The sequence below is a fragment of the Triturus cristatus genome, chromosome 12 (genome assembly GCF_964204655.1).
Source record: "Triturus cristatus chromosome 12, aTriCri1.1, whole genome shotgun sequence".
Taxonomy (NCBI): Eukaryota; Metazoa; Chordata; class Amphibia; order Caudata; family Salamandridae; genus Triturus; species Triturus cristatus.
In genome coordinates this window covers 725,941,449-726,431,175 of record NC_140595.1, presented here as the reverse complement: position 1 = coordinate 726,431,175, position 489,727 = coordinate 725,941,449, and the positions used below count along the sequence as shown (strand labels likewise).

The window sequence follows — 489,727 nt, the reverse complement described above, 5'->3', positions numbered from 1 at the left end:
ATAACATTGGTAATTTGATCAGCAAAAGTTTCTAAGTGTCAACTTGTAAAATAGCAAAATATTGCTTAAAAATCACAACAGTAACTAAAACGAATTTACTCACTTGTTTCCAAGAACTGTCCCAGGACTGAATCTAGGATCCAGTCCTGGATTTAGAAAAGTAATCCTGAAAGTAATTAATTGCATATAACTTAAAATTCCCATTGAGCTCAATGTATTATTGTGATTCAAATTGTGTTGCCTATTGCAATAACCTGTAACTATGACCTGCAAAAGTCAATTGCCTATTGCAAAGTATTTAACTAAAGCATCTCATTCTGAGAAAGTATATTTTGATACCTATTGTTGGTTCTAAAATAAAACAACAATATCTTTTGTATGCAAACCAATGGCCTAGAGTTCAGTTCTTGAGTGTGTGAGACCATTTGCTGACTGAGTGTGTACAACAAATGTTTTACACTGTACTCTGATACTGCCTTACTGCTCGGCAAGCTACCACTTTAGAGAGTAAGGTTATATCTAACTTTAGCCTCTGCCTAACCTCTGGGGACTGGGGACTCTGTGCACACTGTACCTATTTGGGAACAGTATATACAGAGCCACTTTCTCACAGTAGTGATAAAGTGATTAGAGTGCTAAGGCCAACATAAAGATACAGCAAAACGTGAGGTGAAAAGCAAAAAGGTTGCTGGTAGGCCACCTTAAGGATGCCAGGTCTAACAAAAATTAACTAAGGATAACATGAGTAAAACATCAGGTTTCTCTACTGCATTTGGTGAGACAAGTGGGCCTTCTTTTATCTTCCATTCAAGCAATCTTTGACAGACCCCTTTATTATAGAGCTTTTCAAGGATTAAAGATAAGGCACTTACAAAGGAGTCCCAAATACTCAGAGATGGTTGACTTCTGTAATATGGGTCGTAGACTAAAAGCAGCGCAAAAACAGAGTGCAACAGGGTCCAAAAAACTTGAGTGCCACAAGGGAGTTTGAATGCAAGCGTATCCTTTTACAGATCCAGAGATATACTCATGCAATTTTTGTTTTTAGGACAGAACGTGCATGATGAAAAAAACATTGTTTTTAAAAAGTGCATTGCAGAATATCAGTACTTTGATGTGGGAAAACTTCAAAACTTTCAAACAAAATATTTGTAGGCAGCTTACAGCAAGTTGTTGTGGCCGAGTGGTTAAGGCGATGGACTTGAAATCCATTGGGGTATCCCCGCGCAGGTTCGAATCCTGCCAACAACGAAAATCTTTTTATTATCGGCTACAATTTCAGAAGTTAACCTTTAGTATTTCTTCCATTTCAGTTTTATAAATAGGTGGCTTATTTTTGTGTCACTATTGCCTCTCCACATATTTGTTATCGCTACCTCTTTCATGTCTTTGCTACACCTCATTCCTACTTTAGCACTGGTGTAAACGCTTCAAATTATTATACCGTTGCTCTCTCATTCATACCTGCGCATGCACTTGAAAGTTACTTTACCAATAAAAGACGCAAAGAGAGAAATAGAACAAAAGTGCTGGCTGGATTGGCAAACACACTTCATAAAACTGCATTTTCTTTTTTATTCTCCCCCGTGTTACATGCTTAACCTCCCCATGTGTAATTTCTCTTAACCTGCTGTCCCAGGAAGAGAATTTCATCTACAGGCTCTTTCTGTGTTTTTTTCCCTAGTCTGTCTTTCCCATTTCTTAGCTGTGTAACTGTTCCTTTACGCGCTCTATTTAAACGCCATCAATCTCATTTGAGCTCCTTGCTCCCGCTTCTGTTTTCTCCACCTCTCATACTGCCAGTTCTCTCTTTCTCTGTGGTTGGTGGCTACTTTCCTGAGCTTCCGAAGCCACGTGGTTCCTGCCTCTTGTTGTCAGACTTGAATTGGAAAAGGAACCATATTAACAAGCCTTTACCACTCACACACGGCGGAAGTTTATACTTTAATTCAGTGAGCTAAGAAAAGCGTGTTGTGGGTCCCCTACGAGCCATGGTGCTTGCTTCATCATGATTTGGCACCAGTCATTAGCCGCAGCTCTGCTAATGAGCCACTGAGGTCAGTTTCAATATTTACTCAAAAACATAACCATGCAGCCCACCCCTCAACTGTGTATTTATCTTGCTTTTCTGCTGTTCGTGTGATTAGCTGGGAGGAGCTCACGGCGACATCCTCCCTATAAAAGTGTAGATGGATCACTCTCTAACTCTTTCTTGCTTCACATACAAATGGCTTGAAAGATGCAGGGAAGATGCAGGTCTAATAGACAGAATAGAAGGTCTGTGCCAGGTGGGTTTCTCTGCATTGGTGTCCCATCACAGGTCCGCAAGTGTAATGTGTGAACTTTGACTCCTGGCATTTCACAAGCAGGCGGCCAGGAAACGGTTTCAGCCTATCAACCACTGAGGAGACGCAGCCTCTGAATGAGGAATGAGGAAGCAATGAATACATCCAGCCTATCACAGGAATAGCCCTGAGTGTTCCGAATTATAAATTCTCCATGTCACTGTATGTCGTTGAGCCCAAGTAGCTCGCCGTGATCGTATAGTGGTTAGTACTCTGCGTTGTGGCCGCAGCAACCTTGGTTTGAATCCGAGTCACGGCATTGTGGTTGGCAATGTCACGGCAGTTGGGTGTTAATTTTACAGAATTAGCAAATGTGCCAGTGGTTTTTGTAAAATGTCTATTAAAAACAGATCCTTTCAAATATTTAAACCATCTAACAACAAATGATTTAAACTCGCATGATTATAAGCTGTAGCTATAATGTATTTACTTACATAAATTATCGTTCTTGAACCTATTGGGGGTGGAGGGGGAGCGGAGCTCACCCCCCAGGTGCAGTTGAGTGACCTGTGTTGTGGCTCTCTAGAGGGAAGGCACAAATTTTGCTGTCACCCAGCCCAATCCAGACGTGTATTGGGGCCAGGTTTCAGGCAAATAGAGCAGTAAGTGCAGAGAAATGTTCACTCTCTAAAAGTGGCATTTCTAAAATAGTAAAGTTAAATCCAACCTCACCAGTAAGTAGGATTTTCAATAAATAAATAAAGCTACTCCTCTCCGATATGGAATTACCAAATAAAAGTATAGGGGAATACACAGAGCTAACCTATGAGAGGGGTAGACCTCACAGTAGTGAAAAATGAAATAGACTGTTTGGTACATACAGGACACGCGAACCACCAAAGTACATATCTTATTTTTTACTTACATAGCATCATGCACCTAGGACTACCTAGGGCCTACCTTAGGTGTAAATATATGTAATAAAAGGGGAGTTTAAGGCTTGGCAAGTAGGCTGGGACTCCCCTGGGAGACCCCTGAGTCTATGCCCAGAACCATAACTCTGCCAGTCGAGTACTTACCTAAAAGCCGATAACTCACGTTTCTTCCATAGGCTAAAATTTCGTTGTTTCACTTGGAAATTCTTCTAAGTGGTGTGGAGTTTTGTAACTTTAAAATATTCATCTAAAATCAGCCGAACAACGAATTCTGATTTACTCACCTGTTATCAGGAGAGACCTCAGTGCTGCATCTTGGAGCTCAGTACTGACCCTGAAAAGTAATTTTAACCGTACTTACCAGTAACTCGAATTTCCTTCCATGGGATATCATTGCCTGCTTTTTGCTGAAAATTTTCGAAGTGTCGATTTTTGAAACTTACACATATTCTTTAAAAATCGTACCAACTGTGAAAACGTAATTGTTTACCTGTTTTAGATAGATGTCCCAGTACTGAGCCTAGGAGCCCAGCACTGGATTACAAAAGTAACGAGAATGTACTTTACCCGTAACTTGAATTTTCTTCCATAGGAAACCATTGACTGTTTTTCTGTGAAATTTCTTCTAAGTGTCGATTTTGCAAACATGTAAATATTCCTTAAAAATCGCCTGTATAACTTAAACGCAGTTTCTCACCTGCTTACAGGTGGTACAGTAGTGGTGGATCTAGGATCCAACACTGACCTAGAAAAAGGAACCATAACCCCACTTACCTGCTAAGTGAATTTCCTTCCATAGGATAACATTGGTAATTTGATCAGCAAAAGTTTCTAAGTGTCAACTTGTAAAATAGCAAAATATTGCTTAAAAATCACAACAGTAACTAAAACGAATTTACTCACTTGTTTCCAAGAACTGTCCCAGGACTGAATCTAGGATCCAGTCCTGGATTTAGGAAAGTAATCCTGAAAGTAATTAATTGCATATAACTTAAAATTCCCATTGAGCTCAATGTATTATTGTGATTCAAATTGTGTTGCCTATTGCAATAAACTGTAACTATGACCTGCAAAAGTCAATTGCCTATTGCAAAGTATTTAACTAAAGCATCTCATTCTGAGAAAGTATATTTTGATACCTATTGTTGGTTCTAAAATAAAACAACAATATCTTTTGTATGCAAACCAATGGCCTAGAGTTCAGTTCTTGAGTGTGTGAGACCATTTGCTGACTGAGTGTGTACAACAAATGTTTTACACTGTACTCTGATACTGCCTTACTGCTCGGCAAGCTACCACTTTAGAGAGTAAGGTTATATCTAACTTTAGCCTCTGCCAAACCTCTGGGGACTGGGGACTCTGTGCACACTGTACCTATTTGGGAACAGTATATACAGAGCCACTTTCTCACAGTAGTGATAAAGTGATTAGAGTCCTAAGGCCAACATAAAGATACAGCAAAACGTGAGGTCAAAAGCAAAAAGGTTGCTGGTAGGCCACCTTAAGGATGCCAGGTCTACCAAAAACTGAACTAAGGATAACATGAGTAAAACATCAGGTTTCTCTACTGCATTTGGTGAGACAAGTGGGCCTTCTTTTATCTTCCATTCAAGCAATCTTTGACAGACCCCTTTATTATAGAGCTTTTCAAGGATTAAAGATAAGGCACTTACAAAGGAGTCCCAAATACTCAGAGATGGTTGACTTCTGTAATATGGGTCGTAGACTAAAAGCAGCGCAAAAACAGAGTGCAACAGGGTCCAAAAAACTTGAGTGCCACAAGGGAGTTTGAATGCAAGCGTATCCTTTTACAGATCCAGAGATGTACTCATGCAATTTTTGTTTTTAGGACAGAACGTGCATGATGAAAAAAACATTGTTTTTAAAAAGCGCATTGCAGAATATCAGTACTTTGATGTGGGAAAACTTCAAAACTTTCAAACAAAATATTTGTAGGCAGCTTACAGCAAGTTGTTGTGGCCGAGTGGTTAAGGCGATGGACTCGAAATCCATTGGGGTATCCCCGCGCAGGTTCGAATCCTGCCAACAACGAGAATCTTTTTATTATCGGCTACAATTTCAGAAGTTAACCTTTAGTATTTCTTCCATTTCAGTTTTATAAATAGGTGGCTTATTTTTGTGTCACTATTGCCTCTCCACATATTTGTTATCGCTACCTCTTTTATTTCTTTGCTACACCTCATTCCTACTTTAGCACTGGTGTAAACGCTTCAAATTATTATACCGTTGCTCTCTCATTCATACCTGCACATGCACTTGAAAGTTACTTTACCAATAAAAGACGCAAAGAGAGAAATAGAACAAAAGTGCTGGCTGGATTGGCAAACACACTTCATAAAACTGCATTTTCTTTTTTATTCTCCCCCGTGTTACATGCTTAACCTCCCCATGTGTAATTTCTCTTAACCTGCTGTCCCAGGAAGAGAATTTCATCTACTGGCTCTTTCTGTGTTTTTTTCCCTAGTCTGTCTTTCCCATTTCTTAGCTGTGTAACTGTTCCTTTACGCGCTCTATTTAAACGCCATCAATCTCATTTGAGCTCCTTGCTCCCGCTTCTGTTTTCTCCACCTCTCATACTGCCAGTTCTCTCTTTCTCTGTGGTTGGTGGCTACTTTCCTGAGCTTCCGAAGCCACGTGGTTCCTGCCTCTTGTTGTCAGACTTGAATTGGAAAAGGAACTATATTAACAAGCCTTTACCACTCACACACGGCGGAAGTTTATACTTTAATTCAGTGAGCTAAGAAAAGCGTGTTGTGGGTCCCCTACGAGCCATGGTGCTTGCTTCATCATGATTTGGCACCAGTCATTAGCCGCAGCTCTGCTAATGAGCCACTGAGGTCAGTTTCAATATTTACTCAAAAACATAACCATGCAGCCCACCCCTCAACTGTGTATTTATCTTGCTTTTCTGCTGTTCGTGTGATTAGCTGGGAGGAGCTCACGGCGACATCCTCCCTATAAAAGTGTAGATGGATCACTCTCTAACTCTTTCTTGCTTCACATACAAATGGCTTGAAAGGTGCAGGGAAGATGCAGGTCTAATAGACAGAATAGAAGGTCTGTGCCAGGTGGGTTTCTCTGCATTGGTGTCCCATCACAGGTCCGCAAGTGTAATGTGTGATCTTTGACTCCTGGCATTTCACAAGCAGGCGGCCAGGAAACGGTTTCAGCCTATCAACCACTGAGGAGACGCAGCCTCTGAATGAGGAATGAGGAAGCAATGAATACATCCAGCCTATCACAGGAACAGCCCTGAGTGTTCCGAATTATAAATTCTCCATGTCACTGTATGTCGTTGAGCCCAAGTAGCTCGCCGTGATCGTATAGTGGTTAGTACTCTGCGTTGTGGCCGCAGCAACCTCGGTTCGAATCCGAGTCACGGCATTGTGGTTGGCAATGTCACGGCAGTTGGGTGTTAATTTTACAGAATTAGCAAATGTACCAGTGGTTTTTGTAAAATGTCTATTAAAAACAGATCCTTTCAAATATTTAAACCATCTAACAACAAATGATTTAAACTCGCATGATTATAAGCTGTAGCTATAATGTATTTACTTACATAAATTATCGTTCTTGAACCTATTGGGGGTGGAGGGGGAGCGGAGCTCACCCCCCAGGTGCAGTTGAGTGACCTGTGTTGTGGCTCTCTAGAGGGAAGGCACAAATTTTGCTGTCACCCAGCCCAATCCAGACGTGTATTGGGGCCAGGTTTCAGGCAAATAGAGCAGTAAGTGCAGAGACATGTTCACTCTCTAAAAGTGGCATTTCTAAAATAGTAAAGTTAAATCCAACCTCACCAGTAAGTAGGATTTTAAATAAATAAATAAAGCTACTCCTCTCTGATATGGAATTACCAAATAAAAAGTATAGGGGAATACACAGAGCTAACCTATGAGAGGGGTAGACCTCACAGTAGTGAAAAATGAAATAGACTGTTTGGTACTTACAGGACACGCGAACCACCAAAGTACATATCTTATGTTTTACTTACATAGCATCATGCACCTAGGACTACCTAGGGCCTACCTTAGGTGTAAATTATATGTAATAAAAGGGGAGTTTAAGGCTTGGCAAGTAGGCTGGGACTCCCCTGGGAGACCCCTGAGTCTATGCCCAGAACCATAACTCTGCCAGTCGAGTACTTACCTAAAAGCCGATAACTCACTTTTCTTCCATAGGCTAACATTGAGTGGTTTCACTTGGAAATTCTTCTAAGTGGTGTGGAGTTTTGGAACTTTAAAATATTCATCTAAAATCAGCCGAACAACGAATTCTGATTTACTCACCTGTTATCAGGAGAGACCTCAGTGCTGCATCTTGGAGCTCGGTACTGACCCTGAAAAGTAATTTTAACCGTACTTACCAGTAACTCGAATTTCCTTCCATGGGATATCATTGCCTGCTTTTTGCTGAAAATTTTCTAAGTGTCGATTTTTGAAACTTACAAATATTCTTTAAAAATCGTACCAACTGTGAAAACGTAATTGTTTACCTGTTTTAGATAGATGTCCCAGTACTGAGCCTAGGAGCCCAGCACTGGATTACAAAAGTAACGAGAACGTACTTTACCCGTAACTTGAATTTTCTTCCATAGGAAACCATTGACTGTTTTTCTGTGAAATTTCTTCTAAGTGTCGATTTTGCAAACATGTAAATATTCCTTAAAAATCGCCTGTATAACTTAAACGCAGTTTCTCAACTGCTTACAGGTGGTACAGTAGTGCTGGATCTAGGATCCAACACTGACCTAGAAAACGTAACCATAACCCCACTTACCTGCTAAGTGAATTTCCTTCCATAGGATAACATTGGTAATTTGATCAGCAAAAGTTTCTAAGTGTCAACTTTTAAAATAGCAAAATATTGCTTAAAAATCACAACAGTAACTAAAACGAATTTACTCACTTGTTTCCAAGAACTGTCCCAGGACTGAATCTAGGATCCAGTCCTGGATTTAGAAAAGTAATCCTGAAAGTAATTAATTGCATATAACTTAAAATTCCCATTGAGCTCAATGTATTATTGTGATTCAAATTGTGTTGCCTATTGCAATAAACTGTAACTATGACCTGCAAAAGTCAATTGCCTATTGCAAAGTATTTAACTAAAGCATCTCATTCTGAGAAAGTATATTTTGATACCTATTGGTGGTTCTAAAATAAAACAACAATATCTTTTGTATGCAAACCAATGGCCTAGAGTTCAGTTCTTGAGTGTGTGAGACCATTTGCTGACTGAGTGTGTACAACAAATGTTTTACACTGTACTCTGATACTGCCTTACTGCTCGGCAAGCTACCACTTTAGAGAGTAAGGTTATATCTAACTTTAGCCTCTGCCAAACCTCTGGGGACTGGGGACTCTGTGCACACTGTACCTATTTGGGAACAGTATATACAGAGCCACTTTCTCACAGTAGTGATAAAGTGATTAGAGTCCTACGGCCAACATAAAGATACAGCAAAACGTGAGGTGAAAAGCAAAAAGGTTGCTGGTAGGCCACCTTAAGGATGCCAGGTCTAACAAAAACTGAACTAAGGATAACATGAGTAAAACATCAGGTTTCTCTACTGCATTTGGTGAGACAAGTGGGCCTTCTTTTATCTTCCATTCAAGCAATCTTTGACACACCCCTTTATTATAGAGCTTTTCAAGGATTAAAGATAAGGCACTTACAAAGGAGTCCCAAATAATCAGAGATGGTTGACTTCTGTAATATGGGTCGTAGACTAAAAGCAGCACAAAAACAGAGTGCAACAGGGTCCAAAAAACTTGAGTGCCACAAGAGAGTTTGAATGCAAGCGTATCCTTTTACAGATCCAGAGATATACTCATGCAATTTTTATTTTTAGGACAGAACGTGCATGATGAAAAAAACATTGTTTTTAAAAAGCGCATTGCAGAATATCAGTACTTTGATGTGGGAAAACTTCAAAACTTTCAAACAAAATATTTGTAGGCAGCTTACAGCAAGTTGTTGTGGCCGAGTGGTTAAGGCGATGGACTAGAAATCCATTGGGGTATCCCCGCGCAGGTTCGAATCCTGCCAACAACGAGAATCTTTTTATTATCGGCTACAATTTCAGAAGGTAACCTTTAGTATTTCTTCCATTTCAGTTTTATAAATAGGTGGCTTATTTTTGTGTCACTATTGCCTCTCCACATATTTGTTATCGCTACCTCTTTCATGTCTTTGCTACACCTCATTCCTACTTTAGCACTGGTGTAAACGCTTCAAATTATTATACCGTTGCTCTCTCATTCATACCTGCGCATGCACTTGAAAGTTACTTTACCAATAAAAGACGCAAAGAGAGAAATAGAACAAAAGTGCTGGCTGGATTGGCAAACACACTTCATAAAACTGCATTTTCTTTTTTATTCTCCCCCGTGTTACATGCTTAACCTCCCCATGTGTAATTTCTCTTAACCTGCTGTCCCAGGAAGAGAATTTCATGTACAGGCTCTTTCTGTGTTTTTTTCCCTAGTCTGCCTTTCCCATTTCTTAGCTGTGTAACTGTTCCTTTACGCGCTCTATTTAAACGCCATCAATCTCATTTGAGCTCCTTGCTCCCGCTTCTGTTTTCTCCACCTCTCATACTGCCAGTTCTCTCTTTCTCTGTGGTTGGTGGCTACTTTCCTGAGCTTCCGAAGCCACGTGGTTCCTGCCTCTTGTTGTCAGACTTGAATTGGAAAAGGAACTATATTAACAAGCCTTTACCACTCACACACGGCGGAAGTTTATACTTTAATTCAGTGAGCTAAGAAAAGCGTGTTGTGGGTCCCCTACGAGCCATGGTGCTTGCTTCATCATGATTTGGCACCAGTCATTAGCCGCAGCTCTGCTAATGAGCCACTGAGGTCAGTTTCAATATTTACTCAAAAACATAACCATGCAGCCCACCCCTCAACTGTGTATTTATCTTGCTTTTCTGCTGTTCGTGTGATTAGCTGGGAGGAGCTCACGGCGACATCCTCCCTATAAAAGTGTAGATGGATCACTCTCTAACTCTTTCTTGCTTCACATACAAATGGCTTGAAAGGTGCAGGGAAGATGCAGGTCTAATAGACAGAATAGAAGGTCTGTGCCAGGTGGGTTTCTCTGCATTGGTGTCCCATCACAGGTCCGCAAGTGTAATGTGTGATCTTTGACTCCTGGCATTTCACAAGCAGGCGGCCAGGAAACGGTTTCAGCCTATCAACCACTGAGGAGACGCAGCCTCTGAATGAGGAAGCAATGAATACATCCAGCCTATCACAGGAATAGCCCTGAGTGTTCCGAATTATAAATTCTCCATGTCACTATATGTCGTTGAGCCCAAGTAGCTCGCCGTGATCGTATAGTAGTTAGTACTCTGCGTTGTGGCCGCAGCAACCTTGGTTCGAATCCGAGTCACGGCATTGTGGTTGGCAATGTCACGGCAGTTGCGTGTCAATTTTACAGAATTAGCAAATGTACCAGTGGTTTTTGTAAAATGTCTATTAAAAACAGATCCTTTCAAATATTTAAACCATCTAACAACAAATGATTTAAACTCGCATGATTATAAGCTGTAGCTATAATGTATTTACTTACATAAATTATCGTTCTTGAACCTATTGGGGGTGGAGGGGGAGTGGAGCTCACCCCCCAGGTGCAGTTGAGTGACCTGTGTTGTGGCTCTCTAGAGGGAAGGCACAAATTTTGCTGTCACCCAGCCCAATCCAGACGTGTATTGGGGCCAGGTTTCAGGCAAATAGAGCAGTAAGTGCAGAGAAATGTTCACTCTCTAAAAGTGGCATTTCTAAAATAGTAAAGTTAAATCCAACCTCACCAGTAAGTAGGATTTTCAATAAATAAATAAAGCTACTCCTCTCCGATATGGAATTACCAAATAAAAAGTATAGGGGAATACACAGAGCTAACCTATGAGAGGGGTAGACCTCACAGTAGTGAAAAATGAAATAGACTGTTTGGTACTTACAGGACACGCGAACCACCAAATTACATATCTTATTTTTTACTTACATAGCATCATGCACCTAGGACTACCTAGGGCCTACCTTAGGTGTAAATTATATGTAATAAAAGGGGAGTTTAAGGCTTGGCAAGTAGGCTGGGACTCCCCTGGGAGACCCCTGAGTCTATGCCCAGAACCATAACTCTGCCAGTCGAGTACTTACCTAAAAGCCGATAACTCACTTTTCTTCCATAGGCTAAAATTTCGTTGTTTCACTTGGAAATTCTTCTAAGTGGTGTGGAGTTTTGGAACTTTAAAATATTCATCTAAAATCAGCCGAACAACGAATTCTGATTTACTCACCTGTTATCAGGAGAGACCTCAGTGCTGCATCTTGGAGCTCAGTACTGACCCTGAAAAGTAATTTTAACCGTACTTACCAGTAACTCGAATTTCCTTCCATGGGATATCATTGCCTGCTTTTTGCTGAAAATTTTCTAAGTGTCGATTTTTGAAACTTACAAATATTCTTTAAAAATCGTACCAACTGTGAAAACGTAATTGTTTACCTGTTTTAGATAGATGTCCCAGTACTGAGCCTAGGAGCCCAGCACTGGATTACAAAAGTAACGAGAATGTACTGTACCCGTAACTTGAATTTTCTTCCATAGGAAACCATTGACTGTTTTTCTGTGAAATTTCTTCTAAGTGTCGATTTTGCAAACATGTAAATATTCCTTAAAAATCGCCTGTATAACTTAAACGCAGTTTCTCACCTGCTTACAGGTGGTACAGTAGTGGTGGATCTAGGATCCAACACTGACCTAGAAAAAGGAACCATAACCCCACTTACCTGCTAAGTGAATTTCCTTCCATAGGATAACATTGGTAATTTGATCAGCAAAAGTTTCTAAGTGTCAACTTGTAAAATAGCAAAATATTGCTTAAAAATCACAACAGTAACTAAAACGAATTTACTCACTTGTTTCCAAGAACTGTCCCAGGACTGAATCTAGGATCCAGTCCTGGATTTAGGAAAGTAATCCTGAAAGTAATTAATTGCATATAACTTAAAATTCCCATTGAGCTCAATGTATTATTGTGATTCAAATTGTGTTGCCTATTGCAATAAACTGTAACTATGACCTGCAAAAGTCAATTGCCTATTGCAAAGTATTTAACTAAAGCATCTCATTCTGAGAAAGTATATTTTGATACCTATTGTTGGTTCTAAAATAAAACAACAATATCTTTTGTATGCAAACCAATGGCCTAGAGTTCAGTTCTTGAGTGTGTGAGACCATTTGCTGACTGAGTGTGTACAACAAATGTTTTACACTGTACTCTGATACTGCCTTACTGCTCGGCAAGCTACCACTTTAGAGAGTAAGGTTATATCTAACTTTAGCCTCTGCCAAACCTCTGGGGACTGGGGACTCTGTGCACACTGTACCTATTTGGGAACAGTATATACAGAGCCACTTTCTCACAGTAGTGATAAAGTGATTAGAGTCCTAAGGCCAACATAAAGATACAGCAAAACGTGAGGTGAAAAGCAAAAAGGTTGCTGGTAGGCCACCTTAAGGATGCCAGGTCTACCAAAAACTGAACTAAGGATAACATGAGTAAAACATCAGGTTTCTCTACTGCATTTGGTGAGACAAGTGGGCCTTCTTTTATCTTCCATTCAAGCAATCTTTGACAGACCCCTTTATTATAGAGCTTTTCAAGGATTAAAGATAAGGCACTTACAAAGGAGTCCCAAATACTCAGAGATGGTTGACTTCTGTAATATGGGTCGTAGACTAAAAGCAGCGCAAAAACAGAGTGCAACAGGGTCCAAAAAACTTGAGTGCCACAAGGGAGTTTGAATGCAAGCGTATCCTTTTACAGATCCAGAGATGTACTCATGCAATTTTTGTTTTTAGGACAGAACGTGCATGATGAAAAAAACATTGTTTTTAAAAAGCGCATTGCAGAATATCAGTACTTTGATGTGGGAAAACTTCAAAACTTTCAAACAAAATATTTGTAGGCAGCTTACAGCAAGTTGTTGTGGCCGAGTGGTTAAGGCGATGGACTCGAAATGCATTGGGGTATCCCCGCGCAGGTTCGAATCCTGCCAACAACGAGAATCTTTTTATTATCGGCTACAATTTCAGAAGTTAACCTTTAGTATTTCTTCCATTTCAGTTTTATAAATAGGTGGCTTATTTTTGTGTCACTATTGCCTCTCCACATATTTGTTATCGCTACCTCTTTCATTTCTTTGCTACACCTCATTCCTACTTTAGCACTGGTGTAAACGCTTCAAATTATTATACCGTTGCTCTCTCATTCATACCTGCGCATGCACTTGAAAGTTACTTTACCAATAAAAGACGCAAAGAGAGAAATAGAACAAAAGTGCTGGCTGGATTGGCAAACACACTTCATAAAACTGCATTTTCTTTTTTATTCTCCCCCGTGTTACATGCTTAACCTCCCCATGTGTAATTTCTCTTAACCTGCTGTCCCAGGAAGAGAATTTCATCTACTGGCTCTTTCTGTGTTTTTTTCCCTAGTCTGTCTTTCCCATTTCTTAGCTGTGTAACTGTTCCTTTACGCGCTCTATTTAAACGCCATCAATCTCATTTGAGCTCCTTGCTCCCGCTTCTGTTTTCTCCACCTCTCATACTGCCAGTTCTCTCTTTCTCTGTGGTTGGTGGCTACTTTCCTGAGCTTCCGAAGCCACGTGGTTCCTGCCTCTTGTTGTCAGACTTGAATTGGAAAAGGAACTATATTAACAAGCCTTTACCACTCACACACGGCGGAAGTTTATACTTTAATTCAGTGAGCTAAGAAAAGCGTGTTGTGGGTCCCCTACGAGCCATGGTGCTTGCTTCATCATGATTTGGCACCAGTCATTAGCCGCAGCTCTGCTAATGAGCCACTGAGGTCAGTTTCAATATTTACTCAAAAACATAACCATGCAGCCCACCCCTCAACTGTGTATTTATCTTGCTTTTCTGCTGTTCGTGTGATTAGCTGGGAGGAGCTCACGGCGACATCCTCCCTATAAAAGTGTAGATGGATCACTCTCTAACTCTTTCTTGCTTCACATACAAATGGCTTGAAAGGTGCAGGGAAGATGCAGGTCTAATAGACAGAATAGAAGGTCTGTGCCAGGTGGGTTTCTCTGCATTGGTGTCCCATCACAGGTCCGCAAGTGTAATGTGTGATCTTTGACTCCTGGCATTTCACAAGCAGGCGGCCAGGAAACGGTTTCAGCCTATCAACCACTGAGGAGACGCAGCCTCTGAATGAGGAATGAGGAAGCAATGAATACATCCAGCCTATCACAGGAATAGCCCTGAGTGTTCCGAATTATAAATTCTCCATGTCCCTGTATGTCGTTGTGCCCAAGTAGCTCGCCGTGATCGTATAGTGGTTAGTACTCTGCGTTGTGGCCGCAGCAACCTCGGTTTGAATCCGAGTCACGGCATTGTGGTTGGCAATGTCACGGCAGTTGGGTGTTAATTTTACAGAATTAGCAAATGTGCCAGTGGTTTTTGTAAAATGTCTATTAAAAACAGATCCTTTCAAATATTTAAACCATCTAACAACAAATGATTTAAACTCGCATGATTATAAGCTGTAGCTATAATGTATTTACTTACATAAATTATCGTTCTTGAACCTATTGGGGGTGGAGGGGGAGCGGAGCTCACCCCCCAGGTGCAGTTGAGTGACCTGTGTTGTGGCTCTCTAGAGGGAAGGCACAAATTTTGCTGTCACCCAGCCCAATCCAGACGTGTATTGGGGCCAGGTTTCAGGCAAATAGAGCAGTAAGTGCAGAGACATGTTCACTCTCTAAAAGTGGCATTTCTAAAATAGTAAAGTTAAATCCAACCTCACCAGTAAGTAGGACTTTCAATAAATAAATAAAGCTACTCCTCTCCGATATGGAATTAACAAATAAAAAGTATAGGGGAATACACAGAGCTAACCTATGAGAGGGGTAGACCTCACAGTAGTGAAAAATGAAATAGACTGTTTGGTACTTACAGGACACGCGAACCACCAAAGTACATATCTTATTTTTTACTTACATAGCATCATGCACCTAGGACTACCTAGGGCCTACCTTAGGTGTAAATTATATGTAATAAAAGGGGAGTTTAAGGCTTGGCAAGTAGGCTGGGACTCCCCTGGGAGACCCCTGAGTCTATGCCCAGAACCATAACTCTGCCAGTCGAGTACTTACCTAAAAGCCGATAACTCACTTTTCTTCCATAGGCTAAAATTTCGTTGTTTCACTTGGAAATTCTTCTAAGTGGTGTGGAGTTTTGGAACTTTAAAATATTCATCTAAAATCAGCCGAACAACGAATTCTGATTTACTCACCTGTTATCAGGAGAGACCTCAGTGCTGCATCTTGGAGCTCAGTACTGACCCTGAAAAGTAATTTTAACCGTACTTACCAGTAACTCGAATTTCCTTCCATGGGATATCATTGCCTGCTTTTTGCTGAAAATTTTCTAAGTGTCGATTTTTGAAACTTACAAATATTCTTTAAAAATCGTACCAACTGTGAAAACGTAATTGTTTACCTGTTTTAGATAGATGTCCCAGTACTGAGCCTAGGAGCCCAGCACTGGATTACAAAAGTAACGAGAACGTACTTTACCCGTAACTTGAATTTTCTTCCATAGGAAACCATTGACTGTTTTTCTGTGAAATTTCTTCTAAGTGTCGATTTTGCAAACATGTAAATATTCCTTAAAAATCGCCTGTATAACTTAAACGCAGTTTCTCAACTGCTTACAGGTGGTACAGTAGTGCTGGATCTAGGATCCAACACTGACCTAGAAAACGTAACCATAACCCCACTTACCTGCTAAGTGAATTTCCTTCCATAGGATAACATTGGTAATTTGATCAGCAAAAGTTTCTAAGTGTCAACTTTTAAAATAGCAAAATATTGCTTAAAAATCACAACAGTAACTAAAACGAATTTACTCACTTGTTTCCAAGAACTGTCCCAGGACTGAATCTAGGATCCAGTCCTGGATTTAGAAAAGTAATCCTGAAAGTAATTAATTGCATATAACTTAAAATTCCCATTGAGCTCAATGTATTATTGTGATTCAAATTGTGTTGCCTATTGCAATAAACTGTAACTATGACCTGCAAAAGTCAATTGCCTATTGCAAAGTATTTAACTAAAGCATCTCATTCTGAGAAAGTATATTTTGATACCTATTGTTGGTTCTAAAATAAAACAACAATATCTTTTGTATTCAAACCAATGGCCTAGAGTTCAGTTCTTGAGTGTGTGAGACCATTTGCTGACTGAGTGTGTACAACAAATGTTTTACACTGTACTCTGATACTGCCTTACTGCTCGGCAAGCTACCACTTTAGAGAGTAAGGTTATATCTAACTTTAGCCTCTGCCAAACCTCTGGGGACTGGGGACTCTGTGCACACTGTACCTATTTGGGAACAGTATATACAGAGCCACTTTCTCACAGTAGTGATAAAGTGATTAGAGTCCTAAGGCCAACGTAAAGATACAGCAAAACGTGAGGTGAAAAGCAAAAAGGTTGCTGGTAGGCCACCTTAAGGATGCCAGGTCTAACAAAAACTGAACTAAGGATAACATGAGTAAAACATCAGGTTTCTCTACTGCATTTGGTGAGACAAGTGGGCCTTCTTTTATCTTCCATTCAAGCAATCTTTGACAGACCCCTTTATTATAGAGCTTTTCAAGGATTAAAGATAAGGCACTTACAAAGGAGTCCCAAATAATCAGAGATGGTTGACTTCTGTAATATGGGTCGTAGACTAAAAGCAGCACAAAAACAGAGTGCAACAGGGTCCAAAAAACTTGAGTGCCACAAGAGAGTTTGAATGCAAGCGTATCCTTTTACAGATCCAGAGATATACTCATGCAATTTTTCTTTTTAGGACAGAACGTGCATGATGAAAAAAACATTGTTTTTAAAAAGCGCATTGCAGAATATCAGTACTTTGATGTGGGAAAACTTCAAAACTTTCAAACAAAATATTTGTAGGCAGCTTACAGCAAGTTGTTGTGGCCGAGTGGTTAAGGCGATGGACTAGAAATCCATTGGGGTATCCCCGCGCAGGTTCGAATCCTGCCAACAACGAGAATTTTTTTATTATCGGCTACAATTTCAGAAGTTAACCTTTAGTATTTCTTCCATTTCAGTGTTATAAATAGGTGGCTTATTTTTGTGTCACTATTGCCTCTCCACATATTTGTTATCACTACCTCTTTCATGTCTTTGCTACACCTCATTCCTACTTTAGCACTGGTGTAAACGCTTCAAATTATTATACGGTTGCTCTCTCATTCATACCTGTGCATGCACTTGAAAGTTACTTTACCAATAAAAGACGCAAAGAGAGAAATAGAACAAAAGTGCTGGCTGGATTGGCAAACACACTTCATAAAACTGCATTTTCTTTTTTATTCTCCCCCGTGTTACATGCTTAACCTCCCCATGTGTAATTTCTCTTAACCTGCTGTCCCAGGAAGAGAATTTCATGTACAGGCTCTTTCTGTGTTTTTTTCCCTAGTCTGTCTTTCCCATTTCTTAGCTGTGTAACTGTTCCTTTACGCGCTCTATTTAAACGCCATCAATCTCATTTGAGCTCCTTGCTCCCGCTTCTGTTTTCTCCACCTCTCATACTGCCAGTTCTCTCTTTCTCTGTGGTTGGTGGCTACTTTCCTGAGCTTCCGAAGCCACGTGGTTCCTGCCTCTTGTTGTCAGACTTGAATTGGAAAAGGAACCATATTAACAAGCCTTTACCACTCACACACGGCGGAAGTTTATACTTTAATTCAGTGAGCTAAGAAAAGCGTGTTGTGGGTCCCCTACGAGCCATTGTGCTTGCTTCATCATCATTTGGCACCAGTCATTAGCCGCAGCTCTGCTAATGAGCCACTGAGGTCAGTTTCAATATTTACTCAAAAACATAACCATGCAGCCCACCCCTCAACTGTGTATTTATCTTGCTTTTCTGCTGTTCGTGTGATTAGCTGGGAGGAGCTCACGGCGACATCCTCCCTATAAAAGGGTAGATGGATCACTCTCTAACTCTTTCTTGCTTCACATACAAATGGCTTGAAAGGTGCAGGGAAGATGCAGGTCTAATAGACAGAATAGAAGGCCTGTGCCAGGTGGGTTTCTCTGCATTGGTGTCCCATCACAGGTCTGCAAGTGTAATGTGTGATCTTTGACTCCTGGCATTTCACAAGCAGGCGGCCAGGAAACGGTTTCAGCCTATCAACCACCGAGGAGACGCAGCCTCTGAATGAGGAATGAGGAAGCAATGAATACATCCAGCCTATCACAGGAACAGCCCTGAGTGTTCCGAATTATAAATTCTCCATGTCATTGTATGTCGTTGAGCCCAAGTAGCTCGCCGTGATCGTATAGTGGTTAGTACTCTGCGTTGTGGCCGCAGCAACCTCGGTTCGAATCCGAGTCACGGCATTGTGGTTGGCAATGTCACGTTAGTTGGGTGTTAATTTTACAGAATTAGCAAATGTACCAGTGGTTTTTGTAAAATGTCTATTAAAAACAGATCCTTTCAAATATTTAAACCATCTAACAACAAATGATTTAAACTCGCATGATTATAAGCTGTAGCTATAATGTATTTACTTACATAAATTATCGTTCTTGAACCTATTGGGGGTGGAGGGGGAGCGGAGCTCACCCCCCAGGTGCAGTTGAGTGACCTGTGTTGTGGCTCTCTAGAGGGAAGGCACAAATTTTGCTGTCACCCAGCTCAATCCAGACGTGTATTGGGGCCAGGTTTCAGGCAAATAGAGCAGTAAGTGCAGAGACATGTTCACTCTCTAAAAGTGGCATTTCTAAAATAGTAAAGTTAAATCCAACCTCACCAGTAAGTAGGATTTTCAATAAATAAATAAAGCTACTCCTCTCCGATATGGAATTACCAAATAAAAAGTATAGGGGAATACACAGAGCTAACCTATGAGAGGGGTAGACCTCACAGTAGTGAAAAATGAAATAGACTGTTTGGTACTTACAGGACACGCGAACCACCAAAGTACATATCTTATTTTTTACTTACATAGCATCATGCACCTAGGACTACCTAGGGCCTACCTTAGGTGTAAATTATATGTAATAAAAGGGGAGTTTAAGGCTTGGCAAGTAGGCTGGGACTCCCCTGGGAGACCCCTGAGTCTATGCCCAGAACCATAACTCTGCCAGTCGAGTACTTACCTAAAAGCCGATAACTCACTTTTCTTCCATAGGCTAACATTGAGTGGTTTCACTTGGAAATTCTTCTAAGTGGTGTGGAGTTTTGGAACTTTAAAATATTCATCTAAAATCAGCCGAACAACGAATTCTGATTTACTCACCTGTTATCAGGAGAGACCTCAGTGCTGCATCTTGGAGCTCAGTACTGACCCTGAAAAGTAATTTTAACCGTACTTACCAGTAACTCGAATTTCCTTCCATGGGATATCATTGCCTGCTTTTTGCTGAAAATTTTCTAAGTGTCGATTTTTGAAACTTACAAATATTCTTTAAAAATCGTACCAACTGTGAAAACGTAATTGTTTACCTGTTTTAGATAGATGTCCCAGTACTGAGCCTAGGAGCCCAGCACTGGATTACAAAAGTAACGAGAACGTACTTTACCCGTAACTTGAATTTTCTTCCATAGGAAACCATTGACTGTTTTTCTGTGAAATTTCTTCTAAGTGTCGATTTTGCAAACATGTAAATATTCCTTAAAAATCGCCTGTATAACTTAAACGCAGTTTCTCAACTGCTTACAGGTGGTACAGTAGTGCTGGATCTAGGATCCAACACTGACCTAGAAAACGTAACCATAACCCCACTTACCTGCTAAGTGAATTTCCTTCCATAGGATAACATTGGTAATTTGATCAGCAAAAGTTTCTAAGTGTCAACTTTTAAAATAGCAAAATATTGCTTAAAAATCACAACAGTAACTAAAACGAATTTACTCACTTGTTTCCAAGAATTGTCCCAGGACTGAATCTAGGATCCAGTCCTGGATTTAGAAAAGTAATCCTGAAAGTAATTAATTGCATATAACTTAAAATTCCCATTGAGCTCAATGTATTATTGTGATTCAAATTGTGTTGCCTATTGCAATAAACTGTAACTATGACCTGCAAAAGTCAATTGCCTATTGCAAAGTATTTAACTAAAGCATCTCATTCTGAGAAAGTATATTTTGATACCTATTGTTGGTTCTAAAATAAAACAACAATATCTTTTGTATGCAAACCAATGGCCTAGAGTTCAGTTCTTGAGTGTGTGAGACCATTTGCTGACTGAGTGTGTACAACAAATGTTTTACACTGTACTCTGATACTGCCTTACTGCTCGGCAAGCTACCACTTTAGAGAGTAAGGTTATATCTAACTTTAGCCTCTGCCAAACCTCTGGGGACTGGGGACTCTGTGTACACTGTACCTATTTGGGAACAGTATATACAGAGCCACTTTCTCACAGTAGTGATAAAGTGATTAGAGTCCTAAGGCCAACATAAAGATACAGCAAAACGTGAGGTGAAAAGCAAAAAGGTTGCTGGTAGGCCACCTTAAGGATGCCAGGTCTACCAAAAACTGAACTAAGGATAACATGAGTAAAACATCAGGTTTCTCTACTGCATTTGGTGAGACAAGTGGGCCTTCTTTTATCTTCCATTCAAGCAATCTTTGACAGACCCCTTTATTATAGAGCTTTTCAAGGATTAAAGATAAGGCACTTACAAAGGAGTCCCAAATACTCAGAGATGGTTGACATCTGTAATATGGGTCGTAGACTAAAAGCAGCGCAAAAACAGAGTGCAACAGGGTCCAAAAAACTTGAGTGCCACAAGAGAGTTTGAATGCAAGCGTATCCTTTTACAGATCCAGAGATATACTCATGCAATTTTTGTTTTTAGGACAGAACGTGCATTATGAAAAAAACATTGTTTTTAAAAAGCGCATTGCAGAATATCAGTACTTTGATGTGGGAAAACTTCAAAAGATTCAAACAAAATATTTGTAGGCAGCTTACAGCAAGTTGTTGTGGCCGAGTGGTTAAGGCGATGGACTAGAAATCCATTGGGGTATCCCCGCGCAGGTTCGAATCCTGCCAACAACGAGAATCTTTTTATTATCGGCTACAATTTCAGAAGTTAACCTTTAGTATTTCTTCCATTTCAGTTTTATAAATAGGTGGCTTATTTTTGTGTCACTATTGCCTCTCCACATATTTGTTATCGCTACCTCTTTCATGTCTTTGCTACACCTCATTCCTACTTTAGCACTGGTGTAAACGCTTCAAATTATTATACGGTTGCTCTCTCATTCATACCTGCGCATGCACTTGAAAGTTACTTTACCAATAAAAGACGCAAAGAGAGAAATAGAACAAAAGTGCTGGCTGGATTGGCAAACACACTTCATAAAACTGCATTTTCTTTTTTATTCTCCCCCGTGTTACATGCTTAACCTCCCCATGTGTAATTTCTCTTAACCTGCTGTCCCAGGAAGAGAATTTCATGTACAGGCTCTTTCTGTGTTTTTTTCCCTAGTCTGTCTTTCCCATTTCTTAGCTGTGTAACTGTTCCTTTACGCGCTCTATTTAAACGCCATCAATCTCATTTGAGCTCCTTGCTCCCGCTTCTGTTTTCTCCACCTCTCATACTGCCAGTTCTCTCTTTCTCTGTGGTTGGTGGCTACTTTCCTGAGCTTCCGAAGCCACGTGGTTCCTGCCTCTTGTTGTCAGACTTGAATTGGAAAAGGAACCATATTAACAAGCCTTTACCACTCACACACGGCGGAAGTTTATACTTTAATTCAGTGAGCTAAGAAAAGCGTGTCGTGGGTCCCCTACGAGCCATTGTGCTTGCTTCATCATCATTTGGCACCAGTCATTAGCCGCAGCTCTGCTAATGAGCCACTGAGGTCAGTTTCAATATTTACTCAAAAACATAACCATGCAGCCCACCCCTCAACTGTGTATTTATCTTGCTTTTCTGCTGTTCGTGTGATTAGCTGGGAGGAGCTCACGGCGACATCCTCCCTATAAAAGTGTAGATGGATCACTCTCTAACTCTTTCTTGCTTCACATACAAATGGCTTGAAAGGTGCAGGGAAGATGCAGGTCTAATAGACAGAATAGAAGGCCTGTGCCAGGTGGGTTTCTCTGCATTGGTGTCCCATCACAGGTCCGCAAGTGTAATGTGTGATCTTTGACTCCTGGCATTTCACAAGCAGGCGGCCAGGAAACGGTTTCAGCCTATCAACCACTGAGGAGACGCAGCCTCTGAATGAGGAATGAGGAAGCAATGAATACATCCAGCCTATCACAGGAACAGCCCTGAGTGTTCCGAATTATAAATTCTCCATGTCATTGTATGTTGTTGAGCCCAAGTAGCTCGCCGTGATCGTATAGTGGTTAGTTCTCTGCGTTGTGGCCGCAGCAACCTCGGTTCGAATCCGAGTCACGGCATTGTGGTTGGCAATGTCACGGCAGTTGGGTGTTAATTTTACAGAATTAGCAAATGTACCAGTGGTTTTTGTAAAATGTCTATTAAAAACAGATCCTTTCAAATATTTAAACCATCTAACAACAAATGATTTAAACTCGCATGATTATAAGCTGTAGCTATAATGTATTTACTTACATAAATTATCGTTCTTGAACCTATTGGGGGTGGAGGGGGAGCGGAGCTCACCCCCCAGGTGCAGTTGAGTGACCTGTGTTGTGGCTCTCTAGAGGGAAGGCACAAATTTTGCTGTCACCCAGCCCAATCCAGACGTGTATTGGGGCCAGGTTTCAGGCAAATAGAGCAGTAAGTGCAGAGACATGTTCACTCTCTAAAAGTGGCATTTCTAAAATAGTAAAGTTAAATCCAACCTCACCAGTAAGTAGGATTTTCAATAAATAAATAAAGCTACTCCTCTCCGATATGGAATTACCAAATAAAAAGTATAGGGGAATACACAGAGCTAACCTATGAGAGGGGTAGACCTCACAGTAGTGAAAAATGAAATAGACTGTTTGGTACTTACAGGACACGCGAACCACCAAAGTACATATCTTATTTTTTACTTACATAGCATCATGCACCTAGGACTACCTAGGGCCTACCTTAGGTGTAAATTATATGTAATAAAAGGGGAGTTTAAGGCTTGGCAAGTAGGCTGGGACTCCCCTGGGAGACCCCTGAGTCTATGCCCAGAACCATAACTCTGCCAGTCGAGTACTTACCTAAAAGCCGATAACTCACTTTTCTTCCATAGGCTAACATTGAGTGGTTTCACTTGGAAATTCTTCTAAGTGGTGTGGAGTTTTGGAACTTTAAAATATTCATCTAAAATCAGCCGAACAACGAATTCTGATTTACTCACCTGTTATCAGGAGAGACCTCAGTGCTGCATCTTGGAGCTCAGTACTGACCCTGAAAAGTAATTTTAACCGTACTTACCAGTAACTCGAATTTCCTTCCATGGGATATCATTGCCTGCTTTTTGCTGAAAATTTTCTAAGTGTCGATTTTTGAAACTTACAAATATTCTTTAAAAATCGTACCAACTGTGAAAACGTAATTGTTTACCTGTTTTAGATAGATGTCCCAGTACTGAGCCTAGGAGCCCAGCACTGGATTACAAAAGTAACGAGAATGTACTTTACCCGTAACTTGAATTTTCTTCCATAGGAAACCATTGACTGTTTTTCTGTGAAATTTCTTCTAAGTGTCGATTTTGCAAACATGTAAATATTCCTTAAAAATCGCCTGTATAACTTAAACGCAGTTTCTCACCTGCTTACAGGTGGTACAGTAGTGGTGGATCTAGGATCCAACACTGACCTAGAAAAAGGAACCATAACCCCACTTACCTGCTAAGTGAATTTCCTTCCATAGGATAACATTGGTAATTTGATCAGCAAAAGTTTCTAAGTGTCAACTTGTAAAATAGCAAAATATTGCTTAAAAATCACAACAGTAACTAAAACGAATTTACTCACTTGTTTCCAAGAACTGTCCCAGGACTGAATCTAGGATCCAGTCCTGGATTTAGGAAAGTAATCCTGAAAGTAATTAATTGCATATAACTTAAAATTCCCATTGAGCTCAATGTATTATTGTGATTCAAATTGTGTTGCCTATTGCAATAAACTGTAACTATGACCTGCAAAAGTCAATTGCCTATTGCAAAGTATTTAACTAAAGCATCTCATTCTGAGAAAGTATATTTTGATACCTATTGTTGGTTCTAAAATAAAACAACAATATCTTTTGTATGCAAACCAATGGCCTAGAGTTCAGTTCTTGAGTGTGTGAGACCATTTGCTGACTGAGTGTGTACAACAAATGTTTTACACTGTACTCTGATACTGCCTTACTGCTCGGCAAGCTACCACTTTAGAGAGTAAGGTTATATCTAACTTTAGCCTCTGCCAAACCTCTGGGGACTGGGGACTCTGTGCACACTGTACCTATTTGGGAACAGTATATACAGTGCCACTTTCTCACAGTAGTGATAAAGTGATTAGAGTCCTAAGGCCAACATAAAGATACAGCAAAACGTGAGGTGAAAAGCAAAAAGGTTGCTGGTAGGCCACCTTAAGGATGCCAGGTCTAACAAAAACTGAACTAAGGATAACATGAGTAAAACATCAGGTTTCTCTACTGCATTTGGTGAGACAAGTGGGCCTTCTTTTATCTTCCATTCAAGCAATCTTTGACAGACCCCTTTATTATAGAGCTTTTCAAGGATTAAAGATAAGGCACTTACAAAGGAGTCCCAAATACTCAGAGATGGTTGACTTCTGTAATATGGGTCGTAGACTAAAAGCAGCGCAAAAACAGAGTGCAACAGGGTCCAAAAAACTTGAGTGCCACAAGGGAGTTTGAATGCAAGCGTATCCTTTTACAGATCCAGAGATGTACTCATGCAATTTTTGTTTTTAGGACAGAACGTGCATGATGAAAAAAACATTGTTTTTAAAAAGCGCATTGCAGAATATCAGTACTTTGATGTGGGAAAACTTCAAAACTTTCAAACAAAATATTTGTAGGCAGCTTACAGCAAGTTGTTGTGGCCGAGTGGTTAAGGCGATGGACTCGAAATCCATTGGGGTATCCCCGCGCAGGTTCGAATCCTGCCAACAACGAGAATCTTTTTATTATCGGCTACAATTTCAGAAGTTAACCTTTAGTATTTCTTCCATTTCAGTTTTATAAATAGGTGGCTTATTTTTGTGTCACTATTGCCTCTCCACATATTTGTTATCGCTACCTCTTTCATTTCTTTGCTACACCTCATTCCTACTTTAGCACTGGTGTAAACGCTTCAAATTATTATACCGTTGCTCTCTCATTCATACCTGCACATGCACTTGAAAGTTACTTTACCAATAAAAGACGCAAAGAGAGAAATAGAACAAAAGTGCTGGCTGGATTGGCAAACACACTTCATAAAACTGCATTTTCTTTTTTATTCTCCCCCGTGTTACATGCTTAACCTCCCCATGTGTAATTTCTCTTAACCTGCTGTCCCAGGAAGAGAATTTCATCTACTGGCTCTTTCTGTGTTTTTTTCCCTAGTCTGTCTTTCCCATTTCTTAGCTGTGTAACTGTTCCTTTACGCGCTCTATTTAAACGCCATCAATCTCATTTGAGCTCCTTGCTCCCGCTTCTGTTTTCTCCACCTCTCATACTGCCAGTTCTCTCTTTCTCTGTGGTTGGTGGCTACTTTCCTGAGCTTCCGAAGCCACGTGGTTCCTGCCTCTTGTTGTCAGACTTGAATTGGAAAAGGAACTATATTAACAAGCCTTTACCACTCACACACGGCGGAAGTTTATACTTTAATTCAGTGAGCTAAGAAAAGCGTGTTGTGGGTCCCCTACGAGCCATGGTGCTTGCTTCATCATGATTTGGCACCAGTCATTAGCCGCAGCTCTGCTAATGAGCCACTGAGGTCAGTTTCAATATTTACTCAAAAACATAACCATGCAGCCCACCCCTCAACTGTGTATTTATCTTGCTTTTCTGCTGTTCGTGTGATTAGCTGGGAGGAGCTCACGGCGACATCCTCCCTATAAAAGTGTAGATGGATCACTCTCTAACTCTTTCTTGCTTCACATACAAATGGCTTGAAAGGTGCAGGGAAGATGCAGGTCTAATAGACAGAATAGAAGGTCTGTGCCAGGTGGGTTTCTCTGCATTGGTGTCCCATCACAGGTCCGCAAGTGTAATGTGTGATCTTTGACTCCTGGCATTTCACAAGCAGGCGGCCAGGAAACGGTTTCAGCCTATCAACCACTGAGGAGACGCAGCCTCTGAATGAGGAATGAGGAAGCAATGAATACATCCAGCCTATCACAGGAACAGCCCTGAGTGTTCCGAATTATAAATTCTCCATGTCACTGTATGTCGTTGAGCCCAAGTAGCTCGCCGTGATCGTATAGTGGTTAGTACTCTGCGTTGTGGCCGCAGCAACCTCGGTTCGAATCCGAGTCACGGCATTGTGGTTGGCAATGTCACGGCAGTTGGGTGTTAATTTTACAGAATTAGCAAATGTACCAGTGGTTTTTGTAAAATGTCTATTAAAAACAGATCCTTTCAAATATTTAAACCATCTAACAACAAATGATTTAAACTCGCATGATTATAAGCTGTAGCTATAATGTATTTACTTACATAAATTATCGTTCTTGAACCTATTGGGGGTGGAGGGGGAGCGGAGCTCACCCTCCAGGTGCAGTTGAGTGACCTGTGTTGTGGCTCTCTAGAGGGAAGGCACAAATTTTGCTGTCACCCAGCCCAATCCAGACGTGTATTGGGGCCAGGTTTCAGGCAAATAGAGCAGTAAGTGCAGAGACATGTTCACTCTCTAAAAGTGGCATTTCTAAAATAGTAAAGTTAAATCCAACCTCACCAGTAAGTAGGATTTTAAATAAATAAATAAAGCTACTCCTCTCTGATATGGAATTACCAAATAAAAAGTATAGGGGAATACACAGAGCTAACCTATGAGAGGGGTAGACCTCACAGTAGTGAAAAATGAAATAGACTGTTTGGTACTTACAGGACACGCGAACCACCAAAGTACATATCTTATGTTATACTTACATAGCATCATGCACCTAGGACTACCTAGGGCCTACCTTAGGTGTAAATTATATGTAATAAAAGGGGAGTTTAAGGCTTGGCAAGTAGGCTGGGACTCCCCTGGGAGACCCCTGAGTCTATGCCCAGAACCATAACTCTGCCAGTCGAGTACTTACCTAAAAGCCGATAACTCACTTTTCTTCCATAGGCTAACATTGAGTGGTTTCACTTGGAAATTCTTCTAAGTGGTGTGGAGTTTTGGAACTTTAAAATATTCATCTAAAATCAGCCGAACAACGAATTCTGATTTACTCACCTGTTATCAGGAGAGACCTCAGTGCTGCATCTTGGAGCTCGGTACTGACCCTGAAAAGTAATTTTAACCGTACTTACCAGTAACTCGAATTTCCTTCCATGGGATATCATTGCCTGCTTTTTGCTGAAAATTTTCTAAGTGTCGATTTTTGAAACTTACAAATATTCTTTAAAAATCGTACCAACTGTGAAAACGTAATTGTTTACCTGTTTTAGATAGATGTCCCAGTACTGAGCCTAGGAGCCCAGCACTGGATTACAAAAGTAACGAGAACGTACTTTACCCGTAACTTGAATTTTCTTCCATAGGAAACCATTGACTGTTTTTCTGTGAAATTTCTTCTAAGTGTCGATTTTGCAAACATGTAAATATTCCTTAAAAATCGCCTGTATAACTTAAACGCAGTTTCTCACCTGCTTACAGGTGGTACAGTAGTGCTGGATCTAGGATCCAACACTGACCTAGAAAACGTAACCATAACCCCACTTACTTGCTAAGTGAATTTCCTTCCATAGGATAACATTGGTAATTTGATCAGCAAAAGTTTCTAAGTGTCAACTTTTAAAATAGCAAAATATTGCTTAAAAATCACAACAGTAACTAAAACGAATTTACTCACTTGTTTCCAAGAACTGTCCCAGGACTGAATCTAGGATCCAGTCCTGGATTTAGAAAAGTAATCCTGAAAGTAATTAATTGCATATAACTTAAAATTCCCATTGAGCTCAATGTATTATTGTGATTCAAATTGTGTTGCCTATTGCAATAAACTGTAACTATGACCTGCAAAAGTCAATTGCCTATTGCAAAGTATTTAACTAAAGCATCTCATTCTGAGAAAGTATATTTTGATACCTATTGTTGGTTCTAAAATAAAACAACAATATCTTTTGTATGCAAACCAATGGCCTAGAGTTCAGTTCTTGAGTGTGTGAGACCATTTGCTGACTGAGTGTGTACAACAAATGTTTTACACTGTACTCTGATACTGCCTTACTGCTCGGCAAGCTACCACTTTAGAGAGTAAGGTTATATCTAACTTTAGCCTCTGGCAAACCTCTGGGGACTGGGGACTCTGTGCACACTGTACCTATTTGGGAACAGTATATACAGAGCCACTTTCTCACAGTAGTGATAAAGTGATTAGAGTCCTACGGCCAACATAAAGATACAGCAAAACGTGAGGTGAAAAGCAAAAAGGTTGCTGGTAGGCCACCTTAAGGATGCCAGGTCTAACAAAAACTGAACTAAGGATAACATGAGTAAAACATCAGGTTTCTCTACTGCATTTGGTGAGACAAGTGGGCCTTCTTTTATCTTCCATTCAAGCAATCTTTGACACACCCCTTTATTATAGAGCTTTTCAAGGATTAAAGATAAGGCACTTACAAAGGAGTCCCAAATAATCAGAGATGGTTGACTTCTGTAATATGGGTCGTAGACTAAAAGCAGCACAAAAACAGAGTGCAACAGGGTCCAAAAAACTTGAGTGCCACAAGAGAGTTTGAATGCAAGCGTATCCTTTTACAGATCCAGAGATATACTCATGCAATTTTTATTTTTAGGACAGAACGTGCATGATGAAAAAAACATTGTTTTTAAAAAGCGCATTGCAGAATATCAGTACTTTGATGTGGGAAAACTTCAAAACTTTCAAACAAAATATTTGTAGGCAGCTTACAGCAAGTTGTTGTGGCCGAGTGGTTAAGGCGATGGACTAGAAATCCATTGGGGTATCCCCGCGCAGGTTCGAATCCTGCCAACAAAGAGAATCTTTTTATTATCGGCTACAATTTCAGAAGGTAACCTTTAGTATTTCTTCCATTTCAGTTTTATAAATAGGTGGCTTATTTTTGTGTCACTATTGCCTCTCCACATATTTGTTATCGCTACCTCTTTCATGTCTTTGCTACACCTCATTCCTACTTTAGCACTGGTGTAAACGCTTCAAATTATTATACCGTTGCTCTCTCATTCATACCTGCGCATGCACTTGAAAGTTACTTTACCAATAAAAGACGCAAAGAGAGAAATAGAACAAAAGTGCTGGCTGGATTGGCAAACACACTTCATAAAACTGCATTTTCTTTTTTATTCTCCCCCGTGTTACATGCTTAACCTCCCCATGTGTAATTTCTCTTAACCTGCTGTCCCAGGAAGAGAATTTCATGTACAGGCTCTTTCTGTGTTTTTTTCCCTAGTCTGCCTTTCCCATTTCTTAGCTGTGTAACTGTTCCTTTACGCGCTCTATTTAAACGCCATCAATCTCATTTGAGCTCCTTGCTCCCGCTTCTGTTTTCTCCACCTCTCATACTGCCAGTTCTCTCTTTCTCTGTGGTTGGTGGCTACTTTCCTGAGCTTCCGAAGCCACGTGGTTCCTGCCTCTTGTTGTCAGACTTGAATTGGAAAAGGAACTATATTAACAAGCCTTTACCACTCACACACGGCGGAAGTTTATACTTTAATTCAGTGAGCTAAGAAAAGCGTGTTGTGGGTCCCCTACGAGCCATGGTGCTTGCTTCATCATGATTTGGCACCAGTCATTAGCCGCAGCTCTGCTAATGAGCCACTGAGGTCAGTTTCAATATTTACTCAAAAACATAACCATGCAGCCCACCCCTCAACTGTGTATTTATCTTGCTTTTCTGCTGTTCGTGTGATTAGCTGGGAGGAGCTCACGGCGACATCCTCCCTATAAAAGTGTAGATGGATCACTCTCTAACTCTTTCTTGCTTCACATACAAATGGCTTGAAAGGTGCAGGGAAGATGCAGGTCTAATAGACAGAATAGAAGGTCTGTGCCAGGTGGGTTTCTCTGCATTGGTGTCCCATCACAGGTCCGCAAGTGTAATGTGTGATCTTTGACTCCTGGCATTTCACAAGCAGGCGGCCAGGAAACGGTTTCAGCCTATCAACCACTGAGGAGACGCAGCCTCTGAATGAGGAAGCAATGAATACATCCAGCCTATCACAGGAATAGCCCTGAGTGTTCCGAATTATAAATTCTCCATGTCACTATATGTCGTTGAGCCCAAGTAGCTCGCCGTGATCGTATAGTAGTTAGTACTCTGCGTTGTGGCCGCAGCAACCTTGGTTCGAATCCGAGTCACGGCATTGTGGTTGGCAATGTCACGGCAGTTGCGTGTTAATTTTACAGAATTAGCAAATGTACCAGTGGTTTTTGTAAAATGTCTATTAAAAACAGATCCTTTCAAATATTTAAACCATCTAACAACAAATGATTTAAACTCGCATGATTATAAGCTGTAGCTATAATGTATTTACTTACATAAATTATCGTTCTTGAACCTATTGGGGGTGGAGGGGGAGTGGAGCTCACCCCCCAGGTGCAGTTGAGTGACCTGTGTTGTGGCTCTCTAGAGGGAAGGCACAAATTTTGCTGTCACCCAGCCCAATCCAGACGTGTATTGGGGCCAGGTTTCAGGCAAATAGAGCAGTAAGTGCAGAGAAATGTTCACTCTCTAAAAGTGGCATTTCTAAAATAGTAAAGTTAAATCCAACCTCACCAGTAAGTAGGATTTTCAATAAATAAATAAAGCTACTCCTCTCCGATATGGAATTACCAAATAAAAAGTATAGGGGAATACACAGAGCTAACCTATGAGAGGGGTAGACCTCACAGTAGTGAAAAATGAAATAGACTGTTTGGTACTTACAGGACACGCGAACCACCAAATTACATATCTTATTTTTTACTTACATAGCATCATGCACCTAGGACTACCTAGGGCCTACCTTAGGTGTAAATTATATGTAATAAAAGGGGAGTTTAAGGCTTGGCAAGTAGGCTGGGACTCCCCTGGGAGACCCCTGAGTCTATGCCCAGAACCATAACTCTGCCAGTCGAGTACTTACCTAAAAGCCGATAACTCACTTTTCTTCCATAGGCTAAAATTTCGTTGTTTCACTTGGAAATTCTTCTAAGTGGTGTGGAGTTTTGGAACTTTAAAATATTCATCTAAAATCAGCCGAACAACGAATTCTGATTTACTCACCTGTTATCAGGAGAGACCTCAGTGCTGCATCTTGGAGCTCAGTACTGACCATGAAAAGTAATTTTAACCGTACTTACCAGTAACTCGAATTTCCTTCCATGGGATATCATTGCCTGCTTTTTGCTGAAAATTTTCTAAGTGTCGATTTTTGAAACTTACAAATATTCTTTAAAAATCGTACCAACTGTGAAAACGTAATTGTTTACCTGTTTTAGATAGATGTCCCAGTACTGAGCCTAGGAGCCCAGCACTGGATTACAAAAGTAACGAGAATGTACTGTACCCGTAACTTGAATTTTCTTCCATAGGAAACCATTGACTGTTTTTCTGTGAAATTTCTTCTAAGTGTCGATTTTGCAAACATGTAAATATTCCTTAAAAATCGCCTGTATAACTTAAACGCAGTTTCTCACCTGCTTACAGGTGGTACAGTAGTGGTGGATCTAGGATCCAACACTGACCTAGAAAAAGGAACCATAACCCCACTTACCTGCTAAGTGAATTTCCTTCCATAGGATAACATTGGTAATTTGATCAGCAAAAGTTTCTAAGTGTCAACTTGTAAAATAGCAAAATATTGCTTAAAAATCACAACAGTAACTAAAACGAATTTACTCACTTGTTTCCAAGAACTGTCCCAGGACTGAATCTAGGATCCAGTCCTGGATTTAGGAAAGTAATCCTGAAAGTAATTAATTGCATATAACTTAAAATTCCCATTGAGCTCAATGTATTATTGTGATTCAAATTGTGTTGCCTATTGCAATAAACTGTAACTATGACCTGCAAAAGTCAATTGCCTATTGCAAAGTATTTAACTAAAGCATCTCATTCTGAGAAAGTATATTTTGATACCTATTGTTGGTTCTAAAATAAAACAACAATATCTTTTGTATGCAAACCAATGGCCTAGAGTTCAGTTCTTGAGTGTGTGAGACCATTTGCTGACTGAGTGTGTACAACAAATGTTTTACACTGTACTCTGATACTGCCTTACTGCTCGGCAAGCTACCACTTTAGAGAGTAAGGTTATATCTAACTTTAGCCTCTGCCAAACCTCTGGGGACTGGGGACTCTGTGCACACTGTACCTATTTGGGAACAGTATATACAGAGCCACTTTCTCACAGTAGTGATAAAGTGATTAGAGTCCTAAGGCCAACATAAAGATACAGCAAAACGTGAGGTGAAAAGCAAAAAGGTTGCTGGTAGGCCACCTTAAGGATGCCAGGTCTACCAAAAACTGAACTAAGGATAACATGAGTAAAACATCAGGTTTCTCTACTGCATTTGGTGAGACAAGTGGGCCTTCTTTTATCTTCCATTCAAGCAATCTTTGACAGACCCCTTTATTATAGAGCTTTTCAAGGATTAAAGATAAGGCACTTACAAAGGAGTCCCAAATACTCAGAGATGGTTGACTTCTGTAATATGGGTCGTAGACTAAAAGCAGCGCAAAAACAGAGTGCAACAGGGTCCAAAAAACTTGAGTGCCACAAGGGAGTTTGAATGCAAGCGTATCCTTTTACAGATCCAGAGATGTACTCATGCAATTTTTGTTTTTAGGACAGAACGTGCATGATGAAAAAAACATTGTTTTTAAAAAGCGCATTGCAGAATATCAGTACTTTGATGTGGGAAAACTTCAAAACTTTCAAACAAAATATTTGTAGGCAGCTTACAGCAAGTTGTTGTGGCCGAGTGGTTAAGGCGATGGACTCGAAATGCATTGGGGTATCCCCGCGCAGGTTCGAATCCTGCCAACAACGAGAATCTTTTTATTATCGGCTACAATTTCAGAAGTTAACCTTTAGTATTTCTTCCATTTCAGTTTTATAAATAGGTGGCTTATTTTTGTGTCACTATTGCCTCTCCACATATTTGTTATCGCTACCTCTTTCATTTCTTTGCTACACCTCATTCCTACTTTAGCACTGGTGTAAACGCTTCAAATTATTATACCGTTGCTCTCTCATTCATACCTGCGCATGCACTTGAAAGTTACTTTACCAATAAAAGACGCAAAGAGAGAAATAGAACAAAAGTGCTGGCTGGATTGGCAAACACACTTCATAAAACTGCATTTTCTTTTTTATTCTCCCCCGTGTTACATGCTTAACCTCCCCATGTGTAATTTCTCTTAACCTGCTGTCCCAGGAAGAGAATTTCATCTACTGGCTCTTTCTGTGTTTTTTTCCCTAGTCTGTCTTTCCCATTTCTTAGCTGTGTAACTGTTCCTTTACGCGCTCTATTTAAACGCCATCAATCTCATTTGAGCTCCTTGCTCCCGCTTCTGTTTTCTCCACCTCTCATACTGCCAGTTCTCTCTTTCTCTGTGGTTGGTGGCTACTTTCCTGAGCTTCCGAAGCCACGTGGTTCCTGCCTCTTGTTGTCAGACTTGAATTGGAAAAGGAACTATATTAACAAGCCTTTACCACTCACACACGGCGGAAGTTTATACTTTAATTCAGTGAGCTAAGAAAAGCGTGTTGTGGGTCCCCTACGAGCCATGGTGCTTGCTTCATCATGATTTGGCACCAGTCATTAGCCGCAGCTCTGCTAATGAGCCACTGAGGTCAGTTTCAATATTTACTCAAAAACATAACCATGCAGCCCACCCCTCAACTGTGTATTTATCTTGCTTTTCTGCTGTTCGTGTGATTAGCTGGGAGGAGCTCACGGCGACATCCTCCCTATAAAAGTGTAGATGGATCACTCTCTAACTCTTTCTTGCTTCACATACAAATGGCTTGAAAGGTGCAGGGAAGATGCAGGTCTAATAGACAGAATAGAAGGTCTGTGCCAGGTGGGTTTCTCTGCATTGGTGTCCCATCACAGGTCCGCAAGTGTAATGTGTGATCTTTGACTCCTGGCATTTCACAAGCAGGCGGCCAGGAAACGGTTTCAGCCTATCAACCAATGAGGAGACGCAGCCTCTGAATGAGGAATGAGGAAGCAATGAATACATCCAGCCTATCACAGGAATAGCCCTGAGTGTTCCGAATTATAAATTCTCCATGTCCCTGTATGTCGTTGTGCCCAAGTAGCTCGCCGTGATCGTATAGTGGTTAGTACTCTGCGTTGTGGCCGCAGCAACCTCGGTTTGAATCCGAGTCACGGCATTGTGGTTGGCAATGTCACGGCAGTTGGGTGTTAATTTTACAGAATTAGCAAATGTGCCAGTGGTTTTTGTAAAATGTCTATTAAAAACAGATCCTTTCAAATATTTAAACCATCTAACAACAAATGATTTAAACTCGCATGATTATAAGCTGTAGCTATAATGTATTTACTTACATAAATTATCGTTCTTGAACCTATTGGGGGTGGAGGGGGAGCGGAGCTCACCCCCCAGGTGCAGTTGAGTGACCTGTGTTGTGGCTCTCTAGAGGGAAGGCACAAATTTTGCTGTCACCCAGCCCAATCCAGACGTGTATTGGGGCCAGGTTTCAGGCAAATAGAGCAGTAAGTGCAGAGACATGTTCACTCTCTAAAAGTGGCATTTCTAAAATAGTAAAGTTAAATCCAACCTCACCAGTAAGTAGGACTTTCAATAAATAAATAAAGCTACTCCTCTCCGATATGGAATTAACAAATAAAAAGTATAGGGGAATACACAGAGCTAACCTATGAGAGGGGTAGACCTCACAGTAGTGAAAAATGAAATAGACTGTTTGGTACTTACAGGACACGCGAACCACCAAAGTACATATCTTATTTTTTACTTACATAGCATCATGCACCTAGGACTACCTAGGGCCTACCTTAGGTGTAAATTATATGTAATAAAAGGGGAGTTTAAGGCTTGGCAAGTAGGCTGGGACTCCCCTGGGAGACCCCTGAGTCTATGCCCAGAACCATAACTCTGCCAGTCGAGTACTTACCTAAAAGTCGATAACTCACTTTTCTTCCATAGGCTAAAATTTCGTTGTTTCACTTGGAAATTCTTCTAAGTGGTGTGGAGTTTTGGAACTTTAAAATATTCATCTAAAATCAGCCGAACAACGAATTCTGATTTACTCACCTGTTATCAGGAGAGACCTCAGTGCTGCATCTTGGAGCTCAGTACTGACCCTGAAAAGTAATTTTAACCGTACTTACCAGTAACTCGAATTTCCTTCCATGGGATATCATTGCCTGCTTTTTGCTGAAAATTTTCTAAGTGTCGATTTTTGAAACTTACAAATATTCTTTAAAAATCGTACCAACTGTGAAAACGTAATTGTTTACCTGTTTTAGATAGATGTCCCAGTACTGAGCCTAGGAGCCCAGCACTGGATTACAAAAGTAACGAGAACGTACTTTACCCGTAACTTGAATTTTCTTCCATAGGAAACCATTGACTGTTTTTCTGTGAAATTTCTTCTAAGTGTCGATTTTGCAAACATGTAAATATTCCTTAAAAATCGCCTGTATAACTTAAACGCAGTTTCTCAACTGCTTACAGGTGGTACAGTAGTGCTGGATCTAGGATCCAACACTGACCTAGAAAAAGTAACCATAACCCCACTTACCTGCTAAGTGAATTTCCTTCCATAGGATAACATTGGTAATTTGATCAGCAAAAGTTTCTAAGTGTCAACTTTTAAAATAGCAAAATATTGCTTAAAAATCACAACAGTAACTAAAACGAATTTACTCACTTGTTTCCAAGAACTGTCCCAGGACTGAATCTAGGATCCAGTCCTGGATTTAGAAAAGTAATCCTGAAAGTAATTAATTGCATATAACTTAAAATTCCCATTGAGCTCAATGTATTATTGTGATTCAAATTGTGTTGCCTATTGCAATAAACTGTAACTATGACCTGCAAAAGTCAATTGCCTATTGCAAAGTATTTAACTAAAGCATCTCATTCTGAGAAAGTATATTTTGATACCTATTGTTGGTTCTAAAATAAAACAACAATATCTTTTGTATGCAAACCAATGGCCTAGAGTTCAGTTCTTGAGTGTGTGAGACCATTTGCTGACTGAGTGTGTACAACAAATGTTTTACACTGTACTCTGATACTGCCTTACTGCTCGGCAAGCTACCACTTTAGAGAGTAAGGTTATATCTAACTTTAGCCTCTGCCAAACCTCTGGGGACTGGGGACTCTGTGCACACTGTACCTATTTGGGAACAGTATATACAGAGCCACTTTCTCACAGTAGTGATAAAGTGATTAGAGTCCTAAGGCCAACATAAAGATACAGCAAAACGTGAGGTGAAAAGCAAAAAGGTTGCTGGTAGGCCACCTTAAGGATGCCAGGTCTACCAAAAACTGAACTAAGGATAACATGAGTAAAACATCAGGTTTCTCTACTGCATTTGGTGAGACAAGTGGGCCTTCTTTTATCTTCCATTCAAGCAATCTTTGACAGACCCCTTTATTATAGAGCTTTTCAAGGATTAAAGATAAGGCACTTACAAAGGAGTCCCAAATACTCAGAGATGGTTGACTTCTGTAATATGGGTCGTAGACTAAAAGCAGCGCAAAAACAGAGTGCAACAGGGTCCAAAAAACTTGAGTGCCACAAGGGAGTTTGAATGCAAGCGTATCCTTTTACAGATCCAGAGATATACTCATGCAATTTTTGTTTTTAGGACAGAACGTGCATGATGAAAAAAACATTGTTTTTAAAAAGCGCATTGCAGAATATCAGTACTTTGATGTGGGAAAACTTCAAAACTTTCAAACAAAATATTTGTAGGCAGCTTACAGCAAGTTGTTGTGGCTGAGTGGTTAAGGCGATGGACTCGAAATCCATTGGGGTATCCCCGCGCAGGTTAGAATCCTGCCAACAACGAGAATCTTTTTATTATCGGCTACAATTTCAGAAGTTAACCTTTAGTATTTCTTCCATTTCAGTTTTATAAATAGGTGGCTTATTTTTGTGTCACTATTGCCTCTCCACATATTTGTTATCGCTACCTCTTTCATGTCTTTGCTACACCTCATTCCTACTTTAGCACTGGTGTAAACGCTTCAAATTATTATACCGTTGCTCTCTCATTCATACCTGCGCATGCACTTGAAAGTTACTTTACCAATAAAAGACGCAAAGAGAGAAATAGAACAAAAGTGCTGGCTGGATTGGCAAACACACTTCATAAAACTGCATTTTCTTTTTTATTCTCCCCCGTGTTACATGCTTAACCTCCCCATGTGTAATTTCTCTTAACCTGCTGTCCCAGGAAGAGAATTTCATCTACAGGCTCTTTCTGTGTTTTTTTCCCTAGTCTGTCTTTCCCATTTCTTAGCTGTGTAACTGTTCCTTTACGCGCTCTATTTAAACGCCATCAATCTCATTTGAGCTCCTTGCTCCCGCTTCTGTTTTCTCCACCTCTCATACTGCCAGTTCTCTCTTTCTCTGTGGTTGGTGGCTACTTTCCTGAGCTTCCGAAGCCACGTGGTTCCTGCCTCTTGTTGTCAGGCTTGAATTGGAAAAGGAACCATATTAACAAGCCTTTACCACACACACACGGCGGAAGTTTATACTTTAATTCAGTGAGCTAAGAAAAGCGTGTTGTGGGTCCCCTACGAGCCATGGTGCTTGCTTCATCATGATTTGGCACCAGTCATTAGCCGCAGCTCTGCTAATGAGCCACTGAGGTCAGTTTCAATATTTACTCAAAAACATAACCATGCAGCCTACCCCTCAACTGTGTATTTATCTTGCTTTTCTGCTGTTCGTGTGATTAGCTGGGAGGAGCTCACGGCGACATCCTCCCTATAAAAGTGTAGATGGATCACTCTCTAACTCTTTCTTGCTTCACATACAAATGGCTTGAAAGGTGCAGGGAAGATGCAGGTCTAATAGACAGAATAGAAGGTCTGTGCCAGGTGGGTTTCTCTGCATTGGTGTCCCATCACAGGTCCGCAAGTGTAATGTGTGAACTTTGACTCCTGGCATTTCACAAGCAGGCAGCCAGGAAACGGTTTCAGCCTATCAGCCACTGAGGAGACGCAGCCTCTGAATGAGGAATGAGGAAGCAATGAATACATCCAGCCTATCACAGGAATAGCCCTGAGTGTTCCGAATTATAAATTCTCCATGTCACTGTATGTCGTTGAGCCCAAGTAGCTCGCCGTGATCGTATAGTGGTTAGTACTCTGCGTTGTGGCCGCAGCAACCTCGGTTTGAATCCGAGTCACGGCATTGTGGTTGGCAATGTCACGGCAGTTGGGTGTTAATTTTACAGAATTAGCAAATGTGCCAGTGGTTTTTGTAAAATGTCTATTAAAAACAGATCCTTTCAAATATTTAAACCATCTAACAACAAATGATTTAAACTCGCATGATTATAAGCTGTAGCTATAATGTATTTACTTACATAAATTATCGTTCTTGAACCTATTGGGGGTGGAGGGGGAGCGGAGCTCACCCCCCAGGTGCAGTTGAGTGACCTGTGTTGTGGCTCTCTAGAGGGAAGGCACAAATTTTGCTGTCACCCAGCCCAATCCAGACGTGTATTGGGGCCAGGTTTCAGGCAAATAGAGCAGTAAGTGCAGAGAAATGTTCACTCTCTAAAAGTGGCATTTCTAAAATAGTAAAGTTAAATCCAACCTCACCAGTAAGTAGGATTTTCAATAAATAAATAAAGCTACTCCTCTCCGATATGGAATTACCAAATTAAAAGTATAGGGGAATACACAGAGCTAACCTATGAGAGGGGTAGACCTCACAGTAGTGAAAAATGAAATAGACTGTTTGGTACTTACAGGACACGCGAACCACCAAAGTACATATCTTATTTTTTGCTTACATAGCATCATGCACCTAGGACTACCTAGGGCCTACCTTAGGTGTAAATTATATGTAATAAAAGGGAAGTTTAAGGCTTGGCAAGTAGGCTGGGACTCCCCTGGGAGACCCCTGAGTCTATGCCCAGAACCATAACTCTGCCAGTCGAGTACTTACCTAAAAGCCGATAACTCACTTTTCTTCCATAGGCTAACATTGAGTGGTTTCACTTGGAAATTCTTCTAAGTGGTGTGGAGTTTTGGAACTTTAAAATATTCATCTAAAATCAGCCGAACAACGAATTCTGATTTACTCACCTGTTATCAGGAGAGACCTCAGTGCTGCATCTTGGAGCTCGGTACTGACCCTGAAAAGTAATTTTAACCGTACTTACCAGTAACTCGAATTTCCTTCCATGGGATATCATTGCCTGCTTTTTGCTGAAAATTTTCTAAGTGTCGATTTTTGAAACTTACAAATATTCTTTAAAAATCGTACCAACTGTGAAAACGTAATTGTTTACCTGTTTTAGATAGATGTCCCAGTACTGAGCCTAGGAGCCCAGCACTGGATTACAAAAGTAACGAGAACGTACTTTACCCGTAACTTGAATTTTCTTCCATAGGAAACCATTGACTGTTTTTCTGTGAAATTTCTTCTAAGTGTCGATTTTGCAAACATGTAAATATTCCTTAAAAATCGCCTGTATAACTTAAACGCAGTTTCTCAACTGCTTACAGGTGGTACAGTAGTGCTGGATCTAGGATCCAACACTGACCTAGAAAACGTAACCATAACCCCACTTACCTGCTAAGTGAATTTCCTTCCATAGGATAACATTGGTAATTTGATCAGCAAAAGTTTCTAAGTGTCAACTTTTAAAATAGCAAAATATTGCTTAAAAATCACAACAGTAACTAAAACGAATTTACTCACTTGTTTCCAAGAACTGTCCCAGGACTGAATCTAGGATCCAGTCCTGGATTTAGAAAAGTAATCCTGAAAGTAATTAATTGCATATAACTTAAAATTCCCATTGAGCTCAATGTATTATTGTGATTCAAATTGTGTTGCCTATTGCAATAAACTGTAACTATGACCTGCAAAAGTCAATTGCCTATTGCAAAGTATTTAACTAAAGCATCTCATTCTGAGAAAGTATATTTTGATACCTATTGTTGGTTCTAAAATAAAACAACAATATCTTTTGTATTCAAACCAATGGCCTAGAGTTCAGTTCTTGAGTGTGTGAGACCATTTGCTGACTGAGTGTGTACAACAAATGTTTTACACTGTACTCTGATACTGCCTTACTGCTCGGCAAGCTACCACTTTAGAGAGTAAGGTTATATCTAACTTTAGCCTCTGCCAAACCTCTGGGGACTGGGGACTCTGTGCACACTGTACCTATTTGGGAACAGTATATACAGAGCCACTTTCTCACAGTAGTGATAAAGTGATTAGAGTCCTAAGGCCAACGTAAAGATACAGCAAAACGTGAGGTGAAAAGCAAAAAGGTTGCTGGTAGGCCACCTTAAGGATGCCAGGTCTAACAAAAACTGAACTAAGGATAACATGAGTAAAACATCAGGTTTCTCTACTGCATTTGGTGAGACAAGTGGGCCTTCTTTTATCTTCCATTCAAGCAATCTTTGACAGACCCCTTTATTATAGAGCTTTTCAAGGATTAAAGATAAGGCACTTACAAAGGAGTCCCAAATAATCAGAGATGGTTGACTTCTGTAATATGGGTCGTAGACTAAAAGCAGCACAAAAACAGAGTGCAACAGGGTCCAAAAAACTTGAGTGCCACAAGAGAGTTTGAATGCAAGCGTATCCTTTTACAGATCCAGAGATATACTCATGCAATTTTTCTTTTTAGGACAGAACGTGCATGATGAAAAAAACATTGTTTTTAAAAAGCGCATTGCAGAATATCAGTACTTTGATGTGGGAAAACTTCAAAACTTTCAAACAAAATATTTGTAGGCAGCTTACAGCAAGTTGTTGTGGCCGAGTGGTTAAGGCGATGGACTAGAAATCCATTGGGGTATCCCCGCGCAGGTTCGAATCCTGCCAACAACGAGAATTTTTTTATTATCGGCTACAATTTCAGAAGTTAACCTTTAGTATTTCTTCCATTTCAGTGTTATAAATAGGTGGCTTATTTTTGTGTCACTATTGCCTCTCCACATATTTGTTATCACTACCTCTTTCATGTCTTTGCTACACCTCATTCCTACTTTAGCACTGGTGTAAACGCTTCAAATTATTATACGGTTGCTCTCTCATTCATACCTGTGCATGCACTTGAAAGTTACTTTACCAATAAAAGACGCAAAGAGAGAAATAGAACAAAAGTGCTGGCTGGATTGGCAAACACACTTCATAAAACTGCATTTTCTTTTTTATTCTCCCCCGTGTTACATGCTTAACCTCCCCATGTGTAATTTCTCTTAACCTGCTGTCCCAGGAAGAGAATTTCATGTACAGGCTCTTTCTGTGTTTTTTTCCCTAGTCTGTCTTTCCCATTTCTTAGCTGTGTAACTGTTCCTTTACGCGCTCTATTTAAACGCCATCAATCTCATTTGAGCTCCTTGCTCCCGCTTCTGTTTTCTCCACCTCTCATACTGCCAGTTCTCTCTTTCTCTGTGGTTGGTGGCTACTTTCCTGAGCTTCCGAAGCCACGTGGTTCCTGCCTCTTGTTGTCAGACTTGAATTGGAAAAGGAACCATATTAACAAGCCTTTACCACTCACACACGGCGGAAGTTTATACTTTAATTCAGTGAGCTAAGAAAAGCGTGTTGTGGGTCCCCTACGAGCCATTGTGCTTGCTTCATCATCATTTGGCACCAGTCATTAGCCGCAGCTCTGCTAATGAGCCACTGAGGTCAGTTTCAATATTTACTCAAAAACATAACCATGCAGCCCACCCCTCAACTGTGTATTTATCTTGCTTTTCTGCTGTTCGTGTGATTAGCTGGGAGGAGCTCACGGCGACATCCTCCCTATAAAAGGGTAGATGGATCACTCTCTAACTCTTTCTTGCTTCACATACAAATGGCTTGAAAGGTGCAGGGAAGATGCAGGTCTAATAGACAGAATAGAAGGCCTGTGCCAGGTGGGTTTCTCTGCATTGGTGTCCCATCACAGGTCTGCAAGTGTAATGTGTGATCTTTGACTCCTGGCATTTCACAAGCAGGCGGCCAGGAAACGGTTTCAGCCTATCAACCACCGAGGAGACGCAGCCTCTGAATGAGGAATGAGGAAGCAATGAATACATCCAGCCTATCACAGGAACAGCCCTGAGTGTTCCGAATTATAAATTCTCCATGTCATTGTATGTCGTTGAGCCCAAGTAGCTCGCCGTGATCGTATAGTGGTTAGTACTCTGCGTTGTGGCCGCAGCAACCTCGGTTCGAATCCGAGTCACGGCATTGTGGTTGGCAATGTCACGTTAGTTGGGTGTTAATTTTACAGAATTAGCAAATGTACCAGTGGTTTTTGTAAAATGTCTATTAAAAACAGATCCTTTCAAATATTTAAACCATCTAACAACAAATGATTTAAACTCGCATGATTATAAGCTGTAGCTATAATGTATTTACTTACATAAATTATCGTTCTTGAACCTATTGGGGGTGGAGGGGGAGCGGAGCTCACCCCCCAGGTGCAGTTGAGTGACCTGTGTTGTGGCTCTCTAGAGGGAAGGCACAAATTTTGCTGTCACCCAGCCCAATCCAGACGTGTATTGGGGCCAGGTTTCAGGCAAATAGAGCAGTAAGTGCAGAGACATGTTCACTCTCTAAAAGTGGCATTTCTAAAATAGTAAAGTTAAATCCAACCTCACCAGTAAGTAGGATTTTCAATAAATAAATAAAGCTACTCCTCTCCGATATGGAATTACCAAATAAAAAGTATAGGGGAATACACAGAGCTAACCTATGAGAGGGGTAGACCTCACAGTAGTGAAAAATGAAATAGACTGTTTGGTACTTACAGGACACGCGAACCACCAAAGTACATATCTTATTTTTTACTTACATAGCATCATGCACCTAGGACTACCTAGGGCCTACCTTAGGTGTAAATTATATGTAATAAAAGGGGAGTTTAAGGCTTGGCAAGTAGGCTGGGACTCCCCTGGGAGACCCCTGAGTCTATGCCCAGAACCATAACTCTGCCAGTCGAGTACTTACCTAAAAGCCGATAACTCACTTTTCTTCCATAGGCTAACATTGAGTGGTTTCACTTGGAAATTCTTCTAAGTGGTGTGGAGTTTTGGAACTTTAAAATATTCATCTAAAATCAGCCGAACAACGAATTCTGATTTACTCACCTGTTATCAGGAGAGACCTCAGTGCTGCATCTTGGAGCTCAGTACTGACCCTGAAAAGTAATTTTAACCGTACTTACCAGTAACTCGAATTTCCTTCCATGGGATATCATTGCCTGCTTTTTGCTGAAAATTTTCTAAGTGTCGATTTTTGAAACTTACAAATATTCTTTAAAAATCGTACCAACTGTGAAAACGTAATTGTTTACCTGTTTTAGATAGATGTCCCAGTACTGAGCCTAGGAGCCCAGCACTGGATTACAAAAGTAACGAGAATGTACTTTACCCGTAACTTGAATTTTCTTCCATAGGAAACCATTGACTGTTTTTCTGTGAAATTTCTTCTAAGTGTCGATTTTGCAAACATGTAAATATTCCTTAAAAATCGCCTGTATAACTTAAACGCAGTTTCTCAACTGCTTACAGGTGGTACAGTAGTGCTGGATCTAGGATCCAACACTGACCTAGAAAACGTAACCATAACCCCACTTACCTGCTAAGTGAATTTCCTTCCATAGGATAACATTGGTAATTTGATCAGCAAAAGTTTCTAAGTGTCAACTTTTAAAATAGCAAAATATTGCTTAAAAATCACAACAGTAACTAAAACGAATTTACTCACTTGTTTCCAAGAATTGTCCCAGGACTGAATCTAGGATCCAGTCCTGGATTTAGAAAAGTAATCCTGAAAGTAATTAATTGCATATAACTTAAAATTCCCATTGAGCTCAATGTATTATTGTGATTCAAATTGTGTTGCCTATTGCAATAAACTGTAACTATGACCTGCAAAAGTCAATTGCCTATTGCAAAGTATTTAACTAAAGCATCTCATTCTGAGAAAGTATATTTTGATACCTATTGTTGGTTCTAAAATAAAACAACAATATCTTTTGTATGCAAACCAATGGCCTAGAGTTCAGTTCTTGAGTGTGTGAGACCATTTGCTGACTGAGTGTGTACAACAAATGTTTTACACTGTACTCTGATACTGCCTTACTGCTCGGCAAGCTACCACTTTAGAGAGTAAGGTTATATCTAACTTTAGCCTCTGCCAAACCTCTGGGGACTGGGGACTCTGTGCACACTGTACCTATTTGGGAACAGTATATACAGAGCCACTTTCTCACAGTAGTGATAAAGTGATTAGAGTCCTAAGGCCAACATAAAGATACAGCAAAACGTGAGGTGAAAAGCAAAAAGGTTGCTGGTAGGCCACCTTAAGGATGCCAGGTCTACCAAAAACTGAACTAAGGATAACATGAGTAAAACATCAGGTTTCTCTACTGCATTTGGTGAGACAAGTGGGCCTTCTTTTATCTTCCATTCAAGCCATCTTTGAGAGACCCCTTTATTATAGAGCTTTTCAAGGATTAAAGATAAGGCACTTACAAAGGAGTCCCAAATACTCAGAGATGGTTGACTTCTGTAATATGGGTCGTAGACTAAAAGCAGCGCAAAAACAGAGTGCAACAGGGTCCAAAAAACTTGAGTGCCACAAGGGAGTTTGAATGCAAGCGTATCCTTTTACAGATCCAGAGATATACTCATGCAATTTTTATTTTTAGGACAGAACGTGCATGATGAAAAAAACATTGTTTTTAAAAAGCGCATTGCAGAATATCAGTACTTTGATGTGGGAAAACTTCAAAACTTTCAAACAAAATATTTGTAGGCAGCTTACAGCAAGTTGTTGTGGCTGAGTGGTTAAGGCGATGGACTAGAAATCCATTGGGGTATCCCCGCGCAGGTTCGAATCCTGCCAACAACGAGAATCTTTTTATAATCGGCTACAATTTCAGAAGTTAACCTTTAGTATTTCTTCCATTTCAGTTTTATAAATAGGTGGCTTATTTTTGTGTCACTATTGCCTCTCCACATATTTGTTATCGCTACCTCTTTCATGTCTTTGCTACACCTCATTCCTACTTTAGCACTGGTGTAAACGCTTCAAATTATTATACCGTTGCTCTCTCATTCATACCTGCGCATGCACTTGAAAGTTACTTTACCAATAAAAGACGCAAAGAGAGAAATAGAACAAAAGTGCTGGCTGGATTGGCAAACACACTTCATAAAACTGCATTTTCTTTTTTATTCTCCCCCGTGTTACATGCTTAACCTCCCCATGTGTAATTTCTCTTAACCTGCTGTCCCAGGAAGAGAATTTCATCTACAGGCTCTTTCTGTGTTTTTTTCCCTAGTCTGTCTTTCCCATTTCTTAGCTGTGTAACTGTTCCTTTACGCGCTCTATTTAAACGCCATCAATCTCATTTGAGCTCCTTGCTCCCGCTTCTGTTTTCTCCACCTCTCATACTGCCAGTTCTCTCTTTCTCTGTGGTTGGTGGCTACTTTCCTGAGCTTCCGAAGCCACGTGGTTCCTGCCTCTTGTTGTCAGACTTGAATTGGAAAAGGAACCATATTAACAAGCCTTTACCACTCACACACGGCGGAAGTTTATACTTTAATTCAGTGAGCTAAGAAAAGCGTGTTGTGGGTCCCCTACGAGCCATTGTGCTTGCTTCATCATCATTTGGCACCAGTCATTAGCCGCAGCTCTGCTAATGAGCCACTGAGGTCAGTTTCAATATTTACTCAAAAACATAACCATGCAGCCCACCCCTCAACTGTGTATTTATCTTGCTTTTCTGCTGTTCGTGTGATTAGCTGGGAGGACCTCACGGCGACATCCTCCCTATAAAAGTGTAGATGGATCACTCTCTAACTCTTTCTTGCTTCACATACAAATGGCTTGAAAGGTGCAGGGAAGATGCAGGTCTAATAGACAGAATAGAAGGCCTGTGCCAGGTGGGTTTCTCTGCATTGGTGTCCCATCACAGGTCCGCAAGTGTAATGTGTGATCTTTGACTCCTGGCATTTCACAAGCAGGCGTCCAGGAAACGGTTTCAGCCTATCAACCACTGAGGAGACGCAGCCTCTGAATGAGGAATGAGGAAGCAATGAATACATCCAGCCTATCACAGGAACAGCCCTGAGTGTTCCGAATTATAAATTCTCCATGTCATTGTATGTCGTTGAGCCCAAGTAGCTTGCCGTGATCATATAGTGGTTAGTACTCTGCGTTGTGGCCGCAGCAACCTCGGTTCGAATCCGAGTCACGGCATTGTGGTTGGCAATGTCACGGCAGTTGGGTGTTAATTTTACAGAATTAGCAAATGTACCAGTGGTTTTTGTAAAATGTCTATTAAAAACAGATCCATTCAAATATGTAACCATCTAACAACAAATGATTTAAACTCGCATGATTTTAAGCTGTAGCTATAATGTATTTACTTACATAAATTATCGTTCTTGAACCTATTGGGGGTGGAGGGGGAGCGGAGCTCACCCCCCAGGTGCAGTTGAGTGACCTGTGTTGTGGCTCTCTAGAGGGAAGGCACAAATTTTGCTGTCACCCAGCCCAATCCAGACGTGTATTGGGGCCAGGTTTCAGGCAAATAGAGCAGTAAGTGCAGAGACATGTTCACTCTCTAAAAGTGGCATTTCTAAAATAGTAAAGTTAAATCCAACCTCACCAGTAAGTAGGATTTTCAATAAATAAATAAAGCTACTCCTCTCCGATATGGAATTACCAAATAAAAAGTATAGGGGAATACACAGAGCTAACCTATGAGAGGGGTAGACCTCACAGTAGTGAAAAATGAAATAGACTGTTTGGTACTTACAGGACACGCGAACCACCAAAGTACATATCTTATTTTTTACTTACATAGCATCATGCACCTAGGACTACCTAGGGCCTACCTTAGGTGTAAATTATATGTAATAAAAGGGGAGTTTAAGGCTTGGCAAGTAGGCTGGGACTCCCCTGGGAGACCCCTGAGTCTATGCCCAGAACCATAACTCTGCCAGTTGAGTACTTACCTAAAAGCCGATAACTCACTTTTCTTCCATAGGCTAACATTGAGTGGTTTCACTTGGAAATTCTTCTAAGTGGTGTGGAGTTTTGGAACTTTAAAATATTAATCTAAAATCAGCCGAACAACGAATTCTGATTTACTCACCTGTTATCAGGCGAGACCTCAGTGCTGCATCTTGGAGCTCAGTACTGACCCTGAAAAGTAATTTTAACCGTACTTACCAGTAACTCGAATTTCCTTCCATGGGATATCATTGCCTGCTTTTTGCTGAAAATTTTCTAAGTGTCGATTTTTGAAACTTACAAATATTCTTTAAAAATCGTACCAACTGTGAAAACGTAATTGTTTACCTGTTTTAGATAGATGTCCCAGTACTGAGCCTAGGAGCCCAGCACTGGATTACAAAAGTAACGAGAACGTACTTTACCCGTAACTTGAATTTTCTTCCATAGGAAACCATTGACTGTTTTTCTGTGAAATTTCTTCTAAGTGTCGATTTTGCAAACATGTAAATATTCCTTAAAAATCGCCTGTATAACTTAAACGCAGTTTCTCAACTGCTTACAGGTGGTACAGTAGTGCTGGATGTAGGATCCAACACTGACCTAGAAAAAGTAACCATAACCCCACTTACCTGCTAAGTGAATTTCCTTCCATAGGATAACATTGGTAATTTGATCAGCAAAAGTTTCTAAGTGTCAACTTTTAAAATAGCAAAATATTGCTTAAAAATCACAACAGTAACTAAAACGAATTTACTCACTTGTTTCCAAGAACTGTCCCAGGACTGAATCTAGGATCCAGTCCTGGATTTAGAAAAGTAATCCTGAAAGTAATTAATTGCATATAACTTAAAATTCCCATTGAGCGCAATGTATTATTGTGATTCAAATTGTGTTGCCTATTGCAATAAACTGTAACTATGACCTGCAAAAGTCAATTGCCTATTGCAAAGTATTTAACTAAAGCATCTCATTCTGAGAAAGTATATTTTGATACCTATTGTTGGTTCTAAAATAAAACAACAATATCTTTTGTATGCAAACCAATGGCCTAGAGTTCAGTTCTTGAGTGTGTGAGACCATTTGCTGACTGAGTGTGTACAACAAATGTTTTACACTGTACTCTGATACTGCCTTACTGCTCGGCAAGCTACCACTTTAGAGAGTAAGGTTATATCTAACTTTAGCCTCTGCCAAACCTCTGGGGACTGGGGACTCTGTGCACACTGTACCTATTTGGGAACAGTATATACAGAGCCACTTTCTCACAGTAGTGATAAAGTGATTAGAGTCCTAAGGCCAACATAAAGATACAGCAAAACGTGAGGTGAAAAGCAAAAAGGTTGCTGGTAGGCCACCTTAAGGATGCCAGGTCTACCAAAAACTGAACTAAGGATAACATGAGTAAAACATCAGGTTTCTCTACTGCATTTGGTGAGACAAGTGGGCCTTCTTTTATCTTCCATTCAAGCAATCTTTGACAGACCCCTTTATTATAGAGCTTTTCAAGGATTAAAGATAAGGCACTTACAAAGGAGTCCCAAATACTCAGAGATGGTTGACATCTGTAATATGGGTCGTAGACTAAAAGCAGCGCAAAAACAGAGTGCAACAGGGTCCAAAAAACTTGAGTGCCACAAGAGAGTTTGAATGCAAGCGTATCCTTTTACAGATCCAGAGATATACTCATGCAATTTTTGTTTTTAGGACAGAACGTGCATGATGAAAAAAACATTGTTTTTAAAAAGCGCATTGCAGAATATCAGTACTTTGATGTGGGAAAACTTCAAAAGATTCAAACTAAATATTTGTAGGCAGCTTACAGCAAGTTGTTGTGGCCGAGTGGTTAAGGCGATGGACTAGAAATCCATTGGGGTATCCCCGCGCAGGTTCGAATCCTGCCAACAACGAGAATCTTTTTATTATCGGCTACAATTTCAGAAGTTAACCTTTAGTATTTCTTCCATTTCAGTTTTATAAATAGGTGGCTTATTTTTGTGTCACTATTGCCTCTCCACATATTTGTTATCGCTACCTCTTTCATGTCTTTGCTACACCTCATTCCTACTTTAGCACTGGTGTAAACGCTTCAAATTATTATACGGTTGCTCTCTCATTCATACCTGCGCATGCACTTGAAAGTTACTTTACCAATAAAAGACGCAAAGAGAGAAATAGAACAAAAGTGCTGGCTGGATTGGCAAACACACTTCATAAAACTGCATTTTCTTTTTTATTCTCCCCCGTGTTACATGCTTAACCTCCCCATGTGTAATTTCTCTTAACCTGCTGTCCCAGGAAGAGAATTTCATCTACAGGCTCTTTCTGTGTTTTTTTCCCTAGTCTGTCTTTCCCATTTCTTAGCTGTGTAACTGTTCCTTTACGCGCTCTATTTAAACGCCATCAATCTCATTTGAGCTCCTTGCTCCCGCTTCTGTTTTCTCCACCTCTCATACTGCCAGTTCTCTCTTTCTCTGTGGTTGGTGGCTACTTTCCTGAGCTTCCGAAGCCACGTGGTTCCTGCCTCTTGTTGTCAGACTTGAATTGGAAAAGGAACCATATTAACAAGCCTTTACCACTCACACACGGCGGAAGTTTATACTTTAATTCAGTGAGCTAAGAAAAGCGTGTTGTGGGTCCCCTACGAGCCATGGTGCTTGCTTCATCATGATTTGGCACCAGTCATTAGCCGCAGCTCTGCTAATGAGCCACTGAGGTCAGTTTCAATATTTACTCAAAAACATAACCATGCAGCCCACCCCTCAACTGTGTATTTATCTTGCTTTTCTGCTGTTCGTGTGATTAGCTGGGAGGAGCTCACGGCGACATCCTCCCTATAAAAGTGTAGATGGATCACTCTCTAACTCTTTCTTGCTTCACATACAAATGGCTTGAAAGGTGCAGGGAAGATGCAGGTCTAATAGACAGAATAGAAGGTCTGTGCCAGGTGGGTTTCTCTGCATTGGTGTCCCATCACAGGTCCGCAAGTGTAATGTGTGATCTTTGACTCCTGGCATTTCACAAGCAGGCGGCCAGGAAACGGTTTCAGCCTATCAACCACTGAGGAGACGCAGCCTCTGAATGAGGAATGAGGAAGCAATGAATACATCCAGCCTATCACAGGAACAGCCCTGAGTGTTCCGAATTATAAATTCTCCATGTCACTGTATGTCGTTGAGCCCAAGTAGCTCGCCATGATCGTATAGTGGTTAGTACTCTGCGTTGTGGCCGCAGCAACCTCGGTTCGAATCCGAGTCACGGCATTGTGGTTGGCAATGTCACGGCAGTTGGGTGTTAATTTTACAGAATTAGCAAATGTACCAGTGGTTTTTGTAAAATGTCTATTAAAAACAGATCCTTTCAAATATTTAAACCATCTAACAACAAATGATTTAAACTCGCATGATTATAAGCTGTAACTATAATGTATTTACTTACATAAATTATCGTTCTTGAACCTATTGGGGGTGGAGGGGGAGCGGAGCTCACCCCCCAGGTGCAGTTGAGTGACCTGTGTTGTGGCTCTCTAGAGGGAAGGCACAAATTTTGCTGTCACCCAGCCCAATCCAGACGTGTATTGGGGCCAGGTTTCAGGCAAATAGAGCAGTAAGTGCAGAGAAATGTTCACTCTCTAAAAGTGGCATTTCTAAAATAGTAAAGTTAAATCCAACCTCACCAGTAAGTAGGATTTTCAATAAATAAATAAAGCTACTCCTCTCCGATATGGAATTACCAAATTAAAAGTATAGGGGAATACACAGAGCTAACCTATGAGAGGGGTAGACCTCACAGTAGTGAAAAATGAAATGAACTGTTTGGTACTTACAGGACACGCGAACCACCAAAGTACATATCTTATTTTTTACTTACATAGCATCATGCACCTAGGACTACCTAGGGCCTACCTTAGGTGTAAATTATATGTAATAAAAGGGGAGTTTAAGGCTTGGCAAGTAGGCTGGGACTCCCCTGGGAGACCCCTGAGTCTATGCCCAGAACCATAACTCTGCCAGTAGAGTACTTACCTAAAAGCCGATAACTCACTTTTCTTCCATAGGCTAACATTGAGTGGTTTCACTTGGAAATTCTTCTAAGTGGTGTGGAGTTTTGGAACTTTAAAATATTAATCTAAAATCAGCCGAACAACGAATTCTGATTTACTCACCTGTTATCAGGAGAGACCTCAGTGCTGCATCTTGGAGCTCGGTACTGACCCTGAAAAGTAATTTTAACCGTACTTACCAGTAACTCGAATTTCCTTCCATGGGATATCATTGCCTGCTTTTTGCTGAAAATTTTCTAAGTGTCGATTTTTGAAACTTACAAATATTCTTTAAAAATCGTACCAACTGTGAAAACGTAATTGTTTACCTGTTTTAGATAGATGTCCCAGTACTGAGCCTAGGAGCCCAGCACTGGATTACAAAAGTAACGAGAACGTACTTTACCCGTAACTTGAATTTTCTTCCATAGGAAACCATTGACTGTTTTTCTGTGAAATTTCTTCTAAGTGTCGATTTTGCAAACATGTAAATATTCCTTAAAAATCGCCTGTATAACTTAAACGCAGTTTCTCAACTGCTTACAGGTGATACAGTAGTGCTGGATCTAGGATCCAACACTGACCTAGAAAACGTAACCATAACCCCACTTACCTGCTAAGTGAATTTCCTTCCATAGGATAACATTGGTAATTTGATCAGCAAAAGTTTCTAAGTGTCAACTTTTAAAATAGCAAAATATTGCTTAAAAATCACAACAGTAACTAAAACGAATTTACTCACTTGTTTCCAAGAACTGTCCCAGGACTGAATCTAGGATCCAGTCCTGGATTTAGAAAAGTAATCCTGAAAGTAATTAATTGCATATAACTTAAAATTCCCATTGAGCTCAATGTATTATTGTGATTCAAATTGTGTTGCCTATTGCAATAAACTGTAACTATGACCTGCAAAAGTCAATTGCCTATTGCAAAGTATTTAACTAAAGCATCTCATTCTGAGAAAGTATATTTTGATACCTATTGTTGGTTCTCAAAATAAAACAACAATATCTTTTGTATTCAAACCAATGGCCTAGAGTTCAGTTCTTGAGTGTGTGAGACCATTTGCTGACTGAGTGTGTACAACAAATGTTTTACACTGTACTCTGATACTGCCTTACTGCTCGGCAAGCTACCACTTTAGAGAGTAAGGTTATATCTAACTTTAGCCTCTGCCAAACCTCTGGGGACTGGGGACTCTGTGCACACTGTACCTATTTGGGAACAGTATATACAGAGCCACTTTCTCACAGTAGTGATAAAGTGATTAGAGTCCAAAGGCCAACGTAAAGATACAGCAAAACGTGAGGTGAAAAGCAAAAAGGTTGCTGGTATGCCACCTTAAGGATGCCAGGTCTAACAAAAACTGAACTAAGGATAACATGAGTAAAACATCAGGTTTCTCTACTGCATTTGGTGAGACAAGTGGGCCTTCTTTTATCTTCCATTCAAGCAATCTTTGACAGACCCCTTTATTATAGAGCTTTTCAAGGATTAAAGATAAGGCACTTACAAAGGAGTCCCAAATAATCAGAGATGGTTGACTTCTGTAATATGGGTCGTAGACTAAAAGCAGCACAAAAACAGAGTGCAACAGGGTCCAAAAAACTTGAGTGCCACAAGAGAGTTTGAATGCAAGCGTATCCTTTTACAGATCCAGAGATATACTCATGCAATTTTTATTTTTAGGACAGAACGTGCATGATGAAAAAAACATTGTTTTTAAAAAGCGCATTGCAGAATATCAGTACTTTGATGTGGGAAAACTTCAAAACTTTCAAACAAAATATTTGTAGGCAGCTTACAGCAAGTTGTTGTGGCCGAGTGGTTAAGGCGATGGACTAGAAATCCATTGGGGTATCCCCGCGCAGGTTCGAATCCTGCCAACAACGAGAATCTTTTTATTATCGGCTACAGTTTCAGAAGTTAACCTTTAGTATTTCTTCCATTTCAGTTTTATAAATAGGTGACTTATTTTTGTGTCACTATTGCCTCTCCACACATTTGTTATCACTACCTCTTTCATGTCTTTGCTACACCTCATTCCTACTTTAGCACTGGTGTAAACGCTTCAAATTATTATACGGTTGCTCTCTCATTCATACCTGTGCATGCACTTGAAAGTTACTTTACCAATAAAAGACGCAAAGAGAGAAATAGAACAAAAGTGCTGGCTGGATTGGCAAACACACTTCATAAAACTGCATTTTCTTTTTTATTCTCCCCCGTGTTACATGCTTAACCTCCCCATGTGTAATTTCTCTTAACCTGCTGTCCCAGGAAGAGAATTTCATGTACAGGCTCTTTCTGTGTTTTTTTCCCTAGTCTGTCTTTCCCATTTCTTAGCTGTGTAACTGTTCCTTTACGCGCTCTATTTAAACGCCATCAATCTCATTTGAGCTCCTTGCTCCCGCTTCTGTTTTCTCCACCTCTCATACTGCCAGTTCTCTCTTTCTCTGTGGTTGGTGGCTACTTTCCTGAGCTTCCGAAGCCACGTGGTTCCTGCCTCTTGTTGTCAGACTTGAATTGGAAAAGGAACCATATTAACAAGCCTTTACCACTCACACACGGCGGAAGTTTATACTTTAATTCAGTGAGCTAAGAAAAGCGTGTTGTGGGTCCCCTACGAGCCATTGTGCTTGCTTCATCATCATTTGGCACCAGTCATTAGCCGCAGCTCTGCTAATGAGCCACTGAGGTCAGTTTCAATATTTACTCAAAAACATAACCATGCAGCCCACCCCTCAACTGTGTATTTATCTTGCTTTTCTGCTGTTCGTGTGATTAGCTGGGAGGAGCTCACGGCGACATCCTCCCTATAAAAGTGTAGATGGATCACTCTCTAACTCTTTCTTGCTTCACATACAAATGGCTTGAAAGGTGCAGGGAAGATGCAGGTCTAATAGACAGAATAGAAGGCCTGTGCCAGGTGGGTTTCTCTGCATTGGTGTCCCATCACAGGTCTGCAAGTGTAATGTGTGATCTTTGACTCCTGGCATTTCACAAGCAGGCGGCCAGGAAACGGTTTCAGCCTATCAACCACCGAGGAGACGCAGCCTCTGAATGAGGAATGAGGAAGCAATGAATACATCCAGCCTATCACAGCAACAGCCCTGAGTGTTCCGAATTATAAATTCTCCATGTCATTGTATGTCGTTGAGCCCAAGTAGCTCGCTGTGATCGTATAGTGGTTAGTACTCTGCGTTGTGGCCGCAGCAACCTCGGTTCGAATCCGAGTCATGGCATTGTGGTTGGCAATGTCACGGCAGTTGGGTGTTTATTTTACAGAATTAGCAAATGTACCAGTGGTTTTTGTAAAATGTCTATTAAAAACAGATCCTTTCAAATATTTAAACCATCTAACAACAAATGATTTAAACTCGCATGATTATAAGCTGTAGCTATAATGTATTTACTTACATAAATTATCGTTCTTGAACCTATTGGGGGTGGAGGGGGAGCGGAGCTCACCCCCCAGGTGCAGTTGAGTGACCTGTGTTGTGGCTCTCTAGAGGGAAGGCACAAATTTTGCTGTCACCCAGCCCAATCCAGACGTGTATTGGGGCCAGGTTTCAGGCAAATAGAGCAGTAAGTGCAGAGACATGTTCACTCTCTAAAAGTGGCATTTCTAAAATAGTAAAGTTAAATCCAACCTCACCAGTAAGTAGGATTTTCAATAAATAAATAAAGCTACTCCTCTCCGATATGGAATTACCAAATAAAAAGTATAGGGGAATACACAGAGCTAACCTATGAGAGGGGTAGACCTCACAGTAGTGAAAAATGAAATAGACTGTTTGGTACTTACAGGACACGCGAACCACCAAAGTACATATCTTATTTTTTACTTACATAGCATCATGCACCTAGGACTACCTAGGGCCTACCTTAGGTGTAAATTATATGTAATAAAAGGGGAGTTTAAGGCTTGGAAAGTAGGCTGGGACTCCCCTGGGAGACCCCTGAGTCTATGCCCAGAACCATAACTCTGCCAGTCGAGTACTTACCTAAAAGCCGATAACTCACTTTTCTTCCATAGGCTAACATTGAGTGGTTTCACTTGGAAATTCTTCTAAGTGGTGTGGAGTTTTGGAACTTTAAAATATTCATCTAAAATCAGCCGAACAACGAATTCTGATTTACTCACCTGTTATCAGGAGAGACCTCAGTGCTGCATCTTGGAGCTCAGTACTGACCCTGAAAAGTAATTTTAACCGTACTTACCAGTAACTCGAATTTCCTTCCATGGGATATCATTGCCTGCTTTTTGCTGAAAATTTTCTAAGTGTCGATTTTTGAAACTTACAAATATTCTTTAAAAATCGTACCAACTGTGAAAACGTAATTGTTTACCTGTTTTAGATAGATGTCCCAGTACTGAGCCTAGGAGCCCAGCACTGGATTACAAAAGTAACGAGAATGTACTTTACCCGTAACTTGAATTTTCTTCCATAGGAAACCATTGACTGTTTTTCTGTGAAATTTCTTCTAAGTGTCGATTTTGCAAACATGTAAATATTCCTTAAAAATCGCCTGTATAACTTAAACGCAGTTTCTCAACTGCTTACAGGTGGTACAGTAGTGCTGGATCTAGGATCCAACACAGACCTAGAAAACGTAACCATAACCCCACTTACCTGCTAAGTGAATTTCCTTCCATAGGATAACATTGGTAATTTGATCAGCAAAAGTTTCTAAGTGTCAACTTTTAAAATAGCAAAATATTGCTTAAAAATCACAACAGTAACTAAAACAAATTTACTCACTTGTTTCCAAGAACTGTCCCAGGACTGAATCTAGGATCCAGTCCTGGATTTAGAAAAGTAATCCTGAAAGTAATTAATTGCATATAACTTAAAATTCCCATTGAGCTCCATGTATTATTGTGATTCAAATGGTGTTGCCTATTGCAATAAACTGTAACTATGACCTGCAAAAGTCAATTGCCTATTGCAAAGTATTTAACTAAAGCATCTCATTCTGAGAAAGTATATTTTGATACCTATTGTTGGTTCTAAAATAAAACAACAATATCTTTTGTATGCAAACCAATGGCCTAGAGTTCAGTTCTTGAGTGTGTGAGACCATTTGCTGACTGAGTGTGTACAACAAATGTTTTACACTGTACTCTGATACTGCCTTACTGCTCGGCAAGCTACCACTTTAGAGAGTAAGGTTATATCTAACTTTAGCCTCTGCCAAACCTCTGGGGACTGGGGACTCTGTGCACACTGTACCTATTTGGGAACAGTATATACAGAGCCACTTTCTCACAGTAGTGATAAAGTGATTAGAGTCCTAAGGCCAACATAAAGATACAGCAAAACGTGAGGTGAAAAGCAAAAAGGTTGCTGGTAGGCCACCTTAAGGATGCCAGGTCTAACAAAAACTGAACTAAGGATAACATGAGTAAAACATCAGGTTTCTCTACTGCATTTGGTGAGACAAGTGGGCCTTCTTTTATCTTCCATTCAAGCAATCTTTGACAGACCCCTTTATTATAGAGCTTTTCAAGGATTAAAGATAAGGCACTTACAAAGGAGTCCCAAATAATCAGAGATGGTTGACTTCTGTAATATGGGTCGTAGACTAAAAGCAGCACAAAAACAGAGTGCAACAGGGTCCAAAAAACTTGAGTGCCACAAGAGAGTTTGAATGCAAGCGTATCCTTTTACAGATCCAGAGATATACTCCTGCAATTTTTGTTTTTAGGACAGAACGTGCATGATGAAAAAAACATTGTTTTTAAAAAGCGCATTGCAGAATATCAGTACTTTGATGTGGGAAAACTTCAAAAGATTCAAACAAAATATTTGTAGGCAGCTTACAGCAAGTTGTTGTGGCCGAGTGGTTAAGGCGATGGACTAGAAATCCATTGGGGTATCCCCGCGCAGGTTCGAATCCTGCCAACAACGAGAATCTTTTTATTATCGGCTACAATTTCAGAAGTTAACCTTTAGTATTTCTTCCATTTCAGTTTTATAAATAGGTGGCTTATTTTTGTGTCACTATTGCCTCTCCACATATTTGTTATCGCTACCTCTTTCATGTCTTTGCTACACCTCATTCCTACTTTAGCACTGGTGTAAACGCTTCAAATTATTATACCGTTGCTCTCTCATTCATACCTGCGCATGCACTTGAAAGTTACTTTACCAATAAAAGACGCAAAGAGAGAAATAGAACAAAAGTGCTGGCTGGATTGGCAAACACACTTCATAAAACTGCATTTTCTTTTTTATTCTCCCCCGTGTTACATGCTTAACCTCCCCATGTGTAATTTCTCTTAACCTGCTGTCCCAGGAAGAGAATTTCATCTACAGGCTCTTTCTGTGTTTTTTTCCCTAGTCTGTCTTTCCCATTTCTTAGCTGTGTAACTGTTCCTTTACGCGTTCTATTTAAACGCCATCAATCTCATTTGAGCTCCTTGCTCCCGCTTCTGTTTTCTCCACCTCTCATACTGCCAGTTCTCTCTTTCTCTGTGGTTGGTGGCTACTTTCCTGAGCTTCCGAAGCCACGTGGTTCCTGCCTCTTGTTGTCAGACTTGAATTGGAAAAGGAACCATATTAACAAGCCTTTACCACTCACACACGGCGGAAGTTTATACTTTAATTCAGTGAGCTAAGAAAAGCGTGTTGTGGGTCCCCTACGAGCCATGGTGCTTGCTTCATCATGATTTGGCACCAGTCATTAGCCGCAGCTCTGCTAATGAGCCACTGAGGTCAGTTTCAATATTTACTCAAAAACATAACCATGCAGCCCACCCCTCAACTGTGTATTTATCTTGCTTTTCTGCTGTTCGTGTGATTAGCTGGGAGGAGCTCACGGCGACATCCTCCCTATAAAAGTGTAGATGGATCACTCTCTAACTCTTTCTTGCTTCACATACAAATGGCTTGAAAGATGCAGGGAAGATGCAGGTCTAATAGACAGAATAGAAGGTCTGTGCCAGGTGGGTTTCTCTGCATTGGTGTCCCATCACAGGTCCGCAAGTGTAATGTGTGAACTTTGACTCCTGGCATTTCACAAGCAGGCGGCCAGGAAACGGTTTCAGCCTATCAACCACTGAGGAGACGCAGCCTCTGAATGAGGAATGAGGAAGCAATGAATACATCCAGCCTATCACAGGAATAGCCCTGAGTGTTCCGAATTATAAATTCTCCATGTCACTGTATGTCGTTGAGCCCAAGTAGCTCGCCGTGATCGTATAGTGGTTAGTACTCTGCGTTGTGGCCGCAGCAACCTTGGTTTGAATCCGAGTCACGGCATTGTGGTTGGCAATGTCACGGCAGTTGGGTGTTAATTTTACAGAATTAGCAAATGTGCCAGTGGTTTTTGTAAAATGTCTATTAAAAACAGATCCTTTCAAATATTTAAACCATCTAACAACAAATGATTTAAACTCGCATGATTATAAGCTGTAGCTATAATGTATTTACTTACATAAATTATCGTTCTTGAACCTATTGGGGGTGGAGGGGGAGCGGAGCTCACCCCCCAGGTGCAGTTGAGTGACCTGTGTTGTGGCTCTCTAGAGGGAAGGCACAAATTTTGCTGTCACCCAGCCCAATCCAGACGTGTATTGGGGCCAGGTTTCAGGCAAATAGAGCAGTAAGTGCAGAGAAATGTTCACTCTCTAAAAGTGGCATTTCTAAAATAGTAAAGTTAAATCCAACCTCACCAGTAAGTAGGATTTTCAATAAATAAATAAAGCTACTCCTCTCCGATATGGAATTACCAAATAAAAAGTATAGGGGAATACACAGAGCTAACCTATGAGAGGGGTAGACCTCACAGTAGTGAAAAATGAAATAGACTGTTTGGTACTTACAGGACACGCGAACCACCAAAGTACATATCTTATTTTTTACTTACATAGCATCATGCACCTAGGACTACCTAGGGCCTACCTTAGGTGTAAATTATATGTAATAAAAGGGGAGTTTAAGGCTTGGCTAGTAGGCTGGGACTCCCCTGGGAGACCCCTGAGTCTATGCCCAGAACCATAACTCTGCCAGTCGAGTACTTACCTAAAAGCCGATAACTCACTTTTCTTCCATAGGCTAACATTGAGTGGTTTCACTTGGAAATTCTTCTAAGTGGTGTGGAGTTTTGGAACTTTAAAATATTCATCTAAAATCAGCCGAACAACGAATTCTGATTTACTCACCTGTTATCAGGAGAGACCTCAGTGCTGCATCTTGGAGCTCGGTACTGACCCTGAAAAGTAATTTTAACCGTACTTACCAGTAACTCGAATTTCCTTCCATGGGATATCATTGCCTGCTTTTTGCTGAAAATTTTCTAAGTGTCGATTTTTGAAACTTACAAATATTCTTTAAAAATCGTACCAACTGTGAAAACGTAATTGTTTACCTGTTTTAGATAGATGTCCCAGTACTGAGCCTAGGAGCCCAGCACTGGATTACAAAAGTAACGAGAACGTACTTTACCCGTAACTTGAATTTTCTTCCATAGGAAACCATTGACTGTTTTTCTGTGAAATTTCTTCTAAGTGTCGATTTTGCAAACATGTAAATATTCCTTAAAAATCGCCTGTATAACTTAAACGTAGTTTCTCAACTGCTTACAGGTGGTACAGTAGTGCTGGATCTAGGATCCAACACTGACCTAGAAAACGTAACCATAACCCCACTTACCTGCTAAGTGAATTTCCTTCCATAGGATAACATTGGTAATTTGATCAGCAAAAGTTTCTAAGTGTCAACTTTTAAAATAGCAAAATATTGCTTAAAAATCACAACAGTAACTAAAACAAATTTACTCACTTGTTTCCAAGAACTGTCCCAGGACTGAATCTAGGATCCAGTCCTGGATTTAGAAAAGTAATCCTGAAAGTAATTAATTGCATATAACTTAAAATTCCCATTGAGCTCCATGTATTATTGTGATTCAAATTGTGTTGCCTATTGCAATAAACTGTAACTATGACCTGCAAAAGTCAATTGCCTATTGCAAAGTATTTAACTAAAGCATCTCATTCTGAGAAAGTATATTTTGATACCTATTGTTGGTTCTAAAATAAAACAACAATATCTTTTGTATTCAAACCAATGGCCTAGAGTTCAGTTCTTGAGTGTGTGAGACCATTTGCTGACTGAGTGTGTACAACAAATGTTTTACACTGTACTCTGATACTGCCTTACTGCTCGGCAAGCTACCACTTTAGAGAGTAAGGTTATATCTAACTTTAGCCTCTGCCAAACCTCTGGGGACTGGGGACTCTGTGCACACTGTACCTATTTGGGAACAATATATACAGAGCCACTTTCTCACAGTAGTGATAAAGTGATTAGAGTCCTAAGGCCAACATAAAGATACAGCAAAACGTGAGGTGAAAAGCAAAAAGGTTGCTGGTAGGCCACCTTAAGGATGCCAGGTCTAACAAACACTGAACTAAGGATAACATGAGTGAAACATCAGGTTTCTCTACTGCATTTGGTGAGACAAGTGGGCCTTCTTTTATCTTCCATTCAAGCAATCTTTGACAGACCCCTTTATTATAGAGCTTTTCAAGGATTAAAGATAAGGCACTTACAAAGGAGTCCCAAATACTCAGAGATGGTTGACATCTGTAATATGGGTCGTAGACTAAAAGCAGCGCAAAAACAGAGTGCAACAGGGTCCAAAAAACTTGAGTGCCACAAGAGAGTTTGAATGCAAGCGTATCCTTTTACAGATCCAGAGATATACTCATGCAATTTTTGTTTTTAGGACAGAACGTGCATGATGAAAAAAACATTGTTTTTAAAAAGCGCATTGCAGAATATCAGTACTTTGATGTGGGAAAACTTCAAAAGATTCAAACAAAATATTTGTAGGCAGCTTACAGCAAGTTGTTGTGGCCGAGTGGTTAAGGCGATGGACTAGAAATCCATTGGGGTATCCCCGCGCAGGTTCGAATCCTGCCAACAACGAGAATCTTTTTATTATCGGCTACAATTTCAGAAGTTAACCTTTAGTATTTCTTCCATTTCAGTTTTATAAATAGGTGGCTTATTTTTGTGTCACTATTGCCTCTCCACATATTTGTTATCGCTACCTCTTTCATGTCTTTGCTACACCTCATTCCTACTTTAGCACTGGTGTAAACGCTTCAAATTATTATACGGTTGCTCTCTCATTCATACCTGCGCATGCACTTGAAAGTTACTTTACCAATAAAAGACGCAAAGAGAGAAATAGAACAAAAGTGCTGGCTGGATTGGCAAACACACTTCATAAAACTGCATTTTCTTTTTTATTCTCCCCCGTGTTACATGCTTAACCTCCCCATGTGTAATTTCTCTTAACCTGCTGTCCCAGGAAGAGAATTTCATCTACAGGCTCTTTCTGTGTTTTTTTCCCTAGTCTGTCTTTCCCATTTCTTAGCTGTGTAACTGTTCCTTTACGCGCTCTATTTAAACGCCATCAATCTCATTTGAGCTCCTTGCTCCCGCTTCTGTTTTCTCCACCTCTCATACTGCCAGTTCTCTCTTTCTCTGTGGTTGGTGGCTACTTTCCTGAGCTTCCGAAGCCACGTGGTTCCTGCCTCTTGTTGTCAGACTTGAATAGGAAAAGGAACCATATTAACAAGCCTTTACCACTCACACACGGCGGAAGTTTATACTTTAATTCAGTGAGCTAAGAAAAGCGTGTTGTGGGTCCCCTACGAGCCATGGTGCTTGCTTCATCATGATTTGGCACCAGTCATTAGCCGCAGCTCTGCTAATGAGCCACTGAGGTCAGTTTCAATATTTACTCAAAAACATAACCATGCAGCCCACCCCTCAACTGTGTATTTATCTTGCTTTTCTGCTGTTCGTGTGATTAGCTGGGAGGAGCTCACGGCGACATCCTCCCTATAAAAGTGTAGATGGATCACTCTCTAACTCTTTCTTGCTTCACATACAAATGGCTTGAAAGGTGCAGGGAAGATGCAGGTCTAATAGACAGAATAGAAGGTCTGTGCCAGGTGGGTTTCTCTGCATTGGTGTCCCATCACAGGTCCGCAAGTGTAATGTGTGATCTTTGACTCCTGGCATTTCACAAGCAGGCGGCCAGGAAACGGTTTCAGCCTATCAACCACTGAGGAGACGCAGCCTCTGAATGAGGAATGAGGAAGCAATGAATACATCCAGCCTATCACAGGAACAGCCCTGAGTGTTCCGAATTATAAATTCTCCATGTCACTGTATGTCGTTGAGCCCAAGTAGCTCGCCATGGTCGTATAGTGGTTAGGACTCTGCGTTGTGGCCGCAGCAACCTCGGTTCGAATCCGAGTCACGGCATTGTGGTTGGCAATGTCATGGCAGTTGGGTGTTAATTTTACAGAATTAGCAAATGTACCAGTGGTTTTTGTAAAATGTCTATTAAAAACAGATCCTTTCAAATATTTAAACCATCTAACAACAAATGATTTAAACTCGCATGATTATAAGCTGTAACTATAATGTATTTACTTACATAAATTATCGTTCTTGAACCTATTGGGGGTGGAGGGGGAGCGGAGCTCACCCCCCAGGTGCAGTTGAGTGACCTGTGTTGTGGCTCTCTAGAGGGAAGGCACAAATTTTGCTGTCACCCAGCCCAATCCAGACGTGTATTGGGGCCAGGTTTCAGGCAAATAGAGCAGTAAGTGCAGAGAAATGTTCACTCTCTAAAAGTGGCATTTCTAAAATAGTAAAGTTAAATCCAACCTCACCAGTAAGTAGGATTTTCAAAAAATAAATAAAGCTACTCCTCTCCGATATGGAATTACCAAATTAAAAGTATAGGGGAATACACAGAGCTAACCTATGAGAGGGGTAGACCTCACAGTAGTGAAAAATGAAATAGACTGTTTGGTACTTACAGGACACGCGAACCACCAAAGTACATATCTTATTTTTTACTTACATAGCATCATGCACCTAGGACTACCTAGGGCCTACCTTAGGTGTAAATTATATGTAATAAAAGGGGAGTTTAAGGCTTGGCAAGTAGGCTGGGACTCCCCTGGGAGACCCCTGAGTCTATGCCCAGAACCATAACTCTGCCAGTCGAGTACTTACCTAAAAGCCGATAACTCACTTTTCTTCCATAGGCTAACATTGAGTGGTTTCACTTGGAAATTCTTCTAAGTGGTGTGGAGTTTTGGAACTTTAAAATATTCATCTAAAATCAGCCGAACAACGAATTCTGATTTACTCACCTGTTATCAGGAGAGACCTCAGTGCTGCATCTTGGAGCTCAGTACTGACCCTGAAAAGTAATTTTAACCGTACTTACCAGTAACTCGAATTTCCTTCCATGGGATATCATTGCCTGCTTTTTGCTGAAAATTTTCTAAGTGTCGATTTTTGAAACTTACAAATATTCTTTAAAAATCGTACCAACTGTGAAAACGTAATTGTTTACCTGTTTTAGATAGATGTCCCAGTACTGAGCCTAGGAGCCCAGCACTGGATTACAAAAGTAACGAGAATGTACTTTACCCGTAACTTGAATTTTCTTCCATAGGAAACCATTGACTGTTTTTCTGTGAAATTTCTTCTAAGTGTCGATTTTGCAAACATGTAAATATTCCTTAAAAATCGCCTGTATAACTTAAACGCAGTTTCTCAACTGCTTACAGGTGGTACAGTAGTGCTGGATCTAGGATCCAACACTGACCTAGAAAACGTAACCATAACCCCACTTACCTGCTAAGTGAATTTCCTTCCATAGGATAACATTGGTAATTTGATCAGCAAAAGTTTCTGTGTCAACTTTTAAAATAGCAAAATATTGCTTAAAAATTACAACAGTAACTAAAACGAATTAACTCACTTGTTTCCAAGAACTGTCCCAGGACTGAATCTAGGATCCAGTCCTGGATTTAGAAAAGTAATCCTGAAAGTAATTAATTGCATATAACTTAAAATTCCCATTGAGCTCAATGTATTATTGTGATTCAAATTGTGTTGCCTATTGCAATAAACTGTAACTATGACCTGCAAAAGTCAATTGCCTATTGCAAAGTATTTAACTAAAGCATCTCATTCTGAGAAAGTATATTTTGATACCTATTGTTGGTTCTAAAATAAAACAACAATATCTTTTGTATTCAAACCAATGGCCTAGAGTTCAGTTCTTGAGTGTGTGAGACCATTTGCTGACTGAGTGTGTACAACAAATGTTTTACACTGTACTCTGATACTGCCTTACTGCTCGGCAAGCTACCACTTTAGAGAGTAAGGTTATATCTAACTTTAGCCTCTGCCAAACCTCTGGGGACTGGGGACTCTGTGCACACTGTACCTATTTGGGAACAGTATATACAGAGCCACTTTCTCACAGTAGTGATAAAGTGATTAGAGTCCTAAGGCCAACGTAAAGATACAGCAAAACGTGAGGTGAAAAGCAAAAAGGTTGCTGGTAGGCCACCTTAAGGATGCCAGGTCTAACAAAAACTGAACTAAGGATAACATGAGTAAAACATCAGGTTTCTCTACTGCATTTGGTGAGACAAGTGGGCCTTCTTTTATCTTCCATTCAAGCAATCTTTGACAGACCCCTTTATTATAGAGCTTTTCAAGGATTAAAGATAAGGCACTTACAAAGGAGTCCCAAATAATCAGAGATGGTTGACTTCTGTAATATGGGTCGTAGACTAAAAGCAGCACAAAAACAGAGTGCAACAGGGTCCAAAAAACTTGAGTGCCACAAGAGAGTTTGAATGCAAGCGTATCCTTTTACAGATCCAGAGATATACTCATGCAATTTTTATTTTTAGGACAGAACGTGCATGATGAAAAAAACATTGTTTTTAAAAAGCGCATTGCAGAATATCAGTACTTTGATGTGGGAAAACTTCAAAACTTTCAAACAAAATATTTGTAGGCAGCTTACAGCAAGTTGTTGTGGCCGAGTGGTTAAGGCGATGGACTAGAAATCCATTGGGGTATCCCCGCGCAGGTTCGAATCCTGCCAACAACGAGATTCTTTTTATTATCGGCTACAATTTCAGAAGTTAACCTTTAGTATTTCTTCCATTTCAGTTTTATGAATAGGTGGCTTATTTTTGTGTCACTATTGCCTCTCCACATATTTGTTATCGCTACCTCTTTCATGTCTTTGCTACACCTCATTCCTACTTTAGCACTGGTGTAAACGCTTCAAATTATTATACCGTTGCTCTCTCATTCATACCTGCGCATGCACTTGAAAGTTACTTTACCAATAAAAGACGCAAAGAGAGAAATAGAACAAAAGTGCTGGCTGGATTGGCAAACACACTTCATAAAACTGCATTTTCTTTTTTATTCTCCCCCGTGTTACATGCTTAACCTCCCCATGTGTAATTTCTCTTAACCTGCTGTCCCAGGAAGAGAATTTCATCTACAGGCTCTTTCTGTGTTTTTTTCCCTAGTCTGTCTTTCCCATTTCTTAGCTGTGTAACTGTTCCTTTACGCGCTCTATTTAAACGCCATCAATCTCATTTGAGCTCCTTGCTCCCGCTTCTGTTTTCTCCACCTCTCATACTGCCAGTTCTCTCTTTCTCTGTGGTTGGTGGCTACTTTCCTGAGCTTCCGAAGCCACGTGGTTCCTGCCTCTTGTTGTCAGACTTGAATTGGAAAAGGAACCATATTAACAAGCCTTTACCACTCACACACGGCGGAAGTTTATACTTTAATTCAGTGAGCTAAGAAAAGCGTGTTGTGGGTCCCCTACGAGCCATTGTGCTTGCTTCATCATCATTTGGCACCAGTCATTAGCCGCAGCTCTGCTAATGAGCCACTGAGGTCAGTTTCAATATTTACTCAAAAACATAACCATGCAGCCCACCCCTCAACTGTGTATTTATCTTGCTTTTCTGCTGTTCGTGTGATTAGCTGGGAGGAGCTCACGGCGACATCCTCCCTATAAAAGTGTAGATGGATCACTCTCTAACTCTTTCTTGCTTCACATACAAATGGCTTGAAAGGTGCAGGGAAGATGCAGGTCTAATAGACAGAATAGAAGGCCTGTGCCAGGTGGGTTTCTCTGCATTGGTGTCCCATCACAGGTCCGCAAGTGTAATGTGTGATCTTTGACTCCTGGCATTTCACAAGCAGGTGTCCAGGAAACGGTTTCAGCCTATCAACCACTGAGGAGACGCAGCCTCTGAATGAGGAATGAGGAAGCAATGAATACATCCAGCCTATCACAGGAACAGCCCTGAGTGTTCCGAATTATAAATTCTCCATGTCATTGTATGTCGTTGAGCCCAAGTAGCTCGCCGTGATCGTATAGTGGTTAGTACTCTGCGTTGTGGCCGCAGCAACCTCGGTTCGAATCCGAGTCACGGCATTGTGGTTGGCAATGTCACGGCAGTTGGGTGTTAATTTTACAGAATTAGCAAATGTACCAGTGGTTTTTGTAAAATGTCTATTAAAAACAGATCCTTTCAAATATTTAAACCATCTAACAACAAATGATTTAAACTCGCATGATTATAAGCTGTAGCTATAATGTATTTACTTACATAAATTATCGTTCTTGAACCTATTGGGGGTGGAGGGGGAGCGGAGCTCACCCCCCAGGTGCAGTTGAGTGACCTGTGTTGTGGCTCTCTAGAGGAAAGGCACAAATTTTGCTGTCACCCAGCCCAATCCAGACGTGTATTGGGGCCAGGTTTCAGGCAAATAGAGCAGTAAGTGCAGAGACATGTTCACTCTCTAAAAGTGGCATTTCTAAAATAGTAAAGTTAAATCCAACCTCACCAGTAAGTAGGATTTTCAATAAATAAATAAAGCTACTCCTCTCCGATATGGAATTACCAAATAAAAAGTATAGGGGAATACACAGAGCTAACCTATGAGAGGGGTAGACCTCACAGTAGTGAAAAATGAAATAGACTGTTTGGTACTTACAGGACACGCGAACCACCAAAGTACATATCTTATTTTTTACTTACATAGCATCATGCACCTAGGACTACCTAGGGCCTACCTTAGGTGTAAATTATATGTAATAAAAGGGGAGTTTAAGGCTTGGCAAGTAGGCTGGGACTCCCCTGGGAGACCCCTGAGTCTATGCCCAGAACCATAACTCTGCCAGTCGAGTACTTACCTAAAAGCCGATAACTCACTTTTCTTCCATAGGCTAACATTGAGTGGTTTCACTTGGAAATTCTTCTAAGTGGTGTGGAGTTTTGGAACTTTAAAATATTCATCTAAAATCAGCCGAACAACGAATTCTGATTTACTCACATGTTATCAGGAGAGTCCTCAGTGCTGCATCTTGGAGCTCAGTACTGACCCTGAAAAGTAATTTTAACCGTACTTACCAGTAACTCGAATTTCCTTCCATGGGATATCATTGCCTGCTTTTTGCTGAAAATTTTCTAAGTGTCGATTTTTGAAACTTACAAATATTCTTTAAAAATCGTACCAACTGTGAAAACGTAATTGTTTACCTGTTTTAGATAGATGTCCCAGTACTGAGCCTAGGAGCCCAGCACTGGATTACAAAAGTAACGAGAACGTACTTTACCCGTAACTTGAATTTTCTTCCATAGGAAACCATTGACTGTTTTTCTGTGAAATTTCTTCTAAGTGTCGATTTTGCAAACATGTAAATATTCCTTAAAAATCGCCTGTATAACTTAAACGCAGTTTCTCAACTGCTTACAGGTGGTACAGTAGTGCTGGATCTAGGATCCAACACTGACCTAGAAAACGTAACCATAACCCCACTTACCTGCTAAGTGAATTTCCTTCCATAGGATAACATTGGTAATTTGATCAGCAAAAGTTTCTAAGTGTCAACTTTTAAAAAAGCAAAATATTGCTTAAAAATCACAACAGTAACTAAAACGAATTTACTCACTTGTTTCCAAGAATTGTCCCAGGACTGAATCTAGGATCCAGTCCTGGATTTAGAAAAGTAATCCTGAAAGTAATTAATTGCATATAACTTAAAATTCCCATTGAGCTCAATGTATTATTGTGATTCAAATTGTGTTGCCTATTGCAATAAACTGTAACTATGACCTGCAAAAGTCAATTGCCTATTGCAAAGTATTTAACTAAAGCATCTCATTCTGAGAAAGTATATTTTGATACCTATTGTTGGTTCTAAAATAAAACAACAATATCTTTTGTATGCAAACCAATGGCCTAGAGTTCAGTTCTTGAGTGTGTGAGACCATTTGCTGACTGAGTGTGTACAACAAATGTTTTACACTGTACTCTGATACTGCCTTACTGCTCGGCAAGCTACCACTTTAGAGAGTAAGGTTATATCTAACTTTAGCCTCTGCCAAACCTCTGGGGACTGGGGACTCTGTGCACACTGTACCTATTTGGGAACAGTATATACAGAGCCACTTTCTCACAGTAGTGATAAAGTGATTAGAGTCCTACGGCCAACATAAAGATACAGCAAAACGTGAGGTGAAAAGCAAAAAGGTTGCTGGTAGGCCACCTTAAGGATGCCAGGTCTAACAAAAACTGAACTAAGGATAACATGAGTAAAACATCAGGTTTCTCTACTGCATTTGGTGAGACAAGTGGGCCTTCTTTTATCTTCCATTCAAGCAATCTTTGACAGACCCCTTTATTATAGAGCTTTTCAAGGATTAAAGATAAGGCACTTACAAAGGAGTCCCAAATAATCAGAGATGGTTGACTTCTGTAATATGGGTCGTAGACTAAAAGCAGCACAAAAACAGAGTGCAACAGGGTCCAAAAAACTTGAGTGCCACAAGAGAGTTTGAATGCAAGCGTATCCTTTTACAGATCCAGAGATATACTCATGCAATTTTTATTTTTAGGACAGAACGTGCATGATGAAAAAAACATTGTTTTTAAAAAGCGCATTGCAGAATATCAGTACTTTGATGTGGGAAAACTTCAAAACTTTCAAACAAAATATTTGTAGGCAGCTTACAGCAAGTTGTTGTGGCCGAGTGGTTAAGGCGATGGACTAGAAATCCATTGGGGTATCCCCGCGCAGGTTCGAATCCTGCCAACAACGAGAATCTTTTTATTATCGGCTACAATTTCAGAAGTTAACCTTTAGTATTTCTTCCATTTCAGTTTTATAAATAGGTGGCTTATTTTTGTGTCACTATTGCCTCTCCACATATTTGTTATCACTACCTCTTTCATGTCTTTGCTACACCTCATTCCTACTTTAGCACTGGTGTAAACGCTTCAAATTATTATACGGTTGCTCTCTCATTCATACCTGTGCATGCACTTGAAAGTTACTTTACCAATAAAAGACGCAAAGAGAGAAATAGAACAAAAGTGCTGGCTGGATTGGCAAACACACTTCATAAAACTGCATTTTCTGTTTTTATTCTCCCCCATGTTACATGCTTAACCTCCCCATGTGTAATTTCTCTTAACCTGCTGTCCCAGGAAGAGAATTTCATGTACAGGCTCTTTCTGTGTTTTTTTCCCTAGTCTGTCTTTCCCATTTCTTAGCTGTGTAACTGTTCCTTTACGCGCTCTATTTAAACGCCATCAATCTCATTTGAGCTCCTTGCTCCCGCTTCTGTTTTCTCCACCTCTCATACTGCCAGTTCTCTCTTTCTCTGTGGTTGGTGGCTACTTTCCTGAGCTTCCGAAGCCACGTGGTTCCTGCCTCTTGTTGTCAGACTTGAATTGGAAAAGGAACCATATTAACAAGCCTTTACCACTCACACACGGCGGAAGTTTATACTTTAATTCAGTGAGCTAAGAAAAGCGTGTTGTGGGTCCCCTACGAGCCATGGTGCTTGCTTCATCATGATTTGGCACCAGTCATTAGCCGCAGCTCTGCTAATGAGCCACTGAGGTCAGTTTCAATATTTACTCAAAAACATAACCATGCAGCCCACCCCTCAACTGTGTATTTATCTTGCTTTTCTGCTGTTCGTGTGATTAGCTGGGAGGAGCTCACGGCGACATCCTCCCTATAAAAGTGTAGATGGATCACTCTCTAACTCTTTCTTGCTTCACATACAAATGGCTTGAAAGGTGCAGGGAAGATGCAGGTCTAATAGACAGAATAGAAGGTCTGTGCCAGGTGGGTTTCTCTGCATTGGTGTCCCATCACAGGTCCGCAAGTGTAATGTGTGATCTTTGACTCCTGGCATCTCACAAGCAGGCGGCCAGGAAACGGTTTCAGCCTATCAACCACTGAGGAGACGCAGCCTCTGAATGAGGAATGAGGAAGCAATGAATACATCCAGCCTATCACAGGAACAGCCCTGAGTGTTCCGAATTATAAATTCTCCATGTCACTGTATGTCGTTGAGCCCAAGTAGCTCGCCATGGTCGTATAGTGGTTAGGACTCTGCGTTGTGGCCGCAGCAACCTCGGTTCGAATCCAAGTCACGGCATTGTGGTTGGCAATGTCACGGCAGTTGGGTGTTAATTTTACAGAATTAGCAAATGTACCAGTGGTTTTTGTAAAATGTCTATTAAAAACAGATCCTTTCAAATATTTAAACCATCTAACAACAAATGATTTAAACTCGCATGATTATAAGCTGTAACTATAATGTATTTACTTACATAAATTATCGTTCTTGAACCTATTGGGGGTGGAGGGGGAGCGGAGCTCACCCCCCAGGTGCAGTTGAGTGACCTGTGTTGTGGCTCTCTAGAGAGAAGGCACACATTTTGCTGTCACCCAGCCCAATCCAGACGTGTATTGGGGCCAGGTTTCAGGCAAATAGAGCAGTAAGTGCAGAGAAATGTTCACTCTCTAAAAGTGGCATTTCTAAAATAGTAAAGTTAAATCCAACCTCACCAGTAAGTAGGATTTTCAATAAATAAATAAAGCTACTCCTCTCCGATATGGAATTACCAAATTAAAAGTATAGGGGAATACACAGAGCTAACCTATGAGAGGGGTAGACCTCACAGTAGTGAAAAATGAAATAGACTGTTTGGTACTTACAGGACACGCGAACCACCAAAGTACATATCTTATTTTTTACTTACATAGCATCATGCACCTAGGACTACCTAGGGCCTACCTTAGGTGTAAATTATATGTAATAAAAGGGGAGTTTAAGGCTTGGCAAGTAGGCTGGGACTCCCCTGGGAGACCCCTGAGTCTATGCCCAGAACCATAACTCTGCCAGTCGAGTACTTACCTAAAAGCCGATAACTCACTTTTCTTCCATAGGCTAACATTGAGTGGTTTCACTTGGAAATTCTTCTAAGTGGTGTGGAGTTTTGGAACTTTAAAATATTCATCTAAAATCAGCCGAACAACGAATTCTGATTTACTCACCTGTTATCAGGAGAGACCTCAGTGCTGCATCTTGGAGCTCAGTACTGACCCTGAAAAGTAATTTTAACCGTACTTACCAGTAACTCGAATTTCCTTCCATGGGATATCATTGCCTGCTTTTTGCTGAAAATTTTCTAAGTGTCGATTTTTGAAACTTACAAATATTCTTTAAAAATCGTACCAACTGTGAAAACGTAATTGTTTACCTGTTTTAGATAGATGTCCCAGTACTGAGCCTAGGAGCCCAGCACTGGATTACAAAAGTAACGAGAACGTACTTTACCCGTAACTTGAATTTTCTTCCATAGGAAACCATTGACTGTTTTTCTGTGAAATTTCTTCTAAGTGTCGATTTTGCAAACATGTAAATATTCCTTAAAAATCGCCTGTATAACTTAAACGCAGTTTCTCAACTGCTTACAGGTGGTACAGTAGTGCTGGATCTAGGATCCAACACTGACCTAGAAAACGTAACCATAACCCCACTTACCTGCTAAGTGAATTTCCTTCCATAGGATAACATTGGTAATTTGATCAGCAAAAGTTTCTAAGTGTCAACTTTTAAAATAGCAAAATATTGCTTAAAAATTACAACAGTAACTAAAACGAATTTACTCACTTGTTTCCAAGAACTGTCCCAGGACTGAATCTAGGATCCAGTCCTGGATTTAGAAAAGTAATCCTGAAAGTAATTAATTGCATATAACTTAAAATTCCCATTGAGCTCAATGTATTATTGTGATTCAAATTGTGTTGCCTATTGCAATAAACTGTAACTATGACCTGCAAAAGTCAATTGCCTATTGCAAAGTATTTAACTAAAGCATCTCATTCTGAGAAAGTATATTTTGATACCTATTGTTGGTTCTAAAATAAAACAACAATATCTTTTGTATTCAAACCAATGGCCTAGAGTTCAGTTCTTGAGTGTGTGAGACCATTTGCTGACTGAGTGTGTACAACAAATGTTTTACACTGTACTCTGATACTGCCTTACTGCTCGGCAAGCTACCACTTTAGAGAGTAAGGTTATATCTAACTTTAGCCTCTGCCAAACCTCTGGGGACTGGGGACTCTGTGCACACTGTACCTATTTGGGAACAGTATATACAGAGCCACTTTCTCACAGTAGTGATAAAGTGATTAGAGTCCTAAGGCCAACGTAAAGATACAGCAAAACGTGAGGTGAAAAGCAAAAAGGTTGCTGGTAGGCCACCTTAAGGATGCCAGGTCTAACAAAAACTGAACTAAGGATAACATGAGTAAAACATCAGGTTTCTCTACTGCATTTGGTGAGACAAGTGGGCCTTCTTTTATCTTCCATTCAAGCAATCTTTGACAGACCCCTTTATTATAGAGCTTTTCAAGGATTAAAGATAAGGCACTTACAAAGGAGTCCCAAATAATCAGAGATGGTTGACTTCTGTAATATGGGTCGTAGACTAAAAGCAGCACAAAAACAGAGTGCAACAGGGTCCAAAAAACTTGAGTGCCACAAGAGAGTTTGAATGCAAGCGTATCCTTTTACAGATCCAGAGATATACTCATGCAATTTTTATTTTTAGGACAGAACGTGCATGATGAAAAAAACATTGTTTTTAAAAAGCGCATTGCAGAATATCAGTACTTTGATGTGGGAAAACTTCAAAACTTTCAAACAAAATATTTGTAGGCAGCTTACAGCAAGTTGTTGTGGCCGAGTGGTTAAGGCGATGGACTAGAAATCCATTGGGGTATCCCCGCGCAGGTTCGAATCCTGCCAACAACGAGATTCTTTTTATTATCGGCTACAATTTCAGAAGTTAACCTTTAGTATTTCTTCCATTTCAGTTTTATGAATAGGTGGCTTATTTTTGTGTCACTATTGCCTCTCCACATATTTGTTATCGCTACCTCTTTCATGTCTTTGCTACACCTCATTCCTACTTTAGCACTGGTGTAAACGCTTCAAATTATTATACCGTTGCTCTCTCATTCATACCTGCGCATGCACTTGAAAGTTACTTTACCAATAAAAGACGCAAAGAGAGAAATAGAACAAAAGTGCTGGCTGGATTGGCAAACACACTTCATAAAACTGCATTTTCTTTTTTATTCTCCCCCGTGTTACATGCTTAACCTCCCCATGTGTAATTTCTCTTAACCTGCTGTCCCAGGAAGAGAATTTCATCTACAGGCTCTTTCTGTGTTTTTTTCCCTAGTCTGTCTTTCCCATTTCTTAGCTGTGTAACTGTTCCTTTACGCGCTCTATTTAAACGCCATCAATCTCATTTGAGCTCCTTGCTCCCGCTTCTGTTTTCTCCACCTCTCATACTGCCAGTTCTCTCTTTCTCTGTGGTTGGTGGCTACTTTCCTGAGCTTCCGAAGCCACGTGGTTCCTGCCTCTTGTTGTCAGACTTGAATTGGAAAAGGAACCATATTAACAAGCCTTTACCACTCACACACGGCGGAAGTTTATACTTTAATTCAGTGAGCTAAGAAAAGCGTGTTGTGGGTCCCCTACGAGCCATTGTGCTTGCTTCATCATCATTTGGCACCAGTCATTAGCCGCAGCTCTGCTAATGAGCCACTGAGGTCAGTTTCAATATTTACTCAAAAACATAACCATGCAGCCCACCCCTCAACTGTGTATTTATCTTGCTTTTCTGCTGTTCGTGTGATTAGCTGGGAGGAGCTCACGGCGACATCCTCCCTATAAAAGTGTAGATGGATCACTCTCTAACTCTTTCTTGCTTCACATACAAATGGCTTGAAAGGTGCAGGGAAGATGCAGGTCTAATAGACAGAATAGAAGGCCTGTGCCAGGTGGGTTTCTCTGCATTGGTGTCCCATCACAGGTCCGCAAGTGTAATGTGTGATCTTTGACTCCTGGCATTTCACAAGCAGGCGTCCAGGAAACGGTTTCAGCCTATCAACCACTGAGGAGACGCAGCCTCTGAATGAGGAATGAGGAAGCAATGAATACATCCAGCCTATCACAGGAACAGCCCTGAGTGTTCCGAATTATAAATTCTCCATGTCATTGTATGTCGTTGAGCCCAAGTAGCTTGCCGTGATCGTATAGTGGTTAGTACTCTGCGTTGTGGCCGCAGCAACCTCGGTTCGAATCCGAGTCACGGCAATGTCACGGCAGTTGGGTGTTAATTTTACAGAATTAGCAAATGTACCAGTGGTTTTTGTAAAATGTCTATTAAAAACAGATCCTTTCAAATATTTAAACCATCTAACAACAAATGATTTAAACTCGCATGATTTTAAGCTGTAGCTATAATGTATTTACTTACATAAATTATCGTTCTTGAACCTATTGGGGGTGGAGGGGGAGCGGAGCTCACCCCCCAGGTGCAGTTGAGTGACCTGTGTTGTGGCTCTCTAGAGGGAAGGCACAAATTTTTCTGTCACCCAGCCCAATCCAGACGTGTATTGGGGCCAGGTTTCAGGCAAATAGAGCAGTAAGTGCAGAGACATGTTCACTCTCTAAAAGTGGCATTTCTAAAATAGTAAAGTTAAATCCAACCTCACCAGTAAGTAGGATTTTCAATAAATAAATAAAGCTACTCCTCTCCGATATGGAATTACCAAATAAAAAGTATAGGGGAATACACAGAGCTAACCTATGAGAGGGGTAAACCTCACAGTAGTGAAAAATGAAATAGACTGTTTGGTACTTACAGGACACGCGAACCACCAAAGTACATATCTTATTTTTTACTTACATAGCATCATGCACCTAGGACTACCTAGGGCCTACCTTAGGTGTAAATTATATGTAATAAAAGGGGAGTTTAAGGCTTGGCAAGTAGGCTGGGACTCCCCTGGGAGACCCCTGAGTCTATGCCCAGAACCATAACTCTGCCAGTTGAGTACTTACCTAAAAGCCGATAACTCACTTTTCTTCCATAGGCTAACATTGAGTGGTTTCACTTGGAAATTCTTCTAAGTGGTGTGGAGTTTTGGAACTTTAAAATATTCATCTAAAATCAGCCGAACAACGAATTCTGATTTACTCACCTGTTATCAGGAGAGACCTCAGTGCTGCATCTTGGAGCTCAGTACTGACCCTGAAAAGTAATTTTAACCGTACTTACCAGTAACTCGAATTTCCTTCCATGGGATATCATTGCCTGCTTTTTGCTGAAAATTTTCTAAGTGTCGATTTTTGAAACTTACAAATATTCTTTAAAAATCGTACCAACTGTGAAAACGTAATTGTTTACCTGTTTTAGATAGATGTCCCAGTACTGAGCCTAGGAGCCCAGCACTGGATTACAAAAGTAACGAGAACGTACTTTACCCGTAACTTGAATTTTCTTCCATAGGAAACCATTGACTGTTTTTCTGTGAAATTTCTTCTAAGTGTCGATTTTGCAAACATGTAAATATTCCTTAAAAATCGCCTGTATAACTTAAACGCAGTTTCTCAACTGCTTACAGGTGGTACAGTAGTGCTGGATCTAGGATCCAACACTGACCTAGAAAAAGTAACCATAACCCCACTTACCTGCTAAGTGAATTTCCTTCCATAGGATAACATTGGTAATTTGATCAGCAAAAGTTTCTAAGTGTCAACTTTTAAAATAGCAAAATATTGCTTAAAAATCACAACAGTAACTAAAACGAATTTACTCACTTGTTTCCAAGAACTGTCCCAGGACTGAATCTAGGATCCAGTCCTGGATTTAGAAAAGTAATCCTGAAAGTAATTAATTGCATATAACTTAAAATTCCCATTGAGCGCAATGTATTATTGTGATTCAAATTGTGTTGCCTATTGCAATAAACTGTAACTATGACCTGCAAAAGTCAATTGCCTATTGCAAAGTATTTAACTAAAGCATCTCATTCTGAGAAAGTATATTTTGATACCTATTGTTGGTTCTAAAATAAAACAACAATATCTTTTGTATGCAAACCAATGGCCTAGAGTTCAGTTCTTGAGTGTGTGAGACCATTTGCTGACTGAGTGTGTACAACAAATGTTTTACACTGTACTCTGATACTGCCTTACTGCTCGGCAAGCTACCACTTTAGAGAGTAAGGTTATATCTAACTTTAGCCTCTGCCAAACCTCTGGGGACTGGGGACTCTGTGCACACTGTACCTATTTGGGAACAGTATATACAGAGCCACTTTCTCACAGTAGTGATAAAGTGATTAGAGTCCTAAGGCCAACATAAAGATACAGCAAAACGTGAGGTGAAAAGCAAAAAGGTTGCTGGTAGGCCACCTTAAGGATGCCAGGTCTAACAAAAACTGAACTAAGGATAACATGAGTAAAACATCAGGTTTCTCTACTGCATGTGGTGAGACAAGTGGGCCTTCTTTTATCTTCATTTCAAGCAATCTTTGACAGACCCCTTTATTATAGAGCTTTTCAAGGATTAAAGATAAGGCACTTACAAAGGAGTCCCAAATACTCAGAGATGGTTGACTTCTGTAATATGGGTCGTAGACTAAAAGCAGCGCAAAAACAGAGTGCAACAGGGTCCAAAAAACTTGAGTGCCACAAGAGAGTTTGAATGCAAGCGTATCCTTTTACAGATCCAGAGATATACTCATGCAATTTTTGTTTTTAGGACAGAACGTGCATGATGAAAAAAACATTGTTTTTAAAAAGCGCATTGCAGAATATCAGTACTTTGATGTGGGAAAACTTCAAAACTTTCAAACAAAATATTTGTAGGCAGCTTACAGCAAGTTGTTGTGGCCGAGTGGTTAAGGCGATGGACTAGAAATCCATTGGGGTATCCCCGCGCAGGTTCGAATCCTGCCAACAACGAGAATCTTTTTATTATCGGCTACAATTTCAGAAGTTAACCTTTAGTATTTCTTCCATTTCAGTTTTATAAATAGGTGGCTTATTTTTGTGTCACTATTGCCTCTCCACATATTTGTTATCGCTACCTCTTTCATGTCTTTGCTACACCTCATTCCTACTTTAGCACTGGTGTAAACGCTTCAAATTATTATACCGTTGCTCTCTCATTCATACCTGCGCATGCACTTGAAAGTTACTTTACCAATAAAAGACGCAAAGAGAGAAATAGAACAAAAGTGCTGGCTGGATTGGCAAACACACTTCATAAAACTGCATTTTCTTTTTTATTCTCCCCCGTGTTACATGCTTAACCTCCCCATGTGTAATTTCTCTTAACCTGCTGTCCCAGGAAGAGAATTTCATGTACAGGCTCTTTCTGTGTTTTTTTCCCTAGTCTGTCTTTCCCATTTCTTAGCTGTGTAACTGTTCCTTTACGCGCTCTATTTAAACGCCATCAATCTCATTTGAGCTCCTTGCTCCCGCTTCTGTTTTCTCCACCTCTCATACTGCCAGTTCTCTCTTTCTCTGTGGTTGGTGGCTACTTTCCTGAGCTTCCGAAGCCACGTGGTTCCTGCCTCTTGTTGTCAGACTTGAATTGGAAAAGGAACTATATTAACAAGCCTTTACCACTCACGCACGGCGGAAGTTTATACTTTAATTCAGTGAGCTAAGAAAAGCGTGTTGTGGGTCCCCTACGAGCCATGGTGCTTGCTTCATCATGATTTGGCACCAGTCATTAGCCGCAGCTCTGCTAATGAGCCACTGAGGTCAGTTTCAATATTTACTCAAAAACATAACCATGCAGCCCACCCCTCAACTGTGTATTTATCTTGCTTTTCTGCTGTTCGTGTGATTAGCTGGGAGGAGCTCACGGCGACATCCTCCCTATAAAAGTGTAGATGGATCACTCTCTAACTCTTTCTTGCTTCACATACAAATGGCTTGAAAGGTGCAGGGAAGATGCAGGTCTAATAGACAGAATAGAAGGTCTGTGCCAGGTGGGTTTCTCTGCATTGGTGTCCCATCACAGGTCCGCAAGTGTAATGTGTGATCTTTGACTCCTGGCATTTCACAAGCAGGCGGCCAGGAAACGGTTTCAGCCTATCAACCACTGAGGAGACGCAGCCTCTGAATGAGGAATGAGGAAGCAATGAATACATCCAGCCTATCACAGGAACAGCCCTGAGTGTTCCGAATTATAAATTCTCCATGTCACTGTATGTCGTTGAGCCCAAGTAGCTCGCCGTGATCGTATAGTGGTTAGTACTCTGCGTTGTGGCCGCAGCAACCTCCGTTCGAATCCGAGTCGCGGCATTGTGGTTGGCAATGTCACGGCAGTTGGGTGTTAATTTTACAGAATTAGCAAATGTACCAGTGGTTTTTGTAAAATGTCTATTAAAAACAGATCCTTTCAAATATTTAAACCATCTAACAACAAATGATTTAAACTCGCATGATTATAAGCTGTAGCTATAATGTATTTACTTACATAAATTATCGTTCTTGAACCTATTGGGGGTGGAGGGGGAGCGGAGCTCACCCCCCAGGTGCAGTTGAGTGACCTGTGTTGTGGCTCTCTAGAGGGAAGGCACAAATTTTGCTGTCACCCAGCCCAATCCAGACGTGTATTGGGGCCAGGTTTCAGGCAAATAGAGCAGTAAGTGCAGAGACATGTTCACTCTCTAAAAGTGGCATTTCTAAAATAGTAAAGTTAAATCCAACCTCTCCAGTAAGTAGGATTTTCAATAAATAAATAAAGCTACTCCTCTCCGATATGGAATTACCAAATAAAAAGTATAGGGGAATACACAGAGCTAACCTATGAGAGGGGTAGACCTCACAGTAGTGAAAAATGAAATAGACTGTTTGGTACTTACAGGACACGCGAACCACCAAAGTACATATCTTATTTTTTACTTACATAGCATCATGCACCTAGGACTACCTAGGGCCTACCTTAGGTGTAAATTATATGTAATAAAAGGGGAGTTTAAGGCTTGGCAAGTAGGCTGGGACTCCCCTGGGAGACCCCTGAGTCTATGCCCAGAACCATAACTCTGCCAGTCGAGTACTTACCTAAAAGCCGATAACTCACTTTTCTTCCATAGGCTAACATTGAGTGGTTTCACTTGGAAATTCTTCTAAGTGGTGTGGAGTTTTGGAACTTTAAAATATTCATCTAAAATCAGCCGAACAACGAATTCTGATTTACTCACCTGTTATCAGGAGAGTCCTCAGTGCTGCATCTTGGAGCTCAGTACTGACCCTGAAAAGTAATTTTAACCGTACTTACCAGTAACTCGAATTTCCTTCCATGGGATATCATTGCCTGCTTTTTGCTGAAAATTTTCTAAGTGTCGATTTTTGAAACTTACAAATATTCTTTAAAAATCGTACCAACTGTGAAAACGTAATTGTTTACCTGTTTTAGATAGATGTCCCAGTACTGAGCCTAGGAGCCCAGCACTGGATTACAAAAGTAACGAGAACGTACTTTACCCGTAACTTGAATTTTCTTCCATAGGAAACCATTGACTGTTTTTCTGTGAAATTTCTTCTAAGTGTCGATTTTGCAAACATGTAAATATTCCTTAAAAATCGCCTGTATAACTTAAACGCAGTTTCTCAACTGCTTACAGGTGGTACAGTAGTGCTGGATCTAGGATCCAACACTGACCTAGAAAACGTAACCATAACCCCACTTACCTGCTAAGTGAATTTCCTTCCATAGGATAACATTGGTAATTTGATCAGCAAAAGTTTCTAAGTGTCAACTTTTAAAATAGCAAAATATTGCTTAAAAATCACAACAGTAACTAAAACGAATTTACTCACTTGTTTCCAAGAATTGTCCCAGGACTGAATCTAGGATCCAGTCCTGGATTTAGAAAAGTAATCCTGAAAGTAATTAATTGCATATAACTTAAAATTCCCATTGAGCTCAATGTATTATTGTGATTCAAATTGTGTTGCCTATTGCAATAAACTGTAACTATGACCTGCAAAAGTCAATTGCCTATTGCAAAGTATTTAACTAAAGCATCTCATTCTGAGAAAGTATATTTTGATACCTATTGTTGGTTCTAAAATAAAACAACAATATCTTTTGTATGCAAACCAATGGCCTAGAGTTCAGTTCTTGAGTGTGTGAGACCATTTGCTGACTGAGTGTGTACAACAAATGTTTTACACTGTACTCTGATACTGCCTTACTGCTCGGCAAGCTACCACTTTAGAGAGTAAGGTTATATCTAACTTTAGCCTCTGCCAAACCTCTGGGGACTGGGGACTCTGTGCACACTGTACCTATTTGGGAACAGTATATACAGAGCCACTTTCTCACAGTAGTGATAAAGTGATTAGAGTCCTACGGCCAACATAAAGATACAGCAAAACGTGAGGTGAAAAGCAAAAAGGTTGCTGGTAGGCCACCTTAAGGATGCCAGGTCTAACAAAAACTGAACTAAGGATAACATGAGTAAAACATCAGGTTTCTCTACTGCATTTGGTGAGACAAGTGGGCCTTCTTTTATCTTCCATTCAAGCAATCTTTGACAGACCCCTTTATTATAGAGCTTTTCAAGGATTAAAGATAAGGCACTTACAAAGGAGTCCCAAATAATCAGAGATGGTTGACTTCTGTAATATGGGTCGTAGACTAAAAGCAGCACAAAAACAGAGTGCAACAGGGTCCAAAAAACTTGAGTGCCACAAGAGAGTTTGAATGCAAGCGTATCCTTTTACAGATCCAGAGATATACTCATGCAATTTTTATTTTTAGGACAGAACGTGCATGATGAAAAAAACATTGTTTTTAAAAAGCGCATTGCAGAATATCAGTACTTTGATGTGGGAAAACTTCAAAACTTTCAAACAAAATATTTGTAGGCAGCTTACAGCAAGTTGTTGTGGCCGAGTGGTTAAGGCGATGGACTAGAAATCCATTGGGGTATCCCCGCGCAGGTTCGAATCCTGCCAACAACGAGAATCTTTTTATTATCGGCTACAATTTCAGAAGTTAACCTTTAGTATTTCTTCCATTTCAGTTTTATAAATAGGTGGCTTATTTTTGTGTCACTATTGCCTCTCCACATATTTGTTATCACTACCTCTTTCATGTCTTTGCTACACCTCATTCCTACTTTAGCACTGGTGTAAACGCTTCAAATTATTATACGGTTGCTCTCTCATTCATACCTGTGCATGCACTTGAAAGTTACTTTACCAATAAAAGACGCAAAGAGAGAAATAGAACAAAAGTGCTGGCTGGATTGGCAAACACACTTCATAAAACTGCATTTTCTGTTTTTATTCTCCCCCATGTTACATGCTTAACCTCCCCATGTGTAATTTCTCTTAACCTGCTGTCCCAGGAAGAGAATTTCATGTACAGGCTCTTTCTGTGTTTTTTTCCCTAGTCTGTCTTTCCCATTTCTTAGCTGTGTAACTGTTCCTTTACGCGCTCTATTTAAACGCCATCAATCTCATTTGAGCTCCTTGCTCCCGCTTCTGTTTTCTCCACCTCTCATACTGCCAGTTCTCTCTTTCTCTGTGGTTGGTGGCTACTTTCCTGAGCTTCCGAAGCCACGTGGTTCCTGCCTCTTGTTGTCAGACTTGAATTGGAAAAGGAACCATATTAACAAGCCTTTACCACTCACACACGGCGGAAGTTTATACTTTAATTCAGTGAGCTAAGAAAAGCGTGTTGTGGGTCCCCTACGAGCCATGGTGCTTGCTTCATCATGATTTGGCACCAGTCATTAGCCGCAGCTCTGCTAATGAGCCACTGAGGTCAGTTTCAATATTTACTCAAAAACATAACCATGCAGCCCACCCCTCAACTGTGTATTTATCTTGCTTTTCTGCTGTTCGTGTGATTAGCTGGGAGGAGCTCACGGCGACATCCTCCCTATAAAAGTGTAGATGGATCACTCTCTAACTCTTTCTTGCTTCACATACAAATGGCTTGAAAGGTGCAGGGAAGATGCAGGTCTAATAGACAGAATAGAAGGTCTGTGCCAGGTGGGTTTCTCTGCATTGGTGTCCCATCACAGGTCCGCAAGTGTAATGTGTGATCTTTGACTCCTGGCATCTCACAAGCAGGCGGCCAGGAAACGGTTTCAGCCTATCAACCACTGAGGAGACGCAGCCTCTGAATGAGGAATGAGGAAGCAATGAATACATCCAGCCTATCACAGGAACAGCCCTGAGTGTTCCGAATTATAAATTCTCCATGTCACTGTATGTCGTTGAGCCCAAGTAGCTCGCCATGGTCGTATAGTGGTTAGGACTCTGCGTTGTGGCCGCAGCAACCTCGGTTCGAATCCAAGTCACGGCATTGTGGTTGGCAATGTCACGGCAGTTGGGTGTTAATTTTACAGAATTAGCAAATGTACCAGTGGTTTTTGTAAAATGTCTATTAAAAACAGATCCTTTCAAATATTTAAACCATCTAACAACAAATGATTTAAACTCGCATGATTATAAGCTGTAGCTATAATGTATTTACTTACATAAATTATCGTTCTTGAACCTATTGGGGGTGGAGGGGGAGCGGAGCTCACCCCCCAGGTGCAGTTGAGTGACCTGTGTTGTGGCTCTCTAGAGGGAAGGCACAAATTTTGCTGTCACCCAGCCCAATCCAGACGTGTATTGGGGCCAGGTTTCAGGCAAATAGAGCAGTAAGTGCAGAGACATGTTCACTCTCTAAAAGTGGCATTTCTAAAATAGTAAAGTTAAATCCAACCTCTCCAGTAAGTAGGATTTTCAATAAATAAATAAAGCTACTCCTCTCCGATATGGAATTACCAAATAAAAAGTATAGGGGAATACACAGAGCTAACCTATGAGAGGGGTAGACCTCACAGTAGTGAAAAATGAAATAGACTGTTTGGTACTTACAGGACACGCGAACCACCAAAGTACATATCTTATTTTTTACTTACATAGCATCATGCACCTAGGACTACCTAGGGCCTACCTTAGGTGTAAATTATATGTAATAAAAGGGGAGTTTAAGGCTTGGCAAGTAGGCTGGGACTCCCCTGGGAGACCCCTGAGTCTATGCCCAGAACCATAACTCTGCCAGTCGAGTACTTACCTAAAAGCCGATAACTCACTTTTCTTCCATAGGCTAACATTGAGTGGTTTCACTTGGAAATTCTTCTAAGTGGTGTGGAGTTTTGGAACTTTAAAATATTCATCTAAAATCAGCCGAACAACGAATTCTGATTTACTCACCTGTTATCAGGAGAGTCCTCAGTGCTGCATCTTGGAGCTCAGTACTGACCCTGAAAAGTAATTTTAACCGTACTTACCAGTAACTCGAATTTCCTTCCATGGGATATCATTGCCTGCTTTTTGCTGAAAATTTTCTAAGTGTCGATTTTTGAAACTTACAAATATTCTTTAAAAATCGTACCAACTGTGAAAACGTAATTGTTTACCTGTTTTAGATAGATGTCCCAGTACTGAGCCTAGGAGCCCAGCACTGGATTACAAAAGTAACGAGAACGTACTTTACCCGTAACTTGAATTTTCTTCCATAGGAAACCATTGACTGTTTTTCTGTGAAATTTCTTCTAAGTGTCGATTTTGCAAACATGTAAATATTCCTTAAAAATCGCCTGTATAACTTAAACGCAGTTTCTCAACTGCTTACAGGTGGTACAGTAGTGCTGGATCTAGGATCCAACACTGACCTAGAAAACGTAACCATAACCCCACTTACCTGCTAAGTGAATTTCCTTCCATAGGATAACATTGGTAATTTGATCAGCAAAAGTTTCTAAGTGTCAACTTTTAAAATAGCAAAATATTGCTTAAAAATCACAACAGTAACTAAAACGAATTTACTCACTTGTTTCCAAGAATTGTCCCAGGACTGAATCTAGGATCCAGTCCTGGATTTAGAAAAGTAATCCTGAAAGTAATTAATTGCATATAACTTAAAATTCCCATTGAGCTCAATGTATTATTGTGATTCAAATTGTGTTGCCTATTGCAATAAACTGTAACTATGACCTGCAAAAGTCAATTGCCTATTGCAAAGTATTTAACTAAAGCATCTCATTCTGAGAAAGTATATTTTGATACCTATTGTTGGTTCTAAAATAAAACAACAATATCTTTTGTATGCAAACCAATGGCCTAGAGTTCAGTTCTTGAGTGTGTGAGACCATTTGCTGACTGAGTGTGTACAACAAATGTTTTACACTGTACTCTGATACTGCCTTACTGCTCGGCAAGCTACCACTTTAGAGAGTAAGGTTATATCTAACTTTAGCCTCTGCCAAACCTCTGGGGACTGGGGACTCTGTGCACACTGTACCTATTTGGGAACAGTATATACAGAGCCACTTTCTCACAGTAGTGATAAAGTGATTAGAGTCCTACGGCCAACATAAAGATACAGCAAAACGTGAGGTGAAAAGCAAAAAGGTTGCTGGTAGGCCACCTTAAGGATGCCAGGTCTAACAAAAACTGAACTAAGGATAACATGAGTAAAACATCAGGTTTCTCTACTGCATTTGGTGAGACAAGTGGGCCTTCTTTTATCTTCCATTCAAGCAATCTTTGACAGACCCCTTTATTATAGAGCTTTTCAAGGATTAAAGATAAGGCACTTACAAAGGAGTCCCAAATAATCAGAGATGGTTGACTTCTGTAATATGGGTCGTAGACTAAAAGCAGCACAAAAACAGAGTGCAACAGGGTCCAAAAAACTTGAGTGCCACAAGAGAGTTTGAATGCAAGCGTATCCTTTTACAGATCCAGAGATATACTCATGCAATTTTTATTTTTAGGACAGAACGTGCATGATGAAAAAAACATTGTTTTTAAAAAGCGCATTGCAGAATATCAGTACTTTGATGTGGGAAAACTTCAAAACTTTCAAACAAAATATTTGTAGGCAGCTTACAGCAAGTTGTTGTGGCCGAGTGGTTAAGGCGATGGACTAGAAATCCATTGGGGTATCCCCGCGCAGGTTCGAATCCTGCCAACAACGAGAATCTTTTTATTATCGGCTACAATTTCAGAAGTTAACCTTTAGTATTTCTTCCATTTCAGTTTTATAAATAGGTGGCTTATTTTTGTGTCACTATTGCCTCTCCACATATTTGTTATCACTACCTCTTTCATGTCTTTGCTACACCTCATTCCTACTTTAGCACTGGTGTAAACGCTTCAAATTATTATACGGTTGCTCTCTCATTCATACCTGTGCATGCACTTGAAAGTTACTTTACCAATAAAAGACGCAAAGAGAGAAATAGAACAAAAGTGCTGGCTGGATTGGCAAACACACTTCATAAAACTGCATTTTCTGTTTTTATTCTCCCCCATGTTACATGCTTAACCTCCCCATGTGTAATTTCTCTTAACCTGCTGTCCCAGGAAGAGAATTTCATGTACAGGCTCTTTCTGTGTTTTTTTCCCTAGTCTGTCTTTCCCATTTCTTAGCTGTGTAACTGTTCCTTTACGCGCTCTATTTAAACGCCATCAATCTCATTTGAGCTCCTTGCTCCCGCTTCTGTTTTCTCCACCTCTCATACTGCCAGTTCTCTCTTTCTCTGTGGTTGGTGGCTACTTTCCTGAGCTTCCGAAGCCACGTGGTTCCTGCCTCTTGTTGTCAGACTTGAATTGGAAAAGGAACCATATTAACAAGCCTTTACCACTCACACACGGCGGAAGTTTATACTTTAATTCAGTGAGCTAAGAAAAGCGTGTTGTGGGTCCCCTACGAGCCATGGTGCTTGCTTCATCATGATTTGGCACCAGTCATTAGCCGCAGCTCTGCTAATGAGCCACTGAGGTCAGTTTCAATATTTACTCAAAAACATAACCATGCAGCCCACCCCTCAACTGTGTATTTATCTTGCTTTTCTGCTGTTCGTGTGATTAGCTGGGAGGAGCTCACGGCGACATCCTCCCTATAAAAGTGTAGATGGATCACTCTCTAACTCTTTCTTGCTTCACATACAAATGGCTTGAAAGGTGCAGGGAAGATGCAGGTCTAATAGACAGAATAGAAGGTCTGTGCCAGGTGGGTTTCTCTGCATTGGTGTCCCATCACAGGTCCGCAAGTGTAATGTGTGATCTTTGACTCCTGGCATCTCACAAGCAGGCGGCCAGGAAACGGTTTCAGCCTATCAACCACTGAGGAGACGCAGCCTCTGAATGAGGAATGAGGAAGCAATGAATACATCCAGCCTATCACAGGAACAGCCCTGAGTGTTCCGAATTATAAATTCTCCATGTCACTGTATGTCGTTGAGCCCAAGTAGCTCGCCATGGTCGTATAGTGGTTAGGACTCTGCGTTGTGGCCGCAGCAACCTCGGTTCGAATCCAAGTCACGGCATTGTGGTTGGCAATGTCACGGCAGTTGGGTGTTAATTTTACAGAATTAGCAAATGTACCAGTGGTTTTTGTAAAATGTCTATTAAAAACAGATCCTTTCAAATATTTAAACCATCTAACAACAAATGATTTAAACTCGCATGATTATAAGCTGTAACTATAATGTATTTACTTACATAAATTATCGTTCTTGAACCTATTGGGGGTGGAGGGGGAGCGGAGCTCACCCCCCAGGTGCAGTTGAGTGACCTGTGTTGTGGCTCTCTAGAGAGAAGGCACAAATTTTGCTGTCACCCAGCCCAATCCAGACGTGTATTGGGGCCAGGTTTCAGGCAAATAGAGCAGTAAGTGCAGAGAAATGTTCACTCTCTAAAAGTGGCATTTCTAAAATAGTAAAGTTAAATCCAACCTCACCAGTAAGTAGGATTTTCAATAAATAAATAAAGCTACTCCTCTCCGATATGGAATTACCAAATTAAAAGTATAGGGGAATACACAGAGCTAACCTATGAGAGGGGTAGACCTCACAGTAGTGAAAAATGAAATAGACTGTTTGGTACTTACAGGACACGCGAACCACCAAAGTACATATCTTATTTTTTACTTACATAGCATCATGCACCTAGGACTACCTAGGGCCTACCTTAGGTGTAAATTATATGTAATAAAAGGGGAGTTTAAGGCTTGGCAAGTAGGCTGGGACTCCCCTGGGAGACCCCTGAGTCTATGCCCAGAACCATAACTCTGCCAGTCGAGTACTTACCTAAAAGCCGATAACTCACTTTTCTTCCATAGGCTAACATTGAGTGGTTTCACTTGGAAATTCTTCTAAGTGGTGTGGAGTTTTGGAACTTTAAAATATTCATCTAAAATCAGCCGAACAACGAATTCTGATTTACTCACCTGTTATCAGGAGAGACCTCAGTGCTGCATCTTGGAGCTCAGTACTGACCCTGAAAAGTAATTTTAACCGTACTTACCAGTAACTCGAATTTCCTTCCATGGGATATCATTGCCTGCTTTTTGCTGAAAATTTTCTAAGTGTCGATTTTTGAAACTTACAAATATTCTTTAAAAATCGTACCAACTGTGAAAACGTAATTGTTTACCTGTTTTAGATAGATGTCCCAGTACTGAGCCTAGGAGCCCAGCACTGGATTACAAAAGTAACGAGAACGTACTTTACCCGTAACTTGAATTTTCTTCCATAGGAAACCATTGACTGTTTTTCTGTGAAATTTCTTCTAAGTGTCGATTTTGCAAACATGTAAATATTCCTTAAAAATCGCCTGTATAACTTAAACGCAGTTTCTCAACTGCTTACAGGTGGTACAGTAGTGCTGGATCTAGGATCCAACACTGACCTAGAAAACGTAACCATAACCCCACTTACCTGCTAAGTGAATTTCCTTCCATAGGATAACATTGGTAATTTGATCAGCAAAAGTTTCTAAGTGTCAACTTTTAAAATAGCAAAATATTGCTTAAAAATTACAACAGTAACTAAAACGAATTTACTCACTTGTTTCCAAGAACTGTCCCAGGACTGAATCTAGGATCCAGTCCTGGATTTAGAAAAGTAATCCTGAAAGTAATTGATTGCATATAACTTAAAATTCCCATTGAGCTCAATGTATTATTGTGATTCAAATTGTGTTGCCTATTGCAATAAACTGTAACTATGACCTGCAAAAGTCAATTGCCTATTGCAAAGTATTTAACTAAAGCATCTCATTCTGAGAAAGTATATTTTGATACCTATTGTTGGTTCTAAAATAAAACAACAATATCTTTTGTATTCAAACCAATGGCCTAGAGTTCAGTTCTTGAGTGTGTGAGACCATTTGCTGACTGAGTGTGTACAACAAATGTTTTACACTGTACTCTGATACTGCCTTACTGCTCGGCAAGCTACCACTTTAGAGAGTAAGGTTATATCTAACTTTAGCCTCTGCCAAACCTCTGGGGACTGGGGACTCTGTGCACACTGTACCTATTTGGGAACAGTATATACAGAGCCACTTTCTCACAGTAGTGATAAAGTGATTAGAGTCCTAAGGCCAACGTAAAGATACAGCAAAACGTGAGGTGAAAAGCAAAAAGGTTGCTGGTAGGCCACCTTAAGGATGCCAGGTCTAACAAAAACTGAACTAAGGATAACATGAGTAAAACATCAGGTTTCTCTACTGCATTTGGTGAGACAAGTGGGCCTTCTTTTATCTTCCATTCAAGCAATCTTTGACAGACCCCTTTATTATAGAGCTTTTCAAGGATTAAAGATAAGGCACTTACAAAGGAGTCCCAAATAATCAGAGATGGTTGACTTCTGTAATATGGGTCGTAGACTAAAAGCAGCACAAAAACAGAGTGCAACAGGGTCCAAAAAACTTGAGTGCCACAAGAGAGTTTGAATGCAAGCGTATCCTTTTACAGATCCAGAGATATACTCATGCAATTTTTATTTTTAGGACAGAACGTGCATGATGAAAAAAACATTGTTTTTAAAAAGCGCATTGCAGAATATCAGTACTTTGATGTGGGAAAACTTCAAAACTTTCAAACAAAATATTTGTAGGCAGCTTACAGCAAGTTGTTGTGGCCGAGTGGTTAAGGCGATGGACTAGAAATCCATTGGGGTATCCCCGCGCAGGTTCGAATCCTGCCAACAACGAGATTCTTTTTATTATCGGCTACAATTTCAGAAGTTAACCTTTAGTATTTCTTCCATTTCAGTTTTATGAATAGGTGGCTTATTTTTGTGTCACTATTGCCTCTCCACATATTTGTTATCGCTACCTCTTTCATGTCTTTGCTACACCTCATTCCTACTTTAGCACTGGTGTAAACGCTTCAAATTATTATACCGTTGCTCTCTCATTCATACCTGCGCATGCACTTGAAAGTTACTTTACCAATAAAAGACGCAAAGAGAGAAATAGAACAAAAGTGCTGGCTGGATTGGCAAACACACTTCATAAAACTGCATTTTCTTTTTTATTCTCCCCCGTGTTACATGCTTAACCTCCCCATGTGTAATTTCTCTTAACCTGCTGTCCCAGGAAGAGAATTTCATCTACAGGCTCTTTCTGTGTTTTTTTCCCTAGTCTGTCTTTCCCATTTCTTAGCTGTGTAACTGTTCCTTTACGCGCTCTATTTAAACGCCATCAATCTCATTTGAGCTCCTTGCTCCCGCTTCTGTTTTCTCCACCTCTCATACTGCCAGTTCTCTCTTTCTCTGTGGTTGGTGGCTACTTTCCTGAGCTTCCGAAGCCACGTGGTTCCTGCCTCTTGTTGTCAGACTTGAATTGGAAAAGGAACCATATTAACAAGCCTTTACCACTCACACACGGCGGAAGTTTATACTTTAATTCAGTGAGCTAAGAAAAGCGTGTTGTGGGTCCCCTACGAGCCATTGTGCTTGCTTCATCATCATTTGGCACCAGTCATTAGCCGCAGCTCTGCTAATGAGCCACTGAGGTCAGTTTCAATATTTACTCAAAAACATAACCATGCAGCCCACCCCTCAACTGTGTATTTATCTTGCTTTTCTGCTGTTCGTGTGATTAGCTGGGAGGAGCTCACGGCGACATCCTCCCTATAAAAGTGTAGATGGATCACTCTCTAACTCTTTCTTGCTTCACATACAAATGGCTTGAAAGGTGCAGGGAAGATGCAGGTCTAATAGACAGAATAGAAGGCCTGTGCCAGGTGGGTTTCTCTGCATTGGTGTCCCATCACAGGTCCGCAAGTGTAATGTGTGATCTTTGACTCCTGGCATTTCACAAGCAGGCGTCCAGGAAACGGTTTCAGCCTATCAACCACTGAGGAGACGCAGCCTCTGAATGAGGAATGAGGAAGCAATGAATACATCCAGCCTATCACAGGAACAGCCCTGAGTGTTCCGAATTATAAATTCTCCATGTCATTGTATGTCGTTGAGCCCAAGTAGCTCGCCGTGATCGTATAGTGGTTAGTACTCTGCGTTGTGGCCGCAGCAACCTCGGTTCGAATCCGAGTCACGGCATTGTGGTTGGCAATGTCACGGCAGTTGGGTGTTAATTTTACAGAATTAGCAAATGTACCAGTGGTTTTTGTAAAATGTCTATTAAAAACAGATCCTTTCAAATATTTAAACCATCTAACAACAAATGATTTAAACTCGCATGATTTTAAGCTGTAGCTATAATGTATTTACTTACATAAATTATCGTTCTTGAACCTATTGGGGGTGGAGGGGGAGCGGAGCTCACCCCCCAGGTGCAGTTGAGTGACCTGTGTTGTGGCTCTCTAGAGGGAAGGCACAAATTTTGCTGTCACCCAGCCCAATCCAGACGTGTATTGGGGCCAGGTTTCAGGCAAATAGAGCAGTAAGTGCAGAGACATGTTCACTCTCTAAAAGTGGCATTTCTAAAATAGTAAAGTTAAATCCAACCTCACCAGTAAGTAGGATTTTCAATAAATAAATAAAGCTACTCCTCTCCGATATGGAATTACCAAATAAAAAGTATAGGGGAATACACAGAGCTAACCTATGAGAGGGGTAGACCTCACAGTAGTGAAAAATGAAATAGACTGTTTGGTACTTACAGGACACGCGAACCACCAAAGTACATATCTTATTTTTTACTTACATAGCATCATGCACCTAGGACTACCTAGGGCCTACCTTAGGTGTAAATTATATGTAATAAAAGGGGAGTTTAAGGCTTGGCAAGTAGGCTGGGACTCCCCTGGGAGACCCCTGAGTCTATGCCCAGAACCATAACTCTGCCAGTCGAGTACTTACCTAAAAGCCGATAACTCACTTTTCTTCCATAGGCTAACATTGAGTGGTTTCACTTGGAAATTCTTCTAAGTGGTGTGGAGTTTTGGAACTTTAAAATATTCATCTAAAATCAGCCGAACAACGAATTCTGATTTACTCACCTGTTATCAGGAGAGACCTCAGTGCTGCATCTTGGAGCTCAGTACTGACCCTGAAAAGTAATTTTAACCGTACTTACCAGTAACTCGAATTTCCTTCCATGGGATATCATTGCCTGCTTTTTGCTGAAAAATTTCTAAGTGTCGATTTTTGAAACTTACAAATATTCTTTAAAAATCGTACCAACTGTGAAAACGTAATTGTTTACCTGTTTTAGATAGATGTCCCAGTACTGAGCCTAGTAGCCCAGCACTGGATTACAAAAGTAACGAGAACGTACTTTACCCGTAACTTGAATTTTCTTCCATAGGAAACCATTGACTGTTTTTCTGTGAAATTTCTTCTAAGTGTCGATTTTGCAAACATGTAAATATTCCTTAAAAATCGCCTGTATAACTTAAACGCAGTTTCTCAACTGCTTACAGGTGGTACAGTAGTGCTGGATCTAGGATCCAACACTGACCTAGAAAAAGTAACCATAACCCCACTTACCTGCTAAGTGAATTTCCTTCCATAGGATAACATTGGTAATTTGATCAGCAAAAGTTTCTAAGTGTCAACTTTTAAAATAGCAAAATATTGCTTAAAAATCACAACAGTAACTAAAACGAATTTACTCACTTGTTTCCAAGAACTGTCCCAGGACTGAATCTAGGATCCAGTCCTGGATTTAGAAAAGTAATCCTGAAAGTAATTAATTGCATATAACTTAAAATTCCCATTGAGCGCAATGTATTATTGTGATTCAAATTGTGTTGCCTATTGCAATAAACTGTAACTATGACCTGCAAAAGTCAATTGCCTATTGCAAAGTATTTAACTAAAGCATCTCATTCTGAGAAAGTATATTTTGATACCTATTGTTGGTTCTAAAATAAAACAACTATATCTTTTGTATGCAAACCAATGGCCTAGAGTTCAGTTCTTGAGTGTGTGAGACCATTTGCTGACTGAGTGTGTACAACAAATGTTTTACACTGTACTCTGATACTGCCTTACTGCTCGGCAAGCTACCACTTTAGAGAGTAAGGTTATATCTAACTTTAGCCTCTGCCAAACCTCTGGGGACTGGGGACTCTGTGCACACTGTACCTATTTGGGAACAGTATATACAGAGCCACTTTCTCACAGTAGTGATAAAGTGATTAGAGTCCTAAGGCCAACATAAAGATACAGCAAAACGTGAGGTGAAAAGCAAAAAGGTTGCTGGTAGGCCACCTTAAGGATGCCAGGTCTAACAAACACTGAACTAAGGATAACATGAGTAAAACATCAGGTTTCTCTACTGCATTTGGTGAGACAAGTGGGCCTTCTTTTATCTTCCATTCAAGCAATCTTTGACAGACCCCTTTATTATAGAGCTTTTCAAGGATTAAAAATAAGGCACTTACAAAGGAGTCCCAAATACTCAGAGATGGTTGACTTCTGTAATATGGGTCGTAGACTAAAAGCAGCGCAAAAACAGAGTGCAACAGGGTCCAAAAAACTTGAGTGCCACAAGAGAGTTTGAATGCAAGCGTATCCTTTTACAGATCCAGAGATATACTCATGCAATTTTTGTTTTTAGGACAGAACGTGCATGATGAAAAAAACATTGTTTTTAAAAAGCGCATTGCAGAATATCAGTACTTTGATGTGGGAAAACTTCAAAACTTTCAAACAAAATATTTGTAGGCAGCTTACAGGAAGTTGTTGTGGCCGAGTGGTTAAGGCGATGGACTAGAAATCCATTGGGGTATCCCCGCGCAGGTTCGAATCCTGCAAACAACGAGAATCTTTTTATTATCGGCTACAATTTCAGAAGTTAACCTTTAGTATTTCTTCCATTTCAGTTTTATAAATAGGTGGCTTATTTTTGTGTCACTATTGCCTCTCCACATATTTGTTATCGCTACCTCTTTCATGTCTTTGCTACACCTCATTCCTACTTTAGCACTGGTGTAAACGCTTCAAATTATTATACGGTTGCTCTCTCATTCATACCTGCGCATGCACTTGAAAGTTACTTTACCAATAAAAGACGCAAAGAGAGAAATAGAACAAAAGTGCTGGCTGGATTGGCAAACACACTTCATAAAACTGCATTTTCTTTTTTATTCTCCCCCGTGTTACATGCTTAACCTCCCCATGTGTAATTTCTCTTAACCTGCTGTCCCAGGAAGAGAATTTCATCTACAGGCTCTTTCTGTGTTTTTTTCCCTAGTCTGTCTTTCCCATTTCTTAGCTGTGTAACTGTTCCTTTACGCGCTCTATTTAAACGCCATCAATCTCATTTGAGCTCCTTGCTCCCGCTTCTGTTTTCTCCACCTCTCATACTGCCAGTTCTCTCTTTCTCTGTGGTTGGTGGCTACTTTCCTGAGCTTCCGAAGCCACGTGGTTCCTGCCTCTTGTTGTCAGACTTGAATTGGAAAAGGAACCATATTAACAAGCCTTTACCACTCACACACGGCGGAAGTTTATACTTTAATTCAGTGAGCTAAGAAAAGCGTGTTGTGGGTCCCCTACGAGCCATGGTGCTTGCTTCATCATGATTTGGCACCAGTCATTAGCCGCAGCTCTGCTAATGAGCCACTGAGGTCAGTTTCAATATTTACTCAAAAACATAACCATGCAGCCCACCCCTCAACTGTGTATTTATCTTCCTTTTCTGCTGTTCGTGTGATTAGCTGGGAGGAGCTCACGGCGACATCCTCCCTATAAAAGTGTAGATGGATCACTCTCTAACTCTTTCTTGCTTCACATACAAATGGCTTGAAAGGTGCAGGGAAGATGCAGGTCTAATAGACAAAATAGAAGGTCTGTGCCAGGTGGGTTTCTCTGCATTGGTGTCCCATCACAGGTCCGCAAGTGTAATGTGTGATCTTTGACTCCTGGCATTTCACAAGCAGGCGGCCAGGAAACGGTTTCAGCCTATCAACCACTGAGGAGACGCAGCCTCTGAATGAGGAATGAGGAAGCAATGAATACATCCAGCCTATCACAGGAACAGCCCTGAGTGTTCCGAGTTATAAATTCTCCATGTCACTGTATGTCGTTGAGCCCAAGTAGCTCGCCGTGATCGTATAGTGGTTAGTACTCTGCGTTGTGGCCGCAGTAACCTCGGTTCGAATCCGAGTCACGGCATTGTGGTTGGCAATGTCACGGCAGTTGGGTGTTAATTTTACAGAATTAGCAAATGTACCAGTGGTTTTTGTAAAATGTCTATTAAAAACAGATCCTTTCAAATATTTAAACCATCTAACAACAAATGATTTAAACTCGCATGATTATAAGCTGTAACTATAATGTATTTACTTACATAAATTATCGTTCTTGAACCTATTGGGGGTGGAGGGGGAGCGGAGCTCACCCCCCAGGTGCAGTTGAGTGACCTGTGTTGTGGCTCTCTAGAGGGAAGGCAAAAATTTTGCTGTCACCCAGCCCAATCCAGACGTGTATTGGGGCCAGGTTTCAGGCAAATAGAGCAGTAAGTGCAGAGAAATGTTCACTCTCTAAAAGTGGCATTTCTAAAATAGTAAAGTTAAATCCAACCTCACCAGTAAGTAGGATTTTCAATAAATAAATAAAGCTACTCCTCTCCTATATTGAATTACCAAATTAAAAGTATAGGGGAATACACAGAGCTAACCTATGAGAGGGGTAGACCTCACAGTAGTGAAAAATGAAATAGACTGTTTGGTACTTACATGACACGCGAACCACCAAAGTACATATCTTATTTTTTACTTACATAGCATCATGCACCTAGGACTACCTAGGGCCTACCTTAGGTGTAAATTATATGTAATAAAAGGGGAGTTTAAGGCTTGGCAAGTAGGCTGGGACTCCCCTGGGAGACCCCTGAGTCTATGCCCAGAACCATAACTCTGCCAGTCGAGTACTTACCTAAAAGCCGATAACTCACTTTTCTTCCATATGCTAACATTGAGTGGTTTCACTTGGAAATTCTTCTAAGTGGTGTGGAGTTTTGGAACTTTCAAATATTCATCTAAAATCAGCCGAACAACGAATTCTGATTTACTCACCTGTTATCAGGAGAGACCTCAGTGCTGCATCTTGGAGCTCGGTACTGACCCTGAAAAGTAATTTTAACTGTACTTACCAGTAACTCGAATTTCCTTCCATGGGATATCATTGCCTGCTTTTTGCTGAAAATGTTCTAAGTGTCGATTTTTGAAACTTACAAATATTCTTTAAAAATCGTACCAACTGTGAAAACGTAATTGTTTACCTGTTTTAGATAGATGTCCCAGTACTGAGCCTAGGAGCCCAGCACTGGATTACAAAAGTAACGAGAACGTACTTTACCCGTAACTTGAATTTTCTTCCATAGGAAACCATTGACTGTTTTTCTGTGAAATTTCTTCTAAGTGTCGATTTTGCAAACATGTAAATATTCCTTAAAAATCGCCTGTATAACTTAAACGCAGTTTCTCAACTGCTTACAGGTGGTACAGTAGTGCTGGATCTAGGATCCAACACTGACCTAGAAAACGTAACCATAACCCCACTTACCTGCTAAGTGAATTTCCTTCCATAGGATAACATTGGTAATTTGATCAGCAAAAGTTTCTAAGTGTCAACTTTTAAAATAGCAAAATATTGCTTAAAAATCACAACAGTAACTAAAACGAATTTACTCACTTGTTTCCAAGAATTGTCCCAGGACTGAATCTAGGATCCAGTCCTGGATTTAGAAAAGTAATCCTGAAAGTAATTAATTGCATATAACTTAAAATTCCCATTGAGCTCAATGTATTATTGTGATTCAAATTGTGTTGCCTATTGCAATAAACTGTAACTATGACCTGCAAAAGTCAATTGCCTATTGCAAAGTATTTAACTAAAGCATCTCATTCTGAGAAAGTATATTTTGATACCTATTGTTGGTTCTAAAATAAAACAACAATATCTTTTGTATGCAAACCAATGGCCTAGAGTTCAGTTCTTGAGTGTGTGAGACCATTTGCTGACTGAGTGTGTACAACAAATGTTTTACACTGTACTCTGATACTGCCTTACTGCTCGGCAAGCTACCACTTTAGAGAGGAAGGTTATATCTAACTTTAGCCTCTGCCAAACCTCTGGGGACTGGGGACTCTGTGCACACTGTACCTATTTGGGAACAGTATATACAGAGCCACTTTCTCACAGTAGTGATAAAGTGATTAGAGTCCTACGGCCAACATAAAGATACAGCAAAACGTGAGGTGAAAAGCAAAAAGGTTGCTGGTAGGCCACCTTAAGGATGCCAGGTCTAACAAAAACTGAACTAAGGATAACATGAGTAAAACATCAGGTTTCTCTACTGCATTTGGTGAGACAAGTGGGCCTTCTTTTATCTTCCATTTAAGCAATCTTTGACAGACCCCTTTATTATAGAGCTTTTCAAGGATTAAAGATAAGGCACTTACAAAGGAGTCCCAAATAATCAGAGATGGTTGATTTCTGTAATATGGGTCGTAGACTAAAAGCAGCACAAAAACAGAGTGCAACAGGGTCCAAAAAACTTGAGTGCCACAAGAGAGTTTGAATGCAAGCGTATCCTTTTACAGATCCAGAGATATACTCATGCAATTTTTATTTTTAGGACAGAACGTGCATGATGAAAAAAACATTGTTTTTAAAAAGCGCATTGCAGAATATCAGTACTTTGATGTGGGAAAACTTCAAAACTTTCAAACAAAATATTTGTAGGCAGCTTACAGCAAGTTGTTGTGGCCGAGTGGTTAAGGCGATGGACTAGAAATCCATTGGGGTATCCCCGCGCAGGTTCGAATCCTGCCAACAACAAGAATCTTTTTATTATCGGCTACAATTTCAGAAGTTAACCTTTAGTATTTCTTCCATTTCAGTTTTATAAATAGGTGGCTTATTTTTGTGTCACTATTGCCTCTCCACATATTTGTTATCGCTACCTCTTTCATGTCTTTGCTACACCTCATTCCTACTTTAGCACTGGTGTAAACGCTTCAAATTATTATACCGTTGCTCTCTCATTCATACCTGCGCATGCACTTGAAAGTTACTTTACCAATAAAAGACGCAAAGAGAGAAATAGAACAAAAGTGCTGGCTGGATTGGCAAACACACTTCATAAAACTGCATTTTCTTTTTTATTCTCCCCCGTGTTACATGCTTAACCTCCCCATGTGTAATTTCTCTTAACCTGCTGTCCCAGGAAGAGAATTTCATGTACAGGCTCTTTCTGTGTTTTTTTCCCTAGTCTGTCTTTCCCATTTCTTAGCTGTGTAACTGTTCCTTTACGCGCTCTATTTAAACGCCATCAATCTCATTTGAGCTCCTTGCTCCAGCTTCTGTTTTCTCCACCTCTCATACTGCCAGTTCTCTCTTTCTCTGTGGTTGGTGGCTACTTTCCTGAGCTTCCGAAGCCATGTGGTTCCTGCCTCTTGTTGTCAGACTTGAATTGGAAAAGGAACCATATTAACAAGCCTTTACCACTCACACACGGCGGAAGTTTATACTTTAATTCAGTGAGCTAAGAAAAGCGTGTTGTGGGTCCCCTACGAGCCATTGTGCTTGCTTCATCATCATTTGGCACCAGTCATTAGCCGCAGCTCTGCTAATGAGCCACTGAGGTCAGTTTCAATATTTACTCAAAAACATAACCATGCAGCCCACCCCTCAACTGTGTATTTATCTTGCTTTTCTGCTGTTCGTGTGATTAGCTGGGAGGAGCTCACGGCGACATCCTCCCTATAAAAGTGTAGATGGATCACTCTCTAACTCTTTCTTGCTTCACATACAAATGGCTTGAAAGGTGCAGGGAAGATGCAGGTCTAATAGACAGAATAGAAGGCCTGTGCCAGGTGGGTTTCTCTGCATTGGTGTCCCATCACAGGTCCGCAAGTGTAATGTGTGATCTTTGACTCCTGGCATTTCACAAGCAGGCGGCCAGGAAACGGTTTCAGCCTATCAACCACTGAGGAGACGCAGCCTCTGAATGAGGAATGAGGAAGCAATGAATACATCCAGCCTATCACAGGAACAGCCCTGAGTGTTCCGAATTATAAATTCTCCATGTCATTGTATGTCGTTGAGCCCAAGTAGCTCGCCGTGATCGTATAGTGGTTAGTACTCTGCGTTGTGGCCGCAGCAACCTCGGTTCGAATCCGAGTCACGGCATTGTGGTTGGCAATGTCACGGCAGTTGGGTGTTAATTTTACAGAATTAGCAAATGTACCAGTGGTTTTTGTAAAATGTCTATTAAAAACAGATCCTTTCAAATATTTAAACCATCTAACAACAAATGATTTAAACTCGCATGATTATAAGCTGTAGCTATAATGTATTTACTTACATAAATTATCGTTCTTGAACCTATTGGGGGTGGAGGGGGAGCGGAGCTCACCCCCCAGGTGCAGTTGAGTGACCTGTGTTGTGGCTCTCTAGAGGGAAGGCACAAATTTTGCTGTCACCCAGCCCAATCCAGACGTGTATTGGGGCCAGGTTTCAGGCAAATAGAGCAGTAAGTGCAGAGACATGTTCACTCTCTAAAAGTGGCATTTCTAAAATAGTAAAGTTAAATCCAACCTCACCAGTAAGTAGGATTTTCAATAAATAAATAAAGCTACTTCTCTCCGATATGGAATTACCAAATAAAAAGTATAGGGGAATACACAGAGCTAACCTATGAGAGGGGTAGACCTCACAGTAGTGAAAAATTAAATAGACTGTTTGGTACTTACAGGACACGCGAACCACCAAAGTACATATCTTATTTTTTACTTACATAGCATCATGCACCTAGGACTACCTAGGGCCTACCTTAGGTGTAAATTATATGTAATAAAAGGGGAGTTTAAGGCTTGGCAAGTAGGCTGGGACTCCCCTGGGAGACCCCTGAGTCTATGCCCAGAACCATAACTCTGCCAGTCAAGTACTTACCTAAAAGCCGATAACTCACTTTTCTTCCATAGGCTAACATTGAGTGGTTTCACTTGGAAATTCTTCTAAGTGGTGTGGAGTTTTGGAACTTTAAAATATTCATCTAAAATCAGCCGAACAACGAATTCTGATTTACTCACCTGTTATCAGGAGAGACCTCAGTGCTGCATCTTGGAGCTCAGTACTGACCCTGAAAAGTAATTTTAACCGTACTTACCAGTAACTCGAATTTCCTTCCATGGGATATCATTGCCTGCTTTTTGCTGAAAATTTTCTAAGTGTCGATTTTTGAAACTTACAAATATTCTTTAAAAATCGTACCAACTGTGAAAACGTAATTGTTTACCTGTTTTAGATAGATGTCCCAGTACTGAGCCTAGGAGCCCAGCACTGGATTACAAAAGTAACGAGAACGTACTTTACCCGTAACTTGAATTTTCTTCCATAGGAAACCATTGACTGTTTTTCTGTGAAATTTCTTCTAAGTGTCGATTTTGCAAACATGTAAATATTCCTTAAAAATCGCCTGTATAACTTAAACGCAGTTTCTCAACTGCTTACAGGTGGTACAGTAGTGCTGGATCTAGGATCCAACACTGACCTAGAAAAAGTAACCATAACCCCACTTACCTGCTAAGTGAATTTCCTTCCATAGGATAACATTGGTAATTTGATCAGCAAAAGTTTCTAAGTGTCAACTTTTAAAATAGCAAAATATTGCTTAAAAATCACAACCGTAACTAAAACGAATTTACTCACTTGTTTCCAAGAACTGTCCCAGGACTGGATCTAGGATCCAGTCCTGGATTTAGAAAAGTAATCCTGAAAGTAATTAATTGCATATAACTTAAAATTCCCATTGAGCTCAATGTATTATTGTGATTCAAATTGTGTTGCCTATTGCAATAAACTGTAACTATGACCTGCAAAAGTCAATTGCCTATTGCAAAGTATTTAACTAAAGCATCTCATTCTGAGAAAGTATATTTTGATACCTATTGTTGGTTCTAAAATAAAACAACAATATCTTTTGTATGCAAACCAATGGCCTAGAGTTCAGTTCTTGAGTGTGTGAGACCATTTGCTGACTGAGTGTGTACAACAAATGTTTTACACTGTACTCTGATACTGCCTTACTGCTCGGCAAGCTACCACTTTAGAGAGTAAGGTTATATCTAACTTTAGCCTCTGCCAAACCTCTGGGGACTGGGGACTCTGTGCACACTGTACCTATTTGGGAACAGTATATACAGAGCCACTTTCTCACAGTAGTGATAAAGTGATTAGAGTCCTAAGGCCAACATAAAGATACAGCAAAACGTGAGGTGAAAAGCAAAAAGGTTGCTGGTAGGCCACCTTAAGGATGCCAGGTCTAACAAACACTGAACTAAGGATAACATGAGTAAAACATCAGGTTTCTCTACTGCATTTGGTGAGACAAGTGGGCCTTCTTTTATCTTCCATTCAAGCAATCTTTGACAGACCCCTTTATTATAGAGCTTTTCAAGGATTAAAGATAAGGCACTTACAAAGGAGTCCCAAATACTCAGAGATGGTTGACTTCTATAATATGGGTCGTAGACTAAAAGCAGCGCAAAAACAGAGTGCAACAGGGTCCAAAAAACTTGAGTGCCACAAGAGAGTTTGAATGCAAGCGTATCCTTTTACAGATCCAGAGATATACTCATGCAATTTTTGTTTTTAGGACAGAACGTGCATGATGAAACAAACATTGTTTTTAAAAAGCGCATTGCAGAATATCAGTACTTTGATGTGGGAAAACTTCAAAACTTTCAAACAAAATATTTGTAGGCAGCTTACAGCAAGTTGTTGTGGCCGAGTGGTTAAGGCGATGGACTAGAAATCCATTGGGGTATCCCCGCGCAGGTTCGAATCCTGCCAACAACGAGAATCTTTTTATTATCGGCTACAATTTCAGAAGTTAACCTTTAGTATTTCTTCCATTTCAGTTTTATAAATAGGTGGCTTATTTTTGTGTCACTATTGCCTCTCCACATATTTGTTATCGCTACCTCTTTCATGTCTTTGCTACACCTCATTCCTACTTTAGCACTGGTGTAAACGCTTCAAATTATTATACCGTTGCTCTCTCATTCATACCTGCGCATGCACTTGAAAGTTACTTTACCAATAAAAGACGCAAAGAGAGAAATAGAACAAAAGTGCTGGCTGGATTGGCAAACACACTTCATAAAACTGCATTTTCTTTTTTATTCTCCCCCGTGTTACATGCTTAACCTCCCCATGTGTAATTTCTCTTAACCTGCTGTCCCAGGAAGAGAATTTCATGTACAGGCTCTTTCTGTGTTTTTTTCCCTAGTCTGTCTTTCCCATTTCTTAGCTGTGTAACTGTTCCTTTACGCGCTCTATTTAAACGCCATCAATCTCATTTGAGCTCCTTGCTCCCGCTTCTGTTTTCTCCACCTCTCATACTGCCAGTTCTCTCTTTCTCTGTGGTTGGTGGCTACTTTCCTGAGCTTCCGAAGCCACGTGGTTCCTGCCTCTTGTTGTCAGACTTGAATTGGAAAAGGAACTATATTAACAAGCCTTTACCACTCACACACGGCGGAAGTTTATACTTTAATTCAGTGAGCTAAGAAAAGCGTGTTGTGGGTCCCCTACGAGCCATGGTGCTTGCTTCATCATGATTTGGCACCAGTCATTAGCCGCAGCTCTGCTAATGAGCCACTGAGGTCAGTTTCAATATTTACTCAAAAACATAACCATGCAGCCCACCCCTCAACTGTGTATTTATCTTGCTTTTCTGCTGTTCGTGTGATTAGCTGGGAGGAGCTCACGGCGACATCCTCCCTATAAAAGTGTAGATGGATCACTCTCTAACTCTTTCTTGCTTCACATACAAATGGCTTGAAAGGTGCAGGGAAGATGCAGGTCTAATAGACAGAATAGAAGGTCTGTGCCAGGTGGGTTTCTCTGCATTGGTGTCCCATCACAGGTCCGCAAGTGTAATGTGTGATCTTTGACTCCTGGCATTTCACAAGCAGGCGGCCAGGAAACGGTTTTCAGCGTATCAACCACTGAGGAGACGCAGCCTCTGAATGAGGAATGAGGAAGCAATGAATACATCCAGCCTATCACAGGAACAGCCCTGAGTGTTCCGAATTATAAATTCTCCATGTCACTGTATGTCGTTGAGCCCAAGTAGCTCGCCGTGATCGTATAGTGGTTAGTACTCTGCGTTGTGGCCGCAGCAACCTTGGCTCGAATCCGAGTCACGGCATTGTGGTTGGCAATGTCACGGCAGTTGGGTGTTAATTTTCCAGAATTAGCAAATGTACCAGTGGTTTTTGTAAAATGTCTATTAAAAACAGATCCTTTCAAATATTTAAACCATCTAACAACAAATGATTTAAACTCGCATGATTATAAGCTGTAGATATAATGTATTTACTTACATAAATTATCGTTCTTGAACCTATTGGGGGTGGAGGGGGAGCGGAGCTCACCCCCCAGGTGCAGTTGAGTGACCTGTGTTGTGGCTCTCTAGAGGGAAGGCACAAATTTTGCTGTCACCCAGCCCAATCCAGACGTGTATTGGGGCCAGGTTTCAGGCAAATAGAGCAGTAAGTGCAGAGACATGTTCACTCTCTAAAAGTGGCATTTCTAAAATAGTAAAGTTAAATCCAACCTCACCAGTAAGTAGGATTTTCAATAAATAAATAAAGCTACTCCTCTCCGATATGGAATTACCAAATAAAAAGTATAGGGGAATACACAGAGCTAACCTATGAGAGGGGTAGACCTCACAGTAGTGAAAAATGAAATAGACTGTTTGGTACTTACAGGACACGCGAACCACCAAAGTACATATCTTATTTTTTACTTACATAGCATCATGCACCTAGGACTACCTAGGGCCTACCTTAGGTGTAAATTATATGTAATAAAAGGGGAGTTTAAGGCTTGGCAAGTAGGCTGGGACTCCCCTGGGAGACCCCTGAGTCTATGCCCAGAACCATAACTCTGCCAGTTGAGTACTTACCTAACTCACTTTTCTTCCATAGGCTAACATTGAGTGGTTTCACTTGGAAATTCTTCTAAGTGGTGTGGAGTTTTGGAACTTTAAAATATTCATCTAAAATCAGCCGAACAACGAATTCTGATTTACTCACCTGTTATCAGGAGAGACCTCAGTGCTGCATCTTGGAGCTCAGTACTGACCCTGAAAAGTAATTTTAACCGTACTTACCAGTAACTCGAATTTCCTTCCATGGGATATCATTGCCTGCTTTTTGCTGAAAATTTTCTAAGTGTCGATTTTTGAAACTTACAAATATTCTTTAAAAATCGTACCAACTGTGAAAACGTAATTGTTTACCTGTTTTAGATAGATGTCCCAGTACTGAGCCTAGGAGCCCAGCACTGGATTACAAAAGTAACGAGAACGTACTTTACCCGTAACTTGAATTTTCTTCCATAGGAAACCATTGACTGTTTTTCTGTGAAATTTCTTCTAAGTGTCGATTTTGCAAACATGTAAATATTCCTTAAAAATCGCCTGTATAACTTAAACGCAGTTTCTCAACTGCTTACAGGTGGTACAGTAGTGCTGGATCTAGGATCCAACACTGACCTAGAAAACGTAACCATAACCCCACTTACCTGCTAAGTGAATTTCCTTCCATAGGATAACATTGGTAATTTGATCAGCAAAAGTTTCTAAGTGTCAACTTTTAAAATAGCAAAATATTGCTTAAAAATCACAACAGTAACTAAAACGAATTTACTCACTTGTTTCCAAGAACTGTCCCAGGACTGAATCTAGGATCCAGTCCTGGATTTAGAAGAGTAATCCTGAAAGTAATTAATTGCATATAACTTAAAATTCCCATTGAGCTCAATGTATTGTTGTGATTCAAATTGTGTTGCCTATTGCAATAAACTGTAACTATGACCTGCAAAAGTCAATTGCCTATTGCAAAGTATTTAACTAAAGCATCTCATTCTGAGAAAGTATATTTTGATACCTATTGTGTGTTCTAAAATAAAACAACAATATCTTTTGTATGCAAACCAATGGCCTAGAGTTCAGTTCTTGAGTGTGTGAGACCATTTGCTGACTGAGTGTGTACAACAAATGTTTTACACTGTACTCTGATACTGCCTTACTGCTCGGCAAGCTACCACTTTAGAGAGTAAGGTTATATCTAACTTTAGCCTCTGCCAAACCTCTGGGGACTGGGGACTCTGTGCACACTGTACCTATTTGGGAACAGTATATACAGAGCCACTTTCTCACAGTAGTGATAAAGTGATTAGAGTCCTACGGCCAACATAAAGATACAGCAAAACGTGAGGTGAAAAGCAAAAAGGTTGCTGGTAGGCCACCTTAAGGATGCCAGGTCTAACAAAAACTGAACTAAGGATAACATGAATAAAACATCAGGTTTCTCTACTGCATTTGGTGAGACAAGTGGGCCTTCTTTTATCTTCCATTCAAGCAATCTTTGACAGACCCCTTTATTATAGAGCTTTTCAAGGATTAAAGATAAGGCACTTACAAAGGAGTCCCAAATAATCAGAGATGGTTGACTTCTGTAATATGGGTCGTAGACTAAAAGCAGCGCAAAAACAGAGTGCAACAGGGTCCAAAAAACTTGAGTGCCACAAGAGAGTTTGAATGCAAGCGTATCCTTTTACAGATCCAGAGATATACTCATGCAATTTTTGTTTTTAGGACAGAACGTGCATGATGAAAAAAACATTGTTTTTAAAAAGCGCATTGCAGAATATCAGTACTTTGATGTGGGAAAACTTCAAAACTTTCAAACAAAATATTTGTAGGCAGCTTACAGCAAGTTGTTGTGGCCGAGTGGTTAAGGCGATGGACTAGAAATCCATTGGGGTATCCCCGCGCAGGTTCGAATCCTGCCAACAACGAGAATCATTTTATTATCGGCTACAATTTCAGAAGTTAACCTTTAGTATTTCTTCCATTTCAGTTTTATAAATAGGTGGCTTATTTTTGTGTCACTATTGCCTCTCCACATATTTGTTATCGCTACCTCTTTCATGTCTTTGCTACACCTCATTCCTACTTTAGCACTGGTGTAAACGCTTCAAATTATTATACCGTTGCTCTCTCATTCATACCTGCGCATGCACTTGAAAGTTACTTTACCAATAAAAGACGCAAAGAGAGAAATAGAACAAAAGTGCTGGCTGGATTGGCAAACACACTTCATAAAACTGCATTTTCTTTTTTATTCTCCCCCGTGTTACATGCTTAACCTCCCCATGTGTAATTTCTCTTAACCTGCTGTCCCAGGAAGAGAATTTCATGTACAGGCTCTTTCTGTGTTTTTTTCCCTAGTCTGTCTTTCCCATTTCTTAGCTGTGTAACTGTTCCTTTACGCGCTCTATTTAAACGCCATCAATCTCATTTGAGCTCCTTGCTCCCGCTTCTGTTTTCTCCACCTCTCATACTGCCAGTTCTCTCTTTCTCTGTGGTTGGTGGCTACTTTCCTGAGCTTCCGAAGCCACGTGGTTCCTGCCTCTTGTTGTCAGACTTGAATTGGAAAAGGAACCATATTAACAAGCCTTTACCACTCACACACGGCGGAAGTTTATACTTTAATTCAGTGAGCTAAGAAAAGCGTGTTGTGGGTCCCCTACGAGCCATGGTGCTTGCTTCATCATGATTTGGCACCAGTCATTAGCCGCAGCTCTGCTAATGAGCCACTGAGGTCAGTTTCAATATTTACTCAAAAACATAACCATGCAGCCCACCCCTCAACTGTGTATTTATCTTGCTTTTCTTCTGTTCGTGTGATTAGCTGGGAGGAGCTCACGGCGACATCCTCCCTATAAAAGTGTAGATGGATCACTCTCTAACTCTTTCTTGCTTCACATATAAATGGCTTGAAAGGTGCAGGGAAGATGCAGGTCTAATAGACAGAATAGAAGGCCTGTGCCAGGTGGGTTTCTCTGCATTGGTGTCCCATCACAGGTCCGCAAGTGTAATGTGTGATCTTTGACTCCTGGCATTTCACAAGCAGGCGGCCAGGAAACGGTTTCAGCCTATCAACCACTGAGGAGACGCAGCCTCTGAATGAGGAATGAGGAAGCAATGAATACATCCAGCCTATCACAGGAACAGCCCTGAGTGTTCCGAATTATAAATTCTCCATGTCACTGTATGTCGTTGAGCCCAAGTAGCTCGCCGTGATCGTATAGTGGTTAGTACTCTGCGTTGTGGCCGCAGCAACCTCGGTTCGAATCCGAGTCACGGCATTGTGGTTGGCAATGTCACGGCAGTTGGGTGTTAATTCTACAGAATTAGCAAATGTACCAGTGGTTTTTGTAAAATGTCTATTAAAAACAGATCCTTTCAAATATTTAAACCATCTAACAACAAATGATTTAAACTCGCATGATTATAAGCTGTAGCTATAATGTATTTACTTACATAAATTATCGTTCTTGAACCTATTGGGGGTGGAGGGGGAGCGGAGCTCACCCCCCAGGTGCAGTTGAGTGACCTGTGTTGTGGCTCTCTAGAGGGAAGGCACAAATTTTGCTGTCACCCAGCCCAATCCAGACTTGTATTGGGGCCAGGTTTCAGGCAAATAGAGCAGTAAGTGCAGAGACATGTTCACTCTCTAAAAGTGGCATTTCTAAAATAGTAAAGTTAAATCCAACCTCACCAGTAAGTAGGATTTTCAATAAATAAATAAAGCTACTCCTCTCCGATATGGAATTACCAAATAAAAAGTATAGGGGAATACACAGAGCTAACCTATGAGAGGGGTAGACCTCACAGTAGTGAAAAATGAAATAGACTGTTTGGTACTTACAGGACACGCGAACCACCAAAGTACATATCTTATTTTTTACTTACATAGCATCATGCACCTAGGACTACCTAGGGCCTACCTTAGGTGTAAATTATATGTAATAAAAGGGGAGTTTAAGGCTTGGCAAGTAGGCTGGGACTCCCCTGGGAGACCCCTGAGTCTATGCCCAGAACCATATCTCTGCCAGTCGAGTACTTACCTAAAAGCCGATAACTCACTTTTCTTCCATAGGCTAACATTGAGTGGTTTCACTTGGAAATTCTTCTAAGTGGTGTGGAGTTTTGGAACTTTAAAATATTCATCTAAAATCAGCCGAACAACGAATTCTGATTTACTCACCTGTTATCAGGAGAGACCTCAGTGCTGCATCTTGGAGCTCAGTACTGACCCTGAAAAGTAATTTTAACCGTACTTACCAGTAACTCGAATTTCCTTCCATGGGATATCATTGCCTGCTTTTTGCTGAAAATTTTCTAAGTGTCGATTTTTGAAACTTACAAATATTCTTTAAAAATCGTACCAACTGTGAAAACGTAATTGTTTACCTGTTTTAGATAGATGTCCCAGTACTGAGCCTAGGAGCCCAGCACTGGATTACAAAAGTAACGAGAACGTACTTTACCCGTAACTTGAATTTTCTTCCATAAGAAACCATTGACTGTTTTTCTGTGAAATTTCTTCTAAGTGTCGATTTTGCAAACATGTAAATATTCCTTAAAAATCGCCTGTATAACTTAAACGCAGTTTCTCAACTGCTTACAGGTGGTACAGTAGTGCTGGATCTAGGATCCAACACTGACCTAGAAAAAGTAACCATAACCCCACTTACCTGCTAAGTGAATTTCCTTCCATAGGATAACATTGGTAATTTGATCAGCAAAAGTTTCTAAGTGTCAACTTTTAAAATAGCAAAATATTGCTTAAAAATCACAACAGTAACTAAAACGAATTTACTCACTTGTTTCCAAGAACTGTCCCAGGACTGAATCTAGGATCCAGTCCTGGATTTAGAAAAGTAATCCTGAAAGTAATTCATTGCATATAACTTAAAATTCCCATTGAGCTCAATGTATTATTGTGATTCAAATTGTGTTGCCTATTGCAATAAACTGTAACTATGACCTGCAAAAGTCAATTGCCTATTGCAAAGTATTTAACTAAAGCATCTCATTCTGAGAAAGTATATTTTGATACCTATTGTTGGTTCTAAAATAAAACAACAATATCTTTTGTATGCAAACCAATGGCCTAGAGTTCAGTTCTTGAGTGTGTGAGACCATTTGCTGACTGAGTGGGTACAACAAATGTTTTACACTGTACTCTGATACTGCCTTACTGCTCGGCAAGCTACCACTTTAGAGAGTAAGGTTATATCTAACTTTAGCCTCTGCCAAACCTCTGGGGACTGGGGACTCTGTGCACACTGTACCTATTTGGGAACAGTATATACAGAGCCACTTTCTCACAGTAGTGATAAAGTGATTAGAGTCCTAAGGCCAACATAAAGATACAGCAAAACGTGAGGTGAAAAGCAAAAAGGTTGCTGGTAGGCCACCTTAAGGATGCCAGGTCTAACAAACACTGAACTAAGGATAACATGAGTAAAACATCAGGTTTCTCTACTGCATTTGGTGAGACAAGTGGGCCTTCTTTTATCTTCCATTCAAGCAATCTTTGACAGACCCCTTTATTATAGAGCTTTTCAAGGATTAAAGATAAGGCACTTACAAAGGAGTCCCAAATACTCAGAGATGGTTGACTTCTGTAATATGGGTCGTAGACTAAAAGCAGCGCAAAAACAGAGTGCAACAGGGTCCAAAAAACTTGAGTGCCACAAGAGAGTTTGAATGCAAGCGTATCCTTTTACAGATCCAGAGATATACTCATGCAATTTTTGTTTTTAGGACAGAACGTGCATGATGAAAAAAACATTGTTTTTAAAAAGCGCATTGCAGAATATCAGTACTTTGATGTGGGAAAACTTCAAAACTTTCAAACAAAATATTTGTAGGCAGCTTACAGCAAGTTGTTGTGGCCGAGTGGTTAAGGCGATGGACTAGAAATCCATTGGGGTATCCCCGCGCAGGTTCGAATCCTGCCAACAACGAGAATCTTTTTATTATCGGCTACAATTTCAGAAGTTAACCTTTAGTATTTCTTCCATTTCAGTTTTATAAATAGGTGGCTTATTTTTGTGTCACTATTGCCTCTCCACATATTTGTTATCGCTACCTCTTTCATGTCTTTGCTACACCTCATTCCTACTTTAGCACTGGTGTAAACGCTTCAAATTATTATACCGTTGCTCTCTCATTCATACCTGCGCATGCACTTGAAAGTTACTTTACCAATAAAAGACGCAAAGAGAGAAATAGAACAAAAGTGCTGGCTGGATTGGCAAACACACTTCATAAAACTGCATTTTCTTTTTTATTCTCCCCCGTGTTACATGCTTAACCTCCCCATGTGTAATTTCTCTTAACCTGCTGTCCCAGGAAGAGAATTTCATCTACAGGCTCTTTCTGTGTTTTTTTCCCTAGTCTGTCTTTCCCATTTCTTAGCTGTGTAACTGTTCCTTTACGCGCTCTATTTAAACGCCATCAATCTCATTTGAGCTCCTTGCTCCCGCTTCTGTTTTCTCCACCTCTCATACTGCCAGTTCTCTCTTTCTCTGTGGTTGGTGGCTACTTTCCTGAGCTTCCGAAGCCACGTGGTTCCTGCCTCTTGTTGTCAGACTTGAATTGGAAAAGGAACTATATTAACAAGCCTTTACCACTCACACACGGCGGAAGTTTATACTTTAATTCAGTGAGCTAAGAAAAGCGTGTTGTGGGTCCCCTACGAGCCATGGTGCTTGCTTCATCATGATTTGGCACCAGTCATTAGCCGCAGCTCTGCTAATGAGCCACTGAGGTCAGTTTCAATATTTACTCAAAAACATAACCATGCAGCCCACCCCTCAACTGTGTATTTATCTTGCTTTTCTTCTGTTCGTGTGATTAGCTGGGAGGAGCTCACGGCGACATCCTCCCTATAAAAGTGTAGATGGATCACTCTCTAACTCTTTCTTGCTTCACATACAAATGGCTTGAAAGGTGCAGGGAAGATGCAGGTCTAATAGACAGAATAGAAGGCCTGTGCCAGGTGGGTTTCTCTGCATTGGTGTCCCATCACAGGTCCGCAAGTGTAATGTGTGATCTTTGACTCCTGGCATTTCACAAGCAGGCGGCCAGGAAACGGTTTCAGCCTATCAACCACTGAGGAGACGCAGCCTCTGAATGAGGAATGAGGAAGCAATGAATACATCCAGCCTATCACAGGAACAGCCCTGAGTGTTCCGAATTATAAATTCTCCATGTCACTGTATGTCGTTGAGCCCAAGTAGCTCGCCGTGATCGTATAGTGGTTAGTACTCTGCGTTGTGGCCGCAGCAACCTCCGTTCGAATCCGAGTCGCGGCATTGTGGTTGGCAATGTCACGGCAGTTGGGTGTTAATTTTACAGAATTAGCAAATGTACCAGTGGTTTTTGTAAAATGTCTATTAAAAACAGATCCTTTCAAATATTTAAACCATCTAACAACAAATGATTTAAACTCGCATGATTATAAGCTGTAGCTATAATGTATTTACTTACATAAATTATCGTTCTTGAACCTATTGGGGGTGGAGGGGGAGCGGAGCTCACCCCCCAGGTGCAGTTGAGTGACCTGTGTTGTGGCTCTCTAGAGGGAAGGCACAAATTTTGCTGTCACCCAGCCCAATCCAGACGTGTATTGGGGCCAGGTTTCAGGCAAATAGAGCAGTAAGTGCAGAGACATGTTCACTCTCTAAAAGTGGCATTTCTAAAATAGCAAAGTTAAATCCAACCTCACCAGTAAGTAGGATTTTCAATAAATAAATAAAGCTACTCCTCTCCGATATGGAATTACCAAATAAAAAGTATAGGGGAATACACAGAGCTAACCTATGAGAGGGGTAGACCTCACAGTAGTGAAAAATGAAATAGACTGTTTGGTACTTACAGGACACGCGAACCACCAAAGTACATATCTTATTTTTTACTTACATAGCATCATGCACCTAGGACTACCTAGGGCCTACCTTAGGTGTAAATTATATGTAATAAAAGGGGAGTTTAAGGCTTGGCAAGTAGGCTGGGACTCCCCTGGGAGACCCCTGAGTCTATGCCCAGAACCATAACTCTGCCAGTCGAGTACTTACCTAAAAGCCGATAACTCACTTTTCTTCCATAGGCTAACATTGAGTGGTTTCACTTGGAAATTCTTCTAAGTGGTGTGGAGTTTTGGAACTTTAAAATATTCATCTAAAATCAGCCGAACAACGAATTCTGATTTACTCACCTGTTATCAGGAGAGACCTCAGTGCTGCATCTTGGAGCTCAGTACTGACCCTGAAAAGTAATTTTAACCGTACTTACCAGTAACTCGAATTTCCTTCCATGGGATATCATTGCCTGCTTTTTGCTGAAAATTTTCTAAGTGTCGATTTTTGAAACTTACAAATATTCTTTAAAAATCGTACCAACTGTGAAAACGTAATTGTTTACCTGTTTTAGATAGATGTCCCAGTACTGAGCCTAGGAGCCCAGCACTGGATTACAAAAGTAACGAGAACGTACTTTACCCGTAACTTGAATTTTCTTCCATAGGAAACCATTGACTGTTTTTCTGGGAAATTTCTTCTAAGTGTCGATTTTGCAAACATGTAAATATTCCTTAAAAATCGCCTGTATAACTTAAACGCAGTTTCTCAACTGCTTACAGGTGGTACAGTAGTGCTGGATCTAGGATCCAACACTGACCTAGAAAAAGTAACCATAACCCCACTTACCTGCTAAGTGAATTTCCTTCCATAGGATAACATTGGTAATTTGATCAGCAAAAGTTTCTAAGTGTCAACTTTTAAAATAGCAAAATATTGCTTAAAAATCACAACAGTAACTAAAACGAATTTACTCACTTGTTTCCAAGAACTGTCCCAGGACTGAATCTAGGATCCAGTCCTGGATTTAGAAAAGTAATCCTGAAAGTAATGAATTGCATATAACTTAAAATTCCCATTGAGCTCAATGTATTATTGTGATTCAAATTGTGTTGCCTATTGCAATAAACTGTAACTATGACCTGCAAAAGTCAATTGCCTATTGCAAAGTATTTAACTAAAGCATCTCATTCTGAGAAAGTATATTTTGATACCTATTGTTGGTTCTAAAATAAAACAACAATATCTTTTGTATGCAAACCAATGGCCTAGAGTTCAGTTCTTGAGTGTGTGAGACCATTTGCTGACTGAGTGTGTACAACAAATGTTTTACACTGTACTCTGATACTGCCTTACTGCTCGGCAAGCTACCACTTTAGAGAGTAAGGTTATATCTAACTTTAGCCTCTGCCAAACCTCTGGGGACTGGGGACTCTGTGCACACTGTACCTATTTGGGAACAGTATATACAGAGCCACTTTCTCACAGTAGTGATAAAGTGATTAGAGTCCTAAGGCCAACATAAAGATACAGCAAAACGTGAGGTGAAAAGCAAAAAGGTTGCTGGTAGGCCACCTTAAGGATGCCAGGTCTAACAAACACTGAACTAAGGATAACATGAGTAAAACATCAGGTTTCTCTACTGCATTTGGTGAGACAAGTGGGCCTTCTTTTATCTTCCATTCAAGCAATCTTTGACAGACCCCTTTATTATAGAGCTTTTCAAGGATTAAAAATAAGGCACTTACAAAGGAGTCCCAAATACTCAGAGATGGTTGACTTCTGTAATATGGGTCGTAGACTAAAAGCAGCGCAAAAACAGAGTGCAACAGGGTCCAAAAAACTTGAGTGCCACAAGAGAGTTTGAATGCAAGCGTATCCTTTTACAGATCCAGAGATATACTCATGCAATTTTTGTTTTTAGGACAGAACGTGCATGATGAAAAAAACATTGTTTTTAAAAAGCGCATTGCAGAATATCAGTACTTTGATGTGGGAAAACTTCAAAACTTTCAAACAAAATATTTGTAGGCAGCTTACAGGAAGTTGTTGTGGCCGAGTGGTTAAGGCGATGGACTCGAAATCCATTGGGGTATCCCCGCGCAGGTTCGAATCCTGCAAACAACGAGAATCTTTTTATTATCGGCTACAATTTCAGAAGTTAACCTTTAGTATTTCTTCCATTTCAGTTTTATAAATAGGTGGCTTATTTTTGTGTCACTATTGCCTCTCCACATATTTGTTATCGCTACCTCTTTCATGTCTTTGCTACACCTCATTCCTACTTTAGCACTGGTGTAAACGCTTCAAATTATTATACGGTTGCTCTCTCATTCATACCTGCGCATGCACTTGAAAGTTACTTTACCAATAAAAGACGCAAAGAGAGAAATAGAACAAAAGTGCTGGCTGGATTGGCAAACACACTTCATAAAACTGCATTTTCTTTTTTATTCTCCCCCGTGTTACATGCTTAACCTCCCCATGTGTAATTTCTCTTAACCTGCTGTCCCAGGAAGAGAATTTCATCTACAGGCTCTTTCTGTGTTTTTTTCCCTAGTCTGTCTTTCCCATTTCTTAGCTGTGTAACTGTTCCTTTACGCGCTCTATTTAAACGCCATCAATCTCATTTGAGCTCCTTGCTCCCGCTTCTGTTTTCTCCACCTCTCATACTGCCAGTTCTCTCTTTCTCTGTGGTTGGTGGCTACTTTCCTGAGCTTCCGAAGCCACGTGGTTCCTGCCTCTTGTTGTCAGACTTGAATTGGAAAAGGAACCATATTAACAAGCCTTTACCACTCACACACGGCGGAAGTTTATACTTTAATTCAGTGAGCTAAGAAAAGCGTGTTGTGGGTCCCCTACGAGCCATGGTGCTTGCTTCATCATGATTTGGCACCAGTCATTAGCCGCAGCTCTGCTAATGAGCCACTGAGGTCAGTTTCAATATTTACTCAAAAACATAACCATGCAGCCCACCCCTCAACTGTGTATTTATCTTCCTTTTCTGCTGTTCGTGTGATTAGCTGGGAGGAGCTCACGGCGACATCCTCCCTATAAAAGTGTAGATGGATCACTCTCTAACTCTTTCTTGCTTCACATACAAATGGCTTGAAAGGTGCAGGGAAGATGCAGGTCTAATAGACAGAATAGAAGGTCTGTGCCAGGTGGGTTTCTCTGCATTGGTGTCCCATCACAGGTCCGCAAGTGTAATGTGTGATCTTTGACTCCTGGCATTTCACAAGCAGGCGGCCAGGAAACGGTTTCAGCCTATCAACCACTGAGGAGACGCAGCCTCTGAATGAGGAATGAGGAAGCAATGAATACATCCAGCCTATCACAGGAACAGCCCTGAGTGTTCCGAGTTATAAATTCTCCATGTCACTGTATGTCGTTGAGCCCAAGTAGCTCGCCGTGATCGTATGGTGGTTAGTACTCTGCGTTGTGGCCGCAGCAACCTCGGTTCGAATCCGAGTAACGGCATTGTGGTTGGCAATGTCACGGCAGTTGGGTGTTAATTTTACAGAATTAGCAAATGTACCAGTGGTTTTTGTAAAATGTCTATTAAAAACAGATCCTTTCAAATATTTAAACCATCTAACAACAAATGATTTAAACTCGCATGATTATAAGCTGTAACTATAATGTATTTACTTACATAAATTATCGTTCTTGAACCTATTGGGGGTGGAGGGGGAGCGGAGCTCACCCCCCAGGTGCAGTTGAGTGACCTGTGTTGTGGCTCTCTAGAGGGAAGGCAAAAATTTTGCTGTCACCCAGCCCAATCCAGACGTGTATTGGGGCCAGGTTTCAGGCAAATAGAGCAGTAAGTGCAGAGAAATGTTCACTCTCTAAAAGTGGCATTTCTAAAATAGTAAAGTTAAATCCAACCTCACCAGTAAGTAGGATTTTCAATAAATAAATAAAGCTACTCCTCTCCTATATTGAATTACCAAATTAAAAGTATAGGGGAATACACAGAGCTAACCTATGAGAGGGGTAGACCTCACAGTAGTGAAAAATGAAATAGACTGTTTGGTACTTACATGACACGCGAACCACCAAAGTACATATCTTATTTTTTACTTACATAGCATCATGCACCTAGGACTACCTAGGGCCTACCTTAGGTGTAAATTATATGTAATAAAAGGGGAGTTTAAGGCTTGGCAAGTAGGCTGGGACTCCCCTGGGAGACCCCTGAGTCTATGCCCAGAACCATAACTCTGCCAGTCGAGTACTTACCTAAAAGCCGATAACTCACTTTTCTTCCATATGCTAACATTGAGTGGTTTCACTTGGAAATTCTTCTAAGTGGTGTGGAGTTTTGGAACTTTCAAATATTCATCTAAAATCAGCCGAACAACGAATTCTGATTTACTCACCTGTTATCAGGAGAGACCTCAGTGCTGCATCTTGGAGCTCGGTACTGACCCTGAAAAGTAATTTTAACTGTACTTACCAGTAACTCGAATTTCCTTCCATGGGATATCATTGCCTGCTTTTTGCTGAAAATGTTCTAAGTGTCGATTTTTGAAACTTACAAATATTCTTTAAAAATCGTACCAACTGTGAAAACGTAATTGTTTACCTGTTTTAGATAGATGTCCCAGTACTGAGCCTAGGAGCCCAGCACTGGATTACAAAAGTAACGAGAACGTACTTTACCCGTAACTTGAATTTTCTTCCATAGGAAACCATTGACTGTTTTTCTGTGAAATTTCTTCTAAGTGTCGATTTTGCAAACATGTAAATATTCCTTAAAAATCGCCTGTATAACTTAAACGCAGTTTCTCAACTGCTTACAGGTGGTACAGTAGTGCTGGATCTAGGATCCAACACTGACCTAGAAAACGTAACCATAACCCCACTTACCTGCTAAGTGAATTTCCTTCCATAGGATAACATTGGTAATTTGATCAGCAAAAGTTTCTAAGTGTCAACTTTTAAAATAGCAAAATATTGCTTAAAAATCACAACAGTAACTAAAACGAATTTACTCACTTGTTTCCAAGAATTGTCCCAGGACTGAATCTAGGATCCAGTCCTGGATTTAGAAAAGTAATCCTGAAAGTAATTAATTGCATATAACTTAAAATTCCCATTGAGCTCAATGTATTATTGTGATTCAAATTGTGTTGCCTATTGCAATAAACTGTAACTATGACCTGCAAAAGTCAATTGCCTATTGCAAAGTATTTAACTAAAGCATCTCATTCTGAGAAAGTATATTTTGATACCTATTGTTGGTTCTAAAATAAAACAACAATATCTTTTGTATGCAAACCAATGGCCTAGAGTTCAGTTCTTGAGTGTGTGAGACCATTTGCTGACTGAGTGTGTACAACAAATGTTTTACACTGTACTCTGATACTGCCTTACTGCTCGGCAAGCTACCACTTTAGAGAGGAAGGTTATATCTAACTTTAGCCTCTGCCAAACCTCTGGGGACTGGGGACTCTGTGCACACTGTACCTATTTGGGAACAGTATATACAGAGCCACTTTCTCACAGTAGTGATAAAGTGATTAGAGTCCTACGGCCAACATAAAGATACAGCAAAACGTGAGGTGAAAAGCAAAAAGGTTGCTGGTAGGCCACCTTAAGGATGCCAGGTCTAACAAAAACTGAACTAAGGATAACATGAGTAAAACATCAGGTTTCTCTACTGCATTTGGTGAGACAAGTGGGCCTTCTTTTATCTTCCATTTAAGCAATCTTTGACAGACCCCTTTATTATAGAGCTTTTCAAGGATTAAAGATAAGGCACTTACAAAGGAGTCCCAAATAATCAGAGATGGTTGATTTCTGTAATATGGGTCGTAGACTAAAAGCAGCACAAAAACAGAGTGCAACAGGGTCCAAAAAACTTGAGTGCCACAAGAGAGTTTGAATGCAAGCGTATCCTTTTACAGATCCAGAGATATACTCATGCAATTTTTATTTTTAGGACAGAACGTGCATGATGAAAAAAACATTGTTTTTAAAAAGCGCATTGCAGAATATCAGTACTTTGATGTGGGAAAACTTCAAAACTTTCAAACAAAATATTTGTAGGCAGCTTACAGCAAGTTGTTGTGGCCGAGTGGTTAAGGCGATGGACTAGAAATCCATTGGGGTATCCCCGCGCAGGTTCGAATCCTGCCAACAACAAGAATCTTTTTATTATCGGCTACAATTTCAGAAGTTAACCTTTAGTATTTCTTCCATTTCAGTTTTATAAATAGGTGGCTTATTTTTGTGTCACTATTGCCTCTCCACATATTTGTTATCGCTACCTCTTTCATGTCTTTGCTACACCTCATTCCTACTTTAGCACTGGTGTAAACGCTTCAAATTATTATACCGTTGCTCTCTCATTCATACCTGCGCATGCACTTGAAAGTTACTTTACCAATAAAAGACGCAAAGAGAGAAATAGAACAAAAGTGCTGGCTGGATTGGCAAACACACTTCATAAAACTGCATTTTCTTTTTTATTCTCCCCCGTGTTACATGCTTAACCTCCCCATGTGTAATTTCTCTTAACCTGCTGTCCCAGGAAGAGAATTTCATGTACAGGCTCTTTCTGTGTTTTTTTCCCTAGTCTGTCTTTCCCATTTCTTAGCTGTGTAACTGTTCCTTTACGCGCTCTATTTAAACGCCATCAATCTCATTTGAGCTCCTTGCTCCAGCTTCTGTTTTCTCCACCTCTCATACTGCCAGTTCTCTCTTTCTCTGTGGTTGGTGGCTACTTTCCTGAGCTTCCGAAGCCATGTGGTTCCTGCCTCTTGTTGTCAGACTTGAATTGGAAAAGGAACCATATTAACAAGCCTTTACCACTCACACACGGCGGAAGTTTATACTTTAATTCAGTGAGCTAAGAAAAGCGTGTTGTGGGTCCCCTACGAGCCATTGTGCTTGCTTCATCATCATTTGGCACCAGTCATTAGCCGCAGCTCTGCTAATGAGCCACTGAGGTCAGTTTCAATATTTACTCAAAAACATAACCATGCAGCCCACCCCTCAACTGTGTATTTATCTTGCTTTTCTGCTGTTCGTGTGATTAGCTGGGAGGAGCTCACGGCGACATCCTCCCTATAAAAGTGTAGATGGATCACTCTCTAACTCTTTCTTGCTTCACATACAAATGGCTTGAAAGGTGCAGGGAAGATGCAGGTCTAATAGACAGAATAGAAGGCCTGTGCCAGGTGGGTTTCTCTGCATTGGTGTCCCATCACAGGTCCGCAAGTGTAATGTGTGATCTTTGACTCCTGGCATTTCACAAGCAGGCGGCCAGGAAACGGTTTCAGCCTATCAACCACTGAGGAGACGCAGCCTCTGAATGAGGAATGAGGAAGCAATGAATACATCCAGCCTATCACAGGAACAGCCCTGAGTGTTCCGAATTATAAATTCTCCATGTCATTGTATGTCGTTGAGCCCAAGTAGCTCGCCGTGATCGTATAGTGGTTAGTACTCTGCGTTGTGGCCGCAGCAACCTCGGTTCGAATCCGAGTCACGGCATTGTGGTTGGCAATGTCACGGCAGTTGGGTGTTAATTTTACAGAATTAGCAAATGTACCAGTGGTTTTTGTAAAATGTCTATTAAAAACAGATCCTTTCAAATATTTAAACCATCTAACAACAAATGATTTAAACTCGCATGATTATAAGCTGTAGCTATAATGTATTTACTTACATAAATTATCGTTCTTGAACCTATTGGGGGTGGAGGGGGAGCGGAGCTCACCCCCCAGGTGCAGTTGAGTGACCTGTGTTGTGGCTCTCTAGAGGGAAGGCACAAATTTTGCTGTCACCCAGCCCAATCCAGACGTGTATTGGGGCCAGGTTTCAGGCAAATAGAGCAGTAAGTGCAGAGACATGTTCACTCTCTAAAAGTGGCATTTCTAAAATAGTAAAGTTAAATCCAACCTCACCAGTAAGTAGGATTTTCAATAAATAAATAAAGCTACTCCTCTCCGATATGGAATTACCAAATAAAAAGTATAGGGGAATACACAGAGCTAACCTATGAGAGGGGTAGACCTCACAGTAGTGAAAAATTAAATAGACTGTTTGGTACTTACAGGACACGCGAACCACCAAAGTACATATCTTATTTTTTACTTACATAGCATCATGCACCTAGGACTACCTAGGGCCTACCTTAGGTGTAAATTATATGTAATAAAAGGGGAGTTTAAGGCTTGGCAAGTAGGCTGGGACTCCCCTGGGAGACCCCTGAGTCTATGCCCAGAACCATAACTCTGCCAGTCAAGTACTTACCTAAAAGCCGATAACTCACTTTTCTTCCATAGGCTAACATTGAGTGGTTTCACTTGGAAATTCTTCTAAGTGGTGTGGAGTTTTGGAACTTTAAAATATTCATCTAAAATCAGCCGAACAACGAATTCTGATTTACTCACCTGTTATCAGGAGAGACCTCAGTGCTGCATCTTGGAGCTCAGTACTGACCCTGAAAAGTAATTTTAACCGTACTTACCAGTAACTCGAATTTCCTTCCATGGGATATCATTGCCTGCTTTTTGCTGAAAATTTTCTAAGTGTCGATTTTTGAAACTTACAAATATTCTTTAAAAATCGTACCAACTGTGAAAACGTAATTGTTTACCTGTTTTAGATAGATGTCCCAGTACTGAGCCTAGGAGCCCAGCACTGGATTACAAAAGTAACGAGAACGTACTTTACCCGTAACTTGAATTTTCTTCCATAGGAAACCATTGACTGTTTTTCTGTGAAATTTCTTCTAAGTGTCGATTTTGCAAACATGTAAATATTCCTTAAAAATCGCCTGTATAACTTAAACGCAGTTTCTCAACTGCTTACAGGTGGTACAGTAGTGCTGGATCTAGGATCCAACACTGACCTAGAAAAAGTAACCATAACCCCACTTACCTGCTAAGTGAATTTCCTTCCATAGGATAACATTGGTAATTTGATCAGCAAAAGTTTCTAAGTGTCAACTTTTAAAATAGCAAAATATTGCTTAAAAATCACAACCGTAACTAAAACGAATTTACTCACTTGTTTCCAAGAACTGTCCCAGGACTGGATCTAGGATCCAGTCCTGGATTTAGAAAAGTAATCCTGAAAGTAATTAATTGCATATAACTTAAAATTCCCATTGAGCTCAATGTATTATTGTGATTCAAATTGTGTTGCCTATTGCAATAAACTGTAACTATGACCTGCAAAAGTCAATTGCCTATTGCAAAGTATTTAACTAAAGCATCTCATTCTGAGAAAGTATATTTTGATACCTATTGTTGGTTCTAAAATAAAACAACAATATCTTTTGTATGCAAACCAATGGCCTAGAGTTCAGTTCTTGAGTGTGTGAGACTATTTGCTGACTGAGTGTGTACAACAAATGTTTTACACTGTACTCTGATACTGCCTTACTGCTCGGCAAGCTACCACTTTAGAGAGTAAGGTTATATCTAACTTTAGCCTCTGCCAAACCTCTGGGGACTGGGGACTCTGTGCACACTGTACCTATTTGGGAACAGTATATACAGAGCCACTTTCTCACAGTAGTGATAAAGTGATTAGAGTCCTAAGGCCAACATAAAGATACAGCAAAACGTGAGGTGAAAAGCAAAAAGGTTGCTGGTAGGCCACCTTAAGGATGCCAGGTCTAACAAACACTGAACTAAGGATAACATGAGTAAAACATCAGGTTTCTCTACTGCATTTGGTGAGACAAGTGGGCCTTCTTTTATCTTCCATTCAAGCAATCTTTGACAGACCCCTTTATTATAGAGCTTTTCAAGGATTAAAGATAAGGCACTTACAAAGGAGTCCCAAATACTCAGAGATGGTTGACTTCTATAATATGGGTCGTAGACTAAAAGCAGCGCAAAAACAGAGTGCAACAGGGTCCAAAAAACTTGAGTGCCACAAGAGAGTTTGAATGCAAGCGTATCCTTTTACAGATCCAGAGATATACTCATGCAATTTTTGTTTTTAGGACAGAACGTGCATGATGAAACAAACATTGTTTTTAAAAAGCGCATTGCAGAATATCAGTACTTTGATGTGGGAAAACTTCAAAACTTTCAAACAAAATATTTGTAGGCAGCTTACAGCAAGTTGTTGTGGCCGAGTGGTTAAGGCGATGGACTAGAAATCCATTGGGGTATCCCCGCGCATTTTCGAATCCTGCCAACAACGAGAATCTTTTTATTATCGGCTACAATTTCAGAAGTTAACCTTTAGTATTTCTTCCATTTCAGTTTTATAAATAGGTGGCTTATTTTTGTGTCACTATTGCCTCTCCACATATTTGTTATCGCTACCTCTTTCATGTCTTTGCTACACCTCATTCCTACTTTAGCACTGGTGTAAACGCTTCAAATTATTATACCGTTGCTCTCTCATTCATACCTGCGCATGCACTTGAAAGTTACTTTACCAATAAAAGACGCAAAGAGAGAAATAGAACAAAAGTGCTGGCTGGATTGGCAAACACACTTCATAAAACTGCATTTTCTTTTTTATTCTCCCCCGTGTTACATGCTTAACCTCCCCATGTGTAATTTCTCTTAACCTGCTGTCCCAGGAAGAGAATTTCATGTACAGGCTCTTTCTGTGTTTTTTTCCCTAGTCTGTCTTTCCCATTTCTTAGCTGTGTAACTGTTCCTTTACGCGCTCTATTTAAACGCCATCAATCTCATTTGAGCTCCTTGCTCCCGCTTCTGTTTTCTCCACCTCTCATACTGCCAGTTCTCTCTTTCTCTGTGGTTGGTGGCTACTTTCCTGAGCTTCCGAAGCCACGTGGTTCCTGCCTCTTGTTGTCAGACTTGAATTGGAAAAGGAACTATATTAACAAGCCTTTACCACTCACACACGGCGGAAGTTTATACTTTAATTCAGTGAGCTAAGAAAAGCGTGTTGTGGGTCCCCTACGAGCCATGGTGCTTGCTTCATCATGATTTGGCACCAGTCATTAGCCGCAGCTCTGCTAATGAGCCACTGAGGTCAGTTTCAATATTTACTCAAAAACATAACCATGCAGCCCACCCCTCAACTGTGTATTTATCTTGCTTTTCTGCTGTTCGTGTGATTAGCTGGGAGGAGCTCACGGCGACATCCTCCCTATAAAAGTGTAGATGGATCACTCTCTAACTCTTTCTTGCTTCACATACAAATGGCTTGAAAGGTGCAGGGAAGATGCAGGTCTAATAGACAGAATAGAAGGTCTGTGCCAGGTGGGTTTCTCTGCATTGGTGTCCCATCACAGGTCCGCAAGTGTAATGTGTGATCTTTGACTCCTGGCATTTCACAAGCAGGCGGCCAGGAAACGGTTTTCAGCGTATCAACCACTGAGGAGACGCAGCCTCTGAATGAGGAATGAGGAAGCAATGAATACATCCAGCCTATCACAGGAACAGCCCTGAGTGTTCCGAATTATAAATTCTCCATGTCACTGTATGTCGTTGAGCCCAAGTAGCTCGCCGTGATCGTATAGTGGTTAGTACTCTGCGTTGTGGCCGCAGCAACCTTGGCTCGAATCCGAGTCACGGCATTGTGGTTGGCAATGTCACGGCAGTTGGGTGTTAATTTTACAGAATTAGCAAATGTACCAGTGGTTTTTGTAAAATGTCTATTAAAAACAGATCCTTTCAAATATTTAAACCATCTAACAACAAATGATTTAAACTCGCATGATTATAAGCTGTAGCTATAATGTATTTACTTACATAAATTATCGTTCTTGAACCTATTGGGGGTGGAGGGGGAGCGGAGCTCACCCCCCAGGTGCAGTTGAGTGACCTGTGTTGTGGCTCTCTAGAGGGAAGGCACAAATTTTGCTGTCACCCAGCCCAATCCAGACGTGTATTGGGGCCAGGTTTCAGGCAAATAGAGCAGTAAGTGCAGAGACATGTTCACTCTCTAAAAGTGGCATTTCTAAAATAGTAAAGTTAAATCCAACCTCACCAGTAAGTAGGATTTTCAATAAATAAATAAAGCTACTCCTCTCCGATATGGAATTACCAAATAAAAAGTATAGGGGAATACACAGAGCTAACCTATGAGAGGGGTAGACCTCACAGTAGTGAAAAATTAAATAGACTGTTTGGTACTTACAGGACACGCGAACCACCAAAGTACATATCTTATTTTTTACTTACATAGCATCATGCACCTAGGACTACCTAGGGCCTACCTTAGGTGTAAATTATATGTAATAAAAGGGGAGTTTAAGGCTTGGCAAGTAGGCTGGGACTCCCCTGGGAGACCCCTGAGTCTATGCCCAGAACCATAACTCTGCCAGTCAAGTACTTACCTAAAAGCCGATAACTCACTTTTCTTCCATAGGCTAACATTGAGTGGTTTCACTTGGAAATTCTTCTAAGTGGTGTGGAGTTTTGGAACTTTAAAATATTCATCTAAAATCAGCCGAACAACGAATTCTGATTTACTCACCTGTTATCAGGAGAGACCTCAGTGCTGCATCTTGGAGCTCAGTACTGACCCTGAAAAGTAATTTTAACCGTACTTACCAGTAACTCGAATTTCCTTCCATGGGATATCATTGCCTGCTTTTTGCTGAAAATTTTCTAAGTGTCGATTTTTGAAACTTACAAATATTCTTTAAAAATCGTACCAACTGTGAAAACGTAATTGTTTACCTGTTTTAGATAGATGTCCCAGTACTGAGCCTAGGAGCCCAGCACTGGATTACAAAAGTAACGAGAACGTACTTTACCCGTAACTTGAATTTTCTTCCATAGGAAACCATTGACTGTTTTTCTGTGAAATTTCTTCTAAGTGTCGATTTTGCAAACATGTAAATATTCCTTAAAAATCGCCTGTATAACTTAAACGCAGTTTCTCAACTGCTTACAGGTGGTACAGTAGTGCTGGATCTAGGATCCAACACTGACCTAGAAAAAGTAACCATAACCCCACTTACCTGCTAAGTGAATTTCCTTCCATAGGATAACATTGGTAATTTGATCAGCAAAAGTTTCTAAGTGTCAACTTTTAAAATAGCAAAATATTGCTTAAAAATCACAACCGTAACTAAAACGAATTTACTCACTTGTTTCCAAGAACTGTCCCAGGACTGGATCTAGGATCCAGTCCTGGATTTAGAAAAGTAATCCTGAAAGTAATTAATTGCATATAACTTAAAATTCCCATTGAGCTCAATGTATTATTGTGATTCAAATTGTGTTGCCTATTGCAATAAACTGTAACTATGACCTGCAAAAGTCAATTGCCTATTGCAAAGTATTTAACTAAAGCATCTCATTCTGAGAAAGTATATTTTGATACCTATTGTTGGTTCTAAAATAAAACAACAATATCTTTTGTATGCAAACCAATGGCCTAGAGTTCAGTTCTTGAGTGTGTGAGACTATTTGCTGACTGAGTGTGTACAACAAATGTTTTACACTGTACTCTGATACTGCCTTACTGCTCGGCAAGCTACCACTTTAGAGAGTAAGGTTATATCTAACTTTAGCCTCTGCCAAACCTCTGGGGACTGGGGACTCTGTGCACACTGTACCTATTTGGGAACAGTATATACAGAGCCACTTTCTCACAGTAGTGATAAAGTGATTAGAGTCCTAAGGCCAACATAAAGATACAGCAAAACGTGAGGTGAAAAGCAAAAAGGTTGCTGGTAGGCCACCTTAAGGATGCCAGGTCTAACAAACACTGAACTAAGGATAACATGAGTAAAACATCAGGTTTCTCTACTGCATTTGGTGAGACAAGTGGGCCTTCTTTTATCTTCCATTCAAGCAATCTTTGACAGACCCCTTTATTATAGAGCTTTTCAAGGATTAAAGATAAGGCACTTACAAAGGAGTCCCAAATACTCAGAGATGGTTGACTTCTATAATATGGGTCGTAGACTAAAAGCAGCGCAAAAACAGAGTGCAACAGGGTCCAAAAAACTTGAGTGCCACAAGAGAGTTTGAATGCAAGCGTATCCTTTTACAGATCCAGAGATATACTCATGCAATTTTTGTTTTTAGGACAGAACGTGCATGATGAAACAAACATTGTTTTTAAAAAGCGCATTGCAGAATATCAGTACTTTGATGTGGGAAAACTTCAAAACTTTCAAACAAAATATTTGTAGGCAGCTTACAGCAAGTTGTTGTGGCCGAGTGGTTAAGGCGATGGACTAGAAATCCATTGGGGTATCCCCGCGCAGGTTCGAATCCTGCCAACAACGAGAATCTTTTTATTATCGGCTACAATTTCAGAAGTTAACCTTTAGTATTTCTTCCATTTCAGTTTTATAAATAGGTGGCTTATTTTTGTGTCACTATTGCCTCTCCACATATTTGTTATCGCTACCTCTTTCATGTCTTTGCTACACCTCATTCCTACTTTAGCACTGGTGTAAACGCTTCAAATTATTATACCGTTGCTCTCTCATTCATACCTGCGCATGCACTTGAAAGTTACTTTACCAATAAAAGACGCAAAGAGAGAAATAGAACAAAAGTGCTGGCTGGATTGGCAAACACACTTCATAAAACTGCATTTTCTTTTTTATTCTCCCCCGTGTTACATGCTTAACCTCCCCATGTGTAATTTCTCTTAACCTGCTGTCCCAGGAAGAGAATTTCATGTACAGGCTCTTTCTGTGTTTTTTTCCCTAGTCTGTCTTTCCCATTTCTTAGCTGTGTAACTGTTCCTTTACGCGCTCTATTTAAACGCCATCAATCTCATTTGAGCTCCTTGCTCCCGCTTCTGTTTTCTCCACCTCTCATACTGCCAGTTCTCTCTTTCTCTGTGGTTGGTGGCTACTTTCCTGAGCTTCCGAAGCCACGTGGTTCCTGCCTCTTGTTGTCAGACTTGAATTGGAAAAGGAACTATATTAACAAGCCTTTACCACTCACACACGGCGGAAGTTTATACTTTAATTCAGTGAGCTAAGAAAAGCGTGTTGTGGGTCCCCTACGAGCCATGGTGCTTGCTTCATCATGATTTGGCACCAGTCATTAGCCGCAGCTCTGCTAATGAGCCACTGAGGTCAGTTTCAATATTTACTCAAAAACATAACCATGCAGCCCACCCCTCAACTGTGTATTTATCTTGCTTTTCTGCTGTTCGTGTGATTAGCTGGGAGGAGCTCACGGCGACATCCTCCCTATAAAAGTGTAGATGGATCACTCTCTAACTCTTTCTTGCTTCACATACAAATGGCTTGAAAGGTGCAGGGAAGATGCAGGTCTAATAGACAGAATAGAAGGTCTGTGCCAGGTGGGTTTCTCTGCATTGGTGTCCCATCACAGGTCCGCAAGTGTAATGTGTGATCTTTGACTCCTGGCATTTCACAAGCAGGCGGCCAGGAAACGGTTTTCAGCGTATCAACCACTGAGGAGACGCAGCCTCTGAATGAGGAATGAGGAAGCAATGAATACATCCAGCCTATCACAGGAACAGCCCTGAGTGTTCCGAATTATAAATTCTCCATGTCACTGTATGTCGTTGAGCCCAAGTAGCTCGCCGTGATCGTATAGTGGTTAGTACTCTGCGTTGTGGCCGCAGCAACCTTGGCTCGAATCCGAGTCACGGCATTGTGGTTGGCAATGTCACGGCAGTTGGGTGTTAATTTTACAGAATTAGCAAATGTACCAGTGGTTTTTGTAAAATGTCTATTAAAAACAGATCCTTTCAAATATTTAAACCATCTAACAACAAATGATTTAAACTCGCATGATTATAAGCTGTAGATATAATGTATTTACTTACATAAATTATCGTTCTTGAACCTATTGGGGGTGGAGGGGGAGCGGAGCTCACCCCCCAGGTGCAGTTGAGTGACCTGTGTTGTGGCTCTCTAGAGGGAAGGCACAAATTTTGCTGTCACCCAGCCCAATCCAGACGTGTATTGGGGCCAGGTTTCAGGCAAATAGAGCAGTAAGTGCAGAGACATGTTCACTCTCTAAAAGTGGCATTTCTAAAATAGTAAAGTTAAATCCAACCTCACCAGTAAGTAGGATTTTCAATAAATAAATAAAGCTACTCCTCTCCGATATGGAATTACCAAATAAAAAGTATAGGGGAATACACAGAGCTAACCTATGAGAGGGGTAGACCTCACAGTAGTGAAAAATGAAATAGACTGTTTGGTACTTACAGGACACGCGAACCACCAAAGTACATATCTTATTTTTTACTTACATAGCATCATGCACCTAGGACTACCTAGGGCCTACCTTAGGTGTAAATTATATGTAATAAAAGGGGAGTTTAAGGCTTGGCAAGTAGGCTGGGACTCCCCTGGGAGACCCCTGAGTCTATGCCCAGAACCATAACTCTGCCAGTTGAGTACTTACCTAACTCACTTTTCTTCCATAGGCTAACATTGAGTGGTTTCACTTGGAAATTCTTCTAAGTGGTGTGGAGTTTTGGAACTTTAAAATATTCATCTAAAATCAGCCGAACAACGAATTCTGATTTACTCACCTGTTATCAGGAGAGACCTCAGTGCTGCATCTTGGAGCTCAGTACTGACCCTGAAAAGTAATTTTAACCGTACTTACCAGTAACTCGAATTTCCTTCCATGGGATATCATTGCCTGCTTTTTGCTGAAAATTTTCTAAGTGTCGATTTTTGAAACTTACAAATATTCTTTAAAAATCGTACCAACTGTGAAAACGTAATTGTTTACCTGTTTTAGATAGATGTCCCAGTACTGAGCCTAGGAGCCCAGCACTGGATTACAAAAGTAACGAGAACGTACTTTACCCGTAACTTGAATTTTCTTCCATAGGAAACCATTGACTGTTTTTCTGTGAAATTTCTTCTAAGTGTCGATTTTGCAAGCATGTAAATATTCCTTAAAAATCGCCTGTATAACTTAAACGCAGTTTCTCAACTGCTTACAGGTGGTACAGTAGTGCTGGATCTAGGATCCAACACTGACCTAGAAAACGTAACCATAACCCCACTTACCTGCTAAGTGAATTTCCTTCCATAGGATAACATTGGTAATTTGATCAGCAAAAGTTTCTAAGTGTCAACTTTTAAAATAGCAAAATATTGCTTAAAAATCACAACAGTAACTAAAACGAATTTACTCACTTGTTTCCAAGAACTGTCCCAGGACTGAATCTAGGATCCAGTCCTGGATTTAGAAAAGTAATCCTGAAAGTAATTAATTGCATATAACTTAAAATTCCCATTGAGCTCAATGTATTGTTGTGATTCAAATTGTGTTGCCTATTGCAATAAACTGTAACTATGACCTGCAAAAGTCAATTGCCTATTGCAAAGTATTTAACTAAAGCATCTCATTCTGAGAAAGTATATTTTGATACCTATTGTGTGTTCTAAAATAAAACAACAATATCTTTTGTATGCAAACCAATGGCCTAGAGTTCAGTTCTTGAGTGTGTGAGACCATTTGCTGACTGAGTGTGTACAACAAATGTTTTACACTGTACTCTGATACTGCCTTACTGCTCGGCAAGCTACCACTTTAGAGAGTAAGGTTATATCTAACTTTAGCCTCTGCCAAACCTCTGGGGACTGGGGACTCTGTGCACACTGTACCTATTTGGGAACAGTATATACAGAGCCACTTTCTCACAGTAGTGATAAAGTGATTAGAGTCCTACGGCCAACATAAAGATACAGCAAAACGTGAGGTGAAAAGCAAAAAGGTTGCTGGTAGGCCACCTTAAGGATGCCAGGTCTAACAAAAACTGAACTAAGGATAACATGAATAAAACATCAGGTTTCTCTACTGCATTTGGTGAGACAAGTGGGCCTTCTTTTATCTTCCATTCAAGCAATCTTTGACAGACCCCTTTATTATAGAGCTTTTCAAGGATTAAAGATAAGGCACTTACAAAGGAGTCCCAAATAATCAGAGATGGTTGACTTCTGTAATATGGGTCGTAGACTAAAAGCAGCGCAAAAACAGAGTGCAACAGGGTCCAAAAAACTTGAGTGCCACAAGAGAGTTTGAATGCAAGCGTATCCTTTTACAGATCCAGAGATATACTCATGCAATTTTTGTTTTTAGGACAGAACGTGCATGATGAAAAAAACATTGTTTTTAAAAAGCGCATTGCAGAATATCAGTACTTTGATGTGGGAAAACTTCAAAACTTTCAAACAAAATATTTGTAGGCAGCTTACAGCAAGTTGTTGTGGCCGAGTGGTTAAGGCGATGGACTAGAAATCCATTGGGGTATCCCCGCGCAGGTTCGAATCCTGCCAACAACGAGAATCATTTTATTATCGGCTACAATTTCAGAAGTTAACCTTTAGTATTTCTTCCATTTCAGTTTTATAAATAGGTGGCTTATTTTTGTGTCACTATTGCCTCTCCACATATTTGTTATCGCTACCTCTTTCATGTCTTTGCTACACCTCATTCCTACTTTAGCACTGGTGTAAACGCTTCAAATTATTATACCGTTGCTCTCTCATTCATACCTGCGCATGCACTTGAAAGTTACTTTACCAATAAAAGACGCAAAGAGAGAAATAGAACAAAAGTGCTGGCTGGATTGGCAAACACACTTCATAAAACTGCATTTTCTTTTTTATTCTCCCCCGTGTTACATGCTTAACCTCCCCATGTGTAATTTCTCTTAACCTGCTGTCCCAGGAAGAGAATTTCATGTACAGGCTCTTTCTGTGTTTTTTTCCCTAGTCTGTCTTTCCCATTTCTTAGCTGTGTAACTGTTCCTTTACGCGCTCTATTTAAACGCCATCAATCTCATTTGAGCTCCTTGCTCCCGCTTCTGTTTTCTCCACCTCTCATACTGCCAGTTCTCTCTTTCTCTGTGGTTGGTGGCTACTTTCCTGAGCTTCCGAAGCCACGTGGTTCCTGCCTCTTGTTGTCAGACTTGAATTGGAAAAGGAACCATATTAACAAGCCTTTACCACTCACACACGGCGGAAGTTTATACTTTAATTCAGTGAGCTAAGAAAAGCGTGTTGTGGGTCCCCTACGAGCCATGGTGCTTGCTTCATCATGATTTGGCACCAGTCATTAGCCGCAGCTCTGCTAATGAGCCACTGAGGTCAGTTTCAATATTTACTCAAAAACATAACCATGCAGCCCACCCCTCAACTGTGTATTTATCTTGCTTTTCTTCTGTTCGTGTGATTAGCTGGGAGGAGCTCACGGCGACATCCTCCCTATAGAAGTGTAGATGGATCACTCTCTAACTCTTTCTTGCTTCACATATAAATGGCTTGAAAGGTGCAGGGAAGATGCAGGTCTAATAGACAGAATAGAAGGCCTGTGCCAGGTGGGTTTCTCTGCATTGGTGTCCCATCACAGGTCCGCAAGTGTAATGTGTGATCTTTGACTCCTGGCATTTCACAAGCAGGCGGCCAGGAAACGGTTTCAGCCTATCAACCACTGAGGAGACGCAGCCTCTGAATGAGGAATGAGGAAGCAATGAATACATCCAGCCTATCACAGGAACAGCCCTGAGTGTTCCGAATTATAAATTCTCCATGTCACTGTATGTCGTTGAGCCCAAGTAGCTCGCCGTGATCGTATAGTGGTTAGTACTCTGCGTTGTGGCCGCAGCAACCTCGGTTCGAATCCGAGTCACGGCATTGTGGTTGGCAATGTCACGGCAGTTGGGTGTTAATTTTACAGAATTAGCAAATGTACCAGTGGTTTTTGTAAAATGTCTATTAAAAACAGATCCTTTCAAATATTTAAACCATCTAACAACAAATGATTTAAACTCGCATGATTATAAGCTGTAGCTATAATGTATTTACTTACATAAATTATCGTTCTTGAACCTATTGGGGGTGGAGGGGGAGCGGAGCTCACCCCCCAGGTGCAGTTGAGTGACCTGTGTTGTGGCTCTCTAGAGGGAAGGCACAAATTTTGCTGTCACCCAGCCCAATCCAGACTTGTATTGGGGCCAGGTTTCAGGCAAATAGAGCAGTAAGTGCAGAGACATGTTCACTCTCTAAAAGTGGCATTTCTAAAATAGTAAAGTTAAATCCAACCTCACCAGTAAGTAGGATTTTCAATAAATAAATAAAGCTACTCCTCTCCGATATGGAATTACCAAATAAAAAGTATAGGGGAATACACAGAGCTAACCTATGAGAGGGGTAGACCTCACAGTAGTGAAAAATGAAATAGACTGTTTGGTACTTACAGGACACGCGAACCACCAAAGTACATATCTTATTTTTTACTTACATAGCATCATGCACCTAGGACTACCTAGGGCCTACCTTAGGTGTAAATTATATGTAATAAAAGGGGAGTTTAAGGCTTGGCAAGTAGGCTGGGACTCCCCTGGGAGACCCCTGAGTCTATGCCCAGAACCATATCTCTGCCAGTCGAGTACTTACCTAAAAGCCGATAACTCACTTTTCTTCCATAGGCTAACATTGAGTGGTTTCACTTGGAAATTCTTCTAAGTGGTGTGGAGTTTTGGAACTTTAAAATATTCATCTAAAATCAGCCAAACAACGAATTCTGATTTACTCACCTGTTATCAGGAGAGACCTCAGTGCTGCATCTTGGAGCTCAGTACTGACCCTGAAAAGTAATTTTAACCGTACTTACCAGTAACTCGAATTTCCTTCCATGGGATATCATTGCCTGCTTTTTGCTGAAAATTTTCTAAGTGTCGATTTTTGAAACTTACAAATATTCTTTAAAAATCGTACCAACTGTGAAAACGTAATTGTTTACCTGTTTTAGATAGATGTCCCAGTACTGAGCCTAGGAGCCCAGCACTGGATTACAAAAGTAACGAGAACGTACTTTACCCGTAACTTGAATTTTCTTCCATAGGAAACCATTGACTGTTTTTCTGTGAAATTTCTTCTAAGTGTCGATTTTGCAAACATGTAAATATTCCTTAAAAATCGCCTGTATAACTTAAACGCAGTTTCTCAACTGCTTACAGGTGGTACAGTAGTGCTGGATCTAGGATCCAACACTGACCTAGAAAAAGTAACCATAACCCCACTTACCTGCTAAGTGAATTTCCTTCCATAGGATAACATTGGTAATTTGATCAGCAAAAGTTTCTAAGTGTCAACTTTTAAAATAGCAAAATATTGCTTAAAAATCACAACAGTAACTAAAACGAATTTACTCACTTGTTTCCAAGAACTGTCCCAGGACTGAATCTAGGATCCAGTCCTGGATTTAGAAAAGTAATCCTGAAAGTAATTAATTGCATATAACTTAAAATTCCCATTGAGCTCAATGTATTATTGTGATTCAAATTGTGTTGCCTATTGCAATAAACTGTAACTATGACCTGCAAAAGTCAATTGCCTATTGCAAAGTATTTAACTAAAGCATCTCATTCTGAGAAAGTATATTTTGATACCTATTGTTGGTTCTAAAATAAAACAACAATATCTTTTGTATGCAAACCAATGGCCTAGAGTTCAGTTCTTGAGTGTGTGAGACCATTTGCTGACTGAGTGGGTACAACAAATGTTTTACACTGTACTCTGATACTGCCTTACTGCTCGGCAAGCTACCACTTTAGAGAGTAAGGTTATATCTAACTTTAGCCTCTGCCAAACCTCTGGGGACTGGGGACTCTGTGCACACTGTACCTATTTGGGAACAGTATATACAGAGCCACTTTCTCACAGTAGTGATAAAGTGATTAGAGTCCTAAGGCCAACATAAAGATACAGCAAAACGTGAGGTGAAAAGCAAAAAGGTTGCTGGTAGGCCACCTTAAGGATGCCAGGTCTAACAAACACTGAACTAAGGATAACATGAGTAAAACATCAGGTTTCTCTACTGCATTTGGTGAGACAAGTGGGCCTTCTTTTATCTTCCATTCAAGCAATCTTTGACAGACCCCTTTATTATAGAGCTTTTCAAGGATTAAAGATAAGGCACTTACAAAGGAGTCCCAAATACTCAGAGATGGTTGACTTCTGTAATATGGGTCGTAGACTAAAAGCAGCGCAAAAACAGAGTGCAACAGGGTCCAAAAAACTTGAGTGCCACAAGAGAGTTTGAATGCAAGCGTATCCTTTTACAGATCCAGAGATATACTCATGCAATTTTTGTTTTTAGGACAGAACGTGCATGATGAAAAAAACATTGTTTTTAAAAAGCGCATTGCAGAATATCAGTACTTTGATGTGGGAAAACTTCAAAACTTTCAAACAAAATATTTGTAGGCAGCTTACAGCAAGTTGTTGTGGCCGAGTGGTTAAGGCGATGGACTAGAAATCCAATGGGGTATCCCCGCGCAGGTTCGAATACTGCCAACAACGAGAATCTTTTTATTATCGGCTACAATTTCAGAAGTTAACCTTTAGTATTTCTTCCATTTCAGTTTTATAAATAGGTGGCTTATTTTTGTGTCACTATTGCCTCTCCACATATTTGTTATCGCTACCTCTTTCATGTCTTTGCTACACCTCATTCCTACTTTAGCACTGGTGTAAACGCTTCAAGTTATTATACCGTTGCTCTCTCATTCATACTTGCGCATGCACTTGAAAGTTACTTTACCAATAAAAGACGCAAAGAGAGAAATAGAACAAAAGTGCTGGCTGGATTGGCAAACACACTTCATAAAACTGCATTTTCTTTTTTATTCTCCCCCGTGTTACATGCTTAACCTCCCCATGTGTAATTTCTCTTAACCTGCTGTCCCAGGAAGAGAATTTCATGTACAGGCTCTTTCTGTGTTTTTTTCCCTAGTCTGTCTTTCCCATTTCTTAGCTGTGTAACTGTTCCTTTACGCGCTCTATTTAAACGCCATCAATCTCATTTGAGCTCCTTGCTCCCGCTTCTGTTTTCTCCACCTCTCATACTGCCAGTTCTCTCTTTCTCTGTGGTTGGTGGCTACTTTCCTGAGCTTCCGAAGCCACGTGGTTCCTGCCTCTTGTTGTCAGACTTGAATTGGAAAAGGAACTATATTAACAAGCCTTTACCACTCACACACGGCGGAAGTTTATACTTTAATTCAGTGAGCTAAGAAAAGCGTGTTGTGGGTCCCCTACGAGCCATGGTGCTTGCTTCATCATGATTTGGCACCAGTCATTAGCCGCAGCTCTGCTAATGAGCCACTGAGGTCAGTTTCAATATTTACTCAAAAACATAACCATGCAGCCCACCCCTCAACTGTGTATTTATCTTGCTTTTCTGCTGTTCGTGTGATTAGCTGGGAGGAGCTCACGGCGACATCCTCCCTATAAAAGTGTAGATGGATCACTCTCTAACTCTTTCTTGCTTCACATACAAATGGCTTGAAAGGTGCAGGGAAGATGCAGGTCTAATAGACAGAATAGAAGGTCTGTGCCAGGTGGGTTTCTCTGCATTGGTGTCCCATCACAGGTCCGCAAGTGTAATGTGTGATCTTTGACTCCTGGCATTTCACAAGCAGGCGGCCAGGAAACGGTTTCAGCCTATCAACCACTGAGGAGACGCAGCCTCTGAATGAGGAATGAGGAAGCAATGAATACATCCAGCCTATCACAGGAACAGCCCTGAGTGTTCCGAATTATAAATTCTCCATGTCACTGTATGTCGTTGAGCCCAAGTAGCTCGCCGTGATCGTATAGTGGTTAGTACTCTGCGTTGTGGCCGCAGCAACCTTGGCTCGAATCCGAGTCACGGCATTGTGGTTGGCAATGTCACGGCAGTTGGGTGTTAATTTTACAGAATTAGCAAATGTACCAGTGGTTTTTGTAAAAAGTCTATTAAAAACAGATCCTTTCAAATATTTAAACCATCTAACAACAAATGATTTAAACTCGCATGATTATAAGCTGTAGCTATAATGTATTTACTTACATAAATTATCGTTCTTGAACCTATTGGGGGTGGAGGGGGAGCGGAGCTCACCCCCCAGGTGCAGTTGAGTGACCTGTGTTGTGGCTCTCTAGAGGGAAGGCACAAATTTTGCTGTCACCCAGCCCAATCCAGACGTGTATTGGGGCCAGGTTTCAGGCAAATAGAGCAGTAAGTGCAGAGACATGTTCACTCTCTAAAAGTGGCATTTCTAAAATAGTAAAGTTAAATCCAACCTCACCAGTAAGTAGGATTTTCAATAAATAAATAAAGCTACTCCTCTCCGATATGGAATTACCAAATAAAAAGTATAGGGGAATACACAGAGCTAACCTATGAGAGGGGTAGACCTCACAGTAGTGAAAAATGAAATAGACTGTTTGGTACTTACAGGACACGCGAACCACCAAAGTACATATCTTATTTTTTACTTACATAGCATCATGCACCTAGGACTACCTAGGGCCTACCTTAGGTGTAAATTATATGTAATAAAAGGGGAGTTTAAGGCTTGGCAAGTAGGCTGGGACTCCCCTGGGAGACCCCTGAGTCTATGCCCAGAACCATAACTCTGCCAGTCGAGTACTTACCTAAAAGCCGATAACTCACTTTTCTTCCATAGGCTAACATTGAGTGGTTTCACTTGGAAATTCTTCTAAGTGGTGTGGAGTTTTGGAACTTTAAAATATTCATCTAAAATCAGCCGAACAACGAATTCTGATTTACTCACCTGTTATCAGGAGAGACCTCAGTGCTGCATCTTGGAGCTCAGTACTGACCCTGAAAAGTAATTTTAACCGTACTTACCAGTAACTCGAATTTCCTTCCATGGGATATCATTGCCTGCTTTTTGCTGAAAATTTTCTAAGTGTCGATTTTTGAAACTTACAAATATTCTTTAAAAATCGTACCAACTGTGAAAACGTAATTGTTTACCTGTTTTAGATAGATGTCCCAGTACTGAGCCTAGGAGCCCAGCACTGGATTACAAAAGTAACGAGAACGTACTTTACCCGTAACTTGAATTTTCTTCCATAGGAAACCATTGACTGTTTTTCTGTGAAATTTCTTCTAAGTGTCGATTTTGCAAACATGTAAATATTCCTTAAAAATCGCCTGTATAACTTAAACGCAGTTTCTCAACTGCTTACAGGTGGTACAGTAGTGCTGGATCTAGGATCCAACACTGACCTAGAAAACGTAACCATAACCCCACTTACCTGCTAAGTGAATTTCCTTCCATAGGATAACATTGGTAATTTGATCAGCAAAAGTTTCTAAGTGTCAACTTTTAAAATAGCAAAATATTGCTTAAAAATCACAACAGTAACTAAAACGAATTTACTCACTTGTTTCCAAGAACTGTCCCAGGACTGAATCTAGGATCCAGTCCTGGATTTAGAAAAGTAATCCTGAAAGTAATTAATTGCATATAACTTAAAATTCCCATTGAGCTCAATGTATTGTTGTGATTCAAATTGTGTTGCCTATTGCAATAAACTGTAACTATGACCTGCAAAAGTCAATTGCCTATTGCAAAGTATTTAACTAAAGCATCTCATTCTGAGAAAGTATATTTTGATACCTATTGTGTGTTCTAAAATAAAACAACAATATCTTTTGTATGCAAACCAATGGCCTAGAGTTCAGTTCTTGAGTGTGTGAGACCATTTGCTGACTGAGTGTGTACAACAAATGTTTTACACTGTACTCTGATACTGCCTTACTGCTCGGCAAGCTACCACTTTAGAGAGTAAGGTTATATCTAACTTTAGCCTCTGCCAAACCTCTGGGGACTGGGGACTCTGTGCACACTGTACCTATTTGGGAACAGTATATACAGAGCCACTTTCTCACAGTAGTGATAAAGTGATTAGAGTCCTACGGCCAACATAAAGATACAGCAAAACGTGAGGTGAAAAGCAAAAAGGTTGCTGGTAGGCCACCTTAAGGATGCCAGGTCTAACAAAAACTGAACTAAGGATAACATGAATAAAACATCAGGTTTCTCTACTGCATTTGGTGAGACAAGTGGGCCTTCTTTTATCTTCCATTCAAGCAATCTTTGACAGACCCCTTTATTATAGAGCTTTTCAAGGATTAAAGATAAGGCACTTACAAAGGAGTCCCAAATAATCAGAGATGGTTGACTTCTGTAATATGGGTCGTAGACTAAAAGCAGCGCAAAAACAGAGTGCAACAGGGTCCAAAAAACTTGAGTGCCACAAGAGAGTTTGAATGCAAGCGTATCCTTTTACAGATCCAGAGATATACTCATGCAATTTTTGTTTTTAGGACAGAACGTGCATGATGAAAAAAACATTGTTTTTAAAAAGCGCATTGCAGAATATCAGTACTTTGATGTGGGAAAACTTCAAAACTTTCAAACAAAATATTTGTAGGCAGCTTACAGCAAGTTGTTGTGGCCGAGTGGTTAAGGCGATGGACTAGAAATCCATTGGGGTATCCCCGCGCAGGTTCGAATCCTGCCAACAACGAGAATCATTTTATTATCGGCTACAATTTCAGAAGTTAACCTTTAGTATTTCTTCCATTTCAGTTTTATAAATAGGTGGCTTATTTTTGTGTCACTATTGCCTCTCCACATATTTGTTATCGCTACCTCTTTCATGTCTTTGCTACACCTCATTCCTACTTTAGCACTGGTGTAAACGCTTCAAATTATTATACCGTTGCTCTCTCATTCATACCTGCGCATGCACTTGAAAGTTACTTTACCAATAAAAGACGCAAAGAGAGAAATAGAACAAAAGTGCTGGCTGGATTGGCAAACACACTTCATAAAACTGCATTTTCTTTTTTATTCTCCCCCGTGTTACATGCTTAACCTCCCCATGTGTAATTTCTCTTAACCTGCTGTCCCAGGAAGAGAATTTCATGTACAGGCTCTTTCTGTGTTTTTTTCCCTAGTCTGTCTTTCCCATTTCTTAGCTGTGTAACTGTTCCTTTACGCGCTCTATTTAAACGCCATCAATCTCATTTGAGCTCCTTGCTCCCGCTTCTGTTTTCTCCACCTCTCATACTGCCAGTTCTCTCTTTCTCTGTGGTTGGTGGCTACTTTCCTGAGCTTCCGAAGCCACGTGGTTCCTGCCTCTTGTTGTCAGACTTGAATTGGAAAAGGAACCATATTAACAAGCCTTTACCACTCACACACGGCGGAAGTTTATACTTTAATTCAGTGAGCTAAGAAAAGCGTGTTGTGGGTCCCCTACGAGCCATGGTGCTTGCTTCATCATGATTTGGCACCAGTCATTAGCCGCAGCTCTGCTAATGAGCCACTGAGGTCAGTTTCAATATTTACTCAAAAACATAACCATGCAGCCCACCCCTCAACTGTGTATTTATCTTGCTTTTCTTCTGTTCGTGTGATTAGCTGGGAGGAGCTCACGGCGACATCCTCCCTATAAAAGTGTAGATGGATCACTCTCTAACTCTTTCTTGCTTCACATATAAATGGCTTGAAAGGTGCAGGGAAGATGCAGGTCTAATAGACAGAATAGAAGGCCTGTGCCAGGTGGGTTTCTCTGCATTGGTGTCCCATCACAGGTCCGCAAGTGTAATGTGTGATCTTTGACTCCTGGCATTTCACAAGCAGGCGGCCAGGAAACGGTTTCAGCCTATCAACCACTGAGGAGACGCAGCCTCTGAATGAGGAATGAGGAAGCAATGAATACATCCAGCCTATCACAGGAACAGCCCTGAGTGTTCCGAATTATAAATTCTCCATGTCACTGTATGTCGTTGAGCCCAAGTAGCTCGCCGTGATCGTATAGTGGTTAGTACTCTGCGTTGTGGCCGCAGCAACCTCGGTTCGAATCCGAGTCACGGCATTGTGGTTGGCAATGTCACGGCAGTTGGGTGTTAATTTTACAGAATTAGCAAATGTACCAGTGGTTTTTGTAAAATGTCTATTAAAAACAGATCCTTTCAAATATTTAAACCATCTAACAACAAATGATTTAAACTCGCATGATTATAAGCTGTAGCTATAATGTATTTACTTACATAAATTATCGTTCTTGAACCTATTGGGGGTGGAGGGGGAGCGGAGCTCACCCCCCAGGTGCAGTTGAGTGACCTGTGTTGTGGCTCTCTAGAGGGAAGGCACAAATTTTGCTGTCACCCAGCCCAATCCAGACTTGTATTGGGGCCAGGTTTCAGGCAAATAGAGCAGTAAGTGCAGAGACATGTTCACTCTCTAAAAGTGGCATTTCTAAAATAGTAAAGTTAAATCCAACCTCACCAGTAAGTAGGATTTTCAATAAATAAATAAAGCTACTCCTCTCCGATATGGAATTACCAAATAAAAAGTATAGGGGAATACACAGAGCTAACCTATGAGAGGGGTAGACCTCACAGTAGTGAAAAATGAAATAGACTGTTTGGTACTTACAGGACACGCGAACCACCAAAGTACATATCTTATTTTTTACTTACATAGCATCATGCACCTAGGACTACCTAGGGCCTACCTTAGGTGTAAATTATATGTAATAAAAGGGGAGTTTAAGGCTTGGCAAGTAGGCTGGGACTCCCCTGGGAGACCCCTGAGTCTATGCCCAGAACCATATCTCTGCCAGTCGAGTACTTACCTAAAAGCCGATAACTCACTTTTCTTCCATAGGCTAACATTGAGTGGTTTCACTTGGAAATTCTTCTAAGTGGTGTGGAGTTTTGGAACTTTAAAATATTCATCTAAAATCAGCCGAACAACGAATTCTGATTTACTCACCTGTTATCAGGAGAGACCTCAGTGCTGCATCTTGGAGCTCAGTACTGACCCTGAAAAGTAATTTTAACCGTACTTACCAGTAACTCGAATTTCCTTCCATGGGATATCATTGCCTGCTTTTTGCTGAAAATTTTCTAAGTGTCGATTTTTGAAACTTACAAATATTCTTTAAAAATCGTACCAACTGTGAAAACGTAATTGTTTACCTGTTTTAGATAGATGTCCCAGTACTGAGCCTAGGAGCCCAGCACTGGATTACAAAAGTAACGAGAACGTACTTTACCCGTAACTTGAATTTTCTTCCATAAGAAACCATTGACTGTTTTTCTGTGAAATTTCTTCTAAGTGTCGATTTTGCAAACATGTAAATATTCCTTAAAAATCGCCTGTATAACTTAAACGCAGTTTCTCAACTGCTTACAGGTGGTACAGTAGTGCTGGATCTAGGATCCAACACTGACCTAGAAAAAGTAACCATAACCCCACTTACCTGCTAAGTGAATTTCCTTCCATAGGATAACATTGGTAATTTGATCAGCAAAAGTTTCTAAGTGTCAACTTTTAAAATAGCAAAATATTGCTTAAAAATCACAACAGTAACTAAAACGAATTTACTCACTTGTTTCCAAGAACTGTCCCAGGACTGAATCTAGGATCCAGTCCTGGATTTAGAAAAGTAATCCTGAAAGTAATTAATTGCATATAACTTAAAATTCCCATTGAGCTCAATGTATTATTGTGATTCAAATTGTGTTGCCTATTGCAATAAACTGTAACTATGACCTGCAAAAGTCAATTGCCTATTGCAAAGTATTTAACTAAAGCATCTCATTCTGAGAAAGTATATTTTGATACCTATTGTTGGTTCTAAAATAAAACAACAATATCTTTTGTATGCAAACCAATGGCCTAGAGTTCAGTTCTTGAGTGTGTGAGACCATTTGCTGACTGAGTGGGTACAACAAATGTTTTACACTGTACTCTGATACTGCCTTACTGCTCGGCAAGCTACCACTTTAGAGAGTAAGGTTATATCTAACTTTAGCCTCTGCCAAACCTCTGGGGACTGGGGACTCTGTGCACACTGTACCTATTTGGGAACAGTATATACAGAGCCACTTTCTCACAGTAGTGATAAAGTGATTAGAGTCCTAAGGCCAACATAAAGATACAGCAAAACGTGAGGTGAAAAGCAAAAAGGTTGCTGGTAGGCCACTTTAAGGATGCCAGGTCTAACAAACACTGAACTAAGGATAACATGAGTAAAACATCAGGTTTCTCTACTGCATTTGGTGAGACAAGTGGGCCTTCTTTTATCTTCCATTCAAGCAATCTTTGACAGACCCCTTTATTATAGAGCTTTTCAAGGATTAAAGATAAGGCACTTACAAAGGAGTCCCAAATACTCAGAGATGGTTGACTTCTGTAATATGGGTCGTAGACTAAAAGCAGCGCAAAAACAGAGTGCAACAGGGTCCAAAAAACTTGAGTGCCACAAGAGAGTTTGAATGCAAGCGTATCCTTTTACAGATCCAGAGATATACTCATGCAATTTTTGTTTTTAGGACAGAACGTGCATGATGAAAAAAACATTGTTTTTAAAAAGCGCATTGCAGAATATCAGTACTTTGATGTGGGAAAACTTCAAAACTTTCAAACAAAATATTTGTAGGCAGCTTACAGCAAGTTGTTGTGGCCGAGTGGTTAAGGCGATGGACTAGAAATCCATTGGGGTATCCCCGCGCAGGTTCGAATCCTGCCAACAACGAGAATCTTTTTATTATCGGCTACAATTTCAGAAGTTAACCTTTAGTATTTCTTCCATTTCAGTTTTATAAATAGGTGGCTTATTTTTGTGTCACTATTGCCTCTCCACATATTTGTTATCGCTACCTCTTTCATGTCTTTGCTACACCTCATTCCTACTTTAGCACTGGTGTAAACGCTTCAAATTATTATACCGTTGCTCTCTCATTCATACCTGCGCATGCACTTGAAAGTTACTTTACCAATAAAAGACGCAAAGAGAGAAATAGAACAAAAGTGCTGGCTGGATTGGCAAACACACTTCATAAAACTGCATTTTCTTTTTTATTCTCCCCCGTGTTACATGCTTAACCTCCCCATGTGTAATTTCTCTTAACCTGCTGTCCCAGGAAGAGAATTTCATCTACAGGCTCTTTCTGTGTTTTTTTCCCTAGTCTGTCTTTCCCATTTCTTAGCTGTGTAACTGTTCCTGTACGCGCTCTATTTAAACGCCATCAATCTCATTTGAGCTCCTTGCTCCCGCTTCTGTTTTCTCCACCTCTCATACTGCCAGTTCTCTCTTTCTCTGTGGTTGGTGGCTACTTTCCTGAGCTTCCGAAGCCACGTGGTTCCTGCCTCTTGTTGTCAGACTTGAATTGGAAAAGGAACTATATTAACAAGCCTTTACCACTCACACACGGCGGAAGTTTATACTTTAATTCAGTGAGCTAAGAAAAGCGTGTTGTGGGTCCCCTACGAGCCATGGTGCTTGCTTCATCATGATTTGGCACCAGTCATTAGCCGCAGCTCTGCTAATGAGCCACTGAGGTCAGTTTCAATATTTACTCAAAAACATAACCATGCAGCCCACCCCTCAACTGTGTATTTATCTTGCTTTTCTTCTGTTCGTGTGATTAGCTGGGAGGAGCTCACGGCGACATCCTCCCTATAAAAGTGTAGATGGATCACTCTCTAACTCTTTCTTGCTTCACATACAAATGGCTTGAAAGGTGCAGGGAAGATGCAGGTCTAATAGACAGAATAGAAGGCCTGTGCCAGGTGGGTTTCTCTGCATTGGTGTCCCATCACAGGTCCGCAAGTGTAATGTGTGATCTTTGACTCCTGGCATTTCACAAGCAGGCGGCCAGGAAACGGTTTCAGCCTATCAACCACTGAGGAGACGCAGCCTCTGAATGAGGAATGAGGAAGCAATGAATACATCCAGCCTATCACAGGAACAGCCCTGAGTGTTCCGAATTATAAATTCTCCATGTCACTGTATGTCGTTGAGCCCAAGTAGCTCGCCGTGATCGTATAGTGGTTAGTACTCTGCGTTGTGGCCGCAGCAACCTCCGTTCGAATCCGAGTCGCGGCATTGTGGTTGGCAATGTCACGGCAGTTGGGTGTTAATTTTACAGAATTAGCAAATGTACCAGTGGTTTTTGTAAAATGTCTATTAAAAACAGATCCTTTCAAATATTTAAACCATCTAACAACAAATGATTTAAACTCGCATGATTATAAGCTGTAGCTATAATGTATTTACTTACATAAATTATCGTTCTTGAACCTATTGGGGGTGGAGGGGGAGCGGAGCTCACCCCCCAGGTGCAGTTGAGTGACCTGTGTTGTGGCTCTCTAGAGGGAAGGCACAAATTTTGCTGTCACCCAGCCCAATCCAGACGTGTATTGGGGCCAGGTTTCAGGCAAATAGAGCAGTAAGTGCAGAGACATGTTCACTCTCTAAAAGTGGCATTTCTAAAATAGCAAAGTTAAATCCAACCTCACCAGTAAGTAGGATTTTCAATAAATAAATAAAGCTACTCCTCTCCGATATGGAATTACCAAATAAAAAGTATAGGGGAATACACAGAGCTAACCTATGAGAGGGGTAGACCTCACAGTAGTGAAAAATGAAATAGACTGTTTGGTACTTACAGGACACGCGAACCACCAAAGTACATATCTTATTTTTTACTTACATAGCATCATGCACCTAGGACTACCTAGGGCCTACCTTAGGTGTAAATTATATGTAATAAAAGGGGAGTTTAAGGCTTGGCAAGTAGGCTGGGACTCCCCTGGGAGACCCCTAAGTCTATGCCCAGAACCATAACTCTGCCAGTCGAGTACTTACCTAAAAGCCGATAACTCACTTTTCTTCCATAGGCTAACATTGAGTGGTTTCACTTGGAAATTCTTCTAAGTGGTGTGGAGTTTTGGAACTTTAAAATATTCATCTAAAATCAGCCGAACAACGAATTCTGATTTACTCACCTGTTATCAGGAGAGACCTCAGTGCTGCATCTTGGAGCTCAGTACTGACCCTGAAAAGTAATTTTAACCGTACTTACCAGTAACTCGAATTTCCTTCCATGGGATATCATTGCCTGCTTTTTGCTGAAAATTTTCTAAGTGTCGATTTTTGAAACTTACAAATATTCTTTAAAAATCGTACCAACTGTGAAAACGTAATTGTTTACCTGTTTTAGATAGATGTCCCAGTACTGAGCCTAGGAGCCCAGCACTGGATTACAAAAGTAACGAGAACGTACTTTACCCGTAACTTGAATTTTCTTCCATAGGAAACCATTGACTGTTTTTCTGTGAAATTTCTTCTAAGTGTCGATTTTGCAAACATGTAAATATTCCTTAAAAATCGCCTGTATAACTTAAACGCAGTTTCTCAACTGCTTACAGGTGGTACAGTAGTGCTGGATCTAGGATCCAACACTGACCTAGAAAAAGTAACCATAACCCCACTTACCTGCTAAGTGAATTTCCTTCCATAGGATAACATTGGTAATTTGATCAGCAAAAGTTTCTAAGTGTCAACTTTTAAAATAGCAAAATATTGCTTAAAAATCACAACCGTAACTAAAACGAATTTACTCACTTGTTTCCAAGAACTGTCCCAGGACTGGATCTAGGATCCAGTCCTGGATTTAGAAAAGTAATCCTGAAAGTAATTAATTGCATATAACTTAAAATTCCCATTGAGCTCAATGTATTATTGTGATTCAAATTGTGTTGCCTATTGCAATAAACTGTAACTATGACCTGCAAAAGTCAATTGCCTATTGCAAAGTATTTAACTAAAGCATCTCATTCTGAGAAAGTATATTTTGATACCTATTGTTGGTTCTAAAATAAAACAACAATATCTTTTGTATGCAAACCAATGGCCTAGAGTTCAGTTCTTGAGTGTGTGAGACTATTTGCTGACTGAGTGTGTACAACAAATGTTTTACACTGTACTCTGATACTGCCTTACTGCTCGGCAAGCTACCACTTTAGAGAGTAAGGTTATATCTAACTTTAGCCTCTGCCAAACCTCTGGGGACTGGGGACTCTGTGCACACTGTACCTATTTGGGAACAGTATATACAGAGCCACTTTCTCACAGTAGTGATAAAGTGATTAGAGTCCTAAGGCCAACATAAAGATACAGCAAAACGTGAGGTGAAAAGCAAAAAGGTTGCTGGTAGGCCACCTTAAGGATGCCAGGTCTAACAAACACTGAACTAAGGATAACATGAGTAAAACATCAGGTTTCTCTACTGCATTTGGTGAGACAAGTGGGCCTTCTTTTATCTTCCATTCAAGCAATCTTTGACAGACCCCTTTATTATAGAGCTTTTCAAGGATTAAAAATAAGGCACTTACAAAGGAGTCCCAAATACTCAGAGATGGTTGACTTCTGTAATATGGGTCGTAGACTAAAAGCAGCGCAAAAACAGAGTGCAACAGGGTCCAAAAAACTTGAGTGCCACAAGAGAGTTTGAATGCAAGCGTATCCTTTTACAGATCCAGAGATATACTCATGCAATTTTTGTTTTTAGGACAGAACGTGCATGATGAAAAAAACATTGTTTTTAAAAAGCGCATTGCAGAATATCAGTACTTTGATGTGGGAAAACTTCAAAACTTTCAAACAAAATATTTGTAGGCAGCTTACAGGAAGTTGTTGTGGCCGAGTGGTTAAGGCGATGGACTCGAAATCCATTGGGGTATCCCCGCGCAGGTTCGAATCCTGCAAACAACGAGAATCTTTTTATTATCGGCTACAATTTCAGAAGTTAACCTTTAGTATTTCTTCCATTTCAGTTTTATAAATAGGTGGCTTATTTTTGTGTCACTATTGCCTCTCCACATATTTGTTATCGCTACCTCTTTCATGTCTTTGCTACACCTCATTCCTACTTTAGCACTGGTGTAAACGCTTCAAATTATTATACGGTTGCTCTCTCATTCATACCTGCGCATGCACTTGAAAGTTACTTTACCAATAAAAGACGCAAAGAGAGAAATAGAACAAAAGTGCTGGCTGGATTGGCAAACACACTTCATAAAACTGCATTTTCTTTTTTATTCTCCCCCGTGTTACATGCTTAACCTCCCCATGTGTAATTTCTCTTAACCTGCTGTCCCAGGAAGAGAATTTCATCTACAGGCTCTTTCTGTGTTTTTTTCCCTAGTCTGTCTTTCCCATTTCTTAGCTGTGTAACTGTTCCTTTACGCGCTCTATTTAAACGCCATCAATCTCATTTGAGCTCCTTGCTCCCGCTTCTGTTTTCTCCACCTCTCATACTGCCAGTTCTCTCTTTCTCTGTGGTTGGTGGCTACTTTCCTGAGCTTCCGAAGCCACGTGGTTCCTGCCTCTTGTTGTCAGACTTGAATTGGAAAAGGAACCATATTAACAAGCCTTTACCACTCACACACGGCGGAAGTTTATACTTTAATTCAGTGAGCTAAGAAAAGCGTGTTGTGGGTCCCCTACGAGCCATGGTGCTTGCTTCATCATGATTTGGCACCAGTCATTAGCCGCAGCTCTGCTAATGAGCCACTGAGGTCAGTTTCAATATTTACTCAAAAACATAACCATGCAGCCCACCCCTCAACTGTGTATTTATCTTCCTTTTCTGCTGTTCGTGTGATTAGCTGGGAGGAGCTCACGGCGACATCCTCCCTATAAAAGTGTAGATGGATCACTCTCTAACTCTTTCTTGCTTCACATACAAATGGCTTGAAAGGTGCAGGGAAGATGCAGGTCTAATAGACAGAATAGAAGGTCTGTGCCAGGTGGGTTTCTCTGCATTGGTGTCCCATCACAGGTCCGCAAGTGTAATGTGTGATCTTTGACTCCTGGCATTTCACAAGCAGGCGGCCAGGAAACGGTTTCAGCCTATCAACCACTGAGGAGACGCAGCCTCTGAATGAGGAATGAGGAAGCAATGAATACATCCAGCCTATCACAGGAACAGCCCTGAGTGTTCCGAGTTATAAATTCTCCATGTCACTGTATGTCGTTGAGCCCAAGTAGCTCGCCGTGATCGTATGGTGGTTAGTACTCTGCGTTGTGGCCGCAGCAACCTCGGTTCGAATCCGAGTCACGGCATTGTGGTTGGCAATGTCACGGCAGTTGGGTGTTAATTTTACAGAATTAGCAAATGTACCAGTGGTTTTTGTAAAATGTCTATTAAAAACAGATCCTTTCAAATATTTAAACCATCTAACAACAAATGATTTAAACTCGCATGATTATAAGCTGTAACTATAATGTATTTACTTACATAAATTATCGTTCTTGAACCTATTGGGGGTGGAGGGGGAGCGGAGCTCACCCCCCAGGTGCAGTTGAGTGACCTGTGTTGTGGCTCTCTAGAGGGAAGGCAAAAATTTTGCTGTCACCCAGCCCAATCCAGACGTGTATTGGGGCCAGGTTTCAGGCAAATAGAGCAGTAAGTGCAGAGAAATGTTCACTCTCTAAAAGTGGCATTTCTAAAATAGTAAAGTTAAATCCAACCTCACCAGTAAGTAGGATTTTCAATAAATAAATAAAGCTACTCCTCTCCTATATTGAATTACCAAATTAAAAGTATAGGGGAATACACAGAGCTAACCTATGAGAGGGGTAGACCTCACAGTAGTGAAAAATGAAATAGACTGTTTGGTACTTACATGACACGCGAACCACCAAAGTACATATCTTATTTTTTACTTACATAGCATCATGCACCTAGGACTACCTAGGGCCTACCTTAGGTGTAAATTATATGTAATAAAAGGGGAGTTTAAGGCTTGGCAAGTAGGCTGGGACTCCCCTGGGAGACCCCTGAGTCTATGCCCAGAACCATAACTCTGCCAGTCGAGTACTTACCTAAAAGCCGATAACTCACTTTTCTTCCATATGCTAACATTGAGTGGTTTCACTTGGAAATTCTTCTAAGTGGTGTGGAGTTTTGGAACTTTCAAATATTCATCTAAAATCAGCCGAACAACGAATTCTGATTTACTCACCTGTTATCAGGAGAGACCTCAGTGCTGCATCTTGGAGCTCGGTACTGACCCTGAAAAGTAATTTTAACTGTACTTACCAGTAACTCGAATTTCCTTCCATGGGATATCATTGCCTGCTTTTTGCTGAAAATGTTCTAAGTGTCGATTTTTGAAACTTACAAATATTCTTTAAAAATCGTACCAACTGTGAAAACGTAATTGTTTACCTGTTTTAGATAGATGTCCCAGTACTGAGCCTAGGAGCCCAGCACTGGATTACAAAAGTAACGAGAACGTACTTTACCCGTAACTTGAATTTTCTTCCATAGGAAACCATTGACTGTTTTTCTGTGAAATTTCTTCTAAGTGTCGATTTTGCAAACATGTAAATATTCCTTAAAAATCGCCTGTATAACTTAAACGCAGTTTCTCAACTGCTTACAGGTGGTACAGTAGTGCTGGATCTAGGATCCAACACTGACCTAGAAAACGTAACCATAACCCCACTTACCTGCTAAGTGAATTTCCTTCCATAGGATAACATTGGTAATTTGATCAGCAAAAGTTTCTAAGTGTCAACTTTTAAAATAGCAAAATATTGCTTAAAAATCACAACAGTAACTAAAACGAATTTACTCACTTGTTTCCAAGAATTGTCCCAGGACTGAATCTAGGATCCAGTCCTGGATTTAGAAAAGTAATCCTGAAAGTAATTAATTGCATATAACTTAAAATTCCCATTGAGCTCAATGTATTATTGTGATTCAAATTGTGTTGCCTATTGCAATAAACTGTAACTATGACCTGCAAAAGTCAATTGCCTATTGCAAAGTATTTAACTAAAGCATCTCATTCTGAGAAAGTATATTTTGATACCTATTGTTGGTTCTAAAATAAAACAACAATATCTTTTGTATGCAAACCAATGGCCTAGAGTTCAGTTCTTGAGTGTGTGAGACCATTTGCTGACTGAGTGTGTACAACAAATGTTTTACACTGTACTCTGATACTGCCTTACTGCTCGGCAAGCTACCACTTTAGAGAGGAAGGTTATATCTAACTTTAGCCTCTGCCAAACCTCTGGGGACTGGGGACTCTGTGCACACTGTACCTATTTGGGAACAGTATATACAGAGCCACTTTCTCACAGTAGTGATAAAGTGATTAGAGTCCTACGGCCAACATAAAGATACAGCAAAACGTGAGGTGAAAAGCAAAAAGGTTGCTGGTAGGCCACCTTAAGGATGCCAGGTCTAACAAAAACTGAACTAAGGATAACATGAGTAAAACATCAGGTTTCTCTACTGCATTTGGTGAGACAAGTGGGCCTTCTTTTATCTTCCATTTAAGCAATCTTTGACAGACCCCTTTATTATAGAGCTTTTCAAGGATTAAAGATAAGGCACTTACAAAGGAGTCCCAAATAATCAGAGATGGTTGATTTCTGTAATATGGGTCGTAGACTAAAAGCAGCACAAAAACAGAGTGCAACAGGGTCCAAAAAACTTGAGTGCCACAAGAGAGTTTGAATGCAAGCGTATCCTTTTACAGATCCAGAGATATACTCATGCAATTTTTATTTTTAGGACAGAACGTGCATGATGAAAAAAACATTGTTTTTAAAAAGCGCATTGCAGAATATCAGTACTTTGATGTGGGAAAACTTCAAAACTTTCAAACAAAATATTTGTAGGCAGCTTACAGCAAGTTGTTGTGGCCGAGTGGTTAAGGCGATGGACTAGAAATCCATTGGGGTATCCCCGCGCAGGTTCGAATCCTGCCAACAACAAGAATCTTTTTATTATCGGCTACAATTTCAGAAGTTAACCTTTAGTATTTCTTCCATTTCAGTTTTATAAATAGGTGGCTTATTTTTGTGTCACTATTGCCTCTCCACATATTTGTTATCGCTACCTCTTTCATGTCTTTGCTACACCTCATTCCTACTTTAGCACTGGTGTAAACGCTTCAAATTATTATACCGTTGCTCTCTCATTCATACCTGCGCATGCACTTGAAAGTTACTTTACCAATAAAAGACGCAAAGAGAGAAATAGAACAAAAGTGCTGGCTGGATTGGCAAACACACTTCATAAAACTGCATTTTCTTTTTTATTCTCCCCCGTGTTACATGCTTAACCTCCCCATGTGTAATTTCTCTTAACCTGCTGTCCCAGGAAGAGAATTTCATGTACAGGCTCTTTCTGTGTTTTTTTCCCTAGTCTGTCTTTCCCATTTCTTAGCTGTGTAACTGTTCCTTTACGCGCTCTATTTAAACGCCATCAATCTCATTTGAGCTCCTTGCTCCAGCTTCTGTTTTCTCCACCTCTCATACTGCCAGTTCTCTCTTTCTCTGTGGTTGGTGGCTACTTTCCTGAGCTTCCGAAGCCATGTGGTTCCTGCCTCTTGTTGTCAGACTTGAATTGGAAAAGGAACCATATTAACAAGCCTTTACCACTCACACACGGCGGAAGTTTATACTTTAATTCAGTGAGCTAAGAAAAGCGTGTTGTGGGTCCCCTACGAGCCATTGTGCTTGCTTCATCATCATTTGGCACCAGTCATTAGCCGCAGCTCTGCTAATGAGCCACTGAGGTCAGGTTCAATATTTACTCAAAAACATAACCATGCAGCCCACCCCTCAACTGTGTATTTATCTTGCTTTTCTGCTGTTCGTGTGATTAGCTGGGAGGAGCTCACGGCGACATCCTCCCTATAAAAGTGTAGATGGATCACTCTCTAACTCTTTCTTGCTTCACATACAAATGGCTTGAAAGGTGCAGGGAAGATGCAGGTCTAATAGACAGAATAGAAGGCCTGTGCCAGGTGGGTTTCTCTGCATTGGTGTCCCATCACAGGTCCGCAAGTGTAATGTGTGATCTTTGACTCCTGGCATTTCACAAGCAGGCGGCCAGGAAACGGTTTCAGCCTATCAACCACTGAGGAGACGCAGCCTCTGAATGAGGAATGAGGAAGCAATGAATACATCCAGCCTATCACAGGAACAGCCCTGAGTGTTCCGAATTATAAATTCTCCATGTCATTGTATGTCGTTGAGCCCAAGTAGCTCGCCGTGATCGTATAGTGGTTAGTACTCTGCGTTGTGGCCGCAGCAACCTCGGTTCGAATCCGAGTCACGGCATTGTGGTTGGCAATGTCACGGCAGTTGGGTGTTAATTTTACAGAATTAGCAAATGTACCAGTGGTTTTTGTAAAATGTCTATTAAAAACAGATCCTTTCAAATATTTAAACCATCTAACAACAAATGATTTAAACTCGCATGATTATAAGCTGTAGCTATAATGTATTTACTTACATAAATTATCGTTCTTGAACCTATTGGGGGTGGAGGGGGAGCGGAGCTCACCCCCCAGGTGCAGTTGAGTGACCTGTGTTGTGGCTCTCTAGAGGGAAGGCACAAATTTTGCTGTCACCCAGCCCAATCCAGACGTGTATTGGGGCCAGGTTTCAGGCAAATAGAGCAGTAAGTGCAGAGACATGTTCACTCTCTAAAAGTGGCATTTCTAAAATAGTAAAGTTAAATCCAACCTCACCAGTAAGTAGGATTTTCAATAAATAAATAAAGCTACTCCTCTCCGATATGGAATTACCAAATAAAAAGTATAGGGGAATACACAGAGCTAACCTATGAGAGGGGTAGACCTCACAGTAGTGAAAAATTAAATAGACTGTTTGGTACTTACAGGACACGCGAACCACCAAAGTACATATCTTATTTTTTACTTACATAGCATCATGCACCTAGGACTACCTAGGGCCTACCTTAGGTGTAAATTATATGTAATAAAAGGGGAGTTTAAGGCTTGGCAAGTAGGCTGGGACTCCCCTGGGAGACCCCTGAGTCTATGCCCAGAACCATAACTCTGCCAGTCAAGTACTTACCTAAAAGCCGATAACTCACTTTTCTTCCATAGGCTAACATTGAGTGGTTTCACTTGGAAATTCTTCTAAGTGGTGTGGAGTTTTGGAACTTTAAAATATTCATCTAAAATCAGCCGAACAACGAATTCTGATTTACTCACCTGTTATCAGGAGAGACCTCAGTGCTGCATCTTGGAGCTCAGTACTGACCCTGAAAAGTAATTTTAACCGTACTTACCAGTAACTCGAATTTCCTTCCATGGGATATCATTGCCTGCTTTTTGCTGAAAATTTTCTAAGTGTCGATTTTTGAAACTTACAAATATTCTTTAAAAATCGTACCAACTGTGAAAACGTAATTGTTTACCTGTTTTAGATAGATGTCCCAGTACTGAGCCTAGGAGCCCAGCACTGGATTACAAAAGTAACGAGAACGTACTTTACCCGTAACTTGAATTTTCTTCCATAGGAAACCATTGACTGTTTTTCTGTGAAATTTCTTCTAAGTGTCGATTTTGCAAACATGTAAATATTACTTAAAAATCGCCTGTATAACTTAAACGCAGTTTCTCAACTGCTTACAGGTGGTACAGTAGTGCTGGATCTAGGATCCAACACTGACCTAGAAAAAGTAACCATAACCCCACTTACCTGCTAAGTGAATTTCCTTCCATAGGATAACATTGGTAATTTGATCAGCAAAAGTTTCTAAGTGTCAACTTTTAAAATAGCAAAATATTGCTTAAAAATCACAACCGTAACTAAAACGAATTTACTCACTTGTTTCCAAGAACTGTCCCAGGACTGGATCTAGGATCCAGTCCTGGATTTAGAAAAGTAATCCTGAAAGTAATTAATTGCATATAACTTAAAATTCCCATTGAGCTCAATGTATTATTGTGATTCAAATTGTGTTGCCTATTGCAATAAACTGTAACTATGACCTGCAAAAGTCAATTGCCTATTGCAAAGTATTTAACTAAAGCATCTCATTCTGAGAAAGTATATTTTGATACCTATTGTTGGTTCTAAAATAAAACAACAATATCTTTTGTATGCAAACCAATGGCCTAGAGTTCAGTTCTTGAGTGTGTGAGACCATTTGCTGACTGAGTGTGTACAACAAATGTTTTACACTGTACTCTGATACTGCCTTACTGCTCGGCAAGCTACCACTTTAGAGAGTAAGGTTATATCTAACTTTAGCCTCTGCCAAACCTCTGGGGACTGGGGACTCTGTGCACACTGTACCTATTTGGGAACAGTATATACAGAGCCACTTTCTCACAGTAGTGATAAAGTGATTAGAGTCCTAAGGCCAACATAAAGATACAGCAAAACGTGAGGTGAAAAGCAAAAAGGTTGCTGGTAGGCCACCTTAAGGATGCCAGGTCTAACAAACACTGAACTAAGGATAACATGAGTAAAACATCAGGTTTCTCTACTGCATTTGGTGAGACAAGTGGGCCTTCTTTTATCTTCCATTCAAGCAATCTTTGACAGACCCCTTTATTATAGAGCTTTTCAAGGATTAAAGATAAGGCACTTACAAAGGAGTCCCAAATACTCAGAGATGGTTGACTTCTATAATATGGGTCGTAGACTAAAAGCAGCGCAAAAACAGAGTGCAACAGGGTCCAAAAAACTTGAGTGCCACAAGAGAGTTTGAATGCAAGCGTATCCTTTTACAGATCCAGAGATATACTCATGCAATTTTTGTTTTTAGGACAGAACGTGCATGATGAAACAAACATTGTTTTTAAAAAGCGCATTGCAGAATATCAGTACTTTGATGTGGGAAAACTTCAAAACTTTCAAACAAAATATTTGTAGGCAGCTTACAGGAAGTTGTTGTGGCCGAGTGGTTAAGGCGATGGACTAGAAATCCATTGGGGTATCCCCGCGCAGGTTCGAATCCTGCCAACAACGAGAATCTTTTTATTATCGGCTACAATTTCAGAAGTTAACCTTTAGTATTTCTTCCATTTCAGTTTTATAAATAGGTGGCTTATTTTTGTGTCACTATTGCCTCTCCACATATTTGTTATCGCTACCTCTTTCATGTCTTTGCTACACCTCATTCCTACTTTAGCACTGGTGTAAACGCTTCAAATTATTATACCGTTGCTCTCTCATTCATACCTGCGCATGCACTTGAAAGTTACTTTACCAATAAAAGACGCAAAGAGAGAAATAGAACAAAAGTGCTGGCTGGATTGGCAAACACACTTCATAAAACTGCATTTTCTTTTTTATTCTCCCCCGTGTTACATGCTTAACCTCCCCATGTGTAATTTCTCTTAACCTGCTGTCCCAGGAAGAGAATTTCATGTACAGGCTCTTTCTGTGTTTTTTTCCCTAGTCTGTCTTTCCCATTTCTTAGCTGTGTAACTGTTCCTTTACGCGCTCTATTTAAACGCCATCAATTTCATTTGAGCTCCTTGCTCCCGCTTCTGTTTTCTCCACCTCTCATACTGCCAGTTCTCTCTTTCTCTGTGGTTGGTGGCTACTTTCCTGAGCTTCCGAAGCCACGTGGTTCCTGCCTCTTGTTGTCAGACTTGAATTGGAAAAGGAACTATATTAACAAGCCTTTACCACTCACACACGGCGGAAGTTTATACTTTAATTCAGTGAGCTAAGAAAAGCGTGTTGTGGGTCCCCTACGAGCCATGGTGCTTGCTTCATCATGATTTGGCACCAGTCATTAGCCGCAGCTCTGCTAATGAGCCACTGAGGTCAGTTTCAATATTTACTCAAAAACATAACCATGCAGCCCACCCCTCAACTGTGTATTTATCTTGCTTTTCTGCTGTTCGTGTGATTAGCTGGGAGGAGCTCACGGCGACATCCTCCCTATAAAAGTGTAGATGGATCACTCTCTAACTCTTTCTTGCTTCACATACAAATGGCTTGAAAGGTGCAGGGAAGATGCAGGTCTAATAGACAGAATAGAAGGTCTGTGCCAGGTGGGTTTCTCTGCATTGGTGTCCCATCACAGGTCCGCAAGTGTAATGTGTGATCTTTGACTCCTGGCATTTCACAAGCAGGCGGCCAGGAAACGGTTTTCAGCGTATCAACCACTGAGGAGACGCAGCCTCTGAATGAGGAATGAGGAAGCAATGAATACATCCAGCCTATCACAGGAACAGCCCTGAGTGTTCCGAATTATAAATTCTCCATGTCACTGTATGTCGTTGAGCCCAAGTAGCTCGCCGTGATCGTATAGTGGTTAGTACTCTGCGTTGTGGCCGCAGCAACCTTGGCTCGAATCCGAGTCACGGCATTGTGGTTGGCAATGTCACGGCAGTTGGGTGTTAATTTTACAGAATTAGCAAATGTACCAGTGGTTTTTGTAAAATGTCTATTAAAAACAGATCCTTTCAAATATTTAAACCATCTAACAACAAATGATTTAAACTCGCATGATTATAAGCTGTAGATATAATGTATTTACTTACATAAATTATCGTTCTTGAACCTATTGGGGGTGGAGGGGGAGCGGAGCTCACCCCCCAGGTGCAGTTGAGTGACCTGTGTTGTGGCTCTCTAGAGGGAAGGCACAAATTTTGCTGTCACCCAGCCCAATCCAGACGTGTATTGGGGCCAGGTTTCAGGCAAATAGAGCAGTAAGTGCAGAGACATGTTCACTCTCTAAAAGTGGCATTTCTAAAATAGTAAAGTTAAATCCAACCTCACCAGTAAGTAGGATTTTCAATAAATAAATAAAGCTACTCCTCTCCGATATGGAATTACCAAATAAAAAGTATAGGGGAATACACAGAGCTAACCTATGAGAGGGGTAGACCTCACAGTAGTGAAAAATGAAATAGACTGTTTGGTACTTACAGGACACGCGAACCACCAAAGTACATATCTTATTTTTTACTTACATAGCATCATGCACCTAGGACTACCTAGGGCCTACCTTAGGTGTAAATTATATGTAATAAAAGGGGAGTTTAAGGCTTGGCAAGTAGGCTGGGACTCCCCTGGGAGACCCCTGAGTCTATGCCCAGAACCATAACTCTGCCAGTTGAGTACTTACCTAACTCACTTTTCTTCCATAGGCTAACATTGAGTGGTTTCACTTGGAAATTCTTCTAAGTGGTGTGGAGTTTTGGAACTTTAAAATATTCATCTAAAATCAGCCGAACAACGAATTCTGATTTACTCACCTGTTATCAGGAGAGACCTCAGTGCTGCATCTTGGAGCTCAGTACTGACCCTGAAAAGTAATTTTAACCGTACTTACCAGTAACTCGAATTTCCTTCCATGGGATATCATTGCCTGCTTTTTGCTGAAAATTTTCTAAGTGTCGATTTTTGAAACTTACAAATATTCTTTAAAAATCGTACCAACTGTGAAAACGTAATTGTTTACCTGTTTTAGATAGATGTCCCAGTACTGAGCCTAGGAGCCCAGCACTGGATTACAAAAGTAACGAGAACGTACTTTACCCGTAACTTGAATTTTCTTCCATAGGAAACCATTGACTGTTTTTCTGTGAAATTTCTTCTAAGTGTCGATTTTGCAAGCATGTAAATATTCCTTAAAAATCGCCTGTATAACTTAAACGCAGTTTCTCAACTGCTTACAGGTGGTACAGTAGTGCTGGATCTAGGATCCAACACTGACCTAGAAAACGTAACCATAACCCCACTTACCTGCTAAGTGAATTTCCTTCCATAGGATAACATTGGTAATTTGATCAGCAAAAGTTTCTAAGTGTCAACTTTTAAAATAGCAAAATATTGCTTAAAAATCACAACAGTAACTAAAACGAATTTACTCACTTGTTTCCAAGAACTGTCCCAGGACTGAATCTAGGATCCAGTCCTGGATTTAGAAAAGTAATCCTGAAAGTAATTAATTGCATATAACTTAAAATTCCCATTGAGCTCAATGTATTGTTGTGATTCAAATTGTGTTGCCTATTGCAATAAACTGTAACTATGACCTGCAAAAGTCAATTGCCTATTGCAAAGTATTTAACTAAAGCATCTCATTCTGAGAAAGTATATTTTGATACCTATTGTGTGTTCTAAAATAAAACAACAATATCTTTTGTATGCAAACCAATGGCCTAGAGTTCAGTTCTTGAGTGTGTGAGACCATTTGCTGACTGAGTGTGTACAACAAATGTTTTACACTGTACTCTGATACTGCCTTACTGCTCGGCAAGCTACCACTTTAGAGAGTAAGGTTATATCTAACTTTAGCCTCTGCCAAACCTCTGGGGACTGGGGACTCTGTGCACACTGTACCTATTTGGGAACAGTATATACAGAGCCACTTTCTCACAGTAGTGATAAAGTGATTAGAGTCCTACGGCCAACATAAAGATACAGCAAAACGTGAGGTGAAAAGCAAAAAGGTTGCTGGTAGGCCACCTTAAGGATGCCAGGTCTAACAAAAACTGAACTAAGGATAACATGAATAAAACATCAGGTTTCTCTACTGCATTTGGTGAGACAAGTGGGCCTTCTTTTATCTTCCATTCAAGCAATCTTTGACAGACCCCTTTATTATAGAGCTTTTCAAGGATTAAAGATAAGGCACTTACAAAGGAGTCCCAAATAATCAGAGATGGTTGACTTCTGTAATATGGGTCGTAGACTAAAAGCAGCGCAAAAACAGAGTGCAACAGGGTCCAAAAAACTTGAGTGCCACAAGAGAGTTTGAATGCAAGCGTATCCTTTTACAGATCCAGAGATATACTCATGCAATTTTTGTTTTTAGGACAGAACGTGCATGATGAAAAAAACATTGTTTTTAAAAAGCGCATTGCAGAATATCAGTACTTTGATGTGGGAAAACTTCAAAACTTTCAAACAAAATATTTGTAGGCAGCTTACAGCAAGTTGTTGTGGCCGAGTGGTTAAGGCGATGGACTAGAAATCCATTGGGGTATCCCCGCGCAGGTTCGAATCCTGCCAACAACGAGAATCATTTTATTATCGGCTACAATTTCAGAAGTTAACCTTTAGTATTTCTTCCATTTCAGTTTTATAAATAGGTGGCTTATTTTTGTGTCACTATTGCCTCTCCACATATTTGTTATCGCTACCTCTTTCATGTCTTTGCTACACCTCATTCCTACTTTAGCACTGGTGTAAACGCTTCAAATTATTATACCGTTGCTCTCTCATTCATACCTGCGCATGCACTTGAAAGTTACTTTACCAATAAAAGACGCAAAGAGAGAAATAGAACAAAAGTGCTGGCTGGATTGGCAAACACACTTCATAAAACTGCATTTTCTTTTTTATTCTCCCCCGTGTTACATGCTTAACCTCCCCATGTGTAATTTCTCTTAACCTGCTGTCCCAGGAAGAGAATTTCATGTACAGGCTCTTTCTGTGTTTTTTTCCCTAGTCTGTCTTTCCCATTTCTTAGCTGTGTAACTGTTCCTTTACGCGCTCTATTTAAACGCCATCAATCTCATTTGAGCTCCTTGCTCCCGCTTCTGTTTTCTCCACCTCTCATACTGCCAGTTCTCTCTTTCTCTGTGGTTGGTGGCTACTTTCCTGAGCTTCCGAAGCCACGTGGTTCCTGCCTCTTGTTGTCAGACTTGAATTGGAAAAGGAACCATATTAACAAGCCTTTACCACTCACACACGGCGGAAGTTTATACTTTAATTCAGTGAGCTAAGAAAAGCGTGTTGTGGGTCCCCTACGAGCCATGGTGCTTGCTTCATCATGATTTGGCACCAGTCATTAGCCGCAGCTCTGCTAATGAGCCACTGAGGTCAGTTTCAATATTTACTCAAAAACATAACCATGCAGCCCACCCCTCAACTGTGTATTTATCTTGCTTTTCTTCTGTTCGTGTGATTAGCTGGGAGGAGCTCACGGCGACATCCTCCCTATAGAAGTGTAGATGGATCACTCTCTAACTCTTTCTTGCTTCACATATAAATGGCTTGAAAGGTGCAGGGAAGATGCAGGTCTAATAGACAGAATAGAAGGCCTGTGCCAGGTGGGTTTCTCTGCATTGGTGTCCCATCACAGGTCCGCAAGTGTAATGTGTGATCTTTGACTCCTGGCATTTCACAAGCAGGCGGCCAGGAAACGGTTTCAGCCTATCAACCACTGAGGAGACGCAGCCTCTGAATGAGGAATGAGGAAGCAATGAATACATCCAGCCTATCACAGGAACAGCCCTGAGTGTTCCGAATTATAAATTCTCCATGTCACTGTATGTCGTTGAGCCCAAGTAGCTCGCCGTGATCGTATAGTGGTTAGTACTCTGCGTTGTGGCCGCAGCAACCTCGGTTCGAATCCGAGTCACGGCATTGTGGTTGGCAATGTCACGGCAGTTGGGTGTTAATTTTACAGAATTAGCAAATGTACCAGTGGTTTTTGTAAAATGTCTATTAAAAACAGATCCTTTCAAATATTTAAACCATCTAACAACAAATGATTTAAACTCGCATGATTATAAGCTGTAGCTATAATGTATTTACTTACATAAATTATCGTTCTTGAACCTATTGGGGGTGGAGGGGGAGCGGAGCTCACCCCCCAGGTGCAGTTGAGTGACCTGTGTTGTGGCTCTCTAGAGGGAAGGCACAAATTTTGCTGTCACCCAGCCCAATCCAGACTTGTATTGGGGCCAGGTTTCAGGCAAATAGAGCAGTAAGTGCAGAGACATGTTCACTCTCTAAAAGTGGCATTTCTAAAATAGTAAAGTTAAATCCAACCTCACCAGTAAGTAGGATTTTCAATAAATAAATAAAGCTACTCCTCTCCGATATGGAATTACCAAATAAAAAGTATAGGGGAATACACAGAGCTAACCTATGAGAGGGGTAGACCTCACAGTAGTGAAAAATGAAATAGACTGTTTGGTACTTACAGGACACGCGAACCACCAAAGTACATATCTTATTTTTTACTTACATAGCATCATGCACCTAGGACTACCTAGGGCCTACCTTAGGTGTAAATTATATGTAATAAAAGGGGAGTTTAAGGCTTGGCAAGTAGGCTGGGACTCCCCTGGGAGACCCCTGAGTCTATGCCCAGAACCATATCTCTGCCAGTCGAGTACTTACCTAAAAGCCGATAACTCACTTTTCTTCCATAGGCTAACATTGAGTGGTTTCACTTGGAAATTCTTCTAAGTGGTGTGGAGTTTTGGAACTTTAAAATATTCATCTAAAATCAGCCAAACAACGAATTCTGATTTACTCACCTGTTATCAGGAGAGACCTCAGTGCTGCATCTTGGAGCTCAGTACTGACCCTGAAAAGTAATTTTAACCGTACTTACCAGTAACTCGAATTTCCTTCCATGGGATATCATTGCCTGCTTTTTGCTGAAAATTTTCTAAGTGTCGATTTTTGAAACTTACAAATATTCTTTAAAAATCGTACCAACTGTGAAAACGTAATTGTTTACCTGTTTTAGATAGATGTCCCAGTACTGAGCCTAGGAGCCCAGCACTGGATTACAAAAGTAACGAGAACGTACTTTACCCGTAACTTGAATTTTCTTCCATAGGAAACCATTGACTGTTTTTCTGTGAAATTTCTTCTAAGTGTCGATTTTGCAAACATGTAAATATTCCTTAAAAATCGCCTGTATAACTTAAACGCAGTTTCTCAACTGCTTACAGGTGGTACAGTAGTGCTGGATCTAGGATCCAACACTGACCTAGAAAAAGTAACCATAACCCCACTTACCTGCTAAGTGAATTTCCTTCCATAGGATAACATTGGTAATTTGATCAGCAAAAGTTTCTAAGTGTCAACTTTTAAAATAGCAAAATATTGCTTAAAAATCACAACAGTAACTAAAACGAATTTACTCACTTGTTTCCAAGAACTGTCCCAGGACTGAATCTAGGATCCAGTCCTGGATTTAGAAAAGTAATCCTGAAAGTAATTAATTGCATATAACTTAAAATTCCCATTGAGCTCAATGTATTATTGTGATTCAAATTGTGTTGCCTATTGCAATAAACTGTAACTATGACCTGCAAAAGTCAATTGCCTATTGCAAAGTATTTAACTAAAGCATCTCATTCTGAGAAAGTATATTTTGATACCTATTGTTGGTTCTAAAATAAAACAACAATATCTTTTGTATGCAAACCAATGGCCTAGAGTTCAGTTCTTGAGTGTGTGAGACCATTTGCTGACTGAGTGGGTACAACCAATGTTTTACACTGTACTCTGATACTGCCTTACTGCTCGGCAAGCTACCACTTTAGAGAGTAAGGTTATATCTAACTTTAGCCTCTGCCAAACCTCTGGGGACTGGGGACTCTGTGCACACTGTACCTATTTGGGAACAGTATATACAGAGCCACTTTCTCACAGTAGTGATAAAGTGATTAGAGTCCTAAGGCCAACATAAAGATACAGCAAAACGTGAGGTAAAAAGCAAAAAGGTTGCTGGTAGGCCACCTTAAGGATGCCAGGTCTAACAAACACTGAACTAAGGATAACATGAGTAAAACATCAGGTTTCTCTACTGCATTTGGTGAGACAAGTGGGCCTTCTTTTATCTTCCATTCAAGCAATCTTTGACAGACCCCTTTATTATAGAGCTTTTCAAGGATTAAAGATAAGGCACTTACAAAGGAGTCCCAAATACTCAGAGATGGTTGACTTCTGTAATATGGGTCGTAGACTAAAAGCAGCGCAAAAACAGAGTGCAACAGGGTCCAAAAAACTTGAGTGCCACAAGAGAGTTTGAATGCAAGCGTATCCTTTTACAGATCCAGAGATATACTCATGCAATTTTTGTTTTTAGGACAGAACGTGCATGATGAAAAAAACATTGTTTTTAAAAAGCGCATTGCAGAATATCAGTACTTTGATGTGGGAAAACTTCAAAACTTTCAAACAAAATATTTGTAGGCAGCTTACAGCAAGTTGTTGTGGCCGAGTGGTTAAGGCGATGGACTAGAAATCCAATGGGGTATCCCCGCGCAGGTTCGAATCCTGCCAACAACGAGAATCTTTTTATTATCGGCTACAATTTCAGAAGTTAACCTTTAGTATTTCTTCCATTTCAGTTTTATAAATAGGTGGCTTATTTTTGTGTCACTATTGCCTCTCCACATATTTGTTATCGCTACCTCTTTCATGTCTTTGCTACACCTCATTCCTACTTTAGCACTGGTGTAAACGCTTCAAGTTATTATACCGTTGCTCTCTCATTCATACTTGCGCATGCACTTGAAAGTTACTTTACCAATAAAAGACGCAAAGAGAGAAATAGAACAAAAGTGCTGGCTGGATTGGCAAACACACTTCATAAAACTGCATTTTCTTTTTTATTCTCCCCCGTGTTACATGCTTAACCTCCCCATGTGTAATTTCTCTTAACCTGCTGTCCCAGGAAGAGAATTTCATGTACAGGCTCTTTCTGTGTTTTTTTCCCTAGTCTGTCTTTCCCATTTCTTAGCTGTGTAACTGTTCCTTTACGCGCTCTATTTAAACGCCATCAATCTCATTTGAGCTCCTTGCTCCCGCTTCTGTTTTCTCCACCTCTCATACTGCCAGTTCTCTCTTTCTCTGTGGTTGGTGGCTACTTTCCTGAGCTTCCGAAGCCACGTGGTTCCTGCCTCTTGTTGTCAGACTTGAATTGGAAAAGGAACTATATTAACAAGCCTTTACCACTCACACACGGCGGAAGTTTATACTTTAATTCAGTGAGCTAAGAAAAGCGTGTTGTGGGTCCCCTACGAGCCATGGTGCTTGCTTCATCATGATTTGGCACCAGTCATTAGCCGCAGCTCTGCTAATGAGCCACTGAGGTCAGTTTCAATATTTACTCAAAAACATAACCATGCAGCCCACCCCTCAACTGTGTATTTATCTTGCTTTTCTGCTGTTCGTGTGATTAGCTGGGAGGAGCTCACGGCGACATCCTCCCTATAAAAGTGTAGATGGATCACTCTCTAACTCTTTCTTGCTTCACATACAAATGGCTTGAAAGGTGCAGGGAAGATGCAGGTCTAATAGACAGAATAGAAGGTCTGTGCCAGGTGGGTTTCTCTGCATTGGTGTCCCATCACAGGTCCGCAAGTGTAATGTGTGATCTTTGACTCCTGGCATTTCACAAGCAGGCGGCCAGGAAACGGTTTCAGCCTATCAACCACTGAGGAGACGCAGCCTCTGAATGAGGAATGAGGAAGCAATGAATACATCCAGCCTATCACAGGAACAGCCCTGAGTGTTCCGAATTATAAATTCTCCATGTCACTATATGTCGTTGAGCCCAAGTAGCTCGCCGTGATCGTATAGTGGTTAGTACTCTGCGTTGTGGCCGCAGCAACCTTGGCTCGAATCCGAGTCACGGCATTGTGGTTGGCAATGTCACGGCAGTTGGGTGTTAATTTTACAGAATTAGCAAATGTACCAGTGGTTTTTGTAAAAAGTCTATTAAAAACAGATCCTTTCAAATATTTAAACCATCTAACAACAAATGATTTAAACTCGCATGATTATAAGCTGTAGCTATAATGTATTTACTTACATAAATTATCGTTCTTGAACCTATTGGGGGTGGAGGGGGAGCGGAGCTCACCCCCCAGGTGCAGTTGAGTGACCTGTGTTGTGGCTCTCTAGAGGGAAGGCACAAATTTTGCTGTCACCCAGCCCAATCCAGACGTGTATTGGGGCCAGGTTTCAGGCAAATAGAGCAGTAAGTGCAGAGACATGTTCACTCTCTAAAAGTGGCATTTCTAAAATAGTAAAGTTAAATCCAACCTCACCAGTAAGTAGGATTTTCAATAAATAAATAAAGCTACTCCTCTCCGATATGGAATTACCAAATAAAAAGTATAGGGGAATACACAGAGCTAACCTATGAGAGGGGTAGACCTCACAGTAGTGAAAAATGAAATAGACTGTTTGGTACTTACAGGACACGCGAACCACCAAAGTACATATCTTATTTTTTACTTACATAGCATCATGCACCTAGGACTACCTAGGGCCTACCTTAGGTGTAAATTATATGTAATAAAAGGGGAGTTTAAGGCTTGGCAAGTAGGCTGGGACTCCCCTGGGAGACCCCTGAGTCTATGCCCAGAACCATAACTCTGCCAGTCGAGTACTTACCTAAAAGCCGATAACTCACTTTTCTTCCATAGGCTAACATTGAGTGGTTTCACTTGGAAATTCTTCTAAGTGGTGTGGAGTTTTGGAACTTTAAAATATTCATCTAAAATCAGCCGAACAACGAATTCTGATTTACTCACCTGTTATCAGGAGAGACCTCAGTGCTGCATCTTGGAGCTCAGTACTGACCCTGAAAAGTAATTTTAACCGTACTTACCAGTAACTCGAATTTCCTTCCATGGGATATCATTGCCTGCTTTTTGCTGAAAATTTTCTAAGTGTCGATTTTTGAAACTTACAAATATTCTTTAAAAATCGTACCAACTGTGAAAACGTAATTGTTTACCTGTTTTAGATAGATGTCCCAGTACTGAGCCTAGGAGCCCAGCACTGGATTACAAAAGTAACGAGAACGTACTTTACCCGTAACTTGAATTTTCTTCCATAGGAAACCATTGACTGTTTTTCTGTGAAATTTCTTCTAAGTGTCGATTTTGCAAACATGTAAATATTCCTTAAAAATCGCCTGTATAACTTAAACGCAGTTTCTCAACTGCTTACAGGTGGTACAGTAGTGCTGGATCTAGGATCCAACACTGACCTAGAAAACGTAACCATAACCCCACTTACCTGCTAAGTGAATTTCCTTCCATAGGATAACATTGGTAATTTGATCAGCAAAAGTTTCTAAGTGTCAACTTTTAAAATAGCAAAATATTGCTTAAAAATCACAACAGTAACTAAAACGAATTTACTCACTTGTTTCCAAGAACTGTCCCAGGACTGAATCTAGGATCCAGTCCTGGATTTAGAAAAGTAATCCTGAAAGTAATTAATTGCATATAACTTAAAATTCCCATTGAGCTCAATGTATTGTTGTGATTCAAATTGTGTTGCCTATTGCAATAAACTGTAACTATGACCTGCAAAAGTCAATTGCCTATTGCAAAGTATTTAACTAAAGCATCTCATTCTGAGAAAGTATATTTTGATACCTATTGTTGGTTCTAAAATAAAACAACAATATCTTTTGTATGCAAACCAATGGCCTAGAGTTCAGTTCTTGAGTGTGTGAGACCATTTGCTGACTGAGTGTGTACAACAAATGTTTTACACTGTACTCTGATACTGCCTTACTGCTCGGCAAGCTACCACTTTAGAGAGTAAGGTTATATCTAACTTTAGCCTCTGCCAAACCTCTGGGGACTGGGGACTCTGTGCACACTGTACCTATTTGGGAACAGTATATATAGAGCCACTTTCTCACAGTAGTGATAAAGTGATTAGAGTCCTACGGCCAACATAAAGATACAGCAAAACGTGAGGTGAAAAGCAAAAAGGTTGCTGGTAGGCCACCTTAAGGATGCCAGGTCTAACAAAAACTGAACTAAGGATAACATGAGTAAAACATCAGGTTTCTCTACTGCATTTGGTGAGACAAGTGGGCCTTCTTTTATCTTCCATTCAAGCAATCTTTGACAGACCCCTTTATTATAGAGCTTTTCAAGGATTAAAGATAAGGCACTTACAAAGGAGTCCCAAATAATCAGAGATGGTTGACTTCTGTAATATGGGTCGTAGACTAAAAGCAGTGCAAAAACAGAGTGCAACAGGGTCCAAAAAACTTGAGTGCCACAAGAGAGTTTGAATGCAAGCGTATCCTTTTACAGATCCAGAGATATACTCATGCAATTTTTGTTTTTAGGACAGAATGTGCATGATGAAAAAAACATTGTTTTTAAAAAGCGCATTGCAGAATATCAGTACTTTGATGTGGGAAAACTTCAAAACTTTCAAACAAAATATTTGTAGGCAGCTTACAGCAAGTTGTTGTGGCCGAGTGGTTAAGGCGATGGACTAGAAATCCATTGGGGTATCCCCGCGCAGGTTCGAATCCTGCCAACAACGAGAATCTTTTTATTATCGGCTACAATTTCAGAAGTTAACCTTTAGTATTTCTTCCATTTCAGTTTTATAAATAGGTGGCTTATTTTTGTGTCACTATTGCCTCTCCACATATTTGTTATCGCTACCTCTTTCATGTCTTTGCTACACCTCATTCCTACTTTAGCACTGGTGTAAACGCTTCAAATTATTATACCGTTGCTCTCTCATTCATACCTGCGCATGCACTTGAAAGTTACTTTACCAATAAAAGACGCAAAGAGAGAAATAGAACAAAAGTGCTGGCTGGATTGGCAAACACACTTCATAAAACTGCATTTTCTTTTTTATTCTCCCCCGTGTTACATGCTTAACCTCCCCATGTGTAATTTCTCTTAACCTGCTGTCCCAGGAATAGAATTTCATGTACAGGCTCTTTCTGTGTTTTTTTCCCTAGTCTGTCTTTCCCATTTCTTAGCTGTGTAACTGTTCCTTTACGCGCTCTATTTAAACGCCATCAATCTCATTTGAGCTCCTTGCTCCCGCTTCTGTTTTCTCCACCTCTCATACTGCCAGTTCTCTCTTTCTCTGTGGTTGGTGGCTACTTTCCTGAGCTTCCGAAGCCACGTGGTTCCTGCCTCTTGTTGTCAGACTTGAATTGGAAAAGGAACTATATTAACAAGCCTTTACCACTCACACACGGCGGAAGTTTATACTTTAATTCAGTGAGCTAAGAAAAGCGTGTTGTGGGTCCCCTACGAGCCATGGTGCTTGCTTCATCATGATTTGGCACCAGTCATTAGCCGCAGCTCTGCTAATGAGCCACTGAGGTCAGTTTCAATATTTACTCAAAAACATAACCATGCAGCCCACCCCTCAACTGTGTATTTATCTTGCTTTTCTGCTGTTCGTGTGATTAGCTGGGAGGAGCTCACGGCGACATCCTCCCTATAAAAGTGTAGATGGATCACTCTCTAACTCTTTCTTGCTTCACATACAAATGGCTTGAAAGGTGCAGGGAAGATGCAGGTCTAATAGACAGAATAGAAGGTCTGTGCCAGGTGGGTTTCTCTGCATTGGTGTCCCATCACAGGTCCGCAAGTGTAATGTGTGATCTTTGACTCCTGGCATTTCACAAGCAGGCGGCCAGGAAACGGTTTCAGCCTATCAACCACTGAGGAGACGCAGCCTCTGAATGAGGAATGAGGAAGCAATGAATACATCCAGCCTATCACAGGAACAGCCCTGAGTGTTCCGAATTATAAATTCTCCATGTCACTGTATGTCGTTGAGCCCAAGTAGCTCGCCGTGATCGTATAGTGGTTAGTACTCTGCGTTATGGCCGCAGCAACCTTGGCTCGAATCCGAGTCACGGCATTGTGGTTGGCAATGTCACGGCAGTTGGGTGTTAATTTTACAGAATTAGCAAATGTACCAGTGGTTTTTGTAAAATGTCTATTAAAAACAGATCCTTTCAAATATTTAAACCATCTAACAACAAATGATTTAAACTCGCATGATTATAAGCTGTAGCTATAATGTATTTACTTACATAAATTATCGTTCTTGAACCTATTGGGGGTGGAGGGGGAGCGGAGCTCACCCCCCAGGTGCAGTTGAGTGACCTGTGTTGTGGCTCTCTAGAGGGAAGGCACAAATTTTGCTGTCACCCAGCCCAATCCAGACGTGTATTGGGGCCAGGTTTCAGGCAAATAGAGCAGTAAGTGCAGAGACATGTTCACTCTCTAAAAGTGGCATTTCTAAAATAGTAAAGTTAAATCCAACCTCACCAGTAAGTAGGATTTTCAATAAATAAATAAAGCTACTCCTCTCCGATATCGAATTACCAAATAAAAAGTATAGGGGAATACACAGAGCTAACCTATGAGAGGGGTAGACCTCACAGTAGTGAAAAATGAAATAGACTGTTTGGTACTTACAGGACACGCGAACCACCAAAGTACATATCTTATTTTTTACTTACATAGCATCATGCACCTAGGACTACCTAGGGCCTACCTTAGGTGTAAATTATATGTAATAAAAGGGGAGTTTAAGGCTTGGCAAGTAGGCTGGGACTCCCCTGGGAGACCCCTGAGTCTATGCCCAGAACCATAACTCTGCCAGTCGAGTACTTACCTAAAAGCCGATAACTCACTTTTCTTCCATAGGCTAACATTGAGTGGTTTCACTTGGAAATTCTTCTAAGTGGTGTGGAGTTTTGGAACTTTAAAATATTCATCTAAAATCAGCCGAACAACGAATTCTGATTTACTCACCTGTTATCAGGAGAGAGCTCAGTGCTGCATCTTGGAGCTCAGTACTGACCCTGAAAAGTAATTTTAACCGTACTTACCAGTAACTCGAATTTCCTTCCATGGGATATCATTGCCTGCTTTTTGCTGAAAATTTTCTAAGTGTCGATTTTTGAAACTTACAAATATTCTTTAAAAATCGTACCAACTGTGAAAACGTAATTGTTTACCTGTTTTAGATAGATGTCCCAGTACTGAGCCTAGGAGCCCAGCACTGGATTACAAAAGTAACGAGAACGTACTTTACCCGTAACTTGAATTTTCTTCCATAGGAAACCATTGACTGTTTTTCTGTGAAATTTCTTCTAAGTGTCGATTTTGCAAACATGTAAATATTACTTAAAAATCGCCTGTATAACTTAAACGCAGTTTCTCAACTGCTTACAGGTGGTACAGTAGTGCTGGATCTAGGATCCAACACTGACCTAGAAAAAGTAACCATAACCCCACTTACCTGCTAAGTGAATTTCCTTCCATAGGATAACATTGGTAATTTGATCAGCAAAAGTTTCTAAGTGTCAACTTTTAAAATAGCAAAATATTGCTTAAAAATCACAACCGTAACTAAAACGAATTTACTCACTTGTTTCCAAGAACTGTCCCAGGACTGAATCTAGGATCCAGTCCTGGATTTAGAAAAGTAATCCTGAAAGTAATTAATTGCATATAACTTAAAATTCCCATTGAGCTCAATGTATTATTGTGATTCAAATTGTGTTGCCTATTGCAATAAACTGTAACTATGACCTGCAAAAGTCAATTGCCTATTGCAAAGTATTTAACTAAAGCATCTCATTCGGAGAAAGTATATTTTGATACCTATTGTTGGTTCTAAAATAAAACAACAATATCTTTTGTATGCAAACCAATGGCCTAGAGTTCAGTTCTTGAGTGTGTGAGACCATTTGCTGACTGAGTGTGTACAACAAATGTTTTACACTGTACTCTGATACTGCCTTACTGCTCGGCAAGCTACCACTTTAGAGAGTAAGGTTATATCTAACTTTAGCCTCTGCCAAACCTCTGGGGACTGGGGACTCTGTGCACACTGTACCTATTTGGGAACAGTATATACAGAGCCACTTTCTCACAGTAGTGATAAAGTGATTAGAGTCCTAAGGCCAACATAAAGATACAGCAAAACGTGAGGTGAAAAGCAAAAAGGTTGCTGGTAGGCCACCTTAAGGATGCCAGGTCTAACAAACACTGAACTAAGGATAACATGAGTAAAACATCAGGTTTCTCTACTGCATTTGGTGAGACAAGTGGGCCTTCTTTTATCTTCCATTCAAGCAATCTTTGACAGACCCCTTTATTATAGAGCTTTTCAAGGATTAAAGATAAGGCACTTACAAAGGAGTCCCAAATACTCAGAGATGGTTGACTTCTGTAATATGGGTCGTAGACTAAAAGCAGCGCAAAAACAGAGTGCAACAGGGTCCAAAAAACTTGAGTGCCACAAGAGAGTTTGAATGCAAGCGTATCCTTTTACAGATCCAGAGATATACTCATGCAATTTTTGTTTTTAGGACAGAACGTGCATGATGAAAAAAACATTGTTTTTAAAAAGCGCATTGCAGAATATCAGTACTTTGATGTGGGAAAACTTCAAAACTTTCAAACAAAATATTTGTAGGCAGCTTACAGCAAGTTGTTGTGGCCGAGTGGTTAAGGCGATGGACTAGAAATCCATTGGGGTATCCCCGTGCAGGTTCGAATCCTGCCAACAACGAGAATCTTTTTATTATCGGCTACAATTTCAGAAGTTAACCTTTAGTATTTCTTCCATTTCAGTTTTATAAATAGGTGGCTTATTTTTGTGTCACTATTGCCTCTCCACATATTTGTTATCGCTACCTCTTTCATGTCTTTGCTACACCTCATTCCTACTTTAGCACTGGTGTAAACGCTTCAAATTATTATACCGTTGCTCTCTCATTCATACCTGCGCATGCACTTGAAAGTTACTTTACCAATAAAAGACGCAAAGAGAGAAATAGAACAAAAGTGCTGGCTGGATTGGCAAACACACTTCATAAAACTGCATTTTCTTTTTTATTCTCCCCCGTGTTACATGCTTAACCTCCCCATGTGTAATTTCTCTTAACCTGCTGTCCCAGGAAGAGAATTTCATCTACAGGCTCTTTCTGTGTTCTTTTCCCTAGTCTGTCTTTCCCATTTCTTAGCTGTGTAACTGTTCCTTTACGTGCTCTATTTAAACGCCATCAATCTCATTTGAGCTCCTTGCTCCCGCTTCTGTTTTCTCCACCTCTCATACTGCCAGTTCTCTCTTTCTCTGTGGTTGGTGGCTACTTTCCTGAGCTTCCGAAGCCACGTGGTTCCTGCCTCTTGTTGTCAGACTTGAATTGGAAAAGGAACTATATTAACAAGCCTTTACCACTCACACACGGCGGAAGTTTATACTTTAATTCAGTGAGCTAAGAAAAGCGTGTTGTGGGTCCCCTACGAGCCATGGTGCTTGCTTCATCATGATTTGGCACCAGTCATTAGCCGCAGCTCTGCTAATGAGCCACTGAGGTCAGTTTCAATATTTACTCAAAAACATAACCATGCAGCCCACCCCTCAACTGTGTATTTATCTTGCTTTTCTGCTGTTCGTGTGATTAGCTGGGAGGAGCTCACGGCGACATCCTCCCTATAAAAGTGTAGATGGATCACTCTCTAACTCTTTCTTGCTTCACATACAAATGGCTTGAAAGGTGCAGGGAAGATGCAGGTCTAATAGACAGAATAGAAGGTCTGTGCCAGGTGGGTTTCTCTGCATTGGTGTCCCATCACAGGTCCGCAAGTGTAATGTGTGATCTTTGACTCCTGGCATTTCACAAGCAGGCGGCCAGGAAACGGTTTCAGCCTATCAACCACTGAGGAGACGCAGCCTCTGAATGAGGAATGAGGAAGCAATGAATACATCCAGCCTATCACAGGAACAGCCCTGAGTGTTCCGAATTATAAATTCTCCATGTCACTGTATGTCGTTGAGCCCAAGTAGCTCGCCGTGATCGTATAGTGGTTAGTACTCTGCGTTGTGGCCGCAGCAACCTCGGTTCGAATCCAAGTCACAGCATTGTGGTTGGCAATGTCACGGCAGTTGGGTGTTAATTTTACAGAATTAGCAAATGTACCAGTGGTTTTTGTAAAATGTCTATTAAAAACAGATCCTTTCAAATATTTAAACCATCTAACAACAAATGATTTAAACTCGCATGATTATAAGCTGTAGCTATAATGTATTTACTTACATAAATTATCGTTCTTGAACCTATTGGGGGTGGAGGGGGAGCGGAGCTCACCCCCCAGGTGCAGTTGAGTGACCTGTGTTGTGGCTCTCTAGAGGGAAGGCACAAATTTTGCTGTCACCCAGCCCAATCCAGACGTGTATTGGGGCCAGGTTTCAGGCAAATAGAGCAGTAAGTGCAGAGACATGTTCACTCTCTAAAAGTGGCATTTCTAAAATAGTAAAGTTAAATCCAACCTCACCAGTAAGTAGGATTTTCAATAAATAAATAAAGCTACTCCTCTCCGATATGGAATTAACAAATAAAAAGTATAGGGGAATACACAGAGCTAACCTATGAGAGGGGTAGACCTCACAGTAGTGAAAAATGAAATAGACTGTTTGGTACTTACAGGACACGCGAACCACCAAAGTACATATCTTATTTTTTACTTACATAGCATCATGCACCTAGGACTACCTAGGGCCTACCTTAGGTGTAAATTATATGTAATTAAAGGGGAGTTTAAGGCTTGGCAAGTAGGCTGGGACTCCCCTGGGAGACCCCTGAGTCTATGCCCAGAACCATAACTCTGCCAGTCGAGTACTTACCTAAAAGCCGATAACTCACTTTTCTTCCATAGGCTAACATTGAGTGGTTTCACTTGGAAATTCTTCTAAGTGGTGTGGAGTTTTGGAACTTTAAAATATTCATCTAAAATCAGCCGAACAACGAATTCTGATTTACTCACCTGTTATCAGGAGAGACCTCAGTGCTGCATCTTGGAGCTCAGTACTGACCCTGAAAAGTAATTTTAGCCGTACTTACCAGTAACTCGAATTTCCTTCCATGGGATATCATTGCCTGCTTTTTGCTGAAAATTTTCTAAGTGTCGATTTTTGAAACTTACAAATATTCTTTAAAAATCGTACCAACTGTGAAAACGTAATTGTTTACCTGTTTTAGATAGATGTCCCAGTACTGAGCCTAGGAGCCCAGCACTGGATTACAAAAGTAACGAGAACGTACTTTACCCGTAACTTGAATTTTCTTCCATAGGAAACCATTGACTGTTTTTCTGTGAAATTTCTTCTAAGTGTCGATTTTGCAAACATGTAAATATTACTTAAAAATCGCCTGTATAACTTAAACGCAGTTTCTCAACTGCTTACAGGTGGTACAGTAGTGCTGGATCTAGGATCCAACACTGACCTAGAAAAAGTAACCATAACCCCACTTACCTGCTAAGTGAATTTCCTTCCATAGGATAACATTGGTAATTTGATCAGCAAAAGTTTCTAAGTGTCAACTTTTAAAATAGCAAAATATTGCTTAAAAATCACAACAGTAACTAAAACGAATTTACTCACTTGTTTCCAAGAACTGTCCCAGGACTGAATCTAGGATCCAGTCCTGGATTTAGAAAAGTAATCCTGAAAGTAATTAATTGCATATAACTTAAAATTCCCATTGAGCTCAATGTATTATTGTGATTCAAATTGTGTTGCCTATTGCAATAAACTGTAACTATGACCTGCAAAAGTCAATTGCCTATTGCAAAGTATTTAACTAAAGCATCTCATTCTGAGAAAGTATATTTTGATAACTATTGTTGGTTCTAAAATAAAACAACAATATCTTTTGTATGCAAACCAATGGCCTAGAGTTCAGTTCTTGAGTGTGTGAGACCATTTGCTGACTGAGTGTGTACAACAAATGTTTTACACTGTACTCTGATACTGCCTTACTGCTCGGCAAGCTACCACTTTAGAGAGTAAGGTTATATCTAACTTTAGCCTCTGCCAAACCTCTGGGGACTGGGGACTCTGTGCACACTGTACCTATTTGGGAACAGTATATACAGAGCCACTTTCTCACAGTAGTGATAAAGTGATTAGAGTCCTAAGGCCAACATAAAGATACAGCAAAACGTGAGGTGAAAAGCAAAAAGGTTGCTGGTAGGCCACCTTAAGGATGCCAGGTCTAACAAACACTGAACTAAGGATAACATGAGTAAAACATCAGGTTTCTCTACTGCATTTGGTGAGACAAGTGGGCCTTCTTTTATCTTCCATTCAAGCAATCTTTGACAGACCCCTTTATTATAGAGCTTTTCAAGGATTAAAGATAAGGCACTTACAAAGGAGTCCCAAATACTCAGAGATGGTTGACTTCTGTAATATGGGTCGTAGACTAAAAGCAGCGCAAAAACAGAGTGCAACAGGGTCCAAAAAACTTGAGTGCCACAAGAGAGTTTGAATGCAAGCGTATCCTTTTACAGATCCAGAGATATACTCATGCAATTTTTGTTTTTAGGACAGAACGTGCATGATGAAAAAAACATTGTTTTTAAAAAGCGCATTGCAGAATATCAGTACTTTGATGTGGGAAAACTTCAAAACTTTCAAACAAAATATTTGTAGGCAGCTTACAGCAAGTTGTTGTGGCCGAGTGGTTAAGGCGATGGACTAGAAATCCATTGGGGTATCCCCGCGCAGGTTCGAATCCTGCCAACAACGAGAATCTTTTTATTATCGGCTACAATTTCAGAAGTTAACCTTTAGTATTTCTTCCATTTCAGTTTTATAAATAGGTGGCTTATTTTTGTGTCACTATTGCCTTTCCACATATTTGTTATCGCTATCTCTTTCATGTCTTTGTTACACCTCATTCCTACTTTAGCACTGGTGTAAACGCTTCAAATTATTATACGGTTGCTCTCTCATTCATACCTGCGCATGCACTTGAAAGTTACTTTACCAATAAAAGACGCAAAGAGAGAAATAGAACAAAAGTGCTGGCTGGATTGGCAAACACACTTCATAAAACTGCATTTTCTTTTTTATTCTCCCCCGTGTTACATGCTTAACCTCCCCATGTGTAATTTCTCTTAACCTGCTGTCCCAGGAAGAGAATTTCATCTACAGGCTCTTTCGGTGTTTTTTTCCCTAGTCTGTCTTTCCCATTTCTTAGCTGTGTAACTGTTCCTTTACGCGCTCTATTTAAACGCCATCAATCTCATTTGAGCTCCTTGCTCCCGCTTCTGTTTTCTCCACCTCTCATACTGCCAGTTCTCTCTTTCTCTGTGGTTGGTGGCTACTTTCCTGAGCTTCCGAAGCCACGTGGTTCCTGCCTCTTGTTGTCAGACTTGAATTGGAAAAGGAACCATATTAACAAGCCTTTACCACTCACACATGGCGGAAGTTTATACTTTAATTCAGTGAGCTAAGAAAAGCGTGTTGTGGGTCCCCTACGAGCCATGGTGCTTGCTTCATCATGATTTGGCACCAGTCATTAGCCGCAGCTCTGCTAATGAGCCACTGAGGTCAGTTTCAATATTTACTCAAAAACATAACCATGCAGCCCACCCCTCAACTGTGTATTTATCTTGCTTTTCTGCTGTTCGTGTGATTAGCTGGGAGGAGCTCACGGCGACATCCTCCCTATAAAAGTGTAGATGGATCACTCTCTAACTCTTTCTTGCTTCACATACAAATGGCTTGAAAGGTGCAGGGAAGATGCAGGTCTAATAGACAGAATAGAAGGTCTGTGCCAGGTGGGTTTCTCTGCATTGGTGTCCCATCACAGGTCCGCAAGTGTAATGTGTGATCTTTGACTCCTGGCATTTCACAAGCAGGCGGCCAGGAAACGGTTTCAGCCTATCAACCACTGAGGAGACGCAGCCTCTGAATGAGGAATGAGGAAGCAATGAATACATCCAGCCTATCACAGGAACAGCCCTGAGTGTTCCGAATTATAAATTCTCCATGTCACTGTATGTCGTTGAGCCCAAGTAGCTCGCCGTGATCGTATAGTGGTTAGTACTCTGCGTTGTGGCCGCAGCAACCTCGGTTCGAATCCGAGTCATGGCATTGTGGTTGGCAATGTCACGGCAGTTGGGTGTTAATTTTACAGAATTAGCAAATGTACCAGTGGTTTTTGTAAAATGTGTATTAAAAACAGATCCTTTCAAATATTTAAACCATCTAACAACAAATGATTTAAACTCGCATGATTATAAGCTGTAACTATAATGTATTTACTTACATAAATTATCGTTCTTGAACCTATTGGGGGTGGAGGGGGAGCGGAGCTCACCCCCCAGGTGCAGTTGAGTGACCTGTGTTGTGGCTCTCTAGAGGGAAGGCACAAATTTTGCTGTCACCCAGCCCAATCCAGACGTGTATTGGGGTCAGGTTTCAGGCAAATAGAGCAGTAAGTGCAGAGACATGTTCACTCTCTAAAAGTGGCATTTCTAAAATAGTAAAGTTAAATCCAACCTCACCAGTAAGTAGGATTTTCAATAAATAAATATAGCTACTCCTCTCCGATATGGAATTACCAAATAAAAAGTATAGGGGAATACACAGAGCTAACCTATGAGAGGGGTAGACCTCACAGTAGTGAAAAATGAAATAGACTGTTTGGTACTTACAGGACACGCGAACCACCAAAGTACATATCTTATTTTTTACTTACATAGCATCATGCACCTAGGACTACCTAGGGCCTACCTTAGGTGTAAATTATATGTAATAAAAGGGGAGTTTAAGGCTTGGCAAGTAGACTGGGACTCCCCTGGGAGACCCCTGAGTCTATGCCCAGAACCATAACTCTGCCAGTCGAGTACTTACCTAAAAGCCGATAACTCACTTTTCTTCCATAGGCTAACAGTGAGTGGATTCACTTGGAAATTCTTCTAAGTGGTGTGGAGTTTTGGAACTTTAAAATAGTCATCTAAAATCAGCCGAACAACGAATTCTGATTTACTCACCTGTTATCAGGAGAGACCTCAGTGCTGCATCTTGGAGCTCAGTACTGACCCTGAAAAGTAATTTTAACCGTACTTACCAGTAACTCGAATTTCCTTCCATGGGATATCATTGCCTGCTTTTTGCTGAAAATTTTCTAAGTGTCGATTTTTGAAACTTACAAATATTCTTTAAAAATCGTACCAACTGTGAAAACGTAATTGTTTACCTGTTTTAGATAGATGTCCCAGTACTGAGCCTAGGAGCCCAGCACTGGATTACAAAAGTAACGAGAACGTACTTTACCCGTAACTTGAATTTTCTTCCATAGGAAACCATTGACTGTTTTTCTGTGAAATTTCTTCTAAGTGTCGATTTTGCAAACATGTAAATATTCCTTAAAAATCGCCTGTATAACTTAAACGCAGTTTCTCAACTGCTTACAGGTGGTACAGTAGTGCTGGATCTAGGATCCAACACTGACCTAGAAAAAGTAACCATAACCCCACTTACCTGCTAAGTGAATTTCCTTCCATAGGATAACATTGGTAATTTGATCAGCAAAAGTTTCGAAGTGTCAACTTTTAAAATAGCAAAATATTGCTTAAAAATCACAACAGTAACTAAAACGAATTTACTCACTTGTTTCCAAGAACTGTCCCAGGACTGAATCTAGGATCCCGTCCTGGATTTAGAAAAGTAATCCTGAAAGTAATTAATTGCATATAACTTAAAATTCCCATTGAGCTCAATGTATTATTGTGATTCAAATTGTGTTGCCTATTGCAATAAACTGTAACTATGACCTGCAAAAGTCAATTGCCTATTGCAAAGTATTTAACTAAAGCATCTCATTCTGAGAAAGTATATTTTGATACCTATTGTTGGTTCTAAAATAAAACAACAATATCTTTTGTATGCAAACCAATGGCCTAGAGTTCAGTTCTTGAGTGTGTGAGACCATTTGCTGACTGAGTGTGTACAACAAATGTTTTACACTGTACTCTGATACTGCCTTACTGCTCGGCAAGATACTACTTTAGAGAGTAAGGTTATATCTAACTTTAGCCTCTGCCAAACCTCTGGGGACTGGGGACTCTGTCAACACTGTACCTATTTGGGAACAGTATATACAGAGCAACTTTCTCACAGTAGTGATAAAGTGATTAGAGTCCTAAGGCCAACATAAAGATACAGCAAAATTTGAGGTGAAAAGCAAAAAGGTTGCTGGTAGGCCACCTTAAGGATGCCAGGTCTAACAAAAACTGAACTAAGGATAACATGAGTAAAACATCAGGTTTCTCTACTGCATTTGGTGAGACAAGTGGGCCTTCTTTTATCTTCCATTCAAGCAATCTTTGACAGACCCCTTTATTATAGAGCTTTTCAAGGATTAAAGATAAGGCACTTACAAAGGAGTCCCAAATACTCAGAGATGGTTGACTTCTGTAATATGGGTCGTAGACTAAAAGCAGCGCAAAAACAGAGTGCAACAGGGTCCAAAAAACTTGAGTGCCACAAGAGAGTTTGAATGCAAGCGTATCCTTTTACAGATCCAGAGATATACTCATGCAATTTTTGTTCTTAGGACAGAACGTGCATGATGAAAAAAACATTGTTTTTAAAAAGCGCATTGCAGAATATCAGTACTTTGATGTGGGAAAACTTCAAAACTTTCAAACAAAATATTTGTAGGCAGCTTACAGCAAGTTGTTGTGGCCGAGTGGTTAAGGCGATGGACTAGAAATCCGTTGGGGTATCCCCGCGCAGGTTCGAATCCTGCCAACAACGTGTATCTTTTTATTATCGGCTACAATTTCAGAAGTTAACCTTTAGTATTTCTTCCATTTCAGTTTTATAAATAGGTGGCTTATTTTTGTGTCACTATTGCCTCTCCACATATTTGTTATCGCTACCTCTTTCATGTCTTTGCTACACCTCATTCCTACTTTAGCACTGGTGTAAACGCTTCAAATTATTATACCGTTGCTCTCTCATTCATACCTGCGCATGCACTTGAAAGTTACTTTACCAATAAAAGACGCAAAGAGAGAAATAGAACAAAAGTGCTGGCTGGATTGGCAAACACACTTCATAAAACTGCATTTTCTTTTTTATTCTCCCCCGTGTTACATGCTTAACCTCCCCAAGTGTAATTTCTCTTAACCTGCTGTCCCAGGAAGAGAATTTCATCTACAGGCTCTTTCTGTGTTTTTTCCCTAGTCTGTCTTTCCCATTTCTTAGCTGTGTAACTGTTCCTTTACGCGCCCTATTTAAACGCCATCAATCTCATTTGAGCTCCTTGCTCCCGCTTCTGTTTTCTCCACCTCTCATACTGCCAGTTCTCTCTTTCTCTGTGGTTGGTGGCTACTTTCCTGAGCTTCCGAAGCCACGTGGTTCCTGCCTCTTGTTGTCAGACTTGAATTGGAAAAGGAACTATATTAACAAGCCTTTACCACTCACACACGGCGGAAGTTTATACTTTAATTCAGTGAGCTAAGAAAAGCGTGTTGTGGGTCCCCTACGAGCCATGGTGCTTGCTTCATCATGATTTGGCACCAGTCATTAGCCGCAGCTCTGCTAATGAGCCACTGAGGTCAGTTTCAATATTTACTCAAAAACATAACCATGCAGCCCACCCCTCAACTGTGTATTTATCTTGCTTTTCTGCTGTTCGTGTGATTAGCTGGGAGGAGCTCACGGCGACATCCTCCCTATAAAAGTGTAGATGGATCACTCTCTAACTCTTTCTTGCTTCACATACAAATGGCTTGAAAGGTGCAGGGAAGATGCAGGTCTAATAGACAGAATAGAAGGTCTGTGCCAGGTGGGTTTCTCTGCATTGGTGTCCCATCACAGGTCCGCAAGTGTAATGTGTGATCTTTGACTCCTGGCATTTCACAAGCAGGCGGCCAGGAAACGGTTTCAGCCTATCAACCACTGAGGAGACGCAGCCTCTGAATGAGGAATGAGGAAGCAATGAATACATCCAGCCTAACACAGGAACAGCCCTGAGTGTTCCGAATTATAAATTCTCCATGTCACTGTATGTCGTTGAGCCCAAGTAGCTCGCCGTGATCGTATAGTGGTTAGTACTCTGCGTTGTGGCCGCAGCAACCTCGGTTCGAATCCGAGTCACGGCATTGTGGTTGGCAATGTCACGGCAGTTGGGTGTTAATTTTACAGAATTAGCAAATGTACCAGTGGTTTTTGTAAAATGTCTATTAAAAACAGATCCTTTCAAATATTTAAACCATCTAACAACAAATGATTTAAACTCGCATGATTATAAGCTGTAGCTATAATGTATTTACTTACATAAATTATCGTTCTTGAACCTATTGGGGGTGGAGGGGGAGCGGAGATCACCCCCCAGGTGCAGTTGAGTGGCCTGTGTTGTGGCTCTCTAGAGGGAAGGCACACATTTTGCTGTCACCCAGCCCAATCCAGACGTGTATTGGGGCCAGGTTTCAGGCAAATAGAGCAGTAAGTGCAGAGAAATGTTCACTCTCTAAAAGTGGCATTTCTAAAATAGTAAAGTTAAATCCAACCTCACCAGTAAGTAGGATTTTCAATAAATAAATAAAGCTACTCCTCTCCGATATGGAATTACCAAATAAAAAGTATAGGGGAATACACAGAGCTAACCTATGAGAGGGGTAGACCTCACAGTAGTGAAAAATGAAATAGACTGTTTGGTACTTACAGGACACGCGAACCACCAAAGTACATATCTTATTTTTTACTTACATAGCATCATGCACTTAGGACTACCTAGGGCCTACCTTAGGTGTAAATTATATGTAATAAAAGGGGAGTTTAAGGCTTGGCAAGTAGGCTGGGACTCCCCTGGGAGACCCCTGAGTCTATGCCCAGAACCATAACTCTGCCAGTCGAGTACTTACCTAAAAGCCGATAACTCGCTTTTCCTCCATAGGCTAACATTGAGTGGTTTCACTTGGAAATTCTTCTAGTGGTGTGGAGTTTTGGAACTTTAAAATATTCATCTAAAATCAGCCGAACAACGAATTCTGATTTACTCACCTGTTATCAGGAGAGACCTCAGTGCTGCATCTTGGAGCTCGGTACTGACCCTGAAAAGTAATTTTAACCGTACTTACCAGTAACTTGAATTTCCTTCCATGGGATATCATTGCCTGCTTTTTGCTGAAAATTTTCTAAGTGTCGATTTTTGAAACTTACAAATATTCTTTAAAAATCGTACCAACTGTGAAAACGTAATTGTTTACCTGTTTTAGATAGATGTCCCAGTACTGAGCCTAGGAGCCCAGCACTGGATTACAAAAGTAACGAGAACGTACTTTACCCGTAACTTGAATTTTCTTCCATAGGAAACCATTGACTGTTTTTCTGTGAAATTTCTTCTAAGTGTCGATTTTGCAAACATGTAAATATTCCTTAAAAATCGCCTGTATAACTTAAACGCAGTTTCTCAACTGCTTACAGGTGGTACAGTAGTGCTGGATCTAGGATCCAACACTGACCTAGAAAAAGTAACCATAATCCCACTTACCTGCTAAGTGAATTTCCTTCCATAGGATAACGTTGGTAATTTGATCAGCAAAAGTTTCTAAGTGTCAACTTTTAAAATAGCAAAATATTGTTTAAAAATCACAACAGTAACTAAAACGAATTTACTCACGTGTTTCCAAGAACTGTCCCAGGACTGAATCTAGGATCCAGTCCTGGATTTAGAAAAGTAATCCTGAAAGTAATTAATTGCATATAACTTAAAATTCCCATTGAGCTCAATGTATTATTGTGATTCAAATTGTGTTGCCTATTGCAATAAACTGTAACTATGACCTGCAAAAGTCAATTGCCTATTGCAAAGTATTTAACTAAAGCATCTCATTCTGAGAAAGTATATTTTGATACCTATTGTTGGTTCTAAAATAAAACAACAATATCTTTTGTATGCAAACCAATGGCCTAGAGTTCAGTTCTTGAGTGTGTGAGACCATTTGCTGACTGAGTGTGTACAACAAATGTTTTACACTGTACTCTGATACTGCCTTACTGCTCGGCAAGCTACCACTTTAGAGAGTAAGGTTATATCTAACTTTAGCCTCTGCCAAACCTCTGGGGACTGGGGACTCTGTGCACACTGTACCTATTTGGGAACAGTATATACAGAGCCACTTTCTCACAGTAGTGATAAAGTGATTAGAGTCCTAAGGCCAACATAAAGATACAGCAAAACGTGAGGTGAAAAGCAAAAAGGTTGCTGGTAGGCCACCTTAAGGATGCCAGGTCTAACAAAAACTGAACTAAGGATAACATGAGTAAAACATCAGGTTTCTCTACTGCATTTGGTGAGACAAGTGGGCCTTCTTTTATCTTCCATTCAAGCAATCTTTGACAGACCCCTTTATTATAGAGCTTTTCAAGGATTAAAGATAAGGCACTTACAAAGGAGTCCCAAATACTCAGAGATGGTTGACTTCTGTAATATGGGTCGTAGACTAAAAGCAGCGCAAAAACAGAGTGCAACAGGGTCCAAAAAACTTGAGTGCCACAAGAGAGTTTGAATGCAAGCGTATCCTTTTACAGATCCAGAGATATACTCATGCAATTTTTGTTTTTAGGACAGAACGTGCATGATGAAAAAAACATTGTTTTTAAAAAGCGCATTGCAGACTATCAGTACTTTGATGTGGGAAAACTTCAAAACTTTCAAACAAAATATTTGTAGGCAGCTTACAGCAAGTTGTTGTGGCCGAGTGGTTAAGGCGATGGACTAGAAATCCATTGGGGTATCCCCGAGCAGGTTCGAATCCTGCCAACAACGAGTATCTTTTTATTATCGGCTACAATTTCAGAAGTTAACCTTTAGTATTTCTTCCATTTCAGTTTTATAAATAGGTGGCTTATTTTTGTGTCACTATTGCCTCTCCACATATTTGTTATCGCTACCTCTTTCATGTCTTTGCTACACCTCATTCCTACTTTAGCACTGGTGTAAACGCTTCAAATTATTATACCGTTGCTCTCTCATTCATACCTGCGCATGCACTTGAAAGTTACTTTACCAATAAAAGACGCAAAGAGAGAAATAGAACAAAAGTGCTGGCTGGATTGGCAAACACACTTCATAAAACTGCATTTTCTTTTTTATTCTCCCCCGTGTTACATGCTTAACCTCCCCATGTGTAATTTCTCTTAACCTGCTGTCCCAGGAAGAGAATTTCATCTACAGGCTCTTTCTGTGTTTTTTTCCCTAGTCTGTCTTTCCCATTTCTTAGCTGTGTAACTGTTCCTTTACGCCCCTATTTAAACGCCATCAATCTCATTTGAGCTCCTTGCTCCCGCTTCTGTTTTCTCCACCTCTCATACTGCCAGTTCTCTCTTTCTCTGTGGTTGGTGGCTACTTTCCTGAGCTTCCGAAGCCACGTGGTTCCTGCCTCTTGTTGTCAGACTTGAATTGGAAAAGGAACTATATTAATAAGCCTTTACCACTCACACACGGCGGAAGTTTATACTTTAATTCAGTGAGCTAAGAAAAGCGTGTTGTGGGTCCCCTACGAGCCATGGTGCTTGCTTCATCATGATTTGGCACCAGTCATTAGCCGCAGCTCTGCTAATGAGCCACTGAGGTCAGTTTCAATATTTACTCAAAAACATAACCATGCAGCCCACCCCTCAACTGTGTATTTATCTTGCTTTTCTGCTGTTCGTGTGATTAGCTGGGAGGAGCTCACGGCGACATCCTCCCTATAAAAGTGTAGATGGATCACTCTCTAACTCTTTCTTGCTTCACATACAAATGGCTTGAAAGGTGCAGGGAAGATGCAGGTCTAATAGACAGAATAGAAGGTCTGTGCTAGGTGGGTTTCTCTGCATTGGTGTCCCATCACAGGTCCGCAAGTGTAATGTGTGATCTTTGACTCCTGGCATTTCACAAGCAGGCGGCCAGGAAACGGTTTCAGCCTATCAACCACTGAGGAGACGCAGCCTCTGAATGAGGAATGAGGAAGCAATGAATACATCCAGCCTATCACAGGAACAGCCCTGAGTGTTCCGAATTATAAATTCTCCATGTCACTGTATGTCGTTGAGCCCAAGTAGCTCGCCGTGATCGTATAGTGGTTAGTACTCTGCGTTGTGGCCGCAGCAACCTCGGTTCGAATCTGAGTCACGGCATTGTGGTTGGCAATGACACGGCAGTTGTGTGTTAATTTTACAGAATTAGCAAATATACCAGTGGTTTTTGTAAAATGTCTATTAAAAACAGATCCTTTCAAATATTTAAACCATCTAACAACAAATGATTTAAACTCGCATGATTATAAGCTGTAGCTATAATGTATTTACTTACATAAATTATCGTTCTTGAACCTATTGGGGGTGGAGGGGGAGCGGAGATCACCCCCCAGGTGCAGTTGAGTGACCTGTGTTGTGGCTCTCTAGAGGGAAGGCACACATTTTGCTGTCACCCAGCCCAATCCAGACGTGTATTGGGGCCAGGTTTCAGGCAAATAGAGCAGTAAGTGCAGAGAAATGTTCACTCTCTAAAAGTGGCATTTCTAAAATAGTTAAGTTAAATCCAACCTCACCAGTAAGTAGGATTTTCAATAAATAAATAAAGCTACTCCTCTCCGATATGGAATTACCAAATTAAAAGTATAGGGGAATACACAGAGCTAACCTATGAGAAGGGTAGACCTCACAGTAGTGAAAAATGAAATAGACTGTTTGGTACTTACAGGACACGCGAACCACCAAAGTACATAGCTTATTTTTTACTTACATAGCATCATGCACCTAGGACTACCTAGGGCCTACCTTAGGTGTAAATTATATGTAATAAAAGGGGAGTTTAAGGCTTGGCAAGTAGGCTGGGACTCCCCTGGGAGACCCCTGAGTCTATGCCCAGAACCATAACTCTGCCAGTCGAGTACTTACCTAAAAGCCGATAACTCACTTTTCTTCCATAGGCTAACATTGAGTGGTTTCACTTGGAAATTCTTCTAAGTGGTGTGGAGTTTTGGAACTTTAAAATATTCATCTAAAATCAGCCGAACAACGAATTCTGATTTACTCACCTGTTATCAGGAGGGACCTCAGTGATGCATCTTGGAGCTCGGTACTGACCCTGAAAAGTAATTTTAACCGTACTTACCAGTAACACGAATTTCCTTCCATGGGATATCATTGCCTGCTTTTTGCTGAAAATTTTCTAAGTGTCGATTTTTGAAACTTACAAATATTCTTTAAAAATCGTACCAACTGTGAAAACGTAATTGTTTACCTGTTTTAGATAGATGTCCCAGTACTGAGCCTAGGAGCCCAGCACTGGATTACAAAAGTAACGAGAACGTACTTTACCCGTAACTTGAATTTTCTTCCATAGGAAACCATTGACTGTTTTTCTGTGAAATTTCTTCTAAGTGTCGATTTTGCAAACATGTAAATATTCCTTAAAAATCGCCTGTATAACTTAAACGCAGTTTCTCAACTGCTTACAGGTGGTACAGTAGTGCTGGATCTAGGATCCAACACTGACCTAGAAAAAGTAACCATAATCCCACTTACCTGCTAAGTGAATTTCCTTCCATAGGATAACGTTTGTATTTTGATCAGCAAAAGTTTCTAAGTGTCAACTTTTAAAATAGCAAAATATTGCTTAAAAATCACAACAGTAACTAAAACGAATTTACTCACTTGTTTCCAAGAACTGTCCCAGGACTGAATCTAGGATCCAGTCCTGGATTTAGAAAAGTAATCCTGAAAGTAATTAATTGCATATAACTTAAAATTCCCATTGAGCTCAATGTATTATTGTGATTCAAATTGTGTTGCCTATTGCAATAAACTGTAACTATGACCTGCAAAAGTCAATTGCCTATTGCAAAGTATTTAACTAAAGCATCTCATTCTGAGAAAGTATATTTTGATACCTATTGTTGGTTCTAAAATAAAACAACAATATCTTTTGTATGCAAACCAATGGCCTAGAGTTCAGTTCTTGAGTGTGTGAGACCATTTGCTGACTGAGTGTGTACAACAAATGTTTTACACTGTACTCTGATACTGCCTTACTGCTCGGCAAGCTACCACTTTAGAGAGTAAGGTTATATCTAACTTTAGCCTCTGCCAAACCTCTGGGGACTGGGGACTCTGTGCACACTGTACCTATTTGGGAACAGTATATACAGTGCCACTTTCTCACAGTAGTGATAAAGTGATTAGAGTCCTAAGGCCAACATAAAGATACAGCAAAACGTGAGGTGAAAAGCAAAAAGGTTGCTGGTAGGCCACCTTAAGGATGCCAGGTCTAACAAAAACTGAACTAAGGATAACATGAGTAAAACATCAGGTTTCTCTACTGCATTTGGTGAGACAAGTGGGCCTTCTTTTATCTTCCATTCAAGCAATCTTTGACAGACCCCTTTATTATAGAGCTTTTCAAGGATTAAAGATAAGGCACTTACAAAGGAGTCCCAAATACTCAGAGATGGTTGACTTCTGTAATATGGGTCGTAGACTAAAAGCAGCGCAAAAACAGAGTGCAACAGGGTCCAAAAAACTTGAGTGCCACAAGAGAGTTTGAATGCAAGCGTATCCTTTTACAGATCCAGAGATATACTCATGCAATTTTTGTTTTTAGGACAGAACATGCATGATGAAAAAAACATTGTTTTTAAAAAGCGCATTGCAGAATATCAGTACTTTGATGTGGGAAAACTTCAAAACTTTCAAACAAAATATTTGAAGGCAGCTTACAGCAAGTTGTTGTGGCCGAGTGGTTAAGGCGATGGACTAGAAATGCATTGGGGTATCCCCGCGCAGGTTCGAATCCTGCCAACAACGAGAATGTTTTTATTATCGGCTACAATTTCAGAAGTTAACCTTTAGTATTTCTTCCATTTCAGTTTTATAAATAGGTGGCTTATTTTTGTGTCACTATTGCCTCTCCACATATTTGTTATCGCTACCTCTTTCATGTCTTTGCTACACCTCATTCCTAATTTAGCACTGGTGTAAACGCTTCAAATTATTATACGGTTGCTCTCTCATTCATACCTGCGCATGCACTTGAAAGTTACTTTACCAATAAAAGACGCAAAGAGAGAAATAGAACAAAATGCTGGCTGGATTGGCAAACACACTTCATAAAACTGCATTTTCTTTTTTATTCTCCCCCGTGTTACATGCTTAACCTCCCCATGTGTAATTTCTCTTAACCTGCTGTCCCAGGAAGAGAATTTCATCTACAGGCTCTTTCTATGTTTTTTTCCCTAGTCTGTCTTTCCCATTTCTTAGCTGTGTAACTGTTCCTTTACGCGCTCTATTTAAACGCCATCAATCTCATTTGAGCTCCTTGCTCCTGCTTCTGTTTTCTCCACCTCTCATACTGCCAGTTCTCTCTTTCTCTGTGGTTGGTGGCTACTTTCCTGAGCTTCCGAAGCCACGTGGTTCCTGCCTCTTGTTGTCAGACTTGAATTGGAAAAGGAACCATATTAACAAGCCTTTACCACTCACACACGGCGGAAGTTTATACTTTAATTCAGTGAGCTAAGAAAAGCGTGTTGTGGGTCCCCTACGAGCCATGGTGCTTGCTTCATCATGATTTGGCACCAGTCATTAGCCGCAGCTCTGCTAATGAGCCACTGAGGTCAGTTTCAATATTTACTCAAAAACATAACCATGCAGCCCACCTCTCAACTGTGTATTTATCTTGCTTTTCTGCTGTTCGTGTGATTAGCTGGGAGGAGCTCACGGCGACATCCTCCCTATAAAAGTGTAGATGGATCACTCTCTAACTCTTTCTTGCTTCACATACAAATGGCTTGAAAGGTGCAGGGAAGATGCAGGTCTAATAGACAGAATAGAAGGTCTGTGCCAGGTGGGTTTCTCTGCATTGGTGTCCCATCACAGGTCCGCAAGTGTAATGTGTGATCTTTGACTCCTGGCATTTCACAAGCAGGCGGCCAGGAAACGGTTTCAGCCTGTCAACCACTGAGGAGACGCAGCCTCTGAATGAGGAATGAGGAAGCAATGAATACATCCAGCCTATCACAGGAACAGCCCTGAGTGTTCCGAATTATAAATTCTCCATGTCACTGTATGTCGGTGAGCCCATGTAGCTCGCCGTGATCGTATAGTGGTTAGTACTCTGCGTTGTGGCCGCAGCAACCTCGGTTCGAATCCGAGTCACAGCATTGTGGTTGGCAATGTCACTGCAGTTGGGTGTTAATTTTACAGAATTAGCAAATGTACCAGTGGTTTTTGTAAAATGTCTATTAAAAACAGATCCTTTCAAATATTTAAACAATCTAACAACAAATGATTTAAACTCGCATGATTATAAGCTGTAGCTATAATGTATTTACTTACATAAATTATCGTTCTTGAACCTATTGGGGGTGGAGGGGGAGCGGAGATCACCCCCCAGGTGCAGTTGAGTGACCTGTGTTGTGGCTCTCTAGAGGGAAGGCACACATTTTGCTGTCACCCAGCCCAATCCAGACGTGTATTGGGGCCAGGTTTCAGGCAAATAGAGCAGTAAGTGCAGAGAAATGTTCACTCTCTAAAAGTGGCATTTCTAAAATAGTAAAGTTAAATCCAACCTCACCAGTAAGTAGGATTTTCAATAAATAAATAAAGCTACTCCTCTCCGATATGGAATTACCAAATTAAAAGTATAGGGGAATACACAGAGCTAACCTATGAGAGGGGTAGACCTCACAGTAGTGAAAAATGAAATAGACTGTTTGGTACTTACAGGACACGCGAACCACCAAAGTACATAGCTTATTTTTTACTTACATAGCATCATGCACCTAGGACTACCTAGGGCCTACCTTAGGTGTAAATTATATGTAATAAAAGGGGAGTTTAAGGCTTGGCAAGTAGGCTGGGACTCCCCTGGGAGACCCCTGAGTCTATGCCCAGAACCATAACTCTGCCAGTCGAGTACTTACCTAAAAGCCGATAACTCACTTTTCTTCCATAGGCTAACATTGAGTGGTTTCACTTGGAAATTCTTCTAAGTGGTGTGGAGTTTTGGAACTTTAAAATATTCATCTAAAATCAGCCGAACAACGAATTCTGATTTACTCACCTGTTATCAGGAGAGACCTCAGTGCTGCATCTTGGAGCTCAGTACTGACCCTGAAAAGTAATTTTAACCGTACTTACCAGTAACTCGAATTTCCTTCCATGGGATATCATTGCCTGCTTTTTGCTGAAAATTTTCTAAGTGTCGATTTTTGAAACTTACAAATATTCTTCAAAAATCGTACCAACTGTGAAAACGTAATTGTTTACCTGTTTTAGATAGATGTCCCAGTACTGAGCCTAGGAGCCCAGCACTGGATTACAAAAGTAACGAGAACGTACTTTACCCGTAACTTGAATTTTCTTCCATAGGAAACCATTGACTGTTTTTCTGTGAAATTTCTTCTAAGTGTCGATTTTGCAAACATGTAAATATTCCTTAAAAATCACCTGTATAACTTAAACGCAGTTTCTCTACTGCTTACAGGTGGTACAGTAGTGCTGGATCTAGGATCCAACACTGACCTAGAAAAAGTAACCATAACCCCACTTACCTGCTAAGTGAATTTCCTTCCATAGGATAACATTGGTAATTTGATCAGCAAAAGTTTCTAAGTGTCAACTTTTAAAATAGCAAAATATTGCTTAAAAATCACAACAGTAACTAAAACGAATTTACTCACTTGTTTCCAAGAACTGTCCCAGGACTGAATCTAGGATCCAGTCCTGGATTTAGAAAAGTAATCCTGAAAGTAATTAATTGCATATAACTTAAAATTCCCATTGAGCTCAATGTATTATTGTGATTCAAATTGTGTTGCCTATTGCAATAAACTGTAACTATGACCTGCAAAAGTCAATTGCCTATTGCAAAGTATTTAACTAAAGCATCTCATTCTGAGAAAGTATATTTTGATACCTATTGTTGGTTCTAAAATAAAACAACAATATCTTTTGTATGCAAACCAATGGCCTAGAGTTCAGTTCTTGAGTGTGTGAGACCATTTGCTGACTGAGTGTGTACAACAAATGTTTTACACTGTACTCTGATACTGCCTTACTGCTCGGCAAGCTACCACTTTAGAGAGTAAGGTTATATCTAACTTTAGCCTCTGCCAAACCTCTGGGGACTGGGGACTCTGTGCACACTGTACCTATTTGGGAACAGTATATACAGAGCCACTTTCTCACAGTAGTGATAAAGTGATTAGAGTCCTAAGGCCAACATAAAGATACAGCAAAACGTGAGGTGAAAAGCAAAAAGGTTGCTGGTAGGCCACCTTAAGGATGCCAGGTCTAACAAAAACTGAACTAAGGATAACATGAGTAAAACATCAGGTTTCTCTACTGCATTTGGTGAGACAAGTGGGCCTTCTTTTATCTTCCATTCAAGCAATCTTTGACAGACCCCTTTATTATAGAGCTTTTCAAGGATTAAAGATAAGGCACTTACAAAGGAGTCCCAAATACTCAGAGATGGTTGACTTCTGTAATATGGGTCGTAGACTAAAAGCAGCGCAAAAACAGAGTGCAACAGGGTCCAAAAAACTTGAGTGCCACAAGAGAGTTTGAATGCAAGCGTATCCTTTTACAGATCCAGAGATATACTCATGCAATTTTTGTTTTTAGGACAGAACGTGCATGATGAAAAAAACATTGTTTTTAAAAAGCGCATTGCAGAATATCAGTACTTTGATGTGGGAAAACTTCAAAACTTTCAAACAAAATATTTGTAGGCAGCTTACAGCAAGTTGTTGTGGCCGAGTGGTTAAGGCGATGGACTAGAAATCCATTGGGGTATCCCCGAGCAGGTTCGAATCCTGCCAACAACGAGTATCTTTTTATTATCGGCTACAATTTCAGAAGTTAACCTTTAGTATTTCTTCCATTTCAGTTTTATAAATAGGTGGCTTATTTTTGTGTCACTATTGCCTCTCCACATATTTGTTATCGCTACCTCTTTCATGTCTTTGCTACACCTCATTCCTACTTTAGCACTGGTGTAAACGCTTCAAATTATTATACCGTTGCTCTCTCATTCATACCTGCGCATGCACTTGAAAGTTACTTTACCAATAAAAGACGCAAAGAGAGAAATAGAACAAAAGTGCTGGCTGGATTGGCAAACACACTTCATAAAACTGCATTTTCTTTTTTATTCTCCCCCGTGTTACATGCTTAACCTCCCCATGTGTAATTTCTCTTAACCTGCTGTCCCAGGAAGAGAATTTCATCTACAGGCTCTTTCTGTGTTTTTTTCCCTAGTCTGTCTTTCCCATTTCTTAGCTGTGTAACTGTTCCTTTACGCCCCTATTTAAACGCCATCAATCTCATTTGAGCTCCTTGCTCCCGCTTCTGTTTTCTCCACCTCTCATACTGCCAGTTCTCTCTTTCTCTGTGGTTGGTGGCTACTTTCCTGAGCTTCCGAAGCCACGTGGTTCCTGCCTCTTGTTGTCAGACTTGAATTGGAAAAGGAACTATATTAATAAGCCTTTACCACTCACACACGGCGGAAGTTTATACTTTAATTCAGTGAGCTAAGAAAAGCGTGTTGTGGGTCCCCTACGAGCCATGGTGCTTGCTTCATCATGATTTGGCACCAGTCATTAGCCGCAGCTCTGCTAATGAGCCACTGAGGTCAGTTTCAATATTTACTCAAAAACATAACCATGCAGCCCACCCCTCAACTGTGTATTTATCTTGCTTTTCTGCTGTTCGTGTGATTAGCTGGGAGGAGCTCACGGCGACATCCTCCCTATAAAAGTGTAGATGGATCACTCTCTAACTCTTTCTTGCTTCACATACAAATGGCTTGAAAGGTGCAGGGAAGATGCAGGTCTAATAGACAGAATAGAAGGTCTGTGCTAGGTGGGTTTCTCTGCATTGGTGTCCCATCACAGGTCCGCAAGTGTAATGTGTGATCTTTGACTCCTGGCATTTCACAAGCAGGCGGCCAGGAAACGGTTTCAGCCTATCAACCACTGAGGAGACGCAGCCTCTGAATGAGGAATGAGGAAGCAATGAATACATCCAGCCTATCACAGGAACAGCCCTGAGTGTTCCGAATTATAAATTCTCCATGTCACTGTATGTCGTTGAGCCCAAGTAGCTCGCCGTGATCGTATAGTGGTTAGTACTCTGCGTTGTGGCCGCAGCAACCTCGGTTCGAATCTGAGTCACGGCATTGTGGTTGGCAATGACACGGCAGTTGTGTGTTAATTTTACAGAATTAGCAAATATACCAGTGGTTTTTGTAAAATGTCTATTAAAAACAGATCCTTTCAAATATTTAAACCATCTAACAACAAATGATTTAAACTCGCATGATTATAAGCTGTAGCTATAATGTATTTACTTACATAAATTATCGTTCTTGAACCTATTGGGGGTGGAGGGGGAGCGGAGATCACCCCCCAGGTGCAGTTGAGTGACCTGTGTTGTGGCTCTCTAGAGGGAAGGCACACATTTTGCTGTCACCCAGCCCAATCCAGACGTGTATTGGGGCCAGGTTTCAGGCAAATAGAGCAGTAAGTGCAGAGAAATGTTCACTCTCTAAAAGTGGCATTTCTAAAATAGTTAAGTTAAATCCAACCTCACCAGTAAGTAGGATTTTCAATAAATAAATAAAGCTACTCCTCTCCGATATGGAATTACCAAATTAAAAGTATAGGGGAATACACAGAGCTAACCTATGAGAAGGGTAGACCTCACAGTAGTGAAAAATGAAATAGACTGTTTGGTACTTACAGGACACGCGAACCACCAAAGTACATATCTTATTTTTTACTTACATAGCATCATGCACCTAGGACTACCTAGGGCCTACCTTAGGTGTAAATTATATGTAATAAAAGGGGAGTTTAAGGCTTGGCAAGTAGGCTGGGACTCCCCTGGGAGACCCCTGAGTCTATGCCCAGAACCATATCTCTGCCAGTCGAGTACTTACCTAAAAGCCGATAACTCACTTTTCTTCCATAGGCTAACATTGAGTGGTTTCACTTGGAAATTCTTCTAAGTGGTGTGGAGTTTTGGAACTTTAAAATATTCATCTAAAATCAGCCAAACAACGAATTCTGATTTACTCACCTGTTATCAGGAGAGACCTCAGTGCTGCATCTTGGAGCTCAGTACTGACCCTGAAAAGTAATTTTAACCGTACTTACCAGTAACTCGAATTTCCTTCCATGGGATATCATTGCCTGCTTTTTGCTGAAAATTTTCTAAGTGTCGATTTTTGAAACTTACAAATATTCTTTAAAAATCGTACCAACTGTGAAAACGTAATTGTTTACCTGTTTTAGATAGATGTCCCAGTACTGAGCCTAGGAGCCCAGCACTGGATTACAAAAGTAACGAGAACGTACTTTACCCGTAACTTGAATTTTCTTCCATAGGAAACCATTGACTGTTTTTCTGTGAAATTTCTTCTAAGTGTCGATTTTGCAAACATGTAAATATTCCTTAAAAATCGCCTGTATAACTTAAACGCAGTTTCTCAACTGCTTACAGGTGGTACAGTAGTGCTGGATCTAGGATCCAACACTGACCTAGAAAAAGTAACCATAATCCCACTTACCTGCTAAGTGAATTTCCTTCCATAGGATAACGTTTGTATTTTGATCAGCAAAAGTTTCTAAGTGTCAACTTTTAAAATAGCAAAATATTGCTTAAAAATCACAACAGTAACTAAAACGAATTTACTCACTTGTTTCCAAGAACTGTCCCAGGACTGAATCTAGGATCCAGTCCTGGATTTAGAAAAGTAATCCTGAAAGTAATTAATTGCATATAACTTAAAATTCCCATTGAGCTCAATGTATTATTGTGATTCAAATTGTGTTGCCTATTGCAATAAACTGTAACTATGACCTGCAAAAGTCAATTGCCTATTGCAAAGTATTTAACTAAAGCATCTCATTCTGAGAAAGTATATTTTGATACCTATTGTTGGTTCTAAAATAAAACAACAATATCTTTTGTATGCAAACCAATGGCCTAGAGTTCAGTTCTTGAGTGTGTGAGACCATTTGCTGACTGAGTGTGTACAACAAATGTTTTACACTGTACTCTGATACTGCCTTACTGCTCGGCAAGCTACCACTTTAGAGAGTAAGGTTATATCTAACTTTAGCCTCTGCCAAACCTCTGGGGACTGGGGACTCTGTGCACACTGTACCTATTTGGGAACAGTATATACAGTGCCACTTTCTCACAGTAGTGATAAAGTGATTAGAGTCCTAAGGCCAACATAAAGATACAGCAAAACGTGAGGTGAAAAGCAAAAAGGTTGCTGGTAGGCCACCTTAAGGATGCCAGGTCTAACAAAAACTGAACTAAGGATAACATGAGTAAAACATCAGGTTTCTCTACTGCATTTGGTGAGACAAGTGGGCCTTCTTTTATCTTCCATTCAAGCAATCTTTGACAGACCCCTTTATTATAGAGCTTTTCAAGGATTAAAGATAAGGCACTTACAAAGGAGTCCCAAATACTCAGAGATGGTTGACTTCTGTAATATGGGTCGTAGACTAAAAGCAGCGCAAAAACAGAGTGCAACAGGGTCCAAAAAACTTGAGTGCCACAAGAGAGTTTGAATGCAAGCGTATCCTTTTACAGATCCAGAGATATACTCATGCAATTTTTGTTTTTAGGACAGAACATGCATGATGAAAAAAACATTGTTTTTAAAAAGCGCATTGCAGAATATCAGTACTTTGATGTGGGAAAACTTCAAAACTTTCAAACAAAATATTTGAAGGCAGCTTACAGCAAGTTGTTGTGGCCGAGTGGTTAAGGCGATGGACTAGAAATGCATTGGGGTATCCCCGCGCAGGTTCGAATCCTGCCAACAACGAGAATGTTTTTATTATCGGCTACAATTTCAGAAGTTAACCTTTAGTATTTCTTCCATTTCAGTTTTATAAATAGGTGGCTTATTTTTGTGTCACTATTGCCTCTCCACATATTTGTTATCGCTACCTCTTTCATGTCTTTGCTACACCTCATTCCTAATTTAGCACTGGTGTAAACGCTTCAAATTATTATACGGTTGCTCTCTCATTCATACCTGCGCATGCACTTGGAAGAGAATTTCATCTACAGGCTCTTTCTATGTTTTTTTCCCTAGTCTGTCTTTCCCATTTCTTAGCTGTGTAACTGTTCCTTTACGCGCTCTATTTAAACGCCATCAATCTCATTTGAGCTCCTTGCTCCTGCTTCTGTTTTCTCCACCTCTCATACTGCCAGTTCTCTCTTTCTCTGTGGTTGGTGGCTACTTTCCTGAGCTTCCGAAGCCACGTGGTTCCTGCCTCTTGTTGTCAGACTTGAATTGGAAAAGGAACCATATTAACAAGCCTTTACCACTCACACACGGCGGAAGTTTATACTTTAATTCAGTGAGCTAAGAAAAGCGTGTTGTGGGTCCCCTACGAGCCATGGTGCTTGCTTCATCATGATTTGGCACCAGTCATTAGCCGCAGCTCTGCTAATGAGCCACTGAGGTCAGTTTCAATATTTACTCAAAAACATAACCATGCAGCCCACCTCTCAACTGTGTATTTATCTTGCTTTTCTGCTGTTCGTGTGATTAGCTGGGAGGAGCTCACGGCGACATCCTCCCTATAAAAGTGTAGATGGATCACTCTCTAACTCTTTCTTGCTTCACATACAAATGGCTTGAAAGGTGCAGGGAAGATGCAGGTCTAATAGACAGAATAGAAGGTCTGTGCCAGGTGGGTTTCTCTGCATTGGTGTCCCATCACAGGTCCGCAAGTGTAATGTGTGATCTTTGACTCCTGGCATTTCACAAGCAGGCGGCCAGGAAACGGTTTCAGCCTGTCAACCACTGAGGAGACGCAGCCTCTGAATGAGGAATGAGGAAGCAATGAATACATCCAGCCTATCACAGGAACAGCCCTGAGTGTTCCGAATTATAAATTCTCCATGTCACTGTATGTCGGTGAGCCCATGTAGCTCGCCGTGATCGTATAGTGGTTAGTACTCTGCGTTGTGGCCGCAGCAACCTCGGTTCGAATCCGAGTCACAGCATTGTGGTTGGCAATGTCACTGCAGTTGGGTGTTAATTTTACAGAATTAGCAAATGTACCAGTGGTTTTTGTAAAATGTCTATTAAAAACAGATCCTTTCAAATATTTAAACAATCTAACAACAAATGATTTAAACTCGCATGATTATAAGCTGTAGCTATAATGTATTTACTTACATAAATTATCGTTCTTGAACCTATTGGGGGTGGAGGGGGAGCGGAGATCACCCCCCAGGTGCAGTTGAGTGACCTGTGTTGTGGCTCTCTAGAGGGAAGGCACACATTTTGCTGTCACCCAGCCCAATCCAGACGTGTATTGGGGCCAGGTTTCAGGCAAATAGAGCAGTAAGTGCAGAGAAATGTTCACTCTCTAAAAGTGGCATTTCTAAAATAGTAAAGTTAAATCCAACCTCACCAGTAAGTAGGATTTTCAATAAATAAATAAAGCTACTCCTCTCCGATATGGAATTACCAAATTAAAAGTATAGGGGAATACACAGAGCTAACCTATGAGAGGGGTAGACCTCACAGTAGTGAAAAATGAAATAGACTGTTTGGTACTTACAGGACACGCGAACCACCAAAGTACATAGCTTATTTTTTACTTACATAGCATCATGCACCTAGGACTACCTAGGGCCTACCTTAGGTGTAAATTATATGTAATAAAAGGGGAGTTTAAGGCTTGGCAAGTAGGCTGGGACTCCCCTGGGAGACCCCTGAGTCTATGCCCAGAACCATAACTCTGCCAGTCGAGTACTTACCTAAAAGCCGATAACTCACTTTTCTTCCATAGGCTAACATTGAGTGGTTTCACTTGGAAATTCTTCTAAGTGGTGTGGAGTTTTGGAACTTTAAAATATTCATCTAAAATCAGCCGAACAACGAATTCTGATTTACTCACCTGTTATCAGGAGAGACCTCAGTGCTGCATCTTGGAGCTCAGTACTGACCCTGAAAAGTAATTTTAACCGTACTTACCAGTAACTCGAATTTCCTTCCATGGGATATCATTGCCTGCTTTTTGCTGAAAATTTTCTAAGTGTCGATTTTTGAAACTTACAAATATTCTTCAAAAATCGTACCAACTGTGAAAACGTAATTGTTTACCTGTTTTAGATAGATGTCCCAGTACTGAGCCTAGGAGCCCAGCACTGGATTACAAAAGTAACGAGAACGTACTTTACCCGTAACTTGAATTTTCTTCCATAGGAAACCATTGACTGTTTTTCTGTGAAATTTCTTCTAAGTGTCGATTTTGCAAACATGTAAATATTCCTTAAAAATCACCTGTATAACTTAAACGCAGTTTCTCTACTGCTTACAGGTGGTACAGTAGTGCTGGACCTAGAAAAAGTAACCATAACCCCACTTACCTGCTAAGTGAATTTCCTTCCATAGGATAACATTGGTAATTTGATCAGCAAAAGTTTCTAAGTGTCAACTTTTAAAATAGCAAAATATTGCTTAAAAATCACAACAGTAACTAAAACGAATTTACTCACTTGTTTCCAAGAACTGTCCCAGGACTGAATCTAGGATCCAGTCCTGGATTTAGAAAAGTAATCCTGAAAGTAATTAATTGCATATAACTTAAAATTCCCATTGAGCTCAATGTATTATTGTGATTCAAATTGTGTTGCCTATTGCAATAAACTGTAACTATGACCTGCAAAAGTCAATTGCCTATTGCAAAGTATTTAACTAAAGCATCTCATTCTGAGAAAGTATATTTTGATACCTATTGTTGGTTCTAAAATAAAACAACAATATCTTTTGTATGCAAACCAATGGCCTAGAGTTCAGTTCTTGAGTGTGTGAGACCATTTGCTGACTGAGTGTGTACAACAAATGTTTTACACTGTACTCTGATACTGCCTTACTGCTCGGCAAGCTACCACTTTAGAGAGTAAGGTTATATCTAACTTTAGCCTCTGCCAAACCTCTGGGGACTGGGGACTCTGTGCACACTGTACCTATTTGGGAACAGTATATACAGAGCCACTTTCTCACAGTAGTGATAAAGTGATTAGAGTCCTAAGGCCAACATAAAGATACAGCAAAACGTGAGGTGAAAAGCAAAAAGGTTGCTGGTAGGCCACCTTAAGGATGCCAGGTCTAACAAAAACTGAACTAAGGATAACATGAGTAAAACATCAGGTTTCTCTACTGCATTTGGTGAGACAAGTGGGCCTTCTTTTATCTTCCATTCAAGCAATCTTTGACAGACCCCTTTATTATAGAGCTTTTCAAGGATTAAAGATAAGGCACTTGCAAAGGAGTCCCAAATACTCAGAGATGGTTGACTTCTGTAATATGGGTCGTAGACTAAAAGCAGCGCAAAAACAGAGTGCAACAGGGTCCAAAAAACTTGAGTGCCACAAGAGAGTTTGAATGCAAGCGTATCCTTTTACAGATCCAGAGATATACTCATGCAATTTTTGTTTTTAGGACAGAGCGTGCATGATGAAAAAAACATTGTTTTTAAAAAGCGCATTGCAGAATATCAGTACTTTGATGTGGGAAAACTTCAAAACTTTCAAACAAAATATTTGAAGGCAGCTTACAGCAAGTTGTTGTGGCCGAGTGGTTAAGGCGATGGACTAGAAATCCATTGGGGTATCCCCGAGCAGGTTCGAATCCTGCCAACAACGAGTATCTTTTTATTATCGGCTACAATTTCAGAAGTTAACCTTTAGTATTTCTTCCATTTCAGTTTTATAAATAGGTGGCTTATTTTTGTGTCACTATTGCCTCTCCACATATTTGTTATCGCTACCTCTTTCATGTCTTTGCTACACCTCATTCCTACTTTAGCACTGGTGTAAACGCTTCAAATTATTATACCGTTGCTCTCTCATTCATACCTGCGCATGCACTTGAAAGTTACTTTACCAATAAAAGACGCAAAGAGAGAAATAGAACAAAAGTGCTGGCTGGATTGGCAAACACACTTCATAAAACTGCATTTTCTTTTTTATTCTCCCCCGTGTTACATGCTTAACCTCCCCATGTGTAATTTTTCTTAACCTGCTGTCCCAGGAAGAGAATTTCATCTACAGGCTCTTTCTGTGTTTTTTTCCCTAGTCTGTCTTTCCCATTTCTTAGCTGTGTAACTGTTCCTTTACGCCCCTATTTAAACGCCATCAATCTCATTTGAGCTCCTTGCTCCCGCTTCTGTTTTCTCCACCTCTCATACTGCCAGTTCTCTCTTTCTCTGTGGTTGGTGGCTACTTTCCTGAGCTTCCGAAGCCACGTGGTTCCTGCCTCTTGTTGTCAGACTTGAATTGGAAAAGGAACTATATTAATAAGCCTTTACCACTCACACACGGCGGAAGTTTATACTTTAATTCAGTGAGCTAAGAAAAGCGTGTTGTGGGTCCCCTACGAGCCATGGTGCTTGCTTCATCATGATTTGGCACCAGTCATTAGCCGCAGCTCTGCTAATGAGCCACTGAGGTCAGTTTCAATATTTACTCAAAAACATAACCATGCAGCCCACCCCTCAACTGTGTATTTATCTTGCTTTTCTGCTGTTCGTGTGATTAGCTGGGAGGAGCTCACGGCGACATCCTCCCTATAAAAGTGTAGATGGATCACTCTCTAACTCTTTCTTGCTTCACATACAAATGGCTTGAAAGGTGCAGGGAAGATGCAGGTCTAATAGACAGAATAGAAGGTCTGTGCCAGGTGGGTTTCTCTGCATTGGTGTCCCATCACAGGTCCGCAAGTGTAATGTGTGATCTTTGACTCCTGGCATTTCACAAGCAGGCGGCCAGGAAACGGTTTCAGCCTATCAACCACTGAGGAGACGCAGCCTCTGAATGAGGAATGAGGAAGCAATGAATACATCCAGCCTATCACAGGAACAGCCCTGAGTGTTCCGAATTATAAATTCTCCATGTCACTGTATGTCGTTGAGCCCAAGTAGCTCGCCGTGATCGTATAGTGGTTAGTACTCTGCGTTGTGGCCGCAGCAACCTCGGTTCGAATCCGAGTCACAGCATTGTGGTTGGCAATGTCACGGCAGTTGGGAGTTAATTTTACAGAATTAGCAAATGTACCAGTGGTTTTTGTAAAATGTCTATTAAAAACAGATCCTTTCAAATATTTAAACCATCTAACAACAAATGATTTAAACTCGCATGATTATAAGCTGTAGCTATAATGTATTTACTTACATAAATTATCGTTCTTGAACCTATTGGGGGTGGAGGGGGAGCGGAGATCACCCCCCAGGTGCAGTTGAGTGACCTGTGTTGTGGCTCTCTAGAGGGAAGGCACACATTTTGCTGTCACCCAGCCCAATCCAGACGTGTATTGGGGCCAGGTTTCAGGCAAATAGAGCAGTAAGTGCAGAGAAATGTTCACTCTCGAAAAGTGGCATTTCTAAAATAGTAAAGTTAAATCCAACCTCACCAGTAAGTAGGATTTTCAATAAATAAATAAAGCTACTCCTCTCCGATATGGAATTACCAAATTAAAAGTATAGGGGAATACACAGAGCTAACCTATGAGAGATGTAGACCTCACAGTAGTGAAAAATGAAATAGACTGTTTGGTACTTACAGGACACGCGAACCACCAAAGTACATAGCTTATTTTTTACTTACATAGCATCATGCACCTAGGACTAGCTAGGGCCTACCTTAGGTGTAAATTATATGTAATAAAAGGGGAGTTTAAGGCTTGGCAAGTAGGCTGGGACTCCCCTGGGAGACCCCTGAGTCTATGCCCAGAACCATAACTCTGCCAGTCGAGTACTTACCTAAAAGCCGATAACTCACTTTTCTTCCATAGGCTAACATTGAGTGGTTTCACTTGGAAATTCTTCTAAGTGGTGTGGAGTTTTGGAACTTTAAAATATTCATCTAAAATCAGCCGAACAACGAATTCTGATTTACTCACCTGTTATCAGGAGAGACCTCAGTGCTGCATCTTGGAGCTCGGTACTGACCCTGAAAAGTAATTTTAACCGTACTTACCAGTAACTCAAATTTCCTTCCATGGGATATCATTGCCTGCTTTTTGTTGAAAATTTTCTAAGTGTCGATTTTTGAAACTTACAAATATTCTTTAAAAATCGTACCAACTGTGAAAACGTAATTGTTTACCTGTTTTAGATAGATGTCCCAGTACTGAGCCTAGGAGCCCAGCACTGGATTACAAAAGTAACGAGAACGTACTTTACCCGTAACTTGAATTTTCTTCCATAGGAAACCATTGACTGTTTTTCTGTGAAATTTCTTCTAAGTGTCGATTTTGCAAACATGTAAATATTCCTTAAAAATCGCCTGTATAACTTAAACGCAGTTTCTCAACTGCTTACAGGTGGTACAGTAGTGCTGGATCTAGGATCCAACACTGACCTAGAAAAAGTAACCATAATCCCACTTACCTGCTAAGTGAATTTCCTTCCATAGGATAACGTTGGTATTTTGATCAGCAAAAGTTTCTAAGTTTCAACTTTTAAAATAGCAAAATATTGCTTAAAAATCACAACAGTAACTAAAACGAATTTACTCACTTGTTTCCAAGAACTGTCCCAGGACTGAATCTAGGATCCAGTCCTGGATTTAGAAAAGTAATCCTGAAAGTAATTAATTGCATATAACTTAAAATTCCCATTGAGCTCAATGTATTATTGTGATTCAAATTGTGTTGCCTATTGCAATAAACTGTAACTATGACCTGCAAAAGTCAATTGCCTATTGCAAAGTATTTAACTAAAGCATCTCATTCTGAGAAAGTATATTTTGATACCTATTGTTGGTTCTAAAATAAAACAACAATATCTTTTGTATGCAAACCAATGGCCTAGAGTTCAGTTCTTGAGTGTGTGAGACCATTTGCTGACTGAGTGTGTACAACAAATGTTTTACACTGTACTCTCATACTGCCTTACTGCTCGGCAAGCTACCACTTTAGAGAGTAAGGTTATATCTAACTTTAGCCTCTGCCAAACCTCTGGGGACTGGGGACTCTGTGCACACTGTACCTATTTGGGAACAGTATATACAGAGCCACTTTCTCACAGTAGTGATAAAGTGATTAGAGTCCTAAGGCCAACATAAAGATACAGCAAAACGTGAGGTGAAAAGCAAAAAGGTTGCTGGTAGGCCACCTTAAGGATGCCAGGTCTAACAAAAACTGAACTAAGGATAACATGAGTAAAACATCAGGTTTCTCTACTGCATTTGGTGAGACAAGTGGGCCTTCTTTTATCTTCCATTCAAGCAATCTTTGACAGACCCCTTTATTATAGAGCTTTTCAAGGATTAAAGATAAGGCACTTACAAAGGAGTCCCAAATACTCAGAGATGGTTGACTTCTGTAATATGGGTCGTAGACTAAAAGCAGCGCAAAAACAGAGTGCAACAGGGTCCAAAAAACTTGAGTGCCACAAGAGAGTTTGAATGCAAGCGTATCCTTTTACAGATCCAGAGATATACTCATGCAATTTTTGTTTTTAGGACAGAACGTGCATGATGAAAAAAACATTGTTTTTAAAAAGCGCATTGCAGAATATCAGTACTTTGATGTGGAAAAACTTTCAAACAAAATATTTGTAAGCAGCTTACAGCAAGTTGTTGTGGCCGAGTGGTTAAGGCGATGGACTCGAAATCCATTGGGGTATCCCTGCGCAGGTTCGAATCCTGCCAACAACGAGAATCTTTTTATTATCGGCTACAATTTCAGAAGTTAACCTTTAGTATTTCTTCCATTTCAGTTTTATAAATAGGTGGCTTATTTTTGTGTCACTATTGCCTCTCCACATATTTGTTATCGCTACCTCTTTCATGTCTTTGCTACACCTCATTCCTACTTTAGCACTGGTGTTAACGCTTCAAATTATTATACCGTTGCTCTCTCATTCATACCTGCGCATGCACTTGAAAGTTACTTTACCAATAAAAGACGCAAAGAGAGAAATAGAACAAAAGTGCTGGCTGGATTGGCAAACACACTTCATAAAACTGCATTTTCTTTTTTATTCTCCCCCGTGTTACATGCTTAACCTCCCCAAGTGTAATTTCTCTTAACCTGCTGTCCCAGGAAGAGAATTTCATCTACAGGCTCTTTCTGTGTTTTTTCCCTAGTCTGTCTTTCCCATTTCTTAGCTGTGTAACTGTTCCTTTACGCGCCCTATTTAAACGCCATCAATCTCATTTGAGCTCCTTGCTCCCGCTTCTGTTTTCTCCACCTCTCATACTGCCAGTTCTCTCTTTCTCTGTGGTTGGTGGCTACTTTCCTGAGCTTCCGAAGCCACGTGGTTCCTGCCTCTTGTTGTCAGACTTGAATTGGAAAAGGAACTATATTAACAAGCCTTTACCACTCACACACGGCGGAAGTTTATACTTTAATTCAGTGAGCTAAGAAAAGCGTGTTGTGGGTCCCCTACGAGCCATGGTGCTTGCTTCATCATGATTTGGCACCAGTCATTAGCCGCAGCTCTGCTAATGAGCCACTGAGGTCAGTTTCAATATTTACTCAAAAACATAACCATGCAGCCCACCCCTCAACTGTGTATTTATCTTGCTTTTCTGCTGTTCGTGTGATTAGCTGGGAGGAGCTCACGGCGACATCCTCCCTATAAAAGTGTAGATGGATCACTCTCTAACTCTTTCTTGCTTCACATACAAATGGCTTGAAAGGTGCAGGGAAGATGCAGGTCTAATAGACAGAATAGAAGGTCTGTGCCAGGTGGGTTTCTCTGCATTGGTGTCCCATCACAGGTCCGCAAGTGTAATGTGTGATCTTTGACTCCTGGCATTTCACAAGCAGGCGGCCAGGAAACGGTTTCAGCCTATCAACCACTGAGGAGACGCAGCCTCTGAATGAGGAATGAGGAAGCAATGAATACATCCAGCCTAACACAGGAACAGCCCTGAGTGTTCCGAATTATAAATTCTCCATGTCACTGTATGTCGTTGAGCCCAAGTAGGTCGCCGTGATTGTATAGTGGTTAGTACTCTGCGTTGTGGCCGCAGCAACCTCGGTTCGAATCCGAGTCACGGCATTGTGGTTGGCAATGTCACGGCAGTTGGGTGTTAATTTTACAGAATTAGCAAATGTACCAGTGGTTTTTGTAAAATGTCTATTAAAAACAGATCCTTTCAAATATTTAAACCATCTAACAACAAATGATTTAAACTCGCATGATTATAAGCTGTAGCTATAATGTATTTACTTACATAAATTATCGTTCTTGAACCTATTGGGGGTGGAGGGGGAGCGGAGATCACCCCCCAGGTGCAGTTGAGTGGCCTGTGTTGTGGCTCTCTAGAGGGAAGGCACACATTTTGCTGTCACCCAGCCCAATCCAGACGTGTATTGGGGCCAGGTTTCAGGCAAATAGAGCAGTAAGTGCAGAGAAATGTTCACTCTCTAAAAGTGGCATTTCTAAAATAGTAAAGTTAAATCCAACCTCACCAGTAAGTAGGATTTTCAATAAATAAATAAAGCTACTCCTCTCCGATATGGAATTACCAAATAAAAAGTATAGGGGAATACACAGAGCTAACCTATGAGAGGGGTAGACCTCACAGTAGTGAAAAATGAAATAGACTGTTTGGTACTTACAGGACACGCGAACCACCAAAGTACATATCTTATTTTTTACTTACATAGCATCATGCACTTAGGACTACCTAGGGCCTACCTTAGGTGTAAATTATATGTAATAAAAGGGGAGTTTAAGGCTTGGCAAGTAGGCTGGGACTCCCCTGGGAGACCCCTGAGTCTATGCCCAGAACCATAACTCTGCCAGTCGAGTACTTACCTAAAAGCCGATAACTCGCTTTTCCTCCATAGGCTAACATTGAGTGGTTTCACTTGGAAATTCTTCTAGTGGTGTGGAGTTTTGGAACTTTAAAATATTCATCTAAAATCAGCCGAACAACGAATTCTGATTTACTCACCTGTTATCAGGAGAGACCTCAGTGCTGCATCTTGGAGCTCGGTACTGACCCTGAAAAGTAATTTTAACCGTACTTACCAGTAACTTGAATTTCCTTCCATGGGATATCATTGCCTGCTTTTTGCTGAAAATTTTCTAAGTGTCGATTTTTGAAACTTACAAATATTCTTTAAAAATCGTACCAACTGTGAAAACGTAATTGTTTACCTGTTTTAGATAGATGTCCCAGTACTGAGCCTAGGAGCCCAGCACTGGATTACAAAAGTAACGAGAACGTACTTTACCCGTAACTTGAATTTTCTTCCATAGGAAACCATTGACTGTTTTTCTGTGAAATTTCTTCTAAGTGTCGATTTTGCAAACATGTAAATATTCCTTAAAAATCGCCTGTATAACTTAAACGCAGTTTCTCAACTGCTTACAGGTGGTACAGTAGTGCTGGATCTAGGATCCAACACTGACCTAGAAAAAGTAACCATAATCCCACTTACCTGCTAAGTGAATTTCCTTCCATAGGATAACGTTGGTAATTTGATCAGCAAAAGTTTCTAAGTGTCAACTTTTAAAATAGCAAAATATTGTTTAAAAATCACAACAGTAACTAAAACGAATTTACTCACGTGTTTCCAAGAACTGTCCCAGGACTGAATCTAGGATCCAGTCCTGGATTTAGAAAAGTAATCCTGAAAGTAATTAATTGCATATAACTTAAAATTCCCATTGAGCTCAATGTATTATTGTGATTCAAATTGTGTTGCCTATTGCAATAAACTGTAACTATGACCTGCAAAAGTCAATTGCCTATTGCAAAGTATTTAACTAAAGCATCTCATTCTGAGAAAGTATATTTTGATACCTATTGTTGGTTCTAAAATAAAACAACAATATCTTTTGTATGCAAACCAATGGCCTAGAGTTCAGTTCTTGAGTGTGTGAGACCATTTGCTGACTGAGTGTGTACAACAAATGTTTTACACTGTACTCTGATACTGCCTTACTGCTCGGCAAGCTACCACTTTAGAGAGTAAGGTTATATCTAACTTTAGCCTCTGCCAAACCTCTGGGGACTGGGGACTCTGTGCACACTGTACCTATTTGGGAACAGTATATACAGAGCCACTTTCTCACAGTAGTGATAAAGTGATTAGAGTCCTAAGGCCAACATAAAGATACAGCAAAACGTGAGGTGAAAAGCAAAAAGGTTGCTGGTAGGCCACCTTAAGGATGCCAGGTCTAACAAAAACTGAACTAAGGATAACATGAGTAAAACATCAGGTTTCTCTACTGCATTTGGTGAGACAAGTGGGCCTTCTTTTATCTTCCATTCAAGCAATCTTTGACAGACCCCTTTATTATAGAGCTTTTCAAGGATTAAAGATAAGGCACTTACAAAGGAGTCCCAAATACTCAGAGATGGTTGACTTCTGTAATATGGGTCGTAGACTAAAAGCAGCGCAAAAACAGAGTGCAACAGGGTCCAAAAAACTTGAGTGCCACAAGAGAGTTTGAATGCAAGCGTATCCTTTTACAGATCCAGAGATATACTCATGCAATTTTTGTTTTTAGGACAGAACGTGCATGATGAAAAAAACATTGTTTTTAAAAAGCGCATTGCAGAATATCAGTACTTTGATGTGGGAAAACTTCAAAACTTTCAAACAAAATATTTGTAGGCAGCTTACAGCAAGTTGTTGTGGCCGAGTGGTTAAGGCGATGGACTAGAAATCCATTGGGGTATCCCCGAGCAGGTTCGAATCCTGCCAACAACGAGTATCTTTTTATTATCGGCTACAATTTCAGAAGTTAACCTTTAGTATTTCTTCCATTTCAGTTTTATAAATAGGTGGCTTATTTTTGTGTCACTATTGCCTCTCCACATATTTGTTATCGCTACCTCTTTCATGTCTTTGCTACACCTCATTCCTACTTTAGCACTGGTGTAAACGCTTCAAATTATTATACCGTTGCTCTCTCATTCATACCTGCGCATGCACTTGAAAGTTACTTTACCAATAAAAGACGCAAAGAGAGAAATAGAACAAAAGTGCTGGCTGGATTGGCAAACACACTTCATAAAACTGCATTTTCTTTTTTATTCTCCCCCGTGTTACATGCTTAACCTCCCCATGTGTAATTTCTCTTAACCTGCTGTCCCAGGAAGAGAATTTCATCTACAGGCTCTTTCTGTGTTTTTTTCCCTAGTCTGTCTTTCCCATTTCTTAGCTGTGTAACTGTTCCTTTACGCCCCTATTTAAACGCCATCAATCTCATTTGAGCTCCTTGCTCCCGCTTCTGTTTTCTCCACCTCTCATACTGCCAGTTCTCTCTTTCTCTGTGGTTGGTGGCTACTTTCCTGAGCTTCCGAAGCCACGTGGTTCCTGCCTCTTGTTGTCAGACTTGAATTGGAAAAGGAACTATATTAATAAGCCTTTACCACTCACACACGGCGGAAGTTTATACTTTAATTCAGTGAGCTAAGAAAAGCGTGTTGTGGGTCCCCTACGAGCCATGGTGCTTGCTTCATCATGATTTGGCACCAGTCATTAGCCGCAGCTCTGCTAATGAGCCACTGAGGTCAGTTTCAATATTTACTCAAAAACATAACCATGCAGCCCACCCCTCAACTGTGTATTTATCTTGCTTTTCTGCTGTTCGTGTGATTAGCTGGGAGGAGCTCACGGCGACATCCTCCCTATAAAAGTGTAGATGGATCACTCTCTAACTCTTTCTTGCTTCACATACAAATGGCTTGAAAGGTGCAGGGAAGATGCAGGTCTAATAGACAGAATAGAAGGTCTGTGCTAGGTGGGTTTCTCTGCATTGGTGTCCCATCACAGGTCCGCAAGTGTAATGTGTGATCTTTGACTCCTGGCATTTCACAAGCAGGCGGCCAGGAAACGGTTTCAGCCTATCAACCACTGAGGAGACGCAGCCTCTGAATGAGGAATGAGGAAGCAATGAATACATCCAGCCTATCACAGGAACAGCCCTGAGTGTTCCGAATTATAAATTCTCCATGTCACTGTATGTCGTTGAGCCCAAGTAGCTCGCCGTGATCGTATAGTGGTTAGTACTCTGCGTTGTGGCCGCAGCAACCTCGGTTCGAATCTGAGTCACGGCATTGTGGTTGGCAATGACACGGCAGTTGTGTGTTAATTTTACAGAATTAGCAAATATACCAGTGGTTTTTGTAAAATGTCTATTAAAAACAGATCCTTTCAAATATTTAAACCATCTAACAACAAATGATTTAAACTCGCATGATTATAAGCTGTAGCTATAATGTATTTACTTACATAAATTATCGTTCTTGAACCTATTGGGGGTGGAGGGGGAGCGGAGATCACCCCCCAGGTGCAGTTGAGTGACCTGTGTTGTGGCTCTCTAGAGGGAAGGCACACATTTTGCTGTCACCCAGCCCAATCCAGACGTGTATTGGGGCCAGGTTTCAGGCAAATAGAGCAGTAAGTGCAGAGAAATGTTCACTCTCTAAAAGTGGCATTTCTAAAATAGTTAAGTTAAATCCAACCTCACCAGTAAGTAGGATTTTCAATAAATAAATAAAGCTACTCCTCTCCGATATGGAATTACCAAATTAAAAGTATAGGGGAATACACAGAGCTAACCTATGAGAAGGGTAGACCTCACAGTAGTGAAAAATGAAATAGACTGTTTGGTACTTACAGGACACGCGAACCACCAAAGTACATAGCTTATTTTTTACTTACATAGCATCATGCACCTAGGACTACCTAGGGCCTACCTTAGGTGTAAATTATATGTAATAAAAGGGGAGTTTAAGGCTTGGCAAGTAGGCTGGGACTCCCCTGGGAGACCCCTGAGTCTATGCCCAGAACCATAACTCTGCCAGTCGAGTACTTACCTAAAAGCCGATAACTCACTTTTCTTCCATAGGCTAACATTGAGTGGTTTCACTTGGAAATTCTTCTAAGTGGTGTGGAGTTTTGGAACTTTAAAATATTCATCTAAAATCAGCCGAACAACGAATTCTGATTTACTCACCTGTTATCAGGAGGGACCTCAGTGATGCATCTTGGAGCTCGGTACTGACCCTGAAAAGTAATTTTAACCGTACTTACCAGTAACACGAATTTCCTTCCATGGGATATCATTGCCTGCTTTTTGCTGAAAATTTTCTAAGTGTCGATTTTTGAAACTTACAAATATTCTTTAAAAATCGTACCAACTGTGAAAACGTAATTGTTTACCTGTTTTAGATAGATGTCCCAGTACTGAGCCTAGGAGCCCAGCACTGGATTACAAAAGTAACGAGAACGTACTTTACCCGTAACTTGAATTTTCTTCCATAGGAAACCATTGACTGTTTTTCTGTGAAATTTCTTCTAAGTGTCGATTTTGCAAACATGTAAATATTCCTTAAAAATCGCCTGTATAACTTAAACGCAGTTTCTCAACTGCTTACAGGTGGTACAGTAGTGCTGGATCTAGGATCCAACACTGACCTAGAAAAAGTAACCATAATCCCACTTACCTGCTAAGTGAATTTCCTTCCATAGGATAACGTTTGTATTTTGATCAGCAAAAGTTTCTAAGTGTCAACTTTTAAAATAGCAAAATATTGCTTAAAAATCACAACAGTAACTAAAACGAATTTACTCACTTGTTTCCAAGAACTGTCCCAGGACTGAATCTAGGATCCAGTCCTGGATTTAGAAAAGTAATCCTGAAAGTAATTAATTGCATATAACTTAAAATTCCCATTGAGCTCAATGTATTATTGTGATTCAAATTGTGTTGCCTATTGCAATAAACTGTAACTATGACCTGCAAAAGTCAATTGCCTATTGCAAAGTATTTAACTAAAGCATCTCATTCTGAGAAAGTATATTTTGATACCTATTGTTGGTTCTAAAATAAAACAACAATATCTTTTGTATGCAAACCAATGGCCTAGAGTTCAGTTCTTGAGTGTGTGAGACCATTTGCTGACTGAGTGTGTACAACAAATGTTTTACACTGTACTCTGATACTGCCTTACTGCTCGGCAAGCTACCACTTTAGAGAGTAAGGTTATATCTAACTTTAGCCTCTGCCAAACCTCTGGGGACTGGGGACTCTGTGCACACTGTACCTATTTGGGAACAGTATATACAGTGCCACTTTCTCACAGTAGTGATAAAGTGATTAGAGTCCTAAGGCCAACATAAAGATACAGCAAAACGTGAGGTGAAAAGCAAAAAGGTTGCTGGTAGGCCACCTTAAGGATGCCAGGTCTAACAAAAACTGAACTAAGGATAACATGAGTAAAACATCAGGTTTCTCTACTGCATTTGGTGAGACAAGTGGGCCTTCTTTTATCTTCCATTCAAGCAATCTTTGACAGACCCCTTTATTATAGAGCTTTTCAAGGATTAAAGATAAGGCACTTACAAAGGAGTCCCAAATACTCAGAGATGGTTGACTTCTGTAATATGGGTCGTAGACTAAAAGCAGCGCAAAAACAGAGTGCAACAGGGTCCAAAAAACTTGAGTGCCACAAGAGAGTTTGAATGCAAGCGTATCCTTTTACAGATCCAGAGATATACTCATGCAATTTTTGTTTTTAGGACAGAACATGCATGATGAAAAAAACATTGTTTTTAAAAAGCGCATTGCAGAATATCAGTACTTTGATGTGGGAAAACTTCAAAACTTTCAAACAAAATATTTGAAGGCAGCTTACAGCAAGTTGTTGTGGCCGAGTGGTTAAGGCGATGGACTAGAAATGCATTGGGGTATCCCCGCGCAGGTTCGAATCCTGCCAACAACGAGAATGTTTTTATTATCGGCTACAATTTCAGAAGTTAACCTTTAGTATTTCTTCCATTTCAGTTTTATAAATAGGTGGCTTATTTTTGTGTCACTATTGCCTCTCCACATATTTGTTATCGCTACCTCTTTCATGTCTTTGCTACACCTCATTCCTAATTTAGCACTGGTGTAAACGCTTCAAATTATTATACGGTTGCTCTCTCATTCATACCTGCGCATGCACTTGAAAGTTACTTTACCAATAAAAGACGCAAAGAGAGAAATAGAACAAAATGCTGGCTGGATTGGCAAACACACTTCATAAAACTGCATTTTCTTTTTTATTCTCCCCCGTGTTACATGCTTAACCTCCCCATGTGTAATTTCTCTTAACCTGCTGTCCCAGGAAGAGAATTTCATCTACAGGCTCTTTCTATGTTTTTTTCCCTAGTCTGTCTTTCCCATTTCTTAGCTGTGTAACTGTTCCTTTACGCGCTCTATTTAAACGCCATCAATCTCATTTGAGCTCCTTGCTCCTGCTTCTGTTTTCTCCACCTCTCATACTGCCAGTTCTCTCTTTCTCTGTGGTTGGTGGCTACTTTCCTGAGCTTCCGAAGCCACGTGGTTCCTGCCTCTTGTTGTCAGACTTGAATTGGAAAAGGAACCATATTAACAAGCCTTTACCACTCACACACGGCGGAAGTTTATACTTTAATTCAGTGAGCTAAGAAAAGCGTGTTGTGGGTCCCCTACGAGCCATGGTGCTTGCTTCATCATGATTTGGCACCAGTCATTAGCCGCAGCTCTGCTAATGAGCCACTGAGGTCAGTTTCAATATTTACTCAAAAACATAACCATGCAGCCCACCTCTCAACTGTGTATTTATCTTGCTTTTCTGCTGTTCGTGTGATTAGCTGGGAGGAGCTCACGGCGACATCCTCCCTATAAAAGTGTAGATGGATCACTCTCTAACTCTTTCTTGCTTCACATACAAATGGCTTGAAAGGTGCAGGGAAGATGCAGGTCTAATAGACAGAATAGAAGGTCTGTGCCAGGTGGGTTTCTCTGCATTGGTGTCCCATCACAGGTCCGCAAGTGTAATGTGTGATCTTTGACTCCTGGCATTTCACAAGCAGGCGGCCAGGAAACGGTTTCAGCCTGTCAACCACTGAGGAGACGCAGCCTCTGAATGAGGAATGAGGAAGCAATGAATACATCCAGCCTATCACAGGAACAGCCCTGAGTGTTCCGAATTATAAATTCTCCATGTCACTGTATGTCGGTGAGCCCATGTAGCTCGCCGTGATCGTATAGTGGTTAGTACTCTGCGTTGTGGCCGCAGCAACCTCGGTTCGAATCCGAGTCACAGCATTGTGGTTGGCAATGTCACTGCAGTTGGGTGTTAATTTTACAGAATTAGCAAATGTACCAGTGGTTTTTGTAAAATGTCTATTAAAAACAGATCCTTTCAAATATTTAAACAATCTAACAACAAATGATTTAAACTCGCATGATTATAAGCTGTAGCTATAATGTATTTACTTACATAAATTATCGTTCTTGAACCTATTGGGGGTGGAGGGGGAGCGGAGATCACCCCCCAGGTGCAGTTGAGTGACCTGTGTTGTGGCTCTCTAGAGGGAAGGCACACATTTTGCTGTCACCCAGCCCAATCCAGACGTGTATTGGGGCCAGGTTTCAGGCAAATAGAGCAGTAAGTGCAGAGAAATGTTCACTCTCTAAAAGTGGCATTTCTAAAATAGTAAAGTTAAATCCAACCTCACCAGTAAGTAGGATTTTCAATAAATAAATAAAGCTACTCCTCTCCGATATGGAATTACCAAATTAAAAGTATAGGGGAATACACAGAGCTAACCTATGAGAGGGGTAGACCTCACAGTAGTGAAAAATGAAATAGACTGTTTGGTACTTACAGGACACGCGAACCACCAAAGTACATAGCTTATTTTTTACTTACATAGCATCATGCACCTAGGACTACCTAGGGCCTACCTTAGGTGTAAATTATATGTAATAAAAGGGGAGTTTAAGGCTTGGCAAGTAGGCTGGGACTCCCCTGGGAGACCCCTGAGTCTATGCCCAGAACCATAACTCTGCCAGTCGAGTACTTACCTAAAAGCCGATAACTCACTTTTCTTCCATAGGCTAACATTGAGTGGTTTCACTTGGAAATTCTTCTAAGTGGTGTGGAGTTTTGGAACTTTAAAATATTCATCTAAAATCAGCCGAACAACGAATTCTGATTTACTCACCTGTTATCAGGAGAGACCTCAGTGCTGCATCTTGGAGCTCAGTACTGACCCTGAAAAGTAATTTTAACCGTACTTACCAGTAACTCGAATTTCCTTCCATGGGATATCATTGCCTGCTTTTTGCTGAAAATTTTCTAAGTGTCGATTTTTGAAACTTACAAATATTCTTCAAAAATCGTACCAACTGTGAAAACGTAATTGTTTACCTGTTTTAGATAGATGTCCCAGTACTGAGCCTAGGAGCCCAGCACTGGATTACAAAAGTAACGAGAACGTACTTTACCCGTAACTTGAATTTTCTTCCATAGGAAACCATTGACTGTTTTTCTGTGAAATTTCTTCTAAGTGTCGATTTTGCAAACATGTAAATATTCCTTAAAAATCACCTGTATAACTTAAACGCAGTTTCTCTACTGCTTACAGGTGGTACAGTAGTGCTGGATCTAGGATCCAACACTGACCTAGAAAAAGTAACCATAACCCCACTTACCTGCTAAGTGAATTTCCTTCCATAGGATAACATTGGTAATTTGATCAGCAAAAGTTTCTAAGTGTCAACTTTTAAAATAGCAAAATATTGCTTAAAAATCACAACAGTAACTAAAACGAATTTACTCACTTGTTTCCAAGAACTGTCCCAGGACTGAATCTAGGATCCAGTCCTGGATTTAGAAAAGTAATCCTGAAAGTAATTAATTGCATATAACTTAAAATTCCCATTGAGCTCAATGTATTATTGTGATTCAAATTGTGTTGCCTATTGCAATAAACTGTAACTATGACCTGCAAAAGTCAATTGCCTATTGCAAAGTATTTAACTAAAGCATCTCATTCTGAGAAAGTATATTTTGATACCTATTGTTGGTTCTAAAATAAAACAACAATATCTTTTGTATGCAAACCAATGGCCTAGAGTTCAGTTCTTGAGTGTGTGAGACCATTTGCTGACTGAGTGTGTACAACAAATGTTTTACACTGTACTCTGATACTGCCTTACTGCTCGGCAAGCTACCACTTTAGAGAGTAAGGTTATATCTAACTTTAGCCTCTGCCAAACCTCTGGGGACTGGGGACTCTGTGCACACTGTACCTATTTGGGAACAGTATATACAGAGCCACTTTCTCACAGTAGTGATAAAGTGATTAGAGTCCTAAGGCCAACATAAAGATACAGCAAAACGTGAGGTGAAAAGCAAAAAGGTTGCTGGTAGGCCACCTTAAGGATGCCAGGTCTAACAAAAACTGAACTAAGGATAACATGAGTAAAACATCAGGTTTCTCTACTGCATTTGGTGAGACAAGTGGGCCTTCTTTTATCTTCCATTCAAGCAATCTTTGACAGACCCCTTTATTATAGAGCTTTTCAAGGATTAAAGATAAGGCACTTGCAAAGGAGTCCCAAATACTCAGAGATGGTTGACTTCTGTAATATGGGTCGTAGACTAAAAGCAGCGCAAAAACAGAGTGCAACAGGGTCCAAAAAACTTGAGTGCCACAAGAGAGTTTGAATGCAAGCGTATCCTTTTACAGATCCAGAGATATACTCATGCAATTTTTGTTTTTAGGACAGAGCGTGCATGATGAAAAAAACATTGTTTTTAAAAAGCGCATTGCAGAATATCAGTACTTTGATGTGGGAAAACTTCAAAACTTTCAAACAAAATATTTGAAGGCAGCTTACAGCAAGTTGTTGTGGCCGAGTGGTTAAGGCGATGGACTAGAAATCCATTGGGGTATCCCCGAGCAGGTTCGAATCCTGCCAACAACGAGTATCTTTTTATTATCGGCTACAATTTCAGAAGTTAACCTTTAGTATTTCTTCCATTTCAGTTTTATAAATAGGTGGCTTATTTTTGTGTCACTATTGCCTCTCCACATATTTGTTATCGCTACCTCTTTCATGTCTTTGCTACACCTCATTCCTACTTTAGCACTGGTGTAAACGCTTCAAATTATTATACCGTTGCTCTCTCATTCATACCTGCGCATGCACTTGAAAGTTACTTTACCAATAAAAGACGCAAAGAGAGAAATAGAACAAAAGTGCTGGCTGGATTGGCAAACACACTTCATAAAACTGCATTTTCTTTTTTATTCTCCCCCGTGTTACATGCTTAACCTCCCCATGTGTAATTTTTCTTAACCTGCTGTCCCAGGAAGAGAATTTCATCTACAGGCTCTTTCTGTGTTTTTTTCCCTAGTCTGTCTTTCCCATTTCTTAGCTGTGTAACTGTTCCTTTACGCCCCTATTTAAACGCCATCAATCTCATTTGAGCTCCTTGCTCCCGCTTCTGTTTTCTCCACCTCTCATACTGCCAGTTCTCTCTTTCTCTGTGGTTGGTGGCTACTTTCCTGAGCTTCCGAAGCCACGTGGTTCCTGCCTCTTGTTGTCAGACTTGAATTGGAAAAGGAACTATATTAATAAGCCTTTACCACTCACACACGGCGGAAGTTTATACTTTAATTCAGTGAGCTAAGAAAAGCGTGTTGTGGGTCCCCTACGAGCCATGGTGCTTGCTTCATCATGATTTGGCACCAGTCATTAGCCGCAGCTCTGCTAATGAGCCACTGAGGTCAGTTTCAATATTTACTCAAAAACATAACCATGCAGCCCACCCCTCAACTGTGTATTTATCTTGCTTTTCTGCTGTTCGTGTGATTAGCTGGGAGGAGCTCACGGCGACATCCTCCCTATAAAAGTGTAGATGGATCACTCTCTAACTCTTTCTTGCTTCACATACAAATGGCTTGAAAGGTGCAGGGAAGATGCAGGTCTAATAGACAGAATAGAAGGTCTGTGCCAGGTGGGTTTCTCTGCATTGGTGTCCCATCACAGGTCCGCAAGTGTAATGTGTGATCTTTGACTCCTGGCATTTCACAAGCAGGCGGCCAGGAAACGGTTTCAGCCTATCAACCACTGAGGAGACGCAGCCTCTGAATGAGGAATGAGGAAGCAATGAATACATCCAGCCTATCACAGGAACAGCCCTGAGTGTTCCGAATTATAAATTCTCCATGTCACTGTATGTCGTTGAGCCCAAGTAGCTCGCCGTGATCGTATAGTGGTTAGTACTCTGCGTTGTGGCCGCAGCAACCTCGGTTCGAATCCGAGTCACAGCATTGTGGTTGGCAATGTCACGGCAGTTGGGAGTTAATTTTACAGAATTAGCAAATGTACCAGTGGTTTTTGTAAAATGTCTATTAAAAACAGATCCTTTCAAATATTTAAACCATCTAACAACAAATGATTTAAACTCGCATGATTATAAGCTGTAGCTATAATGTATTTACTTACATAAATTATCGTTCTTGAACCTATTGGGGGTGGAGGGGGAGCGGAGATCACCCCCCAGGTGCAGTTGAGTGACCTGTGTTGTGGCTCTCTAGAGGGAAGGCACACATTTTGCTGTCACCCAGCCCAATCCAGACGTGTATTGGGGCCAGGTTTCAGGCAAATAGAGCAGTAAGTGCAGAGAAATGTTCACTCTCTAAAAGTGGCATTTCTAAAATAGTAAAGTTAAATCCAACCTCACCAGTAAGTAGGATTTTCAATAAATAAATAAAGCTACTCCTCTCCGATATGGAATTACCAAATTAAAAGTATAGGGGAATACACAGAGCTAACCTATGAGAGATGTAGACCTCACAGTAGTGAAAAATGAAATAGACTGTTTGGTACTTACAGGACACGCGAACCACCAAAGTACATAGCTTATTTTTTACTTACATAGCATCATGCACCTAGGACTAGCTAGGGCCTACCTTAGGTGTAAATTATATGTAATAAAAGGGGAGTTTAAGGCTTGGCAAGTAGGCTGGGACTCCCCTGGGAGACCCCTGAGTCTATGCCCAGAACCATAACTCTGCCAGTCGAGTACTTACCTAAAAGCCGATAACTCACTTTTCTTCCATAGGCTAACATTGAGTGGTTTCACTTGGAAATTCTTCTAAGTGGTGTGGAGTTTTGGAACTTTAAAATATTCATCTAAAATCAGCCGAACAACGAATTCTGATTTACTCACCTGTTATCAGGAGAGACCTCAGTGCTGCATCTTGGAGCTCGGTACTGACCCTGAAAAGTAATTTTAACCGTACTTACCAGTAACTCAAATTTCCTTCCATGGGATATCATTGCCTGCTTTTTGTTGAAAATTTTCTAAGTGTCGATTTTTGAAACTTACAAATATTCTTTAAAAATCGTACCAACTGTGAAAACGTAATTGTTTACCTGTTTTAGATAGATGTCCCAGTACTGAGCCTAGGAGCCCAGCACTGGATTACAAAAGTAACGAGAACGTACTTTACCCGTAACTTGAATTTTCTTCCATAGGAAACCATTGACTGTTTTTCTGTGAAATTTCTTCTAAGTGTCGATTTTGCAAACATGTAAATATTCCTTAAAAATCGCCTGTATAACTTAAACGCAGTTTCTCAACTGCTTACAGGTGGTACAGTAGTGCTGGATCTAGGATCCAACACTGACCTAGAAAAAGTAACCATAATCCCACTTACCTGCTAAGTGAATTTCCTTCCATAGGATAACGTTGGTATTTTGATCAGCAAAAGTTTCTAAGTTTCAACTTTTAAAATAGCAAAATATTGCTTAAAAATCACAACAGTAACTAAAACGAATTTACTCACTTGTTTCCAAGAACTGTCCCAGGACTGAATCTAGGATCCAGTCCTGGATTTAGAAAAGTAATCCTGAAAGTAATTAATTGCATATAACTTAAAATTCCCATTGAGCTCAATGTATTATTGTGATTCAAATTGTGTTGCCTATTGCAATAAACTGTAACTATGACCTGCAAAAGTCAATTGCCTATTGCAAAGTATTTAACTAAAGCATCTCATTCTGAGAAAGTATATTTTGATACCTATTGTTGGTTCTAAAATAAAACAACAATATCTTTTGTATGCAAACCAATGGCCTAGAGTTCAGTTCTTGAGTGTGTGAGACCATTTGCTGACTGAGTGTGTACAACAAATGTTTTACACTGTACTCTCATACTGCCTTACTGCTCGGCAAGCTACCACTTTAGAGAGTAAGGTTATATCTAACTTTAGCCTCTGCCAAACCTCTGGGGACTGGGGACTCTGTGCACACTGTACCTATTTGGGAACAGTATATACAGAGCCACTTTCTCACAGTAGTGATAAAGTGATTAGAGTCCTAAGGCCAACATAAAGATACAGCAAAACGTGAGGTGAAAAGCAAAAAGGTTGCTGGTAGGCCACCTTAAGGATGCCAGGTCTAACAAAAACTGAACTAAGGATAACATGAGTAAAACATCAGGTTTCTCTACTGCATTTGGTGAGACAAGTGGGCCTTCTTTTATCTTCCATTCAAGCAATCTTTGACAGACCCCTTTATTATAGAGCTTTTCAAGGATTAAAGATAAGGCACTTACAAAGGAGTCCCAAATACTCAGAGATGGTTGACTTCTGTAATATGGGTCGTAGACTAAAAGCAGCGCAAAAACAGAGTGCAACAGGGTCCAAAAAACTTGAGTGCCACAAGAGAGTTTGAATGCAAGCGTATCCTTTTACAGATCCAGAGATATACTCATGCAATTTTTGTTTTTAGGACAGAACGTGCATGATGAAAAAAACATTGTTTTTAAAAAGCGCATTGCAGAATATCAGTACTTTGATGTGGAAAAACTTTCAAACAAAATATTTGTAAGCAGCTTACAGCAAGTTGTTGTGGCCGAGTGGTTAAGGCGATGGACTCGAAATCCATTGGGGTATCCCTGCGCAGGTTCGAATCCTGCCAACAACGAGAATCTTTTTATTATCGGCTACAATTTCAGAAGTTAACCTTTAGTATTTCTTCCATTTCAGTTTTATAAATAGGTGGCTTATTTTTGTGTCACTATTGCCTCTCCACATATTTGTTATCGCTACCTCTTTCATGTCTTTGCTACACCTCATTCCTACTTTAGCACTGGTGTTAACGCTTCAAATTATTATACCGTTGCTCTCTCATTCATACCTGCGCATGCACTTGAAAGTTACTTTACCAATAAAAGACGCAAAGAGAGAAATAGAACAAAAGTGCTGGCTGGATTGGCAAACACACTTCATAAAACTGCATTTTCTTTTTTATTCTCCCCCGTGTTACATGCTTAACCTCCCCATGTGTAATTTCTCTTAACCTGCTGTCCCAGGAAGAGAATTTCATCTACAGGCTCTTTCTGTGTTTTTTTCCCTAGTCTGTCTTTCCCATTTCTTAGCTGTGTAACTGTTCCTTTACGCGCTCTATTTAAACGCCATCAATCTCATTTGAGCTCCTTGCTCCCGCTTCTGTTTTCTCCACCTCTCATACTGCCAGTTCTCTCTTTCTCTGTGGTTGGTGGCTACTTTCCTGAGCTTCCGAAGCCACGTGGTTCCTGCCTCTTGTTGTCAGACTTGAATTGGAAAAGGAACCATATTAACAAGCCTTTACCACTCACACACGGCGGAAGTTTATACTTTAATTCAGTGAGCTAAGAAAAGCGTGTTGTGGGTCCCCTACGAGCCATGGTGCTTGCTTCATCATGATTTGGCACCAGTCATTAGCCGCAGCTCTGCTAATGAGCCACTGAGGTCAGTTTCAATATTTACTCAAAAACATAACCATGCAGCCCACCCCTCAACTGTGTATTTATCTTGCTTTTCTGCTGTTCGTGTGATTAGCTGGGAGGAGCTCACGGCGACATCCTCCCTATAAAAGTGTAGATGGATCACTCTCTAACTCTTTCTTGCTTCACATACAAATGGCTTGAAAGGTGCAGGGAAGATGCAGGTCTAATAGACAGAATAGAAGGTCTGTGCCAGGTGGGTTTCTCTGCATTGGTGTCCCATCACAGGTCCGCAAGTGTAATGTGTGATCTTTGACTCCTGGCATTTCACAAGCAGGCGGCCAGGAAACGGTTTCAGCCTATCAACCACTGAGGAGACGCAGCCTCTGAATGAGGAATGAGGAAGCAATGAATACATCCAGCCTATCACAGGAACAGCCCTGAGTGTTCCGAATTATAAATTCTCCATGTCACTGTATGTCGTTGAGCCCAAGTAGCTCGCCGTGATCGTATAGTGGTTAGTACTCTGCGTTGTGGCCGCAGCAACCTCGGTTCGAATCCGAGTCACAGCATTGTGGTTGGCAATGTCACGGCAGTTGGGTGTTAATTTTACAGAATTAGCAAATGTACCAGTGGTTTTTGTAAAATGTCTATTAAAAACAGATCCTTTCAAATATTTAAACAATCTAACAACAAATGATTTAAACTCGCATGATTATAAGCTGTAGCTATAATGTATTTACTTACATAAATTATCGTTCTTGAACCTATTGGGGGTGGAGGGGGAGCGGAGATCACCCCCCAGGTGCAGTTGAGTGACCTGTGTTGTGGCTCTCTAGAGGGAAGGCACACATTTTGCTGTCACCCAGCCCAATCCAGACGTGTATTGGGGCCAGGTTTCAGGCAAATAGAGCAGTAAGTGCAGAGAAATGTTCACTCTCTAAAAGTGGCATTTCTAAAATAGTAAAGTTAAATCCAACCTCACCAGTAAGTAGGATTTTCAATAAATAAATAAAGCTACTCCTCTCCGATATGGAATTACCAAATTAAAAGTATAGGGGAATACACAGAGCTAACCTATGAGAGATGTAGACCTCACAGTAGTGAAAAATGAAATAGACTGTTTGGTACTTACAGGACACGCGAACCACCAAAGTACATAGCTTATTTTTTACTTACATAGCATCATGCACCTAGGACTAGCTAGGGCCTACCTTAGGTGTAAATTATATGTAATAAAAGGGGAGTTTAAGGCTTGGCAAGTAGGCTGGGACTCCCCTGGGAGACCCCTGAGTCTATGCCCAGAACCATAACTCTGCCAGTCGAGTACTTACCTAAAAGCCGATAACTCACTTTTCTTCCATAGGCTAACATTGAGTGGTTTCACTTGGAAATTCTTCTAAGTGGTGTGGAGTTTTGGAACTTTAAAATATTCATCTAAAATCAGCCGAACAACGAATTCTGATTTACTCACCTGTTATCAGGAGAGACCTCAGTGCTGCATCTTGGAGCTCGGTACTGACCCTGAAAAGTAATTTTAACCGTACTTACCAGTAACTCGAATTTCCTTCCATGGGATATCATTGCCTGCTTTTTGTTGAAAATTTTCTAAGTGTCGATTTTTTGAAACTTACAAATATTCTTTAAAAATCGTACCAACTGTGAAAACGTAATTGTTTACCTGTTTTAGATAGATGTCCCAGTACTGAGCCTAGGAGCCCAGCACTGGATTACAAAAGTAACGAGAACGTACTTTACCCGTAACTTGAATTTTCTTCCATAGGAAACCATTGACTGTTTTTCTGTGAAATTTCTTCTAAGTGTCGATTTTGCAAACATGTAAATATTCCTTAAAAATCGCCTGTATAACTTAAACGCAGTTTCTCAACTGCTTACAGGTGGTACAGTAGTGCTGGATCTAGGATCCAACACTGACCTAGAAAAAGTAACCATAATCCCACTTACCTGCTAAGTGAATTTCCTTCCATAGGATAACGTTGGTATTTTGATCAGCAAAAGTTTCTAAGTGTCAACTTTTAAAATAGCAAAATATTGCTTAAAAATCACAACAGTAACTAAAACGAATTTACTCACTTGTTTCCAAGAACTGTCCCAGGACTGAATCTAGGATCCAGTCCTGGATTTAGAAAAGTAATCCTGAAAGTAATTAATTGCATATAACTTAAAATTCCCATTGAGCTCAATGTATTATTGTGATTCAAATTGTGTTGCCTATTGCAATAAACTGTAACTATGACCTGCAAAAGTCAATTGCCTATTGCAAAGTATTTAACTAAAGCATCTCATTCTGAGAAAGTATATTTTGATACCTATTGTTGGTTCTAAAATAAAACAACAATATCTTTTGTATGCAAACCAATGGCCTAGAGTTCAGTTCTTGAGTGTGTGAGACCATTTGCTGACTGAGTGTGTACAACAAATGTTTTACACTGTACTCTCATACTGCCTTACTGCTCGGCAAGCTACCACTTTAGAGAGTAAGGTTATATCTAACTTTAGCCTCTGCCAAACCTCTGGGGACTGGGGACTCTGTGCACACTGTACCTATTTGGGAACAGTATATACAGAGCCACTTTCTCACAGTAGTGATAAAGTGATTAGAGTCCTAAGGCCAACATAAAGATACAGCAAAACGTGAGGTGAAAAGCAAAAAGGTTGCTGGTAGGCCACCTTAAGGATGCCAGGTCTAACAAAAACTGAACTAAGGATAACATGAGTAAAACATCAGGTTTCTCTACTGCATTTGGTGAGACAAGTGGGCCTTCTTTTATCTTCCATTCAAGCAATCTTTGACAGACCCCTTTATTATAGAGCTTTTCAAGGATTAAAGATAAGGCACTTACAAAGGAGTCCCAAATACTCAGAGATGGTTGACTTCTGTAATATGGGTCGTAGACTAAAAGCAGCGCAAAAACAGAGTGCAACAGGGTCCAAAAAACTTGAGTGCCACAAGAGAGTTTGAATGCAAGCGTATCCTTTTACAGATCCAGAGATATACTCATGCAATTTTTGTTTTTAGGACAGAACGTGCATGATGAAAAAAACATTGTTTTTAAAAAGCGCATTGCAGAATATCAGTACTTTGATGTGGAAAAACTTTCAAACAAAATATTTGTAAGCAACTTACAGCAAGTTGTTGTGGCCGAGTGGTTAAGGCGATGGACTAGAAATCCATTGGGGTATCCCCGCGCAGGTTCGAATCCTGCCAACAACGAGAATCTTTTTATTATCGGCTACAATTTCAGAAGTTAACCTTTAGTATTTCTTCCATTTCAGTTTTATAAATAGGTGGCTTATTTTTGTGTCACTATTGCCTCTCCACATATTTGTTATCGCTACCTCTTTCATGTCTTTGCTACACCTCATTCCTACTTTAGCACTGGTGTAAACGCTTCAAATTATTATACCGTTGATCTCTCATTCATACCTGCGCATGCACTTGAAAGTTACTTTACCGATAAAAGACGCAAAGAGAGAAATAGAACAAAAGTGCTGGCTGGATTGGCAAACACACTTCATAAAACTGCATTTTCTTTTTTATTCTCCCCCGTGTTAAATGCTTAACCTCCCCATGTGTAATTTCTCTTAACCTGCTGTCCCAGGAAGAGAATTTCATCTACAGGCTCTTTCTGTGTTTTTTTCCCTAGTCTGTCTTTCCCATTTCTTAGCTGTGTAACTGTTCCTTTACGCGCTCTATTTAAACGCCATCAATCTCATTTGAGCTCCTTGCTCCCGCTTCTGTTTTCTCCACCTCTCATACTGCCAGTTCTCTCTTTCTCTGTCGTTGGTGGCTACTTTCCTGAGCTTCCGAAGCCACGTGGTTCCTGCCTCTTGTTGTCAGACTTGAATTGGAAAAGGAACCATATTAACAAGCCTTTACCACTCACACACGGCGGAAGTTTATACTTTAATTCAGTGAGCTAAGAAAAGCGTGTTGTGGGTCCCCTACGAGCCATGGTGCTTGCTTCATCATGATTTGGCACCAGTCATTAGCCGCAGCTCTGCTAATGAGCCACTGAGGTCAGTTTCAATATTTACTCAAAAACATAACCATGCAGCCCACCCCTCAACTGTGTATTTATCTTGCTTTTCTGCTGTTCGTGTGATTAGCTGGGAGGAGCACACGGCGACATCCTCCCTATAAAAGTGTAGATGGATCACTCTCTAACTCTTTCTTGCTTCACATACAAATGGCTTGAAAGGTGCAGGGAAGATGCAGGTCTAATAGACAGAATAGAAGGTCTGTGCCAGGTGGGTTTCTCTGTATTGGTGTCCCATCACAGGTCCGCAAGTGTAATGTGTGATCTTTGACTCCTGGCATTTCACAAGCAGGCGGCCAGGAAACGGTTTCAGCCTATCAACCACTGAGGAGACGCAGCCTCTGAATGAGGAATGAGGAAGCAATGAATACATCCAGCCTATCACAGGAACAGCCCTGAGTGTTCCGAATTATAAATTCTCCATGTCACTGAATGTCGCTGAGCCCAAGTAGCTCGCCGTGATCGTATAGTGGTTAGTACTCTGCGTTGTGGCCGCAGCAACCTCGGTTCGAATCCGAGTCACGGCATTGTGGTTGGCAATGTCACGGCAGTTGGGTGTTAATTTTACAGAATTAGCAAATGTACCAGTGGTTTTTGTAAAATGTCTATTAAAAACAGATCCTTTCAAATATTTAAACTATCTAACAACAAATGATTTAAACTCGCATGATTATAAGCTGTAGCTATAATGTATTTACTTACATAAATTATCGTTCTTGAACCTATTGGGGGTGGAGGGGGAGCGGAGATCACCCCCCAGGTGCAGTTGAGTGACCTGTGTTGTGGCTCTCTAGAGGGAAGGCACACATTTTGCTGTCACCCAGCCCAATCCAGACGTGTATTGGGGCCAGGTTTCAGGCAAATAGAGCAGTAAGTGCAGAGAAATGTTCACTCTCTAAAAGTGGCATTTCTAAAATAGTAAAGTTAAATCCAACCTCACCAGTAAGTAGGATTTTCAATAAATAATAAAGCTAATACTCTCCGATATGGAATTACCAAATTAAAAGTATAGGGGAATACACAGAGCTAACCTATGAGAGGGGTAGACCTCACAGTAGTGAAAAATGAAATAGACTGTTTGGTACTTACAGGACACGCGAACCACCAAAGTACATAGCTTATTTTTTACTTACATAGCATCATGCACCTAGGACTACCTAGGGCCTACCTTAGGTGTAAATTATATGTAATAAAAGGGGAGTTTAAGGCTTGGCAAGTAGGCTGGGACTCCCCTGGGAGACCCCTGAGTCTATGCCCAGAACCATAACTCTGCCAGTCGAGTACTTACCTAAAAGCCGATAACTCACTTTTCTTCCATAGGCTAACATTGAGTGGTTTCACTTGGAAATTCTTCTAAGTGGTGTGGAGTTTTGGAACTTTAAAATATTCATCTAAAATCAGCCGAACAACGAATTCTGATTTACTCACCTGTTATCAGGAGAGACCTCAGTGCTGCATCTTGGAGCTCGGTACTGACCCTGAAAAGTAATTTTAACCGTATTTACCAGTAACTCGAATTTCCTTCCATGGGATATCATTGCCTGATTTTTGTTGAAAATTTTCTAAGTGTCGATTTTTGAAACTTACAAATATTCTTTAAAAATCGTACCAACTGTGAAAACGTAATTGTTTACCTGTTTTAGATAGATGTCCCAGTACTGAGCCTAGGAGCCCAGCACTGGATTACAAAAGTAACGAGAACGTACTTTACCCGTAACTTGAATTTTCTTCCATAGGAAACCATTGACTGTTTTTCTGTGAAATTTCTTCTAAGTGTCGATTTTGCAAACATGTAAATATTCCTTAAAAATCGCCTGTATAACTTAAACGCAGTTTCTCAACTGCTTACAGGTGGTACAGTAGTGCTGGATCTAGGATCCAACACTGACCTAGAAAAAGTAACCATAATCCCACTTACCTGCTAAGTGAATTTCCTTCCATAGGATAACGTTGGTATTTTGATCAGCAAAAGTTTCTAAGTTTCAACTTTTAAAATAGCAAAATATTGCTTAAAAATCACAACAGTAACTAAAACGAATTTACTCACTTGTTTCCAAGAACTGTCCCAGGACTGAATCTAGGATCCAGTCCTGGATTTAGAAAAGTAATCCTGAAAGTAATTAATTGCATATAACTTAAAATTCCCATTGAGCTCAATGTATTATTGTGATTCAAATTGTGTTGCCTATTGCAATAAACTGTAACTATGACCTGCAAAAGTCAATTGCCTATTGCAAAGTATTTAACTAAAGCATCTCATTCTGAGAAAGTATATTTTGATACCTATTGTTGGTTCTAAAATAAAACAACAATATCTTTTGTATGCAAACCAATGGCCTAGAGTTCAGTTCTTGAGTGTGTGAGACCATTTGCTGACTGAGTGTGTACAACAAATGTTTTACACTGTACTCTCATACTGCCTTACTGCTCGGCAAGCTACCACTTTAGAGAGTAAGGTTATATCTAACTTTAGCCTCTGCCAAACCTCTGGGGACTGGGGACTCTGTGCACACTGTACCTATTTGGGAACAGTATATACAGAGCCACTTTCTCACAGTAGTGATAAAGTGATTAGAGTCCTAAGGCCAACATAAAGATACAGCAAAACGTGAGGTGAAAAGCAAAAAGGTTGCTGGTAGGCCACCTTAAGGATGCCAGGTCTAACAAAAACTGAACTAAGGATAACATGAGTAAAACATCAGGTTTCTCTACTGCATTTGGTGAGACAAGTGGGCCTTCTTTTATCTTCCATTCAAGCAATCTTTGACAGGCCCCTTTATTATAGAGCTTTTCAAGGATTAAAGATAAGGCACTTACAAAGGAGTCCCAAATACTCAGAGATGGTTGACTTCTGTAATATGGGTCATAGACTAAAAGCAGCGCAAAAACAGAGTGCAACAGGGTCCAAAAAACTTGAGTGCCACAAGAGAGTTTGAATGCAAGCGTATCCTTTTACAGATCCAGAGATATACTCATGCAATTTTTGTTTTTAGGACAGAACGTGCATGATGAAAAAAACATTGTTTTTAAAAAGCGCATTGCAGAATATCAGTACTTTGATGTGGAAAAACTTTCAAACAAAATATTTGTAAGCAGCTTGCAGCAAGTTGTTGTGGCCGAGTGGTTAAGGCGATGGACTCGAAATCCATTGGGGTATCCCCGCGCAGGTTCGAATCCTGCCAACAACGAGAATCTTTTTATTATCGACTACAATTTCAGAAGTTAACCTTTAGTATTTCTTCCATTTCAGTTTTATAAATAGGTGGCTTATTTTTGTGTCACTATTGCCTCTCCACATATTTGTTATCGCTACCTCTTTCATGTCTTTGCTACACCTCATTCCTACTTTAGCACTGGTGTAAACGCTTCAAATTATTATACCGTTGCTCTCTCATTCATACCTGCGCATGCACTTGAAAGTTACTTTACCAATAAAAGACGCAAAGAGAGAAATAGAACAAAAGTGCTGGCTGGATTGGCAAACACACTTCATAAAACTGCATTTTCTTTTTTATTCTCCCCCGTGTTACATGCTTAACCTCCCCATGTGTAATTTCTCTTAACCTGCTGTCCCAGGAAGAGAATTTCATCTACAGGCTCTTTCTGTGTTTTTTTCCCTAGTCTGTCTTTCCCATTTCTTAGCTGTGTAACTGTTCCTTTACGCGCTCTATTTAAACGCCATCAATCTCATTTGAGCTCCTTGCTCCCGCTTCTGTTTTCTCCACCTCTCATACTGCCAGTTCTCTCTTTCTCTGTCGTTGGTGGCTACTTTCCTGAGCTTCCGAAGCCACGTGGTTCCTGCCTCTTGTTGTCAGACTTGAATTGGAAAAGGAACCATATTAACAAGCCTTTACCACTCACACACGGCGGAAGTTTATACTTTAATTCAGTGAGCTAAGAAAAGCGTGTTGTGGGTCCCCTACGAGCCATGGTGCTTGCTTCATCATGATTTGGCACCAGTCATTAGCCGCAGCTCTGCTAATGAGCCACTGAGGTCAGTTTCAATATTTACTCAAAAACATAACCATGCAGCCCACCCCTCAACTGTGTATTTATCTTGCTTTTCTGCTGTTCGTGTGATTAGCTGGGAGGAGCTCACGGCGACATCCTCCCTATAAAAGTGTAGATGGATCACTCTCTAACTCTTTCTTGCTTCACATACAAATGGCTTGAAAGGTGCAGGGAAGATGCAGGTCTAATAGACAGAATAGAAGGTCTGTGCCAGGTGGGTTTCTCTGCATTGGTGTCCCATCACAGGTCCGCAAGTGTAATGTGTGATCTTTGACTCCTGGCATTTCACAAGCAGGCGGCCAGGAAACGGTTTCAGCCTATCAACCACTGAGGAGACGCAGCCTCTGAATGAGGAATGAGGAAGCAATGAATACATCCAGCCTATCACAGGAACAGCCCTGAGTGTTCCGAATTATAAATTCTCCATGTCACTGTATGTCGTTAAGCCCAAGTAGCTCGCCGTGATCGTATAGTGGTTAGTACTCTGCGTTGTGGCCGCAGCAACCTCGGTTCGAATCCGAGTCACGGCATTGTGGTTGGCAATGTCACGGCAGTTGGGTGTTAATTTTACAGAATTAGCAAATGTACCAGTGGTTTTTGTAAAATGTCTATTAAAAACAGATCCTTTCAAATATTTAAACCATCTAACAACAAATGATTTAAACTCGCATGATTATAAGCTGTAGCTATAATGTATTTACTTACATAAATTATCGTTCTTGAACCTATTGGGGGTGGAGGGGGAGCGGAGATCACCCCCCAGGTGCAGTTGAGTGACCTGTGTTGTGGCTCTCTAGAGGGAAGGCACACATTTTGCTGTCACCGAGCCCAATCCAGACGTGTATTGGGGCCAGGTTTCAGGCAAATAGAGCAGTAAGTGCAGAGAAATGTTCACTCTCTAAAAGTGGCATTTCTAAAATAGTAAAGTTAAATCCAACCTCACCAGTAAGTAGGATTTTCAATAAATAAATAAAGCTACTCCTCTCCGATATGGAATTACCAAATTAAAAGTATAGGGGAATACACAGAGCTAACCTATGAGAGATGTAGACCTCACAGTAGTGAAAAATGAAATAGACTGTTTGGTACTTACAGGACACGCGAACCACCAAAGTACATAGCTTATTTTTTACTTACATAGCATCATGCACCTAGGACTAGCTAGGGCCTACCTTAGGTGTAAATTATATGTAATAAAAGGGGAGTTTAAGGCTTGGCAAGTAGGCTGGGACTCCCCTGGGAGACCCCTGAGTCTATGCCCAGAACCATAACTCTGCCAGTCGAGTACTTACCTAAAAGCCGATAACTCACTTTTCTTCCATAGGCTAACATTGAGTGGTTTCACTTGGAAATTCTTCTAAGTGGTGTGGAGTTTTGGAACTTTAAAATATTCATCTAAAATCAGCCGAACAACGAATTCTGATTTACTCACCTGTTATCAGGAGAGACCTCAGTGCTGCATCTTGGAGCTCGGTACTGACCCTGAAAAGTAATTTTAACCGTACTTACCAGTAACTCGAATTTCCTTCCATGGGATATCATTGCCTGCTTTTTGTTGAAAATTTTCTAAGTGTCGATTTTTTGAAACTTACAAATATTCTTTAAAAATCGTACCAACTGTGAAAACGTAATTGTTTACCTGTTTTAGATAGATGTCCCAGTACTGAGCCTAGGAGCCCAGCACTGGATTACAAAAGTAACGAGAACGTACTTTACCCGTAACTTGAATTTTCTTCCATAGGAAACCATTGACTGTTTTTCTGTGAAATTTCTTCTAAGTGTCGATTTTGCAAACATGTAAATATTCCTTAAAAATCGCCTGTATAACTTAAACGCAGTTTCTCAACTGCTTACAGGTGGTACAGTAGTGCTGGATCTAGGATCCAACACTGACCTAGAAAAAGTAACCATAATCCCACTTACCTGCTAAGTGAATTTCCTTCCATAGGATAACGTTGGTATTTTGATCAGCAAAAGTTTCTAAGTGTCAACTTTTAAAATAGCAAAATATTGCTTAAAAATCACAACAGTAACTAAAACGAATTTACTCACTTGTTTCCAAGAACTGTCCCAGGACTGAATCTAGGATCCAGTCCTGGATTTAGAAAAGTAATCCTGAAAGTAATTAATTGCATATAACTTAAAATTCCCATTGAGCTCAATGTATTATTGTGATTCAAATTGTGTTGCCTATTGCAATAAACTGTAACTATGACCTGCAAAAGTCAATTGCCTATTGCAAAGTATTTAACTAAAGCATCTCATTCTGAGAAAGTATATTTTGATACCTATTGTTGGTTCTAAAATAAAACAACAATATCTTTTGTATGCAAACCAATGGCCTAGAGTTCAGTTCTTGAGTGTGTGAGACCATTTGCTGACTGAGTGTGTTCAACAAATGTTTTACACTGTACTCTCATACTGCCTTACTGCTCGGCAAGCTACCACTTTAGAGAGTAAGGTTATATCTAACTTTAGCCTCTGCCAAACCTCTGGGGACTGGGGACTCTGTGCACACTGTACCTATTTGGGAACAGTATATACAGAGCCACTTTCTCACAGTAGTGATAAAGTGATTAGAGTCCTAAGGCCAACATAAAGATACAGCAAAACGTGAGGTGAAAAGCAAAAAGGTTGCTGGTAGGCCACCTTAAGGATGCCAGGTCTAACAAAAACTGAACTAAGGATAACATGAGTAAAACATCAGGTTTCTCTACTGCATTTGGTGAGACAAGTGGGCCTTCTTTTATCTTCCATTCAAGCAATCTTTGACAGGCCCCTTTATTATAGAGCTTTTCAAGGATTAAAGATAAGGCACTTACAAAGGAGTCCCAAATACTCAGAGATGGTTGACTTCTGTAATATGGGTCATAGACTAAAAGCAGCGCAAAAACAGAGTGCAACAGGGTCCAAAAAACTTGAGTGCCACAAGAGAGTTTGAATGCAAGCGTATCCTTTTACAGATCCAGAGATATACTCATGCAATTTTTGTTTTTAGGACAGAACGTGCATGATGAAAAAAACATTGTTTTTAAAAAGCGCATTGCAGAATATCAGTACTTTGATGTGGAAAAACTTTCAAACAAAATATTTGTAAGCAGCTTGCAGCAGGTTGTTGTGGCCGAGTGGTTAAGGCGATGGACTCGAAATCCATTGGGGTATCCCCGCGCAGGTTCGAATCCTGCCAACAACGAGAATCTTTTTATTATCGACTACAATTTCAGAAGTTAACCTTTAGTATTTCTTCCATTTCAGTTTTATAAATAGGTGGCTTATTTTTGTGTCACTATTGCCTCTCCACATATTTGTTATCGCTACCTCTTTCATGTCTTTGCTACACCTCATTCCTACTTTAGCACTGGTGTAAACGCTTCAAATTATTATACCGTTGCTCTCTCATTCATACCTGCGCATGCACTTGAAAGTTACTTTACCAATAAAAGACGCAAAGAGAGAAATAGAACAAAAGTGCTGGCTGGATTGGCAAACACACTTCATAAAACTGCATTTTCTTTTTTATTCTCCCCCGTGTTACATGCTTAACCTCCCCATGTGTAATTTCTCTTAACCTGCTGTCCCAGGAAGAGAATTTCATCTACAGGCTCTTTCTGTGTTTTTTTCCCTAGTCTGTCTTTCCCATTTCTTAGCTGTGTAACTGTTCCTTTACGCGCTCTATTTAAACGCCATCAATCTCATTTGAGCTCCTTGCTCCCGCTTCTGTTTTCTCCACCTCTCATACTGCCAGTTCTCTCTTTCTCTGTCGTTGGTGGCTACTTTCCTGAGCTTCCGAAGCCACGTGGTTCCTGCCTCTTGTTGTCAGACTTGAATTGGAAAAGGAACCATATTAACAAGCCTTTACCACTCACACACGGCGGAAGTTTATACTTTAATTCAGTGAGCTAAGAAAAGCGTGTTGTGGGTCCCCTACGAGCCATGGTGCTTGCTTCATCATGATTTGGCACCAGTCATTAGCCGCAGCTCTGCTAATGAGCCACTGAGGTCAGTTTCAATATTTACTCAAAAACATAACCATGCAGCCCACCCCTCAACTGTGTATTTATCTTGCTTTTCTGCTGTTCGTGTGATTAGCTGGGAGGAGCTCACGGCGACATCCTCCCTATAAAAGTGTAGATGGATCACTCTCTAACTCTTTCTTGCTTCACATACAAATGGCTTGAAAGGTGCAGGGAAGATGCAGGTCTAATAGACAGAATAGAAGGTCTGTGCCAGGTGGGTTTCTCTGCATTGGTGTCCCATCACAGGTCCGCAAGTGTAATGTGTGATCTTTGACTCCTGGCATTTCACAAGCAGGCGGCCAGGAAACGGTTTCAGCCTATCAACCACTGAGGAGACGCAGCCTCTGAATGAGGAATGAGGAAGCAATGAATACATCCAGCCTATCACAGGAACAGCCCTGAGTGTTCCGAATTATAAATTCTCCATGTCACTGTATGTCGTTGAGCCCAAGTAGCTCGCCGTGATCGTATAGTGGTTAGTACTCTGCGTTGTGGCCGCAGCAACCTCGGTTCGAATCCGAGTCACGGCATTGTGGTTGGCAATGTCACGGCAGTTGGGTGATAATTTTACAGAATTAGCAAATGTACCAGTGGTTTTTGTAAAATGTCTATTAAAAACAGATCCTTTCAAATATTTAAACCATCTAACAACAAATGATTTAAACTCGCATGATTATAAGCTGTAGCTATAATGTATTTACTTACATAAATTATCGTTCTTGAACCTATTGGGGGTGGAGGGGGAGCGGAGATCACCCCCCAGGTGCAGTTGAGTGACCTGTGTTGTGGCTCTCTAGAGGGAAGGCACACATTTTGCTGTCACCCAGCCCAATCCAGACGTGTATTGGGGCCAGGTTTCAGGCAAATAGAGCAGTAAGTGCAGAGAAATGTTCACTCTCTAAAAGTGGCATTTCTAAAATAGTAAAGTTAAATCCAACCTCACCAGTAAGTAGGATTTTCAATAAATAAATAAAGCTACTCCTCTCCGATATGGAATTACCAAATTAAAAGTATAGGGGAATACACAGAGCTAACCTATGAGAGGGGTAGACCTCACAGTAGTGAAAAATGAAATAGACTGTTTGGAACTTACAGGACACGCGAACCACCAAAGTACATAGCTTATTTTTTACTTACATAGCATCATGCACCTAGGACTACCTAGGGCCTACCTTAGGTGTAAATAATATGTAATAAAAGGGGAGTTTAAGGCTTGGCAAGTAGGCTGGGACTCCCCTGGGAGACCCCTGAGTCTATGCCCAGAACCATAACTCTGCCAGTCGAGTACTTACCTAAAAGCCGATAACTCACTTTTCTTCCATAGGCTAACATTGAGTGGTTTCACTTGGAAATTCTTCTAAGTGGTGTGGAGTTTTGGAACTTTAAAATATTCATCTAAAATCAGCCGAACAACGAATTCTGATTTACTCACCTGTTATCAGGAGAGACCTCAGTGCTGCATCTTGGAGCTCGGTACTGACCCTGAAAAGTAATTTTAACCGTACTTACCAGTAACTCGAATTTCCTTCCATGGGATATCATTGCCTGCTTTTTGTTGAAAATGTTCTAAGTGTCGAGTTTTGAAACTTACAAATATTCTTTAAAAATCGTACCAACTGTGAAAACGTAATTGTTTACCTGTTTTAGATAGATGTCCCAGTACTGAGCCTAGGAGCCCAGCACTGGATTACAAAAGTAACGAGAACGTACTTTACCCGTAACTTGAATTTTCTTCCATAGGAAACCATTGACTGTTTTTCTGTGAAATTTCTTCTAAGTGTCGATTTTGCAAACATGTAAATATTCCTTAAAAATCGCCTGTATAACTTAAACGCAGTTTCTCAACTGCTTACAGGTGGTACAGTAGTGCTGGATCTAGGATCCAACACTGACCTAGAAAAAGTAACCATAATCCCACTTACCTGCTAAGTGAATTTCCTTCCATAGGATAACGTTGGTATTTTGATCAGCAAAAGTTTCTAAGTGTCAACTTTTAAAATAGCAAAATATTGCTTAAAAATCACAACAGTAACTAAAACGAATTTACTCACTTGTTTCCAAGAACTGTCCCAGGACTGAATCTAGGATCCAGTCCTGGATTTAGAAAAGTAATCCTGAAAGTAATTAATTGCATATAACTTAAAATTCCCATTGAGCTCAATGTATTATTGTGATTCAAATTGTGTTGCCTATTGCAATAAACTGTAACTATGACCTGCAAAAGTCAATTGCCTATTGCAAAGTATTTAACTAAAGCATCTCATTCTGAGAAAGTATATTTTGATACCTATTGTTGGTTCTAAAATAAAACAACAATATCTTTTGTATGCAAACCAATGGCCTAGAGTTCAGTTCTTGAGTGTGTGAGACCATTTGCTGACTGAGTGTGTACAACAAATGTTTTACACTGTACTCTCATACTGCCTTACTGCTCGGCAAGCTACCACTTTAGAGAGTAAGGTTATATCTAACTTTTGCCTCTGCCAAACCTCTGGGGACTGGGGACTCTGTGCACACTGTACCTATTTGGGAACAGTATATACAGAGCCACTTTCTCACAGTAGTGATAAAGTGATTAGAGTCCTAAGGCCAACATAAAGATACAGCAAAACGTGAGGTGAAAAGCAAAAAGGTTGCTGGTAGGCCACCTTAAGGATGCCAGGTCTAACAAAAACTGAACTAAGGATAACATGAGTAAAACATCAGGTTTCTCTACTGCATTTGGTGAGACAAGTGGGCCTTCTTTTATCTTCCATTCAAGCAATCTTTGACAGACCCCTTTATTATAGAGCTTTTCAAGGATTAAAGATAAGGCACTTACAAAGGAGTCCCAAATACTCAGAGATGGTTGACTTCTGTAATATGGGTCGTAGACTAAAAGCAGCGCAAAAACAGAGTGCAACAGGGTCCAAAAAACTTGAGTGCCACAAGGGAGTTTGAATGCAAGCGTATCCTTTTACAGATCCAGAGATATACTCATGCAATTTTTGTTTTTAGGACAGAACGTGCATGATGAAAAAAACATTGTTTTTAAAAAGCGCATTGCAGAATATCAGTACTTTGATGTGGGAAAACTTCAAAACTTTCAAACAAAATATTTGTAGGCAGCTTACAGCAAGTTGTTGTGGCCGAGTGGTTAAGGCGATGGACTAGAAATCCATTGGGGTATCCCCGCGCAGGTTCGAATCCTGCCAACAACGAGAATCTTTTTATTATCGGCTACAATTTCAGAAGTTAACCTTTAGTATTTCTTCCATTTCAGTTTTATAAATAGGTGGCTTATTTTTGTGTCACTATTGCCTCTCCACATATTTGTTATCGCTACCTCTTTCATGTCTTTGCTACACCTCATTCCTACTTTAGCACTGGTGTAAACGCTTCAAATTATTATACCGTTGCTCTCTCATTCATACCTGCGCATGCACTTGAAAGTTACTTTACCAATAAAAGACGCAAAGAGAGAAATAGAACAAAAGTGCTGGCTGGATTGGCAAACACACTTCATAAAACTGCATTTTCTTTTTTATTCTCCCCCGTGTTACATGCTTAACCTCCCCATGTGTAATTTCTCTTAACCTGCTGTCCCAGGAAGAGAATTTCATGTACAGGCTCTTTCTGTGTTTTTTTCCCTAGTCTGTCTTTCCCATTTCTTAGCTGTGTAACTGTTCCTTTACGCGCTCTATTTAAACGCCATCAATCTCATTTGAGCTCCTTGCTCCCGCTTCTGTTTTCTCCACCTCTCATACTGCCAGTTCTCTCTTTCTCTGTGGTTGGTGGCTACTTTCCTGAGCTTCCGAAGCCACGTGGTTCCTGCCTCTTGTTGTCAGACTTGAATTGGAAAAGGAACTATATTAACAAGCCTTTACCACTCACACACGGCGGAAGTTTATACTTTAATTCAGTGAGCTAAGAAAAGCGTGTTGTGGGTCCCCTACGAGCCATGGTGCTTGCTTCATCATGATTTGGCACCAGTCATTAGCCGCAGCTCTGCTAATGAGCCACTGAGGTCAGTTTCAATATTTACTCAAAAACATAACCATGCAGCCCACCCCTCAACTGTGTATTTATCTTGCTTTTCTGCTGTTCGTGTGATTAGCTGGGAGGAGCTCACAGCGACATCCTCCCTATAAAAGTGTAGATGGATCACTCTCTAACTCTTTCTTGCTTCACATACAAATGGCTTGAAAGGTGCAGGGAAGATGCAGGTCTAATAGACAGAATAGAAGGTCTGTGCCAGGTGGGTTTCTCTGCATTGGTGTCCCATCACAGGTCCGCAAGTGTAATGTGTGATCTTTGACTCCTGGCATTTCACAAGCAGGCGGCCAGGAAACGGTTTCAGCCTATCAACCACTGAGGAGACGCAGCCTTTGAATGAGGAATGAGGAAGCAATGAATACATCCAGCCTATCACAGGAACAGCCCTGAGTGTTCCGAATTATAAATTCTCCATGTCACTGTATGTCGTTGAGCCCAAGTAGCTCGCCGTGATCGTATAGTGGTTAGTACTCTGCGTTGTGGCCGCAGCAACCTCGGTTCGAATCCGAGTCACGGCATTGTGGTTGGCAATGTCACGGCAGTTGGGTGTTAAATTTACAGAATTAGCAAATGTACCAGTGGTTTTTGTAAAATGTCTATTAAAAACAGATCCTTTCAAATATTTAAACCATCTAACAACAAATGATTTAAACTCGCATGATTATAAGCTGTAGCTATAATGTATTTACTTACATAAAGTATCGTTCTTGAACCTATTGGGGGTGGAGGGGGAGCGGAGCTCACCCCCCAAGTGCAGTTGAGTGACCTGTGTTGTGGCTCTCTAGAGGGAAGGCACAAATTTTGCTGTCACCCAGCCCAATCCAGACGTGTATTGGGGCCAGGTTTCAGGCAAATAGAGCAGTAAGTGCAGAGACATGTTCACTCTCTAAAAGTGGCATTTCTAAAATAGTAAAGTTAAATCCAACCTCACCAGTAAGTAGGATTTTCAATAAATAAATAAAGCTACTCCTCTCCGATATGGAATTACCAAATAAAAAGTATAGGGGAATACACAGAGCTAACCTATGAGAGGGGTAGACCTCACAGTAGTGAAAAATGAAATAGACTGTTTGGTACTTACAGGACACGCAAACCACCAAAGTACATATCTTATTTTTTACTTACATAGCATCATGCACCTAGGACTACCTAGGGCCTACCTTAGGTATAAATTATATGTAATAAAAGGGGAGTTTAAGGCTTGTCAAGTAGGCTGGGACTCCCCTGGGAGACCCCTAAGTCTATGCCCAGAACCATAACTCTGCCAGTCGAGTACTTACCTAAAAGCCGATAACTCACTTTTCTTCCATAGGCTAACATTGAGTGGTTTCACTTGGAAATTCTTCTATGTGGTGTGGAGTTTTGGAACTTTAAAATATTCATCTAAAATCAGCCGAACAACGAATTCTGATTTACTCACCTGTTATCAGGAGAGACCTCAGTGCTGCATCTTGGAGCTCAGTACTGACCCTGAAAAGTAATTTTAACCGTACTTACCAGTAACTCGAATTTCCTTCCATGGGATATCATTGCCTGCTTTTTGCTGAAAATTTTCTAAGTGTCGATTTTTGATACTTACAAATATTCTTTAAAAATCGTACCAACTGTGAAAACGTAATTGTTTACCTGTTTTAGATAGATGTCCCAGTACTGAGCCTAGGAGCCCAGCACTGGATTACAAAAGTAACGAGAACGTACTTTACCCGTAACTTGAATTTTCTTCCATAGGAAACCATTGACTGTTTTTCTGTGAAATTTCTTCTAAGTGTCGATTTTGCAAACATGTAAATATTCCTTAAAAATCGCCTGTATAACTTAAACGCAGTTTCTCAACTGCTTACAGGTGGTACAGTAGTGCTGGATCTAGGATCCAACACTGACCTAGAAAAAGTAACCATAACCCCACTTACCTGCTAAGTGAATTTCCTTCCATAGGATAACATTGGTAATTTGATCAGCAAAAGTTTCGAAGTGTCAACTTTTAAAATAGCAAAATATTGCTTAAAAATCACAACAGTAACTAAAACGAATTTACTCACTTGTTTCCAAGAACTGTCCCAGGACTGAATCTAGGATCCAGTCCTGGATTTAGAAAAGTAATCCTGAAAGTAATTAATTGCATATAACTTAAAATTCCCATTGAGCTCAATGTATTATTGTGATTCAAATTGTGTTGCCTATTGCAATAAACTGTAACTATGACCTGCAAAAGTCAATTGCCTATTGCAAAGTATTTAACTAAAGCATCTCATTCTGAGAAAGTATATTTTGATACCTATTGTTGGTTCTAAAATAAAACAACAATATCTTTTGTATGCAAACCAATGGCCTAGAGTTCAGTTCTTGAGTGTGTGAGACCATTTGCTGACTGAGTGTGTACAACAAATGTTTTACACTGTACTCTGATACTGCCTTACTGCTCGGCAAGCTACCACTTTAGAGAGTAAGGTTATATCTAACTTTAGCCTCTGCCAAACCTCTGGGGACTGGGGACTCTGTGCACACTGTACCTATTTGGGAACAGTATATACAGAGCCACTTTCTCACAGTAGTGATAAAGTGATTAGAGTCCTACGGCCAACATAAAGATACAGCAAAACGTGAGGTGAAAAGCAAAAAGGTTGCTGGTAGGCCACCTTAAGGATGCCAGGTCTAACAAAAACTGAACTAAGGATAACATGAGTAAAACATCAGGTTTCTCTACTGCATTTGGTGAGACAAGTGGGCCTTCTTTTATCTTCCATTCAAGCAATCTTTGACAGACCCCTTTATTATAGAGCTTTTCAAGGATTAAAGATAAGGCACTTACAAAGGAGTCCCAAATAATCAGAGATGGTTGACTTCTGTAATATGGGTCGTAGACTAAAAGCAGCACAAAAACAGAGTGCAACAGGGTCCAAAAAACTTGAGTGCCACAAGAGAGTTTGAATGCAAGCGTATCCTTTTACAGATCCAGAGATATACTCATGCAATTTTTATTTTTAGGACAGAACGTGCATGATGAAAAAAACATTGTTTTTAAAAAGCGCATTGCAGAATATCAGTACTTTGATGTGGGAAAACTTCAAAACTTTCAAACAAAATATTTGTAGGCAGCTTACAGCAAGTTGTTGTGGCCGTGTGGTTAAGGCGATGGACTAGAAATCCATTGGGGTATCCCCGCGCAGGTTCGAATCCTGCCAACAACGAGAATCTTTTTATTATCGGCTACAATTTCAGAAGTTAACCTTTAGTATTTCTTCCATTTCAGTTTTATAAATAGGTGGCTTATTTTTGTGTCACTATTGCCTCTCCACATATTTGTTATCGCTACCTCTTTCATGTCTTTGCTACACCTCATTCCTACTTTAGCACTGGTGTAAACGCTTCAAATTATTATACCGTTGCTCTCTCATTCATACCTGCGCATGCACTTGAAAGTTACTTTACCAATAAAAGACGCAAAGAGAGAAATAGAACAAAAGTGCTGGCTGGATTGGCAAACACACTTCATAAAACTGCATTTTCTTTTTTATTCTCCCCCGTGTTACATGCTTAACCTCCCCATGTGTAATTTCTCTTAACCTGCTGTCCCAGGAAGAGAATTTCATGTACAGGCTCTTTCTGTGTTTTTTTCCCTAGTCTGTCTTTCCCATTTCTTAGCTGTGTAACTGTTCCTTTACGCGCTCTATTTAAACGCCATCAATCTCATTTGAGCTCCTTGCTCCCGCTTCTGTTTTCTCCACCTCTCATACTGCCAGTTCTCTCTTTCTCTGTGGTTGGTGGCTACTTTCCTGAGCTTCCGAAGCCACGTGGTTCCTGCCTCTTGTTGTCAGACTTGAATTGGAAAAGGAACCATATTAACAAGCCTTTACCACTCACACACGGCGGAAGTTTATACTTTAATTCAGTGAGCTAAGATAAGCGTGTTGTGGGTCCCCTACGAGCCATGGTGCTTGCTTCATCATGATTTGGCACCAGTCATTAGCCGCAGCTCTGCTAATGAGCCACTGAGGTCAGTTTCAATATTTACTCAAAAACATAACCATGCAGCCCACCCCTCAACTGTGTATTTATCTTGCTTTTCTGCTGTTCGTGTGATTAGCTGGGAGGAGCTCACGGCGACATCCTCCATATAAAAGTGTAGATGGATCACTCTCTAACTCTTTCTTGCTTCACATACAAATGGCTTGAAAGGTGCAGGGAAGATGCAGGTCTAATAGACAGAATAGAAGGTCTGTGCCAGGTGGGTTTCTCTGCATTGGTGTCCCATCACAGGTCCGCAAGTGTAATGTGTGATCTTTGACTCCTGGCATTTCACAAGCAGGCGGCCAGGAAACGGTTTCAGCCTATCAACCACTGAGGAGACGCAGCCTCTGAATGAGGAATGAGGAAGCAATGAATACATCCAGCCTATCACAGGAACAGCCCTGAGTGTTCCAAATTATAAATTCTCCATGTCACTGTATGTCGTTGAGCCAGAGTAGCTCGCCGTGATCGTATAGTGGTTAGTACTCTGCGTTGTGACCGCAGCAACCTCGGTTCGAATCCGAGTCACGGCATTGTGGTTGGCAATGTCACGGCAGTTGGGTGTTAATTTTACAGAATTAGCAAATGTACCAGTGGTTTTTGTAAAATGTCTATTAAAAACAGATCCTTTCAAATATTTAAACCATCTAACAACAAATGATTTAAACTCGCATGATTATAAGCTGTAGCTATAATGTATTTACTTACATAAATTATCGTTCTTGAACCTATTGGGGGTGGAGGGGGAGCGGAGCTCACCCCCCAGGTGCAGTTGAGTGACCTGTGTTGTGGCTCTCTAGAGGGAAGGCACAAATTTTGCTGTCACCCAGCCCAATCCAGACGTGTATTGGGGCCAGGTTTCAGGCAAATAGAGCAGTAAGTGCAGAGAAATGTTCACTCTCTAAAAGTGGCATTTCTAAAATAGTAAAGTTAAATCCAACCTCACCAGTAAGTAGGATTTTCAATATATAAATAAAGCTACTCCTCTCCGATATGGAATTACCAAATTAAAAGTATAGGGGAATACACAGAGCTAACCTATGAGAGGGGTAGACCTCACAGTAGTGAAAAATGAAATAGACTGTTTGGTACTTACAGGACACGCGAACCACCAAAGTACATATCTTATTTTTTACTTACATAGCATCATGCACCTAGGACTACCTAGGGACTACCTTAGGTGTAAATTATATGTAATAAAAGGGGAGTTTAAGGCTTGGCAAGTAGGCTGGGACTCCCCTGGGAGACCCCTGAGTCTATGCCCAGAACCATAACTCTGCCAGTCGAGTACTTACCTAAAAGCCGATAACTCACTTTTCTTCCATCGGCTAACATTGAGTGGTTTCACTTGGAAATTCTTCTAAGTGGTGTGGAGTTTTGGAACTTTAAAATATTCATCTAAAATCAGCCGAACAACGAATTCTGATTTACTCACCTGTTATCAGGAGAGACCTCAGTGCTGCATCTTGGAGCTCAGTACTGACCCTGAAAAGTAATTTTAACCGTACTTACCAGTAACTCGAATTTCCTTCCATGGGATTTCATTGCCTGCTTTTTGCTGAAAATTTTCTAAGTGTCGATTTTTGAAACTTACAAATATTCTTTAAAAATCGTACCAACTGTGAAAACGTAATTGTTTACCTGTTTTAGATAGATGTCCCAGTACTGAGCCTAGGAGCCCAGCACTGGATTACAAAAGTAACGAGAACGTACTTTACCCGTAACTTGAATTTTCTTCCATAGGAAACCATTGACTGTTTTTCTGTGAAATTTCTTCTAAGTGTCGATTTTGCAAACATGTAAATATTCCTTAAAAATCACCTGTATAACTTAAACGCAGTTTCTCAACTGCTTACAGGTGGTACAGTAGTGCTGGATCTAGGATCCAACACTGACCTAGAAAACGTAACCATAACCCCACTTACCTGCTAAGTGAATTTCCTTCCATAGGATAACATTGGTAATTTGATCAGCAAAAGTTTCTAAGTGTCAACTTTTAAAATAGCAAAATATTGCTTAAAAATCACAACAGTAACTAAAACGAATTTACTCACTTGTTTCTAAGAACTGTCCCAGGACTGAATCTAGGATCCAGTCCTGGATTTAGAAAAGTAATCCTGAAAGTAATTAATTGCATATAATTTAAAATTCCCATTGAGCTCAATGTATTATTGTGATTCAAATTGTGTTGCCTATTGCAATAAACTGTAACTATGACCTGCAAAAGTCAATTGCCTATTGCAAAGTATTTAACTAAAGCATCTCATTCTGAGAAAGTATATTTTGATACCTATTGTTGGTTCTAAAATAAAACAACAATATCTTTTGTATGCAAACCAATGGCCTAGAGTTCAGTTCTTGAGTGTGTGAGACCATTTGCTGACTGAGTGTGTACAACAAATGTTTTACACTGTACTCTGATACTGCCTTACTGCTCGGCAAGCTACCACTTTAGAGAGTACGGTTATATCTAACTTTAGCCTCTGCCAAACCTCTGGGGACTGGGGACTCTGTGCACACTGTACCTATTTGGGAACAGTATATACAGAGCCACTTTCTCACAGTAGTGATAAAGTGATTAGAGTCCTACGGCCAACATAAAGATACAGCAAAACGTGAGGTGAAAAGCAAAAAGGTTGCTGGTAGGCCACCTTAAGGATGCCAGGTCTAACAAAAACTGAACTAAGGATAACATGAGTAAAACATCAGGTTTCTCTACTGCATTTGGTGAGACAAGTGGACCTTCTTTTATCTTCCATTCAAGCAATCTTTGACAGACCCCTTTATTATAGAGCTTTTCAAGGATTAAAGATAAGGCACTTACAAAGGAGTCCCAAATAATCAGAGATGGTTGACTTCTGTAATATGGGTCGTAGACTAAAAGCAGCACAAAAACAGAGTGCAACAGGGTCCAAAAAACTTGAGTGCCACAAGAGAGTTTGAATGCAAGCGTATCCTTTTACAGATCCAGAGATATACTCATGCAATTTTTATTTTTAGGACAGAACGTGCATGATGAAAAAAACATTGTTTTTAAAAAGCGCATTGCAGAATATCAGTACTTTGATGTGGGAAAACTTCAAAACTTTCAAACAAAATATTTGTAGGCAGCTTACAGCAAGTTGTTGTGGCCGAGTGGTTAAGGCGATGGACTAGAAATCCATTTGGGTATCCCCGCGCAGGTTCGAATCCTGCCAACAACGAGAATCTTTTTATTATCGGCTACAATTTCAGAAGTTAACCTTTAGTATTTCTTCCATTTCAGTTTTATAAATAGGTGGCTTATTTTTGTGTCACTATTGCCTCTCCACATATTTGTTATCGCTACCTCTTTCATGTCTTTGCTACACCTCATTCCTACTTTAGCACTGGTGTAAACGCTTCAAATTATTATACCGTTGCTCTCTCATTCATACCTGCGCATGCACTTGAAAGTTACTTTACCAATAAAAGACGCAAAGAGAGAAATAGAACAAAAGTGCTGGCTGGATTGGCAAACACACTTCATAAAACTGCATTTTCTTTTTTATTCTCCCCCGTGTTACATGCTTAACCTCCCCATGTGTAATTTCTCTTAACCTGCTGTCCCAGGAAGAGAATTTCATGTACAGGCTCTTTCTGTGTTTTTTTCCCTAGTCTGTCTTTCCCATTTCTTAGCTGTGTAACTGTTCCTTTACGCGCTCTATTTAAACGCCATCAATCTCATTTGAGCTCCTTGCTCCCGCTTCTGTTTTCTCCACCTCTCATACTGCCAGTTCTCTCTTTCTCTGTGGTTGGTGGCTACTTTCCTGAGCTTCCGAAGCCACGTGGTTCCTGCCTCTTGTTGTCAGACTTGAATTGGAAAAGGAACCATATTAACAAGCCTTTACCACTCACACACGGCGGAAGTTTATACTTTAATTCAGTGAGCTAAGAAAAGCGTGTTGTGGGTCCCCTACGAGCCATTGTGCTTGCTTCATCATGATTTGGCACCAGTCATTAGCCGCAGCTCTGCTAATGAGCCACTGATGTCAGTTTCAATATTTACTCAAAAACATAACCATGCAGCCCACCCCTCAACTGTGTATTTATCTTGCTTTTCTGCTGTTCGTGTGATTAGCTGGGAGGAGCTCACGGCGACATCCTCCCTATAAAAGTGTAGATGGATCACTCTCTAACTCTTTCTTGCTTCACATACAAATGGCTTGAAAGGTGCAGGGAAGATGCAGGTCTAATAGACAGAATAGAAGGCCTGTGCCAGGTGGGTTTCTCTGCATTGGTGTCCCATCACAGGTCCGCAAGTGTAATGTGTGATCTTTGACTCCTGGCATTTCACAAGCAGGCGGCCAGGAAACGGTTTCAGCCTATCAACCACTGAGGAGACGCAGCCTCTGAATGAGGAATGAGGAAGCAATGAATACATCCAGCCTATCACAGGAACAGCCCTGAGTGTTCCGAATTATAAATTCTCCATGTCATTGTATGTCGTTGAGCCCAAGTAGCTCGTCGTGATCGTATAGTGGTTAGTACTCTGCGTTGTGGCCGCAGCAACCTCGGTTCGAATCCGAGTCACGGCATTGTGGTTGGCAATGTCACGGCAGTTGGGTGTTAATTTTACAGAATTAGCAAATGTACCAGTGGTTTTTGTAAAATGTCTATTAAAAACAGATCCTTTCAAATATTTAAACCATCTAACAACAAATGATTTAAACTCGCATGATTATAAGCTGTAGCTATAATGTATTTACTTACATAAATTATCGTTCTTGAACCTATTGCGGGTGGAGGGGGAGCGGAGCTCACCCCCCAGGTGCAGTTGAGTGACCTGTGTTGTGGCTCTCTAGAGGGACGGCACACATTTTGCTGTCACCCAGCCCAATCCAGACGTGTATTGGGGCCAGGTTTCAGGCAAATAGAGCAGTAAGTGCAGAGACATGTTCACTCTCTAAAAGTGGCATTTCTAAAATAGTAAAGTTAAATCCAACCTCACCAGTAAGTAGGATTTTCAATAAATAAATAAAGCTGCTCCTCTCCGATATGGAATTACCAAATAAAAAGTATAGGGGAATACACAGAGCTAACCTATGAGAGGGGTAGACCTCACAGTAGTGAAAAATGAAATAGACAGTTTGGTACTTACAGGACACGCGAACCACCAAAGTACATATTTTATTTTTTACTTACATAGCATCATGCACCTAGGACTACCTTAGGTGTAAATTATATGTAATAAAAGGGGAGTTTAAGGCTTGGCAAGTAGGCTGGGACTCCCCTGGGAGACCCCTGAGTCTATGCCCAGAACCATAACTCTGCCAGTCGAGTACTTACCTAAAAGCCGATAACTCACTTTTCTTCCATCGGCTAACATTGAGTGGTTTCACTTGGAAATTCTTCTAAGTGGTGTGGAGTTTTGGAACTTTAAAATATTCATCTAAAATCAGCCGAACAACGAATTCTGATTTACTCACCTGTTATCAGGAGAGACCTCAGTGCTGCATCTTGGAGCTCGGCACTGACCCTGAAAAGTAATTTTAACCGTACTTACCAGTAACTCGAATTTCCTTCCATGGGATATCATTGCCTGCTTTTTGCTGAAAATTTTCTAAGTGTCGATCTTTGAAACTTACAAATATTCTTTAAAAATCGTACCAACTGTGAAAACTTAATTATTTACCTGTTTTAGATAGATGTCCCAGTACTGAGCCTAGGAGCCCAGCACTGGATTACAAAAGTAACGAGAACGTACTTTACCCGTAACTTGAATTTTCTTCCATAGGAAACCATTGACTGTTTTTCTGTGAAATTTCTTTTAAGTGTCGATTTTGCAAACATGTAAATATTCCTTAAAAATCGCCTGTATAACTTAAACGCAGTTTCTCAACTGCTTACAGGTGGTACAGTAGTGCTGGATCTAGGATCCAACACTGACCTAGAAAAAGTAACCATAACCCCACTTACCTGCTAAGTGAATTTCCTTCCATAGGATAACATTGGTAATTTGATCAGCAAAAGTTTCTAAGTGTCAACTTTTAAAATAGCAAAATATTGCTTAAAAATCACAACAGTAACTAAAACGAATTTACTCACTTGTTTCCAAGAACTGTCCCAGGACTGAATCTAGGATCCAGTCCTGGATTTAGAAAAGTAATCCTGAAAGTAATTAATTGCATATAACTTAAAATTCCCATTGAGCTCAATGTATTATTGTGATTCAAATTGTGTTGCCTATTGCAATAAACTGTAACTATGACCTGCAAAAGTCAATTGCCTATTGCAAAGTATTTAACTAAAGCATCTCATTCTGAGAAAGTATATTTTGATACCTATTGTTGGTTCTAAAATAAAACAACAATATCTTTTGTATGCAAACCAATGGCCTAGAGTTCAGTTCTTGAGTGTGTGAGACCATTTGCTGACTGAGTGTGTACAACAAATGTTTTACACTGTACTCTGATACTGCCTTACTGCTCGGCAAGCTACCACTTTAGAGAGTAAGGTTATATCTAACTTTAGCCTCTGTCAAACCTCTGGGGACTGGGGACTCTGTGCACACTGTACCTATTTGGGAACAGTATATACAGAGCCACTTTCTCACAGTAGTGATAAAGTGATTAGAGTCCTACGGCCTACATAAAGATACAGCAAAACGTGAGGTGAAAAGCAAAAAGGTTGCTGGTAGGCCACCTTAAGGATGCCAGGTCTAACAAAAACTGAACTAAGGATAACATGAGTAAAACATCAGGTTTCTCTACTGCATTTGGTGAGACAAGTGGGCCTTCTTTTATCTTCCATTCAAGCAATCTTTGACAGACCCCTTTATTATAGAGCTTTTCAAGGATTAAAGATAAGGCACTTACAAAGGAGTCCCAAATAATCAGAGATGGTTGACTTCTGTAATATGGGTCGTAGACTAAAAGCAGCACAAAAACAGAGTGCAACAGGGTCCAAAAAACTTGAGTGCCACAAGAGAGTTTGAATGCAAGCGTATCCTTTTACAGATCCAGAGATATACTCATGCAATTTTTATTTTTAGGACAGAACGTGCATGATGAAAAAAACATTGTTTTTAAAAAGCGCATTGCAGAATATCAGTACTTTGATGTGGGAAAACTTAAAAACTTTCAAACAAAATATTTGTAGGCAGCTTACAGCAAGTTGTTGTGGCCGAGTGGTTAAGGCGATGGACTAGAAATCCATTGGGGTATCCCCGCGCAGGTTCGAATCCTGCCAACAACGAGAATCTTTTTATTATCGGCTACAATTTCAGAAGTTAACCTTTAGTATTTCTTCCATTTCAGTTTTATAAATAGGTGGCTTATTTTTGTGTCACTATTGCCTCTCCACATATTTGTTATCGCTACCTCTTTCATGTCTTTGCTACACCTCATTCCTACTTTAGCACTGGTGTAAACGCTTCAAATTATTATACCGTTGCTCTCTCATTCATACCTGCGCATGCACTTGAAAGTTACTTTACCAATAAAAGACGCAAAGAGAGAAATAGAACAAAAGTGCTGGCTGGATTGGCAAACACACTTCATAAAACTGCATTTTCTTTTTTATTCTCCCCCGTGTTACATGCTTAACCTCCCCATGTGTAATTTCTCTTAACCTGCTGTCCCAGGAAGAGAATTTCATGTACAGGCTCTTTCTGTGTTTTTTCCCTAGTCTGTCTTTCCCATTTCTTAGCTGTGTAACTGTTCCTTTACGCGCTCTATTTAAACGCCATCAATCTCATTTGAGCTCCTTGCTCCCGCTTCTGTTTTCTCCACCTCTCATACTGCCAGTTCTCTCTTTCTCTGTGGTTGGTGGCTACTTTCCTGAGCTTCCGAAGCCACGTGGTTCCTGCCTCTTGTTGTCAGACTTGAATTGGAAAAGGAACCATATTAACAAGCCTTTACCACTCACACACGGCGGAAGTTTATACTTTAATTCAGTGAGCTAAGAAAAGCGTGTTGTGGGTCCCCTACGAGCCATTGTGCTTGCTTCATCATGATTTGGCACCAGTCATTAGCCGCAGCTCTGCTAATGAGCCACTGAGGTCAGTTTCAATATTTACTCAAAAACATAACCATACAGCCCACCCCTCAACTGTGTATTTATCTTGCTTTTCTGCTGTTCGTGTGATTAGCTGGGAGGAGCTCACGGCGACATCCTCCCTATAAAAGTGTAGATGGATCACTCTCTAACTCTTTCTTGCTTCACATACAAATGGCTTGAAAGGTGCAGGGAAGATGCAGGTCTAATAGACAGAATAGAAGGCCTGTGCCAGGTGGGTTTCTCTGCATTGGTGTCCCATCACAGGTCCGCAAGTGTAATGTGTGATCTTTGACTCCTGGCATTTCACAAGCAGGCGGCCAGGAAACGGTTTCAGCCTATCAACCACTGAGGAGACGCAGCCTCTGAATGAGGAATGAGGAAGCAATGAATACATCCAGCCTATCACAGGAACAGCCCTGAGTGTTCCGAATTATAAATTCTCCATGTCATTGTATGTCGTTGAGCCCAAGTAGCTCGCCGTGATCGTATAGTGGTTAGTACTCTGCGTTATGGCCGCAGCAACCTCGGTTCGAATCCGAGTCACGGCATTGTGGTTGGCAATGTCACGGCAGTTGGGTGTTAATTTTACAGAATTAGCAAATGTACCAGTGGTTTTTGTAAAATGTCTATTAAAAACAGATCCTTTCAAATATTTAAACCATCTAACAACAAATGATTTAAACTCGCATGATTATAAGCTGTAGCTATAATGTATTTACTTACATAAATTATCGTTCTTGAACCTATTGGGGGTGGAGGGGGAGCGGAGCTCACCCCCCAGGTGCAGTTGAGTGACCTGTGTTGTGGCTCTCTAGAGGGAAGGAACAAATTTTGCTGTCACCCAGCCCAATCCAGACGTGTATTGGGGCCAGGTTTCAGGCAAATAGAGCAGTAAGTGCAGAGAAATGTTCACTCTCTAAAAGTGGCATTTCTAAAATAGTAAAGTTAAATCCAACCTCACCAGTAAGTAGGATTTTCAATATATAAATAAAGCTACTCCTCTCCGATATGGAATTACCAAATTAAAAGTATAGGGGAATACACAGAGCTAACCTATGAGAGGGGTAGACCTCACAGTAGTGAAAAATGAAATAGACTGTTTGGTACTTACAGGACACGCGAACCACCAAAGTACATATCTTATTTTTTACTTACATAGCATCATGCACCTAGGACTACCTAGGGACTACCTTAGGTGTAAATTATATGTAATAAAAGGGGAGTTTAAGGCTTGGCAAGTAGGCTGGGACTCCCCTGGGAGACCCCTGAGTCTATGCCCAGAACCATAACTCTGCCAGTCGAGTACTTACCTAAAAGCCGATAACTCACTTTTCTTCCATCGGCTAACATTGAGTGGTTTCACTTGGAAATTCTTCTAAGTGGTGTGGAGTTTTGGAACTTTAAAATATTCATCTAAAATCAGCCGAACAACGAATTCTGATTTACTCACCTGTTATCAGGAGAGACCTCAGTGCTGCATCTTGGAGCTCAGTACTGACCCTGAAAAGTAATTTTAACCGTACTTACCAGTAACTCGAATTTCCTTCCATGGGATATCATTGCCTGCTTTTTGCTGAAAATTTTCTAAGTGTCGATTTTTGAAACTTACAAATATTCTTTAAAAATCGTACCAACTGTGAAAACGTAATTGTTTACCTGTTTTAGATAGATGTCCCAGTACTGAGCCTAGGAGCCCAGCACTGGATTACAAAAGTAACGAGAACGTACTTTACCCGTAACTTGAATTTTCTTCCATAGGAAACCATTGACTGTTTTTCTGTGAAATTTCTTCTAAGGGTCGATTTTGCAAACATGTAAATATTCCTTAAAAATCACCTGTATAACTTAAACGCAGTTTCTCAACTGCTTACAGGTGGTACAGTAGTGCTGGATCTAGGATCCAACACTGACCTAGAAAACGTAACCATAACCCCACTTACCTGCTAAGTGAATTTCCTTCCATAGGATAACATTGGTAATTTGATCAGCAAAAGTTTCTAAGTGTCAACTTTTAAAATAGCAAAATATTGCTTAAAAATCACAACAGTAACTAAAACGAATTTACTCACTTGTTTCCAAGAACTGTCCCAGGACTGAATCTAGGATCCAGTCCTGGATTTAGAAAAGTAATCCTGAAAGTAATTAATTGCATATAATTTAAAATTCCCATTGAGCTCAATGTATTATTGTGATTCAAATTGTGTTGCCTATTGCAATAAACTGTAACTATGACCTGCAAAAGTCAATTGCCTATTGCAAAGTATTTAACTAAAGCATCTCATTCTGAGAAAGTATATTTTGATACCTATTGTTGGTTCTAAAATAAAGCAACAATATCTTTTGTATGCAAACCAATGGCCTAGAGTTCAGTTCTTGAGTGTGTGAGACCATTTGCTGACTGAGTGTGTACAACAAATGTTTTACACTGTACTCTGATACTGCCTTACTGCTCGGCAAGCTACCACTTTAGAGAGTACGGTTATATCTAACTTTAGCCTCTGCCAAACCTCTGGGGACTGGGGACTCTGTGCACACTGTACCTATTTGGGAACAGTATATACAGAGCCACTTTCTCACAGTAGTGATAAAGTGATTAGAGTCCTACGGCCAACATAAAGATACAGCAAAACGTGAGGTGAAAAGCAAAAAGGTTGCTGGTAGGCCACCTTAAGGATGCCAGGTCTAACAAAAACTGAACTAAGGATAACATGAGTAAAACATCAGGTTTCTCTACTGCATTTGGTGAGACAAGTGGGCCTTCTTTTATCTTCCATTCAAGCAATCTTTGACAGACCCCTTTATTATAGAGCTTTTCAAGGATTAAAGATAAGGCACTTACAAAGGAGTCCCAAATAATCAGAGATGGTTGACTTCTGTAATATGGGTCGTAGACTAAAAGCAGCACAAAAACAGAGTGCAACAGGGTCCAAAAAACTTGAGTGCCACAAGAGAGTTTGAATGCAAGCGTATCCTTTTACAGATCCAGAGATATACTCATGCAATTTTTATTTTTAGGACAGAACGTGCATGATGAAAAAAACATTGTTTTTAAAAAGCGCATTGCAGAATATCAGTACTTTGATGTGGGAAAACTTCAAAACTTTCAAACAAAATATTTGTAGGCAGCTTACAGCAAGTTGTTGTGGCCGAGTGGTTAAGGCGATGGACTAGAAATCCATTGGGGTATCCCCGCGCAGGTTCGAATCCTGCCAACAACGAGAATCTTTTTATTATCGGCTACAATTTCAGAAGTTAACCTTTAGTATTTCTTCCATTTCAGTTTTATAAATAGGTGGCTTATTTTTGTGTCACTATTGTCTCTCCACATATTTGTTATCGCTACCTCTTTCATGTCTTTGCTACACCTCATTCCTACTTTAGCACTGGTGTAAACGCTTCAAATTATTATACCGTTGCTCTCTCATTCATACCTGCGCATGCACTTGAAAGTTACTTTACCAATAAAAGACGCAAAGAGAGAAATAGAACAAAAGTGCTGGCTGGATTGGCAAACACACTTCATAAAACTGCATTTTCTTTTTTATTCTCCCCCGTGTTACATGCTTAACCTCCCCATGTGTAATTTCTCTTAACCTGCTGTCCCAGGAAGAGAATTTCATCTACAGGCTCTTTCTGTGTTTTTTTCCCTAGTCTGTCTTTCCCATTTCTTAGCTGTGTAACTGTTCCTTTACGCGCTCTATTTAAACGCCATCAATCTCATTTGAGCTCCTTGCTCCCGCTTCTGTTTTCTCCACCTCTCATACTGCCAGTTCTCTCTTTCTCTGTGGTTGGTGGCTACTTTCCTGAGCTTCCGAAGCCACGTGGTTCCTGCCTCTTGTTGTCAGACTTGAATTGGAAAAGGAACCATATTAACAAGCCTTTACCACTCACACACGGCGGAAGTTTATACTTTAATTCAGTGAGCTAAGAAAAGCGTGTTGTGGGTCCCCTACGAGCCATTGTGCTTGCTTCATCATGATTTGGCACCAGTCATTAGCCGCAGCTCTGCTAATGAGCCACTGATGTCAGTTTCAATATTTACTCAAAAACATAACCATGCAGCCCACCCCTCAACTGTGTATTTATCTTGCTTTTCTGCTGTTCGTGTGATTAGCTGGGAGGAGCTCACGGCGACATCCTCCCTATAAAAGTGTAGATGGATCACTCTCTAACTCTTTCTTGCTTCACATACAAATGGCTTGAAAGGTGCAGGGAAGATGCAGGTCTAATAGACAGAATAGAAGGCCTGTGCCAGGTGGGTTTCTCTGCATTGGTGTCCCATCACAGGTCCGCAAGTGTAATGTGTGATCTTTGACTCCTGGCATTTCACAAGCAGGCGGCCAGGAAACGGTTTCAGCCTATCAACCACTGAGGAGACGCAGCCTCTGAATGAGGAATGAGGAAGCAATGAATACATCCAGCCTATCACAGGAACAGCCCTGAGTGTTCCGAATTATAAATTCTCCATGTCATTGTATGTCGTTGAGCCCAAGTAGCTCGTCGTGATCGTATAGTGGTTAGTACTCTGCGTTGTGGCCGCAGCAACCTCGGTTCGAATCCGAGTCACGGCATTGTGGTAGGCAATGTCACGGCAGTTGGGTGTTAATTTTACAGAATTAGCAAATGTACCAGTGGTTTTTGTAAAATGTCTATTAAAAACAGATCCTTTCAAATATTTAAACCATCTAACAACAAATGATTTAAACTCGCATGATTATAAGCTGTAGCTATAATGTATTTACTTACATAAATTATCGTTCTTGAACCTATTGCGGGTGGAGGGGGAGCGGAGCTCACCCCCCAGGTGCAGTTGAGTGACCTGTGTTGTGGCTCTCTAGAGGGAAGGCACACATTTTGCTGTCACCCAGCCCAATCCAGACGTGTATTGGGGCCAGGTTTCAGGCAAATAGAGCAGTAAGTGCAGAGACATGTTCACTCTCTAAAAGTGGCATTTCTAAAATAGTAAAGTTAAATCCAACCTCACCAGTAAGTAGGATTTTCAATAAATAAATAAAGCTGCTCCTCTCCGATATGGAATTACCAAATAAAAAGTATAGGGGAATACACAGAGCTAACCTATGAGAGGGGTAGACCTCACAGTAGTGAAAAATGAAATAGACTGTTTGGTACTTACAGGACACGCGAACCACCAAAGTACATATCTTATTTTTTATTTACATAGCATCATGCACCTAGGACTACCTAGGGCCTACCTTAGGTGTAAATTATATGTAATAAAAGGGGAGTTTAAGGCTTGGCAAGTAGGCTGGGACTCCCCTGGGAGACCCCTGAGTCTATGCCCAGAACCATAACTCTGCCAGTCGAGTACTTACCTAAAAGCCGATAACTCACTTTTCTTCCATCGGCTAACATTGAGTGGTTTCACTTGGAAATTCTTCTAAGTGGTGTGGAGTTTTGGAACTTTAAAATATTCATCTAAAATCAGCCGAACAACGAATTCTGATTTACTCACCTGTTATCAGGAGAGACCTCAGTGCTGCATCTTGGAGCTCGGCACTGACCCTGAAAAGTAATTTTAACCGTACTTACCAGTAACTCGAATTTCCTTCCATGGGATATCATTGCCTGCTTTTTGCTGAAAATTTTCTAAGTGTCGATCTTTGAAACTTACAAATATTCTTTAAAAATCGTACCAACTGTGAAAACTTAATTATTTACCTGTTTTAGATAGATGTCCCAGTACTGAGCCTAGGAGCCCAGCACTGGATTACAAAAGTAACGAGAACGTACTTTACCCGTAACTTGAATTTTCTTCCATAGGAAACCATTGACTGTTTTTCTGTGAAATTTCTTTTAAGTGTCGATTTTGCAAACATGTAAATATTCCTTAAAAATCGCCTGTATAACTTAAACGCAGTTTCTCAACTGCTTACAGGTGGTACAGTAGTGCTGGATCTAGGATCCAACACTGACCTAGAAAAAGTAACCATAACCCCACTTACCTGCTAAGTGAATTTCCTTCCATAGGATAACATTGGTAATTTGATCAGCAAAAGTTTCTAAGTGTCAACTTTTAAAATAGCAAAATATTGCTTAAAAATCACAACAGTAACTAAAACGAATTTACTCACTTGTTTCCAAGAACTGTCCCAGGACTGAATCTAGGATCCAGTCCTGGATTTAGAAAAGTAATCCTGAAAGTAATTAATTGCATATAACTTAAAATTCCCATTGAGCTCAATGTATTATTGTGATTCAAATTGTGTTGCCTATTGCAATAAACTGTAACTATGACCTGCAAAAGTCAATTGCCTATTGCAAAGTATTTAACTAAAGCATCTCATTCTGAGAAAGTATATTTTGATACCTATTGTTGGTTCTAAAATAAAACAACAATATCTTTTGTATGCAAACCAATGGCCTAGAGTTCAGTTCTTGAGTGTGTGAGACCATTTGCTGACTGAGTGTGTACAACAAATGTTTTACACTGTACTCTGATACTGCCTTACTGCTCGGCAAGCTACCACTTTAGAGAGTAAGGTTATATCTAACTTTAGCCTCTGCCAAACCTCTGGGGACTGGGGACTCTGTGCACACTGTACCTATTTGGGAACAGTATATACAGAGCCACTTTCTCACAGTAGTGATAAAGTGATTAGAGTCCTACGGCCAACATAAAGATACAGCAAAACGTGAGGTGAAAAGCAAAAAGGTTGCTGGTAGGCCACCTTAAGGATGCCAGGTCTAACAAAAACTGAACTAAGGATAACATGAGTAAAACATCAGGTTTCTCTACTGCATTTGGTGAGACAAGTGGGCCTTCTTTTATCTTCCATTCAAGCAATCTTTGACAGACCCCTTTATTATAGAGCTTTTCAAGGATTAAAGATAAGGCACTTACAAAGGAGTCCCAAATAATCAGAGATGGTTGACTTCTGTAATATGGGTCGTAGACTAAAAGCAGCACAAAAACAGAGTGCAACAGGGTCCAAAAAACTTGAGTGCCACAAGAGAGTTTGAATGCAAGCGTATCCTTTTACAGATCCAGAGATATACTCATGCAATTTTTATTTTTAGGACAGAACGTGCATGATGAAAAAAACATTGTTTTTAAAAAGCGCATTGCAGAATATCAGTACTTTGATGTGGGAAAACGTCAAAACTTTCAAACAAAATATTTGTAGGCAGCTTACAGCAAGTTGTTGTGGCCGAGTGGTTAAGGCGATGGACTAGAAATCCATTGGGGTATCCCTGCGCAGGTTCGAATCCTGCCAACAACGAGAATCTTTTTATTATCGGCTACAATTTCAGAAGTTAACCTTTAGTATTTCTTCCATTTCAGTTTTATAAATAGGTGGCTTATTTTTGTGTCACTATTGCCTCTACACATATTTGTTATCGCTACCTCTTTCATGTCTTTGCTACACCTCATTCCTACTTTAGCACTGGTGTAAACGCTTCAAATTATTATACCGTTGCTCTCTCATTCATACCTGCGCATGCACTTGAAAGTTACTTTACCAATAAAAGACGCAAAGAGAGAAATAGAACAAAAGTGCTGGCTGGATTGGCAAACACACTTCATAAAACTGCATTTTCTTTTTTATTCTCCCCCGTGTTACATGCTTAACCTCCCCATGTGTAATTTCTCTTAACCTGCTGTCCCAGGAAGAGAATTTCATGTACAGGCTCTTTCTGTGTTTTTTTCCCTAGTCTGTCTTTCCCATTTCTTAGCTGTGTAACTGTTCCTTTACGCGCTCTATTTAAACGCCATCAATCTCATTTGAGCTCCTTGCTCCCGCTTCTGTTTTCTCCACCTCTCATACTGCCAGTTCTCTCTTTCTCTGTGGTTGGTGGCTACTTTCCTGAGCTTCCGAAGCCACGTGGTTCCTGCCTCTTGTTGTCAGACTTGAATTGGAAAAGGAACCATATTAACAAGCCTTTACCACTCACACACGGCGGAAGTTTATACTTTAATTCAGTGAGCTAAGAAAAGCGTGTTGTGGGTCCCCTACGAGCCATTGTGCTTGCTTCATCATGATTTGGCACCAGTCATTAGCCCCAGCTCTGCTAATGAGCCACTGAGGTCAGTTTCAATATTTACTCAAAAACATAACCATACAGCCCACCCCTCAACTGTGTATTTATCTTGCTTTTCTGCTGTTCGTGTGATTAGCTGGGAGGAGCTCACGGCGACATCCTCCCTATAAAAGTGTAGATGGATCACTCTCTAACTCTTTCTTGCTTCACATACAAATGGCTTGAAAGGTGCAGGGAAGATGCAGGTCTAATAGACAGAATAGAAGGCCTGTGCCAGGTGGGTTTCTCTGCATTGGTGTCCCATCACAGGTCCGCAAGTGTAATGTGTGATCTTTGACTCCTGGCATTTCACAAGCAGGCGGCCAGGAAACGGTTTCAGCCTATCAACCACTGAGGAGACGCAGCCTCTGAATGAGGAATGAGGAAGCAATGAATACATCCAGCCTATCACAGGAACAGCCCTGAGTGTTCCGAATTATAAATTCTCTATGTCATTGTATGTCGTTGAGCCCAAGTAGCTCGCCGTGATCGTATAGTGGTTAGTACTCTGCGTTATGGCCGCAGCAACCTCGGTTCGAATCCGAGTCACGGCATTGTGGTTGGCAATGTCACGGCAGTTGGGTGTTAATTTTACAGAATTAGCAAATGTACCAGTGGTTTTTGTAAAATGTCTATTAAAAACAGATCCTTTCAAATATTTAAACCATCTATCAACAAATGATTTAAACTCGAATGATTATAAGCTGTAGCTATAATGTATTTACTTACATAAATTATCGTTCTTGAACCTATTGGGGGTGGAGGGGGAGCGGAGCTCACCCCCCAGGTGCAGTTGAGTGACCTGTGTTGTGGCTCTCTAGAGGGAAGGCACAAATTTTGCTGTCACCCAGCCCAATCCAGACGTGTATTGGGGCCAGGTTTCAGGCAAATAGAGCAGTAAGTGCAGAGACATGTTCACTCTCTAAAAGTGGCATTTCTAAAATAGTAAAGTTAAATCCAACCTCACCAGTAAGTAGGATTTTCAATAAATAAATAAAGCTACTCCTCTCCGATATGGAATTACCAAATAAAAAGTATAGGGGAATACACAGAGCTAACCTATGAGAGGGGTAGACCTCACAGTAGTGAAAAATGAAATAGACTGTTTGGTACTTACAGGACACGCGAACCACCAAAGTACATATCTTATTTTTTACTTACATAGCATCATGCACCTAGGACTACCTAGGGCCTACCTTAGGTGTAAATTATATGTAATAAAAGGGGAGTTTAAGGCTTGGCAAGTAGGCTGGGACTCCCCTGGGAGACCCCTGAGTCTATGCCCAGAACCATAACTCTGCCAGTCGAGTACTTACCTAAAAGCCGATAACTCACTTTTCTTCCATAGGCTAACATTGAGTGGTTTCACTTGGAAATTCTTCTAAGTGGTGTGGAGTTTTGGAACTTTAAAATATTCATCTAAAATCAGCCGAACAACGAATTCTGATTTACTCACCTGTTATCAGGAGAGACCTCAGTGCTGCATCTTGGAGCTCAGTACTGACCCTGAAAAGTAATTTTAACCGTACTTACCAGTAACTCGAATTTCCTTCCATGGGATATCATTGCCTGCTTTTTGCTGAACATTTTCTAAGTGTCGATTTTTGAAACTTACAAATATTCTTTAAAAATCGTACCAACTGTGAAAACGTAATTGTTTACCTGTTTTAGATAGATGTCCCAGTACTGAGCCTAGGAGCCCAGCACTGGATTACAAAAGTAACGAGAACGTACTTTACCCGTAACTTGAATTTTCTTCCATAGGAAACCATTGACTGTTTTTCTGTGAAATTTCTTCTAAGTGTCGATTTTGCAAACATGTAAATATTCCTTAAAAATCGCCTGTATAACTTAAACGCAGTTTCTCAACTGCTTACAGGTGGTACAGTAGTGCTGGATCTAGGATCCAACACTGACCTAGAAAAAGTAACCATAACCCCACTTACCTGCTAAGTGAATTTCCTTCCATAGGATAACATTGGTAATTTGATCAGCAAAAGTTTCTAAGTGTCAACTTTTAAAATAGCAAAATATTGCTTAAAAATCACAACAGTAACTAAAACGAATTTACTCACTTGTTTCCAAGAACTGTCCCAGGACTGAATCTAGGATCCAGTCCTGGATTTAGAAAAGTAATCCTGAAAGTAATTAATTGCATATAACTTAAAATTCCCATTGAGCTCAATGTATTATTGTGATTCAAATTGTGTTGCCTATTGCAATAAACTGTAACTATGACCTGCAAAAGTCAATTGCCTATTGCAAAGTATTTAACTAAAGCATCTCATTCTGAGAAAGTATATTTTGATACCTATTGTTGGTTCTAAAATAAAACAACAATATCTTTTGTATGCAAACCAATGGCCTAGAGTTCAGTTCTTGAGTGTGTGAGACCATTTGCTGACTGAGTGTGTACAACAAATGTTTTACACTGTACTCTGATACTGCCTTACTGCTCGGCAAGCTACCACTTTAGAGAGTAAGGTTATATCTAACTTTAGCCTCTGCCAAACCTCTGGGGACTGGGGACTCTGTGCACACTGTACCTATTTGGGAACAGTATATACAGAGCCACTTTCTCACAGTAGTGATAAAGTGATTAGAGTCCTACGGCCAACATAAAGATACAGCAAAACGTGAGGTGAAAAGCAAAAAGGTTGCTGGTAGGCCACCTTAAGGATGCCAGGTCTAACAAAAACTGAACTAAGGATAACATGAGTAAAACATCAGGTTTCTCTACTGCATTTGGTGAGGCAAGTGGACCTTCTTTTATCTTCCATTCAAGCAATCTTTGACAGACCCCTTTATTATAGAGCTTTTCAAGGATTAAAGATAAGGCACTTACAAAGGAGTCCCAAATAATCAGAGATGGTTGACTTCTGTAATATGGGTCGTAGACTAAAAGCAGCACAAAAACAGAGTGCAACAGGGTCCAAAAAACTTGAGTGCCACAAGAGAGTTTGAATGCAAGCGTATCCTTTTACAGATCCAGAGATATACTCATGCAATTTTTATTTTTAGGACAGAACGTGCATGATGAAAAAAACATTGTTTTTAAAAAGCGCATTGCAGAATATCAGTACTTTGATGTGGGAAAACTTCAAAACTTTCAAACAAAATATTTGTAGGCAGCTTACAGCAAGTTGTTGTGGCCGAGTGGTTAAGGCGATGGACTAGAAATCCATTTGGGTATCCCCGCGCAGGTTCGAATCCTGCCAACAACGAGAATCTTTTTATTATCGGCTACAATTTCAGAAGTTAACCTTTAGTATTTCTTCCATTTCAGTTTTATAAATAGGTGGCTTATTTTTGTGTCACTATTGCCTCTCCACATATTTGTTATCGCTACCTCTTTCATGTCTTTGCTACACCTCATTCCTACTTTAGCACTGGTGTAAACGCTTCAAATTATTATACCGTTGCTCTCTCATTCATACCTGCGCATGCACTTGAAAGTTACTTTACCAATAAAAGACGCAAAGAGAGAAATAGAACAAAAGTGCTGGCTGGATTGGCAAACACACTTCATAAAACTGCATTTTCTTTTTTATTCTCCCCCGTGTTACATGCTTAACCTCCCCATGTGTAATTTCTCTTAACCTGCTGTCCCAGGAAGAGAATTTCATGTACAGGCTCTTTCTGTGTTTTTTTCCCTAGTCTGTCTTTCCCATTTCTTAGCTGTGTAACTGTTCCTTTACGCGCTCTATTTAAACGCCATCAATCTCATTTGAGCTCCTTGCTCCCGCTTCTGTTTTCTCCACCTCTCATACTGCCAGTTCTCTCTTTCTCTGTGGTTGGTGGCTACTTTCCTGAGCTTCCGAAGCCACGTGGTTCCTGCCTCTTGTTGTCAGACTTGAATTGGAAAAGGAACCATATTAACAAGCCTTTACCACTCACACACGGCGGAAGTTTATACTTTAATTCAGTGAGCTAAGAAAAGCGTGTTGTGGGTCCCCTACGAGCCATTGTGCTTGCTTCATCATGATTTGGCACCAGTCATTAGCCGCAGCTCTGCTAATGAGCCACTGATGTCAGTTTCAATATTTACTCAAAAACATAACCATGCAGCCCACCCCTCAACTGTGTATTTATCTTGCTTTTCTGCTGTTCGTGTGATTAGCTGGGAGGAGCTCACGGCGACATCCTCCCTATAAAAGTGTAGATGGATCACTCTCTAACTCTTTCTTGCTTCACATACAAATGGCTTGAAAGGTGCAGGGAAGATGCAGGTCTAATAGACAGAATAGAAGGCCTGTGCCAGGTGGGTTTCTCTGCATTGGTGTCCCATCACAGGTCCGCAAGTGTAATGTGTGATCTTTGACTCCTGGCATTTCACAAGCAGGCGGCCAGGAAACGGTTTCAGCCTATCAACCACTGAGGAGACGCAGCCTCTGAATGAGGAATGAGGAAGCAATGAATACATCCAGCCTATCACAGGAACAGCCCTGAGTGTTCCGAATTATAAATTCTCCATGTCATTGTATGTCGTTGAGCCCAAGTAGCTCGTCGTGATCGTATAGTGGTTAGTACTCTGCGTTGTGGCCGCAGCAACCTCGGTTCGAATCCGAGTCACGGCATTGTGGTTGGCAATGTCACGGCAGTTGGGTGTTAATTTTACAGAATTAGCAAATGTACCAGTGGTTTTTGTAAAATGTCTATTAAAAACAGATCCTTTCAAATATTTAAACCATCTAACAACAAATGATTTAAACTCGCATGATTATAAGCTGTAGCTATAATGTATTTACTTACATAAATTATCGTTCTTGAACCTATTGCGGGTGGAGGGGGAGCGGAGCTCACCCCCCAGGTGCAGTTGAGTGACCTGTGTTGTGGCTCTCTAGAGGGACGGCACACATTTTGCTGTCACCCAGCCCAATCCAGACGTGTATTGGGGCCAGGTTTCAGGCAAATAGAGCAGTAAGTGCAGAGACATGTTCACTCTCTAAAAGTGGCATTTCTAAAATAGTAAAGTTAAATCCAACCTCACCAGTAAGTAGGATTTTCAATAAATAAATAAAGCTGCTCCTCTCCGATATGGAATTACCAAATAAAAAGTATAGGGGAATACACAGAGCTAACCTATGAGAGGGGTAGACCTCACAGTAGTGAAAAATGAAATAGACAGTTTGGTACTTACAGGACACGCGAACCACCAAAGTACATATTTTATTTTTTACTTACATAGCATCATGCACCTAGGACTACCTAGGGCCTACCTTAGGTGTAAATTATATGTAATAAAAGGGGAGTTTAAGGCTTGGCAAGTAGGCTGGGACTCCCCTGGGAGACCCCTGAGTCTATGCCCAGAACCATAACTCTGCCAGTCGAGTACTTACCTAAAAGCCGATAACTCACTTTTCTTCCATCGGCTAACATTGAGTGGTTTCACTTGGAAATTCTTCTAAGTGGTGTGGAGTTTTGGAACTTTAAAATATTCATCTAAAATCAGCCGAACAACGAATTCTGATTTACTCACCTGTTATCAGGAGAGACCTCAGTGCTGCATCTTGGAGCTCAGTACTGACCCTGAAAAGTAATTTTAACCGTACTTACCAGTAACTCGAATTTCCTTCCATGGGATATCATTGCCTGCTTTTTGCTGAAAATTTTCTAAGTGTCGATTTTTGAAACTTACAAATATTCTTTAAAAATCGTACCAACTGTGAAAACGTAATTGTTTACCTGTTTTAGATAGATGTCCCAGTACTGAGCCTAGGAGCCCAGCACTGGATTTCAAAAGTAACGAGAACGTACTTTACCCGTAACTTGAATTTTCTATCATAGGAAACCATTGACTGTTTTTCTGTGAAATTTCTTCTAAGTGTCGATTTTGCAAACATGTAAATATTCCTTAAAAATCACCTGTATAACTTAAACGCAGTTTCTCAACTGCTTACAGGTGGTACAGTAGTGCTGGATCTAGGATCCAACACTGACCTAGAAAACGTAACCATAACCCCACTTACCTGCTAAGTGAATTTCCTTCCATAGGATAACATTGGTAATTTGATCAGCAAAAGTTTCTAAGTGTCAACTTTTAAAATAGCAAAATATTGCTTAAAAATCACAACAGTAACTAAAACGAATTTACTCACTTGTTTCCAAGAACTGTCCCAGGACTGAATCTAGGATCCAGTCCTGGATTTAGAAAAGTAATCCTGAAAGTAATTAATTGCATATAATTTAAAATTCCCATTGAGCTCAATGTATTATTGTGATTCAAATTGTGTTGCCTATTGCAATAAACTGTAACTATGACCTGCAAAAGTCAATTGCCTATTGCAAAGTATTTAACTAAAGCATCTCATTCTGAGAAAGTATATTTTGATACCTATTGTTGGTTCTAAAATAAAGCAACAATATCTTTTGTATGCAAACCAATGGCCTAGAGTTCAGTTCTTGAGTGTGTGAGACCATTTGCTGACTGAGTGTGTACAACAAATGTTTTACACTGTACTCTGATACTGCCTTACTGCTCGGCAAGCTACCACTTTAGAGAGTACGGTTATATCTAACTTTAGCCTCTGCCAAACCTCTGGGGACTGGGGACTCTGTGCACACTGTACCTATTTGGGAACAGTATATAAAGAGCCACTTTCTCACAGTAGTGATAAAGTGATTAGAGTCCTACGGCCAACATAAAGATACAGCAAAACGTGAGGTGAAAAGCAAAAAGGTTGCTGGTAGGCCACCTTAAGGATGCCAGGTCTAACAAAAACTGAACTAAGGATAACATGAGTAAAACATCAGGTTTCTCTACTGCATTTGGTGAGACAAGTGGGCCTTCTTTTATCTTCCATTCAAGCAATCTTTGACAGACCCCTTTATTATAGAGCTTTTCAAGGATTAAAGATAAGGCACTTACAAAGGAGTCCCAAATAATCAGAGATGGTTGACTTCTGTAATATGGGTCGTAGACTAAAAGCAGCACAAAAACAGAGTGCAACAGGGTCCAAAAAACTTGAGTGCCACAAGAGAGTTTGAATGCAAGCGTATCCTTTTACAGATCCAGAGATATACTCATGCAATTTTTATTTTTAGGACAGAACGTGCATGATGAAAAAAACATTGTTTTTAAAAAGCGCATTGCAGAATATCAGTACTTTGATGTGGGAAAACTTCAAAACTTTCAAACAAAATATTTGTAGGCAGCTTACAGCAAGTTGTTGTGGCCGAGTGGTTAAGGCGATGGACTAGAAATCCATTGGGGTATCCCCGCGCAGGTTCGAATCCTGCCAACAACGAGAATCTTTTTATTATCGGCTACAATTTCAGAAGTTAACCTTTAGTATTTCTTCCATTTCAGTTTTATAAATAGGTGGCTTATTTTTGTGTCACTATTGCCTCTCCACATATTTGTTATCGCTACCTCTTTCATGTCTTTGCTACACCTCATTCCTACTTTAGCACTGGTGTAAACGCTTCAAATTATTATACCGTTGCTCTCTCATTCATACCTGCGCATGCACTTGAAAGTTACTTTACCAATAAAAGACGCAAAGAGAGAAATAGAACAAAAGTGCTGGCTGGATTGGCAAACACACTTCATAAAACTGCATTTTCTTTTTTATTCTCCCCCGTGTTACATGCTTAACCTCCCCATGTGTAATTTCTCTTAACCTGCTGTCCCAGGAAGAGAATTTCATGTACAGGCTCTTTCTGTGTTTTTTTCCCTAGTCTGTCTTTCCCATTTCTTAGCTGTGTAACTGTTCCTTTACGCGCTCTATTTAAACGCCATCAATCTCATTTGAGCTCCTTGCTCCCGCTTCTGTTTTCTCCACCTCTCATACTGCCAGTTCTCTCTTTCTCTGTGGTTGGTGGCTACTTTCCTGAGCTTCCGAAGCCACGTGGTTCCTGCCTCTTGTTGTCAGACTTGAATTGGAAAAGGAACCATATTAACAAGCCTTTACCACTCACACACGGCGGAAGTTTATACTTTAATTCAGTGAGCTAAGAAAAGCGTGTTGTGGGTCCCCTACGAGCCATTGTGCTTGCTTCATCATGATTTGGCACCAGTCATTAGCCGCAGCTCTGCTAATGAGCCACTGATGTCAGTTTCAATATTTACTCAAAAACATAACCATGCAGCCCACCCCTCAACTGTGTATTTATCTTGCTTTTCTGCTGTTCGTGTGATTAGCTGGGAGGAGCTCACGGCGACATCCTCCCTATAAAAGTGTAGATGGATCACTCTCTAACTCTTTCTTGCTTCACATACAAATGGTTTGAAAGGTGCAGGGAAGATGCAGGTCTAATAGACAGAATAGAAGGCCTGTGCCAGGTGGGTTTCTCTGCATTGGTGTCCCATCACAGGTCCGCAAGTGTAATGTGTGATCTTTGACTCCTGGCATTTCACAAGCAGGCGGCCAGGAAACGGTTTCAGCCTATCAACCACTGAGGAGACGCAGCCTCTGAATGAGGAATGAGGAAGCAATGAATACATCCAGCCTATCACAGGAACAGCCCTGAGTGTTCCGAATTATAAATTCTCCATGTCATTGTATGTCGTTGAGCCCAAGTAGCTCGTCGTGATCGTATAGTGGTTAGTACTCTGCGTTGTGGCCGCAGCAACCTCGGTTCGAATCCGAGTCACGGCATTGTGGTAGGCAATGTCACGGCAGTTGGGTGTTAATTTTACAGAATTAGCAAATGTACCAGTGGTTTTTGTAAAATGTCTATTAAAAACAGATCCTTTCAAATATTTAAACCATCTAACAACAAATGATTTAAACTCGCATGATTATAAGCTGTAGCTATAATGTATTTACTTACATAAATTATCGTTCTTGAACCTATTGCGGGTGGAGGGGGAGCGGAGCTCACCCCCCAGGTGCAGTTGAGTGACCTGTGTTGTGGCTCTCTAGAGGGAAGGCACACATTTTGCTGTCACCCAGCCCAATCCAGACGTGTATTGGGGCCAGGTTTCAGGCAAATAGAGCAGTAAGTGCAGAGACATGTTCACTCTCTAAAAGTGGCATTTCTAAAATAGTAAAGTTAAATCCAACCTCACCAGTAAGTAGGATTTTCAATAAATAAATAAAGCTGCTCCTCTCCGATATGGAATTACCAAATAAAAAGTATAGGGGAATACACAGAGCTAACCTATGAGAGGGGTAGACCTCACAGTAGTGAAAAATGAAATAGACTGTTTGGTACTTACAGGACACGCGAACCACCAAAGTACATATCTTATTTTTTACTTACATAGCATCATGCACCTAGGACTACCTAGGGCCTACCTTAGGTGTAAATTATATGTAATAAAAGGGGAGTTTAAGGCTTGGCAAGTAGGCTGGGACTCCCCTGGGAGACCCCTGAGTCTATGCCCAGAACCATAACTCTGCCAGTCGAGTACTTACCTAAAAGCCGATAACTCACTTTTCTTCCATCGGCTAACATTGAGTGGTTTCACTTGGAAATTCTTCTAAGTGGTGTGGAGTTTTGGAACTTTAAAATATTCATCTAAAATCAGCCGAACAACGAATTCTGATTTACTCACCTGTTATCAGGAGAGACCTCAGTGCTGCATCTTGGAGCTCGGCACTGACCCTGAAAAGTAATTTTAACCGTACTTACCAGTAACTCGAATTTCCTTCCATGGGATATCATTGCCTGCTTTTTGCTGAAAATTTTCTAAGTGTCGATCTTTGAAACTTACAAATATTCTTTAAAAATCGTACCAACTGTGAAAACTTAATTATTTACCTGTTTTAGATAGATGTCCCAGTACTGAGTCTAGGAGCCCAGCACTGGATTACAAAAGTAACGAGAACGTACTTTACCCGTAACTTGAATTTTCTTCCATAGGAAACCATTGACTGTTTTTCTGTGAAATTTCTTTTAAGTGTCGATTTTGCAAACATGTAAATATTCCTTAAAAATCGCCTGTATAACTTAAACGCAGTTTCTCAACTGCTTACAGGTGGTACAGTAGTGCTGGATCTAGGATCCAACACTGACCTAGAAAAAGTAACCATAACCCCACTTACCTGCTAAGTGAATTTCCTTCCATAGGATAACATTGGTAATTTGATCAGCAAAAGTTTCTAAGTGTCAACTTTTAAAATAGCAAAATATTGCTTAAAAATCACAACAGTAACTAAAACGAATTTACTCACTTGTTTCCAAGAACTGTCCCAGGACTGAATCTAGGATCCAGTCCTGGATTTAGAAAAGTAATCCTGAAAGTAATTAATTGCATATAACTTAAAATTCCCATTGAGCTCAATGTATTATTGTGATTCAAATTGTGTTGCCTATTGCAATAAACTGTAACTATGACCTGCAAAAGTCAATTGCCTATTGCAAAGTATTTAACTAAAGCATCTCATTCTGAGAAAGTATATTTTGATACCTATTGTTGGTTCTAAAATAAAACAACAATATCTTTTGTATGCAAACCAATGGCCTAGAGTTCAGTTCTTGAGTGTGTGAGACCATTTGCTGACTGAGTGTGTACAACAAATGTTTTACACTGTACTCTGATACTGCCTTACTGCTCGGCAAGCTACCACTTTAGAGAGTAAGGTTATATCTAACTTTAGCCTCTGCCAAACCTCTGGGGACTGGGGACTCTGTGCACACTGTACCTATTTGGGAACAGTATATACAGAGCCACTTTCTCACAGTAGTGATAAAGTGATTAGAGTCCTACGGCCAACATAAAGATACAGCAAAACGTGAGGTGAAAAGCAAAAAGGTTGCTGGTAGGCCACCTTAAGGATGCCAGGTCTAACAAAAACTGAACTAAGGATAACATGAGTAAAACATCAGGTTTCTCTACTGCATTTGGTGAGACAAGTGGGCCTTCTTTTATCTTCCATTCAAGCAATCTTTGACAGACCCCTTTATTATAGAGCTTTTCAAGGATTAAAGATAAGGCACTTACAAAGGAGTCCCAAATAATCAGAGATGGTTGACTTCTGTAATATGGGTCGTAGACTAAAAGCAGCACAAAAACAGAGTGCAACAGGGTCCAAAAAACTTGAGTGCCACAAGAGAGTTTGAATGCAAGCGTATCCTTTTACAGATCCAGAGATATACTCATGCAATTTTTATTTTTAGGACAGAACGTGCATGATGAAAAAAACATTGTTTTTAAAAAGCGCATTGCAGAATATCAGTACTTTGATGTGGGAAAACTTCAAAACTTTCAAACAAAATATTTGTAGGCAGCTTACAGCAAGTTGTTGTGGCCGAGTGGTTAAGGCGATGGACTAGAAATCCATTGGGGTATCCCCGCGCAGGTTCGAATCCTGCCAACAACGAGAATCTTTTTATTATCGGCTACAATTTCAGAAGTTAACCTTTAGTATTTCTTCCATTTCAGTTTTATAAATAGGTGGCTTATTTTTGTGTCACTATTGCCTCTCCACATATTTGTTATCGCTACCTCTTTCATGTCTTTGCTACACCTCATTCCTACTTTAGCACTGGTGTAAACGCTTCAAATTATTATACCGTTGCTCTCTCATTCATACCTGCGCATGCACTTGAAAGTTACTTTACCAATAAAAGACGCAAAGAGAGAAATAGAACAAAAGTGCTGGCTGGATTGGCAAACACACTTCATAAAACTGCATTTTCTTTTTTATTCTCCCCCGTGTTACATGCTTAACCTCCCCATGTGTAATTTCTCTTAACCTGCTGTCCCAGGAAGAGAATTTCATCTACAGGCTCTTTCTGTGTTTTTTTCCCTAGTCTGTCTTTCCCATTTCTTAGCTGTGTAACTGTTCCTTTACGCGCTCTATTTAAACGCCATCAATCTCATTTGAGCTCCTTGCTCCCGCTTCTGTTTTCTCCACCTCTCATACTGCCAGTTCTCTCTTTCTCTGTGGTTGGTGGCTACTTTCCTGAGCTTCCGAAGCCACGTGGTTCCTGCCTCTTGTTGTCAGACTTGAATTGGAAAAGGAACCATATTAACAAGCCTTTACCACTCACACACGGCGGAAGTTTATACTTTAATTCAGTGAGCTAAGAAAAGCGTGTTGTGGGTCCCCTACGAGCCATTGTGCTTGCTTCATCATGATTTGGCACCAGTCATTAGCCGCAGCTCTGCTAATGAGCCACTGATGTCAGTTTCAATATTTACTCAAAAACATAACCATGCAGCCCACCCCTCAACTGTGTATTTATCTTGCTTTTCTGCTGTTCGTGTGATTAGCTGGGAGGAGCTCACGGCGACATCCTCCCTATAAAAGTGTAGATGGATCACTCTCTAACTCTTTCTTGCTTCACATACAAATGGCTTGAAAGGTGCAGGGAAGATGCAGGTCTAATAGACAGAATAGAAGGCCTGTGCCAGGTGGGTTTCTCTGCATTGGTGTCCCATCACAGGTCCGCAAGTGTAATGTGTGATCTTTGACTCCTGGCATTTCACAAGCAGGCGGCCAGGAAACGGTTTCAGCCTATCAACCACTGAGGAGACGCAGCCTCTGAATGAGGAATGAGGAAGCAATGAATACATCCAGCCTATCACAGGAACAGCCCTGAGTGTTCCGAATTATAAATTCTCCATGTCATTGTATGTCGTTGAGCCCAAGTAGCTCGTCGTGATCGTATAGTGGTTAGTACTCTGCGTTGTGGCCGCAGCAACCTCGGTTCGAATCCGAGTCACGGCATTGTGGTAGGCAATGTCACGGCAGTTGAGTGTTAATTTTACAGAATTAGCAAATGTACCAGTGGTTTTTGTAAAATGTCTATTAAAAACAGATCCTTTCAAATATTTAAACCATCTAACAACAAATGATTTAAACTCGCATGATTATAAGCTGTAGCTATAATGTATTTACTTACATAAATTATCGTTCTTGAACCTATTGCGGGTGGAGGGGGAGCGGAGCTCACCCCCCAGGTGCAGTTGAGTGACCTGTGTTGTGGCTCTCTAGAGGGAAGGCACACATTTTGCTGTCACCCAGCCCAATCCAGACGTGTATTGGGGCCAGGTTTCAGGCAAATAGAGCAGTAAGTGCAGAGAAATGTTCACTCTCTAAAAGTGGCATTTCTAAAATAGTAAAGTTAAATCCAACCTCACCAGTAAGTAGGATTTTCAATAAATAAATAAAGCTACTCCTCTCCGATATGGAATTACCAAATAAAAAGTATAGGGGAATACACAGAGCTAACCTATGAGAGGGGTAGACCTCACAGTAGTGAAAAATGAAATAGACTGTTTGGTACTTACAGGACACGCGAACCACCAAAGTACATATCTTATTTTTTATTTACATAGCATCATGCACCTAGGACTACCTAGGGCCTACCTTAGGTGTAAATTATATGTAATAAAAGGGGAGTTTAAGGCTTGGCAAGTAGGCTGGGACTCCCCTGGGAGACCCCTGAGTCTATGCCCAGAACCATAACTCTGCCAGTCGAGTACTTACCTAAAAGCCGATAACTCACTTTTCTTCCATCGGCTAACATTGAGTGGTTTCACTTGGAAATTCTTCTAAGTGGTGTGGAGTTTTGGAACTTTAAAATATTCATCTAAAATCAGCCGAACAACGAATTCTGATTTACTCACCTGTTATCAGGAGAGACCTCAGTGCTGCATCTTGGAGCTCGGCACTGACCCTGAAAAGTAATTTTAACCGTACTTACCAGTAACTCGAATTTCCTTCCATGGGATATCATTGCCTGCTTTTTGCTGAAAATTTTCTAAGTGTCGATCTTTGAAACTTACAAATATTCTTTAAAAATCGTACCAACTGTGAAAACTTAATTATTTACCTGTTTTAGATAGATGTCCCAGTACTGAGCCTAGGAGCCCAGCACTGGATTACAAAAGTAACGAGAACGTACTTTACCCGTAACTTGAATTTTCTTCCATAGGAAACCATTGACTGTTTTTCTGTGAAATTTCTTTTAAGTGTCGATTTTGCAAACATGTAAATATTCCTTAAAAATCGCCTGTATAACTTAAACGCAGTTTCTCAACTGCTTACAGGTGGTACAGTAGTGCTGGATCTAGGATCCAACACTGACCTAGAAAAAGTAACCATAACCCCACTTACCTGCTAAGTGAATTTCCTTCCATAGGATAACATTGGTAATTTGATCAGCAAAAGTTTCTAAGTGTCAACTTTTAAAATAGCAAAATATTGCTTAAAAATCACAACAGTAACTAAAACGAATTTACTCACTTGTTTCCAAGAACTGTCCCAGGACTGAATCTAGGATCCAGTCCTGGATTTAGAAAAGTAATCCTGAAAGTAATTAATTGCATATAACTTAAAATTCCCATTGAGCTCAATGTATTATTGTGATTCAAATTGTGTTGCCTATTGCAATAAACTGTAACTATGACCTGCAAAAGTCAATTGCCTATTGCAAAGTATTTAACTAAAGCATCTCATTCTGAGAAAGTATATTTTGATACCTATTGTTGGTTCTAAAATAAAACAACAATATCTTTTGTATGCAAACCAATGGCCTAGAGTTCAGTTCTTGAGTGTGTGAGACCATTTGCTGACTGAGTGTGTACAACAAATGTTTTACACTGTACTCTGATACTGCCTTACTGCTCGGCAAGCTACCACTTTAGAGAGTAAGGTTATATCTAACTTTAGCCTCTGCCAAACCTCTGGGGACTGGGGACTCTGTGCACACTGTACCTATTTGGGAACAGTATATACAGAGCCACTTTCTCACAGTAGTGATAAAGTGATTAGAGTCCTACGGCCAACATAAAGATACAGCAAAACGTGAGGTGAAAAGCAAAAAGGTTGCTGGTAGGCCACCTTAAGGATGCCAGGTCTAACAAAAACTGAACTAAGGATAACATGAGTAAAACATCAGGTTTCTCTACTGCATTTGGTGAGACAAGTGGGCCTTCTTTTATCTTCCATTCAAGCAATCTTTGACAGACCCCTTTATTATAGAGCTTTTCAAGGATTAAAGATAAGGCACTTACAAAGGAGTCCCAAATAATCAGAGATGGTTGACTTCTGTAATATGGGTCGTAGACTAAAAGCAGCACAAAAACAGAGTGCAACAGGGTCCAAAAAACTTGAGTGCCACAAGAGAGTTTGAATGCAAGCGTATCCTTTTACAGATCCAGAGATATACTCATGCAATTTTTATTTTTAGGACAGAACGTGCATGATGAAAAAAACATTGTTTTTAAAAAGCGCATTGCAGAATATCAGTACTTTGATGTGGGAAAACGTCAAAACTTTCAAACAAAATATTTGTAGGCAGCTTACAGCAAGTTGTTGTGGCCGAGTGGTTAAGGCGATGGACTAGAAATCCATTGGGGTATCCCTGCGCAGGTTCGAATCCTGCCAACAACGAGAATCTTTTTATTATCGGCTACAATTTCAGAAGTTAACCTTTAGTATTTCTTCCATTTCAGTTTTATAAATAGGTGGCTTATTTTTGTGTCACTATTGCCTCTACACATATTTGTTATCGCTACCTCTTTCATGTCTTTGCTACACCTCATTCCTACTTTAGCACTGGTGTAAACGCTTCAAATTATTATACCGTTGCTCTCTCATTCATACCTGCGCATGCACTTGAAAGTTACTTTACCAATAAAAGACGCAAAGAGAGAAATAGAACAAAAGTGCTGGCTGGATTGGCAAACACACTTCATAAAACTGCATTTTCTTTTTTATTCTCCCCCGTGTTACATGCTTAACCTCCCCATGTGTAATTTCTCTTAACCTGCTGTCCCAGGAAGAGAATTTCATGTACAGGCTCTTTCTGTGTTTTTTTCCCTAGTCTGTCTTTCCCATTTCTTAGCTGTGTAACTGTTCCTTTACGCGCTCTATTTAAACGCCATCAATCTCATTTGAGCTCCTTGCTCCCGCTTCTGTTTTCTCCACCTCTCATACTGCCAGTTCTCTCTTTCTCTGTGGTTGGTGGCTACTTTCCTGAGCTTCCGAAGCCACGTGGTTCCTGCCTCTTGTTGTCAGACTTGAATTGGAAAAGGAACCATATTAACAAGCCTTTACCACTCACACACGGCGGAAGTTTATACTTTAATTCAGTGAGCTAAGAAAAGCGTGTTGTGGGTCCCCTACGAGCCATTGTGCTTGCTTCATCATGATTTGGCACCAGTCATTAGCCCCAGCTCTGCTAATGAGCCACTGAGGTCAGTTTCACTATTTACTCAAAAACATAACCATACAGCCCACCCCTCAACTGTGTATTTATCTTGCTTTTCTGCTGTTCGTGTGATTAGCTGGGAGGAGCTCACGGCGACATCCTCCCTATAAAAGTGTAGATGGATCACTCTCTAACTCTTTCTTGCTTCACATACAAATGGCTTGAAAGGTGCAGGGAAGATGCAGGTCTAATAGACAGAATAGAAGGCCTGTGCCAGGTGGGTTTCTCTGCATTGGTGTCCCATCACAGGTCCGCAAGTGTAATGTGTGATCTTTGACTCCTGGCATTTCACAAGCAGGCGGCCAGGAAACGGTTTCAGCCTATCAACCACTGAGGAGACGCAGCCTCTGAATGAGGAATGAGGAAGCAATGAATACATCCAGCCTATCACAGGAACAGCCCTGAGTGTTCCGAATTATAAATTCTCCATGTCATTGTATGTCGTTGAGCCCAAGTAGCTCGCCGTGATCGTATAGTGGTTAGTACTCTGCGTTATGGCCGCAGCAACCTCGGTTCGAATCCGAGTCACGGCATTGTGGTTGGCAATGTCACGGCAGTTGGGTGTTAATTTTACAGAATTAGCAAATGTACCAGTGGTTTTTGTAAAATGTCTATTAAAAACAGATCCTTTCAAATATTTAAACCATCTAACAACAAATGATTTAAACTCGAATGATTATAAGCTGTAGCTATAATGTATTTACTTACATAAATTATCGTTCTTGAACCTATTGGGGGTGGAGGGGGAGCGGAGCTCACCCCCCAGGTGCAGTTGAGTGACCTGTGTTGTGGCTCTCTAGAGGGAAGGCACAAATTTTGCTGTCACCCAGCCCAATCCAGACGTGTATTGGGGCCAGGTTTCAGGCAAATAGAGCAGTAAGTGCAGAGACATGTTCACTCTCTAAAAGTGGCATTTCTAAAATAGTAAAGTTAAATCCAACCTCACCAGTAAGTAGGATTTTCAATAAATAAATAAAGCTACTCCTCTCCGATATGGAATTACCAAATAAAAAGTATAGGGGAATACACAGAGCTAACCTATGAGAGGGGTAGACCTCACAGTAGTGAAAAATGAAATAGACTGTTTGGTACTTACAGGACACGCGAACCACCAAAGTACATATCTTATTTTTTACTTACATAGCATCATGCACCTAGGACTACCTAGGGCCTACCTTAGGTGTAAATTATATGTAATAAAAGGGGAGTTTAAGGCTTGGCAAGTAGGCTGGGACTCCCCTGGGAGACCCCTGAGTCTATGCCCAGAACCATAACTCTGCCAGTCGAGTACTTACCTAAAAGCCGATAACTCACTTTTCTTCCATAGGCTAACATTGAGTGGTTTCACTTGGAAATTCTTCTAAGTGGTGTGGAGTTTTGGAACTTTAAAATATTCATCTAAAATCAGCCGAACAACGAATTCTGATTTACTCACCTGTTATCAGGAGAGACCTCAGTGCTGCATCTTGGAGCTCAGTACTGACCCTGAAAAGTAATTTTAACCGTACTTACCAGTAACTCGAATTTCCTTCCATGGGATATCATTGCCTGCTTTTTGCTGAACATTTTCTAAGTGTCGATTTTTGAAACTTACAAATATTCTTTAAAAATCGTACCAACTGTGAAAACGTAATTGTTTACCTGTTTTAGATAGATGTCCCAGTACTGAGCCTAGGAGCCCAGCACTGGATTACAAAAGTAACGAGAACGTACTTTACCCGTAACTTGAATTTTCTTCCATAGGAAACCATTGACTGTTTTTCTGTGAAATTTCTTCTAAGTGTCGATTTTGCAAACATGTAAATATTCCTTAAAAATCGCCTGTATAACTTAAACGCAGTTTCTAAACTGCTTACAGGTGGTACAGTAGTGCTGGATCTAGGATCCAACACTGACCTAGAAAAAGTAACCATAACCCCACTTACCTGCTAAGTGAATTTCCTTCCATAGGATAACATTGGTAATTTGATCAGCAAAAGTTTCTAAGTGTCAACTTTTAAAATAGCAAAATATTGCTTAAAAATCACAACAGTAACTAAAACGAATTTACTCACTTGTTTCCAAGAACTGTCCCAGGACTGAATCTAGGATCCAGTCCTGGATTTAGAAAAGTAATCCTGAAAGTAATTAATTGCATATAACTTAAAATTCCCATTGAGCTCAATGTATTATTGTGATTCAAATTGTGTTGCCTATTGCAATAAACTGTAACTATGACCTGCAAAAGTCAATTGCCTATTGCAAAGTATTTAACTAAAGCATCTCATTCTGAGAAAGTATATTTTGATACCTATTGTTGGTTCTAAAATAAAACAACAATATCTTTTGTATGCAAACCAATGGCCTAGAGTTCAGTTCTTGAGTGTGTGAGACCATTTGCTGACTGAGTGTGTACAACAAATGTTTTACACTGTACTCTGATACTGCCTTACTGCTCGGCAAGCTACCACTTTAGAGAGTAAGGTTATATCTAACTTTAGCCTCTGCCAAACCTCTGGGGACTGGGGACTCTGTGCACACTGTACCTATTTGGGAACAGTATATACAGAGCCACTTTCTCACAGTAGTGATAAAGTGATTAGAGTCCTACGGCCAACATAAAGATACAGCAAAACGTGAGGTGAAAAGCAAAAAGGTTGCTGGTAGGCCACCTTAAGGATGCCAGGTCTAACAAAAACTGAACTAAGGATAACATGAGTAAAACATCAGGTTTCTCTACTGCATTTGGTGAGACAAGTGGGCCTTCTTTTATCTTCCATTCAAGCAATCTTTGACAGACCCCTTTATTATAGAGCTTTTCAAGGATTAAAGATAAGGCACTTACAAAGGAGTCCCAAATAATCAGAGATGGTTGACTTCTGTAATATGGGTCGTAGACTAAAAGCAGCACAAAAACAGAGTGCAACAGGGTCCAAAAAACTTGAGTGCCACAAGAGAGTTTGAATGCAAGCGTATCCTTTTACAGATCCAGAGATATACTCATGCAATTTTTATTTTTAGGACAGAACGTGCATGATGAAAAAAACATTGTTTTTAAAAAGCGCATTGCAGAATATCAGTACTTTGATGTGGGAAAACTTCAAAACTTTCAAACAAAATATTTGTAGGCAGCTTACAGCAAGTTGTTGTGGCCGAGTGGTTAAGCCGATGGACTAGAAATCCATTGGGGTATCCCCGCGCAGGTTCGAATCCTGCCAACAACGAGAATCTTTTTATTATCGGCTACAATTTCAGAAGTTAACCTTTAGTATTTCTTCCATTTCAGTTTTATAAATAGGTGGCTTATTTTTGTGTCACTATTGCCTCTCCACATATTTGTTATCGCTACCTCTTTCATGTCTTTGCTACACCTCATTCCTACTTTAGCACTGGTGTAAACGCTTCAAATATTATACCGTTGCTCTCTCATTCATACCTGCGCATGCACTTGAAAGTTACTTTACCAATAAAAGACGCAAAGAGAGAAATAGAACAAAAGTGCTGGCTGGATTGGCAAACACACTTCATAAAACTGCATTTTCTTTTTTATTCTCCCCCGTGTTACATGCTTAACCTCCCCATGTGTAATTTCTCTTAACCTGCTGTCCCAGGAAGAGAATTTCATGTACAGGCTCTTTCTGTGTTTTTTTCCCTAGTCTGTCTTTCCCATTTCTTAGCTGTGTAACTGTTCCTTTACGCGCTCTATTTAAACGCCATCAATCTCATTTGAGCTCCTTGCTCCCGCTTCTGTTTTCTCCACCTCTCATACTGCCAGTTCTCTCTTTCTCTGTGGTTGGTGGCTACTTTCCTGAGCTTCCGAAGCCACGTGGTTCCTGCCTCTTGTTGTCAGACTTGAATTGGAAAAGGAACCATATTAACAAGCCTTTACCACTCACACACGGCGGAAGTTTATACTTTAAATCAGTGAGCTAAGAAAAGCGTGTTGTGGGTCCCCTACGAGCCATTGTGCTTGCTTCATCATGATTTGGCACCAGTCATTAGCCGCAGCTCTGCTAATGAGCCACTGAGGTCAGTTTCAATATTTACTCAAAAACATAACCATACAGCCCACCCCTCAACTGTGTATTTATCTTGCTTTTCTGCTGTTCGTGTGATTAGCTGGGAGGAGCTCACTGCGACATCCTCCCTATAAAAGTGTAGATGGATCACTCTCTAACTCTTTCTTCCTTCACACACAAATGGCTTGAAAGGTGCAGGGAAGATGCAGGTCTAATAGACAGAATAGAAGTCCTGTGCCAGGTGGGTTTCTCTGCATTGGTGTCCCATCACAGGTCCGCAAGTGTAATGTGTGATCTTTGACTCCTGGCATTTCACAAGCAGGCGGCCAGGAAACGGTTTCAGCCTATCAACCACTGAGGAGACGCAGCCTCTGAATGAGGAATGAGGAAGCAATGAATACATCCAGCCTATCACAGGAACAGCCCTGAGTGTTCCGAATTATAAATTCTCCATGTCATTGTATGTCGTTGAGCCCAAGTAGCTCGCCGTGATCGTATAGTGGTTAGTACTCTGCGTTGTGGCCGCAGCAACCTCGGTTCGAATCCGAGTCACGGCATTGTGGTTGGCAATGTCACGGCAGTTGGGTGTTAATTTTACAGAATTAGCAAATGTACCAGTGGTTTTTGTAAAATGTCTATTAAAAACAGATCCTTTCAAATATTTAAACCATCTAACAACAAATGATTTAAACTCGCATGATTATAAGCTGTAGCTATAATGTATTTACTTACATAAATTATCGTTCTTGAACCTATTGGGGGTGGAGGGGGAGCGGAGCTCACCCCCCAGGTGCAGTTGAGTGACCTGTGTTGTGGCTCTCTAGAGGGAAGGCACAAATTTTGCTGTCACCCAGCCCAATCCAGACGTGTATTGGGGCCAGGTTTCAGGCAAATAGAGCAGTAAGTGCAGAGACATGTTCACTCTCTAAAAGTGGCATTTCTAAAATAGTAAAGTTAAATCCAACCTCACCAGTAAGTAGGATTTTCAATAAATAAATAAAGCTACTCCTCTCCGATATGGAATTACCAAATAAAAAGTATAGGGGAATACACAGAGCTAACCTATGAGAGGGGTAGACCTCACAGTAGTGAAAAATGAAATAGACTGTTTGGTACTTACAGGACACGCGAACCACCAAAGTACATATCTTATTTTTTACTTACATAGCATCATGCACCTAGGACTACCTAGGGCCTACCTTAGGTGTAAATTATATGTAATAAAAGGGGAGTTTAAGGCTTGGCAAGTAGGCTGGGACTCCCCTGGGAGACCCCTGAGTCTATGCCCAGAACCATAACTCTGCCAGTCGAGTACTTACCTAAAAGCCGATAACTCACTTTTCTTCCATAGGCTAACATTGAGTGGTTTCACTTGGAAATTCTTCTAAGTGGTGTGGAGTTTTGGAACTTTAAAATATTAATCTAAAATCAGCCGAACAACGAATTCTGATTTACTCACCTGTTATCAGGAGAGACCTCAGTGCTGCATCTTGGAGCTCAGTACTGACCCTGAAAAGTAATTTTAACCGTACTTACCAGTAACTCGAATTTCCTTCCATGGGATATCATTGCCTGCTTTTTGCTGAACATTTTCTAAGTGTCGATTTTTGAAACTTACAAATATTCTTTAAAAATCGTACCAACTGTGAAAACGTAATTGTTTACCTGTTTTAGATAGATGTCCCAGTACTGAGCCTAGGAGCCCAGCACTGGATTACAAAAGTAACGAGAACGTACTTTACCCGTAACTTGAATTTTCTTCCATAGGAAACCATTGACTGTTTTTCTGTGAAATTTCTTCTAAGTGTCGATTTTGCAAACATGTAAATATTCCTTAAAAATCGCCTGTATAACTTAAACGCAGTTTCTCAACTGCTTACAGGTGGTACAGTAGTACTGGATCTAGGATCCAACACTGACCTAGAAAAAGTAACCATAACCCCACTTACCTGCTAAGTGAATTTCCTTCCATAGGATAACATTGGTAATTTGATCAGCAAAAGTTTCTAAGTGTCAACTTTTAAAATAGCAAAATATTGCTTAAAAATCACAACAGTAACTAAAACGAATTTACTCACTTGTTTCCAAGAACTGTCCCAGGACTTAATCTAGGATCCAGTCCTGGATTTAGAAAAGTAATCCTGAAAGTAATAATTGCATATAACTTAAAATTCCCATTGAGCTCAATGTATTATTGCGATTCAAATTGTGTTGCCTATTGCAATAAACTGTAACTATGACCTGCAAAAGTCAATTGCCTATTGCAAAGTATTTAACTAAAGCATCTCATTCTGAGAAAGTATATTTTGATACCTATTGTTGGTTCTAAAATAAAACAACAATATCTTTTGTATGCAAACCAATGGCCTAGAGTTCAGTTCTTGAGTGTGTGAGACCATTTGCTGACTGAGTGTGTACAACAAATGTTTTACACTGTACTCTGATACTGCCTTACTGCTCGGCAAGCTACCACTTTAGAGAGTAAGGTTATATCTAACTTTAGCCTCTGCCAAACCTCTGGGGACTGGGGACTCTGTGCACACTGTACCTATTTGGGAACAGTATATACAGAGCCACTTTCTCACAGTAGTGATAAAGTGATTAGAGTCCTACGGCCAACATAAAGATACAGCAAAACGTGAGGTGAAAAGCAAAAAGGTTGCTGGTAGGCCACCTTAAGGATGCCAGGTCTAACAAAAACTGAACTAAGGATAACATGAGTAAAACATCAGGTTTCTCTACTGCATTTGGTGAGACAAGTGGGCCTTCTTTTATCTTCCATTCAAGCAATCTTTGACAGACCCCTTTATTATAGAGCTTTTCAAGGATTAAAGATAAGGCACTTACAAAGGAGTCCCAAATAATCAGAGATGGTTGACTTCTGTAATATGGGTCGTAGACTAAAAGCAGCACAAAAACAGAGTGCAACAGGGTCCAAAAAACTTGAGTGCCACAAGAGAGTTTGAATGCAAGCGTATCCTTTTACAGATCCAGAGATATACTCATGCAATTTTTATTTTTAGGACAGAACGTGCATGATGAAAAAAACATTGTTTTTAAAAAGCGCATTGCAGAATATCAGTACTTTGATGTGGGAAAACTTCAAAACTTTCAAACAAAATATTTGTAGGCAGCTTACAGCAAGTTGTTGTGGCCGAGTGGTTAAGGCGATGGACTAGAAATCCATTGGGGTATCCCCGCGCAGGTTCGAATCATGCCAACAACGAGAATCTTTTTAATATCGGCTACAATTTCAGAAGTTAACCTTTAGTATTTCTTCCATTTCAGTTTTATAAATAGGTGGCTTATTTTTGTGTCACTATTGCCTCTCCACATATTTGTTATCGCTACCTCTTTCATGTCTTTGCTACACCTCATTCCTACTTTAGCACTGGTGTAAACGCTTCAAATTATTATACCGTTGCTCTCTCATTCATACCTGCGCATGCACTTGAAAGTTACTTTACCAATAAAAGACGCAAAGAGAGAAATAGAACAAAAGTGCTGGCTGGATTGGCAAACACACTTCATAAAACTGCATTTTCTTTTTTATTCTCCCCCGTGTTACATGCTTAACCTCCCCATGTGTAATTTCTCTTAACCTGCTGTCCCAGGAAGAGAATTTCATGTACAGGCTCTTTCTGTGTTTTTTTCCCTAGTCTGTCTTTCCCATTTCTTAGCTGTGTAACTGTTCCTTTACGCGCTCTATTTAAACGCCATCAATCTCATTTGAGCTCCTTGCTCCCGCTTCTGTTTTCTCCACCTCTCATACTGCCAGTTCTCTCTTTCTCTGTGGTTGGTGGCTACTTTCCTGAGCTTCCGAAGCCACGTGGTTCCTGCCTCTTGTTGTCAGACTTGAATTGGAAAAGGAACCATATTAACAAGCCTTTACCACTCACACACGGCGGAAGTTTATACTTTAAATCAGTGAGCTAAGAAAAGCGTGTTGTGGGTCCCCTACGAGCCATTGTGCTTGCTTCATCATGATTTGGCACCAGTCATTAGCCGCAGCTCTGCTAATGAGCCACTGAGGTCAGTTTCAATATTTACTCAAAAACATAACCATACAGCCCACCCCTCAACTGTGTATTTATCTTGCTTTTCTGCTGTTCGTGTGATTAGCTGGGAGGAGCTCACGGCGACATCCTCCCTATAAAAGTGTAGATGGATCACTCTCTAACTCTTTCTTGCTTCACATACAAATGGCTTGAAAGGTGCAGGGAAGATGCAGGTCTAATAGACAGAATAGAAGGCCTGTGCCAGGTGGGTTTCTCTGCATTGGTGTCCCATCACAGGTCCGCAAGTGTAATGTGTGATCTTTGACTCCTGGCATTTCACAAGCAGGCGGCCAGGAAACGGTTTCAGCCTATCAACCACTGAGGAGACGCAGCCTCTGAATGAGGAATGAGGAAGCAATGAATACATCCAGCCTATCACAGGAACAGCCCTGAGTGTTCCGAATTATAAATTCTCCATGTCATTGTATGTCGTTGAGCCCAAGTAGCTCGCTGTGATCGTATAGTGGTTAGTACTCTGCGTTGTGGCCGCAGCAACCTCGGTTCGAATCCGAGTCACGGCATTGTGGTTGGCAATGTCACGGCAGTTGGGTGTTAATTTTACAGAATTAGCAAATGTACCAGTGGTTTTTGTAAAATGTCTATTAAAAACAGATCCTTTCAAATATTTAAACCATCTAACAACAAATGATTTAAACTCGCATGATTATAAGCTGTAGCTATAATGTATTTACCTACATAAATTATCGTTCTTGAACCTATTGGGGGTGGAGGGGGAGCGGAGCTCACCCCCCAGGTGCAGTTGAGTGACCTGTGTTGTGGCTCTCTAGAGGGAAGGCACAAATTTTGCTGTCACCCAGCCCAATCCAGACGTGTATTGGGGCCAGGTTTCAGGCAAATAGAGCAGTAAGTGCAGAGACATGTTCACTCTCTAAAAGTGGCATTTCTAAAATAGTAAAGTTAAATCCAACCTCACCAGTAAGTAGGATTTTCAATAAATAAATAAAGCTACTCCTCTCCGATATGGAATTACCAAATAAAAAGTATAGGGGAATACACAGAGCTAACCTATGAGAGGGGTAGACCTCACAGTAGTGAAAAATGAAATAGACTGTTTGGTACTTACAGGACACGCGAACCACCAAAGTACATATCTTATTTTTTACTTACATAGCATCATGCACCTAGGACTACCTAGGGCCTACCTTAGGTGTAAATTATATGTAATAAAAGGGGAGTTTAAGGCTTGGCAAGTAGGCTGGGACTCCCCTGGGAGACCCCTGAGTCTATGCCCAGAACCATAACTCTGCCAGTCGAGTACTTACCTAAAAGCCGATAACTCACTTTTCTTCCATAGGCTAACATTGAGTGGTTTCACTTGGAAATTCTTCTAAGTGGTGTGGAGTTTTGGAACTTTAAAATATTCATCTAAAATCAGCCGAACAACGAATTCTGATTTACTCACCTGTTATCAGGAGAGACCTCAGTGCTGCATCTTGGAGCTCAGTACTGACCCTGAAAAGTAATTTTAACCGTACTTACCAGTAACTCGAATTTCCTTCCATGGGATATCATTGCCTGCTTTTTGCTGAACATTTTCTAAGTGTCGATTTTTGAAACTTACAAATATTCTTTAAAAATCGTACCAACTGTGAAAACGTAATTGTTTACCTGTTTTAGATAGATGTCCCAGTACTGAGCCTAGGAGCCCAGCACTGGATTACAAAAGTAACGAGAACGTACTTTACCCGTAACTTGAATTTTCTTCCATAGGAAACCATTGACTGTTTTTCTGTGAAATTTCTTCTAAGTGTCGATTTTGCAAACATGTAAATATTCCTTAAAAATCGCATGTATAACTTAAACGCAGTTTCTCAACTGCTTACAGGTGGCACAGTAGTGCTGGATCTAGGATCCAACACTGACCTAGAAAAAGTAACCATAACCCCACTTACCTGCTAAGTGAATTTCCTTCCATAGGATAACATTGGTAATTTGATCAGCAAAAGTTTCTAAGTGTCAACTTTTAAAATAGCAAAATATTGCTTAAAAATCACAACAGTAACTAAAACGAATTTACTCACTTGTTTCCAAGAACTGTCCCAGGACTGAATCTAGGATCCAGTCCTGGATTTAGAAAAGTAATCCTGAAAGTAATTAATTGCATATAACTTAAAATTCCCATTGAGCTCAATGTATTATTGTGATTCAAATTGTGTTGCCTATTGCAATAAACTGTAACTATGACCTGCAAAAGTCAATTGCCTATTGCAAAGTATTTAACTAAAGCATCTCAATCTGAGAAAGTATATTTTGATACCTATTGTTGGTTCTAAAATAAAACAACAATATCTTTTGTATGCAAACCAATGGCCTAGAGTTCAGTTCTTGAGTGTGTGAGACCATTTGCTGACTGAGTGTGTACAACAAATGTTTTACACTGTACTCTGATACTGCCTTACTGCTCGGCAAGCTACCACTTTAGAGAGTAAGGTTATATCTAACTTTAGCCTCTGCCAAACCTCTGGGGACTGGGGACTCTGTGCACACTGTACCTATTTGGGAACAGTATATACAGAGCCACTTTCTCACAGTAGTGATAAAGTGATTAGAGTCCTACGGCCAACATAAAGATACAGCAAAACGTGAGGTGAAAAGCAAAAAGGTTGCTGGTAGGCCACCTTAAGGATGCCAGGTCTAACAAAAACTGAACTAAAGGATAACATGAGTAAAACATCAGGTTTCTCTACTGCATTTGGTGAGACAAGTGGGCCTTCTTTTATCTTCCATTCAAGCAATCTTTGACAGACCCCTTTATTATAGAGCTTTTCAAGGATTAAAGATAAGGCACTTACAAAGGAGTCCCAAATAATCAGAGATGGTTGACTTCTGTAATATGGGTCGTAGACTAAAAGCAGCACAAAAACAGAGTGCAACAGGGTCCAAAAAACTTGAGTGCCACAAGAGAGTTTGAATGCAAGCGTATAATTTTACAGATCCAGAGATATACTCATGCAATTTTTATTTTTAGGACAGAACGTGCATGATGAAAAAAACATTGTTTTTAAAAAGCGCATTGCAGAATATCAGTACTTTGATGTGGGAAAACGTCAAAACTTTCAAACAAAATATTTGTAGGCAGCTTACAGCAAGTTGTTGTGGCCGAGTGGTTAAGGCGATGGACTAGAAATCCATTGGGGTATCCCTGCGCAGGTTCGAATCCTGCCAACAACGAGAATCTTTTTATTATCGGCTACAATTTCAGAAGTTAACCTTTAGTATTTCTTCCATTTCAGTTTTATAAATAGGTGGCTTATTTTTGTGTCACTATTGCCTCTCCACATATTTGTTATCGCTACCTCTTTCATGTCTTTGCTACACCTCATTCCTACTTTAGCACTGGTGTAAACGCTTCAAATTATTATACCGTTGCTCTCTCATTCATACCTGCGCATGCACTTGAAAGTTACTTTACCAATAAAAGACGCAAAGAGAGAAATAGAACAAAAGTGCTGGCTGGATTGGCAAACACACTTCATAAAACTGCATTTTCTTTTTTATTCTCCCCCGTGTTACATGCTTAACCTCCCCATGTGTAATTTCTCTTAACCTGCTGTCCCGGAAGAGAATTTCATGTACAGGCTCTTTCTGTGTTTTTTTCCCTAGTCTGTCTTTCCCATTTCTTAGCTGTGTAACTGTTCCTTTACGCGCTCTATTTAAACGCCATCAATCTCATTTGAGCTCCTTGCTCCCGCTTCTGTTTTCTCCACCTCTCATACTGCCAGTTCTCTCTTTCTCTGTGGTTGGTGGCTACTTTCCTGAGCTTCCGAAGCCACGTGGTTCCTGCCTCTTGTTGTCAGACTTGAATTGGAAAAGGAACCATATTAACAAGCCTTTACCACTCACACACGGCGGAAGTTTATACTTTAATTCAGTGAGCTAAGAACAGCGCGTTGTGGGTCCCCTACGAGCCATTGTGCTTGCTTCATCATGATTTGGCACCAGTCATTAGCCGCAGCTCTGCTAATGAGCCACTGAGGTCAGTTTCAATATTTACTCAAAAACATAACCATGCAGCCCACCCCTCAACTGTGTATTTATCTTGCTTTTCTGCTGTTCGTGTGATTAGCTGGGAGGAGCTCACGGCGACATCCTCCCTATAAAAGTGTAGATGGATCACTCTCTAACTCTTTCTTGCTTCACATACAAATGGCTTGAAAGGTTCAGGGAAGATGCAGGTCTAATAGACAGAATAGAAGGCCTGTGCCAGGTGGGTTTCTCTGCATTGGTGTCCCATCACAGGTCCGCAAGTGTAATGTGTGATCTTTGACTCCTGGCATTTCACAAGCAGGCGGCCAGGAAACGGTTTCAGCCCATCAACCACTGAGGAGACGCAGCCTCTGAATGAGGAATGAGGAAGCAATGAATACATCCAGCCTATCACAGGAACAGCCCTGAGTGTTCCGAATTATAAATTCTCCATGTCATTGTATGTCGTTGAGCCCAAGTAGCTCGCCGTGATCGTATAGTGGTTAGTACTCTGCGTTGTGGCCGCAGCAACCTCGGTTCGAATCCGAGTCACGGCATTGTGGTTGGCAATGTCACGGCAGTTGGGTGTTAATTTTACAGAATTAGCAAATGTACCAGTGGTTTTTGTAAAATGTCTATTAAAAACAGGTCCTTTCAAATATTTAAACCATCTAACAACAAATGATTTAAACTCGCATGATTATAAGCTGTAGCTGTAATGTATTTACTTACATTAATTATCGTTCTTGAACCTATTGGGGGTGGAGGGGGAGCGGAGCTCACCCCCCAGGTGCAGTTGAGTGACCTGTGTTGTGGCTCTCTAGAGGGAAGGCACACATTTTGCTGTCACTCAGCCCAATCCAGACGTGTATTGGGGCCAGGTTTCAGGCAAATAGAGCAGTAAGTGCAGAGACATGTTCACTCTCTAAAAGTGGCATTTCTAAAATAGTAAAGTTAAATCCAACCTCACCAGTAAGTAGGATTTTCAATAAATAAATAACGCTACTCCTCTCCGATATGGAATTACCAAATAAAAAGTATAGGGGAATACACAGAGCTAACCTATGAGAGGGGTAGACCTCACAGTAGTGAAAAATGAAATAGACTGTTTGGTACTTACAGGACACGCGAACCACCAAAGTACATATCTTATTTTTTACTTACATAGCATCATGCACCTAGGACTACCTAGGGCCTACCTTAGGTGTAAATTATATGTAATAAAAGGGGAGTTTAAGGCTTGGCAAGTAGGCTGGGACTCCCCTGGGAGACCCCTGAGTCTATGCCCAGAACCATAACTCTGCCAGTCGAGTACTTACCTAAAAGCCGATAACTCACTTTTCTTCCATTGGTAATTTGATCAGCAAAAGTTTCTAAGTGTCAACTTTTAAAATAGCAAAATATTGCTTAAAAATCACAACAGTAACTAAAACGAATTTACTCACTTGTTTCCAAGAACTGTCCCAGGACTGAATCTAGGATCCAGTCCTGGATTTAGAAAAGTAATCCTGAAAGTAATTAATTGCATATAACTTAAAATTCCCATTGAGCTCAATGTATTATTGTGATTCAAATTGTGTTGCCTATTGCAATAAACTGTAACTATGACCTGCAAAAGTCAATTGCCTATTGCAAAGTATTTAACTAAAGCATCTCATTCTGAGAAAGTATATTTTGATACCTATTGTTGGTTCTAAAATAAAACAACAATAGCTTTTGTATGCAAACCAATGGCCTAGAGTTCAGTTCTTGAGTGTGTGAGACCATTTGCTGACTGAGTGTGTACAACAAATGTTTTACACTGTACTCTGATACTGCCTTACTGCTCGGCAAGCTACCACTTTAGAGAGTAAGGTTATATCTAACTTTAGCCTCTGCCAAACCTCTGGGGACTGGGGACTCTGTGCACACTGTACCTATTTGGGAACAGTATATACAGAGCCACTTTCTCACAGTAGTGATAAAGTGATTAGAGTCCTACGGCCAACATAAAGATACAGCAAAACGTGAGGTGAAAAGCAAAAAGGTTGCTGGTAGGCCACCTTAAGGATGCCAGGTCTAACAAAAACTGAACTAAGGATAACATGAGTAAAACATCAGGTTTCTCTACTGCATTTGGTGAGACAAGTGGGCCTTCTTTTATCTTCCATTCAAGCAATCTTTGACAGACCCCTTTATTATAGAGCTTTTCAAGGATTAAAGATAAGGCACTTACAAAGGAGTCCCAAATAATTAGAGATGGTTGACTTCTGTAATATGGGTCGTAGACTAAAAGCAGCACAAAAACAGAGTGCAACAGGGTCCAAAAAACTTGAGTGCCACAAGAGAGTTTGAATGCAAGCGTATCCTTTTACAGATCCAGAGATATACTCATGCAATTTTTATTTTTAGGACAGAACGTGCATGATGAAAAAAACATTGTTTTTAAAAAGCGCATTGCAGAATATCAGTATTTTGATGTGGGAAAACTTCAAAACTTTCAAACAAAATATTTGTAGGCAGCTTACAGCAAGTTGTTGTGGCCGAGTGGTTAAGGCGATGGACTAGAAATCCATTGGGGTATCCCTGCGCAGGTTCGAATCCTGCCAACAACGAGAATCTTTTTATTATCGGCTACAATTTCAGAAGTTAACCTTTAGTATTTCTTCCATTTCAGTTTTATAAATAGGTGGCTTATTTTTGTGTCACTATTGCCTCTCCACATATTTGTTATCGCTACCTCTTTCATGTCTTTGCTACACCTCATTCCTACTTTAGCACTGGTGTAAACGCTTCAAATTATTATACCGTTGCTCTCTCATTCATACCTGCGCATGCACTTGAAAGTTACTTTACCAATAAAAGACGCAAAGAGAGAAATAGAACAAAAGTGCTGGCTGGATTGGCAAACACACTTCATAAAACTGCATTTTCTTTTTTATTCTCCCCCGTGTTACATGCTTAACCTCCCCATGTGTAATTTCTCTTAACCTGCTGTCCCAGGAAGAGAATTTCATGTACAGGCTCTTTCTGTGTTTTTTTCCCTAGTCTGTCTTTCCCATTTCTTAGCTGTGTAACTGTTCCTTTACGCGCTCTATTTAAACGCCATCAATCTCATTTGAGCTCCTTGCTCCCGCTTCTGTTTTCTCCACCTCTCATACTGCCAGTTCTCTCTTTCTCTGTGGTTGGTGGCTACTTTCCCGAGCTTCCGAAGCCACGTGGTTCCTGCCTCTTGTTGTCAGACTTGAATTGGAAAAGGAACCATATTAACAAGCCTTTACCACTCACACACGGCGGAAGTTTATACTTTAATTCAGTGAGCTAAGAAAAGCGTGTTGTGGGTCCCCTACGAGCCATTGTGCTTGCTTCATCATGATTTGGCACCAGTCATTAGCCGCAGCTCTGCTAATGAGCCACTGAGGTCAGTTTCAATATTTACTCAAAAACATAACCATGCAGCCCACCCCTCAACTGTGTATTTATCTTGCTTTTCTGCTGTTCGTGTGATTAGCTGGGAGGAGCTCACGGCGACATCCTCCCTATAAAAGTGTAGATGGATCACTCTCTAACTCTTTCATGCTTCACATACAAATGGCTTGAAAGGTGCAGGGAAGATGCAGGTCTAATAGACAGAATAGAAGGCCTGTGCCAGGTGGGTTTCTCTGCATTGGTGTCCCATCACAGGTCCGCAAGTGTATTGTGTGATCTTTGACTCCTGGCATTTCACAAGCAGGCGGCCAGGAAACGGTTTCAGCCTATCAACCACTGAGGAGACGCAGCCTCTGAATGAGGAATGAGGAAGCAATGAATACATCCAGCCTATCACAGGAACAGCCCTGAGTGTTCCGAATTATAAATTCTCCATGTCATTGTATGTCGTTGAGCCCAAGTAGCTCGCCGTGATCGTATAGTGGTTAGTACTCTGCGTTGTGGCCGCAGCAACCTCGGTTCGAATCCGAGTCACGGCATTGTGGTTGGCAATGTCACGGCAGTTGGGTGTTAATTTTACAGAATTAGCAAATGTACCAGTGGTTTTTGTAAAATGTCTATTAAAAACAGATCCTTTCAAATATTTAAACCATCTAACAACAAATGATTTAAACTCGCATGATTATAAGCTGTAGCTATAATGTATTTACTTACATAAATTATCGTTCTTGAACCTATTGGGGGTGGAGGGGGAGCGGAGCTCACCCCCCAGGTGCAGTTGAGTGACCTGTGTTGTGGCTCTCTAGAGGGAAGGCACAAATTTTGCTGTCACCAAGCCCAATCCAGACGTGTATTGGGGCCAGGTTTCAGGCAAATAGAGCAGTAAGTGCAGAGACATGTTCACTCTCTAAAAGTGGCATTTCTAAAATAGTAAAGTTAAATCCAACCTCACCAGTAAGTAGGATTTTCAATAAATAAATAAAGCTACTCCTCTCCGATATGGAATTACCAAATAAAAAGTATAGGGGAATACACAGAGCTAACCTATGAGAGGGGTAGACCTCACAGTAGTGAAAAATGAAATAGACTGTTTGGTACTTACAGGACACGCGAACCACCAAAGTACATATCTTATTTTTTACTTACATAGCATCATGCACCTAGGACTACCTAGGGCCTACCTTAGGTGTAAATTATATGTAATAAAAGGGGAGTTTAAGGCTTGGCAAGTAGGCTGGGACTCCCCTGGGAGACCCCTGAGTCTATGCCCAGAACCATAACTCTGCCAGTCGAGTACTTACCTAAAAGCCGATAACTCACTTTTCTTCCATAGGCTAACATTGAGTGGTTTCACTTGGAAATTCTTCTAAGTGGTGTGGAGTTTTGGAACTTTAAAATATTCATCTAAAATCAGCCGAACAACGAATTCTGATTTACTCACCTGTTATCAGGAGAGACCTCAGTGCTGCATCTTGGAGCTCAGTACTGACCCTGAAAAGTAATTTTAACCGTACTTACCAGTAACTCGAATTTCCTTCCATGGGATATCATTGCCTGCTTTTTGCTGAACATTTTCTAAGTGTCGATTTTTGAAACTTACAAATATTCTTTAAAAATCATACCAACTGTGAAAACGTAGTTGTTTACCTGTTTTTGATAGATGTCCCAGTACTGAGCCTAGGAGCCCAGCACTGGATTACAAAAGTAACGAGAACGTACTTTACCCGTAACTTGAATTTTCTTCCATAGGAAACCATTGACTGTTTTTCTGTGAAATTTCTTCTAAGTGTCGATTTTGCAAACATGTAAATATTCCTTAAAAATCGCCTGTATAACTTAAACGCAGTTTCTCAACTGCTTACAGGTGGTACAGTAGTGCTGGATCTAGGATCCAACACTGACCTAGAAAAAGTAACCATAATCCCACTTACCTGCTAAGTGAATTTCCTTCCATAGGATAACGTTGGTATTTTGATCAGCAAAAGTTTCTAAGTGTCAACTTTTAAAATAGCAAAATATTGCTTAAAAATCACAACAGTAACTAAAACGAATTTACTCACTTGTTTCCAAGAACTGTCCCAGGACTGAATCTAGGATCCAGTCCTGGATTTAGAAAAGTAATCCTGAAAGTAATTAATTGCATATAACTTAAAATTCCCATCGAGCTCAATGTATTATTGTGATTCAAATTGTGTTGCCTATTGCAATAAACTGTAACTATGACCTGCAAAAGTCAATTGCCTATTGCAAAGTATTTAACTAAAGCATCTCAATCTGAGAAAGTATATTTTGATACCTATTGTTGGTTCTAAAATAAAACAACAATATCTTTTGTATGCAAATCAATGGCCTAGATTTCAGTTCTTGAGTGTGTGAGACCATTTGCTGACTGAGTGTGTACAACAAATGTTTTACACTGTACTCTGATACTGCCTTACTGCTCGGCAAGCTACCACTTTAGAGAGTAAGGTTATATCTAACTTTAGCCTCTGCCAAACCTCTGGGGACTGGGGACTCTGTGCACACTGTACCTATTTGGGAACAGTATATACAGAGCCACTTTCTCACAGTAGTGATAAAGTGATTAGAGTCCTACGGCCAACATAAAGATACAGCAAAACGTGAGGTGAAAAGCAAAAAGGTTGCTGGTAGGCCACCTTAAGGATGCCAGGTCTAACAAAAACTGAACTAAAGGATAACATGAGAAAAACATCAGGTTTCTCTACTGCATTTGGTGAGACAAGTGGGCCTTCTTTTATCTTCCATTCAAGCAATCTTTGACAGACCCCTTTATTATAGAGCTTTTCAAGGATTAAAGATAAGGCACTTACAAAGGAGTCCCAAATAATCAGAGATGGTTGACTTCTGTAATATGGGTCGTAGACTAAAAGCAGCACAAAAACAGAGTGCAACAGGGTCCAAAAAACTTGAGTGCCACAAGAGAGTTTGAATGCAAGCGTATCATTTTACAGATCCAGAGATATACTCATGCAATTTTTATTTTTAGGACAGAACGTGCATGATGAAAAAAACATTGTTTTTAAAAAGCGCATTGCAGAATATCAGTACTTTGATGTGGGAAAACGTCAAAACTTTCAAACAAAATATTTGTAGGCAGCTTACAGCAAGTTGTTGTGGCCGAGTGGTTAAGGCGATGGACTAGAAATCCATTGGGGTATCCCCGCGCAGGTTCGAATCCTGCCAACAACGAGAATCTTTTTATTATCGGCTACAATTTCAGAAGTTAACCTTTAGTATTTCTTCCATTTCAGTTTTATAAATAGGTGGCTTATTTTTGTGTCACTATTGCCTCTCCACATATTTGTTATCGCTACCTCTTTCATGTCTTTGCTACACCTCATTCCTACTTTAGCACTGGTGTAAACGCTTCAAATTATTATACCGTTGCTCTCTCATTCATACCTGCGCATGCACTTGAAAGTTACTTTACCAATAAAAGACGCAAAGAGAGAAATAGAACAAAAGTGCTGGCTGGATTGGCAAACACACTTCATAAAACTGCATTTTCTTTTTTATTCTCCCCCGTGTTACATGCTTAACCTCCCCATGTGTAATTTCTCTTAACCTGCTGTCCCAGGAAGAGAATTTCATATACAGGCTCTTTCTGTGTTTTTTTCCCTAGTCTGTCTTTCCCATTTCTTAGCTGTGTAACTGTTCCTTTACGCGCTCTATTTAAACGCCATCAATCTCATTTGAGCTCCTTGCTCCCGCTTCTGTTTTCTCCACCTCTCATACTGCCAGTTCTCTCTTTCTCTGTGGTTGGTGGCTACTTTCCTGAGCTTCCGAAGCCACGTGGTTCCTGCCTCTTGTTGTCAGACTTGAATTGGAAAAGGAACCATATTAACAAGCCTTTACCACTCACACACGGCGGAAGTTTATACTTTAATTCAGTGAGCTAAGAACAGCGCGTTGTGGGTCCCCTACGAGCCATTGTGCTTGCTTCATCATGATTTGGCACCAGTCATTAGCCGCAGCTCTGCTAATGAGCCACTGAGGTCAGTTTCAATATTTACTCAAAAACATAACCATGCAGCCCACCCCTCAACTGTGTATTTATCTTGCTTTTCTGCTGTTCGTGTGATTAGCTGGGAGGAGCTCACGGCGACATCCTCCCTATAAAAGTGTAGATGGATCACTCTCTAACTCTTTCTTGCTTCACATACAAATGGCTTGAAAGGTTCAGGGAAGATGCAGGTCTAATAGACAGAATAGAAGGCCTGTGCCAGGTGGGTTTCTCTGCATTGGTGTCCCATCACAGGTCCGCAAGTGTAATGTGTGATCTTTGACTCCTGGCATTTCACAAGCAGGCGGCCAGGAAACGGTTTCAACCTATCAACCACTGAGGAGACGCAGCCTCTGAATGAGGAATGAGGAAGCAATGAATACATCCAGCCTATCACAGGAACAGCCCTGAGTGTTCCGAATTATAAATTCTCCATGTCATTGTATGTCGTTGAGCCCAAGTAGCTCGCCGTGATCGTATAGTGGTTAGTACTCTGCGTTGTGGCCGCAGCAACCTCGGTTCGAATCCGAGTCACGGCATTGTGGTTGGCAATGTCACGGCAGTTGGGTGTTAATTTTACAGAATTAGCAAATGTACCAGTGGTTTTTGTAAAATGTCTATTAAAAACAGGTCCTTTCAAATATTTAAACCATCTAACAACAAATGATTTAAACTTGCATGATTATAAGCTGTAGCTATAATGTATTTACTTACATTAATTATCGTTCTTGAACCTATTGGGGGTGGAGGGGGAGCGGAGCTCACCCCCCAGGTGCAGTTGAGTGACCTGTGTTGTGGCTCTCTAGAGGGAAGGCACACATTTTGCTGTCACCCAGCCCAATCCAGACGTGTATTGGGGCCAGGTTTCAGGCAAATAGAGCAGTAAGTGCAGAGACATGTTCACTCTCTAAAAGTGGCATTTCTAAAATAGTAAAGTTAAATCCAACCTCACCAGTAAGTAGGATTTTCAATAAATAAATAACGCTACTCCTCTCCGATATGGAATTACCAAATAAAAAGTATAGGGGAATACACAGAGCTAACCTATGAGAGGGGTAGACCTCACAGTAGTGAAAAATGAAATAGACTGTTTGGTACTTACAGGACACGCGAACCACCAAAGTACATATCTTATTTTTTACTTACATAGCATCATGCACCTAGGACTACCTAGGGCCTACCTTAGGTGAAAATTATATGTAATAAAAGGGGAGTTTAAGGCTTGGCAAGTAGGCTGGGACTCCCCTGGGAGACCCCTGAGTCTATGCCCAGAACCATAACTCTGCCAGTCGAGTACTTACCTAAAAGCCGATAACTCACTTTTCTTCCATTGGTAATTTGATCAGCAAAAGTTTCTAAGTGTCAACTTTTAAAATAGCAAAATATTGCTTAAAAATCACAACAGTAACTAAAACGAATTTACTCACTTGTTTCCAAGAACTGTCCCAGGACTGAATCTAGGATCCAGTCCTGGATTTAGAAAAGTAATCCTGAAAGTAATTAATTGCATATAACTTAAAATTCCCATTGAGCTCAATGTATTATTGTGATTCAAATTGTGTTGCCTATTGCAATAAACTGTAACTATGACCTGCAAAAGTCAATTGCCTATTGCAAAGTATTTAACTAAAGCATCTCATTCTGAGAAAGTATATTTTGATACCTATTGTTGGTTCTAAAATAAAACAACAATAGCTTTTGTATGCAAACCAATGGCCTAGAGTTCAGTTCTTGAGTGTGTGAGACCATTTGCTGACTGAGTGTGTACAACAAATGTTTTACACTGTACTCTGATACTGCCTTACTGCTCGGCAAGCTACCACTTTAGAGAGTAAGGTTATATCTAACTTTAGCCTCTGCCAAACCTCTGGGGACTGGGGACTCTGTGCACACTGTACCTATTTGGGAACAGTATATACAGAGCCACTTTCTCACAGTAGTGATAAAGTGATTAGAGTCCTACGGCCAACATAAAGATACAGCAAAACGTGAGGTGAAAAGCAAAAAGGTTGCTGGTAGGCCACCTTAAGGATGCCAGGTCTAACAAAAACTGAACTAAGGATAACATGAGTAAAACATCAGGTTTCTCTACTGCATTTGGTGAGACAAGTGGGCCTTCTTTTATCTTCCATTCAAGCAATCTTTGACAGACCCCTTTATTATAGAGCTTTTCAAGGATTAAAGATAAGGCACTTACAAAGGAGTCCCAAATAATTAGAGATGGTTGACTTCTGTAATATGGGTCGTAGACTAAAAGCAGCACAAAAACAGAGTGCAACAGGGTCCAAAAAACTTGAGTGCCACAAGAGAGTTTGAATGCAAGCGTATCCTTTTACAGATCCAGAGATATACTCATGCAATTTTTATTTTTAGGACAGAACGTGCATGATGAAAAAAACATTGTTTTTAAAAAGCGCATTGCAGAATATCAGTATTTTGATGTGGGAAAACTTCAAAACTTTCAAACAAAATATTTGTAGGCAGCTTACAGCAAGTTGTTGTGGCCGAGTGGTTAAGGCGATGGACTAGAAATCCATTGGGGTATCCCTGCGCAGGTTCGAATCCTGCCAACAACGAGAATCTTTTTATTATCGGCTACAATTTCAGAAGTTAACCTTTAGTATTTCTTCCATTTCAGTTTTATAAATAGGTGGCTTATTTTTGTGTCACTATTGCCTCTCCACATATTTGTTATCGCTACCTCTTTCATGTCTTTGCTACACCTCATTCCTACTTTAGCACTGGTGTAAACGCTTCAAATTATTATACCGTTGCTCTCTCATTCATACCTGCGCATGCACTTGAAAGTTACTTTACCAATAAAAGACGCAAAGAGAGAAATAGAACAAAAGTGCTGGCTGGATTGGCAAACACACTTCATAAAACTGCATTTTCTTTTTTATTCTCCCCCGTGTTACATGCTTAACCTCCCCATGTGTAATTTCTCTTAACCTGCTGTCCCAGGAAGAGAATTTCATGTACAGGCTCTTTCTGTGTTTTTTTCCCTAGTCTGTCTTTCCCATTTCTTAGCTGTGTAACTGTTCCTTTACGCGCTCTATTTAAACGCCATCAATCTCATTTGAGCTCCTTGCTCCCGCTTCTGTTTTCTCCACCTCTCATACTGCCAGTTCTCTCTTTCTCTGTGGTTGGTGGCTACTTTCCCGAGCTTCCGAAGCCACGTGGTTCCTGCCTCTTGTTGTCAGACTTGAATTGGAAAAGGAACCATATTAACAAGCCTTTACCACTCACACACGGCGGAAGTTTATACTTTAATTCAGTGAGCTAAGAAAAGCGTGTTGTGGGTCCCCTACGAGCCATTGTGCTTGCTTCATCATGATTTGGCACCAGTCATTAGCCGCAGCTCTGCTAATGAGCCACTGAGGTCAGTTTCAATATTTACTCAAAAACATAACCATGCAGCCCACCCCTCAACTGTGTATTTATCTTGCTTTTCTGCTGTTCGTGTGATTAGCTGGGAGGAGCTCACGGCGACATCCTCCCTATAAAAGTGTAGATGGATCACTCTCTAACTCTTTCATGCTTCACATACAAATGGCTTGAAAGGTGCAGGGAAGATGCAGGTCTAATAGACAGAATAGAAGGCCTGTGCCAGGTGGGTTTCTCTGCATTGGTGTCCCATCACAGGTCCGCAAGTGTATTGTGTGATCTTTGACTCCTGGCATTTCACAAGCAGGCGGCCAGGAAACGGTTTCAGCCTATCAACCACTGAGGAGACGCAGCCTCTGAATGAGGAATGAGGAAGCAATGAATACATCCAGCCTATCACAGGAACAGCCCTGAGTGTTCCGAATTATAAATTCTCCATGTCATTGTACGTCGTTGAGCCCAAGTAGCTCGCCGTGATCGTATAGTGGTTAGTACTCTGCGTTGTGGCCGCAGCAACCTCGGTTCGAATCCGAGTCACGGCATTGTGGTTGGCAATGTCACGGCAGTTGGGTGTTAATTTTACAGAATTAGCAAATGTACCAGTGGTTTTTGTAAAATGTCTATTAAAAACAGATCCTTTCAAATATTTAAACCATCTAACAACAAATGATTTAAACTCGCATGATTATAAGCTGTAGCTATAATGTATTTACTTACATAAATTATCGTTCTTGAACCTATTGGGGGTGGAGGGGGAGCGGAGCTCACCCCCCAGGTGCAGTTGAGTGACCTGTGTTGTGGCTCTCTAGAGGGAAGGCACAAATTTTGCTGTCACCAAGCCCAATCCAGACGTGTATTGGGGCCAGGTTTCAGGCAAATAGAGCAGTAAGTGCAGAGACATGTTCACTCTCTAAAAGTGGCATTTCTAAAATAGTAAAGTTAAATCCAACCTCACCAGTAAGTAGGATTTTCAATAAATAAATAAAGCTACTCCTCTCCGATATGGAATTACCAAATAAAAAGTATAGGGGAATACACAGAGCTAACCTATGAGAGGGGTAGACCTCACAGTAGTGAAAAATGAAATAGACTGTTTGGTACTTACAGGACACGCGAACCACCAAAATACAAATCTTATTTTTTACTTACATAGCATCATGCACCTAGGACTACCTAGGGCCTACCTTAGGTGTAAATTATATGTAATAAAAGGGGAGTTTAAGGCTTGGCAAGTAGGCTGGGACTCCCCTGGGAGACCCCTGAGTCTATGCCCAGAACCATAACTCTGCCAGTCGAGTACTTACCTAAAAGCCGATAACTCACTTTTCTTCCATAGGCTAACATTGAGTGGTTTCACTTGGAAATTCTTCTAAGTGGTGTGGAGTTTTGGAACTTTAAAATATTCATCTAAAATCAGCCGAACAACGAATTCTGATTTACTCACCTGTTATCAGGAGAGACCTCAGTGCTGCATCTTGGAGCTCAGTACTGACCCTGAAAAGTAATTTTAACCGTACTTACCAGTAACTCGAATTTCCTTCCATGGGATATCATTGCCTGCTTTTTTCTGAACATTTTCTAAGTGTCGATTTTTGAAACTTACAAATATTCTTTAAAAATCATACCAACTGTGAAAACGTAGTTGTTTACCTGTTTTTGATAGATGTCCCAGTACTGAGCCTAGGAGCCCAGCACTGGATTACAAAAGTAACGAGAACGTACTTTACCCGTAACTTGAATTTTCTTCCATAGGAAACCATTGACTGTTTTTCTGTGAAATTTCTTCTAAGTGTCGATTTTGCAAACATGTAAATATTCCTTAAAAATCGCCTGTATAACTTAAACGCAGTTTCTCAACTGCTTACAGGTGGTACAGTAGTGCTGGATCTAGGATCCAACACTGACCTAGAAAAAGTAACCATAATCCCACTTACCTGCTAAGTGAATTTCCTTCCATAGGATAACGTTGGTATTTTGATCAGCAAAAGTTTCTAAGTGTCAACTTTTAAAATAGCAAAATATTGCTTAAAAATCACAACAGTAACTAAAACGAATTTACTCACTTGTTTCCAAGAACTGTCCCAGGACTGAATCTAGGATCCAGTCCTGGATTTAGAAAAGTAATCCTGAAAGTAATTAATTGCATATAACTTAAAATTCCCATCGAGCTCAATGTATTATTGTGATTCAAATTGTGTTGCCTATTGCAATAAACTGTAACTATGACCTGCAAAAGTCAATTGCCTATTGCAAAGTATTTAACTAAAGCATCTCAATCTGAGAAAGTATATTTTGATACCTATTGTTGGTTCTAAAATAAAACAACAATATCTTTTGTATGCAAACCAATGGCCTAGAGTTCAGTTCTTGAGTGTGTGAGACCATTTGCTGACTGAGTGTGTACAACAAATGTTTTACACTGTACTCTGATACTGCCTTACTGCTCGGCAAGCTACCACTTTAGAGAGTAAGGTTATATCTAACTTTAGCCTCTGCCAAACCTCTGGGGACTGGGGACTCTGTGCACACTGTACCTATTTGGGAACAGTATATACAGAGCCACTTTCTCACAGTAGTGATAAAGTGATTAGAGTCCTACGGCCAACATAAAGATACAGCAAAACGTGAGGTGAAAAGCAAAAAGGTTGCTGGTAGGCCACCTTAAGGATGCCAGGTCTAACAAAAACTGAACTAAAGGATAACATGAGTAAAACATCAGGTTTCTCTACTGCATTTGGTGAGACAAGTGGGCCTTCTTTTATCTTCCATTCAAGCAATCTTTGACAGACCCCTTTATTATAGAGCTTTTCAAGGATTAAAGATAAGGCACTTACAAAGGAGTCCCAAATAATCAGAGATGGTTGACTTCTGTAATATGGGTCGTAGACTAAAAGCAGCACAAAAACAGAGTGCAACAGGGTCCAAAAAACTTGAGTGCCACAAGAGAGTTTGAATGCAAGCGTATCATTTTACAGATCCAGAGATATACTCATGCAATTTTTATTTTTAGGACAGAACGTGCATGATGAAAAAAACATTGTTTTTAAAAAGCGCATTGCAGAATATCAGTACTTTGATGTGGGAAAACGTCAAAACTTTCAAACAAAATATTTGTAGGCAGCTTACAGCAAGTTGTTGTGGCCGAGTGGTTAAGGCGATGGACTAGAAATCCATTGGGGTATCCCCGCGCAGGTTCGAATCCTGCCAACAACGAGAATCTTTTTATTATCGGCTACAATTTCAGAAGTTAACCTTTAGTATTTCTTCCATTTCAGTTTTATAAATAGGTGGCTTATTTTTGTGTCACTATTGCCTCTCCACATATTTGTTATCGCTACCTCTTTCATGTCTTTGCTACACCTCATTCCTACTTTAGCACTGGTGTAAACGCTTCAAATTATTATACCGTTGCTCTCTCATTCATACCTGCGCATGCACTTGAAAGTTACTTTACCAATAAAAGACGCAAAGAGAGAAATAGAACAAAAGTGCTGGCTGGATTGGCAAACACACTTCATAAAACTGCATTTTCTTTTTTATTCTCCCCCGTGTTACATGCTTAACCTCCCCATGTGTAATTTCTCTTAACCTGCTGTCCCAGGAAGAGAATTTCATGTACAGGCTCTTTCTGTGTTTTTTTCCCTAGTCTGTCTTTCCCATTTCTTAGCTGTGTAACTGTTCCTTTACGCGCTCTATTTAAACGCCATCAATCTCATTTGAGCTCCTTGCTCCCGCTTCTGTTTTCTCCACCTCTCATACTGCCAGTTCTCTCTTTCTCTGTGGTTGGTGGCTACTTTCCTGAGCTTCCGAAGCCACGTGGTTCCTGCCTCTTGTTGTCAGACTTGAATTGGAAAAGGAACCATATTAACAAGCCTTTACCACTCACACACGGCGGAAGTTTATACTTTAATTCAGTGAGCTAAGAACAGCGCGTTGTGGGTCCCCTACGAGCCATTGTGCTTGCTTCATCATGATTTGGCACCAGTCATTAGCCGCAGCTCTGCTAATGAGCCACTGAGGTCAGTTTCAATATTTACTCAAAAACATAACCATGCAGCCCACCCCTCAACTGTGTATTTATCTTGCTTTTCTGCTGTTCGTGTGATTAGCTGGGAGGAGCTCACGGCGACATCCTCCCTATAAAAGTGTAGATGGATCACTCTCTAACTCTTTCATGCTTCACATACAAATGGCTTGAAAGGTGCAGGGAAGATGCAGGTCTAATAGACAGAATAGAAGGCCTGTGCCAGGTGGGTTTCTCTGCATTGGTGTCCCATCACAGGTCCGCAAGTGAATTGTGTGATCTTTGACTCCTGGCATTTCACAAGCAGGCGGCCAGGAAACGGTTTCAGCCTATCAACCACTGAGGAGACGCAGCCTCTGAATGAGGAATGAGGAAGCAATGAATACATCCAGCCTATCACAGGAACAGCCCTGAGTGTTCCGAATTATAAATTCTCCATGTCATTGTATGTCGTTGAGCCCAAGTAGCTCGCCGTGATCGTATAGTGGTCAGTACTCTGCGTTGTGGCCGCAGCAACCTCGGTTCGAATCCGAGTCACAGCATTGTGGTTGGCAATGTCACGGCAGTTGGGTGTTAATTTTACAGAATTAGCAAATGTACCAGTGGTTTTTGTAAAATGTCTATTAAAAACAGATCCTTTCAAATATTTAAACCATCTAACAACAAATGATTTAAACTCGCATGATTATAAGCTGTAGCTATAATGTATTTACTTACATAAATTATCGTTCTTGAACCTATTGGGGGTGGAGGGGGAGCGGAGCTCACCCCCCAGGTGCAGTTGAGTGACCTGTGTTGTGGCTCTCTAGAGGGAAGGCACAAATTTTGCTGTCACCAAGCCCAATCCAGACGTGTATTGGGGCCAGGTTTCAGGCAAATAGAGCAGTAAGTGCAGAGACATGTTCACTCTCTAAAAGTGGCATTTCTAAAATAGTAAAGTTAAATCCAACCTCACCAGTAAGTAGGATTTTCAATAAATAAATAAAGCTACTCCTCTCCGATATGGAATTACCAAATAAAAAGTATAGGGGAATACACAGAGCTAACCTATGAGAGGGGTAGACCTCACAGTAGTGAAAAATGAAATAGACTGTTTGGTACTTACAGGACACGCGAACCACCAAAGTACATATCTTATTTTTTACTTACATAGCATCATGCACCTAGGACTACCTAGGGCCTACCTTAGGTGTAAATTATATGTAATAAAAGGGGAGTTTAAGGCTTGGCAAGTAGGCTGGGACTCCCCTGGGAGACCCCTGAGTCTATGCCCAGAACCATAACTCTGCCAGTCGAGTACTTACCTAAAAGCCGATAACTCACTTTTCTTCCATAGGCTAACATTGAGTGGTTTCACTTGGAAATTCTTCTAAGTGGTGTGGAGTTTTGGAACTTTAAAATATTCATCTAAAATCAGCCGAACAACGAATTCTGATTTACTCACCTGTTATCAGGAGAGACCTCAGTGCTGCATCTTGGAGCTCAGTACTGACCCTGAAAAGTAATTTTAACCGTACTTACCAGTAACTCGAATTTCCTTCCATGGGATATCATTGCCTGCTTTTTGCTGAACATTTTCTAAGTGTCGATTTTTGAAACTTACAAATATTCTTTAAAAATCGTACCAACTGTGAAAACGTAGTTGTTTACCTGTTTTTGATAGATGTCCCAGTACTGAGCCTAGGAGCCCAGCACTGGATTACAAAAGTAACGAGAACGTACTTTACCCGTAACTTGAATTTTCTTCCATAGGAAACCATTGACTGTTTTTCTGTGAAATTTCTTCTAAGTGTCGATTTTGCAAACATGTAAATATTCCTTAAAAATCGCCTGTATAACTTAAACGCAGTTTCTCAACTGCTTACAGGTGGTACAGTAGTGCTGGATCTAGGATCCAACACTGACCTAGAAAAAGTAACCATAATCCCACTTACCTGCTAAGTGAATTTCCTTCCATAGGATAACGTTGGTATTTTGATCAGCAAAAGTTTCTAAGTGTCAACTTTTAAAATAGCAAAATATTGCTTAAAAATCACAACAGTAACTAAAACGAATTTACTCACTTGTTTCCAAGAACTGTCCCAGGACTGAATCTAGGATCCAGTCCTGGATTTAGAAAAGTAATCCTGAAAGTAATTAATTGCATATAACTTAAAATTCCCATCGAGCTCAATGTATTATTGTGATTCAAATTGTGTTGCCTATTGCAATAAACTGTAACTATGACCTGCAAAAGTCAATTGCCTATTGCAAAGTATTTAACTAAAGCATCTCAATCTGAGAAAGTATATTTTGATACCTATTGTTGGTTCTAAAATAAAACAACAATATCTTTTGTATGCAAACCAATGGCCTAGAGTTCAGTTCTTGAGTGTGTGAGACCATTTGCTGACTGAGTGTGTACAACAAATGTTTTACACTGTACTCTGATACTGCCTTACTGCTCGGCAAGCTACCACTTTAGAGAGTAAGGTTATATCTAACTTTAGCCTCTGCCAAACCTCTGGGGACTGGGGACTCTGTGCACACTGTACCTATTTGGGAACAGTATATACAGAGCCACTTTCTCACAGTAGTGATAAAGTGATTAGAGTCCTATGGCCAACATAAAGATACAGCAAAACGTGAGGTGAAAAGCAAAAAGGTTGCTGGTAGGCCACCTTAAGGATGCCAGGTCTAACAAAAACTGAACTAAAGGATAACATGAGTAAAACATCAGGTTTCTCTACTGCATTTGGTGAGACAAGTGGGCCTTCTTTTATCTTCCATTCAAGCAATCTTTGACAGACCCCTTTATTATAGAGCTTTTCAAGGATTAAAGATAAGGCACTTACAAAGGAGTCCCAAATAATCAGAGATGGTTGACTTCTGTAATATGGGTCGTAGACTAAAAGCAGCACAAAAACAGAGTGCAACAGGGTCCAAAAAACTTGAGTGCCACAAGAGAGTTTGAATGCAAGCGTATCATTTTACAGATCCAGAGATATACTCATGCAATTTTTATTTTTAGGACAGAACGTGCATGATGAAAAAAACATTGTTTTTAAAAAGCGCATTGCAGAATATCAGTACTTTGATGTGGGAAAACGTCAAAACTTTCAAACAAAATATTTGTAGGCAGCTTACAGCAAGTTGTTGTGGCCGAGTAGTTAAGGCGATGGACTAGAAATCCATTGGGGTATCCCCGCGCAGGTTCGAATCCTGCCAACAACGAGAATCTTTTTATTATCGGCTACAATTTCAGAAGTTAACCTTTAGTATTTCTTCCATTTCAGTTTTATAAATAGGTGGCTTATTTTTGTGTCACTATTGCCTCTCCACATATTTGTTATCGCTACCTCTTTCATGTCTTTGCTACACCTCATTCCTACTTTAGCACTGGTGTAAACGCTTCAAATTATTATACCGTTGCTCTCTCATTCATACCTGCGCATGCACTTGAAAGTTACTTTACCAATAAAAGACGCAAAGAGAGAAATAGAACAAAAGTGCTGGCTGGATTGGCAAACACACTTCATAAAACTGCATTTTCTTTTTTATTCTCCCCCGTGTTACATGCTTAACCTCCCCATGTGTAATTTCTCTTAACCTGCTGTCCCAGGAAGAGAATTTCATGTACAGGCTCTTTCTGTGTTTTTTTCCCTAGTCTGTCTTTCCCATTTCTTAGCTGTGTAACTGTTCCTTTACGCGCTCTATTTAAACGCCATCAATCTCATTTGAGCTCCTTGCTCCCGCTTCTGTTTTCTCCACCTCTCATACTGCCAGTTCTCTCTTTCTCTGTGGTTGGTGGCTACTTTCCTGAGCTTCCGAAGCCACGTGGTTCCTGCCTCTTGTTGTCAGACTTGAATTGGAAAAGGAACCATATTAACAAGCCTTTACCACTCACACACGGCGGAAGTTTATACTTTAATTCAGTGAGCTAAGAACAGCGCGTTGTGGGTCCCCTACGAGCCATTGTGCTTGCTTCATCATGATTTGGCACCAGTCATTAGCCGCAGCTCTGCTAATGAGCCACTGAGGTCAGTTTCAATATTTACTCAAAAACATAACCATGCAGCCCACCCCTCAACTGTGTATTTATCTTGCTTTTCTGCTGTTCGTGTGATTAGCTGGGAGGAGCTCACGGCGACATCCTCCCTATAAAAGTGTAGATGGATCACTCTCTAACTCTTTCTTGCTTCACATACAAATGGCTTGAAAGGTTCAGGGAAGATGCAGGTCTAATAGACAGAATAGAAGGCCTGTGCCAGGTGGGTTTCTCTGCATTGGTGTCCCATCACAGGTCCGCAAGTGTAATGTGTGATCTTTGACTCCTGGCATTTCACAAGCAGGCGGCCAGGAAACGGTTTCAACCTATCAACCACTGAGGAGACGCAGCCTCTGAATGAGGAATGAGGAAGCAATGAATACATCCAGCCTATCACAGGAACAGCCCTGAGTGTTCCGAATTATAAATTCTCCATGTCATTGTATGTCGTTGAGCCCAAGTAGCTCGCCGTGATCGTATAGTGGTTAGTACTCTGCGTTGTGGCCGCAGCAACCTCGGTTCGAATCCGAGTCACGGCATTGTGGTTGGCAATGTCACGGCAGTTGGGTGTTAATTTTACAGAATTAGCAAATGTACCAGTGGTTTTTGTAAAATGTCTATTAAAAACAGGTCCTTTCAAATATTTAAACCATCTAACAACAAATGATTTAAACTCGCATGATTATAAGCTGTAGCTATAATGTATTTACTTACATTAATTATCGTTCTTGAACCTATTGGGGGTGGAGGGGGAGCGGAGCTCACCCCCCAGGTGCAGTTGAGTGACCTGTGTTGTGGCTCTCTAGAGGGAAGGCACACATTTTGCTGTCACCCAGCCCAATCCAGACGTGTATTGGGGCCAGGTTTCACGCAAATAGAGCAGTAAGTGCAGAGACATGTTCACTCTCTAAAAGTGGCATTTCTAAAATAGTAAAGTTAAATCCAACCTCACCAGTAAGTAGGATTTTCAATAAATAAATAACGCTACTCCTCTCCGATATGGAATTACCAAATAAAAAGTATAGGGGAATACACAGAGCTAACCTATGAGAGGGGTAGACCTCACAGTAGTGAAAAATGAAATAGACTGTTTGGTACTTACAGGACACGCGAACCACCAAAGTACATATCTTATTTTTTACTTACATAGCATCATGCACCTAGGACTACCTAGGGCCTACCTTAGGTGAAAATTATATGTAATAAAAGGGGAGTTTAAGGCTTGGCAAGTAGGCTGGGACTCCCCTGGGAGACCCCTGAGTCTATGCCCAGAACCATAACTCTGCCAGTCGAGTACTTACCTAAAAGCCGATAACTCACTTTTCTTCCATTGGTAATTTGATCAGCAAAAGTTTCTAAGTGTCAACTTTTAAAATAGCAAAATATTGCTTAAAAATCACAACAGTAACTAAAACGAATTTACTCACTTGTTTCCAAGAACTGTCCCAGGACTGAATCTAGGATCCAGTCCTGGATTTAGAAAAGTAATCCTGAAAGTAATTAATTGCATATAACTTAAAATTCCCATTGAGCTCAATGTATTATTGTGATTCAAATTGTGTTGCCTATTGCAATAAACTGTAACTATGACCTGCAAAAGTCAATTGCCTATTGCAAAGTATTTAACTAAAGCATCTCATTCTGAGAAAGTATATTTTGATACCTATTGTTGGTTCTAAAATAAAACAACAATAGCTTTTGTATGCAAACCAATGGCCTAGAGTTCAGTTCTTGAGTGTGTGAGACCATTTGCTGACTGAGTGTGTACAACAAATGTTTTACACTGTACTCTGATACTGCCTTACTGCTCGGCAAGCTACCACTTTAGAGAGTAAGGTTATATCTAACTTTAGCCTCTGCCAAACCTCTGGGGACTGGGGACTCTGTGCACACTGTACCTATTTGGGAACAGTATATACAGAGCCACTTTCTCACAGTAGTGATAAAGTGATTAGAGTCCTACGGCCAACATAAAGATACAGCAAAACGTGAGGTGAAAAGCAAAAAGGTTGCTGGTAGGCCACCTTAAGGATGCCAGGTCTAACAAAAACTGAACTAAGGATAACATGAGTAAAACATCAGGTTTCTCTACTGCATTTGGTGAGACAAGTGGGCCTTCTTTTATCTTCCATTCAAGCAATCTTTGACAGACCCCTTTATTATAGAGCTTTTCAAGGATTAAAGATAAGGCACTTACAAAGGAGTCCCAAATAATTAGAGATGGTTGACTTCTGTAATATGGGTCGTAGACTAAAAGCAGCACAAAAACAGAGTGCAACAGGGTCCAAAAAACTTGAGTGCCACAAGAGAGTTTGAATGCAAGCGTATCCTTTTACAGATCCAGAGATATACTCATGCAATTTTTATTTTTAGGACAGAACGTGCATGATGAAAAAAACATTGTTTTTAAAAAGCGCATTGCAGAATATCAGTATTTTGATGTGGGAAAACTTCAAAACTTTCAAACAAAATATTTGTAGGCAGCTTACAGCAAGTTGTTGTGGCCGAGTGGTTAAGGCGATGGACTAGAAATCCATTGGGGTATCCCTGCGCAGGTTCGAATCCTGCCAACAACGAGAATCTTTTTATTATCGGCTACAAATTCAGAAGTTAACCTTTAGTATTTCTTCCATTTCAGTTTTATAAATAGGTGGCTTATTTTTGTGTCACTATTGCCTCTCCACATATTTGTTATCGCTACCTCTTTCATGTCTTTGCTACACCTCATTCCTACTTTAGCACTGGTGTAAACGCTTCAAATTATTATACCGTTGCTCTCTCATTCATACCTGCGCATGCACTTGAAAGTTACTTTACCAATAAAAGACGCAAAGAGAGAAATAGAACAAAAGTGCTGGCTGGATTGGCAAACACACTTCATAAAACTGCATTTTCTTTTTTATTCTCCCCCGTGTTACATGCTTAACCTCCCCATGTGTAATTTCTCTTAACCTGCTGTCCCAGGAAGAGAATTTCATGTACAGGCTCTTTCTGTGTTTTTTTCCCTAGTCTGTCTTTCCCATTTCTTAGCTGTGTAACTGTTCCTTTACGCGCTCTATTTAAACGCCATCAATCTCATTTGAGCTCCTTGCTCCCGCTTCTGTTTTCTCCACCTCTCATACTGCCAGTTCTCTCTTTCTCTGTGGTTGGTGGCTACTTTCCCGAGCTTCCGAAGCCACGTGGTTCCTGCCTCTTGTTGTCAGACTTGAATTGGAAAAGGAACCATATTAACAAGCCTTTACCACTCACACACGGCGGAAGTTTATACTTTAATTCAGTGAGCTAAGAAAAGCGTGTTGTGGGTCCCCTACGAGCCATTGTGCTTGCTTCATCATGATTTGGCACCAGTCATTAGCCGCAGCTCTGCTAATGAGCCACTGAGGTCAGTTTCAATATTTACTCAAAAACATAACCATGCAGCCCACCCCTCAACTGTGTATTTATCTTGCTTTTCTGCTGTTCGTGTGATTAGCTGGGAGGAGCTCACGGCGACATCCTCCCTATAAAAGTGTAGATGGATCACTCTCTAACTCTTTCATGCTTCACATACAAATGGCTTGAAAGGTGCAGGGAAGATGCAGGTCTAATAGACAGAATAGAAGGCCTGTGCCAGGTGGGTTTCTCTGCATTGGTGTCCCATCACAGGTCCGCAAGTGTATTGTGTGATCTTTGACTCCTGGCATTTCACAAGCAGGCGGCCAGGAAACGGTTTCAGCCTATCAACCACTGAGGAGACGCAGCCTCTGAATGAGGAATGAGGAAGCAATGAATACATCCAGCCTATCACAGGAACAGCCCTGAGTGTTCCGAATTATAAATTCTCCATGTCATTGTATGTCGTTGAGCCCAAGTAGCTCGCCGTGATCGTATAGTGGTTAGTACTCTGCGTTGTGGCCGCAGCAACCTCGGTTCGAATCCGAGTCACGGCATTGTGGTTGGCAATGTCACGGCAGTTGGGTGTTAATTTTACAGAATTAGCAAATGTACCAGTGGTTTTTGTAAAATGTCTATTAAAAACAGATCCTTTCAAATATTTAAACCATCTAACAACAAATGATTTAAACTCGCATGATTATAAGCTGTAGCTATAATGTATTTACTTACATAAATTATCGTTCTTGAACCTATTGGGGGTGGAGGGGGAGCGGAGCTCACCCCCCAGGTGCAGTTGAGTGACCTGTGTTGTGGCTCTCTAGAGGGAAGGCACAAATTTTGCTGTCACCAAGCCCAATCCAGACGTGTATTGGGGCCAGGTTTCAGGCAAATAGAGCAGTAAGTGCAGAGACATGTTCACTCTCTAAAAGTGGCATTTCTAAAATAGTAAAGTTAAATCCAACCTCACCAGTAAGTAGGATTTTCAATAAATAAATAAAGCTACTCCTCTCCGATATGGAATTACCAAATAAAAAGTATAGGGGAATACACAGAGCTAACCTATGAGAGGGGTAGACCTCACAGTAGTGAAAAATGAAATAGACTGTTTGGTACTTACAGGACACGCGAACCACCAAAGTACATATCTTATTTTTTACTTACATAGCATCATGCACCTAGGACTACCTAGGGCCTACCTTAGGTGTAAATTATATGTAATAAAAGGGGAGTTTAAGGCTTGGCAAGTAGGCTGGGACTCCCCTGGGAGACCCCTGAGTCTATGCCCAGAACCATAACTCTGCCAGTCGAGTACTTACCTAAAAGCCGATAACTCACTTTTCTTCCATAGGCTAACATTGAGTGGTTTCACTTGGAAATTCTTCTAAGTGGTGTGGAGTTTTGGAACTTTAAAATATTCATCTAAAATCAGCCGAACAACGAATTCTGATTTACTCACCTGTTATCAGGAGAGACCTCAGTGCTGCATCTTGGAGCTCAGTACTGACCCTGAAAAGTAATTTTAACCGTACTTACCAGTAACTCGAATTTCCTTCCATGGGATATCATTGCCTGCTTTTTGCTGAACATTTTCTAAGTGTCGATTTTTGAAACTTACAAATATTCTTTAAAAATTGTACCAACTGTGAAAACGTAGTTGTTTACCTGTTTTTGATAGATGTCCCAGTACTGAGCCTAGGAGCCCAGCACTGGATTACAAAAGTAACGAGAACGTACTTTACCCGTAACTTGAATTTTCTTCCATAGGAAACCATTGACTGTTTTTCTGTGAAATTTCTTCTAAGTGTCGATTTTGCAAACATGTAAATATTCCTTAAAAATCGCCTGTATAACTTAAACGCAGTTTCTCAACTGCTTACAGGTGGTACAGTAGTGCTGGATCTAGGATCCAACACTGACCTAGAAAAAGTAACCATAATCCCACTTACCTGCTAAGTGAATTTCCTTCCATAGGATAACGTTGGTATTTTGATCAGCAAAAGTTTCTAAGTGTCAACTTTTAAAATAGCAAAATATTGCTTAAAAATCACAACAGTAACTAAAACGAATTTACTCACTTGTTTCCAAGAACTGTCCCAGGACTGAATCTAGGATCCAGTCCTGGATTTAGAAAAGTAATCCTGAAAGTAATTATTTGCATATAACTTAAAATTCCCATCGAGCTCAATGTATTATTGTGATTCAAATTGTGTTGCCTATTGCAATAAACTGTAACTATGACCTGCAAAAGTCAATTGCCTATTGCAAAGTATTTAACTAAAGCATCTCATTCTGAGAAAGTATATTTTGATACCTATTGTTGGTTCTAAAATAAAACAACAATATCTTTTGTATGCAAACCAATGGCCTAGAGTTCAGTTCTTGAGTGTGTGAGACTATTTGCTGACTGAGTGTGTACAACAAATGTTTTACACTGTACTCTGATACTGCCTTACTGCTCGGCAAGCTACCACTTTAGAGAGTAAGGTTATATCTAACTTTAGCCTCTGCCAAACCTCTGGGGACTGGGGACTCTGTGCACACTGTACCTATTTGGGAACAGTATATACAGAGCCACTTTCTCACAGTAGTGATAAAGTGATTAGAGTCCTACGGCCAACATAAAGATACAGCAAAACGTGAGGTGAAAAGCAAAAAGGTTGCTGGTAGGCCACCTTAAGGATGCCAGGTCTAACAAAAACTGAACTAAGGATAACATGAGTAAAACATCAGGTTTCTCTACTGCATTTGGTGAGACAAGTGGGCCTTCTTTTATCTTCCATTCAAGCAATCTTTGACAGACCCCTTTATTATAGAGCTTTGCAAGGATTAAAGATAAGGCACTTACAAAGGAGTCCCAAATAATCAGAGATGGTTGACTTCTGTAATATGGGTCGTAGACTAAAAGCAGCACAAAAACAGAGTGCAACAGGGTCCAAAAAACTTGAGTGCCACAAGAGAGTTTGAATGCAAGCGTATCCTTTTACAGATCCAGAGATATACTCATGCAATTTTTATTTTTAGGACAGAACGTGCATGATGAAAAAAACATTGTTTTTAAAAAGCGCATTGCAGAATATCAGTACTTTGATGTGGGAAAACGTCAAAACTTTCAAACAAAATATTTGTAGGCAGCTTACAGCAAGTTGTTGTGGCCGAGTGGTTAAGGCGATGGACTAGAAATCCATTGGGGTATCCCCGCGCAGGTTCGAATCCTGCCAACAACGAGAATCTTTTTATTATCGGCTACAATTTCAGAAGTTAACCTTTAGTATTTCTTCCATTTCAGTTTTATAAATAGGTGGCTTATTTTTGTGTCACTATTGCCTCTCCACATATTTGTTATCGCTACCTCTTTCATGTCTTTGCTACACCTCATTCCTACTTTAGCACTGGTGTAAACGCTTCAAATTATTATACCGTTGCTCTCTCATTCATACCTGCGCATGCACTTGAAAGTTACTTTACCAATAAAAGACGCAAAGAGAGAAATAGAACAAAAGTGCTGGCTGGATTGGCAAACACACTTCATAAAACTGCATTTTCTTTTTTATTCTCCCCCGTGTTACATGCTTAACCTCCCCATGTGTAATTTCTCTTAACCTGCTGTCCCAGGAAGAGAATTTCATCTACAGGCTCTTTCTGTGTTTTTTTCCCTAGTCTGTCTTTCCCATTTCTTAGCTGTGTAACTGTTCCTTTACGCGCTCTATTTAAACGCCATCAATCTCATTTGAGCTCCCTGCTCCCGCTTCTGTTTTCTCCACCTCTCATACTGCCAGTTCTCTCTTTCTCTGTGGTTGGTGGCTACTTTCCTGAGCTTCCGAAGCCACGTGGTTCCTGCCTCTTGTTGTTAGACTTGAATTGGAAAAGGAACCATATTAACAAGCCTTTACCACTCACACACGGCGGAAGTTTATACTTTAATTCAGTGAGCTAAGAACAGCGTGTTGTGGGTCCCCTACGAGCCATTGTGCTTGCTTCATCATGATTTGGCACCAGTCATTAGCCGCAGCTCTGCTAATGAGCCACTGAGGTCAGTTTCAATATTTACTCAAAAACATAACCATGCAGCCCACCCCTCAACTGTGTATTTATCTTGCTTTTCTGCTGTTCGTGTGATTAGCTGGGAGGAGCTCACGGCGACATCCTCCTATAAAAGTGTAGATGGATCACTCTCTAACTCTTTCTTGCTTCACATACAAATGGCTTGAAAGGTGCAGGGAAGATGCAGGTCTAATAGACAGAATAGAAGGCCTGTGCCAGGAGGGTTTCTCTGCATTGGTGTCCCATCACAGGTCCGCAAGTGTAATGTGTGATCTTTGACTCCTGGCATTTCACAAGCAGGCGGCCAGGAAACGGTTTCAGCCTATCAACCACTGAGGAGACGCAGCCTCTGAATGAGGAATGAGGAAGCAATGAATACATCCAGCCTATCACAGGAACAGCCCTGAGTGTTCCGAATTATAAATTCTCCATGTCATTGTATGTCGTTGAGCCCAAGTAGCTCGCCTTGATCGTATAGTGGTTAGTACTCTGCGTTGTGGTCGCAGCAACCTCGGCTCGAATCCGAGTCACGGCATTGTGGTTGGCAATGTCACGGCAGTTGGGTGTTAATTTTACAGAATTAGCAAATGTACCAGTGGTTTTTGTAAAATGTCTATTAAAAACAGATCCTTTCAAATATTTAAACCATCTAACAACAAATGATTTAAACTCGCATGATTATAAGCTGTAGCTATAATGTATTTACTTACATAAATTATCGTTCTTGAACCTATTGGGGGTGGAGGGGGAGCGGAGCTCACCCCCCAGGTCCAGTTGAGTGACCTGTGTTGTGGCTCTCTAGAGGGAAGGCACACATTTTGCTGTCACCCAGCCCAATCCAGACGTGTATTGGGGCCAGGTTTCAGGCAAATAGAGCAGTAAGTGCAGAGACATGTTCACTCTCTAAACGTGGCATTTCTAAAATAGTAAAGTTAAATCCAACCTCACCAGTAAGTAGGATTTTCAATAAATAAATAAAGCTACTCCTCTCCGATATGGCATTACCAAATAAAAAGTATAGGGGAATACACAGAGCTAACCTATGAGAGGGGTAGACCTCACAGTAGTGAAAAATGAAATAGACTGTTTGGTACTTACAGGACACGCGAACCACCAAAGTACATATCTTATTTTTTACTTACATAGCATCATGCACCTAGGACTACCTAGGGCCTACCTTAGGTGTAAATTATATGTAATAAAAGGGGAGTTTAAGGCTTGGCAAGTAGGCTGGGACTCCCCTGGGAGACCCCTGAGTCTATGCCCAGAACCATAACTCTGCCAGTCGAGTACTTACCTAAAAGCCGATAACTCACTTTTCTTCCATAGGCTAACATTGAGTGGTTTCACTTGGAACTTCTTCTAAGTGGTGTGGAGTTTTGGAACTTTAAAATATTCATCTAAAATCAGCCGAACAACGAATTCTGATTTACTCACCTGTTATCAGGAGAGACCTCAGTGCTGCATCTTGGAGCTCAGTACTGACCCTGAAAAGTAATTTTAACCGTACTTACCAGTAACTCGAATTTCCTTCCATGGGATATCATTGCCTGCTTTTTGCTGAAAATTTTCTAAGTGTCGATTTTTGAAACTTACAAATATTCTTTAAAAATCGTACCAACTGTGAAAACGTAATTGTTTACCTGTTTTAGATAGATGTCCCAGTACTGAGCCTAGGAGCCCAGCACTGGATTACAAAAGTAACGAGAACGTACTTTACCCGTAACTTGAATTTTCTTCCATAGGAAACCATTGACTGTTTTTCTGTGAAATTTCTTCTAAGTGTCGATTTTGCAAACATGTAAATATTCCTTAAAAATCGCCTGTATAACTTAAACGCAGTTTCTCAACTACTTACAGGTGGTACAGTAGTGCTGGATCTAGGATCCAACACTGACCTAGAAAAAGTAACCATAACCCCACTTACCTGCTAAGTGAATTTCCTTCCATAGGATAACATTGGTAATTTGATCAGCAAAAGTTTCTAAGTGTCAACTTGTAAAATAGCAAAATATTGCTTAAAAATCACAACAGTAACTAAAACGAATTTACTCACTTGTTTCCAAGAACTGTCCCAGGACTGAATCTAGGATCCAGTCCTGGATTTAGAAAAGTAATCCTGAAAGTAATTAATTGCATATAACTTAAAATTCCCATTGAGCTCAATGTATTATTGTGATTCAAATTGTGTTGCCTATTGCAATAAACTGTAACTATGACCTGCAAAAGTCAATTGCCTATTGCAAAGTATTTAACTAAAGCATCTCATTCTGAGAAAGTATATTTTGATACCTATTGTTGGTTCTAAAATAAAACAACAATATCTTTTGTATGCAAACCAATGGCCTAGAGTTCAGTTCTTGAGTGTGTGAGACCATTTGCTGACTGAGTGTGTACAACAAATGTTTTACACTGTACTCTGATACTGCCTTACTGCTCGGCAAGCTACCACTTTAGAGAGTAAGGTTATATCTAACTTTAGCCTCTGCCAAACCTCTGGGGACTGGGGACTCTGTGCACACTGTACCTATTTGGGAACAGTATATACAGAGCCACTTTCTCACAGTAGTGATAAAGTGATTAGAGTCCTAAGGCCAACATAAAGATACAGCAAAACGCGAGGTGAAAAGCAAAAAGGTTGCTGGTAGGCCACCTTAAGGATGCCAGGTCTAACAAAAACTGAACTAAGGATAACATGAGTAAAACATCAGGTTTCTCTACTGCATTTGGTGAGACAAGTGGGCCTTCTTTTATCTTCCATTCAAGCAATCTTTGACAGACCCCTTTATTATAGAGCTTTTCAAGGATTAAAGATAAGGCACTTACAAAGGAGTCCCAAATACTCAGAGATGGTTGACTTCTGTAATATGGGTCGTAGACTAAAAGCAGCGCAAAAACAGAGTGCAACAGGGTCCAAAAAACTTGAGTGCCACAAGAGAGTTTGAATGCAAGCGTATCCTTTTACAGATCCAGAGATATACTCATGCAATTTTTGTTTTTAGGACAGAACGTGCATGATGAAAAAAACATTGTTTTTAAAAAGCGCATTGCAGAATATCAGTACTTTGATGTGGGAAAACTTCAAAACTTTCAAACAAAATATTTGTAGACAGCTTACAGCAAGTTGTTGTGGCCGAGTGGTTAAGGCGATGGACTAGAAATCCATTGGGGTATCCCCGCGCAGGTTTGAATCCTGCCAACAACGAGAAACTTTTTATTATCGGCTACAATTTCAGAAGTTAACCTTTAGTATTTCTTCCATTTCAGTTTTATAAATAGGTGGCTTATTTTTGTGTCACTATTGCCTCTCCACATATTTGTTATCGCTACCTCTTTCATGTCTTTGCTACACCTCATTCCTACTTTAGCACTGGTGTAAACGCTTCAAATTATTATACGGTTGCTCTCTCATTCATACCTGCGCATGCACTTGAAAGTTACTTTACCAATAAAAGACGCAAAGAGAGAAATAGAACAAAAGTGCTGGCTGGATTGGCAAACACACTTCATAAAACTGCATTTTCTTTTTTATTCTCCCCCGTGTTACATGCGTAACCTCCCCATGTGTAATTTCTCTTAACCTGCTGTCCCAGGAAGAGAATTTCATGTACAGGCTCTTTCTGTGTTTTTTTCCCTAGTCTGTCTTTCCCATTTCTTAGCTGTGTAACTGTTCCTTTACGCGCTCTATTTAAACGCCATCAATCTCATTTGAGCTCCTTGCTCCCGCTTCTGTTTTCTCCACCTCTCATACTGCCAGTTCTCTCTTTCTCTGTGGTTGGTGGCTACTTTCCTGAGCTTCCGAAGCCACGTGGTTCCTGCCTCTTGTTGTCAGACTTGAATTGGAAAAGGAACCATATTAACAAGCCTTTACCACTCACACACGGCAGAAGTTTATACTTTAATTCAGTGAGCTAAGAACAGCGTGTTGTGGGTCCCCTACGAGCCATTGTGCTTGCTTCATCATGATTTGGCACCAGTCATTAGTCGCAGCTCTGCTAATGAGCCACTGAGGTCAGTTTCAATATTTACTCAAAAACATAACCATGCAGCCCACCCCTCAACTGTGTATTTATCTTGCTTTTCTGCTGTTCGTGTGATTAGCTGGGAGGAGCTCACGGCGACATCCTCCCTATAAAAGTGTAGATGGATCACTCTCTAACTCTTTCTTGCTTCACATACAAATGGCTTGAAAGGTTCAGGGAAGATGCAGGTCTAATAGACAGAATAGAAGGCCTGTGCCAGGTGGGTTTCTCTGCATTGGTGTCCCATCACAGGTCCGCAAGTGTAATGTGTGATCTTTGACTCCTGGCATTTCACAAGCAGGCGGCCAGGAAACGGTTTCAACCTATCAACCACTGAGGAGACGCAGCCTCTGAATGAGGAATGAGGAAGCAATGAATACATCCAGCCTATCACAGGAACAGCCCTGAGTGTTCCGAATTATAAATTCTCCATGTCATTGTATGTCGTTGAGCCCAAGTAGCTCGCCGTGATCGTATAGTGGTTAGTACTCTGCGTTGTGGCCGCAGCAACCTCGGTTCGAATCCGAGTCACGGCATTGTGGTTGGCAATGTCACGGCAGTTGGGTGTTAATTTTACAGAATTAGCAAATGTACCAGTGGTTTTTGTAAAATGTCTATTAAAAACAGGTCCTTTCAAATATTTAAACCATCTAACAACAAATGATTTAAACTCGCATGATTATAAGCTGTAGCTATAATGTATTTACTTACATTAATTATCGTTCTTGAACCTATTGGGGGTGGAGGGGGAGCGGAGCTCACCCCCCAGGTGCAGTTGAGTGACCTGTGTTGTGGCTCTCTAGAGGGAAGGCACACATTTTGCTGTCACCCAGCCCAATCCAGACGTGTATTGGGGCCAGGTTTCAGGCAAATAGAGCAGTAAGTGCAGAGACATGTTCACTCTCTAAAAGTGGCATTTCTAAAATAGTAAAGTTAAATCCAACCTCACCAGTAAGCAGGATTTTCAATAAATAAATAACGCTACTCCTCTCCGATATGGAATTACCAAATAAAAAGTATAGGGGAATACACAGAGCTAACCTATGAGAGGGGTAGACCTCACAGTAGTGAAAAATGAAATAGACTGTTTGGTACTTACAGGACACGCGAACCACCAAAGTACATATCTTATTTTTTACTTACATAGCATCATGCACCTAGGACTACCTAGGGCCTACCTTAGGTGAAAATTATATGTAATAAAAGGGGAGTTTAAGGCTTGGCAAGTAGGCTGGGACTCCCCTGGGAGACCCCTGAGTCTATGCCCAGAACCATAACTCTGCCAGTCGAGTACTTACCTAAAAGCCGATAACTCACTTTTCTTCCATTGGTAATTTGATCAGCAAAAGTTTCTAAGTGTCAACTTTTAAAATAGCAAAATATTGCTTAAAAATCACAACAGTAACTAAAACGAATTTACTCACTTGTTTCCAAGAACTGTCCCAGGACTGAATCTAGGATCCAGTCCTGGATTTAGAAAAGTAATCCTGAAAGTAATTAATTGCATATAACTTAAAATTCCCATTGAGCTCAATGTATTATTGTGATTCAAATTGTGTTGCCTATTGCAATAAACTGTAACTATGACCTGCAAAAGTCAATTGCCTATTGCAAAGTATTTAACTAAAGCATCTCATTCTGAGAAAGTATATTTTGATACCTATTGTTGGTTCTAAAATAAAACAACAATAGCTTTTGTATGCAAACCAATGGCCTAGAGTTCAGTTCTTGAGTGTGTGAGACCATTTGCTGACTGAGTGTGTACAACAAATGTTTTACACTGTACTCTGATACTGCCTTACTGCTCGGCAAGCTACCACTTTAGAGAGTAAGGTTATATCTAACTTTAGCCTCTGCCAAACCTCTGGGGACTGGGGACTCTGTGCACACTGTACCTATTTGGGAACAGTATATACAGAGCCACTTTCTCACAGTAGTGATAAAGTGATTAGAGTCCTACGGCCAACATAAAGATACAGCAAAACGTGAGGTGAAAAGCAAAAAGGTTGCTGGTAGGCCACCTTAAGGATGCCAGGTCTAACAAAAACTGAACTAAGGATAACATGAGTAAAACATCAGGTTTCTCTACTGCATTTGGTGAGACAAGTGGGCCTTCTTTTATCTTCCATTCAAGCAATCTTTGACAGACCCCTTTATTATAGAGCTTTTCAAGGATTAAAGATAAGGCACTTACAAAGGAGTCCCAAATAATCTGAGATGGTTGACTTCTGTAATATGGGTCGTAGACTAAAAGCAGCACAAAAACAGAGTGCAACAGGGTCCAAAAAACTTGAGTGCCACAAGAGAGTTTGAATGCAAGCGTATCCTTTTACAGATCCAGAGATATACTCATGCAATTTTTATTTTTAGGACAGAACGTGCATGATGAAAAAAACATTGTTTTTAAAAAGCGCATTGCAGAATATCAGTATTTTGATGTGGGAAAACTTCAAAACTTTCAAACAAAATATTTGTAGGCAGCTTACAGCAAGTTGTTGTGGCCGAGTGGTTAAGGCGATGGACTAGAAATCCATTGGGGTATCCCTGCGCAGGTTCGAATCCTGCCAACAACGAGAATCTTTTTATTATCGGCTACAATTTCAGAAGTTAACCTTTAGTATTTCTTCCATTTCAGTTTTATAAATAGGTGGCTTATTTTTGTGTCACTATTGCCTCTCCACATATTTGTTATCGCTACCTCTTTCATGTCTTTGCTACACCTCATTCCTACTTTAGCACTGGTGTAAACGCTTCAAATTATTATACCGTTGCTCTCTCATTCATACCTGCGCATGCACTTGAAAGTTACTTTACCAATAAAAGACGCAAAGAGAGAAATAGAACAAAAGTGCTGGCTGGATTGGCAAACACACTTCATAAAACTGCATTTTCTTTTTTATTCTCCCCCGTGTTACATGCTTAACCTCCCCATGTGTAATTTCTCTTAACCTGCTGTCCCAGGAAGAGAATTTCATGTACAGGCTCTTTCTGTGTTTTTTTCCCTAGTCTGTCTTTCCCATTTCTTAGCTGTGTAACTGTTCCTTTACGCGCTCTATTTAAACGCCATCAATCTCATTTGAGCTCCTTGCTCCCGCTTCTGTTTTCTCCACCTCTCATACTGCCAGTTCTCTCTTTCTCTGTGGTTGGTGGCTACTTTCCCGAGCTTCCGAAGCCACGTGGTTCCTGCCTCTTGTTGTCAGACTTGAATTGGAAAAGGAACCATATTAACAAGCCTTTACCACTCACACACGGCGGAAGTTTATACTTTAATTCAGTGAGCTAAGAAAAGCGTGTTGTGGGTCCCCTACGAGCCATTGTGCTTGCTTCATCATGATTTGGCACCAGTCATTAGCCGCAGCTCTGCTAATGAGCCACTGAGGTCAGTTTCAATATTTACTCAAAAACATAACCATGCAGCCCACCCCTCAACTGTGTATTTATCTTGCTTTTCTGCTGTTCGTGTGATTAGCTGGGAGGAGCTCACGGCGACATCCTCCCTATAAAAGTGTAGATGGATCACTCTCTAACTCTTTCATGCTTCACATACAAATGGCTTGAAAGGTGCAGGGAAGATGCAGGTCTAATAGACAGAATAGAAGGCCTGTGCCAGGTGGGTTTCTCTGCATTGGTGTCCCATCACAGGTCCGCAAGTGTATTGTGTGATCTTTGACTCCTGGCATTTCACAAGCAGGCGGCCAGGAAACGGTTTCAGCCTATCAACCACTGAGGAGACGCAGCCTCTGAATGAGGAATGAGGAAGCAATGAATACATCCAGCCTATCACAGGAACAGCCCTGAGTGTTCCGAATTATAAATTCTCCATGTCATTGTATGTCGTTGAGCCCAAGTAGCTCGCCGTGATCGTATAGTGGTTAGTACTCTGCGTTGTGGCCGCAGCAACCTCGGTTCGAATCCGAGTCACGGCATTGTGGTTGGCAATGTCACGGCAGTTGGGTGTTAATTTTACAGAATTAGCAAATGTACCAGTGGTTTTTGTAAAATGTCTATTAAAAACAGATCCTTTCAAATATTTAAACCATCTAACAACAAATGATTTAAACTCGCATGATTATAAGCTGTAGCTATAATGTATTTACTTACATAAATTATCGTTCTTGAACCTATTGGGGGTGGAGGGGGAGCGGAGCTCACCCCCCAGGTGCAGTTGAGTGACCTGTGTTGTGGCTCTCTAGAGGGAAGGCACAAATTTTGCTGTCACCAAGCCCAATCCAGACGTGTATTGGGGCCAGGTTTCAGGCAAATAGAGCAGTAAGTGCAGAGACATGTTCACTCTCTAAAAGTGGCATTTCTAAAATAGTAAAGTTAAATCCAACCTCACCAGTAAGTAGGATTTTCAATAAATAAATAAAGCTACTCCTCTCCGATATGGAATTACCAAATAAAAAGTATAGGGGAATACACAGAGCTAACCTATGAGAGGGGTAGACCTCACAGTAGTGAAAAATGAAATAGACTGTTTGGTACTTACAGGACACGCGAACCACCAAAGTACATATCTTATTTTTTACTTACATAGCATCATGCACCTAGGACTACCTAGGGCCTACCTTAGGTGTAAATTATATGTAATAAAAGGGGAGTTTAAGGCTTGGCAAGTAGGCTGGGACTCCCCTGGGAGACCCCTGAGTCTATGCCCAGAACCATAACTCTGCCAGTCGAGTACTTACCTAAAAGCCGATAACTCACTTTTCTTCCATAGGCTAACATTGAGTGGTTTCACTTGGAAATTCTTCTAAGTGGTGTGGAGTTTTGGAACTTTAAAATATTCATCTAAAATCAGCCGAACAACGAATTCTGATTTACTCACCTGTTATCAGGAGAGACCTCAGTGCTGCATCTTGGAGCTCAGTACTGACCCTGAAAAGTAATTTTAACCGTACTTACCAGTAACTCGAATTTCCTTCCATGGGATATCATTGCCTGCTTTTTGCTGAACATTTTCTAAGTGTCGATTTTTGAAACTTACAAATATTCTTTAAAAATTGTACCAACTGTGAAAACGTAGTTGTTTACCTGTTTTTGATAGATGTCCCAGTACTGAGCCTAGGAGCCCAGCACTGGATTACAAAAGTAACGAGAACGTACTTTACCCGTAACTTGAATTTTCTTCCATAGGAAACCATTGACTGTTTTTCTGTGAAATTTCTTCTAAGTGTCGATTTTGCAAACATGTAAATATTCCTTAAAAATCGCCTGTATAACTTAAACGCAGTTTCTCAACTGCTTACAGGTGGTACAGTAGTGCTGGATCTAGGATCCAACACTGACCTAGAAAAAGTAACCATAATCCCACTTACCTGCTAAGTGAATTTCCTTCCATAGGATAACGTTGGTATTTTGATCAGCAAAAGTTTCTAAGTGTCAACTTTTAAAATAGCAAAATATTGCTTAAAAATCACAACAGTAACTAAAACGAATTTACTCACTTGTTTCCAAGAACTGTCCCAGGACTGAATCTAGGATCCAGTCCTGGATTTAGAAAAGTAATCCTGAAAGTAATTAATTGCATATAACTTAAAATTCCCATCGAGCTCAATGTATTATTGTGATTCAAATTGTGTTGCCTATTGCAATAAACTGTAACTATGACCTGCAAAAGTCAATTGCCTATTGCAAAGTATTTAACTAAAGCATCTCATTCTGAGAAAGTATATTTTGATACCTATTGTTGGTTCTAAAATAAAACAACAATATCTTTTGTATGCAAACCAATGGCCTAGAGTTCAGTTCTTGAGTGTGTGAGACTATTTGCTGACTGAGTGTGTACAACAAATGTTTTACACTGTACTCTGATACTGCCTTACTGCTCGGCAAGCTACCACTTTAGAGAGTAAGGTTATATCTAACTTTAGCCTCTGCCAAACCTCTGGGGACTGGGGACTCTGTGCACACTGTACCTATTTGGGAACAGTATATACAGAGCCACTTTCTCACAGTAGTGATAAAGTGATTAGAGTCCTACGGCCAACATAAAGATACAGCAAAACGTGAGGTGAAAAGCAAAAAGGTTGCTGGTAGGCCACCTTAAGGATGCCAGGTCTAACAAAAACTGAACTAAGGATAACATGAGTAAAACATCAGGTTTCTCTACTGCATTTGGTGAGACAAGTGGGCCTTCTTTTATCTTCCATTCAAGCAATCTTTGACAGACCCCTTTATTATAGAGCTTTGCAAGGATTAAAGATAAGGCACTTACAAAGGAGTCCCAAATAATCAGAGATGGTTGACTTCTGTAATATGGGTCGTAGACTAAAAGCAGCACAAAAACAGAGTGCAACAGGGTCCAAAAAACTTGAGTGCCACAAGAGAGTTTGAATGCAAGCGTATCCTTTTACAGATCCAGAGATATACTCATGCAATTTTTATTTTTAGGACAGAACGTGCATGATGAAAAAAACATTGTTTTTAAAAAGCGCATTGCAGAATATCAGTACTTTGATGTGGGAAAACGTCAAAACTTTCAAACAAAATATTTGTAGGCAGCTTACAGCAAGTTGTTGTGGCCGAGTGGTTAAGGCGATGGACTAGAAATCCATTGGGGTATCCCCGCGCAGGTTCGAATCCTGCCAACAACGAGAATCTTTTTATTATCGGCTACAATTTCAGAAGTTAACCTTTAGTATTTCTTCCATTTCAGTTTTATAAATAGGTGGCTTATTTTTGTGTCACTATTGCCTCTCCACATATTTGTTATCGCTACCTCTTTCATGTCTTTGCTACACCTCATTCCTACTTTAGCACTGGTGTAAACGCTTCAAATTATTATACCGTTGCTCTCTCATTCATACCTGCGCATGCACTTGAAAGTTACTTTACCAATAAAAGACGCAAAGAGAGAAATAGAACAAAAGTGCTGGCTGGATTGGCAAACACACTTCATAAAACTGCATTTTCTTTTTTATTCTCCCCCGTGTTACATGCTTAACCTCCCCATGTGTAATTTCTCTTAACCTGCTGTCCCAGGAAGAGAATTTCATCTACAGGCTCTTTCTGTGTTTTTTTCCCTAGTCTGTCTTTCCCATTTCTTAGCTGTGTAACTGTTCCTTTACGCGCTCTATTTAAACGCCATCAATCTCATTTGAGCTCCCTGCTCCCGCTTCTGTTTTCTCCACCTCTCATACTGCCAGTTCTCTCTTTCTCTGTGGTTGGTGGCTACTTTCCTGAGCTTCCGAAGCCACGTGGTTCCTGCCTCTTGTTGTTAGACTTGAATTGGAAAAGGAACCATATTAACAAGCCTTTACCACTCACACACGGCGGAAGTTTATACTTTAATTCAGTGAGCTAAGAACAGCGTGTTGTGGGTCCCCTACGAGCCATTGTGCTTGCTTCATCATGATTTGGCACCAGTCATTAGCCGCAGCTCTGCTAATGAGCCACTGAGGTCAGTTTCAATATTTACTCAAAAACATAACCATGCAGCCCACCCCTCAACTGTGTATTTATCTTGCTTTTCTGCTGTTCGTGTGATTAGCTGGGAGGAGCTCACGGCGACATCCTCCTATAAAAGTGTAGATGGATCACTCTCTAACTCTTTCTTGCTTCACATACAAATGGCTTGAAAGGTGCAGGGAAGATGCAGGTCTAATAGACAGAATAGAAGGCCTGTGCCAGGAGGGTTTCTCTGCATTGGTGTCCCATCACAGGTCCGCAAGTGTAATGTGTGATCTTTGACTCCTGGCATTTCACAAGCAGGCGGCCAGGAAACGGTTTCAGCCTATCAACCACTGAGGAGACGCAGCCTCTGAATGAGGAATGAGGAAGCAATGAATACATCCAGCCTATCACAGGAACAGCCCTGAGTGTTCCGAATTATAAATTCTCCATGTCATTGTATGTCGTTGAGCCCAAGTAGCTCGCCTTGATCGTATAGTGGTTAGTACTCTGCGTTGTGGTCGCAGCAACCTCGGTTCGAATCCGAGTCACGGCATTGTGGTTGGCAATGTCACGGCAGTTGGGTGTTAATTTTACAGAATTAGCAAATGTACCAGTCGTTTTTGTAAAATGTCTATTAAAAACAGATCCTTTCAAATATTTAAACCATCTAACAACAAATGATTTAAACTCGCATGATTATAAGCTGTAGCTATAATGTATTTACTTACATAAATTATCGTTCTTGAACCTATTGGGGGTGGAGGGGGAGCGGAGCTCACCCCCCAGGTCCAGTTGAGTGACCTGTGTTGTGGCTCTCTAGAGGGAAGGCACACATTTTGCTGTCACCCAGCCCAATCCAGACGTGTATTGGGGCCAGGTTTCAGGCAAATAGAGCAGTAAGTGCAGAGACATGTTCACTCTCTAAACGTGGCATTTCTAAAATAGTAAAGTTAAATCCAACCTCACCAGTAAGTAGGATTTTCAATAAATAAATAAAGCTACTCCTCTCCGATATGGCATTACCAAATAAAAAGTATAGGGGAATACACAGAGCTAACCTATGAGAGGGGTAGACCTCACAGTAGTGAAAAATGAAATAGACTGTTTGGTACTTACAGGACACGCGAACCACCAAAGTACATATCTTATTTTTTACTTACATAGCATCATGCACCTAGGACTACCTAGGGCCTACCTTAGGTGTAAATTATATGTAATAAAAGGGGAGTTTAAGGCTTGGCAAGTAGGCTGGGACTCCCCTGGGAGACCCCTGAGTCTATGCCCAGAACCATAACTCTGCCAGTCGAGTACTTACCTAAAAGCCGATAACTCACTTTTCTTCCATAGGCTAACATTGAGTGGTTTCACTTGGAACTTCTTCTAAGTGGTGTGGAGTTTTGGAACTTTAAAATATTCATCTAAAATCAGCCGAACAACGAATTCTGATTTACTCACCTGTTATCAGGAGAGACCTCAGTGCTGCATCTTGGAGCTCAGTACTGACCCTGAAAAGTAATTTTAACCGTACTTACCAGTAACTCGAATTTCCTTCCATGGGATATCATTGCCTGCTTTTTGCTGAAAATTTTCTAAGTGTCGATTTTTGAAACTTACAAATATTCTTTAAAAATCGTACCAACTGTGAAAACGTAATTGTTTACCTGTTTTAGATAGATGTCCCAGTACTGAGCCTAGGAGCCCAGCACTGGATTACAAAAGTAACGAGAACGTACTTTACCCGTAACTTGAATTTTCTTCCATAGGAAACCATTGACTGTTTTTCTGTGAAATTTCTTCTAAGTGTCGATTTTGCAAACATGTAAATATTCCTTAAAAATCGCCTGTATAACTTAAACGCAGTTTCTCAACTACTTACAGGTGGTACAGTAGTGCTGGATCTAGGATCCAACACTGACCTAGAAAAAGTAACCATAACCCCACTTACCTGCTAAGTGAATTTCCTTCCATAGGATAACATTGGTAATTTGATCAGCAAAAGTTTCTAAGTGTCAACTTGTAAAATAGCAAAATATTGCTTAAAAATCACAACAGTAACTAAAACGAATTTACTCACTTGTTTCCAAGAACTGTCCCAGGACTGAATCTAGGATCCAGTCCTGGATTTAGAAAAGTAATCCTGAAAGTAATTAATTGCATATAACTTAAAATTCCCATTGAGCTCAATGTATTATTGTGATTCAAATTGTGTTGCCTATTGCAATAAACTGTAACTATGACCTGCAAAAGTCAATTGCCTATTGCAAAGTATTTAACTAAAGCATCTCATTCTGAGAAAGTATATTTTGATACCTATTGTTGGTTCTAAAATAAAACAACAATATCTTTTGTATGCAAACCAATGGCCTAGAGTTCAGTTCTTGAGTGTGTGAGACCATTTGCTGACTGAGTGTGTACAACAAATGTTTTACACTGTACTCTGATACTGCCTTACTGCTCGGCAAGCTACCACTTTAGAGAGTAAGGTTATATCTAACTTTAGCCTCTGCCAAACCTCTGGGGACTGGGGACTCTGTGCACACTGTACCTATTTGGGAACAGTATATACAGAGCCACTTTCTCACAGTAGTGATAAAGTGATTAGAGTCCTAAGGCCAACATAAAGATACAGCAAAACGCGAGGTGAAAAGCAAAAAGGTTGCTGGTAGGCCACCTTAAGGATGCCAGGTCTAACAAAAACTGAACTAAGGATAACATGAGTAAAACATCAGGTTTCTCTACTGCATTTGGTGAGACAAGTGGGCCTTCTTTTATCTTCCATTCAAGCAATCTTTGACAGACCCCTTTATTATAGAGCTTTTCAAGGATTAAAGATAAGGCACTTACAAAGGAGTCCCAAATACTCAGAGATGGTTGACTTCTGTAATATGGGTCGTAGACTAAAAGCAGCGCAAAAACAGAGTGCAACAGGGTCCAAAAAACTTGAGTGCCACAAGAGAGTTTGAATGCAAGCGTATCCTTTTACAGATCCAGAGATATACTCATGCAATTTTTGTTTTTAGGACAGAACGTGCATGATGAAAAAAACATTGTTTTTAAAAAGCGCATTGCAGAATATCAGTACTTTGATGTGGGAAAACTTCAAAACTTTCAAACAAAATATTTGTAGACAGCTTACAGCAAGTTGTTGTGGCCGAGTGGTTAAGGCGATGGACTAGAAATCCATTGGGGTATCCCCGCGCAGGTTTGAATCCTGCCAACAACGAGAAACTTTTTATTATCGGCTACAATTTCAGAAGTTAACCTTTAGTATTTCTTCCATTTCAGTTTTATAAATAGGTGGCTTATTTTTGTGTCACTATTGCCTCTCCACATATTTGTTATCGCTACCTCTTTCATGTCTTTGCTACACCTCATTCCTACTTTAGCACTGGTGTAAACGCTTCAAATTATTATACGGTTGCTCTCTCATTCATACCTGCGCATGCACTTGAAAGTTACTTTACCAATAAAAGACGCAAAGAGAGAAATAGAACAAAAGTGCTGGCTGGATTGGCAAACACACTTCATAAAACTGCATTTTCTTTTTTATTCTCCCCCGTGTTACATGCGTAACCTCCCCATGTGTAATTTCTCTTAACCTGCTGTCCCAGGAAGAGAATTTCATGTACAGGCTCTTTCTGTGTTTTTTTCCCTAGTCTGTCTTTCCCATTTCTTAGCTGTGTAACTGTTCCTTTACGCGCTCTATTTAAACGCCATCAATCTCATTTGAGCTCCTTGCTCCCGCTTCTGTTTTCTCCACCTCTCATACTGCCAGTTCTCTCTTTCTCTGTGGTTGGTGGCTACTTTCCTGAGCTTCCGAAGCCACGTGGTTCCTGCCTCTTGTTGTCAGACTTGAATTGGAAAAGGAACCATATTAACAAGCCTTTACCACTCACACACGGCAGAAGTTTATACTTTAATTCAGTGAGCTAAGAACAGCGTGTTGTGGGTCCCCTACGAGCCATTGTGCTTGCTTCATCATGATTTGGCACCAGTCATTAGTCGCAGCTCTGCTAATGAGCCACTGAGGTCAGTTTCAATATTTACTCAAAAACATAACCATGCAGCCCACCCCTCAACTGTGTATTTATCTTGCTTTTCTGCTGTTCGTGTGATTAGCTGGGAGGAGCTCACGGCGACATCCTCCCTATAAAAGTGTAGATGGATCACTCTCTAACTCTTTCTTGCTTCACATACAAATGGCTTGAAAGGTGCAGGGAAGATGCAGGTCTAATAGACAGAATAGAAGGCCTGTGCCAGGAGGGTTTCTCTGCATTGGTGTCCCATCACAGGTCCGCAAGTGTAATGTGTGATCTTTGACTCCTGGCATTTCACAAGCAGGCGGCCAGGAAACGGTTTCAGCCTATCAACCACTGAGGAGACGCAGCCTCTGAATGAGGAATGAGGAAGCAATGAATACATCCAGCCTATCACAGGAACAGCCCTGAGTGTTCCGAATTATAAATTCTCCATGTCATTGTATGTCGTTGAGCCCAAGTAGCTCGCCTTGATCGTATAGTGGTTAGTACTCTGCGTTGTGGCCGCAGCAACCTCGGTTCGAATCCGAGTCACGGCATTGTGGTTGGCAATGTCACGGCAGTTGGGTGTTAATTTTACAGAATTAGCAAATGTACCAGTGGTTTTTGTAAAATGTCTATTAAAAACAGATCCTTTCAAATATTTAAACCATCTAACAACAAATGATTTAAACTCGCATGATTATAAGCTGTAGCTATAATGTATTTACTTACATAAATTATCGTTCTTGAACCTATTGGGGGTGGAGGGGGAGCGGAGCTCACCCCCCAGGTCCAGTTGAGTGACCTGTGTTGTGGCTCTCTAGAGGGAGGGCACACATTTTGCTGTCACCCAGCCCAATCCAGACGTGTATTGGGGCCAGGTTTCAGGCAAATAGAGCAGTAAGTGCAGAGACATGTTCACTCTCTAAACGTGGCATTTCTAAAATAGTAAAGTTAAATCCAACCTCACCAGTAAGTAGGATTTTCAATAAATAAATAAAGCTACTCCTCTCCGATATGGCATTACCAAATAAAAAGTATAGGGGAATACACAGAGCTAACCTATGAGAGGGGTAGACCTCACAGTAGTGAAAAATGAAATAGACTGTTTGGTACTTACAGGACACGCGAACCACCAAAGTACATATCTTATTTTTTACTTACATAGCATCATGCACCTAGGACTACCTAGGGCCTACCTTAGGTGTAAATTATATGTAATAAAAGGGGAGTTTAAGGCTTGGCAAGTAGGCTGGGACTCCCCTGGGAGACCCCTGAGTCTATGCCCAGAACCATAACTCTGCCAGTCGAGTACTTACCTAAAAGCCGATAACTCACTTTTCTTCCATAGGCTAACATTGAGTGGTTTCACTTGGAACTTCTTCTAAGTGGTGTGGAGTTTTGGAACTTTAAAATATTCATCTAAAATCAGCCGAACAACGAATTCTGATTTACTCACCTGTTATCAGGAGAGACCTCAGTGCTGCATCTTGGAGCTCAGTACTGACCCTGAAAAGTAATTTTAACCGTACTTACCAGTAACTCGAATTTCCTTCCATGGGATATCATTGCCTGCTTTTTGCTGAAAATTTTCTAAGTGTCGATTTTTGAAACTTACAAATATTCTTTAAAAATCGTACCAACTGTGAAAACGTAATTGTTTACCTGTTTTAGATAGATGTCCCAGTACTGAGCCTAGGAGCCCAGCACTGGATTACAAAAGTAACGAGAACGTACTTTACCCGTAACTTGAATTTTCTTCCATAGGAAACCATTGACTGTTTTTCTGTGAAATTTCTTCTAAGTGTCGATTTTGCAAACATGTAAATATTCCTTAAAAATCGCCTGTATAACTTAAACGCAGTTTCTCAACTACTTACAGGTGGTACAGTAGTGCTGGATCTAGGATCCAACACTGACCTAGAAAAAGTAACCATAACCCCACTTACCTGCTAAGTGAATTTCCTTCCATAGGATAACATTGGTAATTTGATCAGCAAAAGTTTCTAAGTGTCAACTTGTAAAATAGCAAAATATTGCTTAAAAATCACAACAGTAACTAAAACGAATTTACTCACTTGTTTCCAAGAACTGTCCCAGGACTGAATCTAGGATCCAGTCCTGGATTTAGAAAAGTAATCCTGAAAGTAATTAATTGCATATAACTTAAAATTCCCATTGAGCTCAATGTATTATTGTGATTCAAATTGTGTTGCCTATTGCAATAAACTGTAACTATGACCTGCAAAAGTCAATTGCCTATTGCAAAGTATTTAACTAAAGCATCTCATTCTGAGAAAGTATATTTTGATACCTATTGTTGGTTCTAAAATAAAACAACAATATCTTTTGTATGCAAACCAATGGCCTAGAGTTCAGTTCTTGAGTGTGTGAGACCATTTGCTGACTGAGTGTGTACAACAAATGTTTTACACTGTACTCTGATACTGCCTTACTGCTCGGCAAGCTACCACTTTAGAGAGTAAGGTTATATCTAACTTTAGCCTCTGCCAAACCTCTGGGGACTGGGGACTCTGTGCACACTGTACCTATTTGGGAACAGTATATACAGAGCCACTTTCTCACAGTAGTGATAAAGTGATTAGAGTCCTAAGGCCAACATAAAGATACAGCAAAACGCGAGGTGAAAAGCAAAAAGGTTGCTGGTAGGCCACCTTAAGGATGCCAGGTCTAACAAAAACTGAACTAAGGATAACATGAGTAAAACATCAGGTTTCTCTACTGCATTTGGTGAGACAAGTGGGCCTTCTTTTATCTTCCATTCAAGCAATCTTTGACAGACCCCTTTATTATAGAGCTTTTCAAGGATTAAAGATAAGGCACTTACAAAGGAGTCCCAAATACTCAGAGATGGTTGACTTCTGTAATATGGGTCGTAGACTAAAAGCAGCGCAAAAACAGAGTGCAACAGGGTCCAAAAAACTTGAGTGCCACAAGAGAGTTTGAATGCAAGCGTATCCTTTTACAGATCCAGAGATATACTCATGCAATTTTTGTTTTTAGGACAGAACGTGCATGATGAAAAAAACATTGTTTTTAAAAAGCGCATTGCAGAATATCAGTACTTTGATGTGGGAAAACTTCAAAACTTTCAAACAAAATATTTGTAGACAGCTTACAGCAAGTTGTTGTGGCCGAGTGGTTAAGGCGATGGACTAGAAATCCATTGGGGTATCCCCGCGCAGGTTTGAATCCTGCCAACAACGAGAAACTTTTTATTATCGGCTACAATTTCAGAAGTTAACCTTTAGTATTTCTTCCATTTCAGTTTTATAAATAGGTGGCTTATTTTTGTGTCACTATTGCCTCTCCACATATTTGTTATCGCTACCTCTTTCATGTCTTTGCTACACCTCATTCCTACTTTAGCACTGGTGTAAACGCTTCAAATTATTATACGGTTGCTCTCTCATTCATACCTGCGCATGCACTTGAAAGTTACTTTACCAATAAAAGACGCAAAGAGAGAAATAGAACAAAAGTTCTGGCTGGATTGGCAAACACACTTCATAAAACTGCATTTTCTTTTTTATTCTCCCCCGTGTTACATGCGTAACCTCCCCATGTGTATTTTCTCTTAACCTGCTGTCCCAGGAAGAGAATTTCATGTACAGGCTCTTTCTGTGTTTTTTTCCCTAGTCTGTCTTTCCCATTTCTTAGCTGTGTAACTGTTCCTTTACGCGCTCTATTTAAACGCCATCAATCTCATTTGAGCTCCTTGCTCCCGCTTCTGTTTTCTCCACCTCTCATACTGCCAGTTCTCTCTTTCTCTGTGGTTGGTGGCTACTTTCCTGAGCTTCCGAAGCCACGTGGTTCCTGCCTCTTGTTGTCAGACTTGAATTGGAAAAGGAACCATATTAACAAGCCTTTACCACTCACACACGGCAGAAGTTTATACTTTAATTCAGTGAGCTAAGAACAGCGTGTTGTGGGTCCCCTACGAGCCATTGTGCTTGCTTCATCATGATTTGGCACCAGTCATTAGTCGCAGCTCTGCTAATGAGCCACTGAGGTCAGTTTCAATATTTACTCAAAAACATAACCATGCAGCCCACCCCTCAACTGTGTATTTATCTTGCTTTTCTGCTGTTCGTGTGATTAGCTGGGAGGAGCTCACGGCGACATCCTCCCTATAAAAGTGTAGATGGATCACTCTCTAACTCTTTCTTGCTTCACATACAAATGGCTTGAAAGGTGCAGGGAAGATGCAGGTCTAATAGACAGAATAGAAGGCCTGTGCCAGGTGGGTTTCTCTGCATTGGTGTCCCATCACAGGTCCGCAAGTGTAATGTGTGATCTTTGACTCCTGGCATTTCACAAGCAGGCAGCCAGGAAACGGTTTCAGCCTATCAACCACTGAGGAGACGCAGCCTCTGAATGAGGAATGAGGAAGCAATGAATACATCCAGCCTATCACAGGAACAGCCCTGAGTGTTCCGAATTATAAATTCTCCATGTCATTGTATGTCGTTGAGCCCAAGTAGCTCGCCTTGATCGTATAGTGGTTAGTACTCTGCGTTGTGGCCGCAGCAACCTCGGTTCGAATCCGAGTCACGGCATTGTGGTTGGCAATGTCACGGCAGTTGGGTGTTAATTTTACAGAATTAGCAAATGTACCAGTGGTTTTTGTAAAATGTCTATTAAAAACTGATCCTTTCAAATATTTAAACCATCTAACAACAAATGATTTAAACTTGCATGATTATAAGCTGTAGCTATAATGTATTTACTTACATAAATTATCGTTCTTGAACCTATTGGGGGTGGAGGGGGAGCGGAGATCACCCCCCAGGTGCAGTTGAGTGACCTGTGTTGTGGCTCTCTAGAGGGAAGGCACACATTTTGCTGTCACCCAGCCCAATCCAGACGTGTATTGGGGCCAGGTTTCAGGCAAATAGAGCAGTAAGTGCAGAGATATGTTCACTCTCTAAAAGTGGCATTTCTAAAATAGTAAAGTTAAATCCAACCTCACCAGTAAGTAGGATTTTCAATAAATAAATAAAGCTACTCCTCTCCGATATGGAATTACCAAATTAAAAGTATAGGGGAATACACAGAGCTAACCTATGAGAGGGGTAGACCTCACAGTAGTGAAAAATGAAATAGACTGTTTGGTACTTACAGGACACGCGAACCACCAAAGTACATAGCTTATTTTTTACTTACATAGCATCATGCACCTAGGACTACCTAGGGCCTACCTTAGGTGTAAATTATATGTAATAAAAGGGGAGTTTAAGGCTTGGCAAGTAGGCTGGGACTCCCCTGGGAGACCCCTGAGTCTATGCCCAGAACCATAACTCTGCCAGTCGAGTACTTACCTAAAAGCCGATAACTCACTTTTCTTCCATAGGCTAACATTGAGTGGTTTCACTTGGAAATTCTTCTAAGTGGTGTGGAGTTTTGGAACTTTAAATTATTCATCTAAAATCAGCCGAACAACGAATTCTGATTTACTCACCTGTTATCAGGAGAGACCTCAGTGCTGCATCTTGGAGCTCGGTACTGACCCTGAAAAGTAATTTTAACCGTACTTACCAGTAACTCGAATTTCCTTCCATGGGATATCATTGCCTGCTTTTTGCTGAACATTTTCTAAGTGTCGATTTTTGAAACTTACAAATATTCTTTAAAAATCGTACCAACTGTGAAAACGTAGTTGTTTACCTGTTTTAGATAGATGTCCCAGTACTGAGCCTAGGAGCCCAGCACTGGATTACAAAAGTAACGAGAACGTACTTTACCCGTAACTTGAATTTTCTTCCATAGGAAACCATTGACTGTTTTTCTGTGAAATTTCTTCTAAGTGTCGATTTTGCAAACATGTAAATATTCCTTAAAAATCGCCTGTATAACTTAAACGCAGTTTCTCAACTGCTTACAGGTGGTACAGTAGTGCTGAATCTAGGATCCAACACTGACCTAGAAAAAGTAACCATAACCACACTTACCTGCTAAGTGAATTTCCTTCCATAGGATAACATTGGTAATTTGATCAGCAAAAGTTTCTAAGTGTCAACTTTTAAAATAGCAAAATATTGCTTAAAAATCACAACAGTAACTAAAACGAATTTACTCACTTGTTTCCAAGAACTGTCCCAGGACTGAATCTAGGATCCAGTCCTGGATTTAGAAAAGTAATCCTGAAAGTAATTAATTGCATATAACTTAAAATTCCCATTGAGCTCAATGTATTATTGTGATTCAAATTGTGTTGCCTATTGCAATAAACTGTAACTATGACCTGCAAAAGTCAATTGCCTATTGCAAAGTATTTAACTAAAGCATCTCATTCTGAGAAAGTATATTTTGATACCTATTGTTGGTTCTAAAATAAAACAACAATATCTTTTGTATGCAAACCAATGGCCTAGAGTTCAGTTCTTGAGTGTGTGAGACCATTTGCTGACTGAGTGTGTACAACAAATGTTTTACACTGTACTCTGATACTGCCTTACTGCTCGGCAAGCTACCACTTTAGAGAGTAAGGTTATATCTAACTTTAGCCTCTGCCAAACGTCTGGGGACTGGGGACTCTGTGCACACTGTACCTATTTGGGAACAGTATATACAGAGCCACTTTCTCACAGTAGTGATAAAGTGATTAGAGTCCTACGGCCAACATAAAGATACAGCAAAACGTGAGGTGAAAAGCAAAAAGGTTGCTGGTAGGCCACCTTAAGGATGCCAGGTCTAACAAAAACTGAACTAAGGATAACATGAGTAAAACATCAGGTTTCTCTACTGCATTTGGTGAGACAAGTGGGCCTTCTTTTATCTTCCATTCAAGCAATCTTTGACAGACCCCTTTATTATAGAGCTTTTCAAGGATTAAAGATAAGGCACTTACAAAGGAGTCCCAAATAATCAGAGATGGTTGACTTCTGTAATATGGGTCGTAGACTAAAAGCAGCACAAAAACAGAGTGCAACAGGGTCCAAAAAACTTGAGTGCCACAAGAGAGTTTGAATGCAAGCGTATCCTTTTACAGATCCAGAGATATACTCATGCAATTTTTATTTTTAGGACAGAACGTGCATGATGAAAAAAACATTGTTTTTAAAAAGCGCATTGCAGAATATCAGTACTTTGATGTGGGAAAACGTCAAAACTTTCAAACAAAATATTTGTAGGCAGCTTACAGCAAGTTGTTGTGGCCGAGTGGTTAAGGCGATGGACTAGAAATCCATTGGGGTATCCCCGCGCAGGTTCGAATCCTGCCAACAACGAGAATCTTTTTATTATCGGCTACAATTTCAGAAGTTAACCTTTAGTATTTCTTCCATTTCAGTTTTATAAATAGGTGGCTTATTTTTGTGTCACTATTGCCTCTCCACATATTTGTTATCGCTACCTCTTTCATGTCTTTGCTACACCTCATTCCTACTTTAGCACTGGTGTAAACGCTTCAAATTATTATACCGTTGCTCTCTCATTCATACCTGCGCATGCACTTGAAAGTTACTTTACCAATAAAAGACGCAAAGAGAGAAATAGAACAAAAGTGCTGGCTGGATTGGCAAACACACTTCATAAAACTGCATTTTCTTTTTTATTCTCCCCCGTGGTACATGCTTAACCTCCCCATGTGTAATTTCTCTTAACCTGCTGTCCCAGGAAGAGAATTTCATCTACAGGCTCTTTCTGTGTTTTTTTCCCTAGTCTGTCTTTCCCATTTCTTAGCTGTGTAACTGTTCCTTTACGCGCTCTATTTAAACGCCATCAATCTCATTTGAGCTCCCTGCTCCCGCTTCTGTTTTCTCCACCTCTCATACTGCCAGTTCTCTCTTTCTCTGTGGTTGGTGGCTACTTTCCTGAGCTTCCGAAGCCACGTGGTTCCTGCCTCTTGTTGTCAGACTTGAATTGGAAAAGGAACCATATTAACAAGCCTTTACCACTCACACACGGCGGAAGTTTATACTTTAATTCAGTGAGCTAAGAAAAGCGTGTTGTGGGTCCCCTACGAGCCATGGTGCATGCTTCATCATGATTTGGCACCAGTCATTAGCCGCAGCTCTGCTAATGAGCCACTGAGGTCAGTTTCAATATTTACTCAAAAACATAACCATGCAGCCCACCCCTCAACTGTGTATTTATCTTGCTTTTCTGCTGTTCGTGTGATTAGCTGGGAGGAGCTCACGGCGACATCCTCCCTATAAAAGTGTAGATGGATCACTCTCTAACTCTTTCTTGCTTCACATACAAATGGCTTGAAAGGTGCAGGGAAGATGCAGGTCTAATAGACAGAATAGAAGGTCTGTGCCAGGTGGGTTTCTCTGCATTGGTGTCCCATCACAGGTCCGCAAGTGTAATGTGTGATCTTTGACTCCTGGCATTTCACAAGCAGGCGGCCAGGAAACGGTTTCAGCCTATCAACCACTGAGGAGACGCAGCCTCTGAATGAGGAATGAGGAAGCAATGAAAATACATCCAGCCTATCACAGGAACAGCCCTGAGTGTTCCGAATTATAAATTCTCCATGTCACTGTATGTCGTTGAGCCCAAGTAGCTCGCCGTGATCGTATAGTGGTTAGTACTCTGCGTTGTGGCCGCAGCAACCTCTGTTCGAATCCGAGTCACGGCATTGTGGTTGGCAATGTCACGGCAGTTGGGTGTTAATTTTACAGAATTAGCAAATGTTCCAGTGGTTTTTGTAAAATGTCTATTAAAAACAGATCCTTTCAAATATTTAAACCATCTAACAACAAATGATTTAAACTTGCATGATTATAAGCTGTAGCTATAATGTATTTACTTACATAAATTATCGTTCTTGAACCTATTGGGAGTGGAGGGGGAGCGGAGCTCACCCCCCAGGTGCAGTTGAGTGACCTGTGTTGTGGCTCTCTAGAGGGAAGGCACAAATTTTGCTGTCACCCAGCCCAATCCAGACGTGTATTGGGGCCAGGTTTCAGGCAAATAGAGCAGTAAGTGCAGAGACATGTTCACTCTCTAAAAGTGGCATTTCTAAAATAGTAAAGTTAAATCCAACCTCACCAGTAAGTAGGATTTTCAATAAATAAATAAAGCTACTCCTCTCCGATATGGAATTACCAAATAAAAAGTATAGGGGAATACACTGAGCTAACCTATGAGAGGGGTAGACCTCACAGTAGTGAAAAATGAAATAGACTGTTTGGTACTTACAGGACACGCGAACCACCAAAGTACATATCTTATTTTTTACTTACATAGCATCATGCACCTAGGACTACCTAGGGCCTACCTTAGGTGTAAATTATATGTAATAAAAGGGGAGTTTAAGGCTTGGCAAGTAGGCTGGGACTCCCCTGGGAGACCCCTGAGTCTATGCCCAGAACCATAACTCTGCCAGTCGAGTACTTACCTAAAAGCCGATAACTCACTTTTCTTCCATAGGCTAACATTGAGTGGTTTCACTTGGAAATTCTTCTAAGTGGTGTGGAGTTTTGGAACTTTAAAATATTCATCTAAAATCAGCCGAACAACGAATTCTGATTTACTCACCTGTTATCAGGAGAGACCTCAGTGCTGCATCTTGGAGCTCAGTACTGACCCTGAAAAGTAATTTTAACCGTACTTACCAGTAACTCGAATTTCCTTCCATGGGATATCATTGCCTGCTTTTTGCTGAACATTTTCTAAGTGTCGATTTTTGAAACTTACAAATATTCTTTAAAAATCGTACCAACTGTGAAAACGTAATTGTTTACCTGTTTTAGATAGATGTCCCAGTACTGAGCCTAGGAGCCCAGCACTGGATTACAAAAGTAACGAGAACGTACTTTACCCGTAACTTGAATTTTCTTCCATAGGAAACCATTGACTGTTTTTCTGTGAAATTTCTTCTAAGTGTCGATTTTGCAAACATGTAAATATTCCTTAAAAATCGCCTCTATAACTTAAACGCAGTTTCTCAACTGCTTACAGGTGGTACAGTAGTGCTGGATCTAGGATCCAACACTGACCTAGAAAAAGTAACCATAATCCCACTTACCTGCTAAGTGAATTTCCTTCCATAGGATAACGTTGGTAATTTGATCAGCAAAAGTTTCTAAGTGTCAACTTTTAAAATAGCAAAATATTGCTTAAAAATCACAACAGTAACTAAAACGAATTTACTCACTTGTTTCCAAGAACTGTCCCAGGACTGAATCTAGGATCCAGTCCTGGATTTAGAAAAGTAATCCTGAAAGTAATTAATTGCATATAACTTAAAATTCCCATTGAGCTCAATGTATTATTGTGATTCAAATTGTGTTGCCTATTGCAATAAACTGTAACTATGACCTGCAAAAGTCAATTGCCTATTGCAAAGTATTTAACTAAAGCATCTCATTCTGAGAAAGTATATTTTGATACCTATTGTTGGTTCTAAAATAAAACAACAATATCTTTTGTATGCAAACCAATGGCCTAGAGTTCAGTTCTTGAGTGTGTGAGACCATTTGCTGACTGAGTGTGTACAACAAATGTTTTACACTGTACTCTGATACTGCCTTACTGCTCGGCAAGCTACCACTTTAGAGAGTAAGGTTATATCTAACTTTAGCCTCTGCCAAACCTCTGGGGACTGGGGACTCTGTGCACACTGTACCTATTTGGGAACAGTATATACAGAGCCACTTTCTCACAGTAGTAATAAAGTGATTAGAGTCCTAAGGCCAACATAAAGATACAGCAAAACGTGAGGTGAAAAGCAAAAAGGTTGCTGGTAGGCCACCTTAAGGATGCCAGGTCTAACAAAAACTGAACTAAGGATAACATGAGTAAAACATCAGGTTTCTCTACTGCATTTGGTGAGACAAGTGGGCCTTCTTTTATCTTCCATTCAAGCAATCTTTGACAGACCCCTTTATTATAGAGCTTTTCAAGGATTAAAGATAAGGCACTTACAAAGGAGTCCCAAATAATCTGAGATGGTTGACTTCTGTAATATGGGTCGTAGACTAAAAGCAGCACAAAAACAGAGTGCAACAGGGTCCAAAAAACTTGAGTGCCACAAGAGAGTTTGAATGCAAGCGTATCCTTTTACAGATCCAGAGATATACTCATGCAATTTTTATTTTTAGGACAGAACGTGCATGATGAAAAAAACATTGTTTTTAAAAAGCGCATTGCAGAATATCAGTACTTTGATGTGGGAAAACGTCAAAACTTTCAAACAAAATATTTGTAGGCAGCTTACAGCAAGTTGTTGTGGCCGAGTGGTTAAGGCGATGGACTAGAAATCCATTGGGGTATCCCCGCGCAGGTTCGAATCCTGCCAACAACTAGAGTATTTTTATTATCGGCTACAATTTCAGAAGTTAACCTTTAGTATTTCTTCCATTTCAGTTTTATAAATAGGTGGCTTATTTTTGTGTCACTATTGCCTCTCCACATATTTGTTATCGCTACCTCTTTCATGTCTTTGCTACACCTCATTCCTACTTTAGCACTGGTGTAAACGCTTCAAATTATTATACCGTTGCTCTCTCATTCATACCTGCGCATGAACTTGAAAGTTACTTTACCAATAAAAGACGCAAAGAGAGAAATAGAACAAAAGTGCTGGCTGGATTGGCAAACACACTTCATAAAACTGCATTTTCTTTTTTATTCTCCCCCGTGTTACATGCTTAACCTCCCCATGTGTAATTTCTCTTAACCTGCTGTCCCAGGAAGAGAATTTCATCTACAGGCTCTTTCTGTGTTTTTTTCCCTAGTCTGTCTTTCCCATTTCTTAGCTGTGTAACTGTTCCTTTACGCGCTCTATTTAAACGCCATCAATCTCATTTGAGCTCCTTGCTCCTGCTTCTGTTTTCTCCACCTCTCATACTGCCAGTTCTCTCTTTCTCTGTGGTTGGTGGCTACTTTCCTGAGCTTCCGAAGCCACGTGGTTCCTGCCTCTTGTTGTCAGACTTGAATTGGAAAAGGAACCATATTAACAAGCCTTTACCACTCAGACACGGCGGAAGTTTATACTTTAATTCAGAGAGCTAAGAAAAGCGTGTTGTGGGTCCCCTACGAGCCATGGTGCATGCTTCATCATGATTTGGCACCAGTCATTAGCCGCAGCTCTGCTAATGAGCCACTGAGGTCAGTTTCAATATTTACTCAAAAACATAACCATGCAGCCCACCCCTCAACTGTGTATTTATCTTGCTTTTCTGCTGTTCGTGTGATTAGCTGGGAGGAGCTCACGGCGACATCCTCCCTATAAAAGTGTAGATGGATCACTCTCTAACTCTTTCTTGCTTCACATACAAATGGCTTGAAAGGTGCAGGGAAGATGCAGGTCTAATAGACAGAATAGAAGGTCTGTGCCAGGTGGGTTTCTCTGCATTGGTGTCCCATCACAGGTCCGCAAGTGTAATGTGTGATCTTTGACTCCTGGCATTTCACAAGCAGGCGGCCAGGAAACGGTTTCAGCCTATCAACCACTGAGGAGACGCAGCCTCTGAATGAGGAATGAGGAAGCAATGAATACATCCAGCCTATCACAGGAACAGCCCTGAGTGTTCCGAATTATAAATTCTCCATGTCACTGTATGTCGTTGAGCCCAAGTAGCTCGCCGTGATCGTATAGTGGTTAGTACTCTGCGTTGTGGCCGCAGCAACCTCGGTTCGAATCCGAGTCACGGCATTGTGGTTGGCAATGTCACGGCAGTTGGGTGTTAATTTTACAGAATTAGCAAATGTACCAGTGGTTTTTGTAAAATGTCTATTAAAAACAGATCCTTTCAAATATTTAAACCATCTAACAACAAATGATTTAAACTCGCATGATTATAAGCTGTAGCTATAATGTATTTACTTACATAAATTATCGTTCTTGAACCTATTGGGGGTGGAGGGGGAGCGGAGATCACCCCCCAGGTGCAGTTGAGTGACCTGTGTTGTGGCTCTCTAGAGGGAAGGCACACATTTTGCTGTCACCCAGCCCAATCCAGACGTGTATTGGGGCCAGGTTTCAGGCAAATAGAGCAGTAAGTGCAGAGATATGTTCACTCTCTAAAAGTGGCATTTCTAAAATAGTAAAGTTAAATCCAACCTCACCAGTAAGTAGGATTTTCAATAAATAAATAAAGCTACTCCTCTCCGATATGGAATTACCAAATTAAAAGTATAGGGGAATACACAGATCTAACCTATGAGAGGGGTAGACCTCACAGTAGTGAAAAATGAAATAGACTGTTTGGTACTTACAGGACACGCGAACCACCAAAGTACATAGCTTATTTTTTACTTACATAGCATCATGCACCTAGGACTACCTAGGGCCTACCTTAGGTGTAAATTATATGTAATAAAAGGGGAGTTTAAGGCTTGGCAAGTAGGCTGGGACTCCCCTGGGAGACCCCTGAGTCTATGCCCAGAGCCATAACTCTGCCAGTCGAGTACTTACCTAAAAGCCGATAACTCACTTTTCTTCCATAGGCTAACATTGAGTGGTTTCACTTGGAAATTCTTCTAAGTGGTGTGGAGTTTTGGAACTTTAAAATATTCATCTAAAATCAGCCGAACAACGAATTCTGATTTACTCACCTGTTATCAGGAGAGACCTCAGTGCTGCATCTTGGAGCTCGGTACTGACCCTGAAAAGTAATTTTAACCGTACTTACCAGTAACTCGAATTTCCTTCCATGGGATATCATTGCCTGCTTTTTGCTGAAAATTTTCTAAGTGTCAATTTTTGAAACTTACAAATATTCTTTAAAAATCGTACCAACTGTGAAAACGTAATTGTTTACCTGTTTTAGATAGATGTCCCAGTACTGAGCCTAGGAGCCCAGCACTGGATTACAAAAGTAACGAGAACGTACTTTACCCGTAACTTGAATTTTCTTCCATAGGAAACCATTGACTGTTTTTCTGTGAAATTTCTTCTAAGTGTCGATTTTGCAAACATGTAAATATTCCTTAAAAATCGCCTGTATAACTTAAACGCAGTTTCTCAACTGCTTACAGGTGGTACAGTAGTGCTGGATCTAGGATCCAACACTGACCTAGAAAAAGGAACCATAACCCCACTTACCTGCTAAGTGAATTTCCTTCCGTAGGATAACATTGGTAATTTGATCAGCAAAAGTTTCTGTCAACTTTTAAAATAGCAAAATATTGCTTAAAAATCACAACAGTAACTAAAACGAATTTACTCACTTGTTTCCAAGAACTGTCCCAGGACTGAATCTAGGATCCAGTCCTGGATTTAGAAAAGTAATCCTGAAAGTAATTAATTGCATATAACTTAAAATTCCCATTGAGCTCAATGTATTATTGTGATTCAAATTGTGTTGCCTATTGCAATAAACTGTAACTATGACCTGCAAAAGTCAATTGCCTATTGCAAAGTATTTAACTAAAGCATCTCATTCTGAGAAAGTATATTTTGATACCTATTGTTGGTTCTAAAATAAAACAACAATATCTTTTGTATGCAAACCAATGGCCTAGAGTTCAGTTCTTGAGTGTGTGAGACCATTTGCTGACTGAGTGTGTACAACAAATGTTTTACACTGTACTCTGATACTGCCTTACTGCTCGGCAAGCTACCACTTTAGAGAGTAAGGTTATATCTAACTTTAGCCTCTGCCAAACCTCTGGGGACTGGGGACTCTGTGCACACTGTACCTATTTGGGAACAGTATATACAGAGCCACTTTCTCACAGTAGTGATAAAGTGATTAGAGTCCTAAGGCCAACATAAAGATACAGCAAAACGTGAGGTGAAAAGCAAAAAGGTTGCTGGTAGGCCACCTTAAGGATGCCAGGTCTAACAAAAACTGAACTAAGGATAACATGAGTAAAACATCAGGTTTCTCTACTGCATTTGGTGAGACAAGTGGGCCTTCTTTTATCTTCCATTCAAGCAATCTTTGACAGACCCCTTTATTATAGAGCTTTTCAAGGATTAAAGATAAGGCACTTACAAAGGAGTCCCAAATACTCAGAGATGGTTGACTTCTGTAATATGGGTCGTAGATTAAAAGCAGCGCAAAAACAGAGTGCAACAGGGTCCAAAAAATTGAGTGCCACAAGAGAGTTTGAATGCAAGCGTCTCCTTTTACAGATCCAGAGATATACTCATGCAATTTTTGTTTTTAGGACAGAACGTGCATGATGAAAAAAACATTGTTTTTAAAAAGCGCATTGTAGAATATCAGTACTTTGATGTGGGAAAAGTTCAAAACTTTCAAACAAAATATTTGCATGCAGCTTACAGTAAGTTGTTGTGGCCGAGTGGTTAAGGTGATGGACTAGAAATCCATTGGGGTATCCCAGCGCCGGTTCAAATCCTGCCAACAACGAGAATCTTTTTATTATCGGCTACAATTTCAGAAGTTAACCTTTAGTATTTCTTCCATTTCAGTTTTATGAATAGGTGGCTTATTTTTGTGTCACTATTGCCTCTCCACATATTTGTGATCGCTACCTCTTTCATGTCTTTGCTACACCTCATTCCTACTTTAGCACTGGTGTAAACGCTTCAAATTATTATACCGTTGCTCTCTCATTCATACCTGCGCATGCACTTGAAAGTTACTTTACCAATAAAAGATGCAAAGAGAGAAATAGAACAAAAGTGCTGGCTGGATTGGCAAACACACTTCATAAAACTGCATTTTCTTTTTTATTCTCCCCCGTGTTACATGCTTAACCTCTCCATGTGTAATTTCTCTTAACCTGCTGTCCCAGGAAGAGAATTTCATCTACAGGCTCTTTCTGTGTTTTTTTCCCTAGTCTGTCTTTCCCATTTCTTAGCTGTGTAACTGTTCCTTTACGCGCTCTATTTAAACGCCATCAATCTCATTTGAGCTCCTTGCTCCCGCTTCTGTTTTCTCCACCTCTCATACTGCCAGTTCTCTCTTTCTCTGTGGTTGGTGGCTACTTTCCTGAGCTTCCGAAGCAACGTGGTTCCTGCCTCTTGTTGTCAGACTTGAATTGGAAAAGGAACCATATTAACAAGCCTTTACCACTCACACACGGCGGAAGTTTATACTTTAATTCAGTGAGCTAAGAAAAGCGTGTTGTGGGTCCCCTACGAGCCATGGTGCTTGCTTCATCATGATTTGGCACCAGTCATTAGCCGCAGCTCTGCTAATGAGCCACTGAGGTCAGTTTCAATAATTACTCAAAAACATAACCATGCAGCCCACCCCTCAACTGTGTATTTATCTTGCTTTTCTGCTGTTCGTGTGATTAGCTGGGAGGAGCTCACGGCGACATCCTCCCTATAAAAGTGTAGATGGATCACTCTCTAACTCTTTCTTGCTTCACATACAAATGGCTTGAAAGGTGCAGGGAAGCTGCAGGTCTAATAGACAGAATAGAAGGTCTGTTCCAGGTGGGTTTCTCTGCATTGGTGTCCCATCACAGGTCCGCAAGTGTAATGTGTGATATTTGACTCCTGGCATTTCACAAGCAGGCGGCCAGGAAACGGTTTCAGCCTATCAACTACTGAGGAGACGCAGCCTCTGAATGAGGAATGAGGAAGCAATGAATACATCCAGCCTATCACAGGAACAGCCCTGAGTGTTCCGAATTATAAATTCTCCATGTCACCGTTTGTCATTGAGCCCAAGTAGCTCGCCGTGATCGTATAGTGGTTAGTACTCTGCGTTGTGGCCGCAGCAACCTCGGTTCGAATCCGAGTCACGGCATTGTGGTTGGCAATGTCATGGCAGTTGGGTGTTAATTTTACAGAATTAGCAAATGTACCAGTAGTTTTTGTAAAATGTCTATTAAAAACAGATCCTTTCAAATATTTAAACCATCTAACAACAAATGATTTAAACTCGCATGATTATAAGCTGTAGCTATAATGTAGTTACTTACATAAATTATCGTTCTTGAACCTATTGGGGGTGGAGGGGGAGCGGAGCTCACCCCCCAGGTGCAGTTGAGTGACCTGTGTTGTGGCTCTCTAGAGGGAAGGCACAAATTTTGCTGTCATCCAGCCCAATCCAGACGTGTATTGGGGCCAGGTTTCAGGCAAATAGAGCAGTAAGTGCAGAGAAATGTTCACTCTCTAAAAGTGGCATTTCTAAAATAGTAAAGTTAAATTCAACCTCACCAGTAAGTAGGATTTTCAATAAATAAATAAAGCTACTCCTCTCCGATATGGAATTACCAAATAAAAAGTATAGGGGAATACCCAGAGCTAACCTATGAGAGGGGTAGACCTCACAGTAGTGAAAAATGAAATAGACTGTTTGGTACTTACAGGACATGCGAACCACCAAAGTACATATCTTATTTTTTACTTACATAGCATCATGCACCTAGGACTACCTAGGGCCTACCTTAGGGTAAATTATATGTAATAAAAGGGGAGTTTAAGGCTTGGCAAGTAGGCTGGGACTCCCCTGGGAGACCCCTGAGTCTATGCCCAGAACCATAACTCTGCCAGTCGAGTACTTACCTAAAAGCCGATAACTCACTTTTCTTCCATAGGCTAACATTGAGTGGTTTCACTTGGAAATTCTTCTAAGTGGTGTGGAGTTTTGGAACTTTAAAATATTCATCTAAAATCAGCCGAACAACGAATTCTGATTTACTCACCCGTTATCAGGAGAGACCTCAGTGCTGCATCTTGGAGCTCAGTACTGACCCTGAAAAGTAATTTTAACCGTACTTACCAGTAACTCGAATTTCCTTCCATGGGATATCATTGCCTGCTTTTTGCTGAAAATTTTCTAAGTGTCGATTTTTGAAACTTACAAATATTCTTTAAAAATCGTACCAACTGTGAAAACGTAATTGTTTACCTGTTTTAGATAGATGTCCCAGTACTGAGCCTAGGAGCCCAGCACTGGATTACAAAAGTAACGAGAACGTACTTTACCCGTAACTTGAATTTTCTTCCATAGGAAACCATTGACTGTTTTTCTGTGAAATTTCTTTTAAGTGTCCATTTTGCACACATACAAATATTCCTTAAAAATCGCCTGTATAACTTAAACGCAGTTTCTCAACTGCTTACAGGTGGTACAGTAGTGCTGGATCTAGGATCCAACACTGACCTAGAAAAAGTAACCATAACCCCACTTACCTGCTAAGTGAATTTCCTTCCATAGGATAACATTGGTAATTTGATCAGCAAAAGTTTCTAAGTGTCAACTTTTAAAATAGCAAAATATTGCTTAAAAATCACAACAGTAACTAAAACGAATTTACTCACTTGTTTCCAAGAACTGTCCCAGGACTGAATCTAGGATCCAGTCCTGGATTTAGAAAAGTAATCCTGAAAGTAATTAATTGCATATAACTTAAAATTCCCATTGAGCTCAATGTATTATTGTGATTCAAATTGTGTTGCCTATTGCAATAAACTGTAACTATTATCTGCAAAAGTCAATTGCCTATTGCAAAGTATTTAACTAGAGCATCTCATTCTGAGAAAGAATATTTTGATACCTATTGTTGTTTCTAAAATAAAACAACAATATCTTTTTATGCAAACCAATGGCCTAGAGTTCAGTTCTTGAGTGTGTGAGACCATTTGCTGACTGTGTACAACAAATGTTTTACACTGTACTCTGATACTGCCTTACTGCTCGGCAAGCTACCACTTTAGAGAGTAAGGTTATATCTAACTTTAGCCTCTGCCAAACCTCTGGGGACTGGGGACTCTGTGCACACTGTACCTATTTGGGAACAGTATATACAGAGCCACTTTCTCACAGTAGTGATAAAGTGATTAGAGTCCTAAGGCCAACATAAAGATACAGCAAAACGTGAGGTGAAAAGCAAAAAGGTTGCTGGTAGGCCATCTTAAGGATGCCAGGTCTAACAAAAATGAACTAAGATTAACATGAGTAAAACATCAGGTTTCTCTACTGCATTTGGTGAGACAAGTGGGCCTTCTTTTATCTTCCATTCAAGCAATCTTTGACAGACCCCTTTATTATAGAGCTTTTCAAGGATTAAAGATAAGGCACTTACAAAGGAGTCCCAAATACTCAGAGATGGTTGACTTCTGTAATATGGGTCGTAGACTAAAAGCAGCGCAAAAACAGAGTGCAACAGGGTCCAAAAAATTGAGTGCCACAAGAGAGTTTGAATGCAAGCGTATCCTTTTACAGATCCAGAGATATACTCATGCAATTTTTGTTTTTAGGACAGAACGTGCATGATGGAAAAAACATTGTTTTTAAAAAGCGCATTGTAGAATATCAGTACTTTGATGTGGGAAAAGTTCAAAACTTTCAAACAAAATATTTGCATGCAGCTTACAGTAAGTTGTTGTGGCCGAGTGGTTAAGGTGATGGACTAGAAATCCATTGGCGTATCCCCGCGCAGGTTCGAATCCTGCCAACAACGCGAATCTTTTTATTATCGGCTACAATTTCAGAAGTTAACCTTTAGTATTTCTTCCATTTCAGTTTTATGAATAGGTGGCTTATTTTTGTGTCACTATTGCCTCTCCACATATTTGTTATCGCAACCTCTTTCATGTCTTTGCTACACCTCATTCCTACTTTAGCACTGGTGTAAACGCTTCAAATTATTATACCGTTGCTCTCTCATTCATACCTGCGCATGCACTTGAAAGTTACTTTACCAATAAAAGACGCAAAGAGAGAAATAGAACAAAAGTGCTGGCTGGATTGGCAAACACACTTCATAAAACTGCATTTTCTTTTTTATTCTCCCCCGTGTTACATGCTTAACCTCTCCATGTGTAATTTCTCTTAACCTGCTGTCCCAGGAAGAGAATTTCATCTACAGGCTCTTTCTTTGTTTTTTTCCCTAGTCTGTCTTTCCCATTTCTTAGCTGTGTAACTGTTCCTTTACGCGCTCTATTTAAACGCCATCAATCTCATTTGAGCTCCTTGCTCCCGCTTCTGTTTTCTCCACCTCTCATACTGCCAGTTCTCTCTTTCTCTGTGGTTGGTGGCTACTTTCCTGAGCTTCCGAAGCCACGTGGTTCCTGCCTCTTGTTGTCAGACTTGAATTGGAAAAGGAACCATATTAACAAGCCTTTACCACTCACACACGGCGGAAGTTTATACTTTAATTCAGTGAGCTAAGAAAAGTGTGTTGTGGGTCCCCTACGAGCCATGGTGCTTGCTTCATCATGATTTGGCACCAGTCATTAGCCGCAGCTCTGCTAATGAGCCACTGAGGTCAGTTTCAATAATTACTCAAAAACATAACCATGCAGCCCACCCCTCAACTGTGTATTTATCTTGCTTTTCTGCTGTTCGTGTGATTAGCTGGGAGGAGCTCACGGCGACATCCTCCCTATAAAAGTGTAGATGGATCACTCTCTAACTCTTTCTTGCTTCACATACAAATGGCTTGAAAGGTGCAGGGAAGCTGCAGGTCTAATAGACAGAATAGAAGGTCTGTTCCAGGTGGGTTTCTCTGCATTGGTGTCCCATCACAGGTCCGCAAGTGTAATGTGTGATCTTTGACTCCTGGCATTTCACAAGCAGGCGGCCAGGAAACGGTTTCAGCCTATCAACTACTGAGGAGACGCAGCCTCTGAATGAGGAATGAGGAAGCAATGAATACATCCAGCCTATCACAGGAACAGCCCTGAGTGTTCCGAATTATAAATTCTCCATGTCACTTTTTGTCGTTGAGCCCAAGGAGCTCGCCGTGATCGTATAGTGGTTAGTACTCTGCGTTGTGGCCGCAGCAACCTCGATTCGAATCCGAGTCACGGCATTGTGGTTGGCAATGTCATGGCAGTTGGGTGTTAATTTTACAGAATTAGCAAATGTACCAGTAGTTTTTGTAAAATGTCTATTAAAAACAGATCCTTTCAAATATTTAAACCATCTAACAACAAATGATTTAAACTCGCATGATTATAAGCTGTAGCTATAATGTATTTACTTACATAAATTATCGTTCTTGAACCTATTGGGGGTGGAGGGGGAGCGGAGCTCACCCCCCAGGTGCAGTTGAGTGACCTGTGTTGTGGCTCTCTAGAGGGAAGGCACAAATTTTGCTGTCACCCAGCCCAATCCAGACGTGTATTGGGGCCAGGTTTCAGGCAAATAGAGCAGTAAGTGCAGAGACATGTTCACTCTCTAAAAGTGGCATTTCTAAAATAGTAAAGTTAAATCCAACCTCACCAGTAAGTAGGATTTTCAATAAATAAATAAAGCTACTCCTCTCCGATATGGAATTACCAAATAAAAAGTATAGGGGAATACCCAGAGCTAACCTATGAGAGGGGTAGACCTCACAGTACTGAAAAATGAAATAGACTGTTTGGTACTTACAGGACATGCGAACCACCAAAGTACATATCTTATTTTTTACTTACATAGCATCATGCACCTAGGACTACCTAGGGCCTACCTTAGGGGTAAATTATATGTAATAAAAGGGGAGTTTAAGGCTTGGCAAGTAGGCTGGGACTCCCCTGGGAGACCCCTGAGTCTATGCCCAGAACCATAACTCTGCCAGTCGAGTACTTACCTAAAAGCCGATAACTCACTTTTCTTCCATAGGCTAACATTGAGTGGTTTCACTTGGAAATTCTTCTAAGTGGTGTGGAGTTTTGGAACTTTAAAATATTCATCTAAAATCAGCCGAACAACGAATTCTGATTTACTCACCCGTTATCAGGCGAGACCTCATTGCTGCATCTTGGAGCTCAGTACTGACCCTGAAAAGTAATTTTAACCGTACTTACCAGTAACTCGAATTTCCTTCCATGGGATATCATTGCCTGCTTTTTGCTCAAAATTTTCTAAGTGTCGATTTTTGAAACTTACAAATATTCTTTAAAAATCATACCAACTGTGAAAACGTAATTGTTTACCTGTTTTAGATAGATGTCCCAGTACTGAGCCTAGGAGCCCAGCACTGGATTACAAAAGTAACGAGAACGTACTTTACCCGTAACTTGAATTTTCTTCCATAGGAAACCATTGACTGTTTTTCTGTGAAATTTCTTCTAAGTGTCGATTTTGCAAACATTTAAATATTCCTTAAAAATCGCCTGTATAACTTAAACGCAGTTTCTCAACTGCTTACAGATGGTACAGTAGTGCTGGATCTAGGATCCAACACTGACCTAGAAAAAGTAACCATAACCCCACTTACCTGCTAAGTGAATTTCCTTCCATAGGATAACATTGGTAATTTGATCAGCAAAAGTTTCTAAGTGTCAACTTTTAAAATAGCAAAATATTGCTTAAACATCACAACAGTAACTAAAACGAATTTACTCACTTGTTTCCAAGAACTGTCCCAGGACTGAATCTAGGATCCAGTCCTGGATTTAGAAAAGTAATCCTGAAAGTAATTAATTGCATATAACTTAAAATTCCCATTGAGCTCAATGTATTATTGTGATTCAAATTGTGTTGCCTATTGCAATAAACTGTAACTATTACCTGCAAAAGTCAATTGCCTATTGCAAAGTATTTTACTAAAGCATCTCATTCTGAGAAATTATATTTTGATACCTATTGTTGGTTCTAAAATAAAACAACAATATCTTTTTTATGCAAACCAATGGCCTAGAGTTCAGTTCTTGAGTGTGTGAGACCATTTGCTGACTGAGTGTGTACAACAAATGTTTTACACTGTACTCTGATACTGCCTTACTGCTCGGCAAGCTACCACTTTAGAGAGTAAGGTTATATCTAACTTTAGCCTCTGCCAAACCTCTGGGGACTGGGGACTCTGTGCACACTGTACCTATTTGGGAACAGTATATACAGAGCCACTTTCTCACAGTAGTGATAAAGTGATTAGAGTCCTAAGGCCAACATAAAGATACAGCAAAACGTGAGGTGAAAAGCAAAAAGGTTGCTGGTAGGCCACCTTAAGGATGCCAGGTCTAACAAAAATGAACTAAGATTAACATGAGTAAAACATCAGGTTTCTCTACTGCATTTGGTGAGACAAGTGGGCCTTCTTTTATCTTCCATTCAAGCAATCTTTGACAGACCCCTTTATTATAGAGCTTTTCAAGGATTAAAGATAAGGCACTTACAAAGGAGTCCCAAATACTCAGAGATGGTTGACTTCTGTAATATGGGTCGTAGACTAAAAGCAGCGCAAAAACAGAGTGCAACAGGGTCCAAAAAATTGAGTGCCACAAGAGAGTTTGAATGCAAGCGTATCCTTTTACAGATCCAGAGATATACTCATGCAATTTTTGTTTTTAGGACAGAACGTGCATGATGAAAAAAACATTGTTTTTAAAAAGCGCATTGTAGAATATCAGTACTTTGATGTGGGAAAAGTTCAAAACTTTCAAACAAAATATTTGCATGCAGCTTACAGTAAGTTGTTGTGGCCGAGTGGTTAAGGCGATGGACTAGAAATCCATTGGGGTATCCCCGCGCAGGTTCGAATCCTGGCAACAACGAGAATCTTTTTATTATCGGCTACAATTTCAGAAGTTAACCTTTAGTATTTCTTCCATTTCAGTTTCATGAATAGGTGTCTTATTTTTGTGTCACTATTGCCTCTCCACATATTTGTTATCGCTACCTCTTTCATGTCTTTGCTACACCTCATTCCTACTTTAGCACTGGTGTAAACGCTTCAAATTATTATACCGTTGCTCTCTCATTCATACCTGCGCATGCACTTGAAAGTTACTTTACCAATAAAAGACGCAAAGAGAGAAATAGAACAAAAGTGCTGGCTGGATTGGCAAACACACTTCATAAAACTGCATTTTCTTTTTTATTCTCCCCCGTGTTACATGCTTAACCTCTCCATGTGTAATTTCTCTTAACCTGCTGTCCCAGGAAGAGAATTTCATCTACAGGCTCTTTCTGTGTTTTTTTCCCTAGTCTGTCTTTCCCATTTCTTAGCTGTGTAACTGTTCCTTTACGCGCTCTATTTAAACGCCATCAATCTCATTTGAGCTCCTTGCTCCCGCTTCTGTTTTCTCCACCTCTCATACTGCCAGTTCTCTCTTTCTCTGTGGTTGGTGGCTACTTTCCTGAGCTTCCGAAGCCACGTGGTTCCTGCCTCTTGTTGTCAGACTTGAATTGGAAAAGGAACCATATTAACAAGCCTTTACCACTCACACACGGCGGAAGTTTATACTTTAATTCAGTGAGCTAAGAAAAGCGTGTTGTGGGTCCCCTACGAGCCATGGTGCTTGCTTCATCATGATTTGGCACCAGTCATTAGCCGCAGCTCTGCTAATGAGCCACTGAGGTCAGTTTCAATAATTACTCAAAAACATAACCATGCAGCCCACCCCTCAACTGTGTATTTATCTTGCTTTTCTGCTGTTCGTGTGATTAGCTGGGAGGAGCTCACGGCGACATCCTCCCTATAAAAGTGTAGATGGATCACTCTCTAACTCTTTCTTGCTTCACATACAAATGGCTTGAAAGGTGCAGGGAAGCTGCAGGTCTAATAGACAGAATAGAAGGTCTGTTCCAGGTGGGTTTCTCTGCATTGGTGTCCCATCACAGGTCCGCAAGTGTAATGTGTGATCTTTGACTCCTGGCATTTCACAAGCAGGCGGCCAGGAAACTGTTTCAGCCTATCAACCACTGAGGAGACGCAGCCTCTGAATGAGGAATGAGGAAGCAATGAATACATCCAGCCTATCACAGGAACAGCCCTGAGTGTTCCGAATTATAAATTCTCCATGTCACTGTTTGTCGTTGAGCCCAAGTAGCTCGCCGTGATCGTATAGTGGTTAGTACTCTGCGTTGTGGCCGCAGCAACCTCGGTTCGAATCCGAGTCACGGCATTGTGGTTGGCAATGTCATGGCAGTTGGGTGTTAATTTTACAGAATTAGCAAATGTACCAGTAGTTTTTGTAAAATGTCTATTAAAAACAGATCCTTTCAAATATTTAAACCATCTAACAACAAATGATTTAAACTCGCATGATTATAAGCTGTAGCTATAATGTATTTACTTACATAAATTATCGTTCTTGAACCTATTGGGGGTGGAGGGGGAGCGGAGCTCACCCCCCAGGTGCAGTTGAGTGACCTGTGTTGTGGCTCTCTAGAGGGAAGGCACAAATTTTGCTGTCACCCAGCCCAATCCAGACGTGTATTGGGGCCAGGTTTCAGGCAAATAGAGCAGTAAGTGCAGAGAAATGTTCACTCTCTAAAAGTGGCATTTCTAAAATAGTAAAGTTAAATCCAACCTCACCAGTAAGTAGGATTTTCAATAAATAAATAAAGCTACTCCTCTCCGATATGGAATTACCAAATAAAAAGTATAGGGGAATACCCAGAGCTAACCTATGAGAGGGGTAGACCTCACAGTAGTGAAAAATGAAATAGACTGTTTGGTACTTACAGGACATGCGAACCACCAAAGTACATATCTTATTTTTTACTTACATAGCATCATGCACCTAGGACTACCTAGGGCCTACCTTAGGGGTAAATTATATGTAATAAAAGGGGAGTTTAAGGCTTGGCAAGTAGGCTGGGACTCCCCTGGGAGACCCCTGAGTCTATGCCCAGAACCATAACTCTGCCAGTCGAGTACTTACCTAAAAGCCGATAACTCACTTTTCTTCCATAGGCTAACATTGAGTGGTTTCACTTGGAAATTCTTCTAAGTGGTGTGGAGTTTTGGAACTTTAAAATATTCATCTAAAATCAGCCGAACAACGAATTCTGATTTACTCACCCGTTATCAGGAGAGACCTCAGTGCTGCATCTTGGAGCTCAGTACTGACCCTGAAAAGTAATTTTAACCGTACTTACCAGTAACTCGAATTTCCTTCCATGGGATATCATTGCCTGCTTTTTGCTCAAAATTTTCTAAGTGTCGATTTTTGAAACTTACAAAATTCTTTAAAAATCATACCAACTGTGAAAACGTAATTGTTTACCTGTTTTAGATAGATGTCCCAGTACTGAGCCTAGGAGCCCAGCACTGGATTACAAAAGTAACGAGAACGTACTTTACCCGTAACTTGAATTTTCTTCCATAGGAAACCATTGACTGTTTTTCTGTGAAATTTCTTCTAAGTGTCCATTTTGCAAACATACAAATATTCCTTAAAAATCGCCTGTATAACTTAAACGCAGTTTCTCAACTGCTTACAGGTGGTACAGTAGTGCTGGATCTAGGATCCAACACTGACCTAGAAAAAGTAACCATAACCCCACTTACCTGCTAAGTGAATTTCCTTCCATAGGATAACATTGGTAATTTGATCAGCAAAAGTTTCGAAGTGTCAACTTTTAAAATAGCAAAATATTGCTTAAAAATCACAACAGTAACTAAAACGAATTTACTCACTTGTTTCCAAGAACTGTCCCATGACTGAATCTAGGATCCAGTCCTGGATTTAGAAAAGTAATCCTGAAAGTAATTAATTGCATATAACTTAAAATTCCCATTGAGCTCAATGTATTATTGTGATTCAAATTGTGTTGCCTATTGCAATAAACTGTAACTATGACCTGCAAAAGTCAATTGCCTATTGCTAAGTATTTAACTAAAGCATCTCATTCTGAGAAAGTATATTTTGATACCTATTGTTGGTTCTAAAATAAAACAACAATATCTTTTGTATGCAAACCAATGGCCTAGAGTTCAGTTCTTGAGTGTGTGAGACCATTTGCTGACTGAGTGTGTACAACAAATGTTTTACACTGTACTCTGATACTGCCTTACTGCTCGGCAAGCTACCACTTTAGAGAGTAAGGTTATATCTAACTTTAGCCTCTGCCAAACCTCTGGGGACTGGGGACTCTGTGCACACTGTACATTTTTGGGAACAGTATATACAGAGCAACTTTCTCACAGTAGTGATAAAGTGATTAGAGTCCTAAGGCCAACATAAAGATACAGCAAAACGTGAGGTGAAAAGCAAAAAGGTTGCTGGTAGGCCACCTTAAGGATGCCAGGTCTAACAAAAATGAACTAAGGATAACATGAGTAAAACATCAGGTTTCTCTACTGCATTTGGTGAGACAAGTGGGCCTTCTTTTATCTTCCATTCAAGCAATCTTTGACAGACCCCTTTATTATAGAGCTTTTCAAGGATTAAAGATAAGGCACTTACAAAGGAGTCCCAAATACTCAGAGATGGTTGACTTCTGTAATATGGGTCGTAGACTAAAAGCAGCGCAAAAACAGAGTGCAACAGGGTCCAAAAAATTGAGTGCCACAAGAGAGTTTGAATGCAAGCGTATCCTTTTACAGATCCAGAGATATACTCATGCAATTTTTGTTTTTAGGACAGAACGTGCATGATGAAAAAAACATTGTTTTTAAAAAGCGCATTGCAGAATATCAGTACTTTGATGTGGGAAAAGTTCAAAACTTTCAAACAAAATATTTGCATGCAGCTTACAGTAAGTTGTTGTGGCCGAGTGGTTAAGGTGATGGACTAGAAATCCATTGGGGTATCCCCGCGCAGGTTCGAATCCTGCCAACAATGAGAATCTTTTTATTATCGGCTACAATTTCAGAAGTTAACCTTTAGTATTTCTTCCATTTCAGTTTTATGAATAGGTGGCTTATTTTTGTGTCACTATTGCCTCTCCACATATTTGTTATCGCTACCTCTTTCATGTCTTTGCTACACCTCATTCCTACTTTAGCACTGGTGTAAACGCTTCAAATTATTATACCGTTGCTCTCTCATTCATACCTGCGCATGCACTTGAAAGTTACTTTACCAATAAAAGACGCAAAGAGAGAAATAGAACAAAAGTGCTGGCTGGATTGGCAAACACACTTCATAAAACTGCATTTTCTTTTTTATTCTCCCCCGTGTTACATGCTTAACCTCTCCATGTGTAATTTCTCTTAACCTGCTGTCCCAGGAAGAGAATTTCATCTACAGGCTCTTTCTGTGTTTTTTTCCCTAGTCTGTCTTTCCCATTTCTTAGCTGTGTAACTGTTCCTTTACGCGCTCTATTTAAACGCCATCAATCTCATTTGAGCTCCTTGCTCCCGCTTCTGTTTTCTCCACCTCTCATACTGCCAGTTCTCTCTTTCTCTGTGGTTGGTGGCTACTTTCCTGAGCTTCCGAAGCCACGTGGTTCCTGCCTCTTGTTGTCAGACTTGAATTGGAAAAGGAACCATATTAACAAGCCTTTACCACTCACACACGGCGGAAGTTTATACTTTAATTCAGTGAGCAAAGAAAAGCGTGTTGTGGGTCCCCTACGAGCCATGGTGCTTGCTTCATCATGATTTGGCACCAGTCATTAGCCGCAGCTCTGCTAATGAGCCACTGAGGTCAGTTTCAATAATTACTCAAAAACATAACCATGCAGCCCACCCCTCAACTGTGTATTTATCTTGCTTTTCTGCTGTTCATGTGATTAGCTGGGAGGAGCTCACGGCGACATCCTCCCTATAAAAGTGTAGATGGATCACTCTCTAACTCTTTCTTGCTTCACATACAAATGGCTTGAAAGGTGCAGGGAAGCTGCAGGTCTAATAGACAGAATAGAAGGTCTGTTCCAGGTGGGTTTCTCTGCATTGGTGTCCCATCACAGGTCCGCAAGTGTAATGTGTGATCTTTGACTCCTGGCATTTCACAAGCAGGCGGCCAGGAAACGGTTTCAGCCTATCAACCACTGAGGAGACCTAGCCTCTGAATGAGGAATGAGGAAGCAATGAATACATCCAGCCTATCACAGGAACAGCCCTGAGTGTTCCGAATTATAAATTCTCCATGTCACTGTTTGTCGTTGAGCCCAAGTAGCTCGCAGTGATCGTATAGTGGTTAGTACTCTGCGTTGTGGCCGCAGCAACCTCGGTTCGAATCCGAGTCACGGCATTGTGGTTGGCAATGTCATGGCAGTTGGGTGTTAATTTTACAGAATTAGCAAATGTACCAGTAGTTTTTGTAAAATGTCTATTAAAAACAGATCCTTTCAAATATTTAAACCATCTAACAACAAATGATTTAAACTCGCATGATTATAAGCTGTAGCTATAATGTATTTACTTACATAAATTATCGTTCTTGAACCTATTGGGGGTGGAGGGGGAGCGGAGCTCACCCCCCAGGTGCAGTTGAGTGACCTGTGTTGTGGCTCTCTAGAGGGAAGGCACAAATTTTGCTGTCACCCAGCCCAATCCAGACGTGTATTGGGGCCAGGTTTCAGGCAAATAGAGCAGTAAGTGAAGAGAAATGTTCACTCTCTAAAAGTGGCATTTCTAAAATAGTAAAGTTAAATCCAACCTCACCAGTAAGTAGGATTTTCAATAAATAAATAAAGCTACTCCTCTCCGATATGGAATTACCAAATAAAAAGTATAGGGGAATACCCAGAGCTAACCTATGAGAGGGGTAGACCTCACAGTAGTGAAAAATGAAATAGACTGTTTGGTACTTACAGGACATGCGAACCACCAAAGTACATATCTTATTTTTTACTTACATAGCATCATGCACCTAGGACTACCTAGGGCCTACCTTAGGGGTAAATTATATGTAATAAAAGGGGAGTTTAAGGCTTGGCAAGTAGGCTGGGACTCCCCTGGGAGACCCCTGAGTCTATGCCCAGAACCATAACTCTGCCAGTCGAGTACTTACCTAAAAGCCGATAACTCACTTTTCTTCCATAGGCTAACATTGAGTGGTTTCACTTGGAAATTCTTCTAAGTGGTGTGGAGTTTTGGAACTTTAAAATATTCATCTAAAATCAGCCGAACAACGAATTCTGATTTACTCACCCGTTATCAGGAGAGACCTCAGTGCTGCATCTTGGAGCTCAGTACTGACCCTGAAAAGTAATTTTAACCGTACTTACCAGTAACTCGAATTTCCTTCCATGGGATATCATTGCCTGCTTTTTGCTGAAAATTTTCTAAGTGTCGATTTTTGAAACTTACAAATATTCTTTAAAAATCATACCAACTGTGAAAACGTAATTGTTTACCTGTTTTAGATAGATGTCCCAGTACTGAGCCTAGGAGCCCAGCACTGGATTACAAAAGTAACGAGAACGTACTTTACCCGTAACTTGAATTTTCTTCCATAGGAAACCATTGACTGTTTTTCTGTGAAATTTCTTCTAAGTGTCGATTTTGGAAACATTTAAATATTCCTTAAAAATCGCCTGTATAACTTAAACGCAGTTTCTCAACTGCTTACAGGTGGTACAGTAGTGCTGGATCTAGGATCCAACACTGACCTAGAAAAAGTAACCATAACCCCACTTACCTGCTAAGTGAATTTCCTTCCATAGGATAACATTGGTAATTTGATCAGCAAAAGTTTCTAAGTGTCAACTTTTAAAATAGCAAAATATTGCTTAAACATCACAACAGTAACTAAAACGAATTTACTCACTTGTTTCCAAGAATTGTCCCAGGACTGAATCTAGGATCCAGTCCTGGATTTAGAAAAGTAATCCTGAAAGTAATTAATTGCATATAACTTAAAATTCCCATTGAGCTCAATGTATTATTGTGATTCAAATTGTGTTGCCTATTGCAATAAACTGTAACTATTACCTGCAAAAGTCAATTGCCTATTGCAAAGTATTTAACTAAAGCATCTCAGTCTGAGAAAGTATATTTTGATACCTATTGTTGGTTCTAAAATAAAACAACAATATCTTTTTTATGCAAACCAATGGCCTAGAGTTCAGTTCTTGAGTGTGTGAGACCATTTGCTGACTGAGTGTGTACAACAAATGTTTTACACTGTACTCTGATACTGCCTTACTGCTCGGCAAGCTACCACTTTAGAGAGTAAGGTTATATCTAACTTTAGCCTCTGCCAAACCTCTGGGGACTGGGGACTCTGTGCACACTGTACCTATTGGGGAACAGTATATACAGAGCCACTTTCTCACAGTAGTGATAAAGGATAAAGTGATTAGAGTCCTAAGGCCAACATAAAGATACAGCAAAACGTGAGGTGAAAAGCAAAAAGGTTGCTGGTAGGCCACCTTAAGGATGCCAGGTCTAACAAAAATGAACTAAGGATAACATGAGTAAAACATCAGGTTTCTCTACTGCATTTGGTGAGACAAGTGGGCCTTCTTTTATCTTCCATTCAAGCAATCTTTGACAGACCCCTTTATTATAGAGCTTTTCAAGGATTAAAGATAAGGCACTTACATAGGAGTCCCAAATACTCAGAGATGGTTGACTTCTGTAATATGGGTCGTAGACTAAAAGCAGCGCAAAAACAGAGTGCAACAGGGTCCAAAAAATTGAGTGCCACAAGAGAGTTTGAATGCAAGCGTATCCTTTTACAGATCCAGAGATATACTCATGCAATTTTTGTTTTTAGGACAGAACGTGCATGATGAAAAAAAAATTGTTTTTAAAAAGCGCATTGTAGAATATCAGTACTTTGATGTGGGAAAACTTCAAAACTTTCAAACAAAATATTTGCATGCAGCTTACAGTAAGTTGTTGTGGCCGAGTGGTTAAGGCGATGGACTAGAAATCCATTGGGGTATCCCCGCGCAGGTTCGAATCCTGCCAACAACGAGAATCTTTTTATTATCGGCTACAATTTCAGAAGTTAACCTTTAGTATTTCTTCCATTTCAGTTTTATGAATAGGTGGCTTATTTTTGTGTCACTATTGCCTCTCCACATATTTGTTATCGCTACCTCTTTCATGTCTTTGCTACACCTCATTCCTACTTTAGCACTGGTGTAAACGCTTCAAATTATTATACCGTTGCTCTCTCATTCATACCTGCGCATGCACTTGAAAGTTACTTTACCAATAAAAGACGCAAAGAGAGAAATAGAACAAAAGTGCTGGCTGGATTGGCAAACACACTTCATAAAACTGCATTTTCTTTTTTATTCTCCCCCGTGTTACATGCTTAACCTCTCCATGTGTAATTTCTCTTAACCTGCTGTCCCAGGAAGAGAATTTCATCTACAGGCTCTTTCTGTGTTTTTTTCCCTAGTCTGTCTTTCCCATTTCTTAGCTGTGTAACTCTTCCTTTACGCGCTCTATTTAAACGCCATCAATCTCATTTGAGCTCCTTGCTCCCGCTTCTGTTTTCTCCACCTCTCATACTGCCAGTTCTCTCTTCTCTGTGGTTGGTGGCTACTTTCCTGAGCTTCCGAAGCCACGTGGTTCCTGCCTCTTGTTGTCAGACTTGAATTGGAAAAGGAACCATATTAACAAGCCTTTACCACTCACACACGGCGGAAGTTTATACTTTAATTCAGTGAGCTAAGAAAAGCGTGTTGTGGGTCCCCTACGAGCCATGGTGCTTGCTTCATCATGATTTGGCACCAGTCATTAGCCGCAGCTCTGCTAATGAGCCACTGAGGTCAGTTTCAATAATTACTCAAAAACATAACCATGCAGCCCACCCCTCAACTGTGTATTTATCTTGCTTTTCTGCTGTTCGTGTGATTAGCTGGGAGGAGCTCACGGCGACATCCTCCCTATAAAAGTGTAGATGGATCACTCTCTAACTCTTTCTTGCTTCACATACAAATGGCTTGAAAGGTGCAGGGAAGATGCAGGTCTAATAGACAGAATAGAAGGTCTGTTCCAGGTGGGTTTCTCTGCATTGGTGTCCCATCACAGGTCCACAAGTCTAATGTGTGATCTTTGACTCCTGGCATTTCACAAGCAGGCGGCCAGGAAACGGTTTCAGCCTATCAACTACTGAGGAGACGCAGCCTCTGAATGAGGAATGAGGAAGCAATGAATACATCCAGCCTATCACAGGAACAGCCCTGAGTGTTCCGAATTATAAATTCTCCATGTCACTGTTTGTCGTTGAGCCCAAGTAGCTCGCCATGATCGTATAGTGGTTAGTACTCTGCGTTGTGGCCGCAGCAACCTCGGTTCGAATCCGAGTCACGGCATAGTGGTTGGCAATGTCATGGCAGTTGGGTGTTAATTTTACAGAATTAGCAAATGTACCAGTAGTTTTTGTAAAATGTCTATTAAAAACAGATCCTTTCAAATATTTAAACCATCTAACAACAAATGATTTAAACTCGCATGATTATAAGCTGTAGCTATAATGTATTTACTTACATAAATTATCGTTCTTGAACCTATTGGGGGTGGAGGGGGAGCGGAGCTCACCCCCCAGGTGCAGTTGAGTGACCTGTGTTGTGGCTCTCTAGAGGGAAGGCACAAATTTTGCTGTCACCCAGCCCAATCCAGACGTGTATTGGGGCCAGGTTTCAGGCAAATAGAGCAGTAAGTGCAGAGAAATGTTCACTCTCTAAAAGTGGCATTTCTAAAATAGTAAAGTTAAATCCAACCTCACCAGTAAGTAGGATTTTCAATAAATAAATAAAGCTACTCCTCTCCGATATGGAATTACCAAATAAAAAGTATAGGGGAATACCCAGAGCTAACCTATGAGAGGGGTAGACCTCACAGTAGTGAAAAATGAAATAGACTGTTTGGTACTTACAGGACATGCGAACCACCAAAGTACATATCTTATTTTTTACTTACATAGCATCATGCACCTAGGACTACCTAGGGCCTACCTTAGGGGTAAATTATATGTACTAAAAGGGGAGTTTAAGGCTTGGCAAGTAGGCTGGGACTCCCGTGGGAGACCCCTGAGTCTATGCCCAGAACCATAACTCTGCCAGTCGAGTACTTACCTAAATGCCGATAACTCACTTTTCTTCCATAGGCTAACATTGAGTGGTTTCACTTGGAAATTCTTCTAAGTGGTGTGGAGTTTTGGAACTTTAAAATATTCATCTAAAATCAGCCGAACAACGAATTCTGATTTACTCACCCGTTATCAGGAGAGACCTCAGTGCTGCATCTTGGAGCTCAGTACTGACCCTGAAAAGTAATTTTAACCGTACTTACCAGTAACTCGAATTTCCTTCCATGGGATGTCATTGCCTGCTTTTTGCTGAAAATGTTCTAAGTATCGATTTTTGAAACTTACAAATATTCTTTAAAAATCGTACCAACTGTGAAAACGTAATTGTTTACCTGTTTTAGATAGATGTCCCAGTACTGAGCCTAGGAGACCAGCACTGGATTACAAAAGTAACGAGAACGTACTTTACCCGTAACTTGAATTTTCTTCCATAGGAAACCATTGACTGTTTTTCTGTGAAATTTCTTCTAAGTGTCGATTTTGCAAACATGTAAATATTCCTTAAAAATCGCCTGTATAACTTAAACGCAGTTTCTCAACTGCTTACAGGTGGTACAGTAGTGCTGGATCTAGGATCCAACACTGACCTAGAAAAAGTAACCATAACCCCACTTACCTGCTAAGTGAATTTCCTTCCATAGGATAACATTGGTAATTTGATCAGCAAAAGTTTCTAAGTGTCAACTTTTAAAATAGCTAAAATATTGCTTAAACATCACAACAGTAACTAAAACGAATTTACTCACTTGTTTCCAAGAACTGTCCCAGGACTGAATCTAGGATCCAGTCCTGGATTTAGAAAAGTAATCCTGAAAGTAATTAATTGCATATAACTTAAAATTCCCATTGAGCTCAATGTATTATTGTGATTCAAATTGTGTTGCCTATTGCAATAAACTGTAACTATTACCTGCAAAAGTCAAATGCCTATTGCAAAGTATTTAACTAAAGCATCTCATTCTGAGAAAGTATATTTTGATACCTATTGTTGGTTCTAAAATAAAACAACAATATCTTTTGTATGCAAACCAATGGCCTAGAGTTCAGTTCTTGAGTGTGTGAGACCATTTGCTCACTGAGTGTGTACAACAAATGTTTTACACTGTACTCTGATACTGCCTTACTGCTCGGCAAGCTACCACTTTAGAGAGTAAGGTTATATCTAACTTTAGCCTCTGCCAAACCTCCTGGGACTGGGGACTCTGTGCACACTGTACCTATTTGGGAACAGTATATACAGAGCCACTTTCTCACAGTAGTGATAAAGTGATTAGAGTCCGAAGGCCAACATAAAGATACTGCAAAACGTGAGGTGAAAAGCAAAAAGGTTGCTGGTAGGCCACCTTAAGGATGCCAGGTCTAACAAAAATGAACTAAGGATAACATGAGTAAAACATCAGGTTTCTCTACTGCATTTGGTGAGACAAGTGGGCCTTCTTTTATCTTCCATTCAAGCAATCTTTGACAGACCCCTTTATTATAGAGCTTTTCAAGGATTAAAGATAAGGCACTTACAAAGGAGTCCCAAATACTCAGAGATGGTTGACTTCTGTAATATGGGTCGTAGACTAAAAGCAGCGCAAAAACAGAGTGCAACAGGGTCCAAAAAATTTAGTGCCACAAGAGAGTTTGAATGCAAGCGTATCCTTTTACAGATCCAGAGATATACTCATGCAATTTTTGTTTTTAGGACAGAACGTGCATGATGAAAAAAACATTGTTTTTAAAAAGCGCATTGTAGAATATCAGTACTTTGATGTGGGAAAACTTCAAAACTTTCAAACAAAATATTTGCATGCAGCTTATAGTAAGTTGTTGTGGCCGAGTGGTTAAGGCGATGGACTAGAAATCCATTGGGGTATCCCCGCGCAGGTTCGAATCCTGCCAACAATGAGAATCTTTTTATTATCGGCTACAATTTCAAAAGTTAACCTTTAGTATTTCTTCCATTTCAGTTTTATGAATAGGTGGCTTATTTTTGTGTCACTATTGCCTCTCCACATATTTGTTATCGCTACCTCTTTCATGTCTTTGCTACACCTCATTCCTACTTTAGCACTGGTGTAAACGCTTCAAATTATTATACCGTTGCTCTCTCATTCATACCTGCGCATGCACTTGAAAGTTACTTTACCAATAAAAGACGCAAAGAGAGAAATAGAACAAAAGTGCTGGCTGGATTGGCAAACACACTTCATAAAACTGCATTTTCTTTTTTATTCTCCCCCGTGTTACATGCTTAACCTCTCCATGTGTAATTTCTCTTAACTTGCTGTCCCAGGAAGAGAATTTCATCTACAGGCTCTTTCTGTGTTTTTTTTCCCTAGTCTGTCTTTCCCATTTCTTAGCTGTGTAACTCTTCCTTTACGCGCTCTATTTAAACGCCATCAATCTCATTTGAGCTCCTTCCTCCCGCTTCTGTTTTCTCCACCTCTCATACTGCCAGTTCTCTCTTTCTCTGTGGTTGGTGGCTACTTTCCTGAGCTTCCGAAGCCACGTGGTTCCTGCCTCTTGTTGTCAGACTTGAATTGGAAAAGGAACCATTTTAACAAGCCTTTACCACTCACACACGGCGGAAGTTTATACTTTAATTCAGTGAGCTAAGAAAAGCGTGTTGTGGGTCCCCTACAAGCCATGGTGCTTGCTTCATCATGATTTGGCACCAGTCATTAGCCGCAGCTCTGCTAATGAGCCACTGAGGTCAGTTTCAATAATTACTCAAAAACATAACCATGCAGCCCACCCCTCAACTGTGTATTTATCTTGCTTTTCTGCTGTTCGTGTGATTAGCTGGGAGGAGCTCACGGCGACATCCTCCCTATAAAAGTGTAGATGGATCACTCTCTAACTCTTTCTTGCTTCACATACAAATGGCTTGAAAGGTGCAGGGAAGATGCAGGTCTAATAGACAGAATAGAAGGTCTGTTCCAGGTGGGTTTCTCTGCATTGGTGTCCCATCACAGGTCCGCAAGTGTAATGTGTGATCTTTGACTCCTGGCATTTCACAAGCAGGCGGCCAGGAAACGGTTTCAGCCTATCAACTACTGAGGAGACGCAGCCTCTGAATGAGGAATGAGGAAGCAATGAATACCTCCAGCCTATCACAGGAACAGCCCTGAGTGTTCCGAATTATAAATTCTCCATGTCACTGATTGTCGTTGAGCCCAAGTAGCTCGCCGTGATCGTATAGTGGTTAGTACTCTGCGTTGTGGCCGCAGCAACCTCGGTTCGAATCCGAGTCACGGCATAGTGGTTGGCAATTTCATGGCAGTTGGGTGTTAATTTTACAGAATTAGCAAATGTACCAGTAGTTTTTGTAAAATGTCTATTAAAAACAGATCCTTTCAAATATTTAAACCATCTAACAACAAATGATTTAAACTCGCATGATTATAAGCTGTAGCTATAATGTATTTACTTACATAAATTATCGTTCTTGAACCTATTGGGGGTGGAGGGGGAGCGGAGCTCACCCCCCAGGTGCAGTTGAGTGACCTGTGTTGTGGCTCTCTAGAGGGAAGGCACAAATTTTGCTGTCACCCAGCCCAATCCAGACGTGTATTGGGGCCAGGTTTCAGGCAAATAGAACAGTAAGTGCAGAGAAATGTTCACTCTCTAAAAGTGGCATTTCTAAAATAGTAAAGTTAAATCCAACCTCACCAGTAAGTAGGATTTTCAATAAATAAATAAAGCTACTCCTCTCCGATATGGAATTACCAAATAAAAAGTATAGGGGAATACCCAGAGCTAACCTATGAGAGGGGTAGATCTCACAGTAGTGAAAAATGAAATAGACTGTTTGGTACTTACAGGACATGCGAACCACCAAAGTACATATCTTATTTTTTACTTACATAGCATCATGCACCTAGGACTACCTAGGGCCTACCTTAGGGGTAAATTATATGTAATAAAAGGGGAGTTTAAGGCTTGGCAAGTAGGCTGGGACTTCCCTGGGAGACCCCTGAGTCTATGCCCAGAACCATAACTCTGCCAGTCGAGTAATTACCTAAAAGCCGATAACTCACTTTTCTTCCATAGGCTAACATTGAGTGGTTTCACTTGGAAATTCTTCTAAGTGGTGTGGAGTTTTGGAACTTTAAAATATTCATCTAAAATCAGCCAAACAACGAATTCTGATTTACTCACCCGTTATCAGGAGAGACCTCAGTGCTGCATCTTGGAGCTCAGTACTGACCCTGAAAAGTAATTTTAACCGTACTTACCAGTAACTCGAATTTCCTTCCATGGGATATCATTGCCTGCTTTTTGCTAAAAATTTTCTAAGTGTCGATTTTTGAAACTTACAAATATTCTATAAAAAATCATACCAACTGTGAAAACGTAATTGTTTACCTGTTTTAGATAGATGTCCCAGTACTGAGCCTAGGAGCCCAGCACTGGATTACAAGAGTAACGAGAACGTACTTTACCCGTAACTTGAATTTTCTTCCATAGGAAACCATTGACTGTTTTTCTGTGAAATTTCTTCTAAGTGTCGATTTTGCAAACATTTAAATATTCCTTAAAAATCGCCTGTATAACTTAAACGCAGTTTCTCAACTGCTTACAGGTGGTACAGTAGTGCTGGATCTAGGATCCAACACTGACCTACAAAAAGTAACCATAACCCCACTTACCTGCTAAGTGAATTTCCTTCCATAGGATAACATTGGTAATTTGATCAGCAAAAGTTTCTAAGTGTCAACTTTTAAAATAGCAAAATATTGCTTAAACATCACAACAGTAACTAAAACGAATTTACTCACTTGTTTCCAAGAACTGTCCCAGGACTGAATCTAGGATCCAGTCCTGGATTTAGAAAAGTAATCCTGAAAGTAATTAATTGCATATAACTTAAAATTCCCATTGAGCTCAATGTATTATTGTGATTCAAATTGTGTTGCCTATTGCAATAAACTGTAACTATTACCTGCAAAAGTCAATTGCCTATTGCAAAGTATTTAACTAAAGCATCTCATTCTGAGAAAGTATATTTTGATACCTATTGTTGGTTCTAAAATAAAACAACAATATCTTTTTTATGCAAACCAATGGCCTAGAGTTCAGTTCTTGAGTGTGTGAGACCATTTGCTGACTGAGTGTGTACAACAAATGTTTTACACTGTACTCTGATACTGCCTTACTGCTCGGCAAGCTACCACTTTAGAGAGTAAGGTTATATCTAACTTTAGCCTCTGCCAAACCTCTGGGGACTGGGGACTCTGTGCACACTGTACCTATTTGGGAACAGTATATACAGAGCCACTTTCTCACAGTAGTGATAAAGTGATTAGAGTCCTAAGGCCAACATAAAGATACAGCAAAACGTGAGGTGAAAAGCAAAAAGGTTGCTGGTAGGCCACCTTAAGGATGCCAGGTCTAACAAAAATGAACTAAGATTAACATGAGTAAAACATCAGGTTTCTCTACTGCATTTGGTGAGACAAGTGGGCCTTCTTTTATCTTCCATTCAAGCAATCTTTGACAGACCCCTTTATTATAGAGCTTTTCAAGGATTAAAGATAAGGCACTTACAAAGGAGTCCCAAATACTCAGAGATGGTTGACTTCTGTAATATGGGTCGTAGACTAAAAGCAGCGCAAAAACAGAGTGCAACAGGGTCCAAAAAATTGAGTGCCACAAGAGAGTTTGAATGCAAGCGTATCCTTTTACAGATGCAGAGATATACTCATGCAATTTTTGTTTTTAGGACAGAACGTGCATGATGAAAAAAGCATTGTTTTTAAAAAGCGCATTGCAGAATATCAGTACTTTGATGTGGGAAAAGTTCAAAACTTTCAAACAAAATATTTGCATACAGCATACAGTAAGTTGTTGTGGCCGAGTGGTTAAGGTGATGGACTAGAAATCCATTGGGGTATCCCCGCGCAGGTTCTAATCCTGCCAACAACGAGAATCTTTTTATTATCGGCTACAATTTCAGAAGTTAACCTTTAGTATTTCTTCCTTTTCAGTTTTATGAATAGGTGGCTTATTTTTGTGTCACTATTGCCTCTCCACATATTTGTTATCGCTACCTCTTTCATGTCTTTGCTACACCTCATTCCTACTTTAGCACTGGTGTAAACGCTTCAAATTATTATACCGTTGCTCTCTCATTCATACCTGCGCATGCACTTGAAAGTTACTTTACCAATAAAAGACGCAAAGAGAGAAATAGAACAAAAGTGCTGGCTGGATTGGCAAACACACTTCATAAAACTGCATTTTCTTTTTTATTCTCCCCCGTGTTACATGCTTAACCTCTCCATGTGTAATTTCTCTTAACCTGCTGTCCCAGGAAGAGAATTTCATCTACAGGCTCTTTCTGTGTTTTTTTCCCTAGTCTGTCTTTCCCATTTCTTAGCTGTGTAACTGTTCCTTTACGCGCTCTATTTAAACGCCATCAATCTCATTTGAGCTCCTTGCTCCCGCTTCTGTTTTCTCCACCTCTCATACTGCCAGTTCTCTCTTTCTCTGTGGTTGGTGGCTACTTTCCTGAGCTTCCGAAGCCACGTGGTTCCTGCTTCTTATTGTCAGACTTGAATTGGAAAAGGAACCATATTAACAAGCCTTTACCACTCACACACGGCGGAAGTTTATACTTTAATTCAGTGAGCTAAGAAAAGCGTGTTGTGGGTCCCCTACGAGCCATGGTGCTTGCTTCATCATGATTTGGCACCAGTCATTAGCCGCAGCTCTGCTAATGAGCCACTGAGGTCAGTTTCAATAATTACTCAAAAACATAACCATGCAGCCCACCCCTCAACTGTGTATTTATCTTGCTTTTCTGCTGTTCGTGTGATTAGCTGGGAGGAGCTCACGGCGACATCCTCCCTATAAAAGTGTAGATGGATCACTCTCTAACTCTTTCTTGCTTCACATACAAATGGCTTGAAAGGTGCAGGGAAGATGCAGGTCTAATAGACAGAATAGAAGGTCTGTTCCAGGTGGGTTTCTCTGCATTGGTGTCCCATCACAGGTCCACAAGTGTAATGTGTGATCTTTGACTCCTGGCATTTCACAAGCAGGCGGCCAGGAAACGGTTTCAGCCTATCAACTACTGAGGAGACGCAGCCTCTGAATGAGGAATGAGGAAGCAATGAATACATCCAGCCTATCACAGGAACAGCCCTGAGTGTTCCGAATTATAAATTCTCCATGTCACTGATTGTCGTTGAGCCCAAGTAGCTCGCCGTGATCGTATAGTGGTTAGTACTCTGCGTTGTGGCCGCAGCAACCTCGGTTCGAATCCGAGTCACGGCATAGTGGTTGGCAATGTCATGGCAGTTGGGTGTTAATTTTACAGAATTAGCAAATGTACCAGTAGTTTTTGTAAAATGTCTATTAAAAACAGATCCTTTCAAATATTTAAACCATCTAACAACAAATGATTTAAACTCGCATGATTATAAGCTGTAGCTATAATGTATTTACTTACATAAATTATCGTTCTTGAACCTATTGGGGGTGGAGGGGGAGCGGAGCTCACCCCCCAGGTGCAGTTGAGTGACCTGTGTTGTGGCTCTCTAGAGGGAAGGCACAAATTTTGCTGTCACCCAGCCCAATCCAGACGTGTATTGGGGCCAGGTTTCAGGCAAATAGAACAGTAAGTGCAGAGAAATGTTCACTCTCTAAAAGTGGCATTTCTAAAATAGTAAAGTTAAATCCAACCTCACCAGTAAGTAGGATTTTCAATAAATAAATAAAGCTACTCCTCTCCGATATCGAATTACCAAATAAAAAGTATAGGGGAATACCCAGAGCTAACCTATGAGAGGGGTAGATCTCACAGTAGTGAAAAATGAAATAGACTGTTTGGTACTTACAGGACATGCGAACCACCAAAGTACATATCTTATTTTTTACTTACATAGCATCATGCACCTAGGACTACCTAGGGCCTACCTTAGGGGTAAATTATATGTAATAAAAGGGGAGTTTAAGGCTTGGCAAGTAGGCTGGGACTTCCCTGGGAGACCCCTGAGTCTATGCCCAGAACCATAACTCTGCCAGTCGAGTAATTACCTAAAAGCCGATAACTCACTTTTCTTCCATAGGCTAACATTGAGTGGTTTCACTTGGAAATTCTTCTAAGTGGTGTGGAGTTTTGGAACTTTAAAATATTCATCTAAAATCAGCCAAACAACGAATTCTGATTTACTCACCCGTTATCAGGAGAGACCTCAGTGCTGCATCTTGGAGCTCAGTACTGACCCTGAAAAGTAATTTTAACCGTACTTACCAGTAACTCGAATTTCCTTCCATGGGATATCATTGCCTGCTTTTTGCTCAAAATTTTCTAAGTGTCGATTTTTGAAACTTACAAATATTCTATAAAAAATCATACCAACTGTGAAAACGTAATTGTTTACCTGTTTTAGATAGATGTCCCAGTACTGAGCCTAGGAGCCCAGCACTGGATTACAAGAGTAACGAGAACGTACTTTACCCGTAACTTGAATTTTCTTCCATAGGAAACCATTGACTGTTTTTCTGTGAAATTTCTTCTAAGTGTCGATTTTGCAAACATTTAAATATTCCTTAAAAATCGCCTGTATAACTTAAACGCAGTTTCTCAACTGCTTACAGGTGGTACAGTAGTGCTGGATCTAGGATCCAACACTGACCTAGAAAAAGTAACCATAACCCCACTTACCTGCTAAGTGAATTTCCTTCCATAGGATAACATTGGTAATTTGATCAGCAAAAGTTTCTAAGTGTCAACTTTTAAAATAGCAAAATATTGCTTAAACATCACAACAGTAACTAAAACGAATTTACTCACTTGTTTCCAAGAACTGTCCCAGGACTGAATCTAGGATCCAGTCCTGGATTTAGAAAAGTAATCCTGAAAGTAATTAATTGCATATAACTTAAAATTCCCATTGAGCTCAATGTATTATTGTGATTCAAATTGTGTTGCCTATTGCAATAAACTGTAACTATTACCTGCAAAAGTCAATTGCCTATTGCAAAGTATTTAACTAAAGCATCTCATTCTGAGAAAGTATATTTTGATACCTATTGTTGGTTCTAAAATAAAACAACAATATCTTTTTTATGCAAACCAATGGCCTAGAGTTCAGTTCTTGAGTGTGTGAGACCATTTGCTGACTGAGTGTGTACAACAAATGTTTTACACTGTACTCTGATACTGCCTTACTGCTCGGCAAGCTACCACTTTAGAGAGTAAGGTTATATCTAACTTTAGCCTCTGCCAAACCTCTGGGGACTGGGGACTCTGTGCACACTGTACCTATTTGTGAACAGTATATACAGAGCCACTTTCTCACAGTAGTGATAAAGTGATTAGAGTCCTAAGGCCAACATAAAGATACAGCAAAACGTGAGGTGAAAAGCAAAAAGGTTGCTGGTAGGCCACCTTAAGGATGCCAGGTCGAACAAAAATGAACTAAGATTAACATGAGTAAAACATCAGGTTTCTCTACTGCATTTGATGAGACAAGTGGGCCTTCTTTTATCTTCCATTCAAGCAATCTTTGACAGACCCCTTTATTATAGAGCTTTTCAAGGATTAAAGATAAGGCACTTACAAAGGAGTCCCAAATACTCAGAGATGGTTGACTTCTGTAATATGGGTCGTAGACTAAAAGCAGCGCAAAAACAGAGTGCAACAGGGTCCAAAAAATTGAGTGCCACAAGAGAGTTTGAATGCAAGCGTATCCTTTTACAGATGCAGAGATATACTCATGCAATTTTTGTTTTTAGGACAGAACGTGCACGATGAAAAAAGCATTGTTTTTAAAAAGCGCATTGCAGAATATCAGTACTTTGATGTGGGAAAAGTTCAAAACTTTCAAACAAAATATTTGCATGCAGCATACAGTAAGTTGTTGTGGCCGAGTGGTTAAGGTGATGGACTAGAAATCCATTGGGGTATCCCCGCGCAGGTTCTAATCCTGCCAACAACGAGAATCTTTTTATTATCGGCTACAATTTCAGAAGTTAACCTTTAGTATTTCTTCCATTTCAGTTTTATGAATAGGTGGCTTATTTTTGTGTCACTATTGCCTCTCCACATATTTGTTATCGCTACCTCTTTCATGTCTTTGCTACACCTCATTCCTACTTTAGCACTGGTGTAAACGCTTCAAATTATTATACCGTTGCTCTCTCATTCATACCTGCGCATGCACTTGAAAGTTACTTTACCAATAAAAGACGCAAAGAGAGAAATAGAACAAAAGTGCTGGCTGGATTGGCAAACACACTTCATAAAACTGCATTTTCTTTTTTATTCTCCCCCGTGTTACATGCTTAACCTCTCCATGTGTAATTTCTCTTAACCTGCTGTCCCAGGAAGAGAATTTCATCTACAGGCTCTTTCTGTGTTTTTTTCCCTAGTCTGTCTTTCCCATTTCTTAGCTGTGTAACTGTTCCTTTACGCGCTCTATTTAAACGCCATCAATCTCATTTGAGCTCCTTGCTCCCGCTTCTGTTTTCTCCACCTCTCATACTGCCAGTTCTCTCTTTCTCTGTGGTTGGTGGCTACTTTCCTGAGCTTCCGAAGCCACGTGGTTCCTGCCTCTTATTGTCAGACTTGAATTGGAAAAGGAACCATATTAACAAGCCTTTACCACTCACACACGGCGGAAGTTTATACTTTAATTCAGTGAGCTAAGAAAAGCGTGTTGTGGGTCCCCTACGAGCCATGGTGCTTGCTTCATCATGATTTGGCACCAGTCATTAGCCGCAGCTCTGCTAATGAGCCACTGAGGTCAGTTTCAATAATTACTCAAAAACATAACCATGCAGCCCACCCCTCAACTGTGTATTTATCTTGCTTTTCTGCTGTTCATGTGATTAGCTGGGAGGAGCTCACGGCGACATCCTCCCTATAAAAGTGTAGATGGATCACTCTCTAACTCTTTCTTGCTTCACATACAAATGGCTTGAAAGGTGCAGGGAAGATGCAGGTCTAATAGACAGAATAGAAGGTCTGTTCCAGGTGGGTTTCTCTGCATTGGTGTCCCATCACAGGTCCACAAGTGTAATGTGTGATCTTTGACTCCTGGCATTTCACAAGCAGGCGGCCAGGAAACGGTTTCAGCCTATCAACTACTGAGGAGACGCAGCCTCTGAATGAGGAATGAGGAAGCAATGAATACATCCAGCCTATCACAGGAACAGCCCTGAGTGTTCCGAATTATAAATTCTCCATGTCACTGATTGTCGTTGAGCCCAAGTAGCTCGCCGTGATCGTATAGTGGTTAGTACTCTGCGTTGTGGCCGCAGCAACCTCGGTTCGAATCCGAGTCACGGCATAGTGGTTGGCAATGTCATGGCAGTTGGGTGTTAATTTTACAGAATTAGCAAATGTACCAGTAGTTTTTGTAAAATGTCTATTAAAAACAGATCCTTTCAAATATTTAAACCATCTAACAACAAATGATTTAAACTCGCATGATTATAAGCTGTAGCTATAATGTATTTACTTACATAAATTATCGTTCTTGAACCTATTGGGGGTGGAGGGGGAGCGGAGCTCACCCCCCAGGTGCAGTTGAGTGACCTGTGTTGTGGCTCTCTAGAGGGAAGGCACAAATTTTGCTGTCACCCAGCCCAATCCAGACGTGTATTGGGGCCAGGTTTCAGGCAAATAGAACAGTAAGTGCAGAGAAATGTTCACTCTCTAAAAGTGGCATTTCTAAAATAGTAAAGTTAAATCCAACCTCACCAGTAAGTAGGATTTTCAATAAATAAATAAAGCTACTCCTCTCCGATATGGAATTACCAAATAAAAAGTATAGGGGAATACCCAGAGCTAACCTATGAGAGGGGTAGATCTCACAGTAGTGAAAAATGAAATAGACTGTTTGGTACTTACAGGACATGCGAACCACCAAAGTACATATCTTATTTTTTACTTACATAGCATCATGCACCTAGGACTACCTAGGGCCTACCTTAGGGGTAAATTATATGTAATAAAAGGGGAGTTTAAGGCTTGGCAAGTAGGCTGGGACTTCCCTGGGAGACCCCTGAGTCTATGCCCAGAACCATAACTCTGCCAGTCGAGTAATTACCTAAAAGCCGATAACTCACTTTTCTTCCATAGGCTAACATTGAGTGGTTTCACTTGGAAATTCTTCTAAGTGGTGTGGAGTTTTGGAACTTTAAAATATTCATCTAAAATAAGCCAAACAACGAATTCTGATTTACTCACCCGTTATCAGGAGAGACCTCAGTGCTGCATCTTGGAGCTCAGTACTGACCCTGAAAAGTAATTTTAACCGTACTTACCAGTAACTCGAATTTCCTTCCATGGGATATCATTGCCTGCTTTTTGCTCAAAATTTTCTAAGTGTCGATTTTTGAAACTTACAAATATTCTATAAAAAATCATACCAACTGTGAAAACGTAATTGTTTACCTGTTTTAGATAGATGTCCCAGTACTGAGCCTAGGAGCCCAGCACTGGATTACAAGAGTAACGAGAACGTACTTTACCCGTAACTTGAATTTTCTTCCATAGGAAACCATTGACTGTTTTTCTGTGAAATTTCTTCTAAGTGTCGATTTTGCAAACATTTAAATATTCCTTAAAAATCGCCTGTATAACTTAAACGCAGTTTCTCAACTGCTTACAGGTGGTACAGTAGTGCTGGATCTAGGATCCAACACTGACCTAGAAAAAGTAACCATAACCCCACTTACCTGCTAAGTGAATTTCCTTCCATAGGATAACATTGGTAATTTGATCAGCAAAAGTTTCTAAGTGTCAACTTTTAAAATAGCAAAATATTGCTTAAACATCACAACAGTAACTAAAACGAATGTACTCACTTGTTTCCAAGAACTGTCCCAGGACTGAATCTAGGATCCAGTCCTGGATTTAGAAAAGTAATCCTGAAAGTAATTAATTGCATATAACTTAAAATTCCCATTGAGCTCAATGTATTATTGTGATTCAAATTGTGTTGCCTATTGCAATAAACTGTAACTATTACCTGCAAAAGTCAATTGCCTATTGCAAAGTATTTTACTAAAGCATCTCATTCTGAGAAAGTATATTTTGATACCTATTGTTGGTTCTAAAATAAAACAACAATATCTTTTTTATGCAAACCAATGGCCTAGAGTTCAGTTCTTGAGTGTGTGAGACCATTTGCTGACTGAGTGTGTACAACAAATGTTTTACACTGTACTCTGATACTGCCTTACTGCTCGGCAAGCTACCACTTTAGAGAGTAAGGTTATATCTAACTTTAGCCTCTGCCAAACCTCTGGGGACTGGGGACTCTGTGCACACTGTACCTATTTGGGAACAGTATATACAGAGCCACTTTCTCACAGTAGTGATAAAGTGATTAGAGTCCTAAGGCCAACATAAAGATTCAGCAAAACGTGAGGTGAAAAGCAAAAAGGTTGCTGGTAGGCCACCTTAAGGATGCCAGGTCTAACAAAAATGAACTAAGGATAACATGAGTAAAACATCAGGTTTCTCTACTGCATTTGGTGAGACAAGTGGGCCTTATTTTATCTTCCATTCAAGCAATCTTTGACAGACCCCTTTATTATAGAGCTTTTCAAGGATTAAAGATAAGGCACTTACAAAGGAGTCCCAAATACTCAGAGATGGTTGACTTCTGTAATATGGGTCGTAGACTAAAAGCAGCGCAAAAACAGAGTGCAACAGGGTCCAAAAAATTGAGTGCCACAAGAGAGTTTGAATGCAAGCGTATCCTTTTACAGATCCAGAGATATACTCATGCAATTTTTGTTTTTAGGACAGAACGTGCATGATGAAAAAAACATTGTTTTTAAAAAGCGCATTGTAGAATATCAGTACTTTGATGTGGGAAAACTTCAAAACTTTCAAACAAAATATTTGCATGCAGCTTACAGTAAGTTGTTGTGGCCGAGTGGTTTAGGCGATGGACTAGAAATCCATTGGGTTATCCCCGCGCAGGTTCGAATCCTGCCAACAACGAGAATCTTTTTATTATCGGCTACAATTTCAGAAGTTAACCTTTAGTATTTCTTCCATTTCAGTTTTATGAATAGGTGGCTTATTTTTGTGTCACTATTGCCTCTCCACATATTTGTTATCGCTACCTCTTTCATGTCTTTGCTACACCTCATTCCTACTTTAGCACTGGTGTAAACGCTTCAAATTATTATACCGTTGCTCTCTCATTCATACCTGCGCATGCACTTGAAAGTTACTTTACCAATAAAAGACGCAAAGAGAGAAATAGAACAAAAGTGCTGGCTGGATTGGCAAACACACTTCATAAAACTGCATTTTCTTTTTTATTCTCCCCCGTGTTACATGCTTAACCTCTCCATGTGTAATTTCTCTTAACCTGCTGTCCCAGGAAGAGAATTTCATCTACAGGCTCTTTCTGTGTTTTTTTCCCTAGTCTGTCTTTCCCATTTCTTAGCTGTGTAACTGTTCCTTTACGCGCTCTATTTAAACGCCATCAATCTCATTTGAGCTCCTTGCTCCCGCTTCTGTTTTCTCCACCTCTCATACTGCCAGTTCTCTCTTTCTCTGTGGTTGGTGGCTACTTTCCTGAGCTTCCGAAGCCACGTGGTTCCTGCCTCTTGTTGTCAGACTTGAATTGGAAAAGGAACCATATTAACAAGCCTTTACCACTCACACACGGCGGAAGTTTATACTTTAATTCAGTGAGCTAAGAAAAGCGTGTTGTGGGTCCCCTACGAGCCATGGTGCTTGCTTCATCATGATTTGGCACCAGTCATTAGCCGCAGCTCTGCTAATGAGCCACTGAGGTCAGTTTCAATAATTACTCAAAAACATAACCATGCAGCCCACCCCTCAACTGTGTATTTATCTTGCTTTTCTGCTGTTCGTGTGATTAGCTGGGAGGAGCTCACGGCGACATCCTCCCTATAAAAGTGTAGATGGATCACTCTCTAACTCTTTCTTGCTTCACATACAAATGGCTTGAAAGGTGCAGGGAAGATGCAGGTCTAATAGACAGAATAGAAGGTCTGTTCCAGGTGGGTTTCTCTGCATTGGTGTCCCATCACAGGTCCGCAAGTGTAATGTGTGATCTTTGACTCCTGGCATTTCACAAGCAGGCGGCCAGGAAACGGTTTCAGCCTATCAACTACTGAGGAGACGCAGCCTCTGAATGAGGAATGAGGAAGCAATGAATACATCCAGCCTATCACAGGAACAGCCCTGAGTGTTCCGAATTATAAATTCTCCATGTCACTGTTTGTCGTTGAGCCCAAGTAGCTCGCCGTGATCGTATAGTGGTTAGTACTCTGCGTTGTGGCTGCAGCAACCTCGGTTTGAATCCGAGTCACGGCATTGTGGTTGGCAATGTCATGGCAGTTGGGTGTTAATTTTACAGAATTAGCAAATGTACCAGTAGTTTTTGTAAAATGTCTATTAAAAACAGATCCTTTCAAATATTTAAACCATCTAACAACAAATGATTTAAACTCGCATGATTATAAGCTGTAGCTATAATGTATTTACTTACATAAATTATTGTTCTTGAACCTATTGGGGGTGGAGGGGGAGCGGAGCTCACCCCCCAGGTGCAGTTGAGTGACCTGTGTTGTGGCTCTCTAGAGGGAAGGCACAAATTTTGCTGTCACCCAGCCCAATCCAGACGTGTATTGGGGCAAGGTTTCAGGCAAATAGAGCAGTACGTGCAGAGAAATGTTCACTCTCTTAAAGTGGCATTTCTAAAATAGTAAAGTTAAATCCAACCTCACCAGTAAGTAGGATTTTCAATAAATAAATAAAGCTACTCCTCTCCGATATGGAATTACCAAATAAAAAGTATAGGGGAATACCCAGAGCTAACCTATGAGAGGGGTAGACCTCACAGTAGTGAAAAATGAAATAGACTGTTTGGTACTTACAGGACATGCGAACCACCAAAGTACATATCTTATTTTTTAGTTACATAGCATCATGCACCTAGGACTACCTAGGGCCTACCTTAGGGGTAAATTATATGTACTAAAAGGGGAGTTTAAGGCTTGGCAAGTAGGCTGGGACTCCCCTGGGAGACCCCTGAGTCTATGCCCAGAACCATAACTCTGCCAGTCGAGTACTTACCTAAAAGCCGATAACTCACTTTTCTTCCATAGGCTAACATTGAGTGGTTTCACTTGGAAATTCTTCTAAGTGGTGTGGAGTTTTGGAACTTTAAAATATTCATCTAAAATCAGCCGAACAACGAATTCTGATTTACTCACCCGTTATCAGGAGAGACCTCAGTGCTGCATCTTGGAGCTCAGTACTGACCCTGAAAAGTAATTTTAACCGTACTTACCAGTAACTCGAATTTCCTTCCATGGGATATCATTGCCTGCTTTTTGCTCAAAATTTTCTAAGTGTCGATTTTTGAAACTTACAAATATTCTTTAAAAATCATACCAACTGTGAAAACGTAATTGTTTACCTGTTTTAGATAGATGTCCCAGTACTGAGCCTAGGAGCCCAGCACTGGATTACAAAAGTAACGAGAACGTACTTTACCCGTAACTTGAATTTTCTTCCATAGGAAACCATTGACTGTTTTTCTGTGAAATTTCTTCTAAGTGTCGATTTTGAAAACATTTAAATATTCCTTAAAAATCGCCTGTATAACTTAAACGCAGTTTCTCAACTGCTTACAGGTGGTACAGTAGTGCTGGATCTAGGATCCAACACTGACCTAGAAAAAGTAACCATAACCCCACTTACCTGCTAAGTGAATTTCCTTCCATAGGATAACATTGGTAATTTGATCAGCAAAAGTTTCTAAGTGTCAACTTTTAAAATAGCAAAATATTGCTTAAACATCACAACAGTAACTAAAACGAATTTACTCACTTGTTTCCAAGAACTGTCCCAGGACTGAATCTAGGATCCAGTCCTGGATTTAGAAAAGTAATCCTGAAAGTAATTAATTGCATATAACTTAAAATTCCCATTGAGCTCAATGTATTATTGTGATTCAAATTGTGTTGCCTATTGCAATAAACTGTAACTATTACCTGCAAAAGTCAATTGCCTATTGCAAAGTATTTTACTAAAGCATCTCATTCTGAGAAAGTATATTTTGATACCTATTGTTGGTTCTAAAATAAAACAACAATATCTTTTTTATGCAAACCAATGGCCTAGAGTTCAGTTCTTGAGTGTGTGAGACCATTTGCTGACTGAGTGTGTACAACAAATGTTTTACACTGTACTCTGATACTGCCTTACTGCTCGGCAAGCTACCACTTTAGAGAGTAAGGTTATATCTAACTTTAGCCTCTGCCAAACCTCTGGGGACTGGGGACTCTGTGCACACTGTACCTATTTGGGAACAGTATATACAGAGCCACTTTCTCAGAGTAGTGATAAAGTGATTAGAGTCCTAAGGCCAACATAAAGATTCAGCAAAACGTGAGGTGAAAAGCAAAAAGGTTGCTGGTAGGCCACCTTAAGGATGCCAGGTCTAACAAAAATGAACTAAGATTAACATGAGTAAAACATCAGGTTTCTCTACTGCATTTGGTGAGACAAGTGGGCCTTCTTTTATCTTCCATTCAAGCAATCTTTGACAGACCCCTTTATTATAGAGCTTTTCAAGGATTAAAGATAAGGCACTTACAAAGGAGTCCCAAATACTCAGAGATGGTTGACTTCTGTAATATGGGTCGTAGACTAAAAGCAGCGCAAAAACAGAGTGCAACAGGGTCCAAAAAATTGAGTGCCACAAGAGAGTTTGAATGCAAGCGTATCCTTTTACAGATGCAGAGATATACTCATGCAATTTTTGTTTTTAGGACAGAACGTGCATGATGAAAAAAGCATTGTTTTTAAAAAGCGCATTGCAGAATATCAGTACTTTGATGTGGGAAAAGTTCAAAACTTTCAAACAAAATATTTGCATGCAGCATACAGTAAGTTGTTGTGGCCGAGTGGTTAAGGTGATGGACTAGAAATCCATTGGGGTATCCCCGCGCAGGTTCTAATCCTGCCAACAACGAGAATCTTTTTATTATCGGCTACAATTTCAGAAGTTAACCTTTAGTATTTCTTCCTTTTCAGTTTTATGAATAGGTGGCTTATTTTTGTGTCACTATTGCCTCTCCACATATTTGTTATCGCTACCTCTTTCATGTCTTTGCTACACCTCATTCCTACTTTAGCACTGGTGTAAACGCTTCAAATTATTATACCGTTGCTCTCTCATTCATACCTGCGCATGCACTTGAAAGTTACTTTACCAATAAAAGACGCAAAGAGAGAAATAGAACAAAAGTGCTGGCTGGATTGGCAAACACACTTCATAAAACTGCATTTTCTTTTTTATTCTCCCCCGTGTTACATGCTTAACCTCTCCATGTGTAATTTCTCTTAACCTGCTGTCCCAGGAAGAGAATTTCATCTACAGGCTCTTTCTGTGTTTTTTTCCCTAGTCTGTCTTTCCCATTTCTTAGCTGTGTAACTGTTCCTTTACGCGCTCTATTTAAACGCCATCAATCTCATTTGAGCTCCTTGCTCCCGCTTCTGTTTTCTCCACCTCTCATACTGCCAGTTCTCTCTTTCTCTGTGGTTGGTGGCTACTTTCCTGAGCTTCCGAAGCCACGTGGTTCCTGCCTCTTATTGTCAGACTTGAATTGGAAAAGGAACCATATTAACAAGCCTTTACCACTCACACACGGCGGAAGTTTATACTTTAATTCAGTGAGCTAAGAAAAGCGTGTTGTGGGTCCCCTACGAGCCATGGTGCTTGCTTCATCATGATTTGGCACCAGTCATTAGCCGCAGCTCTGCTAATGAGCCACTGAGGTCAGTTTCAATAATTACTCAAAAACATAACCATGCAGCCCACCCCTCAACTGTGTATTTATCTTGCTTTTCTGCTGTTCGTGTGATTAGCTGGGAGGAGCTCACGGCGACATCCTCCCTATAAAAGTGTAGATGGATCACTCTCTAACTCTTTCTTGCTTCACATACAAATGGCTTGAAAGGTGCAGGGAAGATGCAGGTCTAATAGACAGAATAGAAGGTCTGTTCCAGGTGGGTTTCTCTGCATTGGTGTCCCATCACAGGTCCACAAGTGTAATGTGTGATCTTTGACTCCTGGCATTTCACAAGCAGGCGGCCAGGAAACGGTTTCAGCCTATCAACTACTGAGGAGACGCAGCCTCTGAATGAGGAATGAGGAAGCAATGAATACATCCAGCCTATCACAGGAACAGCCCTGAGTGTTCCGAATTATAAATTCTCCATGTCACTGATTGTCGTTGAGCCCAAGTAGCTCGCCGTGATCGTATAGTGGTTAGTACTCTGCGTTGTGGCCGCAGCAACCTCGGTTCGAATCCGAGTCACGGCATAGTGGTTGGCAATGTCATGGCAGTTGGGTGTTAATTTTACAGAATTAGCAAATGTACCAGTAGTTTTTGTAAAATGTCTATTAAAAACAGATCCTTTCAAATATTTAAACCATCTAACAACAAATGATTTAAACTCGCATGATTATAAGCTGTAGCTATAATGTATTTACTTACATAAATTATCGTTCTTGAACCTATTGGGGGTGGAGGGGGAGCGGAGCTCACCCCCCAGGTGCAGTTGAGTGACCTGTGTTGTGGCTCTCTAGAGGGAAGGCACAAATTTTGCTGTCACCCAGCCCAATCCAGACGTGTATTGGGGCCAGGTTTCAGGCAAATAGAACAGTAAGTGCAGAGAAATGTTCACTCTCTAAAAGTGGCATTTCTAAAATAGTAAAGTTAAATCCAACCTCACCAGTAAGTAGGATTTTCAATAAATAAATAAAGCTACTCCTCTCCGATATGGAATTACCAAATAAAAAGTATAGGGGAATACCCAGAGCTAACCTATGAGAGGGGTAGATCTCACAGTAGTGAAAAATGAAATAGACTGTTTGGTACTTACAGGACATGCGAACCACCAAAGTACATATCTTATTTTTTACTTACATAGCATCATGCACCTAGGACTACCTAGGGCCTACCTTAGGGGTAAATTATATGTAATAAAAGGGGAGTTTAAGGCTTGGCAAGTAGGCTGGGACTTCCCTGGGAGACCCCTGAGTCTATGCCCAGAACCATAACTCTGCCAGTCGAGTAATTACCTAAAAGCCGATAACTCACTTTTCTTCCATAGGCTAACATTGAGTGGTTTCACTTGGAAATTCTTCTAAGTGGTGTGGAGTTTTGGAACTTTAAAATATTCATCTAAAATCAGCCAAACAACGAATTCTGATTTACTCACCCGTTATCAGGAGAGACCTCAGTGCTGCATCTTGGAGCTCAGTACTGACCCTGAAAAGTAATTTTAACCGTACTTACCAGTAACTCGAATTTCCTTCCATGGGATATCATTGCCTGCTTTTTGCTCAAAATTTTCTAAGTGTCGATTTTTGAAACTTACAAATATTCTATAAAAAATCATACCAACTGTGAAAACGTAATTGTTTACCTGTTTTAGATAGATGTCCCAGTACTGAGCCTAGGAGCCCAGCACTGGATTACAAGAGTAACGAGAACGTACTTTACCCGTAACTTGAATTTTCTTCCATAGGAAACCATTGACTGTTTTTCTGTGAAATTTCTTCTAAGTGTCGATTTTGCAAACATTTAAATATTCCTTAAAAATCGCCTGTATAACTTAAACGCAGTTTCTCAACTGCTTACAGGTGGTACAGTAGTGCTGGATCTAGGATCCAACACTGACCTAGAAAAAGTAACCATAACCCCACTTACCTGCTAAGTGAATTTCCTTCCATAGGATAACATTGGTAATTTGATCAGCAAAAGTTTCTAAGTGTCAACTTTTAAAATAGCAAAATATTGCTTAAACATCACAACAGTAACTAAAACGAATTTACTCACTTGTTTCCAAGAACTGTCCCAGGACTGAATCTAGGATCCAGTCCTGGATTTAGAAAAGTAATCCTGAAAGTAATTAATTGCATATAACTTAAAATTCCCATTGAGCTCAATGTATTATTGTGATTCAAATTGTGTTGCCTATTGCAATAAACTGTAACTATTACCTGCAAAAGTCAATTGCCTATTGCAAAGTATTTAACTAAAGCATCTCATTCTGAGAAAGTATATTTTGATACCTATTGTTGGTTCTAAAATAAAACAACAATATCTTTTTTATGCAAACCAATGGCCTAGAGTTCAGTTCTTGAGTGTGTGAGACCATTTGCTGACTGAGTGTGTACAACAAATGTTTTACACTGTACTCTGATACTGCCTTACTGCTCGGCAAGCTACCACTTTAGAGAGTAAGGTTATATCTAACTTTAGCCTCTGCCAAACCTCTGGGGACTGGGGACTCTGTGCACACTGTACCTATTTGGGAACAGTATATACAGAGCCACTTTCTCACAGTAGTGATAAAGTGATTAGAGTCCTAAGGCCAACATAAAGATACAGCAAAACGTGAGGTGAAAAGCAAAAAGGTTGCTGGTAGGCCACCTTAAGGATGCCAGGTCTAACAAAAATGAATTAAGATTAACATGAGTAAAACATCAGGTTTCTCTACTGCATTTGGTGAGACAAGTGGGCCTTCTTTTATCTTCCATTCAAGCAATCTTTGACAGACCCCTTTATTATAGAGCTTTTCAAGGATTAAAGATAAGGCACTTACAAAGGAGTCCCAAATACTCAGAGATGGTTGACTTCTGTAATATGGGTCGTAGACTAAAAGCAGCGCAAAAACAGAGTGCAACAGGGTCCAAAAAATTGAGTGCCACAAGAGAGTTTGAATGCAAGCGTATCCTTTTACAGATGCAGAGATATACTCATGCAATTTTTGTTTTTAGGACAGAACGTGCATGATGAAAAAAGCATTGTTTTTAAAAAGCGCATTGCAGAATATCAGTACTTTGATGTGGGAAAAGTTCAAAACTTTCAAACAAAATATTTGCATGCAGCATACAGTAAGTTGTTGTGGCCGAGTGGTTAAGGTGATGGACTAGAAATCCATTGGGGTATCCCCGCGCAGGTTCTAATCCTGCCAACAACGAGAATCTTTTTATTATCGGCTACAATTTCAGAAGTTAACCTTTAGTATTTCTTCCATTTCAGTTTTATGAATAGGTGGCTTATTTTTGTGTCACTATTGCCTCTCCACATATTTGTTATCGCTACCTCTTTCATGTCTTTGCTACACCTCATTCCTACTTTAGCACTGGTGTAAACGCTTCAAATTATTATACCGTTGCTCTCTCATTCATACCTGCGCATGCACTTGAAAGTTACTTTACCAATAAAAGACGCAAAGAGAGAAATAGAACAAAAGTGCTGGCTGGATTGGCAAACACACTTCATAAAACTGCATTTTCTGTTTTTATTCTCCCCCGTGTTACATGCTTAACCTCTCCATGTGTAATTTCTCTTAACCTGCTGTCCCAGGAAGAGAATTTCATCTACAGGCTCTTTCTGTGTTTTTTTCCCTAGTCTGTCTTTCCCATTTCTTAGCTGTGTAACTGTTCCTTTACGCGCTCTATTTAAACGCCATCAATCTCATTTGAGCTCCTTGCTCCCGCTTCTGTTTTCTCCACCTCTCATACTGCCAGTTCTCTCTTTCTCTGTGGTTGGTGGCTACTTTCCTGAGCTTCCGAAGCCACGTGGTTCCTGCCTCTTATTGTCAGACTTGAATTGGAAAAGGAACCATATTAACAAGCCTTTACCACTCACACACGGCGGAAGTTTATACTTTAATTCAGTGAGCTAAGAAAAGCGTGTTGTGGGTCCCCTACGAGCCATGGTGCTTGCTTCATCATGATTTGGCACCAGTCATTAGCCGCAGCTCTGCTAATGAGCCACTGAGGTCAGTTTCAATAATTACTCAAAAACATAACCATGCAGCCCACCCCTCAACTGTGTATTTATCTTGCTTTTCTGCTGTTCGTGTGATTAGCTTGGAGGAGCTCACGGCGACATCCTCCCTATAAAAGTGTAGATGGATCACTCTCTAACTCTTTCTTGCTTCACATACAAATGGCTTGAAAGGTGCAGGGAAGATGCAGGTCTAATAGACAGAATAGAAGGTCTGTTCCAGGTGGGTTTCTCTGCATTGGTGTCCCATCACAGGTCCACAAGTGTAATGTGTGATCTTTGACTCCTGGCATTTCACAAGCAGGCGGCCAGGAAACGGTTTCAGCCTATCAACTACTGAGGAGACGCAGCCTCTGAATGAGGAATGAGGAAGCAATGAATACATCCAGCCTATCACAGGAACAGCCCTGAGTGTTCCGAATTATAAATTCTCCATGTCACTGATTGTCGTTGAGCCCAAGTAGCTCGCCGTGATCGTATAGTGGTTAGTACTCTGCGTTGTGGCCGCAGCAACCTCGGTTCGAATCCGAGTCACGGCATAGTGGTTGGCAATGTCATGGCAGTTGGGTGTTAATTTTACAGAATTAGCAAATGTACCAGTAGTTTTTGTAAAATGTCTATTAAAAACAGATCCTTTCAAATATTTAAACCATCTAACAACAAATGATTTAAACTCGCATGATTATAAGCTGTAGCTATAATGTATTTACTTACATAAATTATCGTTCTTGAACCTATTGGGGGTGGAGGGGGAGCGGAGCTCACCCCCCAGGTGCAGTTGAGTGACCTGTGTTGTGGCTCTCTAGAGGGAAGGCACAAATTTTGCTGTCACCCAGCCCAATCCAGACGTGTATTGGGGCCAGGTTTCAGGCAAATAGAACAGTAAGTGCAGAGAAATGTTCACTCTCTAAAAGTGGCATTTCTAAAATAGTAAAGTTAAATCCAACCTCACCAGTAAGTAGGATTTTCAATAAATAAATAAAGCTACTCCTCTCCGATATGGAATTACCAAATAAAAAGTATAGGGGAATACCCAGAGCTAACCTATGAGAGGGGTAGATCTCACAGTAGTGAAAAATGAAATAGACTGTTTGGTACTTACAGGACATGCGAACCACCAAAGTACATATCTTATTTTTTACTTACATAGCATCATGCACCTAGGACTACCTAGGGCCTACCTTAGGGGTAAATTATATGTAATAAAAGGGGAGTTTAAGGCTTGGCAAGTAGGCTGGGACTTCCCTGGGAGACCCCTGAGTCTATGCCCAGAACCATAACTCTGCCAGTCGAGTAATTACCTAAAAGCCGATAACTCACTTTTCTTCCATAGGCTAACATTGAGTGGTTTCACTTGGAAATTCTTCTAAGTGGTGTGGAGTTTTGGAACTTTAAAATATTCATCTAAAATCAGCCAAACAACGAATTCTGATTTACTCACCCGTTATCAGGAGAGACCTCAGTGCTGCATCTTGGAGCTCAGTACTGACCCTGAAAAGTAATTTTAACCGTACTTACCAGTAACTCGAATTTCCTTCCATGGGATATCATTGCCTGCTTTTTGCTCAAAATTTTCTAAGTGTCGATTTTTGAAACTTTCAAATATTCTATAAAAAATCATACCAACTGTGAAAACGTAATTGTTTACCTGTTTTAGATAGATGTCCCAGTACTGAGCCTAGGAGCCCAGCACTGGATTACAAGAGTAACGAGAACGTACTTTACCCGTAACTTGAATTTTCTTCCATAGGAAACCATTGACTGTTTTTCTGTGAAATTTCTTCTAAGTGTCGATTTTGCAAACATTTAAATATTCCTTAAAAATCGCCTGTATAACTTAAACGCAGTTTCTCAACTGCTTACAGGTGGTACAGTAGTGCTGGATCTAGGATCCAACACTGACCTAGAAAAAGTAACCATAACCCCACTTACCTGCTAAGTGAATTTCCTTCCATAGGATAACATTGGTAATTTGATCAGCAAAAGTTTCTAAGTGTCAACTTTTAAAATAGCAAAATATTGCTTAAACATCACAACAGTAACTAAAACGAATGTACTCACTTGTTTCCAAGAACTGTCCCAGGACTGAATCTAGGATCCAGTCCTGGATTTAGAAAAGTAATCCTGAAAGTAATTAATTGCATATAACTTAAAATTCCCATTGAGCTCAATGTATTATTGTGATTCAAATTGTGTTGCCTATTGCAATAAACTGTAACTATTACCTGCAAAAGTCAATTGCCTATTGCAAAGTATTTTACTAAAGCATCTCATTCTGAGAAAGTATATTTTGATACCTATTGTTAGTTCTAAAATAAAACAACAATATCTTTTTTATGCAAACCAATGGCCTAGAGTTCAGTTCTTGAGTGTGTGAGACCATTTGCTGACTGAGTGTGTACAACAAATGTTTTACACTGTACTCTGATACTGCCTTACTGCTCGGCAAGCTACCACTTTAGAGAGTAAGGTTATATCTAACTTTAGCCTCTGCCAAACCTCTGGGGACTGGGGACTCTGTGCACACTGTACCTATTTGGGAACAGTATATACAGAGCCACTTTCTCACAGTAGTGATAAAGTGATTAGAGTCCTAAGGCCAACATAAAGATTCAGCAAAACGTGAGGTGAAAAGCAAAAAGGTTGCTGGTAGGCCACCTTAAGGATGCCAGGTCTAACAAAAATGAACTAAGGATAACATGAGTAAAACATCAGGTTTCTCTACTGCATTTGGTGAGACAAGTGGGCCTTATTTTATCTTCCATTCAAGCAATCTTTGACAGACCCCTTTATTATAGAGCTTTTCAAGGATTAAATATAAGGCACTTACAAAGGAGTCCCAAATACTCAGAGATGGTTGACTTCTGTAATATGGGTCGTAGACTAAAAGCAGCGCAAAAACAGAGTGCAACAGGGTCCAAAAAATTGAGTGCCACAAGAGAGTTTGAATGCAAGCGTATCCTTTTACAGATCCAGAGATATACTCATGCAATTTTTGTTTTTAGGACAGAACGTGCATGATGAAAAAAACATTGTTTTTAAAAAGCGCATTGTAGAATATCAGTACTTTGATGTGGGAAAACTTCAAAACTTTCAAACAAAATATTTGCATGCAGCTTACAGTAAGTTGTTGTGGCCGAGTGGTTTAGGCGATGGACTAGAAATCCATTGGGGTATCCCCGCGCAGGTTCGAATCCTGCCAACAACGAGAATCTTTTTATTATCGGCTACAATTTCAGAAGTTAACCTTTAGTATTTCTTCCATTTCAGTTTTATGAATAGGTGGCTTATTTTTGTGTCACTATTGCCTCTCCACATATTTGTTATCGCTACCTCTTTCATGTCTTTGCTACACCTCATTCCTACTTTAGCACTGGTGTAAACGCTTCAAATTATTATACCGTTGCTCTCTCATTCATACCTGCGCATGCACTTGAAAGTTACTTTACCAATAAAAGACGCAAAGAGAGAAATAGAACAAAAGTGCTGGCTGGATTGGCAAACACACTTCATAAAACTGCATTTTCTTTTTTATTCTCCCCCGTGTTACATGCTTAACCTCTCCATGTGTAATTTCTCTTAACCTGCTGTCCCAGGAAGAGAATTTCATCTACAGGCTCTTTCTGTGTTTTTTTCCCTAGTCTGTCTTTCCCATTTCTTAGCTGTGTAACTGTTCCTTTACGCGCTCTATTTAAACGCCATCAATCTCATTTGAGCTCCTTGCTCCCGCTTCTGTTTTCTCCACCTCTCATACTGCCAGTTCTCTCTTTCTCTGTGGTTGGTGGCTACTTTCCTGAGCTTCCGAAGCCACGTGGTTCCTGCCTCTTGTTGTCAGACTTGAATTGGAAAAGGAACCATATTAACAAGCCTTTACCACTCACACACGGCGGAAGTTTATACTTTAATTCAGTGAGCTAAGAAAAGCGTGTTGTGGGTCCCCTACGAGCCATGGTGCTTGCTTCATCATGATTTGGCACCAGTCATTAGCCGCAGCTCTGCTAATGAGCCACTGAGGTCAGTTTCAATAATTACTCAAAAACATAACCATGCAGCCCACCCCTCAACTGTGTATTTATCTTGCTTTTCTGCTGTTCGTGTGATTAGCTGGGAGGAGCTCACGGCGACATCCTCCCTATAAAAGTGTAGATGGATCACTCTCTAACTCTTTCTTGCTTCACATACAAATGGCTTGAAAGGTGCAGGGAAGATGCAGGTCTAATAGACAGAATAGAAGGTCTGTTCCAGGTGGGTTTCTCTGCATTGGTGTCCCATCACAGGTCCGCAAGTGTAATGTGTGATCTTTGACTCCTGGCATTTCACAAGCAGGCGGCCAGGAAACGGTTTCAGCCTATCAACTACTGAGGAGACGCAGCCTCTGAATGAGGAATGAGAAAGCAATGAATACATCCAGCCTATCACAGGAACAGCCCTGAGTGTTCCGAATTATAAATTCTCCATGTCACTGTTTGTCGTTGAGCCCAAGTAGCTCGCCGTGATCGTATAGTGGTTAGTACTCTGCGTTGTGGCTGCAGCAACCTCGGTTTGAATCCGAGTCACGGCATTGTGGTTGGCAATGTCATGGCAGTTGGGTGTTAATTTTACAGAATTAGCAAATGTACCAGTAGTTTTTGTAAAATGTCTATTAAAAACAGATCCTTTCAAATATTTAAACCATCTAACAACAAATGATTTAAACTCGCATGATTATAAGCTGTAGCTATAATGTATTTACTTACATAAATTATTGTTCTTGAACCTATTGGGGGTGGAGGGGGAGCGGAGCTCACCCCCCAGGTGCAGTTGAGTGACCTGTGTTGTGGCTCTCTAGAGGGAAGGCACAAATTTTGCTGTCACCCAGCCCAATCCAGACGTGTATTGGGGCAAGGTTTCAGGCAAATAGAGCAGTACGTGCAGAGAAATGTTCACTCTCTTAAAGTGGCATTTCTAAAATAGTAAAGTTAAATCCAACCTCACCAGTAAGTAGGATTTTCAATAAATAAATAAAGCTACTCCTCTCCGATATGGAATTACCAAATAAAAAGTATAGGGGAATACCCAGAGCTAACCTATGAGAGGGGTAGACCTCACAGTAGTGAAAAATGAAATAGACTGTTTGGTACTTACAGGACATGCGAACCACCAAAGTACATATCTTATTTTTTACTTACATAGCATCATGCACCTAGGACTACCTAGGGCCTACCTTAGGGGTAAATTATATGTACTAAAAGGGGAGTTTAAGGCTTGGCAAGTAGGCTGGGACTCCCCTGGGAGACCCCTGAGTCTATGCCCAGAACCATAACTCTGCCAGTCGAGTACTTACCTAAAAGCCGATAACTCACTTTTCTTCCATAGGCTAACATTGAGTGGTTTCACTTGGAAATTCTTCTAAGTGGTGTGGAGTTTTGGAACTTTAAAATATTCATCTAAAATCAGCCGAACAACGAATTCTGATTTACTCACCCGTTATCAGGAGAGACCTCAGTGCTGCATCTTGGAGCTCAGTACTGACCCTGAAAAGTAATTTTAACCGTACTTACCAGTAACTCGAATTTCCTTCCATGGGATATCATTGCCTGCTTTTTGCTCAAAATTTTCTAAGTGTCGATTTTTGAAACTTACAAATATTCTTTAAAAATCATACCAACTGTGAAAACGTAATTGTTTACCTGTTTTAGATAGATGTCCCAGTACTGAGCCTAGGAGCCCAGCACTGGATTACAAAAGTAACGAGAACGTACTTTACCCGTAACTTGAATTTTCTTCCATAGGAATCCATTGACTGTTTTTCTGTGAAATTTCTTCTAAGTGTCGATTTTGGAAACATTTAAATATTCCTTAAAAATCGCCTGTATAACTTAAACGCAGTTTCTCAACTGCTTACAGGTGGTACAGTAGTGCTGGATCTAGGATCCAACACTGACCTAGAAAAAGTAACCATAACCCCACTTACCTGCTAAGTGAATTTCCTTCCATAGGATAACATTGGTAATTTGATCAGCAAAAGTTTCTAAGTGTCAACTTTTAAAATAGCAAAATATTGCTTAAACATCACAACAGTAACTAAAACGAATTTACTCACTTGTTTCCAAGAACTGTCCCAGGACTGAATCTAGGATCCAGTCCTGGATTTAGAAAAGTAATCCTGAAAGTAATTAATTGCATATAACTTAAAATTCCCATTGAGCTCAATGTATTATTGTGATTCAAATTGTGTTGCCTATTGCAATAAACTGTAACTATTACCTGCAAAAGTCAATTGCCTATTGCAAAGTATTTTACTAAAGCATCTCATTCTGAGAAAGTATATTTTGATACCTATTGTTGGTTCTAAAATAAAACAACAATATCTTTTTTATGCAAACCAATGGCCTAGAGTTCAGTTCTTGAGTGTGTGAGACCATTTGCTGACTGAGTGTGTACAACAAATGTTTTACACTGTACTCTGATACTGCCTTACTGCTCGGCAAGCTACCACTTTAGAGAGTAAGGTTATATCTAACTTTAGCCTCTGCCAAACCTCTGGGGACTGGGGACTCTGTGCACACTGTACCTATTTGGGAACAGTATATACAGAGCCACTTTCTCAGAGTAGTGATAAAGTGATTAGAGTCCTAAGGCCAACATAAAGATTCAGCAAAACGTGAGGTGAAAAGCAAAAAGGTTGCTGGTAGGCCACCTTAAGGATGCCAGGTCTAACAAAAATGAACTAAGGATAACATGAGTAAAACATCAGGTTTCTCTACTGCATTTGGTGAGACAAGTGGGCCTTATTTTATCTTCCATTCAAGCAATGTTTGACAGACCCCTTTATTATAGAGCTTTTCAAGGATTAAAGATAAGGCACTTACAAAGGAGTCCCAAATACTCAGAGATGGTTGACTTCTGTTATATGGGTCGTAGACTAAAAGCAGCGCAAAAACAGAGTGCAACAGGGTCCAAAAAATTGAGTGCCACAAGAGAGTTTGAATGCAAGCGTATCCTTTTACAGATCCAGAGATATACTCATGCAATTTTTGTTTTTAGGACAGAACGTGCATGATGAAAAAAACATTGTTTTTAAAAAGCGCATTGCAGAATATCAGTACTTTGATGTGGGAAAACTTCAAAACTTTCAAACAAAATATTTGTAGGCAGCTTACAGCAAGTTGTTGTGGCCGAGTGGTTAAGGCGATGGACTAGAAATCCATTGGGGTATCCCCGCGCAGGTTCGAATCCTGCCAACAACGAGAATCTTTTTATTATCGGCTACAATTTCAGAAGTTAACCTTTAGTATTTCTTCCATTTCAGTTTTATAAATAGGTGGCTTATTTTTGTGTCACTATTGCCTCTCCACATATTTGTTATCGCTACCTCTTTCATGTCTTTGCTACACCTCATTCCTACTTTAGTACTGGTGTAAACGCTTCAAATTATTATACGGTTGCTCTCTCATTCATACCTGCGCATGCACTTGAAAGTTACTTTACCAATAAAAGACGCAAAGAGAGAAATAGAACAAAAGTGCTGGCTGGATTGGCAAACACACTTCATAAAACTGCATTTTCTTTTTTATTCTCCCCCGTGTTACATGCTTAACCTCCCCATGTGTAATTTCTCTTAACCTGCTGTCCCAGGAAGAGAATTTCATCTACAGGCTCTTTCTGTGTTTTTTTCCCTAGTCTGTCTTTCCCATTTCTTAGCTGTGTAACTGTTCCTTTACGCGCTCTATTTAAACGCCATCAATCTCATTTGAGCTCCTTGCTCCCGCTTCTGTTTTCTCCACCTCTCATACTGCCAGTTCTCTCTTTCTCTGTGGTTGGTGGCTACTTCCCTGAGCTTCCGAAGCCACATGGTTCCTGCCTCTTGTTGTCAGACTTGAATTGGAAAAGGAACCATATTAACAAGCCTTTACCACTCACACACGGCGGAAGTTTATACTTTTGTGGAAATGTGGATTTTCCTGATCAGTTATGTCCCCTATCTTGGACCCCAACGGTTCTATGTGCATGTTGCAAACACATGTATGTTCCCTCCAGTTCCAGTTTCGAAGACGCAAACACATGTGCGTCCACCATCAACATGTCCTCTGTCAGATCCGCCATCAATGGGCTGGATATTCGATTCCTAAGTATGAAAGGCCACCGACTTTATATGGCTAAGTTACTCCATTTTTGCAGTTCAGGCAGAGTAGGCCCGATTCTGTCCTCAAAGCCTTTCCCTGCTCTCTGCCTCTAACAGCATCAGTTTAAGCTCGCATCTGTATCCATGAACTTTGTCCTACTTCCTGTGCAGCTAACGGTGCCTACCTCGGCCAGTTTCGCCTGCCTGCCAAGAAGCTGTATTTCACCTTCGAATTATCTACTTTGCTCCTCAGCCGATGCATTCCTGTCTAGTAGTTTAGGTAAACATTTCCTTTTGCTTCCAAGCAAAGGGCTCGGTTTTTTTCTGTCCTCATGCAAGTAAATCATAGCCCTGTTGCCATGGAAAGTTTCTGCCTCTCGCATCTCATATAGACACTTAGACGCTTGTGCACGTACACACAGTCAGTATAGAATAGATTCTGTCCGAGAGTCCTTCCTTGTGGATAACATAGTTCTTTAAACATAGGATGTTAGATATGATTTGGGATTAGGTTGACTTGACCCCCCAGACTTTTTGTCTCCACATGTAGAGCTAAATGTCAAGTCCCCTTCACCCCCTAGTTACACGTCAATTACACGTCATGCCGCTGCGCGCGCATCTATGCCAAGTATTATCTTATAGATCCACCTATGCATAACATCATAACCAATCATGTTTCTTTTTACTCCTTATTACGCCCATTTTTGGTTACGCACTTACAGTATCGTTTCTCTTATCAATTGTTACGCCTTCTACATTGGTTTCATTGTAATGTATGTTCTATAAAAGCAATTTCCTGTCAATAAAGTATGTACTTCACTTCCTGAACCCCCGTGGTGACGGAACCTGAAGGCCGCGACTCGAGTCGGCCATTTTGGAATAAAGCCCATTCAAAAACCTCTTATACCAAGGATTCTGCCTCTTATTATTCTGAGCTATTTTATTTAAGACTCCGTATGAAATTCAGTCCAGGTAATAGAATATTTACCACATAATGGCGCCCGAACAGGGACACTTTCTCATCTCACGCGCCGGCGGTGCGTTGCAGGCCCGGTCTCCTGCCACAGCTGGACGGACCATAACGCGTACCAGCAGGATTTCCTGTAGCTCCCTCCGGTCAAGCGGGGGCGACTGAGGCTGCGATCAACCCAGACGAGGCGGTGAGAAGTGCGAAGTATCCCGACCAGAGCCTAGCTGAGAGAGCAAGATCCGAGGTATACAGAGGCCCACCAGGTTTTCGAAGTCCCGATGTCCAGAGGGTCCGATGTCCGCAGTCATCGAGTCCAGTCCATTCTCCGAGGCCTTCCGTTTCAAGGAGCTACCCGGTGAGTACCATCGCCGGGGAGGCGTGTTGACGCGCACATAGGTTGTGCCGGTCAAGACGGATTTGGGTACACAAATCCGGTCTGCACTGTTTAGCAGTGTATATGTACTGTTTAGCAGTATATCAAGTATTCCGAAGTATCTAGTTATTGTCGAGAATTATGCTTGGTGATTTAGTTTTGCAGACGATCATCATTGTTGTTCATTTAAATGTTAAATGTTTAATGTGTTAAAACGTCCTGCATATTGTGGTATGAATGACTGTTCATTAGTGTGTTTTTGTATTAAGTGTGTTCAAAATTAAGTATCGGATCAGTTGTCAATATGCCGCTCTTTTCGAAATTAAGACAGATCACTACTAGGAAAGGGGTACAAGCCGTCCCTATTCCTCCTAGGGATACTCCAGGGCACTTCATGTATCACAAACATGGCTTAGACGCTATATTATTTCTTGATTTATGGGTAGATTACACCAAGGGATTGCCAGAAAGTCAAAGGTGGCCCGCAGCGGGAACCTGGGATGCAGAGTGCATCATGAAAGTTGAGGAAGAATTATGGAAAAGAATGGTCAGACAGTCACAGAAAGACGCTGTTGAGTTATGGCGTAAAGAATCTCATAGACGTACAGAAAAAGCACGTAGACAGGAAGAGAAGAGTAAAGAAAGTTCAAATAAAGTTCAAGAAAATCTATTAATTGAGGAAGGTATCAGAGTGAAATCAGAACAAGTGGATAGACAGAGAAATGCCCTTATGAATGGTATGTATCCCCTTCTAGCCGAAGGATTACCTAAGGCTGCTCCAGAGATACCAAAAGACTTGCCACCCCCATTGTTTCCAATCAAGGCACATCCTAAGGGGCACCCTAGAACAGCGGAAGATGTTTTTCTTTCCTCATATTTAGATGACGCAGCTCCCAAGTATGCTAATTCCGCCCCACATAGACCGCATACCAGGGAGGTCCAACGCCAAGATCCAGCACCCGTATCCCTACAGCAACAAGTCGAGTCACAAGTTCCGGCAAGCACATCTGTCTCCGCATCTGTCCCTACAGGTACTTCCATGGCTGTGTCCACACCTATAGTTGCTGTGTCACGTTCGACGAATCCATTCACACCCGACGCCCCAGATGGGGCCACGGGAGGTGCTAGCAATACTTTTACGCCACCTAGAATAAATAAACTTGTTTTTCAAGAGTCAGCGCATTCACGTACACCCAAATTTGTAAGTGAACGTGCGCTTAAGGAACTTCTTATAGATTGTAGATATGACCCAGTTGTCGGTAAAGAGGACGAAATGGTCCTGGCATCATTACGCATCAGACGAGCCGCAGGATATTTAGCGAAGTTACCAGGAATGACTGCGCATCTAGAGAAAATATATCATTTTGTTCAAACAGGGCGAGATCCAGAATGTATTAATAGAGCTATGGAATTCCAGAAAGTAGAGATACAGGGGGAACTGTTACGTTTCCTCATAAACTGTGTGATCAGAAATCAAGACCGACCGGGGGTAGACCCGAATGCAATGCTTATTCTTACAAGATGGAGCCAGAATATATCAGAAGGGAGACACGATAAGCAAAATTGTATAATAGCCATGTGCCGAAAGATCCGTAAAGAAATAGAACGTATTCATGAAGAAAGATTGGAAACAGACGAGTTCGAGCAAGATGAAATGTCCGAATCAGGGGATTCCGTAAGACAATCGGACACCATAGCCTATGTAGGTAGAGGAAGATCCTGTAATAATACTAGATGTTTTTCTGATCCAATACACTCTGTATGTCCAAATAATAGCAGGACGTATCCGACGCCAATAATAAATCTGAAGTCTCCTGAACATTTGTTTCAAGCCGCAGATAAAATACTCCGAGAACGAAGGGGTTACCACCTCCTCGATTCCATGGATGAGCAAGAATTAGCCAGATCAGCCGTCCACTGGATTGACAGTCCTGGAAAATACGGTGATGAGACCGTAGCACACACGTTTTTTAACCTCAGTCCAGATGAACAACGTTTAGCTGGAATCTATATGATTCAGCAACTCCTTATATTATATAAAAGCCAACATGCTGATCCTGGTCCTTTACCTGATATATTAACTGAACTACTCACGAATAGATGGAGAGGTTCTAGTAACAAGTTAATTAAAGAAATATTAGTGTCACGTAAACAGTACGTCCTTTTTGTAAGCCCAGATCCTTTCTCGCTGCCCAGCAAGGAAAGAATGCCGTATTACATGGATAGACAAAATCCCTTACGAGAAGTGCACCCAATAAAAGGCGAAGACAATCAGTTTCACCGTGTATTTGTATACACACCCATAACAAAAATTGAATTGTTAGAAATGAAGAAAGTAGTACCCAGTCATGACAAAGACCCAGCGGGTTTTCACCGAGAAATTAAAGACATGTTACTGATGGGAGAGTATACCTATCCTGATATTATGACGATATTAAAGGTGCTAATGCCTGCTGGCATTTATGAAAAGCTGAAAGAAAAAGAGTGGGAAGTGGGAGACCAAAAAATAGATTGGACAGCATTAGAAGCAGAGGAAAGGGCCCGAACTGCAGGTTCAGGGCTCGGGGATAAAGTTAAAGCATTACCAGGTTTACTAGTACAAGTACTGCCACGTTTATTAACTACGAAAAAGGAAGATTGGGGTGCAATCTCAGCCTGTAAACAAAAGCATGATGAAGACACAAGTGATTATTATGCCCGATTTGAAAAATGTTTTGGTGTAAATAGTGGTATAAAAGCAAGTAGTGAGTCGTATCCACATTTATTTGTGACAAAATTAGTGGAAAATGCATTGCCTCCAGTGAAGAATAGGATATTGAAATTTGAGAGTACCTGGCAAAGTAACACTCCGTCACAAATGCTACAAATGTTACAGTATCATCACAATAGAATTAGAGATGAACAAGAACACGAACAAAGACGTATGAAGGATACAAAAATGAAAATGCTAGTTTCCCAGACAGTACCAGCGGATGGTCACAAAAAGGGTGTGACACATTCCGGAGATTCAGCAGTTCCTGTAAAGGGAACATGCAATTACTGTAAACAACTAGGCCATTATGTACACGATTGTCAAGTCCTGAAGCATAATATAGCTATAGGTATTGCGAAAGAAAGACCACGACCACTCAGACAGGATCAGAATGAACAAGGAGCTACGCAGCATGGACAGTCCATGCCAGCTCAGCAACAGTCTATGCCAGCCTTACAACAACCCATACAGTTTGTGCCAGCTGCACCACCGATGCCTGCTACTGCCACACAAACCACAACACGACAAATGTATCAGACTGCACAGTATGAATATCCTGAGTATCAGCGTTACGCATGAACTAGCCTAGAGAGGGAAGTTGACTTACCCCTTATTGAGATTCCTGTAGATCAAGAAGGACCTTATGTACATAGTGAATTATTAGGTCAAGACAGAAAATTCTTACTCGATACGGGGGCAAGTCGAACAACAATAAAGCGTAGTGAAGTTCCAGGGGCACCCCTCTCAGGCTCTCAAAATGTTTCCCTTGGTTTCTCAGGAAAGCCTATTGTTAATGAGGTATCACAGCCACTTCCACTTACGATTGGTCCCTTGACACGAACTACTGATTTATTGCTTACCAAATCTTGTCCAGAAAACCTGTTAGGTATAAAGACATTGAAAGCCCTAGGGGCTATTATCTGTTGTTCTCCGGAAGGAGTAAGATTGTTTTTACGTGATTTTAAAGGTCATTATGTATCCAGAGACATGGATCGCCGATTACAGACTTTACCAGCACATCTATGGGCACAAGGCCCTACTGATGTTGGTTGTATGAACATTACACCATACCGAGTCACATTAAAGGCAGGAGTGGTACTACCACGAATGCGACAATACAAGTTACCGCAAGATGCTGTAGTGGCTTTACTACAAATCATTGACGAGCTAATTGCCCAAGGAGTAGTTGTAGAAACAGACTCCAATGTATGTAATTCACCGATAATTCCGATTCTTAAACGAACAGATCCTACAGCCCCGCCAGTATATCGATTGGTTATTGATTTACGCGAATTAAACAAATGCATTGTGCCACAATTCCCTGTGGTCCCCGATATCTCATCATTATTGACAGCCATTGATTCCGAAGCAACATTCTTTACTGTAATTGATCTCAAGAATGCCTTTTTCAGCGTCCCCATAGATCCGGAAAGTCAATATTTGTTCGGATTCAGTTTAAATGGGCGCAGTTTTAAATTCTCACGCGCTCCTCAAGGATTTACAGAAAGCCCCAGCATCTATAGCCAAGCACTGAAACGAGAACTCGACAGTATCCACATGCCAGTTAACACTGCACTGCTTCAATATGTCGATGATCTGCTGATCACCGCGAGAAGCGAGCCCGAATGTGAAAAGGCTTCTCTGACAGTTTTACATTTTCTAGCCGACAAGGGGCACAAGGTGTCTCCTTCTAAGCTGCAATTCTGTGTCCAGCGAGTTATTTATCTTGGTCACTCGCTGTCCAAGGAGGGAAGGCAGCTTACACCAGATCGCATTCAGTTAATTGCTAACATGTCAATACCCAAGACACAAAAGGAGGTGCGGGCTTTCATAGGCCTCACTTCATATTGTAGGCAGTGGATCCCTCAGTACGCATTTCTAGCAAAACCACTCATTCAGTTGACAACACAGGAGGCAGCCACATCGACTGTCCTCCCTTGGACTCAGGATCACACACAAGCTTTTGAAAGCTTAAAGAAAGCTCTATGTCAAGCACCTGTTTTAGCGACACCATGTTACAGCAAATATTTTACACTCTTTGTTACAGAACGCGAAGGTACTGCCTTGTCAGTACTCACTCAGGAACAAGCAGGATCACACAAGCCATGTGCTTATTTCTCTAGTACATTAGATCCCGTAGCTCAGGCTTTGCCTGCGTGCCTGAAATCAGTGGCAGCAACAGCTTTAGCAATCAGACAAAGCGATGCCATAGTGTTAGGACATCCATTGACAGTACAAGTACCACATGCAGTAGAAGTTCTTGTGAACCGAACGCAAACACAACACCTGACCATAGCAAGACTTACCGGTTATGAACTGACATTGTTTCAGCCACACATAGAGATCCGACGTTGTAATACATTGAATCCTGCTACACTTTTACCTGTAATTGGAACAGACCCACTAGCTCATGATTGTGTTGAAGTTATTGAAATAAAGACGAAACCCAGACAAGACTTAACAGACGTTCCATTGTTAGATCCAGACCTGACGTTATATGTAGATGGATCGTGCATGAGAACAAGTACAGGAGGTTTAGTGGCCGCGTATGCAGTCACAACAGACACTGAGGTTATTGAAACAAACTGTATAGATACTTTGTCAGCCCAAGCAGCAGAACTTATTGCTCTAACACAAGCCTGTATTCAAGCCACAAGTAAGAAAGTTAACATATACACTGATTCACGTTCTGCATTCGGAGTTGTACATGACTTCGGGGTGCTTTGGCGAGAGAGGGGTTATTTAACTTCTCATGGGACCCATATTCAGCATGGGTCTCTCATTCATGCTTTGTTAGACGCAATCCATCTGCCCACAGCTATATCGATTATGAAATGTAAAGCACACATGAAGGTTACTGATATCATTTCTCAAGGCAATGATTTAGCTGACAGAACAGCTAAACAGACTGCTCAGACTCGCACATCCGACATGACAAAGACAATAGTTCGGACACCAATACAGTGTATGACGATTAAGGATCCCGCACTTGATATAATTGACATACAGTCACATGCCACAACAGAAGAAATAAAGAAATGGACTGAACTAGGAGGGATCCAGACAGATCAGGGATGGGTGACAAAGGAGAAATCTGTATGGTTTCTTCCTGACTCTATGGTCCAAGCCATTATAGCTACAATTCACAGTCCGGCGCATTTAGGAGAAAAAGCTATGCTAGACAGCATTCAACACATTTGGTTTAATAAACATCTACGAACTGCAGCTAAACAAAAAGTCCGTACCTGTATGATATGTTGTCAGTTCAACCCAGGAAAAAGTGTTCCCGTAGAGCAGGGTGGATTTCAGCCTCCCGATCATGCTTTTGAAGTCCTCCAGATGGATTATATCCAGATGGAACGATGTCGAGGATTCAAATATGTTCTTGTAGTTGTCTGCGCTCTTTCCCGATGGACTGAAGCGTACCCAGTATCGGATTACACTGCCCCGACTACTGCCAAGCAGCTAGTTCGAGAATTCTTCCCACGGTACGGTTTACCACGTGTTGTATATTCGGATAACGGCCAGCCTTTTTCATCCGAATTAATGAAACATGTTTCACTTTTGCTGGGATATCAGTGGAAGTTTCATTGTGTCCGACACCCCGAGGCAGCAGGTCTCGTGGAACGACATAATCAAATTTTGAAAATCAGATTGTCAAAAATATGTAAGGAGAAAGGTGTGGACTGGATAGTAGCCTTACCAGTTGCACTATTTTACATAAGAATGGTAGCACACTCTCGAACAGGGCTATCCCCTTATGAGGTGATCTTTGGTAGACCACCGAATATGTGGGGGACGCCTATACCCCGTAAAATAACTGATGTTGATTGTAATATGCTGACAGATTACCTGGCTTCCTTGATGTCTGCACTACAATCTTGTCGTTCACAGGTAGCTGCAGCTTTTCCTGACAACACTGATGTGAAACCCCATGACGTAATCCCGGGCGATTATGTCCTTGTGAGGAACTTTGACAGAAAGACTCAACTGGAGCCCAGGTGGAAGACACCTAAGCTGGTCCTGTTGACCACAAGGACAGCCGTGAAGATCGAAGGAAGAAAGGGTTGGATCCATTCAAGCCACATCAAGAAATTTCATGGACTTCCTTCGGATATAAACAGTCCTCCTCGTGTGTCTTCACCCATTGACTCAAAGCTACCTTTGGCTGAGGCCAGTAGCACAGACCTTTATAAATTAAAACTCAGACCCAGGCCGTCGGCCGATTTGATTGTTTAAGTCCTCTCCAAGGTGAAGCGGTTGAATCTGTCCCCGACATGTATCCCTTGAGTCTGAATCATGAACAATCAAGAACAATGTTGAAACGACATGCATACTGTAAAGCACTGCGTAGCCACTGTATAGTGACATTATTAATTTTGTTTTTCTTGAGTTTTATAATAATTACTGCAAGTATATTGTTGCATATGTATTATCTTGTTTCTAAACATATTTTCAATATAACTAATGAACATTCTTTTAGTGACCTACCCCCACATGAATTATCCTATAGACTTGCGCTGCGTAATAACACTTTCATTAGTATGTTACACCATTCCCATCAGACTAGTAATGCCACTAATTGTTGGGTGTGTGGCCGACTCCCTCCCTATCAGAATAACAAAGGAGTTCTGCCTTTCTTCCCCCATCCGTTCACACATAATGGCTCCTGTGGAGCATGGTTTAGTTTACTAAATTCCATAGACTCAGACACGGCAGTTTATCAACACCATTGGATATGGGGAAATCTGAATCTAGTTTTATTCAAAGTCTGTTACCCTGATAAGAAGGGTCACCCCAGTAGAACAGGAACTGATCTAGAAAATGAAGTGTATGGATTAGGTAATTTTACACCTAATCTTATGATTCTGAATGTCGAATCCGAAGTTGAACTAATTCTGCCCACTATGTCAGTACTTCCAGTTAAGGGTGAATTATGTGTAAGAAAAGTTGGTTCCATACATATGGGCCATAGCAAATGCGTTACTACAGTAGAATATAGTGATCAAGGTAAATCTTCATTTAGATCTTCTCGCCATTCCTACTTTATATGTGATCAGACCGCATATATACGTCTGCCTCTAGATTGGGATGGTACCTGTTACATAGCATTCCTTTTGCCACCTGTTTTCCTAGCTCCTCCTGATTATTATCGAAATGTTCATTTAGTACACAATAGAGAGCGAAGAGATCTCCCAGTTGTCGATTATACTGAGACGACATGGGACAAGTATGTAGATTTCAATAAAGGTATCTTTCCCTATATAGGTACAATTTCAAATAGTAAGCTGATACGTAGGCTAACCAAGACTCTTGAAGCTGTAGTGAATGAGACTATAGCCGCCCTAGGCAATCTGACAGAGGAACAATCGGTGATGAGAATTGTTGTTCTCCAGAATCGTCTTGTCCTTGACGTCATCCTGGCCGATAGGGGCGGAGCTTGTAGGGTCATCGGATCCAGCTGCTGCATATTCATACCAGAAAATTCGCCATCTGTATATAAAGCTATAACACGCCTTCATAAGATTGTGAGCCAGATACACGAGAATCCAGGCACGTGGACGTGGTCCGGGTGGTTTTGGAGTGTGATATCAGCCTGGGGATGGAGAGTTCTGTCCTTCCTAGGTATTGGCCTTCTTATACTATTCAGTTGCTGCTTATGCCTGCAATGTGGACCAGCGATTTGTGGTCTGTGTGCCACATCGTGTATTCCACATCAAGGTTTTCGTTCAAAATCCCGGAAAAAGAAAGAAGAAGAAATGATGCTCCATGAGCAAATCGATGGACTAATGAAGATTGATGTTTCTTGACGGGCAAGTAGGGGACAAGGAGGGAATGTGGAAATGTGGATTTTCCTGATCAGTTATGTCCCCTATCTTGGACCCCAACGGTTCTATGTGCATGTTGCAAACACATGTATGTTCCCTCCAGTTCCAGTTTCGAAGACGCAAACACATGTGCGTCCACCATCAACATGTCCTCTGTCAGATCCGCCATCAATGGGCTGGATATTCGATTCCTAAGTATGAAAGGCCACCGACTTTATATGGCTAAGTTACTCCATTTTTGCAGTTCAGGCAGAGTAGGCCCGATTCTGTCCTCAAAGCCTTTCCCTGCTCTCTGCCTCTAACAGCATCAGTTTAAGCTCGCATCTGTATCCATGAACTTTGTCCTACTTCCTGTGCAGCTAACGGTGCCTACCTCGGCCAGTTTCGCCTGCCTGCCAAGAAGCTGTATTTCACCTTCGAATTATCTACTTTGCTCCTCAGCCGATGCATTCCTGTCTAGTAGTTTAGGTAAACATTTCCTTTTGCTTCCAAGCAAAGGGCTCGGTATTTTTCTGTCCTCATGCAAGTAAATCATAGCCCTGTTGCCATGGAAAGTTTCTGCCTCTCGCATCTCATATAGACACTTAGACGCTTGTGCACGTACACACAGTCAGTATAGAATAGATTCTGTCCGAGAGTCCTTCCTTGTGGATAACATAGTTCTTTAAACATAGGATGTTAGATATGATTTGGGATTAGGTTGACTTGACCCCCCAGACTTTTTGTCTCCACATGTAGAGCTAAATGTCAAGTCCCCTTCACCCCCTAGTTACACGTCAATTACACGTCATGCCGCTGCGCGCGCATCTATGCCAATTATTATCTTATAGATCCACCTATGCATAACATCATAACCAATCATGTTTCTTTTTACTCCTTATTACGCCCATTTTTGGTTACGCACTTACAGTATCGTTTCTCTTATCAATTGTTACGCCTTCTACATTGGTTTCATTGTAATGTATGTTCTATAAAAGCAATTTCCTGTCAATAAAGTATGTACTTCACTTCCTGAACCCCCGTGGTGACGGAACCTGAAGGCCGCGACTCGAGTCGGCCATTTTGGAATAAAGCCCATTCAGAAACCTCTTATACCACGGATTCTGCCTCTTATTATTCTGAGCTATTTTATTTAAGACTCCGTATGAAATTCAGTCCAGGTAATAGAATATTTACCACACTTTAATTCAGTGAGCTAAGAAAAGCGTGTTGTGGGTCCCCTACGAGCAACGGTGCTTGCTTCATCATGATTTGGCACCAGTCATTAGCCGCAGCTCTGCTAATGAGCCACTGAGGTCAGTTTCAATATTTACTCAAAAACATAACCATGCAGCCCACCCCTCAACTGTGTATTTATCTTGCTTTTCTGCTGTTCGTGTGATTAGCTGGGAGGAGCTCACGGCGACATCCTCCCTATAAAAGTGTAGATGGATCACTCTCTAACTCTTTCTTGCTTCACATACAAATGGCTTGAAAGGTGCAGGGAAGATGCAGGTCTAATAGACAGAATAGAAGGTCTGTGCCAGGTGGGTTTCTCTGCATTGGTGTCCCATCACAGGTCCGCAAGTGTAATGTGTGATCTTTGACTCCTGGCATTTCACAAGCAGGCGGCCAGGAAACGGTTTCAGCCTATCAACCACTGAGGAGACGCAGCCTCTGAATGAGGAATGAGGAAGCAATGAATACATCCAGCCTATCACAGGAAAAGCCCTGAGTGTTCCGAATTATAAATTCTCCATGTCACTGTATGTCGTTGAGCCCAAGTAGCTCGCAGTGATCGTATAGTGGTTAGTACTCTGCGTTGTGGCCGCAGCAACCTCGGTTTGAATCCGAGTCACGGCATTGTGGTTGGCAATGTCATGGCAGTTGGGTGTTAATTTTACAGAATTAGCAAATGTACCAGTAGTTTTTGTAAAATGTCTATTAAAAACAGATCCTTTCAAATATTTAAACCATCTAACAACAAATGATTTAAACTCGCATGATTATAAGCTGTAGCTATAATGTATTTACTTACATAAATTATCGTTCTTGAACCTATTGGGGGTGGAGGGGGAGCGGAGCTCACCCCCCAGGTGCAGTTGACTGACCTGTGTTGTGGCTCTCTAGAGGGAAGGCACACATTTTGCTGTCACCCAGCCCAATCCAGACGTGTATTGGGGCCAGGTTTCAGGCAAATAGAGCAGTAAGTGCAGAGAAATGTTCACTCTCTAAAAGTGGCATTTCTAAAATAGTAAAGTTAAATCCAACCTCACCAGTAAGTAGGATTTTCAATAAATAAATAAAGCTACTCCTCTCCGATATGGAATTACCAAATAAAAAGTATAGGGGAATACCCAGAGCTAACCTATGAGAGGGGTAGACCTCACAGTAGTGAAAAATGAAATAGACTGTTTGGTACTTACAGGACATGCAAACCACCAAAGTACATATCTTATTTTTTACTTACATAGCATCATGCACCTAGGACTACCTAGGGCCTACCTTAGGGGTAAATTATATGTAATAAAAGGGGAGTTTAAGGCTTGGCAAGTAGGCTGGGACTCCCCTGGGAGACCCCTGAGTCTATGCCCAGAACCATAACTCTGCCAGTCGAGTACTTACCTAAAAGCCGATAACTCACTTTTCTTCCATAGGCTAACATTGAGTGGTTTCACTTGGAAATTCTTCTAAGTGGTGTGGAGTTTTGGAACTTTAAAATATTCATCTAAAATCAGCCGAACAACGAATTCTGATTTACTCACTCGTTATCAGGAGAGACCTCAGTGCTGCATCTTGGAGCTCAGTACTGACCCTGAAAAGTAATTTTAACCGTACTTACCAGTAACTCGAATTTCCTTCCATGGGATATCATTGCCTGCTTTTAGCTCAAAATTTTCTAAGTGTCGATTTTTGAAACTTACAAAATTCTTTAAAAATCATACCAACTGTGAAAACGTAATTGTTTACCTGTTTTAGATAGATGTCCCAGTACTGAGCCTAGGAGCCCAGCACTGGATTACAAAAGTAACAAGAACGTACTTTACCCGTAACTTGAATTTTCTTCCATAGGAAACCATTGACTGTTTTTCTGTGAAATTTCTTCTAAGTGTCGATTTTGGAAACATTTAAATATTCCTTAAAAATCGCCTGTATAACTTAAACGCAGTTTCTCAACTGCTTACAGGTGGTACAGTAGTGCTGGATCTAGGATCCAACACTGACCTAGAAAAAGTAACCATAACCCCACTTACCTGCTAAGTGAATTTCCTTCCATAGGATAACATTGGTAATTTGATCAGCAAAAGTTTCTAAGTGTCAACTTTTAAAATAGCAAAATATTGCTTAAACATCACAACAGTAACTAAAACGAATTTACTCACGTGTTTCCAAGAACTGTCCCAGGACTGAATCTAGGATCCAGTCCTGGATTTAGAAAAGTAATCCTGAAAGTAATTAATTGCATATAACTTAAAATTCCCATTGAGCTCAATGTATTATTGTGATTCAAATTGTGTTGCCTATTGCAATAAACTGTAACTATTACCTGCAAAAGTCAATTGCCTATTGCAAAGTATTTAACTAAAGCATCTCAGTCTGAGAAAGTATATTTTGATACCTATTGTTGGTTCTAAAATAAAACAACAATATCTTTTTTATGCAAACCAATGGCCTAGAGTTCAGTTCTTGAGTGTGTGAGACCATTTGCTGACTGAGTGTGTACAACAAATGTTTTACACTGTACTCTGATACTGCCTTACTGCTCGGCAAGCTACCACTTTAGAGAGTAAGGTTATATCTAACTTTAGCCTCTGCCAAACCTCTGGGGACTGGGGACTCTGTGCACACTGTACCTATTTGGGAACAGTATATACAGAGCCACTTTCTCACAGTAGTGATAAAGTGATTAGAGTCCTAAGGCCAACATAAAGATACAAAAGTCTGAAGAAGTATTCCCCTTTTTGGCACTTATACAAATAATCATACAAATTCATACAGATATTACACTCAATCGATCACCAGAACAAGACACCAAAGTTTGAACCCTAGTCACAAGGTATTATAAAAATGTCTATTTTATTAAAAATGTTAGATACAGAACATTAAGTAAATACAATATTAAAAATAGTCAGACAGTTACAAAACAGAACACATAACTAATGACATTGTGCCTGTTGTGCAATAAAAAAGAATCACAAAATACAAAATAAAAAAGATCACAAATAAAAAACAATTAGGAGCATGGGGAGAACATCAGAAAGAAAAAATGCTTTCTAATCCAGAATGCAAAGGAAGACACTAGACCCAAATCAACTGTTCTCTGCAGTGTTGATACTGTTAGCTAGTTTCATCAAGAACAGATGTCACTCCAGTCTACAGTCTGCCTTTTAAACTTGCGTCGACGCGTTTCGGTGGAGTATTATGATTATAAGACCACCTTCTTCAGGACAATTATTCAATCTCCCACGATATAGATAATCTACACAAATAATGGAAATTAATAACATTAAAACCATTTAGCAATAGAAACATTATATATACACAAATCTTGACATTGGTATCCCTGATAACAACTCACAAAAGATATGCATATAAGAACAGTGTTATCTAGGATCATTAATGCCATCTGAAACTTTTTTTTACAAGAAAAAACAATAACCCTAGAGGACCTATAGGCAAACAAACGGTGTGATTCTCCTGGCGATTCATCGTACAAAACATACATACACAATCATTCTTAAAACAACTCCTCCAGTCCTACCATACCCTACTTACTAATTTCTTCCATATGTTTTATTTAGAAAGAAATGAACTCGATTAGAGAATAATAGAAATTACCTTAAAATTTTTTTTTATTAAAACCATCCAATAAGTCCGTATTGGTAGGCTTCTCGCCAGATTCCTAAAGGGCGAAATACGCTGAATTCAGCGGGAACGTAAAGGAACAGGCCTTTTGGTCTAGAGGAAAAGAAATATTAATTATTTTGAGAACCTTTCTTCCTGCTGTAAACTGAGATAGGTTCTAGATCTCTATTAATTCTTTTAATTCTTTACCTGCCTTCCTGCCTTTAAGAATTATTTACGATCGGGTTGCGAAGGTATGTGCGCCGATCATTATGCTGAAAAGGAAGGTCCAAAAGTGAGTTGTATGACATATTCCCACTACTTTGAACCGTAAGTCTAGTGCTATACACTTACTTCAACATGAGTGTTGTAACATCTTTACGATAAAACTGCTCCTGTATTATTCATGAGGTCCCTTTGCGATGATCCTCGATGCAATTGGACAGTCTTGATAGTGCTTTTATTTTTGGTAACTCTAAGATTTCTACAAAAAATGAAAAAACAATACTACAGCAATGTATTTCGGAGATCGAATTAATTATGACATGCCCGTGTTAACAATATTCCTTGTAGAAACCACTCAAGTGCACATTTATGGTTCCTGGTTGCCCACTAACTTAAAAAACATATTGACCCCAGAGTGTAAAAACTACACTAATCATCCAAGATACGAAAAATGAAAGAGACCCCAAAAGAAAAGTAAGAGCCTACGTGCCGCATATACTGCCAGAGATCCTAGCCCTCAAACCAGGTAACAATACCGGCATCGCCACAAATAGTCAGCGTTAGAAAAAGCTGAACTCGGCCGCAGCCACCCGCTAGTCAAAAATAGCTCGGGGTTACTAAAGACCAATTCCACGATAAACCCAAACCACGATAAACCGAATAAAGCTCGACCCCCCGCTAATGTTCAGAACTTACCCGGTTCCAAGCACATGGATACCTCTACATCATCCCGGGAGCAGCGTGTGTCAACTCCCAAAGATAGGAGCCCGGCCTTATATACATTCATAGACGCGGGAGAGGCATGGAACGAGCAACAGCTGTGGACTATCTAAAATCTAGTCGAGTGGATGAACTAAAGCGGCGGCCATTTTGGAGTTCCTTAAGCCTACCGAGAACTCGCAAACAATCAATATTGGTACGCCTTCAATGCGTGCTCAAACCCCAGGTATGCAAACAATAAGCAGTCAAACCCCAACATTTTAAACCATCACAGGTTCAAGCACCACCGGAGACATTTCAAACAGGGCCATCAGAGAGAATCGTAGAAGTATCCCCATCAGACAAACTCGGCGGCCATATTTGAATAGGTTATCTGGAGGCAAATCAGATGGGTAACACGGAGCAGGCGGCCCACATGGAATTACCGAAAGCGCCATTATAGTATCAATGCATGTCTGGGCCCAAGATGTGAGAATGTCGTAAAAACTCACCCAATATTGGACCAACAAAATGTGTCCCCCAACCTGTTTGTGGCGATGCCGGTATTGTTACCTGGTTTGAGGGCTAGGATCTCTGGCAGTATATGCGGCACGTAGGCTCTTACTTTTCTTTTGGGGTCTCTTTCATTTTTCGTATCTTGGATGATTAGTGTAGTTTTTACACTCTGGGGTCAATATGTTTTTTAAGTTAGTGGGCAACCAGGAACCATAAATGTGCACTTGAGTGGTTTCTACAAGGAATATTGTTAACACGGGCATGTCATAATTAATTCGATCTCCGAAATACATTGCTGTAGTATTGTTTTTTCATTTTTTGTAGAAATCTTAGAGTTACCAAAAATAAAAGCACTATCAAGACTGTCCAATTGCATCGAGGATCATCGCAAAGGGACCTCATGAATAATACAGGAGCAGTTTTATCGTAAAGATGTTACAACACTCATGTTGAAGTAAGTGTATAGCACTAGACTTACGGTTCAAAGTAGTGGGAATATGTCATACAACTCACTTTTGGACCTTCCTTTTCAGCATAATGATCGGCGCACATACCTTCGCAACCCGATCGTAAATAATTCTTAAAGGCAGGAAGGCAGGTAAAGAATTAAAAGAATTAATAGAGATCTAGAACCTATCTCAGTTTACAGCAGGAAGAAAGGTTCTCAAAATAATTAATATTTCTTTTCCTCTAGACCAAAAGGCCTGTTCCTTTACGTTCCCGCTGAATTCAGCGTATTTCGCCCTTTAGGAATCTGGCGAGAAGCCTACCAATACGGACTTATTGGATGGTTTTAATAAAAAAAAATTTTAAGGTAATTTCTATTATTCTCTAATCGAGTTCATTTCTTTCTAAATAAAACATATGGAAGAAATTAGTAAGTAGGGTATGGTAGGACTGGAGGAGTTGTTTTAAGAATGATTGTGTATGTATGTTTTGTACGATGAATCGCCAGGAGAATCACACCGTTTGTTTGCCTATAGGTCCTCTAGGGTTATTGTTTTTTCTTGTAAAAAAAAGTTTCAGATGGCATTAATGATCCTAGATAACACTGTTCTTATATGCATATCTTTTGTGAGTTGTTATCAGGGATACCAATGTCAAGATTTGTGTATATATAATGTTTCTATTGCTAAATGGTTTTAACCCCTTCGGTGCTCATGACGGAACCATTCCGTCATGACCACACCCGCGCAAGATTCCGTCAGCACAGCGGCGGAATCTGCGCAGCATCGAAGGGGTTAATGTTATTAATTTCCATTATTTGTGTAGATTATCTATATCGTGGGAGATTGAATAATTTGTCCTGAAGAAGGTGGTCTTATAATCATAATACTCCACCGAAACGCGTCGACGCAAGTTTAAAAGGCAGACTGTAGACTGGAGTGACATCTGTTCTCGATGAAACTAGCTAACAGTATCAACACTGCAGAGAACAGTTGATTTGGGCCTAGTGTCTTCCTTTGCATTCTGGATTAGAAAGCATTTTTTCTTTCTGATGTTCTCCCCATGCTCCTAATTGTTTTTTATTTGTGATCTTTTTTATTTTGTATTTTGTGATTCTTTTTTATTGCACAACAGGCACAATGTCATTAGTTATGTGTTCTGTTTTGTAACTGTCTGACTATTTTTAATATTGTATTTACTTAACAATGTTCTGTATCTAACATTTTTAATAAAATAGAAATTTTTATAATACCTTGTGACTAGGGTTCAAACTTTGGTGTCTTGTTCTGGTGATCGATTGAGTGTAATATCTGTATGAATTTGTATGATTATTTGTATAAGTGCCAAAAAGGGGAATACTTCTTCAGACTTTTGTCTCTTGGCGCTCTACCCCTTTTTGTGGAATAGAGCCCCTCTCTCTTATTTTACACAATTATAGTACAGCCTTCGGCTGGAGAGTCTCCTTCTGGAGGTGTTTTAGTTAGGAGCTGAAAGGCCATGGATCACTTTAAGACATTTGGCTTTAGTGACGACCAATTTAATAAGATTATCAACACCAAAAATGGTAATAAAATTACAGTTATGTCCGGAAAAGGGGAAAATTGGGGCAAACTGGTTAGTCTGAAAAAGAAACTGATCCGCACAGAAGCACATGCTGACTTTTTAATAGAATATGTTAAATCAGGGACAATCCCTATTGGTCTACAGGTAAGGAACGAACCAGGTCTTTTTATTGAAAATAAGAGATTTTTAGAAGTGTGGACACAGATCTCTAATATATGTAGTAGGGATTGGATGCTCCTGATTATCGAGACAGCGCAGGAGTTAATTATTATTGAAAAAGAATCTATAGAAAAGTTGGAGCTAGAATTGAGAAATAGCACTGTAGTGGAAGATGCCAAGCGTAAACTAGAGGAGATCAATAGAGATGTTGAAGGATACAGAGACTACCTTATAAATAAAAAAACTAACAAACTAAAAAAAGATATAGAAAGATTTAGTGCTGAAGGAGTTTACCCATTCCTTAATGAGAAGTATTACCAACAAAAACAGGAACAAGGGTGGGATAGACCCTACAATAGACCAATATATAGGAGAGGTGGGAGAAAACAGGTGACCTTTTCTGACACCTCTGGGTCCAGTAGCGAGGAAGAGATCTCCCATAAAGAAGATAGTAGCAATAGGAATAACTTTGTGGAATCAGGTCCGCCGTCTTTTTTAGATCAAAGATCAAGGCGGGGACAGAGATTCAACCAAAACCAGGGGAGGGGTCAACAATTTCGAGGCCCTCCTCCTCCTCAAAAAGAATATTTGAGAACGAGAAATCAACGCTACTGGCGTCAGACGGAACACCAGTGATAAATCTGTCCAACAGAAACCTCACTGAAATAGAGACGAGAGTTTTGAGTAAAGGGTTTAGTTTTGTTCCAACTACAGGTATTAACAAATTTCAATTGGAAAGAGATTTAAGAGCTTTCTTTAGGAAAATTAGACTTAAAAGATTCTTTGAGGATCGTCCCGCTAGGGTCAGCAATAATGTTTCGGGCTTTAAACCCAGGTCTTCTTTTACCCCTACATTAGCTATGGTAAGCAAAAATCATGAGATTTTTGAAAAAGCGGTTGAAAGTGGCATACAATCGATCTTATCTCAGAACCCCAGACAACCTGACTACAACATGACCAGAGAAGAAAAACAGTCTCTGAAATCTCTAAAAAATGATCTGAGGCTGACAATAAAACCGGCTGATAAAGGGGGTGGTGTCGTGGTGTTTAACACATCTGATTATGATCAGAAAATGCTAGAAATGCTGGCGGTGATTGAACACTATGAACCCATCTCTAGAAATCAATTAGCTAAGCTGATGTGTGATTGTCGTACCCTTTTGAATGAAGCTAGGGGACACCAATGGATTTGTGAAGAAGAATTCAAATTCCTAAACAATGAAGAACCTAGGATTCCCGCTCTGTATGGTCTCCCAAAGATTCACAAAGACCGGGGCAATCCACCGATGAGGCCCATTGTAAGTAGTATCAACTCTATGACTGAGCCTCTAAGCAAATACGTGGACCATTTTCTGCGTCCTATAGTGATGAATCTCAAATCATATGTGAGGGACTCCTCACACATGATTTCCCTTCTTGAGGGTAAGGCCTTCAATGGGGAGACTCAATGTCTAGTTACTCTGGACATTGAGTCTCTCTACACCAACATTCCTCAACATGAAACCGTTGAGGTGGTTCGCAGAGCGATTGAGGAGATCGATCTAGAAGGAGTAGAGAAGAGCTTTGTAGTTGACTGTGCCAAGATGGTACTCACGAATAATATCTTTCTATTTAAAGACCAGCTATACAAACAAAAGAAAGGCACGAGCATGGGGGCCACCTGTGCGCCGAGCCTGGCCTGTCTCTACGTGGGGGAATTCGAAAACAAACATATTTTCAACAAACTTGCTCCGTTCTTTGAAAATGTGGTTGGCTGGTACCGTTACATAGACGACATCTTTTTTATTTGGGACGGTACAGTCGATCATTTGGAAGATTTTCTACTCTGGATCAATCTGGGGGATCCCAACCTTAAGTTTACATCGGAATTCAGTAGATCCAGGGTGGATTTTCTGGACATTTCCATTAAGGATGTCAATGGTGCTTTGGCAGTCGAACTATTCACAAAACCAATGGCCAAAAATACTCTTTTACACTACTCTAGTTTCCACCCCAAGTCGCAGCGCGACAACATACCATTTAGTCAATTTCTCCGCTTGCGGAGAAATTGCTCTGACCTTAACGATTTTTACAGACATGCGGAGACCATGAAAAGGAAATTTAAGGAGAGAGGGTACCTGAAAAAACTCATTACCCACTCTTTTAAACGTGCCAGATTTTATAATAGAGAAGCGATGCTCCAAAATACAGTTAAAAAGAACAAGGAGTCTGAGAAACTGGTTTTTGTCAGCAACTTCTCACATATTAGTAACCGTATCAAAAATGTAATTAACAGCAACTGGCACATCATTAATAATGAGGAAGAAAGTAAACTAGAGAGACCGATTTTTGCGTTCAAAAGGAACAAGAATTTGAGAAATGAGCTGGTCCACACTTACAGAGCGAGCATGGGCAAAGTACAACACACATTGGACAAAAATCCGGCGTTGGGAAATGTGAAGTGTGGAACGTGCAATGTCTGCCCTCTGTGTGTAGAATCAGATATGCTGGAACATAATGGACAAAAGATCTCCTCTAGGTCCCTGAACAATTGCAGGAGCAAAAACATTGTGTACTTTCTCCGTTGCCCCTGTGGGAAAGGCTATGTTGGGGAAACCGGTAGGGAGCTTAGAATCAGACTCCAAGAACATCGCTCCGCCATTAGAACCAGGAAAGCAAATGCCCCTCTAGTAGCCCATTATAGCGAAATGGGTCACAATGAGTCAGACATAGAGTGGTTCATATTGGAAAAGGTTTGGATGGGGCCGCGTGGGGGGAACATGGAAGAAAAAAGGAAACATAGAGAGCAATGGTACATCTCGCTCCTAAACACAGTCAGAAATGGGCTGAACTCTAGGGAGGAATGGGATCGCATGATTAAGTAATATGAATATTCGCCCTCTTTAGGTCCCCTGACTTGGGAAGTAGTTTTATACACTGGACGGGTGTATTATAGTGACAATATCTGTATAGTTTTTTGGGTACAGGTTGGGGGACACATTTTGTTGGTCCAATATTGGGTGAGTTTTTACGACATTCTCACATCTTGGGCCCAGACATGCATTGATACTATAATGGCGCTTTCGGTAATTCCATGTGGGCCGCCTGCTCCGTGTTACCCATCTGATTTGCCTCCAGATAACCTATTCAAATATGGCCGCCGAGTTTGTCTGATGGGGATACTTCTACGATTCTCTCTGATGGCCTTGTTTGAAATGTCTCCGGTGGTGCTTGAACCTGTGATGGTTTAAAATGTTGGGGTTTGACTGCTTATTGTTTGCATACCTGGGGTTTGAGCACGCATTGAAGGCGTACCAATATTGATTGTTTGCGAGTTCTCGGTAGGCTTAAGGAACTCCAAAATGTCCGCCGCTTTAGTTCATCCACTCGACTAGATTTTAGATAGTCCACAGCTGTTGCTCGTTCCATGCCTCTCCCGCGTCTATGAATGTATATAAGGCCGGGCTCCTATCTTTGGGAGTTGACACACGCTGCTCCCGGGATGATGTAGAGGTATCCATGTGCTTGGAACCGGGTAAGTTCTGAACATTAGCGGGGGGTCGAGCTTTATTCGGTTTATCGTGGTTTGGGTTTATCGTGGAATTGGTCTTTAGTAACCCCGAGCTATTTTTGACTAGCGGGTGGCTGCGGCCGAGTTCAGCTTTTTCTAACGCTGACTATTTGTGGCGATGCCGGTATTGTTACCTGGTTTGAGGGCTAGGATCTCTGGCAGTATATGCGGCACGTAGGCTCTTACTTTTCTTTTGGGGTCTCTTTCATTTTTCGTATCTTGGATGATTAGTGTAGTTTTTACACTCTGGGGTCAATATGTTTTTTAAGTTAGTGGGCAACCAGGAACCATAAATGTGCACTTGAGTGGTTTCTACAAGGAATATTGTTAACACGGGCATGTCATAATTAATTCGATCTCCGAAATACATTGCTGTAGTATTGTTTTTTCATTTTTTGTAGAAATCTTAGAGTTACCAAAAATAAAAGCACTATCAAGACTGTCCAATTGCATCGAGGATCATCGCAAAGGGACCTCATGAATAATACAGGAGCAGTTTTATCGTAAAGATGTTACAACACTCATGTTGAAGTAAGTGTATAGCGCTAGACTTACGGTTCAAAGTAGTGGGAATATGTCATACAACTCACTTTTGGACCTTCCTTTTCAGCATAATGATCGGCGCACATACCTTCGCAACCCGATCGTAAATAATTCTTAAAGGCAGGAAGGCAGGTAAAGAATTAAAAGAATTAATAGAGATCTAGAACCTATCTCAGTTTACAGCAGGAAGAAAGGTTCTCAAAATAATTAATATTTCTTTTCCTCTAGACCAAAAGGCCTGTTCCTTTACGTTCCCGCTGAATTCAGCGTATTTCGCCCTTTAGGAATCTGGCGAGAAGCCTACCAATACGGACTTATTGGATGGTTTTAATAAAAAAAAATTTTAAGGTAATTTCTATTATTCTCTAATCGAGTTCATTTCTTTCTAAATAAAACATATGGAAGAAATTAGTAAGTAGGGTATGGTAGGACTGGAGGAGTTGTTTTAAGAATGATTGTGTATGTATGTTTTGTACGATGAATCGCCAGGAGAATCACACCGTTTGTTTGCCTATAGGTCCTCTAGGGTTATTGTTTTTTCTTGTAAAAAAAAGTTTCAGATGGCATTAATGATCCTAGATAACACTGTTCTTATATGCATATCTTTTGTGAGTTGTTATCAGGGATACCAATGTCAAGATTTGTGTATATATAATGTTTCTATTGCTAAATGGTTTTAATGTTATTAATTTCCATTATTTGTGTAGATTATCTATATCGTGGGAGATTGAATAATTTGTCCTGAAGAAGGTGGTCTTATAATCATAATACTCCACCGAAACGCGTCGACGCAAGTTTAAAAGGCAGACTGTAGACTGGAGTGACATCTGTTCTCGATGAAACTAGCTAACAGTATCAACACTGCAGAGAACAGTTGATTTGGGTCTAGTGTCTTCCTTTGCATTCTGGATTAGAAAGCATTTTTTCTTTCTGATGTTCTCCCCATGCTCCTAATTGTTTTTTATTTGTGATCTTTTTTATTTTGTATTTTGTGATTCTTTTTTATTGCACAACAGGCACAATGTCATTAGTTATGTGTTCTGTTTTGTAACTGTCTGACTATTTTTAATATTGTATTTACTTAACAATGTTCTGTATCTAACATTTTTAATAAAATAGAAATTTTTATAATACCTTGTGACTAGGGTTCAAACTTTGGTGTCTTGTTCTGGTGATCGATTGAGTGTAATATCTGTATGAATTTGTATGATTATTTGTATAAGTGCCAAAAAGGGGAATACTTCTTCAGACTTTTGTCTCTTGGCGCTCTACCCCTTTTTGTGGAATAGAGCCCCTCTCTCTTATTTTACACAACATAAAGATACAGCAAAACGTGAGGTGAAAAGCAAAAAGGTTGCTGGTAGGCCACCTTAAGGATGCCAGGTCTAACAAAAATGAACTAAGGATAACATGAGTAAAACATCAGGTTTCTCTACTGCATTTGGTGAGACAAGTGGGCCTTCTTTTATCTTCCATTCAAGCAATCTTTGACAGACCCCTTTATTATAGAGCTTTTCAAGGATTAAAGATAAGGCACTTACAAAGGAGTCCCAAATACTCAGAGATGGTTGACTTCTGTAATATGGGTCGTAGACTAAAAGCAGCGCAAAAACAGAGTGCAACAGGGTCCAAAAAATTGAGTGCCACAAGAGAGTTTGAATGCAAGCGTATCCTTTTACAGATCCAGAGATATACTCATGCAATTTTTGTTTTTAGGACAGAACGTGCATGATGAAAAAAACATTGTTTTTAAAAAGCGCATTGTAGAATATCAGTACTTTGATGTGGGAAAACTTCAAAACTTTCAAACAAAATATTTGCATGCAGCTTACAGTAAGTTGTTGTGGCCGAGTGGTTAAGGCGATGGACTAGAAATCCATTGGGGTATCCCCGCGCAGGTTCGAATCCTGCCAACAACGAGAATCTTTTTATTATCGGCTACAATTTCAGAAGTTAACCTTTAGTATTTCTTCCATTTCAGTTTTATGAATAGGTGGCTTATTTTTGTGTCACTATTGCCTCTCCACATATTTGTTATCGCTACCTCTTTCATGTCTTTGCTACACCTCATTCCTACTTTAGCACTGGTGTAAACGCTTCAAATTATTATACCGTTGCTCTCTCATTCATACCTGCGCATGCACTTGAAAGTTACTTTACCAATAAAAGACGCAAAGAGAGAAATAGAACAAAAGTGCTGGCTGGATTGGCAAACACACTTCATAAAACTGCATTTTCTTTTTTATTCTCCCCCGTGTTACATGCTTAACCTCTCCATGTGTAATTTCTCTTAACCTGCTGTCCCAGGAAGAGAATTTCATCTACAGGCTCTTTCTGTGTTTTTTTCCCTAGTCTGTCTTTCCCATTTCTTAGCTGTGTAACTCTTCCTTTACACGCTCTATTTAAACGCCATCAATCTCATTTGAGCTCCTTGCTCCCGCTTCTGTTTTCTCCACCTCTCATACTGCCAGTTCTCTCTTTCTCTGTGGTTGGTGGCTACTTTCCTGAGGTTCCGAAGCCACGTGGTTCCTGCCTCTTGTTGTCAGACTTGAATTGGAAAAGGAACCATATTAACAATCCTTTACCACTCACACACGGCGGAAGTTTATACTTTAATTCAGTGAGCTAAGAAAAGCGTGTTGTGGGTCCCCTACGAGCCATGGTGCTTGCTTCATCATGATTTGGCACCAGTAATTAGCCGCAGCTCTGCTAATGAGCCACTGAGGTCAGTTTCAATAATTACTCAAAAACATAACCATGCAGCCCACCCCTCAACTGTGTATTTATCTTGCTTTTCTGCTGTTCGTGTGATTAGCTGGGAGGAGCTCACGGCGACATCCTCCCTATAAAAGTGTAGATGGATCACTCTCTAACTCTTTCTTGCTTCACATACAAATGGCTTGAAAGGTGCAGGGAAGATGCAGGTCTAATAGACAGAATAGAAGGTCTGTTCCAGGTGGGTTTCTCTGCATTGGTGTCCCATCACAGGTCCACAAGTGTAATGTGTGATCTTTGACTCCTGGCATTTCACAAGCAGGCGGCCAGGAAACGGTTTCAGCCTATCAACTACTGAGGAGACGCAGCCTCTGAATGAGGAATGAGGAAGCAATGAATACATCCAGCCTATCACAGGAACAGCCCTGAGTGTTCCGAATTATAAATTCTCCATGTCACTGTTTGTCGTTGAGCCCAAGTAGCTCGCCGTGATCGTATAGTGGTTAGTACTCTGCGTTGTGGCCGCAGCAACCTCGGTTCGAACCCGAGTCACGGCATAGTGGTTGGCAATGTCATGGCAGTTGGGTGTTAATTTTACAGAATTAGCAAATGTACCAGTAGTTTTTGTAAAATGTCTATTAAAAACAGATCCTTTCAAATATTTAAACCATCTAACAACAAATGATTTAAACTCGCATGATTATAAGCTGTAGCTATAATGTATTTACTTACATAAATTATCGTTCTTGAACCTATTGGGGGTGGAGGGGGAGCGGAGCTCACCCCCCAGGTGCAGTTGAGTGACCTGTGTTGTGGCTCTCTAGAGGGAAGGCACAAATTTTGCTGTCACCCAGCCCAATCCAGACGTGTATTGGGGCCAGGTTTCAGGCAAATAGAGCAGTAAGTGCAGAGAAATGTTCACTCTCTAAAAGTGGCATTTCTAAAATAGTAAAGTTAAATCCAACCTCACCAGTAAGTAGGATTTTCAATAAATAAATAAAGCTACTCCTCTCCGATATGGAATTACCAAATAAAAAGTATAGGGGAATACCCAGAGCTAACCTATGAGAGGGGTAGACCTCACAGTAGTGAAAAATGAAATAGACTGTTTGGTACTTACAGGACATGCGAACCTCCAAAGTACATATCTTATTTTTTACTTACATAGCATCATGCACCTAGGACTACCTAGGGCCTACCTTAGGGGTAAATTATATGTACTAAAAGGGGAGTTTAAGGCTTGGCAAGTAGGCTGGGACTCCCGTGGGAGACCCCTGAGTCTATGCCCAGAACCATAACTCTGCCAGTCGAGTACTTACCTAAAAGCCGATAACTCACTTTTCTTCCATAGGCTAACATTGAGTGGTTTCACTTGGAAATTCTTCTAAGTGGTGTGGAGTTTTGGAACTTTAAAATATTCATCTAAAATCAGCCGAACAACGAATTCTGATTTACTCACCCGTTATCAGGAGAGACCTCAGTGCTGCATCTTGGAGCTCAGTACTGACCCTGAAAAGTAATTTTAACCGTACTTACCAGTAACTCGAATTTCCTTCCATGGGATATCATTGCCTGCTTTTTGCTGAAAAAGTTCTAAGTATCGATTTTTGAAACTTACAAATATTCTTTAAAAATCGTACCAACTGTGAAAACGTAATTGTTTACCTGTTTTAGATAGATGTCCCAGTACTGAGCCTAGGAGACCAGCACTGGATTACAAAAGTAACGAGAACGTACTTTACCCGTAACTTGAATTTTCATCCATAGGAAACCATTGACTGTTTTTCTGTGAAATTTCTTCTAAGTGTCGATTTTGGAAACATTTAAATATTCCTTAAAAATCGCCTGTATAACTTAAACGCAGTTTCTCAACTGCTTACAGGTGGTACAGTAGTGCTGGATCTAGGATCCAACACTGACCTAAAAAAAGTAACCATAACCCCACTTACCTGCTAAGTGAATTTCCTTCCATAGGATAACATTGGTAATTTGATCAGCAAAAGTTTCTAAGTGTCAACTTTTAAAATAGCAAAATATTGCTTAAACATCACAACAGTAACTAAAACGAATTTACTCACTTGTTTCCAAGAACTGTCCCAGGACTGAATCTAGGATCCAGTCCTGGATTTAGAAAAGTAATCCTGAAAGTAATTAATTGCATATAACTTAAAATTCCCATTGAGCTCAATGTATTATTGTGATTCAAATTGTGTTGCCTATTGCAATAAACTGTAACTATTACCTGCAAAAGTCAAATGCCTATTGCAAAGTATTTAACTAAAGCATCTCATTCTGAGAAAGTATATTTTGATACCTATTGTTGGTTCTAAAATAAAACAACAATATCTTTTTTATGCAAACCAATGGCCTAGAGTTCAGTTCTTGAGTGTGTGAGACCATTTGCTCACTGAGTGTGTACAACAAATGTTTTACACTGTACTCTGATACTGCCTTACTGCTCGGCAAGCTACCACTTTAGAGAGTAAGGTTATATCTAACTTTAGCCTCTGCCAAACCTCCTGGGACTGGGGACTCTGTGCACACTGTACCTATTTGGGAACAGTATATACAGAGCCACTTTCTCACAGTAGTGATAAAGTGATTAGAGTCCGAAGGCCAACATAAAGATACAGCAAAACGTGAGGTGAAAAGCAAAAAGGTTGCTGGTAGGCCACCTTAAGGATGCCAGGTCTAACAAAAATGAACTAAGGATAACATGAGTAAAACATCAGGTTTCTCTACTGCATTTGGTGAGACAAGTGGGCCTTCTTTTATCTTCCATTCAAGCAATCTTTGACAGACCCCTTTATTATAGAGCTTTTCAAGGATTAAAGATAAGGCACTTACAAAGGAGTCCCAAATACTCAGAGATGGTTGACTTCTGTAATATGGGTCGTAGACTAAAAGCAGCGCAAAAACAGAGTGCAACAGGGTCCAAAAAATTTAGTGCCACAAGAGAGTTTGAATGCAAGCGTATCCTTTTACAGATCCAGAGATATACTCATGCAATTTTTGTTTTTAGGACAGAACGTGCATGATGAAAAAAACATTGTTTTTAAAAAGCGCATTGTAGAATATCAGTACTTTGATGTGGGAAAACTTCAAAACTTTCAAACAAAATATTTGCATGCAGCTTATAGTAAGTTGTTGTGGCCGAGTGGTTAAGGCGATGGACTAGAAATCCATTGGGGTATCCCCGCGCAGGTTCGAATCCTGCCAACAATGAGAATCTTTTTATTATCGGCTACAATTTCAAAAGTTAACCTTTAGTATTTCTTCCATTTCAGTTTTATGAATAGGTGGCTTATTTTTGTGTCACTATTGCCTCTCCACATATTTGTTATCGCTACCTCTTTCATGTCTTTGCTACACCTCATTCCTACTTTAGCACTGGTGTAAACGCTTCAAATTATTATACCGTTGCTCTCTCATTCATACCTGCGCATGCACTTGAAAGTTACTTTACCAATAAAAGACGCAAAGAGAGAAATAGAACAAAAGTGCTGGCTGGATTGGCAAACACACTTCATAAAACTGCATTTTCTTTTTTATTCTCCCCCGTGTTACATGCTTAACCTCTCCATGTGTAATTTCTCTTAACTTGCTGTCCCAGGAAGAGAATTTCATCTACAGGCTCTTTCTGTGTTTTTTTTCCCTAGTCTGTCTTTCCCATTTCTTAGCTGTGTAACTCTTCCTTTACGCGCTCTATTTAAACGCCATCAATCTCATTTGAGCTCCTTCCTCCCGCTTCTGTTTTCTCCACCTCTCATACTGCCAGTTCTCTCTTTCTCTGTGGTTGGTGGCTACTTTCCTGAGCTTCTGAAGCCACGTGGTTCCTGCCTCTTGTTGTCAGACTTGAATTGGAAAAGGAACCATTTTAACAAGCCTTTACCACTCACACACGGCGGAAGTTTATACTTTAATTCAGTGAGCTAAGAAAAGCGTGTTGTGGGTCCCCTACGAGCCATGGTGCTTGCTTCATCATGATTTGGCACCAGTCATTAGCCGCAGCTCTGCTAATGAGCCACTGAGGTCAGTTTCAATAATTACTCAAAAACATAACCATGCAGCCCACCCCTCAACTGTGTATTTATCTTGCTTTTCTGCTGTTCGTGTGATTAGCTGGGAGGAGCTCATGGCGACATCCTCCCTATAAAAGTGTAGATGGATCACTCTCTAACTCTTTCTTGCTTCACATACAAATGGCTTGAAAGGTGCAGGGAAGATGCAGGTCTAATAGACAGAATAGAAGGTCTGTTCCAGGTGGGTTTCTCTGCATTGGTGTCCCATCACAGGTCCGCAAGTGTAATGTGTGATCTTTGACTCCTGGCATTTCACAAGCAGGCGGCCAGGAAACGGTTTCAGCCTATCAACTACTGAGGAGACGCAGCCTCTGAATGAGGAATGAGGAAGCAATGAATACCTCCAGCCTATCACAGGAACAGCCCTGAGTGTTCCGAATTATAAATTCTCCATGTCACTGTTTGTCGTTGAGCCCAAGTAGCTCGCCGTGATCATATAGTGGTTAGTATTCTGCGTTGTGGCCGCAGCAACCTCGGTTCGAATCCGAGTCACGGCATTGTGGTTGGCAATGTCATGGCAGTTGGGTGTTAATTTTACAGAATTAGCAAATATACCAGTAGTTTTTGTAAAATGTCTATTAAAAACAGATCCTTTCAAATATTTAAACCATCTAACAACAAATGATTTAAACTCGCATGATTATAAGCTGTAGCTATAATGTATTTCTTACATAAATTATCGTTCTTGAACCTATTGGGGGTGGAGGGGGAGCAGAGCTCACCCCCCAGGTGCAGTTGAGTGACCTGTGTTGTGGCTCTCTAGAGGGAAGGCACAAATTTTGCTGTCACCCAGCCCAATCCAGACGTGTATTGGGGCCAGGTTTCAGGCAAATAGAGCAGTAAGTGCAGAGAAATGTTCACTCTCTAAAAGTGGCATTTCTAAAATAGTAAAGTTAAATCCAACCTCACCAGTAAGTAGGATTTTCAATAAATAAATAAAGCTACTCCTCTCCGATATGGAATTACCAAATAAAAAGTATAGGGGAATACCCAGAGCTAACCTATGAGAGGGGTAGATCTCACAGTAGTGAAAAATGAAATAGACTGTTTGGTACTTACAGGACATGCGAACCACCAAAGTACATATCTTATTTTTTACTTACATAGCATCATGCACCTAGGACTACCTAGGGCCTACCTTAGGGGTAAATTATATGTAATAAAAGGGGGGTTTAAGGCTTGGCAAGTAGGCTGGGACTCCCCTGGGAGACCCCTGAGTCTATGCCCAGAACCATAACTCTGCCAGTCGAGTACTTACCTAAAAGCCGATAACTCACTTTTCTTCCATAGGCTAACATTGAGTGGTTTCACTTGGAAATTCTTCTAAGTGGTGTGGAGTTTTGGAACTTTAAAATATTCATCTAAAATCAGCCAAACAACGAATTCTGATTTACTCACCTGTTATCAGGAGAGACCTCAGTGCTGCATCTTGGAGCTCAGTACTGACCCTGAAAAGTAATTTTAACCGTACTTACCAGTAACTCGAATTTCCTTCCATGGGATATCATTGCCTGCTTTTTGCTCAAAATTTTCTAAGTGTCGATTTTTGAAACTTACAAATATTCTATAAAAAATCATACCAACTGTGAAAACGTAATTGTTTACCTGTTTTAGATAGATGTCCCAGTACTGAGCCTAGGAGCCCAGCACTGGATTACAAAAGTAACGAGAACGTACTTTACCCGTAACTTGAATTTTCTTTTTCTTCCATAGGAAACCATTGACTGTTTTTCTGTGAAATTTCTTCTAAGTGTCGATTTTGGAAACATTTAAATATTCCTTAAAAATCGCCTGTATAACTTAAACGCAGTTTCTCAACTGCTTACAGGTGGTACAGTAGTGCTGGATCTAGGATCCAACACTGACCTAGAAAAAGTAACCATAACCCCACTTACCTGCTAAGTGAATTTCCTTCCATAGGATAACATTGGTAATTTGATCAGCAAAAGTTTCGAAGTGTCAACTTTTAAAATAGCAAAATATTGCTTAAAAATCACAACAGTAACTAAAACGAATTTACTCACTTGTTTCCAAGAACTGTCCCATGACTGAATCTAGGATCCAGTCCTGGATTTAGAAAAGTAATCCTGAAAGTAATTAATTGCATATAACTTAAAATTCCCATTGAGCTCAATGTATTATTGTGATTCAAATTGTGTTGCCTATTGCAATAAACTGTAACTATGACCTGCAAAAGTCAATTGCCTATTGCAAAGTATTTAACTAAAGCATCTCATTCTGAGAAAGTATATTTTGATACCTATTGTTGGTTCTAAAATAAAACAACAATATCTTTTGTATGCAAACCAATGGCCTAGAGTTCAGTTCTTGAGTGTGTGAGACCATTTGCTGACTGAGTGTGTACAACAAATGTTTTACACTGTACTCTGATACTGCCTTACTGCTCGGCAAGCTACCACTTTAGAGAGTAAGGTTATATCTAACTTTAGCCTCTGCCAAACCTCTGGGGACTGGGGACTCTGTGCACACTGTACCTATTTGGGAACAGTATATACAGAGCCACTTTCTCACAGTAGTGATAAAGTGATTAGAGTCCTAAGGCCAACATAAAGATACAGCAAAACGTGAGGTGAAAAGCAAAAAGGTTGCTGGTAGGCCACCTTAAGGATGCCAGGTCTAACAAAAATGAACTAAGATTAACATGAGTAAAACATCAGGTTTCTCTACTGCATTTGGTGAGACAAGTGGGCCTTCTTTTATCTTCCATTCAAGCAATCTTTGACAGACCCCTTTATTATAGAGCTTTTCAAGGATTAAAGATAAGGCACTTACAAAGGAGTCCCAAATACTCAGAGATGGTTGACTTCTGTAATATGGGTCGTAGACTAAAAGCAGCGCAAAAACAGAGTGCAACAGGGTCCAAAAAATTGAGTGCCACAAGAGAGTTTGAATGCAAGTGTATCCTTTTACAGATGCAGAGATATACTCATGCAATTTTTGTTTTTAGGACAGAACGTGCATGATGAAAAAAGCATTGTTTTTAAAAAGCGCATTGCAGAATATCAGTACTTTGATGTGGGAAAAGTTCAAAACTTTCAAACAAAATATTTGCATGCAGCATACAGTAAGTTGTTGTGGCCGAGTGGTTAAGGTGATGGACTAGAAATCCATTGGGGTATCCCCGCGCAGGTTCTAATCCTGCCAACAACGAGAATCTTTTTATTATCGGCTACAATTTCAGAAGTTAACCTTTAGTATTTCTTCCATTTCAGTTTTATGAATAGGTGGCTTATTTTTGTGTCACTATTGCCTCTCCACATATTTGTTATCGCTACCTCTTTCATGTCTTTGCTACACCTCATTCCTACTTTAGCACTGGTGTAAACGCTTCAAATTATTATACCGTTGCTCTCTCATTCATACCTGCGCATGCACTTGAAAGTTACTTTACCAATAAAAGACGCAAAGAGAGAAATAGAACAAAAGTGCTGGCTGGATTGGCAAACACACTTCATAAAACTGCATTTTCTTTTTTATTCTCCCCCGTGTTACATGCTTAACCTCCCCATGTGTAATTTCTCTTAACCTGCTGTCCCAGGAAGAGAATTTCATCTACAGGCTCTTTCTGTGTTTTTTTCCCTAGTCTGTCTTTCCCATTTCTTAGCTGTGTAACTGTTCCTTTACGCGCTCTATTTAAACGCCATCAATCTCATTTGAGCTCCTTGCTCCCGCTTCTGTTTTCTCCACCTCTCATACTGCCAGTTCTCTCTTTCTCTGTGGTTGGTGGCTACTTTCCTGAGCTTCCGAAGCCACGTGGTTCCTGCCTCTTATTGTCAGACTTGAATTGGAAAAGGAACCATATTAACAAGCCTTTACCACTCACACACGGCGGAAGTTTATACTTTAATTCAGTGAGCTAAGAAAAGCGTGTTGTGGGTCCCCTACGAGCCATGGTGCTTGCTTCATCATGATTTGGCACCAGTCATTAGCCGCAGCTCTGCTAATGAGCCACTGAGGTCAGTTTCAATAATTACTCAAAAACATAACCATGCAGCCCACCCCTCAACTGTGTATTTATCTTGCTTTTCTGCTGTTCGTGTGATTAGCTGGGAGGAGCTCACGGCGACATCCTCCCTATAAAAGTGTAGATGGATCACTCTCTAACTCTTTCTTGCTTCACATACAAATGGCTTGAAAGGTGCAGGGAAGATGCAGGTCTAATAGACAGAATAGAAGGTCTGTTCCAGGTGGGTTTCTCTGCATTGGTGTCCCATCACAGGTCCACAAGTGTAATGTGTGATCTTTGACTCCTGGCATTTCACAAGCAGGCGGCCAGGAAACGGTTTCAGCCTATCAACTACTGAGGAGACGCAGCCTCTGAATGAGGAATGAGGAAGCAATGAATACATCCAGCCTATCACAGGAACAGCCCTGAGTGTTCCGAATTATAAATTCTCCATGTCACTGATTGTCGTTGAGCCCAAGTAGCTCGCCGTGATCGTATAGTGGTTAGTACTCTGCGTTGTGGCCGCAGCAACCTCGGTTCGAATCCGAGTCACGGCATTGTGGTTGGCAATGTCATGGCAGTTGGGTGTTAATTTTACAGAATTAGCAAATGTACCAGTAGTTTTTGTAAAATGTCTATTAAAAACAGATCCTTTCAAATATTTAAACCATCTAACAACAAATGATTTAAACTCGCATGATTATAAGCTGTAGCTATAATGTATTTACTTACATAAATTATCGTTCTTGAACCTATTGGGGGTGGAGGGGGAGCGGAGCTCACCCCCCAGGTGCAGTTGAGTGACCTGTGTTGTGGCTCTCTAGAGGGAAGGCACAAATTTTGCTGTCACCCAGCCCAATCCAGACGTGTATTGGGGCCAGGTTTCAGGCAAATAGAGCAGTAAGTGCAGAGAAATGTTCACTCTCTAAAAGTGGCATTTCTAAAATAGTAAAGTTAAATCCAACCTCACCAGTAAGTAGGATTTTCAATAAATAAATAAAGCTACTCCTCTCCGATATGGAATTACCAAATAAAAAGTATAGGGGAATACCCAGAGCTAACCTATGAGAGGGGTAGATCTCACAGTAGTGAAAAATGAAATAGACTGTTTGGTACTTACAGGACATGCGAACCACCAAAGTACATATCTTATTTTTTACTTACATAGCATCATGCACCTAGGACTACCTAGGGCCTACCTTAGGGGTAAATTATATGTAATAAAAGGGGAGTTTAAGGCTTGGCAAGTAGGCTGGGACTTCCCTGGGAGACCCCTGAGTCTATGCCCAGAACCATAACTCTGCCAGTCGAGTAATTACCTAAAAGCCGATAACTCACTTTTCTTCCATAGGCTAACATTGAGTGGTTTCACTTGGAAATTCTTCTAAGTGGTGTGGAGTTTTGGAACTTTAAAATATTCATCTAAAATCAGCCAAACAACGAATTCTGATTTACTCACCCGTTATCAGGAGAGACCTCAGTGCTGCATCTTGGAGCTCAGTACTGACCCTGAAAAGTAATTTTAACCGTACTTACCAGTAACTCGAATTTCCTTCCATGGGATATCATTGCCTGCTTTTTGCTCAAAATTTTCTAAGTGTCGATTTTTGAAACTTACAAATATTCTATAAAAAATCATACCAACTGTGAAAACGTAATTGTTTACCTGTTTTAGATAGATGTCCCAGTACTGAGCCTAGGAGCCCAGCACTGGATTACAAGAGTAACGAGAACGTACTTTACCCGTAACTTGAATTTTCTTCCATAGGAAACCATTGACTGTTTTTCTGTGAAATTTCTTCTAAGTGTCGATTTTGGAAACATTTAAATATTCCTTAAAAATCGCCTGTATAACTTAAACGCAGTTTCTCAACTGCTTACAGGTGGTACAGTAGTGCTGGATCTAGGATCCAACACTGACCTAGAAAAAGTAACCATAACCCCACTTACCTGCTAAGTGAATTTCCTTCCATAGGATAACATTGGTAATTTGATCAGCAAAAGTTTCTAAGTGTCAACTTTTAAAATAGCAAAATATTGCTTAAACATCACAACAGTAACTAAAACGAATTTACTCACTTGTTTCCAAGAACTGTCCCAGGACTGAATCTAGGATCCAGTCCTGGATTTAGAAAAGTAATCCTGAAAGTAATTAATTGCATATAACTTAAAATTCCCATTGAGCTCAATGTATTATTGTGATTCAAATTGTGTTGCCTATTGCAATAAACTGTAACTATTACCTGCAAAAGTCAATTGCCTATTGCAAAGTATTTTACTAAAGCATCTCATTCTGAGAAAGTATATTTTGATACCTATTGTTGGTTCTAAAATAAAACAACAATATCTTTTGTATGCAAACCAATGGCCTAGAGTTCAGTTCTTGAGTGTGTGAGACCATTTGCTGACTGAGTGTGTACAACAAATGTTTTACACTGTACTCTGATACTGCCTTACTGCTCGGCAAGCTACCACTTTAGAGAGTAAGGTTATATCTAACTTTAGCCTCTGCCAAACCTCTGGGGACTGGGGACTCTGTGCACACTGTACCTATTTGGGAACAGTATATACAGAGCCACTTTCTCACAGTAGTGATAAAGTGATTAGAGTCCTAAGGCCAACATAAAGATACAGCAAAACGTGAGGTGAAAAGCAAAAAGGTTGCTGGTAGGCCACCTTAAGGATGCCAGGTCTAACAAAAATGAACTAAGATTAACATGAGTAAAACATCAGGTTTCTCTACTGCATTTGGTGAGACAAGTGGGCCTTCTTTTATCTTCCATTCAAGCAATCTTTGACAGACCCCTTTATTATAGAGCTTTTCAAGGATTAAAGATAAGGCACTTACAAAGGAGTCCCAAATACTCAGAGATGGTTGACTTCTGTAATATGGGTCGTAGACTAAAAGCAGCGCAAAAACAGAGTGCAACAGGGTCCAAAAAATTGAGTGCCACAAGAGAGTTTGAATGCAAGCGTATCCTTTTACAGATGCAGAGATATACTCATGCAATTTTTGTTTTTAGGACAGAACGTGCATGATGAAAAAAGCATTGTTTTTAAAAAGCGCATTGCAGAATATCAGTACTTTGATGTGGGAAAAGTTCAAAACTTTCAAACAAAATATTTGCATGCAGCTTACAGTAAGTTGTTGTGGCCGAGTGGTTAAGGTGATGGACTAGAAATCCATTGGGGTAAGTAAATACATTATAGCTACAGCTTATAATCATGCGAGTTTAAATCATTTGTTGTTAGATGGTTTAAATATTTGAAAGGATCTGTTTTTAATAGACATTTTATAAAAACCACTGGTACATTTGCTAATTCTGTAAAATTAACACCCAACTGCCGCGACTCGGATTCGAACCGAGGTTGCTGCGGCCACAACGCAGAGTACTAACCACTATACGATCACGGCGAGCTACTTGGGCTCAACGACATACAGTGACATGGAGAATTTATAATTCGGAACACTCAGGGCTGTTCCTGTGATAGGCTGGATGTATTCATTGCTTCCTCATTCCTCATTCAGAGGCTGCGTCTCCTCAGTGGTTGATAGGCTGAAACCGTTTCCTGGCCGCCTGCTTGTGAAATGCCAGGAGTCAAAGATCACACATTACACTTGCGGACCTGTGATGGGACACCAATGCAGAGAAACCCACCTTGCACAGACCTTCTATTCTGTCTATTAGACCTGCATCTTCCCTGCACCTTTCAAGCCATTTGTATGTGAAGCAAGAAAGAGTTAGAGAGTGATCCATCTACACTTTTATAGGGAGGATGTCGCCGTGAGCTCCTCCCAGCTAATCACACGAACAGCAGAAAAGCAAGATAAATACACAGTTGAGGGGTGGGCTGCATGGTTATGTTTTTGAGTAAATATTGAAACGGACCTCAGTGGCTCATTAGCAGAGCTGCGGCTAATGACTGGTGCCAAATCATGATGAAGCAAGCACCATGGCTCGTAGGGGACCCACAACACGCTTTTCTTAGCTCACTGAATTAAAGTATAAACTTCCGCCGTGTGTGAGTGGTAAAGGCTTGTTAATATGGTTCCTTTTCCAATTCAAGTCTGACAACAAGAGGCAGGAACCATGTGGCTTCGGAAGCTCAGGAAAGTAGCCACCAACCACAGAGAAAGAGAGAACTGGCAGTATGAGAGGTGGAGAAAACAGAAGCGGGAGCAAGGAGCTCAAATGAGCTTGATGGCGTTTAAATAGAGCGCGTAAAGGAACAGTTACACAGCTAAGAAATGGTAAAGACAGACTAGGGAAAAAAACACAGAAAGAGCCTGTAGATGAAATTCTCTTCCTGGGACAGCAGGTTAAGAGAAATTACACATGGGGAGGTTAAGCATGTAACACGGGGGAGAATAAAAAAGAAAATGCAGTTTTATGAAGTGTGTTTGCCAATCCAGCCAGCACTTTTGTTCTATTTCTCTCTTTGCGTCTTTTATTGGTAAAGTAACTTTCAAGTGCATGCGCAGGTATGAATGAGAGAGCAACGGTATAATAATTTGAAGCGTTTACACCAGTGCTAAAGTAGGAATGAGGTGTAACAAAGACATGAAAGAGGTAGCGATAACAAATATGTGGAGAGGCAATAGTGACACAAAAATAAGCCACCTATTTATAAAACTGAAATGGAAGAAATACTAACGGTTAACTTCTGAAATTGTAGCCGATAATAAAAAGATTCTCGTTGTTGGCAGGATTCGAACCTGCGCGGGGATACCCCAATGGATTTCGAGTCCATCGCCTTAACCACTCGGCCACAACAACTTGCTGTAAGCTGTCTACAAATATTTTGTTTGAAAGTTTTGAAGTTTTCCCACATCAAAGTACTGATATTCTGCAATGCGCTTTTTAAAAACAATGTTTTTTTCATCATGCACGTTCTGTCCTAAAAACAAAAATTGCATGAGTATATCTGTGGATCTGTAAAAGGATACGCTTGCATTCAAACTCTCTTGTGGCACTCAAGTTTTTTGGACCCTGTTGCACTCTGTTTTTGCGCTGCTTTTAGTCTACGACCCATATTACAGAAGTCAACCATCTCTGAGTATTTGGGACTCCTTTGTAAGTGCCTTATCTTTAATCCTTGAAAAGCTCTATAATAAAGGGGTCTGTCAAAGATTGCTTGAATGGAAGATAAAAGAAGGCCCACTTGTCTCACCAAATGCAGTAGAGAAACCTGATGTTTTACTCATGTTATCCTTAGTTCAGTTTTTGTTAGACCTGGCATCCTTAAGGTGGCCTACCAGCAACCTTTTTGCTTTTCACCTCACGTTTTGCTGTATCTTTATGTTGGCCTTAGGACTCTAATCACTTTATCACTACTGTGAGAAAGTGGCTCTGTATATACTGTCCCCAAATAGGTACAGTGTGCACAGAGTCCCCAGTCCCCAGAGGTTTGGCAGAGGCTAAAGTTAGATATAACCTTACTCTCTAAAGTGGTAGCTTGCCGAGCAGTAAGGCAGTATCAGAGTACAGTGTAAAACATTTGTTGTACACACTCAGTCAGCAAATGGTCTCACACACTCAAGAACTGAACTCTAGGCCATTGGTTTGCATACAAAAGATATTGTTGTTTTATTTTAGAACCAACAATAGGTATCAAAATATACTTTCTCAGAATGAGATGCTTTAGTTAAATACTTTGCAATAGGCAATTGACTTTTGCAGGTCATAGTTACAGTTTATTGCAATAGGCAACACAATTTGAATCACAATAATACATTGAGCTCAATGGGAATTTTAAGTTATATGCAATTAATTACTTTCAGGATTACTTTTCTAAATCCAGGACTGGATCCTAGATTCAGTCCTGGGACAGTTCTTGGAAACAAGTGAGTAAATTCGTTTTAGTTACTGTTGTGATTTTTAAGCAATATTTTGCTATTTTAAAAGTTGACCGAAACTTTTGCTGATCAAATTACCAATGTTATCCTATGGAAGGAAATTCACTTAGCAGGTAAGTGGGGTTATGGTTACTTTTTCTAGGTCAGTGTTGGATCCTAGATCCAGCACTACTGTACCACCTGTAAGCAGTTGAGAAACTGCGTTTAAGTTATACAGGCGATTTTTAAGGAATATTTACATGTTTGCAAAATCGACACTTAGAAGAAATTTCACAGAAAAACAGTCAATGGTTTCCTATGGAAGAAAATTCAAGTTACGGGTAAAGTACGTTCTCGTTACTTTTGTAATCCAGTGCTGGGCTCCTAGGCTCAGTACTGGGACATCTATCTAAAACAGGTAAACAATTACGTTTTCACAGTTGGTACGATTTTTAAAGAATATTTGTAAGTTTCAAAAATCGACACTTAGAAAATTTTCAGCAAAAAGCAGGCAATGATATCCCATGGAAGGAAATTCGAGTTACTGGTAAGTACGGTTAAAATTACTTTTCAGGGTCAGTACCGAGCTCCAAGATGCAGCACTGAGGTCTCTCCTGATAACAGGTGAGTAAATCAGAATTCGTTGTTCGGCTGATTTTAGATGAATATTTTAAAGTTCCAAAACTCCACACCACTTAGAAGAATTTCCAAGTGAAACCACTCAATGTTAGCCTATGGAAGAAAAGTGAATTATCGGCTTTTAGGTAAGTACTCGACTGGCAGAGTTATGGTTCTGGGCATAGACTCAGGGGTCTCCCAGGGGAGTCCCAGCCTACTTGCCAAGCCTTAAACTCCCCTTTTATTACATATAATTTACACCTAAGGTAGGCCCTAGGTAGTCCTAGGTGCATGATGCTATGTAAGTAAAAAATAAGATATGTACTTTGGTGGTTCGCGTGTCCTGTAAGTACCAAACAGACTATTTCATTTTTCACTACTGTGAGGTCTACCCCTCTCATAGGTTAGCTCTGTGTATTCCCCTATACTTTTTATTTGGTAATTCCATATCGGAGAGGAGTAGCTTTATTTATTTATTGAAAATCCGACTTACTGGTGAGGTTGGATTTAACTTTACTATTTTAGAAATGCCACTTTTAGAGAGTGAAGATGTCTCTGCACTTACTGCTCTATTTGCCTGAAACCTGGCCCCAATACACGTCTGGATTGGGCTGGGTGACAGCAAAATTTGTGCCTTCCCTCTAGAGAGCCACAACACAGGTCACTCAACTGCACCTGGGGGGTGAGCTCCGCTCCCCCTCCACCCCCAATAGGTTCAAGAACGATAATTTATGTAAGTAAATACATTATAGCTACAGCTTATAATCATGCGAGTTTAAATCATTTGTTGTTAGATGGTTTAAATATTTGAAAGGATCTGTTTTTAATAGAGATTTTACAAAAACCACTGGTACATTTGCTAATTCTGTAAAATTAACACCCAACTGCCGTGACATTGCCAACCACAATGCCGTGACTCGGATTCGAACCGAGGTTGCTGCGGCCACAACGCAGAGTACTAACCACTATACGATCACGGCGAGCTACTTGGGCGCAACGACATACAGTGACATGGAGAATTTATAATTCGGAACACTCAGGGCTGTTCCTGTGATAGGCTGGATGTATTCATTGCTTCCTCATTCCTCATTCAGAGGCTGCGTCTCCTCAGTGGTTGATAGGCTGAAACCGTTTCCTGGCCGCCTGCTTGTGAAATGCCAGGAGTCAAAGATCACACATTACACTTGCGGACCTGTGATGGGACACCAATGCAGAGAAACCCACCTGGCACAGACCTTCTATTCTGTCTATTAGACCTGCATCTTCCCTGCACCTTTCAAGCCATTTGTATGTGAAGCAAGAAAGAGTTAGAGAGTGATCCATCTACACTTTTATAGGGAGGATGTCGCCGTGAGCTCCTCCCAGCTAATCACACGAACAGCAGAAAAGCAAGATAAATACACAGTTGAGGGGTGGGCTGCATGGTTATGTTTTTGAGTAATTATTGAAACTGACCTCAGTGGCTCATTAGCAGAGCTGCGGCTAATGACTGGTGCCAAATCATGATGAAGCAAGCACCATGGCTCGTAGGGGACCCACAACACGCTTTTCTTAGCTCACTGAATTAAAGTATAAACTTCCGCCGTGTGTGAGTGGTAAAGGCTTGTTAATATGGTTCCTTTTCCAATTCAAGTCTGACAACAAGAGGCAGGAACCATGTGGCTTCGGAAGCTCAGGAAAGTAGCCACCAACCACAGAGAAAGAGAGAACTGGCAGTATGAGAGGTGGAGAAAACAGAAGCGGGAGCAAGGAGCTCAAATGAGATTGATGGCGTTTAAATAGAGCGCGTAAAGGAACAGTTACACAGCTAAGAAATGGGAAAGACAGACTAGGGAAAAAAACACAGAAAGAGCCTGTAGATGAAATTCTCTTCCTGGGACAGCAGGTTAAGAGAAATTACACATGGGGAGGTAAGCATGTAACACGGGGGAGAATAAAAAAGAAAATGCAGTTTTATGAAGTGTGTTTGCCAATCCAGCCAGCACTTTTGTTCTATTTCTCTCTTTGCGTCTTTTATTGGTAAAGTAACTTTCAAGTGCATGCGCAGGTATGAATGAGAGAACAACCGTATAATAATTTGAAGCGTTTACACCAGTGCTAAAGTAGGAATGAGGTGTAGCAAAGACATGAAAGAGGTAGCGATAACAAATATGTGGAGAGGCAATAGTGACACAAAAATAAGCCACCTATTTATAAAACTGAAATGGAAGAAATACTAAAGGTTAACTTCTGAAATTGTAGCCGATAATAAAAAGATTCTCGTTGTTGGCAGGATTCGAACCTGCGCGGGGATACCCCAATGGATTTCTAGTCCATCGCCTTAACCACTCGGCCACAACAACTTGCTGTAAGCTGCCTACAAATATTTTGTTTGAAAGTTTTGAAGTTTTCCCACATCAAAGTACTGATATTCTGTAATGCGCTTTTTAAAAACAATGTTTTTTTCATCATGCACGTTCTGTCCTAAAAACAAAAATTGCATGAGTATATCTCTGGATCTGTAAAAGGATACGCTTGCATTCAAACTCTCTTGTGGCACTCAAGTTTTTTGGACCCTGTTGCACTCTGTTTTTGCGCTGCTTTTAGTCTACGACCCATATTACAGAAGTCAACCATCTCTGAGTATTTGGGACTCCTTTGTAAGTGCCTTATCTTTAATCCTTGAAAAGCTCTATAATAAAGGGGTCTGTCAAAGATTGCTTGAATGGAAGATAAAAGAAGGCCCACTTGTCTCACCAAATGCAGTAGAGAAACCTGATGTTTTACTCATGTTATCCTTAGTTCAGTTTTTGTTAGACCTGGCATCCTTAAGGTGGCCTACCAGCAACCTTTTTGCTTTTCACCTCACGTTTTGCTGTATCTTTATGTTGGCCTTAGGACTCTAATCACTTTATCACTACTGTGAGAAAGTGGCTCTGTATATACTGTTCCCAAATAGGTACAGTGTGCACAGAGTCCCCAGTCCCCAGAGGTTTGGCAGAGGCTAAAGTTAAATATAACCTTACTCTCTAAAGTGGTAGCTTGCCGAGCAGTAAGGCAGTATCAGAGTACAGTGTAAAACATTTGTTGTACACACTCAGTCAGCAAATGGTCTCACACACTCAAGAACTGAACTCTATGCCATTGGTTTGCATACAAAAGATATTGTTGTTTTATTTTAGAACCAACAATAGGTATCAAAATATACTTTCTCAGAATGAGATGCTTTAGTTAAATACTTTGCAATAGGCAATTGACTTTTGCAGGTCATAGTTACAGTTTATTGCAATAGGCAACACAATTTGAATCACAATAATACATTGAGCTCAATGGGAATTTTAAGTTATATGCAATTAATTACTTTCAGGATTACTTTTCTAAATCCAGGACTGGATCCTAGATTCAGTCCTGGGACAGTTCTTGGAAACAAGTGAGTAAATTCGTTTTAGTTACTGTTGTGATTTTTAAGCAATATTTTGCTATTTTAAAAGTTGACACTTCGAAACTTTTGCTGATCAAATTACCAATGTTATCCTATGGAAGGAAATTCACTTAGCAGGTAAGTGGGGTTATGGTTACTTTTTCTAGGTCAGTGTTGGATCCTAGATCCAGCACTACTGTACCACCTGTAAGCAGTTGAGAAACTGCGTTTAAGTTATACAGGCGATTTTTAAGGAATATTTACATGTTTGCAAAATCGACACTTAGAAGAAATTTCACAGAAAAACAGTCAATGGTTTCCTATGGAAGAAAATTCAAGTTACGGGTAAAGTACGTTCTCGTTACTTTTGTAATCCAGTGCTGGGCTCCTAGGCTCAGTACTGGGACATCTATCTAAAACAGGTAAACAATTACGTTTTCACAGTTGGTACGATTTTTAAAGAATATTTGTAAGTTTCAAAAATCGACACTTAGAAAATTTTCAGCAAAAAGCAGGCAATGATATCCCATGGAAGGAAATTCGAGTTAATGGTAAGTACGGTTAAAATTACTTTTCAGGGTCAGTACTGAGCTCCAAGATGCAGCACTGAGGTCTCTCCTGATAACAGGTGAGTAAATCAGAATTAGTTGTTCGGCTGATATTAGATGAATATTTTAAAGTTCCAAAACTCCACACCACTTAGAAGAATTTCCAAGTGAAACAACTCAATGTTAGCCTATGGAAGAAAAGTGAGTTATCGGCTTTTAGGTAAGTACTCGACTGGCAGAGTTATGGTTCTGGGCATAGACTCAGGGGTCTCCCAGGGGAGTCCCAGCCTACTTGCCAAGCCTTAAACTCCCCTTTTATCACATATAATTTACACCTAAGGTAGGCCCTAGGTAGTCCTAGGTGCATGATGCAATGTAAGTAAAAAATAAGATATGTACTTTGGTGGTTCGCGTGTCCTGTAAGTTCCAAACAGTCTATTTCATTTTTCACTACTGTGAGGTCTACCCCTCTCATAGGTTAGCTCTGTATATTCCCCTATACTTTTTATTTGGTAATTCCATATCGGAGAGGAGTAGCTTTATTTATTTATTGAAAATCCTACTTACTGGTGAGGTTGGATTTAACTTTACTATTTTAGAAATGCCACTTTTAGAGAGTGAACATTTCTCTGCACTTACTGCTCTATTTGCCTGAAACCTGGCCCCAATACACGTCTTGATTGGGCTGGGTGACAGCAAAATTTGTGCCTTCCCTCTAGAGAGCCACAACACAGGTCACTCAACTGCACCTGGGGGGTGAGCTCCGCTCCCCCTCCACCCCCAATAGGTTCAAGAACAATAATTTATGTAAGTAAATACATTATAGCTACAGCTTATAATCATGCGAGTTTAAATCATTTGTTGTTAGATGGTTTAAATATTTGAAAGGATCTGTTTTTAATAGACATTTTATAAAAACCACTGGTACATTTGCTAATTCTGTAAAATTAACACCCAACTGCCGCGACTCGGATTCGAACCGAGGTTGCTGCGGCCACAACGCAGAGTACTAACCACTATACGATCACGGCGAGCTACTTGGGCTCAACGACATACAGTGACATGGAGAATTTATAATTCGGAACACTCAGGGCTGTTCCTGTGATAGGCTGGATGTATTCATTGCTTCCTCATTCCTCATTCAGAGGCTGCGTCTCCTCAGTGGTTGATAGGCTGAAACCGTTTCCTGGCCGCCTGCTTGTGAAATGCCAGGAGTCAAAGATCACACATTACACTTGCGGACCTGTGATGGGACACCAATGCAGAGAAACCCACCTGGCACAGACCTTCTATTCTGTCTATTAGACCTGCATCTTCCCTGCACCTTTCAAGCCATTTGTATGTGAAGCAAGAAAGAGTTAGAGAGTGATCCATCTACACTTTTATAGGGAGGATGTCGCCGTGAGCTCCTCCCAGCTAATCACACGAACAGCAGAAAAGCAAGATAAATACACAGTTGAGGGGTGGGCTGCATGGTTATGTTTTTGAGTAAATATTGAAACTGACCTCAGTGGCTCATTAGCAGAGCTGCGGCTAATGACTGGTGCCAAATCATGATGAAGCAAGCACCATGGCTCGTAGGGGACCCACAACACGCTTTTCTTAGCTCACTGAATTAAAGTATAAACTTCCGCCGTGTGTGAGTGGTAAAGGCTTGTTAATATGGTTCCTTTTCCAATTCAAGTCTGACAACAAGAGGCAGGAACCATGTGGCTTCGGAAGCTCAGGAAAGTAGCCACCAACCACAGAGAAAGAGAGAACTGGCAGTATGAGAGGTGGAGAAAACAGAAGCGGGAGCAAGGAGCTCAAATGAGCTTGATGGCGTTTAAATAGAGCGCGTAAAGGAACAGTTACACAGCTAAGAAATGGGAAAGACAGACTAGGGAAAAAAACACAGAAAGAGCCTGTAGATGAAATTCTCTTCCTGGGACAGCAGGTTAAGAGAAATTACACATGGGGAGGTTAAGCATGTAACACGGGGGAGAATAAAAAAGAAAATGCAGTTTTATGAAGTGTGTTTGCCAATCCAGCCAGCACTTTTGTTCTATTTCTCTCTTTGCGTCTTTTATTGGTAAAGTAACTTTCAAGTGCATGCGCAGGTATGAATGAGAGAGCAACGGTATAATAATTTGAAGCGTTTACACCAGTGCTAAAGTAGGAATGAGGTGTAGCAAAGACATGAAAGAGGTAGCGATAACAAATATGTGGAGAGGCAATAGTGACACAAAAATAAGCCACCTATTTATAAAACTGAAATGGAAGAAATACTAACGGTTAACTTCTGAAATTGTAGCCGATAATAAAAAGATTCTCGTTGTTGGCAGGATTCAAACCTGCGCGGGGATACCCCAATGGATTGCGAGTCCATCGCCTTAACCACTCGGCCACAACAACTTGCTGTAAGCTGTCTACAAATATTTTGTTTGAAAGTTTTGAAGTTTTCCCACATCAAAGTACTGATATTCTGCAATGCGCTTTTTAAAAACAATGTTTTTTTCATCATGCACGTTCTGTCCTAAAAACAAAAATTGCATGAGTATATCTGTGGATCTGTAAAAGGATACGCTTGCATTCAAACTCTCTTGTGGCACTCAAGTTTTTTGGACCCTGTTGCACTCTGTTTTTGCGCTGCTTTTAGTCTACGACCCATATTACAGAAGTCAACCATCTCTGAGTATTTGGGACTCCTTTGTAAGTGCCTTATCTTTAATCCTTAAAAAGCTCTATAATAAAGGGGTCTGTCAAAGATTGCTTGAATGGAAGATAAAAGAAGGCCCACTTGTCTCACCAAATGCAGTAGAGAAACCTGATGTTTTACTCATGTTATCCTTAGTTCAGTTTTTGTTAGACCTGGCATCCTTAAGGTGGCCTACCAGCAACCTTTTTGCTTTTCACCTCACGTTTTGCTGTATCTTTATGTTGGCCTTAGGACTCTAATCACTTTATCACTACTGTGAGAAAGTGGCTCTGTATATACTGTCCCCAAATAGGTACAGTGTGCACAGAGTCCCCAGTCCCCAGAGGTTTGGCAGAGGCTAAAGTTAGATATAACCTTACTCTCTAAAGTGGTAGCTTGCCGAGCAGTAAGGCAGTATCAGAGTACAGTGTAAAACATTTGTTGTACACACTCAGTCAGCAAATGGTCTCACACACTCAAGAACTGAACTCTAGGCCATTGGTTTGCATACAAAAGATATTGTTGTTTTATTTTAGAACCAACAATAGGTATCAAAATATACTTTCTCAGAATGAGATGCTTTAGTTAAATACTTTGCAATAGGCAATTGACTTTTGCAGGTCATAGTTACAGTTTATTGCAATAGGCAACACAATTTGAATCACAATAATACATTGAGCTCAATGGGAATTTTAAGTTATATGCAATTAATTACTTTCAGGATTACTTTTCTAAATCCAGGACTGGATCCTAGATTCAGTCCTGGGACAGTTCTTGGAAACAAGTGAGTAAATTCGTTTTAGTTACTGTTGTGATTTTTAAGCAATATTTTGCTATTTTAAAAGTTGACCGAAACTTTTGCTGATCAAATTACCAATGTTATCCTATGGAAGGAAATTCACTTAGCAGGTAAGTGGGGTTATGGTTACTTTTTCTAGGTCAGTGTTGGATCCTAGATCCAGAACTACTGTACCACCTGTAAGCAGTTGAGAAACTGCGTTTAAGTTATACAGGCGATTTTTAAGGAATATTTACATGTTTGCAAAATCGACACTTAGAAGAAATTTCACAGAAAAACAGTCAATGGTTTCCTATGGAAGAAAATTCAAGTTACGGGTAAAGTACGTTCTCGTTACTTTTGTAATCCAGTGCTGGGCTCCTAGGCTCAGTACTGGGACATCTATCTAAAACAGGTAAACAATTACGTTTTCACAGTTGGTACGATTTTTAAAGAATATTTGTAAGTTTCAAAAATCGACACTTAGAAAATTTTCAGCAAAAAGCAGGCAATGATATCCCATGGACGGAAATTCGAGTTACTGGTAAGTACGGTTAAAATTACTTTTCAGGGTCAGTACCGAGCTCCAAGATGCAGCACTGAGGTCTCTCCTGATAACAGGTGAGTAAATCAGAATTCGTTGTTCGGCTGATTTTAGATGAATATTTTAAAGTTCCAAAACTCCACACCACTTAGAAGAATTTCCAAGTGAAACCACTCAATGTTAGCCTATGGAAGAAAAGTGAATTATCGGCTTTTAGGTAAGTACTCGACTGGCAGAGTTATGGTTCTGGGCATAGACTCAGGGGTCTCCCAGGGGAGTCCCAGCCTACTTGCCAAGCCTTAAACTCCCCTTTTATTACATATAATTTACACCTAAGGTAGGCCCTAGGTAGTCCTAGGTGTATGATGCTATGTAAGTAAAAAATAAGATATGTACTTTGGTGGTTCGCATGTCCTGTAAGTACCAAACAGTCTATTTCATTTTTCACTACTGTGAGGTCTACCCCTCTCATAGGTTAGCTCTGGGTATTCCCCTATACTTTTTATTTGGTAATTCCATATCGGAGAGGAGTAGCTTTATTTATTTATTGAAAATCCTACTTACTGGTGAGGTTGGATTTAACTTTACTATTTTAGAAATGCCACTTTTAGAGAGTGAACATTTCTCTGCACTTACTGCTCTATTTGCCTGAAACCTGGCCCCAATACACGTCTGGATTGGGCTGGGTGACAGCAAAATCTGTGCCTTCCCTCTAGAGAGCCACAACACAGGTCACTCAACTGCACCTGGGGGGTGAGCTCCGCTCCCCCTCCACCCCCAATAGGTTCAAGAACGATAATTTATGTAAGTAAATACATTATAGCTACAGCTTATAATCATGCGAGTTTAAATCATTTGTTGTTAGATGGTTTAAATATTTGAAAGGATCTGTTTTTAATAGACATTTTACAAAAACTACTGGTACATTTGCTAATTCTGTAAAATTAACACCCAACTGCCATGACATTGCCAACCACAATGCCGTGACTCGGATTCAAACCGAGGTTGCTGCGGCCACAACGCAGAGTACTAACCACTATACGATCACGGCGAGCTACTTGGGCTCAACGACAAACAGTGACATGGAGAATTTATAATTCGGAACACTCAGGGCTGTTCCTGTGATAGGCTGGATGTATTCATTGCTTCCTCATTCCTCATTCAGAGGCTGCGTCTCCTCAGTAGTTGATAGGCTGAAACCGTTTCCTGGCCGCCTGCTTGTGAAATGCCAGGAGTCAAAGATCACACATTACACTTGCGGACCTGTGATGGGACACCAATGCAGAGAAACCCACCTGGAACAGACCTTCTATTCTGTCTATTAGACCTGCATCTTCCCTGCACCTTTCAAGCCATTTGTATGTGAAGCAAGAAAGAGTTAGAGAGTGATCCATCTACACTTTTATAGGGAGGATGTCGCCGTGAGCTCCTCCCAGCTAATCACACGAACAGCAGAAAAGCAAGATAAATACACAGTTGAGGGGTGGGCTGCATGGTTATGTTTTTGAGTAATTATTGAAACTGACCTCAGTGGCTCATTAGCAGAGCTGCGGCTAATGACTGGTGCCAAATCATGATGAAGCAAGCACCATGGCTCGTAGGGGACCCACAACACGCTTTTCTTAGCTCACTGAATTAAAGTATAAACTTCCGCCGTGTGTGAGTGGTAAAGGCTTGTTAATATGGTTCCTTTTCCAATTCAAGTCTGACAACAAGAGGCAGGAACCACGTGGCTTCGGAAGCTCAGGAAAGTAGCCACCAACCACAGAGAAAGAGAGAACTAGCAGTATGAGAGGTGGAGAAAACAGAAGCGGGAGCAAGGAGCTCAAATGAGATTGATGGCGTTTAAATAGAGCGCGTAAAGGAACAGTTACACAGCTAAGAAATGGGAAAGACAGACTAGGGAAAAAAACACAGAAAGAGCCTGTAGATGAAATTCTCTTCCTGGGACAGCAGGTTAAGAGAAATTACACATGGAGAGGTTAAGCATGTAACACGGGGGAGAATAAAAAAGAAAATGCAGTTTTATGAAGTGTGTTTGCCAATCCAGCCAGCACTTTTGTTCTATTTCTCTCTTTGCATCTTTTATTGGTAAAGTAACTTTCAAGTGCATGCGCAGGTATGAATGAGAGAGCAACGGTATAATAATTTGAAGCGTTTACACCAGTGCTAAAGTAGGAATGAGGTGTAGCAAAGACATGAAAGAGGTAGCGATAACAAATATGTGGAGAGGCAATAGTGACACAAAAATAAGCCACCTATTCATAAAACTGAAATGGAAGAAATACTAAAGGTTAACTTCTGAAATTGTAGCCGATAATAAAAAGATTCTCGTAGTTGGCAGGATTCGAACCTGCGCGGGGATACCCCAATGGATTTCTAGTCCATCGCCTTAACCACTCGGCCACAACAACTTACTGTAAGCTGCATGCAAATATTTTGTTTGAAAGTTTTGAAGTTTTCCCACATCAAAGTACTGATATTCTACAATGCGCTTTTTAAAAACAATGTTTTTTTCATCATGCACGTTCTGTCCTAAAAACAAAAATTGCATGAGTATATCTCTGGATCTGTAAAAGGATACGCTTGCATTCAAACTCTCTTGTGGCACTCAATTTTTTGGACCCTGTTGCACTCTGTTTTTGCGCTGCTTTTAGTCTACGACCCATATTACAGAAGTCAACCATCTCTGAGTATTTGGGACTCCTTTGTAAGTGCCTTATCTTTAATCCTTGAAAAGCTCTATAATAAAGGGGTCTGTCAAAGATTGCTTGAATGGAAGATAAAAGAAGGCCCACTTGTCTCACCAAATGCAGTAGAGAAACCTGATGTTTTACTCATGTTAATCTTAGTTCATTTTTGTTAGACCTGGCATCCTTAAGGTGGCCTACCAGCAACCTTTTTGCTTTTCACCTCACGTTTTGCTGTATCTTTATGTTGGCCTTAGGACTCTAATCACTTTATCACTACTGTGAGAAAGTGGCTCTGTATATACTGTTCCCAAATAGGTACAGTGTGCACAGAGTCCCCAGTCCCCAGAGGTTTGGCAGAGGCTAAAGTTAGATATAACCTTACTCTCTAAAGTGGTAGCTTGCCGAGCAGTAAGGCAGTATCAGAGTACAGTGTAAAACATTTGTTGTACACACTCAGTCAGCAAATGGTCTCACACACTCAAGAACTGAACTCTAGGCCATTGGTTTGCATACAAAAGATATTGTTGTTTTATTTTAGAACCAACAATAGGTATCAAAATTTACTTTCTCAGAATGAGATGCTTTAGTTAAATACTTTGCAATAGGCAATTGACTTTTGCAGGTCATAGTTACAGTTTATTGCAATAGGCAACACAATTTGAATCACAATAATACATTGAGCTCAATGGGAATTTTAAGTTATATGCAATTAATTACTTTCAGGATTACTTTTCTAAATCCAGGACTGGATCCTAGATTCAGTCATGGGACAGTTCTTGGAAACAAGTGAGTAAATTCGTTTTAGTTACTGTTGTGATTTTTAAGCAATATTTTGCTATTTTAAAAGTTGACACTTCGAAACTTTTGCTGATCAAATTACCAATGTTATCCTATGGAAGGAAATTCACTTAGCAGGTAAGTGGGGTTATGGTTACTTTTTCTAGGTCAGTGTTGGATCCTAGATCCAGCACTACTGTACCACCTGTAAGCAGTTGAGAAACTGCGTTTAAGTTATACAGGCGATTTTTAAGGAATATTTAAATGTTTCCAAAATCGACACTTAGAAGAAATTTCACAGAAAAACAGTCAATGGTTTCCTATGGAAGAAAATTCAAGTTACGGGTAAAGTACGTTCTCGTTACTTTTGTAATCCAGTGCTGGGCTCCTAGGCTCAGTACTGGGACATCTATCTAAAACAGGTAAACAATTACGTTTTCACAGTTGGTATGATTTTTTATAGAATATTTGTAAGTTTCAAAAATCGACACTTAGAAAATTTTGAGCAAAAAGCAGGCAATGATATCCCATGGAAGGAAATTCGAGTTACTGGTAAGTACGGTTAAAATTACTTTTCAGGGTCAGTACTGAGCTCCAAGATGCAGCACTGAGGTCTCTCCTGATAACAGGTGAGTAAATCAGAATTCGTTGTTTGGCTGATTTTAGATGAATATTTTAAAGTTCCAAAACTCCACACCACTTAGAAGAATTTCCAAGTGAAACCACTCAATGTTAGCCTATGGAAGAAAAGTGAGTTATCGGCTTTTAGGTAAGTACTCGACTGGCAGAGTTATGGTTCTGGGCATAGACTCAGGGGTCTCCCAGGGGAGTCCCAGCCTACTTGCCAAGCCTTAAACCCCCCTTTTATTACATATAATTTACCCCTAAGGTAGGCCCTAGGTAGTCCTAGGTGCATGATGCTATGTAAGTAAAAAATAAGATATGTACTTTGGTAGTTCGCATGTCCTGTAAGTACCAAACAGTCTATTTCATTTTTCACTACTGTGAGATCTACCCCTCTCATAGGTTAGCTCTGGGTATTCCCCTATACTTTTTATTTGGTAATTCCATATCGGAGAGGAGTAGCTTTATTTATTTATTGAAAATCCTACTTACTGGTGAGGTTGGATTTAACTTTACTATTTTAGAAATGCCACTTTTAGAGAGTGAACATTTCTCTGCACTTACTGCTCTATTTGCCTGAAACCTGGCCCCAATACACGTCTGGATTGGGCTGGGTGACAGCAAAATTTGTGCCTTCCCTCTAGAGAGCCACAACACAGGTCACTCAACTGCACCTGGGGGGTGAGCTCCGCTCCCCCTCCACCCCCAATAGGTTCAAGAACGATAATTTATGTAAGTAAATACATTATAGCTACAGCTTATAATCATGCGAGTTTAAATCATTTGTTGTTAGATGGTTTAAATATTTGAAAGGATCTGTTTTTAATAGACATTTTACAAAAACTACTGGTACATTTGCTAATTCTGTAAAATTAACACCCAACTGCCATGACATTGCCAACCACTATGCCGTGACTCGGATTCGAACCGAGGTTGCTGCGGCCACAACGCAGAGTACTAACCACTATACGATCACGGCGAGCTACTTGGGCTCAACGACAAACAGTGACATGGAGAATTTATAATTCGGAACACTCAGGGCTGTTCCTGTGATAGGCTGGAGGTATTCATTGCTTCCTCATTCCTCATTCAGAGGCTGCGTCTCCTCAGTAGTTGATAGGCTGAAACCGTTTCCTGGCCGCCTGCTTGTGAAATGCCAGGAGTCAAAGATCACACATTACACTTGCGGACCTGTGATGGGACACCAATGCAGAGAAACCCACCTGGAACAGACCTTCTATTCTGTCCATTAGACCTGCATCTTCCCTGCACCTTTCAAGCCATTTGTATGTGAAGCAAGAAAGAGTTAGAGAGTGATCCATCTACACTTTTATAGGGAGGATGTCGCCGTGAGCTCCTCCCAGCTAATCACACGAACAGCAGAAAAGCAAGATAAATACACAGTTGAGGGGTGGGCTGCATGGTTATGTTTTTGAGTAATTATTGAAACTGACCTCAGTGGCTCATTAGCAGAGCTGCGGCTAATGACTGGTGCCAAATCATGATGAAGCAAGCACCATGGCTCGTAGGGGACCCACAACACGCTTTTCTTAGCTCACTGAATTAAAGTATAAACTTCCGCCGTGTGTGAGTGGTAAAGGCTTGTTAAAATGGTTCCTTTTCCAATTCAAGTCTGACAACAAGAGGCAGGAACCACGTGGCTTCGGAAGCTCAGGAAAGTAGCCACCAACCACAGAGAAAGAGAGAACTGGCAGTATGAGAGGTGGAGAAAACAGAAGCGGGAGGAAGGAGCTCAAATGAGATTGATGGCGTTTAAATAGAGCGCGTACAGGAAGAGTTACACAGCTAAGAAATGGGAAAGACAGACTAGGGAAAAAAAACACAGAAAGAGCCTGTAGATGAAATTCTCTTCCTGGGACAGCAAGTTAAGAGAAATTACACATGGAGAGGTTAAGCATGTAACACGGGGGAGAATAAAAAAGAAAATGCAGTTTTATGAAGTGTGTTTGCCAATCCAGCCAGCACTTTTGTTCTATTTCTCTCTTTGCGTCTTTTATTGGTAAAGTAACTTTCAAGTGCATGCGCAGGTATGAATGAGAGAGCAACGGTATAATAATTTGAAGCGTTTACACCAGTGCTAAAGTAGGAATGAGGTGTAGCAAAGACATGAAAGAGGTAGCGATAACAAATATGTGGAGAGGCAATAGTGACACAAAAATAAGCCACCTATTCATAAAACTGAAATGGAAGAAATACTAAAGGTTAACTTTTGAAATTGTAGCCGATAATAAAAAGATTCTCATTGTTGGCAGGATTCGAACCTGCGCGGGGATACCCCAATGGATTTCTAGTCCATCGCCTTAACCACTCGGCCACAACAACTTACTATAAGCTGCATGCAAATATTTTGTTTGAAAGTTTTGAAGTTTTCCCACATCAAAGTACTGATATTCTACAATGCGCTTTTTAAAAACAATGTTTTTTTCATCATGCACGTTCTGTCCTAAAAACAAAAATTGCATGAGTATATCTCTGGATCTGTAAAAGGATACGCTTGCATTCAAACTCTCTTGTGGCACTAAATTTTTTGGACCCTGTTGCACTCTGTTTTTGCGCTGCTTTTAGTCTACGACCCATATTACAGAAGTCAACCATCTCTGAGTATTTGGGACTCCTTTGTAAGTGCCTTATCTTTAATCCTTGAAAAGCTCTATAATAAAGGGGTCTGTCAAAGATTGCTTGAATGGAAGATAAAAGAAGGCCCACTTGTCTCACCAAATGCAGTAGAGAAACCTGATGTTTTACTCATGTTATCCTTAGTTCATTTTTGTTAGACCTGGCATCCTTAAGGTGGCCTACCAGCAACCTTTTTGCTTTTCACCTCACGTTTTGCTGTATCTTTATGTTGGCCTTCGGACTCTAATCACTTTATCACTACTGTGAGAAAGTGGCTCTGTATATACTGTTCCCAAATAGGTACAGTGTGCACAGAGTCCCCAGTCCCAGGAGGTTTGGCAGAGGCTAAAGTTAGATATAACCTTACTCTCTAAAGTGGTAGCTTGCCGAGCAGTAAGGCAGTATCAGAGTACAGTGTAAAACATTTGTTGTACACACTCAGTGAGCAAATGGTCTCACACACTCAAGAACTGAACTCTAGGCCATTGGTTTGCATAAAAAAGATATTGTTGTTTTATTTTAGAACCAACAATAGGTATCAAAATATACTTTCTCAGAATGAGATGCTTTAGTTAAATACTTTGCAATAGGCATTTGACTTTTGCAGGTAATAGTTACAGTTTATTGCAATAGGCAACACAATTTGAATCACAATAATACATTGAGCTCAATGGGAATTTTAAGTTATATGCAATTAATTACTTTCAGGATTACTTTTCTAAATCCAGGACTGGATCCTAGATTCAGTACTGGGACAGTTCTTGGAAACAAGTGAGTAAATTCGTTTTAGTTACTGTTGTGATGTTTAAGCAATATTTTGCTATTTTAAAAGTTGACACTTAGAAACTTTTGCTGATCAAATTACCAATGTTATCCTATGGAAGGAAATTCACTTAGCAGGTAAGTGGGGTTATGGTTACTTTTTCTAGGTCAGTGTTGGATCCTAGATCCAGCACTACTGTACCACCTGTAAGCAGTTGAGAAACTGCGTTTAAGTTATACAGGCGATTTTTAAGGAATATTTAAATGTTTCCAAAATCGACACTTAGAAGAAATTTCACAGAAAAACAGTCAATGGTTTCCTATGGAAGAAAAAGAAAATTCAAGTTACGGGTAAAGTACGTTCTCGTTACTTTTGTAATCCAGTGCTGGGCTCCTAGGCTCAGTACTGGGACATCTATCTAAAACAGGTAAACAATTACGTTTTCACAGTTGGTATGATTTTTTATAGAATATTTGTAAGTTTCAAAAATCGACACTTAGAAAATTTTGAGCAAAAAGCAGGCAATGATATCCCATGGAAGGAAATTCGAGTTACTGGTAAGTACGGTTAAAATTACTTTTCAGGGTCAGTACTGAGCTCCAAGATGCAGCACTGAGGTCTCTCCTGATAACAGGTGAGTAAATCAGAATTCGTTGTTTGGCTGATTTTAGATGAATATTTTAAAGTTCCAAAACTCCACACCACTTAGAAGAATTTCCAAGTGAAACCACTCAATGTTAGCCTATGGAAGAAAAGTGAGTTATCGGCTTTTAGGTAAGTACTCGACTGGCAGAGTTATGGTTCTGGGCATAGACTCAGGGGTCTCCCAGGGGAGTCCCAGCCTACTTGCCAAGCCTTAAACCCCCCTTTTATTACATATAATTTACCCCTAAGGTAGGCCCTAGGTAGTCCTAGGTGCATGATGCTATGTAAGTAAAAAATAAGATATGTACTTTGGTAGTTCGCATGTCCTGTAAGTACCAAACAGTCTATTTCATTTTTCACTACTGTGAGATCTACCCCTCTCATAGGTTAGCTCTGGGTATTCCCCTATACTTTTTATTTGGTAATTCCATATCGGAGAGGAGTAGCTTTATTTATTTATTGAAAATCCTACTTACTGGTGAGGTTGGATTTAACTTTACTATTTTAGAAATGCCACTTTTAGAGAGTGAACATTTCTCTGCACTTACTGCTCTATTTGCCTGAAACCTGGCCCCAATACACGTCTGGATTGGGCTGGGTGACAGCAAAATTTGTGCCTTCCCTCTAGAGAGCCACAACACAGGTCACTCAACTGCACCTGGGGGGTGAGCTCCGCTCCCCCTCCACCCCCAATAGGTTCAAGAACGATAATTTATGTAAGAAATACATTATAGCTACAGCTTATAATCATGCGAGTTTAAATCATTTGTTGTTAGATGGTTTAAATATTTGAAAGGATCTGTTTTTAATAGACATTTTACAAAAACTACTGGTACATTTGCTAATTCTGTAAAATTAACACCCAACTGCCATGACATTGCCAACCACAATGCCGTGACTCGGATTCGAACCGAGGTTGCTGCGGCCACAACGCAGAATACTAACCACTATATGATCACGGCGAGCTACTTGGGCTCAACGACAAACAGTGACATGGAGAATTTATAATTCGGAACACTCAGGGCTGTTCCTGTGATAGGCTGGAGGTATTCATTGCTTCCTCATTCCTCATTCAGAGGCTGCGTCTCCTCAGTAGTTGATAGGCTGAAACCGTTTCCTGGCCGCCTGCTTGTGAAATGCCAGGAGTCAAAGATCACACATTACACTTGCGGACCTGTGATGGGACACCAATGCAGAGAAACCCACCTGGAACAGACCTTCTATTCTGTCTATTAGACCTGCATCTTCCCTGCACCTTTCAAGCCATTTGTATGTGAAGCAAGAAAGAGTTAGAGAGTGATCCATCTACACTTTTATAGGGAGGATGTCGCCGTGAGCTCCTCCCAGCTAATCACACGAACAGCAGAAAAGCAAGATAAATACACAGTTGAGGGGTGGGCTGCATGGTTATGTTTTTGAGTAATTATTGAAACTGACCTCAGTGGCTCATTAGCAGAGCTGCGGCTAATGACTGGTGCCAAATCATGATGAAGCAAGCACCATGGCTCGTAGGGGACCCACAACACGCTTTTCTTAGCTCACTGAATTAAAGTATAAACTTCCGCCGTGTGTGAGTGGTAAAGGCTTGTTAAAATGGTTCCTTTTCCAATTCAAGTCTGACAACAAGAGGCAGGAACCACGTGGCTTCGGAAGCTCAGGAAAGTAGCCACCAACCACAGAGAAAGAGAGAACTGGCAGTATGAGAGGTGGAGAAAACAGAAGCGGGAGGAAGGAGCTCAAATGAGATTGATGGCGTTTAAATAGAGCGCGTACAGGAAGAGTTACACAGCTAAGAAATGGGAAAGACAGACTAGGGAAAAAAAACACAGAAAGAGCCTGTAGATGAAATTCTCTTCCTGGGACAGCAAGTTAAGAGAAATTACACATGGAGAGGTTAAGCATGTAACACGGGGGAGAATAAAAAAGAAAATGCAGTTTTATGAAGTGTGTTTGCCAATCCAGCCAGCACTTTTGTTCTATTTCTCTCTTTGCGTCTTTTATTGGTAAAGTAACTTTCAAGTGCATGCGCAGGTATGAATGAGAGAGCAACGGTATAATAATTTGAAGCGTTTACACCAGTGCTAAAGTAGGAATGAGGTGTAGCAAAGACATGAAAGAGGTAGCGATAACAAATATGTGGAGAGGCAATAGTGACACAAAAATAAGCCACCTATTCATAAAACTGAAATGGAAGAAATACTAAAGGTTAACTTTTGAAATTGTAGCCGATAATAAAAAGATTCTCATTGTTGGCAGGATTCGAACCTGCGCGGGGATACCCCAATGGATTTCTAGTCCATCGCCTTAACCACTCGGCCACAACAACTTACTATAAGCTGCATGCAAATATTTTGTTTGAAAGTTTTGAAGTTTTCCCACATCAAAGTACTGATATTCTACAATGCGCTTTTTAAAAACAATGTTTTTTTCATCATGCACGTTCTGTCCTAAAAACAAAAATTGCATGAGTATATCTCTGGATCTGTAAAAGGATACGCTTGCATTCAAACTCTCTTGTGGCACTAAATTTTTTGGACCCTGTTGCACTCTGTTTTTGCGCTGCTTTTAGTCTACGACCCATATTACAGAAGTCAACCATCTCTGAGTATTTGGGACTCCTTTGTAAGTGCCTTATCTTTAATCCTTGAAAAGCTCTATAATAAAGGGGTCTGTCAAAGATTGCTTGAATGGAAGATAAAAGAAGGCCCACTTGTCTCACCAAATGCAGTAGAGAAACCTGATGTTTTACTCATGTTATCCTTAGTTCATTTTTGTTAGACCTGGCATCCTTAAGGTGGCCTACCAGCAACCTTTTTGCTTTTCACCTCACGTTTTGCTGTATCTTTATGTTGGCCTTCGGACTCTAATCACTTTATCACTACTGTGAGAAAGTGGCTCTGTATATACTGTTCCCAAATAGGTACAGTGTGCACAGAGTCCCCAGTCCCAGGAGGTTTGGCAGAGGCTAAAGTTAGATATAACCTTACTCTCTAAAGTGGTAGCTTGCCGAGCAGTAAGGCAGTATCAGAGTACAGTGTAAAACATTTGTTGTACACACTCAGTGAGCAAATGGTCTCACACACTCAAGAACTGAACTCTAGGCCATTGGTTTGCATAAAAAAGATATTGTTGTTTTATTTTAGAACCAACAATAGGTATCAAAATATACTTTCTCAGAATGAGATGCTTTAGTTAAATACTTTGCAATAGGCATTTGACTTTTGCAGGTAATAGTTACAGTTTATTGCAATAGGCAACACAATTTGAATCACAATAATACATTGAGCTCAATGGGAATTTTAAGTTATATGCAATTAATTACTTTCAGGATTACTTTTCTAAATCCAGGACTGGATCCTAGATTCAGTACTGGGACAGTTCTTGGAAACAAGTGAGTAAATTCGTTTTAGTTACTGTTGTGATGTTTAAGCAATATTTTGCTATTTTAAAAGTTGACACTTAGAAACTTTTGCTGATCAAATTACCAATGTTATCCTATGGAAGGAAATTCACTTAGCAGGTAAGTGGGGTTATGGTTACTTTTTCTAGGTCAGTGTTGGATCCTAGATCCAGCACTACTGTACCACCTGTAAGCAGTTGAGAAACTGCGTTTAAGTTATACAGGCGATTTTTAAGGAATATTTAAATGTTTCCAAAATCGACACTTAGAAGAAATTTCACAGAAAAACAGTCAATGGTTTCCTATGGATGAAAATTCAAGTTACGGGTAAAGTACGTTCTCGTTACTTTTGTAATCCAGTGCTGGTCTCCTAGGCTCAGTACTGGGACATCTATCTAAAACAGGTAAACAATTACGTTTTCACAGTTGGTACGATTTTTAAAGAATATTTGTAAGTTTCAAAAATCGATACTTAGAACATTTTCAGCAAAAAGCAGGCAATGATATCCCATGGAAGGAAATTCGAGTTACTGGTAAGTACGGTTAAAATTACTTTTCAGGGTCAGTACTGAGCTCCAAGATGCAGCACTGAGGTCTCTCCTGATAACGGGTGAGTAAATCATAATTCGTTGTTCGGCTGATTTTAGATGAATATTTTAAAGTTCCAAAACTCCACACCACTTAGAAGAATTTCCAAGTGAAACCACTCAATGTTAGCCTATGGAAGAAAAGTGAGTTATCGGCTTTTAGGTAAGTACTCGACTGGCAGAGTTATGGTTCTGGGCATAGACTCAGGGGTCTCCCACGGGAGTCCCAGCCTACTTGCCAAGCCTTAAACTCCCCTTTTAGTACATATAATTTACCCCTAAGGTAGGCCCTAGGTAGTCCTAGGTGCATGATGCTATGTAAGTAAAAAATAAGATATGTACTTTGGAGGTTCGCATGTCCTGTAAGTACCAAACAGTCTATTTCATTTTTCACTACTGTGAGGTCTACCCCTCTCATAGGTTAGCTCTGGGTATTCCCCTATACTTTTTATTTGGTAATTCCATATCGGAGAGGAGTAGCTTTATTTATTTATTGAAAATCCTACTTACTGGTGAGGTTGGATTTAACTTTACTATTTTAGAAATGCCACTTTTAGAGAGTGAACATTTCTCTGCACTTACTGCTCTATTTGCCTGAAACCTGGCCCCAATACACGTCTGGATTGGGCTGGGTGACAGCAAAATTTGTGCCTTCCCTCTAGAGAGCCACAACACAGGTCACTCAACTGCACCTGGGGGGTGAGCTCCGCTCCCCCTCCACCCCCAATAGGTTCAAGAACGATAATTTATGTAAGTAAATACATTATAGCTACAGCTTATAATCATGCGAGTTTAAATCATTTGTTGTTAGATGGTTTAAATATTTGAAAGGATCTGTTTTTAATAGACATTTTACAAAAACTACTGGTACATTTGCTAATTCTGTAAAATTAACACCCAACTGCCATGACATTGCCAACCACTATGCCGTGACTCGGGTTCGAACCGAGGTTGCTGCGGCCACAACGCAGAGTACTAACCACTATACGATCACGGCGAGCTACTTGGGCTCAACGACAAACAGTGACATGGAGAATTTATAATTCGGAACACTCAGGGCTGTTCCTGTGATAGGCTGGATGTATTCATTGCTTCCTCATTCCTCATTCAGAGGCTGCGTCTCCTCAGTAGTTGATAGGCTGAAACCGTTTCCTGGCCGCCTGCTTGTGAAATGCCAGGAGTCAAAGATCACACATTACACTTGTGGACCTGTGATGGGACACCAATGCAGAGAAACCCACCTGGAACAGACCTTCTATTCTGTCTATTAGACCTGCATCTTCCCTGCACCTTTCAAGCCATTTGTATGTGAAGCAAGAAAGAGTTAGAGAGTGATCCATCTACACTTTTATAGGGAGGATGTCGCCGTGAGCTCCTCCCAGCTAATCACACGAACAGCAGAAAAGCAAGATAAATACACAGTTGAGGGGTGGGCTGCATGGTTATGTTTTTGAGTAATTATTGAAACTGACCTCAGTGGCTCATTAGCAGAGCTGCGGCTAATGACTGGTGCCAAATCATGATGAAGCAAGCACCATGGCTCGTAGGGGACCCACAACACGCTTTTCTTAGCTCACTGAATTAAAGTATAAACTTCCGCCGTGTGTGAGTGGTAAAGGATTGTTAATATGGTTCCTTTTCCAATTCAAGTCTGACAACAAGAGGCAGGAACCACGTGGCTTCGGAACCTCAGGAAAGTAGCCACCAACCACAGAGAAAGAGAGAACTGGCAGTATGAGAGGTGGAGAAAACAGAAGCGGGAGCAAGGAGCTCAAATGAGATTGATGGCGTTTAAATAGAGCGTGTAAAGGAAGAGTTACACAGCTAAGAAATGGGAAAGACAGACTAGGGAAAAAAACACAGAAAGAGCCTGTAGATGAAATTCTCTTCCTGGGACAGCAGGTTAAGAGAAATTACACATGGAGAGGTTAAGCATGTAACACGGGGGAGAATAAAAAAGAAAATGCAGTTTTATGAAGTGTGTTTGCCAATCCAGCCAGCACTTTTGTTCTATTTCTCTCTTTGCGTCTTTTATTGGTAAAGTAACTTTCAAGTGCATGCGCAGGTATGAATGAGAGAGCAACGGTATAATAATTTGAAGCGTTTACACCAGTGCTAAAGTAGGAATGAGGTGTAGCAAAGACATGAAAGAGGTAGCGATAACAAATATGTGGAGAGGCAATAGTGACACAAAAATAAGCCACCTATTCATAAAACTGAAATGGAAGAAATACTAAAGGTTAACTTCTGAAATTGTAGCCGATAATAAAAAGATTCTCGTTGTTGGCAGGATTCGAACCTGCGCGGGGATACCCCAATGGATTTCTAGTCCATCGCCTTAACCACTCGGCCACAACAACTTACTGTAAGCTGCATGCAAATATTTTGTTTGAAAGTTTTGAAGTTTTCCCACATCAAAGTACTGATATTCTACAATGCGCTTTTTAAAAACAATGTTTTTTTCATCATGCACGTTCTGTCCTAAAAACAAAAATTGCATGAGTATATCTCTGGATCTGTAAAAGGATACGCTTGCATTCAAACTCTCTTGTGGCACTCAATTTTTTGGACCCTGTTGCACTCTGTTTTTGCGCTGCTTTTAGTCTACGACCCATATTACAGAAGTCAACCATCTCTGAGTATTTGGGACTCCTTTGTAAGTGCCTTATCTTTAATCCTTGAAAAGCTCTATAATAAAGGGGTCTGTCAAAGATTGCTTGAATGGAAGATAAAAGAAGGCCCACTTGTCTCACCAAATGCAGTAGAGAAACCTGATGTTTTACTCATGTTATCCTTAGTTCATTTTTGTTAGACCTGGCATCCTTAAGGTGGCCTACCAGCAACCTTTTTGCTTTTCACCTCACGTTTTGCTGTATCTTTATGTTGTGTAAAATAAGAGAGAGGGGCTCTATTCCACAAAAAGGGGTAGAGCGCCAAGAGACAAAAGTCTGAAGAAGTATTCCCCTTTTTGGCACTTATACAAATAATCATACAAATTCATACAGATATTACACTCAATCGATCACCAGAACAAGACACCAAAGTTTGAACCCTAGTCACAAGGTATTATAAAAATTTCTATTTTATTAAAAATGTTAGATACAGAACATTGTTAAGTAAATACAATATTAAAAATAGTCAGACAGTTACAAAACAGAACACATAACTAATGACATTGTGCCTGTTGTGCAATAAAAAAGAATCACAAAATACAAAATAAAAAAGATCACAAATAAAAAACAATTAGGAGCATGGGGAGAACATCAGAAAGAAAAAATGCTTTCTAATCCAGAATGCAAAGGAAGACACTAGACCCAAATCAACTGTTCTCTGCAGTGTTGATACTGTTAGCTAGTTTCATCGAGAACAGATGTCACTCCAGTCTACAGTCTGCCTTTTAAACTTGCGTCGACGCGTTTCGGTGGAGTATTATGATTATAAGACCACCTTCTTCAGGACAAATTATTCAATCTCCCACGATATAGATAATCTACACAAATAATGGAAATTAATAACATTAAAACCATTTAGCAATAGAAACATTATATATACACAAATCTTGACATTGGTATCCCTGATAACAACTCACAAAAGATATGCATATAAGAACAGTGTTATCTAGGATCATTAATGCCATCTGAAACTTTTTTTTACAAGAAAAAACAATAACCCTAGAGGACCTATAGGCAAACAAACGGTGTGATTCTCCTGGCGATTCATCGTACAAAACATACATACACAATCATTCTTAAAACAACTCCTCCAGTCCTACCATACCCTACTTACTAATTTCTTCCATATGTTTTATTTAGAAAGAAATGAACTCGATTAGAGAATAATAGAAATTACCTTAAAATTTTTTTTTATTAAAACCATCCAATAAGTCCGTATTGGTAGGCTTCTCGCCAGATTCCTAAAGGGCGAAATACGCTGAATTCAGCGGGAACGTAAAGGAACAGGCCTTTTGGTCTAGAGGAAAAGAAATATTAATTATTTTGAGAACCTTTTTTCCTGCTGTAAACTGAGATAGGTTCTAGATCTCTATTAATTCTTTTAATTCTTTACCTGCCTTCCTGCCTTTAAGAATTATTTACGATCGGGTTGCGAAGGTATGTGCGCCGATCATTATGCTGAAAAGGAAGGTCCAAAAGTGAGTTGTATGACATATTCCCACTACTTTGAACCGTAAGTCTAGCGCTATACACTTACTTCAACATGAGTGTTGTAACATCTTTACGATAAAACTGCTCCTGTATTATTCATGAGGTCCCTTTGCGATGATCCTCGATGCAATTGGACAGTCTTGATAGTGCTTTTATTTTTGGTAACTCTAAGATTTCTACAAAAAATGAAAAAACAATACTACAGCAATGTATTTCGGAGATCGAATTAATTATGACATGCCCGTGTTAACAATATTCCTTGTAGAAACCACTCAAGTGCACATTTATGGTTCCTGGTTGCCCACTAACTTAAAAAACATATTGACCCCAGAGTGTAAAAACTACACTAATCATCCAAGATACGAAAAATGAAAGAGACCCCAAAAGAAAAGTAAGAGCCTACGTGCCGCATATACTGCCAGAGATCCTAGCCCTCAAACCAGGTAACAATACCGGCATCGCCACAAATAGTCAGCGTTAGAAAAAGCTGAACTCGGCCGCAGCCACCCGCTAGTCAAAAATAGCTCGGGGTTACTAAAGACCAATTCCACGATAAACCCAAACCACGATAAACCGAATAAAGCTCGACCCCCCGCTAATGTTCAGAACTTACCCGGTTCCAAGCACATGGATACCTCTACATCATCCCGGGAGCAGCGTGTGTCAACTCCCAAAGATAGGAGCCCGGCCTTATATACATTCATAGACGCGGGAGAGGCATGGAACGAGCAACAGCTGTGGACTATCTAAAATCTAGTCGAGTGGATGAACTAAAGCGGCGGCCATTTTGGAGTTCCTTAAGCCTACCGAGAACTCGCAAACAATCAATATTGGTACGCCTTCAATGCGTGCTCAAACCCCAGGTATGCAAACAATAAGCAGTCAAACCCCAACATTTTAAACCATCACAGGTTCAAGCACCACCGGAGACATTTCAAACAAGGCCATCAGAGAGAATCGTAGAAGTATCCCCATCAGACAAACTCGGCGGCCATATTTGAATAGGTTATCTGGAGGCAAATCAGATGGGTAACACGGAGCAGGCGGCCCACATGTAATTACCGAAAGCGCCATTATAGTATCAATGCATGTCTGGGCCCAAGATGTGAGAATGTCGTAAAAACTCACCCAATATTGGACCAACAAAATGTGTCCCCCAACCTGTACCCAAAAAACTATACAGATATTGTCACTATAATACACCCGTCCAGTGTATAAAACTACTTCCCAAGTCAGGGGACCTAAAGAGGGCGAATATTCATATTACTTAATCATGCGATCCCATTCCTCCCTAGAGTTCAGCCCATTTCTGACTGTGTTTAGGAGCGAGATGTACCATTGCTCTCTATGTTTCCTTTTTTCTTCCATGTTCCCCCCACGCGGCCCCATCCAAACCTTTTCCAATATGAACCACTCTATGTCTGACTCATTGTGACCCATTTCGCTATAATGGGCTACTAGAGGGGCATTTGCTTTCCTGGTTCTAATGGCGGAGCGATGTTCTTGGAGTCTGATTCTAAGCTCCCTACCGGTTTCCCCAACATAGCCTTTCCCACAGGGGCAACGGAGAAAGTACACAATGTTTTTGCTCCTGCAATTGTTCAGGGACCTAGAGGAGATCTTTTGTCCATTATGTTCCAGCATATCTGATTCTACACACAGAGGGCAGACATTGCACGTTCCACACTTCACATTTCCCAACGCCGGATTTTTGTCCAATGTGTGTTGTACTTTGCCCATGCTCGCTCTGTAAGTGTGGACCAGCTCATTTCTCAAATTCTTGTTCCTTTTGAACGCAAAAATCGGTCTCTCTAGTTTACTTTCTTCCTCATTATTAATGATGTGCCAGTTGCTGTTAATTACATTTTTGATACGGTTACTAATATGTGAGAAGTTGCTGACAAAAACCAGTTTCTCAGACTCCTTGTTCTTTTTAACTGTATTTTGGAGCATCGCTTCTCTATTATAAAATCTGGCACGTTTAAAAGAGTGGGTAATGAGTTTTTTCAGGTACCCTCTCTCCTTAAATTTCCTTTTCATGGTCTCCGCATGTCTGTAAAAATCGTTAAGGTCAGAGCAATTTCTCCGCAAGCGGAGAAATTGACTAAATGGTATGTTGTCGCGCTGCGACTTGGGGTGGAAACTAGAGTAGTGTAAAAGAGTATTTTTGGCCATTGGTTTTGTGAATAGTTCGACTGCCAAAGCTCCATTGACATCCTTAATGGAAATGTCCAGAAAATCCACCCTGGATCTACTGAATTCCGATGTAAACTTAAGGTTGGGATCCCCCAGATTGATCCAGAGTAGAAAATCTTCCAAATGATCGACTGTACCGTCCCAAATAAAAAAGATGTCGTCTATGTAACGGTACCAGCCAACCACATTTTCAAAGAACGGAGCAAGTTCGTTGAAAATATGTTTGTTTTCGAATTCCCCCACGTAGAGACAGGCCAGGCTCGGCGCACAGGTGGCCCCCATGCTCGTGCCTTTCTTTTGTTTGTATAGCTGGTCTTTAAATAGAAAGATATTATTCGTGAGTACCATCTTGGCACAGTCAACTACAAAGCTCTTCTCTACTCCTTCTAGATCGATCTCCTCAATCGCTCTGCGAACCACCTCAACGGTTTCATGTTGAGGAATGTTGGTGTAGAGAGACTCAATGTCCAGAGTAACTAGACATTGAGTCTCCCCATTGAAGGCCTTACCCTCAAGAAGGGAAATCATGTGTGAGGAGTCCCTCACATATGATTTGAGATTCATCACTATAGGACGCAGAAAATGGTCCACGTATTTGCTTAGAGGCTCAGTCATAGAGTTGATACTACTTACAATGGGCCTCATCGGTGGATTGCCCCGGTCTTTGTGAATCTTTGGGAGACCATACAGAGCGGGAATCCTAGGTTCTTCATTGTTTAGGAATTTGAATTCTTCTTCACAAATCCATTGGTGTCCCCTAGCTTCATTCAAAAGGGTACGACAATCACACATCAGCTTAGCTAATTGATTTCTAGAGATGGGTTCATAGTGTTCAATCACCGCCAGCATTTCTAGCATTTTCTGATCATAATCAGATGTGTTAAACACCACGACACCACCCCCTTTATCAGCCGGTTTTATTGTCAGCCTCAGATCATTTTTTAGAGATTTCAGAGACTGTTTTTCTTCTCTGGTCATGTTGTAGTCAGGTTGTCTGGGGTTCTGAGATAAGATCGATTGTATGCCACTTTCAACCGCTTTTTCAAAAATCTCATGATTTTTGCTTACCATAGCTAATGTAGGGGTAAAAGAAGACCTGGGTTTAAAGCCCGAAACATTATTGCTGACCCTAGCGGGACGATCCTCAAAGAATCTTTTAAGTCTAATTTTCCTAAAGAAAGCTCTTAAATCTCTTTCCAATTGAAATTTGTTAATACCTGTAGTTGGAACAAAACTAAACCCTTTACTCAAAACTCTCGTCTCTATTTCAGTGAGGTTTCTGTTGGACAGATTTATCACTGGTGTTCCGTCTGACGCCAGTAGCGTTGATTTCTCGTTCTCAAATATTCTTTTTGAGGAGGAGGAGGGCCTCGAAATTGTTGACCCCTCCCCTGGTTTTGGTTGAATCTCTGTCCCCGCCTTGATCTTTGATCTAAAAAAGACGGCGGACCTGATTCCACAAAGTTATTCCTATTGCTACTATCTTCTTTATGGGAGATCTCTTCCTCGCTACTGGACCCAGAGGTGTCAGAAAAGGTCACCTGTTTTCTCCCACCTCTCCTATATATTGGTCTATTGTAGGGTCTATCCCACCCTTGTTCCTGTTTTTGTTGGTAATACTTCTCATTAAGGAATGGGTAAACTCCTTCAGCACTAAATCTTTCTATATCTTTTTTTAGTTTGTTAGTTTTTTTATTTATAAGGTAGTCTCTGTATCCTTCAACATCTCTATTGATCTCCTCTAGTTTACGCTTGGCATCTTCCACTACAGTGCTATTTCTCAATTCTAGCTCCAACTTTTCTATAGATTCTTTGTCAATAATAATTAACTCCTGCGCTGTCTCGATAATCAGGAGCATCCAATCCCTACTACATATATTAGAGATCTGTGTCCACACTTCTAAAAATCTCTTATTTTCAATAAAAAGACCTGGTTCGTTCCTTACCTGTAGACCAATAGGGATTGTCCCTGATTTAACATATTCTATTAAAAAGTCAGCATGTGCTTCTGTGCGGATCAGTTTCTTTTTCAGACTAACCAGTTTGCCCCAATTTTCCCCTTTTCCGGACATAACTGTAATTTTATTACCATTTTTGGTGTTGATAATCTTATTAAATTGGTCGTCACTAAAGCCAAATGTCTTAAAGTGATCCATGGCCTTTCAGCTCCTAACTAAAACACCTCCAGAAGGAGACTCTCCAGCCGAAGGCTGTACTATAATTGTGTAAAATAAGAGAGAGGGGCTCTATTCCACAAAAAGGGGTAGAGTGCCAAGAGACAAAAGTCTGAAGAAGTATTCCCCTTTTTGGCACTTATACAAATAATCATACAAATTCATACAGATATTACACTCAATCGATCACCAGAACAAGACACCAAAGTTTGAACCCTAGTCACAAGGTATTATAAAAATTTCTATTTTATTAAAAATGTTAGATACAGAACATTGTTAAGTAAATACAATATTAAAAATAGTCAGACAGTTACAAAACAGAACACATAACTAATGACATTGTGCCTGTTGTGCAATAAAAAAGAATCACAAAATACAAAATAAAAAAGATCACAAATAAAAAACAATTAGGAGCATGGGGAGAACATCAGAAAGAAAAAATGCTTTCTAATCCAGAATGCAAAGGAAGACACTAGGCCCAAATCAACTGTTCTCTGCAGTGTTGATACTGTTAGCTAGTTTCATCGAGAACAGATGTCACTCCAGTCTACAGTCTGCCTTTTAAACTTGCGTCGACGCGTTTCGGTGGAGTATTATGATTATAAGACCACCTTCTTCAGGACAAATTATTCAATCTCCCACGATATAGATAATCTACACAAATAATGGAAATTAATAACATTAAAACCATTTAGCAATAGAAACATTATATATACACAAATCTTGACATTGGTATCCCTGATAACAACTCACAAAAGATATGCATATAAGAACAGTGTTATCTAGGATCATTAATGCCATCTGAAACTTTTTTTTACAAGAAAAAACAATAACCCTAGAGGACCTATAGGCAAACAAACGGTGTGATTCTCCTGGCGATTCATCGTACAAAACATACATACACAATCATTCTTAAAACAACTCCTCCAGTCCTACCATACCCTACTTACTAATTTCTTCCATATGTTTTATTTAGAAAGAAATGAACTCGATTAGAGAATAATAGAAATTACCTTAACATTTTTTTTTATTAAAACCATCCAATAAGTCCGTATTGGTAGGCTTCTCGCCAGATTCCTAAAGGGCGAAATACGCTGAATTCAGCGGGAACGTAAAGGAACAGGCCTTTTGGTCTAGAGGAAAAGAAATATTAATTATTTTGAGAACCTTTCTTCCTGCTGTAAACTGAGATAGGTTCTAGATCTCTATTAATTCTTTTAATTCTTTACCTGCCTTCCTGCCTTTAAGAATTATTTACGATCGGGTTGCGAAGGTATGTGCGCCGATCATTATGCTGAAAAGGAAGGTCCAAAAGTGAGTTGTATGACATATTCCCACTACTTTGAACCGTAAGTCTAGTGCTATACACTTACTTCAACATGAGTGTTGTAACATCTTTACGATAAAACTGCTCCTGTATTATTCATGAGGTCCCTTTGCGATGATCCTCGATGCAATTGGACAGTCTTGATAGTGCTTTTATTTTTGGTAACTCTAAGATTTCTACAAAAAATGAAAAAACAATACTACAGCAATGTATTTCGGAGATCGAATTAATTATGACATGCCCGTGTTAACAATATTCCTTGTAGAAACCACTCAAGTGCACATTTATGGTTCCTGGTTGCCCACTAACTTAAAAAACATATTGACCCCAGAGTGTAAAAACTACACTAATCATCCAAGATACGAAAAATGAAAGAGACCCCAAAAGAAAAGTAAGAGCCTACGTGCCGCATATACTGCCAGAGATCCTAGCCCTCAAACCAGGCTCCTAGGCTCAGTACTGGGACATCTATCTAAAACAGGTAAACAATTACGTTTTCACAGTTGGTATGATTTTTAAAGAATTTTGTAAGTTTCAAAAATCGACACTTAGAAAATTTTGAGCTAAAAGCAGGCAATGATATCCCATGGAAGGAAATTCGAGTTACTGGTAAGTACGGTTAAAATTACTTTTCAGGGTCAGTACTGAGCTCCAAGATGCAGCACTGAGGTCTCTCCTGATAACGAGTGAGTAAATCAGAATTCGTTGTTCGGCTGATTTTAGATGAATATTTTAAAGTTCCAAAACTCCACACCACTTAGAAGAATTTCCAAGTGAAACCACTCAATGTTAGCCTATGGAAGAAAAGTGAGTTATCGGCTTTTAGGTAAGTACTCGACTGGCAGAGTTATGGTTCTGGGCATAGACTCAGGGGTCTCCCAGGGGAGTCCCAGCCTACTTGCCAAGCCTTAAACTCCCCTTTTATTACATATAATTTACCCCTAAGGTAGGCCCTAGGTAGTCCTAGGTGCATGATGCTATGTAAGTAAAAAATAAGATATGTACTTTGGTGGTTCGCATGTCCTGTAAGTACCAAACAGTCTATTTCATTTTTCACTACTGTGAGGTCTACCCCTCTCATAGGTTAGCTCTGGGTATTCCCCTATACTTTTTATTTGGTAATTCCATATCGGAGAGGAGTAGCTTTATTTATTTATTGAAAATCCTACTTACTGGTGAGGTTGGATTTAACTTTACTATTTTAGAAATGCCACTTTTAGAGAGTGAACATTTCTCTGCACTTACTGCTCTATTTGCCTGAAACCTGGCCCCAATACACGTCTGGATTGGGCTGGGTGACAGCAAAATTTGTGCCTTCCCTCTAGAGAGCCACAACACAGGTCAGTCAACTGCACCTGGGGGGTGAGCTCCGCTCCCCCTCCACCCCCAATAGGTTCAAGAACGATAATTTATGTAAGTAAATACATTATAGCTACAGCTTATAATCATGCGAGTTTAAATCATTTGTTGTTAGATGGTTTAAATATTTGAAAGGATCTGTTTTTAATAGACATTTTACAAAAACTACTGGTACATTTGCTAATTCTGTAAAATTAACACCCAACTGCCATGACATTGCCAACCACAATGCCGTGACTCGGATTCAAACCGAGGTTGCTGCGGCCACAACGCAGAGTACTAACCACTATACGATCACTGCGAGCTACTTGGGCTCAACGACATACAGTGACATGGAGAATTTATAATTCGGAACACTCAGGGCTTTTCCTGTGATAGGCTGGATGTATTCATTGCTTCCTCATTCCTCATTCAGAGGCTGCGTCTCCTCAGTGGTTGATAGGCTGAAACCGTTTCCTGGCCGCCTGCTTGTGAAATGCCAGGAGTCAAAGATCACACATTACACTTGCGGACCTGTGATGGGACACCAATGCAGAGAAACCCACCTGGCACAGACCTTCTATTCTGTCTATTAGACCTGCATCTTCCCTGCACCTTTCAAGCCATTTGTATGTGAAGCAAGAAAGAGTTAGAGAGTGATCCATCTACACTTTTATAGGGAGGATGTCGCCGTGAGCTCCTCCCAGCTAATCACACGAACAGCAGAAAAGCAAGATAAATACACAGTTGAGGGGTGGGCTGCATGGTTATGTTTTTGAGTAAATATTGAAACTGACCTCAGTGGCTCATTAGCAGAGCTGCGGCTAATGACTGGTGCCAAATCATGATGAAGCAAGCACCGTTGCTCGTAGGGGACCCACAACACGCTTTTCTTAGCTCACTGAATTAAAGTATAAACTTCCGCCGTGTGTGAGTGGTAAAGGCTTGTTAATATGGTTCCTTTTCCAATTCAAGTCTGACAACAAGAGGCAGGAACCATGTGGCTTCGGAAGCTCAGGGAAGTAGCCACCAACCACAGAGAAAGAGAGAACTGGCAGTATGAGAGGTGGAGAAAACAGAAGCGGGAGCAAGGAGCTCAAATGAGATTGATGGCGTTTAAATAGAGCGCGTAAAGGAACAGTTACACAGCTAAGAAATGGGAAAGACAGACTAGGGAAAAAAACACAGAAAGAGCCTGTAGATGAAATTCTCTTCCTGGGACAGCAGGTTAAGAGAAATTACACATGGGGAGGTTAAGCATGTAACACGGGGGAGAATAAAAAAGAAAATGCAGTTTTATGAAGTGTGTTTGCCAATCCAGCCAGCACTTTTGTTCTATTTCTCTCTTTGCGTCTTTTATTGGTAAAGTAACTTTCAAGTGCATGCGCAGGTATGAATGAGAGAGCAACCGTATAATAATTTGAAGCGTTTACACCAGTACTAAAGTAGGAATGAGGTGTAGCAAAGACATGAAAGAGGTAGCGATAACAAATATGTGGAGAGGCAATAGTGACACAAAAATAAGCCACCTATTTATAAAACTGAAATGGAAGAAATACTAAAGGTTAACTTCTGAAATTGTAGCCGATAATAAAAAGATTCTCGTTGTTGGCAGGATTCGAACCTGCGCGGGGATACCCCAATGGATTTCTAGTCCATCGCCTTAACCACTCGGCCACAACAACTTGCTGTAAGCTGCATACAAATATTTTGTTTGAAAGTTTTGAAGTTTTCCCACATCAAAGTACTGATATTCTGCAATGCGCTTTTTAAAAACAATGTTTTTTTCATCATGCACGTTCTGTCCTAAAAACAAAAATTGCATGAGTATATCTCTGGATCTGTAAAAGGATACGCTTGCATTCAAACTCTCTTGTGGCACTCAATTTTTTGGACCCTGTTGCACTCTGTTTTTGCGCTGCTTTTAGTCTACGACCCATATTACAGAAGTCAACCATCTCTGAGTATTTGGGACTCCTTTGTAAGTGCCTTATCTTTAATCCTTGAAAAGCTCTATAATAAAGGGGTCTGTCAAAGATTGCTTGAATGGAAGATAAAAGAAGGCCCACTTGTCTCACCAAATGCAGTAGAGAAACCTGATGTTTTACTCATGTTATCCTTAGTTCAGTTTTTGTTAGACCTGGCATCCTTAAGGTGGCCTACCAGCAACCTTTTTGCTTTTCACCTCACGTTTTGCTGTATCTTTATGTTGGCCTTAGGACTCTAATCACTTTATCACTACTGTGAGAAAGTGGCTCTGTATATACTGTCCCCAAATAGGTACAGTGTGCACAGAGTCCCCAGTCCCCAGAGGTTTGGCAGAGGCTAAAGTTAGATATAACCTTACTCTCTAAAGTGGTAGCTTGCCGAGCAGTAAGGCAGTATCAGAGTACAGTGTAAAACATTTGTTGTACACACTCAGTCAGCAAATGGTCTCACACACTCAAGAACTGAACTCTAGGCCATTGGTTTGCATAAAAAAGATATTGTTGTTTTATTTTAGAACCAACAATAGGTATCAAAATATACTTTCTCAGAATGAGATGCTTTAGTAAAATACTTTGCAATAGGCAATTGACTTTTGCAGGTAATAGTTACAGTTTATTGCAATAGGCAACACAATTTGAATCACAATAATACATTGAGCTCAATGGGAATTTTAAGTTATATGCAATTAATTACTTTCAGGATTACTTTTCTAAATCCAGGACTGGATCCTAGATTCAGTCCTGGGACAGTTCTTGGAAACAAGTGAGTAAATTCGTTTTAGTTACTGTTGTGATGTTTAAGCAATATTTTGCTATTTTAAAAGTTGACACTTAGAAACTTTTGCTGATCAAATTACCAATGTTATCCTATGGAAGGAAATTCACTTAGCAGGTAAGTGGGGTTATGGTTACTTTTTCTAGGTCAGTGTTGGATCCTAGATCCAGCACTACTGTACCACCTGTAAGCAGTTGAGAAACTGCGTTTAAGTTATACAGGCGATTTTTAAGGAATATTTAAATGTTTCCAAAATCGACACTTAGAAGAAATTTCACAGAAAAACAGTCAATGGTTTCCTATGGAAGAAAATTCAAGTTACGGGTAAAGTACGTTCTCGTTACTTTTGTAATCCAGTGCTGGGCTCCTAGGCTCAGTACTGGGACATCTATCTAAAACAGGTAAACAATTACGTTTTCACAGTTGGTATGATTTTTAAAGAATATTTGTAAGTTTCAAAAATCGACACTTAGAAAATGTTGAGCAAAAAGCAGGCAATGATATCCCATGGAAGGAAATTCGAGTTACTGGTAAGTACGGTTAAAATTACTTTTCAGGGCCAGTACTGAGCTCCAAGATGCAGCACTGAGGTCTCTCCTGATAACGGGTGAGTAAATCAGAATTCGTTGTTCGGCTGATTTTAGATGAATATTTTAAAGTTCCAAAACTCCACACCACTTAGAAGAATTTCCAAGTGAAACCACTCAATGTTAGCCTATGGAAGAAAAGTGAGTTATCGGCTTTTAGGTAAGTACTCGACTGGCAGAGTTATGGTTCTGGGCATAGACTCAGGGGTCTCCCAGGGGAGTCCCAGCCTACTTGCCAAGCCTTAAACTCCCCTTTTAGTACATATAATTTACCCCTAAGGTAGGCCCTAGGTAGTCCTAGGTGCATGATGCTATGTAAGTAAAAAATAAGATATGTACTTTGGTGGTTCGCATGTCCTGTAAGTACCAAACAGTCTATTTCATTTTTCACTACTGTGAGGTCTACCCCTCTCATAGGTTAGCTCTGGGTATTCCCCTATACTTTTTATTTGGTAATTCCATATCGGAGAGGAGTAGCTTTATTTATTTATTGAAAATCCCACTTACTGGTGAGGTTGGATTTAACTTTACTATTTTAGAAATGCCACTTTAAGAGAGTGAACATTTCTCTGCACGTACTGCTCTATTTGCCTGAAACCTTGCCCCAATACACGTCTGGATTGGGCTGGGTGACAGCAAAATTTGTGCCTTCCCTCTAGAGAGCCACAACACAGGTCACTCAACTGCACCTGGGGGGTGAGCTCCGCTCCCCCTCCACCCCCAATAGGTTCAAGAACAATAATTTATGTAAGTAAATACATTATAGCTACAGCTTATAATCATGCGAGTTTAAATCATTTGTTGTTAGATGGTTTAAATATTTGAAAGGATCTGTTTTTAATAGACATTTTACAAAAACTACTGGTACATTTGCTAATTCTGTAAAATTAACACCCAACTGCCATGACATTGCCAACCACAATGCCGTGACTCGGATTCAAACCGAGGTTGCTGCAGCCACAACGCAGAGTACTAACCACTATACGATCACGGCGAGCTACTTGGGCTCAACGACAAACAGTGACATGGAGAATTTATAATTCGGAACACTCAGGGCTGTTCCTGTGATAGGCTGGATGTATTCATTGCTTCCTCATTCCTCATTCAGAGGCTGCGTCTCCTCAGTAGTTGATAGGCTGAAACCGTTTCCTGGCCGCCTGCTTGTGAAATGCCAGGAGTCAAAGATCTCACATTACACTTGCGGACCTGTGATGGGACACCAATGCAGAGAAACCCACCTGGAACAGACCTTCTATTCTGTCTATTAGACCTGCATCTTCCCTGCACCTTTCAAGCCATTTGTATGTGAAGCAAGAAAGAGTTAGAGAGTGATCCATCTACACTTTTATAGGGAGGATGTCGCCGTGAGCTCCTCCCAGCTAATCACACGAACAGCAGAAAAGCAAGATAAATACACAGTTGAGGGGTGGGCTGCATGGTTATGTTTTTGAGTAATTATTGAAACTGACCTCAGTGGCTCATTAGCAGAGCTGCGGCTAATGACTGGTGCCAAATCATGATGAAGCAAGCACCATGGCTCGTAGGGGACCCACAACACGCTTTTCTTAGCTCACTGAATTAAAGTATAAACTTCCGCCGTGTGTGAGTGGTAAAGGCTTGTTAATATGGTTCCTTTTCCAATTCAAGTCTGACAACAAGAGGCAGGAACCACGTGGCTTCGGAAGCTCAGGAAAGTAGCCACCAACCACAGAGAAAGAGAGAACTGGCAGTATGAGAGGTGGAGAAAACAGAAGCGGGAGCAAGGAGCTCAAATGAGATTGATGGCGTTTAAATAGAGCGCGTAAAGGAACAGTTACACAGCTAAGAAATGGGAAAGACAGACTAGGGAAAAAAACACAGAAAGAGCCTGTAGATGAAATTCTCTTCCTGGGACAGCAGGTTAAGAGAAATTACACATGGAGAGGTTAAGCATGTAACACGGGGGAGAATAAAAAAGAAAATGCAGTTTTATGAAGTGTGTTTGCCAATCCAGCCAGCACTTTTGTTCTATTTCTCTCTTTGCGTCTTTTATTGGTAAAGTAACTTTCAAGTGCATGCGCAGGTATGAATGAGAGAGCAACGGTATAATAATTTGAAGCGTTTACACCAGTGCTAAAGTAGGAATGAGGTGTAGCAAAGACATGAAAGAGGTAGCGATAACAAATATGTGGAGAGGCAATAGTGACACAAAAATAAGCCACCTATTCATAAAACTGAAATGGAAGAAATACTAACGGTTAACTTCTGAAATTGTAGCCGATAATAAAAAGATTCTCGTTGTTGGCAGGATTCGAACCTGCGCGGGGATACCCCAATGGATTTCTAGTCCATCGCCTAAACCACTCGGCCACAACAACTTACTGTAAGCTGCATGCAAATATTTTGTTTCAAAGTTTTGAAGTTTTCCCACATCAAAGTACTGATATTCTACAATGCGCTTTTTAAAAACAATGTTTTTTTCATCATGCACGTTCTGTCCTAAAAACAAAAATTGCATGAGTATATCTCTGGATCTGTAAAAGGATACGCTTGCATTCAAACTCTCTTGTGGCACTCAATTTTTTGGACCCTGTTGCACTCTGTTTTTGCGCTGCTTTTAGTCTACGACCCATATTACAGAAGTCAACCATCTCTGAGTATTTGGGACTCCTTTGTAAGTGCCTTATCTTTAATCCTTGAAAAGCTCTATAATAAAGGGGTCTGTCAAAGATTGCTTGAATGGAAGATAAAAGAAGGCCCACTTGTCTCACCAAATGCAGTAGAGAAACCTGATGTTTTACTCATGTTATCCTTAGTTCATTTTTGTTAGACCTGGCATCCTTAAGGTGGCCTACCAGCAACCTTTTTGCTTTTCACCTCACGTTTTGCTGAATCTTTATGTTGGCCTTAGGACTCTAATCACTTTATCACTACTGTGAGAAAGTGGCTCTGTATATACTGTTCCCAAATAGGTACAGTGTGCACAGAGTCCCCAGTCCCCAGAGGTTTGGCAGAGGCTAAAGTTAGATATAACCTTACTCTCTAAAGTGGTAGCTTGCCGAGCAGTAAGGCAGTATCAGAGTACAGTGTAAAACATTTGTTGTACACACTCAGTCAGCAAATGGTCTCACACACTCAAGAACTGAACTCTAGGCCATTGGTTTGCATAAAAAAGATATTGTTGTTTTATTTTAGAACCAACAATAGGTATCAAAATATACTTTCTCAGAATGAGATGCTTTAGTAAAATACTTTGCAATAGGCAATTGACTTTTGCAGGTAATAGTTACAGTTTATTGCAATAGGCAACACAATTTGAATCACAATAATACATTGAGCTCAATGGGAATTTTAAGTTATATGCAATTAATTACTTTCAGGATTACTTTTCTAAATCCAGGACTGGATCCTAGATTCAGTCCTGGGACAGTTCTTGGAAACAAGTGAGTAAATTCGTTTTAGTTACTGTTGTGATGTTTAAGCAATATTTTGCTATTTTAAAAGTTGACACTTAGAAACTTTTGCTGATCAAATTACCAATGTTATCCTATGGAAGGAAATTCACTTAGCAGGTAAGTGGGGTTATGGTTACTTTTTCTAGGTCAGTGTTGGATCCTAGATCCAGCACTACTGTACCACCTGTAAGCAGTTGAGAAACTGCGTTTAAGTTATACAGGCGATTTTTAAGGAATATTGAAATGTTTGCAAAATCGACACTTAGAAGAAATTTCACAGAAAAACAGTCAATGGTTTCCTATGGAAGAAAATTCAAGTTACGGGTAAAGTACGTTCTCGTTACTCTTGTAATCCAGTGCTGGGCTCCTAGGCTCAGTACTGGGACATCTATCTAAAACAGGTAAACAATTACGTTTTCACAGTTGGTATGATTTTTTATAGAATATTTGTAAGTTTCAAAAATCGACACTTAGAAAATTTTGAGCAAAAAGCAGGCAATGATATCCCATGGAAGGAAATTCGAGTTACTGGTAAGTACGGTTAAAATTACTTTTCAGGGTCAGTACTGAGCTCCAAGATGCAGCACTGAGGTCTCTCCTGATAACGGGTGAGTAAATCAGAATTCGTTGTTTGGCTGATTTTAGATGAATATTTTAAAGTTCCAAAACTCCACACCACTTAGAAGAATTTCCAAGTGAAACCACTCAATGTTAGCCTATGGAAGAAAAGTGAGTTATCGGCTTTTAGGTAATTACTCGACTGGCAGAGTTATGGTTCTGGGCATAGACTCAGGGGTCTCCCAGGGAAGTCCCAGCCTACTTGCCAAGCCTTAAACTCCCCTTTTATTACATATAATTTACCCCTAAGGTAGGCCCTAGGTAGTCCTAGGTGCATGATGCTATGTAAGTAAAAAATAAGATATGTACTTTGGTGGTTCGCATGTCCTGTAAGTACCAAACAGTCTATTTCATTTTTCACTACTGTGAGATCTACCCCTCTCATAGGTTAGCTCTGGGTATTCCCCTATACTTTTTATTTGGTAATTCCATATCGGAGAGGAGTAGCTTTATTTATTTATTGAAAATCCTACTTACTGGTGAGGTTGGATTTAACTTTACTATTTTAGAAATGCCACTTTTAGAGAGTGAACATTTCTCTGCACTTACTGTTCTATTTGCCTGAAACCTGGCCCCAATACACGTCTGGATTGGGCTGGGTGACAGCAAAATTTGTGCCTTCCCTCTAGAGAGCCACAACACAGGTCACTCAACTGCACCTGGGGGGTGAGCTCCGCTCCCCCTCCACCCCCAATAGGTTCAAGAACGATAATTTATGTAAGTAAATACATTATAGCTACAGCTTATAATCATGCGAGTTTAAATCATTTGTTGTTAGATGGTTTAAATATTTGAAAGGATCTGTTTTTAATAGACATTTTACAAAAACTACTGGTACATTTGCTAATTCTGTAAAATTAACACCCAACTGCCATGACATTGCCAACCACTATGCCGTGACTCGGATTCGAACCGAGGTTGCTGCGGCCACAACGCAGAGTACTAACCACTATACGATCACGGCGAGCTACTTGGGCTCAACGACAATCAGTGACATGGAGAATTTATAATTCGGAACACTCAGGGCTGTTCCTGTGATAGGCTGGATGTATTCATTGCTTCCTCATTCCTCATTCAGAGGCTGCGTCTCCTCAGTAGTTGATAGGCTGAAACCGTTTCCTGGCCGCCTGCTTGTGAAATGCCAGGAGTCAAAGATCACACATTACACTTGTGGACCTGTGATGGGACACCAATGCAGAGAAACCCACCTGGAACAGACCTTCTATTCTGTCTATTAGACCTGCATCTTCCCTGCACCTTTCAAGCCATTTGTATGTGAAGCAAGAAAGAGTTAGAGAGTGATCCATCTACACTTTTATAGGGAGGATGTCGCCGTGAGCTCCTCCCAGCTAATCACACGAACAGCAGAAAAGCAAGATAAATACACAGTTGAGGGGTGGGCTGCATGGTTATGTTTTTGAGTAATTATTGAAACTGACCTCAGTGGCTCATTAGCAGAGCTGCGGCTAATGACTGGTGCCAAATCATGATGAAGCAAGCACCATGGCTCGTAGGGGACCCACAACACGCTTTTCTTAGCTCACTGAATTAAAGTATAAACTTCCGCCGTGTGTGAGTGGTAAAGGCTTGTTAATATGGTTCCTTTTCCAATTCAAGTCTGACAATAAGAGGCAGGAACCACGTGGCTTCGGAAGCTCAGGAAAGTAGCCACCAACCACAGAGAAAGAGAGAACTGGCAGTATGAGAGGTGGAGAAAACAGAAGCGGGAGCAAGGAGCTCAAATGAGATTGATGGCGTTTAAATAGAGCGCGTAAAGGAACAGTTACACAGCTAAGAAATGGGAAAGACAGACTAGGGAAAAAAACACAGAAAGAGCCTGTAGATGAAATTCTCTTCCTGGGACAGCAGGTTAAGAGAAATTACACATGGAGAGGTTAAGCATGTAACACGGGGGAGAATAAAAAAGAAAATGCAGTTTTATGAAGTGTGTTTGCCAATCCAGCCAGCACTTTTGTTCTATTTCTCTCTTTGCGTCTTTTATTGGTAAAGTAACTTTCAAGTGCATGCGCAGGTATGAATGAGAGAGCAACGGTATAATAATTTGAAGCGTTTACACCAGTGCTAAAGTAGGAATGAGGTGTAGCAAAGACATGAAAGAGGTAGCGATAACAAATATGTGGAGACGCAATAGTGACACAAAAATAAGCCACCTATTCATAAAACTGAAATGGAAGAAATACTAAAGGTTAACTTCTGAAATTGTAGCCGATAATAAAAAGATTCTCGTTGTTGGCAGGATTAGAACCTGCGCGGGGATACCCCAATGGATTTCTAGTCCATCACCTTAACCACTCGGCCACAACAACTTACTGTATGCTGCATGCAAATATTTTGTTTGAAAGTTTTGAACTTTTCCCACATCAAAGTACTGATATTCTGCAATGCGCTTTTTAAAAACAATGCTTTTTTCATCATGCACGTTCTGTCCTAAAAACAAAAATTGCATGAGTATATCTCTGCATCTGTAAAAGGATACGCTTGCATTCAAACTCTCTTGTGGCACTCAATTTTTTGGACCCTGTTGCACTCTGTTTTTGCGCTGCTTTTAGTCTACGACCCATATTACAGAAGTCAACCATCTCTGAGTATTTGGGACTCCTTTGTAAGTGCCTTATCTTTAATCCTTGAAAAGCTCTATAATAAAGGGGTCTGTCAAAGATTGCTTGAATGGAAGATAAAAGAAGGCCCACTTGTCTCACCAAATGCAGTAGAGAAACCTGATGTTTTACTCATGTTAATCTTAGTTCATTTTTGTTAGACCTGGCATCCTTAAGGTGGCCTACCAGCAACCTTTTTGCTTTTCACCTCACGTTTTGCTGTATCTTTATGTTGGCCTTAGGACTCTAATCACTTTATCACTACTGTGAGAAAGTGGCTCTGTATATACTGTTCCCAAATAGGTACAGTGTGCACAGAGTCCCCAGTCCCCAGAGGTTTGGCAGAAGCTAAAGTTAGATATAACCTTACTCTCTAAAGTGGTAGCTTGCCGAGCAGTAAGGCAGTATCAGAGTACAGTGTAAAACATTTGTTGTACACACTCAGTCAGCAAATGGTCTCACACACTCAAGAACTGAACTCTAGGCCATTGGTTTGCATAAAAAAGATATTGTTGTTTTATTTTAGAACCAACAATAGGTATCAAAATATACTTTCTCAGAATGAGATGCTTTAGTTAAATACTTTGCAATAGGCAATTGACTTTTGCAGGTAATAGTTACAGTTTATTGCAATAGGCAACACAATTTGAATCACAATAATACATTGAGCTCAATGGGAATTTTAAGTTATATGCAATTAATTACTTTCAGGATTACTTTTCTAAATCCAGGACTGGATCCTAGATTCAGTCCTGGGACAGTTCTTGGAAACAAGTGAGTAAATTCGTTTTAGTTACTGTTGTGATGTTTAAGCAATATTTTGCTATTTTAAAAGTTGACACTTAGAAACTTTTGCTGATCAAATTACCAATGTTATCCTATGGAAGGAAATTCACTTAGCAGGTAAGTGGGGTTATGGTTACTTTTTCTAGGTCAGTGTTGGATCCTAGATCCAGCACTACTGTACCACCTGTAAGCAGTTGAGAAACTGCGTTTAAGTTATACAGGCGATTTTTAAGGAATATTTAAATGTTTGCAAAATCGACACTTAGAAGAAATTTCACAGAAAAACAGTCAATGGTTTCCTATGGAAGAAAATTCAAGTTACGGGTAAAGTACGTTCTCGTTACTCTTGTAATCCAGTGCTGGGCTCCTAGGCTCAGTACTGGGACATCTATCTAAAACAGGTAAACAATTACGTTTTCACAGTTGGTATGATTTTTTATAGAATATTTGTAAGTTTCAAAAATCGACACTTAGAAAATTTTGAGCAAAAAGCAGGCAATGATATCCCATGGAAGGAAATTCGAGTTACTGGTAAGTACGGTTAAAATTACTTTTCAGGGTCAGTACTGAGCTCCAAGATGCAGCACTGAGGTCTCTCCTGATAACGGGTGAGTAAATCAGAATTCGTTGTTTGGCTGATTTTAGATGAATATTTTAAAGTTCCAAAACTCCACACCACTTAGAAGAATTTCCAAGTGAAACCACTCAATGTTAGCCTATGGAAGAAAAGTGAGTTATCGGCTTTTAGGTAATTACTCGACTGGCAGAGTTATGGTTCTGGGCATAGACTCAGGGGTCTCCCAGGGAAGTCCCAGCCTACTTGCCAAGCCTTAAACTCCCCTTTTATTACATATAATTTACCCCTAAGGTAGGCCCTAGGTAGTCCTAGGTGCATGATGCTATGTAAGTAAAAAATAAGATATGTACTTTGGTGGTTCGCATGTCCTGTAAGTACCAAACAGTCTATTTCATTTTTCACTACTGTGAGATCTACCCCTCTCATAGGTTAGCTCTGGGTATTCCCCTATACTTTTTATTTGGTAATTCCATATCGGAGAGGAGTAGCTTTATTTATTTATTGAAAATCCTACTTACTGGTGAGGTTGGATTTAACTTTACTATTTTAGAAATGCCACTTTTAGAGAGTGAACATTTCTCTGCACTTACTGTTCTATTTGCCTGAAACCTGGCCCCAATACACGTCTGGATTGGGCTGGGTGACAGCAAAATTTGTGCCTTCCCTCTAGAGAGCCACAACACAGGTCACTCAACTGCACCTGGGGGGTGAGCTCCGCTCCCCCTCCACCCCCAATAGGTTCAAGAACGATAATTTATGTAAGCAAATACATTATAGCTACAGCTTATAATCATGCGAGTTTAAATCATTTGTTGTTAGATGGTTTAAATATTTGAAAGGATCTGTTTTTAATAGACATTTTACAAAAACTACTGGTACATTTGCTAATTCTGTAAAATTAACACCCAACTGCCATGACATTGCCAACCACTATGCCGTGACTCGGATTCGAACCGAGGTTGCTGCGGCCACAACGCAGAGTACTAACCACTATACGATCACGGCGAGCTACTTGGGCTCAACGACAATCAGTGACATGGAGAATTTATAATTCGGAACACTCAGGGCTGTTCCTGTGATAGGCTGGATGTATTCATTGCTTCCTCATTCCTCATTCAGAGGCTGCGTCTCCTCAGTAGTTGATAGGCTGAAACCGTTTCCTGGCCGCCTGCTTGTGAAATGCCAGGAGTCAAAGATCACACATTACACTTGTGGACCTGTGATGGGACACCAATGCAGAGAAACCCACCTGGAACAGACCTTCTATTCTGTCTATTAGACCTGCATCTTCCCTGCACCTTTCAAGCCATTTGTATGTGAAGCAAGAAAGAGTTAGAGAGTGATCCATCTACACTTTTATAGGGAGGATGTCGCCGTGAGCTCCTCCCAGCTAATCACACGAACAGCAGAAAAGCAAGATAAATACACAGTTGAGGGGTGGGCTGCATGGTTATGTTTTTGAGTAATTATTGAAACTGACCTCAGTGGCTCATTAGCAGAGCTGCGGCTAATGACTGGTGCCAAATCATGATGAAGCAAGCACCATGGCTCGTAGGGGACCCACAACACGCTTTTCTTAGCTCACTGAATTAAAGTATAAACTTCCGCCGTGTGTGAGTGGTAAAGGCTTGTTAATATGGTTCCTTTTCCAATTCAAGTCTGACAATAAGAGGCAGGACCCACGTGGCTTCGGAAGCTCAGGAAAGTAGCCACCAACCACAGAGAAAGAGAGAACTGGCAGTATGAGAGGTGGAGAAAACAGAAGCGGGAGCAAGGAGCTCAAATGAGATTGATGGCGTTTAAATAGAGCGCGTAAAGGAACAGTTACACAGCTAAGAAATGGGAAAGACAGACTAGGGAAAAAAACACAGAAAGAGCCTGTAGATGAAATTCTCTTCCTGGGACAGCAGGTTAAGAGAAATTACACATGGAGAGGTTAAGCATGTAACACGGGGGAGAATAAAAAAGAAAATGCAGTTTTATGAAGTGTGTTTGCCAATCCAGCCAGCACTTTTGTTCTATTTCTCTCTTTGCGTCTTTTATTGGTAAAGTAACTTTCAAGTGCATGCGCAGGTATGAATGAGAGAGCAACGGTATAATAATTTGAAGCGTTTACACCAGTGCTAAAGTAGGAATGAGGTGTAGCAAAGACATGAAAGAGGTAGCGATAACAAATATGTGGAGACGCAATAGTGACACAAAAATAAGCCACCTATTCATAAAACTGAAATGGAAGAAATACTAAAGGTTAACTTCTGAAATTGTAGCCGATAATAAAAAGATTCTCGTTGTTGGCAGGATTAGAACCTGCGCGGGGATACCCCAATGGATTTCTAGTCCATCACCTTAACCACTCAGCCACAACAACTTACTGTATGCTGCATGCAAATATTTTGTTTGAAAGTTTTGAACTTTTCCCACATCAAAGTACTGATATTCTGCAATGCGCTTTTTAAAAACAATGCTTTTTTCATCATGCACGTTCTGTCCTAAAAACAAAAATTGCATGAGTATATCTCTGCATCTGTAAAAGGATACGCTTGCATTCAAACTCTCTTGTGGCACTCAATTTTTTGGACCCTGTTGCACTCTGTTTTTGCGCTGCTTTTAGTCTACGACCCATATTACAGAAGTCAACCATCTCTGAGTATTTGGGACTCCTTTGTAAGTGCCTTATCTTTAATCCTTGAAAAGCTCTATAATAAAGGGGTCTGTCAAAGATTGCTTGAATGGAAGATAAAAGAAGGCCCACTTGTCTCACCAAATGCAGTAGAGAAACCTGATGTTTTACTCATGTTAATCTTAGTTCATTTTTGTTAGACCTGGCATCCTTAAGGTGGCCTACCAGCAACCTTTTTGCTTTTCACCTCACGTTTTGCTGTATCTTTATGTTGGCCTTAGGACTCTAATCACTTTATCACTACTGTGAGAAAGTGGCTCTGTATATACTGTTCCTAAATAGGTACAGTGTGCACAGAGTCCCCAGTCCCCAGAGGTTTGGCAGAAGCTAAAGTTAGATATAACCTTACTCTCTAAAGTGGTAGCTTGCCGAGCAGTAAGGCAGTATCAGAGTACAGTGTAAAACATTTGTTGTACACACTCAGTCAGCAAATGGTCTCACACACTCAAGAACTGAACTCTAGGCCATTGGTTTGCATAAAAAAGATATTGTTGTTTTATTTTAGAACCAACAATAGGTATCAAAATATACTTTCTCAGAATGAGATGCTTTAGTTAAATACTTTGCAATAGGCAATTGACTTTTGCAGGTAATAGTTACAGTTTATTGCAATAGGCAACACAATTTGAATCACAATAATACATTGAGCTCAATGGGAATTTTAAGTTATATGCAATTAATTACTTTCAGGATTACTTTTCTAAATCCAGGACTGGATCCTAGATTCAGTCCTGGGACAGTTCTTGGAAACAAGTGAGTAAATTCGTTTTAGTTACTGTTGTGATGTTTAAGCAATATTTTGCTATTTTAAAAGTTGACACTTAGAAACTTTTGCTGATCAAATTACCAATGTTATCCTATGGAAGGAAATTCACTTAGCAGGTAAGTGGGGTTATGGTTACTTTTTCTAGGTCAGTGTTGGATCCTAGATCCAGCACTACTGTACCACCTGTAAGCAGTTGAGAAACTGCGTTTAAGTTAGTACAGGCGATTTTTAAGGAATATTTAAATGTTTGCAAAATCGACACTTAGAAGAAATTTCACAGAAAAACAGTCAATGGTTTCATATGGAAGAAAATTCAAGTTACGGGTAAAGTACGTTCTCGTTACTCTTGTAATCCAGTGCTGGGCTCCTAGGCTCAGTACTGGGACATCTATCTAAAACAGGTAAACAATTACGTTTTCACAGTTGGTATGATTTTTTATAGAATATTTGTAAGTTTCAAAAATCGACACTTAGAAAATTTTGAGCAAAAAGCAGGCAATGATATCCCATGGAAGGAAATTCGAGTTACTGGTAAGTACGGTTAAAATTACTTTTCAGGGTCAGTACTGAGCTCCAAGATACAGCACTGAGGTCTCTCCTGATAACGGGTGAGTAAATCAGAATTCGTTGTTTGGCTGATTTTAGATGAATATTTTAAAGTTCCAAAACTCCACACCACTTAGAAGAATTTCCAAGTGAAACCACTCAATGTTAGCCTATGGAAGAAAAGTGAGTTATCGGCTTTTAGGTAATTACTCGACTGGCAGAGTTATGGTTCTGGGCATAGACTCAGGGGTCTCCCAGGGAAGTCCCAGCCTACTTGCCAAGCCTTAAACTCCCCTTTTATTACATATAATTTACCCCTAAGGTAGGCCCTAGGTAGTCCTAGGTGCATGATGCTATGTAAGTAAAAAATAAGATATGTACTTTGGTGGTTCGCATGTCCTGTAAGTACCAAACAGTCTATTTCATTTTTCACTACTGTGAGATCTACCCCTCTCATAGGTTAGCTCTGGGTATTCCCCTATACTTTTTATTTGGTAATTCCATATCGGAGAGGAGTAGCTTTATTTATTTATTGAAAATCCTACTTACTGGTGAGGTTGGATTTAACTTTACTATTTTAGAAATGCCACTTTTAGAGAGTGAACATTTCTCTGCACTTACTGTTCTATTTGCCTGAAACCTGGCCCCAATACACGTCTGGATTGGGCTGGGTGACAGCAAAATTTGTGCCTTCCCTCTAGAGAGCCACAACACAGGTCACTCAACTGCACCTGGGGGGTGAGCTCCGCTCCCCCTCCACCCCCAATAGGTTCAAGAACGATAATTTATGTAAGCAAATACATTATAGCTACAGCTTATAATCATGCGAGTTTAAATCATTTGTTGTTAGATGGTTTAAATATTTGAAAGGATCTGTTTTTAATAGACATTTTACAAAAACTACTGGTACATTTGCTAATTCTGTAAAATTAACACCCAACTGCCATGACATTGCCAACCACTATGCCGTGACTCGGATTCGAACCGAGGTTGCTGCGGCCACAACGCAGAGTACTAACCACTATACGATCACGGCGAGCTACTTGGGCTCAACGACAATCAGTGACATGGAGAATTTATAATTCGGAACACTCAGGGCTGTTCCTGTGATAGGCTGGATGTATTCATTGCTTCCTCATTCCTCATTCAGAGGCTGCGTCTCCTCAGTAGTTGATAGGCTGAAACCGTTTCCTGGCCGCCTGCTTGTGAAATGCCAGGAGTCAAAGATCACACATTACACTTGTGGACCTGTGATGGGACACCAATGCAGAGAAACCCACCTGGAACAGACCTTCTATTCTGTCTATTAGACCTGCATCTTCCCTGCACCTTTCAAGCCATTTGTATGTGAAGCAAGAAAGAGTTAGAGAGTGATCCATCTACACTTTTATAGGGAGGATGTCGCCGTGAGCTCCTCCCAGCTAATCACACGAACAGCAGAAAAGCAAGATAAATACACAGTTGAGGGGTGGGCTGCATGGTTATGTTTTTGAGTAATTATTGAAACTGACCTCAGTGGCTCATTAGCAGAGCTGCGGCTAATGACTGGTGCCAAATCATGATGAAGCAAGCACCATGGCTCGTAGGGGACCCACAACACGCTTTTCTTAGCTCACTGAATTAAAGTATAAACTTCCGCCGTGTGTGAGTGGTAAAGGCTTGTTAATATGGTTCCTTTTCCAATTCAAGTCTGACAATAAGAGGCAGGACCCACGTGGCTTCGGAAGCTCAGGAAAGTAGCCACCAACCACAGAGAAAGAGAGAACTGGCAGTATGAGAGGTGGAGAAAACAGAAGCGGGAGCAAGGAGCTCAAATGAGATTGATGGCGTTTAAATAGAGCGCGTAAAGGAACAGTTACACAGCTAAGAAATGGGAAAGACAGACTAGGGAAAAAAACACAGAAAGAGCCTGTAGATGAAATTCTCTTCCTGGGACAGCAGGTTAAGAGAAATTACACATGGAGAGGTTAAGCATGTAACACGGGGGAGAATAAAAAAGAAAATGCAGTTTTATGAAGTGTGTTTGCCAATCCAGCCAGCACTTTTGTTCTATTTCTCTCTTTGCGTCTTTTATTGGTAAAGTAACTTTCAAGTGCATGCGCAGGTATGAATGAGAGAGCAACGGTATAATAATTTGAAGCGTTTACACCAGTGCTAAAGTAGGAATGAGGTGTAGCAAAGACATGAAAGAGGTAGCGATAACAAATATGTGGAGAGGCAATAGTGACACAAAAATAAGCCACCTATTCATAAAACTGAAATGGAAGAAATACTAAAGGTTAACTTCTGAAATTGTAGCCGATAATAAAAAGATTCTCGTTGTTGGCAGGATTAGAACCTGCGCGGGGATACCCCAATGGATTTCTAGTCCATCACCTTAACCACTCGGCCACAACAACTTACTGTATGCTGCATGCAAATATTTTGTTTGAAAGTTTTGAACTTTTCCCACATCAAAGTACTGATATTCTGCAATGCGCTTTTTAAAAACAATGCTTTTTTCATCATGCACGTTCTGTCCTAAAAACAAAAATTGCATGAGTATATCTCTGCATCTGTAAAAGGATACGCTTGCATTCAAACTCTCTTGTGGCACTCAATTTTTTGGACCCTGTTGCACTCTGTTTTTGCGCTGCTTTTAGTCTACGACCCATATTACAGAAGTCAACCATCTCTGAGTATTTGGGACTCCTTTGTAAGTGCCTTATCTTTAATCCTTGAAAAGCTCTATAATAAAGGGGTCTGTCAAAGATTGCTTGAATGGAAGATAAAAGAAGGCCCACTTGTCTCACCAAATGCAGTAGAGAAACCTGATGTTTTACTCATGTTATCCTTAGTTCATTTTTGTTAGACCTGGCATCCTTAAGGTGGCCTACCAGCAACCTTTTTGCTTTTCACCTCACGTTTTGCTGAATCTTTATGTTGGCCTTAGGACTCTAATCACTTTATCACTACTGTGAGAAAGTGGCTCTGTATATACTGTTCCCAAATAGGTACAGTGTGCACAGAGTCCCCAGTCCCCAGAGGTTTGGCAGAGGCTAAAGTTAGATATAACCTTACTCTCTAAAGTGGTAGCTTGCCGAGCAGTAAGGCAGTATCAGAGTACAGTGTAAAACATTTGTTGTACACACTCAGTCAGCAAATGGTCTCACACACTCAAGAACTGAACTCTAGGCCATTGGTTTGCATAAAAAAGATATTGTTGTTTTATTTTAGAACCAACAATAGGTATCAAAATATACTTTCTCAGAATGAGATGCTTTAGTAAAATACTTTGCAATAGGCAATTGACTTTTGCAGGTAATAGTTACAGTTTATTGCAATAGGCAACACAATTTGAATCACAATAATACATTGAGCTCAATGGGAATTTTAAGTTATATGCAATTAATTACTTTCAGGATTACTTTTCTAAATCCAGGACTGGATCCTAGATTCAGTCCTGGGACAGTTCTTGGAAACAAGTGAGTAAATTCGTTTTAGTTACTGTTGTGATGTTTAAGCAATATTTTGCTATTTTAAAAGTTGACACTTAGAAACTTTTGCTGATCAAATTACCAATGTTATCCTATGGAAGGAAATTCACTTAGCAGGTAAGTGGGGTTATGGTTACTTTTTCTAGGTCAGTGTTGGATCCTAGATCCAGCACTACTGTACCACCTGTAAGCAGTTGAGAAACTGCGTTTAAGTTATACAGGCGATTTTTAAGGAATATTTAAATGTTTGCAAAATCGACACTTAGAAGAAATTTCACAGAAAAACAGTCAATGGTTTCCTATGGAAGAAAATTCAAGTTACGGGTAAAGTACGTTCTCGTTACTCTTGTAATCCAGTGCTGGGCTCCTAGGCTCAGTACTGGGACATCTATCTAAAACAGGTAAACAATTACGTTTTCACAGTTGGTATGATTTTTTATAGAATATTTGTAAGTTTCAAAAATCGACACTTAGAAAATTTTGAGCAAAAAGCAGGCAATGATATCCCATGGAAGGAAATTCGAGTTACTGGTAAGTACGGTTAAAATTACTTTTCAGGGTCAGTACTGAGCTCCAAGATGCAGCACTGAGGTCTCTCCTGATAACGGGTGAGTAAATCAGAATTCGTTGTTTGGCTGATTTTAGATGAATATTTTAAAGTTCCAAAACTCCACACCACTTAGAAGAATTTCCAAGTGAAACCACTCAATGTTAGCCTATGGAAGAAAAGTGAGTTATCGGCTTTTAGGTAATTACTCGACTGGCAGAGTTATGGTTCTGGGCATAGACTCAGGGGTCTCCCAGGGAAGTCCCAGCCTACTTGCCAAGCCTTAAACTCCCCTTTTATTACATATAATTTACCCCTAAGGTAGGCCCTAGGTAGTCCTAGGTGCATGATGCTATGTAAGTAAAAAATAAGATATGTACTTTGGTGGTTCGCATGTCCTGTAAGTACCAAACAGTCTATTTCATTTTTCACTACTGTGAGATCTACCCCTCTCATAGGTTAGCTCTGGGTATTCCCCTATACTTTTTATTTGGTAATTCCATATCGGAGAGGAGTAGCTTTATTTATTTATTGAAAATCCTACTTACTGGTGAGGTTGGATTTAACTTTACTATTTTAGAAATGCCACTTTTAGAGAGTGAACATTTCTCTGCACTTACTGTTCTATTTGCCTGAAACCTGGCCCCAATACACGTCTGGATTGGGCTGGGTGACAGCAAAATTTGTGCCTTCCCTCTAGAGAGCCACAACACAGGTCACTCAACTGCACCTGGGGGGTGAGCTCCGCTCCCCCTCCACCCCCAATAGGTTCAAGAACGATAATTTATGTAAGTAAATACATTATAGCTACAGCTTATAATCATGCGAGTTTAAATCATTTGTTGTTAGATGGTTTAAATATTTGAAAGGATCTGTTTTTAATAGACATTTTACAAAAACTACTGGTACATTTGCTAATTCTGTAAAATTAACACCCAACTGCCATGACATTGCCAACCACTATGCCGTGACTCGGATTCGAACCGAGGTTGCTGCGGCCACAACGCAGAGTACTAACCACTATACGATCACGGCGAGCTACTTGGGCTCAACGACAATCAGTGACATGGAGAATTTATAATTCGGAACACTCAGGGCTGTTCCTGTGATAGGCTGGATGTATTCATTGCTTCCTCATTCCTCATTCAGAGGCTGCGTCTCCTCAGTAGTTGATAGGCTGAAACCGTTTCCTGGCCGCCTGCTTGTGAAATGCCAGGAGTCAAAGATCACACATTACACTTGTGGACCTGTGATGGGACACCAATGCAGAGAAACCCACCTGGAACAGACCTTCTATTCTGTCTATTAGACCTGCATCTTCCCTGCACCTTTCAAGCCATTTGTATGTGAAGCAAGAAAGAGTTAGAGAGTGATCCATCTACACTTTTATAGGGAGGATGTCGCCGTGAGCTCCTCCCAGCTAATCACACGAACAGCAGAAAAGCAAGATAAATACACAGTTGAGGGGTGGGCTGCATGGTTATGTTTTTGAGTAATTATTGAAACTGACCTCAGTGGCTCATTAGCAGAGCTGCGGCTAATGACTGGTGCCAAATCATGATGAAGCAAGCACCATGGCTCGTAGGGGACCCACAACACGCTTTTCTTAGCTCACTGAATTAAAGTATAAACTTCCGCCGTGTGTGAGTGGTAAAGGCTTGTTAATATGGTTCCTTTTCCAATTCAAGTCTGACAATAAGAGGCAGGAACCACGTGGCTTCGGAAGCTCAGGAAAGTAGCCACCAACCACAGAGAAAGAGAGAACTGGCAGTATGAGAGGTGGAGAAAACAGAAGCGGGAGCAAGGAGCTCAAATGAGATTGATGGCGTTTAAATAGAGCGCGTAAAGGAACAGTTACACAGCTAAGAAATGGGAAAGACAGACTAGGGAAAAAAACACAGAAAGAGCCTGTAGATGAAATTCTCTTCCTGGGACAGCAGGTTAAGAGAAATTACACATGGAGAGGTTAAGCATGTAACACGGGGGAGAATAAAAAAGAAAATGCAGTTTTATGAAGTGTGTTTGCCAATCCAGCCAGCACTTTTGTTCTATTTCTCTCTTTGCGTCTTTTATTGGTAAAGTAACTTTCAAGTGCATGCGCAGGTATGAATGAGAGAGCAACGGTATAATAATTTGAAGCGTTTACACCAGTGCTAAAGTAGGAATGAGGTGTAGCAAAGACATGAAAGAGGTAGCGATAACAAATATGTGGAGACGCAATAGTGACACAAAAATAAGCCACCTATTCATAAAACTGAAATGGAAGAAATACTAAAGGTTAACTTCTGAAATTGTAGCCGATAATAAAAAGATTCTCGTTGTTGGCAGGATTAGAACCTGCGCGGGGATACCCCAATGGATTTCTAGTCCATCACCTTAACCACTCGGCCACAACAACTTACTGTATGCTGCATGCAAATATTTTGTTTGAAAGTTTTGAACTTTTCCCACATCAAAGTACTGATATTCTGCAATGCGCTTTTTAAAAACAATGCTTTTTTCATCATGCACGTTCTGTCCTAAAAACAAAAATTGCATGAGTATATCTCTGCATCTGTAAAAGGATACGCTTGCATTCAAACTCTCTTGTGGCACTCAATTTTTTGGACCCTGTTGCACTCTGTTTTTGCGCTGCTTTTAGTCTACGACCCATATTACAGAAGTCAACCATCTCTGAGTATTTGGGACTCCTTTGTAAGTGCCTTATCTTTAATCCTTGAAAAGCTCTATAATAAAGGGGTCTGTCAAAGATTGCTTGAATGGAAGATAAAAGAAGGCCCACTTGTCTCACCAAATGCAGTAGAGAAACCTGATGTTTTACTCATGTTAATCTTAGTTCATTTTTGTTAGACCTGGCATCCTTAAGGTGGCCTACCAGCAACCTTTTTGCTTTTCACCTCACGTTTTGCTGTATCTTTATGTTGGCCTTAGGACTCTAATCACTTTATCACTACTGTGAGAAAGTGGCTCTGTATATACTGTTCCCAAATAGGTACAGTGTGCACAGAGTCCCCAGTCCCCAGAGGTTTGGCAGAAGCTAAAGTTAGATATAACCTTACTCTCTAAAGTGGTAGCTTGCCGAGCAGTAAGGCAGTATCAGAGTACAGTGTAAAACATTTGTTGTACACACTCAGTCAGCAAATGGTCTCACACACTCAAGAACTGAACTCTAGGCCATTGGTTTGCATAAAAAAGATATTGTTGTTTTATTTTAGAACCAACAATAGGTATCAAAATATACTTTCTCAGAATGAGATGCTTTAGTTAAATACTTTGCAATAGGCAATTGACTTTTGCAGGTAATAGTTACAGTTTATTGCAATAGGCAACACAATTTGAATCACAATAATACATTGAGCTCAATGGGAATTTTAAGTTATATGCAATTAATTACTTTCAGGATTACTTTTCTAAATCCAGGACTGGATCCTAGATTCAGTCCTGGGACAGTTCTTGGAAACAAGTGAGTAAATTCGTTTTAGTTACTGTTGTGATGTTTAAGCAATATTTTGCTATTTTAAAAGTTGACACTTAGAAACTTTTGCTGATCAAATTACCAATGTTATCCTATGGAAGGAAATTCACTTAGCAGGTAAGTGGGGTTATGGTTACTTTTTCTAGGTCAGTGTTGGATCCTAGATCCAGCACTACTGTACCACCTGTAAGCAGTTGAGAAACTGCGTTTAAGTTATACAGGCGATTTTTAAGGAATATTTAAATGTTTGCAAAATCGACACTTAGAAGAAATTTCACAGAAAAACAGTCAATGGTTTCCTATGGAAGAAAATTCAAGTTACGGGTAAAGTACGTTCTCGTTACTCTTGTAATCCAGTGCTGGGCTCCTAGGCTCAGTACTGGGACATCTATCTAAAACAGGTAAACAATTACGTTTTCACAGTTGGTATGATTTTTTATAGAATATTTGTAAGTTTCAAAAATCGACACTTAGAAAATTTTGAGCAAAAAGCAGGCAATGATATCCCATGGAAGGAAATTCGAGTTACTGGTAAGTACGGTTAAAATTACTTTTCAGGGTCAGTACTGAGCTCCAAGATGCAGCACTGAGGTCTCTCCTGATAACAGGTGAGTAAATCAGAATTCGTTGTTTGGCTGATTTTAGATGAATATTTTAAAGTTCCAAAACTCCACACCACTTAGAAGAATTTCCAAGTGAAACCACTCAATGTTAGCCTATGGAAGAAAAGTGAGTTATCGGCTTTTAGGTAAGTACTCGACTGGCAGAGTTATGGTTCTGGGCATAGACTCAGGGGTCTCCCAGGGGAGTCCCAGCCTACTTGCCAAGCCTTAAACCCCCCTTTTATTACATATAATTTACCCCTAAGGTAGGCCCTAGGTAGTCCTAGGTGCATGATGCTATGTAAGTAAAAAATAAGATATGTACTTTGGTGGTTCGCATGTCCTGTAAGTACCAAACAGTCTATTTCATTTTTCACTACTGTGAGATCTACCCCTCTCATAGGTTAGCTCTGGGTATTCCCCTATACTTTTTATTTGGTAATTCCATATCGGAGAGGAGTAGCTTTATTTATTTATTGAAAATCCTACTTACTGGTGAGGTTGGATTTAACTTTACTATTTTAGAAATGCCACTTTTAGAGAGTGAACATTTCTCTGCACTTACTGCTCTATTTGCCTGAAACCTGGCCCCAATACACGTCTGGATTGGGCTGGGTGACAGCAAAATTTGTGCCTTCCCTCTAGAGAGCCACAACACAGGTCACTCAACTGCACCTGGGGGGTGAGCTCCGCTCCCCCTCCACCCCCAATAGGTTCAAGAACGATAATTTATGTAAGAAATACATTATAGCTACAGCTTATAATCATGCGAGATTAAATCATTTGTTGTTAGATGGTTTAAATATTTGAAAGGATCTGTTTTTAATAGACATTTTACAAAAACTACTGGTACATTTGCTAATTCTGTAAAATTAACACCCAACTGCCATGACATTGCCAACCACAATGCCGTGACTCGGATTCGAACCGAGGTTGCTGCGGCCACAACGCAGAATACTAACCACTACACGATCACGGCGAGCTACTTGGGCTCAACGACAAACAGTGACATGGAGAATTTATAATTCGGAACACTCAGGGCTGTTCCTGTGATAGGCTGGAGGTATTCATTGCTTCCTCATTCCTCATTCAGAGGCTGCGTCTCCTCAGTAGTTGATAGGCTGAAACCGTTTCCTGGCCGCCTGCTTGTGAAATGCCAGGAGTCAAAGATCACACATTACACTTGCGGACCTGTGATGGGACACCAATGCAGAGAAACCCACCTGGAACAGACCTTCTATTCTGTCTATTAGACCTGCATCTTCCCTGCACCTTTCAAGCCATTTGTATGTGAAGCAAGAAAGAGTTAGAGAGTGATCCATCTACACTTTTATAGGGAGGATGTCGCCGTGAGCTCCTCCCAGCTAATCACACGAACAGCAGAAAAGCAAGATAAATACACAGTTGAGGGGTGGGCTGCATGGTTATGTTTTTGAGTAATTATTGAAACTGACCTCAGTGGCTCATTAGCAGAGCTGCGGCTAATGACTGGTGCCAAATCATGATGAAGCAAGCACCATGGCTCGTAGGGGACCCACAACACGCTTTTCTTAGCTCACTGAATTAAAGTATAAACTTCCGCCGTGTGTGAGTGGTAAAGGCTTGTTAAAATGGTTCCTTTTCCAATTCAAGTCTGACAACAAGAGGCAGGAACCACGTGGCTTCGGAAGCTCAGGAAAGTAGCCACCAACCACAGAGAAAGAGAGAACTGGCAGTATGAGAGGTGGAGAAAACAGAAGCGGGAGGAAGGAGCTCAAATGAGATTGATGGCGTTTAAATAGAGCGCGTAAAGGAAGAGTTACACAGCTAAGAAATGGGAAAGACAGACTAGGGAAAAAAAACACAGAAAGAGCCTGTAGATGAAATTCTCTTCCTGGGACAGCAAGTTAAGAGAAATTACACATGGAGAGGTTAAGCATGTAACACGGGGGAGAATAAAAAAGAAAATGCAGTTTTATGAAGTGTGTTTGCCAATCCAGCCAGCACTTTTGTTCTATTTCTCTCTTTGCGTCTTTTATTGGTAAAGTAACTTTCAAGTGCATGCGCAGGTATGAATGAGAGAGCAACGGTATAATAATTTGAAGCGTTTACACCAGTGCTAAAGTAGGAATGAGGTGTAGCAAAGACATGAAAGAGGTAGCGATAACAAATATGTGGAGAGGCAATAGTGACACAAAAATAAGCCACCTATTCATAAAACTGAAATGGAAGAAATACTAAAGGTTAACTTTTGAAATTGTAGCCGATAATAAAAAGATTCTCATTGTTGGCAGGATTCGAACCTGCGCGGGGATACCCCAATGGATTTCTAGTCCATCGCCTTAACCACTCGGCCACAACAACTTACTATAAGCTGCATGCAAATATTTTGTTTGAAAGTTTTGAAGTTTTCCCACATCAAAGTACTGATATTCTACAATGCGCTTTTTAAAAACAATGTTTTTTTCATCATGCACGTTCTGTCCTAAAAACAAAAATTGCATGAGTATATCTCTGGATCTGTAAAAGGATACGCTTGCATTCAAACTCTCTTGTGGCACTAAATTTTTTGGACCCTGTTGCACTCTGTTTTTGCGCTGCTTTTAGTCTACGACCCATATTACAGAAGTCAACCATCTCTGAGTATTTGGGACTCCTTTGTAAGTGCCTTATCTTTAATCCTTGAAAAGCTCTATAATAAAGGGGTCTGTCAAAGATTGCTTGAATGGAAGATAAAAGAAGGCCCACTTGTCTCACCAAATGCAGTAGAGAAACCTGATGTTTTACTCATGTTATCCTTAGTTCATTTTTGTTAGACCTGGCATCCTTAAGGTGGCCTACCAGCAACCTTTTTGCTTTTCACCTCACGTTTTGCTGTATCTTTATGTTGGCCTTCGGACTCTAATCACTTTATCACTACTGTGAGAAAGTGGCTCTGTATATACTGTTCCCAAATAGGTACAGTGTGCACAGAGTCCCCAGTCCCAGGAGGTTTGGCAGAGGCTAAAGTTAGATATAACCTTACTCTCTAAAGTGGTAGCTTGCCGAGCAGTAAGGCAGTATCAGAGTACAGTGTAAAACATTTGTTGTACACACTCAGTGAGCAAATGGTCTCACACACTCAAGAACTGAACTCTAGGCCATTGGTTTGCATAAAAAAGATATTGTTGTTTTATTTTAGAACCAACAATAGGTATCAAAATATACTTTCTCAGAATGAGATGCTTTAGTTAAATACTTTGCAATAGGCATTTGACTTTTGCAGGTAATAGTTACAGTTTATTGCAATAGGCAACACAATTTGAATCACAATAATACATTGAGCTCAATGGGAATTTTAAGTTATATGCAATTAATTACTTTCAGGATTACTTTTCTAAATCCAGGACTGGATCCTAGATTCAGTCCTGGGACAGTTCTTGGAAACAAGTGAGTAAATTCGTTTTAGTTACTGTTGTGATGTTTAAGCAATATTTTGCTATTTTAAAAGTTGACACTTAGAAACTTTTGCTGATCAAATTACCAATGTTATCCTATGGAAGGAAATTCACTTAGCAGGTAAGTGGGGTTATGGTTACTTTTTCTAGGTCAGTGTTGGATCCTAGATCCAGCACTACTGTACCACCTGTAAGCAGTTGAGAAACTGCGTTTAAGTTATACAGGCGATTTTTAAGGAATATTTAAATGTTTGCAAAATCGACACTTAGAAGAAATTTCACAGAAAAACAGTCAATGGTTTCCTATGGAAGAAAATTCAAGTTACGGGTAAAGTACGTTCTCGTTACTTTTGTAATCCAGTGCTGGTCTCCTAGGCTCAGTACTGGGACATCTATCTAAAACAGGTAAACAATTACGTTTTCACAGTTGGTACGATTTTTAAAGAATATTTGTAAGTTTCAAAAATCGATACTTAGAACATTTTCAGCAAAAAGCAGGCAATGATATCCCATGGAAGGAAATTCGAGTTACTGGTAAGTACGGTTAAAATTACTTTTCAGGGTCAGTACTGAGCTCCAAGATGCAGCACTGAGGTCTCTCCTGATAACGGGTGAGTAAATCAGAATTCGTTGTTCGGCTGATTTTAGATGAATATTTTAAAGTTCCAAAACTCCACACCACTTAGAAGAATTTCCAAGTGAAACCACTCAATGTTAGCCTATGGAAGAAAAGTGAGTTATCGGCTTTTAGGTAAGTACTCGACTGGCAGAGTTATGGTTCTGGGCATAGACTCAGGGGTCTCCCACGGGAGTCCCAGCCTACTTGCCAAGCCTTAAACTCCCCTTTTAGTACATATAATTTACCCCTAAGGTAGGCCCTAGGTAGTCCTAGGTGCATGATGCTATGTAAGTAAAAAATAAGATATGTACTTTGGAGGTTCGCATGTCCTGTAAGTACCAAACAGTCTATTTCATTTTTCACTACTGTGAGGTCTACCCCTCTCATAGGTTAGCTCTGGGTATTCCCCTATACTTTTTATTTGGTAATTCCATATCGGAGAGGAGTAGCTTTATTTATTTATTGAAAATCCTACTTACTGGTGAGGTTGGATTTAACTTTACTATTTTAGAAATGCCACTTTTAGAGAGTGAACATTTCTCTGCACTTACTGCTCTATTTGCCTGAAACCTGGCCCCAATACACGTCTGGATTGGGCTGGGTGACAGCAAAATTTGTGCCTTCCCTCTAGAGAGCCACAACACAGGTCACTCAACTGCACCTGGGGGGTGAGCTCCGCTCCCCCTCCACCCCCAATAGGTTCAAGAACGATAATTTATGTAAGTAAATACATTATAGCTACAGCTTATAATCATGCGAGTTTAAATCATTTGTTGTTAGATGGTTTAAATATTTGAAAGGATCTGTTTTTAATAGACATTTTACAAAAACTACTGGTACATTTGCTAATTCTGTAAAATTAACACCCAACTGCCATGACATTGCCAACCACTATGCCGTGACTCGGGTTCGAACCGAGGTTGCTGCGGCCACAACGCAGAGTACTAACCACTATACGATCACGGCGAGCTACTTGGGCTCAACGACAAACAGTGACATGGAGAATTTATAATTCGGAACACTCAGGGCTGTTCCTGTGATAGGCTGGATGTATTCATTGCTTCCTCATTCCTCATTCAGAGGCTGCGTCTCCTCAGTAGTTGATAGGCTGAAACCGTTTCCTGGCCGCCTGCTTGTGAAATGCCAGGAGTCAAAGATCACACATTACACTTGTGGACCTGTGATGGGACACCAATGCAGAGAAACCCACCTGGAACAGACCTTCTATTCTGTCTATTAGACCTGCATCTTCCCTGCACCTTTCAAGCCATTTGTATGTGAAGCAAGAAAGAGTTAGAGAGTGATCCATCTACACTTTTATAGGGAGGATGTCGCCGTGAGCTCCTCCCAGCTAATCACACGAACAGCAGAAAAGCAAGATAAATACACAGTTGAGGGGTGGGCTGCATGGTTATGTTTTTGAGTAATTATTGAAACTGACCTCAGTGGCTCATTAGCAGAGCTGCGGCTAATGACTGGTGCCAAATCATGATGAAGCAAGCACCATGGCTCGTAGGGGACCCACAACACGCTTTTCTTAGCTCACTGAATTAAAGTATAAACTTCCGCCGTGTGTGAGTGGTAAAGGATTGTTAATATGGTTCCTTTTCCAATTCAAGTCTGACAACAAGAGGCAGGAACCACGTGGCTTCGGAACCTCAGGAAAGTAGCCACCAACCACAGAGAAAGAGAGAACTGGCAGTATGAGAGGTGGAGAAAACAGAAGCGGGAGCAAGGAGCTCAAATGAGATTGATGGCGTTTAAATAG

General features: G+C 40.4%; 175 non-coding genes across 175 annotated transcripts; 150 read left to right on the top strand and 25 right to left on the bottom strand.

The window, feature by feature from the left end:
- The first annotated feature begins 1,169 nt into the window (after window positions 1-1,169).
- Window positions 1,170-1,251, top strand: TRNAS-UGA (transfer RNA serine (anticodon UGA)). Its single transcript has one exon. It is a non-coding gene; the product is annotated as a tRNA-Ser (tRNA).
- A 3,939-nt stretch (window positions 1,252-5,190) lies between these two features.
- Window positions 5,191-5,272, top strand: TRNAS-CGA (transfer RNA serine (anticodon CGA)). Its single transcript has one exon. It is a non-coding gene; the product is annotated as a tRNA-Ser (tRNA).
- A 1,281-nt stretch (window positions 5,273-6,553) lies between these two features.
- TRNAH-GUG (transfer RNA histidin (anticodon GUG)) lies at window positions 6,554-6,625 on the top strand. Its single transcript has one exon. It is a non-coding gene; the product is annotated as a tRNA-His (tRNA).
- A 2,588-nt stretch (window positions 6,626-9,213) lies between these two features.
- TRNAS-AGA (transfer RNA serine (anticodon AGA)) lies at window positions 9,214-9,295 on the top strand. The gene has a single exon. It is a non-coding gene; the product is annotated as a tRNA-Ser (tRNA).
- A 3,934-nt stretch (window positions 9,296-13,229) lies between these two features.
- Window positions 13,230-13,311, top strand: TRNAS-CGA (transfer RNA serine (anticodon CGA)). The gene has a single exon. It is a non-coding gene; the product is annotated as a tRNA-Ser (tRNA).
- Window positions 13,312-17,252: 3,941 nt separating this feature from the next.
- On the top strand, window positions 17,253-17,334 carry TRNAS-AGA (transfer RNA serine (anticodon AGA)). The gene has a single exon. It is a non-coding gene; the product is annotated as a tRNA-Ser (tRNA).
- A 1,281-nt stretch (window positions 17,335-18,615) lies between these two features.
- Window positions 18,616-18,687, top strand: TRNAH-GUG (transfer RNA histidin (anticodon GUG)). Its single transcript has one exon. It is a non-coding gene; the product is annotated as a tRNA-His (tRNA).
- Window positions 18,688-21,275: 2,588 nt separating this feature from the next.
- On the top strand, window positions 21,276-21,357 carry TRNAS-AGA (transfer RNA serine (anticodon AGA)). Its single transcript has one exon. It is a non-coding gene; the product is annotated as a tRNA-Ser (tRNA).
- Window positions 21,358-25,298: 3,941 nt separating this feature from the next.
- TRNAS-CGA (transfer RNA serine (anticodon CGA)) lies at window positions 25,299-25,380 on the top strand. Its single transcript has one exon. It is a non-coding gene; the product is annotated as a tRNA-Ser (tRNA).
- A 1,281-nt stretch (window positions 25,381-26,661) lies between these two features.
- Window positions 26,662-26,733, top strand: TRNAH-GUG (transfer RNA histidin (anticodon GUG)). The gene has a single exon. It is a non-coding gene; the product is annotated as a tRNA-His (tRNA).
- A 2,588-nt stretch (window positions 26,734-29,321) lies between these two features.
- Window positions 29,322-29,403, top strand: TRNAS-AGA (transfer RNA serine (anticodon AGA)). The gene has a single exon. It is a non-coding gene; the product is annotated as a tRNA-Ser (tRNA).
- A 3,934-nt stretch (window positions 29,404-33,337) lies between these two features.
- Window positions 33,338-33,419, top strand: TRNAS-CGA (transfer RNA serine (anticodon CGA)). The gene has a single exon. It is a non-coding gene; the product is annotated as a tRNA-Ser (tRNA).
- Window positions 33,420-37,360: 3,941 nt separating this feature from the next.
- Window positions 37,361-37,442, top strand: TRNAS-CGA (transfer RNA serine (anticodon CGA)). The gene has a single exon. It is a non-coding gene; the product is annotated as a tRNA-Ser (tRNA).
- A 3,941-nt stretch (window positions 37,443-41,383) lies between these two features.
- Window positions 41,384-41,465, top strand: TRNAS-AGA (transfer RNA serine (anticodon AGA)). The gene has a single exon. It is a non-coding gene; the product is annotated as a tRNA-Ser (tRNA).
- A 1,281-nt stretch (window positions 41,466-42,746) lies between these two features.
- Window positions 42,747-42,818, top strand: TRNAH-GUG (transfer RNA histidin (anticodon GUG)). Its single transcript has one exon. It is a non-coding gene; the product is annotated as a tRNA-His (tRNA).
- A 2,588-nt stretch (window positions 42,819-45,406) lies between these two features.
- TRNAS-AGA (transfer RNA serine (anticodon AGA)) lies at window positions 45,407-45,488 on the top strand. The gene has a single exon. It is a non-coding gene; the product is annotated as a tRNA-Ser (tRNA).
- A 3,940-nt stretch (window positions 45,489-49,428) lies between these two features.
- TRNAS-AGA (transfer RNA serine (anticodon AGA)) lies at window positions 49,429-49,510 on the top strand. The gene has a single exon. It is a non-coding gene; the product is annotated as a tRNA-Ser (tRNA).
- A 1,281-nt stretch (window positions 49,511-50,791) lies between these two features.
- TRNAH-GUG (transfer RNA histidin (anticodon GUG)) lies at window positions 50,792-50,863 on the top strand. Its single transcript has one exon. It is a non-coding gene; the product is annotated as a tRNA-His (tRNA).
- Window positions 50,864-53,452: 2,589 nt separating this feature from the next.
- On the top strand, window positions 53,453-53,534 carry TRNAS-AGA (transfer RNA serine (anticodon AGA)). Its single transcript has one exon. It is a non-coding gene; the product is annotated as a tRNA-Ser (tRNA).
- A 3,941-nt stretch (window positions 53,535-57,475) lies between these two features.
- TRNAS-AGA (transfer RNA serine (anticodon AGA)) lies at window positions 57,476-57,557 on the top strand. The gene has a single exon. It is a non-coding gene; the product is annotated as a tRNA-Ser (tRNA).
- A 3,941-nt stretch (window positions 57,558-61,498) lies between these two features.
- On the top strand, window positions 61,499-61,580 carry TRNAS-AGA (transfer RNA serine (anticodon AGA)). The gene has a single exon. It is a non-coding gene; the product is annotated as a tRNA-Ser (tRNA).
- Window positions 61,581-65,519: 3,939 nt separating this feature from the next.
- TRNAS-AGA (transfer RNA serine (anticodon AGA)) lies at window positions 65,520-65,601 on the top strand. Its single transcript has one exon. It is a non-coding gene; the product is annotated as a tRNA-Ser (tRNA).
- A 1,281-nt stretch (window positions 65,602-66,882) lies between these two features.
- On the top strand, window positions 66,883-66,954 carry TRNAH-GUG (transfer RNA histidin (anticodon GUG)). The gene has a single exon. It is a non-coding gene; the product is annotated as a tRNA-His (tRNA).
- Window positions 66,955-69,542: 2,588 nt separating this feature from the next.
- Window positions 69,543-69,624, top strand: TRNAS-AGA (transfer RNA serine (anticodon AGA)). The gene has a single exon. It is a non-coding gene; the product is annotated as a tRNA-Ser (tRNA).
- Window positions 69,625-73,566: 3,942 nt separating this feature from the next.
- On the top strand, window positions 73,567-73,648 carry TRNAS-AGA (transfer RNA serine (anticodon AGA)). The gene has a single exon. It is a non-coding gene; the product is annotated as a tRNA-Ser (tRNA).
- A 1,281-nt stretch (window positions 73,649-74,929) lies between these two features.
- TRNAH-GUG (transfer RNA histidin (anticodon GUG)) lies at window positions 74,930-75,001 on the top strand. Its single transcript has one exon. It is a non-coding gene; the product is annotated as a tRNA-His (tRNA).
- A 2,576-nt stretch (window positions 75,002-77,577) lies between these two features.
- TRNAS-AGA (transfer RNA serine (anticodon AGA)) lies at window positions 77,578-77,659 on the top strand. The gene has a single exon. It is a non-coding gene; the product is annotated as a tRNA-Ser (tRNA).
- A 3,941-nt stretch (window positions 77,660-81,600) lies between these two features.
- Window positions 81,601-81,682, top strand: TRNAS-AGA (transfer RNA serine (anticodon AGA)). Its single transcript has one exon. It is a non-coding gene; the product is annotated as a tRNA-Ser (tRNA).
- A 3,942-nt stretch (window positions 81,683-85,624) lies between these two features.
- TRNAS-AGA (transfer RNA serine (anticodon AGA)) lies at window positions 85,625-85,706 on the top strand. The gene has a single exon. It is a non-coding gene; the product is annotated as a tRNA-Ser (tRNA).
- Window positions 85,707-89,648: 3,942 nt separating this feature from the next.
- TRNAS-AGA (transfer RNA serine (anticodon AGA)) lies at window positions 89,649-89,730 on the top strand. Its single transcript has one exon. It is a non-coding gene; the product is annotated as a tRNA-Ser (tRNA).
- Window positions 89,731-91,011: 1,281 nt separating this feature from the next.
- On the top strand, window positions 91,012-91,083 carry TRNAH-GUG (transfer RNA histidin (anticodon GUG)). Its single transcript has one exon. It is a non-coding gene; the product is annotated as a tRNA-His (tRNA).
- A 2,588-nt stretch (window positions 91,084-93,671) lies between these two features.
- TRNAS-AGA (transfer RNA serine (anticodon AGA)) lies at window positions 93,672-93,753 on the top strand. Its single transcript has one exon. It is a non-coding gene; the product is annotated as a tRNA-Ser (tRNA).
- Window positions 93,754-95,034: 1,281 nt separating this feature from the next.
- Window positions 95,035-95,106, top strand: TRNAH-GUG (transfer RNA histidin (anticodon GUG)). Its single transcript has one exon. It is a non-coding gene; the product is annotated as a tRNA-His (tRNA).
- Window positions 95,107-97,694: 2,588 nt separating this feature from the next.
- On the top strand, window positions 97,695-97,776 carry TRNAS-AGA (transfer RNA serine (anticodon AGA)). Its single transcript has one exon. It is a non-coding gene; the product is annotated as a tRNA-Ser (tRNA).
- Window positions 97,777-99,057: 1,281 nt separating this feature from the next.
- On the top strand, window positions 99,058-99,129 carry TRNAH-GUG (transfer RNA histidin (anticodon GUG)). The gene has a single exon. It is a non-coding gene; the product is annotated as a tRNA-His (tRNA).
- A 2,588-nt stretch (window positions 99,130-101,717) lies between these two features.
- Window positions 101,718-101,799, top strand: TRNAS-AGA (transfer RNA serine (anticodon AGA)). Its single transcript has one exon. It is a non-coding gene; the product is annotated as a tRNA-Ser (tRNA).
- A 3,932-nt stretch (window positions 101,800-105,731) lies between these two features.
- TRNAS-AGA (transfer RNA serine (anticodon AGA)) lies at window positions 105,732-105,813 on the top strand. Its single transcript has one exon. It is a non-coding gene; the product is annotated as a tRNA-Ser (tRNA).
- Window positions 105,814-107,094: 1,281 nt separating this feature from the next.
- On the top strand, window positions 107,095-107,166 carry TRNAH-GUG (transfer RNA histidin (anticodon GUG)). The gene has a single exon. It is a non-coding gene; the product is annotated as a tRNA-His (tRNA).
- A 2,588-nt stretch (window positions 107,167-109,754) lies between these two features.
- Window positions 109,755-109,836, top strand: TRNAS-AGA (transfer RNA serine (anticodon AGA)). The gene has a single exon. It is a non-coding gene; the product is annotated as a tRNA-Ser (tRNA).
- Window positions 109,837-113,777: 3,941 nt separating this feature from the next.
- Window positions 113,778-113,859, top strand: TRNAS-CGA (transfer RNA serine (anticodon CGA)). The gene has a single exon. It is a non-coding gene; the product is annotated as a tRNA-Ser (tRNA).
- Window positions 113,860-117,800: 3,941 nt separating this feature from the next.
- On the top strand, window positions 117,801-117,882 carry TRNAS-AGA (transfer RNA serine (anticodon AGA)). Its single transcript has one exon. It is a non-coding gene; the product is annotated as a tRNA-Ser (tRNA).
- Window positions 117,883-119,163: 1,281 nt separating this feature from the next.
- On the top strand, window positions 119,164-119,235 carry TRNAH-GUG (transfer RNA histidin (anticodon GUG)). Its single transcript has one exon. It is a non-coding gene; the product is annotated as a tRNA-His (tRNA).
- Window positions 119,236-121,823: 2,588 nt separating this feature from the next.
- Window positions 121,824-121,905, top strand: TRNAS-AGA (transfer RNA serine (anticodon AGA)). Its single transcript has one exon. It is a non-coding gene; the product is annotated as a tRNA-Ser (tRNA).
- Window positions 121,906-125,847: 3,942 nt separating this feature from the next.
- Window positions 125,848-125,929, top strand: TRNAS-AGA (transfer RNA serine (anticodon AGA)). The gene has a single exon. It is a non-coding gene; the product is annotated as a tRNA-Ser (tRNA).
- A 3,932-nt stretch (window positions 125,930-129,861) lies between these two features.
- On the top strand, window positions 129,862-129,943 carry TRNAS-AGA (transfer RNA serine (anticodon AGA)). Its single transcript has one exon. It is a non-coding gene; the product is annotated as a tRNA-Ser (tRNA).
- Window positions 129,944-131,224: 1,281 nt separating this feature from the next.
- Window positions 131,225-131,296, top strand: TRNAH-GUG (transfer RNA histidin (anticodon GUG)). The gene has a single exon. It is a non-coding gene; the product is annotated as a tRNA-His (tRNA).
- A 2,588-nt stretch (window positions 131,297-133,884) lies between these two features.
- On the top strand, window positions 133,885-133,966 carry TRNAS-AGA (transfer RNA serine (anticodon AGA)). The gene has a single exon. It is a non-coding gene; the product is annotated as a tRNA-Ser (tRNA).
- A 3,941-nt stretch (window positions 133,967-137,907) lies between these two features.
- TRNAS-AGA (transfer RNA serine (anticodon AGA)) lies at window positions 137,908-137,989 on the top strand. The gene has a single exon. It is a non-coding gene; the product is annotated as a tRNA-Ser (tRNA).
- Window positions 137,990-139,270: 1,281 nt separating this feature from the next.
- TRNAH-GUG (transfer RNA histidin (anticodon GUG)) lies at window positions 139,271-139,342 on the top strand. The gene has a single exon. It is a non-coding gene; the product is annotated as a tRNA-His (tRNA).
- A 2,588-nt stretch (window positions 139,343-141,930) lies between these two features.
- Window positions 141,931-142,012, top strand: TRNAS-AGA (transfer RNA serine (anticodon AGA)). Its single transcript has one exon. It is a non-coding gene; the product is annotated as a tRNA-Ser (tRNA).
- Window positions 142,013-145,953: 3,941 nt separating this feature from the next.
- TRNAS-CGA (transfer RNA serine (anticodon CGA)) lies at window positions 145,954-146,035 on the top strand. The gene has a single exon. It is a non-coding gene; the product is annotated as a tRNA-Ser (tRNA).
- Window positions 146,036-149,976: 3,941 nt separating this feature from the next.
- On the top strand, window positions 149,977-150,058 carry TRNAS-AGA (transfer RNA serine (anticodon AGA)). The gene has a single exon. It is a non-coding gene; the product is annotated as a tRNA-Ser (tRNA).
- Window positions 150,059-151,339: 1,281 nt separating this feature from the next.
- On the top strand, window positions 151,340-151,411 carry TRNAH-GUG (transfer RNA histidin (anticodon GUG)). The gene has a single exon. It is a non-coding gene; the product is annotated as a tRNA-His (tRNA).
- Window positions 151,412-153,999: 2,588 nt separating this feature from the next.
- TRNAS-AGA (transfer RNA serine (anticodon AGA)) lies at window positions 154,000-154,081 on the top strand. Its single transcript has one exon. It is a non-coding gene; the product is annotated as a tRNA-Ser (tRNA).
- Window positions 154,082-158,013: 3,932 nt separating this feature from the next.
- On the top strand, window positions 158,014-158,095 carry TRNAS-AGA (transfer RNA serine (anticodon AGA)). Its single transcript has one exon. It is a non-coding gene; the product is annotated as a tRNA-Ser (tRNA).
- A 1,281-nt stretch (window positions 158,096-159,376) lies between these two features.
- Window positions 159,377-159,448, top strand: TRNAH-GUG (transfer RNA histidin (anticodon GUG)). The gene has a single exon. It is a non-coding gene; the product is annotated as a tRNA-His (tRNA).
- Window positions 159,449-162,036: 2,588 nt separating this feature from the next.
- On the top strand, window positions 162,037-162,118 carry TRNAS-AGA (transfer RNA serine (anticodon AGA)). Its single transcript has one exon. It is a non-coding gene; the product is annotated as a tRNA-Ser (tRNA).
- Window positions 162,119-166,059: 3,941 nt separating this feature from the next.
- Window positions 166,060-166,141, top strand: TRNAS-AGA (transfer RNA serine (anticodon AGA)). Its single transcript has one exon. It is a non-coding gene; the product is annotated as a tRNA-Ser (tRNA).
- Window positions 166,142-170,082: 3,941 nt separating this feature from the next.
- On the top strand, window positions 170,083-170,164 carry TRNAS-AGA (transfer RNA serine (anticodon AGA)). Its single transcript has one exon. It is a non-coding gene; the product is annotated as a tRNA-Ser (tRNA).
- Window positions 170,165-174,105: 3,941 nt separating this feature from the next.
- Window positions 174,106-174,187, top strand: TRNAS-AGA (transfer RNA serine (anticodon AGA)). The gene has a single exon. It is a non-coding gene; the product is annotated as a tRNA-Ser (tRNA).
- A 1,281-nt stretch (window positions 174,188-175,468) lies between these two features.
- TRNAH-GUG (transfer RNA histidin (anticodon GUG)) lies at window positions 175,469-175,540 on the top strand. Its single transcript has one exon. It is a non-coding gene; the product is annotated as a tRNA-His (tRNA).
- Window positions 175,541-178,128: 2,588 nt separating this feature from the next.
- TRNAS-AGA (transfer RNA serine (anticodon AGA)) lies at window positions 178,129-178,210 on the top strand. The gene has a single exon. It is a non-coding gene; the product is annotated as a tRNA-Ser (tRNA).
- Window positions 178,211-179,490: 1,280 nt separating this feature from the next.
- TRNAH-GUG (transfer RNA histidin (anticodon GUG)) lies at window positions 179,491-179,562 on the top strand. Its single transcript has one exon. It is a non-coding gene; the product is annotated as a tRNA-His (tRNA).
- Window positions 179,563-182,149: 2,587 nt separating this feature from the next.
- TRNAS-AGA (transfer RNA serine (anticodon AGA)) lies at window positions 182,150-182,231 on the top strand. The gene has a single exon. It is a non-coding gene; the product is annotated as a tRNA-Ser (tRNA).
- Window positions 182,232-186,171: 3,940 nt separating this feature from the next.
- On the top strand, window positions 186,172-186,253 carry TRNAS-AGA (transfer RNA serine (anticodon AGA)). Its single transcript has one exon. It is a non-coding gene; the product is annotated as a tRNA-Ser (tRNA).
- Window positions 186,254-190,193: 3,940 nt separating this feature from the next.
- On the top strand, window positions 190,194-190,275 carry TRNAS-AGA (transfer RNA serine (anticodon AGA)). Its single transcript has one exon. It is a non-coding gene; the product is annotated as a tRNA-Ser (tRNA).
- A 3,940-nt stretch (window positions 190,276-194,215) lies between these two features.
- Window positions 194,216-194,297, top strand: TRNAS-AGA (transfer RNA serine (anticodon AGA)). The gene has a single exon. It is a non-coding gene; the product is annotated as a tRNA-Ser (tRNA).
- Window positions 194,298-198,060: 3,763 nt separating this feature from the next.
- TRNAS-AGA (transfer RNA serine (anticodon AGA)) lies at window positions 198,061-198,142 on the top strand. Its single transcript has one exon. It is a non-coding gene; the product is annotated as a tRNA-Ser (tRNA).
- Window positions 198,143-202,074: 3,932 nt separating this feature from the next.
- On the top strand, window positions 202,075-202,156 carry TRNAS-CGA (transfer RNA serine (anticodon CGA)). Its single transcript has one exon. It is a non-coding gene; the product is annotated as a tRNA-Ser (tRNA).
- A 1,280-nt stretch (window positions 202,157-203,436) lies between these two features.
- Window positions 203,437-203,508, top strand: TRNAH-GUG (transfer RNA histidin (anticodon GUG)). Its single transcript has one exon. It is a non-coding gene; the product is annotated as a tRNA-His (tRNA).
- A 2,587-nt stretch (window positions 203,509-206,095) lies between these two features.
- Window positions 206,096-206,177, top strand: TRNAS-AGA (transfer RNA serine (anticodon AGA)). The gene has a single exon. It is a non-coding gene; the product is annotated as a tRNA-Ser (tRNA).
- A 3,940-nt stretch (window positions 206,178-210,117) lies between these two features.
- On the top strand, window positions 210,118-210,199 carry TRNAS-AGA (transfer RNA serine (anticodon AGA)). The gene has a single exon. It is a non-coding gene; the product is annotated as a tRNA-Ser (tRNA).
- Window positions 210,200-214,139: 3,940 nt separating this feature from the next.
- On the top strand, window positions 214,140-214,221 carry TRNAS-AGA (transfer RNA serine (anticodon AGA)). The gene has a single exon. It is a non-coding gene; the product is annotated as a tRNA-Ser (tRNA).
- Window positions 214,222-218,153: 3,932 nt separating this feature from the next.
- TRNAS-CGA (transfer RNA serine (anticodon CGA)) lies at window positions 218,154-218,235 on the top strand. The gene has a single exon. It is a non-coding gene; the product is annotated as a tRNA-Ser (tRNA).
- Window positions 218,236-222,169: 3,934 nt separating this feature from the next.
- On the top strand, window positions 222,170-222,251 carry TRNAS-AGA (transfer RNA serine (anticodon AGA)). Its single transcript has one exon. It is a non-coding gene; the product is annotated as a tRNA-Ser (tRNA).
- Window positions 222,252-223,532: 1,281 nt separating this feature from the next.
- Window positions 223,533-223,604, top strand: TRNAH-GUG (transfer RNA histidin (anticodon GUG)). Its single transcript has one exon. It is a non-coding gene; the product is annotated as a tRNA-His (tRNA).
- A 2,579-nt stretch (window positions 223,605-226,183) lies between these two features.
- On the top strand, window positions 226,184-226,265 carry TRNAS-CGA (transfer RNA serine (anticodon CGA)). Its single transcript has one exon. It is a non-coding gene; the product is annotated as a tRNA-Ser (tRNA).
- A 1,281-nt stretch (window positions 226,266-227,546) lies between these two features.
- On the top strand, window positions 227,547-227,618 carry TRNAH-GUG (transfer RNA histidin (anticodon GUG)). The gene has a single exon. It is a non-coding gene; the product is annotated as a tRNA-His (tRNA).
- Window positions 227,619-230,199: 2,581 nt separating this feature from the next.
- On the top strand, window positions 230,200-230,281 carry TRNAS-CGA (transfer RNA serine (anticodon CGA)). The gene has a single exon. It is a non-coding gene; the product is annotated as a tRNA-Ser (tRNA).
- Window positions 230,282-231,562: 1,281 nt separating this feature from the next.
- Window positions 231,563-231,634, top strand: TRNAH-GUG (transfer RNA histidin (anticodon GUG)). The gene has a single exon. It is a non-coding gene; the product is annotated as a tRNA-His (tRNA).
- Window positions 231,635-234,222: 2,588 nt separating this feature from the next.
- On the top strand, window positions 234,223-234,304 carry TRNAS-AGA (transfer RNA serine (anticodon AGA)). Its single transcript has one exon. It is a non-coding gene; the product is annotated as a tRNA-Ser (tRNA).
- A 1,281-nt stretch (window positions 234,305-235,585) lies between these two features.
- Window positions 235,586-235,657, top strand: TRNAH-GUG (transfer RNA histidin (anticodon GUG)). Its single transcript has one exon. It is a non-coding gene; the product is annotated as a tRNA-His (tRNA).
- A 2,588-nt stretch (window positions 235,658-238,245) lies between these two features.
- On the top strand, window positions 238,246-238,327 carry TRNAS-AGA (transfer RNA serine (anticodon AGA)). The gene has a single exon. It is a non-coding gene; the product is annotated as a tRNA-Ser (tRNA).
- Window positions 238,328-239,608: 1,281 nt separating this feature from the next.
- On the top strand, window positions 239,609-239,680 carry TRNAH-GUG (transfer RNA histidin (anticodon GUG)). The gene has a single exon. It is a non-coding gene; the product is annotated as a tRNA-His (tRNA).
- A 2,588-nt stretch (window positions 239,681-242,268) lies between these two features.
- TRNAS-AGA (transfer RNA serine (anticodon AGA)) lies at window positions 242,269-242,350 on the top strand. Its single transcript has one exon. It is a non-coding gene; the product is annotated as a tRNA-Ser (tRNA).
- A 3,930-nt stretch (window positions 242,351-246,280) lies between these two features.
- TRNAS-AGA (transfer RNA serine (anticodon AGA)) lies at window positions 246,281-246,362 on the top strand. Its single transcript has one exon. It is a non-coding gene; the product is annotated as a tRNA-Ser (tRNA).
- A 1,280-nt stretch (window positions 246,363-247,642) lies between these two features.
- Window positions 247,643-247,714, top strand: TRNAH-AUG (transfer RNA histidin (anticodon AUG)). The gene has a single exon. It is a non-coding gene; the product is annotated as a tRNA-His (tRNA).
- Window positions 247,715-250,302: 2,588 nt separating this feature from the next.
- On the top strand, window positions 250,303-250,384 carry TRNAS-AGA (transfer RNA serine (anticodon AGA)). The gene has a single exon. It is a non-coding gene; the product is annotated as a tRNA-Ser (tRNA).
- Window positions 250,385-254,325: 3,941 nt separating this feature from the next.
- Window positions 254,326-254,407, top strand: TRNAS-AGA (transfer RNA serine (anticodon AGA)). The gene has a single exon. It is a non-coding gene; the product is annotated as a tRNA-Ser (tRNA).
- A 1,281-nt stretch (window positions 254,408-255,688) lies between these two features.
- TRNAH-AUG (transfer RNA histidin (anticodon AUG)) lies at window positions 255,689-255,760 on the top strand. The gene has a single exon. It is a non-coding gene; the product is annotated as a tRNA-His (tRNA).
- Window positions 255,761-258,348: 2,588 nt separating this feature from the next.
- Window positions 258,349-258,430, top strand: TRNAS-AGA (transfer RNA serine (anticodon AGA)). Its single transcript has one exon. It is a non-coding gene; the product is annotated as a tRNA-Ser (tRNA).
- A 3,941-nt stretch (window positions 258,431-262,371) lies between these two features.
- Window positions 262,372-262,453, top strand: TRNAS-AGA (transfer RNA serine (anticodon AGA)). Its single transcript has one exon. It is a non-coding gene; the product is annotated as a tRNA-Ser (tRNA).
- Window positions 262,454-266,394: 3,941 nt separating this feature from the next.
- Window positions 266,395-266,476, top strand: TRNAS-AGA (transfer RNA serine (anticodon AGA)). Its single transcript has one exon. It is a non-coding gene; the product is annotated as a tRNA-Ser (tRNA).
- A 3,941-nt stretch (window positions 266,477-270,417) lies between these two features.
- On the top strand, window positions 270,418-270,499 carry TRNAS-AGA (transfer RNA serine (anticodon AGA)). Its single transcript has one exon. It is a non-coding gene; the product is annotated as a tRNA-Ser (tRNA).
- Window positions 270,500-271,780: 1,281 nt separating this feature from the next.
- On the top strand, window positions 271,781-271,852 carry TRNAH-AUG (transfer RNA histidin (anticodon AUG)). The gene has a single exon. It is a non-coding gene; the product is annotated as a tRNA-His (tRNA).
- Window positions 271,853-274,440: 2,588 nt separating this feature from the next.
- Window positions 274,441-274,522, top strand: TRNAS-AGA (transfer RNA serine (anticodon AGA)). The gene has a single exon. It is a non-coding gene; the product is annotated as a tRNA-Ser (tRNA).
- Window positions 274,523-275,802: 1,280 nt separating this feature from the next.
- On the top strand, window positions 275,803-275,874 carry TRNAH-GUG (transfer RNA histidin (anticodon GUG)). The gene has a single exon. It is a non-coding gene; the product is annotated as a tRNA-His (tRNA).
- A 2,587-nt stretch (window positions 275,875-278,461) lies between these two features.
- On the top strand, window positions 278,462-278,543 carry TRNAS-AGA (transfer RNA serine (anticodon AGA)). Its single transcript has one exon. It is a non-coding gene; the product is annotated as a tRNA-Ser (tRNA).
- Window positions 278,544-279,824: 1,281 nt separating this feature from the next.
- Window positions 279,825-279,896, top strand: TRNAH-GUG (transfer RNA histidin (anticodon GUG)). The gene has a single exon. It is a non-coding gene; the product is annotated as a tRNA-His (tRNA).
- Window positions 279,897-282,485: 2,589 nt separating this feature from the next.
- TRNAS-AGA (transfer RNA serine (anticodon AGA)) lies at window positions 282,486-282,567 on the top strand. Its single transcript has one exon. It is a non-coding gene; the product is annotated as a tRNA-Ser (tRNA).
- A 1,280-nt stretch (window positions 282,568-283,847) lies between these two features.
- On the top strand, window positions 283,848-283,919 carry TRNAH-GUG (transfer RNA histidin (anticodon GUG)). The gene has a single exon. It is a non-coding gene; the product is annotated as a tRNA-His (tRNA).
- Window positions 283,920-285,874: 1,955 nt separating this feature from the next.
- TRNAS-AGA (transfer RNA serine (anticodon AGA)) lies at window positions 285,875-285,956 on the top strand. The gene has a single exon. It is a non-coding gene; the product is annotated as a tRNA-Ser (tRNA).
- Window positions 285,957-287,237: 1,281 nt separating this feature from the next.
- On the top strand, window positions 287,238-287,309 carry TRNAH-GUG (transfer RNA histidin (anticodon GUG)). Its single transcript has one exon. It is a non-coding gene; the product is annotated as a tRNA-His (tRNA).
- Window positions 287,310-289,898: 2,589 nt separating this feature from the next.
- On the top strand, window positions 289,899-289,980 carry TRNAS-AGA (transfer RNA serine (anticodon AGA)). The gene has a single exon. It is a non-coding gene; the product is annotated as a tRNA-Ser (tRNA).
- Window positions 289,981-291,261: 1,281 nt separating this feature from the next.
- TRNAH-GUG (transfer RNA histidin (anticodon GUG)) lies at window positions 291,262-291,333 on the top strand. Its single transcript has one exon. It is a non-coding gene; the product is annotated as a tRNA-His (tRNA).
- Window positions 291,334-293,288: 1,955 nt separating this feature from the next.
- TRNAS-AGA (transfer RNA serine (anticodon AGA)) lies at window positions 293,289-293,370 on the top strand. Its single transcript has one exon. It is a non-coding gene; the product is annotated as a tRNA-Ser (tRNA).
- A 1,281-nt stretch (window positions 293,371-294,651) lies between these two features.
- TRNAH-GUG (transfer RNA histidin (anticodon GUG)) lies at window positions 294,652-294,723 on the top strand. Its single transcript has one exon. It is a non-coding gene; the product is annotated as a tRNA-His (tRNA).
- Window positions 294,724-297,312: 2,589 nt separating this feature from the next.
- On the top strand, window positions 297,313-297,394 carry TRNAS-AGA (transfer RNA serine (anticodon AGA)). Its single transcript has one exon. It is a non-coding gene; the product is annotated as a tRNA-Ser (tRNA).
- Window positions 297,395-301,336: 3,942 nt separating this feature from the next.
- On the top strand, window positions 301,337-301,418 carry TRNAS-AGA (transfer RNA serine (anticodon AGA)). The gene has a single exon. It is a non-coding gene; the product is annotated as a tRNA-Ser (tRNA).
- Window positions 301,419-302,699: 1,281 nt separating this feature from the next.
- TRNAH-GUG (transfer RNA histidin (anticodon GUG)) lies at window positions 302,700-302,771 on the top strand. The gene has a single exon. It is a non-coding gene; the product is annotated as a tRNA-His (tRNA).
- Window positions 302,772-304,726: 1,955 nt separating this feature from the next.
- Window positions 304,727-304,808, top strand: TRNAS-AGA (transfer RNA serine (anticodon AGA)). Its single transcript has one exon. It is a non-coding gene; the product is annotated as a tRNA-Ser (tRNA).
- Window positions 304,809-306,089: 1,281 nt separating this feature from the next.
- On the top strand, window positions 306,090-306,161 carry TRNAH-GUG (transfer RNA histidin (anticodon GUG)). The gene has a single exon. It is a non-coding gene; the product is annotated as a tRNA-His (tRNA).
- Window positions 306,162-308,749: 2,588 nt separating this feature from the next.
- TRNAS-AGA (transfer RNA serine (anticodon AGA)) lies at window positions 308,750-308,831 on the top strand. Its single transcript has one exon. It is a non-coding gene; the product is annotated as a tRNA-Ser (tRNA).
- Window positions 308,832-312,771: 3,940 nt separating this feature from the next.
- On the top strand, window positions 312,772-312,853 carry TRNAS-AGA (transfer RNA serine (anticodon AGA)). The gene has a single exon. It is a non-coding gene; the product is annotated as a tRNA-Ser (tRNA).
- A 1,281-nt stretch (window positions 312,854-314,134) lies between these two features.
- On the top strand, window positions 314,135-314,206 carry TRNAH-GUG (transfer RNA histidin (anticodon GUG)). The gene has a single exon. It is a non-coding gene; the product is annotated as a tRNA-His (tRNA).
- Window positions 314,207-316,161: 1,955 nt separating this feature from the next.
- TRNAS-AGA (transfer RNA serine (anticodon AGA)) lies at window positions 316,162-316,243 on the top strand. The gene has a single exon. It is a non-coding gene; the product is annotated as a tRNA-Ser (tRNA).
- Window positions 316,244-317,524: 1,281 nt separating this feature from the next.
- Window positions 317,525-317,596, top strand: TRNAH-GUG (transfer RNA histidin (anticodon GUG)). The gene has a single exon. It is a non-coding gene; the product is annotated as a tRNA-His (tRNA).
- Window positions 317,597-320,184: 2,588 nt separating this feature from the next.
- Window positions 320,185-320,266, top strand: TRNAS-AGA (transfer RNA serine (anticodon AGA)). Its single transcript has one exon. It is a non-coding gene; the product is annotated as a tRNA-Ser (tRNA).
- A 3,940-nt stretch (window positions 320,267-324,206) lies between these two features.
- On the top strand, window positions 324,207-324,288 carry TRNAS-AGA (transfer RNA serine (anticodon AGA)). The gene has a single exon. It is a non-coding gene; the product is annotated as a tRNA-Ser (tRNA).
- A 3,941-nt stretch (window positions 324,289-328,229) lies between these two features.
- TRNAS-AGA (transfer RNA serine (anticodon AGA)) lies at window positions 328,230-328,311 on the top strand. The gene has a single exon. It is a non-coding gene; the product is annotated as a tRNA-Ser (tRNA).
- Window positions 328,312-332,252: 3,941 nt separating this feature from the next.
- Window positions 332,253-332,334, top strand: TRNAS-AGA (transfer RNA serine (anticodon AGA)). The gene has a single exon. It is a non-coding gene; the product is annotated as a tRNA-Ser (tRNA).
- A 3,943-nt stretch (window positions 332,335-336,277) lies between these two features.
- Window positions 336,278-336,359, top strand: TRNAS-AGA (transfer RNA serine (anticodon AGA)). Its single transcript has one exon. It is a non-coding gene; the product is annotated as a tRNA-Ser (tRNA).
- Window positions 336,360-337,640: 1,281 nt separating this feature from the next.
- On the top strand, window positions 337,641-337,712 carry TRNAH-GUG (transfer RNA histidin (anticodon GUG)). Its single transcript has one exon. It is a non-coding gene; the product is annotated as a tRNA-His (tRNA).
- A 2,583-nt stretch (window positions 337,713-340,295) lies between these two features.
- Window positions 340,296-340,377, top strand: TRNAS-AGA (transfer RNA serine (anticodon AGA)). The gene has a single exon. It is a non-coding gene; the product is annotated as a tRNA-Ser (tRNA).
- A 1,281-nt stretch (window positions 340,378-341,658) lies between these two features.
- Window positions 341,659-341,730, top strand: TRNAH-GUG (transfer RNA histidin (anticodon GUG)). Its single transcript has one exon. It is a non-coding gene; the product is annotated as a tRNA-His (tRNA).
- A 2,580-nt stretch (window positions 341,731-344,310) lies between these two features.
- Window positions 344,311-344,392, top strand: TRNAS-AGA (transfer RNA serine (anticodon AGA)). Its single transcript has one exon. It is a non-coding gene; the product is annotated as a tRNA-Ser (tRNA).
- A 3,939-nt stretch (window positions 344,393-348,331) lies between these two features.
- On the top strand, window positions 348,332-348,413 carry TRNAS-AGA (transfer RNA serine (anticodon AGA)). The gene has a single exon. It is a non-coding gene; the product is annotated as a tRNA-Ser (tRNA).
- Window positions 348,414-349,694: 1,281 nt separating this feature from the next.
- TRNAH-GUG (transfer RNA histidin (anticodon GUG)) lies at window positions 349,695-349,766 on the top strand. Its single transcript has one exon. It is a non-coding gene; the product is annotated as a tRNA-His (tRNA).
- Window positions 349,767-352,351: 2,585 nt separating this feature from the next.
- Window positions 352,352-352,433, top strand: TRNAS-AGA (transfer RNA serine (anticodon AGA)). The gene has a single exon. It is a non-coding gene; the product is annotated as a tRNA-Ser (tRNA).
- Window positions 352,434-356,379: 3,946 nt separating this feature from the next.
- TRNAS-AGA (transfer RNA serine (anticodon AGA)) lies at window positions 356,380-356,461 on the top strand. The gene has a single exon. It is a non-coding gene; the product is annotated as a tRNA-Ser (tRNA).
- Window positions 356,462-357,741: 1,280 nt separating this feature from the next.
- Window positions 357,742-357,813, top strand: TRNAH-GUG (transfer RNA histidin (anticodon GUG)). The gene has a single exon. It is a non-coding gene; the product is annotated as a tRNA-His (tRNA).
- A 2,587-nt stretch (window positions 357,814-360,400) lies between these two features.
- TRNAS-AGA (transfer RNA serine (anticodon AGA)) lies at window positions 360,401-360,482 on the top strand. The gene has a single exon. It is a non-coding gene; the product is annotated as a tRNA-Ser (tRNA).
- A 1,282-nt stretch (window positions 360,483-361,764) lies between these two features.
- On the top strand, window positions 361,765-361,836 carry TRNAH-GUG (transfer RNA histidin (anticodon GUG)). The gene has a single exon. It is a non-coding gene; the product is annotated as a tRNA-His (tRNA).
- A 2,587-nt stretch (window positions 361,837-364,423) lies between these two features.
- On the top strand, window positions 364,424-364,505 carry TRNAS-AGA (transfer RNA serine (anticodon AGA)). The gene has a single exon. It is a non-coding gene; the product is annotated as a tRNA-Ser (tRNA).
- Window positions 364,506-365,786: 1,281 nt separating this feature from the next.
- TRNAH-GUG (transfer RNA histidin (anticodon GUG)) lies at window positions 365,787-365,858 on the top strand. The gene has a single exon. It is a non-coding gene; the product is annotated as a tRNA-His (tRNA).
- Window positions 365,859-368,445: 2,587 nt separating this feature from the next.
- On the top strand, window positions 368,446-368,527 carry TRNAS-AGA (transfer RNA serine (anticodon AGA)). The gene has a single exon. It is a non-coding gene; the product is annotated as a tRNA-Ser (tRNA).
- A 1,281-nt stretch (window positions 368,528-369,808) lies between these two features.
- TRNAH-GUG (transfer RNA histidin (anticodon GUG)) lies at window positions 369,809-369,880 on the top strand. The gene has a single exon. It is a non-coding gene; the product is annotated as a tRNA-His (tRNA).
- Window positions 369,881-372,467: 2,587 nt separating this feature from the next.
- On the top strand, window positions 372,468-372,549 carry TRNAS-AGA (transfer RNA serine (anticodon AGA)). Its single transcript has one exon. It is a non-coding gene; the product is annotated as a tRNA-Ser (tRNA).
- A 3,939-nt stretch (window positions 372,550-376,488) lies between these two features.
- On the top strand, window positions 376,489-376,570 carry TRNAS-AGA (transfer RNA serine (anticodon AGA)). The gene has a single exon. It is a non-coding gene; the product is annotated as a tRNA-Ser (tRNA).
- Window positions 376,571-377,851: 1,281 nt separating this feature from the next.
- On the top strand, window positions 377,852-377,923 carry TRNAH-GUG (transfer RNA histidin (anticodon GUG)). The gene has a single exon. It is a non-coding gene; the product is annotated as a tRNA-His (tRNA).
- A 2,587-nt stretch (window positions 377,924-380,510) lies between these two features.
- Window positions 380,511-380,592, top strand: TRNAS-AGA (transfer RNA serine (anticodon AGA)). Its single transcript has one exon. It is a non-coding gene; the product is annotated as a tRNA-Ser (tRNA).
- A 1,282-nt stretch (window positions 380,593-381,874) lies between these two features.
- TRNAH-GUG (transfer RNA histidin (anticodon GUG)) lies at window positions 381,875-381,946 on the top strand. Its single transcript has one exon. It is a non-coding gene; the product is annotated as a tRNA-His (tRNA).
- Window positions 381,947-384,533: 2,587 nt separating this feature from the next.
- TRNAS-AGA (transfer RNA serine (anticodon AGA)) lies at window positions 384,534-384,615 on the top strand. Its single transcript has one exon. It is a non-coding gene; the product is annotated as a tRNA-Ser (tRNA).
- Window positions 384,616-388,554: 3,939 nt separating this feature from the next.
- Window positions 388,555-388,636, top strand: TRNAS-AGA (transfer RNA serine (anticodon AGA)). The gene has a single exon. It is a non-coding gene; the product is annotated as a tRNA-Ser (tRNA).
- Window positions 388,637-413,797: 25,161 nt separating this feature from the next.
- Window positions 413,798-413,879, top strand: TRNAS-AGA (transfer RNA serine (anticodon AGA)). Its single transcript has one exon. It is a non-coding gene; the product is annotated as a tRNA-Ser (tRNA).
- Window positions 413,880-415,160: 1,281 nt separating this feature from the next.
- Window positions 415,161-415,232, top strand: TRNAH-GUG (transfer RNA histidin (anticodon GUG)). Its single transcript has one exon. It is a non-coding gene; the product is annotated as a tRNA-His (tRNA).
- A 2,586-nt stretch (window positions 415,233-417,818) lies between these two features.
- Window positions 417,819-417,900, top strand: TRNAS-AGA (transfer RNA serine (anticodon AGA)). The gene has a single exon. It is a non-coding gene; the product is annotated as a tRNA-Ser (tRNA).
- Window positions 417,901-419,182: 1,282 nt separating this feature from the next.
- On the top strand, window positions 419,183-419,254 carry TRNAH-GUG (transfer RNA histidin (anticodon GUG)). The gene has a single exon. It is a non-coding gene; the product is annotated as a tRNA-His (tRNA).
- Window positions 419,255-421,846: 2,592 nt separating this feature from the next.
- Window positions 421,847-421,928, top strand: TRNAS-AGA (transfer RNA serine (anticodon AGA)). Its single transcript has one exon. It is a non-coding gene; the product is annotated as a tRNA-Ser (tRNA).
- Window positions 421,929-423,209: 1,281 nt separating this feature from the next.
- TRNAH-GUG (transfer RNA histidin (anticodon GUG)) lies at window positions 423,210-423,281 on the top strand. The gene has a single exon. It is a non-coding gene; the product is annotated as a tRNA-His (tRNA).
- Window positions 423,282-426,067: 2,786 nt separating this feature from the next.
- TRNAH-GUG (transfer RNA histidin (anticodon GUG)) lies at window positions 426,068-426,139 on the bottom strand. The gene has a single exon. It is a non-coding gene; the product is annotated as a tRNA-His (tRNA).
- A 1,281-nt stretch (window positions 426,140-427,420) lies between these two features.
- On the bottom strand, window positions 427,421-427,502 carry TRNAS-CGA (transfer RNA serine (anticodon CGA)). Its single transcript has one exon. It is a non-coding gene; the product is annotated as a tRNA-Ser (tRNA).
- A 2,584-nt stretch (window positions 427,503-430,086) lies between these two features.
- On the bottom strand, window positions 430,087-430,158 carry TRNAH-GUG (transfer RNA histidin (anticodon GUG)). The gene has a single exon. It is a non-coding gene; the product is annotated as a tRNA-His (tRNA).
- Window positions 430,159-431,438: 1,280 nt separating this feature from the next.
- On the bottom strand, window positions 431,439-431,520 carry TRNAS-AGA (transfer RNA serine (anticodon AGA)). Its single transcript has one exon. It is a non-coding gene; the product is annotated as a tRNA-Ser (tRNA).
- Window positions 431,521-434,085: 2,565 nt separating this feature from the next.
- TRNAH-GUG (transfer RNA histidin (anticodon GUG)) lies at window positions 434,086-434,157 on the bottom strand. Its single transcript has one exon. It is a non-coding gene; the product is annotated as a tRNA-His (tRNA).
- A 1,281-nt stretch (window positions 434,158-435,438) lies between these two features.
- On the bottom strand, window positions 435,439-435,520 carry TRNAA-CGC (transfer RNA alanine (anticodon CGC)). Its single transcript has one exon. It is a non-coding gene; the product is annotated as a tRNA-Ala (tRNA).
- Window positions 435,521-439,457: 3,937 nt separating this feature from the next.
- On the bottom strand, window positions 439,458-439,539 carry TRNAS-AGA (transfer RNA serine (anticodon AGA)). The gene has a single exon. It is a non-coding gene; the product is annotated as a tRNA-Ser (tRNA).
- Window positions 439,540-442,126: 2,587 nt separating this feature from the next.
- TRNAH-GUG (transfer RNA histidin (anticodon GUG)) lies at window positions 442,127-442,198 on the bottom strand. The gene has a single exon. It is a non-coding gene; the product is annotated as a tRNA-His (tRNA).
- A 1,282-nt stretch (window positions 442,199-443,480) lies between these two features.
- On the bottom strand, window positions 443,481-443,562 carry TRNAS-AGA (transfer RNA serine (anticodon AGA)). Its single transcript has one exon. It is a non-coding gene; the product is annotated as a tRNA-Ser (tRNA).
- A 2,592-nt stretch (window positions 443,563-446,154) lies between these two features.
- On the bottom strand, window positions 446,155-446,226 carry TRNAH-GUG (transfer RNA histidin (anticodon GUG)). The gene has a single exon. It is a non-coding gene; the product is annotated as a tRNA-His (tRNA).
- A 1,282-nt stretch (window positions 446,227-447,508) lies between these two features.
- On the bottom strand, window positions 447,509-447,590 carry TRNAS-AGA (transfer RNA serine (anticodon AGA)). Its single transcript has one exon. It is a non-coding gene; the product is annotated as a tRNA-Ser (tRNA).
- Window positions 447,591-450,176: 2,586 nt separating this feature from the next.
- TRNAH-GUG (transfer RNA histidin (anticodon GUG)) lies at window positions 450,177-450,248 on the bottom strand. Its single transcript has one exon. It is a non-coding gene; the product is annotated as a tRNA-His (tRNA).
- A 1,281-nt stretch (window positions 450,249-451,529) lies between these two features.
- On the bottom strand, window positions 451,530-451,611 carry TRNAS-AGA (transfer RNA serine (anticodon AGA)). The gene has a single exon. It is a non-coding gene; the product is annotated as a tRNA-Ser (tRNA).
- Window positions 451,612-462,052: 10,441 nt separating this feature from the next.
- TRNAS-AGA (transfer RNA serine (anticodon AGA)) lies at window positions 462,053-462,134 on the bottom strand. The gene has a single exon. It is a non-coding gene; the product is annotated as a tRNA-Ser (tRNA).
- Window positions 462,135-466,074: 3,940 nt separating this feature from the next.
- On the bottom strand, window positions 466,075-466,156 carry TRNAS-AGA (transfer RNA serine (anticodon AGA)). Its single transcript has one exon. It is a non-coding gene; the product is annotated as a tRNA-Ser (tRNA).
- Window positions 466,157-468,743: 2,587 nt separating this feature from the next.
- TRNAH-GUG (transfer RNA histidin (anticodon GUG)) lies at window positions 468,744-468,815 on the bottom strand. Its single transcript has one exon. It is a non-coding gene; the product is annotated as a tRNA-His (tRNA).
- A 1,281-nt stretch (window positions 468,816-470,096) lies between these two features.
- TRNAS-AGA (transfer RNA serine (anticodon AGA)) lies at window positions 470,097-470,178 on the bottom strand. The gene has a single exon. It is a non-coding gene; the product is annotated as a tRNA-Ser (tRNA).
- Window positions 470,179-472,765: 2,587 nt separating this feature from the next.
- On the bottom strand, window positions 472,766-472,837 carry TRNAH-GUG (transfer RNA histidin (anticodon GUG)). Its single transcript has one exon. It is a non-coding gene; the product is annotated as a tRNA-His (tRNA).
- A 1,281-nt stretch (window positions 472,838-474,118) lies between these two features.
- TRNAS-AGA (transfer RNA serine (anticodon AGA)) lies at window positions 474,119-474,200 on the bottom strand. Its single transcript has one exon. It is a non-coding gene; the product is annotated as a tRNA-Ser (tRNA).
- A 2,588-nt stretch (window positions 474,201-476,788) lies between these two features.
- Window positions 476,789-476,860, bottom strand: TRNAH-GUG (transfer RNA histidin (anticodon GUG)). Its single transcript has one exon. It is a non-coding gene; the product is annotated as a tRNA-His (tRNA).
- Window positions 476,861-478,141: 1,281 nt separating this feature from the next.
- TRNAS-AGA (transfer RNA serine (anticodon AGA)) lies at window positions 478,142-478,223 on the bottom strand. Its single transcript has one exon. It is a non-coding gene; the product is annotated as a tRNA-Ser (tRNA).
- Window positions 478,224-480,810: 2,587 nt separating this feature from the next.
- Window positions 480,811-480,882, bottom strand: TRNAH-GUG (transfer RNA histidin (anticodon GUG)). Its single transcript has one exon. It is a non-coding gene; the product is annotated as a tRNA-His (tRNA).
- A 1,281-nt stretch (window positions 480,883-482,163) lies between these two features.
- TRNAS-AGA (transfer RNA serine (anticodon AGA)) lies at window positions 482,164-482,245 on the bottom strand. The gene has a single exon. It is a non-coding gene; the product is annotated as a tRNA-Ser (tRNA).
- A 3,940-nt stretch (window positions 482,246-486,185) lies between these two features.
- Window positions 486,186-486,267, bottom strand: TRNAS-AGA (transfer RNA serine (anticodon AGA)). Its single transcript has one exon. It is a non-coding gene; the product is annotated as a tRNA-Ser (tRNA).
- A 2,586-nt stretch (window positions 486,268-488,853) lies between these two features.
- Window positions 488,854-488,925, bottom strand: TRNAH-GUG (transfer RNA histidin (anticodon GUG)). Its single transcript has one exon. It is a non-coding gene; the product is annotated as a tRNA-His (tRNA).
- Between the last annotated feature and the right edge of the window lie 802 nt (window positions 488,926-489,727).